At 40.7% G+C, this 576,716-nt stretch overlaps 2 protein-coding genes across 2 annotated transcripts; both read left to right on the plus strand.

The window, feature by feature from the left end:
* The first annotated feature begins 90,893 nt into the window (after positions 1–90,893).
* Positions 90,894–361,258, plus strand: LOC149141186 (uncharacterized). The gene is made up of 7 exons (XM_089446867.1): positions 90,894–91,470; positions 91,568–91,772; positions 147,879–148,080; positions 252,009–252,202; positions 328,486–328,639; positions 328,767–328,931; positions 360,473–361,258. Exons 1-7 carry the CDS (start codon positions 91,320–91,322, stop codon positions 360,917–360,919), a joined length of 1,518 nt encoding a protein of 505 aa, XP_089302993.1. The 5' UTR covers positions 90,894–91,319; the 3' UTR covers positions 360,920–361,258.
* A 25,825-nt stretch (positions 361,259–387,083) lies between these two features.
* Positions 387,084–387,661, plus strand: LOC149141187 (uncharacterized). The gene is made up of 2 exons (XM_089451174.1): positions 387,084–387,207; positions 387,384–387,661. Exons 1-2 carry the CDS (start codon positions 387,084–387,086, stop codon positions 387,659–387,661), a joined length of 402 nt encoding a protein of 133 aa, XP_089307300.1.
* Positions 387,662–576,716: the final 189,055 nt, after the last annotated feature.

Consider the following 576,716-nt stretch of genomic DNA (forward strand, 5'->3'; position numbering starts at 1 on the left):
TGATCATATAAGTTGGAAATTGTTGTCCTTCCACCATGTAAATATTATGAGGATTTTTATTGTTGGGGTTTGGTAATGGTTGGGCAGGTAGTTGATTTGGTCTCTGCTGAAATGGCAGTAAGAGTTGAGGATTTTGGTTTTGTTGTGGAATTTGTTGTGGGGTTTGTTGTGGAAATGGTAATTAAAGTTGAGGGTTCTGATTTTGAAGTTGTGGTTGCTTATTTTGTTTTGGAATGTGTGGGGTAGGATAATTTTGATATGATGGAGGATATTGATAATATTGGGAAAATCTTCCATAAGGATTTGGTACTCCTTGAGCCCAAGGTTGAGATTGAGATTGAGGTTGAGGTTGAGGTTGAGGCCAAGGTTGCTGCCAAGAATTCCAATTTGGTGGGGGCTGAAGATACATTTGATTGTTAAATCATGAGAATTGAAGGACAACCCTCGGTCTCATGGTTTTCTGAACAAATCATACAAGTCTCTATGATTTTTGCATCCAAAGGACATTCTCTTAAAGCGTGTTTTTTCTGCATTTGGGACAGAAAATAGCTAAAGCATCAGCCTCAGTTTTCTACTTGTTTTGCAACTTAAGGGTGTCTATTTTCTCACTAAGGCTCCCTAGAATATCTGTTTTGAATTCATCAAGCATATTCCCAATTTCTACCCTACTCACTGATCCAGTTGCAGACTTATTCACTCTAACAAGAGAAGGATCTCTTGGACCTTTCCCAGTTTTGGATTTCCCTCTTGAGAGATGAACACATAATTCTCCTATGTCACTTAATGGGAGTTGAGAGATATCTCCCTTCCCCATCATGTTAAGGATATCTATCCACTCATCTCTAATGGCTTTTAATAGAAGAGCTTTTAAGGTATCTTCATCTAAATTTTCCATCTTTTCTCTTTTCAAGTTATAGTTGAATCTCTCAATTAAATCCTCCATCCTTTTGAACACTTCATCCTTGTGATTGGTAGGCATGCAATAATCCAAATACCTATCCAAAAACACTTTCTTCATGTCATTCCATGTTCTAATGGACTAAGTGACCAACCCCATGAACCACTTCAAAGCAGCTCCTTTCAATGTTGAAGGAAACAACTTAATTTTTTGAGAGTCTTCTAAGTAATCATAGGTTCTGCACAAGACTTCAAAATCAAATAAAAATGTTTCAGGATCCTCACTTTTTAACCCATGGAATTTTGGGAGGATAGAAGGTGAGATATTTTTCATTGTGGAATTTGTTTCTTCATCCACTATAGGGAATCCAAAAGAATTATCTATTTCCCTATTTCCTCTGCCTCCTCCATTATTTCCTCTACCTCTTCCATTATTTCCTCTACCCCCTCCTCCAAACAATGTGAATTCTCCATCCTCTCCTTCTGCAATTATAGTTTCTTCAGAGTCAGTATAAGGTTCAGCCTGCAAGGTTACTTTCTCCTCCTCTGGTTCCTCTATTAATGGTATGTGTGAGAGAGGTTCTATTTATTTTTTCTCACTAGGTATTCCTAATTCTTCAACTAAAATGTGCTCCCCTGTGGAGGTGAAAAAGGCTACTCCTTCTGTTGGAGACCCAAGATTTTTCTCCTCTAGGACTGCCTCAGTAGATGAAATAGGAGATCCTTTTGATTGGATTTCTGACCTTAGAACTTCAGGAGTTCTATGGCAAGGAGTATGAGCCTGAGATGGAGGTGTATCTCTTCTTGTTCTTGGTGGAGTAGGTGGTGTTGTAGCAATTGAACTCCTACCTCTAGCTATAAATCTACCCCTAGAGTCTTTTTCTCTATGCATATCAATTTTTTTTTGAATGTAAGAGATAAGGTTACCTAATTACACTTCCCCAACAACGGCACCAAAATGTTTAGTTAATTTAGTGTCCTAAATTGCTTGCAAGAATTATCAACCGAGGTTTGTAAGCTGATGAAGTATAGTGCATTATATGTGCTTAGTGAACCAAGAGCTTAAAAACTAAAGGTGAACCAAGAGCTTAAAACTAGTCAAAATCTAAGTTAAAAGAAGGAAAAACAGAGCATCTATCCTATCTTGTCATTAATCCTAAGTCATGAATCTAATTCTTAAAATTAAGAGGTGAAGTTGTAAGGCATGCTGAAATAAATATAGAGAATCAAATTAACTGAAGTACTTCTAGTTACTCTAACCTTCAATTTTGAAAGATAACCTTCTTGAAATGGAATACAAGCAACTTTCTATACTTTATGATCTAGAGAACTAAATAAAAACATGCAGAAAGTAACTGATTGGTTTCAACCATTGTGTAAAGTGAATGTTTAACCATTTAGTTTAGGATGGGTATCAGCTAGAAATGGTGATAAAAAACATTCGTTAACACAGTGCGTTGACAATCTGAACCAGAAAATAAATAACAAAAACAGTGAGTAAACTAGTCAACAATGCATTCTCACTAGTTTCAACCTTACTCTGTTTAGAAAAAAAAGTCGTTTCCTTTATGAAATGGATTGGAGAAACAAGACTGCACAATTGAATTCTAACATTATGCTACTGATCAAAACTAAAAGAAATCAAACTACAAGAAATCAACCTAAGTTAGAAAAACTGCTAAAAGCAAATGGTGAAATTAAAACTAAACAGAAAACAAATGAAAAGAAAACCTCCTTCAGTGTAGGGGCCCTCTGCAACTGACTGGGTTGAGCTGCTAACTAGTTGAAAATGCTCTTTCAAATGGTCATTGGTCAACACACGGCTTTATATTATACACAACAACAAAAGTTCAAAATTACAGAATTGAAAGCCTGAGCTTAATACATCAAAAACTTCGAACCCCTCTCGGTTCTATACAACCAGTATTTAAAAGAAAATATTCATAATTGTCTTTGAGGAAAATTAGCTATAGGTGGTCTACACGTATCACAACAGGACTACGTAAATGTTTGATCAGCTATAGGTCACTTGAATTTGAGCAAGATGGTTGCACAGAACCGTTAACACAGGTGGCTGATCCGAGTTAATGCTGCAACAAAACTGTTGGATTTATTAATTAACCACGAAAGAGTAGACAAAGAGTCCTATTGCTTCTGGGTTTCATATGTTTGACTCCACCTTTGACTGTGGTCTTGAGCTGGATTTCTTATCGATCTGGGCTGAGTGACTAGGATAGGATTCATCTGGAGCTGATTCCAGAGATTCCCATGTGGCCGGTTTCTTCGCCCTACACTTGGAACCTACCAGACCATGGAAATAGCTACGGAATACACAGTTAGCTGTAGAATAGGCTGCATTCTGTAGCTAATTTGCAAAAACTTATTCAAATAGAAAAAACATAAAAATATAACATGTCAATCATTTAATGCCCTCCTTAAGACAAAATCTATCATTTATCATTGATGGGGATCTGTATTCTTATGGAAAAAACAAGGGAAAGATGTGAGAAAAGTTGTCAAGGAGAGGGTAATTATGAGGTTCAATAGGGACATGACTCGACACAACAAATATGAGATCGAAAACAAACAATATTGAAATAAAATGTACAGGAGATGCAAGTTAGAGCTACTACTGGAAATAATGCTTCAAATATTGGCCATTAACGGGAAGAGGGTAAGTCCTCCCATATAAAGGTTTCATCTTGAAAGCATTACGATCGAGTTTCTCTTCGATGGTGTAGGGGTCTACCCACAGAGATTGGAACTTTATGTGTTTGCCTTTCTATTCATGGGATTTATCCCATTTCAATACTAAGTCACCCACATTCAAACTCTTAGTACCTACATATTTATTATCGAACCAACGCTTAAAACGGTTTTGGTGTACAACAAATTTTTCTTTAGCTTTAAGTCTTTCTTCCTCAAGTTTAAGCAAATTATTTATCCTACTTTGAACCAGAAGGCACGGTCTACCTTGGGACTCTTAGGGGAGTTGCAAGGCTAGTAGGTACAAGTTAGGAGGCAATATAGCTTCTTTACCATATACCAAGAAGTATGGTGAGGTCTTGAGGGAAGGCTTATGAGTTACACTGCTAGCCCATAATGCATATACCAAAGCATTGTGTCATTTCCTTTGCTCAAAGAAAATGGTTTTCTTGATTATGCGAATGATATTTTTGTTTGTTTATTCTTCTAAACCATTTCCCCGTGGATAATAGTTAGATGCATGCTTTAATATGATACCATTTTCTAATGTTAACTAAAAAAGTTTCAATGAAGAGAAATAAGTCACATTATCAAAGACAAGAGATGTTGGAATGCCAAACCAGGTTATAATGTTTTATTTTAGGAATTGGATGAATTCCTGATCGTTAACTTGTCTTAAAGGAACTGCTTCTGTCCACTGAGTAAAATAATATGTTGTTATTAGGATGTATCGGTGTTTCTTTGATGAGTGCCGGAAGATTTCTGCAATAACATCTAGTCCCCACTATTGGAAAGGTTCCTCAACTGCTACTGGTAGCAATGAGGCGGCTGACTTCTAGTCTCGACCAGCACATCTTTGACAACATGGGCACTTACAGGCATAAGCATGAGCATCCTTGAATAAGGTGGGCCAATAATAACCAACCCTCATTACTTTATGTGAATTTGTATCTCTCACATAATGTCCACATGTCGATCCATCGTATAAATCTCTTAATACCTTTTCTATATCTTGAGGCTCTAGGCATCTTAATAAGACACCATTATGGTTTTTTGTAAAAATAACTCCATGAATGAGCTGATACGATAGAGCTTTAAGGTGGATTTCCCTCTTTTGTTTATTTGATAAATGTGTGGGCAAGGTGTCGTGCTCTAAGAATTTCCATATGTATGAATACCATGGCGATGTCGAAGCTATCTGGGGAACTTGTTCAATGTTATACATTTCTATTCCCTGCTCCCATCTTGAAATATCTTCCTCCATGAAATCTATCACTTCAACTGCAAGTTGATAGAGGCCATGACCCTTAATAGTATGAATTGGCTTAAACTCTAGATCATATTCTTGCAAACAGGTCATCCAATTTTCCCTCTTCTCACCCAGCTCTTGTTGCACAAAGAGCGTTCTGACAGTTGGATGAGGCACATATATGATCGTGTGAGCTTTTAGGAGGTAGGGCTTGAAATGATTGATTGCCTTATATACAACATATGATTGTTTATCAACGACATGATAGTTTAGCTTTGACCCCTCTAAACTAGCACTCATGAAGGAAATGGATCATTCATTTCTTTCAACATCCTTCTACGTCAGTACGGACGCAATAAATGAATCTGAGGCAAAAGTGTAAAGGATCAAATACTTGCGATAATCAAGACTAAACAATGCAAGCGCATCAGCAATAACTTGTTTAATATGAGAAAAAACAGCATTTTCCCTTTTTCCCCACTTATAGACTGCATCTTTCTTAATCATCTCTTGCAATGGTTTAACTATCTGAGCATATTCAGAGATGAACTTGCACAAGAAACTAATATTCCCTAAGAATTATTGCATAACATTCTTGTTTACAGGGAACGAGATCAGAGTTATAGCTTTGACCCTTTCTGGATCAACTTTGATTCCACTCTTGGCAATGATGTGTCCTAGGAGAGTACCCTCTGACACACCGAAGATGTTTTTCTTAGGATTGAGAGAAATCCCATACTTATGAAATCACTTAAATATTTGTTTTAGATGATGCACATGGTCTAATCTCATTTCAAGAATATAATTACATCATCCAGATAGACTACTACATTTTGGCCAATCAGGCCATGGAAAGTGATGTCCATTGCTCTTTGAAATGTTGCGCCAACATTGATAAGCCTGAATGGCATGCGCTTAAAGGTGAATGTGTAACAGCCCTAGTGAAAATTTGATGTAATAAAAGTTAATAAAGGAAAAAAAAAAGACCATGGTTAAGGGACGCTTATTCCAAGCTAAATGTTGGCCAAAGATATCCTAGTGGGCATCACTGGATGTGTTTATGGCTAAGGAAATTGGCAAAGGCTAAGGCAAAGGTATTAAAAGGCAAAGAGGCATTTTTGGCACATTTATTTATGAAAATAAAGGAAATTACGAGAAAATTAAGGTGAAAGGTCACAGGTTGCATGTGAGGAGGAAATTGAACAAAAACCATGGAAAATGAAGAAAATAGAGGCCTCATTAATACAAAGGCTTCTGAGGATCAGTGGGTAGCCTTTTGTCGGTTCAAGCTTTGGAGCTCTCTCATTATTCTCTCTCTCTCTCACTCTTGGTCACTTAGAGTTTTCTTGGAGCACTCTAGCTTTAAATCAGGGACGGAAAAGAAAGAAAAGGGAAAGGAAGGAAAGCAAGGATCAAGGAAGGAAGAGCAAGATCAAGTAGCTTCAACAAGAATACTTGCAGGTAACATATTGCATTTGTGATTTCCTAGCTGGTTTTGACATGCATGGATTTTCATGTTGGTGTATGGTTCTCTTATTATCAGTGGCATGGTTTCTCTGAGTTATGACAGTGGTTTTTAGCCTAGCCTTGCCTTTTTCGAATGCCTGGTGTGTTGGAAATTTTATCTCAGACTTGATCTTTGGATTTGTCAGATGGATTTCAGAATCCGAGGTGGAGGTGGTCTCAAGGTTCATTCCCAAAGGCCTGGGAATCCCTTGACCAGTTTGGCGGGTACACAGTAAAGCCTAAGGGAGGAGTCTCGGTTTAGGGCCCAGTGATCCGGGTTTGGATTGCGATAAAACCTGAGAGACTGGTCTCTGTTTAGGGCCTAGTGATATGGTATTCGATTGCGGTAAATCCTAAGAGACAAGGAGACAGAAAATTCCTCAAGGATAATGGTGTATTTCGGATGGCATTCCAAGTTCAGTTCGTTTTTGTGATCGGAGCACCTATTTTGATGCGATCACAATTTGGTGAGGGTGGAGGTGGTTTAACCTCTGGATTCTCTTGTTTTTTTTTGGATTGGTTTATCCATGAGATCCCACATTCATGCTTGTAATATGGCATGGGGGTGATTGGCTAAAAGAAAGATTTGGTTCAGCCATGTCTACGGTTGGGTGGCACGTGGAAGTCCCGAACCTGGTTGGATTTTCTTATCATTAATGAAAGCAAAGTTCTCTTTCTTTTGTACTTGTTTATATGTGGATTTAATGGTCGTTATTTCTATGATATTTCCATGGTTTTATGCTAGTTATAACCATGGTTAATTGACTGGTTCATGTCATGGTTAGTTCATGTATTTGCTTGTAATTGTTAAAATTATGGATGAGGGACCTAATTGATGTCATAAAAGTTGAAGGGAGAAGGTGGCGATACTTCTTGTCATTTTTCAAAAGAGTTTTCAGTCATTCATGCTATGTCTTGTATCTTAGACCTGTAGGTTGCACTAGTGCCAATTGTTTGACAGAATGTCAATCCTAGTTGGGGATGGTCAGGCCTAATCCTAAAGTTGATTTTTGATTTATTAGCCTTTTCATCATGTGTTTGATGGATTCTGAAAGTTACAACAAGTTCTAGGCAGTGGCCGGAATTCTAGGATAAACAAATGCCTTAAATTCTGCGTACACTGGCACAGGTCTGTTGGGAAAAGTCCCTGGATGCAAGCATGTAGGCCTGTGAGAGCGTCCATAGGTCTTGTTGTAGCTGCTGCAGCACCCTCCAAAATTTTGGCCCGCATCCAATTTCAGAGCCTCCTTTGAGAGTTTTACTTGATGACTGCACACACTCGGGTTCACTCCGTGAGCTTGTGTGAGTCTTCGCACCCACCTTGCTTGATCATTCCACCGACAAATTTTGTATGTTGATGTCAATTTCATGCTTGCAACCATGTTCTGGTCATACAAAAGGTCTTTTCTTCATGTGTAGATGTTGTGTTTGCTATGTAAACATTCGTCGCGCTCACACACGGAGTCATATTCATGATCAATCACAAGCGTCGCGCTTGTCGCTCACACTGTCGGTCAGTCATGTTGACCATATGTGTCTGGATGGTTTGAGTCATCTCATCGTCAAGTCATGTAAGTGTGTGTTTGCAAGATCACGTACACACCTTTTCACTCATTCACACACTTAGTCATTTGCTAAAGTTCTGACGACCGGATTCCCCTCTGACAACCGGACCTTCACCCCGCCATCGACTTGATCGAATGTCACCTAGAATAGCACAGAAGCACCAAGCAAGCCATTTCAAGCTGCACTTCCCACAAGCAAGATCAATCAACCTCCATGCTGGTCAACCTGAGAATTTGACCCAGCAATCACCCTGGGACTGATTCCCCTCAAAAATTGCACAGAGGTTGTAGACCTTACGCACTCCACTGACTAAGAAAATTACGCAGATAGGCTGGAAAGACACCTAGTGCCCATCCCTGTCTCCCTCAGAAAATTGCACAGTTTTTCCAGCCAACCCACTAGTCATTCGACCGGCTACTCACTAGGAAAATTGCTTAGTTTTCATGAGCACGCCCTCTACTGCCCAGCAGTCTGCTCAGTTAAAAAATTGTACAGAGGTGATTAGTAGGCCAGCCTCCCAGCATCAGTGTAGTTTTTCCCTCCAGCAGCTGACTTCCCATTCCCTCCAAGAATTGCACAGTTTTTGCTATGAAGATCTAACAGCTAACTCTTGGTCCCCTCCAGGAATTGTGCAGTTTTTGCTGCCAAGGTCCTAGCAGCTGACTGCCAGTTCCCTTAAGGAATTGTGTATTTTTTGCTGCCAAGGTCCCAACAGCCAGCTCCCTCTAGGAATTGCCCAGTTTTGGCTATCAGGCTTCGACTGCCCTCTCCTTCCAAAAATTGCACAGATTTTGTTTGCCTAGCCTTTCCGTAGCCCAAACGGCTCCTCTAAAAAATTGCACAGTTTTGTCCACCAGCTGAGCCATACCTTGCATACAGTCACTGTCGATCTGGATTTCTCATCTCCATCACCTAGTGACTTCTGCGCATTTTTCACCAGCAGTGCTTGGAGCCTCCATAACAGCTCGCAAATTCGCAACCTTATCTCCTCTCCTGGTCACTTGCATCTGAAACGAACATGCATCATGGTAGGCTAGGAGGTTTATGTATTTGATGTCGTCTCATCATGAGTGACTGCAGATACAGGTACACAAACAAACATGGCACGACGATAGATGGGATGAATAAAGGGAGTACATGCAAAAGGACATGTTCACCAACAAACGAACAAATAATGCATGCAAAGAGATGTGCTCGCGAACAGACAAACATGCAAGGATGTGTTCATACACGGATGAACGGATGAGCGAACATGCAAGATGTGTTCACGAATGGACGGACGGATGAACATGCACTTTTCGTGAATGGGTGAACCTGTCAAGCATGCCAACATGCAAGCAAGGAGCAACGTGCAAATGCAACATCAAGCGAACCCAACAACCATTGAAGACTCCGCGCACTTTGCCATGCGGAGGTGAAGCTGTGACACACCATGAGGAAATCCATCACCCATCAACACTGCAGCTCGACATGCACACCATCAGCAACATTGTACCAACAATGTCATGTCGAGTCTTGTCATGGGTCATGTCGTCCACATCTCTACTGTGGGTCATACTATCAATCAATTTAATGTAACGTGGAATTCCAAGAGACACACTTGTCATATGAAGAGTCATGTAAAGTCGAAAGGTCATGGAAGTCAAACGGTCATGAGGGAAGATGAACAACCACAAGGGTCAGTTTCACCCTTTGCTATAAATACCCCCTCATTTGTACATGCAAAGGAATTTTCACCTTGGCTCCTCCCACATAGCCTTGAGAGTCTGTAATCTTTTCTTTGAGGAGTAAGTAGTGGCTCCAACGCCCCGCCCACGGGGTTAGTGATTTATGGTGTAACGATGTGTCTTGGAACTTTCGCTTAATTCAGAAGCCTGCTAACAGGCCAGCACATTTTCACACGTGTTGTAACAGTTGTAAGACTGATCTTGAACACTTGTAATGCATGTTTCTTTAACATGTGTTTAACACTTGAACTCATTCAATTGTTGTAATACATATATATTAATGAAAATTTGTTGTATGAGTTGTTAACGTTGTCCTGCCCGTGTTGGTTACCTCCCCGGACATCAGAAATACCTTTCACGTAAACTTGCTATAACAATCGTCACACTTGCGCGGACTCCTCCACTGTGTGTTGTACGTGTTATCTTTCCTTGTGTGTTGTGACTGTCACATCCGTGTGGACTGCTCTTCTGGAAGCTGTGCACGTCCTGTTGTGTTGTGTGTTCCTAACAGAGTTGGGGCTTCCTCCCATCCGACTTGGGACTCACTCCCACCCTCTCCCTCTACAATGAAATAACCATTGACACAAGTAACACTAGAAATCACCAGGCATGCGAACCTCACTACTCGAAGACAAAGCATACCACTCTCTTGTGCTAACAAGCAAGAGCTGAGGAAAATCTTTAAGATAATGGCAACCAGGCCATCATACCGGATGGGACTCCCACACCAAACAGTGTGAGGTCTAGTTGGGACTTCATACCGGGGTGATCCCCTGAATGTTGGCGGGTCCAACACCGTCAATAGGTCCCTGGACGCTGGCATGCCCATAGCATGAGAGAATCTAGAGGTTAAGAGGTCTAAAAGGTCAGGGGGAACCAGAGGCAAGATGTCTAAGTGGCTGGGATGTCTCCTAGGGGTGTTGTTACTGATGTGGCAAGTATGGTTGATGTGTTTCCATAAATTCCATTTCCTTAAGGTCACCAAGCTAGCTAAATCATATCATAGTAGCCTCTCATTGCATGTTTACCTCGGTTGGCCGGTTACTTGGGTAGATGTGGGAGGAGGGTGGTTACAGATTGGTATCAAAGCGTGGTTGTGCTCTACTTGGGTGAATGTGTTCATCATGCATTCATGTCGGTTGCACGTGTGTCAGTCATCCTTGAATGCTTGTTGCATATCCATGGTGTTGGTCATGGTCGTAGTGATGTGGCCATGGGAATAAGGATGTCATTGTGTGAAGTGTGTTGGCATGGGTGTATGATTGGGTACATGTTGTTTATGTTTACATACGATCAATATACAATGATATGGTTTTGTTGTCATGCATGAGGTCATGGTATGTGTAGTTGATATGGTCATGCATTAATGACCGGACTCTAGCTAGACTGATGGTTACATGGTTATATTCTTATGTATCATATGTCTATATATTGTTATGATTATGTTATACATGTATCACATTGATTTGATGATCTTGCAGATGAGATATCCTCCCCGAACTATGCTAAGGTACGTTGGTTTATTATGATTTGGTTTAGATGACATAGTATGTCTTGCAGGAGAAAGATCAAAATGGCTAGCAAGATGGTAGACTACAAAGACTATCCCTATGAATCAAATGAGCAGCGTGATGTTAGGTACTCTTCTGATTTGTTAGACACATTGAAAATCTTGAAGGAAGAAATAAGGAGTTGTAAGGCAAACAATGACAAAATCATGCAGTCACAAGAGAAACAAGCAGAGGTTAATGCAATACTACTTCAGAGTTTATCAAAATTGCAGTGATAGGGACCACTTCAGATCAACCATGAGCAGGAGGATAGAACTAATGGGGCATATGGCAGCAGGAATTATGGTGGTCACAGGTTGGAGTTGTTGAGATATGTCCCTTACCTCAAGGAGGAGAAGGCCAAGGTTCATAGATTCATTAGTGGACTACCAATAGCATACAGAGACTGGATTAAGTTTGATGAGCCTAGATCATTGGAGGAGGCCATCCAAAAGTTGAAACACTATTATGAGTAGTTGAAGCGCAAAGTTGAGCCTAAGCGTGACTTGAAAGGAAATGAGAAATCTAAAGGGAAATTGCCACCAAAGCTAGGAAGACCTCAAGATGCAAGTGAGAAAGAAAATTTAGTCCCTTACAAGATGTTCAATACAACTGAGAGGGGACATGGAGAGCAGCAGACTAGAGGTGGTGGTAGAGAACCATTGCAGTGTTGTATATGTCATAAGGATCATCGTAAGAGGGATTTTCCGCAGTATCATAGTGGTGGTAGACCCCAAATCTATAGTGCTCAGGAGGTGCATACAATTGGTGATGTTGGTCATATCATTCCTCGGATATATGCAGCTGTGGACAGCAGGCAGGCAGATCATCAGGCATCTATCATTGAGATGGATGGTAAGCTTTGTAATAAAGTTGTTTCTATTTTGATTGATCTTGGATATAACTATAGTTATATTAATCCTGACCTGGTGGATAAGTGTGGTTTGAGAAAAGAAGTGCATGCAAAATCTTGGTTGATACAGTTGGATATAGGTATAAAGAAGAGAGTTCGCCATTGGGTAAGAGCTTGTGCATTTGATTTAAATGGTATGCCTACAACAACGCATTTGAATGTACTACCATTGGGATCATATAGTATGCTTTTGGGTATGGATTGGTTGTACCTTCACAGGACCAAAGTGGATTTCTTCGACAAGGCCATTAAGTGTGTGGATGATAGTGGGGAAATGAGAAATTTGCAGGGGAAGAAGAAGCCTACATCAATGAGGATGGTTACCGCTATGCAGGATAAGCGTAGTTTCAGAAAAGGTTGAGTGATGTTTGCAGTGTATATATCTAGTAACAAGGGAAAAGATGTTGAAGATGCAGAAATATTCAAGAGGTGCCCTGTATTGCAGTAGTATCAAGATATGTTTCCAACAAAGATTCCAGAGTTAACTCTTCATAGGCAAGTGGATTTCTCTTTGAGTTGGTGCCAGTGGCAGCACCAGCATCGAGGGCACCTTACAAGATGAGCACTTTGTAGCTAGTACAGTTGAAATTGCAGTTAAAGGAGATGCTTGACAAGCGATACATTAGGCCAAGTGTATTGCCTTGGGGTGCGGCAGTGTTGTTCATAAAGAATAAATATGGTACTCTCAGATTGTGCATTGATTACTGGCAGTTGAACAAGGTAACAATCAAGAATAGGTACCCATTGTCGAGGATTGATTATTTGTTTGATCAATTGAAGGGAGCAGTAGTGTTCTCTAAGATTGACTTGAGATCTAGATACCATCAAGTACACGTCAAGGAAGAGGATATCTTCAATACTGTGTTCAGGACCAGGTATGGGCATTATGAGTTTGTTGTAGTTCCATTTGGTTTGACTAATGATCTAGCTACATTTATGTGTTTTATGAATAATGTGTTGCATCCTTTTCTGGACAAGTTTGTTATTGTATTCATTGATGACATATTGGTATATTCTAAAAATGAGGAAGAACGTGTCCAGCGTTTAGCAACAGTGTTGAGATTTCTAAAAGAGCATCAGTTGTATGTTAAGCTTAGCAAGTCCAACTTTTGTTAGACAGTCATGCATTACTTGGGACATGTCATTTCCAAGGAAGGGATAGCAGTAGATCCAGAAAAGATAAGGGCCATCATGGAGTGGGCAGCTCCTAAGAACGTGGATGAGGTGAGATCATTCATCGGATTGGAAAGTTACTACAAGAGGTTCATCAGGAACTTCTCACACATCGCATATCCTATCACATCATTGTAGAAGAAAGGTAAGAAGTTTGAATGGACGGAAGAATGTGCAGCTAGTTTTGAGTTGCTCAAGCAGTTGTTGACACATGCAGCAGTACTAAATATTGCAGATCAAAACAAGGATTTTGTAGTGTGTACATATTCTTGCTAGAGAGGACTTCGTGGATAGGTAGTGTGCTATGATTCACAAAAATTGAATGAGCATGAGTAGAACTATCTAACGCATGATCTTGAGCTAGCAACGAGCATACATGCATTGAAGATGTGGAGGCATTATCTTCTTGGCAGGAGGTTCTTATTGATGAGCGATCAAATTGGGTTGAGGTATTTGTTTGACCAGCCAAATCTAAACGATAGGAAATCTAGATGGTTGGCCACCCTTAGTGAGTTCGACTTCGAGATTAGATACATCAAAGGAAAGGATAACCAGGTTGCAAATTCTCTTAGCAGAAAGGTACAGGTAAATCATATAGAAACTATAAGCTCTTATGTGATAGAGTTACAGGATAGGATCTTGCAAGTAGGACAGCAGGATGACAAGTACATGGAGATCATGCACAGGTTATAGCAAAGTATAGCTACAGGTATAGGCACAAGTATAGGTGCAGGTATAGATACAGGTATAGGTACAAGTACAGGTACAGGTGATCAGGATGCAAACTATTGTCTCACGACAGATGGTTTGGTGAGATTTAGGGATAGGATCTATGTGTCGAATTGCAGTGAGCTCAAGAAGCTTATCTTGAGGGAGTTTCACATGAATCCATACTCGGGTCACCCAAGATATTAGAAGACATTGATGGTGGTGAAGAAGTTCTACTATTGGCTGAATCTGAAGAAGGAAGTGGCAGATTTCGTGGCTAGATGTTTAGATTGTCAGCAGCTAAAGGTAGAATATAAACATCTAGGTGGTCTACTACAATCTATTGCGATTTTGGAATCAAAATGGGAGGTCATTTCCATGGATTTCATTATAGGTCTTCCGAGGATAGTGAGACAACGTGATTCTATTATGGTCGTGGTTGACAAGTTGAGCAAGGTAGCTCATTTCATTCCAGTGAAGACTACATATTCAACCAGTGAGGTGGCACGGGTTTTCATCAAAGAGATAGTGAGATTAAGTGGTGTTCCGAAGAAGATTGTTTCGGACAGGGATGCAAAGTTCACTTCCAAGTTCTAGAAGGAGCTATTTGCAAGTTTGGGTACAGAATTGGCCTTCAGTACAACTTAACATCCATAGACAGATGGAAAAACAGAGAGGGTCAACAAGATCTTGGAGGATATGCTAAGGATGTACGTGATGCACCAGAAGAGGATATGGGAGGAGTATCTTCCATTGGTTGAGTTCACATACAACAATGGTTATCAGGAGTCATTGAGGATGAGTCCTTTCAAGGCATTTTATGGGCAGAGTTGTAATACTCCCATTAGCTAGAGTGATCCAATGAACAGGGTACTTATTCGATTAGATATGTTAGCAAACATGAAACAGGAAATGTGGGTTATAAAGAAGAATCTAAAGGTAGCACACGATAGACAGAAGAGTTATGCAAACCAACATAGGGTATTCAAGGAGTTTCGGGTTAGGGATCATGTGTATTTGAGCATCAAGCCCAAGAAGATTTCTTTGAGGATTTGATCATGTGCCAAGTTGGCACCACGGTATTGCGGACCTTTTGAGATCCTAGAGAGGATTGGACCAGTGGCCTATCAACTTGTACTACCTCCAACAATGAAATTCTGTGATGTTTTCTATATTTCATTACTTAAGAGGTATATGAAGGATGTTGATCATGTTATTGATTGGTCTGTATTGCAAGTGGAGCAAGAAGGAGAGTTCCAGTTGGAGCCTTAGTGCATATTGCAGCAGAAGCATCTCATGCTCAGGAACAAAGCCATGGAGGAAGTTAAAGTGCAGTGGAATCACTTTAGTCATGAAGAAGCTACATGGGAGATGGAATATCAGATGTGGGCTATGTATCCTTCATTATTTACCGTTTGAGGCAAAGCAGTTTTAGTTTCATGTTTAGTATATGTTTGGCATATGTTTTTCTGATGTTTTGATATATGTATATATATGGATGTAAATACCACCATGAGCTAAGTTACAAAGCTCCAATAAGTGGTATGGTTGTTATCTTTTCATGTTGTCATAGTGTTTTACTTTTGAGCAGCTCTTTCATTGTAAATACTGCAACGAGCTAAGTTATAAAGCTCCATGGGCAGTATGTTTTCTTTTCAGCAGTTTTTCTCACGTCTTGGTGTGGTTTAACACCGAGGATGGTGTTCCCCAAAGAGCGCAGTGGAAGCAATTTGGTCTTGAAGAAGCTACATGGGAGATGGAATATCATATGTGGGCTATGTATCCTTCATTATTTACCATTTGAGGCAAAGCAGTTTTAGTTTCATGTTTAGTATATGTTTGGCATATGTTTTTTTGATGTTTTGGTATATGTATATATATGGATGTAAATACCGCCATGAGCTAAGTTATAAAGCTCCAATAAGTGGTATGGTTGTTATCTTGTCATGTTGTCATGGTGTTTTACTTTTGAGCAGCTCTTTCATTGTAAATACTGCAACGAGCTAAGTAATAAAGATCCATGGGCAGTGTATTTTCTTTTCAGCAGTTTTGCTCACATCTTGGTGTGGTTTAACACCGAGGATGGTGTTCCCCAAGGGGGAGGGTTCTGTAATAGCCCTGGTGAAAAGTTCATGTAATAAAAGTTAATAAAGAAAAAAATAAGACAACGGTTAAGGGACATGTATTCCAAGTTGAATGTTGGGAAAATATATCCTAATGGGCATCACTGGATGTGCTTATGGCTAAGGAAATTGGCAAAGGCATTAAAAGGAAAAAAGGTATTTTTGGCACATTTATTTATGAAAATAAAGGAAATTAGGAGAAAAGTAAGGTGAAGGTCACAGGTTTCATGTGAGGAGGAAATTGAATGAAAATAATGTAAAATGAAGAAAACAGACGCCTCATTAATAAAAAGGCTTCTGAGGATCAGTGGGTAACCTTTTCTCAGTTCACGTTTTGGAGCTCTCTCATTATTCTCTCTCTCTCTCTCACTCTTGGTCACTTAGAGTTTTCTTGGAGAAGTCTAGCTTTAGATCAAGGAAGGAAAAGAAAGAAAAGGGAAAGGAAGGAAAGCAGGGATCAAGGAAGGAAGAGCAAGATCAGGCATCTTCAGCAGGAATATTTGCAGGTAACATACTGCATGTGTGATTTCGTAGCTGGTTTTTACATGTATGGATTTGCATGTTGGTGCATGGTTCTCTTGTTTTTGGTGGCATGGTTTTACTAGGTTATAACAATGGTTTTCAGCCTAGCCTTGCCTTTTCCATATGCCATGGTGTGTTGGGATGTTTATCTCGGTTTTGTGCTTTGGATTTGATGGATAGATTTCGAAATCCATGGCGGAGGTGGTCTCAAGGTTCATTCCCAAAGGCCTAGGAATACCATGACTAGTTTGGTGGGATACACAGTAAGCCTAAGGGAGGAGTCTCAGTTCAGGGCCTAGTGATCCAGGTTTTGATTGCTGTAAATCCTAAGAGACTGGTCTCGGTTTAGGACCTAGTGGTCTGGGATTGGATTTTGGTAAAGCCTGAGAGACAAGGAGACGAAAATTTCCTCAAGGATAATGATGGATCGGTTTTGTGATCAGAGCACCATTTTTGGTGTGATCATGGTTTGTTGAGGGTGGAGGTGGTATAACCTCTGGATTCCCTTGGTTATTTTTGGATTGGTTTATCCATGAGATACCACACTCATGCTTGGAATATGGCACGGGGGTGATTGGCTAAAAGAAAGATTTGGTTCAGCCATGTCTACTGTCAGGTGGTACGTGGAAGTCCCAAACCTGGTTGGATTTTCCTATTATTAATGAAAGCTAAGTTCTCTTTCTTTTGTACTTGTTTATATGTGGATTTAATGGTCATTATGTATATGATATTTCCATCGTTTTATGTTGGTTATAACCATGGTTAATTGACTGGTTCATGTCATGGTTAGTTCATGTATTTACTTGTAATTGTTAAAATGATGGATGAAGGACCTAATTGATGTCATAACAGTTCAAGGGAGAAGGTGGTGATCCTTCTTGTCATGTTTCAAAAGAGTTTTCAGTCATTCATGCTCTGTCTTGTATCCTAGACCTGTAGGTTGCATTGATGCCAAGTGTTTGACAGAATGTTAGTCCTGGTTGGGGATGGTCAAGCCTAGTCCTGAAGTTGATTTTTGGTTTATTAGCCTTTTCATCATGTGTTTGATGGATTCTGAAAGTTACAACAAGTTCTGGGCAGTGGCCAGAATTCTGGGATAGAAAAGTGCCTTAAATTTCGCAAACGGTGGCACAAGTCTGCTAGGAAAAGTCCCTGGACGTAGGCATGTAGGCCTGTGAGAGAATCCAGAGGTCCCTGGACACTTACATGCCCATAGAATGAGAGATTCTAGAGTTCAAGAGGTATATAAGGTCATTGGAACCCAGGGAGAGGATATCTGAGTAGTTTGGGATGTCTCCTAAGGGTGTTGTTGCTGATGTGGAAGGTATGGTTAATGTGTTTCCGTTGATTCCATTTCCTTAAGGTCACCAGGGAAGTTGAATCATATCATAGTAGCCTCTCATCGCATGTTTACCCTTTTTGGTCAGTTGCTTGGGTAGATGTGGGAGGAGGGTGGTTACAGAATGTTCCCCACTTGGTCCTAAAAGTGGTTTTTAGGCGGTCTGGTTTAGCCACTAGCACTTGAGTGTAGCAGAAAAACCATCTAGCGGTGAGAACATCCCAGACCCAAATATTGTTTGGAGGATCTATTCCATAGATGGCACCAGATAATTATCTTTGTTTGATGCCTAGTTGAGGTTGCGAAAGTCGACGCATAACCTTATCTCATCGGACTTCTTCCTGACAGGGACCAAATTCAAAACCAAGTAGAGTGTCTGACCTTAAAAATGATCCAAGCATCCAATAGTTTCCTTAATTCTTTTTGGATTAGGTGTTCGAGCATTGGATGAAATTTCCTTAGCTTTTGCTAAAAAGTTTTGACCCCTTCTTTAATGGGAATGACATGCTGGATAATATGAGTGTCACATGTCTTCAAATCATCGTAAGTCCATGCAAACACATCTCGATATTGTTTGAAAAGGTGGATGAATGCTTGTCATTATTGTGTAGAACAACATGTACCGAGGTTTACATATTTTCGGATCATCTTTAGTTCCTAGGTTGACTTGTTCAAATGATAGCTTTGAGCTCTGAGTCTTAGTATTGATTAGTCCTCTAAATCAATTTTGTAGGTTGTATAATTTTTCTAGTGACGCTACACTTTTAGGCATAATATTTCCTTTCATTGCATCAACTACTTCCTGCAAATCCTTTTTATGCTCATCTTATTCGACGGTCGCATCTTTGAAAACATTTGTATTAGCCATAAAATGCAATATCTGTTGGTCATCATTGAAAGCATGAAGATTAGTTACGTTATCGAGCACATATGGTTTATAAATCATTTCTATAGAAAAACCATTTTTCAAAGGCGACATTCTAGTGGTTGCATTAGCTAATGTATCAGCTGCAACATTTTTTATTCTAGGAACATAAATAATATTAAAAGCTTTAAAATATGTAATAAGTCATCATACCGCATGTTGGTATTTTTTTTTAACGTGGTGAAACACACTGGATAGTGTTCTGTACCTGGAGAGTAACCACTTTTGAGTCACCAATTACCTTGAGGAGTTCTACCTTCAAGTCGATGGCTTTCTTTAACCCAAGAATGAGTGCTTCATATTCGGAAGTATTATTTATGCACTTGAACTCCAAACGACATGATAGGATGTACTTCTTGTTATGTGGGTCTATGAGAATGCAACCAGCTCTAAAGCCATCCTACATTTTTGAACCATCAAAGTACAAAGTAAAAATATTATCAATTACTAAACTAGTTCCTATACTATTATTACTATGTACATCTATGTTATGAGATTCATTACTACCAGTTGAAGTAAAAGGAAGGAGCTCTAACTCTGTATCTAATGGGATGGGTGATGGTTGTGCTTAATAACACTCGTGATTAATAATTTCTAAGAAACAATTTCCAAATATTATGTCTACAAATCCACTAGGCTCATTATGACCCTCAAGTGGTGTCACAATATATTTTATGTAGGCTTCACTCTCCACTCAAATATGGTTGTTTTTGCCCTTATACGGAAGCCATAAGTGTGAACAATCTAGAGAAGAATACCCTTGTAATTTACTAGACTAGTCACTACTCGAGAGTACACGATAGGATTCAGGGATGCCCACAAGTACAATGTTTATGCATTTGTGTACCCAGTGGTTAGATTACAAGTGGATAATAACATTCTTGAATTCACCAATGGTCTAGACAAGTGATCTATCCAGTTGAATGATTTGTGCATCGATTCTATCCCATTTAGCATTAATTTTCTTAGCAACATATAATGGCATTTCACTCACATATGCACCTGAATCATCTAAACAATTATTGGACATTGTAATTAAAAATTTCAAAAGTTATCAAAAATGGGGGGAAAAGATTGTTAGCATATAAAGTTACAATATTAACCACATATTCAAGAGTTCCAAGACACTTACCAGACACCTTTTGAGAAGTAGAAGCTTTGTCACCTAATCAAGGCTATGAGAAGGCTTGGACAAGCAACTCTCATTGGCCTGCTATCTTTGCGAGCTCAAACATTGAAATGTTGGCACAAGCTATTTTAAAATCTTCAATAATATTATAATTAATAGCTTCATTTTTAGCAGGCAGTGGCATAGTGTCTGGAGGTGTAGCTTTGTTTGAACCTTCAAGAGTGATAGACTTATTTTTGTTGCTAGTAGAAGTGTTCTTAGAAGCAGTAGCATTTCCAGACTTTTTTTTGTATTCTAAGCAGGATTGGTTGGTGGTGAGATCCTTATTAACAATTTCTCCTTTAGTTTTTGTTTCGTCGCTTCTTGTTCAGAAATGGGCCCTTTACTCCTCAAATTATAACGACCAGTTTCTTTCTGTGGGGGGGATCACTTTGAGGTGTTTATTCAACACATTTCTTATTAGTGTTGAGAAAGAGATTAAAGGTATTAACTGAATGTCCAATACTTGCACTTTCCTCATCCCCTGCAGGATCGTTCATTTCTTCTGTTTTCTCGGACTACTCATCTGCTAGTAAAGTATACACAATATGGGTTATCATAGCATTCATGTTGTGGTTCCATTGTGGGCAAGTTTATTTGAATGCCATTCATGATGGAAGGAGAAATAGTTATCTGTGCCTATAGTTTCAACATTCAACACAAGATTTGACCTCTGGGCATATTTTGTCAGTTGATTATTGTTATTCCTTCTGAATACGAAAGACTCAGGGGGATTGATATTTGTGGAAGTCTCACTTGAATTTCTCTTTAATTCTAAAATGTCATGAGTAAGTTCATTTAAATATTTAATCAAGCTTTCAATATACGCAAAATCCTTTTATTTAGCCTTACTTGAAGAAGTTTGAGACTTCTTGCTAGTCTCCTTAGAGTCTTTAGATTCTTCATCATCAGTAATAGCTTCAATGGCACGCAAGTCTTTCTCCACGAATATTGCTTCTGCAAAATTTAACGCCAATGTCTCCTTTGTAGATCTCTTAACAAAATCAGAAATGTTTGTTGGCAAGGCACCTGTATAATAATCTATAGCAATAGAATCATGAGCCTGTGTGTTTGGGTGGAGCTTGTTCAATATACGATTAAACTTTTGATTGAAATCTTTGACTTTCTCCTTTTCCCCCATATTAATATTTCCGAGCTTTTTTAATAACATGGTGGGAGTCTTATCATTGGAAAATTTCTCCAAAAATAGTTTCTTAAACTCCCTCCAACCATGGATTGAATTAACAGGAAAAATATGATACCATGTTGTTGCTCTACCTTCTAAAGTGAAAGGGAAAATCATACAAGCAACATCATCATATCATACCTCAAGCATTCGTATATGCATGTAGAAATCATCAATATGATCCTCTTCCTTAGTCTTCTTGTTAGGATCAAAATTAGATAACAAATTCTACGGATGTCTAGGCATTCTATGAAGGTTATATGGAATAGAGAGTGGCCCTTGGGCCATCCAATCTAAGTCTTTATCAACCATGTCTTCGTGTCCTTGTCCCTCCTACTTTTTTGAGTCTGATGAGCCTTCTCTCTCACCATTCAGGCCTTCGTTAAGTTCAAAATCAATTGTTGGTTGTTCTCCATCAGAAAGAATAAGGTATTCCTCGTACTCTTCGTGGATGGGTGGAAGTGGGTCTTGTTAGACTGTCTCTTCTGAAGGCTCTGCTAATTCCTCAAGAGTGTCGAAGACCAAATCTTCCACCAATGTAACCAGTATATCAATACGAGTTGTGTCTTTATTCTTGGGATGATGAGGAAGATGATGAGCAATGGGGAGTAAACTGATAGCTTTCGCAAACCGGCAGGTAATAGGCTGAATTGTGCGAAGTTTCTTGTAGGTAACTTCAGATCAAGATGAGAAGACCCTCCTACCTCAGGAATATGAGTTGGGGTGGTACTCGGGATATTACTTCCTTTTCCATAAGATGAATGATTGGGATGTGATGAGTTATCAGCCATAAAAAACTGGCTACCCTCCTTCTAGCGCCAGAATGTTGATGATACTAGAACCCGCCAACATACAGGGGATCTCCCCTAAATGAGGTCCCAGTTAGACCTCACATTGTTTTGTGTAGGATTCCCATCCGAAAATATGGCTCAACTGCCATTAAATTAGAGATTTTCCTTGGCTTACGCAATTAGCATGCATGTACTTTTGAATGAGCAAGAGAGTGTTCATTGCGAAATGTTCGATTGTAAATGTATTAAGGTTCTTTCACTGTAAGGGAGAAAAGTGATCATCTAAAAGAAAACTAATAGAACTAATCTAGTAGAGACGTACGCATGTAAACAAGGTATAATCGTTAGACATCAAGAAAAATAGTTCACATAGATGCTACGACCATTAAAATCATCACAACACATTTCCAACAATTTTAGCACCAAAGTCACTGAAATAGTTCAATTAATTTAGTACATATGAGAGCCAACATAAACTGCAAACATTAGAATAATAGTGTCAAAACATCCACAATCCATGCATGAAAAAGTTTTGGCTGAATGGCTTCAAGTATTAAGCAAAAGTTCCAAGATACATGAGTACAATGAACGTCACTAGCTCCAATAATGGAGCATTAGCACTTGCTCCCCAAAAGTATTATCTAATGCCTTATGCGAGAAGGCAAGGTGAAAATTCTTTTGCTTGAGAAATGAGGCTCCTTTTATAACTTGAGGCATGGCCTTTCATATCCCCATGACTCTTCAGTTTCTCATATGACTTCACAACTTCTATGACCTTTGGAATTCTATATAACTCTTGGACTTCTAAACGACTTTTGAATTACATGACACTTGAATTACATGTCCTTTGGACTTATTCACATGGCTATTTTGTCCATACATGACTCTTGGACTTCTACTTCTTGTTCTTTATAATAATTATTTGATTACATCATGATTTCCACATCATCATTTGGTGAGAACATGACAAGTCACTAACATTGATGACTTGGACTCATAGTGACTAGTGACATGGACTTTCTTAATAGGCGACAATGTTTCCACTTGCATCTTCGATATTGCATGCAACTTCTATGTTGTCGATGTCTTCATCTTCTAAAGGGTCTCTGATCATGTGGATTCTTTTGGGCTACTTTGATCATCAGGATTTCAATGTTCTTCATTTCGTCTCATCACGTGTTCTTTGTTCTTGGATGCTTCCTTTGGCTACCCTCTTTGCCCGATCTCTTCATGAATATTTGTCATGTTGTTCTCGAATACCTGCAACTGGGATCATTCATGGAAAGAAAACATCAGTTTGAAAAATATCCTATTCTAACATGTTTCATGCATATTTTTTGTTCATGACTTAACAATGTGATTCAAGAAGAGCAAGGAAGCTTCTAGGCATAGGGTGCACTACCACCCCTTCCAGGTGACCAACCCCTGAGACAACTTGACATTTTACTGATTTGGACCCTCAACCACTCCCATGACAAGCCATGCACGTGACTAAGGCCTTCCAGTCACTCCCACAATAAGGCATGCTAGTGACTATGGACTTTTTCAAGCAGTTTTGTGCCAACGACCCTAGATTTTGAGCCACTTTTTCAAAGCAAGGTCTCAGGCCACTGCCTAGAACTTCATGAAACCTTCAGAAATGATAAATAACAATGGAATAAGGTTAGTAATGAAATCATTGGTACAAGTACTTGATCTAACCCCTACTAGCCATGTCAGGCATTTCGTTAAACATGTCACAAATATGAAATCTACGGGTCATAACAACATATCTGAGCATAGGGGTCTCATACTTATCTGAGATTCGTAAAGAAGAATTGATGCCTTATCACAATAGCTGCATTATAATCTATTAGGTCAAATATTCATTGTTCATTCATTTGCTAATCAAAATATGATAAGAGCCATACATCAAGTCTTTCATAAAACATACTCATAACCAGCATATAACCAATAGAAATAACAAGGATACAACAACCATAAAAATCACATATGAACCAGTACATTTACTCATGAAGTACCAAGGACAAGGATCTCTTATTAATTAATGCATAAGCCAACCAAGTATGGGACTTCCACAAACCACGCGACCATAGATTTAGTTGAACTAAATATTTCTTTCAGTCAATCACCCTCGTTCCATATTCCAAGCATGAATGTGGGACTCACAAAAAAACCAATCTAGGTTTCCTCAGGATTTACCACAATCCCCACCGGATCACTAGGCCCTAAACAAGCATGGATGCCTCCGGATATCTCCACCTACACCATGAGGAATTTTCCTATCTCCTAGTCTCTAGGCTTTACTGTATATCCTGCCATTCACTGGTCGAGGATTCCTAGCCCTAATTGAGACGCCACCCTCTAGGATTTACTGTATATACCACCATTCACCAATCGAGGATTCATAGGCTAGATCGAGGGCACATGCCTCTAGTATTTACCGTATATCCTGTTATTCACCAGTGGAGGATTCCTAGGCCCATCGAGGTACACAAAATGTGACTTTACTGCAGTCCCACCTTCTTCGTTGCATGGATTCCTAGGCCTTGTGTTCTTATTCAGAGACCACCTCACTCAGTTTTGAAACCATCCAGCAATCCATCTTCACCAAATAAAAGAGAACCCATCACACCATGGCTATCCAGAAATGGCAAAGCAAGGTTGCAAACCATTGTCACACCTTGAAAAACCCATGCCAATGACAACAAGAGAACCAAATACACACATGTATGCACCATGCATGCCAAATCTAGCAAGGAATTCACACATGCAAATGAATACCTACAAATAACCTTGTTCTAGCCGCTTGATCCCAATGTTCCTTGCTTGATCTTTGCTTCCCTTTGCCTTCTTTATCCTTCCTTTGCTTTCCTTGATCTAATGTTAGAGTGTTAAAATTGGCAACCAGGGCAAAACTTCATGTGGGTCATCTTATTAATGGCTAATAATATTTTTATTAGATTCCTCTCGTCAAGAGGTGTAGGATTGATATAAAGATCATCCGATTCCGATAAGTATTCATGGAGATATGAATTTATTTTGATTATGAAATTATTATCAAGCCGACCTACAACTCATGTAGGCTCAGAAGCCCAACAGTCGCATCTATTCACCCACCAACGTTGTGTATAAATATAAGAGGAATTTTCCTCATTTGGACTCACTCATCTCATCACATCTCTCTCTCTCTACTGCGCAGATATGAGTCTCTTCTCTACTGCGCTGAAATGGGTCTCTCTCTCTCACACATGTGAAGCCGGAAGCTGTTGAATTTGAAGCTGCAACTGCAGAAGTAAAGATTGACTTGCGTGGCCTAGAAGATCTCCTCTTTGGAACTACACTGTAGGTTCATCTGAACCTCCTCTGAAAGCCGCAACTTTTGGTGGTGGAATGAAGTCAATCCGACGAACGGTTTGCAAGATATCTACTGCCCTGGTTTGAAGCCGGAAACTGCTGAAACTGAAGCTGCAACTGCAGAAGCAAAGATTGACTTGCGTGGCCTAGAAGATCTCCTCATCTGAACTACATTGTAGGTTCATCTGAACCTCCTTTGGAAGCCGAAACTTTTGGTGGTGGAATGAAGTCAATCCGACTGTCGGTTTGTGAGATATGGTCTGCCCTAGTTTGATAATGAAGCCGCTAATGCTGATGCTACTGATCTAGGGTTTGCTACTGCTGATATGAATCAGTTTTATTGTACTATTTCTCTCTATTGAATTATTGAAGATAAAAGAAGATTTGATCAAAGGGTTTCCCCACACATTGTGGGGTTTGTCCCTGGCTAGCCGCCACATCTTGTGTCTCTTGTCTTGGCTTGTTTTCTGTCGATCGTTTAATGTTCTATCTGCACTTTACTTTATGTACATGTGATTGCTCATCGGTGGAATATAATAAGAAAAAGAAGTAAACTGTTATAAGCATAGAACATACCAGGACTAACATGGTATCAGAGCTGAGGTGAAGACAAAGCCCAAGCAAGAGCAAGAGCAATCATTAAAGAGAAGATTGGCAAGGCTATCCTAAAAGAACTATGGGGTCCTCAACACTCTTTCCTACCGAAGACAAGCTCCGTGAGAAAGCTGACTATCACGGATGGAAGATATCTATCGATCTAACCCTTGAAGATCAAGGAGTGTTGGACCATGTAAGAGGCAATATTGTTGAGCCTTCATCAAATGCATCTGCTGCTGCCTGGAACAAATGGAAAAATGGAGAAGTCAAAACAAAGAAGATCATCCGGGACTCTATCGACAAGCGCTTGGTGGCCTACATCTCTGATCTAGACACCTCCAAGGAAATCTACGACAGACTGGTGAGTTTATTTAAAGTTAATGATGCAAATCAAGTTTTGTTTCTTAGAAATAAGTTGAGGGAAATCAAGAAGGGTAAAGATGAAAGTATGCAAGCATACTTCTTAAGAATCACCGATATCAAGAACGATCTCCTATCTATTAGGGAAACCATTACTGATAGAGAAATGGCACTCACAACTCTCGGAGGATTACCATCTGAATGGTATGTGTTCAGGACTACTCTTCTGAACAATAATGTAATTCCTAGTTTCGAGGAATTAATGGCTAGATGCGTTCAAGAACAAACAAGGGTAGAAGAGCAAGAAATGCCCTTGCCTAAAGGTCCTCCTGCTGCTTTTTCTTCTCATGCTAAGAAAAGAAATAATTCTAGGTCTAAATCGAAAAGAAAGGCTGGATTTAAGGGTGGAAGAAAAGGACGATGTTTCATTTGCAATAAAGCAGGCCACTATGCAAGGGAATGCCCTGATAGAAAGGACTCTCACCGTGACGATGATCAAAATCCCTCTCATGGTAATCGAAGGAATGGAAAATTCAACAACAAAGGAAAAAGGAATGCGGGAAATCAAGGAAGAGGGAAACCATTCAAGAAGGCTAGAAATTCCAGGTATGAATCTAACACTGTTGACGATAAGCAGGCTGAATATTATCTACCAGCTGCTCTATCTACCTCAGCTCCTTCGGACTCAATGGGAATTTGGCTCATTGATAGTGGTGCCTCAAGACACTTCACTGGTTACAAAGAAGTACTCTATAATCTGGTAGAGAAAGAAACTAACCTGGAAATTGTCCTTGGAGATGACATGAAATACCCAGTGAAAGGTGTAGGCAATGTTTCTCTTAAATTGAATCAAGGTAATACGATTCTCTTACAAGATGTATTATATGTACCTGATCTCAAAAAGAACCTGGTATCCATCTCGGAAATGGAAGACAAAGGCTATAAGGTAACCTTCAGCGATGGTAAGGTACGCATATGGAAAAATAATGTTAAAGATGCTTTCACTCTTGGGTTTCGAGTTGATTCTTTATATCAAGTCGGTGGAAGTCCGCTAGGTGTCATGTCTTGTGACACAACGCTTCAGTCCGAACTTTGGCATCGAAGGTTTGCCCACCTTCATTACAAAGCTCTACTCGATGTAAGACAGATGGTAACAGGGATGCCTGAATTCCAAATAGAGAAAGAAGGTGTATGTCCGGGATGTGCCGAAGGAAAGCTCAAAAGGGGACCATTCCCTTCAAGTCAAAGCAAGACCTTCGATATATTACAACTAGTTCACTCAGACATATCAAGTATGATGCCTATGAACTCCTTGGGAGGATACTCATATTATCTCACTTTTACAGATGACCATTCTCGAAAGACCTGGATATACTTCTTGAAAAAGAAGGATGAAGTGTTCCCTTGGTTCCGACACTTCAAAGCCCTAATCGAGAATCAAAACGAAAAGAAGATCAAGATCTTAAGAACTGATAATGGGATTGAATATGAATCTAATGAGTTCCATGATTTTTGTAAAGAGGCTGGCATCAAGAGGGAGACTACTACACCATATACTCCTGAACAAAATGGTGTGGCAGAAAGGAAGAACCGCACAATTATGGAAGCTGTCCGGGCCATGCTACATGATCAAAGTCTTCCTAAGTTTCTATGGGCTGAAGCTGCAAACACTGCCGTATATGTACAAAATCGATGCCCTCATCAAGCATTGGGTTCCAAGACTCCTGAAGAAAAATTCACCAGTAAGAAACCTGATGTTTCTCATTTTAAAATTTTTGGAAGCCCTGTATACTTTCATGTGCCGAAAGAGAAAAGAAATAAATTGGGAGCATCTGGAAAGAAGGGAATTTTCGTGGGCTATGGTGAAAATACTAAAGGCTATAGAATCTATGTAGCCGGTCAAAGGGAAGTCATAATGTCACCTTTGACGAAGATATGGCTCTCAGCAAGGTGATCAATCTTCTGACTTTGAGGAGCTCTCAAGAAGCCAACACTAGGGAACCGAAAGAAAAGGATGATGTAGAAGAACCCATGGATCCAATTGATCCTCCTCCATATGAGCCTTCCTCTTCTAGGAAGAGGCCTTCATGGCTTAAGGGGTTACTTGATGATGCTGAAGGACATGCTGCACCCCGAGGAACCTTTCGTGAAAGTAAGAAACCTAATAGGTATCAAGGATACCTGACCATCATGAGCACGATCATACAAAATGAGCCTTCGTCATTCTCAGATGCCGTCAAGCATCAAGTATGGAAGGAAGCTATGACCGAAGAATATCAGTCTATCATAAAGAATGATGTTTGGGAAGTAGTTCCCAGACCCCAGGACAAGACTGTTGTTACTTCCAAATGGCTTTATAAGATAAAGCATGCAGCATATGGAAGCACGGAAAAGTATAAGGCTCGTTTTGTTGCTCGAGGTTTCTCCCAAAAGGAAGGTATAGACTATGATGAGATATTTGCACCTGTTGCCAGATATACGACCATCCGCTCGATCATAGCCCTTGCCGCTTCACAAGGATGGAACCTACATCAGATGGATGTCAAGACTACGTTCTTGCATGGCTCGATCAAAGAAGAGGTCTACGTGGAGCAACCCGAAGGATTTTAGATTTATGATCGAAAATATCATGTATGCAGGTTGAAGAAAGCTCTCTATGGGTTGAAGCAAGCACCCCGAGCATGGTATGAGAGGATCGATAGCTACTTGATGAAGCTGGGATTCACTAGGAGTGAAGCCGATCCTAACCTTTACTTTAAGGTTGAAGATGACAAGCCTCTCATACTGGTGTTGTATGTGGATGACCTCTTTCTAATAGGTGCAGACCCTCTCATTCACAAATGTAAGAGGAAGCTGGCCTCTGAATTTGAAATGAAAGACCTAGGACTGATGCACTACTTCCTAGGACTTGAAGTGTGGCAAAAGCCAGGAGAAATTTTCCTATCTCAAGGAAAATATGTGGTGAAGATATTGGAAAGATTCAGAATGGTGGACTGCAAGCCTGTAACTACTTCGATGGAGCTTGACTTCAAGAAGTTAAGCGGTAGTGCTGCTGGACCTGTTTTACGAAATGCTACCGAGTATCGGCAACTCGTCGGAGCATTAATATTCTTAGTGAACTCCCGTCCAGATATATGCTTTGCAGTCAACACGTTGAGCCAGCATATGGTTGAACCCCACCACATACACTGGATTGGTGCAAAGAATCTGCTGAGATATCTTCGTGGCACTATCACTTATGGGTTAAGATACATTGCCAGAGATGTGAGACTATTTGGATACACAGATGCTGACTGGGCAGGCAATGTGGAGGACCGTAAGAGCACTTCCAGGTGTTGTTTCTCCTTGGGATCTTCTTCGATATCCTGGATGAGCAGGAAACAAAAGTCGGTGGCTTTGAGCACCGCCGAAGCAGAGTATATTGCTGCTAGCATGGCTTCTTGTGAGGCAGTTTGGTTGCGAAAGCTCTTCAGTGAGTTGTTTGGATTCACATTGGATACCACTGTGATCCTTTGTGACAACCAGAGGTGGGATTCGATTATTGAGGAATCCCGTATTCGTCAATTGCTCCAGCAGATAGACATCATCTAGGATATGGTAAGTCGATGAGCAAGGAAGCTCCATCACATTAAGATGATGTACAGGTTGATACACCTTGTCAAAGCCCCGAGGAAAGATCTAATCTGTGATTTTCCCAAACGACTTGGAGTCGGCAAGAAACCCTTGTACAAGGGTCCTGCATGTTGCATACATTGAGCTCTGGGAGCTATGAGGGCTTGCGGTTCCTACTCGAGCAACATATGACCACAGGGTGACTCGCCCTCCCCTGGTGGTGCACACTGGAACAAGATGATTTGCTCTCTTGTGGGACAAGATGATTCGCTCTCTTGTGGAACAGGACGATTCGCTCTCCTGTGTAGCAGGATGATTAGTTCTCCTGTGAGGCCTGGATTGATGTGTTCTCCATGGCAGCCTGGATTGATGTGTTCTCCATGGCGATTGTAGCAGGATTGATGTGTTCTCCTGTGAGGCCTGGATTGATGTGTTCTCCATGGCAATTGTAGCAGGATTGATGTGTTCTCCTGTGAGGACAGGATTGATTAGTTCTCCTGTCGAGGCATCCTACCCATGCAGTCTGGGACTCATGGGAAGTACCTCTCATCTGATCAATGAGCAGGGAAATGAAGTTAGGGACCATAGTAGTACCGATGGACGCATCGTTGTAACTACCGTACTCCCTACGCTAGGATGACCTCCATTGATCTGGGATCAATGATACTGGTCTGGGACCAGTGGTAGGAGTTGTACCATACTATGATGCTGCTTCGGGTCGGTTGAGATTGGTCTGGGATCAATGGTACATACTCTGAGACTGACTTTGAGTCAGTGGAGGATGATATTGGTCTGGGACCATTGGAGTTGTACTCACTATGACGCTGACTTTGGGTTGGTTGAGACTGGTCTGGGACCAGTGGTACATACTCTGAGACTGACTTTGAGTCAGTATGATACATCCTCGATCATTTCTTCTTCTTCATAATTCGGACAAAAGCAGAGTAGAACAGAACAATGCAAGAGCAGAGAAGAACAGAACAAAACAGTACAGATCAGTGCAGGGCAGAACAAGACAAAGCAGAACAGGCAAAATAGAGCAAAACAGGGTAAGGGTCAGGCTGTACAAGGCAGTTCATTTGATGGATGAATAGTAACGACCGATAGACAGATTGTAGATGAAGTTCTCCATGGTTGAGAGGAGTGTTAAAATTGGAAACCAGGGAAAAACTTCATGTGGGTCATCTTATTCATGGCTAATAATATTTTTATTATATTCCTCTCGTCGAGAGGTGTAGGATTGATATAAAGATCATCCGATTCCGATAAGTATTCATGGAGATATGAATTTATTTTGATTATGAAATTATTATCAAGCCGACCTACAACTCATGTAGGCTCAGAAGCCCAACAGTCGCATCTATTCACCCACCAACGTTGTGTATAAATATAAGAGGACTTTTCCTCATTTGGACTCACTCATCTCATCACATCTCTCTCTCTCTACTGCGCAGATATGAGTCTCTTCTCTACTGCGCTGAAATGGGTCTCTCTCTCTCACACATGTGAAGCCGGAAGCTGTTGAATTTGAAGCTGCAATTGCAGAAGTAAAGATTGACTTGCGTGGCCTAGAAGATCTCCTCTTTGGAACTGCGTTGTAGGTTCATCTGAACCTCCTCTGAAAGCCGCAACTTTTGGTGGTGGAATGAAGTCAATCCGACGAACGGTTTGCAAGATATCGACTGCCCTAGTTTGAAGCCGGAAACTGCTGAAACTGAAGCTGCAACTGCAGAAGCAAAGATTGACTTGCGTGGCCTAGAATATCTCCTCATCTGAACTGCGTTGTAGGTTCATCTGAACCTCCTCTGGAAGCCGAAACTTTTGGTGGTGGAATGAAGTCAATCCGACTATTGGTTTGTGAGATATGGTCTGCCCTAGTTTGATAATGAAGCCGCTAATGCTGATGCTACTGATCTAGGGTTTGCTACTGCTGATATGAATCAGTTTTATTGTACTATTTCTCTCTACTGAATTATTGAAGATAAAAGAAGATTTGATCAAAGGGTTTCCCCACACATTGTGGGGTTTGTCCCTGGCTAGCCGCCACATCTTGTGTCTCTTGTCTTGGCTTGTTTTCTGTCGATCGTTTAATGTTCTATCTGCACTTTACTTTATGTACATGTGATTGCTGATCGGTGGAATATAATAAGAAAAAGAATTAAACTGTTATAAGCATAGAACATACCATAACTTAACATAGAGTGCTCAAGGAATGCTCTAAGTTTCCAAGAGTCAGAGAGAGAGAAAAATAGAGAGAAATCTAAAACTAAACTGGTAAAAGGTCTATGAACTGGTCCTCATAAGCCTTTTTATCAATGAGGCCTCTATTTTTTTTATTTTCCATTATTTTGCTTCATTTTCCTCCTCGCATACAACCTGTGACCTTTGACCTTCCTTTTCTCCTAATTTCCATTATTTTCATAAATAAAATGCCAATTAATGCCACTTTACCTTTCCAAAGCCTTTTCCATTGCCTTTGTCAATTTCCTTAGCCATAATAAACCAAATGAACACCCACACTAGTATGTTTTTCCCAACATTCATCTTGGAATACGTGTCCCATGACCATGGTCTTATTTTTATTACATGAGTTTTTAACTGGGGTTGTTAAAGAACCCTCCCCCTTGGGGAACACCGTCCTCGATGTTCAATGACACCTACAACAAATAAAACCAATGAAAAGCAAAACATATTGCCCATGGATCTTTATAACACAACTCATTGTAGTATTTATAATGACCACTACTGAGAACATGACGAACATACCGTTTACTAGAGCTTTATAACACAACTCATTACGGTATTTACAATAACAACCACTTATACTCATATGCACATTTGCTACAACTAGAAACGAACCCTACTATCTATGGATCTTTATAAATCCAACTCGATACAATATTCACAATAATATACACATATGCTCATTTTATCTGACCAGCAAATAAAAGGATACGATGCATGTATCAGCAATAAGGGAATCCAGAGGCTCACACCTCCACCCTCAAAGTAATAATAGGATTCACTTCCTTCCCTGGAAGTCCAAAATTCACTGCCAAAGTCAAACCTGCATCTAATGTCTAGCGCTATAATCTTGTGCCACTTGTCCTCTCAGTGGAAAATTACCAGCTCATTTTTCTAGGGCACACTCCCAATGTGCATTTGGTTCCATCTCGAAACACTAGTGACTAAAATAAATCCATCCCCAAGCTTTCCTTCTTTTCTACATAGTTCCTTGGGAAATCCAGTCACCCCTTTTCGTGCAGTCACTCACCTTCTAAGTTCCCCGACATCCCCTACCTTGGGCGATCCATCCCTTGGCAAGGATTTCTTGCATCGAAAGGTCAAACAACAAAGGCAAATACCTACCTCAAAGCCATCATACCGGTCATAACATGCTTATGGAAATCAATGGACATTATTGGATGCCAGTGTCCCATAATGGCCCTGCTCCTGAATGCTCTACCAACATATTGTTGCATGTTCCAGTTCCTTTCATTATTGTTGCTAACATTCTTTGATAGAAAATTCCAATCACCCAAACCGGGCATTCCCATGCTCTCTTGTGTCAAGCACATAACTTCCATTAGATTCAAAATAAATTGAAATAAATTCACATCATACCTCATTAGTAGCTCGACAATGAGGTATACTTGCAATTCTATTCACTTCCTGTCACAACAAGTCAAACTAACATCTTTGACCAAATCATCATGTATAAACATATCACATGCAATTAGCTCAAAATGCAACCATCATAATCAAAATCATAGATCACATGTAACCATCATAAACCAGAATCATAGATCACATACATAATAAAACTAAAATAAAATACTAATACTTATCCTTTAATCAATCCTTAGCTTCTACCTTTATCCTTTTTGTATGCACACCAGATTGGTTTCCACACCCGACAAACGCCCAATTCCTTCTTTCCAACCACATACACATACACATAGTATGCATCACACACATACAACCACACACGACATACAAGTCCACACAACACATGCACCTACACCCAACATACAACACATACTCCTACACCAGGTGTACAACACAACACATACACCTAGACCCGGTGTACAACACCACACAATACATACACCTACACCTGGTGTACAACACAACACAATAAAGACACCTACACCCGGTGTACAATACAATACAGATACATACACATAATACGACACAACGAATACACATGTCACGGTACCACGACTATGCAATGCACAGACATAGTACCACATGTACACAAAACAACATGTACAACATGCACCCAATACCACATGTGCACAACACAACATGTACGACATGCACACAATACCACATGTACAACATGTACACAACACCACCTGCACAACATGTTCACAACACTGCATGCACAACGTGTACACATCACCCCATGTACACAACACTACCTGCACAACATGTACACAGCATGACATGTACACAACACCACATGCATGACATTACACAACACCACATGCACGACATGTGCACAACACCACATGCATGACATGTGCACAACACCCCATGTACATGACACCACATGCACACAACACCACATGTAAAATCACACACACAACACCACATGTACATAGCACCATATGTATGTACATCACCGCATATCCAACATGCGCACAACACCATATGTACACAACACCGCATATCAACATGCACACAACACCATATGTACCCAGCACTACATATGCAATATACACACAACACCATATATACAATAGGCACACAACATCATACATACACAATACAACATATGCTACATGTACACAACACCAGTATTACACATCCTAAGGCCACACTGTCTTTACCAAATGGCCTTGCTTCTAGTGTCTTATCCATGCTTGTCCCAACATGTTGCAAAGCACATTGCTTTCATTCCATTGATGTATCCCTCAACATTACCTGTCCATAACATAAACATAGGAATAATACAAGCATATAATACCAATTCATATCTATATGATACTGACCTCATAGATCTGTTAGGACTACTCTTCCCATTCAATTCTCCATAATACCAAGAATCTCTTTCATTCCATTCACCTTCATAAGCAATCAGTCACCCACGAGAATGATTCCTGACAACTCTATCAAACAATTACATACAAACATACATGCATACATGCATATAAACATTGGCATAAAACAATCATGATTTCTAACGACCTTGTCAGACAACGACATACACACATACATGTATACATATGTAGACATCAACATAATCACGATCACAACATAATTACTAGATATCATAAGTTCAAGGTTAAGAGAACTCTGATGAGCCTCATCATTGAGTGATTATATGGGCCTTAATTCACCTCCTATCTTAGTCAAACCAACTTTTCTCATAACTTATTACATATTTTTTATTATATTTTGTTTATGAGGTGAGTTAGAATTGGATATTATGCTTAGTGGACTAATATGCATTGAATGCATGATTAAAGGAGAAAATCAAGGAATTTTGGCAAAGACTAAGGTCAAAACTCGAATGAGACAAGGGAGAGGGATTATAGGAGGTAAATCCTCCTCATTTACTACTCCTCCATTCAAATATTCCTCCATTCATCACATCAACTCGGAGTGCAAACAACGAAATCATGAGGATTAGAAGGCAACTGAGCAAGTGAGAGACAAAGCACCAGTTTATCTCGAGTTTGGGGAGACGAGCCTCCCTAACTTTAAGGAAGTCGTTGGGGAATTCAATTGTATAAGTAGAGAGGCCTAGGACCTCAGTAGGATTCGGATTTTTATTGTAAAACTCTAAGCTATTTTCGAGCTGCAATACTTGTGAAAGTTCTATTGATGTAATTTGTTGTTTTGGTAATAAGAATGAGTTTTGTTTTGAGCCAGCACTGAGTTAACTCAGAGGGCTGAAGCTCTTGGGTTAGGGCCCAACCCTAGTAGCCAAGGCTCCTCTTTTCTTGTACATGTATGCTTAGTGTAGTTTCATAGTTTCATTGTTAATTTGCTTTTTAGATGCATTTCCATTACAAGTAGTGTAGATTAGATTGATTCATTATTAGTTTGCTTCCATTTGTGCCTTACTTCAAGTAGCAGGTTAGCAGGGATAAAAAGGATCACCACAAGGTTGTTAGCAGGTGTCTCGGCCTCACTTCCTCCCTCTGGGATCATGACTTGAGGAAGGGACCCTTAAGCAACCCCAAAAACACAGATTTCTAGTTCTTTTATGAGCTTTGGAGTTTGTTGTCTTTAAATTAGTATTTGGTTAGTTTTGCAAGATAGATTCCCATTGTCATCTTTTTCATCTCCATTTCTACAGTAGATCTCATCCATGCTTTCATTCCTTTCAACAACTTTCTTCATGCATAGTATAGGCAATTAATTCATTAATTCTGCTTTTCTAGTTTATGAAAATGTATCTTGTTTGCATAGATTTTTGGAAGACACACATGTTTTATGCAGAGCAGGTGCTTTAGGAGGAGACTAAGACTTCATAGCCAGTAGCCACCTTCCACTTCATCCACCTTAGCCATCCCTTGTTTCCACCATCACCTTCACTAATTTTTCATCATTTTTCATAGAAATCCTTCCAAGCACATTGAGCAAATCCAGCCATCTACTATCTTTGATGTTGACTCCTGAGTGATCCTAGACCTTCTCCCACTCCATTCCACCCATCACACACCTTTCCTAGGCCTCCCATCACCTCCAACACCTCACATTTTGCTCTCAGTTGTATCTTGTAGGTTCACTATAATTCCTACAGGATCATCCTGTAGGTTTCTAGTACATCCTGTAGGTTTTCCTGAAATTGCCTATTTTGAGGCCGAATTGAAGGAAAACCTCTATGAAGTCACCAAAAGCCTCCCAGGGGTCCTCCACACCATCCACCCATCTCATAACCCTTCCAGCCATCCTCTAACATCCTTAACTCACCTGTCACATCCACAAAAGCAACTAGTTTGTGTACTTGATTTTGCATAAAAAGACAAGAAAGCAAAAAATAGATTTAGTTCAATCTATTTACTTGCACATTATTGGTGTTTGATGCTTCTTACTTCTACAACTTATATAGTAGCATTTATTTCATGTTGATTTATCATTTCTTCCAAGCATAGTTCCTTAGTGGTTAATTAGGAAATGGTGTGATTTAGCATTACATGTCGACCTTCTCCATTATTGCAGTAGAGTAACTCTCTCTTAGAGTAGATTTACCTTTCCTTCATCAAAGAATCAAGCTTCTTCTGACTCCATAGAAGTCTGGCTTGGAACCTCAGTGGTCTCTTGCCAGCTAAACAGTGACAATAGGCAGAACCATCACTTTTACTTGTGTATACAGCACTGTCACCTCCAAGTTCGTGTGAACTCCAGGTTGAGAAAGTAAATATGGTAGCCCAGGAGTTGTAGCATCCTTGCTGCAATACTAGTGCTCATCATTTTTTGGCGTTGTTGCCGGGGAGGTGTCTGAGTAAATGTGATTACTGCTTTCTTTTCTTTTATTTCTTGTCTTCAATATTCTGCCATTAGTTTATTTCTGCAAAAGTAATATAGTTGTTTCCTTTCTTCCATTTTGCATTTTCTGCTTTCCTTTCCATTTCACAAGCAAGATTTCAATTCAGCGAGTAGCTTTTTCATTCTGTCAGTAATTTTCATTCAATCAGCAATTTCAATTTTGCAAGTACTTTCCAAGTTTAAAAAAAAAATACAAAACCAAACCAAAAATATTTCCTTTCATGCCTCGTAGGAATAGGGACAACTTAGGGAAATTTTTGCCAAATACCCCCATTGCATCAAACAGCCAACCTTCCCTCTTCTTCGGTGGCTGTGAACTAGAGGAACCCTTAGGTGAGCAACCTAACATATTTGAAGAACTTACAGGGGAAGATGGAGAAGAAGAACCCATTCCTACTGAACCAATGGATGAAAACAGAAATGACAGAGGGAATAGAGAGAGAGTTGACAGTGCCTTCCCCATCAACGAAACCAATGGGGACACTAAGATGAAAAAGATAAGCCCCTCTGCCCTACCTCATTTCCATGGCCTGACCACAAAGGACCCCTACATTTTCTTATTTGAGTTTGTTGTTATATGCCGAACCTATGACTATATAGATGATGAGCAAAAGTTAAAACTATTTCCATCTACCCTCAAGGATGCAGCATTGTGCTAGTTCATGAGTTTACGTGGAGATAGCATTACAACTTGGGCTCAGATGTAGTAGGCCTTTAACAACAAATATCGGGAATAATGTCGGTCAAAGGATACTAAAGAACAAATTTTCAGGATGACCATAGGCAATGATGAATCCCTAGAGGATTATGAAGAAAGATTCCAGCTTAGTTACAAAAGGGTCAGCTGCACACTTGACCCTGAATCACTAAAGTTGGTCCTGCTTAGGGGAGTAAGGGAAGATATTTTGGATACCCTACATTTGTTAGCAGGAGGAGATATCTACCAATTACCCTATGATGATATTAAGACTGTCTTTAGAAACCATTCTAGGGCAGCTAGGAAAAAGGGTAGGGGTAGTCAACTTATGGTCAGTACATCGTCTTCCAACTCGTCCATCAAGGGTGAAATTGGAAACATGCTAGAAGATTTCAAAAGTGAGATGCTGCAAACCCTTGCCCTACAAATGGACACCATGCACATGAAGAGGAAGCAAGAGGAAGCAAAGAGAGCCTTGGCCATTTTTTGTCCTAGATGCACCAAGAGGCATCCTAGGAATGAATGTCCATTGAACTCTATTGAAATTTGCTTGGTCTGTGAAGAAAACCACTCCACAGACAAGTGCCCTTCTTTGCCTGGACTCAAAGTTGTATATCAAGGAGCTGAAGGGGTCACTGAGCAGCTCTGCTACATTAACCAAAGGAGACCTCATGGGCCTAGACCATACCAGCAGGGCATGCAAGGGTTGTCCCATGCATATTACAACCCCAACCAAACCACAGCCATACCTTCTTGGGGACCACTTGCTCATCCTTCCTGGTCTACACCCCCTCCTTGGTCCTTTGCATCTCAATATCACTCCCAGCCAGCCAGCCAGTCATTTCAAACTTATGCTCCGCCACAACCTCAGTGGAATGCATCGCCCTAGGGGTGGAGGCCCCAATACAAAAATGCTCCAGCTCTATTGCCTCCACCACCTGCCCAACCACAACTCCTACACTCTGCTCCACCCAAGAAACCCTAGATGCCTGCCCAGCCAAATCCGAACCCGAACAACAGGCAGGCTCAACAAGTATACAGTGGAGAGACATCATATCCAGCTTATGTTGTGGAAATCTAGGAGATTAACCTAAGATCTGGGAGAGTTCTCCCAGATAACCAACCTCCACCTCCACCTAGGGAGGTTGAGGAAGAGAGAGAGGAAAGAAATCTTAAAGTGAATCCATCCTTTTATGAGAGATTAGCCCAACCACTCCAACCTACCCCAGAAGAGACTGAACTTCTGGGAGAATTGAAAAAACTATGTGTAAAGATTCCACTTCTTCAAGCAATAAAAGATGTTCCTATTTACAATAAGTTGATTAAGAAGAAGTGCTTCAAGCATCCAGGGAGGTGAAGAAGGGATGCCCCTACCATTAATGTCATTGGACAGTTGTTCGAATTAATGTTGGGGTAGGTAATCTGTCCAAAATATTTGGACCCTAGAAGCCCTGTAGTAGATGTGCACATCAATGACGCCATTGTCCCACACACTCTGATCGATCTTGGGGCTGCCATTAATGTGATGACCAAGGACACAATGCTCAAGCTCAACCTACAAGGTTCATTGAGGAAAACCACAACAGTTATGCAACTTTTTGATATCATTTTTGGGATTCAACTGCGTTAAGTAAGTCATTCACGTTTGACCATTTCCATGAGAGGTAGTCGTAAGTGACTAATTTCTCATGATTTGAATAGTTCACTTAGCACTCATTGCATCGGGTGATGCTCACAAGGGTGAAGAAGTGGGATTGAAGCTGGTGAAATAAATCACATAGCGTCAATCATCACTTCCTAGGCTTGCACCCCGTAACCAGGACTTCCCGGGAGGTTACCCATCCCAGATCGCCTCTGGCTCAAGCACGCTTAACTGTGGAGTTTTCCCCACAATCAAGCCCACTTAGCTTACTACCCCATTTGCAAAACCTCAACAAGTATTGTGCCTCATGAACCATTCAAGTAGAGATCCCTTCACTCTTTTTGAATTTAAGTATAGGGGGTTTACGCAGTGAATTATATTAGATATCATTTTTTGGATTCAACTGCGTTAAGTAAGTCATTCACGTATGACCATTTCCATGAGAGGTAGTCGTAAGTGACTAATTTCTCATGATTTGAATAGTTCACTTAGCACTCATTGCATCAGGTGATGCTCATAGGGGTGAAGAAGTGGGATTGAAACTGGTGAAATAAATCACATAGCATCAATCATCACTTCCGGGGCTTGCACCCGGTAACCAAGACTTCCTGGGAGGTCACCCATCCCAGATCGCCTCTGGCTCAAGCGCGCTTAACTGTGGAGTTTTCCCCACAATCAAGCCCACTTAGCTTGCTACCCCATTTGCAAAACCTTAGCAAGTATTGTGCCTCATGAACCATTCAAGTAGAGATCCCTTCACTCTTTTTGAATTTAAGTATAGGGGGTTTACACAGTGCATTATATTATATATCATTCTTGAGATTCAACTGCGTTAAGTAAGTCTTGCAGACCGTTCCACATTAACCCCTGAGGGGATTGTGGAGGATGTGATAGTCTCCATTGACTCTTGGGAGTACCGTGCAGATTTCCTAGTTCTCCAGCCTAAGGCTAAGCTTACTGGTTACCCTCTCATCCTTGGGAGACCATGGTTGGCCACTACCGATGCTTACATTAGCTGCAGAGCTGGGAATATGACCATCAAGAATGGGCATATGTCCAAGCAGTTAGTCCTATACCCTCCTGCTCAACCTTCTCTATAGCATGACTTACCTTTATGGTTGGAGGAGGAGGAAGAAGATGAAGTTTATTCCACCCAACTTTATACTTTAGAAACAACCATGGGAGGAGGACAGCAGGATGAGGATGACTTGATTGAACACCTACTCCAAAGTCCAACTCCCAGTTCATTGCCCTTAGAAGAAGCAGTAAAGGAAACCTAGAACAATCATCCAATTGACTTATGCTTGGCCGATTCCAACCCACTCCGTGTCAAAACCATAGAATTCGGCCCAGAGAGAACCTTGAAAATCAATCCATCTCTTTCTGCTCTCCAAGAAGAGAAGTTATGCAACATGCTAAAGGAGAATCTAGAAGCCTTCATTTGAAAATACAAAGAAATGAAGGGAGTACACCCCTCAGTGTGTACTCACCACATATACATCAAAGAAGGTTGCAAGTCGGTCCGACAACCCCAAAGGAGGATGAATCCAGCTCTTAAAGATATAGTCAAAGAAGAACTGCAAAAACTGCTAGATGCGGGATTCATTTACCCTATCTCCGACAGTGAGTGGGTCTCTCCTTTGGTGTTAGTTCCAAAGAAGAATGGTAAGTGGAGAATTTGTGTCAATTACAGGGAGTTGAACAAAGCCACAAAGAAGGACCATTTCCCCCTACCCTTCATTGACGAAGTGCTAGATGGCCTAGTAGGGAAAAGGTTTTTCTCCTTCCTAGACGGATTCAGTGGGTACAACCAAATCTAGATCTGCCCGGAAGGCCAGGAAAAGACCACGTTCACTTGTCCTAGGGGTACTTTGTCCTATAGGGTCCTTCCTTTTGGCCTATGCAATGCTCCTGCCACTTTCCAAAGAGTAGTCATAAGTATTTTCGCTGAATTAGTCCATGATGCGGTGGAGATTTATATGGATGATTTTATACCTTATGGCTGTGGTTTTCAAGAAGCTCTGTCTAACCTAGGCAAAGTACTGCACAAATGCATTGAAATGAACCTATCTCTCAGTCCCAAAAAATGTTAATTCTTGATGACTGAAGAGACCGTGCTAGCTTGTTCAATATCTCAGCAAGGACTGTTGGTGGACCCAAACAAAATAGCTATCATCTAAAGGGCCCCACCTCCTCAAAAGCTGAGCTATGTCAGAAGTTTCCTAGGGTTAGCTGGATACTATTGAAGGTTCATAAAGGACTTCAACAAGTTGGTCTCTCCTTTATTTGGTTTGTTGGCCAATGACTCTGAGTTTATATGGTCAAAAAGTTGTCAAGAGGCCTTAGACATCATAAAGGACAAGTTAACCACTGCATTGATTCTCCAAGGCCCAAATTGGGCCCTCCCCTCTCATATCCATGTTGATGCCTCACACAAAGCCATAGGAGCAACCCTAGGCTAGATAGATGAAAAATTGCCTTATGCTATATATTTTATCAATAAGAATTTGTCAAAGGCTTAACTAAATTACACAGTGACCGAAAAGGAACTCCTGGCTGTTGTGCATTCATTGAACAAATTTAGGCATTATATTACAGGCTATCAAACATTTGTGGATATTGGCCATGCTGCAATCAAATATTTAATGAACAAACCAGATTTGAATGCTCTAATTATAAGATGGTTACTTTTATTACAACAATTTGATCTAACCATTGTTGATAAGCCTGGTAAGGAAAATGTTGTTGCAGACTTTTTGTCTAGAGTAAATTTGCCTGCAGGTGAAGAAGGAATGGTTGATGACCAGTTACCGGACGAGCACTTATTTGCTATTTCAGTTCTCTCTCCATGGTTTGCTGATATAGCAAACTATTTGGTATCAACACAGTTCCCACCAAACTTGTCCTCCAAAGAAAAGAGCAAGATAGTAAGGAAGAGCACCCCCTTCACTTGGATTGGGGGCAATCTCTTCAAACTTGGCCCAGATCAAATCTTGAGAAGGTGTGTCAGGGAGGAGGAAATCTTTGACATCCTTCTGACTTGTCATGATGGACCTTGTGGAGATCACTTTGCAACAAAGAGGACAACATTCAAAGTGTTACAAGCAGGCTATTATTGGCCCACTCTTCATCAAGATGTAAAAACATATACTAGTCAGTGTGATTGGTGCCAAAGGATGGGAAGGCCTACTCCAAGAGATGAAATGCCTCTGCAGCCTCAAGTGACTTTTGAGCCATTTGACAAGTGGGGCATGGACTTCATTAGGCCTATTGACCCTCCTTCCAAGAAAAAATAGTACATTATTGTGTGCACTGATTATTTGACTAAGTGGGCTGAAACCAAGGCAATTAAGGCAGCAACAAAGGAGAAGGTGGTTAAGTTCCTAAGAGAGAATGTATTCTACAAATTTGGGTACCCTAGAGAGCTGGTCAAAAAACCAAGGCAGCGAGTTTACTTCCAACATGATTGAAGACTTGCTCAGCCATCACAAGATCAAGCATAGAACCTCCACTCCCTATCATCCACAAGCTAATGGGCAAGTGGAGGTGACCAACAGAGCACTGGAGGGCATCTTGACCAAAGTGGTAAGCAGCAGCAGGAAGGATTGGGCAGATAGACTAGTTGAGGCCACTTGGGCCTATAATACCACATGGAAGACCACCACTGGATTCACACCCTATGAGTTGGTCTATGGAAAAAGGGCCTTACTGTCCATTGAATTTGAGTATAACACATTAAGGATGGTAGCCCAACTAGATCTAGATCTCAGCAGTGCACAGAAAGAGAGATTGTTCCAGTTCAATGGTTCAGATGAATTTAGAATGCATGCCCTCTTACATACAGAGGTAGTTCAACTTTAGAGGAAGATATGGCATGATAAAAACATCAAGGAGAAGCAATTTTAGGAAGGCGATTGGGCATTTCTATATGATTCTAGGTATAAAGAATTCAAGGGCAAGTTAAGGACAAGATGGCTAGGACCTTATGTTGTGGAAAGATGCCATGATAATGGTTTTGTGAAAATCAGAACCATAGATGAAAAGGCCATTCCTTTGCTCGTTAATGGACACCGATTGAAAATTTACAAGAGACCTTTATCAAAACAAGAGTTCATTGATGATATCAATAAAACAATGATGATAGTGGAGCAAGTTCCAGCTCCTCCCTCATCAAATCATTGAGGAAAAATAAAAAAGAATAAGGACTCAGGTGAAAACCTCCATGAGGCGCCTGAGTCCCATCATTGGGTTGAAAACCTCTTGAGGCGGCTCAATGGTGTCAAAACAAACAACAACAAAAAAAAGAGAAAAAAGAGAATAAGAAAGATCCCTGGGTGAAAACCTCTCTTGAGGCGCCTAGGGCAAATAGCTAGGGTGAAAACCTCTCAGAGGTAGCCTAGTTGTTTTTCAAAAAAAAAAAATCATGAAATTTCCATTTGCAAGTCAACAAGAAGGATGGTCAAGGAGCAAAGGAGGATCACAAAGAGACCCTTGTCACTCACATATTTATTTTTCCACTCATTACCATTCATTCCTCCACCATTTCTATCATTTTTTCCACTCCATTGCTTCAGTTTACAAAGGGACTGTGTTTTCTACAGGATCCCTTGTAAACCTACAAGATCCCCTGAAAACCTACAGGATGATCCTGTAGGAATTACAGTGACCCAGAAATCCTACAGGAAGCAGTCCTAAGGAAAATGAATGACTTGCTAGGCCAATAAAATTCACCCTCTTCATCATTCAATCACCATACCTTTTCCACCATCATCACCCCTGCACTCACCATTAAAAAAAAATCAGTTTCAAGAGTATTTTTTTTTCCAGTCTTCGAAAAGAAGGGAAACAGGGAGGAATAAAGACAATCACCTGAATATTCCTTGTTCTCCACGCCCCCATTCTTTCTCTCCATCCATGTCACCATCCTCACAACCCCAACAAAAAGAGTGATTAAGAATTATGAGGGAGAAGCAGCTACAGGACATCCTGTAGGAAATCCTGTAGCAACCTATCCCACAGAATACCAATCATACCAGCAACAAACCTCCAGCATGATGATCCAGGAGCTCTAAAGCAGTAGCACCACCATCTTCAACCACAGGTACCTGCACAAACAAAGGAGTCATTAGCAAACAAAAGAGGGGAAAAAAGAATAGCATGCGGCCAATACACACAACAACACCTCTCCTCTTCGACAACTACAGCAAAGCACTGGCACCACAGGTAAGTATCCCGCTCGCTCTCTCATATGCATCATGTAGTCAAAAAAAATGTAAGGGTTACGAGTAAGTTGGTTTATAAGCGAAAAGGTGGCTAGTTAACTTGGCCACCTTCGTTCAGTCAACACATACACAATAGGGTGTCCTCTCACACGTGGTTGCAGTTAACTCAAAGACAGAGAAGGAGTAGGACAAAAGCGGTTAAAACTACGGATGCATAAGGTGGGAGCTAATTACGAGGAGTGGGGAATGATGAGGTGGTAGTGGGGACCAACGGTCCAAAAATGGAAACGTACCTTTGCTTCCAGCACACCACCTCACCCTAAATAACCATAAGAGGAAATAATCATCATTCACATGCATTCACTTCCTCGAATCTCACTCTCTCAGGTCGCTCTCATAAACAGGTAACCCACCGGAAGAAAAACTCCATCATTTTACTGCACAGGAATCCCTACAGGATACACAGACACTGTCTATGGGATTGGCCGAGAAGAGGTTCAGAAGGGATAACACGGGAGTTGGCCACTACAAACAATATAAAAAGGTAGGCTCTGTAATGACATACCTCTTTACAAAGTAATTGAACCAGAAATCCTCTAAGTTTGAGTGAATTTAGCAACTGTGTAAGGGAATTACATACACAGTCATTTATTTTTTGGTTCTGCATTTGAAATATTCTCAACCCTCTCATCTCCTAAAACTTCACCAACCAAGATGACAGGAGGGTTTAATAGGAGGGAACCCATCAACACTGTGAGAATCCAACAACACCCTCAAGTGCTTGAAATCTTCACAAGACATAATTGGATGGGGTTTTTCAAAAAATTCAGAGGATATGATGATGAGGTGGCTCGAGAATTTGCTCTCTCCCTCATTCCACTCACCAGAATCCATGCCACTGTTGTGATAAGGGGCCTCTTTATAGAACTCACCCCTGAGCTCATCAGCAAATTCACCACACTTCCCCTAGGAATACCATGGAGGAAAGAAGACAAAGGAGATAGTCAGGTTGCCAAAAGGAAATTCTTTTTAGAAGGTGAGGAACCCACTGAGGACAAAAATGGAGTAAGGAGGGAAAGTATGCCATATCCATGGAATGAGGTAAGCTACCAACTAATAAAATACATTTCATGTGAGGGTAGATATAGTGTAGTCTATGGATATAATTTTAGGATTCTTGAAGAATTGAGATTTGGAGCAGAAACACCCCCTCACCAAAGGCTCAGCATACCATACTTCCTGTTGCAATCACTAATAGACTCAAGCATCAAAGTGCAGGAGGGAAATTCCCAACAGTTAGCTCACCATGGATTAATTAGGATCCTTATAGAAGATGGCCTCCAAAAACTCAGAACTCCTATAACATGGTCAGTTTCCATAGACATGCCAGTAGAGGATGACATCAAAGCTCTCACATATGATGTTAGTCCTACTGTCAGTGAAGAGGAAGAGATAAAGACTGAAGCAGAGGAAGAAGAAGTAAAGCAGGAAGAGGAAGAAACAGAAGGAGATGAGGATGAGATGGATGAAGAAGGAGATGAAACAAAAGAAAATGATGAAGATGAAGAAGAAGAGGGGAAATAGAAGGAGGATGATGAAGAAACAGAGGAGGATGTTAAGGAGGAAACTGATAAAGATGTTGAAGATCTACAAGAAGAAGAAGACAGGAAGGACATAGGTGAAGAAGGCAATGGAAAAGAGGGGACAGAAAACAAGGAGGAGTCACCTAGGGTGTCTCCAAAAGCCACTGAGAGAGAGGCAGCAACTACCCTCACTGCTCTTAGCACCCCCATCAAGCAAAAAGGAAAAAGACAGAGGCAGACCCCATTATATTTCAGGACAAGAAAAAGCACAAGAATAAGACAGGGGAAACCCTAAACATCAACCAAAATTCCTATTGTGATTGAAGACTCCCCTACTCAAAAGGAGAAAATGCCTTCCCCTAAGTCTCCTATCACCTATGTGAGAAGACCTAGTATTATATCAACCTCCTCCAAGGGAAAGGCAATCCTACAGGATAGACAACAAAATCTACAGGAAGTAGAAGCAATCCTAAAGGATACTTTGCTAAACCTACAGGAGGCACATAAATTGGAAAGGGAGGTAGGGGAGAAGCAAGAAACTAAAGAAGAGGACCCAGAGACAAAAGAACCCAGTCCCCAACCTAACCTGGACTCCTACTACAGGTTTATTGAAGGAGGCAAGGTCATACCTCAAAAATTTGTTATCCCACTGTTCTTTGAGCTTGAGAAGGAGAGGGCCAGAACTCACCAATGGATGCAGATCACCAAATCAAAGGGGGTGGAAGACATTGGGCACATGGAAGAGAAACTCAAGGAGATGGGTAGAGAGCTAAGTGGCTTGAGAGACAGAGAGGCCATAATGAGAAATCAACTAGAGACAGAAAATGCATGGTTGAGGGGACAACTGCAGGAAAGAGAGAATCAATTGGCATGTATGGCCAGTCTCTCTTTAGAAGCAATCCAGTGTAGGATGCCAGCTAAATCCTATGCCCTATACCTCAAAGAACAGTGGCTTCAGTTCCAGATTAAGACCCTAGCACAAAGGGGCACCATGCCATTTCAGGACTACAGGTAGTTCATTGATATTTATGATCAAAGTACACTAGAAGATAGGGCCAAAATGACTGAGTTTTATTTGCACAACATGGCCCTAACAGACATGAATGTATGGGACCTTAATGCCAAGCTAGGAGATTTACAATTAATGGCTTTGGCATCATGGATGAACCATGAGGAGTCAAGGGCTACAGAGATGAAAAGGATATTGGCAAGAGAGAAAACTGAACCTCTTGTGATCAGAGTTGAACAATCAAATCCCATGGCCCTCATCAGTACCCATAATTTGATTGCAAATGATCCTCAGCTGGAACCTAGATATCTTGCTGCCCAAGAGCAAGCAATTTCACATTTTGAGGACATGTTTAGGTTGTTAGGAGATGATATCATACATTCCTGAGGAGATGGAACACACTGCCATACAGCTTAAAGATAAGAGAGTATCACTCTCCTCAAAGGTTGAGAGAGGCACTAAATAGGACACCCATGTATAAGCAATCTATGCAAAGGTTGAAAGTCAATTGGATTGGCCTAAAACTCAGTCCACCACTACTCTTAGGGATGCTAGAAGGGAGAAAGGAAGAAGAAGAAAAGAGGCAGTGGGAGGAGGTAGAAAAGAAAGTAGGCTTCTATGAACAAGAGGAGGAGACCACAACAGAGGCATGGGATGTCAGAGAGGCCACTAGAGCCATGAAGGATATGGATATTGATTAAGTTGCTCAGAGGATGAGCAACACTTTCAGTAGGGGGTGATGATGAGCCTCATCATTGGGTAATTATATGGGCCTTAATTCACCTCCTAGCTTAGTCAAACCAACTTTTCTCATAACTTATTACATGTTTTTTATTATATTTTGTTTATGAGGTGAGTTAGAGTTGGATATTATGCTTAGTGGACTAATATGCATTGAATGCAGGATTAAAGGAGAAAATCAAGGAATTTTGGCAAAGACTAAGGTCAAAACTCGAATGGGACAAGGGAGAGGGATTGTAGGAGGTAAATTCTCCTCATTTACTACTCATCCATTCGAATATTCCCCCATTCATCACATTAGCTTGGAGTGAAAACAGCCAAATCATGAGGATTAGAAGGCAGTCGAGCAAGTGAGAGACAAAGCACCAGTTTATCTCGAGTTTGGGAGACAAGCCTCCCTAATTTTAAGGAAGTCGTTGGGGACTTCAGTTGTATAAGTAGAGAGGCCTAGGACCTCATTAGGATTCAAATTTTTATTCTAAAACTCTAAGCTATTTTCGAGCTGCAATACTTGTGAAAGTTCTATTGATGTAATTTGTTGTTTTGGTAATAAGAATGAGTTTTGTTTTGAGCAAGCATTGAGTTAACTCAGAGGGATGAATCTCTTGGGTTAGGAACCAACCCTAGCAGCCAAGGCTCCTCTTTTCTTGTACATGTATGCTTAGTGTAGTTTCATAGTTTCATTGTTAATTTGCCTTTTAGATGCATTTCCATTACAAGTAGTGTAGATTAGATTGGTTCTTTATTAGTTTGCTTCCATTTGTGCCTTACTTCAAGTAGCAAGTTAGCAGGGATAAAAAGGATCACCACAAGGTTGTCAGCAGGTGTCTCGGCCTCACTTCCTCCCTCTGGGATCATGACTTGAGGAAGGGACCCTTAAGCAGCCCCAAAAACATAGATTTCTAGTTCTTTTATGAGCTTTGGAGTTTGTTGTCTTTAAATTAGTATTTGGTTAGTTTTGCAAGATAGATTTCCATTGTCATATTTTTCATCTCCATTTCTGCAGTAGATCTCATCCATGCTTTCATTCCTTTCAACAACTTTCTTCATGCATAGTATAGGCAGTTAATTCATTAATTCTGCTTTTCTAGTTTATGAAAATGTATCTTGTTTGCATAGCTTTTTGGAAGACACACATGTTTTATGCAGAGCAGGTGCTTCAGGAGGAGACTAAGACTTCATAGCCAATAGCCACCTTCCACTCCATCCACCTTAGCCATCCCTTGCTTCCACCATCACCTTCACTAATTTTTCATCATTTTTCATAGAAATTCTTCCAAGCACATTGAGCGAATCCATCCATCTACTATCTTTGATGTTGACTCCTGAGTGATCCTAGACCTTCTCCCACTCTATTCCACCCACCCCACACCTTTCCTAGGCCTCCCATCACCTCCAACACCTCATATTTTTCTCTCGGTTGTATCCTGTAGGTTCACTATAATTCCTACAGGATCATCCTGTAGGTTTCTAGTACATCCTGTAGGTTTTCCTGAAATGGCCTGTTTTAAGGCCGAATTGATGGAAAACCTCTAGGAAGTCACCAAAAGCCTCCCAGGGGTACTCCACACCATCCACCCATCTCATAACCCTTCCAGCCATCCTCAAACATCCTTAACTCACCTGCCACATCCACAAAAGCAATTAGTTTGCGTACTTGATTTTGCATAAAAAGACAAAAATGAAAAAACAGATTTAGTTCAATCTCTTTACTTGCACATTAGTGATGTTTGATGCTTCTTACTTATACAACTTAGATAGTAGCATTTGTTTCATGTTGATTTAGCATTTCTGCCAAGCATAGTTCCTTAGTGGTTAATTAGGAAATGGTGTGATTTAGCATTACATGTCGACCTTCTCCATTATTGCAGTAGAGTAACTCTCTCTTAGAGTAGATTTACATTTCCTTCATGAAAAAATCAAGCTTCTTCTGAATCCATAGAAGTTCGGCTTGGAACCCCAATGGTCTCTCGCCAGCTGAACAGTGACAATAAGCAGAACCATCACTTTTACTTATGTATACAGCACTGTCACCTCCAAGTTTGTACGAACTCTAAGTTGATAAAGTAAAACTAGTAGCCTAGGAGTTGCAACATCCTTGCTGCAATACTGGCGCTCATCAAACTCCCTTTATCCATGCACAACATTGAGAATGGAAGTTCCCAACAGATCCAAGGCATATTACACCTCAAATCCATTCACTTTACCTTTCTTGGTTACCTGCCTCATTAATGTCCTACCACTGTCCGTTCATCCCTATGGACCCAACCAACCCAACTAGTTGTCATACTCTTGCCTTCAGCTGCCCTTATACATGCATTGAGCTTCATCTGGGCCTTACATCACCTGTTCAATATCATTCATATCTTCCCGAGCTCCATTAACTTCCTCCTTCGCAACAAATTTCCAAGACCCTCGAAACATAATGGCAAGAACAAGAAACAAACAAGAAGAAAACCATGAAACACCAATAGCAACATGACACCACAAACAAAGTGGCAAGGCCTTGCACCAAACACAATCAAAACCCATAAATCAAGCTCAAACAAATCACAAAATACCGAAGGCACAAAACTCCCAACAAACACCATGACTCAACCCCATGGGTTCCCAATGCCTCCAAGGGAAATTCAACCTGAGCCTTCTTCAAGATTTCATGGCAGTCTCTTTTTCCATGCAATCCCTGCATCATACTGCCATAAACACATAATTGTCAGTGTATAAATAAATATAACAATACACCTTTTACCTTACCCTGTTGTACTCAACGCACTGACTTGTAATTGAACTTGTACACATGTCATCTCTTAAGGGAATCCAATTCTCTTGAAAAATCTAGTTATAACTAGAAACTAGTTGTTATACCTGTCAAATACATTTTCATGAATCTAGCACATATCCACATAATGTCAAACAAAATCAAGGTTAAGAAGACTCTTTGAATTCATGCAAAGCACTCATTCATTTGGAATTATGGTTTCCAAACATAGCCAAAGGAATTATCACCCAATTCATTTATTTTAACTTTTACCTTGTTGCAATTGAGTCTTATTATGTACTATCATATCATCCAACTGTTAGTTATATAAACACGTCAATTATTACCTTTTCACGCTAATACCAAGCATGTTTCCCTCCAATTATTCACATATGTCAATCACACATTCCAAAGATCAAGACACCATATCTATTAATTTGAAATCAACCTTTACCAAGACTATCAACCATGTCATAATCAAGATTCAACTCACAATCATTAATCATAATACTACAACTAGCACCTACTTGCACTCAAGTACATATCAACTATCTCATACATAATGTGTTGGTATCATCTTAAAACAAGATCATTTCTTCATGCAAATCTTATAGGCACATACTCATATAATGTAATTAGTTAAACATTCAATCAACAAATAAATGACATAATAGACACCAAACACTCAAACACCAAATAGACCACATAATAAAACCCTCAAACACCAAATAGACGACATAATCAAACACTCAGACACCAAATAGACGACATAATCAAACACTCAGACACCAAATAAATGACATAATCAAACTCATACCTTAATGTATCTTAGGGGAGGCTATCTTGTCTGCACAATCAATATAAACTAACACGATATAACTTCACATCACATCAAATCAAACATAAATAAGGTCATGATATCCATAATAGTAACTAGCTAACATGTTCACATCATAAGCTCATAAACAATTGTCATTCATGCATAACAATCACATATGCAAAGCCAGTCTAGATTAGCACAACACAATATAACAAATATGTCATCTCATACCTAAATATCGTAACCATAACCATCTACACAAGCCAATCTAGATTAACGCGGTACATATAACATCAAGAACTTAACATAATAACCATACTCATCATGCATATGACCACAATGCATATAACAACAAGTTATTATCATTCATGACTATCCAACGCATATGCATATAACTGTAGGTTTTAACCCTATACAGAAATTACCTACAAACAAATTCTTAAAAACAAAAAATATACAATGGCGAGAAACACAAAACAAATACACAGATATTTTCCCCTGGATCCCAAAACCGGGACTACCAGATTGATTTTTCATTATGTTCCTTTCAATGTTACAATACATATATATACATGTCGAAGCATTCATAAACCCCAATCCATTAACCTTGGATTAGAACATAATTGTAGTTCCCTTGACCAAATCTACAAAATATAATGGGAAGAAAACCATCATGCCCAAAACCATGTGCAAAACCCATGCACAAAACCATAGGTAGGTCTGCCCCCCTATTGCGCCTGGTGCAATGAAGGGGGGGCTACCGCCCCCCCATCTAACCCCCCTGCTTCGCATGTGGGGCTAGTTGTGGAAAGAATATAACGCACACCCAACAATAGCCCCCCCATCTAACCCCCCTGCTTCGCATGTGGGGCTAGTTGTGGAAAGAATATAACGCACACCCAACAATAACTGCACTGATTAACTAACATCTGTCATACATGCAACTACAACAACCATAGACTGACAGACATGTACATGACCCTAATGCTTATAACAACCATTAACAAACATACCTCCATACCCACTATACAAACCTATATGACGATCTTCTCTTACCCCAAGGTCCAGTGCTACAACCTTACTTTGATTATCTGCATCTCCTACTCTATTTCAGCCAACACATTAGAATCATAACAACCATCAACATCATGATGACACAAACTACATACAATGACCTCACAACGCATGTTTTACCTACTATACATGCATAAATATAACCATGACATTGCATGCATAACAACATATAGACATTGTCATGCATAAAAAATGCATATACAACCGACATGCATTCATGACAAACACATCCCAACAACAACATCATCAACTCCTACATGGTGACACAACTGCAAGAATGACCACCACCATCCATACACAATAAGCACATATGGCACAAGCATGATGAACAAATATGAAAATTACGCGCATGAATGACAAACATATTCCTCCCGTCCAATCCAAGGGGTGAAACATGCTTTGATACCACTTTGTGGTATCAGATATCACACAAAGGGAATGAACACTAGACACCACCCAAAGAGAACTAAACCTGCTCTGATACCACTCTATAACGCCCTCCTCCCACATTTACCCAAGCTATCCAGTCCACTGGGGTTAACATGTGACAAGACGTTACTATGATGTGAGTCAACTCCCCATGTACAATTAAGGAAGTGGATTCGACAAAACAAAACCATTCTGACCTTGCACACATGCTACAGAACCTTTAGGAGCCATCCAACCCTTCCAGGTGACCAACCCCTTAGACAACTTGACATTTTATTGATCTAGACCCTCAGCTACTCCCATGAAACCCATGCATGCGACTGAGGCCTTCCAGTTGCTCCCACAACAAGGCATGCTAGCGACTAAGGACTTTTTCAGGCAGTTTTGTGCCAACGACCCCAGATTCTGAGCCACTTTTTCAGGGCCAGGTCTCAGGCCACTGCCCAAAACTTCATGAAACCTTTAGAAATTATAAATAATAATGGAATAAGGTTACTAATACAATCACTGGTACAATTTCTTGATCTAAACCCTAATATCCATGACAAGAATTTCATCAAACATGTCACAAATATAAAATCTACAGGTCATAACAATAGATCTGAGCATAGGGGTCTCATAATTATATCAGATTCATAAATAAGCATTGATGCCTTATCACAATAGTTGCATTATCATCTATTAGGTCATATATTCATTGTTCATTCATTTTCTAATCAAAATATGATAAGAGCCATACATCAAGTCTGTCATAAAACACACTCAAATACAACCAACAGAAATAACAAGGATACAACAACCATAAATATCACATATGAGCCAATACATTTACACATGAAATACCAAGGATAAGGAGCTCTTATTAATGAATTCATAAGCTAACCAAGTTTGGTACTTCCACGAACCACCTGACCATAGATTGGACTGAACCAAATCTTTCTTTTAGCTAATCACTCTCGTGTCATATTCCAAGCATGAATGTGGCACTCACAAGAAAACCAATCTAGGTTTCCTCAAGCTTTACCGCAATCCCCACTAAATCACTAGGACCTAAACAAGCATGGATGCCTCTAAATCTCTCCACTTACATCGTGAGGAATCTTCCTGTCTCCTAGTCTCTGGGATTTATCGTATATCCTGCCATTCACCAGTCGAGGATTCCTAGGCCTGATCGAGGGCACACACCTCTAGGCTTTACCGTATATCTCGTCATTCACTAGTTGAGGATTCCTAGGCCCACCAAGGTACACAAAATCTAGCTTTACCGCAATCCCACCTTCTCCGGTCCAGGGATTCCTAGGCCTTGTGTTCTTCTTCAGAGACCACCTCACTCAGTTTTGAAACCATCTGACAATCCAACTTAACCAAATAAAAGAGAACCCATCACACCATGGCTATCTGAAAATGGCAAGGCAAGGCTGAAAACCACTGTCACACCTGGAAAAACCCATGCTAATGACAACAAGAGAACCAAATACACACATGCATGTACCATGCATGCAAAATCTAGCAAGGAAATCACACATGCAAATCGATACCTACAAATAATATTGTTGTAGCCGCTTGATCCTGCTCTTCCTTGCTTGATATTTTCTTCCCTTTGCCTTCTTTGCCCTTCCTTTGCTTTCCTTGATCCAATTCTAAAGTGCTCCAAGAACGTTTCAAGTGTCCAAGAGTGAGAGAGAGAGCTCCAAAAAAAAAAAAATGGTCCTCAGAAGCCTTTTTATCAATGAGGCCTCTATTTTCTTCATTTTCCTCCTCACATGCAACATGTGACATTTGACCTTCCTTGTTGGGTCCCTATAATACTAGTGATTACCCCATTACTATTGTAGTTATTCCCCTTATTTATATTGTTGTGCCCCTATTACCCCCATATTGTTATTTCTGTGCCCCATAGAATCCCTCTATTGTTATTTTTGTGGCTTTATATTATTATTGTTAGGTCGGCTGGATTATATTGTGACTCCTTAGACTCCTATATATAGAAAGGAGGTTTTGTCATTTGTATCATCCAAGAATTGTTCATTTATGTAATGTAAAGGAGGTTGCCCCCTCGAAGAGGCTGAATTCTAAGGCGTTGATCTTTCTTTTCTATCTTTTCTTGAGCTGGTTTCATAACATTTGGTATCAGAGCTTTGGATTCTAGGGTTTCGCTGCTCCAAACAGGTCATCGTGGCATTTTTGCTATAACTTTTTTCTGTGACGTTTCAGAAGTCGCAAAAAAAACCCATTTGAGAAGAAATCGCGCTGAACCTTGGGTCCGAATTTCAGAGCTTTTCGCGTGATATTTGCAGAGATATGATCTGAGGAAGTTGGTCTTTTTGCAGACTCCTGAATTACATTCAAAACAGGTGACCTGGGGAAAATCGTCATAACTTTCTCTCTGGGGATCGGATTGAAATTTCGTAAGAAGGTACAGAAAGAGGACGGACTGTAGTTTCTTGTGGGTGTTTTTCAGATCCAAAGGTCGAAACAGTGACTCGTGGCACGTCGTACAAGTTAGCTCTACTGAACTAGTCTATAATCAAGTCACTGTGGGAGATTTCACATAACTCTTCCTTGGAGAATCCAATTTGGGTCAGACTTGTGGCATTGGAAAGAGGACACAGAGAGCTACTACAGGTCACAATTTCAGAACTAGATGATTGGAAAGTACAGAGATACATCAGAGGCAATATTGAGCTCCTACAAAGTGAAAAAAGGTGTGTAGATTTTTTTTAAATTTTTGCTTAAGCTTGGTTTGAAAATTTATTTTGAAGGAATTCAAAGGGCATAGTAGAGCATTATTATCGGTAACTGATGCCCCGAGGAAAGAAAATGCAAACACCTAGTAAGGAACCTGAAAGCTCTAGCATGACTCATGAAGAAGAGGAAGAAATGCTACATGATATATCAAAATTACAAGAACAAGTGCAACAAATGTCACGCTCACAAAAGCTAACAGATGCTAAGATAAATGGCGTGGAAGCTAAGATAAATGGCGTGGAAGCTAAGATGAATGGCATGGAAGCTAAGATGGACAATTTTAAGATAGATTTGAACACAAATTTGAAGACAGGCATGGCAGATTTGAAGACAGATTTGACTAATTTTCTACAAGAAATACTTACTAATGGTGAAAAGGTAGTAAAGGAAACTCATGATGAGAACAAAAGAAATGTTAATCATGATTCCATAGACTCTAATGTTGGATCGAAGAATCACCATATTCCAAAAATCGATATGAGGAAGTTTGATGGCAAGGATCCCGCCACATGGATATTACAGATGGAGCAATTCTTCGATCTCAATAATGTGCAAAACACACAAAAGGTACGTATGGCAACTTTATATTTGGAACCAAATCAGTTTGTATGGTATCAATGGCTTTGTTCTCGTAAACAATTTATCACTTGGGCAATTTTTACGGAAGAATTGATAGCACATTATGAGGATACAAAAAGCAACACTTTTTTTAGCCAATTGATAAGTCTCAAACAAAAGGGTTCAATAATGGAGCACATTGAGGAGTTCCAAAAATTGAACATAAGGGTAAAAGATATTCCAGAGGAGCATAGGATTGATGTGTTCATAGGGTCTTTAAAGGATAATATCCAACATGATGTGCGCCTTTGGGAACCTGATTCATTAGAGAAGGCATTCAGGTTAGCAAGAAAAATGGAAAGCAAAATTATGGCAACTAGGAAGCATACCATTCACAACTATAAAGACGGAAGTGTTGTTGCCCATAGTCTTCCACAACCTACAAGGTTGACACCACAACAATTGGAAGAAAAAAGAGCAAAAGGGCTTTGTTACAATTGTGATAGCAAATACACAAAAGGTCATAAGTGTGCTGAGAAGAAATTATTCTACATAGATTGTGAAGAGGAAGAAGAAAAGGAGCAAGAAAGGTCAAAAGAAGAGGATATATTCCAGGAACAAAGCCTAGATGAAGAACAAATAAATCCGACCATATCTTGTAATGCATTGGCGGGAATTACCACTCCTCAAACCATCAAGATAGAAGGACAAATCAAGAAGAAAAAGGTAATAGTGTTGATTGATTCAGGAAGCACCCACAATTTTATTCATTGTAGGGTAGCAAAAGAATTGAATTGCTTCCTATATCCAGCACCAGAGTGTCAAGTGATGATTGCAAATGGAGGAACAATAAATTGTTCTGGAAAGTGCCATAATATCAAGCTATCCATGGGAGAATATGTATTGACTAGCCCAATGCTTTCCATTCCAATGGGAGGTGCTGATGTTGTACTAGGAGTCCAATGGCTACAATCCTTGGGTACAATAGCTTTTAATTTTCAAGAACTTTTCATGAAATTTTCTGTGGAAGGAAAGGAAGTTGAATTAAGGGGTATTGCAGGGAAACCAGGAAAGATAATCAGCTCTAATGGCATGACAAAGCTTCTAAAAAAGGAGCAAAGAGGTGTAATTGCACAATTATGTTCGCTAGATGTTTCCACATTGGAATCATCTATTTCTCCAGATCTCCAAAAAGTCCTGGACAATCATTCCAAGGTATTTGAGACTCCCAAAGGTCTCCCACCTATGCGTGATCATGATCATGCTATTCATCTGATTCCAGGAAGTGTTCCTCCAAACATCAGGCCGTACAGATATCCCTATGTCCAAAAAAGTGAAATTGAACGTATGGTTGCAGAAATGCTAGAGGCTGGTATAATTCAACCGAGTCAAAGTTCTTTCTCAGCTCCAGTAGTATTGGTGCACAAGAAGGATGGATCATGGCGCATGTGTCCAGATTATAGGGAGCTCAACAAGCTCACTATTAAAGATAAGTTCCCCATTCCTGTCATTGATGAATTACTGGATGAATTGCATGGATCAATTTACTTCACCAAGTTGGATCTTCGTTCGGGATATCATCAAATCAGAATGAAGATTGAAGACATTCCGAAAACGGCATTTAGAACTCATGAGGGTCATTATGAATTTTTGGTCATGCCTTTTGGCCTTACCAATGCACCTTCAACATTTCAAGGTTTGATGAATTCAATTTTCAAACCATTCCTTAGAAAATTTGTGTTAGTATTTTTTGATGATATACTAATCTACAGCAAGTCTTGGAAGGATCATGTTGAACATGTTGACAAGGTGCTACAACTATTGGAGGAGAAACAATTATATGCAAAAAGATCCAAATGTTTCTTTGGAGTCCAGGAGGTGGAATATTTGGGTCATATTGTATCTCATGAAGGAGTTAAGGTAGACCCTAGCAAAATTAAAGCCATTAAGGAATGGAAAATCCCCACATCCATAAAGCATCTGCGAGGATTTCTTGGGTTGACAGGGTATTATCGCAAGTTTGTTAAGAATTATGGGAGAATAGCAGCACCTCTAACAACATTATTGAAGAAAGATTCATTTTCATGGACTCCGGAAGCAACAAAGGCCTTTGAACATCTTAAAGAGGCAATGTGCCAAGCACCGGTCTTAGCTACACCGGACTTCACAAAAACCTTTATTGTGGAATGTGATGCTTCAGGAAATGGAATTGGTGTTGTTCTAATGCAAGATGAAAGACCCATTGCTTTTGAAAGTCGTCCAATCAAGGGAAAGTTTTTAAGCAAAGCTATTTATGAGAAGGAAATGTTGGCAATACTCCATGCACTTAAGAAATGGCGACCCTACCTAATGGGAAGACACTTCAAGGTAAAAACGGATCATGATAGCCTTAAATACTTTTTAGAACAAAGATTATCCTCTGAAGAGCAACAAAAGTGGGTCACAAAGATGTTGGGTTATGACTTTGAAATCATCTACAAAAAAGGGAAGCAAAATGTGGTGGCAGATGCACTCTCAAGAAAGGATGAGGATGTGGAAGCATTGTTGTGTGCCATTTCTATTATCCAACCAGATTGGATAAACGAAGCAAAGGAGGAATGGAAGAATGACGAAGAAGTGTGGGCACTTATTCGAAAGCTACAACAAGATTCCAGTACTTCTGATACATTTAGCTGGCAAAATGATTCGTTATGGTACAAAGATCGCTTATACCTCTGTAAGAATTCCCAGCTAAAACAAAAGATTCTTATGGAATTGCACACTTCTCCCTTAGGAGGGCACTCAGGATTTTTAAAAACTTACCACAGGGTTAAGAAGGAATTTTTTTGGGATGGCCTTAAATCAGATATTCAAAAGTTTGTGGCGGAATGTTTGGTTTGCCAACAAAATAAAGTTGAAACAATTAAGACACCGGGTCTATTACAACCTTTATCCATTCCAAGCCAACGTTGGGAGGAGGTTTCAATGGATTTTATCACAGGTTTACCCAAGTCTGAGGGAAAGAGTGTCATCATGGTGGTAGTTGACAGACTTACCAAGTATGCACACTTTTGTGCATTATCACATCCATTTAAAGCCAGTACAGTTTCTACTGCATTTATGGAAACAGTTCAAAAGCTACATGGAAACCCAAAGATTATTGTAAGTGACAGAGATCCCATTTTCACTGGAAATTTTTGGACAGAATTATTTTCTTGTCTTGGTACTCAGTTAGCTCATAGCTCATCTTATCATCCTCAATCTGATGGGCAAACTGAGATAGTAAACAAATGTTTGGAAGGATATCTTCGTTGCTTTGTATCTGATAAACAGACACAATGGGTCAAATGGTTGCCTCTGGCTGAATGGTGGTATAACACTTCCTTCCATACAGCAACAAAAATGACCCCATTTATGGCACTTTATGGGTATCAACCACCATCCATCACATCATATTTAAGAGAAAATTCTAAGGTTCAGGCAGTGGAACATCACATCGAACATCAACAACAAGTCCTCCAACTCTTAAAGGATAACCTCGTGTTGGCACAAAATAGAATGAAACAACAGGCAGATCAACATCGCAGTGAAAGAAGTTTTGATGTAGGTGATTGGGTATTCCTACGGCTACAACCATATAAGCAAATGTCCCTAAAGCAAGCTAAGAAGGATAATAAATTATCACCAAAGTATTATGGTCCGTACAAGGTGTTGCAAAAGATTGGTACTATGGCATACAAATTGGAGCTTCCTGCAGCTTCTCGATTGCACCCAGTTTTCCATGTTTCATGTTTAAAGAAGGTTATAGGCGACAAGCTCCCAGTTCAAACAATATTGCCAGAACTTGACGAGGAAGGAAAAATTATATTGGAACCGGAAGCAGTCACAGAAACAAGAACTCGACAGCTACGAAATCGATCAATTTCAGAGTATCTTATCAAGTGGAAGAACTTATCCGCTGAAGATTCCACATGGGAGGATGAGAATTTTATGCAGAAGTATCCAGAACTACTCAAGCGTTGAGGACAACACTTTTTTGAAGGAGAGGGGCATGTTGGGTCCCTATAATACTAGTGATTACCCCATTACTATTGTAGTTATACCCCTTATTTATATTGTTGTGCCCCTATTACCCCCATATTGTTATTTCTGTGCCCCATAGAATCCCTCTATTGTTATTTTTGTGGCTTTATATTATTATTGTTAGGTCGGCTGGATTATATTGTGACTCCTTAGACTCCTATATATAGAAAGGAGGTTTTGTCATTTGTATCATCCAAGAATTGTTCATTTATGTAATGTAAAGGAGGTTGCCCCCTCGAAGAGGCTGAATTCTAAGGCGTTGATCTTTCTTTTCTATCTTTTCTTGAGCTGGTTTCATAACATTCCTTTTCTCCTAATTTCCATTATTTTCATAAATAAGATGCTAATTAATGTCACTTTGCCTTTCCAAATCCTTTGCCATTGCCTTTTCCAATTTCCTTAGCCATAATAAACCAAATGAACACCCACACTAGGATGTTTTTCCCAACATTCAGCTTGCAATACATTTCCCATGACCATGGTCTTATTTTTTTTACATGAATTTTTAACCAGGGTTGTTACATTGTGCAACCAAAATTTGTCTAATTCTGAAAGATAAAATGAGGGGAAAGCATAATGATTTTAGACATAAAATCAAGTGTGACACATACCAAATCATCAATAAAACTTAGCCAAGAGCGAAAAATGAGAAATACAGATCAAAACGCTAGTTTACAAACACTCGCCAAGTACAATAAACAAAGTGTGTGCGACTGTGGCCAAAAGTGTCGTTTTATGACAAAAAAAGGTATTGTAACCATGAAGTGCACTATAGATATTAGAATCAATGCAATGACACTTAGGAATGATCAAGAACCCTTGAAACATGTGGGATGACTTGAAACGACACTTGACAACCAAAGAAACACTTGATACGACAATTTAGCAGGCTCCAAAATTTGAATGTAGTGATGTTTTGGAGGGTGTTGTAGCAGTGAAATCGGGCCTTAAGAACTTCTTCTCTAGCTCCAACATCTACTTCATCTTGCCATTTTTTTCTTCTTATGATCTTTTCTTCCACTCTCTCTCTCTCTCTTCATCCTTCCCTCCTCTTGTTCTTTAAGCTCAGTTTCCTAGGATATTCATGTTGTTTCTTGGTCCCGCTTCAAATTCTTCTCTTGCTCGATCATAGCTACCTCTTGCTGAGCAACTTGTTTATGGGCCAAGGCTTCCTTTTCATCTTGATCTTTTCCTTTTTAGTTTGAGCATGCTTGTAACTTGTCCTTGAAATAACCTTTGAGAAGTTTAAGGCATGCTTCTTTTTCTCCTCTTTTGCCCAAATCTCTGAGTGGTAATCCCACCTATACTTGCATGACTTGCAATGACATTTCATAGCAGATCTTGGATCACACTTGTGTAATGTCAAGTCCCCAAAACAAAAAAAAGCATTAATGCACCAAAATCTTCTTTTGATTTCTTGATATCCTTTAACTAATATACCCCTAGGTGTAAAGGCATGTGTGGTCAAAGATCCCTTTTGACCTGTGAAAGTGCTCCACCTACCACTATATAAACCTGATATGCTACTTCTTGAAGTACCACTCTGTTAGTTATGAACTTAGATAGTAGATGGATATATTTTGTTGCTCCAAAGATTCTTAGATAAGTGTCATCTTGGTCCACAAAACAGTCACCAAGGAAACTACTTGTCTGGCCCTCTCAGACATACGTGGAGCAAGTTTATTAAATAACACCTCATAAAATGGCACTAAAAGGTCCTCACGAACATTTGAAATTTACATAGTGGACTTCCCACGTTTACAATTTCGGTTAATTTAATAATGCCTTAAATTTCGTTACATTAAATTATCAATATGAGTAGGTAAATTTATGAAGTATACGACAACGTATATTCTAGGAATTTAGCTTTCAATTTTACTGGAAATAAATTGAGATGAAAGAAAGTATTACTCTAAGAAAGCAATGAAGAAATTAATCTAAGGAAGCGAATGAATACTTATTCTATGAAAGCATTGAAATTTAGTCTAGGAAAGTGGATAAATTTATTCTATGAAAACATGTAAAACTAATTTATGAAAGCATATAAATATATTCTCGGAAAGCATGAAATTTAATCTATGAAAAAATGGAAGTTTTATTCTAAGAAAGCATAAGAAATATATCTTATGAAAGCAGGAAATTTACTCTAAAAAAGAATGGAAATCTATCTTATGGAAGTTGACAAATCTATTCTAAGAAATTGTTCCAACATTATTCCGTGAAAGCAAGCACTCTTATTCTATGAAAGAATGAAGCACTCATTTTTGAAAGCATACAAATGGACTTCAAGAAAGTAGGTAAATTTAGTCTACGAAAGCATTGAAATTTATTTACTATGAAAGCATATAATTATTAACCTATGAAAGCTTTGTGAATCCTATTATGGAAATCATGAAAAATAACTAAAAATCTACTTTAATGGAAATCCTTCAATGCATAAATAAAAATGTTTTAAATGTAAATATTTTCAGTGTTTTTCAAGTGCTTGTTATAATCTAGAAAAGAACATAACAACAATTAGAACTGAAACAGAGTATCTAAATAGTGTTGCAATGAAACAAATTGAAAACCAAAGCATCAAGATTAAATGAAAACAAATGAACTGCAAGACACTGAAAGATTTATAGTATAGACAACTCATACGTCCATAAGGGGGACCTCCAGGTGATTGCACTAAGTTTAAAGAAACACATGAACTTTACTCTAAATGATATCAACTACTCGTGAATGTGCAATGGAAGTAAAAGGATTAACGTATAATATTATATCAAAAGAAACAATACATTAATTCAAACTCAAGTCTCTATCTATTGTCCTTCGCTCTACCCAATGCGGTCAATTTATATTATTTTTTAGATAACAAACTCAAAATAAAAATTCTATAGATTAGAATGAGGACTATAATTAAATGTCCAACTGCTAACATTCAGAAATTAATCCCTATGCTTTAGTCTTTCATTGTGCTATTCTTCAACATATTTGTTCTATGAAGATATCACATTCGCTTGATGCCAGTTACCTTGCCATCTAACAACCCTCATAAAATATGTATTTGTGCCTGTGTCATGCAATGAGTTGACCGAAGCTTTGGTTTCACCATAGTTATGACTCAGTTGCTTCTTCAATGCGCAAGATGATGGATCACCATATTGGAGTCTTTTTATGCCTATCCTTATCCTTCTTTTGACTTCACCACTTCAGGAGTTGTGTTAACCTTGGATTCTACTACAATTTGTCAGAGGAGCTACAAAAATTGTCAGTTTTTGTAATACTTACATATTAGTTTGATTTTACAAAGAAAAACACATAAATCGATATAGTAATGGACTTATTACCTCTGTGTAACATTTTGCAGCTCAGATGGAAAGTGTACATATGGAATGTGATAAAATGATGTAAAATGGATGATTATGAAGGTTTCTATAAGGTAAAATTGGTCAAACGAAAGAAGCAAATTGAAAAAAAATATGCTAATTTATGGGCCTATCAACCCCCCACACTTAAGATATTGCATGTCCTCGTGCACTTGACGAAATTGATAAAAAAAATCAACTTCCTAATTCAAAGTATGGTCTTGGATGCTTGTATAAGGATGTATAGGTTGTTTTGTGTGCCCTTCCTTTTCATGGAAAAATACCATCTTGACTTCCTCATCAACATCTTTGCCTTCAGACTTTTAATCTTTAAGTGTAGTGCCCTGTTAACTTTCCTTAGCTTAGAATTATAATGGTACTAATGGTACATCCTTTTAAGCATCTCACGGTTTTTCTCTTTGAGGATTTCATTCTCTCTTTTGACATGCCTCTCTAAAATGTCAAGTTATACTCCCTCTTCTTTTAATGCTTCAATGATATCCTCTTCCATATGAATGTTGAAAGGAAAATCACACGATTTTGAACCATGAATTAGATAGGTGTTGGTATGTCATTATGAAAGGAACATTCATGAATATGAGAATAATCTTTTACTTTATCATTATGCGCTTCTTGTTCTAGGGAATTGATGTAGTCATAGACTTGTTGTTGAATCCTGTCAACCTATAGACTCTTTCCTCCTAGCTTTTCTAGTGATGATTTATGCTTGGACGCTTATGATATTTCCATTATTTTTGGTGAAACAAGGCTATTCTCATTACCTTGTCTTGTCATGCTTCTAGTGATCCAGGTGGATCTTCAGATACAATGGCATGGAAAAACTCAGAAAAATCAAAGTGATCGGAAGGAAGTCAACTCAGGATCAGAAAGGAGATCTCGTCTTTCTGATTCCAACAACACAAATGGTACTTCAATTCGAGTCCGGATGATGAAGTTATTGCAAAAAGAAGGGTTCTTCAATCCTTAAGGAAATGAGGAATTTCCTTTAAAATGGGTCTTAAAGCCTTAAAGACAAATCACAATTAGAGGTCGCAGGAGGGCAGATTTAAGGTTTGGGCCGTGGAACCCCCGATCACCGATCTCCGATCAGATCGGATCAGTGGATCGGAGGCAATCACAATCGGTGGTCATATATATATATATATATATATATATATATATATATATATATATATATATATATATATATATATATATATATATATATATTGGTGAGCGGATAGTGCGATTAGCGATTAGCCGGATCGGCAGAACCATTATCAGTCCCCAGGGCAACATATGTGGGGGATGCTGACGCGATTGGCCGATGCCGATATCGGCGATCGGTCATTCCCAAGGACCAGGAAAAAGACCCCCCGATATGTTGATTCGTGACCTCAGCGCGGACCCGATACAGATTATATGCCTGATTTAATAATATTTGAAATCCGGGTGAATGGTTTTTGCCAGATTTCTTAGTGTTTTCGGGATTTTTGAAGTGTTATCGTTTTAAACGATAGAATGCCATTTTCAGGAATGGTTGCACCCGCCGATTCTTCCACTCTACCACCCTCTGTTAAGAGCCAGACAAGCCCCGATTTAAATGGGATCATGTCCGAGAATCCATTATAAAAGAGGATCTTTGGAAAGAGCGAGGAGGCATTTTTTCTTTTATGGTTGCAGCACGCTGTTTCGCAGAGGCCGAGAGCATCTTTTGATCTATTTTGAACAGTTATACGGCTCCATCCCTCTTCCATTGTTGCGGGAAGCTTTGGTGTTGCATACCACTCCATCTCAGGCATTCATTTCATAGCCATCTTGAAAATTGGAGGTATAAGCCTCTTTGTGGACAGATTGATAAGTTTAATTATGTTTATTCATGCCATTTAATAAGAAAGGCCTCCCCATTATTGAGTTGGGCCCGGAGATGTAGTCCAAATTGGAAGAACTCCGTTATCAAGCCTTGGTGTTCTTTTTGTGCCTTTTATGTCTTTACTTATTCTTTTCTTATGTGCACATTTATGTGTTAAGCTGCAATTTTACATGTGATTCTTTTCTATACATCTATAAGCGAAAACATCCTAGATCAAGTGGTATCAAAGCAGGGATTTTTAGATGTGAATTACATGTTTGTATGCTAACAAGAGGCAGGCTTCAAAGAGGTGAAGGGAATCTAGAACCTTTCGATCCAGAGGCAGGGCATGCACCTCGAAGAAGAAACATGGATGAAGAGGAAGCTCGTATTGAAGAGGAGCGCAATTTCAGAAAAACTTTCTATTCAATGGCAGAGAATATCAGTCAGCTGGTTATAAGACTGGAAAAAGTTGAAGAGAGGAATCCAGAAGGACAAGGTTCAGCACATGGGAATGATGGAGAAGAACCCCTCCTTCTCCTTCTAGTGGTGAAGGTTCTTCTTCCCCTCACCACCATAATCAGAGAAATCCAAAGGATGCATCTAAGAAACCTTTTTTTAAATTAGATGTTAAATTTGATCTTCTTGTGTTTAATGGTGAAAGTAACACAGAAAAGCTTAACAATTGGATCAGGCAGATTGAGGTTTATTATAGGATTCAGCAAATCATAGAGGATGAGGCGAAAATCCAGCTGGCCTCTCTACGGCTGGGCAACACAGCTCTTGTTTGGTGGGAGAGTAAATTACAGAGCAGTAAAAATGTGGGTAAGCTCTTTTCCTCATGGTTTGATTTTACTTCTACAGTAAAGGAACAATTTTATCCCTTAGGATACAAACAGAAAGCTTTGATGAATTGGCAATATTTAAGGCAAGGCAAAGGGTAGGATGTTCTGAGTTTTACAGAATGATTTAGGAAGCAAGCATTGAATTTGGGTATTGCACTAGATACACCTGAAGTTGTAACTAAGTATATTGGCTCACTGCATAGTTATATTCGGCATTCATTATTGTTGTTTGAACCAACCACTATTGACGCAACTAGTGTGAAAGAAATTCATATTGAGAACAGGGGCAAGAATGAAAGAGAGGACCAATCCAGAAAGCCACCGTTCAAGCCTCCCAATGGCAAATACAAAGCGAAATGGAAAGGGAAGGAGAAGAAAATAGCAGCAGCCAAAGAGGGAGAGCGGCCTTATTGCAATCATTGCAAGAAAGAAGGCCACGATGATGATCACTATTGGAAGCAGCACCTAGAAAAGCGCCCAAAGAAGTATGGAGGAAAAGGGAAGCAGAAAACAGTGGCAGCAACACAGCAAGACCTTGGATCAGATTCAGGAGATGAAGTGTTGGTCGCAGCAGCAGGAACAAAAGGTACCCTTACACCTCCTGTTGATTCTAAATCACATGAAAGCACCAGTTCTGTAGATGAGTCCCTTTCGAATGATGGAAAAAGAATTAAATTATTTCATATCAGAGTTGTAGCAAATCACACCAAAGTAGAAACTCTGTTTAACAATGGGTCCCAAACAAACTTAATTACAGAAGCCCTGGTAAAGAAGCTTGGCTTAGAGACAAAACCACACCCAAAACCTTACCCGTTGGGTTGGATACATGATAAAGCAAAATTGAATGTAACCCAATAGTGCAAGGTCAAATTTGTGACTGCGTCTAAGCTGGTAGACACAGTAGAGATGGATGTAATACCACTGGATATCTATGGCATGGTATTGGGGAGCCCATAACTGAATGACAGGATAGCAGTCTTTTTCCACCATGAGAATAAATATCACATCACCAAGGATAGGGTAGAATACATAGTGCGGGCTCATAAAAATAAGATTAACACCAACCTCATAAGCGCTGGGCAGATGAAACGGCTGGTGAATTCCAGCAAGACATGCATGCTTATGGTCGTAAGGGAGAAAGGGGCCAAATTTGCTGACGCATTCTAGGGCTGCGATGGGAAGCATAAACAGGAATTGATGGATTTAATTGCTGATTATAATGCATTGTTTTAGGAGCCATGGGGACTACCTCCAAAGAGGGAGATCCAACACGAGATCCACCTGTTGCATGACGCTCCTTTGCCAAATATCAGCATGTACAGAATGTCAACAGTCAAAATGGAGGAGATCAAGCGTCAAGTGCAGGAATTGTTGGACCAAGGCGTGATCAGGCCGAGTTCCTATCCATGTGGGTCGCCGATTGTTCTAGTGCCAAAGAAAGACGGCAGCTGGAGGATGTGTGTGGACTACCGCGTGCTTAGCAAAATATCGGTGAAAAATCGCTATCCTCTCCCACGCACAGATGATGTATTGGATCAATTAAAAAATGTTGTACATTTCACAAAGTTGGATTTGCACAGTGGTTATCACCAGGTCCGAATTGCGGAGCAGGACATGTGGAAAACCACTTTCAAAACCAAGCAAGGGCTGTTCGAATGGATGGTAATTCCATTCGGGCTTTGCAACGCTCCATCAACCTTTATGCGAGTTATGAATCATATATTTCAGCCTTTCATTGATGAGTTTGTTCTTGTATATTTAGATGATATACTAGTTTTCAGCAAGAGTTGGTTTGAACATATGAGTCATGTAAAGAAAGTGCTTGATGTGCTGAAGAAAGAAAAAATCTTTGTAAAATTGTCAAAGTGTGAGTTCGGAAAACCTCTTTGGGTTACCTAGGTCATATTGTTGGTCATGGTCAGTTAAAAATTGATCCCGCTAAAGTTGAAGCAATTGTAAATTGGCCTAAGCCTACTAGTGTAACTGAGGTCCATAGCTTTCTAGGTGTAGTCCAATATTGGAGGAGATTTATTGCTAATTTCTCTGTTATTGCAGCACCTTTGCACACATTGACAAGTGTGAAACAGGTCTTCCAATGGAGAGGAAGACAACAGAAGTCCTTTGAAACATTGAAGGAAAAACTTAGCACCGCGCCAGTCTTAGCCTTACCTGATCTCCAACAACCATTTGAGATCGAAACCGATGCCAGTGGTTATGCCATGGGAATTGTACTGATGCAACAAAAAAGCCAATTTGTTACCATTCTAAGAATTTTTCTCAAGTTGTGATAAACTATCCCACCTATGACAAGGAGCTTTATGCCTTGTGCAGAGTGTGAAAAAGTGGAAACACTACCTGATCGGCAAGGAGACCATCATCCATACAGATCATCAGCCCTTACAGTACCTTTAGTCACAAACCAAGTTGTAGCAAACTTGTCATTTCAAGTCGATGGGCTTTCTTCAACAGTTTCATCTAGTAATAAAGTATAAGAAGGGCACTAGCAATAAAGTGGCCGATATGCTATCTCGCCCTCTTATTTCTACTTCTGTTATTTTGCATAATTCTTCGTTGTCTTTTGAAAGTTATGCTGAACAATATGCTAACAATGATGACTTTAAGGAGGTTTATGCAAAACTAACCCATGGTTCACAGGTGGACAACTATCACTTGCAGGGGAAATTGTTGTATCATCTTGGTAAATTGTGTATTCCCACAAAAGAAAGAGTGCATGTAATTCGAGAGGCCCACACCTCTCTTGTGTCTAGACACTTTGGTGTCGAAAAGACTTTATGTCATGTACAAAGATTTTGTTTTTGGCCTCATATGAAAAACATTGTGACTCGCTATGTAAAGGGTTGTGTGATGTGTTCTGTTTCAAAGCCCTCTAATAGAAAACTTGGGCTCTACACACCACTCCCTATTCCGAGTCGTCCATGGGAAAGTGTATCAATGGACTTTGTAGGAGGTTTACCTTTGTCTAGGAAGGGTCATGACTATTTGTATGTTGTCATTGACCATTTTAGCAAAATGTGTATTCTTATGCCTTGTAAAAAGCAGATTACTGCAGAGCAAACTGCTTCTCTTTTCTTTCAGTATGTTTGGGTCCACTTTGGATTACCCACATCAATTGTGTTAGATCGAGACTCTCGCTTCCTTGGGGAGTTCTGGACAAGCTTGTGGAGGATGATGGACACCAAACTGAAAAGAAGCATGGCATTTTACCCGAAATCGACGGGCAGACAGAGGTTGTTAACCGTACCATGGTACACTTATTACGAGGCTATTGTGGGAAACATCCCAAGCTGTGGGATGAAAATCTCCCCTATATATAGCATTCCTACAACCGAGCAGTGCATTCATCGACACAACGTTCACCATTCGAGACTTGTTTTGGTTACCTGCCAAAGGACCCTTTTGATATGGTCTTTGGAAGGGAGGATGGCTCCAGTGGATGCAATGATAGAGACAAAGCTCAGCAGTTCATTCAGCGAATCCAATTGATTCACCAAGCAATGCAAGAGCAGTTGGAAAAGAGTCAAGCCCGTTACAAGGCTCGACATGATAAACACCGAGTTGACCATCAATTCCAAGTGGGCGACAAGGTGTGGTTCCACATCAGCAAAGACAGGATGAAGGGAGAAGGAAAGAAGTTGTGGCCAATCTGGTATGGACCATTCACCATATTGGAGAAGATTGGGAACAATGCCTTTCATCTTGACTTGCCGGTATATATGCAGATGTACTCAGTAGTGAATGTGGAGAACCTGAAGCTGTATGAACCACCTTTGATCATGGACACTGATGAGGTGGGCACAGTTCCTACCGTCAATGATTTTGCACTTGAATATCTCGATGAGTTGCCCAAAGACATCATCCTCGACAGAAGAACCAGGACTTCACGGCGAGGAGATGTAGAATACCTTTGAGTTGGATTCAAGGGAATGCATCCCAGCAAGGCCAGATGGCTGGAGAAAGAGAAAGTGAGGGCACAGTTCCCTCACTTGCCAATTGACTAATGAAAAGCTTTTGGCGGTCCAAAATCTCCTCAATGGGGAGGATTGATCCAGGTGGATATTCAGATACAATGGCATGGAAAAACTCAGAAAATCAAAGTGATCAGAAGGAATTCAACTCAGGATTAGAGCGAAGGTCTCGTCTTTCTGATTCCAATGGCGCAAACGGTACTTCAATTCGAGTTCGGATGATGAAGTTATTGCAAAAAGAAGGTTTCTTCAATCCTTAAGGAAATAAGTAATTTCCTTTAAAAATGGGTCTTAAAGCCTTAAAGACAAATCGCAATTAGAGGTCGCATGAGGGTAGACTTAAGGTTTGGGCCATGGAACCCCTGATCGTCGATCTCCGATCAGATTGGATCAGTGGATCAGAGGCAATCGCAATCGGCGGTCATATATATATATATATATATATATATATATATATATATATATATATATATATATATATATATATATATATATATATATATATATATATATATATATATATATATATAGATATATATGGATGGATATCGGTGAGCGGATAGTGCGATCAGCGATTAGCCGGATCGGCGAAACCCTTATCAGTCCCTGGGGCAACATATGTGGGGAATGCCGACGCGATCGGCCGATATCGGCGATCGGTCATTCCCGAGGACCAGGACAGAGACCCCCTGATATGCCGATTTGCGACCTCAGTGCGGACCTGATATAGATTATATGCCTGATTTAATAATATTTGAAATCTGGGTGAATGGTTTTTGGCGGATTTCTTAGTGTTTTCGGGATTTTTGAAGTGTTATCATTTTAAATGATAGAAGGCCATTTTCAAGAACGGTTGCACCTGCTGATTCTTCCACTCTACCAGCCTCTGTTAAGAGCCAGACAAGCCCCGATTTAAATGGGATCATGTCCGATAATCCATTATAAAAGAGGATCGTTGGAAAGAGCGAGGAGGCATTTTTTTTTATGGTTGCAACACATTGTTTCGCAGAGGCTGAGAGCATCTAATGATCTGTTTTGAACAGTTATACGACTCCAGCCCTCTTCTATTGCTGCGGGAAGCTTTGGTGCTGCATACCACTCCATCTCAGGCATTCATTTCATAGCCATCTTGCAGATTGGAGGTATAAGCCTCTTTATGGACAGATTGATAAATGTAATTCTGTTTATTCATGCCATTTAATAAGAAAGGCCTCCCCATTATTGAGCTGGGCCCGGAGACATAGTCCAAATTGGACAAACTCCGTTATCAAGCCTTGGTGTTCTTTTTGTGCCTTTTATGTGTTTACTTCTTCTTTTCTTATGTGCACATTTATGTGTTAAGCTGCAATTTTACATGTGATTCTTTTCTATACATCTATAAGCGAAAACATCCTGGATCATCTAGTTACCCCCCTATATATGGTGCTTAATTTACTCCACTATCTTCATGGTAGATTGCTTTCAATCCTGGCAATGATGGAAAATCCTTTGTAGCATGTGTTTCTACACAAATGACACAATTTTCAATCTTATCAAGTGGACATTCTCTCAAAGGATGCTTCTTTCTATACCTAGAACATAATATATATAAAGCATCATTCTCAACTTTTTACTTATTTTACATTCTTAACATATCTCTTTGTTCACTTAAATTGCCAAGAATGTTTATTTTAAAACTATCTAGCAAATTGCCAAGTTCAGCTCGACTTATCGATCTTGATGTTGATTTACTTAGTCTTGCTATGGCTAGGTCCCAAGGACTTTTGCCATACTTTGCCCTTCCTATTGATATATGCTTACATATTTCACAGTTTTCTTTAAGTGGTAGTTGAGATACATCCCCTTTAGCCATTAAGGAGATCAATCCACTTGGTCCCTAATTTTTCTAAGTAAAAGAGTTTTTAATGTATCAAATCCTAGTTTATGTATTTTTTCCCTTTTAACATTATACACAAATCTTTCCACAAAGTCCTCAGGATTCTCATCCTATTTTTGGCTCATTTTAAAAACTTTCTCTTTAAGAAATAATAATCCTTATATTTTTTCTAAAAACAATTGTCTCATATTGTCCCATGATCTTACAGAGTTAGTACCCAATCCCATAAACCATTTAAGAGCTCCATACTTTAATGTATCGAAAAACAATTTAAATTTTTGAGCATCTTGTAAGTAATCATAACTTCTACAAAGTACCTCAAATTCAAAGATAATTTTTTTGAATCTTTTGATCTCATACTACGGAAGTTTAGAAGCACCAAATGGAGATATATTATTCATGTTAACATTTTTATCAGTTTCATGTATGGGAAATCCAAAAGGATCTTCTTCGTTGTCATCATCTCCATCTTCACCTCTTCCTCTACTTCCCTCTACCACCTCTTGCATCTCTGGGAGGCAATCTTCTTCCTCTTATGCCACCTCCAAGTGATGGTCTTTCACCTCCTCCTCATAATATTTTTTCATATCCATTGGGAGGAAGTAATACTTCTCCTTCACCTTTTGCCATTGGTTCCTTAAAACTAAGGTAATAAGGTTCTTTAATTGGATTCCCTTCTTATGGCTCTTCAATTACTAGCATTCTAAAGAAGAATCCTTCTCCTTATTCTTTCTCTCCTTCTCATTTGTAGGTATCTCAAATTCTTGTGCAACATGTTGCTCTCCTATTGAACGAGAAAGAAAGATGATTGCCTCGGTTAAAGATGATGGTTCATCCACTACTGATTATGTTGAAGAACTTGGCTCCTCTCTAGTTCCAATCTCAGATATTTCTACCTCAAGATATGTTCTTCTACTTGCAAAAGTAGGAATTTGTGATGTGGTTCTTAATGCACCACGTGATCTAGTGGGGGTGGAAGGTGATTGTGGAATTGAATTTCTTGAAGTTCGTCCTATAATGAATCTACCTCTAGAATTTCTTTCTCTATACATGCATTCTAAAATGAATGAAATTAAAGGATGCAACTAAAAATGAATTGAATTTCAGCAACTAACGTTGGGAGGAACCTCACTGTGTGATGTGCGGGTTCTTATCTCTCGTCTTACCATTCCTCCTTTCCATAGTCATGTAATTTAAAAAGGCATTCTAAATTAAAAGCTAAATCCTATGTGTACTTCCCCGACAATAGCGCCAAAAGTGTCAGTGAATTTAATAATGCCTTAACTTTCGTTACATTGAATTATCAATCCGAGTAGGTAAACTTATGAAGTATATGGCAAAGAATATGCTAGGAATTTAGCTTTAGATTCTACTAGAAACAAATTAACATCAAATAAAGTATTACTCTAAGAAAGCAATGGAAACATTCATCTAGGGAAGCAAATGAATACTTATTCTATGAAAGAATTGAAAATTAATCTAGGAAGTAGAATAAATTTATTCTACGAAAGCATGCAAAACTAATTTATGAAAGCATATAAATACATTCTAGGAAAACATGAAATTTAATCTAAGAAAGAATGGAAGTTTTATTCTAAGAAAGCATATGAAATCTATCCTATGAAAGCATGAAATTTGCTCTAAGAAAGCATGGAAATCTATCATATGGAAAAATTGTGTCACAATATGTTTGGGGACTTGGTATTGCAACCAATAACCAAGCTGAGTACCTTGCTCTATGGAAGGGTTTGGAAATAACTCTTGCAAAGAAAATATTCAAACTAATGGTTTTCAGTGACTCAATGCTTGTTATTCGACAAATGATCAAGGCCAAGAAGGTGCCAAGTTCAGACCACCCTCCCATTCTCCAAAGGACTATCCTAATTGCCTCTTAGTTCGAGCAGTTGGAGTTTTTTCATGTGTATAGGCATTTAAATTCGATGGCTGATGCTTTGGCAAAAAAAAGGATCAGCATTGGGACAAGGCAAAATAGAGTTGGATCAAAGTTTTATTAATTTTGCCCCATCCCTTAGTTATGATTGGAATCCCAAGATGAACTAGTTTAATTATTAAATATGTCACATACTAACTTTCTTGGAAGCTAAGTTAGACAGGAAACATAGAGTGGAGGTTAATTCTCTTAGGGTTGGGATCTTTGCTTTGGAGGACTTCAGGCTTGGCGACGCTCAACTCAACTTAGGTGGCACTAGATCTAGTGTCGATCCGACAAGGACAAATACTCGATGCCTGTGGGGATACTGTACTTTTGGCCGTGGTGATGGGTTCAATGTTTATATATGTTGGATTTTGTAGGTTTTTTAAAACAATCCTGAAGATTTATGTTGCTTTGTAAATATCTTTTAATACTCAAGTTTTTTTCTCTAAATTATCACTAGAAATGTATTCAGTCTAGGCAGGAAATGCAACTTTAGAGATGGAAATCATATTTTGTGGACCGTTGAACACTTATTTTGTAAAAAAATAGAAATTTTTTGTAAGTGTTTTGGCCCATTACCCAATCTTTATTAATATCAAAACCATTATATGTTCCTTAAAAAAAATTTAGGAAATTTACTGTAAGAAAGCATGGAAATCTAACTTATGAAAGTTGGAAAATATATTCTAAGAAAATATTCAAAATTATTCTATGAAGGCAAGTACTCTTATTCTAGGAATGCGTGAATCACTCATCTATGAAAGCATATAAATGTACTCTAAGAAAGCAGGTAAATTTAGTCTATAAAATTATTGAAATTTATCTACTATGAAAACATATAATTATTAATCTATGAAAACTTTGTAAATCATGTTATGGAAAGCATGAACAATAATTGAAAATATAGTTTAAGGAAAATCCTTCGATGCACAAATAAATATGCTTTAAATGTATTTTTTTTTTGTTTTTTTCAAGCGCTTGTTATAATATGTAAAAGAACATAGCAACAATTACCACTGAAATAGAGTATCTGAATATTGTTGTAACAAAACAAAGTGAAATCTAGAGCATCAAGATTTAAATGAGAACTAATGAACTGTAAGACAATGAAAGATTTATACTATAGACAACTCATACATCCACAAGGGGGCCCTCCAGGTAATCACACAAAGCTTAAAGAAATGAAGGAACTTTACTATAAATGATATCAATTACTAATGAATGCATAATGGAAGTGAAAGGATCAACTAACTAATATTTAATGAAAGAAAATAGTACATTAATTCAAACTCAAGTATTTGTCTAATGTCCTTCACTCTTCCTAATGGGTCAATTTATATTGTTTTAGAAATAACAAACTCAAAATAAAAATTTTGCATATCAGAATGAGGACTATGACTAAATGTCCAATTTCCAACTTTTAGATTTTAATGCCAATGCTTCGCTTGTAACTTAGCAAATGCATGTGAAAATGTAGTCTATCATTGTGTCATTCTTAAGCATGTTTTATCTATGAAGATATTGAGCTCGCTTCATGTCAGTTACCTTACAATGTAACAATCCTGGTAAAATTTGTCTGCATATCTCTGCCATGCGATGAGTTAACAGAAGCTTTGAATTTTCCACAGTGATGACTCAGTTGCTTCTTCAATGCCCCAGATGGGTGGATCATCATATTGGAGTCTTTTGCCACCTATCCACGTGCTTCATTTGACTTCACCGCTTCAGGAGTTGTGCTAACCCTAGATTCTTCTACAATTTGTTAAAGGAGCTACATAAATTGTCAATTTCTGCAATACTTACATATTAGTCTGGTTTTACAAAGAAAAACATATAAAGCCATAGAATAATGGACGTATTACCTTTGTGTAGCCTTTTGCAGCTCATATGGCAAGTGTACATATGGAATGTGAAAAAATAATGTAAAATGGATGATTATGAAGGTTTCTATAAGGTAGAAGTGACCAAAATAAAGTAGAAGATTAACAAAAAGATGCTAATTTGTGGGCCCATCAACAATATATATGGATCGGTTTGTCTTGTATTGCCTCTTCTAGCAAATTGTTGGGAATGGTCATTTCACACAAACAATGTCAAGGAGATAGGCGACCATGAAAAACTGAGGATATTGGCCTTGTTTAGAATTATGAGCTTGTTCATTTTTGTCCCTTAGAGAGCATAATAGGATATCTACACAGTTAAATAAACTTCCCTCAACTGTTGCAGTGTACATGGGCAGTATCAATACTTCTGAGAAGGTATCAACATTGGACCGATCATATAACTTGCACAACATGGAAGCTACTAGCTAGAATGGAGCTTTTATCATGCTTACTAGATATTCTTTGTCTTCCCAATTCCTAAAAGTTCCTTTGTTATCCCACCATGTCTATAGCAATTCTCCAGGAAAAATTTTAAAACTTGTCAACTAGTCCTCATCTAGATTTACTTCCTCTTTGCGAAGCTTGTTTTACATTTCAATGTCTAAGGCATTGAATGAAGTGAAGGGTTTCTTGTAGCTATTCTTGATCATGGCTTCCTTAGGATCAACATGTTTCACCACCCACTCAACTGTCTATGCACACGGAAGAACAGGTGGATGAGCAATCATTTTAGGCAACCAAGATCTTTTAGTAGCCTTGTAAACCTATGAGTTTGGGTTATTTGGAGGCATATTTTCTCTTTGAAACAACTGATGCACTTATGACCAAGCATATGTTATATATTTGTTAAAGAAGTATGAAGTACCCTATAACTCAGGACCATATGAGTTGTTAGTGTCTCTTCATCTAATGTATCAACCACAAGGGATTTTGTAGGCCCTCTTCTTAGACACGTACATGATTCTCTTGCGTATGCAATAAGAAAAAAGGCACCCATTATATAGATTAACACACAATATTATACATTTTGTGGTTTAACAAAGCTAGAGGTAACTGGTTCCTGAGGTAAAGAAGAAAAAAACAAGGCTAGTAGAGAGTGACCAAAGCATTGTAAACCTTCAAATCACAATCTTAACTAAGATGGCTCCACATTCAACTACAAAAGTGAGTTAGTGTAACCGCCTCCTCTCACATTTACCCACTTTCACCGATTTTCCTAGGGTAAACATGAGATAAGGGTCACTGTGATAAGACTCAACCTCCTATATGACCTTAAGGAAATGGAGTCGACAACTTAAGACCTTACTTACTTACCTCAGGTGTTACAAGACCTCCAGGAGCTACCCAACCCCTCCAGGTGTCCAACCCTTGAGCTAACTCTCTTTTTCACTGACATGGGCTCTCATTTGCTCCCTTGAAAAGGCCTACAAGAACCTATAAGCCTCCAGACGCTCCCATAGGTCTGCTTCCCAGCAAATATGGACTTTTCTAGTAAGTTTTGTGCTAGCGACCTTGAATTTTGAGCCACTTTAAGGGCTAAGACTCAGGCCCATGCCTAGAACTCAATGAAACTTCCAGAAATGATAAATAACATAGAAAAAAAGATTCTAAACCAAAAAATTAAACAAGGACTTGACCTGACCCCTCCCAACTAGGACAGGCATTTCGTCAAACACATGATGAACATGCAACCTACATGTCATGAATGCATATCTAAACATAGGGATTTGAAACTTATCTGAGGTTTAACAAGAAGGACCAATGCCTTCTCACAATAGTTGTCATAACACCAATTAGGTCATGCATTCATTAACCAGACATTCATTAATTAAAATGTGATAAGAGCCATACTTAGATCTGTCATATAACCATTCTTATAACCAACATATAACCAAGTAGATAACAATGATAGAACAACCATTAAAGCCACATAATAACAAGTATAATTACTCATATATTACAAGGGAAACTTAGCTCTTATTAACGATATGCAAAATCCAACCATGTCAAGGCCTTCCACGTACTCCCCGACCACAGATTGGGCTAAACCAAATCTTCCTTTCAGTCAATCACCCCTGTTCCAAATTCCAAGCATGAATGTGGGATCTCATGGAATAAACCAATCCATAAACAACCAAGGGAATCTAGAGGTTAAACCACTTCCACCCTCACCATATCACGATCTCACCTAAACCGGTCCCGAGATCACAAAACCAAACCGAGCTTGGATACGTCAAGATTCCTTCACCATCCATTGAGGAATTTTCCTATCTCCACCCACCTATTGAGGGCTTCCCGGAGAAAACCATCTCCACCCGCAACCCTTGGGATTTCCCTAAGACCACCTCACCCAAATCTAGAAGCTTCTAATAATCCAAAGCTCAACCAAGAAAGAATCCCATCACACCATGACTATTTGAAAAGTGCAAGGCAAGGGTAAAACCATTGTCGAAACCTGAAAAAAACGCATGCCAATGACAACAAATGAACCAAATACACACATGCACATACCATGCATGCCAAAACCAACTAGGAAATCATACATGAAACCTGTTACCTGCAAGTATTCCTGCTGAAGCTGCTTGATCCAACCTTTCCTTTCTTGATCCTTGCTTTCCTTTTCTTTCCTTGTCCTTCCTTTGCTTTCCTTGTCCTTCCTTTGCTTGCTTGCTTTCCTTCTCCTCTTAGTTCTCTTCTCCTCTCTGAAACTAATTCCAAAACTCAACTAAAAAAAGGCCCCAAACTGATGCTCTGATGTCTTTTTATTATTGATGCCTCTAATTTCTTCATTTTCCTTAATTTTCCTTCAATTTCCTCCTCACATGCAACTTGTGACCTTTCACCTCCCTTTTCTCCTATTTTCCTTTATTTTCATAAATAAAATGCCAAAAATACCTTTTTTCCTTTTCAAAGCCTTTGCCATTGCCTTTGCCAATTTCCCCTTAGCCATAATACACAACAAGTGATGCCCACTAGGATATCTTTTCCCAACATTCATCTTGGAATACATGTCCCATGACCTTGGTCTTATTTTTCCTTTATTAACTTTATTACATGAAATTTTAACCTTAGGTTGTTACAGAACCCTCCCCCTTAAGGGAACACCATCCTTGGTGTTGAATGACACCTACAACCAGTAAACCACTGAAAACCAAGAGCATATTGCCTATGGAGATTTATAACTTAGCTTGTTGCAGTATTTACAATGAACAACCTGCTCAAAAGCAAAACCATCATGACAAACATGAAAACCTGACAACCATACCACTTATTGGAGCTTTATAACACAACACATTGTGGTATTTACAATAGAAACCATGCATAAATATGTACAAATACCAAAAACTCATTTGCCTCCATCGACAAATAATAAAGGAGACATAGCCTGCATATGATCAACAATCTCCCATGTAGCTTAACCAGGCCCAAAGTGCTTCCATTGCACTTTAACTTGCTCAATTGCTCTGTTCTGGAGCATGAGTTGTTTCTGCTGCAATATGCACCAAGGTTCTGGCTGGAATTATCCTTCTAGTTCCACCTGCAATACAAACCAATCAATAACATGATCAACATCTTTCACATATCTTTTAAGCAATGAAACATGGAAAACATCATGGACTTTCACTATCAGAGGCAGTGCAAGTCTGTAGGCCACTGGTCCAATCCTCTCAAGGATCTCGAAAGGCCCGCAATATCGTGGTGCCAACTTGGCACATGATCCAATCCTCAAGGATATTTTCTTGGGCTTGATGCGCAAATACACATGCTCCCCAACCTGAAACTCCTTAAATGCCATGTGTTGGTATACATAACTCTTTTTTCAATCATATGATGCCTTTAGATTCTTCTTTATAACCTACATTTCCTATTCCATTTCTTCCAACATATCTGGTCCAATAAGTACCCTGATCACTAAATCACTCTAGCTGATGGTAGTATTACAACTTTTCCATACAGTGCCTCAAACAGACTCATCCTTAGTGACTCCTGATAACCATTGTTGTAAGCAAACTCGACCAATGGAAGGTACTCCTCCCATCTCCTCTACTGGTGCATGACATACATCCTCAACATATCCTCTAGAATCTTGTTGACCTTCTTTGTCTGTCCATTTGTCTACGGATGATAAGTTGTACTGAAGGCCAACATTGTCCCCAAACCTGCAAACAACTCCTTCCAAAACTTGGAAGTGAACTTAGCATCCCTGTCCAACACAATCTTCTTCAGACTACCATGCAATCTCACGATCTCCCCGATGAAGACCTATGCCACCTCACTAGCTGAATAAGTAGTCTTCACTGGAATGAAATGAGATACCTTGCTCAACCTATCGATCAAAACCATGATAGAATCATGTTGCCTCGATGTCCTCAGAAGACCTGTAATGAAATCCATGGAAATGACCTCCCCTTTCAATTATGGAATTGGAATAAGCTTAAGCAACCCACTTGGATACTTACACTCTACTTTCACCTACTGATAATACAAACATCTAGCCACAAACTATACCACTTCCTTCTTCAGATTCAACGAATAGTAGAACTTCTTCACTGCTATCAACGTCTTCTGATATCCTGGGTGACCTGAATATGGCTTGACATGAAACTCCTTCAAGATAATCTTCTTGAGCCCACTGTCATCCGACACATAGATCTCGTCTCTCAATCTCACCAAACCATCTGTTGTGAGATGATATTCCACATCTTGATCACTTGAACCCTGCTCTAACCTGTGTCTAAGATCCCTGTACGTGTCATCCTATTGTCCTGCCTGTAAGATCTGATCCTGTAAATCTGTCCCATACGAGCCCACAGCTACAACGAGGTTCATCTACACTCTCTTACTAAAAGAATCTGCAACCCTATTCTCCTTACTCTTAATGTACCTAATCTTGAAGTCAAACTCACTAATCATGGCCAACCACCTAGCTTGCCTGACATTCAGTTTCGGTTGGTCAAACAGATATCTCAACCCACTGTGATCGCTCATCAATACAAACCTCCTGCCAAGAAGATAATGCCTCCACATCTTCAAGGAATGAATAATAGCTACCAACTCAAGATCACAAGTCACATAGTTTTGCTCGTGCTCATTCAGTTTCCTGGACTCATAACACACCACCTGCCCCTCCTGCATCAAGACTCCACCAAGTCTGCTTTTGCAAGCATCTGTACACACCACAAACTCTTTATTCGAAATTTCAATCTTAAGAACTGGAGCATTTGTCAACAACTGCTCAAAACTAGCTTCACGTATCTATCCATTCAAATTTCTTACCTTTTCTTTGCAATGATATAATAAGATATGCAACGCGTGAGAAGTTCCTAATGAACCTCCTATAGTAACTTGCTAACCCCATGAATGATTTGACCTCATCCACATTCTTAGGAGCTGCCTACTCCATGATAACCCTTATCTTTTATGGGTTCGTTGCTATGCCCTCCTTGGAAACAACATGTCCCAAGTAATGTACCTTTGTCTGAAAGAAACTGAACTTGCTAAGCTTGGCATACAACGGACACTCTCTTAGAAATCTCAATACTGCTAGTAAATGTTCATCATTCTCTTCCTGATTCTTAGAATATATCAATTTATCATCAATGAATACAATCACAAACTTGTCTATATAAGGACACAATACATTATTCATCAAGCACAAAAAAGTAGTTGGGGTATTAGTCAAACCAAAAGGAACCACAACAAACTCATAATGCCCATACTTGGTCCTGAAAGAAATCTTATAGATGTCCTATTCTTTGATGCATACCTGATGATACCTTGATCTCAAATCAATCTTTGAGAACATTGTTGCTCCCTTCAACTGATCAAACAAGTCATCAATCCTCGATAATGGGTACTTGATCATGATCGTCATCTTGTTCAACTGCCTGTAATCAATGCACAACTTGAGAGTACCATCCTTCTTCTTCATGAACAATAATAGTGCACCCCAAAGCAATACACTTGGCCTAAGATATCCCTTATCAATCATTTCCTTCAGCTGCAACTTCAACTCTACTAACTCTGGTGTGATCGTCATGTAAGGTGTCTTTGATGTTGGTGCTTCTCCTTGTACCAACTCAACAAAAAGTCCACTTCCCTGTGGGGAGGCAACTCTAGAATCTCTGCTAGAAACACATCCTAAAACTATTGTAATACAGAGTACCTCTTGAAGATTTTTGCATCCTCAACATACTTATCCTTGTCACTGGAAATATGAACTACAAACATTACACGCCCTTTCCTGCAACTGTGCTTAGCTTGCATAGATGTGACCATCCTAACTGATGTAGGCTTCCTCTTTCCCTGCAAGATTCTCTTTTCCCCATTATCATCTAGGCACTCAATGGCCTTGTCATAACAATCTACTTTGGTCCTATGAAGATACAACCAATCCATACCCAAAATCATACTATATGATCCCAGTGGCAGTACATTTAGATGTGCTGTTGTAGGCATACCATTCAACTTGAATCCACAAGATCTTACCCAATGATGAACTCTCTTCTTAGTACCTATATCCAACTGCACCAACCAAGACTTTGCATGCACTTCTTTTCTCAAGCCACACTTATCCACCAGGTCAGGATTAACATAACTATAATTAGATCCAAGATCAATCAAAATAGAAACAAATTGACCACAAATCTTACCTTCCATCTCAATAATGGATGCCTGGTGATCTGCCTGCTTGTTGTCCACAACTGCATAAATCCGAGGAATTTTATAACTTATAACCAACATCCCCAACTGACCACACCTCCTTAGCGCTATAGATCTGAGGCCTACCACCCTAGTATAATGGACAATCCTTCTTGCGATGATATTTTCCATATACCCAACACTGCAATGGTTCCCTACCATCACCTATGTTATGTTGCTCTCCAAGTTGTGACCCATGTCCCTTCTCAACTACATTGGATTTCTTGTAAGGAGTAACATTTTCTTTCTCACTTGCGTATCGAGGTCTACCCTGCTTCGGTGGCCGCTTCGCTTTAACTTTCTCATTCCCCTTCAAATCATGCTTAGGCTCAACTTTGCGCTTTGACTGCTCGTAACAATGCTTCAACTTCTGGATGGCCTTCTCCAACGATCTAGGCTCATCAAACCCAATATGGTCTCTATATGTTGCTGGAAACACATTGATGAATCTCTGAATCTTACCCTTCTCATCCTTAAGGTAAGCTACATACCTCAATAGCTCCAGGAACCTACTAGTATACTCATCATCTATCATAGAACCCATTTGCAGCTCATAAAACTCCTTAGCTCTGTCATCATAGTACCTCTCTGACAGGTACTTCTTCTTGAAGAGTCTCTCAAACTCATCCCAAATCAACTCTTCTTCTCAAATACCCTTGACATTCTTCACATCTTCCCACCAGATATTTGCTTTCCCTTTAAGACTGAAGGTAGCTATTTTGGCTTTCATGTTCTCTAAGTAGTTATGCAATCTAAAGAATTTCTTCATCCCAAGCAACCATGCCTTTGCATCTTCTGACTTCTTCATCTCTCCATCGAATGTAGGAGGCTTGACTTTCTTGAACTCCTCAGGCAAGTACTCACTCCTCCTATAAGGATGATGATGGTGATAATGTCTCTTGGATGAGGAACTAGAATGATGCCCATACATACCAGTCCTCCTGTCAGGTGTATCTAGTGATTTTCCGCCTCTGACTGTATCCCCTTTATCCAACCTGTATCCAAACTGAGACCTACTACCATAGGCTCCATTAGTTTTCTCTTCATGTTCTTGACTGATCCTCAACTGTCCCTGTCTCTACAGATATGAAAAGCTCTGAAGAATCACTGCATTGAATTTTGCCTACTTTTCCTGAGCCCTTACAAGTCTTTCCTGAGCCTCAACCAACCTATCATTGTCTGCTTTGCAACTTCTAATCTCTACCCTCAAAATCCTCAATGTATCTACTATACCAAGAGAATACTCATCTCCTTGCTGCCCAACTGATCTGTAGGGAGAGTCATAGGAACTGTAGTCTACCATTTTGTTCGTCATCTCTAATTCTCTTCTTCCTGTAAGTAGGCCATGTCAGATAAACCAAATAGATACCAAAATCAAAACCATACCTCATTGACATTTAGGGGAGGCTTATCTCATTTGCAAAATAAGTCCACATTAGCATGATACATATATAATCATAATCATATCAATATAACAAAATCATGCATGGCCATAACAACTGTATACCATGATCCCATGCATGAAAACCATAACCTTGACAACATCAGATTTTACCCAAAGAGAGTGCAACCCACTCTGATACCACCCTGTAATTGCCTCCTCCCACATTTACCCACTTTCATCGATTTGCCGAGGGTAAACATGAGACGAGGGTCATTATGATAAGACTCAAACTCCTATATGACCTTAAGGAAATGGAGTCTAGACTCTACAACTTAAGACCTTACTGACCTCCCTTGGGTGTTACAGGACCTCCAGGAGCTATCCAACCCCTCTAGGTGTCCAACCTTTGAGATAACTCTCTTTTTCACTAACCTAGGCTCTCAGTCACTCCCTTGACAAGGCCTCCAAGTGACTGTAAGCCTCTAGTCGCTCCCATAGGCCTGCTTCCTGGTGAGTATGGAATTTTCCAGTCAGTTTTGTGCCAGCAACCCCGAATTCTGAGCCACTTTTTAAGAGCTAAGACTCAGGCCCCTACCGAGAACTCGATGAAACTTCCAGAAATGATAAATAACATAGAAACAAATCTTCTAAACCAAGAACTTGAACAAGGACTTGACCTAACCCCTCCCAATGAGGACGGGAATTCCGTCAAACACATGATGAACATGCAACCTACATGTCATGAATGCATATTTGAACATAGGGATCTGAAACTTATCTAAGGTTTAACAAGAAGGACCAATGCCTTCTTATAGTTGCCATAACACCAATTAGTTCATGTATTCATTAACTAGACATTCATTAATTAAAATGTGATAAGATCCATACTTAGATCTGTCATATAACCATGCTTATAACCAACATATAACCAGATAGATAACAATGATAGAACAACCATTAAAGCCACATAATAACAAGTATAATTACTCATAAATTACAAGAGAAACTTAGCTCTTATTAACCATATGCAAAATACAACCAAGTCAAGGACTTCCATGTACCACCCAACCATAGATTGGGCTGAACCAAATTTCCTTTCAACCAATCACCCCCATGCCATATTCCAAGCATGGATATGGGATCTCATGGGATAAACCAAACCATAAAAAACCAAGGGAATCCAGAGGTTAAACCACCTCCACCCTCACCATACTGCGATCTCACCTAAACCGGTACTGAGATCACAAAACCAAACCAAGCTTGGATGCCTCAGAATTCCTTCACCATCCCTTGAGGAATTTTCTTGTCTCCACCCACTTGTTGAGGGTTTCTCGGAGAAAACCATCCCCACCCCCAATCCTTGGGATTTTCCCGAGACCACCTCACCCAGATCCAAAACCTTATGGAAATCCAAAGCTAAACCAAGAAAGAATCCCATCACACCATGGCTATCCAGAAATGGCAAGGCAAGGCTAAAACCATTGTCAAAACCTGACAAAACCCATGCCAATGATAACAAATGAACCAAATATACACATGCATATACCATGCATGCCAAAACTAGCTAGGAAATCATACATGCAACTTGTTACCTGCAAGTATTCCTGCTAAAGTTGCTTGATCCAACCTTTCCTTGCTTGATCCTTGCTTTCCTTTGCTTTCCTTGTCCTTCCTTTGCTTGCTTGATGCTCTTCTCCTCTTTGAAACCAATTTCAAAACTCAACTGACAAAAGGCCCCAAACTGATGCTCTGATGTATTTTTATTATTGTGCCTCTAATTTCTTCATTTCCCTCCTCACATGCAACCTGTGACCTTTCACCTCCCTTTTCTTTTGTTTTACTTTATTTTCATAAATAGAATGCCAAAATACCTTTTTGCCTTTTCAAAGCCTTTGTCATTGCCTTTGTCAAATTCCCTAAGCCATAATACACAACAAGTGATGCCCACTAGGATATTTTTCCCGACATTTAGCTTAGAATACGTGTCCCATGACCTTGGTCTTATTTTTCCTTTATTAACTTTATTACATGAACTTTTAACTTGAGGATGTTACAGTCAGTGTGCTATAGAGCCTAACCCTAGGGTTGTTAGGTGAGGAACACCTATACTCATGCATTAAACATTGGGGATTGCAACGATGGTTAAAATTTAGCTGAAAAAGCTGATCTAGGGTGTAGGGATGCTGCCTTGGGCATGGAACTTAGGTACCTTAATGAGGTTAACCTTAGGAGGTGAGGAGAGAGAGAATTAGTGTTGGTAGCCATGGAGAAAGAAAATACCAAGGGTTTTTCTGCCACAATCATTCAATCCAAAGGCCAAAACAATAACTCATGGTTGTGAGGGTGCTTTTTTGTGGTTGAATTGTTGGAAAAACTTAGCGATATTGGTTGGGTGGGGTTGTGAGGGCCTTTTTCTCATTCTAAGGAGGCTCTTTATGGTTGATTCAAGGTATTGTAATACCTTTTGAGCGTGTTAGGAGCTTGAGAAGACCAATATCAATGGAGAGAGAGCTAACACAACCATAATCTTGGAAGGGAATGCTAAAAATGTTCATTATATGGAAGAAAAGGGGGTGAAGGATTGTTGTAAAGCAATAAAATACAATATTAAGCAAAAAATCATTCATAAATTAAGCTAAAAAGACAAATCTAAAGCTGAGTGGGTTTAATTTAGAACATCCATGAGCTGAGTTGGCTTCCGCCTGGCACTAACATAGAGAGAGAAAGAACTTTACCTTGTAGATGCTCTTAATTATCACAAGAATACAAGAGTTGAGCGATGTGATTGATAAAGGGCATTATGGCACCTTTTCAAAGAGTTCTATTGGGCCTAAGTGCATTAATTTCTTTTAATAATTTCCTTTTTCACTTCAATTCCACTAATAGATGAGTCATTGATACACTATAAAAGCTACAATTTAAGTTACATGAGTGGGAAAGAGACAAAAGGTTGCAATATCACTAGCTTTATCATTAAGGAAGCACTATAGCACTAGCTATGTGCTCAATAATTCACCATATAACGAGAATAAGGCTCAATGGAGCGATACAATGTGCCAGAAGATATGTAGGGTGAGCTTAAAGATGAATTTTGAGAGTGTGTGAGGAACAATGGGCTGATATAGTGCTAGGCTAAGGTTCAATGGGGAAATACATGAGGTAGACCTGACACAAAATGAGTTTCAAGCCCAAAAATGGAGATGCGCTTTTGGACCAAGGTTCAATAGAGTGTTGCATTGGTGGACTAAGGTTCAGTGGAGTCTTGAAAATGAAAAAATTCAAGAAAAAACTCAGGTTAAGTAACATCCTAGAGTTGTGTCACTGGCTTTAGGCATAGTGGAGCATTGCATCACTAGGCTAAGTCTCAGTGGAGCGTTGTGTTGCTGTCCTAAGACTCAATAGAGCACTACATTGACTTGAAAAAGCAAATTTGTAAGATAACCCCAAGTTAAAGTTTTTCCCCTAAGCGTTAATTCACTAGATTGAGGAGCTGCTAGAGTGACCATATCGTTGGAATAACCATTAGCGCTCCTTTGTATCGTTGGACTAGCCATTAATGTCCCTCTGTATCGTTGGGTTGAACAACAATGCTCCCCTATATTGTTGGACTAAGCAACAATGCTTAGTTAGGTTTAAAATCCTTCCTAAGGGGTCTCAGGGTTCATAGAATGTTGATACAAATATGGAAAGGTGAATCAAGATTTGCAAGCTAAATTAGGAGGCCTTTGATTAGGTGGAGACACTCAAAATCCTCTAGGCAACAAGATGCTAGGATGAATTGAGGGGGTTGTTGTAGTTGCTACAACAAATCCCAAATCATATTATCTTACATGTCATTACTCTATCAACGTAAAATCAAAATGGTGATCTAACTTCCTTGTTGTCACCTTTCATGCTCTTTGAGTACTTATATTTGTTGTTTTCTTCAAACATCTAATAGTTGGAGGCTTCCTCAACAAAGGTTCCTCTTTATTGGCTGTTCTCCTTATTGGATTCATTGGTTTCTTTAGGATGTCTTTGATTTCATCTCATCTCGACACCTTGGTCTTCCATCACCATTTCATAATAACTTCTAGTGCAAATTGTGAGTGAGGAAGGTTTTATATCTTGTATGTGGTTGATTATTTGTGCATGCCATTTATTTAATTTACATATTGTGTACATAATATGTCCATGTCTATTTTGTATGAGGATTATGACATAACCAAGTATGTTAAGCATGTTCTTTTCCCTCTTTTGCTTGTTTGTTACACACTCTTTTCCCTTGTCTAGGTGGATTTCCACTCTTTTGTTTACTCTATAACCTAGTTAATAAATATAGTTCAATTAGGGAAATCACTAAACTGCAGGATCCTTCTCTTGTTTGCTTGCTCATCACAAGTAAAGGCCCCATTGATTTAATGCTTCGCATTGAATTGGAATGTGAGATTAGCTAGGTTGCTCTCTCTCTCTCTCTCACACACACACACACACATAATTTACTTACTTTACTTTTTTGCAAGTAGTTTGCACACCAAGAGTTTAAAGGAGAATAAACCCTAGTTTAGCTTTCTTTGTGTTTGTTAACTTGTTGCTATATTTGCTTTGTCATTGTTAAGACCCAAGATAACTCTAGACTAACCATAAACACCTATTAACACTAAATCAACTTGATACTATGCATAATCACCTACAACCCCAAACCTCACATAATCAACTTCGAAACTAATTAACCCGATGACATATTCCCCTCTTTCTTTCACCTTCCATCCTTTCCCTTGTTTACCATTTCTCCCAGAAATTGGATGGCAACTACACTTCTCTTCCAAGCCTTGAAGTTTGGGCCATCTTCCTTGTGGTAGTACAATGCCTCATTCTTACCATCATACCACAAGTAAGACGAAAGAAGATTTTACAGTTGTAAAAGCTATTTCAATATTCTCTCTCTCACACACCACACCTTAGAGGGAGGGGAATGATGAGCAAGTAAGCATAATTACCTAACACCAAATCAACCATTATGTTCATAGGGGAGGTATTATCTTTATGCACATCGTCATTGGCTAAAGAATCATGGTATATTAGAGCTTCCATGATTTGCAAACCTATTCTAACATTTGATATTGGATAGGAGGGAAAGAGATGTTGTAGTCGCTTCTATTTTAGGACGAAGTGAGTTAGTAGTTGTACAAACTCAACCTTTCCAATGAGTTCATTTTTTCGGGCAAGGTAAAGTTTTTGTCATAATCAATACATTTTTTCTAATTTCAATAATCTAGATTGTTTTAAATGGAAATAAACTTCCAAATAAAAAGTTTTATGATCATAGTTCCCATCAATTAAGTGGAACTATGACTTTTAACATATTTTCTACCAATTTATATATTTTTTTCCTTAAAAATAAATAAATTAATCCACATATTAACTAACTCATTTTCAAGGACTATTATACAAGAATATTAAATTGTTTTATTTACGCATAAACACAAATACACGTGTACTAAGAAGGAAAAGAAAAATTAAATAATCAAACATAATAAATTTATAAAAATAAAAATAATAATATTCTAATAACCTTTATATTTGTTATATACATTATCTTAATAAAATTGTGGTTTGACGGTAAGTCTATTTGGGCAAAGCCTGGGAGACCGAAGTTGAAATCTCATTGGGAGACCGAAGTTCAAATTTCGTTGAGTACACTGGCCTGCTGTGGTGATAGCTCAAGGGGCAGATTCCCGAATCTCGTCTTGGCGGCGTGAATCTTGCTCTTGCTAAAATCATAGGATCTTAGTATGCAGGTAGTTGGATGTACCCCTGATGTTATAGAGGCAGCTACCAGGATTGATCTTGGGTCTCCCATAGATTAAGACTGGCAGTTACCGATTCACCATGTAATTAAAAAATACAATAAAATAAACAAATTAATAAAATTAATTAATTAGCTAGCAAATAGATTTATAAAAATTTGACCATTAGTTACTTAAAACAAAATTATATATATATATATATATATATATATTTTTTGAAAACTCACCCTCAAATAAAATTAAGTTTATCCATAAATTAACTCAGTCTAATCTTAAAACATGTTTTAATTATTTGTTAATTAAATTATACTATTCAACAAACCATCAAGTCATTGTCGTTTCCAATTATCACAGATCTCTTATGGTTCATCTTCATGTGCAGAGTGTCTGTAGAGATTTTTGAACATTTTCAAGGAAAAACTTCCACAAAAAGAAAAAGCTTAACGTCAAGGGATTGCTGAAATTAATATTTATTCAGTGGAGGTTTAAGTTATAAAACCAAAGCAGTAAATCACGGCATCAGAACTAGACTTCAAAGCAGACAGATTGCAGTCAACATTGAATTCAAAACTCGATAATAAATCCTCTCAATTTTACCCGGGGAATATTTTGAGAACAATAAGTTTTAAACACCCTCAGAGTCCACGGGAACCTATCTGTTCTTGACGTGTGGGGAAGAAAATGCCTTGCGTACTTAACCACCCCTTAGATTTGGATGGACAATTCCCAAATGAATGGGGTATATTCCAAAATCAAATTAAATTAATTCCTCCCTGCTGGTCTGACTTGGATATAAAGATCTGATGGGACCGCCCTGTGATCAAAGAACCAAACTAGACATTCAAAGCCTATTTTTCTACAGGACTTGAAGCCTATTTTTATACAGGCCTGTATGATGACGAAGACACTGCTGTTTCTCCTGTTTTCTTTGCTATATTCCAAGACTGCATTGGGAGACGATGGGGAATGTAGGTCATGGCTTGTTCAGTCCATTCCCACTGATATGCCAGAGCTTTCTCGGGTACCTGGAGTCCTGTCCTCTGGTTAGTGTTATTGCCACGTAAGGTTTCAGATTTTGGAAAATTTGAAGCATTATGCTGTAAGTTTTCGTTTGTTGATAATCGAATGATCTGCCTGCAGGCGATGTCTTGCAATGGCTTGCTGGGAACTCTAGTAGCAAATTGGACATAATAGCACAGTATTGGCAGTTACTGGCCCAACCTCAGAATCCCAAGTCTGGTGACTATGGCTACTCTGCAGCCGACATGGAAAGATTCGGGGCACCAGTTGGAGAAGCGGTGTTCAAATCGCTAGAGAATGCAGCAGACAGGAATGTTTCAATAAGGTATATTCTGACTGACAAGTTTTATCTTTTTGTTTGATACTTCCATCATAGGTGAAGATGAAAATTGAAGACTTGCATGCCCTTCATCCTTAGCTATCACAGAAGGGCTCAACTTGCAGAAGTTGCACTGCATACTTATGTTTAGATTGTGCAAATGTCGGGTACCTTATCAGACGGATTTCTGCAGGTTGAAGGTCTAGATATAAATAATTTATTATTAGTCTTTGTGTGTATTGTGGATAATCCATATGCATAACAATTTTATATCTATCATTAGTCTCTGTGTATTGTGGATAATCCATATGCATAACAATTGTGAAACAGAGATGGTTTGAAAGGCATTACTTGCACTAAAAGCCCTCCCAATACGGAAGCTGCCTTTGAAATCACGTCCAGGGTGATGTGATGGTATCTTCCCTCTCGTACTTAATTCTGCTGCGCTGTCTTTGGCTTTAGGTTATTAAATACAGTAATATATCCCTATTTTGGGATTTCACTACACATTAATACTCCCCTTCTAGTTACCATCTGTGCGCTTAACGGGATCTGTATTTACTTTTTATTGGAATGTATTCTCTACATTTTTTATGATGGGCTAACAAATTTTTGCCGTTCTAGAAATCTAGTCATTACACTGAAAAATCTCATGTATGAGAAAATTCATAATAGATTGCTAGACCACACTCCAATGTTACAGTAGCTTCACTTAATGTTGCAAACATTGGCAGTGGCAAAAATTCGCCAAGGGTCTTGACATGAGAAGTTGGAAACATCAAGGAAAAAATCGGCAAAAATCAGCAAAATTGTGATAAGTTAAAAAATATAAAATGAATTCATTTTTTAAAAATTTAAAAAATGTAATTGACAGCAACAATGAATTGTATTGTCAGATATTTACGAAAAATTACTGATGTATAAGATGCCACCTGATATATCAAACATCAAACATTAATTGTGTATATTGATACCTGTCTGCTCAAGATCTAAAACTGAATACACAATACAGCATTTAATAAATGTATCTCATCATCATGAGTCATCTACAATGATCCACCTGCTAGCCCTTTTATGACGAGAGATAAGGGCTCGTCGTCTAGAAGAAGAAGATCTTGTGGCTTGTTTTTGTAAGACTACTGGTGGATGTCTCAATTTGTATGGAAGGTGGTGCTGATGCCTGCACATCAGCCACATAAACCTCCTCACTCTTAGCCTACTCCGCCTCTCCCCCTAATTGCACCAGCTCATCCTCCCTTGCCTCCTGCCCCTCATCTAACTAGTCAGTTGCCTCCCACCCTGGAATTCTAGCAATTTATATTTCAAGTGGCTAATCCATCCTGTTATATCCTTTCCATCCATGGAGCTTACAATTAAATTTTTGCTGATTTGTCCCACCTTGAGGTTTGCTATGTTGCCAAAATGAGTCAAAAGCCTTCGGCATGTTGGCGAGGCGATGTTCAAAACTATGGAAAATAAATAAAATTAAATGAACGCAAGAGAATGCTGGAAAAAATTTAAGCCTAGAAAAATACCATTCAACTTCGCATGAAAAATCAACTATAAGAGATAAACACCATGCATTTTGCAAAACCTGGCATAGATCTCTGAAAATAGTTAATTACGTTGTGGAATTTTAAAAGATACCCTTGAATAAGAAAACCACATAGAAGAAAGAAAAAAGAAGAAGAAAGAAATTATTTTAACGTCCACAAGGCTAAAGATAGCCTATGGGACAGATTGCTTCTTCATCTGCTTGATGTATTCGGCCATTTTTCTGTGAAGCTTCAAAATAAATGTTCCAGCTTCTCAACAAACCCTCGCTAAATAGATTATCCCAAGAGCTAGCTGCCAACATATCTGCATAACTTTCCCTGTTGTCTTTGAAGGCCTTACATTCTAAAATGAAATGTTTTTCTATTTCCACTTTTCCGGAAGAACAAAAAATGCATACTCTTTCCTCCCACACTTCCTTTGGCCTTTTCTAGCGCCGTGTTTCACAATGGAGTTGATGAGAATTAGTCCTTAACTGAGCAATAAGAATTTTGGCTCTCCAAAAGATATTGGCCTCTATGTATGCTTTTGGGTGATGACTATGAGTGAGATTAAACACTTCAATATAGTAATTATTTTTTCTTCCTAGCTCCTTGTCCCAAGTGCGCTTGTGGAACTTTTCCATAACAAAAGATTTTATCTCTTCGTTGTTTATGGGATACGCATTCAAGCAAATACCCCATTTACTAAACCATTTGTTATTTTGCTGCATCCAAGTTTTTTTGCTCTTGCACAAGCTATCATTAAAGACAACCTTAGGCCATCTACCCTCTTCCATTTGCTCAATTTTTTTAAAATACCTTATGACTCGCACCATAGCAATTGCTTCAATAGGAGCAATCCATGTTTCATTTAACAATATATCATAAGGAATTGTACTTTTAATCTTAAATTTGTTTATAATCAAACGCTTCTGAATTTTCTCAATTTGTCTCCACCGCATGTCGGATGAACTGCTGGCCCATAGTTCACAGCCATAGAGAATCCCCAGAATCACTAGAAGCCCAAAAAGAGTTTGAGTGGTTTTTCAGTCCCATAACTCTGCCTCTCTACAACTATTTTGAAAAGCATAAAATGCTTTCCAACCCCCCAAAGTTCTTTTCTTTCTACAACCATTCCAGCTTAGATTTTTGTTGAAGTCAATTCCGAGGTATTTGTAATCCGCAACTTCTTCCAGAATGTTGCTTTCAAAGTAGAACTTACGCTGGTTATGTTTTCTTTTCTTAGAGAAGACCACTACTTTCATTTTGCTGATATTGACTTGCATCCCCACACTTCTACAAAAATGCTCAAGGGATAGTAAGTGCTCTTGCAAACCAAGAAAATATTGATTGTGATGAAAATGCTTGTTTGCCTCTTCTAAAATCAAGCTCCTTTGTTCTCAGTCCCCAATATCTGCGAATGCAAATGAGCAAAAAAATCCAATTTATGTATTTTTAGGCAATTTATTGTAGGCTTGCTGATATTTTCAGGTAGAAAAATTGCAATATTTGTAAACATCATGGCGATTTTTCAAAAATTTGCAATTTTGTGTGGGAAAATTATTACCAACAGTTTAACATCGTGACATCAGTGATATTTGCGACTCTCTGTTTATTAAACCAGTGTAGATCCATCTTAAACTTGGATCTATAAACCGTCAAAATGGATCAAATTTATTAATGTGTAATTTTTTTAATCATTTAATTCCATGTCATCTATATTAATTCTTTTATATTAAATGATGAAAAAATTACAGCTTAAGAAATTTGATCCATCTTGATATTTGATAGATCTGGGTTTAAACTTTAAAATGGATTTATGCTGGCTTATTTTTTAGATGTTGTCATGTACATATGTGCATATATAGTTATTTATTTTTCTTATTACAAGCTCACAATCAGAATTAAATCTTGGTTATTATTATTATTATTTATTAGTAAAAAAGGAAAATTTTCTATTTTTAGCTCTAACTCAAAAACATAAATCTAAATTTACTATAAATCCTATTTGTATTTTTTTGATTTTAAAGTTGACTTTCACAAGTGTTTTTTTTCTAACTATTCTTTTTGATATAAAATTATCAAAATGACAACATCTCCCCCATACTGAGCTATAAAGCACCCAAAGTAAAATCTTTGAATTGCATTCCTTATACCAATCTAAGCACTATAAGAAAATCACTATAAGAAGAGCGACAAGGACCAGATATCAAGGTAAGTAGCTTGTGTTCTCATGCTATCAGTACAAGCTTAGAGGTAAGGCTCCTTACTTCTCCTCATAAAGTGAAGGAAACCTAAAACATGTCTACAAAACTAAGAAAGTCGTGCAAAGCCATTTTGGGAAGTCTTTGACAAAGCCCTTCAGAATCAGAAGTATCATTCACGCAGTGCGAAGGCCTAAACTTCTTTCTACCATTCATGAGTTGCAAATGCTCACTTAATCACTCCTTAATGTAGGCATTGGGTGGCAGGTTGACTTCCTTCTTGTGTGGAAGCCTTGAACTTTGATTATCTAAGAGGGCCTGTGGTGTAAAACCCATTGATTGATAGGCTTTTTAATGATGCCTTCAACTAGAACTGGTGTTTGGTCTTGATATCTATGCAATTTGTGATTTATTATACTACATGTCGTGGGTAAGCTTTGACATGCCTTGAAAGCGGGCATTGTAGGAAGATGCGTAAGAACAAGTTATCGTGTTCATCATGTGATTGCATTTTGTAATACCATTGGTTCGTATTGATGCCTTAGAATTCAGGCTGTCTTAACCTGTAACGGGATAACAGTCATTTCGTTAGCTGTGTAGAGGCTTCTCAAACAAGCCAAGTAAGAATTTGTTTCAATAATATTGTTTTTGCATGTCCATATTATCATTATTGTAACTGAATTAAGTAGGTTTGACCCAAAATTATGACTTGGCTTGGAACTGACCGTTGAACCATTAAGCCACCTATTCGATTAAAATACGTGAAATATTCAAATTTTAAATAAAAAATATATATTCATGTACACCAATTTAAATCCAAACCATCAAACTCCACATATGAAAAGTTTGATGATTTAAATGGCATATAAGAGTGCAAATATGGAAAACTCCATCGAGATATAAATTTTGAGATACATAGAAAAAGTTTCTAGAGAAAAAACATAAACATTGAGGCCATAAATGGCCTCTAAAGTCCAAAAATAACCATGATATAATTAAATTTCTACATAGCATACTATGCCATTTCTGGGTAAAATTCACGACATAATTCTTTAAAGTAATTTTTGGAATATTTTAATGAAAATATCCAAATTGGTTATTGTAATGGTATCAGAGCATGATTTTGGCTAGTTGTGGGTTAAAATCAAAGTTTGTTGTATTGCCATATTGTTTCTGAAGAATAAGGGAGCCAAGTTCGTGGGTTAAAATTCTTAATCTATTTGTTGGAGAATAATTGTTGCAGGTGATTTTTCAAAGTGTTGAAGAAAAACAAATTGTTGAACCGGATTTATTGCAGGTGAATTTCTAGTGATCCTCAAGTGCCAAAGTGACACATTTTGCTTGAGCCAGATTTATATATTTGTTGGGCCGAGTTTATTTGTTGGAGCTAGATTTGTCTATTTTGCTGGGCCAAATTTATTTTTCTGAGCTGAATTCATTTTGCTAGGTCGAATTTATCTTGTTGTGTTGAATTTTTCTTGTAGGGCCAAAATTATTTTGCTGGGCTGAATTTATCTTGTTGTGCCAAATTTCTCTTGCAGGGCCGAAATTATTGTGCTAGGTGTTGAAATTTCTAACTCAACTTAGTTTAGAAACCCTTCATGCACTTTTTTTGATTTATTCCTACCTACTTGTTATTTTTCTTTAACAAGTTATTTACAAAGTAAATACTGAAAATAAATCCCAGTGCATGCTCAACATATTACAGATCAACAACTAAAAGAAACAAAAACAAACACACCACATGACACCATTATTTTTGGACCAATGTCCCCGAAAAACCCAATGTGGGAAAACCGGTGCAACTATCTGAGAGTTTTCTTATTAAGCAATATCAAAGTACAATCTGGGTGCCGAAACTGGCCTACCTGACAGAGAATTTCCTTAGCAGCTATACCTCACAGTTTGAGAGAAATCTCCTGACTGAAACCTCGGAAAATCCTTCCGGCAGCTCTTCAGCACAAAACTGCTCCTGCAACCCTTCCGGCAGCTCTTCAGCACAAAACTGCTCCTGCAACCCCAGCGTTTGACCAATTTGGACTGCGTTAGCCCCTCTCTGTCTCACGTTGGCCCTGCATCAGCCCCAGGAGGCCCTGTGTCAGCTTTCTGGGCCTCTACGTCAGACACGCTGGCCTCTCTGGTGCTCTGCGTGGCCCTGCATGTACCCTTGCTGGCTCTGCATCACTCTCCTTGGCTGCTGCGCTGCTCTCCCGACACAATCTCTGCCTTCTCTGTACTCAATGCCCCTTCGCTGCTCTCTCGATCACTGATTCTATCTTTCTTAGCAAAACCCCGCTCTAGAGAATAGAATGACTGGTCACTCTGGTGTCTTCTCCAAGTGACCCTCAAGTCTCCTCTTATACTTTTCTTGTTGACATATCAATGGCCGAGATTAAGTCCCTACAACTGCTAAGATTTGATCTGACTTGATCCATGTCTTTTGGACCATTCTAACATAGATTCATATTAATACACATTAATATTTTATTTTCCCTAAGTTTAGACTTAGGGACTCCATTAAAAATATTAATTATTTTAATATTTCCTGATATGTTTAGAATCTGCCCAAACCCTTTTTGGGTATTGGAGATCTCATGTGCCCAACCTCTCCACCAAATGTCGTGGCTAGAGCACATCCGATGCTACCCCAAATCAACACTAGGCCAAAATTATTTTGTCGGGTTGAATTATCTTGTTGTGTCGAATTTCTCTTGTAGGGCCGGAATTAATTTGTTATGCCGAATTTATCTTATTGTGTCGAATTTATGTTGTTGGGCCAAAATTATTTCACTGTGCTGAATTTCTTTTGATGGGCTGAAATTATTCTGTTGGGCCAAATTTACCTTGTCATGCCAAATTTCTCTTGTTGGGCCAAATTTCTCTTGTTGGGTCTGTTGCCACACAATCTAGCAAGGGTCCTAGGAGGGGTGCATAAGGGACAACTAATAGACCAAATGACAACAATGGGACAAAGACCCACAATCACCTCAGTTAGTGTCCCCTTTTCTTGACGAACTTTCATTTATGGGAGGAGTTCTAGTATGAGGGAAATCACTTGAATGATAGAATCAATGGCAAGGTGTGATGTGATTTCCAAGGCCCATTCAAAGGAGAGACTCAAATAATGGCTCAATGCTTCAAAAAGAAGTTTAATGGCTCTCTAAGAAAGACCTAAAGAGAGGAAATCAAGACTTGGGGATTTGTAATGATATGAGAATTTAGATGCATCTAGAGTCAAGATCTCCAAGATAAATAAGACCTCTCAACAAGCTCTTTGAAATAAACAATTGCTTCTATGACAAGTGTTGCTTAACTTGAGAGACCTAAGATGGGTCCACACGAGACCTAGGTTTTTAGGATTGATCATGAAAGGAAGACCTCCTAGGAGGACACTAGGTCAAGGAAGGGTTAAGAAATGGTTGGAAATTATCAAGCTTTAATGAAAGATAACCCTCAAGGAAGCCTCTCACTATGACATCAAAGATAGGTCTTCAAAGTTCGAGCTAGGGTTTGATTTTTCTCATAAATGAACCATTGAAATGTACTGAAACTTTGGCGATCTCTAGAAGGAACACCATCGCAGAGAGTGGTCCAAGCGGAATTGAAAGGTCACCCTTCTAATAGATTTTGCATGATGCCCTAACAAGGCCGTATAAGTGAGAGATCGAAAATTAAATGGAGGAAGGAGAATGGTTTAGGGTTGATCACCAAGGATCTAGGACCAATGCCTAGCTATTGGAAAGATTGGAGTCAAAACGATCAAGATTCGGGAACTTCGCTCTTCAATAAGGCCTAAAGAAGCAATGTCACCAACCCTATGGATGTAGCTACACAACAACTTTAAACTTTTATACTTCGATGGCAATAGCTATGGAGCTTGAGGATGCACATGCAAATAATCCTCTAGGAACATTAATTCATTCTTTTTGTCCAATGAGTAACACATGCAAAGAATCTCCAATGTTTCAAGGATTCCACTAATTCGCATTAATTAGGGCACAATATTTCACTATAAGAAAGTAATTCCATGCATTAGACATCCATGAAAACAGAAATACAGCATTATATTGCACTTACAAGCCAAAGAAGAATATGTCCATCCAAAGTCTTGCCAACAAGAAGTTCCAAGAGAGGGAGCTAAATCTTTCCACACATCAAAATGCATTTATTCATCCAAAATCATTCCACAATGGCAGGTCTGAATTCTTTAAAGAGAGATATCCCAAATCCAAGTGATGATGAGTTACAAATGAGGGTCTCCTTCAATTTATATAACCCTCTCATAAGTTCGAATGACCTAATTAGCCTAATGAAGCCCCTAAAAATGTTTTAATGCGCAAAGTAACAACAACTTTGATGACAAGCCCACCAAATAGCTCAATAAGTGTGAAACAAGCCTTCCTAATGAGGCCAAAATGACAAAGTAATGGTGCAAATGGTTGTTGGAAGGCCAAAATGAGTCCTCAATGTGCCATGATGAAGAGGAGCTCTCCCTAAATGTTGATCAAGGGGGTGGCCCCGTGATTTCCAAACAAAACATCTTGTGGTGCTCCCAAGTGGTTGTGGGGCACTGTCAATGGTCTCATGGGTCTCCAGTGGATCAAACATGTTGATGCTCCATCAATAAGGGCTAAAATGATGACATGTGCCCTCTCGTGTCTCTCCGGATGAGACAAAACCCCATTTGGGCCCTGGATCAACTACCAAATGTTAGGTGCAAATATGTGGCCTATTAGGCAACGTGGTCCAAGTGCATAATCATCTTTGCATGATTGGGGCACGAACAAGCAATGTGTAGTGCTGAAGAAGCCCATGGCACGACAATCAATGTTCTACTGTGGTGGAGGCCCATGGCTCTCAACGCTCGCCCTACAAGTGCCATTATGACCCTCTGGAGGGCTTGGATCTCGTATTGGGAGGCCAAGCCCAAGATGAAGACCAACTTGCAATCCTATATAAGATCCAACGCGTCTCCTCACCTTCTAGTACAACAGTCCATTAGTGCAATTGAGTAAATATGCTTGCTAACTAGGGGCAAAAGTGGGCACTTCATAGTGGCATGCCCTTCCAAATGTGCTTTAGAGTGTACATGTGTCACCAAGCTCAATAAGAGAGGTTAATAAAGGACCCTATTAGGTGGTTTCAACCAATGTTTTAAAAACCGACCAAACCGATTCGGAATTGGCCGAGTTGACCAAGCCAAACCAATGTTGCATGAAGCGGGGACGCGGAAGCGTCATTTTCCAAAAATTTAGGAAGCGAAGCGTCTGCTATATATATATATATATATTTATATTTTTTTGCATTTATACTCAAAACAAACATCCCAAATACCAAATTAGTTGTAGAAGACATGAAAACATGCATATTTTTGCGTAAATCAAGATAGATATAACATCCATTGTACATTAATGATTAATTATTTGAGCATCAACCATTTAGATGCATCAACCATCTAGAATCTAGATTCTTCTCCTCTTGTTTAGCCTTTGCCTCTACCTCGATTGTCTAGGGATATTAGTCAACATTGCCCAATTTTGATCAAACTACTTAATTCAAGACTTAAAATATGGTAGAAAAAGCTTAACATGCTTGATCGATGATTTTGACTTGATTGAAAGGTAATTTTTTTCTAAGGGCGTGCTGCGCGACAAAGGAGTTCAACAATTAACACCACCAACACTAGGGTACATATAGGGCTTGGTGCTCTTGATTAAATGCTAATCGCATACCTTCATACTTGATATAATCTAATGAAATGCCACAATCCCATTGATCCTGAATTCTTGAAAACTGTTAAGTCTGCTGAATTTTGAATAGGATATGAAATTTTGTTTTCTCCATATGAAGTCCAATGAGGCTGGAACCACTCTCAAAAATCCCGAGTCATTTCATGGTAATGTTAAAAATTTAAGTAAAATGATAAAAATGAAAAATAAAGGAGAATGTCACTTTTACTTTAAGAATTTAACATTACCATGAGGGAGCATCTGCTATATTTATATTTTTTTTGCCTACATTCCTCACCCTAACCCAAGGTGGACCCAGCCCCAACAAGCAAACTCACCTAAAATTAAAAAAAAAATTGAAAAAAAAAAACGATTTTATAAACAGCGCGAAGCTTTTTTGGAATCGTACGGAAGCGCCACGCTTCTGACGCCCGAAGCACCGTACGAAGTGCGCTTAGGAGGCCTCGAAGCGGCGCTTCCGATCCACGCTTCCAAAATTCCAGGAAGCGGCAAAAAATTTCGGAAGCGCGCTTCCGCATGGGACGCACTTTCGGGCTCCGGGGGGGGGCGCTTCGTGCAACATTGAGCCAGACCCCTGCCTGGGTGGGCTCGTACAAAAACCGGTTCAAAGCCCGGTTTATTACCGAACCGGCTGAGCCGACCACCAGCTCGGCTGGTTCGGTAACAAATCAGCTGGCTCGACCGAGTCCAACGCCAGTCAAACCCAGTCAACAACGAAATTTGGAGGGAAAGCAGATTCCAAACTTGGTTATTTTTTGGTTTTAGGTTTTTTGCTTGTCCATCTAACCTCTCGAAAGCCTATAAAAGCTACCCAACCCCTTCATTGCGCCTGCTAGTGCTACTACTTCTACTGTTACAGTTGGAGATCGTGATGAGGAGGAGGAGCTAGGGGTTTCCTTGTCTGACGCTAATTCAGAGTCTGAGCCAGATGATGTTGGCTTCTTTAATAGTAGCCAGTAGTGACTTGTGACTAGTGATGTTTTACTTTTGTTGTAGAGGCCATTTAGAGCCTCCTTGGTTATGTGTTTTTGTTCTGATCTCTATATCATGTATGTATTGGACAATGCACTGGGTGCCATTTTGATATAATGGATATATTCATGAGCCTACTTTGATCATATGTTGTCTTCTCTCTATATTCTAATGCTTTGTGTTTGGAAACATGAATGAAAATCTTTAAAATTATGTTTTTCATAAAAATATAAATATTTAATGTATTTTTTACAATGACTTAGTCATTGAAATCAAACCGGCCGAGTCGACCCTCGGCCGGTTCCGAACCCAAGTCAGAGTTTTAAAACATTGGTTTCAACCTCTAAGGGAGTGACAAGTCCATGGCACATCCGTCAAATGGCAGGTGTACTCAACAGCTTAGCGATGCAACCATGTTTGGCAGAGGAGATTGATGAGCAACAACTTGTACTCATTCAGCAAGAGCAGCACATAGTGGAGCTCAATGCGCATGATGGGCCATATTTGGGGAGTCGGCTAGTGGCTCATGTTGAGCCCATGATGGAGGAGAATGAGTAGAGATTCTTGGGGCTAGCCATTGATGAGGAGTGGACAGATGTACAAACAACTGACAGGATGGTAGTATGTGCAGACACTTGTCATCTAGAGGTGTTGGAGCTTGGCGCAACAGTTTTGCAGGAGGCTAGTAGACGGGAGGAGTGGGGAGTTTCCGTTCAGATGAGGGAGGCTCTTTTGGAGATAGTGGTGCATCCATCCTTGGGTCTACCCAGTGATGAGGTGCAGGTAGATGTAGTGGCAACTAGCAAAGCTGCAGTATTTCTAGGCCACAACCCTCTCCAGGAGTACATAGACAGAGCGTGCAACAGGGGTTGCCCACTTATAGGGAGAGAGGCAGGCATTCCTAGACATATTCGGTTGATTGGTTGGGTAGAGCTGCATGAGTTGAGCATGGTGCAGCTCAGTGGACTCGTACCTTGTGTAGGCGCACGTGCATCCGATCCCTCCCACGGGATGGATTGGTGGGAGATCATGAACTGGTATCCTGTTGGTGACACGATATTTTCAGTCTGGGGCTTAGGGTAGCAGGAGCTAGGGAGTATTGATGCCTGTTCTTGGTGGCATTGGGATCCAGGAGGATTTGCTGATGACAGTCAGAGGATGGTCTAGGATGCGGGCATTGAGGGGTCCGTTCATGATGGGTTGACACAAAGGCATAACATCACCTAGTGGTTCGTATGGGATCTAGGCATTGGGTCTCAATTGCATTGGGCCACCAGATTAGTCCATAGGTTTAGATTGCTTGAGGGCTAGCAATCTTGGGACGGGAGGATTTGTGATGTTCCTCATGGCATGGTTAGGATGGACTTTCAGGGTTGGAGGCAAACAAGTCATAAGTGCAGGTTTACTTCATCAGTGGGCCCAGGGGCTTTTGGAGATATTTCATGGGGTTTTGAGGAGTTTCTATGGGATCCGATGACATTCGCTTGGCGTATTCCATCATCTGCACAACTTGTCTTTCGTTCTGTCGCATTTTGACAACTTTCGAAAAACAGGGTTATTATTGGGCCTAACTCAGTTAATTATGCTTAAGGTGGCATTCCGAGAGGAATACTTGACAGAACACCTTAGTGTAATAGCTCGTTGGAACCGAAACGAGAAGATCTACAAGATGGGATGGTTAGAAGTGATTTTCAGTGACCTGAGGAGGCGTGGTGGCCAATTTACCCTTTTCCCACATTAAAAAGAATATTTTAATTGAAATAAAAAGAGGGAAAAGTGTTCAATGATTAAAATAATGATAAAATGGGAGGTTCTAGAGGGGTCCATCGGATCTATAAAAATAGGAGGAGGAGGCCATTAGAGGACATCTTGGAGTTGATATTTCTTCTTATATGAGAGGTTGAAAAACCAGTTTTCTACTTCATTGTGTTAGTTTTTGGTAGCATCAGATGTGCTCTAGCCATGAAAATTCGTGGAGAGGCTAAGACACATGAGTTCTAAAGAACCCATAAATTGTTTGGTGAAATTCCACCCAGATTATATTTTATTAAAATAATTAATATTTTTAATGGGGTTCCAAGTCTAAACTTAGGAAAATTAAAGTATTAATGGGTATTAATCAAAATATGGGTGAGAATGATCTAGAAGGCGGATCAAGTCAAGTTTTAATCTTAGCCGTTGATTAGAGACTTAATCTTGTTGATTTGGGGTAACATCGAATGTGCGCTAGCCACGAAATTTGGTGGAGAGGTTGGGGCACATGAGATCTCCAATACCCAGAAAGGGTTTGGGCAGATTCTAAACAGTTCAGGAGATATTAAAATAGTTAATATTTTTAATGGAGGCCCTAAGTCTAAACTTAGGGAAAACAAAATATTAATGTATATTAATATGAAACTGTGTTAGAATGGTCCAAAATACATGGATCAAGCCAGATCTAATCTTAGCCGTTGATTAGGGACTTAATCTCAGCCGTTGATATGTCAACAAGAAAAGTATAAGAGGAGGCTTGAGGGTCACTTGGAGAATACACTAGAGTGATCAGTCATTCTATTCTCTAGAGCGGGGTTTGCTAAGAGAGATAGAATTAGTGATCGGGAGATGCAGCTGAGGGGCATTTGAGTATAGAGAGACAGAGAGGCAGAGATAGTGTCGGGAGAGCAACGCAATAGCCAAGGAGAGTGACGCAGAGCCAGCCAGGGCTCACACAGGGCCACGCAGAGGCAGCCGGGAGCTGCGCAGAGCCTCAGAGAGGCCAGCGTAGCTGACGCAGAGGGCCAGAGGGCTGACGCAGGGCATCCCAGGGCTGATGCAGACCCATCTAGGGTGACACAGGGCTAGCGTGAGACAGAGAGGGGCTGACATAGTCCAGAGAGAGGCTGACGCTGGGGTTTCTAGAGCAGATTTGTGCTGAGTAGCTGCTGGAAGGATTATCCGGGGTTTCAGCCAGAAAATTTGTCAGAAACTGAGAGGTATTATTGCCAAGGAAATTCTCTGTTGGGTAGGCCAGTTTCGACACCTAGATTGTACTCTGATATTGCTTAATAAGAAAACCCTCAGATAGCTGCACCGGTTTTCCCACATTGGGTTTTTCCGGGGACATTAGTCCAAAAACAATGGTGTCATATGGTGTGTTTGTTTCTGTTTCTTTTAGTTGCTGATCTGTAATATGTTGAGCATGCACTAGTGTTTATTTTCAGTATTTACATTGTAAATAACTTGTTAAGGAAAATAATAAGTAGGTAGGAATAAATCAGATAAAGTGCATGGAGGGTTTCTAACTAAGTAAACTTAGAAACTCCAACATGGTATCAGAGCATGATTGCAGATCACAGGAGGACTAAAGGACATCAGTTGAGCGGAGCAATAGCAACAGAAAACAGCTGTCCCGAGGTGACAAACGTTGTTTCTAGTAGTGCAACAACAAGGAAGGGTGACGCAGTGCTTGCGTCATCAAGGGTGAGCCGGGAAGAGGCAGCACAGAGGTGAAGGAAAGCAAGAGAAGCCTCACGCAGAGCCACGCAGTGGTTGGGAGGGCTGATGCAGTTGGCTGAGGAGGCCGGGTTGCTGGTGTCGGGATTGCGCAGAGCCTAGGAACTCTCACCTTCAGGTTGCTGGGGTTTAGAAGGCTGTGGGAATATTGTAGAGTGGAGTTGGTGAGGTACTGTAGTCAGAACAGTACCTGACAGAGCAAGGCCAGAGGAGTTGCTACTGAGGGTTTCTAGCCGAGGAACCCAGATCAGTGGTGCGGTTGCACAAGACAATTAGAGTAGGGGGCATCTCGATAGTGGCAGAAGGATTTCCAGGAGGGAAATCAGGACTCAGAGGGAGTCCAAAAGAGAACTTCCAAACGGGAAGTAGAAACTCAGAGGAGTCGAACAGAGAACTTCCAAGAGGGAAGTAGAGGAGCATCATGGCACTACACAGAGTAAGAGACTAGGATAGACTGGATGGAGCATCGAACTTCGTAGTCTGGAAGGCCAGAATCTTATCCGTACTTGACAGGAATTGTGTCAAGAACTTTGCCTTGAAGGTAATAGCTATCCCAATCGACCCCAATGATAATGACAAGTACGAGGAGGCAATGGCGAGGGCTTAGAGCATCATCCTTGACGGGGTCAAGGATCATGTAGTACCACACATAGCCGAGAAGGAAATGTCATTTGAGATATGGGAGGCTCTCAAGAAGTTGTAATAGCATAGTTCTGTGCAGAGAAAAATGCTGCTTGAGAATCAGTTGAGGTCGTATCAGATGAAGAAGGGAGAATCAATTGACACCTTCCTCAGAGGACTGAATGAGATCCGAGATCAGTTGAATGCTATAGAGGCGACACTGAATTGGGAGCTGATGGTGAGGACATCCCTGAATGCTGTTTCAGAAGACTAGGAGGTATTTGTCCAGAGTATACTGGGCAGAGGGAATCTCCCACCTTGGGACGAGATGTGGGCAGCTCTTCACCAGGAAGAGATCAGACGGCAGTCGAAGACGGGTAGCAGCAGCAAGGGGATCAAAGTCAAGCAGGAGGAGGAAGATGTGGCCCTAGCATTTGAGGGAAAGCAGGAGAAGCGGAAGAAGAAAGATCTCTCCAAGATCAAGTGCTTCCACTGTGGGGAGATGGGTCATTATGTGAACCAGTGTCCAAGGAAGAAGAGTAAGGGAGAGTCTTCCGAGACTAAGGCAGCGCTAGCACAGGTAGAGAAGGAAGTTTTGACAGACGATGACTGTGCCATGAGTGCACACGCACCACTTGAGTGGAAGTGGGGAGACATCGAGCTGTAGTCAGGCGGACTATAGGCGATGAGGGGCAGGATCCTCAAGGTACCCAGCCTCTTGGATTAGACCTTGCTACGGGAGCCCTGAAGAGGAGTAGCAGGACTGGCTGAGTCGAGTAGAGACGGATGCAGAGGAGGCGGCAGAGAGAGCTACAGTGCAGGAGTTCTAGGACAGTGCGAGGCTAGCAGGTTGCAACAGTGCGAGAGGCACGGAAGTGTTGCACCAGTGCAGGATGGCACAGAGAGGTGTGCAACGGTACGAGATGCAGGGAGTTGTTGCAGCAGCGCAGAGGTCAGAGAGGTAGCACTTGTCAGCGGCAGAGGGAGCTTCAACATTAGTGGGTGTCTCTAGCCCAATGGAGAGGTCAGATTGGGAGATCAGTTACTTACTTCTCAGTAACTGAGTTGCAGTGAAACAGTGGGCAGCACGATGCAACATGATGAGAGGAGGTGCAGTGCGGATGCAGTGTTGGGAGAAAGGACTAACAACAGCATGGATGCAGAGGGAGCTGTTGTACAGATGCAACAGTGGCAGAACCATGGGCGGTAGTACATGATACAACAGTGCAGAGGATGGTGGGTAGCAGGCCTAGCATCAGCACAGGGATCGATGCCGGATGATCAGAGTAATACTCAGTGAGGAGTATTGCTAGAACATAGTCCTCGCTAAGAGGGAGTGTTGATTTGGGGTAGCATCGGATGTACTCTAACCACAAAATTTGGTGGAGAGGTTGGGGCACATGAGATCTCCAATACCCAGAAAGGGTTTGGGCAGATTCTAAACAGTTCAAGAGATATTAAAATAATTAATATTTGTAATGGAGTCCCTAAGTCTAAACTTAGGGAAAACAAAATATTAATGTGTATTAATATGAAACTGTGTTAGAATGGTCCAAAAGACATGGATCAAGCCAGATCTAATCTTAGCTACTGATTAGGGACTTAATCTCGGCCGTTGATATGTCAACAGGAAAAGTATAAGAGGAGGCTTGAGGGTCACTTGGAGAATACACTAGAGTGATCAGTCATTCTATTCTCTATAGCGGGGTTTGCTAAGAGAGATCGAATTATTGATCGGGAGATGCAACTGAGGGGCATTTGAGTGCAGAGAGACAGAGAGGTAGAGATAGTGCCGGGAGAGCAGCTCAGTAGCCAAGGAGAGTGACGCAGATCCAGCCAGGGCTCATGCAGGGCCACGTAGAGGCAGCGAGAGCTGCGCAGAGCCTCAGAGAGGCTAGCGTAGTTGACGCAGAGGGCTAGAGGGCTGACGCAGACCCATCCGGCGTGACACAGGGCCAACGTGAGACAGAGAGGGGCTAACGCAATCCAGAGAGAGGCTGATGCTAGGATTTCTGGAGCAGATTTGTGCTAAGTAGATGCCGGAAGGATTATCTGGGGTTTCAGCCAGAAAATTTGTCAGAAACTGAGAGGTATTACTGCCAAAAAAATTCTGTTGGGTAGGCCAGTTTCGGCACCTAGATTGTATTATGATATTGCTTAATAAGAAAACCCTCAGATAGCTGCACCAGTTTTCCCACATTGGGTTTTTCCGGGGACATTAGTCCAAAAAGAATGGTGTCATATGGTGTGTTTGTTTTTGTTTCTTCTAGTTGTTGATCTGTAATATGTTGAGCATGCACTAGTGTTTATTTTCAGTATTTACATTGTAAATAACTTGTTAAGGAAAATAACAAGTGGGTAGGAATAAATCAGATAAAGTGCATGGAGGGTTTCTAACTAAGTAAACTTGGAAACTTCAACAAATCTCGGCCGTTGAAGTCTCAACGAGAAAAGTATAAGAAAGAGGCTTGGGGTTCATTTAGATACACACATAGAGAGAACGAATTGATCTGGAATTCGATTTCTAGGATTAGGAAGCTGAGAATTCAAACTGAGTGATCATTCTGCAGTAGAGGGGCAGGGATAGTTCTAGAGTACTGGACAGAGAGGTAGAGGAGACACTGGTGGAGGCAGCGCAACAGTTAGAAGGACTAACACTGGGCCAATCTGGGCCCACGCATGCCTGATGCTGAGCTAGAAGGGCCAATGCAAAAGCAGAAGTTGCACTCACGCAGAGTGCCAGAATTGTTGGAACAACCGGGAGGGTTGACACAGAAGGCAGAAGAGCTTGTAAGGCTGACGCAGGGCCTACGCAGGGCCAGCGCAGAGATATCCGGGGTTAGCTAGTTCTGCTATCGAATAAGCCAGAATCTGCCAGGTGAAGTGAGGTAAAACTTATTCAATTTTCCGCCATTATATTTTCTCTGTCACTGGATTGTCGGGAGGGCATCCATCATTGTATTGAAAATTACTACTTAATAATAGAAAACCCTCAGAGTTGTTGCACCGGTTTTCCTGCATTGGCTTTTTCCAGGGACTATTTTGTCCAAAAATAATTGTCCTATGTATCTTGTTCTTTGCTTAGTTTTCTGTTTCATGTAATCAAATATTAAAGTAGTGTAGGCTGCAGAAGTAATTTACTTCAATATTCAGAAAATAACTTGATATTGTATATTAAAATCAAGTAGGTGAAGTAAATTTAGTTTTCGCTGCAGTAGGGGTTCCTTGGATTAGGAATTTTCACATGGTATCAGAGCATTGATTTTGAAACAGGAAGAGCAGATCCAACGCCGAGCAAAGAGGCCAATAGCTGCGTTTGGCAGCAATTCGAATCCCCTTGAAGGGATTGCAGAGTCCTTGCTGGGAAGCAGAGATTCCGAGGAAATCTCTCTCTGAGAGAGTTGACAAATGTACGATTTCTAGTTCGTGAGCTTGCAGAGGCAGAGGGAGTGACGCAGAGCTTCACCGCAGTGCTTGAAGGACGCAGTTTCTGTCGGCGCAGAAATCCGCCAGAAAAGAGCAGACACATAGAAGGAGAATTTTCTCCTTAGAGGACTTTTCTCGCCAAAAGTTCGAATTTTTAACTTGCTGGGTAGTAGACCAGTGCTGAGCAGTGACTAGAGGAGTCGATTCGACATTTTGGGTGAGATGACATCACATGGGCTTAGAGATAAAGACAGGTTGGAAGGAGCTTCCAACTATGTCATATGGAAGACCAAAATCTTAGCTGTTCTGGAGGAGTATGATCTCGAAGCCTATGTCAAGAGTGTTGTGGTTGTTCTCGCTGACAATGATCAGAAGAAGAAGTACAAGGTCGAGCAGGGGAAGGCGAAGAGGTTCATACTCGATGGAGTTCGAGATCATGTGGTCTCACACTTGCAGGGCAAAGATACAGCCCGAGAGATGTGGGAAGCTTTGTCTTCATTGTATGAAGGTTCTTCCGAACAACAAAAGATGTACCTAGAACAAAAGTTGCAGCGGACATTGATGCAGAAGGAAGAAGGGGCTAACTCCTATCTTCAACATCTTCAGGACACCAGAGACCAGCTTGCTGTAGTGGGGTCTACTCCTCAGTCTACCGCGATGGTAAGGACAACTCTGAATGGAGTCTCAGATGAATGGCAAGTCTTCGTCCAAAGTATATTGGGCAGGGAAAGACTACCTTCATGGGAGGAGATGTGGGCAACCCTTCAACAGGAAGAATTAAGGAGGGATCTGGTTAAGGTCAACCTCAATGGCAGCAGTGGGAGTGGCACGAAGACCAAGGAGGAGGAGGAGAACGCAACTCTAGCATCAAAGGGACAACAGAAGCAGAAGCGAAAGGAGGACATTTCGAAGGTGAAATGTTTCAGATGTGGCGAGATGGGCCACTTTGCATCCCAGTGTCCTTTGAAGCAAAAGGATAAGGATGAAAAACATGATCCTAAGGCTGCTCCAGCAAAAATTGACGAAGATGAGTTTGCCATGAGTTCCCACACATCTCCAGGAGGGAAATGGGGCGATATTGAGTTGTAATTGGGAGGACTACATGTGGGCAAGATCCTTGAGGAGTCCACCTCTTGGATCAATTCCTTGCTACGAGAGCCCAAGATTCAGCAGTAGCGAGATGGACTTAGTGTCAGATGATGCAATGGATTGTTTGGAGAGACAAATGCAGTAGCCTGAGACCAGAGACTGATCAGCGCAGAGCAAGGTTGGTAGCAGTGCAGGTGGCACAGTGCAGAAGTCAACAACAATGCAGAAGATTCAGAGGGTTAGAGACTAGTAGCAGTCAGATTCCAACATTCACATGGTATTATGCTAAACACAATTAGTTCAGAAATTTTGGATGCTTTTCCGTTGTTGAGCAGCAGTAATTGGAAAATGACACAGTGCAGAGCTAGCAGTGGCAGTGTTAGCAGCAGATGCAGAGGGAGCTGTAGTAGAGATGCAGCAGTGGCAATGTCATGGGCAACAGTACAGTGGCAGCGACAACACAATGTTGGTGGCAACAACAGTGCGGAAAGGAGATGCTTCAGAGATAGAGCAGTGTGCAGTTGGACATTGTTGCTAGAGCACTTTCCTCACTAAGAGGGAGTGTTAGTTTTTGGTAGCATCGCATGTGCTCTAGCCATGAAAATTGGTGGAGAGGCTAAGGTACATGAGTTCTAAAGAACTCAGAAATTGTTTGGTGAAATTCCACCCAGATTGTATTTTATTAAAATAATTAATTTTTTTAATGGGGTTCCTAAGTCTAAACTTAGGAAAATTAAAGTATTAATGGGTATTAATCAAAATATGGGTGAGAATGATCTAGAAGGCGGATCAAGTCAAGTTCTAATCTTAACTGTTGATTAGAGACTTAATCTTAGCCGTTGAAGTCTCAAAGAGAAAAGTATAAGAAGGATTTAGATACACACACGGAGAGAACGAATTGATCTGGAGTTCGATTTCTGGGGCTAGGAAGCTGAGAATTCGAACTGAGTGATCATTCTGCAGTAGAGGGGCAGGGATAGTTCGGGAGTACTGGATAGAGAGGCAGAGAGACACTAGTGGAGGCAGCGCAGCAACTAGAAGGACTGACGTTGGGCCAATCTGGGCCCACGCAGGCTTGACGTTGAGCTAGAAGGGCCAACGCAGAAGCGGAAGTTGCCCTCACGCAGAGAACCAGAACTGCTGGAATAGCCAGGAGGGTTGATGCAGAAGGCAAAAGAGACAGCGTAGGGCTGACGCAAAGCCTGTAAGGTTGACGCGAAGCCTACACAGGGCCAGCGCAGAGATAACTGGGGTTAGCCAGTTCTACTGCCGGATCAGCCGGAATCTGCCGGGTGAAGTGAGGTAAAACTCACTCAGTTTTCTGCCATTATATTTTCTCTGTCACTGGATTGCTAGGAGGGCATCCAACATTGTATTCAGAATTACTGCGTAATAATAGAAAACCCTTAGAGATGCTGCACTGGTTTTCCCGCATTGGGTTTTTTCCGGGGACTATTTTGTCCAAAAATAACTATGTCCTATGTATCTTGTTCTTTGCTCAGTTTTCTGTTTCATGTAATCAAATATTAAAGTAGTGTAGGTTGCAGAAGTAATTTACTTCAGTATTTAGAAAATAACTTGATAATGTATATTAAAATCAAGTCGGTGAAGTAAATTCAGTTTTTGCTGCACTAGGGGTTCCTTGGACTAGGAATTTTCACACATTGGTAGCCTCAGGACGGAAACCCTCTGGGGATTCAGTGAGATTGGGGAAGTACCCATCTCCCCTTGGTGAATTCATCCAAAATTCATAGGAGAGCTCAACAGTGACATTTCAATTTAGTTTTGGAGGGCCAACGCAATGTTGGAGTAGATTCTTGAGGCCAATTTTCCATCTCAACTATTTTGTTCAGCATGTAAACCCCAGTTTATATATATATAAACTGGGGTTTACATGCTGATACAACATATATATATATATATATATATATATATATATATATATATATATATATAAAGCTGAGATTATTTCTGCTCATAGTATTATTGAATTGCATGCATTCTATTTGTTATATTTTACACGATAATATTCTGTTAAGTGAATGGTAATTTTTATGGAGAAATTATGGTTGGATTAAATTTATGCAAAATTAGTCAAATATCCCGTTTGGGATATTACATACTGATTTTGTATAGCTACTATTGTCATATGATATTATCATCATAGATTAATTGCATTTAGATTAAAATTGCATTTAGAACAATTTTATTTTCTTGATTTTATGCTCTAATACTAAGCATGGGTGATCATAAAACACCACAAAAGCATGCTGCCCCGTGTTCTTGGTCTTTGATATGTATAGGTAACAGGTCTGCAGTATGAAGAGATTGCTAGTGTTCTCATGACCTCCCATTCGAGTTGCTTCGTGCACTTTCCTGAGAGCTCATGTCTCAGTTGGAGCCAGATATAGGAGAAATTTTTCTCATAGATGGTCTTCAATCGGTAGCTAGCAACCCCTTGCAACCACCAGATAGCTTGATGTGCCATCTTCTCCACCACCTGAGCAAACCATGTGGTCCCTCACTCATCTGTTATGATTGTATGTTTGAAGGTGGGACTCCCAACCCCAAAGGTATGATTCTTCATTGGTTTAATTGAGTGATTTTGTTTACTTTTCATGGACACTTTGGGGCATGGATTGGTGGGAGGATTAGGCGGAAAGAGTGGGCTAGGTCTGTGCTCTTGTCTCCTCTGCTCGATTTGGTGTTTAGCCTTGTATCCTAGTCCCGTGGGATCTCCTTTACTGGCCACTAGCTTTAGGGTTGGCACTACATGGGAAATCCCGATTTTGGTTGTGTGGTCCCGCTTTCCGACACCATATAGATCTCCCCCTTCTGCTCATTATGACCCCATTCATCATCCTTCCCATCCAGGTCCACATGTGTCCACTGGGTCCACATAGGGTTAGTTGCCCCTTCCCTTGCCCACGCATTGGGTCGGGCCTGGAACAATGCCTCGAAGGTTGATGCATCTAAAAACAAAAGAAAAAGCATAATTTGGCCACTCTCAACAGGAAATGCACCACAAAATGCAAAAGATGGTCGGGACATACAAATTTAGCACGTGGGCAAAAGCCAAAACATGAGCTTTACCCCTTATCCATGGCCATCACCCTGATTCCTATGGGCCCTAGATGAACTCCCTTCATCATTAAGGAACCGATGATTTTCCCAACCCCTAGTGAGCAATGAACTGCCTCACCTTAAGAGGGTATCCACTGCGATATATTACACATCATGCTCTAATTCCCTGGAGCCCCAAGCAGTTATGAAAAAAATCAATAAAAGGCAAAAGGCATATATAGAAGGATGGAAAAACAATGGCCGGGGTAACTCATGTACCATGATTTGCTCCCTCCTACACTCACATACCTAGGTGTGGACTTCCTTCATTATAGCTGCCCTTTGTCCCATCACATGTGGCCTAGATCATTCTCTTGACCCCCACTCTGTTCCATCATTATATCACTTGCCACCTTCCACTTGATGGATCTACCATGGACATGCCACCCCCTTTAAAGGCTGAAACCACCTAATAGGGTCCTTGGTTAAACCCCTTATTGAGCTTGGAGACACTTGTACATGCTAAAGCCCACTATGGAAGGGCATGCCACCATGAAGTGCCCCATTGATTCCATGATTTGTAAACTCTTTTATTTGATAATTCTAATGATTTGTTGTATTGGAGGGCAAGGGGATGCATTGGATCTTATGCAGGATTGCAGGTGGGTCTCCATTTGGGACTTGGTCTCCCTATACGAGGTCCTAGCCCTCTAGAGGGCCACATTGACACTTTAGGGTGAATGTTGAGAGCCATGGGCCTCCAACATAGCAAAGAATACTTCATGGATCCCCAACAATGCTCATGGATTCCTCGTGTTCCACCTTTTTGGATGAGGATGATGCACCCGATTCACCATGCCCAACTGACTCCACACTTGCACCATACACTTAGCAGATGTTCCAGGGTCCAGAGGATCTCTCCCGCTGCAAAGGGAGAGCTTATGTCATCATTCTGGCCCATGTAGATGGTTCACAAACATTTTTGATCCATTTGGAGAGCCATGAGGATGTCCTTGTGCTTTCACACCCACTTGGGAGCACTACAGGTTTTTGCTTGGGAAACAAGGTGCCAACACCTTGTGCTCTATGTTTGGAGTCCATTTCTACATCATGGCACCCCTTGGACTTCATTAGGCCTTCTCAAGGCCCAACGACTCACTTTATTGATCATTCGACCCTCTTGAGAGTCTTATTCTTGTATTATTGAGCTATTTGGTGGGATTGTCACCAAAAGTATTGTTATTATGCCAATTTAGCTAAATCGAATTCATTAGAGAGTGTCTAAATAGAAGTGAGATGATTCATTTTCACCATCATCACTTGGATTGGGTTATTTGCTCTTGTAAAATTTTCGCTATCCCTTTTGGAGGGCGAGTTTGGATGTTATGGATGAATTTTGATGTTTGGATATCTCTCTCTTGTCTTGGACCTTCATTATTGGCATAATTTGATAATTGTGATATACTCATATATACATGTAAGTGCTCTTTTAATGCTTATTCTTGTCATTTACTTTTGTCACATGAATGTTGCTGGGATTTTCACTATACAAGTATGAAATTTACTATTGCTTTATATGAAATTGTGGGAATTTTTGTTCTTTATAGCGTTGCATCATGTCATGGGCCATGTATGAATGAGTGAATGTTCCTAGAGATAGTTAATGTTAAATACATCATGAAAGTCTTGCAACAACTGTTCTTATGCTCTAAATGCCATGCGAAGTTGTTGAAGGCCTCCTTGATTGGGTGAATTCTTCCCAAACCATAAATTCTCCTTGACTCCATCTCTCCCAAAGGACAAGGCACTAATCCTCCATTGGTGATCATTTTCAACGCTTATTCTTTTCACCTCCCTCTTTTTCTAGGCCTAGCCTACATAGGTCACCTAGGGCATCAATTATCTCACAATCTAGCCATCCAAACACTTCGATTTTGGTCTACAATTGCGTTGAATTTTCTCTAGAGGCCCTCCAAATTTGAAGCAAATCCGATGGTGGGATCTCGAGATATAACAAGCCCTAGCTCAAGGACCATTTCTTGCCCTAGTTTTCCCTTGGCTAGTGTCCTCATTAGGATCATTGAATTCAAACCTCAAAGAAAATTTGTCCTTTGATCCTCTTCTCCTCCCTAATTAGGTCAAGCCCCTCATTGGGTGATCAACTTCATACCCTTGACCTAGTTTTGGGTCTGCTTGGTCCCGTGTGGTCCCACAATCTTGTGAAAATTTGTTGCAATAATTGATTTATTTCTCCTACTTATTTATGATAAGTTATTTACCAATACTTCAGTAAATACCAAAATAAATTCAGTTGCAGACTTCACAAACTAGAACTGAAAATTAAATGGCAAGAGAAACATCAACATATGAACAATCACATTGACACACTTGTTTTTGGACAATCGTCCCTGGAAAAACCCAATGTGGGAAAACCGGTGCAACAGATCTGAGGATTCTTATTATTGGCAGTAAATATCTGAATACAATCTAGGATGCTCATCTAGCAATCCTTTACAGAGAAAATACTGGCGGAAAATCTGAGTGAGTTTTACCTCACTTCACTCGGCAGAATTCCGGCTGATCCGGCACAAGACTGGCTAACCCCAGCTATTTCTGCGCTGGCTCTGCGTCACCTTCTCTGCCCTCTGCGTCAACTCTCTCGGAAGTTTCGGCAGTTCCCGGTAGTTTCGACTGTTCCGACAGTTCTAAATTCGGCGTGACGGGCAACTTTTCTGCTTTGCATTGGCCCTTCTGCCTTTGCGTTAGGACTGCATGGGCCCAGACTGGCCCAACGTCAGCTCTCCCTGCTACTGCACTGCCTCTCTACAAGCTCTCTCTGCCTCTCCGTTCTATATTTTCCAGAAAGTCCTTCTCCCAGATTCTCTTTGCGCAGCTGCAAGATCTCCCCAATCAATTTTCCTCCTAAGAACTTCTCACCGTAGAAAATCGATTTCCTCAATCTCTTTGTGTATTTCGAAATGAACCCCAAGCCTCTATTTTATACTTTTCCTGTTGAGTCTTCAACGACTAAGATTAAAACATGACTTGATTCGCCTCCTAGATCATTCTCACCCATATTTTGATTAATACCCATTAATATTTTAATTTCCCTAAGTTTAGACTTAGGAACTTCATTAAAAATATTAATTATTTTAATAAAATACAATCCGGTGGAATTTCACCAAACGGTTTATAGGTTCTTTAGAACTCCTGTGCCTTAGCCTTTCCACCAATTTTCAAGGCTAGAGCACTTCCGATGCTACCAAAAACTAACACTCCCTCTTAACGAGGAAAGTGCTCTAGCAACAATGTCTACCTTCATGCTGCTTTATTTCTGAAGCATCTCCTTTTTGTACTGCTGTTGCCACCAACAATGTGCTACTGCTTCTACTGTACCGTTGCCCATGACATTGCCACTGCCACTGCTGCATCTGTACTACAACTCCCTCTCAAACACTGCATCATTCTATTGAAAGGGATTTTCCAACATACCCATCTGTTCCCGAAATTGAACAAACTTGGCTCTTCCTAGAGCTTTGGTGAGTGTGTCTGCCACTTGATTTCCTGTGGGAGTGTACTCCAACTGTACCGCTCCACGCTGAACACAGTCTCTGATAAAGTGACACCGAATATCGATGTGTTTGGAGCGATCATGAAATATTGGATTTTCAGAGAGCTTGATACAACTTCGATTATCATAGAAGATCCTTGTCGCTTCCATCCTTCTCTTGAATAGATTTACAAGCAGTTTCCTGAGCCATATAGCTTCACATGTTGCTTTGCTAGCTGCCATATACTCAGCTTTAGCAGAGCTCAGAGCTACAGACTTCTGCTTCTTACTGCACTAGGAGGTCATCCTAGATCCAATATCGAAGCAATACCCAGTGGTGCTTTTCCTGTCTATAGCTGCCATATACTCGGCTTCAGTAGAGCTCAGAGCTACAGACTTCTGCTTCTTACTGCACTAGGAGGTCATCCCAGATCCAATACCGAAGCAATACCCAGTGGTACTTTTCCTGTCTACTGAACTTCCTGCCCAATTTGCATCAGTGAATCCACTCAATTCGATATCATTGCCCTTGGTGTACCTTAATCCAAAATTTACTGTTCCATGCACATACTTGAGAATGTGCTTTGCTGCTGCCTAGTGCGCCCTTTTTGGTTCCACCATGAACTGACTAAGGGTGTTGACAACATAACACAAGTCTGGCTTGGTGTTGACCAGATACATAAGTGACCCAATGAGTTGTTTGTATAAGGTGGGGTCCACTTCCTTGTCTCCCGAAGCATCTATTTTCTTCCAATTGGTAATCATAGGCGTAGCCATAGGTCGACAATCCTGCATTCTGAATCTTTTCAGAATTTCTGATGCATATCTTCCTTGGCCAAGGAAGATCTCACCATCCTGCTGCCAAACTTCCAATCCCAAAAAATAGTGCATTAGCCCCAAATCCTTCATATCAAACTCAGTTTCCAGGTTCTTCTTACAATCCTCTATGAGTCTGGATGATCCTGTCAAAAATAGATCATCCACATACAATACCAGAATCAACGACTCCCCTTCTACCAGCAGATAATAAATATTGGGATCGACATTGCTCTTGATGAATCCCAACTGCTGTAAGTAGTTGTCAATTTGACCATACCAAGCTTTGGGTGCTTGTTTTAGCCCGTACAAGGCTTTCTTCAACTTGCACACATGAGTTCTCTTTTCATGTGTTTCGAAACCTTCTGGTTGTTTGATATATACCTCTTTTTCTATCACCCCATTCAAGAACGCTGTCTTGACATCCATTTGGTGAATCTCCCATCCGATTTGCGTTGCAAGGGATATAATGGATCTGATAGAGGTATATCGAGCTACTGAGGCAAAGGTTTCCTCATAGTCTATTCCTTCCTTTTGCGACAAACCTAGCCTTGTACTTATCTACGCTGCCATTTGCAACATACTTGATCTTGTAGATCCATCTCAAACCTACAATTGATCTGTTCTATGGTCTTCGTACAATTTCCCATACATCATTTGTCATGATAGAACTGTACTCTTCTACCATGGCATCTACCCATACTTGGTGTTGTACGTCTTCTTGAAAAATAGAGGGTTCTTCGATCTGAGCTACCAATGCTTGGTACCTGTCATGTTGTCTACACTACCTTTTCTTGGCTCTAGGAGCTCCAACGAATTCCTCTGCGTCCCTCAGAATCTGTCGTACTTCTCGGCTAGTTCTTCCACTGGTGGTGGGAGGTTGCATCTGTTCCTCTTCTTGTACCTGTTGTGACACTCTTGGCTCCTTTTCTCTTGAGGAGATGCTAGTACTGGTTATTGTGCTTGAACCAGATGCTTGTCTTCTTGCCAGATTTGATCCTTGTTGCTGGACTAGAGGAGCATCCTCATCTTGTTCTTCAAATGGCATCTCACGAGATTTCTTGAAGGCTCTATCTTCCATGAACTTCGCATCCCGCCTTACTACAGAAATACGCCTTTGAAGTCTTGCTGTAACCTACTAGATACCCAACTTTGGCAATTTGCTCTAACTTGCTCCGCTTCTCGTCTGGAATATGGCAAGAAGCTACACTTTCGAATATCTTGAGGTGACTTACTTCTGGCTTCTTTTCCGTGAAAACTCCCTCTGGTGTCTTCTTTCCTAAAGCCTAGTGAGGAGTCCTGTTCTGAATGTGTACAACCGCGCTGCATGCTTCTACCCATAAAAACATGGGTAGATTCTGATCATATAACATCGCCTTTGCTGTTCCAACAATAGTTCTGTTCTTCCTTTTTGCGACTCCATTCTGTTCTAGATTATAGGGTGTTGTCCATTCTCTTCGGATCCCTTCTCTTGCACAAAAATCAGTGAAGTTCTTATCCGTGTATTCTCCACCATTATCTGAGCACAATATATTGATCTTCCTTCCTGTAAGGTTTTCCACTAGAGTCTTAAACTCTTTAAATCTATCAAAGACCTCATCCTTGGTTCTCAAAAAATAGATCCAAGTTTTCCTGGAATGGTCATCTATGAAGGTAACAAAATACTCAGCGCCACTGACAGCCCTTGTAGACATTGGACTGCAAATGTTTGAGTGTATTAACCCCAATACACTCTTAGCTCCATTGTTGCTTCTGGATGTTGGACACAGATTGTCATTGATGTCAATATGGCAATATTCAAGAGGAGGAGACAGAGCCAAGAGGAGCAGACCAAGCCAGAGGAGCCACATATATATATGCCATATATATACCAAAGAAGAGGAGCTATCGGAGCATATCGGAGCAAGAGGAGCCATCGGAGGAGCAAATGCAGCAAACAGAGCCATATATGCCACAGATAACAGATATCGGGAGCATACACAGCTATCGGGAGCCATCGGGAGCAGAACTCATATAGATATGTTATCGGGCTTGTAAAACCCATGTATGCATGCTTTAACATTATCGGCTGATAAAAACCAAATATATATGCATTCACAACTATCGGGAGCAAAACTATGCATATATGTGTTTAACACTATCGGAGGCAAACGGAGGCTAAGACTTGGTTATATATGCATTCACAACTATCGGAGGAGAAAACCCATATACATATGCCTTAACACTATCGGCGGAGAAGTTTATATATAAAGGCATATATATGTATATCGGCGACATCGCTAATTGGCGGTTCAGCTATGTGTCACCACTGAAACCTCCGATTGCGATAATGTACGCGGGATTGTGTTATGGTTGAATCTATTATCGCATCCGCCCATCGCAATGCTACAAGAAGGTTGCCCGACCAGAAGCGCCGATTGCGATAGAGGTCGGTTGTTGTCCGTCAACCGTTGATCTGCCCTCAAGAAATCGAACGATTGAGGTGAATATCGGAAGGCCTTTATTTGCTGAACGTTATGTCCTGATGGAAAGGCTGTTTTTGAAAACGTACAGAGGATGCGTGGCATAGTTTTATTGCATCGGACTTGTTTGTACGAAAACCACTTGCTGAGCAAAAGCGGTCTGATAAGGTCAGGCGGTTTTCCAGAATGGTTTGCTGCTACACGATGGCGGATTCGGCAAATGTCTGCGCTGCCTTCGCTGTCCCTGCACTGCAGTTGGAATTAATATTCCAACACAGTGTTTTAATCAGTAAGATGTGTTCTCTGTGGATTATTTGGTGCACTCCATTGAATCAACGTGTCCTGAGAACACAAATAGACAGATGAAACCGAAAGATGGGAAGTTGAAGAAGCAAGCGAGCACGGGGGAAGCCGAAGCTCAAGCGAGCGAGGAGGAAGCCAAAGAGCCATCGAGAAAGAGGAAACGAATGTACAGAGGCATGGAATGTATAAAAGCAGCAAAAACAGAGAACTGATGTTGTCGTTGGTGTATGATATAACATGAATATGAGATAGTGGAAGCAGTAGAGGCAAAGGGGGCAGCAGAAGCAGTGGAAGCTGAAAAGAGTGCAACAGCAGACCAGTGTATACCAAAGAGGTTGGAGCCTCAGAATTGAACAGGATTGAAGTCCTTGGGAGTTGGTGGTCCTAAGTCCAAGATTGGTGTCTTGGCAAAACAGAGTTGGTGCTCTGGAGGTTGGAGCCTCATTGAAGTCCAAGTTGGAGCTTGGCAACTGTTCACAATTAGATATATATTAATATTGTATTTATTTCATTGCACTGTTTTGCGTTTCTTTACTAAAAGCATTAATTCCAACTGTTGATTTCTGTGGTTTGTGTATACATATACAAATATATATATGCTTTTGGGAATCACTAGAACAATTAAAAAGAATTGTAGGAAACACTGATTCACCCCCCCCTCTCAATATTTCCAACAATTGGTATCAGAGCCAGCTTCTTCATACTAGCCTAACAGCTTGAAGAAGGATCCGCAACCATGATGAGAAATCATGAAGCATCAGGAAAACCTCCTCTGTTCGATGGCACTAACTTTGGTTTCTGGAAGAAAAGAATGACGTACTACTTAATGTCCCTTGGACCTGAAGTCTGACATTTTTGTCAAACTGAATACCAAGCAACTTCCACTCTTCCAACAGATCAAGACGAGAGGAAAGCCTACATTGCAAATGCAAAGGCCATGAACTCTATCACTAGTGGAATCACTGATTCTGAGTTTACAAAAATCATGCACTGTACCTCTGCCAAAGAAATGTGGGAGAAGCTAGTTGGCTTGTACGATGGAGACTCAAAAGTCAAAAAGGCAAAGCTTCAAACTCACAGAAGACAATTTGAAAGTTTGAAGATGGAAGATGAAGAAGATATTGCAGCATACCTCCTTCGAGTAGCTGAAGTAGTAAATTCCTTGAAAGGATTGGATGAAAAAGTGGAAGAAAGTACCATTGTTCAAAAGGTATTAAGGTCTCTTACAGATAGATTTGACTCCAAAATAAGTGCTATAGAAGAAGCAAAGGATCTAGATGCCCTCAAAATGGATGAACTCCATGGAATTCTTACGCCTATGAAATGAGGAAAGGTGGCCCAAGCTCCAAAGATGCAACATTCAAGGCCTCAAAGTCAAAGAAAGGGAAAGAAGGAATGACTATAGTGATGAGTCAGATGTGGAATCCGAATTGGCCCAATATGTACGAAAGCTGAAGAGAGGATCTAAGCTTAAGGCAAGTATCCTCTTATCTGTTTCAAATGTGGTAAAATAGGTCATTATGCAGTAAAATGTCCTCATAAACATGACAGTGATGATGAAGGAAATTCTAAAAGAATGGCACATAAAAAGAAAGGGTTCAATAAGAAAAACTTCTTCTCCAAGCAAGATGAGTCTGATGAGGATGAGTTTATGGTCATCAAAAAGAAATCAGATGAGGAAAGTGATCATGATGAAAGCCAAGAAGCATTATTCATGGCACTCACAGATGATGATGATGACTCAGGGCTAGAAGGAAATGTAGATGAACTGTTAATAAGCGCCATTGAAGAAAACGAGAAACTACGGAACAAAATCATTTCTCTCAAAGTGGAAAACGAGGAAATAAGAAGGAGAGAAGATCTCTTGGAAGCAAAGCTTAAAGAAAAAGAAGAGACTTGTGAAGAACGCGAGGCCGAAATAGTATCTTTGAGAAAGGAGTTGGAGCAAATTAAAAAGGGTTGTAAAAGCTCTCAAATACTTGAGACTATTCTGAAAAATCAAAAACCTCAACATGATAAGTCTGGAATAGGTTTCAAAGGAGAATCCTCAAGCACTAAGAAAAGTGCGAAAAGCTATGCCGATGCACTTTCCTGCAATCCAAAATATGAAAAAGTATGTTATCAAAAGTGCATCCTAGATTCCAAGAATGAAGAAAGAATTACTCCAAAGAAGAATGTGGAGTCGAATCATGGACACTACAGCAAATACAAACCTGTACTCCACCAAGGGCCCATCAAAAATCCAAAGGACGAGGGAGGAGTAATTCCCAGGAAGGAAATCGACTTAAACCATGGTTGCTTCAAAACCATCTTTCTTGGACACTGTTTTCACTGTAAAAACTTTGGTCACCAAGCTAGACACTGTATGGCTCGCAGAAGTGAAAAGACAACGCAAAAGGACTGAGTAATCAACTCATATGCCCCCAAAAGGCAGGGACAAATCAAAACCTTCAATTCATTTGATCCATTGACCAAATTTGATATGACTTTCTCTTTTTGCTACAATAATGGACACTATGAACAAGACTGCCCACTCAAAGGAAGAAAGATGAGTAGCAAGAACTCTGGCATGGACAAATGCGGCCTGGCTCTATTTTCCCAAAATAATGGAAACCAGTGGTTTGTGGATAGTGGGTGCTCCAGACACATGACAGGAGACAGAAGGAAGTTTATCTCACTGAGCAAAAAGGAAGGGAATGTGTCCTTTGGAAGCGGAACTGGCAAAATTGCAGGAAGAGGAACAGTTACTCTGATCAATGGAAAAGGAAAAGCTCAAGATGCTCTGCTGGTTGACGGACTCAAACACAACCTTCTGAGTGTCAGCCAAATCTGTGATCAAGGACATAAGGTTGTTTTCAGCACCAAAGACTGTGAAATAAGGAACTCTACCTCAGGGAAACTTGTGGCAAAAGGGGTGAGAACACCAGACAACATTTACATTCTGAACAAGATTCAAGAAAATAAATGCTACTTGAGTCAGACAGATGAGAGTTGGCTGTGGCACAAGCGACTTGGACATACAAGCTTCGAAAATCTGATCAATATCAGCAAGATCAAAGCTGTACAAGACATCCTAAGGCTGTTCAAACCAAATCAAGCAATGTGTGGTCCATGTCAACATGGAAAGCAGACTAGAACCAACCACAAGACAAAGGAACATTGCACATCGAAGCCCTTGGAGATCATCCATGCTGATGTGTGTGGGCCAACTAGAAATCAAGCACTCCAAGGAGAAAGGTACTTTGTGTTATTTGTTGATGATTATACTAGAATGATGTGGATATATTTCATAAAGTATAAATTTGAAACTTTTGAGTGCTTTAAGAATCTAAAAGCCCTTGTAGAAAATGAAAAAGATTAAAAAATTAAGTGCCTCAGAACAGACAGAGGAGGAGAATTCACATCAAACGAGTTCAGTAAGTTCTGTAATATTCATGGAATTAAAAGGGAATTCTCGGTTGCTAGAACACCTCAGCAAAATGGGTTAGTTGAAAGACGAAACCGAACAGTCCAAGAGATGGCAAGAACCATGCGATTAACAGCAGACTTACAGCCTAGATTCTGGAGAGAAGCAGTAGGGACAGCTGTCTACACACTGAATCGAACTCAATTAAGACCAAACTGTGATAAAACTCCTTATGAGCTATGGAAAGGAAGACCTGCTTCGGTGAAGTACTTCAAGATCTTTGGAAGCAAGTGCTTCATAAAAATAAATGATGGCTCACCCGGAAAGTTTGATTCTCGGGTTGATGAAGGGATATTTCTTGGTTACTCTACATGGAGCAAGGCCTACAAGTGCTACAATTATCGACTGAAGAAAATAGTGGAAAGCATTGATGTAAAGATTGATGAAGATCTTCTAGAAAAGGAAATTGAAGAACATGAAGATGACTTTCTCATTGAAGAAGAAGAACCTAAAGAAGAAGAAATAGATGAGAAAGAAGGAGAAGAAGAAGAGGAAAGAGAACCACCTAATACCCCTTCAAAGATGAAGTATGTCCAAAAACATCATCCAGAAGAGCAGATCATTGGCGATAAAGATGAAGGTGTGCAGACCCAAAGAAGGATAACAATCACACCCCAGAGAAAAGTCATTGCCCTCCTATCTATGATAGAACCAGAAACATTTGCAGAAGCAAGTAAGGATCCTCATTGGGTAAAAGCCATGGAAGAAGAAATGACCCAAATTGAGAAGAACAAGACATGGGAGCTGGTACCTCGTCCAAAGGACAAAAACATAATAGGAACCAAATGGGTGTTCAAAAATAAAATGAATGAGGAAGGACGGGTTATCGGAAACAAGGCAAGACTTGTCTGCAAAGGCTATTCACAAATAGAAGGAGTTGACTTTGAAGAGACATTTGCACCAGTGGCTCTTATGGAAGCGATCAGGGTGTTCTTAGCATTTGCTTGCTCAAAAGGATTCAAAATCTATCAAATGGACGTGAAATCAGCATTTCTAAATGGGGAACTCAAGGAGGAAGTCTACATGGAGCAGCCAGAAGGTTTTGATCTGATAGCAAGAAAGGACCTAGTCTGTAAGTTGAAAAAGGCTTTGTATGGATTGAATCAAGCTCCTAGAGCTTGGTATGCAAGATTGGATCACTATCTACAACAACAAGGCTTCAAAAAGGGAGTGGCTGGAAGTAATCTATACATAAAGACAGATCAAGGTAAGTTACTAGCTACTCTTGTTTATGTCGATGATCTGATTTTTGCTAGTAATAATGATGAAATGAGCCATGAATTTTCTCAAAGCATGGCAAAAGAGTTTGAGATGTCAATGATAGGAGAGCTGTCCCACTTCCTTGGACTTCAAGTATCTCAAACCAGAGCAGGATTGTGTATATCTCAAGCCAAATATCTAAAAGACATGCTCAAAAAATATGGAATGGAGGATTGTGCACCCGTGAGTACACCTATGACTACAAACTGCAAATTGAGCAAAGATGATGACTCCCCTCTAGTAGATGCAACTCATTACAGGTCAATAATTGGAGCCCTTCTATACTTAACAGCTACACGACCAGACATAATGCAAGCAGTAGGAATGGTGGGAAGATTTCAATCTGCTCCCAAACAATCTCATTTATTAGCTGTAAAAAGAATTCTCAGATATTTGAAGGGAACTTCTGATTTTGGTCTTTGGTACCCAAAGGACTCAACACTGACGGTAACTGCATACACCGATGCTGATTGGGCTGGAAGTATAGATGATTGGAAAAGTACTAGTGGAAATGCATTCTTCCTAGGAGACTGTTTAGTATCCTGGCTCAGCAAAAAACAGTCATCCATATCATTATCCACAGCTGAAGCTGAGTACATTGCTGCAACAGACTGTTGTTCTCAGATACTATGGATGAAGGAAGCTCTAAAAGATCTCGACATATGTACAGATCAACCGATTACCGTCTATTGTGACAACACAAGCGCTATCAGTCTCAACAAAAATCCAGTGATGCACTCAAGAACTAAACACATAGCAATCAAGTATCACTTCCTTCGTGAGCAAGTAGCTGAACAAAACATTGTCCTGGAATATATCAGTACTAAGGAGCAGATAGCTGATATTTTCACAAAACCTCTTCCTCGAGAAGCATTTGAACATCTGCGTCAAAAGATGGGGGTTATTTCTTTATCATCACTCAAGTTCATTCATAAAGATGCAGCAGGACAGGGGGAGTTCGTATGCATTCCTTTGCCATTGATGTCAAAGGGGGAGAGAGCAGAAGAATATTGCCATCAATAACAAAGGGGAAGATTGTTGGACACAGATTGCCATTGATGTCAATATGGCAATATTCAAGAGGAGGAGACAGAGCCAAGAGGAGCAGACCAAGCGAGAGGAGCCACATATATATATGCCATATATATACCAAAGAAGAGGAGCTATCGGAGCAATAGGAGCCATCAGAGGAGCAAATGCAGCAAACAGAGCCATATATGCCACAGATAACAGATATTGGGAGCATACACAGCTATCGGGAGCAGAACTCATATAGATATGTTATCGGGCTTGTAAAACCCATGCATGCGTGCTTTAACATTATCGACGGTTAAAAACCATATATATATGCATTCACAACTATCGGGAGCAAAACTATGCATATATGTGTTTAACACTATCAAGGGAAAACAGAGGCTAAGACTTGGTTATATATCCATTCACAACTATCGAAGGAGAAAACCCATATACATATGACTTAACACTATCGGCGGGCACATATTACAAACACACTATCGACGGAGAAGTTTATATATAAAGCCATATATATGTATATCAGCGACATCGCTAATCGGCGGTTCAGCTATGTGCCACCACTGAAACCTCCGATTGTGATAATGTACGCGGACCCAACGCGGGATTGTGTTATGGTTGAATCTATTATCGCATCCGCCCATCGCAATGCTACATAGAAGGTTGCCCGACCAGAAGCGCCGATTGCGATAGAGGTTGGTTGTTGTCCGTCAACCGTTGATCTGCCCTCAAGAAATCGAACGGTTGAGGTGAATATCGGAAGGCCTTTATTTGCTGAACGTTATGTCCCGATGGAAAGGTTGTTTTGAAAACGTACAGAGGATGCGTGGCAGAGTTTTATTGCATCGGACTCGTTTGTACGAAAACCACTTGCTGAGCAAAAGCGGTCCGATAAGGTCAGGCGGTTTTCCAGAATGGTTTGCTGCTACACGATGGCGGATTCGGCAAATGTCTGCGCTGCCGTCGCTGTCCCTGCACTGCAGTTGGAATTAATATTCCAACACAGTCTTTTAATCAGTAAGATGTGTTCTCCGTGGATTATTTGGCGCACTCCATTGAATCAACGTGTCCTGAGAACACGAATAGACAGATGAAACCGAAAGATGGGAAGTTGAAGAAGCAAGCGAGGAGGAAGCCAAAGAGCCATCGAGAAAGAGGAAACGAATGGACAGAGGCATGGAATATATAAAAGCAGCAAAAACAAAGAACTGATGTTGTCGTTGGTGTATGGTATAACCTGAGTATGAGATAGTGGAAGCAGTAGAGGCAAAGGGGGCAGCAGAAGCAGTGGAAGCTGAAAAGAGTGCAGCAGCACACCAGTGTATACCAAAGAGGTTGGAGCCTCAGAATTGAACAGGATTGAAGTCCTTGGGAGTTGGTGGTCCTAAGTCCAAGATTGGTGTCTTGGCAAAACAGAGTTGGTGCTCTGGAGGTTGGAGCCTCACTGAAGTCCAAGTTGGAGCTTGGCAACTGTTCACAATTAGATATATATTAATATTGTATTTATTTCATTGCACTGTTTTGCGTTTCTTTAATAAAAGCATTAATTCCAACTGTTGATTTCTGTGGTTTGTGTAATCATATACAAATATATATGATTTTGGGAATCACTAGAACAATTTTTTTTTTTTTAAGAAACACTGATTCACCCCCCCCCAAGTATTTCCAACACTGGAATACACTGCTTTGGCATACTTACCTAGCACGCAACCTCTACATGTATCATCATGCTTGGTAGTAAGCATTGGAACCCCCATAACAGTTTCCTTGAGCATCTGTAACGCCCCATGATGTAAGTGTACCATCCTTCTATGCCACAACTCATTTAATTCTTTTTCTCCATCGACATTACTGCTTATCAGTGCCATTGGAGACTCGAGTTGCAACTTGTATAATCTGTTGCTTTGAGTTCCAATCTGGCCCTATTTTTCCACCTTGGATGCTTGACATGTACTCTATTACCAATGAAGCATACATCATATCCCTTATCTTGTAATTGAGAGACAGAAATCAAATTCATTCCTGGCACATGTAGTACATTCGTGGCCCGAAGACTATCTCCTGCTTCTGTCTGGAATATAATGGTTCATTTTCCTATTGGGGTGCACTTCGTCCTGTTACCCATTGTGATTTGAAAGTTCATCTGTTCCTCTTGATAGCTCGAGAAATATTCTCGTTCTCCAATCATATGAGTTGAAGCCCCTCTATCAATGTACCAGTCCTCAGCTGATGCAAAACTTGATATGCAAGCAAACTCCTCTTTCGTCCTGGAAGCTAATTCGGAAATATTCTGATCCCTACTGTTCTCCATGCCCTTTTTCTTTGCTTCCATCTTGCTTGAACCTTGCTCTGATACCATGTGAAATTTTGCTGCAATAATTGATTTATTTCTCCTACTTATTTATGATAAGTTATTTACCAATACTTCAGTAAATACCAAAATAAATTTAGGTGCAGAGTTCACAAACTAGAACTGAAAATTAAACGGCAAGAGAAACATCAACATATGAACAATCACATTGACACACTTGTTTTTGGACAATCGTCCTCGGGAAAACCCAATGTGGGAAAACCGGTGCAGCAGATCCGAGGACACTTATTATTGGCAGTAAATATCTGAATACAATCTAGGATGCTCATCTAGCAATCCTTTATAGAGAAAATAATTTCAGAAAATATGAGTGAGTTTTACCTCACTTCACCCGGTAGAAGTCCGACTCATCCGACATAAGATTGGTTAACCTCAGCTATTTCTGCGCTGGCTCGGCATCAGCCCTGTGTCACCTTCTTTGCCCTCTGTGTCAGCTCTTCCGCAGTTCCGGCTGTACCGACAGTTCTGGATTCTGCATGATAGGCAACTTTTCTGCTCTGCGTTGGCCCTTTTGCCTCTGCGTCAGGACTGCGTGGGCCCAGACTGGCCCAATGTCAGCTCTCTCGGCTACTGTGCTGCCTCTCTGCAAGCTCTCTCCGCCTCTCTGTTCTGTATTTTCTGGAAAGTCCTCCCGGATTCTCTCTGCTCCTCAGCTGCAAGATCTCCCCAATCGATTTTCCTCCTGAGAACTTCTCACCTTAGAAAATCGATTTCCTCAATCTCTCTGTGTATTTCCAAATGAACCCCAAGCCTCCATTTTATACTTTTCCTGTTGAGTGTTCAACGACTGAGATTAAGTCTCTAATCAACGACTAAGATTAAAACATGACTTGATCCGCCTTCTAGATCATTCTCACCCATATTTTGATTAATACCCATTAATATTTTAATTTCCCTAAGTTTACACTTAGGAACTTCATTAAAAATATTAATTATTTTAATAAAATACAATTCGAGTGGAATTTCACCAATGTTTATGGGTTTTGATGAATTCTTTCGGATTAATCACATCGAACCATCTAATGTGGTTCATCACCAGGACAACAGTTTATGGGTTTTTTAGAATTCATGTGCCTTAGCCTCTCCACCAGTTTTCAAGGCTAGAGCACTTCCGATGCTACTAAAAACTAACAAACCTATTGACGCCAATTCCACAAAGATCACACAAAGACTAATTCTCCATAAGGATTTCCAAGCCTAGGAATCATCTTTGCTAGATATATTCCCAAACCTTAGCCTCGTGAATCCTCTTAGCCCTTCCTAGTGAGCATATCACCTTGCTTTCCAAGCAAGAAAGCCGTATAATTGAGTCTCTCTTGTGAATAGGCCTTAAGAATCACTCCTTGCCCTCTCATTGTTCCATTCATCTAGTGATTCTGCTTTATATTGGGTCTCCTCCATCGGTGAAAGTTCGTAAAGGAGTAGGGAGCTTTAGCTGAGGTGACAATGGGCTATTGCTCCATTGTTGCCCTTGACTTAGTAGTTGCTCTCTAAGATCCCCTCCTAGGACCCCTACTAGTTTGAGCGATAATAGTCCAAATGCCGGAATTGCCTCCTCTCTCAAAAATCTTCTCTAATTCGGAAAATCGAAGTTGGGGATATTATAGTCCTCCCCGCTAAATATTGTTTGTCCTGAAGCAATGGTTGAACGCGCCCCCTCTGACTGTTGATCACCACTATCACCACTAGTAATACCAGGGTCCCAAATGTGCCACTGAGTGATCCCCGATCTCTGCACTGTTTGGTCATGAAGGAATCCGTCGATACCCATATCCCAAGCCTCCTGATCACTGTGAAGCATCCCCTGCTCCGCTCACTGTCCAACTAGGTATAGGTACCAGAAACCCTCTGCATATTATGGATAAGTAGAGCATCATGTAGGAGTCTGTCCAACTCCCCATGAAGCTACCCTACCGAGTAGTCCACCTTCTGCACTCCAAGAGTAAACTCCTGAAGATACAACCCAATCCTCGTGGGGATGAAGTCTCTCCCACATGGGCTTCCCTTGATATCCTCCTGTTGACCAACCTGCCATGCTGATGAAGTTCTCCATGCCATTAGCGGGTCACAAAAGCCCAAAGGAAGATTTGAACGATCTCCCCTTGTGGTAGCCAGCTCATCCATAAAGTTTGTTGAGCTGTCCAATACTACGATGCTCGAGTCCCATGCTAGTCTCAGAAGGGTGCCACCATGTTGTCGTTGCGCCACTTTGGCTCTAACAGGCTGTCCATAGTGGGCACATTGTATCCTCCTCCCCTAAAACCTGGTGGCGAAATATCGATGAAGACCAAGCTCATCCTGCCCAGGTATCTCTATGATGTCAATATCTACCCATCCATTGCTAATCCCAATCCTGAGCTGCAACTAGACACCCCTGCCTTGCCAAACAATGGAGTCCTTGGCGATCCCCCATGTGTCAAACCCAAAGTGAGCTAGGTCACCCTCGGCTATGGTCCTGCTCCTTAATGAGTCCCTAGATCCCATAACCAGATCTGTTGCGGCGTAGTCTTGATGACTATTGAAATCCACATGCCCCACATATCTGCTCCCTGCATGTAATCGATATATAGACTCCACACAACATGAATCAATCTAGTGCATGAAAAACTGCTTTGCGCCTGCCATGCCACATCGTGGGATTTGCTATCTTGTCTCCTGAAAACGCACCTCGATACTGCCTGGAGACTAAACATCCGCCCGTAAGAAAGGTCAATCACCTGCTGTATATGTTCCCATGACACCTCGGAGTGCCTCGCCCAAAATGTGTCATGTATCCCCTTAAGTGTGAACTCAAGGGTGGAACATATGCTACCTTTGCAACAAACCATGCACTCCCCAAACTTGTACCTGTCAGCTCGTGCCCTGACCTAATGCCACTGTTAAGGAGTCTCTCCCCTGGTGCGCTAAGTCCCATCCAAATATCTCAGGTGAGCTCCTTGCCCCCTGTTGCTCATGCCCAGAGTGTCAAAGGACAACAACCAAATCATTTGTGCCTGCAAGCGATGTAGAAGAGGAACAGGCGTGTGAGTCCCCATGGATACCATTAGGTGTTGCTCACTTGCGTCCTCATTGATCTTGGGTGAACTACACCCAAAGGTATGCCTAATGTCCCTGTCCATCAGTCTTTTGGCAGGCAACGCTCCAAGAGCCCGTTGTGTCGCACCATATGCCACTGCATACCAAGTATCCATGTACTCCTCGACATGCCACTGTACACTGCGGCCTATCCCTGGGCACCACTGGATACCCTCTACTACTGCTATACCATCCTGTACTGTCTCGTATCCTGTCTGTGTCACTGTACGTGACATTTCCACATGTACTCAACGCGATGTGAGTTGCTTCTCCTACTCCACAGCACAATCCAACAAACTACGACACACCATCATGCATCCCCATGCCCACTTGGAAACCACTGCTCAATGCTATACGCTCTTACACACCACTGGATGCGATGGCCTAAAGCTGAGACAATATTTGCTGGTCCGCACCCTGCCGGCATCACCACCTCCCCCGTCGCATCACCATACCCTTTGAATGCATGGATCCTCCCTGACAATGTAGCACGACCCTTATAAGACCTGCGAGTACTTGCGGGTATTGACGGGTCCTATAGTGAGACGGGTCACTCGCATAGAACCTGCAACTTCTACCCGTACTCGCCAAAATCTGCATAAAACTCGGCTACCCGCATTGAACCCATGAAGAACCGCATATGACCAACATAGGACCCACATAAGACTCGTGGAGACCCTCAAAATTTGATTTTTTTTTTAAACTTTTTTTTTTCTATTTTTTTTTTTTCATATATATATATATATATTTATCTGTATTTTGCTGAGTCTTATACGGGTCGCCGAGTCAATACCCAGACGAGTCTTATACGAGTACGAGTCGTGCAACATTTCTCCCTGAGGGTCCCGAGAGGTGAATCTCCCTATGTACCAGTGGTGATGCCACCATTGCTCTGCTACTCCGTGTCCCTTGTGCACCACATAACTGTGGATAATCCCTAGCCCCATACAAGGCACTATCTAGTGGCCTGCCAATGCCACCTCCTCCGACAATCTCCTGCCAAAGTGTGCGGATCATCCCGCAACTCAATCACAATCAACATCCCCAGATAACCCATGGAGCCCCCTCACAATTTGAATCGCCACTGGTGCTGACTAAAATTTCTCTAACGAATGCATGTACTCGACCATTGGGTCAACTATGCCACCTATGACATAGTCAATTTGTGTATCTATTAAATGGTAGGTAGTCCCACTTAGATCGCAATGCCAACCTGGGCCTCTAGTATGCCCGATGCCTGAACGTGCCTGGTAACCCTCACTCTGGTCTATGATCAACTCCATATGTCTAGCCCACTCCATCGGGTACCAAGTCAGAATCTCTCGCCGTCCAACCCCAAGGGAAGGATCGAAAGCACAAACTCCTGTACACGAAGCTAGCCCCATTCTGTGAACGTTGCCCCCTGCACAACTCTTGTTGTCTCATCTCATTGATTTGGTCGTCACAGAAAATTTGTGTAGTTGACGTGGCCTCTCTCTCACCAGCGTGCAGAGGCAACCTACTAGTGCTACAAGCCCCATCTATGTATGTTTGAAGAGGGCTGCTTCGATGCTCGAGTGTGCACTTTAGTTGTACCATTAGGGAATCCAACCGTTCCCCAACCTGAGTCAGTTTGGCTGTTGACTCGACACAAACCGCTCTCATGCCCTTCAACTCCCCGTTTTCCCGCAAAATGGCCTCTCGCACTACTGTGGCCTTTCTTTTCAATGCTAGAAGGCCGGTCTGGAACTGATGAAACAACTGTGGGTGACATCATTTAATATCATTGTATCTCCTGGCACCTCATCAGTGGTGGATACCTCGGTGTCTCCTGGCATCTCACCAATCTGTTGTGTGCTGCTATAACCTAAAAACTCAGAGACGACTCCATACACCTCATCAATGGATACCTCAACAACGGATGGCACCTCGTCAACAGTGGACACCTCTATGTCTTCTGGCACCTCATCAATGGGTGGCCTTGTTACCAACCACTTTGTGGGTGATATCCATAGGAGAAAATTTTCTCCTAGATGGTCCTCAGCCAGTAGCCCTTGTAGCAACTAGAGAGGTCGATGTACCATTTCTTCACCACCTGAGCCAATCATGTGGTCGCTCACTCATTTGTTATGATCGTATGTTTGAAGGTGGGCCTTCCAACCCTCAAGGTATGGCTTTTTATTGTGTAGGTGGGTATTTTTGTTTACTTATCATGGACACTTGTGGGCATGGATTAGTGGGGGGATTCGACAGAAAGAGTGGACTAGGTCTGTACTCTTGTCTCCTCTACCCAATTTGATGGTTAACCTTGTATCCTAGTCTCGTGGGATCTCCTTTATTGGCTACTAAGCTTTAGGGATGGCACTACATGGGAAACCCTGATTTTGGTTGCGTGCTCCTGCTTCCTAATACCATATACATTACTCCCCTTCCGCTCATTACAATCCCATTCATCAATTTTCCAATCCGGGTCCACATTTGTCCAGTGGGTCTATAGGGGTTAGCTTCCCCCTCTCCTTGTCCACACCTTGGGTCGAGCCTAGAATGATGCCCTAAAGGTTGATGCAACTGAAAAGAAAAGAAAAAGCATAATTTGACCACTCTCAACAGGGAATGTACCACAAAATACAAAAGATGGCAGGGACATACAAATTTAGCGCGTGGGCAAAAGCCAAACATGAGCTCTACCCCTTATCTCTGGCCATCACCCTGGTACCTATGGGCCCTAGATGAGCCCCCCTCCACCATTAAGGAACCCATTGTCCCAATCCCTGGTGGGCAATGAACCACCCCACCTTATTGGGGTATCTATTACTATATTGTAATATCCCCAATTTTGATTTTTCAGCATTAGAGACGATTTTTGGAAGAGGAGGCAATTCCGACATTGGGACTTAGGAGGAAAAAGGGAAATCACAGCTTTAGTGGATAGTAGGAACCACAAGGAAAGAAATTTGACCCAAGTGACAATTCGCACTAGTGAGAAGAGAGAGAGAAAGGAAGGGGTGCGAATTAGTGGAAGGTGGGGACCACCAAGGGAGAGAGGGCCAACAATTATAAATAGAGCTTGGGGGCCTCCATTTGGCATCTTTGATCATTTTTACAAATCAACTCTAGTTCTCTTGAGCTGTTTAGCCAAGACAACCTGTGCTGTTTAGCACAAGGAATTCCCAAGCGAGAATTCCAACCTCTCTTTTGGTGGACTTCGAGTGCCACCCTAAGGAGGAATTTATGAACTCAATGGGAGGTAAATCTTTTGGAGATTGTGGTACCTTTCTGATCTGAAAATGGGGCACTTAGGCTTCTTGTCTAACTTACAAGAACCTCTCCCACTTCCAAAGCTTTAAATTTTCCCAAGTCTTAATGATTAACCAATGCGGAATTAAATATGTGCTTGAAAATATGGGTGTATGCTTGTATTTGTTTTTAACTGATTATATGCTTTAAAATCTATTGTCTGTGTTGTAAGTTGATGTGCTTAAACTGATATATAAATGCATATAACAGTAAACAATGTAGCAATAAACAATCACATAGAAACAACAATTTAATTAGGAGTTCACCCACAACTCTTGGGCTACGTCTCTGTGAGCTCTAGTCAACTCAACTAGACTCTTTGGGATTATGGTATAAGTCCTTTTTACAAGCTTTGGGCTCAACTCCTACTGTTTTGCACAGAAACAGTGGGTTCAGACACCATGTCATTCCCTGGCTCTTGAAGCTCTGGCTCTTGGCTCTTAGCTCTGACTCTGGCTCTTCGGCTCTAGCTCTTTGGCTCTAGCTTCTTTGGCCCTCTATCAGTTTACAGCCCTCTGGCTTTCCACTTGAACTCCAAGTGACTCCCTTGGCTGCGTGCGCTTCAACTTTTGCTTTTTGCGCTGCTTGTTTTGCTGCTGCCTTTTTGTGCTGCTCTCTTACGCCTTAGCTTCCTGCTTTGGCTTCGCTTTCTGCTTATGCTCGGTTTCAGCAACAACTCCAACAACAACCCCTGTCTCTGACATTCATGGCTTTTAAGCCAATCGGTGATTGTCTGTTCATTTTCCCCTTCGGGCTCTTCGGCTCCCAGCTCTCTGTCAGTTCAAATCCCCTTCTAAGTGTTTAGTAATCATTTGTTAACGCTTTCAGGGAAGGTGGCCACCTGTGCTGTAACGGAAGGGACCATCGGGCCTTTGGAATCCCCAAGAATAGCGTTCTTTGTTTACACAGAGAAATACGCTAAAACACAGGAAAAATCTGCCAAAACACTGTTCATCGGACCCCAAATATCCATAGATCCGCCCTATACTTCTATCGAGTCCGCCTTTTAATCGCTGTCGCAAGTCGCAACTGCCCTGCTTCATGGTTTCCCTTTGTATTTATAAAATATATTAAAACATTGAAAATCCCGCAGAACGGCTCATATCGGACTTGAAATAATATGCAGTGGCATTTATAAACCCGTCGGGTCCGGATATATATCGCAAGTCGCGTAGGTATCGGTCCCTGCTCCGTGGTGTTGCTCCGATGCGATTTTGCAATATCGCAATCGCGTATCGCATGAGCCCCGGGGTCTATCCATATGGAATGGCCTATGCCGACGCGATCCGTCGACGCTGATATCGGCGATCGCGATATCGCTCGGCTCGGGGTCTCGCCTTTGCCTCGTGGCATCGCCGATTGCGATCTGCCGATATCGACGATCGACTTATCACTCGGCCTGGTCCTTATGCAACATCACCTGTCTGCCTCCGACCCGATATGTCGGGGATCGACGATCGAGGTTTCCCTTTTTCTACTTAAATCCGCCTTTGACCTCCTCCGATGCGATTTTCTTCATAAAGCCTTTTAGGCCATTTTTTAAGGATTTTGCCTCTTTTTCTAAGGAACAAAGGCATCTTCCTTTTGTGATAACTTCTTCATCTGAAGTCCGTTTTCGCCCATTCAAGTTGTGTTGGATTCAGAATGAAGAGATCTCTGCAATGAGACTATTTCCGAGAGCAGCCTGCGACTTTCATTTTCCTCTGATTTACAAAGGATTTGTGCCATTTGGCACCTTTTACCTCTTATATGAAGTCTTTTAGACTTAGAGGTTTATCCAGGATCCGTTTTTGGATCACTTTCAGCCCATTTCTCAACTAATTCGATTTCCAGGGAGGACGCAGGGATCAAAATCATACCATTGATTTGGGACGGAGAGAAGGGGTATTTTGGCTTGAGAATTTAGCAAAAATTTCCCTTAGGTTGGACTAGTATTTTTGGAGATTTTCAGGGCTGGAAGTTGCAGCTTTTGTGAGAGCCAAATATGCCACTCTTGGGCCTACGCAGCAGTGACACTAGTAAAATTCGTGGGGCAAAATACTTCATGCTTATGTAGGTTTTTGGGAAGGAAATCTACTCACCTCTCCGGAGGTAATTTTCAGGGCAGTTTTACAACAAATTTAGGAGAACTAAGTGCCAAATCTAGCAGCTGAAGTATGTGGGACACAGTTTCTGCCAGGAAGGACTTAGCACCAAAATTGGGTAATTCCAGGAGTTAGGAATTAGCCCAATTCCTTTCTAAGTTTTGTCGGTTAGGGGTCAGGGAGTTTGCTCCTAATTTTGCAGAATTTTAGGAGCTTTGGTGCCCCAAAACAATAGGAATATTTGGTAGCCAGTTAGGAGAAGTGAGCTTAAATTTTGGGTCCCAGGTGGTCGGTAAAATTTACTCAAACCCTTTCTAGGTTTTTGGTGGAGAGCTCAAGATTAATTTGGCGGATTTTTATGAGCACTTTTGGAGGCTCAAACAGGGGTTTCTTCCAGCCAACAGTTGCAGAATTTCTAGGGCCAATGCAAAACATTGAGGAGAAGCCTTTCCTTTGCATCCGAGTAACATATTTCTCACCTAGGATAGTTTAACTTGCTTTGGCAAGCCTAGGTGCACACATTTCATGCATTGTACTCTTCTCCAGATATAATAAAATGGATAAATTTTGGCGCAATTCCGGTGTAAATTGTGGGTGTTTGATTGTTGTCTAAATATTTCGGTGTTGTATGGTATTTTTCTTGGTTTATCATTGTTATTTCCTTTTTGGAACATTACAGTGGTATTAGAGCCATAATCTTGGCTCAGCATGTGGGAAACCCTTCATTCAATGACAAGACCAAAAAAAAAAAAATCAAAAATCAAAATCATGGGATCTCAAGAAAGGTTAAAATCAAACAACACGACAGTAACCTTGAATGAGGTGATTAGGATGCAACAAATGATGGTTGATGTGGGGAAGCAGTTGATTCATACAACAATTGGGAATCAAGACCATTTTCAATTATACAACAAATCCACTATGCCCAAAATTGTCAATAATGCATCAAGATGGCAAGACATGATTGCGACTGATGTGGAGTTATTGGGAGCAAATTGGAGGGCATATCAATCATTGGGACATGGCATTAGAGCTTCCCTCTCTTTTTGGGAGTTCTGTGAACTAAGAGACATGCACAAATCAGTGGGAATTCAATGGAATTATGCAGGGATGATGAGGAGGATTAAGGCAGAAGATGAAAGAGTAGTTGAAGGGGCCATGGTTAGCAAGGAGACAACTGAGCATACACCTGTTGGTGAGATGCCATCCATTGTTGAGGTATCCATTGATGAGGTATTTGGGGTTGTGACTGAGTTCTCAGGTGATAGCATCACACCACAGGTTGATGAGGTGCTAGGAGACATCTCCACTGTTGTAGGTACAGAGGCATCCAAATCTATGACAGAGTTATCGGACGACAATCACCTGCAACTGACTAGTGAGCATGTCTTGCGTGTTGGGTTGTCTATGGAGGAGTAGTTGGAGGCTCATGTTGAGTCCATGATGGAGGAGGATGTGCAACCATCCTTTGGGCTAGCCATTGATGAGGGGCAACATAGAGGCCACGCGTTGGGATTTCAGCACAGTTTGCTTTAGAGGCACACTGACAGGATCTACAACGTTATTAGCCCACCCTTATGCATTGGATTAAGGGAGGCAGAGTTGTCTAGACATACCCGAGGGGATGGCCAGGTTAGCAGGACTGAGCGACATGAGCTGAGCATGACACTGCATTAGCTTGGAGGGCTTGTTCCTTCCACAGGGGATTGTACATTCGATCCCTCCTTTGGGATTGGATGGCGAGAGGCACTGAGCTGGTACTCGATGGAGCAGGCTAGGCGATTGGATACATCCATGGCCACATTTCAGTAGAGGCCATGGATTACCAGAGGGACACGAGGGCCAAATTGTTGTTGGGATCCAAGTGGAATTTCCCATCACATCATAAAGCTGGTAGGTGATGGTTGCAGCTGCATGATGGATCTGATGTTTAGGCGCACACATTTTTAGATCTCCATCAGTGACTCGGACAACACTAGTGACAGGATGGGTCGACAGGGGAGCAGACAAATTTCATGATTTGTCTTGGCATATTGACTGTGCGTGGAGTCACAGGGTGATTAGCCTACTCTGGCAGGAGCTGGTAGGAGGAGGTGGCATCGGCAGGCCACCAGACAAGGCATTACATGGAGACAGTGCTCTCTCATTGGTATATTGGACACCGAAGCTATTGAGGATAGGCACAATAGTGTCATCCCTGTTGGCATGTGAGGAGTCGGGCTGCTCAGGTCTTTCAGGGCAGATGGGGAGATGTAACCCACATAATGGAGGGTGTACTAACAAAGTGGTGGATACTTTGGCACATGCATGGTATCGTATGTTATAGGGTGGTACGACAATGGGCAGTGGTACACGAGACTGCATAGAGTTATGTCGTAGGGATCAGTGTTATGTAGAGGGATGTAGACTGATGCGTACAAACCCCATTTTAGGCCATAACATCTAGTGGTGTGCAGGGCTATGCAACGAGGAGCAGTGGCCTACAAAGGAGCATGGGGATGCATGGTGGTGTGTCGTAGCATGTCGGTTTACGTTGTGGAGTAGGAGCAGTGACTTGCATCGCATTGAGTATCCGCGGGGAGTGTCAGGTACAATGACACAGGAAGGACACGAGGTGATAGATGATGGGTTAGCAGTAGCAGGGGGTGTCCAACGGTGTATTGGGGTAGGCCGCGATGTATAGTGGCATGTCAGGGAGTACAAGGATGCTCAGTGGTATGTAGAGGCATATGGGCATTGATCCTCACATTCCATTGGTGGTCAAAATAACCCTTCTTTTCTTCTCTTCCAATTCTAGGCCTAACCCTAGACGGTCTCCTAGGGCATCATAGGAAATCATTTGTAGCCATCAAAAATCCTTGAAATTCGGTCTAGAACTGCGATGGGGTCTTCTGAAGGGGTCCTCCAATTTTGAGTTCAATCCGACGGTGGAATCCCGAGATATTGCAAGCCCTAGCTCGAACACCGTTCTTGCCCCTAGGTTCTCTTGGGTTAGTGTCTTCTTTTGGATCATTGCGTTCAAACTCCAAAAAAAAATATTCCTTTGATCCTATTCTCTCCCAAACCTGGTCAAGCCCATCTATTGATGATCAACCCCACACCCTTGACCTAGTTTGGGTCCACTTGGGTTCTTTGTGGTCCCACAACTTTGTAACTCAAATTTTACAAGGATTACATAGAAGCCACTTCTCCTTAAGGATTCTTAGGTCTAGGATACTTCTCAAGGAATATTCCCCAAACCTAGGCCTAGGTATCCCCTTAGCCCTTCCTAGAGAGCCAATCACCTTGCTTCTAAAGCAAGTAAGCCATTTATTTGAGCCTCTCTTGAGAATAGGCTTTAGGAATCACTCTTCATCCCATCATTGATCTATTCATCCTTGTGATTCCTCTTATATCGGGTCTCCTCCCATCGGTGAAAGTCCGTAAAGAGCAGGGAGCTTTAGCTGAGGTGACAATGGGCTATTGCTCCATTGTTTCCATTTGACCTAGTAGTTGCTCTATGGGATCCCCTCTTAGGACCTGTGACCGCTCAAACTAGCAGGGGACCTAAAGGGGATCCCTAAAGGGAAAATGCTAGACCAAGGGCAACAAATGGAGACTTAGCCCACTGTCACCTCAGCTAAGGCTCCCTACTATTTACGGACTTTCACCGATGGGAGGAGACCCGGTATATTATGGAGTCACCAATGAAGGATAAATCAATAAGTGGATGTGGAGTGACCCAAATGATCCCTTTCTAGAAGAGTTTGAAGGATAGAGCTTGCTTGCTTTCTAAGCAAGGTACAATGTCTTCTAGGAGAAGGATAGGAGGATTTGAGGGTTAGGTTTAGGGAATATGACTTGTGAAAGAGTTTCCCAATCCCTAAAATCCTTATTGAAATTGGTATCTTGGATGGTTCTTGAAGAATTGTCTTTTCAAAGGAATGGGACCACACGGGACCAAGTGGACCCAACCTAGGTTAGGAGGTAAGAGTTTAGCAACCAATGATGCTCTTAACCCAGACAAGGAGGGGGAAAGGATCAAAGAAAGAATATTCACTTAAAGGTGTTGAATTGATCCTATGAGGCACTAGCCTTGGGGATACTAGGGAAAAGTTTGATCTCAGAGCTAGGGCTTGGCTTTTCTCACAACTCCACCGTCAGAATGGCTTCAAAATTGGAGGAGGCCTTGAGGAAACACCAACACAGGAGAGGCTAGGAGATCGAACTTTTTGGAGGGATATCTTGTCGGGAAAATGATGCCCTAGGTGACCCAACTTGGCTAGACCTAGGAAAAGGTGAAAAGGAATTGATTTTAGGTGACCACCTCTTGGTAGATCAGTGCCTTAGTCTTGGGAGAATGGAGTCTATGATAAATATGAATGAGGACCTTTGGTTCTTAGTCAAGGAGGCCTCAAGACTACTTCACTAGCCTTCTAGGTCAAAGAGAAGCAATCTTGCAACTTTTATACTTCGATGTGCAAAAGGTGATGGCTTATCAAGATGAATTCGTTGATAGAATTACCCCTAGGAGATTTCATTCAAATTACATGGCCCATACATTGAGAGATGCTATATAGAGATAAAATTCCACAATTTAAGCAATAAATGCATGCAACAATTAGCCCTAAAAATAGTGAAAATCCCAATCCAATGTATATGACAAAGTAAAACAAGAATAACATTAAAAGCATGTACTTACATGTAATAGAACATATCCAACCATCCACAATTTGACAATAGAGAAGCTCCAAGATAAGATAAACCAAATCCACACATCAAAATTCATCCATAAAGCTCCAATTCATCCTCCAAGAAAAAGTGCAAAATTCTCAAGAGAGAAAATAGATCCAATCCAAAGTGATGATGAGCAAATAAACTCATCTCACTTGTATTTATACACTAATGAGGAGTTCGAATTAGTCTCCTTGGCCTACATAAACCCCAAAAGTAAAATAATGTGCTAATAATCTAACTTTTGGTGGCAAGCCCACCAAACTAGCTCACAAATGAAATAATAAGCCTCTTAAGAGGTTATATGGTGAATAATACATGTCGTAGGGCTCTCTAAGAGGCCTGATGAGGTCCATAAGTGCCATAATGAAGAATAGGACCCTCAAAAGTGATGGACAAGGGGTTATCCCCTTGTTCTCCAAACACTAAACTTGTGGTGCTCCCAGTGGGTGTGGGGCCACAATAATAACCTCATGGATCTGCAAATGAGTCGAAGATGCCTATAGATCATCTGCAAGGGCTTTGATGATGGTGTAGGTGATGCCACATCATCCTACAAGTCTTAGTTCAACTGCTAAGTGTATGGTACATCTGTTGGGCCGACTGGGCAAAGGTGAACTAGGTGCATCTTTCTTGTCCAATAGGTGAGTCTCGAGCATCTCTGAACATCCTCGGGGATCCATGGAGTACTGTCTACTGCTGTGGAAGCCCATGGCTCTCAACACACACCCTACATGTGCTAATGTATCCCTTTGGAGGATTAAGACCCTGTATAGGGAGACCAAACCCAAGATGGAGACCATCTGCAATCCTGCATAAGATCCAATGTGTCCCTTAGCCTTCCAGTACAAGAAGTCATTAGAGAAATCGAGTAAATGAGCTTACCAACCATGGACCATAGGTGGGGACTTCATAATGGCCTGCCCTTCCATAATGGGCTTCGGGATGTGCCAATGTCTCCTAAACTCCAAATGGGGTTAACCAAGTATCCTATTAGGTGGTTTCTACTTCTAAAGGGGATAATATGTTCAAGGTACATCCTTCAAAAGGTGGTGGCATGTGACAAATAGGTGAATGAAGTAGGGGATGAGAAGGGGCATCCTTGGGCCACATACTGGGGTACAAGGGTAGCTAATAAAAGGGAAGCCCACACTTGGGTTTATAATGTATAGGAGGGAGCTAGCTAGTGGCTGCTGGTTGAGACCATCTTGGAGAAAAAAAATTCTCCTAGGGATATCACCCACAAAATGGTGGGTAACAGGACCCCTACTAGTTTGAGTGGTAACAAGCCCTATGGTTGTATGCTCTACTCTCTCCCCCAAGGTGTCCGCTGAAGCTGTCAAAGGAATCTCCAACAAGGGTGACTCCTGCGTCATGCTGGGTATATCTACGTGCTCCTCACAATCATGCATGCCCTTAGCCACATCCTCAACCTCCTCCTTAAGATCCTGATATCTAAAGCCAGGTTTCCACCAACAAAAGCACCGCCTGGTGTCACCCTCTAACTGTCCTGTCCTGCTTGCTCCTTTTGAGGAGATCTGGTGCCTTGATTCTATCAACTTTCCCCACGTGTAGATGGCTGTACCCCCACAACCTGTGCACCTCTAGTGTCTTTGCTGTAAGGATGAGGATGGATCTGGTCTGACACCTTCCTCAACTGGGCCATCCTCTCATTGTTCTAGTAGATTCCACCCCAGAATTTTTGCGTGCTGAATCTTCCTTGAGCCATGGGTTTGTCTATGGTTTCACTCGTCACTATGCATACATGCCCAAATCTTCCATGATCTTCCTAGCTACCCCACAACTGGCCAAGATCATGCTCTGCCTCTAATACCCCTGTAATATTCCGAATGAAAAAATACGTAGATAACAGAAGCAATGAACTAGCTACAACTACAAAATTTAGAAATGCACGACCATACACATTTGAACATGAAAATATGAACAAAAACTCGGAGTCATTGTATTAATTTCTATAAATATGAACCCAGGTGTGATTACAATGCTCAAACGCTGGAAAGATCCCCCAGGAAGAACTGTGCATACCCACGAAGAACGACTAGCTGCTACTGGAAGGAACCGCTCTGAAGAGTGCCCAGAATGAGCTGAAACTCTGATGGTGGCCTCCTCTATAGATACCCGACAAGACCTAGAAATATCTTATAGACCCAAGTGGTGGAAATGGTCCCAGGGTGAACTGTGCCCTCCTCCAACAATGTTTGTTGCTAGCTGCCGGATGGAACTAGGGATTTTTCTCTCAGAAGTGCTCAAAAAATTCTACAAAATTAATCCTAGCCTTGTCTCACCAAACCCACAAAATCCCAGAAAGGGACTGGGCTAGATCCACAAGTCACCAGTGCCCCCCAAAATGGTGCGAGCTCCTCTCTCTATTAGACAACTTGCACTGCTAGAAATAGCTCAACCAATACATGCCACAATCCTCACCGGAATGCCTCCCAAATTCCTGCAAATCTCCCCGGAAAAACACCTTCTATTCCCTGCCCCTATCTCTCCACAAATTCTTCTCCCTTCTTCCCTTGCGCAGGCTAAGCCAAAAACACCTGCGCAATGCTCAGAGTGAGAGAAATGGCTCCTCAAAATCCCTGCCTCACAACCCAACAAATTCACTACAAAATCTCCGGCTATGTTGGGAAAAACTCTTGCAAATCCTCCGAAACTCTAGCAATCTATAACTGATCTCAATCGGAGGGGCTTCAAACAACTTCTACGCCCGAGGAAAATACTTGCCAGCTGGAAATGATCTGCAATGTAGCTCCTTTAGAAGTCCTGAGATAGACTTCTCTCTACTCTCCTAGGGTGACACTTGGAGTTCACCAAAGGTAGAGGTGGAATTCCCGCTTGGGAATCCCTCATGCTAAACAACATTGGTTGACTTGGCTAAACAACTCAAGAAAACTTGTGTTCAGAAGTTAAATTGTCAAAAGATGCAAATGAAGGCCTCTTCTCCTTATTTATAATTGCTGGCCTCCTTCTCTCCTTGGTGGCCCCCACTCTTTCTCTCTCCTAATTCGCACCCCCTCCTCTTTTCTTTCTCCTCCAAGAGTGTGAGTTCCATTCTTGGGCCGAATTTCTCTCTCTTGTGGACCCCACGTTCCACTAGAGCTGCAATTCCCTTTTCTCCTCCTAAGTGCCAATGCCAGAATTGCTTCCTCTTCCAAAAATCGTCTCTAATGCTGAAAACCAAAATTGGGGACATTACAATAAGGCAGAGATTTGAGTGAATGTGCACAAGATTTTCTGCCTTTGCTGATTGAAGTTTATTTTTCTTGATCCAAATGGATGAACCCATAAGTGCTCTAGTTTGCAAAGAATTGCAAACTTGTGAAAGAACTCTAGAGTCTAGATGCAAAGGTTTGTGACTTTGGAGTTTGGGAACCATAATATTCCCATCCTGTAAGAGGTTGTAGAATCCCTTATAAACGAGTGCATTTACATCAAATGAACCACTCCTTGTGATGAATGAAGTAAATTGGTTCTTTAGCTCTGCAAGCTCCATGGGATCAGAGCAAACCTTTGAAATTGCTGTTCTAAACCGTTGATCACCTCATTGTCTTTGTTTGAGGCCTTCCTCCTGCCTCGAGATGTAGCCAAGTATCCCTCATCATGATACTTTGGGTTTAAGGCATAGGATAAATCATGTAGTGGGGTATTGTATTTGTTCAATCTACTAATTATTATGTCTTTTATGGTGCCTCTATCTTTAGAAAGTTGTTGTAACTAACTCCTTTATTCATTGTTGATCAAGTTCTTGGAGTTAGTTAGATGAGAGCTTCGTTGAGAGTTGTTTCTTAGAATATTTTATTGTATTCTACTAGAGGAGATTGTGGATCTCAACAATCTTTTTCTACTTTTAATAAAAGGTTTGATAGAGAAGATTAATTTATGATTATTCCTATGAAGGATTAGTGGATCTTCGAAAACAATCTTATTTTATTGTATATGAGAGAGTTGAGCTTAAACCTATATAAAGGTTCGCTCTCTCCATTTGCAACTTGGGAGTTGATTAATGGAAAAAATTGTGAGCAAGCTAGATCCAAGCATTGGAATAAGGTAATTTATTTGTCTAAGTTATGTTTCATTGTATGGACAACTTTATTATGTGTGGTATTGTGTTCTAGGTTCACCATTGTAGATTTTTATTGCAGATTGTGATTGTAGAAGTTAATCTTGGAGCCACAGGCAAGCTTCCTAGCTTTGTTGGAGAAGGTAAAATCCATTGTCTTCTTGTTACATTGTCTAAAGAAATTGGAAATATATATCCTAGGCATCTTTAGTGAGTAAAATCATAGTTCCTTTCTTTAAACAAGGCCATTCCTAGATGAATTTGGTCGTGGAGCTCCCTATAGTGAGTCCCTTCCCTATATAAATCTGTAATATTTGGCATCCAAATTAGGGCTGTTGTAGAGCGAGCTACCTTGGCTGCCTATAACCCCTTATCCTTCTTTTGAACTGCCCTCTAAAGTTGCATGCATGACCTCCATTGTCCAAACAAATAAGGCATTGGTTTCCATCCATCACACCCAGAACCATAAAGAATCATATTCCATTTTCTTATTTGTTTTCTTTTATTAAGCTTTCCTTTACCCAATTCGATATTTCATGAAGTAAGCCTAGTAACTTGTAGGGAAGCCCCCCTTGGCTAGGATTCTGTTTTCTTTGGTCTAAAGTGCAGAAAAGAGCTGGTGTAGTGGTAGTACTAGTGGCCAACCTCTTAGTTATACAAGTCTTCACCTAGGTGTTTGGACTTTACACTTTTGGTGACAGATTTTGTGAGAACAGGTAGTTAGGCCAATGACTTGCCATTAACTGTTCATCCTCTAGAAACTCGAAGTGTAAGTTTGTTTGTGAGCATGTGGTTAGCTTTCTTCATGTTTTTTCTACCCTGTGGCATTGTGGTGTTATGAGGTATGCCATCAGCCCTTGGATAAGGGAGCCCCGTAGATTAAAGATGCCCAACCTTTAGAGCCTTTGGCATTTTCAGATTTTATCTTAGTAGCAATGCAGAGGAGGATACGATTTCGGTTATATATCCATCCACTTTTTGCTTCGCTGTTTGTAAATATTTTCCTGTAAATATAAGTTGTATTTCTTTTAAAAAGGAAGAAGATATGATGCTGACATAAATGTGGATACTTTTTTCCATCAGAAATATCTTTATATTCTATATGAGGAATATCCATGTTCCTTTCCTCGAGGGACAACTCAGACTCATCAACAAGGCTTGAAGCCATTGCAACAAAATTGACCATGTCACTTGTAGGAATTGAATGTGGGTGGGAAGGATAATTTCTTTCAACCACCCAATTTAAACCCAATTGACTATAAATGTGGATACTTATCTACAACTTCAGATTAAAACTGCAATGCTTTTCTCTATGTGATTTCAGTTCAGAAACGGATGTGGATATGTGAAAGCTATGTATTACTGTAGGGCATCAAGAATCAGGCTTTGAGTTCATGAAAAGTTGAAAACAGTAAATAAGTCATGTTATGCACATGTTTTTACCATTTTGTTTTTGGGCTTTTCACAGGATAGTTCAACACTCGGGGGTTTCTCCAGATTATGATCAGGAGTCAGCACAGCTTGCTGCTGGAAGACCTAATGTCAAAAATGTGACACTACTTATGAGTGATTGGTGGGGATCTGGCATTGTCCATGCCAAAGTATGGATCTCAGACAAAAAGGATATCTATATTGGTTCGGCAAACAATGATTGGAAATCTCTTACACAGGTACTATGCTATGCTGCTACCCTTGGTTGTGTCTATAAAATAGCTAGATGTCGATTGTTTCTCATTTGTCATGTCCTCTTGTAAAATTTCCTCATTTGATCAGAAATTCACAGGTGCTTTGGCATAGAATGTCACTTCCCAGTTTATGATATTAGGAGTGTGTTGAATTTAATTGACTTAATGGGTAAACAGCTGAGATTTTCTCAAGTGGAGTAACTTTCTCAAATTGAAAATTTTAAAATTGAAGAATGATAAATCTAGGGTGTTTATGTCGATTACACACACACACAGACACACATTTCCATGTTCTATATTGGTATTTGTTCAGTTTTCCTAGGAAATATGAAAATTGATTTCAGGTTTAGTGTTTTTCCTGTTTAGGGATTCTGTTTTCCATAGTGAATCATACTGCTTCTTGTTAGAAGAAACATCAGGGGGGTTAGAAAGAAAAGCCTACTAACCCCAACAACCCAATGTATTCGGAGGACACTTTTGCTTTTCTATTATGGGATTTCAATGCTTCTATTCACCTTGGAAGCATTTTCAATATCTTACCGAGGAGTTATCATTTCAAATACATTTCATGGTCAAGAAACCTCCTTTTCACAATCATTTTGATTGTGTAGGTGAATTGAGGTGTTCGATTTTCAGCTGTCAATTAATACCATATTTGAATTATCTTAATAAAAGTATTTTAATAAGTAATATGCCTTTGACAATATTCTTTTTCTGGTATTTTATCCACTAGCTCTGGCAGTTACAATAGACTTGCAAATAAGTTTGAGTTAGACATAGCGACTAGTATTGGAAAGTAGACATGAAAGTAGACGGGCAATGCTAGAAATACAGCTAGGAAATAAATTAAGGAATTTACTGATGATGGTTTTGCTTTGCTTGTACACTTCTCGCACTTGAAAAACAAATAAAATTCAAATTGAAATTTGTATTAATGTCCATTAAAGATCAAAATATGTCAAAGGGACTAGTGACAACAACGAAGAATAGTAGCCAAGTAAAAGAGATGGGTGCAAAAAGCACCCCTGCAAGACATGACATGAAATGAAAATAGAGTACCAGAATGTCATTAGCAGATTTATAGACACAATAAAGTAGACAGAAAATACACATAGATGAGCGAAGGAGTAATTGCTTGATTACTTCATTATTTAGTGATGTTATGTGTAATATTCCTGCTTAAGAAATACAGTGGTAAACAAGGCAAAAATACACATGCAACACATAAAATCCAACATGCAGTAAGTGACCCACGAATTTAGCCAAGAAATGCACAGAACTGAGCCATTTTATTATATATATGCAAGTGGAAAGTACAAATCTGAATGGAGTGAGTGCACCTGGGCTTGCTAAAGCAAACTTGACAATCCCAAGTGAGAAAGTATGCTGCCCAACTGCTAGGAAGTACTTCCCTTTCTAATTCTGCACTGGCCCTGGAAATCTGCAACTACTGGCTGGAAGGAAGATGTTGTTTGGCCCCTCTAGAGTGCTCCAAAAATTATGAGAAATTAGCCACAGGCTCTCCTCCACCCGCTCAACAAAACCCAAAAATATCCCGCGAACCCTAGTGGAGATGATCCCGGAATAAACTGTGCCCTCCTCCAACAATTTCTGCTGCTGCTTGCTAAATGAAAATAGGAATTCTGCCCTCAGGAGTGCTCGAAAAATTCCGTAAAACTAATCTTGGCCTCTCCTCAATAAACCCAGAAAAACCCAGAAAGGGTTGGGTCTAGTTATAACATTCCAAATTTACCTCCAATTAGAGTGAGCTCCTCCCCATTGGGAAAATCATACCACCCATAAACCTGCTGCAATTTCCCTCCAAAAATAGTTGATCAACCCCTCCAAGAATTATCCTTATGCCTCTTGGTAAATTTCGGCTCTAAACCCCTAGCCAATCCTCCCACAACTAAGTCTCTCCCCAAGGAACTGCATAGTCCCAATGAGATTGCCTCTGCGTGTGCATTGGAAAAAGAATTTCGGCTTGAGGAGTAGCCACTGATTCAACCCACCAAACTCCCACAAAATGGCTGCAAAATACCAAAGTAATGTGTCCCTAAAAGCTCGGTGCCAACACGGTTTTGTAGCTCCCTCTCCCAAGGAGTGTGTATTTCCCTTCTGCATCCAGAATGCCCCAAGAACAATTCGATATCACATGTAGAATTTTCCCAGGTCAGCTCACAAGTGTAGCTATGGGTCCCCTAGGGTGGCACTCGGAGTCCATCGAAGGAGGAGTTGAGATTTCCCCTCAGAAACCTCGTGTGCTGAACAACACAATGTTGACTTGGCTCAACAGCGCAAGCAAATAGTAGTATAATTTTCAGATTGATAAAAGCTACCAAATGATGGCCCCTCCTCTTCTATTTATGCTTGTTGTCCTCTTCCTTTCCTCGCTGGGCACATTCTCCACTAGTACGCCTTCCTTCTCTCTCCACAAGTGTGTATTCCTTTTGTGTGTGGCCCCTACAACCCACTAAGAATTCAATTTTCTCCCTCTCCTAAGTCAAAATACCCAAAATTGTTGCTAATTCCAAATTTGTCAAAAAGTATAATATTTCCTAAGTGGCTTAGGAAAATTGGGGATATTACACTATATCTCAATACAAAGTAGGGTAAGGAGTGTGTTACACAACTCCCAAATATTCAATCATTTAATAGGTCAATATTTGTTAAAACTTGATTACATCACTTCATTAAAATCTAAGTCATTTATTATGACTTTATCACATGTTTAAAGTACGCCTATGTAATGTCCCCTATGAATTAATTGCCTATGATGTAGAAAATCCACGAAATTCTGATTTGCTAATATGAGCAATCTGAAATAAAATTTCTTCTCACATAAACACATAATTTCTCTACTAGATGCAGTGGAATAGGAACTGAAATAAAAGCACAATCACATAATTCAAGAACACACAGTTGTCTAGGGAACCCAACTGGGAAAACCATCTACTTGTTTGAGAATCTTATTGAAGAAGAATGAGTGATAGTTCTCTTACAAATAACCCTTGCTTCAATAGAGAATACAAACTGATCTCTCAATCTTGAACTAAGCGGAAACACTCCTTCCAAGACCTCTGATCTTCTCCTCGATTTCCTCCTAATTCCTTGCGCATAGGTTTCTCCTAAATTCTTGTGCAATTCCCAAGGAAATTCCTCTCTCCAATAATGTGGACAAGTTACTCTTGACACACCTTTCTCTCACAAGCTCCACACATAAACCTTTGCAACCTTCTCACAAACCCGTGAGCTCTATTGTCTTGTCTCACCAACTCGTGCTCACAAGACAATGATCAAATCTGTGCTTTCGTTCCTCCTTTTAACGCAATTCGAATGGCTAAGATTAGCAAGTTCTATATTAGGTAAGTTGAATTGGTGGTTCACAAGTTAACAAAGACTCACTGCTAATGTTAACTCATCCTTCCTAAAAATTAGGAGGCCAACTCAAACTCTTCATCCTGTTCCCAATATAAATTACACTAGAGGACAAACAACTCGACCTTCTATCTTAACACATTGTTTAATTGCTTCATAACTCCTCCTAACATTTAGGAACTATCCTAGATCTTAGGAATTTGTCCTAACTTATAGGAAACTCGAGCATGCCAAGGAGAAACTCGTTGTGGTTCCTTTTATTAAGTCACAAATCATGGAACCCTTTCTTGCTATTATTTTCAACATATGGAAGGATGAAATGGCCTATCCAACCCTTTAGGCTATAATCTTGATAAAGGGGGAAAACCCAATTTTCCCAATGTTGGGGCAACATTGTGAAAACGTTGGGTCGGTTGGGGCAAAAAACCCAAAACTAGGGGTGACTTTCACAACCCCTCACATTTGGTAGCTCATGAAGGGAATCTATAAATACAAGAGAGTTAGACTCTTTTGGGCATCATTGGATTGGATAATTTGTCTCTGTTTTTCTTTGAGCCCGAGGCTCTGAGGATTTTAAGAGCCCCTTCTCTTCTTGACTAGTTTCGGTGGAGTTGATCCCACCCTACCTAGTCATCCTTCTTCTTGTTTTGGCACAAGTTATGGAAGCAATTTTAGTTTGAGGAAATTGAAGATTTTATCTGGTCTTGGCACAGGTTATTCTTGAGCAACTCAGGTTTGGTTTGAAGTAGTTTTAGGTGGTCAAACAAAGTTTTTCCTGTGGCCTCTCTTAGAACGAAGGTCAACCGAAAGTATCTTTTAGTCACATAACCCCCCTTGATTGGAAATCATGAAGTTCTTGTGAATTTTCGGGCTACCCAAAAGGTGCTATTAACCCAATTAATTATTTCCTAATACTTCACGACAAATTAATTCTTCTGCTGGACGTAATGAATAATAACATAAACAACACCATTCACAGAATAAAAATTTTGGATCAAAATATATGAGAAACCAATCACACAATTGACACAAGTATTTTTGGACAAACGCCCCCAGAAAAATCCCAATGTGGGGAAACCAATTTTCAGATTTAAGGGTTTATATTAATATCTTCAGCAAAAACTGCTATTGAGAAATTATGACTGCTTGCTTGACACTGGCTAAGCTCCAACAAAATTTTTATCTTCACTTCTGACTAAATTGAACTGAGAAATTTGACTCTCCCTCTATAGATCAATTCGACCCTTTATGGCAATTCACACTGGTAAACTGGAAAACTCGAACACGAAAATTTGGCCTCCTTCTGCAGAAATAATTCGGCCTCTTTCTGTCACTCAAAAACTAGAAACCTCTGTGAAGAATAAACTTTGGCAACTTTTCCTCAATCACTGCTACTGAAACCCTTCTGGTGTTTCTCTGAAAATTCACCCACTCATTGTGTCTCCAAAGCTGCCCATCGATTCCCTTTATAATCTCTCATTCACAAATGAATGGCCGCGATTTGAAGTTCACTTGATCCAATCGATGGCTAAGATGGTCTTAGAAACTTTCTACAAGCTTCTAGAGGTAAATCGATCTTATCCCAACTAATCTCTATTATTTATCTACTTTCCCTATGTTTAGACTTAGGAAATATTTAAAAAATCTCTAATTGACTTAATTAAGATATTTTCCCTAGGTGAAACTTAGGAAAAACTACATGGGCTTAGAGATAATTAACTCCTCTATGTTCTTAGCCTCAATGACACCTCTCAAGACTAGAACACCTGTCTGAGCTACAATATTTAATCCTTCTTAGTGAGGAAGGTGTTCTCCACAACACCCAACTTATCCCTGAAGAAAACAAACTTTCCTTTACCCAAGGCCTTCGTCAGAATCTCTGCAATCTACTGATATATGGGAACATACTGTAGTCAAATTGATCCACGTTGTACACAATCCTTGAATGTTAAATTTGGACAACTAGGTCCAAACTCCATGTTCTGATGCTCAGATTAAGAGGCTAATATTTTTGTTGGATTCCTCTTTCTGAGAGGTGTAAAATCCATATAAAAATAGTCTTAATCCGATGAGCAGAACTTATATTTTGAATTTATTATTCTTAATAAATTATATGTGCAAAGGTCAGCCAGTTTTGTAATGTAGGCTCACATGCCCAACAGATGTGTCACACACCCTCATTGATGGATATATATATACAGGAAAAGTTGGAGAGAATTTGATCACAACACAACTCACATCTTCCTCTCTCATCCTAAAAAGTACGAGCTACCTGGAGGACGAATTTCAGCCACACGTGGGAAGGACGAAGAGGATTTTTCTGCTGCTAGGGTTTCTGCTGCTAGGGTTTCGCAGAAGTTTGACCAGCGTTGACTTTGGTCAACGCTTGGTCCAAACAAGCTGAAACTTGTGGGAGGTTCGATTTTTGAAGGCCATACTACCTGGCACAAAAATCGAGGTCAAAGGGTTGACCATTTTGCTGCTGCGTTGACTTTTAGCTTGCTGCCCCTGCGTTGACTTTTCAGGACAGCGTTGACTTTTGTAGGACTGACTTGGGTTGACTCATCTACTGGTTGGAGGGTTGTTGTGACACATGCTGGGCTGGCTGACCAAAGGAGACTTTGCTGGTTGAAGCATCCTGTTGACCGCCGAAACAAACACATACATTTTTCTTGTTTCTGATTTGTCTTCTGTAAGATCTGCTTATATGTTCTATCTGCATTTTGCTTATCTACTTGTATGATTGCTGTGAGAAAAGTGAAATTGCTCTTAGCATAGAACATCTACAAAACTTTACATGGTATCAGAGCTGAGGTGAAGACAAACTCTATCTATAGCAATCATCATCGAAGGAAATGGATTCCTCTAAGCTTGAATTCAGGGAGAATGACAAGCTGACTGGAAGTGATGACTTCCATGCCTGGAAGATGTTATTAGATCTCAAATTAGAAGATCATGATCTCCTAGATCATGTGACAGGGAAGATTCAAGAACCTCCATCAAATGCCTCTGCTGCTGTTAAACACAAGTATAAGAAGGGAGAAATCAGAGCAAAACTGCTGATCAGGGAATCCATAAATAAGAGTCTGGTTGCCTACATATCTGAACTAGGCACATCCAAGGAGATGTATGACAAACTGATACTTATGTTCCGAGTAAACAATGTGAACCAAGTGCTATTCCTCAAGAACAAGTTGAAGAATATGAAGAAGGGCCGAGACGAGTCTATTCAAACTTTCTTTATGAAGTTGACCGAAACCAGGAACAATCTGCTAGCTATTGGGGAGACAATAGCTGATCGTGAGATGGTTCTCACCGCACTTGGAGGACTTCCATATGAATGGCAAGTATTCACAACTACCATTCTCAACAATAATACCATCCCTAACTTTGATGAGCTTCTGTCTAGATGTATGCAAGAAGAAACAAGGATGAAGGAATTTGATAATGAAAGAAATGCTGCCTATGTTGCTCATTCCCGAAAGAAGAACTCTGGTGGTTCCAAGGACAAAGGAAGGACTAAGACTCAAAAGAAGAAGGGTAAATGTTTCACCTGCCATAGGACTGGACACTATGCTAGAGAATGCCCCTTCCAGAAGAATTCTCCCGATAGTGACGACAACAACAACAACCGAAGGAATGGGAATCAAAGAAATGACAAATCCAAAGGAAAGAGGAAGGCTCACTTTGAAGGAAACCATCCACCTTCTAAAAGGACCAGAAATACCAGGTATGAGGAGTCTAATGTTGTTGATAAAAGAAATGAGTATATTCTAATATCTGCTCTCTCAGCTGCATCTCCGCCCGACACTATGGATGTCTGGCTAATCGATAGTGGTGCCTCAAGACACATCATCGGATTCAAGGAAGCACTTTCTGACATGGTTGAAAGGGATACTAATCTAGAAATTATCCTTGGGGATAATGCCACTTATCCTGTGAAAGGGACCAGGACTGTGACCCTCCACTTGTCTCAAGGACAAGTCCTCCATCTACAAGATGTACTCTATGTACCCAAATTGAAGAAGAACCTTGTGTCTGTATCTGCCATGGAAGACAAAGGATTCAATGTAACTTTCTCTGATGGAAAGGTACTCATGTGGAAGAAGAGCTTCAAGGAAGCTATCTCAATTGGTTTTAGAGTTAGTACACTCTACCAGGTTGGAGGGAGTCCGTTGGGAGCTATGACTTGTGATACTATCCGTCAAACCGAACTATGGCACCGAAGATTTGGACACCTTCATTACAAGGCTCTTCCCGAAGCAAGGAAGGTGGTGACAGGGATGCCTGATTTTGGAAATAATCATAAAGGTGTATGTAAGGGCTGTGCTGAAGGAAAACATACAAGGGGACCTTTCCCCTCAAGTGTCACAAAGACATCTGAGATATTGCAACTGGTCCATTCTGATCTTTCCGGTATGTTGCCTGTAACATCCCTGGGGGGGATGTTCTTACTATATGACATTTACTGATGACTTCTCTCGCAAAACCTGGATATACTTCTTGAAGAAGAAGGATGAGGCTTTCATGTGGTTCCGTACCTTCAAAGCCTTGGTGGAAAATATGACCGGAAAGAAGATCAAGATTTTGAGGACTGACAATGGCACTGAATATGAGTCAAATGAGTTCAAAGACTTTTGCAGAGAAGCTGGCATTAAGAGGGAGACTACCACTGCATATACTCCTGAGCAGAATGGTGTTGCTGAACGCAAGAATAGGACTATTGTGGAAGCTGCCCGTGCCATGCTATGTGACCAGGGTCTTCCAAAGTTTCTGTGGGGAGAAGCTGCAAATACTGCTGTGTACATTCAAAACCGATGCCCTCATTCCGCTTTGGACTCCAAAACTCCCGAAGAGGTTTTCTCTGGTAAGAAACCTGATGTCTCACATTTTAGAATTTTTGGATGTTCTGTCTATTTTCATGTGCCGAAAGAAAAGAGAAGTAAGCTGGATGCTACTGGGAAGAAAGGAATGTTTGTGGGCTACAGTGAGACTTCTAAGGCATATAGAGTCTATGTACCTGGTCAAAGGGAAGTAGAGATAAGCCATGATGTCACTTTTGACGAAGATGCTTCCCTGAAGAAAGTAGTAGATCTTCCTAGATCTGAAGAAAACCATGAAGAAAGACCTGGAAATCTGGAAGAACCCCAGGATGAGACTATGCCTGATGTTGAAGGGCCAATGGACCCTATTGATCCTTCCCCTTCTCTAGGAAAGAGGCCATCATGGCTCAGGGACACCCTCGAAGATGCTGAGGGTCATGCTGCCCCAAGGGGAACATTCTGAGAAAGCAAGAAGCCGTGTAGATACCAAGGGTATCTAGCTGCCATGAGTACTATTATACAATCTGAACCTGGATCTTTTGAAGAAGCCATCAAGCATCAAGTCTGGAAGGATGCTATGCATGAAGAATATGAGGCTATTATGAAGAATGATGTCTGGGATGTGGTCCCGAGACCGAAGGACAAATCTGTTGTCACCGCTAAATGGCTCTACAAGATTAAACATGGATCTGATGGGAGTGTTGAAAAGTTTAAGGCAAGATTTGTTGCCCGTGGCTTCTCTCAAAAGGAAGGAATTGACTATGACGATATATTTGCACCTGTGGCTCGATATACCACCATCCGATCCATCATAGCCCTTGCTGCTACGCAAGGATGGAGTCTTCATCAGATGGATGTCAAGACCGCTTTTCTGCATGGTGCAATAAAGGAAGAGGTGTATGTAGAACAACCTCTGGGATTTGAAGTTCAAGATCGAGACACTTATGTCTGCAGGTTGAAGAAAGCCCTCTATGGGTTAAAGCAAGCACCCAGAGCTTGGTATGAGAGGATGGATAGTTACTTGATGAAGCTGGGCTTCACTCGAAGCAATGCTGATCCAAACCTTTACTTTAAGGTTGAGGAAGGAAAGCCTCTCATTCTAGTGCTGTATGTGGACGACCTCTTCCTGACAGGTGATGACCCTCTCATTCATCAATGTAAGAGGGAGCTTGCTGCTGAGTTCGAGATGAAAGACCTAGGACTGATGCACTATTTCCTAGGCCTGGAGGTCTGGCAGAGACCTGGAGAGATTTTCCTTTCTCAAGGAAAGTATATTGTGAAGCTTCTGGAAAGATTTGGGATGGTGGACTGTAAGTCCGTGTCGACACCAATGGAACTCAACTTTAAGAAGTTGAGTGGCAGCGCTGCAGGGCCTATCTTGGCCAATCCTACTGAGTATCGTCAACTCATAGGAGCTTTGATGTTCTTAGTGAACACCCGTCCGGACATATGTTTTGCAGTGAATACTTTGAGTCAACAGATGGTTGAGCCTCATCATTTTCACTGGGTTGGTGCCAAGAATCTTTTGAGATATCTTCGGGGCACGATAAACCATGGGCTGAGATACATTGCCGGGAGTGTGATACTCCGGGGATATACTGATGCCGATTGGGCTGGCAGTGTGGTGGATCGTAAGAGCACATCTGGATGTTGTTTCAATCTTGGTTCTGCTTCGATCTCATGGATGAGCAGGAAGCAGAAGTCGGTGGCTTTGAGCACCGCGGAGGCCGAATACATTGCTGCTAGTATGGCCTGTTGTGAAGCAGTTTGGTTGAGGAAGCTCTTTAGTGAGCTGTTCCAACATGTGCTAGATACCACTGTAATACTCTGTGATTCGTATGACTGAGAATCCTGTGTTCCACGACCGATCCAAGCATATTGATATCAGGTACCACTTTATCCGGGATATGGTACAGCGAGGCGCCGTAAGGCTTGATCATATAGGAACTGATGAGCAGGTCCCGGATATTCTCACTAAGCCCCTGGGGAAGGTCAAGTTCCTAACCTTCCGTGAGAGTCTTGGTGTCGTGGAAAGACCCTATGATGTGGGTCCTGTTGGACGATGAGCTCTGGGAGCTCTGGGGGGCTTTCGGGATAGCTTCTCGGAGCTATAAGCACTCATAATGCTTCTGCCCCACTCTTGTGATTATTGAGCTGGTTCGCCACTCATTTAATCTGTGCCCCGTGTGCATCCTACCCATTGAGTTCAGGGCTCATGGGAAGTACCTCTCATTTGGCCAATGAGGTGTGGAAAAGCTAGAGACTATTAGCAAAGACTGATGGACGCATCAGAGATTGCCGTACTCTCTATCTAGGATGGCATGGTCCAACCACTTGATCTGGGATCAAGATTTGTGAGGTCCGGGACCTCTGGACTGATTATGTCAGTCGGGGAATGATGTCTTTGTGACTGACCCACTTCTGTTCTGAAATAAAGAAGCCAACAAAGCAAGTTTCGGCGGGATGACTCACGATGTTAATTGCACTAATAGATGGAGTTCTCCCTAGTTGAGAGGGAGTGTTAAATTTGGACAACTAGGTCCAAACTCCATGTTCTGATGCTCAGATTAAGAGGCTAATATTTTTGTTGGATTCCTCTTTCTGAGAGGTGTAAAATCCATATAAAAATAGTCTTAATCCGATGAGCAGAACTTATATTTTGAATTTATTATTCTTAATAAATTATATGTGCAAAGGTCAGCCAGTTTTGTAATGTAGGCTCACATGCCCAACAGATGTGTCACACACCCTCATTGATGGATATATATATACAGGAAAAGTTGGAGAGAATTTGATCACAACACAACTCACATCTTCCTCTCTCATCCTAAAAAGTACGAGCTACCTGGAGGACGAATTTCAGCCACACGTGGGAAGGACGAAGAGGATTTTTCTGCTGCTAGGGTTTCTGCTGCTAGGGTTTCGCAGAAGTTTGACCAGCGTTGACTTTGGTCAACGCTTGGTCCAAACAAGCTGAAAACTTGTGGGAGGTTCGATTTTTGAAGGCCATACTACCTGGCACAAAAATCGAGGTCAAAGGGTTGACCGTTTTGCTGCTGCGTTGACTTTTAGCTTGCTGCCCCTGCGTTGACTTTTCAGGACAGCGTTGACTTTTGTAGGACTGACTTGGGTTGACTCATCTACTGGTTGGAGGGTTGTTGTGACACATGCTGGGCTGGCTGACCAAAGGAGACTTTGCTGGTTGAAGCATCCTGTTGACCGCCGAAACAAACACATACATTTTTCTTGTTTCTGATTTGTCTTCTGTAAGATTTGCTTATATGTTCTATCTGCATTTTGCTTATCTACTTGTATGATTGCTGTGAGAAAAGTGAAATTGCTCTTAGCATAGAACATCTACAAAACTTTACATTGAAGAAATGGTATTTGATGTCGATGTGTTGTGTTTCGACCTATAATGAATTACTTGATTCTCAAATAGCTTGATGTAACTCTGATTATCATAGTGGATAATGGTCAACTCCATCCTCTGACTAAACAGTGCCACTAGCAGCTTTTGAAGCCACATGGCCTCACATGTAGCCATGCTTGTTGCCATGTACTCTGCTTCTACAGAGCTTAATGCATTCAACTTCTGCTTCCTACTATGCCAAGAGACTACCCTTGATCTAATGTTGAAGCAACACCCTGAAATGCTTTTCCTGTCCACTGCATTACCTGCCCAGTCTGCATTAGTATATCCCATCAACCTGACACCATCACCCTGAGTATATCTCAACCCATACTCAACTATACCTCGTAGATATTGCAACACATGCTTCATTGTTGTCCAATGCACTCTCTTTGGTTCCACCATGAACTAACTAAGAGTGTTGATCACAAAGCAAATGTCCGGCCTTGTGTTGACCAGATACATGAGAGAGCCCACAAGTTGTCTATATAAGGTGGGTTCCACTGTTGGAAACACTGAGAGGGGGGTGAATCAATATTTCTTAGTTATTAGCACTTTCTAATCCTTTTCAGAGCATTAGTTATTCTTCCGTTATTATTAATGTTCTTCTTCAACAATTATAAATAGTAATCAACAGTAGATAACACCATACAACAATGCAAGAAGATAAAACAATAGAGACAAAATTTTTTAGGTGGAAAACCCCCTCCGGGTCAAAAACCACCGAACGCTTCTCTAGTAATTGTCTTCTTCTCTCTTTAAAAGAAATATTAATTACATCAAGGTTTCAGCTACAACTAGGGATTCGTCAACCCCCTACTTCACAGGCCACAACCTATAGGACGCTACTAAACCCTAATATCCTGTTGCAACCAGAAGGATGCCCCGACGCCCTGTAGATCAGACCACAACCTGATGAGTGCCCCAACACTCTGTTTACCAGTTGCTATCGGAAAGGATGCTTCGCTGCCCTGTTAGTTTATCAGCCACAACTGAATGAACGCCACAATGCCTTGTGCAAGCCACAACTTGCCCTAACACCACCCTACCACCTTGAAGTGTTCTCAGGCCACAACCTGAAGGTGACTCCAATCACTTGTCTTGCACCACCCTGCCACCCTGATGAGCCAAAAGACCACGTTTCACAATTTTCAGACTAGATCCCTTGTACTTTGAATCAATGTAGAATAGCTGTAAGGAAAATGTAGAATAGATATCGAATCCTGGTAGTCGCTCAGTGTTCCCACAAACCAATCACTGCATAATGCTACGCATCAAGCTATCATTGTTCAACTGCACATCATTGTCACTGCACACTGTATATCACTATCATTACAAATCACTACAAAACTGCTGGCTATCAGTGCATGTCTCATGAATGAATAGTCATCAATGCACAACCACTGTCATCATTGTATCAGGTTGCACTCGATGCTACAACCATCTGGAACTGCTATCAAATAATGTCACAAACCAAGGTGCCTCAGGTCACCCTGATGACCTGCAATCAATGCTCTCAAACTCTGTCCCCAGAGAGGTACCAACATATATGTAAACACCGTTGTTTGACTGATCAAGCTCCGCTATCCATTCTTCTTCAATATGCTACGCAACTGGATGTGATTGCCTTCAACATTTGTTGCCCTACAAAGTCACAATTGTGTCATTGCACATAAATCGCTAGGTAATACAAATCCCTAGGTTCACTGTCTTATGTCTATGTTCCTTAATCTATGGGTCAAGTCAATAAGTCATGTCAAAGTTAAAGTGTCAATTCAATGTCAATGTCTTATCTAAGTGTCAAAATCAATAGTAATGCAACATTGTTATATAGTGTCTTAGTCAAGTATAGTCAAAGTCAAGACACTTGTTAACTAAATGCAAACTCACAGTTCCAATCAATGTGTCATTTGCTGTAGATCACCTTTTCACTGTATAGGGAATTACGATCTCATTTTTGTCATCAAAAGAAATAGAGAATACAAACTCTAAGGCAATGGCACGAACTTGTTCACAACTACCTTGTTGTCCATTACATATACTCATATTACTTGTCAATGCTGTTACAATCAAAGTTAAGTCAAGACCATAGCAATGTATCACTGTCATATTAGTGTCAAGGTCAAACGAGTTGAGTCAAAGCAAACAACTCATCATAGTACTTGTCACAGTAAGGCATTAATATTAGGTCTATCAAAATATCCTATATTACAACATACACTATGGTTGTAATATTAGCACAAGATAATGCCAATGTACTACTATCCAAGACGTTGTTATCTATGCTCAGAAATTACTTTTACAACTCATAAGGTCACTATGTTAAGTTAGCATTTGTCTTCAAATCACAGTTTCTTATGTCATATTCAAGATGTATGTTGCTCACGTTAATTGTCAAACCTGTAGCAGTCAAAGTCAAACACATGCTCATCAAGGTGTTGTTCATTGACAAGTCACTGTATGATACATATAAGTGCTGTAGCGAACATTGAGGTTACGGTATGCATATCCACTCTCAAGAAACAAGGTTACTATGTCAAATATATGTAGTCATTGTTTAAGTTTAACTGTGTGTAACAGTGAATCTCTACAAATGTGTGAATCTGAATTTCTTAGCTTACACAATTTGGTGACATCATATTGACATGTTTCTTAGCTTTACATTTTCTCACTTGTGTAAGTAGTTTCTGATTATGCTCCAAACATGAATTTTCCTTATTTTTGTTGGATATGATTTTTCAAGCCCTTTTCGCTTCTTTGATACTATTTCTAGATTCTCTTGAAACATTAGTTTCGCAATATCCTTAAAATATTTTGATGAAGGCATTATCACTTCTGATTTTGTTGTCATGTCCTGGAACGTGACCATCTTTTTCTTGTAAAGAAACATCAAGAATTTTTTTCTGTGTTTAAAATGAACATACCTAATTCCTTGAACCAAGGTTGACCGAGAATCATGTCAGCCTCTTTGTCAAGCATAGTTACGACACAAAATTGAGATATGTATTCATAATGATGAATTGTCACTTAAAAATTATTAATTTCATATTCTTTTTCGCAAAAAATGCCTTTTTGTTCGCCTATATTGGCTCTAGAACTAATAGTTGATTTGCCAAATTAATACCAGTGTTCCACGGGGATGCGTCCCCCAGGGTCGGGTGCGCGCACCCCTCGCACCCCACACACTCGGGATGGGGAGACTCTCGGGGGTGCGTTTCCCCACGCACCCCTTTTGGGGAGACTCGGGGAGACGCAAGGGGGTTCGTTTCCCCAGTGTGGGAGACTCGACTCCCCGAAAGGGGTACTTCTGGGCGTCCCCCCGAAAATGGGGTTCTTCTGGGCGTCCCCCTTTGTGGGGGGACGCGTTCCCCTTCAATTTTGTCTAATTACCCTTTATATAAAAAAAATTGAAAATTAATTTATTAAAAAAAAATAAACTAACAAATAAAAAATAAACATGAAAAGTTAGGTTTACTTTCATTTTTTCATTTACAACCAAATTTCACTGTTTAGGCTCATTCTTTCTGCCGCCATTTCACTCTGCTCCCACTTCGAGCTCTGTTGCCACAGCTGAGCTCATTCTTTCTTCCGCCATTTCACTCTGCTCCCACTGCGCCCACGCTCTCCACAGGTAACCGAGAGCTCACGCCTGCGCCCACCCTCTGCTGCTCGACCTGTCCATGCAGCGTTGCTGCTCCACGAGCCGTCCACGCAGCGCTACTGCTCCACGGTTACCTGTAAACGTAGCGTTGCTGCTCCATGACCCATCCACGTAGCGTTGCTGCTCCACGATCCGTCCACGCAACGTTGCTGCTACACGTAGTTACTCCACGAGCCATCCACACAACGCTACTCGAGTCGTCCACGACCCGTCCACGCAGCTGCTCCATGTCCATGCAGTTGCTGGTGTCTACACAGCTGTTCAACCCGCTGCAAAGCCGTCGACCTTTTCCACCGCTACCGCCACTTACGCCGTCGACCTTGGCCACACAGCCACCGTCGACCTTGCCTTCTACACTGTACAGTAAGTTTCTAACTTGCTGCAATTTTTTTTTTCATGTTTCAATTTTAAAGTTTTAAAGTTTTATGTGGCATTAAAAATTAAGAATTTTAATTTCTGTAAACTTAGAACTATAGAATTTGGAAACCAGTTGGCATTGGGCAGTAACCACTTAGAGTTAGAATAGTTTCTGTTTTATAAATTTAAAATTATAATTTATTAAATTATCAGTTTTATAAATTGGTTACTCAGTTTTATAAATTATCAGTAGTTTTAAATTTTAGATTTTGAAACCCTTCTTGCAGGGCATTAAATAATACAAAATCTGCAAAATAAATTATTTGCAAAATGAGTGACAACAACCACAGTGGCAGTGACAGTGAAACTGAAAGTGAATATGATCCTCAAACTGAAACAAGAAGTCCTCTTCAAACTGAAACTCCATCAACAATGAATGAAACCCATGGCAGTAGTGCAACTAGTGCTAATGTCATTCCAACGACTCCAACCCCATCAAAGTCATTGGCAGAATATGCAAAGGGGACATTTAATCCAAGCAAACCTCTTTTGTTATATGCTACCAAAATGTCTGGCTCTTCAACCCAACCAAAACCGAGAAGCAAAAGAGGTGGGACACGCCATTGGAAATGCAATGTTTGTGGCCATTCTTGGGCTGGGAGTTATAGTCGTCTCAGGATGCATCTTTTGGGTGTAGGTGGCAAAGGGGTTAGTATATGTACAAATTTAACCATGCTGCAAAAATCAGAGCTCTTGAGAATGCAAATGGCAGCAGATGCAAAGGGCATGTTCTCAAGCAAAAATGTCATGGCCCAAGCTCAACAAAATTTTAATGAAGCCACAAGCTCAAAAAGAAAATTAAAACTAAAAGAGATGAAAGATATGCCTCCACCATCTCCTATTGGGACTAAGGGTTCCCGCTCTTGTGCAGTGGGACCAACTCTTGTAGGGATGTATAGTAAGCTGAACCGTGATGATACAGATGATGCCATTAGCAAATTTCTTTTTGCCAATGGAATTCCTTTCCATGTTAGTCGTTCTCCTTACTACAATGAGATGGTCAAGGCAATTGCAGCAGCAGGACCCTCATATGTGCCCCCAGGTGAACATAAGTTGAGGACAACGATATTAGAAAGGCAAGTGGCCAATATTAATGTGCAAAATGAAACTTTGAGGCAAACGTGGGTGAGGGAAGGTTGTTCTATTGTTATGGATGGATGGACAGACATTGCCAAACATCCACTTATCAACATCATAGTTACTTGCCAAGAGGGGCCTTTCTTTCTTAGAGCTATTGATTGTTCTGGAAATCACAAAGATGCAACTTTCCAATTTGAGCTTCTTCGTGATGCTATAGAGGAGGTTGGCTCTACAAATGTTGTACAGGTTGTGACAGATGCAACAACAGTGTGTAGATCAGTAGGATTAATGATTCAGAGTAAATACAAACATATTTTCTGGACCCCTTGTTGTGTGCATGCGCTCAATAATGCATTGAAAGACATTGGCAAAATTGAGTGGGTATCTAACTTGGTGACAACTGCAAGAAATGTGCAAATGTTTATTTGCAATCACCACACCTCCTTAGCCATGTACAGGTCTCATGCGAGGAAGGAATTCCTCAAGCCTACTGATACCAGATATGTTAGTTATTTTCTTTTATTAGAGAGGATGTTGGAGGCACAGTCAGCATTGTAGGCCATGGTTGTGACTCCAGATTGGAACAAATGGGCAGAATCTAAGACAGAGGAAGGGAAGAAAATCAGGATTCAGATATTGGATAATGATTGGTGGACAGATTGTGGTTATTTGGTGTCACTCTTACGTCCTGTAGTTGAGGTCATTCGCTACACTGACACAAATTCTCCTACTCTTGGAGAAATCTATGAGACTTTTGATAGTATGTTGTATCAAGTAAGGGTGGCCATTCGTGAGAAAGATCCTTCCTTATAGTTCTATACGACTCAGATTGGACCCATTATTCAGTGTAGGTGGGATCGAATGAATACACCTTTGCACATGGCGGCATATGCACTCAACCCAAAATGGTATGTGGCAAGAACTGGTAGAATTCTTCCCATTGAAGATTCAGAGGTCAAAAAGGGATTTCGAGCAGCCATTACAAAGATGTATAGTTCAGAAGAAGGGAGAACCATTAGGAGACAGTGGATGCAATTTGCAAGTCTCAATGGTCCCTTCAACAAGTCTGCTGCAAGGGAAGATCATAATGATTTAGGCCAGACTGACCCCATTGGTTGGTGTACCATGCATGGGGATGAGGCTCCAGAGATCCAACAACTTGCTATTCGATTATTGTCTCAGATTGCTAGTTCCTCTGCAGCAGAGAGGAATTGGTCCAGATATAGCTTTATCCACTCTATCAAGAGGAATAGACTTTCCTCTAAGAGAGCAAAGAAGCTAGTTGCAGTGCACAGTTCTCTACATCTTGCACATAGGAAGACACCAGAGTATTGGAGGGGACCAGCAACACGATGGGATGTGGATCCAGAGGATAGTGCACATATAGATAATGAGGATGGACTAGATGAGTTGCAGCGTGGTTTGGTTGGAGTTCCATTGGTTACTTAAGAGAGTGACTTTGACTTAGATAACGACATTCCCATTGATGGTCCTCATGACTTCATGCAGCAGATGGATGTAGAGGACCAATCATTGAGATTGAGTCCTTGATGTTGATTTTATTTTTAGTGTTCATTTTCCATTTTTACTTTTCAGTTTTCGCTTTTAACATTTAGTTGTGACACTAGATATTGATGACCGACTCCACTCGTAACTATTTTTGAGTTTGAAACTTTGAGTTATATAAATTTTTAATTTAGTGTTCAAACTTTAGTATCTAGTATATTAATATAGTATATACTTATAGTAATATACTTGGCTTTCAATTTAGATTCTAGAATGATGAATGATGAATTTTCAATTTAATTTTTAAATCAATGATTCAATGTAGATTATAGAATGATGATTGATGAATGATATGGATCAATGTACATTGTATTTGAATATTTCATTATTGAATTTTATGGTATTGATGAATTAGAATTTAGAACATTATAATGAGTATGTCATATGAATGATGTATGTATCAAAATGAATGATGAGGACGGATCAAGATTCAATTACAATATATGTCATTATTTGATTCAATTATGAATTTAAATTTTATGTATGGATCAAATTTGAAATTTCAATGTATTGGTATTACTATTACGAATTAGTCTATTTAATATGCTTTCATTATTGAACAATGAATATGAACATGAAAATAATATATATATATATATATATATATATACCCTGACATCCCCCCGTCCCCCCCTAAATTTCCCTAAAATTTTAGGGTACTCCCACACATCCCCGTTGTGCGTTTCCCCACACCCGTGTCTCCCCATCCCGGAGACTTGGTGGAACATTGATTAATACTGATGTAATTATCCTCTATGTTTGGATTAATAGCGATACTAGTCTCTTTCCTTTGGATACACCCTTTTAATATAAATAATGTAAGATCTACAATTGGGATATCTTCATAGGAGAAACTTCCTTCCTTTATTTTCGAATTAGGCTCCATTTTTTTCTTTTTTCTTTTTTTTTTTCAGAGATTGACGCTGTTTGTATTATCAATAATTTGTTTTTTTTCCTCCCTTTACTCTGGAAAAATGCTTAATTTTGATTTATTTTAATTACTCCTTTTATAATTGAATTGAAATTTTCCCCTTCTTACTTCAACCCTTTCTCTTCTTTTTTTTATAATTTTTTAACTGGTTTTTTCTTTTATATATATATATATTTTTAATGGTGATCCAGGTGGATGTTGGTGGCCACCCACCTATCCCATTTGGACCCCCACAACTGTCTCTTTCAGCTTTTTCAGTTTCCTAAATTGTAGCACAGTTTACTATTTTTAGCAGTTTTTCAGGTCCTGAACTTCTGGAGCCGTTTTGAGGCCCTAAACGACGTTTTTTTGGGAATCTGGGGCAACATGGGTCGACCCATGGACCCATGTTGCCTCCTAAAGTGGTAGTACTTGGATAGATCTTTCTAACGAGCTATCGTGCGCGTCAAACGGAGATCGTATGCCAAAGTTACGACCCTGGGAAATTGATGTACCAATTTACCTAAACGGGGCCCACAATTTGGCGTTTCATCTTCTAGGGTTAGGTTTTGGGATGTGAAGGGTTTTCCATTGTTTCTCAACAATAAATAGGCCTTCGAGCCTCATTGTAACACAGTTCGGAACAGTTCAGAGGCATGTAGCCGCCACATCTCTTCTCAGAGATAAGCTACCATCGCCCTAGCTGGTTTCTTTCCATTTCTGTTTGTAAGCATATTTCAGTATTTTACAGTAATGAAATGAAGTATTATTTCCGCTGCATCTCTGTATTTATGGTTATCGCATCTCTGTATTTATGGTTGTCTCTGTAATCTATTGCGTTCCTGTTTAAATCCGGATTAGTGGTATCCGAGCGGTCTGCTTTTTCTCTGTTTTTCTTTGCATGTCCCCAACGAGGTCGGGATATAAGGAGTTAGGGCTTAAACTGGTCGAACCTTTGCAAGACCAGCCTCGCAAATCCCGACGGTCTCCCATGGCAGATGAGAAGAAAGACGAGGGGGCAGGAGATCCTATCAAAATCTTGCTCGAAGAAGCGCTCGAGCGGCAAAGGAACGCGATGATGGATAGCTTTGCGCAGATCCTTCAGCGGCTACCCAGAGGCAACGCATCGGCTTCCAACAGCGACTCTGAAACGCCACACCGTTTAAGGTACAAGTTAATTTTGAAATCCCCATCTTCGAGGGTCAAATAGACGCAGATGCCGTAGATAAATGGTTAAATCTGCTAGATGGGTATTTTTCTGTTCATGAATTTTCAAGTCGGGAAAAGATTATTTTCGCTCTTCTCAAAGCAGCCCCCCACGTCAAGGACTGGTGGGAAACCTACTGCGAGCAGAAGGATGAAAGTACAGGCTCACTATTTTTAGCCGCACCCACTTGGAATGACTTCTGGGATGCCATCAAGGAGCAGTACTACCCTGTCGGAAGCTATGAGGACAAATACATCAAATGGACCACACTGCGGCAGGGACGAGACCAAGATGTGCCAGAGTTCACAAACATTTGTCATACCCTTCGAACACAGTTGGGTATCAAAGATTCTGAGCTGCATCTGTTACTCAAATACCGTGGCTGCCTACATAGATACATCCAGGAAGAGATGGGGTTCTTGAACATCTCCTCACTCGGCACAGCATACGGATACGCTGTCAAAATCGAGCAAAAGTTCAAACAGAAGAAGCGAGACTTTGGATCTGCAAATCCGAAGCCCAAAGGACAAAGCCAAGGCGGGGTGACCCAAGACAACCCGTCAAAGCCGCAGGAAAAGAACAATACCACGAAACCGAAGAAAGACAAAGGAAAGTGGTTTGAGTTCCACAAGAGTCCCACTCATAACACAAGTGAGTGTCGGACCAAGCAGTCGCTTGTGGCCGAGTTGAAGGCTTCCGAATCAGATGCATGTTCTGACCCTGAGCCAGAACCCGACAAGGGGAATGGTAAAGGGAAGCAGATCATTGATGCAGATCCCAGTGCCACTGTTGCCACCGCCAAGATCAAGAAAAATGAGCCCGAAGATCCAGAGGAGGGGGAGTGTCTTTTCCACTCATAGATGTGGGTGAAGGGTTCACCGCTGCAATTCATTGTCGACAGTGGTAGCCAAAAGAACCTCATTTCAGCAGAGGTCGTGAAGCGGTTGGGCCTACCGACTACACCACACCCACAGCCGTACAGTATCGGGTGGCTTCATGAAGGGCGAGATCTCAAAGTTCGCCAGCAGTGCCGCCTTCCCTACAGCATCAAGCCCTTCACAGACGAGGTATTGTGTGATGTTACACCTCTGGATGTTTGTGATGTATTATTAGGCCAACCATATTTGTGGAGGCGACATGCTGTGTACGAGTCAAGGCCTCGTGCTGTCATTATTTCTTTGAATAATTCATTATACAGGATACCGGAGGTAGCCCCACCTACCGCCACATCTTTGATCACTACCAAGAAAGGAAACAAGCTCATATCACAGACCAGGAAATTCATCTGTCTGGTTCACTCCCAAAAAAAGGGGAAGATCGTTGCTACATCCATGACCCCTGCAAAGGGTTCCTCCACGCAGCAGCAGCAGCAAAGGGATACGGTCATGACAGAACACAGGAACAACTTCTCCTCACCCACAGGGGTACCACATAAGTTTCAGGTGGGCAACAAAGTTTGGTTACATCTACAGAAAGAACGCCTTACAAGAGCCCATCAGAAGCTCCGACCACTCCGACATGGTCCTTACACCAGTACCAAGGCTACGGAAAACAATGCTTTGGAGCACAACATTCCTCCATTCCTTCGCTTGCACCGAGTGTTCAATGTGTACCATTGCCGACCATGCTTCCCACCATTTCTGGTCACAGCAGAGATTGCAGAACAGCTCACCAGAGACCCAGCTCAGCAGAAGCTTCCTCCTCTCAGGGAGGAACTCAACGCAATGGGGACCATTGCTTCCTAGGGGGGAGGAATGATCCAGGTGGATGTTGGTGGCCACCCACCTATCCCATTTGGACCCCCACAACTGTCTCTTTCAGCTTTTTCAGTTTCCTAAATTGTAGCACAGTTTACTATTTTTAGCAGTTTTTCAAGTCCTGAACTTCCGGAGCCGTTTTGAGGCCCTAAACGACGTTTTTTTGGGAATCTGGGGCAACATGGGTCCATGTACTCGGATAGATCTTTCTAACGAGCTATCGTGCACGTCAAACGAAGATCGTATGCCAAAGTTACGACCCCGGGAAATTGATGTACCAATTTACCCAAACGGGGCCCACAATTTGGCGTTTCATCTTCTAGCGTTAGGTTTTGGGATGTGAAGGGTTTTCCATTGTTTCTCAACAATAAATAGGCCTTTGAGCCTCATTGTAACACAGTTCGGAACAGTTCAGAGGCATGTAGCCGCCACATCTCTTCTCAGAGATAAGCTACCATCGCCCTAGCTGGTTTCTTTCCATTTCTGTTTGTAAGCATATTTCAGTATTTTACAATAATGAAATGAAGTATTATTTCCGCTGCATCTCTGTATTTATGGTTATCGCATCTCTGTATTTATGGTTGTCTCTGTAATCTATTGTGTTCCTGTTTAAATCCGGATCAAATGGCCAAGGGCCAATGGCAAAAATGGAGAAACTCCAACTTGTGTAGTGAATACCTCAGTTTCTACGACAAGAAGGTTGACGAAGGATTGATGGCCAAAGGCCAAGATCAGAGAGCGCAGCTCTGTGCAGCGGTGGAGCGGCCAGAGGATCGAACAACTTTGATACCAATGTAACAACTAAAAGTCGTATACTCAATGGAAATCTTTAAAATACTTCAAAGACATAAATGTCCATTGTAAGACATGTAACTGTATATTGATTATTGTATATTGAATTGATATGAGATGTGAGATGATTACAAATGAGAATGAGGGCCTGCTTATATACCCTAGGCAGGTGCCCTTTCATGAATGGTTATGTCTTTAAGACATGACATGCCTCTTCATTACTAACTTAACCATTAGTTAATTAATTATTTTATTATTATTATATTTATATTTATTATTTCTATTGAGTTATATTCATAACACTGCACTAGTATATACTATAGATACTGGGTAATATTGGAAAATGTTGGAATTTCGAGTAATGAATTGATTATTGAAGTAAATCCCTAACTCACCAAGAATATAATGAATATTTCAAGCGGGGTACTTGATATGTATACCACTAGTATATATATATATATATATATATATATATTGATTATCGAAGTAAATCCCTAACTCACCAAGAATATAATGAATATATCAAGCGGGGTACTTGATATGTATACCACCAATATATATATATATATAACGCATTTATAAAAAAAATAAATAATGAATTATGAATGAAATTTGTTTAATTTATAATTTAAATTAATACAAATAAATGAAGTAATTTATTAAATATACAAATAAGGTACTTTATTTAATTTATAATTAAAGTGATTTACTTAACTCTTAAATGAAGTAATTTAGTTAAAGTACAAATTAAATAAATTGAAATATATCAGCGCATAAACTAACATTGCAATTACATCTAATGCCCCATCACATTAATATAACCGTCTCTACTAAAAAATAAAGGAGGGTTCTAGAAAGTACGGGATAGACAGCAAAGCAAAAGAGAAGACGGTGATGGGTTTTTGAGACGATGGAGCATATAAAGGAGTCAGGAGACCATGAGAGGGGGGGAGGCACACAAGGAGAGTTTTATTTATGAACTATGGGAGAAACAGTTACTATGGAGAGAAACATAGAGTCTTGAGCAATTGTTCTTGGGGTTTTGGGCACGGGGGCCAGAAGACCTAATTTCAAAGTCTTCTGGGTCTGGGAATTGGACAAGTTGATCTCAAATAGGCTGGGAGGAAACAGTCGGTTTGGTAGCATGAGTGAGAGCAACAACAGACAAGAAACGTCTCCAAACTGATTTCCACGCATTTAATTGTTAAATTCCAGTTCAAATTTACTGTCTAGTTATATTTCAAAATTTGGGTTCTACACCCTTAATAATTAGGAATTAAATTAGTCAAGGGTCGACTTGTCCACTCAATAGAATAAATAACCCTTAATAACCTTATTTAAATATTTGTTTTAAGGATTATGCCTAGAAATATTTTTAATTCTACTAGAATTTGAAATCAATGGTTGACTTAGTGCATTTGGCCCTACCAAGGTTGTGAAGTCAATGATTGGTTTCTTGTCTTTGATTCTTGAAATTATTCAACTTATACAAAAATGAGATTGCGGCGAGAATCACTGTCATATATTGACAACCGTAGGTGAATAAGGTGTCATGTCACCACCTGGGGTTTTAGCCCACAAAACTGGGTCTTCAACTTCAAACTCAATTTTCTCTCAAACCAGGAGGACTTATGTGGCGTACCACATACCAGCGGAAAGATCTCGACAAGGAGAATCCAATGACATGGATCTCCAAGTTGAACTCAAAGATTTGACTTACCAAAAGCCCTCAAGAAAGTCGGGGTACACCCTCAGTCCAGGGAACCCAAACCCTAGGACTTGGGTTTTCAACCATCCAACAGTATAGTTGCCATCTTGATGTAATCCGACAATTACTAAGAAGCATTCATTAACCATTTGACATCAATGGCTGGTGTTTTTGGTCTAAGTCAAACCCAATCAACTCCATGGGTTGACATCAATGACTGATGTTTTTGGTCAAAGTCAAATCCAGTCAACTCCATGGGTTGACATCAATGACAACACCATCCAACATCCACTGCCTCCTGCTTCGACGCATCAATCTTCTTCCAATTAGTTATCATAGGTGTAGACATGGGTCTAGAGTCTAACATCCTGGATTTCTTCAAGATATCCATAGCACATCTCACTTGACCAAGGAAAATATCCCCATTTGTTTGCCACAACTCTAGACCTACAAAATAGTGCATCAACCCCAAGTCCTTCATCTCGAACTTTGTTGCTAAGTCCCTGTAGGTCGTCACAATTCTCTATGAGCCTTGGCAACCCAGTGAAAAATATATCATTCGCATATAACACGGGAATGAGTGACTTACCTCCAACCATAAGATAGTAGAGGTTCAGAGACATTTGCTGAAAGGACAATGCATAAAAAATGCATTTAAACAGGACAATGGGATAAGAAATTTCAGGACCTGTGGAAACAAATGGTCTAGGACAAGTGAAAATTGTCTCATCAACCAATGCAGGGAAGTGGGTTTAGGCCAATGCCAAATAGTATCGGGGCATTTTAAAGCGAAAACTAGCCTGTCTAAAATGGGAGCAGACAAGGAAAAAACAGTCTCAAAGGGAAAGTACTCGGGCCCTCTACAATAAGCAGTATTCAAACAAGTCACCTTTGCAAGCATGTGGCAACAAGAAGCCGAAAGGAAAAGTCATTGATGATTATGCCTTCTATAGTCCCACATCCACACCTCTCACCTGGTCATCTGACCTTTATGTGAAAGAATTGTTAAGTGCAAAAAAGAGGTTGGAGGTTTTAGAAGCTAAAGAGCATGAAAGAGATCTTAAAATTCATATAATAATGGTTGAAAATTAGGCTTTAGCGGAAAGCAATAAAATTTTGAAGGAGCAAGTGGCATTGCTACAGGAAGCTCTCTTGATAGGGAAGACAGAACGACAACACATGGAGATGGATGTGCAAAACATGAAGAAATCTGTAGTGGAAAGTACAAGGCTGGTGAATGTGAAACCATCCCAGGATAAAGGAAAACGGTTGCCCAAATGGACAACCATGAAGAGAAAGCAAGAGAAGAAAGGAAAGGAGGTTCCACAAAAGTTTCCAAAACTTGGGTTCAAGTTATTATCAATTTTGCTAATAGGGAAGGAGAAGCAAACATCTGGGTTGACAACATGCAAGATAGATAAAGTAAGGAAAGGCAAGATATGTTGATTTGGGGTAGCATCAGATGTGCTCTAGCCACGAAAATTGGTGGAGAGTCTAAGGAACATGAGATTTCCAATACCCAAAAAGGGTTTGGACAGATTCTAAACAGTTTGGGAGATATTAAAATAATTAATATTTTTAATGGAGTCCCTAAGTCTAAACTTAGGGAAAAGAAAATATTGATGTGAATTAATATAAAACTGTGTTAGAATGGTCCAAAAGTCATGGATCAAGCTAGATCTAATCTTAGCCATTGATTAGGGACTTAATCTTGGCCATTGATTTGTCAACGAGAAAAGTATAAGAGGAGGCTTGAGGGTCACTTGGAGAACATACCAAGAGATCAAGATTTCGACTTTCTGGGGCTGGGTTTGCTGAGAAAGTTGAGAGAGTGATCAGAGTTGTAGTTGAGGGGCAGTGAATACAGAAGCAGAGAGGCAGAGATAGCACCGGGAGGATCAACGCAGTAGTCGGAGAGAGGGACGCAGAACCAGCCAAGGGTTCACGTAGAGCTAGCCAGGGCTCACGCAGAGGTAACCAGGAGTTGCGCAGTGCCTCAGAGGGCTAGCATGAGTGACGCAGAGGGCCAGAGGACTGACGCAAGCCAAGCCAGAGTGATGATGGGCTAACACTGGGCCAGAGAGAGTTGACGCAGTCCCTAGAGGCTGATGCTGGGGTTTTGTGGGGCAGATTGGAGCTGTGGAGCTGCCGGAGTGTTTATTAGGGTTTCAATCGGAATATCTGCTTCCAAGTAGAGAGGTACTACTGTCAAGTTTTTTCTCTGTTGGGTGAGTCGGATTTGGCACCCAGATTGTATTTTGAAACTGCTTAATAAATCAAACCCTCAGATAGCTGCACCGGTTTTCCCGCATTGGGTTTTTTCGAGGACGTTGGTCCAAAAACAATGGTGTCACTTGTGTGCTTGTTTTGTTTCCTTCAGTTGATGATTTGCAATGTGTTGAGCATGTACTTGTATTTATTTCCAGTGTTTACATGGTAAATAACTTGTTAATTAATAGAACAAATAGGTAGGAATAAATCAGTAAAGTACATGAAGGGTTTCTAATAGTTAGACTTAGAAACTTCAACATGGTATCAGAGGGTGGTTGCAGATCACAGGAGAACTGAGGACATCAGCCAAGCAAAGCAGCAACAACAGAAAACAACTGTCTCGAGTGAAAAAAGTTGTTCCTAGCAAAGAAGCAGCAAGGAAGGGGTGACACAATGCCTGCGTCATCAAGTTCGAGCCAAGAAGAGGCAATGCAGAGGCTGAGGGAGGCAAAGACAGGCTCACGCAGAGCCACGCAGAGGCCAGGAGGGCTGACGCAGTTGGCTAAGGAAGCTAATTTGCTGGTGCCGGGATTGCGCAGAGCCTAGGAGCTCTAACCTTCAGTTTGCTGGGGTTTAGGAGGCTGTGGGTAAGTTGCAGAGTGGAGCTGGTGGGGTACTGTAGTCAGAACAGTACCTAACAAGGCAAGGCCAAGGAGGAGGGAGTTGCTACCGAGGATTTCTAGCCGAGAAATCCGGATCAGTGGTGCAACTGCACTAATGATCGGAGTGGGGGCATCTCGACATTGGCAGAAGGGTTTCCAGGAGGGAAATCGAGGCTCAGAGGGAGTCACACCAAGAACTTCTAGGAGGGAAGTAGAGGAGCAGCGAGATGGCAGTGAATGGGGTAAGAGACCAGGATAGACTGGACGGAGCCTCAAACTTCGTAGTTTGGAAGGCCAAAATCCTATTCGTTCTAGACAGGAATTGTGTTAAGCACTTCGCCTTGAGGATGATAGCTATCCTAGTTGACCCAACTGACAATGACAAGCATAAGGAGGCAATGGCTAGGGCCAAGAACATCATTCTTGATGGGGTCAAGGACCATGTAGTACCACATATTGCCGAAAAGGACATGACAAATGAGATGTGGGAGGCCTTAAAGAAATTGTACTAGCATATTTCTGTGCAGAAAAGGATGTTATTAGAAAATCAACTGCGATCATACCAGATGCAGAAGGGAGAATAGATCAACCCCTTCCTCGGTTGATTGAAGGAGATCCAAGATCAACTAACTTGCATAGGGGCAAAGCCGGATCAAGAATTGATGGTGAGAACAGGCCTGAATGCAGTCTCAAAAGACTGGGAGGTGTTTTTCCAGAGCATACTGGGCAGGGCAACCCTTTCAGATTGGGAGGAAATGTGGGTTGCTCTTCGCCAAGAAGAGATCAGAACGTTGAGCAAGGCGAGAAGCAGCGGCAAGGGGATCAAAATCAAGAAGGAGGAGGAGGTGGATGCTGCCCTAGCATCTGAGGGAAAGCAGGAGAAACGGAAGAAGAAGGACCTCTCCAAGGTTAAATGCTTCCACTGTGGGGAGCCGAGTCATTATGCGACCTAGTGTCCAAGGAAAAAGAGCAAGGGAGAGGCCTTTGAGACTAAGGCTGCGCTAGCAAGGGTAGAGAAGGAAGTGGAGACAGACGATGACTGTGCCATGAGTGCACACACACCACTTGATCGGAAGTGGGGAGACATTGAGTTGTAGTCAGATGGACTACGGGCGATGAGGGGTAGGATCCTCGAGGTACCCAGCCTCTTAGATTGGACCTTGCTACGGGAACCTCGAAGAGGAGTAGCAGTATTGGCGGATGTTAGTAGAGACGAATGTAGATGGTGCGACAGAGGGAGCTACAGTGCAGGATTCCCAGGACAACGTGAGGCAACAGTGCGAGAAGCACGGGAGTGTTGCACTAAGTGCAAGATGGCACAGAGAGGTGTGCAACGGTTCGAGATGCATGGAATAGTTGCAGCAGTGCAGAGGTCAAGGAGTGAGCACTTGTCGGCGACAGAGGGAGCTTCGGCATCATGGTTATCTCTAGCCTAACGGAGATGTCAGAGTTGGGAGATCAGTTAATTACTTCTCAGTAACTGGGTTGCAGTGCAAAAGTTAGCAGTGACAGTGCTATGAGCAGCACGATGCAACAAGATGAGAGGGAGTTGCAGTACGGATGCAACAGTGGCAGTGGTAGGGCCATGGGTAGCAATATAGGATGCAGCAGTGCAGATGATGGGCAACAGGCCTAGCATCAGCACAGGGACCGATGCCGGATGATCAGGGTGATACTCAGTGAGGAGTATTACTAGAGCACAGTCCTCGCTAAGAGGGAGTGTTGATTTGGGGTAGCATCGGATGTGCTATAGCCATGAAAATTGGTGGAGAGGCTAAGGCACATGAGATCTCCAATACCCAAAAAGGGTTTGGGCAGATTCTAAACAGTTTGGGAGATATTAAAATAATTAATATTTTTAATGGAGTCCCTAAGTCTAAACTTAGGGAAAATAAAATATTAATGTGGATTAATATAAAACTGTGTTAGAATGGTCCAAAAGTCATGGATCAAGCCAGATTCTAATCTTATTCGTTGATTAGCGACTTAATCTCGGCCATTGATTTGTCAGCAAGAAAAGTATAAGAGGAGGCTTGAGGGTCACTTGGAGAACACACCAAGAGATCAAGATTTCGACTTTCTGGGGCTGGGTTTGTTGAGAAAGTGAGAGAGTGATCAAAGTTGTAGCTGAGGGGCAGTGAATACAGAAGCAAAGAGGCAGAGATAGCACCGGGAGGATCAACGTAGTAGCCGGAGAGAGGGACGCTGAACGACCCTAGGGTTCACGCAGAGGCAGCCAGGAGCTGCGCAGTGCCTCAGAGGTCCCCAGCGTGAGTGGCGCGGAGGGCCAGAGGATTGACGCAGTGCCTTCAGAGGCTGACGCAGGCCAAGCTAGAGTGACGCTGGGCTAACACTGGGCCAGAGAGAGTTGACGCAGTCCCTAGACGCTGACACTGGGGTTTCGTGGGGCAGATTGGAGCTATGGAGCTGCCGGAGTGTTTATCTGGGGTTTTAGCCGGAATATCTGCTTCCAAGTAGAGAGGTACTACTGCCGAGATTTTTCTCCGTTGGGTGAGCTGGATTTGGCACCCAGATTGTATTATGAAATTGCTTAATAAATCAAACCCTTAGATAGATGCATCGGTTTTCCCGCATTGGGTTTTTCCGGGGACATTGGTCCAAAAACAACGGTGTCACTTGCGTGCTTGTTTTGTTTCCTTTAGTAGATGATCTGCAATGTGTTGAGCATATACTTGTATTTATTTCCAGTATTTACATGGTAAATAACTTGTTAATTAACAGAACAAGTAGGTAGGAATAAATCAGTAAAGTACATGAAGGGTTTCTAATAGTTAGACTTAGAAACTTCAACAAGATAGAGCAACAAAGATAATTATTAAAGGGGCGAAAGACTGGAAAAAATGAATGTACTCTTGACCTTCTTAAAAGAAAAGCTGCTTTGGCAAGGAGAATTATGCTAAGCATGGAGGGTGGGTAAGATTAACGCTGAGAGATCCAGGCCCATAAAAGTCATCATGCCTAGCTTATGTGATAAATATATCATTCTAAGCAAGAAGCAACTCTTGAGGGGTTCTTGCTTTTTTCTAGAAGAAGATTTAACTGTAAGACAATAAGAAGAAAGGAGGGAGGAAATGTTAAAGGTTAGGCGGCAAGGGACGAGGGCAAGAGAGCATGGATTTATAAAAGTAAAGCTGTGATAGTGTGCTTTGGACCTCCTTCCAAAACAGAGCAGCAAGATGGTAACAAAGAAGAGGCAACAAATTCTTTAGCAGGAAATCAAGAAGCAAGGTTAGTATGGGCGAGCGGGGACAAAGAGTCAACTGCGAGTCTTGCATGTCAAAACATATAGCAATCAAGTCATACCCAGGTTTCCTTAAGATTAGTTTGTTGGAACTGCAACATTATCCATGTAGACGAGGACTTGGTTTAGGTCCTATTGCGGAAGATAGAGACATAATTTACCTCATAGAAACACATAAGCATGAAGGGTGCAAGACACCTTTGTTTGAAGGGTACTAGAAGAAGGCAGTGTGGAACAAGGCGACAGGGAATGGAAAAGGACACAGGGGGTATCATGGTATTAGTGAGGGAAAAAGAAGGTCGTTTTATTCAGTTAGAAAAATAAGTGTAATATTCATAGGGAATTTTACAGTAAATAACAAAGAAACATAGACGTAAAAACCATGAAAATCAAACACATGAATCAGTCCATGAAATTGCACCAAAAACTACGTTGCTGAGCCATTTTATTATAATATGAAGAGGGTACAATGAGGAGCTGGAAAGAGTGCACCTGGGCTTGCTCAGGGCAAGCTAGCTAAGCCCAAATGAACGATAAGAAATCCCTCTCCAAATTTGTTGCTGCTCTTTCCTGGTTATGCGCTGAAACTGCTTAAAAATATGCTACTGGCTGTAAAGAACTGTTGCTAAGGCCTCCTCTGGTGCTCAGAAAATTCCGAGAAACTAAACCCAGGCTCTCCATGAATAACCCACAAAAACCCACGAAGGAATTGGCCAAATATTGACTTTGGAATTTCGGCCCAAATTTCGCCTAGCTCCTCTAGTTGTTGGTTGAGTTGGGACCACTGTTTGACTCCTCAAATCTACCCAGAAAATTCTGCGAAATTATCTCTGATGTCCCTGTCAAAAACCCAGAAAAACCTAGAAAGGGTTTGTCTTGAATCCACTGACCCAAAATTACCAAAAACTGGTGCGTTCTCCTCCAACTGTTGGCCCAACACCCAGTTCAGAAATCTCTTCTAAATCCCTGCTCCAAAACTCCTCCACTGAGTTGGAAATTCCTGCAATATTTCTCTTGGAAGAGAAGTGAGAGTTCCAACCTTCAAATCCCACTAACTCTGAGTGATTTTATTGCTGCAAGCTGAGCCTAGAAAATGACTGCGTAGGCCCTAGGAAGGCAAATTCGTCCCACACTGAAGCAAGTACCTCTAGCCCTGAAAATCACTCCATAACTTCGTACTCCCTCAATGAAATTTCCTGTAAATTCCCGAAGGGAAATTCTCCAGGAATCTCCTCCCATAAGCACCACTAGTTAGCTTCTGCGTCCCTATCAAGAGATAGGAAAATCGACCCAAGTGATAGCCTCCAATCTAGCCCGAAAATCCCTGTCCAAACTCTAGTCTAACAATAAGAGAATTTCCTACAAAAATCCGGAGCCTCCAATCCACACTTGCTCCCACAATGTGCTTCACGGAAATACCTCTGCGCCCAAGAAATGTGTACTACTAAGTAAACTCCTGCAATGATGCCCAAAGGAAACTCTGAATTGAGCTCCCCAAATTACCTCACTAGGGAGACACTCGAAGTTCTCCGAAATGAGGGTGGAATTCCCACTCGGGAATTCCTTGTGCTAAACAACACGATTGTCTTGGCTAAGCAACTCAAGAGAACAATTGTTAGATTGTCAAATGATCAAAGATGCCCAAAAGTGAGACCCCCAAGCTCTATTTATAATTTGTTGGCCCCTTCTCTCCTTGTGGTCCCCACTCTCTCTCTTTCCTAATTCGCACTTCCTTCTCTTTCCTATCTCCTCCAAAAGTGTGAGTTCCCTCCTTGGGTCGAATTTCTCTTTCTTGTGGCCACCGCATTCCACTAGAGCTGCAATTTTCCCATTTCTTCTTAAGTCCCAATGCCGGAATTGCGTCTTCTCCCCAAACTCATCTCTAATGCTGAAAATCAAAATTGGGGATATTACAAGAAGACTCAAATAAACAATTCATTTGGTCTAAAATATTAGAAAATGGAAATCACATCAGAATTGCAGCATGCTACTTTACGCCGCAAGTTTCAAAAACTAACAAAAGTAGAGGGCTTGACCACAAAGATCCCTTTGCAGCTTTAAAAGCGGATATTGCAACATATTCTCAGCTGGGTGAAGTCCTTATAGTGGGTGATTTCAATGCTAGGATTGTAAGCGAGCAAGCTAGCATTCTTTGTTGTAAAGAAGACTGCGACCTTATCTGGCTTATAGAAGAGATTAATCATCATTGGGAAAGAATTTCAGAGGACAAGGGCTGCAATCTCTTTGGTGAACAATTTCTTACTCTATGTGGGGCTTTCGATTTAATCATTTGTAATGGTTTGACTAAATGGGAAAACTCTGGTAATTGCACTTGCAATACTTACAATGGAGTAAGTGTAGTAGATTATGTAATTTGCTCGCAGGGTTTGACTAAATGGGAAAACTCTGGTAATTGCACTTGCAATACTTACAATGGAGTAAGTGTAGTAGATTATGTAATTTGCTCGCATTGTTTGTGTGAGAAAATGGAGGAAGTTTTGATTGGAGATCAGCTTGTTAGTTTCTGTAGCATCGGATATGTTCTAGCCACGAAATTTGGTGGAGAGGCTAGAATACAGGAGATCTCCAAAACCCAGAAACCGTTTCTGGAAATTCGGCTTAGAAGTGTTTCAATTAAATTATTAACCATTTTTAAAATATTTCATAAGTCTAAACTTAGCGAATATGGTTAATTAATCAATATTAGTTGGGATAAGGTGAGAATCATCTAGATCGATCCAAAAATGAACCTAGCTATTGATTAAGTCTTAATCTTGGCCGTTGGTGCTCCAATAGTGGATTATAAGAGGAGGTCGATGTGGTGATGGAGGACACACCATTGTTGATACTCAGTTGCCCAGGGAGTTCAATTTTCTCAGTAGCAGTAGCTCAACAAAGAAGATAGAGCCAGAGGGTGAGTAGCAGGTGGAAGAGGAGGGCAGTAGCATTCCAGGAGGAAGGTTTCTAGTCCCCGGAAGAGGCAAAGGAAGGAAGGTCGAAATTCTCATAGGGTCAGTGTAAGCTTTGCGTAGAGAGTGATGCAGGAGGCTTAGCGCAGAGGCTAGGGAGTAATTTCGATGGAAGAAATTAGCTATAGGATGAGAGAAAATTCTCACAATAATTTTTCCAGTATTATCCTCATATTAGATTGCTAGTTGGGCATCTAAATTATTGTACTCATAATTGTTGCCGAAGAATAATAATAAAACCCTCATCTGCTGCACTGGTTTTCCTGCATTGGGTTTTTTCCAGGGACAATTGTCCAAAAATAACTTTGTCAAAATTCTTGTGTGTGCTAGAATTTCTCAGTTTTCAGTGTTTTATTTTCTGTAGTATTTTTATGGTGAAAATTGCAGTTGTGATTTTATTCATTGTTTTCCGTAGCAAATAAACTGTATAATTAAAATTTCAGTTAGAACAATAATTTTAGTTGCTGCAATAGATACAAATTTCACATGGTATAAGAGCACAATTGATCAGCTGGAGAGCTCAAAAAAACGAAGGAAAGGAATTTCGCTGCTCAGCAAGGGCAACAGGCCGAAATTCCCAAGGGCAACGCAGTATTTTGCCAGGAGGCCAAGTTGCTTGAGGAAAGTTCGATTTTTTGAGAGAAGGGGCAGAAAAATTCTATCCTTCCAAATCGAGTGATTCTAGAGGCAGAGGGAGCCACTCAGTACCTTCGTTGGGTAGATCTCTAGCTGGATGCAGAGGTTTTGGCAAGCAGTTCGTTAAAAGCAGAGCCAACGACGGGTGGAAAAGAGGCATAAGACACTATAAATTCTTCAGCATAACCATGGAGAAAAGTAACATTCAGGAGACTTCAGATTTGTCTTCTAGATTGGAGGACGAATTTGCTTGCTTATCAGGGTCAACTTCACAGGGCATTTGGTATATAGACAATGCAACATTAGCTCACGTGACAAGGGTTAGAGAATATTTCTCTAGCTATAACGAGGAGCAGATGGACTTCTAGATTACTATGGGGAACAAAAAAAATGTACTCCATTAGGGAGAGGTATCATAGATTTTCAGAGGGAGTCAGAAGCAAGCACCAATGCTACAAATGTATTGCATGTGCTAGGATTGGGTACAAACCTGATTTAAGTATCCCAGTTACAGGATAAGGGATATGATATTCACTTCGTAGGGAAGAAAGTGTATGTCAAACACCCAAGCTGGAAAAAGGTAAGAAAGATTGGAGTTTGAAGTAAGAGACTGTATCGGTTACAGATTGATTCTCCAATGGCACTAATAGGTAGTAATAGTAGCAGCGGGAAGGCGCTGAATGAGTTATGGCATAGGAGAATGGGATATCTACACCATGGAGCACTCAGGATAATCAGAGAGACAGTAACAAGGGTTCCAGAACTTGGCACGGAACACGATGATGTCTGCAGAGGATGCGTACTTGGGAAGTATGCTAAGGCAACATTTCCAAGAAGTGACAACAAAGTTGATGGTGTGTTAGGACTCGTACATTCATATATTTGCGGCCCGATCTCCACTGGAGCTCTCAGCGGTGCCGAATATTTTGTCACCTTTATTGATGACCATTCCAGGAAAATGTGGATCTACTTCTTGAAGACCAAAGATGAGGTCTTTAATCGTTTTAGAGAGTTTAAAGCTCTCGTGGAGAATGCGACAGGGAAGAAGATCAAGGTGCTTCGCTCAGATAATGGTGGATAATATATTGATAAAGACTTCACAAATTTCTGTGTGAAGGAAGGCATCAAGAGAGAATGGACAACTCCATATAATCCACAACAGAATGGTGTAGTGGAGTGGAAAAACAGAACCATTGTTGGAGCTGCAAAGGCTATGTTATATGACCAGGATCTACCCAGATTTCTATGGGCAGAGGCATGTAACACGACAATATATATTCAGAACAAGACTCCTCATAGAGCATTGGGGAAGAAAACACCAGAAGGAGTCTTCACAGGGAAGAAGCTAGAAGTTAGCCACTTCAGAATTTTTGGTAGCGTTGCTTATTGCCATGTGCCAAATGATAAATGTACCAAACTGGATTAGATTGCAAAGAAGGGGTTCTTCGTTGGGCGCAACGAAACCTCAAAGCCATATAGGATCTGCATTCCTAGCAATAGGAAGATTGTAGTAAGGCGAGATGTAAATTTCATGGGGGATCGAGCTTTCAGGAGATCTCGTGAGATGCCTGCCAGTGATCGGAATTAGTCAACATAAGCTTTTTTGGTCCAGCAGGAGGGGCAACCAACGAGACGGGAAGGAGGACAGTCACAAGGATCGAGTATTATGACCAGTACCAGTATTTCCTCAGGTGTAGGAAATCTGGGGAGTTCTCAGCAGATGGAGCAGTAGAGGCAGGATGAGGAGCTGGCTGAACCTCCCACAACTAGTGGTGAGCCAACAGAGAGGTTCATCAAACATTGAGAGATGCAGAGGAGTTTATTGGAACTCCTAGGACAAACAAAAGACAATGTAGACAACCTGAAAGGTACCAAGCGTCGGTGGCTCAGGTTGTAGAACCTTCTAGCTTTTAGGAGGCCGCATAACATCAAGTGTGGGTCAATGCCATGGTAGAAGAGTATAGCTCTATCATGACGAATGATGCTTGAGAGGTAGTGCCAAGGCCGAAAGACATATCATGTTGTAGGATCTACAAGATCAAATATGTTGCAGAGGATAGTGTGGAAAAGTACAAGGCTAAGTTCGTGGCAAAGGGGTATGCACAAAAAGAAGGGATAGATTATGAGGAGGCCTTCGCCCCAGTTGCCAGATACACTTCTATCCGGTCAGTTATATCCCTAGCAGCTCAGATGGGATGGAAGATTCACCAGATGGATGTCAAGACAACCTTCTTGAATGGGGTGATAGAGGAAGAAGTGTACATAGAACATCCAGAAGGCTTCAAGACTCATGAGGGGCACACTCATGTGTGTAGACTGAAGAAAGCTCTATACGGACTCAAGTAAGCTCCCAGGGCATGGTATGGTAGGATTAACAGCTACTTGAAGTAGATGGGATTCGTCAAGAGTGATGCAGATCCCAACCTTTACTATTTGATGGTAGAGGGTGAACCACTCATTTTAGTTTTGTATGTGGATGATCTTTTTTTGACAGATCATCAGAGCTCATAAAGGACTGCAAGAGGAACCTGGCAGCAGAGTTTGACATGAAGGATTTGGGGTTAACGCACTATTTTCTAGGATTGGAAGTGTGGTAGAAAGATTGGGAGATCTTCCTTGGGTAAGGAAGATACACTACAGATATTTGAAGAGGTTCAAATCACAGGATTGCAGACCCATGTCTATGCCCATGATCACCAACTGGAAGAAGATAGATGCATCGGATGGCAAGGATGTCGACCCCACTTTATATAGACAACTTATTGGGTCTCTCATGTATTTGGTCAACACTAGGCCAGATATCTGCTTCATAGTCAATACCCTAAGTCAGTTCATGGTAGAGCTGAAGAGGGTACATTGGGCAACAACGAGGCATATTTTGAGGTATGTTCGCGACACAATCGAGTATGGGTTGAGATATACTCGAGGGGATGACGTTAGACTTTGTGGGTACACAAATGTAGATTGGGTAGGCAATTTAGTGGATAGGAAAAGTACCTTTGGGTACTGCTTCAGTGTTGGATCAGGGATGGTTTCTTGGTGTAGCAGGAAGCAGAAGTCAGTAGCACTGAGCTCTGCAGAAGCAGAGTATATGGCAGCCAACACAACTACGTGCGAAGCTATATGGATTCGGAAGCTGCTAGTAAGCTTGTTCAGGCAGAGGATGGAGGCGACCAGTGTCTACTGTGATAATCAGAGTTGCATAAAGATCTCTGAGAAGTCAGTGTTTCTTGACAGGTCAAAGCACATCGATATTCGATGTCATTTCATCAGAGATTGTGTAAAATGTGGAGCCGTCCAGCTATGGTATGTTCCCAGAAGAGCAGGTTGCAAATATACTTATGAAAGCTCTAGGGAGAGCTAAGTTCGTCTATTTCAGGGAACAAATGGGTATGGTGGAGAACCCGTTTCAGTAGCAGAGACAGGTTACTTTGGATGATTCTCAGTTGTAGATGTTGCAATTGCAACAACAACAAATGAGAGGGAGTTGCAGTGTTGACAGAAGTACAACAGGGTCAACAACAACACAAATGAAACATATATCAGAGTTGCACAGTGGTTGGTGGGTAGCAGCAGCCAAACATTGTTAGTTTTTGGTAGCATTGGAAGTGCTCTAGCCTTGAAAATTGGAGGAGAGGCTAAGGCACACGAGTTTTAAAGAAACCGGAAACCGTTTGGTGAAATGCCACCTGGATTGTATTTTATTACAATAATTAATATTCTTAATGGAGTTCCTAAATCTAAACTTAGGGAAATTAAAATGTTAATGGGTATTAATCGAAATATGGGTGAGAATGATCTAGAAGGCGGATCAAATCATGTTTTAATCTTAGCCGTTGATTAGAGACTTAATCTTGGCCGTTGAAGACTCAACAGGGAAAGTATAAAATGGAGGCTTGGGGTTCATTTGGAAACACACACAAAGAGATTGGGGAAATCGATTTTCTGAATTGAGAAGTTATCAGGAGGAAAATCGATTGGAGAGATCTTGCAGCTGAGGGGCAGAGAGTATCTGGGAGAAGGACTTTCCGGAAAATACAGAACAGAGAGGTGGAGAGAGCTTGCAGAGAGGCAACACAGTAGTTGGGAGAGATGACGCAGAAAAATTGCCTGTCACGCAGAATCCAGAACAGTAGAAACTGCCGGGAACTGTCGGGACAACCGGAAGAGATGACGTAGAGGCAGCGCAGTAACCAGGAGAGCTTACGCAGAAAAGCTGCCTGTCATGCAGAATCCAGAATTGTCGGAACAACCGAAACTGCCAGAACTGCTGGGAACTATCGGAACAACTGGGAGAGTTGACGCAGAGGGCAGAGAAGGTGATGCAGGGCTGATGCAGAGACAACGTAGAAATAGTCGGGGTTAGCCAATCTTGTGCCGGATTAGCTGGAATTCTGCCGGGTGAAGTGAGGTAAAACTCACTCAGATTTTCCGCTAGTATTTTCTCTGTAAAGGATTGCTAGATGAGCATCCTAGATTTGTATTCAGATATTTCTCCTGCATAATAATAAACCCTCAGAACTGCTGCACCGGTTTTCTTGCATTGGGTTTTTTCAGGGACTATTGTGTCCAAAAATAAGTGTGTCCTATGTATCTTGTTCTTTGCTCTGTTTTCTGTTTCATGAGATCAAATATTTAATTAGTGTAGGTTGCAGAAGTAATTTGCTTCAGTATTTAGAAGAATAACTTGATGAATGTAATTTAAAAATCAAGTAGGTGAAGTAAATTCAGATTTGCTGCAATAGGGGTTCCTTCGGAGTGTAGGAATTTTCACATGGTATCAGAGCATTGATTTTGAAACAGGAAGAGCAGATCCAGTGCTGAGTAGTGAGGCCGAAAGCTGCACTTGGCAGCAATTCAAATCCCCTTGAAGGGATTGCGCAGTCCTTGCCGGGAAGCAGATCCTAGGAAATCTCTTTATGAGTGAGACGATAGAGAGGTGCGATTTCCAGTTCGTGAGTTTGTAGAGGGAGAGGGAGTGACGCAAAGCCTTAGCGCAGTGCTTGAAGGGCGCAGTTTCTGTCGGGGCAGAAATCCGCTGGAAAAGAACGAAGACACGTAGAAGGGGAATTTTCTCCTCAGAGAACTTTCCACCTGAAAGTTCGAATTTCTCACTTGTTGAGTAGTTCTAACCAGTGACTAGAGGAGTCAGTTCGACAGTTGGGTGAGATGGCATCGCATGGGCTCAGAGATCAGGACAGGTTGGAAGGTGCTTCCAACTATGTCATATGGAAGACCAAAATCTTAGTTGTTCTGGAGGAATATGATCTCAAGATCTACATCAAAAGTGTTGTAGCTGTTCTTGCAGACAACGATCAAAAGAAGAAGTACAAGGCCGAGCAAGGGAAGGCAAAGAGGCTCATTCTCGATGGAGTTCGAGATCATGTGGTCTTACACTTGTTGGAAATACTGAGGGGGGGGTGAATCAATATTTCTTTTCAATTGTTATTTTTACCAGTTAAAACATTTATATTCAGAACACAAGATGAACAACAAGAATAAATGCTTTTATTAATATAATCTTTGCAATAAAATAGATACAATATATATATGATTCCAATCTGTTGCCAAGCACCAACTTGGACTTTTGTGAGGCTCCAACCTCCAGAGCACCAACTCTGTTTTGTCAAGGCACCAACCTTGGACTTAGGAGCACCAACTCCTAGGACACCAATCCTTCCAGTTCTGAGGCACCAACCTCAAGGGCTCCAACCCTCTGCTGCAAACTGTCTGGATCTGTTTTGTCAAGGCACCAACCTTGGATATAGGAGCACCAACTCCAAGGACACCAATCCTTCAAACTTCTGAGGCACCAACCCCAAGGGCTCCAACCCTCTTGTCAAGGCATGTTTGATAGTAATGTTATGCTCTCAGAACTCTTCTTTACTGAGTTCTGTCTGTTTACAACTTCACTGTAGTCTCCATGCTACAACATCAATGGCAATCAGTCTTCATATGAAGAAGTCTATACAACTCTTCATACTGTCCACACAGAGTCTGCAATAGCCATCATGATCTCTGATAATGTCTCCACACAGCTTTAGTGAGTCTACTATTAGCTGCACTAAGCTCTGATTAATTCATCGCTGGTCTGAGCCTTTCACAGGTTAGCCCGATCAACAGAGTTGCTCGTCTGTCGGCTTCCTCCTGTCCTGTTGGACCTTCGGCTTCCTCTTGTCCTGCTGGACCTTCAGCTTCCTCCTGTCCTGCTGGACCTACCGCTGCCTCTGTTTCTTCCAGTTTTTCCAACCTCTAAACTTTCCTTGTTCTCTGTTTTATATGCCTGATACGCCTGACCTTTGGCTTCCTCCTTGCTCGCTTGAGCTTCGGCTTCCTCAACGCTCGCTCGACCTTTTGGCTTCCCTCCTCTGGTCGCTTTAGCTTCCTCTGCGCTCGCTCGTCCATCTACGCTCGCTTGATTCTTCGGCTTCCTGGTCCATGGCTTCCTCTGTCTATTTGAGTGCTCTAATACTCACAAGACATGTAAATTCAGAAGAGAGGCCGAATTACAAAGAAATGTTGCATATTAAAAAATATCAGAGAGGCCCCTTTTTTTCTTTAATATTTATACAATAGACTCAATCATTATTTACGGAGGATTTCATTGGAGAGGCTGTACCAACAGAGAGGTCCCACATGCCACGTCACTATCCAATCGCAATCGCAACTTTCTGGAGGTCTTTTATAAGTCGTGCCTATATGACGCAGGACATCCTTTTCTTAATTCCTCGCCTATGCATGTTTCTCGAGGCATACCTTATCGCATATCGCTATCGCAATGGTTCAGGCCCACTAAACTATCGGAAGCGTTAATTTATGCTTTTGGCCTTAAAAACCTGGGCAACATTACTTATCGGAATACACAGGAATACACGGAAAAACACCCTCCGAACACATAAGGTCGGACTTCAAATGCATTACACCCGCATCTATAACTTCATCGGGTCCGCTCCTTCACAACTTTATCACAATCGGCAGATTTGCACATAACATAGCCAATTCCCTGATATCCGGATGCGATATTATTCTAAACTGTTTTAATAACTCCGTCAAGTCCATATATATATATCGCAATCGGCGCTTTCAATGTGGAAAGGCTTTACAAGAGGCTTGCGATATGCGACAGATGCGATAATATATTAAATCATATTGCAATGGTCTAGTTGGGTCCGTATATTATCGCAATCGGAACTTTCAATGTGGCAAGGCTTTATAAGAGTCTTGCGATATGGCGGATGCGATGTAACTTTAAAGTGTATTACAATGGAATCCTCGAGCCGAGGATTGTATCGCATCTATATATATATATATATATATATATATCGCAATCACATATTTAATGTGCCATCCCTTTATAACTTATGATATGATATTAAGCGGTATTCCTTAGCGATCCTCCATCGTTGATCTGCTCACGATCCGACGGTCAACACTTAACCCAATCAACCCAAAACCGTCCGTTGATCCTTTGCCGTCGATCAACCCGCGCTGGATCCAATGGCTTGCATGAATTTCAGGTGAGCAATTTTCAAGGGAAATAACCACCCGAAAAAGTGGTTTTCTCTCTCCACTCGAGTGCTACGTGTCGCCCATTGAATGGAATCGGGCGCTCTCCTCTAAATACCACTTACCGCCTAGCGTCCACCCGAAAACCACTGCCACTATTACAAACCCGCTTATAGCTGTTGAATGCGGAGTAACGACTCTCCGCTCCAATAGCTCTTTCTGCTCTTCTCTGGTCTGATATGGCTCCACGCGGATACACAGAGTAACGACTCTCTGCTCCAATAGCTCTTTCCACTCTTCTCTGGTCTGATATGGCTCCATGATGGCTTCCGATACACTGCTCCAATAGCTCTTCTCTGATATTCCTCCTCTATCTCATAATATGGCTCCTTTGTTAACTGCTCTTCCGCTGGCTTCTCCTCCTGATGCGTGTTCCTCTTTGTTCCTTCTAATGAACAATATGGCTCCTCTGTTAACTGCTCTTCCGCTTATGCACCTCCGATATGTGTTTCTCTTTGTTTCTCGTGGCTTCCAATGACCTCTTCCTCTTTGTGGGACTTCTTGGGCATATAATACATGCGATACTCCCGATATGGCTGTTTATGCTCCACTACGTGTTCCTCTTTGTTTCTTAGTTCTTACCTTTTTCCGTTGTGTGTTCCTCTTTGCTTCTTCGTTGAACTTCTTCCTCTGGCTTTTCTTTGACTGCTCCTATTCTGAGCTTCCAATGAGCTCTTTCGATGGTTTCCCTGATGGCTTTGCTCCTTGGCTTCTTACTCCTGTTTCTTCATGGATCTGCTCTGCTTTTCCTAGAATATTGCCATATTGACATCAATGACAATCTAGGTCAACAACACTTGCAGGGAAAGGATACAGCCTGGGAGATGTGGGAAGCCTTGTCGTGTCTGTATGAAGGCTCTTCCAAACAACGGAAGATGTATTTGAAGCAGAAGTTGCAACGGACTTTGATACAAAAAGGAGAAGGGGTGAACCTCTATCTTCAGCGTCTTCAGGACAATAGAGACCAACTTGCTGCAGTGGGGTCCACTCCTCAGTCAACCACGATGGTGAGGACAACCCTGAATGGAGTCTCGGATGAATGGCAAGTTTTTGTCCAAAGTATATTGGGCAGAGAAAAACTACCTTCATGGGAGGAGATGTGGGCAGCTCTTTGACGGGAGGAGTGAAGGAGGGACCTAGTGAAGGTCAACCTCAGAGGCAGCAGTGGGAGTGGCACAAAGACGAAGGAGGAGGAGAACACAACTCTAGCATCGAAGGGACAATAGAATTTGAAGCGAAAGGAGGGCATTTCAAAGGTGAAATGTTTCAGTTGTGGTGAGATGGGCCACTATGCATCCCAATGTCCTTTAAAGAAAAAGGAATAGGATGAGAAACATGATCCTAACGTTGCTTCAACAAAGATTGACGAGGATGATTTTGCCATGAGTGCCCACGCATCTCTAGGGGGAGATGGGGCGATAATGAGCTGTAGTCAGGAGGACTACGTGTGGGCAGAATCCTTGAGGAGTCCACCTGTTTGATCAATTCCTTGCTACAGAAGCCCAAGATTCAGCAGTAGCGAGATGGACTTAGTGTCAGATGATGCATTGGAGTGTTTGGAGGACAGATGCAGTAGCTGGGGACCAGAGATTGATCAACGCAGAGCAAGGTTGGTAGCAGTGCAGTTGGCACAATGCAGGAGTCAATAGTAGCGTAGAAGATTCAGAGGGTCAGAATCAACAGCAGTCAGAATCCAAGATTCATTGTATTATGTTGAACACAATTAAGTTAAACTAATTTTGGATGTTTTTCAATTGCTTCTCTCAGCAATTGAGTTGTAGTATAGATGCAGTGTTAGCAGTGGCAGTGTTAGTAGCATAACAGATGCAACGCTTGAGAGGGAGTTGTAGTACAAATGTAGCAGTGGCAGTGGCAGTGTCATGGATAGTAGTATAGTAGCAGCAGTAGCATAGTGTTGGTGGCAACATCAATGCAGAAAGGAGGTGCTTCAGAAATAGAGCAGCATGCAGGTGGACATTGTTGTTAGAGCACTTTCCTCGCTAAGAGGGAGTGTTAGTTTTTGGTAGCAATCGGAAGTTCTTTAGCCTTGAAAATTGTAGGAGAGACTAAGGCACATGAGTTCTAAAGAACCCAGAAATTGTTTGGTGAAATTCCACTTGGATTGTATTTTATTAAAATAATTAATATTTTAATGGAGTTTCTAAATCTAAACTTAGGGCAATTAAAATATTAATGGGTATTAATCAAAATATGGGTGAGAATGATCTAGAAGGCAGATCAAGTCATGTTTTAATCTTAGTTGTTGATTATAGACTTAATCTCGGCTGTTGAAGACTCAATAGGAAAAGTATAAAATGGAGGCTTGGGGTTCATTTGGAAACACACACACAAAGATGGAGGAAATCGATTTTCTGAGGTGAGAAGTTCTTAGGAGGAAAATCGATTGGGGAGATCTTGCAGCTAAGGGGCAGAGAGAATCTGGGAGAAGGACTTTCCGAAAAATACAGAATAGAAAGGGGGAGAGAGCTTGCAGAGAGGCAGTGCAGTAGCTGGGAGCGCTGACGCAGAGAAGCTGCTTGTCATGCAAAATCTAGAACTGCCGGAACAACCGAAACTGCCGGAACTGCCGAAACATCCGAAACTGTCAGGAACTGCTGGAATTGCCCGAACAGCTGGGAGAGCTGACATAGAGGTAGCGCAGTAGCTGGGAGAGTTGAGGCAGAAACGCTGCTTGTCACGCAGAATCTAGAACTGCTGGAACAACAGAAACTGTCGGGAACTATTGGAACTATAGGGAATTGCCGGAACAGCTGGGAGAGCTAACGCTGTGGGCAGAAAAGGTGACGCAGAGCCAGCGCAGAAATAGTCGGGGTTAGCCAGTCTTGTGTCGGATTAGTTGAAATTCTGCTGGGTGAAGTGAGGTAAAGCTCACTCAGATTTTCCGCTTGTATTTTCTTTGTAAAGGATTGCTAGATGAGCATCCTAGATTTGTATTAAGATATTTTTCTTGCATAATAATAAACCCTCAGAATTGCTGCACCGATTTTCCCGCATTGGGTTTTTCTTGGGGCTATTGTGTCCAAAAATAAGTGTATCCTATGTATCTTGTTCTTTGCTCTATTTTCTGTTTCATGAGATCAAATATTTAATTAGTGTAGGCTGCAAAAGTAATTTGCTTCAGTATTCAGAAGAATAACTTGATGAATGTAATTTAAAAATCAAGTAGGTGAAGTAGATTTAGATTTGCTGCAGTAGGGGTTCCTTCAGAGTGTAGGAATTTTCACAAACATCAGCAGCGTGAGAGGAGATGATGTAAAGACAGGATGTGCAGCACTAGAACACATTCCTCGCTAACAGGGAGTGTTAGTTTTTGTAGCATCGAATGTGTTCTAGCCATGAAATTTGGTGGAGAGGATAGAATACATGAGATCTCCAAAACCCAGAAATCGTTTCTGGAAATTCTGCTTAGAAGTGTCTCAATTAGATTATTAACCATTTTTTAAATATTTTCTAAGTCTAAACTTAGGGAATATGGTTAATTAATCAGTATTAATTGAGATAAGGTGAGAATCATCTAGAAACTCACACGGATCGATCCAAAAATGATCCTAGCCATTGATTAAGTTTTAATCTTGGTCGTTGGTGCTCCAACAATGGATTATAAGAGGAGGTCGATGTGGTGATGGAGGACACACCAGTGCAGATACTCAGTTGCCTAGGCAGTTCGATTTTCTCAGTAGCAGTAGCTCAATAGAGAAGATAGAGCTAGAGGGTGAGTAGCAGGTGGAAGAGGAGGGCAACAACATTCTGGGAGGAAGGTTTCTAGTCCCGGAAGAGGCAAAGGAAGGAAGGCCAAAATTCTCATAGGGCCAGCGTAAGCTCTGCGCAAAGGGTGACGCAGGAGGCTCAATGCAGAGGCTAGGGAGGTAATTTTGGTGGAAGAAATTAGTTGTGGGGAGAGAGAAAGTTCTGACAATAATTTTTCTAGTATTTTCCTCATATTAGATTGCCAGTTGGGAATCTAAATTATTGTACTCAGAATTGCTGTTGAAGAATAATAATAAAACCCTCATCTGCTGCACCGATTTTCTCGCATTGGGTTTTTCTGGGGACAATTGTCCAAAAATAACTGTGTCAAAATTCTTGTGTGTGCTAAAATTTCTCAGTTTTCAGTATTTTATTTTTCGCAGTATTTTTATGGTGAAAATTGCAGTTGTGATTTTATTCGTTGTTTGTCGTAGCAAATAAATTGCATAATTAAAATTTCAGTTAAAGAATAATTTTCAGTCGCTGCAATACATAAAAATTTCACATAGCTTTGGGACATAAAATTGGATCACAAGCCAATTTATTTAAGTTTCTCTTGGATTGGTAAGAAATAGTTAGGGTGAAAAAGTCAATGTGTTCAACAAAATGTCCCAAAGGGCATAATTCTTTTGACTTCAGAAAATTGTAATACCTTCAAAATAACGCCAGAGAGCCTCTTCGAGACGAAGAAAATTCCAATTCACAACCTTCATAGTCACCATGAATTAACACATTTAATTCAAGGCGCACTTGCAGAGTGCAAAAGAGCAAAAATTAAGAAGCTTGAAACAAATTGCTTTCCGATTAATGCTTAGTTTGATGAGGAATGCAAAAAGGCAAGGAGAATGTGGAAAGAGTCAAACAAAGATAACATAAAGCTCAAAGCTTACAAGCAAATATTAAGAAAGAAAAAGGCTGATTCATGGTTTCAAGGAGGGAAGAACTAATCTTCTTTGGGAAAAATAACCCCAAATTATTTTGGAAGGAGCTCCAACTGAGAAAGATGCAAACTGAAAATAGTATTACAACTTCTAAATGGTTCGACTATGCAAGACAACTTTATGAGCAGGATCCCAAGGTTGACCCTCCTCCCTTGGTCAACACTGATACTGAACTCTTCACGGTGCAAGAGGTAGAGATGGGTATCAAGAAGTTGGGTGTTGGAAAAGAAAAAGACTTAGCTGAACTCCAAGCAGAGTATCTAAAGTGGGGCTTAAAAATTCTTGCACCTCACATTACAAAAAATTTCAACAACATCATACAACAGGGGTTCCCCACAGATTGGACAACTAGTCTAGCAATACCTCTTTTCAAGAGTGGTGACGTCAATAATCCCTCCAATTATAGGACCATAATGATAAACCCCTTGTTTGCAAAGCTATTTGGAAGCATGCTAGAAAATAAAATTAGCAAGTGGGTGGAAGAAAGAGATAAATGTGCTAAAGTTCAAGCGGGTTTTGGACCTAAACATTCCACAGTTGATCATGGTATAACTCTAAGACACATCATTGAAAAAGTTTGAGAGAAAAAGGAGGAAGCCTTTTGTTGCCTTGTTGATTTCAGAAAAGCCTTTGACACGGTTCCTAGGGAAAATCTATGGCATAGAATGGAGGACCTTGGGGTTCCTAGGCATTTGAGAGCCATTGTGCATAGGTTGTATGAAGAGGTGAAAGTCAAAATTAGAACTTCAATAGGCATCTCTAAAAGTTTTAGAAGTGATATCAGGGTCAAGCAAGGTTGCCAATTGTCTCTCACCCTTTTTGGTTTATATATTGACAAGTTCGAAGAGTGGCTAAATTTGCAAGCGGGTGATGGTATCCATTTGGGCAAGTTTGTTATAAGGCTTCTTTTGTATGTAGATGGCTTTATTTTGATTGCTAAATCTACCCTTGGTTTGCAAGAACACTTACTTTCCCTTGAGCATTTTTGTAGAAGGGTAGGGATGCAAGTCAATATTAGCAAAATGAAAGCAGTGGTTTTCACCAACAAAAGAAAACATAACCAACATAAGTTCTACTTTGAAGGCAACACTCTGGAAGAAGTTGCAGATTACAAATACCTCGGAATTGACTTGAACAGAAATCTAAGCTGGGGCGACTACAGAAAGAAAAGAACTTTGGGGGGTTGGAAACCATTTTAAGCTTCTCAAAATAGGTGTAGAGAAGCAAAGTTACGGGACTGGAAAACCACTCAAACTCTTTTTGGGCTTTTAGTGATTCGACTGATTCTCTACGGTTGTGAATTGTGGGCTAGTAGTACATCCGACATGCAGTGGAAACAAATTGAGAAAATTCAGAAGAGCTTGATTACAAACAAATTCAAAATTAAAAGTGCAGTTCCTTATGCTATCTTGTTAAGTCAAACAAGGGTTTCTCTTATTGAAGCAATTGCTATGGTGCGAGTCATAGGTTATTTAAAAGAGATTGAGCAAATGGAAGAGGGAAGATGGCCTAACGTTGTCTTTAATGACATATTGTGCAAAAGAAAGAAGACTTGGATGCGACAAATATCAAATGGTTTAGTAAATGGGGTATTTGCTTGAACATGTGTCCTGTGGTCGCACAGAGTGTCTAAGCAGCGCGATAACGCTCAGAGTAAGGGCTGTCACTTTTAATCCTTACTCCGTTTAGACTCTCTCCTAGGCAAGTCAAGGGGGGTAGTCCCTAAGGTAAATGGATGAGAAAGCCTGTGGATCACGAGCTTGAGGAGATTTTAATGATGGACAACTTGATGTATCTAAACAATTAAATTAGATTGATATATTAAACGCCAGCGTAAACAAGACACGACCACAAGATAAAAACAATTATAGACCAGTGCCTTCGATATTTGAATTAACCATCAATAAAACAAGCTATCCAGAACGATTTTCAATATGTGACGAAAAGTGACAATCATAAATAATCCACAAAAAACGCCCAACACTGTATCACGAAAGATATTCCAGATTTAAGACGATTATCGCTGACTGCCTAGATCTAGATTTAATAAATTAACAGCCAAATAAGATTAAAAATGTTTATTGCACCTTGACCATAGGAAAATCATAAAAAATTGCATTTAATGACCAAATGACATCAAGGAACTTTAGGTTAAAATTTTTTAATTATTCCTTAGGAATTTAATTTAATTGAAGGGTTAAAAAATCAAAATTTTTAATGAGCCATAGGCCACATTAAAAATTCCAGAGTTTAAGTGAAAAATCCCCCGAATTTTATTTTAAATCCTTAGTCACCAAAATTAGATTTATGATTTAAAGTTTTTTTTTTTTTTTTTTTTTTTTATTTTATATTTTTTAAATGTTTTTGGATTTTAGATATTTTAGATGTTTTTAGACCTTTGAAATTTTATATTTTTTAGATTTAAAATTTTTTAATGTTTAGGATTTTTTTTAGAAATTTTTTTGATGTTTAGGATTTTAAATGTTTTTAAGATATTTTTTTTTTTAGATATTTAATGTTTTAAATTTTTATTGATTTTCAAAATCAGAAATGAAATTAAAAAAAAAAAAAGTGAAATGAGGTGAAATAAAAAAATAAACATAAAAGACCAGAGCAAAATCTAATCTCAAAATAAAAATAAATTAAATCTAAACTATACAAGAGAGAAATAAAACAAAGTGAAATCGAAACCTATCTAAAACCTCAACCTAACCCTAACTTAATATACAAAGGAATAACATAACACATTCATAAAAAATTCGAAGTGTTTTTATGTTTGTGGTTTTGTAGCTACAGGTGGACGGCGCAGAAGGGAAATAAGGTAGCATGGAGATGGAGCAACGCCTTTGAAGGAATGACGCAACAGAAGAAGACTGCGTATGGAGTAGAGGGAGAATGAGGAAGCTCGATGAAGGTAGAGAGGGAAAACGCGAGGCAAGGAGCTGACAGAGAATGCGGGGTTAGAAGGCTGGAGGTAATACGCAAGGGAGGAAGGGTTCCGGATGAGGAAATCGCAGGCCAGATGGGGAAGATCGTGGCTGCGGGTGCAGGTTCGAAGAGCGGAAGGAGGGTTCGGATATGGCTACAAATTCGGCAGAGGGTTATAGCAGCGTGAGGATTAAGGGATGATGAAATTGCAGGGATGAGAGACTGCGTGAGGATGGGAGCTTCAACGTGGACAAGGAGGATCGATTGCAGGTGCCGCGTGAGGAGGGTGGATACAACTGCGTGGATCTGAGGGAAGAAGGATACGTGGAGGAGAGCCACGGTTGAATGGAAATGGGTAACACGTTGGTGGGAGAAGACTGTAATGAGGAGTAGAGAGCTGGATGAATTAGCTCAGCAGAACAACGACAGCGAGGGTAAGGAACAACAGAATGAGGGCTTGATTGAGCAGCATATATGAGAGCTGTAGGATGGTCTTAGGGAATGAAGGATGCTGGCAGATTAACGAATATGGACAGTAGCGAGGAGAAGAAAAATGCGTTGGCAACATTGAGAAGAGTCTGGAGGATTGTGGATCTGATGGGTAGCGAAAACAGCGAGGGTTTTACACAGCTTGCCCAAAATTTTTGAAATTTTCCTGCAACAAAAAATGAAAACCCTAGGCAGCTGCAAACAGGTGGCCTAGAAACCCCTTTGAAGTCTTTCTGGAAATTTTAATTAAAATTTTGAATTCACTTGTTGCAAAATTCCCAGATCTTACAAAATTTTTCAGATCTGAAGCTCTTAAAACCCTTAGACTGTAAAATTAATTGAATAATCTCCCTGCAGAATTATGTTGATGAGCCTCAGGGATCCAGATCTTACCCTCCAGGGCCTAGATTTGGACTCTGGATAGCTTTCAGCTTCAGATCTGTAGCTGCAATACAACAGAAAACACCCAAACGATATACACAATGACCAAAAAAACACTAAAACCCCGAAAACCCAAGTCAAAAAACTAAAATTGATTACAAATCTATGTACATAAATGGCAGATCTATCAGATATAGGGAGTGTGAGTTCGACTCCTCTCCCAGATCTGATGATTTGCAACTCCCAACAGCCAGATCTGACGATTTAGCACATAAAAATTAAAATTTGCTGAATTTTAGAGGAGGTACTAAGCTTGAAACCCTTCATGCATCACCCATGACAATATCATATGATAAGCCCGGGCTCAAACTCAAACTGGGCTCTTCAGAAAACATGGATTGGGAGTTGGCTGATTCAGCTGAGAACTCCCCCAAACGCCTGATGATCTAATAATCAAGGATTTTCCTGCAAAACTCAATTCAGCCGTCAACATAGAGCGAGAGAACAATAATAAAATTAAGATTTAATAGAGATACCTGCTATTATATTCAAAACTTAAATTATCATTTAAACCCCAGCAACTGAGCAAGATACCTGTACTCAAATTGCTCTTCAGAAGCTATTATTAATGGAAAAAAAGAAATTACGCACGAAAATAATACATCTTACAGTATTTCCATGAAGAGTAACACCAGCAGAAATTTAACCTCAAAGTCTTTCTTTATTGCTCATAAAAAAAGATTACAAGAGAGAGCTTTTCGCTCAGTACACGATCAAAAGATTGGATGACACTGACTGACAAATGACCTCCTATTTAAAGATAAATCCTCCAATGGCTAGTTCGAGTGATCCTTGTCAAAGTGATCTCGACCGTTGATGAGGATCAAAATTTCTTTTAATCTCAGCCGTCGAAATTTTAAATATTGAGGAAATTTCGAATTTTTCAATTAAATGCAATTTTATAAATTCAAAAATTAAAATTTTGCATTTATTTCCTCAAAATTTTGACTTTGACTTAACTTCAGGGACCCCAGGCATAAAATCTAGCAAAATAATCAATTAACCTTAGTCCCTGGACCTGTTAAGATTTAATTTTTTAAAGGATCTACGAATTTCACCTCTGGAAAACTTAAATTTACCTAGGACTTAGGGCCTATGAGGGGATAAATTATTTTTCTAACCCTCAAAACACTTTACATCATGATTTTTTACATTTTTACATCTCAAGGGGGAAAACCCATTTGCAAAAGACCCTCATAGACTACCCAGTTCTGCGACACAAATATAATCTAGCAGATCAAGCAATTTGTAATAAAATAACCTAACCAAATAGTTAGGAATATTCCCAAATCACTTTTATATAGACTCGATCCAGAACACTAGGACTCCCCTAAGATTTCAGTGACAAAATCCATTCTGGCTTTGGGGTAGGCTGAAGGAAAACTCTGCCGACCATCCAAGAATGGATCTGTGAGACAAAAAACCTCCCGCAATGTAGATCGTTATCCGAAAACTAGGTTTACCTAGGTGATTACATACATGACACGGATCTGTTGAGATTATTTACATTATACACATGCAGACTGGGTTTACATTATAAGATGATCCTCAGGCTGACGATGATAGCTGGATGGCAAGAACACATCGATCAGGCGCTATCCCTTTTGCAAAAAAGGCGGTGTGCTGCTATGGGTCGTTGACACATAGTGGTCAATATGTCCCACAATTAGTAAAGAGATAAAAGCTTTTGTTATGGATAAGTTTCACAAGCGTACTTGGGATAAGGAGCTAGGGAGAAAGAAAAAGTACTATATTGAAGAGTTTAATCCCACTCGTAATCGTCAACAAAAAGCATACATAGGGGCCAATATTTCTTGGAGAGCCAAAATTCTTATTGCTTAGTTAAGGACTAATTCTCATCAACACCATTGTGAAACAGGGCGCTGGAAAAGGCCAAAAGAAGTGTGGGAAGAAAGAGTGTATTTTTTTCTCTTTCGGGAAAGTGGAAACATAAAAGCATTTCAATTTAGAATGTGAGGTCTTCAAAGATAGCAAGGAAAGTTATGCAAATATTCTAGTAGCTAGCTCTTGGGATAAACTATTCAACAAGGTGTTTGTTGAGAAGTTGGGAGCGTCTATTGTGAGGCTTCATAGTAAAAAGGGCTGAATACAAGAATCATATGGAGAAGCAATTTGCCCCATAGGCTATTTTTAGCTTCATGGAAGTTAAGATAATTTATTTCTTTCTTTCTTTCTGCCTCACTCTTCACGAAGTCCATCTTTTGCAAGTAGCTGTCAATTCGACCATACCATGCTCTAGGAGCTTGCTTGAGTCCCTATCAGTGTTGCGAAAATCGGGATTTTATCGCGATAACATCAAAAATCGCGATTTTTTCATTTTCCCGATAATATCGCGCAATTAATTTCGTGATTTTTTCATTTTGAAAAAATCGGGATTAAATTGTGATTTTTTCGGAAAAAATCTTGAATTTTTTTGTTTGTTTGTTTGTTTAATTTTTGCCGATTTTTTGATGAGGAGGAGGAGGAGGAGCAACAGGAGGAGGAGGTGACACAACCTACCTAGGCTACCCCTGTCACTAGTAGAGGACGTGGTCTACCTCCTGTAGCTCCTAGTTCTTCAGCTTTTAGAGCACAACAGAGTCCACTGCCAACTCCACTGGCATCTACATCTAGAGGGAAAGCTATTGCATTTTCTCGCAAGAGGGGCAGAGGAAATCAGTAGTATTAGTTATTTGGTTCATTTCATTGTATATGACATTATGACTCATGATATGAGATACATTATTATATTTTTTGTTGATATTTTGAGGTTGAGTTGGGACTCCGGAGTTAGGACTGATTATTCAGGACATGATTCACTGTTATGTGTGATGTAGCACTAGAAATGATATTACACATCTTATATATTAGTTCTTTTATCATATTTATGTGTCAATGTATTTATTTTATGTTGTAGATGCTTTAGATATTAAAAAAATTGAAAAAAATGAATATTTTTGTATTTTACGATTTTCCGATTATTTCTCGATTTTTACGATTTTTTCCGATATATATATATATATATATATATATATATATATATATATTTTTACCGATTTTTTCCCCTTGCGATATTATCCCGATAACGATTTTCGCAACATTGGTCCCTATAACACTCTCTTCAACCTGCATACATGGGTTTCCCTCCCATGCTTCTCAAAACCCTCTGGCTGTTTAATGTAGACCTCCTCTTCTATAACCAGGGACACCGTCTTGACATCCATCTAGTGGATCTGCCATCCCATCTGTGCTGCAAGTGAGATCACAACCCTAATGGAAGTATACCTGGCCGTTGGAGCAAACGTCTCCTCATAATCTATCCTCTCTTTCTAAGAGAAACCCTTGGCCATGAACCTTGCCTTGAAATTTTCTATGCTACCATCTACAATGTGCTTGATCTTGTAGATCCAACAAAACCAACCACTGCCCTATCGTCTAGGCACGACCTCCCAAACATCGTTCAACATGATGGATTTGTACTCCACCATATCATCTTGTCACACCTGATGCTGTGAAACCTCCTGATAACTGGAAGGATCACTATCAATGAGCTCGCTCATCAATGCTTTATACTCGAAATATCTCTCTGGTGGTCCCCTAACCCTGGTGCTCGATCTAGGAGCTCCGTCAAACTTATGCGCATCTCTTAGTGTCTTAAGCACCTCACGATTCCTTCTCGCACTTGTGGTGGGTGGAGCTTCAAGGTCCTCATCCTGTTGCAGCTCCTCATGCTGCGAACTCTCCTCGACACATGTACTTGTGCCTGTACTAGTCACTCTACTCGTGCTCGTGCCCTGCACCTAAAGTACCTGTTCAACCCTTTAAGCTTATGCTTGTTGAATCTAATCAACTGCTGGCAACTCACGAGATCTGTTGAAGGCTTCCTCATCCTAGAACTTTACGTCCCGTCTCATGATGATCTTCTTGCTACTTGGAATGTAGATCCTGTATGCCTTGAATGTTTCGATGTACCCAACAAAATATCCCTTCTTTGTAGTTGCATCTAGCTTGGTGTGCTTCTTGTCTGGAATGCGACAATATTGCAATACTGCCAAAAATCGTAAAATGACTGACTTTTGGCTTCTTTCTTGTAAATGCCTCCTCGGGTGTCATCTTTCCCAACACCTTGTGTGGGACCCTATTTTGAATGTAAACTGTTGTGCTACATGCCTCTGCCCAAAGATATCTAGGCATGTCCTGATCATATAGCATGGCCCTCGCTGCTCCAATTATTGTTTTGTTCTTTCTTTCTGCAACCCCATTCTGCTGTGGGTTGTATGGAGCTGTCCATTCTCTCTTGATTCCCTCCTTCGTGCAGAAATCCATGACGACTTTCTTTATGTACTTGCCCCCATTATTTGTCCAAAGAACCTTAATCTTCTTTCTTGTCGAGTTCTCCACAAGAGTCTTAAATTGTTGGAAGTGATTGAAGACTTCATTCGTTGGTCTTGAAGAAGTAAATCTAGGTCTTCCTGGAGAAGTCATGAATAAAGGTCACAAAATACTCATAACCCCTGAGAGACTTAGTGGATATTGGACCACAAATCTTAGAATGTTATTAAATCTAACACACCCTTGGCTCTACTATCACTCCTTGGAAATGCTGCCTTTGTGAATTTCCCGAGTACGCACCCTCTGCACACGTCATCATGTTCCGTACTCACCTCTGGTATACCTGTCACGGTCTCTTTGAGCAACTTAAGTGCTCCATGATGGATATGACCCCATCTCCTTTGCTTTATAAATGGAGAAACACTCTCTAACTCCTGTCATATGACATGACGCCACATTGCCAATATACCAGACTCCTATGGTGGTCGAGCTAGAAAGGCAAGCTATGAGAGCGAGCTCATCAAGTCTTGAAGACAATTCATTAATATCTGCTGAAGCTGCTATTTGCTGGTGCTTCTTCTTATCATCCTTCTTCCCGTTCAAACATTGGCTGACGTAGTGTCCCTGTTGACCACATCCAAAACACTTGATTTTACTCAAGTTTTTCTTTTTCTTCTCTCCCTTGGAGTTAGGCCCTTTGCTTGAGCCTTTCTTGGCTTTGCCCTTTCTTGCAAGAGCAACATTTTCGTCATCCTCATGCTTTTGGCTTTTACTGCTGCTGCCATTGACAAGGCTCAACCTAAGCTCTTCTTGAGTGAAATCGCTCCACAGATGATCCCAGTCAGGCAGGTCTTGTCGTCCATTAATCACTTGGACAAACACATCCCACTACTTTGAGAACCCATTTAGAGCAGTTCTCACAAGCTCATCATCATCTATCTTTTCTCTGACAGCTGCTTGTTGAAGAATGTAACTAGTGTTGGTCTTCATAATTATATTTGAAATGAATTTGTCAAAAAAAAGAAAAAGAAATTTTATTATTAAATAAATTGGCTTATCAAAGCATGGGTTTCATGCTTGGGTCAATTGTTTTTAGGTCAAAGTCTCCATTGAAGACTTCTAGGGTTTATGTTAAATGTCCTTGTCTATGTCACAATGCAAAGAACCCTTCTTTTGTCACTCAGAAATTGGAAACCTCTGTGAAGAATAAACTTTGGCAACTTATTCTCAATCACTGTTGCTGAATGTGATTTTTTCCTTGAAATGCAACAACTAGAATTAATTCTTCTAACTGATTAAATTATGCAGTTTATTTTGTTACGACAAAATAACGAATTAATCACATTGTAATTTCTTCACAATAAAAACGTTGCGGAAAATAAAATGTTGGAAACTATGAAATATAGAGCACATACAAAAAAATATGACACCGTTAGTTTTGGACAAATATTCCTGGAAAAACCTAATGTGGGAAAACCAATGCAACAAATGAGGGTTTTATTATTAATTCTTCAACAGCAAATCCGAGTACAATAAAATGGATGCGAAACTGGCGATCTGCTTTGAGAGAAGTACTAGCAAAATCAATTGAGAGAATTTTTCTCTCTCCACAAACAATCCAATCATAATCTGCTTAGAAACTGACTCCCAAAAAGATCTATGTCCACCCTTGCATAGGCCTTGCACAGTGTCTTATATGCTCTGCCTGAAACTCCCTCTGAATCAGACGTCCTGCTTGTCTTTGCCCGAAACTCCTTCTGAATCGGACGTCTTGCCTGTCTCTGCCACTAGAAGTGATTTGCTTGGCCTATTGAGAATTTTCCCAGCCACTAGGCAATTGAATCGACTTCTTCCTTAGTTGAATCGATCTGCCCTCTTGAGGCTCTGTGCAAGTCCCTGCGCAACCTATGCGTGGAACAATTAATCTCTCTCTACTGCGTCTTCCAGCAATGGAAACCTCTGCCGGATTACTCTGCTGCTGCTCCTCTATCTTTGCTTCCATTCTCTGGCTCAAACTCTTCTTCCTGCACTGAACATGACAACTGGATAGCTTGATCTGTCCAAGGGACTCGCTCACCAAGTGTGTCTTGCTCTAGTCCCATCGACCTCCTCTTATAATCTCTTGTTGGCTCACCAACAACCATGATGAAATCCTCATCAACGACTAAGATCATCTGTAAGTCGATCCATGTGAGTTTCTAGAGAAATCTCACTTTTATCAATTAATTCTGTTAATTAATCACTTTTCCTAAGTTAGACTTCAGAAATATTTAATCATTGATCAATTAACTTAATTGAGCCATTTCTAAGTGTTTTCTCTTGAAACTTTTTCTGGGTTCTAGAGTTATTGTGTTTCTAAGTCTCTCTGACCAATGTTGAGACTAGAACACATGTCCGATGCTATAAAACTAACACTGAAACTCTCATGGTGTCTCTCTGAAAATTCACGCGCTCGATGTGTTTCCAAAGCTGCCCATCGATTCCCTTTATAAACTCTCATTCACAAATGAATGGCCATGATTAGAACTTCACTTGATCTAGTCAATGGCTAAGATTATCTTAGAACTTTATACAAGCTTCTAGAGGTAAATCGACCTTATCCCAACTAATGTGAATTCATTATCCAATTTCCCTAAGTTTATACTCAGGAAACATTTAAAAAATCACTAATTGACTTAATTAAGATATTTTCCCTAGGTGAAACTTAGGATAAATTACATGGACTTGGAGATAAGTAACTCCTCTATGTTCCAAGCCTCAATGACACCTCTCAAGACTAGAACACCTGTCCGAGCTACAATATTTAACAGTTCTGACTCAGTTTGGAGGTTTGTCTGACCATTAGGGCACCTTTGAAGTAAACTTGACATGTTTGTAGCGAAATTCTAAGGCAACTTCGTGGCACTCTTGAGCCGCTATGAGGCAAACTCGGCACCTCTGATGCAACTTTAGGCCCCTCTAAGGAAAACTTGACACCTTGAGGCAATTGCGGGGCACTCTTGAGGAAACTTTGGGCATCTTTGAGGCTCAGATACTAGTGTTTTGTGGCATCTTTGCGACCAAGATTTGTGGGTTGAGGAAAACTCTGCACCTCTGATGCAACTTCAGGCCCCTCTAAGGAAAACTTGACACCTTGAGGCAACTGCAAGGCACTCTTGAGGCAACTTTGGGCATCTATGAGGCTCAGATACTAGTGTTTTGTGGCATCTTTGCGACCAAGATTTGTGGGTTGAGGCAAACTTGGTGATTTTGTGGCATATTTGTGACAAAGATTTGTAGCTTGAGGTAAACTCGTTCTGTGGTTTTCTCTGTCATTCTGCTTCGGAAATTCGGCCAGTTTAGGGCTACAACTTGCAACAAGAAACAAGATTCCAAGACAACAAGGTAGCGGGTAGGAGATCAACTCATTCATGATTGGCATTTGGCTCTCTTAGGCTACGAACTATTACACGATTTCCTCAGTGAGTTAATCAAGTTCTATAGAATAAGATAAAACGTTAGTTTGGGAAACATCCAAATTTGTTGGATTGATTTATTATTCTTGCTATAGTATTGAATTGTAAACTCTTTGTATCGTTGGTTAATTGGACAACTAGTTTCGTTCAAGATCTCTATCATCACTGTTGAATGAGAAAACAATATCTGCTATTTGCATCCACTAACTTTTATTTGTTTATATGTTGGGAAACCTAGCTAGAAATAAAAACCCTAATTCGCCCTAGGGCATTACAGTGGAATCGGAGTTGTGCATGTTGCTAGCTTGTGAGTGCATGAGCCTTGTATGCTTCCAGAGGATACTTGGAACATTACAGTAAAGAGAAAAAGGAACACCAATCATTCAACTATGGGAGACAAAGTAGGGTAAGGAGGACAAGAGCCTAGTGATCTCTTGCAGGCAATAATCCATGAGCAACAACGAATGACCAATATATAACACAAGGGTAGCAACAGTTAGCCCAAGGATAGCCACAAGTGACGCAACTTATTGTCTAGGGTATAAACAATTTGGGTAATAATGGTCTAAATGCTGGCAACAAGACTGGTATTGGAGGGAGAAACAACCATAATCCTGGTTCGTCCAATGTTGTTGGTCAAGCAAACAATGGGGTGACTAGTGGAAGAAGTCAGAAAGGCTTAGTTCCACAATTTTTAGACAATCAACCACCTGCAACCCAAGGGGCAGCTGACCAAGATGGACTCTTTGATGAGTACTTTCGGGAGTATGGAACACTAGAAGAAATTACACGAGCAACTCTATCTTTTTGAGAATAGCGCAACATCCAATACCAAAATAGGCCCAGGGAATAACGAAATCAGGATTTGATGTGCAAGGTAGGAAAACTGTCCATCCCCTCTTTTGATGGGTCATCAAAATGCTTAGTAAGGGCCTGGGTACAAAAGTTGGACACCTATTTTCGACTTAATCATGCAGGAAGCATACGCTATCCAATTTGCCACTTTACATTTGGAAGGAGAAGCGCATGAATGGTGTACCATGGATTGGTCACCTTGGGACACTCAAACATTACATCTTATATGGATTGCACCCAACAATTGATAGAGCGTTTTGATGGAAGGGACCCTGACATACATTTTAGAGAATTGGCACAAATCAAATATACAGGGACACTAGATGAGTACATTGCAGAATTCGAACGGACAACAGTCATGGTAACAGACCTCTTGGAACAGAGGTGGGTCATGCTCTTTGTAGAAGGTCTAGCTGAACCACTACACGGATGGGTTAAGGCCTTCAATCCTACCACATTGCAGGAAGCCATCACGAAGACTTGAGATATGGGAGTTGTAGCACCAAAAGTGAAGACTCCACCCATACCACAAGTCCCTCTAAAAGATAAGGGCAAGAGGATATCTTTGGACAACGAAACTAAGAAGGATCGGTTGGATGAAGAAACTCGAAACGAGCTTAGAAGAAAGAAGCTTTACTTCACTTGCAAAGAGCCACGAGAACCTGGTCACCGATGTTTGGGAAAGGGAAAGATTCATCACAGTGAAGTATTGCTCAATAATGACAAATAGGGTGATACAACACAACCACCAAGCAAGGAGTCTAGCATTTCTGAAGAAGCACCATCCCTAAAAGTAACTAAGAAGCCACTTTCGAGAATTGAGGGAGTTACTATCACCACTCTCTCAGGAGTCCCTAAATATCACACATTCAAAACCCAGGGTGCTATACAAGGGCAACGAATCATACCATTGATAGATGGTGGAACAACATACAACTTTATTGATGCAGCCATGGTGGTAAGGAGAGGCATCCCTCTCCAAGAATTTGAGGGCTTCGAAGTGAAGGTAGTTGATGGGTATCATATGACATGCATAGGTAGTTCCAGATTTGAGCATCACACTTGGTAAGTATACTCTTACTAATGATTTTTATGTGATAGAATTGGCAGATAATATTATGGTGCTGGGAGTGCAATGGTTGTACTCGCTAGGAAGGTTCGTGATGAACTACTAATTGATGGAAATGGAATTCCGAGACCCAAAGAGTAGCAAGGTAGTACTAAGAAGAATGAGCATTGGTGGTCCCCGAGTTGTAACAACACAACAAATGGAGGTCATACCCAAGCAAGGCGAAGTCACTTGCATGACAACTTGTAGAAGTACAAGTAATGACTTACAATCTAATGAGGCCCGATGTGAAGAGAGTGTGCCTACCAGTTATCTGGAGGCTACATAACGCCAGGCGTGGTAGGATTCAATGGTGGAGGAGTACAACTCCATCATGTAGAATGATGTTTGGGAGGTGGTGCCTAGACTGTTGGATAGGGCAGTGGTTGGTTACCGTTGGATCTATAAGATCAAGCTTTCCTCAGATGGCAGTGTAGAAAAATGCAAGGCAAGGTTTGTGGCCAAGGGATTTGCTCAGAAGGAGGGAATAGATTTTGAGGAGACTTTTGCTCCAATGGCTAGTATACTTTCATTAGGATCGTGATCTCACTTGCAGCACAAATGGTATGATAGATCCATAAGATGGATGTCAAGAGGCTTTTCTGAATAGAGTAATAGAAGAGGAGGTGTACATCGAACAACCAAAATGATTTGAGACGCATGGGAGGGATACCCATGTATGCAGATTGAAGAGAGTGCTATACGGACTCAAGCAAGCTCCCAAAGCATGGTATGGTTGTATTGACAGTTACTTGCAGCAGATGGGCTTCGTGAAGAGCGAGGTAGACTCGAACCTCTATTATTTGATGGTAGGAGGTGTGCCTCTCATTCTCGTGTTATTGTGTATGGTTTATTTTTGACTGGGTCACCAGGGCTCATGGAGGATTGCAAGAGGGACTCGTCAACATAGTTCGAGATGAAGGATTTGGGGTTGATGTATTATTTTCTAGGTCTAGAGGTATGGTAGATAGATGGGGAGACTCTCCTTCATGAAGGGAGATATGCTATGGAGATCTTGAAGAAATTAAGGATGTTAGACTGTAAACCTATGTCTACACCTATGATTACCAATTGGAAGAAGATTGATGCGTCTAAGTAGGAAGCAGTGGACCCCACCTTTTATAAACAACTTATTAGCTCTCTCATGTATTTGGTCAACACAAAGGCAGACATTTGCTTTACGTGTAACACTCTTAGTTGGTTCATGGTGGAACCAAAGAGGGTGCATTGGATAACAACAAAACATGTGCTGTGGTATCTATGAGGTACAGTTGAGTATGGGTTGATATATACTCAAGGTGATGATGTCATGCTGATGGGAAACACAGATGGAGACTAGGCAGGTAGTGCAGTGGACCGGAAAACCACTTTAGGGTGTTGCTTCAATATTGGATCAGTGGTTGTCTCTTGGTACAACATGAAACAAATATTAGTTGTGTTAAGTTTTGTAGAAGCAAAATACATGGCAACAAGCATGGCTACAACCTACATCGGAAGCTATATGGCTTCAAAAGCTGCTAGTGGCATTGTTTGGTCATAGCATGGAGACAACCGATATCTATTGTGATAATCAAAGTTGTATCAAGCTATCTGAGAATCTAGTGTTCCATGATAAGTCGAAGCACATCGACATCAGATATCATTTCATCAGAGACAATGTACAATGTGGATCAGTTCGACTACAAAGAGTGCCCGCAAATCAACAAGTTGTAGATATTCTGACGAAGGCCTTGGTTAAAGAAAAGTTTGTTTTCTTCAGCGATAAGTTGGGTATAATGGAGAACACCTTGCTCGCTAAGAGGGAGTGTTAGTTTTTGTAGCTCAGAGAGGTGTTCTAGTCTCGAGAGGTGTCATTGAGGCTAGGTTCCCGAAGGAGTTAATTATTTCCAAGCCCATGTAATTTTTCCTAAGGGAAATATCTTAATTAAGTCAATTAGTGATTTTTAAAATATTTCCTAAGTCTAACTTAGGAAAAGTGAATAATTAATTGATATTAGCTGGAATAAAGTCGATTTTCCTCTAGAAGCTTGTAGAAAGTTACTAAGACGATCTTAGCCATTGATTAGAACAAGTGAACTTTTAATCGTGGCCATTCATTTGTGACTGAGAGATTATAAAGGAGACCGATGGGCGACATTGGGGACACAACATCGAGTGGGTGATTTTCAAAGAGACACTAGAAGGGTTTCAACAACAATGATTGAAGAAAGATTTTCGGAGTTTCTTGCTATTCGTATTTTGGAAGCAAGAAACTGTTGGAGGACCTTGGATAGATTGCCCTGGTCAGGAATCTGGTCCATGGCATTGCGGTGCCTAAACTCTTCATAGTTCATATGTTTTGAGATCTTCCTTGTACTTGTATATGTTGTTATGAATACCTCCCTAGTTAAGAGGGAGTGTTGAAGAATGTAACTAGGTTCGGTCTTCATAAATGTATTTGAGTTATTATGTAATGTACTTGTCAAAAGAATGAAAAATAATTTCTTTTATTATTATTACAATGACTTATTATAGCATGGGTTTCATGCTTTGGTCATCTTTTATTAGTCAAAGTCCCCATTGTGGACTCCTAGGATTTATATTGTCATTAGAGTCAATTGTACATTTTATGAGACCCTTCTTGGGCTTTTGAATCATGTAAAAGGATTTATTATTGAGTCAAATTAGGTATTTGACACATCCACACCAAGTCGGCCTCAAATAGGGCAATTCGACCTCACTAGAAGCCTATATATACAAGCAGTTTGAATTCATTTGGAGTATTCACTCTCTCTCACACAAGTTCGATATCCAGAAGAAAGAGCTAGAAAAGTGCGAAGTAGGAAAGAAGGCTAAAAGGAGTGCGAAGTTGGAGAAGAAGGGAGAAAAAGGCAAGATCGAAATTTTGGGCTATCTATCTCTCTCTTGTGTGGATTCCTCTAGGAGATCGAAGTCTTTCTTGTCAAGTCGAAGATGTTGCTGCTACTGCTGCTGCCATTTGCTGGGTCGAAGTGCTGCTGCTTCAAAGTCGAAGTTTTGGGTCGAAGTTGCTAGAAGAGGAGGCTGACTTGGTGGTTGGAGGAGGTTTGTGTCTAGGTTATAAGGTCTCAAGAAAACTATTGAAGGAAGAGATTTTCACTGGGTTTTCTCCTAGATAGGGGTTTTGCCTTGGCAGAGTGTCTACATCTTGTGTCTTGTGTTTTTGTGATCTTCATACACACATAATTTGGTGATTGCTTGATGAAAGATAATATAACAAAGAAGTAAAAGAAGCCCACATAATTCACAAGTAATTATCAAGAAAGAGAAATCTAACCTAACTCTGCTAGCATTGATTTCTCAATATGATATCAGAGCTAAGGTCAAGGAAGATTGAAGATCACTCTGTTGGTTTAAAAAAAATGGTCACTCCCTCTATGATAAGTTATATGAGAATGGGATTCAATTCTGCAGCAAGTTGGACCAAGAAGATCTTCTACTACTTAGTCAACAAGGTCAAAAGTCAAGGTTTCTTAGTTGCACTTATAGGTTCACTTAATGATGGTAATGCATGGATTATTGACAGTGGAGCATCAAGGCATATGACAGGGGAAAGTAAACAACTTCATACTCTATCAAAGGAACCATCTTCTCATGCAGTGGAATTGGGAGACAACAAAAACTATGCTGTTAAAGGCCTGGGATCAATATCTTTGAAGCTAGAGAATGGAGCTAAACTACATCTCAACAATATGCTATATATTCCAGGTTTGTAAAAGAATTTGCTTTCAATTTCTTGCTTAGAAGATAAAGGGGATAGAGTTGCTTTTGTTGATGGAAAGGTTTTGGTTTGGGGAAAAGATTCAAGTATTGATAAAGCTAGGGTTACTGGAATTCGTGAACGAAGCTTATATAGAGTCATTACACCACCTCCTCAAGCTCTAGTTCATATGGAAATCAATCCTATTGAGCTATGGCATAGAATATATGGTCATCTACACTACAAGGTTATTCCCACTCTTAATCAACTGGTTCATGGCATCCCCAATATCAAAGAAGATCGTGAAGGAGTTTGCAAGGGATGTTCTTTGGGTAAACATACAAGAAAACCATTTTCAAATAGTGAAACAAGGTCTAAAGAAATATTAGACCTCATTCATTCTGATGTGTGTGGGCCTATGTCTGACAAATCACTTGGAGGTCATCTTTACTATGTAACATTCATTGATGATCACTCTAGAAAGATATGATTCTACCTTCTTAAGAAAAAGGATGAAGTATTTGAAAAATTCAAGGAGTTTAGATCTGAAGTGGAAACCCTAACCGAAAGAAAAATAAATACTTTGAGATCCGACAATGGTGGGGAATACACTTCTAAAGAATTGATTGCATATTGTAAAGAAGCAGGAATTAAGAGGGAGCTTATTGTTCCCTACTATCTCGAACAAAATACAATTTCCGAAAGAAAAAATAGAAGATGGTATACGAACAATGCTCCTTGATCAAGACTTACCAAAAATTCTATGGGGAGAAGCAGCAATGAAAACAACATATATTCAAAATAGATGTCCTCATAGAATTCTTGAGAATTTGACAACTGAGGAAGCATTTACAGGGAAGAAGGCAAGTGTGGACCATCTCCGATTTTTTGGGAGTCCTGCCTATATCCACATTCCAAAGGACAAACAAAAGAAGTTAGTTTCTACAAGCATCGAAGGGATCTTCGTTGCCTATAGTCTCTCCTCAAAGGTATATAGAATCTACGTCAAGGAAGGAAGACATATTGAAGTAAGCAGGGACATTATATTTGATGAAAAACATGGCTACAAAAGATCCAAGGACATACCTATTGATTCTGATGACGAAGATATACCAATATTTGAAGAAGAAGAAGTACGACACAACAATCCATCTACAATTCAAGAAGAAGGAGGAACAAGTGAGCCTATTCATCCTGTGATCATACCAAACACAAGGAAGAGGCCATATTGGTTAAAAGCTACTCTTGAAGATGTTGAAGGGCATGGAGTTACGAAAGGAACCTTTAGAGAAAGTAAAAGGCCGAATAGATATTCTGGATGTGCTGCATATATGACAAATTTGATTGAAGCTGAACCATTTACATTTGAAGAAGCTGCTCATTAAGAAGTATGGAAGAAGGCAATGTAGGAAGAATATCAATCCATCATGAAGAATGGGGTTTGGGAAATCATTCCTAGACCTAGTGACAAATCAGTTGTCACCTCCAAATGGATCTACAAGATCAAGCACGCTGTTGATGGAAGTATAGACAAATACAAAGCTAGATTTGTTGCAAGGGGTTTCTCTCAAAAGGAAGACATAGATTATGAAGAAACCTTTTCACCCACTGCAAGGTATACTACCATTAGATCTTTGGTTTCATTGGCTGCTACAATGGGATGGAAAATCCATCAAAAAGATGTGAAGACAACATTTCTGAATGAGACCATTGATGAGGAAGTATACATTGAACAACCCGACGACTTTGAAGTAAATAGCAAAGACACTCATCGTTGTAGACTCAAGAAGGCCCTATATGGTTTGAAGCAAGCTCCAAGGGCATGGTATGCAAGAATGGATGCATACCTTCTAAGAATTGGGTTCGTGAAGAGTACTGTTGATCCAAATCTCTACATCAAGGTTGTGGATAATGAGCCAATCATTATTCTACTATATGTGGATGATCTATTCATTACAGGTGTGGAGCGAAGGATACAAGAATGTAAGAAGATGCTGACAGTTGAATTTGAGATGAAGGATCTGGGACTGATGCACTATTACCTAGGTCTGGAAGTATGGCAAAAGCCTGGGAGATATATTTGGGGCAAGGAAAGTATATCATCAAGTTGTTGCAGAAATTTGGGATGATGGATTCCAAGCCCATGACTACTCCTATGATCACCAATCTCAAGAAGTTGTGGAGCTCTGACTCAAGTCTCGTAGATACTACCTCCTATCGTAAGTTGGTGGGTTCTCTGATGTATCTGGTAAATACTAGGACAAATATATGTTTTGCTGTGAATATTCTTAGCCAATTTCAGTTGGAGCCTTCTCAGATCACTTGATCGCTGTCAAGCATATATTGAGATATCTTCGTAGCACTATACATCACTACCTAAAGTACGATAGCAAGGAAGTCAAGCTGACTAGCTTCACAAATTCTGATTGGGGTGGCAGTGAGACCGATGGAAGAAGCACTACAGGTGGATGCTTTAGTTTGGGATCTGCCATGATCTCATGGATTAGTAGAAAGCAAGATCCCGTTGCTTTGAGTAGTGCTGAAGCAGAGTATGTGGCTGCATGTGAAGTAGGAAAGGAGGTTGTATGGTTGAGGAAGCTTTTGACAGATTTGTTCGAGAAGCCTCTGGGTCCTACTGTGATCAATTGTGACAATCAAAGTTGCATCAAGATGTCTGAAGATCCCGTGTTTCATGCTAGGATGAAGCATATCAACAATAAGTTCCACTACATTAGGAACTTGGTGCAGGATGGGATCGTGAAGCTATAGTATGTCCCGACAGACGATCAGGTAGCTGATATACTAACAAAGTCTCTTCCTAATAAGAAGTTTGAATATCTTAGAAGCATGCTTGGTTTAGTTGATATTGCTGATTTTGTTGATGATGATAAAAGTTTGGAAGAGATTTGTTGAGGCTTTGTGTGTGAGACACATTGCCTGGGAGGACATATGGTCGGCACTATGTGTTGATGTTTGGATCCCGAAGTAGGGAGGGTGGTGTTGGTCATGGAGCTCTGACCTCGGATACGCACCTAGATCCTTGGGTTGATGGTTAGCAAGTAAGCCTGATGGTACCTAGAGAGGCTGAAAGCTTTAGTCCATCTTAGTCCCACCCGAATAGATTGCTCTGGTCAGGAATCTAGTCCATGGCATTGCGGCGCCTAAACTCTTCATAGTTCATATGTTTTGAGATCTTCCTTGTACTTGTATATGTTGTTATGAATACCTCCCTAGTTAAGAGGGAGTGTTGAAGAATGTAACTAGGTTCGGTTTTCATAAATGTATTTGAGTCATTACGTAATGTACTTGTCAAAAGAATGAAAAATATTTTTTTTATTAATATTACAATGACTTATTAAAGCATGGGTTTCATGCTTGGGTCATCTTTTATTAGTCAAAGTTCCCATTGTGGACTCCTAGGATTTATATTGAGTCATTGTACATTTTATGAGACCCTTCTTGGGCTTTTGAATCATGTAAATTTTTTTATTATTGAGTCAAATTAGGTATTTGACACCTCCACACCAAGTCGGCCTCAAACAGGGCAATTCAACCTCACTAGAAGCCTATATATACAAGCAGTTCAAATTCATTTGGAGTGTTCATTCTCTCTCACACAAGTTCGATATCCAAAAGAAAGAGCTAGAAAAGTGCGTGTTGATTTGGGGTAGCATCGGATGTGCTCTAACCATGAAAGTTGGTAGAGAGGCTAAAGCACATGAGATCTCCAAGACCCAGATATGGTTTGGGCAGATTCTAACCGGTTTGGGAGATATTAAAATAATTAATATTTTTAATGGAGTTTCTAAGTTTAAACTTAGGAAAAATAAAATATTAATGGGTGTTAATATAAAGCAGGGTTAGAAGGTTCCAAAAGTCATGGATCAAGCCAAATCTAATCTTAGCCGCTGATTAGAGATTTAATCTCGACCGTTGAAGGACCAACTGGAAAAGTATAAGAAGAGGCTTGAGGGTTAGTTGGAAGACACATTGAGGGAGACCAGTCAGTTAAATTTTTGGAGTGGGGTTAGCTAAGAAATTCGAACTAGTGGTCTGGAGAGCAACAAGTACAGAATGGAGAGTCAGGAACAACACCAGAAGACCAGCGCAGAGGGTGGAGAGGCAGACGCAAAGGCAACATACTGTGTAGTCACTGGAAGGCCTACGTGGGTGACGCAGAGAGGCCCAATGCTAACGCAGAGAGGTATGAGCTGGTGCAGAGGGTTTGGGAGCTGCGTAGGGGCTAGTAAGGCTGACGCTGAGGTCAAGAGAAGTGCTGGAGAATTTGTTCTTAGTTGGGTAAGCCAGTTTGGCACCTAGCTGTACTGAATTGCTGAATAATAAAATTCTCCTCTACTGCACCGATTTTCCCGCATTGGATTTTTTCGGGGACATTTGTCCAAAATATTTGTGTTGATGTGTTGATTCTTGTGCATGTGTTTGTTTCTGCATTATGGTGTGATATCCGCAACAAAATTCATTTTAATGATTACTGAAGGGTTTCTTGTAAATAACTTATTGGGAAATAAGTAGGTAAAATAAATCAGTTGTTGCAGTGATAGAATTTTCACATGGTATCAGAGGAAGTAATCAGAGACAGGAAGGGAAAATCAATTATGGGTCGAGACCATGATGCAGAGGCATCTATGTCAGGAGACTCGCACAGATTTTCAGAAAATTGCACAAGAGACAGTAATTTTGATTTCTCTATGTTGGCTTCCAGGCTGGAAGAAGAAGTAGCTTGTGTGACTAGTTCTGCATCATCAGAAGTATGGTATATAGATAGTGGAGCCTCTTGGCATATGACGGGAATCCGGGAATGTTTCTCAGATTATCAGGAGAGGATGAACTTTCAGATCACCATGGGGAACAAGGCAAAGTGTACTCCAGTAGGGAGGGGTACCATAGTTTTTCAAACAGAAATGGGAGAGCGGTTCCGTGCTACCAATGTGCTGCATGTACCAGGATTGGGGATGAACTTACTTTCCGTGTCGCAACTTCAAGGCAAAGGCTATGATGTTTTCTTCATCAAGGAGAAAGTATACATCAAACACCCGAGCTGGAAAAAGAAAGTGCAGATCGGGATCAAAAGTAACAAGTTGTACAGACTACAACTAGAATCACCAATGGCACTAATAGGCAGTCATGGAGACAAGGACTTGAACGAACTATGGCACAGAATAATGGGACATTTGCACCATGGGGCTCTGAGAATTCTCAGGAACACTGTAACAGGAGTTCTGGACCTTAGTACGGAACGAAATGATGTATGTAGAGGATGTGCTCTGGGAAAGTATGCCAAAGCAGCATTTCCTAGAAGTAAAAACAAGGCCAAGAGTGTACTTGGATTGACACACTAAGATATCTGCGGACCTATGTCCACAAAATCTCTTAGTGGTGCCGAGTACTTCGTCACCTTCATTGATGACCACTCAAGGAAAACTTGGATTTATTTTTTGAAAACCAAGGACAAGGTTTTCTGTCGATTCAAAGAGTTCAAGGCTTTGGTGGAGAATCTGACTGGAAAGAAAATAAAAGTTTTGCGCTCAGATAATGGTGGAGAGTATGTCGATAAGGACTTCACTGATTTTTGCGCTAAGGAGGGCATCAAAAGAGAGTGGACAACTCCTTACAATTCGGAGCAGAATGGAGTAGCAGAAAGGAAGAATAGGACTATCGTAGAAGTAGCTAGGGCCATGATGTATGATCAGGATATGCCAAAATTCCTGTGGGCAGAAGCATGCAACACGACAGTCTATGTTCAGAATAGAACTCCTCATCGGGCATTGGGCAAGATTACTCCAGAGAAAGTCTTCATAGGGAAGACACCTGAAGTCAGTGATTTCAGGATATTTGGGAGCTTAGCATATTGCCGCATACCCGAGGAAAAGAGGAAGAAGCTGGATCAAACTGCAGAGAAAGGATATCTAGTGGGATATAGTGAGAACGCTAAGGCATACAGAATCTATCTTCAAGGGAGCAGGAAGGTTGTTCATGGAGGACAAAGCTTTCAGAAAATCTCGAGAAATGCCTTCCGAGGCGCAGTCAAAAGAGGAGCAGTTGGTCAAACCTCTTCAACCAACAAAAGTAAAAAATTCTTCCTCGGATCAGGAAGAATCATAGGATGAGGAGGAGCTAACGGAAGCACCTATTGGCAGAGGAAGAACGAGCAGGGAACTTTGTCAGATTTAGCGAGATGCAGAGGACTTCATCGGTGCAACAAGGGACAATAAGAGGGAGCGAAAAAAACTAGATAGATACCAGGCATTAGTAGCTCAGGATGGGGAGCCTGCCAGTTTTCAGGATGCTACTCAACATTAGCTTTGGCTGGATGCGATGGTAGAGGAGTACAACTCCATAATGGTGAACGATGTCTGGGAGGTAGTGCCAAGGCAAGACAGATTGGTGGTAGGTTCGAGATGGATCTACAAGATTAAATATGCTGTAGATGACAGTGTTGAAAAATACAAAGCCAGGTTTGTGGCTAAAGGGTATGCTTAGAAGGAAGGAATTGACTACGAAGAGATCTTCGCCCTTTTAGCCAGGTATACATCTATTAGAACTGTGATATCCTTTGCAGCACAGATGGGGTGGGAGATTCATCAGATGGATGTCAAAACGACATTTCTGAATGGGGTGATAGAAGAAGAGGTATACATTGAACAACCAGAGGGCTTTGAGACACATGAGAAGAAGTCTCATGTATGCAGATTGAAGAAAGCCTTGTATGGGCTGAAACAGACACCTAGAACATGTTACGGTCGAATTGATGGCTACTTGCAGAAGATGGGATTTGTCAAGAGTGACGCAGATCCAAATCTCTACTATCTGGTTGTAGAGAATGAGCCTCTAATCCTGGTATTATATGTGGATGATCTCTTCCTAACAAGATCATCCAGGCTCATCAGGGACTGCAAGAAGAATCTAGCCACGGAATTCGACATGAAGGATTTGGGATGAATGCATTACTTTCTGGGGTTGGAAGTTTGGTAGCAAAAGGGGGAGATCTTCCTTGGGCAAGGGAGATATACTACATAAATCCTAAAGAGATTCAGGATGGAGGACTGTAGACCCATGGCTACTCCAATGATCACCAACTGGAAGAAAATTGATGCATCAGAAGACAAGGATGTTGATCCCACCTTATACAGGCAACTCATAGGGTCCTTGATGTATCTGGTCAATACCAGGCCATACATTTGTTATGTTGTCAACACCCTCAGTCAGTTCATGGTGGAACCAAAGAGGGTGCACTGGGCAACAACTAAACATGTTCTCAGATATATACAGGGAATAGTCGATTATGGACTCTTGTACACCAGGAATAAGGATATCAGAGTGAGTGGATTTACTGATGCAGATTGGGCTGGAAGTTCAATGGATCGGAAAAGTACCTCTGGGTACTGTTTCAACATTGGATCAGGAATGACCTCCTGGTGCAGTAGGAAACAGAAATCCGTGGCTCTGAGCTCAGCGGAAGCAGAATATATGGCAGCAAGCACAACCTCGTGCGAGGCCATATGGCGTAGAAAATTGCTTGTGAACCTATCTAGAAGAAAGATGGAGGCGACTAGGATCATGTGTGATAATCAGAGTTGCATCAAGCTCTCTGAGAATCCAATATTTCACGATTGGTCAAAGCATATTGATATCCGGTGTCATTTTGTCAGAGACTGTGTCCAACGAGGAGCTGTACAATTGAGCTACACTCCTACAGGAGAATAGGTGGCAGGTATCCTCACCAAGGCCCTTGGAAGAACCAAGTTTGATTATTTCAAGGAGAAGATGCTGATGATAAAGAATCCATTTCAGTAGCAGAAATGGGTATGATGTTGCAGTGCAGTAGCACGATGCAACATGATGAGAAGGAGTTTGCAGTGCAGATGCAGTGTTGGGAAGAAGGACCAGCAGCAACACGGATGTAGAGGGAGTTGCAGTGCAGATGCAGTGTTGGGAAGATGGACCAACAACAACACGGATGCAGAGGGAGTTGCAGTACAGATGTAGCAGTGACAGTGATAGAGCCATGGGCAGCAGTACAGGATGCAACAGTGCAGAGGATGTTGAGCAGGGAGGCTTAGCATCAACACAGGTACCGATGCCGTATGATTAGAGTAATGCTCAGTATGGAATATTACTAGAGCACAGTTCTCGCTAAGAGGGAGTGTTGATTTGGGATAGCATCGGATGTGCTCTAGCCATGAAAATTTGTAGAGGCTAAAGCACATGAGATCTCCAAGGCCCAGAAATGGTTTGGGTAGATTCTAACCGGTCTGGGAGATCTTAAAATAATTAGTATTTTTAATGGAGTTACTTAGGAAAAATTAAAATATTAATGGGTATTAATATAAAATTGGGTTAGAAGGTTCCAAAAGTCATGGATCAAGCCAAATTTAATCTTAGCCGTTGATTAGAGATTTAATCTCGGTCGTTGAAGGACCAAGTGGAAAAGTATAACAAGAGGCTTGAAGGTCAGTTGGAAGACACACTGAGGGAGACCAGTGAGTTCGATTTCTGGAGCGATGTTAGCTGAAAAATTCGAACAAGTGGTTTGGATAGGAGCAGGAGGCAGCAAGTACGGAAAGGAGAGTCGGGAACAGGACCAAAAGACCAACGCATAGGTTGGAGAGGCAGACGTAGAGGTAACAGACTGCGCAGTCATTGTAAGGCTTGTGTGGGTGACATAGAGAGGCCCAGTACTGACGCAGAGAGGCAGGAGCTGACGTAGAGGGTCTGGGAGCTGCATAGGGGCCAGTAAGGCTAACGCCGAGGTCAGGAGAAGTGCTGGAGAATTTGTTCTCTCTAGGGTAAGCCAGTTTGGCACCCAGTTGTACTGAAGAAGTGCTGAATAATAAAATTCTCCTCTGCTACACCAGTTTTCCCGCATTGGGTTTTTCCGGGGACATTTGTCCAAAATCTCTGTGTTGATGTGTTGATTCTTGTGCATGTGTTTGTTTCTGCATTATGGTGTGATATCTATAGCAGAATTTATTTTAATGTTTACTGAAGGGTTTTCGTAAATAAGTTATTGGGAAATAAGTAGGTAAAATAAATAAGTTGTTGTAGTGATAGAATTTTCACAGTGCGAAGTAGGGAAGAAGGCTAAAAGGAGTGCAAAGTTGGAGAAGAAGGGAGAAAAGGCAAGATCGAAATTTTGGGCTCTCTTTCTCTCTCGTGTAGATTCTTCTAGGAGATCGAAGTCTTTCTTTTCAAGTCGAAGCTACCGCTGCTGCCATTTGCTAGGTCGAAGTGCTGCTGCTTTGTTAGGATATGGTATGTTCTATGCTTATAACAATTTACTTCTTTTCTTATTATATTCCACAGATTAGCAATCACATGTACATAAAGTAAAGTGTAGATAGAACATTAAATGATCGACAGAAAACAAGCCAAGACAAGAGACACAAGATGTGGCGGCTAGCCAGGGACAAACCCCACAATGTGTGGGGAAACCCTTTGATCAAATCTTTTTTTATCTTCAATAATTTAGTAGAGAGAAATAGTACAATGAATCTGATTTATATCAGTAGTGGCAAACCCTAGATCAGCAGCATCAACATTAGTGGCTTCATCATCAAACTAGGGCAAACGATATCTCACAAACCGACCGTCGGATCGGCTTGATTCCACCACCAAAAGTTGCGGCTTCCAGAGCAAGTTCAGATGAACCTACAACGCAGTTCATATGAGGAGATCTTCTAGTCCACGCAGGTCAATCTTTACTTTTGCAGTTGCAGCTTCAGTTTCGGTAGCTTCCGGCTTCAAACTAGGGCAGTCGATATTTTGCAAACTGTCCGTCGGATTGACTTGATTCCACCACCAAAAGTTGCGGCTTTTAGAGGAGGTTCAGATGAACCTACAACGTAGTTCAGATGAGGAGATCTTCTAGTCCACGCAGGTCAATCTTTACTTCTGCAGTTGCAGCTTCAGTTTCAGCAGCTTCCAGCTTCACATGTGTGAGGGAGAGACCCTTTTCTGTGCAGTAGAGAAGAGACTCTTTTCTGTGCAGTAGAGAGAAAGAGATGTGATGAGATGAGTGAGTGCAAATGAGGAAAAGTCCTCTTGTATTTATACACAACTGTTGATGTTTGAATAGATGCGACTGTTGGGCTTCTGAGCCTACATGAGTTGTAGGTCGGCTTGATAATAATTCCATAATCAAAATAAATTCATATCTCCATGAATACTTATCGGAATCGGATGATCTTTATATCAATCCTACACCTCTCGACGAGGGGAATCTAATAAAAATATTATCAGCCATGAATAAGATGACCCACATGAAGTTTGGCCGTAGTTGCCAATTTTAACACTCCCTCTCAACTAGGGAGAACTTCATCTGCAATCTATCTATCGGTCGTTACTATTCATCCATCAAATGCATTACCCTATACAGCCTGACCCTTGCCCTGCTCTGCTCTATTTTGCCTGTTTTGCTTTGTCTTGTTCTGCTCTGCACTGATGTGTACGACTCTGCTCTGTTATGCGCTGCTCTGCTTTGTTCTGTTCTGCTCTACTTTTTTCCGAATTATGAAGAAGAAGAAATGATTGAGGATGTATTGTACTGACTCAAAGTCAGTCTCAGAGTATGTACCACTGGTCCCAGACCAGTCTCAACCAACCCGAAGTCAGCGTCATAGTGAGTACAACTCCACTGGTCCCAGACCAGTGTCATCATCCACTGACTCAAAGTTAGTCTCAGAGTGCGTACCACTGGTCCCAGACTAGTCTCAGCCGACCCAAAGTCAGCTTCATAATAAGTACCACTCCTACCACTGGTCCCAGACTATTATTGTAGTCTCAGAGAGTGTACCACTGGTCCCAGACCAGTCTCAACCGACCCGAAGTCAGCGTCATAGTATGTACCACTCTCACTGGTCCCAGACCAGTACTGCACTGACACGAAGTCAGTCTCAGAGTATGTACCACTGGTCCCAAACCAGTCTTAACTGACCCGAAGTCAGTGTCATAGTATGGTACAACTCCTACCACTGGTCCCAGACCAGTATCATTGATCCCAGATCAATGGAGGTCATCCTAGAGTAGGGAGTATGGTAGATACAACGATGTGTCCATCGGTACTACTATGGTCCCTAACATCATTTCCCTGCTCATTGATCAGATGGGAGGTACTTCCCATGAGTCCCAGAGTGCATGGGTAGGATGCCTCGACAGGAGAACTAATCAATCCTGTCCTCACAGGAGAACACATAAATCCTGCTACAATCGCCATGGAGAACACATCAATCCAGGCTGCCATGGAGAACACATCAATCCAGGCCTCACAGGAGAACACATCAATCCTGCTACAATCGCCATGGAGAACACATCAATCCAGGCCTCACAGGAGAATACATCAATCCTGCTACAATCGCCATGGAGAACACATCAATCTAGGCCTCACAAGAGAACACATCAATCCTGCTACAATCGCCATGGAGAACACATCAATCCAGGCCTCACAGGAGAACTAATCATCCTGCTACACAGGAGAGCGAATCATCTTGTTCCACAAGAGAGCGGATCATCTTGTCCCGCAAGAGAGCGAATCATCTTGTTCCAGTACACACCACCAGGGGAGTGTGAGTCACCCTGTGGTCGTATGTTGCTCCAGTAAGAACCGCAAGCGCTTAGAGCTCCTAGAGCTCAATGTATGCAACATGCAGGACCCTTGTACAAGGGTTTCTTGGCGACTCCAAGTCGTTTGGGAAGATCACAGATTAGATCTTTCCTCGGGGCTTTGACAAGGTGTATCGATCTGTACATCATCTTAATGCGATGAAGCCTCCTTGCTCATCGACTTACCATATCCTAGATGATGTCTATCTGCTGGAGCAATCGATGAATACAGGATTCCTCAATAATCGAATCCCACCTCTGGTTGTCACATAGGATCATGATGGTATCCAATGTAAATCCAAACAGCTCACTAAAGAGCTTTCGCAACCAGACTACCTCACAGGAGGCCATGCTAGCAGCAATATACTCTGCTTCGGTGGTGCTCAAAGCCACCGACTTCTGCTTCCTGCTCATCCAGGATATCGAAGCAGATCCCAAGGTGAAACAGCACCCGGAAGTGCTCTTACAGTCCACCACACTACTTGCCCAATCAACATCAGTATATCCAAGTAGTCTCACATCTCCGGCAGTGTATCTTAACCCATAAGTAATTGTGCCACGAAGATATCTCAGAAGATTCTTGGCATCAATCCAGTGAGGTTCAACCAAATATGAGCTCACAATGCTAACTGCAAAACATATGTTCGGACAGAGGTTCACCAAGAACATCAATGCAAATGAGTTTATGAAACTCAGAGGCATTTCCCAAATCTGGTCCGACATCACTACCATATAACTTCTAAAAGTTAAGATCCTCGAGGTAGTCACAGGATTGCAGTCCATCATACCGAATCTTTCCAATATCTTTACCACATATTTTCCTTGAGATAGGAAAATTTCCCCTGGCTTCTGCCACATTTCAAGTCCTTGGTTCTTCATTTCAAATTCAGAAGCCAACTCCCTCTTACATTTGTGAATGAGAGGGTATGCACCTGTTAGAAAGAGGTCATCCACATACACCACCAGTATGAGAGGCTTGTCATCTTCAACCTTAAGGTAAAGGTTAGGGTCAGCTTCACTCCTAGTGAATCCCAACTTCATCAAGTAGCTATCGATCTTCTCATACCATGCTCGGGGTGCTTGCTTCAGCCCATAGAGAGCCTTCTTCAACCTGCATACATGAGATTTTCAATCATAAATCTCAAATCGTTCGGGTTGCTCCACATAGACCTCTTCTTTGATCGAACCGTGCAAGAATGTGGTCTTGACATCCATCTGATGTAGGTTCCATCCTTGTGAAGCCGCAAGGGCTATGATCGAGCAGATGGTCGTATATCCGGCAACAGGTGCAAATATCTCATCATTGTTTATGCCTTCCTTCTGGGAGAAGCCACGAGTAACAAAACGAGCCTTATAATTTTCCGTACTTCCATCTGCTGCATGCTTTATCTTGTAAAGCCATTTAGAAGTGACAACTTTCTCGTCCGGGGGTCTGGGGTCTAGGAACTACTTCCCAGACATAATTCTTCATAATAAACTCATGTTCTTCGGTCATAGCATCCTTCCATATTTGATGCTTGACGACATCTAAGAATGATGAAGGCTCATTTTGTATGATCGTTCTCATGATGGTCAGGTATCCCTGATACCTGTTAGGTTTCTTACTTTCATGGAAGTTTCCTTGGGGTGCAGCATGTCTTTCAGCATCATCAAGTATCCCCCTATGCCATGAAGGCCTCTTCCTAGAAGAGGAAGGCTCAGGTGGATATGGGTTCCTCCACATCAGGCATTGTTACATCATCTACCCATAGAGACAGCTTCCACAATCGTATTGTTCTTCCTTTCCGCCACACCATTCTGCTCAGGAGTATGTGGTGTAGTAGTCTCCATCTTAATGCCAACCTTAGATATCCCTGAGTGAACCAACTGTAATATATCGGAGGTCTTGCTTTGGCTTGAGGGGAATGGTCCCCTTTTGAGCTTTCCTTTGGCACATCCACCTTCTTTCTCTACTCAGAATTTGGGCATCCTTGTCACCATTTGTCTTACATCGGGTAGGAGAAAGGAGATTAAGATCTGCTGTTGGCCTTTTTGGATCTTTTTCTATCACTGCAACAAACTACTTAAGCAACTTGAAGCAAAGACAACTATTCTAACCATCTAAAGCAACCTAATTTAACAAAGCAAGATTAACCTAAACAACAGAAATTATCTCATGAATGAAAGCAAAAGCATATAAATACACAAAGGAGGTGTTGGGTAGCTTGGGTTGGGCCCTAACCCAAGAGCTTCAACCCTCTAGAAAAGATCAGTGCTGGTTCAAAACTTGGTTCATCTTCATTTATCAGAGAATAACAGTTACATCACAAAACTGTCTTCAAAAAGAGCTCGAAAATGAGCTAAGTACAATGCTGCACAAAAGTGCGAAAATATATCAAGAACTGGCTAACCTACTGAGGCTTGAAGCCTTCTTATTTATACAAGTGGGGACTCCCAATAGTCCTCCTAAACTTAAGGAACTCGGCTGCCTAGAATTGAAGATAATAGCAGCCCTACTTGACTTGCTCGGCTGCCCCTTGGAATCATCAATGTGGGCCTTTGTACTCCGAGTTGCTGGTGGAGAATTTGAGGAAGGGGTCATTAATGAAGGAGACACCCCTCCTACAAGTCCTCATCCCTGTTTCCTCGAGTTTGGTTGCCATTTTGCTCATAAATTCCTGGTCCTTGTCCAAAATTGTCCAAAAAATCTGCAATAAATACTCATTAGACTACATGGCAAAGTGACTATCCCCATTCACTCTATTGACATAAATATATTCAAAAACATGCACAAAACTATTGAGAATGGTGGATTAAATGAAAATAATAGGTAGAATGAACCCATATAGTTACCCATTTATGGGGCTCATCATCACCCCCTTGCTGAATGGGTTGCTCATCCTCTGAGCAACTAATCTAGTTCTTCATCTTTAATAGCTCTAACAGATTCCCTGACATCCCAAGCCTCTGATGTGATGTCTTCCTCTCTGTCATGGAAACCTGCTTTCCTATCCACTTCCTCCCATTGTTTCTGTTCTTCCTCCTCTTTAACTCCTTCCAACAGTCCTAGCAACGGTGGAGGACTGAATTTAAGACCAATCCAGTTGGCTTTCAGGTTTTGCATTGATTGCTTATATAGGGGCACTCTCCTCATGGCTTCCCTCATTCTGATTGGGGAGTGATACTCCCTGATCTTTAGGCTATGTGATAATGTATTCCACCTTCTCATGTAGGCATGAAGGCAGTCATCACCAAACAATCTCTCCATATCTTCAAAGTGAGCAATAGCCTGTGCTTGCCTGTCAACATAGTCAGGGGCAACTTGAGGATTGGCTGCAAGGTGCTGGTGGGCATAGATGAGATCCAATGGTTCTGCTGGTTCTGCCCTTATCATTAGGGGCTCACTTAGCTCCTTTGCCATGATTTTCTGAATTTCCATTGCCCTCTTTTCTTCATGGTTCAACCAAGAAGCCATAGCCATGAGCTGTAGGTCTCCCAATGCAGCATTTGGATCCCATAAATTCATGTCAGGAAGTGCCATGTTGTGAAGGTAAAATTCTGCTAGCTTGGCTTTATCCTTGGCTGAGCTGTGATCACATAAATGCATAAATTGGCCATAATTTTGAAATGGTATTGTGCCCCTCTGGGCCAGTGTGTTAATCTGGAATTAGAGCCACAGATCTTTGAGATACAGTGCATATGATCTAGCTGGTTGTCTGCATTGCAAGGCCTCCATTGCCCAGCTGGCCATGCAGGCCATCTGGGCTTCCTTTTCCTGCAGCGGCCTTTTCAAAATCAACACTTCAGTTGCTGCCTGAGATTCTTTTTCTTGCTGTTGTGTCATCAGTGTCTCACTATTTGTCTTTAGTTCTTCTTCTTGCCACTGTTTCTCTACTGCTTCACTATCTGCCTGGGGTCCCTCTTTTTGTTGCTGTCCTTCCAAAATTGGCAGCTTATCTCCTCCTTGAGGTCCCCTTTCCTGTAGCTGCTTTCTCAACAGTTCATTTTCTTCCTGTAGTTGAGATCTTCTGATGCTTTTTGTGTACCTTACCATGCTCAATTCTTTGCTCACTTCTCTCAACTTATTTTCCATGTGCCCTATATCTTCGACCCCTTTAGATTTTGCAATTTGCATCCAGGTGTGGGTCTTGACTCTTTCCTTTTCTAGTTCGAAGAAAAGAGGCACTGCAAATTTTTGTGGGATGATCTTCCCACCTTCTAGAAGATTGTAATAGGAGCCTAAATTAGGCTGAGGGCTTGGCTCAGGTATTTCTTTTGCCTTACCTTCCTCTTGGGACTGTTCCTCTGCCTTCTTTTCCAGTTTTTCAGTTTCTTTGAGCTTGGCCAGTGTCTCCTGTAGAGAGGTTTGTGCCTCCTGTAGGACTACTTTAGAGTCCATCAATTTGATCCTTTCCTTCCAGGTGGAGGTCTTAGGACTCCCTCTCTTGTAGGTGATAGAGATTTTGGAGGGAGATTCCTCTCTTGTCACAGTAGGTGCATCCTCAATGATAATGGGTTCTTTTGATGGTGGCTGTGGCTTGCCTACCTTAATTCTGGTGCTCCTCCGGGCTTTGAAATACATAGATGTTTGTCTTTTTCTTTTCCCCTTTTGCTTAGCTGGAGTGCTCAATGCAGCAAGGACAGTTGCTGCTTCCCTTGCTAGTGTCTCAGGGGACACTTCTTCTTGCTGTTCTTCTTCTTCATCCCCTGCAGTTCTGCCTCTATTTTTGTTTCTGTTGTCTCTGGTGGTGTCTTCTCCTTTTCTCGCTGAGTCTCTGCCTTTCCTGTGGCAATCTTTTTCTAAGCTTTCTTGGGCTTTTTCTTCTCAGCTTTTGTCCTCTTCCTCTTCTTTGCTTTTGATGCTGTTTTTTTTTTCTGCCTTAGGTTCAACTGTGATTTTGTCCGGTTTCTCTTCTTCTTTCTGTTTTCCCTCTTTTTCTTCTACTTGAATGTTTTGTGCTTCCTCATGGATCTCTTTCTCAAGTTCCTCTTTTTGCTCCTCCTCTTCACTGCCAGATGGACTAATGTCATCAGTGAGAGTTTTGATGTCATCTTCTCTAGACATGTTCCTAAAAATTTCCCAAGCTATAGGGATGGTGTATGTGTGGAGGGCATCCTCTACCAGCGATTTGATGAGCCCATGGTGGGCCAGTTGGTCTGGAACCCCTGCATTCAACTTGGTGCCACACTCTATCAAAGACTGGAGGAGAAAATATGGCAGGCTGAGTTTTCTAGCTGCAGGTAAGTCCATTCCATATCTTAATTCATGCAATAATCTGAAGTGATAACCATAAACTATACTGAACCTTCCTTCACAAGAGATATATTTCATGATCTGGTAGCTGACCTCACCCCATGGATGAGGTAAACTTGTCCTTATGACCCCATTCTTATCCTCTACAGGATGTTCATCAAGCTGAAAAAATGTCTTTTTAGCAGCCTGTCCTAATGTTTTTCTTCTTTGCTACAGGGGCCCAAGTGGAAGATCGGTGACTCTGTTGATGAATTCTGGTGTAAGCTCTATGGTCAAACCCCTGAAACTGACTGTAGCATGGGTTTTTGAATGTGGTCTTAAGGACATTAAAAATTCCTCTGTCACCTCCTCATCATATCCATGAATTTTCTCAAAGAAAGGCATCCAAGTTGCCCTGGTGAAGAGGGCTACCACTTCTGGGTGTTCATGCAATTTGCTGGAGTTCAAAGGCTCCTTTCTCATAAAACCTCCTGGCATGGTGTTTAGTGACTGCTGGAAATGTTCAGGTGAGGAGGAAGGCAACAAACTTCAAGACCGAAATCAGAGGAATAGCTGAGGTTTATCTTTCTGAAACCAGAGAGGGAATTTCTCGTGTTCTTCTTTTTTCACAACATCAATTTGTAATTTTTCCCTCCCTTCAACCCGGTTTTCAACCTGAATTTACTTCTCGGCTTTTGGAAGAAATCAATATTTTGACAAAACAGAGAATATATAAAACAATGTTTTTTCACAGAGTAGACAGACTTGCAACTTCTTTTTTTTCACAGGCTTGGTTTCTATGGTTGCATCCCTTTTTTTTAACAGGAGAATACGGGAAAGGGAAAAAATAGATTTTTGAGTGCAGAGAAGAAAATTGAGAGACTGTATGGAATTCAGGAAAACACAGGCAGACTTTTGAGCTCTCTTTCCTTTCTTTCTTTCAACCCAATACTTTGCTTCTAATCCACCACCTTGTATAGATATATCACATGCAGAGTGGGTTTCTGAGCCTACCTCTTTTCAAGCTCGAATTTGACAAAAATTCCGAATTTTTCCTCTGCAGAGCTGCTCTCTGGCCTTCCTGTAGACTGTGTTCCTGCTCCTATAGAATGCAATAATGCTCCTGTAGAGCCCGATAAGCAGGAGGGTTTTGAAAACTGGCAGAGAACGACTGGTTCGTTGTTTTGAAGGTGGTAGGTGAGTGCTGCAGTCGAGAACTCGTCGATGCAAATGAAAGCAAAAGGTGGTGGAGGCTTAGACTGCACTGTACTTAAGCTGATGGCGTGATTTGCAGTGACGAGGTGAGGTGGCAGGATGGGTACGTTATCCCCATCCGGACCATTGGTCCTACTCCAGTGCCATTATGGTATTTCATGTCGCCTGACCGCCATCACTTCCATTATTCCGTTATACGCCGCCACCACTACCAGTTCTGAGATTTTTTCTTCCCAAGTTGACGGGCCACACGTGCTGACTGCGTATTTGAACTGCTGTTTGAATGGGACAAAGCTTGTTTGAACTCAACAAGGGTGATTTGAACTGAACGAGGGTGATTTGAACTGAATGAGGGTGGCCAGTTAGCTGGCCACCGATTTCATTTAATCGTGACCATCCCAATAGTTCATGCAGTTCCTAAATAATATTCATTCAACAGAGGAACAGGTTTAGCCACTTACCTGTTAGTCATTGCTGTGCTCTGCATGCTCGGACTTTGGCACTTCATTTTCTCATTGTTGCTGCTGCTGGTGCTTTGCATGCTCGGACTTTGGCACTTCATTTTCTCATTGCTGCTGCTACTGGTGCTCATGGCCTCTGAACTGGTGGCTTATGCTGGTGATTTTTCGATCAGGCTCTGCTCCTTGCATGTTGCATACATCTTGGCTGTGCTAACCCTATCTCTGGAGCTTGTTTTTTTAAAGGGATCAATTGCTATAGGAATCCTACAGGATTTCCTATGCCGTTTCTCCCTCTAAAGTTTCAGGCTGATGCTTGAGCAGGGGCTGAAGAGACAGCTGAAGAAGGTTCTGAATGAAAGGAATAACAGCTGGAAGGCATCAGGTAAGAACAAGTGAAGAATGCTGCTGTTTTATTCATTATTATTATTATTATTATTATTATTTTTTTAAAACAAAAGAAACAGAATTCTGTGTTTTTTTTTTGTTGTTTGCAGGGAAGAAAAAGCGAGTGGAAATGTGGGTGTGCAGGGATGGAATGGAGAATCAGGAGGGTGAATGGTGGCAGGGAGGTCCACAGGCCTTCTGAACAAATTTCTAGCCCTCGGATTCTTTTCTAAACTTGATTTTGAGCTCTCTGTGATTTCTACAGGAGCCTCCTGTAGAATGCACAAAGTTTCCTGTAGGATGCGAAATCTTCAGGACAAGTGAGACCAAGGCTTGGGAAAAGATAATGGTGATGGAGGAATGGACTATGAAGGGTGTATGCAACCTGGCCATGTCCTTTTTTCCCTCTGTGACCCTCCTGCAATTTGTAATGAATTCAAAAGAAGTTAGCTTTTTATTTTTATTTTTTATGAGATAGCTGGGGCGTCTCGAGGAGATTTTCACCCTCACTGCCTGCCCTGGGCGCCTCCAAGAGGTTTTCACCTAGGGATCTTTGATTCCTTTTTTTGTTTTTTGTTTTTGTCTTTTTTCTTCTTTCTTTTTTTTTAAACTTAGGGTGTGGGTGGAGTGGAGGCAGAGACCTGCTCCACTACCAACACTGTTTTCCTCAGATTCTCAATGAATTCTTGCTTGGAAAGGGGCTTCCTGTAGATCTTCAACCTATGCCCATTGACGAGCATGGGGATGGCTTCTTCGTCAATGGTTCGAATCAGGACTGAGCCATTGTCATTGCATTTTTCTACTGTGTATGGTCCCAACGATTTTTTCCCTCAGTTTACCCTTGAAATCTTTATATTTTGAATCATACAGCAACGCCCAATCTCCTTGCTGGAATTGTTTTTCTTTGAGGTGTCTGTCATGCCATATTTTTTTTTGAAGTTGGACTACCTCTGAGTGGATAAGGGCTTGCAATCTTTGCTCATCCAATCCATTTAGCTGAAGTAACCTTTCCTTTTGTGCATGGCTGAGATCTAGGTTCGGCTGAGCTGCCATCCTTAAGGTGTTATATTCAAATTCTATTGACAGCAGATCCTTCTTCCCATAGACCAGCTCATAGGGTGTGAACCCTGTGGTGGTTTTCCAGGTGGTGTTATAGGCCCAGGTGGCCTCAACCAATCGATCTGCCCAATCCTTTTTGCTGCTGCTCACTACCTTAGTCAAAATCCCTTCCAAAGCTCTGTTAGTGACTTCCACCTGTCCATTTGCTTGCGGATGATAAGGGGTGGAAGTTCTGTGCTTAATCTTGTGATGTGTGAGCAGGTCTTCAACCAGATTGGAGGTAAACTGACTCCCTTGATCTGTGACTAACTCTCTTAGATAGCCAAACTTGTAGAAGATATTTTCCCTCAAAAACTCAGCTACTTTTTCTTTTGTTGCTGCCTTGATCGCCTTTGTTTCTACCCATTTTGTCAGATAATCACTACACACAATGATGTAAGATTTCTATTTTGAAGGAGGGTTGATAGGACCCACAAAGACCATGCCCCACTTCTCAAATGGCTCGAAAGTCACTTGATGCTGCAGGGGCATCTCATCCCTTGGAGTAGGTTTCTCCATCCTTTGACATCGGTCACATTGGCTGATATATCTCTTGACATCTTGATGAAGAGTGGGCCAATAGTAACTTGCTTGCAGAATTTTGAAGGCAGTCATTGTTGCTGCAAAGTGGCCCCCACAGGGCCCATCATAACAGGTTAGGAGGATGTCAAAAACTTCCTCCTCCCTGACACATTGCCTCAAAATCTGATCTGGGCCAAGTTTAAAAAGATTGCCTCCAATCCAGGTGAATGGGGTGCTTTTCCTCACGATCTTGCTCTTCTCTTTTGAGGACAGGTGTGGCGGAAACTGTGCTGAAACCAAATAATTTGCTATATCAGCAAACCATGGAGAGAGTACTGAAATAGCAAATAGGTGTTTATCTGGCATTTGATCATCCACCATTCCATCTTCACCTACAGGCAGATTTAGTCTAGACAGAAAATCAGCAACAACATTTTCCTTGCTCGGCTTATCAACAATGGTCAAATCAAATTGCTGCAATAAAAGTAACCATCTAATGGTACAAGCATTTATTTCCAGTTTATTCATCAAATACCTAATTGCAGCATGATTAGTGTGTACGAATGTTTGATAGTCGGTGATGTAGTGTCTGAACTTATTAAGGAATGGACTATAGCTAGGAGCTCCTTTTCGGTTACAGTGTAGTTTAGTTCTGCCTTGGACAAATTTTTACTTACAAAGTATATAGCATAAGGCAGCTTCTCATCAACTTGCCCTAAGGCTGCTCCTATCGCTTTGTTCGAGGCATCTGTGTGAATGTGGAAAGGTAGGGCCCAGTTTGGACCTCTCAAAATTGGGGCAGTTACCAGTTTACCTTTCAAGGCATCCAGAGCCTCTTGACAGTTGTCAGTCCATATGAACTCAACATCTTTTCCCAAAAGACCAAACAATGGGGAGGCTAGCTTACTAAAATCCTTGATAAATCTTCTATAATACCCTACTAAGCCTAGGAAACTCCGAACATCTCTTACCTTTTGAGGAGGTGGGACCCTTTGGATGATAACAATCTTGTTGGGATCCACCTGTAATCCTTGCTGAAAAATTGTATGACCTAGCACAGTCTCTTCAGTTATCAGGAACTCGCATTTTTCAGGACTGAGGGACAGGTTCATTTCAATACACTTGGCGAAAACTTTTCCCAGGTTAGTCAAAGTTTCTTGGAAGTTAGAACCATAAGGGGTAAAGTCATCCATATAGATCTCCACTGAATCATGAACCAGTTCAGCAAATATGCTCAGTACTGCTCTCTAGAAAGTGGCGAGAGCATTGCACAACCCAAAAGGAAGGACCCGGTATGCAAAAGTACCCCAAGGACAAGTGAAAGTGGTCTTATCTTGGTCTTCCGGGCTGATTTGGATTTGGTTGTACCTGCTAAACCCATCTAGGAAGGAGAAGAACTTCTTCCTTGCCAGGCCATCTAACACTTGATCTATGAAAGGCAAAGGGAAATGGTCCTTCTTGGTGGCCTTGTTTAGTTCCCGATAATCTACACAGATTCTCCACTTCCCGTTTTTCTTTGGCACTAGCACCAAAGGAGAGACCCATTCGCTATCAGAGATGGGGTAGATGAATCCTGCATCCAACAACTTTTGCAGTTCTTCTTTGACAATGTCCTTAAGGGCTGGATTCATCCTCCTTTGAGGCTGCCTGACTGGTTTACAATCTTCTTTAATGTAAATGTGATGAGTACAAATTGAAGGGCGGGTGCCCTTCATTTCCTTATAGCTCGAAGCAAAAGCATCTAAGTGGTTTTTCAATAAGCTACATAGTTCTTTCTCCTGAGAGGTGGATAGGGATGAGTTGATCTTCAAGGTTCTTTCTGGGCTGAATTCCACATTCTTAACTCGGAGAGGGGTTGGATTAGCCACACAGAGATCAACTAAAGCATTGGCTTGGGTTTCTTCCACCAACTCTTCTAATGGCAACACATTGGGGGGTGGATTCTGAATCAAGTTTTCAATAAGGTCATCCTCGGTTTGTGGACCCCCCATGGTAGCTTCCATTGTGCACAATGGTGTGAAATAGACTTCATCCTCATCTTCCTCCTCCAACCAGAGAGGTAAATCATGTTCTAGCAGAGGTTGGGCAGGAGGATATAGGACTAGCTGTTTGGACATATGCCCATTCTTGATTGTCATGTTCCCAACTTGACAACTGATGTAGGCATTTGCAGTAGCCAACCAAGGTCTTCCTAGGATGAGAGGATACCCAGTGAGCTTTGCCTTTGGCTGGAGAACCAAGAAATCAACAGGGTACTCCCAGGAATCAATAGAGACCATTACATCTTCCACAATCCCCTTAGGGGTCACGGTGGAGCGGTCTGCTAACTGTAATACTGTTGAGGTCTTTCTCAGGGAACCCTGAAGGTTGAGTTTGAGCATAGTGTCCCTGGTCATCACATTAATGGCAGCCCCTAGATCAATCAAGGTGTGGGGATTATGGTGCCATTGATGTGGACATCGACTACAGGACTCTCAGGGTCTAGATATTTCAGACAGATCACTTGCCCCAACATCAGGTCGGACAGTTGTCCTATGACATTGATAGTTGGAGCATTTCTCTTGCGCCTGCGTGGGTGCCTGAAGCACTTCTTCTTGATCAACTTGTTGTAGATAGGTACATCTTTTATGGCTTGGAGAAGTGGTATTTTTACACATAACTGTTTTAATTCTCCCAAAAGTTCAGTTTCTTCTGGGGTCGGTTGTGTGGTTCCAGTTAGTCTCTCAGGAAAGGGTGGAATGGCTTTTGGTTCACTTTCCTGTTTTTCTTCCTCATCCTCCTTAGGAGGAGGTTGGCTATCTGGGAGAACCTTCCTAGATCGTAGGTTAATCTCCTGAATCTCCACAGCATAGGTCAGGCATGATGTTTCTCCAGTATATACCTACTGGGCCTGTCTGTTATTGGGGTTCGGGTTCGGTTGAGCAGGTATTTGGGGTTGTCTTGGAGGAGCAGGAGGTAATGGTTGTGGTTGAGCAGGTGGTGGAGGCAAAAGAGTGGGAGGAGAGTTGTACTGGGGCCTCCACCCCTGATGAGGTGCATTCCACTAAGGCTGTCGCTGAACATAAGAGTGAAACGAATAAGCAACTGGCAGAGCCTGGTGTTGAGGAGGATACAACCAAGGAGGGGGTGTGGACCAGGAAGGATGAGCAGGGGGACCCCAAGAAGGGCATGGAAGTGGCTTGATTGGGGTTGTAATAGGTCTGGGATGTCCCTTGCATTTCCTGCTAGTAAGCTCTGGGTCCATGAGGCCTCCTTTGGTTCATGAAATAGAGTTGTTCAGTGGCTCCTTCAGCGCCCTGATATGCAGCTTTAATTCCGGGCAAGGAAGGGCACTGATTCATAGGATGGTCTTCTTCACAGACTAAACACACTTCTATAGAGTGCAATGGACATTCATTCCTAGGATGCTTTCTAGTGCACCTGGGACAAAAAATGGCCAAAGCCCTCTCGGCGTCCTCTTGTTTCCTTTTGATATGCAAGGTATCCATTTGCATGGCAAGAGTCTGCCTCACCTCGCTCTTGAAATCTTCCAACCGATTCTCAAGTTCGTTTCTAAGGGATGAACCGGATGAGGATGTACTGTTAAGTTATGGTATATTCTATGCTTATAACAGTTTACTTCTTTTTCTTATTATATTCCACCGATTAGCAATCACATGTACATAAAGTAAAGTGCAGATAGAACATTAAACGATCGACAGAAAACAAGCCAAGACAAGAGACACAAGATGTGGCGGCTAGCCAGGGACAAACCCCACAATGTGTGGGGAAACCCTTTGATCAAATCTTCTTTTATCTTCAATAATTCAACAGAGAGAAATAGTACAACAAATCTGATTCATATCAGCAGTAGCAAACCCTAGATCAGTGGCATCAGCGTTAGCGGCTTCATTATCAAACTAGGGCAGACCATATCCCACAAACCGATAGTCGGATTGACTTCATTCCACCACCAAAAGTTTCGGGTTCCAGAGGAGGTTCAGATGAACCTACAGCGCAGTTCAGATGAGGAGATCTTTTAGGCCACGCAAGTCAATCTTTGCTTCTGTAGTTGCAGCTTCAGTTTCAGCAGTTTCCGGCTTCAAACTAGGGTAGTCGATATCTTGCAAACCGTTCGTCGGATTGACTTCATTCCACCACCAAAAGTTGCGGCTTTCAGAGGAGGTTCAGATGAACCTACAGCACAGTTCCAAAGAGGAGATCTTCTAGGCCACGCAAGTCAATCTTTGCTTCTGCAGTTGTAGCTTCAGTTTCAGCAGTTTCCGGCTTCAAACTAGGGCAGTCGATATCTTGCAAACCGTTCGTCGGATTGACTTCATTCCACCACCAAAAGTTGCGGCTTTCAGAGGAGGTTCAGATGAACCTACAGGGCAGTTCCAAACAGGAGATCTTCTAGGCCACGCAAGTCAATCTTTGCTTCTGCAGTTGCAGCTTCAAATTCAACAGCTTCCGACTTCACATGTGTGAGAGAGAGAGACCCATTTCAGCGCAGTAGAGAAGAGACTCATATCTGCGCAGTAGAGAGAGAGAGATGTGATGAGATGAGTGAGTCCAAATGAGGAAAAGTCCTCTTATATTTATACACAACGTTGGTGGGTGAATAGATGCGACTGTTGGGCTTCTGAGCCTACATGAGTTGTAGGTCGGCTTGATAATAATTCCATAATCAAAATAAATTCATATCTCCATGAATACTTATCGGAATTGGATGATCTTTATATCAATCCTACACCTCTCGACGAGAGGAATCTAATAAAAATATTATTAGCCATGAATAAGATGACCCACATGAAGTTTTGCCCTAGTTGCCAATTTTAACACTCCCTCTCAACCATGAAGAACTTCATCTGCAATCTGTCTATCGGTCGTTACTATTCATCCATCAAATGCACTGCCTTGTACAGCCTGACCCTTGCCCTGCGCTGCTCTATTCTGCCTGTTCTGCTTTGTCTTGTTCTGCCCTGCACTGATCTGTACTGTTTTGCTCTGTTCTGCTCTGCTCTTGCATTGTTCTGTTCTACTCTGCTTTTGTCCGAATTATGAAGAAGAAGAAATGATCGAGGATGTATCATACTGACTCAAAGTCAGTCTCAGAGTATGTACCATTGGTCCCAGACCAGTCTCAACCAACCCAAAGTCAGCGTCATAGTGAGTACAACTCCAATGGTCCCAGACCAATATCATCCTCCACTGACTCAAAGTCAGTCTCAGAGTATGTACCACTGATCCCAGACCAGTCTCAACCGACCCGAAGTCAGCGTCATAGTATGGTACAACTCCTACCACTGGTCCCAGACCAGTATCATTGATCCCAAATCAATGGAGGTCATCCTAGCGTAGGGAGTACGGTAGTTACAACGATGCGTCCATCGTACTACTATGGTCCCTAACTTCATTTCCCTGCTCATTGATCAGATGAGAGGTACTTCCCATGAGTCCCAGACTGCATGGGTAGGATGCCTCGACAGGAGAACTAATCAATCCTGTCCTCACAGGAGAACACATCAATCCTGCTACAATCGCCATGGAGAACACATCAATCCAGGCCTCACAGGAGAACACATCAATCCTGCTACATTCGCTGTGGAGAACACATCAATCCAGGCCTCACAGGAGAACACATCAATCCTGCTACAATCGCCGTGGAGAACACATCAATCCAGGCTGCCATGGAGAACACATCAATCCAGGCCTCACAGGAGAACTAATCATCCTGCTACACAGGAGAGCGAATCATCCTGTTCCACAAGAGAGCGAATCATCTTGTCCCACAAGAGAGCGAATCATCTTGTTCCAGTGCGCACCACCAAGGGAGGGTGAGTCACTCTGTGGTCGTATGTTGCTCTAGTAGGAACCGCAAGCCCTCGAGCTCCCAGAGCTCATTGTATGCGACATGCAGGACCCTTGTACAAGGGTTTCTTGCCGACTCCAAGTCGTTTGGGAAAATCATAGATTAGATCTTTCCCCAGGGCTTTGACAAGGTGTATCAACCTGTACATCATCTTAATGCGATGGAGCATCCTTGCTCATCAAATTACCATATCCCAGATGATGTCTATCTGCTGGAGCAATCGACGAATACGGGATTCCTCAATAATCGAATCCCACCTCTGGTTGTTATAGAGAATCACAGTGGTATCCAATGTAAATCCAAACAGCTCACTGAAGAGCTTTCGCAACCAGACTGCCTCACACGAGGTCATGCTAGCAACAATATATCCTGCTTTGGCGGTGCTCAAAGCCACCGACTTCTGCTTCCTGCTCATTCGGGATATCGAAGCCGATCCCAAGGTGAAACGGCACTCAGAAGTGCTCTTACGGTCCACCACATTGCCTGCCCAATCAACATCAGTATATCCAAGTAGTCTCACATCTCCGGCAGTGTATCTTAATCCATGAGAGATTGTGTCCTGAAGACATCTCAGAAGATTCCTGGCATCAATTCAGTGAGGCTCAACCAAATATGAGCTCACAATGCTAACTGCAAAACATATGTTCGGACGGAGGTTCACCAAGAACATCAATGCGAATGAGTTTTTGAAACTCAGAGGCATTTCCCAAGTCTGGTCCGACATCACTACCATATAACTTCTAAAAGTTAAGATCCTCGAGGTAGTCACAGGCTTGCAGTCCATCATACCGAATCTTTCCAATATCTTTACCACATATTTTCCTTGAGATAGGAAAATTTCCCTTGGCTTCTGCCATACTTCAAGTCCTTGGTCCTTTATTTCAAATTCAGAAGCCAGCTCCCTCTTACATTTGTGAATGAGAGGGTCTACACCTGTTAGAAAGAGGTCATCCACATACAACACCAGTATGAGAGGCTTGTCATCTTCAACCTTAAAGTAAAGGTTAGGAACGGCTTCACTCCTAGTGAATCCCAACTTCATCAAGTAGCTATCGATCCTCTCATACCATGCTCGGGTGCTTGCTTCAGCCCATAGAGAGCCTTCTTCAACCTGCATACATGAGATTTTCAATCATAAATCTCAAATCCTTCGGGTTGCTCCACGTAGACCTCTTCTTTGATCAAACCGTGCAAGAATGCAGTCTTGACATCTATCTGATGTAGGTTCCATCCTTGTGAAGTGGCAAGGGCTATGATCGAGCGGATGGTCGAATATCCGGAAACAGGTGCAAATATAACATCATAGTCTATACCTTCCTTCTGGGAGAAACCATGAGCAACAAAACGAGCCTTATACTTTTCCATACTTCCATTTGCTGCATGCTTTATCTTGTAAAGCCATTTTGAAGTAACAATTGTCTTGTCTAGGGTCTGGAAACTACTTCCCAGACATCATTCTCCATAATAGACTCATATTCTATGGTCATAGCATCCTTCCATAGTTAATGCTTGATGACATCTGAGAATGAAGAAGGTTCATTTTGTATGATCGTGCTCATGATGGTCAGGTATCCCTGATACCTGTTAAGTTCCTTACTTTGATGGAAGGTTCCTCAGGGTGCAACATGTCCTTCAGCATCATCAAGTATCCCCCTAAGCCATGAAGGCCTCTTCCTAGAAGAGGAAGGCTCATGTGGAAGAGGATCAATCGGATCCATGGGTTCTTCTACATCAGGCATTGATTCATCATCCTTTTCTTTCGATTCCCTGGTGTCGGCTTCTTGAGAGCTCCTCAAAGTCAGAAGATTGATCACCTTGCTGAGAGCCATATCTTCGTCAAAGGTGACATCATGACTAATTATGACTTCCCTTTGACCGGCTACATAGATTCTATAGCCTTTAGTATTTTCACCATAGCCCACGAAAATTCCCTTCTTTCTAGATGCTCCCAATTTATTTCTTTTCTCTTTCGGCACATGAAAGTATACAGGGCTTCCAAAAATTTTAAAATGAGAAACATCAGGTTTCTTACCGGTGAATTTTTCTTCAGGAGTCTTGGAACCCAATGCTTGATGAGGCATCGATTTTGTACATATACAGCAGTGTTTGCAGCTTCAGCCCATGGAAACTTTGGAAGTCTTTGATCATGTAGCATGGCCCGGACAGCTTCCATCATCGTGTGGTTCTTCCTTCCCACCACACCATTTTGCTCAGGAGTATGTGGTGTAGAAGTCTCCCTCTTAATGCCAACCTCAGGTATGCCTGAGTAAACCAATTGTAATATATCGGAGGTCTTGCTTTGGCTTGAGGGGAATGGTCCCCTTTTGAGCTTTCCTTCGGTACATCTCGGACATACACCTTCTTTCTCTACTTGGAATTCAGGCATCCCTGTTACCATCTGTCTTACATCGGGTAGAGCTTTGTAATGAAGGTGGGCAAACCTCTGATGCCAAAGTTCGGACTGAAGCGTTGTGTCACAAGACATGACACCTAGCGGACTTCCACCGACTTGATATAAAGAATCAACACGAAACCCAAGAGTGAAAGCATCTTTAACATTATTTTTCCAAAAGCAGCAGGAGGACCTTTAGGCAAGGGCATTTCCTGCTCTTCTACCCTTGTTTGTTCTTGAATGCATCTAGCCATTAATTCCTTGAAACTAGGAATTACATTATTGTTCAGAAGAGTAGTCCTGAACACATACCATTCAGATGGTAATCCTCTGAGAGTTGTGAGTGCCATTTCTCTGTCAGTAATGGTTTCCCCAATAGATAGGAGATCGTTCTTGATTTCGGTGATTCTTAAGAAGTATGCTTGCATACTTTCATCTTTACCCTTCTTGATTTCCCTCAACTTATTTCTAAGAAACAAAACTTGATTTGCATCATTAACTTTAAATAAACTCACCAGTCTGTCGTAGATTTCCTTGGAGGTGTCTAGATCAGAGATGTAGGCCACCAAGCGCTTGTCGATAGAGTCCCGGATGATCTTCTTTGTTTTGACTTCTCCATTTTTCCATTTGTTCCAGGCAACAGCAGATGCATTTGATGAAGGCCCAACAATATTGCCTCTTACATGGTCCAGCACTCCTTGATCTTCAAGGGTTAGATCGATAGACATCTTCCATCCGTGATAGTCAGCTTTCTCACGGAGCTTGTCTTCGGCAGGAAAGAGTGTTGAGGACCCCATAGTTCTTTTAGGATGGCCTTGCCAATCTTCTCTTCAATGATTGCTCTTGCTCTTGCTTGGGCTTTGTCTTCACCTTAGCTCTGATACCATGTTAAGTTATGGTATGTTCTATGCTTATAACAGTTTACTTCTTTTTCTTATTATATTCCACCGATTAGCAATCACATGTACATAAAGTAAAGTGCAGATAGAACATTAAACGATCGACAGAAAACAAGCCAAGACAAGAGACACAAGATGTGGCGGCTAGCCAGGGACAAACCCCACAATGTGTGGGGAAACCCTTTGATCAAATCTTCTTTTATCTTCAATAATTCAGCAGAGAGAAATAGTACAATAAATCTGATTCATATCAGCAGTAGCAAACCCTAGATCAATAGCATCAACATTAGCGTCTTCATTATCAAACTAGGGCAGACCATATCTCACAAACCGACAGTCGGATTGACTTCATTCCACCACCAAAAGTTTCGGGTTCCAGAGGAGGTTCAGATGAACCTACAGCGCAGTTCAGATGAGGAGATCTTCTAGGCCAGGCAAGTCAATCTTTGCTTCTGTAGTTGCAGCTTCAGTTTCAGCAGTTTCCGGCTTCAAATTAGGGCAGTCGATATCTTGTAAACCGTTCGTCGGATTGACTTCATTCCACCACCAAAAGTTGCGGCTTTTAGAGGAGGTTCAGATGAACCTACAACGCAGTTCTAAAGAGAAGATCTTCTAGGCCACGCAAGTCAATCTTTGCTTCTGCAGTTGCAGCTTCAGTTTCAGCAGTTTCCGGCTTCAAACTAGGGCAGTCGATATCTTGCAAACCGTTCGTCGGATTGAATTCATTCCACCACCAAAAGTTGCGGCTTTCAGAGGAGGTTCAGATGAACCTACAACGCAGTTCCAAAGAGGAGATCTTCTAGGCCACGCAAGTCAATCTTTGCTTCTGCAGTTGCAGCTTCAAATTCAACAGCTTCCGGCTTCACATGTGTGAGAGAGAGAGACCCATTTCAACGCAGTAGAGAAGAGACTCATATCTGCGCAGTAGAGAGAGAGAGATGTGATGAGATGAGTGAGTCCAAATGAGGAAAAGTCCTCTTATATTTATACACAACGTTGGTGGGTGAATAGATGCGACTGTTGGGCTTTTGAGCCTACATGAGTTGTAGGTCGGCTTGATAATAATTCCATAATCAAAATAAATTCATATCTCCATGAATACTTATCGGAATTGGATGATCTTTATATCAATCCTACACCTCTCGACGAGAGGAATCTAATAAAAATATTATTAGCCATGAATAAGATGACCCACATGAAGTTTTGCCCTGGTTGCCAATTTTAACATGTACTGGCTAAAGGTTGACTTCCCCTACCTCTCTTTCTAGCTGACCTAGAATGGTTTCTAAACACAGTCTTTATGTCATCATATGGCAGTTGGTAGATGTCTCCCCTAGCCAACAGATGGAGGGTATCTAGAAGGTCTTCAGGGACTCCTCTGAGCAGGACCAACTTCAGAGATTCGAGGTCAAGTGTGCACCTGGCCCTTTTATAACTGAGTTGAAACCTCTCTTCATAGTCTTTTAAAGATTCATCACTTCCCATGGTCATTTGGAAGATTTCTTCCTTGGTATCCTTTGACCTACAGTAGTCCCGGTATTTGTTGTTAAAGGCTTGCTGCATCTGAGCCCAAGTTGTGATACTGTTTCCAGGTAACCCCATGAACCAGCGCAAGGCTGCATCCTTGAGGGTAGAAGGAAACAGTTTCAACTTCTGCTCGTCTTCTGCATAGTCATAGGTTCGACAGAGAACAACAAATTCAAACAAGAAGGTATCAGGATCTTCGGTAGTCAATCCATGGAAGTGAGGTAAGGCTGAAGGACTTATGTTTTTCATTTTTGTGTCCCATTGGTCTCTCGGATAGGAAAGGCAGCTTTTATTCTTTCCCCATTTCCTCTAACGTTTCTGTTTTCAGCCATGGTCTCAGGAGGAATGGTTTCTTGCTCTTCTTCTGTTATAGGATCTTCGTATATCTCTGGAGGTTCACCTATAGGTTCTTCTGGATCATTGCCACCAAAAAAGAGAGAAGGGTGACTTAGTGATGTGGTGGGGGTGTTGGGTAGGAATTTTCCTGAATTGTCTCTGTTCCCACGAGGCATGAAAGGAAATCTCTTTTGAGTGAATTTTTTTTTTTGCTTGTACCTGCAAAACTGAAATGGATTGAACAACAATTTGCAACTCACTGAAATGAATCTTGCTGAAATGGAAATTGCAGAATTGAAATGAAAGTAGGAAATGACTAATCTATTTTGCTGAAATGGAAATTGTAGAGTTGAAATGAAAACAGGAAATGACTAATCTATTTTGCTGAAATGGAAATTGCAGAATTGAAATGAAAGCAGGAAATGACTAATCTACTTTGCTGAAATGCAAATTGCAGAATTGAAATGAAAGCAGGAAATGACTAATCTACTTTGCTAAAATAAACTACTTAGCAGAATGTTGCAGTAGAAAATAGAAGAAAGGCAGTAATCACAAAATACTCTGACGCTCCCCGGTAACGGCACCAAAAAGAGTGGTGAGCTCCAGTGTTGCAGCAATAATGCTGCAACTTCTGGGGTTTCCTTTTTTACTTTTATCAACCCGGTAGTTCGTAACAAACTTGGAAGCGACAGTGTTGTATGCACAAGTACTAGCTCTTACTGCAGGCTGTCACTTGATCAGATGGCGCAAGTTCGCTAGGAGCTCAAGCCAACTTGTATGAGTTCTCAAAAGAAGCTTTTACTGTGATGGAAGAAAGCTAACTCTATAGGGGCTATTCCACTTGCAGAAAGAGAAGGAAAACTGAAATGAAACGCAAACCCTAGTTTACCCACTAACCCTACTTTTGCAAGAAAAGAGATGCAAACTACTGAAATGGGCGCCATTGACTATTGAAAAGGTAAATTGCATTTATTCAAGCTACTTCTGAAGAGAAATGAGAAGAAATCATCTTTTTGTACTTTTAAGCATTTTTATGTGGAATTATTATGCTTGTGTTTTCACTGGTTGTGGCTGTGCAGAGGTTTGGTGGCAAAGGAAGATGGAGTTGGCTTTTGCAGAAAGTGAGGAAGGTGTGGAGTCCTAAGAAGCCCCTAGTAGCCTTCTGAAGACTTCCATTGCGATCAGACTTTGAAAAATCACTCACAGGAAATTCTACAAGACGTTGCAGGGGATCTATAGGAGGTTCTACAGGAAGATCTACAGGAGGAGGCCGAAAGTGGTTTTTGGAATTTTGAAGGTGGAAAAATGATGGGAGAGGGGAAATGAAGGCTGGATGAAGGTGCTGGGGGGTCGATAACTTGTCAAGGAAGATCAAGGACGAAGGAGATGGTTGGATTTGTTCAAAGGGCAAGAAAGCAACTTTATGGAAAAACGCAGAAATTAGGGTAGATTGGCGAAATGTGGCGAATGAGTTGGGAAATCTTGGAGAAGAGAGTTGGTGCTGGTTGTTTGATGGAGGGATGGTGAGCTGAGATGTCCTACAAGAGATTTGCACATGCACTTAGCAAAACTGACCATAGAAAGAACTAAAAAAACAGAGTTTTGTCTAACTTAACCTAATTTCTGACCTAAAAACTAGAAAATGTTGAACAGTACCTTATGAACAGAAAAGCATGCGAGAGAACTATGGCAAAAGGACATGAACTAATCTAAGCAAGTGAATCTGAACAAATATCAACTTTTCCAAATCAAAGTATCACACTAGCAGTTGCATGAAAGAGCAAAAACTGTGTTTTTGGTGGCAGCAATAGTGCCTTGACCTCAAATCATGGTCCCAAGAAGGGAGAAAGGAGATCAAGACCTGCTGTTAGCCTTTTTAGATATTTTTCTGTCACTGTAGCAAACTACTTAAGCAACTTGAAGCAAAAACAACTATTCTAACCATCAAAAGCAACCTAATTTAACAAAGCAAGATTAACCTAAACAACAGAAATTATCTCATGAATGAAAGCAAAAGCATATAAATACACAAAGGAGGTGCTGGGCAGCTTGGGTTGGGCCCTAACCCAAGAGCTTCAGCCCTCTAGAAAAGATCAGTGCTGGTTCAAAACTTGGTTCATCTTCATTTATCAAAAAATAACAGTTACATCACAAAACTGTCTTCAAAAAGAGCTCGAAAATGAGCTGAGTACAATGCTGCACAAAAGTGCGAAAATACATCAAGAACTGGCTAACCAACTGAGGCTTGAAGCCTTCTTATTTATACAAGTGGGGACTCCCAATAGTCCTCCTAAACTTAAGGAACTCAGCTGCCTATAACTGAAGATAATAGCAGCCCTACTTGACTTGCTCGGCTGCCCCTTGGAATCATCAATGTGGGCCTTTGTACTCCGAGTTGCTGGTGGAGAATTTGAGGAAGGGGTCATTAATGAAGGAGACACCCCTCCTACAAGTCCTCATCCCTGTTTCCTCGAGTTTGGCTGCCATTTTTCTCATAAATTCCTGGTCCTTGTCCAAAATTGTCCAAAAAATCTGCAATAAATACTCATTAGACTACATGGCAAAGTGACTATTCCCATTCACTCTATTGACATAAATATATTCAAAAACATGCACAAAACTATTGAGAATGGTGGATTAGTTGAAAATAATAGGTAGAATGAGCCTATATAGTTACCCATTTCTGGGGCTCATCACTAGTCTCGTGGGAAATCCCGATTTTGGTTGTGTGGTCCCACTTCCTGACACGACATACACCACTCCCCTTCGCTCATTATGACCCTTTTCACATATCTCCCATATGGGACCACATTTGTCCATTGGGTCCACAACGCATTAGCCTCCCCCTCCCCTTGTCCACACTTTGGCTCGGGCTTGGAACGATGCCTCGAATGTTGATGCAGCTAAAAATAAAGTGAAAGCATAATTTGGCCACTCTCAACAGGAAATGTACCATAAAATGCAAAAGATGGGTAGGACATACAAATTTAGCACGTGGGCAAAAGCCAAACATGAGCTCTACCGCCATCATTATGGCCATCATCCTGTTCCTATATTGCCCCCTTGCATCATTAAGAAACCCATGATTGTCCCAACCCCTAGTGGGCGATGAACCGCCCAAACTTAAGGGAGTATTCACTGCTATATCATTCACATCATGCTCTCATCCCCTGGAGCTCTTAGCAGTTTTAAAAGAAAAATCAATAAATGACAAAACGAATATGAAGAGGGGTTGAAAAACAAAGGCTGGGGTAACTCATGTACAATGATTGCTCCCTCCTACATTCATACACCCAAGTGTGGGCTTCCCTTATCTTAGCTACCTTTGTACTATGGCATGTGGCTTGGAGCCTTCCCCTGATGCCCCACGCCATTCCATCATCATATCACATGACACCTGCCACTTGATGGATGTACCATGGACCTATCACTCCCTTGGAGGTTGAAACCACCTAATAAGGTCCTTGGTTAACCTCCTCCTTGAACTTGGAGACACCTGTACACTCTAAAGTCCATTATGGAAGGGCATGGCACTATGTAGTGTCCACTTGGCCACGCCATGGGATCCTTCAGTACCATCCGTTGCTTGCTCATGTTCCACCTATTTGATGATGATGATGCACCTGGACCACCTTGCCCAACTGGCTACACACTTGCACCACACACTTGGTAGTTGATCCAGGGCCCAGATGGGGCTGTGTCTCACCATGGGAGACAAAGGGAGGGCTTGCATCATTGTTCCAGCCCTTACAGATGGATATAGGCTTATTCAATTAAGTTGCAGATCCATGAGGATGTTTTTGTGCCCCCACAACCACTTAGGAGCACCACAGGTCATTTTCTTGGAGATAAAGGGGCCACCCCCTTTATCACTATATGCGGAGCCCTTCCACTCTTTTTAGCACACATTGGACTCCACTAGGCCTTCCAATGGCCGTCCTAGCTACTTATCTATAATTTTGACCCTCTTGAGAGGCTTATTTTTCATGTTATGGAGCTATCTTGGTGGGATTGTCACCAAGGAATAATGTTTGCACATTATTTTATTATTGGGGGCATCATTAGGCCTAATTAGGCAAATCAAACCCTCAGAGGATAATATATATTGGTGAGAGGATTGATTCATTCCTCATCATCAGTTGGATTTGTATCTCTCTCTTCATGAGAATTTCGCTATAGCTATTGATGTACGAATTGGAGAACTATCGATGAATTTCGATGTTTTGATGTCTTTTCTTGGTCTTGGAGCTTCGATTTTTGTTTGTCTTTGATGATTGGATATATTTGCTATACTTTAAGTGCTCTTTCATGGTTTATCTCTATCTTTTGCGTACATGACTAATGTATGTAATTTTCGTTCATGAAATCTAAAATTGTGCCCTAATTGAATTTGAATTTGTCAAAATTTTGATGTTGTGAGGATATTGGATATGTTACATGTTTGGGTATAGTGAATGAATGTTTCTAGGGGTAACTATCTGCATAATTGCATTGATAAGTCATCAAATTGTTGCAATAAGTACAAATTCCTTTGGTAACCTAGTAGCTGTCTATAGGGCTATGTGAAGTTGCCATTGGACAGCTTGATTGGGTAAAAGCACTCCAAATTTTGAAGACACATTGACTCCATTCTCCCAATAGGCTAGGCATTGATCTTATCCTTGGTGATCACCTCAAAGAAAATCTTTTATTACCTCCTATCCTCTTCTCTAAGCCCTAATCCTAGAGGTCTCCTAGGGCATCAAGTGAAATTCAATTGAGCCATCAATTCTGGGAGTGAGTTGGGCTACAACTGTGCTAGGATGTTCCCTAGGCCCTCACAAATTTTGAAGATTTTTCCACAGCTAGATTTGGAATTATCCCAAGCCTGAGCTCCAACTTCGTTCTTGTCCCTCAGTTTCCTTGGTTAGTGGCTTCCTTAAGGGTCATTGCACTAAAAACTCAAGTTAATTTCAATTTCATTGACCCTCTTCTTCTCCCTTGCCTGGTCTAGATCTTTTGTTTGAAGTTTCACCCGAAACCCTAGACTTTGCTTGGGTCCACTTGGGCTTCTTTGTGGTCCCATACCTTCATCGTTCATTATTTCACAAAGGCCACTTAGAAACCCTCTTCTGTTAGGAATCTTATGTCTGTGACATTCCTTATCAAGCAATTTGTCTAATCCCTAAGTCTAGGCCTCCTTTGAGCCTTTCTTGGAGGGCCCCACACCTTGCTTCCAAAGCAAGCAAGCCCCTAATTTGAGTCTCTCCTGTGAATGGGCTCTTGAAATTGCTATCTATACCATCATTGGCTTACCATTCATAGTGATTTCCCTCATATCGAGACTCCTCCCATCGGTGAAATTCGGTAAAGAGCAAGGGACATCGATTGAGGTGACAGTGGGTCCTTGTCCCATTGTTGCCACTTGGTCTAGCAGTTGCCCCTTTGGAACCCCTCCTAGGACCCCTACTAGATTGAGCTGTAACATTTTTGGTGCCGTTGTTGAGGATACGAGACGTGTGTCTTGTTCCGTTTACGACAATATTGACTATCTATTGGCGACTCCGTTGGAGGAACAAAGCCCTTGTTCCTAATTGAACTTCAAGGTCAATGGTTGTACGGTGAAGCAAGCATTTGTAAAGGCATTTCAATCACCCTGGTGACTCCACATATGATCAAGTAAGGAGGTCGAGAAAGATACCTGTAAAATTGCAGTAAGGAGGCCAAGAAAGATACCTATAAAATTGCAGTAAGAAGGCCGAGAAAGTTGAAGTTGAAGGCCTATAGATTACAACAAGGAGGCAGAGAAAGTAACAGCAAGCAAAGGGTTTGACTATTGTTGACTCAAGGAAGAGGAAAAAGGCTTGGTGTCTTGGTCTTAGAGTGGCAACTAGGTCAAGGGTCTTTGTCTTGGTATTCGTCAATTGGAATCTCTATAAGAAGAAGAATTTGTTCAGGTTTTCCTCTCCAAGAGTGAGAGGTTTTGGCCCTGGTTGATAGACTGAATTCTGTGTCTCTTGTCTCTTTATGGTTTATGTATTGGTACTTGTTTGATGAAGAAGAACACTAATAACCTAAATAAAAGAAGATCCTAATCTAAAGAAGTAAAAAGCACTCACAAGCAATTACTAATAGAAGAGAAATCGCCTAATATACCTAAGATTCCTAACAGAAGAAGGCTTCTAAGTGGCCTTTGTGAAGTAATGAATGATGAAGGTATGGGACCAACATACCTTCATCATTCATTACCCCAACCTTCATCATTCATCACCCCTAGGTCTAGGCCTCCTTTGAGCCTTTCTTGGAGAGCCCCACACCTTGCTTCTAAATTAAGCAAGCCCCTAATTTGAGTCTCTCCAGTAAATGGGCTCTTGAAATCACTATCTATCCCATCATTGGCTTACCATTCATAGTGATTTCCCTCATACCGGAACTCCTCCCATCGGTGAAAGTCCGTAAAGAGCAGGGGACATCGATTGAGGTGACAGTGGGTCCTTGTCCGATTGTTGCCACCTAGTCTAGTAGTTGCGCCTTTGGAACCCCTCCTAGGATCCCTGCTAGATTGGGCGGTAACAGAGATCACCCAGATCTCCAAATTGTGCTTCATTTCCAGTTATGTCTATTGGTTCCAGTTACAGTTTTGGGAGTTCAGGTTCAGTAGTGCTGCAGTTATTTTGGAGGCCATCATATCAGCTACTTTCATGTAATCCTATATTCTGTAAATAAAAATAAGGCTGAGTTTGCTGCCATTTCTCGTGTGTATTTTTTGAGTTGCAGTGTTTCTGGGTTTATATTGCAAATTTAATTGAGATTGTGCTGGAACATTTGATGAAAATTCTGTGCAACTGTGGAATTTTATTGATATTTCCGGCAAAATTTCTTTAAAAATATTTTCCGGGTATGTTTAGCTAAACATTCCAAAAGGAATATTACACCTACCCTACATGTGCGCTTCCGCTTTCCGTGTCAGGTGTATACAAAATATTCTTTATGCTTAATAAAAATTCATTGTGCCATGAATATGCTTTTTCCCAAACTGTGTCAACTTGTTGGGAAGAACTGTCACGTGTCTTGATGCAAGCTTCTGTTGCTGAGTGTGTTACGGGCCATTGGGTTCTTCTGTACAGGCCATGTTCACACTTGGAGCTGTCTTTTCTCTTTATCAAACAAATTCAGACTCTCCTCTGCCATTGCACCCAATTTTCCTTGCTGTCTCATATTTTTCTCTCAAATGTGCATCAGTTCTCTTCTGTACATTGTGCATGCTTGTCTGTGCATGTTTGAGAGGAATCAGGCACATGTTGCACATTGATCTCCCTAGTGTTACCTCAGGACGCAGTCTTCTCCTGTTTGCTGCCTATCACCTCAAACGTCAAGCAAGAATTTTACCCTGTTGTCTTGGCGACTTTCTCCTTCTCGTCAAGTTCAATTTTTTTTGTAAAAACAAAGTAATCAACTTCAGTTTTCTTTCCAAGTTAAACACACACACACACACACACATATTTGTAAAATTCTGCTTTCTTATGTGGTTGCTTTTCCTTTGCTTTATTCATATTCCTAAATGTCTCTATCACTGTGTTTGCTTGTAATACCATGTAGGATTTTAAAACTGTGTTTACACATGAGCATAAGCACAAAGTATGGTGGAGAGAATAATAAATGCGATATTTATCAATAATGCTGCAGCAATACATCATAGAGTTACCCTAAGGAAGGCTACCCAAATAAATCAATTTCATGTGCCACTCTCACTGATTTCACCATACATATGACAGTTAAGGTGATCTAACCATCCAACTAACTTTATACTAATTATTATCATTCACTTTGATGTTATGATATATTACTAACATGTTACATTGCCCCTTTAATACATAATTTATTATTATCACGGACGTTGGAGTTTTCTGTTTTCTTCTCCACCAACTTAACTTATCTAACTGGATCAGTTATTTAGTCGAAGTGTGTCATCATTGTTCTTTAGGTTTCAGCCATGCTGTTGCTCTCTTGTGGTTAGCTTTTGAGCTTTTCATATAATAGCTTTGTGGTCATCGACCTGATCTTGTTTCAGTTTTCTTTCTTCTTTTCTTTATAGTTCCTTCTACCTTGGAGATGCATTAGCCATTCCCTTTGATCTATTTTCTACATAGATATTTCTAAAGTCCCATTGATCACCATTGGTCACTGATAGACAATAACAGTAATTCCATTTCATTTTTTTACATAGAGAACATGACCGATTGCGGTTTAGGAGTGCTTATTTATAAGTTGAAAGATCTAAAATTGTTTCATGATGAGTAAGGAGATTTATATAACCTGCCAAGTAATTGCATTGTTGATACTAAGTTTTATGGGATGTTTCTCAGGTAAAAGAGTTGGGAATATATATTGTGAATTGCCCCACCATAGCAGAGAAGGTGGAGATTTATTTCGAAAACTTATGGACTCTTATATCTCTTAATTCATCTCTCTATACCAAAGTGATCTGGGACAGAGAATGGCAAGCTCGTAGAAAGGTGCCCTGTTGGTCGCATTTCATCAATCACAAGCAACGCTGCAAGTATGTTCATATTCTTAAACAGAGTAATACTTTTACTTTGTCTCTTCGAAAATTCAGGTGACATGCAAGGATGTGTTTGTCCACCAGTTTGAGTACAATATACTGCAGTCCTTGTTTTAAGAACAACTTTATTAGATGAGAAATTTGGAAGCAGTGTTGAATTTGATATGTAGTTATTTATATTAAAATTGCATTATCTAAAGTTTAGAAAGATGAGTGACTGATATATTATTGATATTTCAAGAGAAGAGACATTAGATGGGGGAGAGGGGCAGGGAAGAGGGGGATTTCTGTGCCAATTATAATGAAAAAGTATACTCTACTGTATGATTTCATATTGTTTTTAAACCCAAAAATTGTCAAGTAGAAAGGGACCTGCTACACAATGCAAAGACACAAAAAATACTAGGAAGACTAAATCATATTCGTTGTATTTCTTGTGATTTATAGTAACTTACCTTTATTGTGGAAATGGTATTCCATTTATTGGAAAATAGATCACATAATTTCTTGCTAGAATTGCTGTCATAAATGGAGTTTTGAGCCTGCTAGCAATTGACAGTTTGGCCTATTGCTAATTTGAAATCTCAGCCTAACACAGTCAAGCTCCTTCAAGAATTGGTAAGAGATTTATTTCGATTGGCTTTTATTATTCTAACACAAACTCATGGTGTTGGTAAAAAGTCAATTCATGGAGCCTTTGATCCCTGTTTCCACAAAATCTAGCAGGCCTTGGAGAGGGAAACCTTGCAAGGTATAAACTCGACCAAGAAGCAACAATGGGGTAGTGGCCTACTGTCACCACAACCAAAACCCCCTGCTCTTTATGGACTTTCATTGATGGGAGGAGTCCCGGTAGGAGAGAGATCACTTATAAGAAATATTCTAGGGTTAATGTGTGAAATGATCTCACTCGGAAGTCTTTAAGAAAGACACAATTTAGGTTCAAGGCTTCACAAAGAAGCAATTCTCTTTCTATGAAGAGACCTAGAAACAAGGAGACAAGACCTAGGGTTTGATAGATTTGACGAGTGTTGGAGCTGTTAAACACACATGGACAGCAAAAGAGTGTGAAAGATAAATCAGTGAGTTCATATTTTTATTAACATCAGATATACATTTATAATACAATGTTGTGACTCTTGGGTTTCAGATCCCAAGGTCTCTTGGACTGCTTAGTCTTTTCGGCTTCCACACTAACCCTTTAGGATTAGGTGTCCAACATTCCCCCCCTTAATCCGAAGGGTTATGTATGACTCCAAGAAGAGAGCTGTAATACAAAATGTGCAAAAATGCATGGCAGCACTAGGTTGAATGTGCTCTATGAAATGTTGGTAAAAAAGGGCGGTGGTTTAAGGATGACCACCAACACTGGAACGCTTAGTGCAGTTCCCGGAACTCTTCCAAAACTGGCAAGAAACTGAAGTTTTCTGCTAGAGGAAGTGCTCCTAATGTTTTGAAGAGGGAAACCTTCAACCATGAAAGGGAGGCCTCACCTCACATAAAAGGTAAAACTTCAACCTGAAAAGGGAAGTCTCAACCTGTGATGGTTTAAGGATAACCAACAACTCTGGAATGCTTAATTCAATTCCTGGAACTCTTCCAAAGCTGGCAAGAAGCTGGTGTCTTCTGCTAGAGGAAGTGTTCTTAATCTGTGATGGTTTAAGGATGACCAACAACTCTGTAATACCTGGAACTCTTCCAAAACTGGCAAGAAGCTGAAGTCTTCTGCTAGAGGAAGTGTCCCAGATTGCCAACTGAAGGCATGTTCAGGCATCTTTGTCTCTGGCTACAACTCTGAAACTGGTGTGGCAGGTTGTGGCTCAGGCTCGCTTGATGTGGCTTTGAAGCTTGTAGATGACCATCATTTCCCCCCCTGTCAAGTACAAGGTGAGAAGATGGAGAAAACTCAACTGCAAGACTGTTCAATACTCTGGAACAAGTTCTAACATGCGTTTGGAATATCTTCTTGGCTGTTGATGCCCATTGCCAAGAAGCGATCCATCCAAGATGAATCTTTGTTCTTGCAGGACGTTTGTTTTGAAGCATCTGTATGAAGAATGGCTGGTTTTATGACAGTGCTCACATGGATGAAGATCAAAACAGTGATCTTTCAGATGGCCAACTCGGTCACAGTGTTGGCATTTCACAATCTGTTGTTGTTGTTGCTGCGGTGGAAGAGGAGTAGAATCTGGAACAGCTGAAACTGAACTGTCATAAGGAGCAGGTGACCTGTCATAAATGAATCCAACACTCTGAAACTAAATGGGCTTGGCATAGTCTGGAATATGAAAGGACAAGTCCTTGTCATATCCAAGACCAGTTTTGTGCTTGTTGTGGACAAGCTGTTCCCAAGGTCTGATGATGGGCTTGGGAAGTGCAGACTGAGTTTCTGCATCTGCATATACAACTGCTGCTTTATTTGAATGAACTGTACCATTATTAACATGCTGCTGATGGGTGGTTGTCTCAATGTTCTGAACAAAAACAGGTTCAGAATGGTGTCTATTTTGATGTAGCTCTTCTTGCTGTAGCTGTGATTCAAGCTGCAAAAAATCGATCTTTTCCTGTGCATTTTGTAAACATGTCTGAATTTCTGAGAGATATCCTTTGCTGATTTGTAATGTGTCATCAACAGTGGATTGTATAAGAGTTTTCATGAACTCTAATACTTCAGTAATTGTAGCCATTTTTCTCAATAGAAATGCACCACTAGAAACTTGTTTTGGAGTGAAAATGTACCCTAAATAATCACAATGCTTGCAACAAATAGCAGACAATCACCCCAACAATTAAAGCAATCTTCTCATTAGAATCTGTTGAGAAAAACAAATTTGTTTGTTGCACATAAATTTATGCCCAAACTGCACAATAGGAACAAGTAAATTGAACAAGCAGCAACTTTAAATTGAATTGGATTTTTCAAATACTCCTTCACTTTCTCGGCCAGTGGAAAAGAATAGTCAACTTCAATAGCGACTGCTAATACATTCTTGTAACTATTGATGATAGCATGTGGAGCAGCTGCAATTGTGGGAGTTGTACATAATCTCATAAACTACAAATGGCTTGCTGTGGTGTGAAAATGATGATCTTCCAGAACAGAGAACAAATTCCTCCTGTGGCAAAGCTCTCGGTCGCTTTGTCTTCAATATAATGCCACCAAAAATCTTTAAAAAGACTTTGATATCCAATGCCCCACATAAAATTCAATGCGTTATGGTAAATTCAAACTTTATTGTTTAATATAGATGGACTCTGCAAGTTGTTACTTCTGTTGCCGTATAAATAACTGTCATGTTCAATGCTCCTCAAACAAATAATAGCTTGCAGCAACAAAATACAAAAATGAAGCTCTAATTTCGTATTTTCAGGGATTATATAATCTTGCTGTGAGCAACAAGCCTTCAAGAATAGTTTTCCCTTCTCTGATGCCAGCTCCTGCAGCCTCCTCTGAGGTAAGGGCCTTCTTGCTGATTATCCTGGTTCTGCTGCCGTCTTGTGTATCAAACACAATCCCAAAAGCTATCAGGGCGCTGGAACAGACAAGGCCTGAGATTCCAGCTATGGAATACCCAACTCAGAAAATGGCAAAACAAGGAGAAAGAGACAGATACCAACTTGCTTTACACAATGGGAATTTTTTTTTTTTTTTTACAAGTATCACGATTCACAATGGAGCAATCGCGCAACAGCCTGATAACTCGCTAACCATTGCTGCTGAACAGAGTCAATTTAAGATTTTGTACTATTACCAAATACAGTCCACAAAGGTTCGTGGGTTAGAGCGTCCAGGGTTTTACTTGCAAGTTTATGTTTCAACTGCCATTGCCATTTTATGAGCTCGTTCTAACCCGGTAAAAGGAGCAGGAAGCACAAGTATAAGCAGTCCGTGAATATTGCTGTGAAGATTTTATCCCATTTCTACTATCTTTGAAGGGTTTCGGCATTTTATAGCAGACATGCCACCCCGAGCAGTGAAAAAGCCGGCGGGAACACCAGCTCCCAAAAAGGCCGGCGTGAAAACACCAAACAAAACCCCTAAGAGTGCTAACAAGACCCCGCCACCAAAGCCCGAGCCTGAAATTGTTGAAAATGTGGAGAAGCCAGAAGAAGTGGCTCCTGTAGAGGACGTGAAGATTCTCGAGGTATTGATAAACGAGGAGAAAAGTATAGAAGCTGGAAATTTGAAAGAGCAGTCCACCAATGATGCGGCTGCTGCAGAGAAGCCAGCCCCTGTCAATGAACCTGCGTCTACAAAAGATGCCGAGGAGGAAGCAAAGCCTCCCTTCGATGAGGATGACAAAGGTGAGAGACTAGAGTTGGATGACAACGTCTCCGAATCTGAGCCAGAAGAGGATGACGAAGGTCCAAAGAACGATGCAGCAGCAATGGCAGATATACGGAGGAGTTTGTCCCAAGGTATACGATCCCGTGGAGATAGCCTCCGCTGTCTTTCTCTACGATCGGAACACGTTGGAGACGTGGGTTGAGAAGAATCCAGGGAAAGCAACCATCCCTCAGACCCGGGAACCTTTCAGTGCCACTGATATAACTCCGAACGCAGATCTCAGGGCAGAAATGAGACAATACTTCCAACGTGTGATGGGCAACGAATACACAGGATGGGAAGTCGTTCCCGACTATCCACAAGAACTGTCGTCGGATGAAATCCGAAATCTGCTAAGCGACATTCTTCAACTCTTCCCCAGTCCGGACGCTGGTCTTGTAAAAGAAGTTAGGAGGCTGGAGGATAAACTGCTGCTTGTTGATATTGAATGACGAGTACGGTTCGCCTTCGGAAACCTTTGTCCGTCCACCTACGCCTTACGTTTCATATACAGAGAGAGTTTTACGTTACGCTCGTGACCGTCAGAATATCCCCACAGCGTCCAACGGAATGCAGTAATTCATTGTAATGAGTACGCAATACAAATTTGAGCTCTAAATGGGCCAGCCATTCGGCCTGTCAGCCAGCGCATGCAACTTTAACACCTGAAGAAATTGCGAAAGCCTTTAGGCATAACAGGAAATACCTTCATGCAAAGTCGACCCGGAATATGAAAGAAGTTTTGGAGTTGTTAAAAGGCTGCGGTTTGAATAAACTGTAAATGGGACAGCATTGACAGCGCTGGACAGGACAGCGCTTCTTCAGGAACGTTCATGGGCAGTCCAGAGCGCAGGTACAGAGAGGGCAGGTATTGACAGAGAATGAGATGTCAGTCAGCAGCGGATTTCAGGCAGAAAATCCTCAGGGCAAAGCACACGCAGTGTCAGGAGCAGCTAATTATTTGGAGGAGCAGACACCAGCAGTAGATTAGCAGTAGTATAATCAGGTTGCAGCTAAAATTGAGCTGAATAAATATTCATGAAATTTATGGCAGAAACAAACTGCATAGAGAGGCCATAGAACAAATGGCTCAAATTGGGGCAGGACCAGCAATCGCCTGCTCTGATACCATGTTAAACACACATGGACAGCAAAAGAGTGTGAAAGATAAATCAGTGAGTTCATATTTTTATTAACATCAGATATACATTTATAATACAATGTTGTGACTCTTGGGTTTCAGATCCCAAGGTCTCTTGGACTGCTTAGTCTTTTCGGCTTCCACACTAACCCTTTAGAATTAGGTGTCCAACAGGAGCAACTCAAGGTCAAGGCAGGGAGAAAAGGTTCCTTGTAATGTATGTTAGCTAAGCCAAGGCTCATGAAACCTTCAATAAAGTCTTTAAGTTGAGGGGAGTAAAACTAGGGTTTCTCTCTTAGGGCAAACACCTAGGACAAGAGAATTTATGTATGAAATTGAAGTGGATGTCCACCAAATTAATAGGTTTTGTGGTAAACCCTACCTACTTGATGTTTAGGCTCTCCAACCACCAAAATCCTTTCTCCCTAGAAATTTGCACCAAGCCCTAGATTTGTTCTCTAGCCTTGAAAGGACCGAAATTTAGGAGAGAGAAAATATGGAGAAAATGTGAGAATGATCACCAATGTTTTGGACTAGTGCCTTGTCCTTTGGGCATATGGAGTCAAGGATGTGATAGATTAGCTAATCTTGTTCCTAACAAGGCCAAAATTTGATGCCCTAGCAACAAATTTCAAGCATTTAGCCACGCAATGAACTAATGGAGTTTAATGGGAGAGATACTAGGAGTTCACCACTAGGACAATTCTTAACATGTCATGTATAGGTAGTGCATGTGATATTCATCTAGCTAGCATTCAATTAATGTTCAATAAAATTAGGGAATAATTTGCATGAACTAGAATCAATCATTCCATACATTAGACATAGAAAATAGATCTTCAACAATTAAGAGTACTTACAAGACAATGTGCAAGAAATCCATCCATTAATCCAAAGAATAGCTCCAAAGAATATCCAAAAATCAGCTCCAAACATCAAAATGCATCCAAGATCCAATATAATCCACAAAAGAGCAAGTGTGAGTTTCCTCTATGAGGCCGAAATTCCAAGTGTGATGATGATGAGAGATCAAATGAGATCTCTCTAATATATATGTGCTCTAACATGTCCTATTTTAGCCTACAAGCCCCTCTAATAATAAAATAATGTGCAAGTAATGGCCTAGGTCACAAGCCGACCTAGTAGCTTTTGCAAATTTAATTTTATCTCCACAAATGCTAGCTGAAATGTTGATGTCATGCTTGCATGGGATTTTAGAAAGTTGACATTGAGGCCTTTTGGTGCCATGACAAGTGTAGAAGGCCTCTAAAATCAATATCTATGGGTTGGCCCTTGTATCTTGGTGCAAATCATCCTGTGGACCCCAAATGTGGGTTTGGGGCACAAAACTAGGTCTCATGGGTCTCCAAGTGATAAAATATCTGTCTTTGCTCCAATGTTGAGGGCACTGAAGATGGTGCTAGCCCTCCCATGTCTCAAGGCATGAGAAAAACTTCATCTGGGCCCTGGATCAACTGCCACACCTTGTTTATACTGCTAAGCCGGTTGGGGGTAAATTGGTCTAGGTGCATCATACCATGAACAATAAGGCAAATGCAGGAACGTTGTGGGGGATAAAGGTGCCCATGGCTATGAATGATGCTCTACAATGCTTTGGAGTCCCATGGCTCTCAACGCATCACCTGTGGGTGTCAATATGTCTCTTTGGAGGATCTGGACCCCAGTTAAGTTGCCCAAACCTATAGATGGAACCACCTGCCATTCACACACAATATCCAGTGCTGCAACTTTCATTATCTGGTACATTAATCATTATTGCATCTAAGTGTACCAAGCTTGAAAGAAATGCGTATAATAACACTTCATATGTGGCTTCTCTTCCAAAATTGGGGCCTTAGTCACAAAATGGTGTTACATCCCTAGATAGGACTAGTTAATAGACGACCCTATTAGGTGTTCCAAACCCCCAAAGGGAAGTGAGATGTTCTCAGTCCACCCTTCAATCGATAGGTGCCATGTGAATAATGATAGAACGAAAGGGGAAAGAAATCCATGGCCAAGTGCCATGGTCAAAGGGACCAACTATGATGGGATACCTCATCCTGGGTGTATAGATGTGAGGAGGGAGCAATCGTGGATGCATGAGTTACTTCGACCTTTGCCTTTCCACCCTTCTTTATTGCCTTTTACTTTTTCTTGAATTTTCTTTGTATTATTGCTCATAGCTCGAGGAATGAGAGCTTGCTTTGTATGATGTATAACAATTATGGTTCCCTAAGGCTTTGATCTTTGGACTAGGGAAAAGTGTCCAAAAGAATTTAATTTTTCTCCTAAAGTGACTTTATAATTTTTATAAAGTCAAATCTACTTTAAAATGGCCTTTAAGACTTAAGTGATAAAGTTACTAAAGTCTAATTTTAAAGTGACTTTAATAAAGTCAATATAAAATTAGAAAGGAAAAGTGACTTTGGAAATAAATGACTAAGTGGGTCTTTATTAAAGTGGGGTGAATTAAAAAATAGAAAGTGAGATTTAAATGAGCATTTAATCTCAGCCCTAGATCGCAATTTATTTCAGCCATTGGATTTAGGGATTCCCCAAAAGTCACTTAGGGTTAGATTAAAGGAGGGAAAGGAGGAAAAGGTCATTAATTCTTTCATGAGCAGATTGAGAGCAAGAGAGCAAGAGAGCAAGGGAGATTTTTGGACAGGGAGGAGAAGGAGGCAGCAGCTTGGCACACATTCCAAGGCAGCATTTTAGCAAATCCGTATAGCTGAGTTAGCACACAGTGAAAGGCAGATATTGGGCACGTTTTTTTAGAAATCCGTACAGCAAGTGCACAGAAATCAAGGAGCAGAAATCCGTACAGCAAGTGCTGTTCCTTGGCACGCAAATCAAGGCAAATCCATACAGTTGTACTGCTAGTTTTTTTTGCACGCAAATCGAGGAAATTTGTACAACGTATTTAATGGTAGCTTGCACGCTTTTCTAGGAGGCTGTACAACATTTATTGCTGTTCTGTTTTGCTGTTTGCAAGTTTTTCAGTTGGCTGTGAGGCATGGAAAACGAGATAAGTTGTATAAGTTTGCTTGCTTATTTTTTGCTGAATATTTCTCACTGTAAAAAGCATTTTCCAGAAATAAGAAAGAGCTCTCGAACTGGTTTCCCCAAGAGTTGTAGGGGGTTTTTCCAGGGTCACCTTGACAAAAAATCACTGTGTTTAAATGTGTTGAATGGCTGTTTGTATGTGTTGATTTTTATATTTCTGCATTTTCCAGCATTCTGTAAAATTTCTAGAATTTGTGTTTTCAGCAAAATTTATTTTCAGTTGTTGAATGTATGGATATGGGAAAGGGCATTTAACTATTTTGGAGAAATAAGTTGAAACTGAAAATCGGGGTGGGAAATGAGAAATTTTTACATGGTATCAGAGCTTGAGTGCTGAAGTGCAGTTTGGGACAGCAAGGAGGAAAATTACAGCCTGCTGATTTTTTCACTCAGAAAATTTCAGCAAGCTGATTTTTCACAAACAACAGTTTTATCTTTACTATAGTAGTGCTATTTTTCAGTTTTAGGACAACAAGATGTCATTGGGATTGAGGGTGGAGGATAGGTTGGATGGGCATTCCAATTACAGCGTTTGGAAGGAGAGAATGCAAAGCATCTTTGAGGAGGCAGAAGTCTGGGACATCATGGTGCATACCACACAGAACCCCGTTTTTGTGCCTACTGATGCTACTCAGTTGGCTAATTATAATAAAAAGAATAACAAGGGTAAGAGACTGATTCTAGACGGAGTCAAAGACCATTGCATTCCTCATGTGAGAGGAAAGAGAAATGCCCATGAAATGTGGACAGCATTGTCCAATCTCTACCAGAGTACCAATGAGAACCGGAAAATGGTCCTGAAGGAGAAGCTGAAGACCATTAAGATGGGTAATGATAGTGCAGCTGGATATCTCACAAAGATTACTAATGTGAGAGATGAGTTGGCAGCAGTTGGAGAGGTCATTCCATCCACTGAGTTGGTGCGGATTGCAGTGAATGGCCTCCCCCGTTCATGGATGAACTTTGCTGATGGGGTTTGTGCACGTGAGACCCTTCCCACGCGGGAGAGGTTTTGGGATGATTGCATTCAGACAGAGATCAGGAAAGGTCAGCGTGGGGTAGCCAAGCCAGTTGAGCAGGATGAGGATGTAGCACTATTGGCAGGAGGAAAGAAAGGCAAAGGGAAGAAGCAGGCTTCCACAAGCAATGGTGGGGGCAAAGAAAAAGGTAAAGGTAAATAGGGTAACACACAGAAGGATTATTCCAAGGTGAAGTGTTGGAATTGTCAAAAGATGGGACACTATGCAGTTGTGCGTCCGGAGAAGAAGAAGAAGAAGGGGAAGAACCAGAGCATGGCAGCTGCAGCAGAGGTTGAGGACTTTGCAGATCGTTTTGACCGGGAGTTTGCGTTCACTGCGTGTAAGTCCTCTAGTGCAGGATCACCTGCCACACAAGGTTAGAGGGAGCATGCTTTTCCCTTGATTAGCAGAGCATCTTCGAGTATCTGGTATGTGGACAGTGGGGCTTCACGTCACATGACTGGAGTCCGTGAGTACTTCTCAGAGCTTTCAGAGAGTGGCACTGATATAGAGGTAGTACTCGGTGATGACAGAGTTGTTAGAGCAGTCGGTGTAGGGACACTGACATATTAGAGGGAGTCCAAACCTCCCTTGAAGGTGTAAGATGTTCTTTATGTGACAGGGATGAGGAAGAACCTCATATCCGTCTCAGCTTTGGAGGACAGAGGATATGAGGTACTGTTCAGGGGAGGATAGGTGTTGATGTATCCCAGGGGCTCCAGCTGATTCAGCTAGAGTGATAGGTGTACGCCATACAAAGGTGTACAAGTTTGCATTCCATCCCCTTTTGGCATTGAGCAGTAGTACCGACAGCAGAGCTAGCAGTTCTGAGCTGTGTGAGATTTGGCACCGCAGGATGGGGCATATGTATCATGGATCCTTGAGGACCTTGCGGGAGATCACTACAGGTGTGCCAGATTTTAGTACTGATCACTTTGATACTTGCAGAGGATGTGCGATGGGCAACTTTGCCAAATCCCCTTTTCCCAGCAGTGACAGCAGAGCGACTGGGATTCTTGATTTGATTCATTCCGATGTGAGCGGTCGGATGTCTCATGTTTCCTTGAGTGGATATGAGTACTATGTTTTATTCATTGATGATCACTCCAGGAGGACCTGGATTTATTCCTTGGAGATCAAGAGTGAGGTCTTCAAGCGGTTTCAGGAGTTCAGAGCTCTTGTGGAGACACAGACAGGTCGGAAGATCAAGTCCCTGAGGTCGGACAATGGGGGAGAGCACACCCTTGGAGAGTTTGTTGACTATTGTGTGGATTGTTGACTATTGTGTGGAGGCAGGCATTAGGAGGGAGTTCACTATTCCTTACAACCCCCAGGAGAACGGGGTTGTGGAGAGGAAGAACAGATCCATCGGAGGGGCTGCCAAAGCCATGTTACATGATCAGGGGTTGCCATCATTCTTGTGGGCAGAGGCCTGCAACACAGCTGTTTATTTGCAAAACAGGAGTCTGCATCGTGCCTTGGGGCACATGACTCCGGAGGAGGCTTTTTCTGGGAAGAACACTGATATTGGTCATCTTCGTATCTTTGGGTGCATTACATACACCTACATACCCAAGGAGAAGAGGACCAAACTAGAGCCCACTTTAATAAAGTCAATGTAAAATTAGAAAGGAAAAGTGACTTTGGAAACAAATGACTAAGTGGGTCTTTATGAAAGTGGGGTGAATTAAAAAATAGAAAGTGAGATTTAAATGAGCATTTAATCTCAGCCCTAGATCTCAATCTATTTCAGCCATTGGATTTAGGGATTCCCCAAAAGTCACTTAGGGTTAGATTAAAGGAGGGAAAGGAGGAAAATGTCATTAATTCTTTCATGAGCAGATTGAGAGAAAGAGAGCAAGAGAGCAAGAGAGCAAGGGAGATTTCTGGACAGGGAGGAGAAGGAGGCAGCAACGTGGCACACATTCCAAGGCAACATTTTAGCAAATCTGTACAGCTGAGTTAGCACACAGTGAAAGGTAGATATTGGGCACGTTTTTCTAGAAATCCGTACAACAAGTGCACAGAAATCGAGGAGAAAAAATCCGTACAGCAAGTGGCTGTACCTTGGCACGCGAATCGAGGCAAATCCGTATAGCTGGGTTTTTTTTTTCCTGCACGCAAATCGAGGAAATCCGTACAACGTATTTAATGGCAGCTTGCACGCTTTTCTAGGAGGCCGTACAACATTTATTGCTGTTCTGTTTTGCTGTTTGCAAGTTTTTCAGTTGGCTGTGGAACGGAAAACAAGATAAGTTGTATAAGTTTGCTTGCTAATTTTTTGCTGAATATTTCTCACTATAAAAAGCATTTTCTAGAAATAAGAAAGAGCTCTCGAACTAGTTTTTCCCAAGAGTTGTAGGGGGTTTTTCCAGGGTCACCTTGACCAAAAATCACTGTGTTTAAATGTGTTGAATGGCTGTTTGTATGTGCTGATTTTTATATTTCTGCATTTTCCAGCATTCTGTAAAATTTTTAGAATTTGTGTTTTCAGCAAAATTTATTTTCAGTTGTTGAATGTATGGATATGGGAAAAGGCATTTAACTATTTTGGAAAAATAAGTTGAAACTGAAAACCGGGGTGGGAAATGAAAAATTTTTACAGATGAGATAGGGAAACATTGGCCCAGGAACCAAGTGATGGCCATATGAAAGAGGTAGACCTCATGCTTGGCCTTTTCCCACATGCTAATTTATAAATCCCGATTATTGTTTGCATTTTGATTTTCCTTTTATTTTTCTTGTGGCCATCATATGCTCTTTTCTTTTTTTTTTAGCTACACAAAACTCCCAGGGTGCATTTCCAAGCCCTACCCAAGGTATGAGGAAGTGTGAGTGCCAAATCCCAATGAACCAATGGTCAGTTGACCCAAAGAAGGGAGGTGGAATAGGGGCTCATAATGGAAGATGGAAAGTGGTAAGTATGGAATATGGATAGATGGGGCTACATTATCTCAATCATGGCTTCCAAAACAATGCCCCTTTCTAAAGCCATGGGCCATTGGGGGAGGTCCCACTGGACTAGGATTGAAAATTAACCCCCCATTTAAGGTAAAGGAACAAGAGTATGGCCAAGACCCTTCCTCTTCCAAGTTACCCCATAATCCATGTCAAATGCCCAAATGCAAAGAGGCATAAGCACTCGATTGCAAAATGAATAAAGTACCTTTTGATCAGAAGCCCACCTTCCAACATTTGCTCTTGACAAATGGGCGAAGAAACATATGACTGATGCAGATGGTGAGCTATAAATGGCACATCACATCAGCTACAAAGTGGCTCTCATCCCTATTCCATACTTACCACTTTCCATCATACATTACAAGCCCTTATCTCATGTCCATTCTGTTGAGAAATGTAGGGGTAGCTAGATTAGGTGATTTCTCTTACTTTGATAACTGCTTGTGATGTATTTTTACTTAACTTGCTTAACTTCTTCTTTCACTTGTTTATTATTAGTATTCTCTTCATCAAACAATTGCCAAACCATAAAGAATAATAAGACAAGAGGACACAAGATATAGGCGATCAGCCAAAGCCAAAGCCTCTCCAATTGAGAGGAAAACCCACAAAAATTCTTCTCTTCCTATAGAACTTCAATTGACGAATTCCAAGACCTATGACCCTTGACCAAGATCTCTCCAAGACCAAGTCAAACCTTTCTTTCTTGATGAGTGTTCCTTCTAGCAACTTCGACCCCAACAACTTCTGCAATCTCTATCCCAGCGGACTCTTCTGCAACCTTAACCTCCTAGTAGATTCTTCTGCAACTTTGACCTCCTAGCAGATTCTTTTGCATCTTCGACCTCCCAGCAAATTCTTCTGCAACTTCGACCTAGTAGTTTTTCTGGAACTTCGACACAACAGTTTCTTCTGGAACTTCGACTCAACAGTTTTCCAACACTTTGACTTGTCCAGTAACTGTAGAAACCCTAACATAAAGAGAGAGAGAGAGGGGCCCAAAACTTCAATCTTGTTCTTCTTCTTCATTTTTGTCCTTTTTCCGGGTTCTACCTTAAGGAGATCGTACTTGCTTGAGTGTGTGTCCAAATGAGGTCGAATTCCTTATTATATATAGGCTTTTGAGGGGTACAAATTGCTATCTTTGGGCCGACTTGTCCCTTCATGTAGGTCGATTTGTTGCTACTTGTTTGACAAGGTCTCAGAGGTTCTTTGACTCTATTTTTGACTCAAATATTTTTTCTTTTCAATATGTAACATGCTCAAAAGGGTCTTTCATACATGACAATGACTCAATTGACTTGTAGACTCAATGACAAGCCCTAAAAGGACTCAATGGGTGCTTGACCTAAAAATAAATTTCCCGTGAGCATGAAACTCATGCCTTAGGAATAACAATAATAAATTTATTTTTCTCATTACATCAAATAGATAAAATCATGATTACATATGTCATTATCAAGACCAAACCTAGTTACATATTTCAATACATTCTTCGAGTTCAACTGACCATTGATCCTTTGGGATTTGGCACCCATACATCCTCATGTGAAAATTCCGAAATCCAGAATCCTATTGCAACAACTGATTAAGTTTCTTCTATTTGTTAAATGAACTGAACAAATTATTTACTGCGTCCTATGGTAAATATTGAAACTAATACACTACAAGCTTCACAAATACAATACCGTGGAAGAAAAATAATGTTGGAAGAATATATGCACACACACTCAAATACACAATTATTTTTGGACCGATGTCCCCGGAAAAACCCAACTTGGGAGAACCAGTGCAACAGCTGAGGGTTTTATTATTATGCAGTAGTAAATCTGAGTACAAAACTATGGATGCTCAAATCTAGCAATCCATTCAGAGAAATGACTGACAGAAAGTCTGGTGAGAAAAATCTCACTTCCGCTGGCGATCCGACACTGACTTTCGCTGAAGATGAGCTGCTCTATGTTGCCTCTGCGCAGTCCCTGCATCATCCTACATAGTGTTACGTCCCACAACTCAGACGAACGTCTCTCTCGCTAACTGATCAGCTGTTGTCTGGAAGATCGATTCTCTTGGCCTCCGGGCTCCCACTCTAGCTTCTGGCACTGAATCATTGCTTCTCCCTAGAAAAATATAGATTCCCTTCTGAAGCACTATGCTGCTTCTGTGCTCTGCGTTGCCTCTCTGTGGCACTCATTGCCTCTCTGTTATGCACTCACCGGACTAGAAAATCTCCCTTCGGCCTTACTATCCCTGCCCCTCTCTCACTGCTTCGATCTTACTAAATCACCTCCGACAACTGAATGTTGCTACTCTAGAGATCGATTTCCCAGCAAAATCAAATTTCTGGTGTCTCAAGTGTGTTCTCCAACCCCCATCGAATTTCTTCTTATAATCTCTCATTGAGACATCAACGATCAAGATTAAAACATAATCGATGGCTAAGATTAACTAGAACTCGATCTGTGTCTTCTTCTAGAAGATTCTCACCATGACTTAATTAATGCCCTTTAATTAATCAGATTTCCTAAGTTTAGACTTAGGAAACATTAAAAAACAATTAATTATTTTAATTAAGTCCTCTCTAGGTGGAATTTCTAGAAACGATTTTTGGGTTTTGGAGAATACATGTATTCTAGCTTCTCCACCAATTTTCGTGGCTAGAACACAACCGATGCTACAAAAACTAACCCTCATACCTAGGTAGGGTTTGGAACTTTGCCTTGGGAGGTTGATGCAACTAAAAGAAAAGAAAAAGCATATCACCGCCACAAAACAAAATCAAGGAAAATAATATCAAAATGCAAAGGATGGTTGGGACGTACACATTAGCACGTGGGAAAAAGTTTGGCATGAGCTCTACCTCCTTTCTTATGGCCATCACCTGGTTCCTAAACACATGTTGCTCCATTACATCAAAAAATGAACCCTTGCATGTCCGAACTGTTGATTTGGGGTAGCATCGTATGTGCCCTATTGAGGAAAATTGGTGGAGAGGCTAAAGCACATGAGATCTGCAATACCCAGAAATGGTTTGGGCAGAATCTAACCAGTTTGGGAGATATTAAAATAATTAATATTTTAATGGAGTCCCTAAGTCTAGACTTAGGGAAAATAAAATATTAATGTGAATTAATATAAAACTGAGTTAGAATAGTCCAAAAGTCATGGATCAAGCCAGATTTAATCTTGTTCGTTGATTAGGGACTTAATCTCGGCTGTCGAATTGTCAACAAGAAAAGTATAAGAGGAGGCTTGAGGGTCACTTGGAGAACACACCGAGTTGATCAAGATTTCGATTTTTTGGGGCAGGGTTTTCTGAGGAAGTCGAAAGAGTGATCAGAGCTGCAGTTGAGGGGCAATGAATACAGAAGCAGAGAGGCATAGATAGTACCGGGAGGATCAGCGCAAAAGCTGGCAAAGAGGGACGCAGAGCCAGCCAGAGGTTAACGCAGAGCTAGCCAGGGCTCACACAGAGGCAGCCAGGAGCTGCGCAGTGGCTCAGAGAGCCAGCATGGGTGATGCAGAGGCTCTAAGGGCTGACGCAGTGCCTCCAAAGGCTGACGCAGGGCGAGCTAGGGTGACGCTGGGCCAGAAAGGGCTGACGCAGTCCCTAGAGGTTGACACTGGGGTTTTCGTGGGGAAGATTAGAGCTGGGAGCTGTTAGAGTGTTTATCCGGGGTTTTAGCGGGAACATCTATCTCCGACTGAGAGGTACTACTGCTGAGATTATTCTCTGTTGGGTGAGCCGGTTTTGGCACCTAGATTGTATTATGAAACTGCTTAATAATTAAAACCCTTAGATAGTTGCACCGATTTTCCCGCGTTGTGTTTTTCTGGGGACATTGGTTCAAAAACAACGGTGTCACTTGTGTGCTTGTTTTGTTTCCTTCAGTTGATGATCTGTAATGTGTTGAGCATGTACTTGTATTTATTTTCAGTATTTACATGGTAAATAACTTGTTAATTAATCAGAAGTAGGCAGAAATAAATCAGAAAAGTACATGAAGGGTTTCTAACAGATAGACTTAGAAATTCCAACACCAACACTAATGAGTAATGAAATGATTCATCCTTAAGGGGTAATACAACTACTCTATGTCATTCAAAGCAAGCTCTAACCATTTGAGCTATGAGCAGTAATACAAAGAAAAATCAAGCAAAAGTAAAAGGCGCACAAGAAAGGTGGAAAAACAAAGGCCGAGTTGGTAACTCATGCATCCACGAATGTTCCCTCCTCACATCTATACACTCTGGATGCGGATCCCCATCATGTTGGTTCCTTTGACCATGGCACTTGGCCATGAAGTCTTCTCCCCTCGATACCATCATTATTATTCACTAACACCTATTGATTAAAGGGTGGATTGAGGAAATGTTACTTCCCCTTAGGTGTTGGAAACACCTAATAGGGTTGTCCTTTAGCCACTCCTACCTAGGGAGGAAACGCGATTGCGAGCTCAAGGCCTCAAATTTGGAAGGGAATCTTTATTTGAAGTATTAAATGGCCCATCACATCAAGCTTGGTACACTTAGATGCAATAATGATTATTGTCCCTAATGACTGGTGTCTTTCACTAGACTTTGTGTTGTTATTGTCAGGTGGTTCAACAACCCATGACCTATGCACCTTACCCACAAGTACCCAAGCCCCAGAGAAGAACCTATAGGTGAAGTGTTTAGAGCCCTGGGTCTTTGAGCAGCAGTGGCACATCAAATATGTAATGAATTGTGTAGCTTGGGAGGTACTCCCACAACCCCTGCAGTACTGGGTTTGTGAGCAGTTGACCCACAATATGTGGTTTTGTTGGCAATGTACCCAAGCAGTGGGTTTTGTACCCAAGGTTGTGGGCACAAGACTAAGGTGAAAATTAATTGTTTAATCACGGTTTTCATGTGGGGAACCCTTGAAAGGATAAGGGGCACCTAAGGCTTCAATGATGTGGCGAAAGATAAATGAAATGGATTTTTTTCTATGGAAATTGGTGCTTGAGCAAGCTTTGCTTAGGTCTGCTTGTGTATGAGTCATGACCTTTGGTGGAAAGGGACACCGCCTAGATCACTATAAATAGAGATGAGTTCAAGTTCATTTAGGCATCATCACAAGTGCATTCATCAAAGAGAAGACTAATCTGAGGTAGTCGTAGACCTAAAGGTGCCTAACTAGAGTTGAAGAGGACGAGTTTTCTTTTCTCTTGTGATTTGGATTGGCCAAGTTAGGGAGAGTATTGGATGAATTGTTTGCATGATTCTAGGCATATTTTTGAGGGTAGATCTTTGTGAACAGGGCCAAGGAACTTCTAAGCTGCAAAGGAGGGACGAAACCCTAATTTCTAGTGTATAGGAGGGCTATGAGGGCTATGAACAAGATGGAGTAAGGGATGGACTTGGTTATATATCAACACAGGAGTTTAAGGTTCTATAAGGGAGGTTTGCGCAGGAAATAAGAGAGTTGTTCAGGCCAAGATTAGGGCAGTCTTGTGGTTGTCACAGGTGCCCTAAAGCAATGTTTCAAAACTCCGACTCCGACTTGGTATCGACTCGGTTGGCTCGATTTCAATGACTCAGTGGTTGTAAAAAATACATTAAATATTTTTTTATTATAAAAAACATAATTTTAAAGACTTTCATTCATGTTTCCAAACACACAGCATTAGAATATGGATAGAAGACAACATATGATCAAAGTAGGCTGATGAATATATCCTTTATATCAAAATGGCACCCAGTGCATTGTCCAATACATACATGATGATGATATAGATATCAAAACAAAAACACATAACCAAGGAGGCTAGAAATGGCGTTATCCTCCAAAATAGATTGTAAGTCATCAAGGAACTAATACAAGGGTCCAAGAGTGTTCCTCACTCCAAGAAAGTCCCAAAGTGCATGTGTTAAAATTGGCAACCAGGGCAAAACTTCATGTGGGTCATCTTATTCATGGCTAATACTATTTTTGTTAGATTCCTCTCGTCGAGAGGTGTAGGATTGATATAAAGATCATCCAATTCCGATAAGTATTCATGGAGATATGAATTTATTTTGATTATGGAATTATTATCAAGCCGACCTACAACTCATGTAGGCTCAGAAGCCCAACAGTCGCATCTATTCACCCACCAACGTTGTGTATAAATATAAGAGGACTTTTCCTCATTTGGACTCACTCATCTCATCACATCTCTCTCTCTCTACTGCGCAGATATGAGTCTCTTCTCTACTGCGCTGAAATGGGTCTCTCTCTCTCACACATGTGAAGCCGGAAGCTGTTGAATTTGAAGCTGCAACTGCAGAAGTAAAGGTTGACTTGCGTGGCCTAGAAGATCTCCTCTTTGGAACTGCGCTGTAGGTTCATCTAAACCTCCTTTGAAAGTCGCAACTTTTGGTGGTGGAATGAAGTCAATCCGACAAACGGTTTGCAAGATATCGACTGCCCTAGTTTGAAGCCGGAAACTGCTGAAACTGAAGCTACAACTGCAGAAGTAAAGATTGACTTGCGTGGCCTAGAAGATCTCCTCATCTGAACTGCGCTGTAGGTTCATCTGAACCTCCTTTGAAAGCCGCAACTTTTGGTGGTGGAATGAAGTCAATCCGACGAACGGTTTGCGAGATATGGTCTGCCCTAGTTTGATAATGAAGCCGCTAATGCTGATGTTACTGATCTAGGGTTTGCTACTGCTGATATGAATCAGATTTATTGTACTATTTCTCTCTGCTGAATTATTGAAGATAAAAGAAGATTTGATCAAAGGGTTTCCCCACACATTGTGGGGTTTGTCCCTGGCTAGCCGCCACATCTTGTGTCTCTTGTCTTGGCTTGTTTCCTGTCGATCGTTTAATGTTCTATCTGCACTTTACTTTATGTACATGTGATTGCTAATCGGTGGAATATAATAAGAAAAAGAAGTAAACTGTTATAAGCATAGAACATACCATAACTTAACAGCATGTGTACATCTTGAAAAGGTGCATCCTCCACCATGATGTCATCTAGGAGAGACCCTATGTCACCCTTTTCAAGCATGTGAGTGACATGCACCCCTAAGGGTAAGCATTAGCATCAAAGAGGGATGTGCTAGCCCTCCTAAGTCATCTCAATGATAACAATTCTCATCTGTGCTTTGGAAGAAGGCACCATCCACCAAAATAGGGTCAAGGCCAGCCAGGGGGCATCTTTAGTCCATTTGGGCATATCATCAAATAGTCCAATGTCCAAGCTTTTAAGTTTAGTGTTTTAGCATTTGGAGGCTCATCAAGGGGTGTAGCATCACGTGGAATCAACTCAAGGCTCGATGCTCATCTTTGGAGGGCCAAGGTTGGGGCCACAAAGTTAGGTTTGCTTTAATAAAGGGGCAAAGAACCTATTGGAAGGTTTTTGAAGAAGAATGAAGCTATCCCTTAAGGAATCTCTACTACATACGTGATACCACCTAAACAAACCTCTCAATATCAAGCGAGATAAACTTATTTAGGAACAAAAAACCATTAAAGTATCATCGTGAAAATCTTGGAGTCCCCCAAAAGCAAAAAAATTTAAAAAAAATCGTTGTTTTTTTAATTCACGGGTCGTTGTCATCCAACCCGGCCAAGTAGGCTCGGACTCGGTCGAGCCGGCCAAGTTGTTACTCGGGCTCGGTAGTAACCCGACCAACCGAACCTGTTCACTGGTTGAGTCGACCCGGTGAGGCCTTGACTCGGACCAACTCGACCGAGTCGGTTCCGAGTCGGCCGAATCTTAAAACACTGTCCTAAAGACCACAGGACTACCCTAATGAGGGTTGAAAACCATAGTCCCTTATGCATAGGACCGAGACTTTCAAGGCTACTAGTGGAGAAGTCCTTGAAAGGCATGTGACTAGTTCTTCTATGTGGTGATTACTAGGTTGATGAAGTGTTTGAGGTCTAGTGTTGGACTATGAGTATAGTAGCCCTAAGTTTAGTGAATGCAAGTGTTTTTCATTGGTGTGAGGGTTGCTTAGAGAAGCCCTAAGTACAATGATAAACAAGTAGTCTTATCATTGTTGGAGGACAAATTTGGTGTGCCCTAAAGGACTGATATTTTGGAGCAATAGAAGTTAGTTAAGAGCGCTGTTTGGTGATGCCCTAGTTTAGGTTTTTGGTGTGGCAAATCAATGATAAGAGGGCAAATTTTGAACACCCTATGTATAGTGATTTAGGAAGCAACTAAGTGATTGTTTGAGGGAAGATTGGTGAAGACCTAAGTTCAGTCATCTTGGAGCAGCAGGTGTGATTTGATAGAGGCACATTGGTCAGCTGAAGATGCAAGCATTTATGGAGCAACAAAACTACTTGCGAGTAGGAAAAGAGGTGGCAAAGGGCCTGCTAGGTGTTCAAGGTACGTGGATCAAAAGGGTTGAGTTGAGCACTCCTTTAGCAAGTAAGTCAAGTGTGTCTTGTTCAAGGGCAGTTTGATAGTCATAAGTTGTTGAAATCAAGCCCTAGTTGTTCTTGTACTTGGGCTAATTACAGGGGCATGATCCCTGGTACAAGAGACCTATGCTTGTTGTATTAAAGTTGTAATATAACAAGTTTTGGGTGGAAAAATTCTCTTGTGTACTATGTTGATTCACTGTTGTGCAAAGTGCTTGTGTTGTGGCATTTTAGTGTGATTGTGATCGTGATTTTAGACATAATCCTGATTCTGAAATTTGAAGTGCCAAGGAAAAATCAACAATATGACCTTGGACACCTCCCGCACCCAGGACGTTTTGCCACTTTGCACTATATTTGATGATTCTTCAAGATGACACATCTGAACCGATCATGCCTCAAGGCCGGCCTTAGCACCATATTAGGGATGGCAGTTGAACCAAGGCCCAGATGAGGATGGCCTCACCTTCATTGTTCAGAGACTTGGGAGGGCTAGTAGCACTTGGAAATCCATCAATGTTGGAGTAGAAACAAAGATTATGAGTAGTTGGATACCTAGGATACCACTTTATGGTATTCCAATTGGATTGTGGGGACCACGAAGGGATATTGATGGAAATTTGAGGGCCAAATATCAAATTGTGATTTTTAGAGGCTTCTACATCACACTTGGCACTTACTAGCCTCAATGATTAGGATTTGGAGCTCTTCTCATGCATGATGTCATCTGTAGAGGGCTAACGACTCACATGTCTGGGCTTGTCTTTCACTTTTGGTCTAAAGCTAGTGGGTTGGCTTGTAATCCAAGGTATTATTGTGATTTAACTTGTATCTAGGGGCTTTTAGGCTAAAATTATAACTCATCCTCCTCATATAAATAGAGGAGAGGATCATTAGTAATTCATCATCATCTCTTGGACTATTTCAACCCTCCTTAGAGAGATTTCGACCTCTTGTTTCTTAGTGAAGATGTGATCTATGAATTGTTCTTGTTCATTGAAGCTATTCGCTTGACTTTGGAGAAGTTGTCTTGGATCAATAAAGGATTGTTCAGGCATATTGTCTTGTAAGTGAGGCTGTTTGTTTTAAATTTTCTGATTTTATGTCTAATGTATGGATTAAATTGATGATCTAGGGTATTTCAAATGTGTTCTAATTATTTGAAACTCAATCGCATAGAACCTAGGATTCATTATTGTATGCATTACTCATGTATGATATGTGAAGGGAAATCCCCTTGGTGTCTTTTGATTAGAGCTCTCCCAAGTGACCTTGATCCCTCACAAAGGCAATAGTTAGGATTTTTGCTAGGGCACCAAACGTCATTACTCCTTTGTAAGTTATAGCTTATCTTAAAAATCCATAGACACCATCAACCCAAGGACTAGGCACTGACCATGTCTTCTTGTTGGTCAAGCCATCTATTATTCACAAATTAGGGCTTAGTTAGAATTGGCTAGGAAGAGGATTTTTTGGTATTGGAAGGTCTCAACAGGGTCATAGTGGTTGCCTCAAAATCATTCCCCTTGGTGGTCATTCTTTCCACTTTCATCCATAATTTCTCTTGCCCAAGCTGTTTGCCCTAGGATAAAACCCTTATTTGGTTATAGCTTCAACTTGCAGGTTTGTTGAAGGTTTCATGTGCCTTTACCTTGCAGGCCTGCCCATACTCATTATTAGAAACCTTTTCTTGGCATCTTGACCTTAGGTCATCCCAACTCACAACATATCAATCAAACCCTAGGTCTTGTGTTGCCTCAATTTGTTCTCTCCTTGGGATGCAAATTTCCTTTTCTCATAGTTTGAACCTCGTTCTTAAGTTGAGCCATCCCTAAGTGGTGTATTCTGTCACCTTGAACCTCTAAACCTAGAATATCTCTTGTAGGTGACCTCATATTGGGAGTCCTCCCATTGGTGAAAATCCATAAAGAGTAGGGGGTAGTAGCTGTGGTGATAGTGGGCTACCACCTTATTGTTGTCACGTTAGTTGGTGTAGCTCAGATAGGTAGTCTCAGATTGTGTCCATGAGGCTAAGGAACATGTTTTCTCCAATACCTAGAAAAGGTTTAATGAGAAAAAGCCTTTATTAGATTTAATTAAGTAGTTAATTAATTTTCCTAATTCTAACTTAGGGAAATAAGCTTAATTAATCTGTATTAATTGAGATAAATCGATTTCCCTCTAGAGACTTTCGGAAAATTCATGAGAAGGGGTCAAGATGATTTTAGCCATCGATTGTGATTAGATCATGGTCATTGATTCATCAACGAGAGATTATAAGAGGATATCAATGGGTCATTTGGAGAAATACATCAAGACACAGAGTTGCAATGATAGCAAGGGTGCAAAGGCAGCGCAGGGACATCAATAGCAGGGGTTCAATAGAGATTAGCTGGAGAGATTCTTCATAGCGATTTCCAGGGAGAGTTCGAGATATATTTTTTGTAGAAAGAGGTTGATTTTCCAGTCGTGCAAGTTGCTCCAGCAGGGGGTGCGAATTACCCTCGTAGGCAGTGATAATTACTCAAAGAGGGAGAAATTACGAAGCAAGGAAAATTCACAGGTTAGATCGATTTGCACAGGAAGATCGATTTGCCAGTTGAGATTGAGATTTTCCAGTAGAGGCTGAGTTAATTTTCCCAGCCAGTGCGAGTTTCCAGGAAGGCTGAGTTTATTTGCCAGGACACACATGTGAGCCAGAATCAGCTTTAGAGGGAGGTCGAATTTGTTCTGGTAGGTTGAATAACTTCCAGGAGGTTAGGGAGACTTGTAGAAGTGATCAGAATAATTTTCCCGAGGTTTAATTATGTTGAAATTTCTAAGTCTGACACGTTAGAAAACCCTACTGCATTATCTGGTTTAATTTCTCCTACTTGTCTATTCGATTAACAAGTTATTTATAAATATAAATACTGAAATAAACACAAATGCAACCTCAACTTATATACAGATCAACAGCTGAAATAACTGAGACAAACACACAAGGGACACCGTTATTCTTGGACAATCGTCCCCAGAAAAACCCAATGCGGGAAAACCGGTGCAGCAGATATGAGGGTTTTATTATTATGCAGTTTCTGAATACAACTTGGATGCCAGAAATGGCTCACCCAATAGAGAATGCCCTTGGTAGTAGTACCTCTCCCTCTCCTCAGAGACAGATATTCCGGTTGATCAATCCCCTGATGGACGATCCCACAACAATAATTGCAACTTCCATTGCTCTGCATCACTTTGCAGGGATTGCGTCACCCTTCCCGGATCACCATCACCCAGTCTGCCCCACGAAAATCCTCCCAGCGCTGCCTCTTGGCCCTACGTTAGCTCTGCAAGCCTCTGCGTAGCTACTGAAGCCTCTGTGTTAGCCCTCAGACCCTTTGCGTCACCCACACTGGCCTAATCAGGCTCTGCGCATCTCCCAGCTGCCTCTGCGTCAGCCTCTTCAGGCTCTGTGCTGTCTCTGTGGTACTATGCCTCTCTGCTATGTATTCTCGGCCTCGTGCTGAACTGCCCCTCGTTGTGACAAATCACTGGCTCGATTTTCTCAGCAAACCCTGCTCTAGAAAATCAAACTGACTAATCAACTTGGTGTGTCTCTAACTGACCCTCAAGCCTCCTATTATACTTTTCTTGTTGAGTCTTCAACGGCCGAGATTAAGTCCCTAATCAATGGCTAAGATTAGATTTGGCTTGATCCATGTCATTTAGAACATTCTCACTCAATTTTATATTAATACCCATTAATATTTTAATTTTCCTAAGTTTAGACTTAGGAACCCCATTAAAAATATTAATTATTTTAATATCTCTCCAATCGGGTGGAATTTCCCCAAACCATTTCTGGGTCTTGGAGATCTTATGTGCCTTAGCCTCTCCACCAATTTTCATGGCTAGAGCACATCCGATGCTACCACAAATCAACACTCCCTCTTAGCGAGGAATGTGCTCTAGTAATGCTCCACCATTGAAACATCACACTGATCCTTCCGCACCGGTACCTGTGTTGATGCTTGGCCTGCTGCCTCACATCATCTGCACTGCTGCTTCCTGTACTGCTGCCCATGACACTGCCACTGCCACTACTACATCTGTACTACAAATCCCTCTCAATATGCTGCGCATGCTGCCCCTAGCATTGCCACTACTAACTGCTGCACTGCAACTCAGTTAGCGAGAAGTAACTGATCTACTGAAATGCTAACATCCCAGTCAGTCTGGAAGCCTCATGAAACTGAAGGTGCCTCTTCTGCTATACTATGCTCCCTCTGCTGCCACTGCGCTGCTGCATCCTCCACTGCGTTGCCTCAGATTTCTGCACCCAGCACTGCCTTGCTGCTCCACTACACTCTGCTCCTTCCGGCCTCTGTCATTCTGCTATTGTCGTTAAGGGCTCCCGTAGTCGGATATGATCCAAGAGTTTGGGCACCTCAAGGATCTAGTATGTAGTGCTCCTGACTACAACTCGATGTCTCCCCACCTCTGAGCACTCATGGCACAGTCGTCATCAGTCTTGACCTCTTTCTCCACCTTAGCTAGAGCTGCCTTGGAGTCGGAAGCCTCTCCCTTGTTTTTCTTCCAGGGACACTGGGATGCATAATGACCCAACTCCCCACAATGGAAGCACTTCACCTTGGAGATGTCCTTCTTCTTCCTCTTCCCTTGCTGTCCCGTAGATGCTAGAGCCGCATTCTCCTCCTCCTCTTTCTTGATTCGACTTTCCTTCCCACTACTCCCCGCCTTGGTCAATTGTCTGATCTCTTCTTGGCAAAGAGCTGCCCACATCTCCTCCCATCCTGGAAGAGTAGTTCTGCCCAAAATGCCTTGGACAAATGTCTCCCACTCCTTGGAGACTGAATTCAGGGTGGTCCTCACCATGAACTCCGGATTCGATGTAGACCCTATGGAAGTAAGTTGGTCACGAATCTCCTGCAATCTGAGGAGGAACGGATCTATCTACTCTCCCTTCTGCATCTGATACGACCGCAGCTGATTCTCCAATAGCATCTTCAGCTGGACGGAAGTGCCTTGATACAAGGTCATCAAATTATCCCACATTTCCTTTGCTGTGTTCTTTTTAGCAATATGTGGTACGACATGATCTTTGACCCCGTCAAGGATCATGCACTTCGCCCTTGCCATTGCATCCTCATACTTCTCATTTTCAGCTTGGTCGACTGGGATAGCCACGGTTCTCAAGGAAAAATCCTTAATGCTATGTCGATCTAGGACTGCCAGGACCTTGGCCTTCTAGATGAAAAAGTTGGAAGCCACGCCCAACCTATCTTGATCCCTCAGTCCGTTCACTGCGATTTCAACTCCTCTTCTGGACTCCCTTTGAGTTTCGACTCCCCTCCTGGAAATCTCCCTCTAAGTCCTGATTTCCCTACTGGAAATCCTCTCGCCAAATGTTGAACCACTCCTCTTCAATCCTCCTTGCAACTGCAACTCGAATTTGGATTTCTTGGCTAGAAGTCCGTCAAGGCAGCGAGTCCCTCTACCTTGGTTTTGTCCCCTTAGGTATTGTTTTGCATGGACAAACAACACCCCACCAACTTCTCAATCACAATCTGCCCATAGCTCCCCAAGCCCCGACAGCTGAAGAAATTGAGCCTTTCAGGCTCTGCGCAATCCTGGCAATAGCAAAATCTGCTCCTCCTGGCCATAGTGTCGATCCTTCTTGGCTAAGAAAGATGACTGGGCAATGCGTAGGTCTGATCTGCCCCCCTTTGCCTCTGCGCTGACCCTCCTCCTGACTCGAAATGATGACGCAGGTCCTCTGCATCACTTCTTCTCAGCTGCTTCTGCGCTGGAACAATGCTGTCTCTCGGGACAACTGCTACTGCTACAAATTCTTCAGATTACTTTTGGTGCCTTCAATCCTCCTGTGATCTATAATGCTCTGGTACCATGTTGAAATTTCTAAGTCTGACACGTTAGAAATCCCTATTGCATTATCTGGTTTAATTTCTCCTACTTGTTTATTCCATTAACAAGTTATTTATAAATATAAATACTGAAATAAACACAAATGCAACCTTAACTCATATACAGATCAACAACTGAAATAACTGAGACAAACACACAAGGGACACCGTTATTTTTGGACAATCGTCCCCGGAAAAACCCAATGCGGGAAAACCGGTGCAACAGATATGAGGGTTTTATTATTATGCAGTTTTTGAATACAACTAGGGTGCTAGAAATGGCTCACCCAACAGAGAATGCCGTCGGCAGTAGTACCTCTCCTCGGAGACAGATATTCTAGCTGATGAATCACTGGATGTACGATCCCACAGCAATAATTGCAACTTCCATTGCTCTGCCTCACTCTACAGGGACTGTGTCACCCTTCTCGGATCACCAGCACCCAGTCCGCCCCACAAAAATCCTCCTAGCGCTGCCTCTTGGCCCTGCGTCAGCTCTGCTAGCCTTTGTGCAGCTACTGAAGCCTCTATGTCACCCACGCTGGAGTCTTCAGGCTCTGCGCAGCTCCCAACTGCCTCTGCGTAGCACCCAGCTTCCTCTGTGTCAACCTCTTCAGGCTCTGCGCTGTCTCTCTGGTACTAACTCTGCCTCTCTGCTCTGTATTCCCGGCCTCGTGCCGAACTGCCCTTTGCTGCGATAGATCACTGATTCGATTCTCTCAGCAAACCCCGCTCTAGAAAATCGAATTGACTGATCAACTTGGTGTGTCTCCAACTGACTTGAAGCCTCCTCTTATACTTTTTTTGTTGAGTCTTCAATGACTGAGATTAAGTCCCTAATCAACGGCTAAGATTGGATTTGGCTTGATCCATGTCATTTAGAACATTCTCACTTAATTTTATATTAATACCCATTAATATTTTAATTTTCCTAAGTTTATACTTAGGAACCCCATTAAAAATATTATTTATTTTAATCTCTCCAACCGGGTGGAATTTCCCCAAACCATTTCTGGGTCTTGGAGATCTTATGTGCCTTGGCTTCTCCACCAATTTTCATGGCTAGAGCACATCCGATGCTACCACAAATCAATAGTTTACGACAACCAATTATAATGTTTTTTGCTGAAGATTAATAATAATAAAACCCTCATCTACTGAACTGGCTTTCCCTTCGGGGTTTTTCTAGGGACATTTGTTTGAAAATATTGTTGTCCATTATTTGTGTGTGTGCATAATTTTGTCAGTTCTTGTGGTTATTTATTTTTTAGTGAAGTTGCAGTTGTGTTTTATTTAGTATTTACAGCAATTATTTTTCAGTTGACAAATAATCTAAACATAGGAGAGTAATAACTACTAACTGCAATAGAATTTAAAATTTTACATGTTATCAGAGGTGATCTGAGGGCAAAAATATCTGCGCAAAACACAAGAAGAGAAAGCGAGGGTTTTAACCTAATTCAAATTCTTCAGTTATTCTCTAGTTTGTTTGAGTTCACTTTATTTCCATACTTTTCAGAGATGACCGTAGCAAGTTTGAGAGATCATGACAGGTTGGATGGAGCCTCAAACTTTGGCATTTGGAAGACTAGGATGTTGTTCTTATTAGATGAGTATGGTTTGAAGGAGTTTGCGGAGAATGTTGTTGCCGTACCGACAGCTCCACGACAGCTGGCCACCTACAAGAATCAAAATGCCAAAGCGAAGAGAATGATTCTTGATGGAGTCAAGGATCATACTGTTCGACATATCACAGAGAAAGGGACAACGAAGGAAATGTGAGGTGCCATCATAAAACTATACCAGGATCCTATAGAAAATAGGAAGCTGATTCTCAGAGAGAGGCTGAGGACTGTCAATATGTAAAAGGTGACAATGTAACTTCATAACTCACCAGAGTTCGACTTGCTAGAGATGAGCTTGCTGCAGTGGATGATAAGCGCAATGATGAGGAGGTGGTGCAAATAACACTTAATGGATTTAACAAGGAGGGGTGTTTTTATCTAGGTGATCAATGAGCAAGACAAACTTCCAGATTGAGAATGCCTTTGGAGCGAGTTCACTTAGGAAGATGTTAGGCTTAGCTTGGTTGTGGGAGTAGTAGCAGTGGCAAGACACCGAAGGTTGAGAGGGAGTAGGAAAATGTTGCCCTAGCAAGAAAAAGGAAAGTGAAGAAGGGTTCCAGCAAGGGACCGAGCTCAAAAGGAGAGAAGAAGAAGGACCTATCAAAGGTCAAGTGCTATGGCTGTTACGAATTTGGCCATTATATCAGTGATTGTCCTCTTAGGAAGAAGAAGGGCAAGAAGCAAGTTGTAGCTTTAGCAGATGCATATGAGCTCTCCAGTAGGATAGCTTAGGAGTTCACATTGATTGCTTTCTTGACTAGATTGACTTCACAGGGTGTTTGGTACATAGACAATGGAGCATCGTTTCATATGGCAAGAGTTAGAGAATACTTATCAAGTTACAAGGAGGAGGATTTCAGGGTCCAAATTTAGATGGGGAACAAGTCCAAGTGCAACCCAGTTGTAAGAGGGATTATTCTATTTCAGAGGGAGAACGACAAGTAAATACGTATCCATGATGTGTTTCATGTGCTAGGCTTGGGGATGAATTTGATCTCTGTATCAGTCCTGTTACCCACCATTTTGTGGGTGATATCCCTAGGAGAAATTTTTTCCTCAAGATGTACCTCATCCAACAACCAACAACCCCTTGTAGTGACCAACTAGCTCTTTGTGCCATTTTTCCGCCACTTGAGCCAACCATGTGGTCCCTCACCCATCTGCCATGATCGTATGTTTGAAGGTGGGCCTCCCAAACCTAAAGGTATGCCTTGTCATTTGGTAATTGAGCATTGTAGTATGCTTACCATGGACAGTTTTGGGCATGGATTAATGGGGGGATTCAACGGAAAGAATGGGCTAGGTTTGTGTTCTTGTCCCCTAGAGCTCTTTTTAGATGTTAACCTTGAACCCTAGTCGCGTGGGATTTCTTTTATTGACCTTCGGGCTTTAGGGATGGTACTACATGGAAAACCCTGATTTTGGTTGCATGGTCCCGCTCCCTCATCCACATATATCACTCCCCTTCCACTCATTATAACCCCATTCATCATTTCTCCCACCTGGGTCCACATTCCTCCACTGGGTCCACATGGGGTTAGCTTTCCCCTTTCCCTTGCCCACACCTTCGGTTAGTCCTGGAATGATGCCCCAATGGTTGATGCAGCTGAAAAGAAAAGCAAAAGCATAATTGACCACATTTAACAGGAAAATGTACCACAAAATGCAAAAGATGGCCGGGACAAACACATTTAGCATGTGGGCAAAAGCCAATACATGATCTCTACCCCATCATCATGAGCTCCACCACGATTTCTCCCTCTTATACACTATATACCTAAGTGTCGACTTCCCTTTTATTAGCTATCCTTGTGCCCCAACATGTGACCCAGGGTTGCCCCTTTCATCCCCTACTCCGTTCATCTCTTTGCCACATGCCACCACTCTTTAAAGGATGTACCTTGGACATATTATCCCCTTTAAAAGTAGAAACCACTTATAGGATGCTTGGTTAGCCCCATTTGGAGCTTGGAGACATTAGCACATGCCAAAGCCCATTATGGAAGGACATGCCATTGTGAAGTCCCCACTTGTTGCCCATGGTTTGTAAGCTCTTTTACTCGATTTCCTTGATGACTTGTTGTAATGGAAGCTTAGGGGACACATTAGATCTTATGCAGGATTGCAGGTGGTCTCCATCTTAGGTTTGGTCTCCCTATACGGGTTCCTAACCCTCAAGAGGGCTACATTGGCACATGTTGTGTGTGCATTGAGAGCCATGGGCCTCCACAGTAGTAGACTGCTGATTTCTGGTAGCATCGGATGTGCTCTAAGTCTCAAATTTTGCAGGGAGGCTTTGGCACATGTATTCCAAAGAACCCAGAAAGCGTTTTGGGAAATTCCACCCAGAAACAATTTTATTAAAATAACTAATTATTTTTAATGGGACCCTAAGTCTAAACATAGGAAAATAAAATAATTAGTGGGTATTAATCTAACTGTGGGTGTAACTTTTAAAAGAAGATGAGGATCAAGCAAAAATGGTCTTAGCCATTAATTAGCTTGTAATCTTGGCCGTTGAATGTCAATGAGGAGATTATTTAAGGAGGCTTGAGGGTCATTTGGAAAGACACATAGAGAGTGAGTTCAAAAGTTCGATTTTCTGAAGCAGAGCAGCTACCGGGAGAATATTTATTGTGAGCTTGTGCAGTGAGGGGCATGGATAGTTGGGTTGGAGTATCTTCTCCAGTGCCCAGGATATGTAGCAGAGGGACACCAGAAGGAGGCAGCGCAGAACTCAGGTGGGGTTGACGCTAAGCCAGAAGGGCTCATGTAGAGGTTGAAGCTGAGCCAAAAGGGCTCACGCAGAAGCAGCGCAATTCTCCAAGCAGAAATTCGAATTTGCTGAGGGAGCTGACATTTTTGAGTTGGGAGGGCTGGAAACTGCTCCAGAAGGCAAATCGATTCCCAGTTGAGCTGATGCAGAGCCTTAGAGGCTGACGCTGGGCCCACGCAGAGGCAACACAGAAATCGTCGGGGACACGTTGGTTTAGCTGTCGGATCAGTTGGAGCTTGCTGGGTAGAGTGAGGTAATCTCACAAATTTCTTCTTCCAATTTATTTCTTTGTAACCGGATTACCGGGAGGGCATCTAGAGTTGTATTCAGAAAACTACTGCATAATAATAAAAACCCTCAGATCTGCTGCACCGGTTTTCCCGCATTAGGTTTTTCTGAGGACATTTGTCCAAAAACAACTGTCACTTGTGTTGTATCTTTCTCTATTGTTCTGTTCTTGTTTTGGGCATATTATTTAATTGGTGTAGGCTGCAGTGTATTAGCTTCAATATTTGCTGTAGGAAGCAATAAATAATTTGTTTCAGTAATTAACAAATAGGAGAATTTTTATAAGTTGATGTAGTAGGGATTCCGGTTTGCAGAATTTTCACATGGTATCAGAGCAAGTGCGGGTGAAGCAAGAAGAACAGTGCTAGAGAACCCAACGCTGACCAGGAAAGGAGGTCGAAAAAGCTGCAGTAGCAATAGTTCGAAACCCTAGAGGGTTTGCGCAGTCCAAATTAGGAGGGAAAAATTTCGAGGCTGTTTCTCTCGGAGTGAGTCGACAGAGAGAAGGGCTTCTAGATCGAAATCTTGCCGTGGCAGAGGGAGCAGTGATGAAGCCTCAATGTGAGGAAGAGCTGGTGGGACGCAATTTTTCTGCAACCGTTTTGTTGGGCAGAAAGACGTTAGAAGAGAAGAGAAGCACAGTGAGGGAACTTTTCCTTCGAAGACTTCCCTCCAAGAAGTCCATTGTCTTATTGGCTGAACAACAGCAGTAAGAAGCAGAAAGGAGTAGTTCGACAGTTTTTTGTGGCAGTGATGGCAACCAGTGGCTTGAGAGATTAGGACAGGTTGGATGGGGCATCCAATTATGTCATCTGGAAGGCGAGAATGTCATTCCTTCTTGATGAGCATGCTCTCAAGACATATGTCGACAACGTGGTGGCTGTGCTTGCAGATGCAGATCCGCTGAAAAAGTACAAGGCAGAAATGGCGAAGTCAAAGCAAATGATTCTCGATAGAGTGAAGGATCATGTTGTCTGTCACATCGCTAGCAGAGGGACTGCTAAGGAGATGTGGGATGTGTTGTCTATGTTGTATCAGGGATCTTCCGAGCAAGAGAAGATGTACATAAAGCAGAAATTGAGATCTGCTCAAATGCAGAAGGGGGAGCGTGTGGATCCGTTCCTCACGAAACTTCAGGAGACCCGAGATGAGTTATTGGCTGTGGGGTCCCAGCCTACACCTCAAGATTCTGAGTTGGTTAGACTGACCCTCAATTCTATCTCAGATGAGTGGCAAGTCTCTATCCAGAGTATCTTGGGCAGGACGACTTTGCCGAATTGGGATGAGATGTAAGCAACTCTCAAGCAAGAGGAGCTGAGGAGAGATCTAGTCAAGTGTAAGCTTGACGGAAGCAGCAACAGTGGGTCGAAGCCCAAGGAGGAGGAGGAGAATGCAGCCCTTGCATTGAAGGGTCAGCAGGAGCAACGGAGACGTAAGAAGGACATCTCTAAGATAAAGTGCTTCAGGTGTGGTAAGATGAGTCACTACGCGACACAGTGTCCTCTCAGGAAGAAGGACAAAGATGAGAAGCACGATCCGAAGGCTGCACCCATGAAGATCAAGGAGGAGGAGTTTGCCATGACAGCTGAGATACCTCTAGGAGGGAGGTGGGCTAATTTGGAGCTATAGTTCGAAAGAGCTACAGATGGGCAGGATCCTTGAGGAGCCCACCTCTTGGATCAATACCTTGCTATGGGAGCCCAGTTTTGCAGTAGCAGGATGGACTAGTGTCGGATGGTGCCGAGGAGTGTTGGAGAGAGTTGTAGTAGCTAGGAGCGCCAGAGATTGAACAACGCATAGCAGAGTTGGCAGCAGTGAAGATGGCACAGAGCAGAGGTCAACAACAACGCAGTAGATTCAGAGGGTCATCGCGGAGACTAGCAACAATTAGGTTCCGACATTTACATGGTATCATACTGAGCACAGTTAGTTCAATAATTTGGGATGTTTTTCCATTGTTGATCCAGTAGTAGCAGCAGTTTGCAATGTAGGGGAACTTGGCAGTGGCAGTGCCTGCAGTAGCACGGACGCAAAAATTCAGAGGGAGTTGCAGTACGGATACAATGTTGACAGTGGCAGGGTCAGCCGCAGTACAATTGCGGCAGCAACGTAGTAGTTGGTGGACAACATGTCAGACATCAACAAAGTAGAGGATGATGTTATGAAGTCAGGGTGATGCTTCAGTGGGAGTAATTGCCAGAGCACATTCCTCGCTAAAGGGGAGTGTTGATTTCTGGTAGCATCGAATGTGCTCTAAGTCTCAAATTTCGCAGGGAGGCTTGGGCACATGAATTTCAAAGAACCTAGAAAATGTTTTGGGAAATTCCACCCAGAAACAATTTTATTAAAATAATTAATTATTTGTAATGGGACCCTAAGTCTAAACTTAGGAAAATAAAATAATTAATGGGTATTAATCTAATCGTGGGTGTAACTTCTAGAAGAAGACGAGGATCAAGAAGAAATGATCTTAGCGATTGATTAGCTTATAATCTGGGCCGTTGAATGTCAATGTGGAGATTATTTAAGGAGGCTTGTGGGTCATTTGGAAAGACACATATAGAGTGAGTTCAAAAGTTCGATTTTCTGAAGCAGAGCAACTACCGGGAGAGTATTGATAGTGAGCTTGTGCAGTGAGGGGCAGGGATAGTTGGGTTGGAGTATCTTCTCTAGAGCCCAGGATACGTAGCAGACACCAGAAGGAGGCAACACAGGACCCAGGAGGGGTTGATGCTGAGCCAGAAGGGCTCACATAGAGGTTGACGCTGAGCTAGAAGGGCTCACACAAAAGCAACACAGTTCTCCAAGCAAAAGTCCGAATTTGCTGAGGGAGATGACATTTCTGAGCCGAGAGGGTTGGAAACTGCTCCAGAAGGCAAATCAATTCCCAGTTGAGCTAATGCAGAGCCTTAGAGGCTGACGCTAGGCCCACGTAGAGGCAGTGCAAAAATAGCCGGGGACATGTTGGTTTAGCTGCCAGATCAGCCGAAACTTGCCGGGTAGAGTGAGGTAATCTCACAAATTTCTTCTGCCAGTTTATTTCTCTGTAACTGGATTGCCGGGAGGGCATCCAGAGTTGTATTCAAAAAACTATTGCATAATAATAAAAACCCTCAGATCTGCTGCACCAGTTTTCCCACATTGGGTTTTTCCAGGGACATTTGTCCAAAAACAACTGTCACTTGTGTTGTATCTTTCTCTGTTGCTCTGTTCTTGTTTTGGGCATATTATTTAATTGGTGTAGGCTGTAGTGTATTAGCCTTCAATATTTGTTGTAAGAAGCAGTAAATAATTTGATTCAGTGATTAACAAATAGGAGAAGTTTAATCAGTTGCTGCAGTAGGGATTCTGGTTTGCGGAATTTTCACATAGACAACACTCCATGGATCCCAAGAGATGTTCAGAGATTGCTTGAGATTCACCTATTGGACGAGGAAGATGCACTTGGTTCACCTTTGCCCAACCTACCCCACAGTTGTACCATGCACTTGGCAGATGACCCAGGACGTGTATGCTGATGTGACATCACTTACACCATCGTATGAGCCCTCACAGATGGACTACAGGGATCTTCGACTCACTTGGAGACCCATGAGGTCACTTGTGTGCCCTCATAGCCATTGGGAGTACCCCATGTTTATTATGTGGAAAACAAGGGGCTGACCCCTTGTCCATTACTTTTGGAAGTCCAATTCATCATTTTGGCACTTATGGACTTCACCAGGCCTCTTAGAGAGCCCAACGACATGCATTATTGATTATTCGACCTCTTGGGAGGCTTATTATTTTGTTTATGAGCTAATTTGGTGGGATTGTCACCAAAAGATAGTTATTTGCACATTATTTTAGTTGATGGGCTAATGTAGGCTCAAATTAGGTAGTTAAAACTCCTAATGAATGTATAAATAGGAGAGACATGGGTTCATTTTGAATGATGACTTGGATTGGATCACTCTCTCTCTTGAGAATTTTGCATTTCTTTTTTGGAGGATGAATTGGAGCATGGATGAATTTCGATGTTTGGATTGGACTTTCTTATCTTTGAGCTTCTTTATTGGCAAATGTGTTGATGGTTGGATATGCTCTCTTACATGTAACTACACATTTTTAATGCTATTCTTGTTTTACTTTGTCATATGCATTAGAATGGGATTTTCGCTATACTAGGGCTAATTGCTACATTGCATAATTGCGAAATTGTGGAATTATTTTTCTATCTAACATCTCTCAATGTATGGGCCATGCATGTTGAATGAAATATCCAAGGGATAATTCTACCATTGAATTTATCTTGATAAGACATCTCTTTTTGCAAAGCGAAGTATAAAGCTTTAAGGTCACTTCTTGCCTTAAAGGCCAAGCAAAGTAGTCCTTGAGGCCTCCTTGACCGAGAAACGAAGTCCTTTCTCATCATTCTCCTAGACTCCATTCTCCCCAAGGGATTATGCACTGGTCTACCAATAGGTGATCACTTAAAGAACCATTTTTCTTCACCTTTCCTTGTTCATTCTAGGTCTAGCCACGTTGGAACACCTAGGGCATCACTTTCTCGACAAAGTAGCCATAGAAAAAATTGATCTCCTAGCCTCTACTATGTTGGTGTGCCCTCAAGGTCTCCTCCAAATTTGAAGAAATTCGTACTGTGGGATTGTGAGATATCCCAAGCCCTAGCTCTGAGATCAAACTTTGCCCTGGTGTTCTCTAGGCTAGTACCTCATAGAATCAATTTGACACCTCTAAGTGAAAACTCTTGTTTTGATCCTTTCCCTTTCCTTGTCTGGGTTAAGATCATCATTGGTTTCTAAACCCCCTCCCCTTAACCTAGTCTAGGTCCACTTGGTCTTGTGGGGTCCCATACCTTTGAAAAGTTAATTCTCAAGAACCACTTGGGAAACCAAGTTCAGTAAGGATTTTAAGGATTGGGAAAATCCTTTGCAAGACACACTCCTTAAACCTAGCCCTTAAATCTCCACCTCCTTCTCCTAGAAAGCTTTGTACCTTGCTTGAAGAGCAAGCAAGCCCCATTCTTAAGCCCCCCTTCTAGGAAAAGGATCATTAAGGTCACTTCACATCCATTTGTTGATTCATCCTTCACAAGTGACTTTCCATATACCAGGTTTCCTCCCATCGGTGAAAGTCTGTAAAGAGTAGGGATCCTTAGTTGAGGTGACAATGGACTAAGTCTCCATTGTTGCCCTTGATCTAACAGTTGTCCTTTTAGGAGTCCCTTTTAGGCCCCCTACTAGTTTGAGCTGTAACAAGTCCTTCAGGACAAAGGTTACAATGACATCTTTAGAGGGGCTAGAGTGTTGTTACAACACAAGGATTGGAGGTCACATAGAGCAATTGGTGTGAGGAGCGGTCGATTATATAGGTTGCAGATGGACATGGCCAAGGCACTAGTTAGTAGCAATAGTTCGAGAGACCAGGGGGAGCTATGGCATAGGAGGATGGGCCATATTCATCATGGAGCACTTTGACTACTTCGTGAATGTGAAAATTTCCTTGAAATGCAAAAAAGAGAATTAATTCTTCTAACTGGATTAATTATGCAGTTTATTTTGTTATGGGAAAATAACGAATTAATCACATTGGAATTTCTTCACCATAAAAATACTGCGGAAAATAAAACTGGAACTGAGAAATATAGAGCACACACAATAAAATTTGAAACCGTTGTTTTTGGACATATGTCCCCGGAAAACCCAATGTGGGAAAACCAGTGCAACAAATGAAGGTTTTATTATTATATGCAGCAGTGAAATTCTGAGTAAAATCTGGATGCCTAAGACTGGCAATTCTCTATAGGATAATTTGGCCAAAAATTAGTGAAACAAATTGTGTCTCACCCGATACTGATCCAGCTCCAAATCTGGCACAAACTGCTATTCGAACTACCCCTGCGTCAGCCTATGCGCAGGTCAAACTTGCACTGCATGAATGCTGCTTTGATCAAGATGTCCAACCCAAATCAGCCTTTGAGAATGACTCGCTAGGATTTCTGGAATTTCTCCTGGCCTCTAACAATTGAATCAACCGTCTCTTCAGCTAAATCAAACTCCTCCTCTGAAGCTACCCATGCAGTCCTTGCGCAGCCTCATCGAGGAAAACTTGGCCCTCCTGCAACTGACTCTCCGAAACTGTAAACTTCCTCTGGAATCAACTCTGCTGCTCCCTCTCAGCCTCTGTGTCTCTTCTGGCTCAAACTTCTTGATCTGCCAAGGAAACTCGCTCTTTGGTGTTTTCTATCTCTGTTAAAATTGGCAAATAGGGCCAAACTCCATGTCGGTCATCTTATTTATGGCAACTGATATTTTTCTTGGATCTCTCTCATTGAGAGGTGTAGGATTGATCTAAAGATCATCCGATTCCGATAAGTATTCATGAAGTTATGAATTTATTTATGATATAAGACAATTCGTCAAGGTCGGCCAGCAACCAAATAACCCCCACATGTGCTCAACGTTTTAGTATAAAAGGAGATGACTTGAGAGTCATTTCACGCACACTTCTCTCTTGATTTCTCTACACTCGCTTTGGGTTTTAGTGGAAGAGAAATCTAGGAGAGGAAGCCCTAGACGTTGGAGGAAAGGAGGTTGCCGTAGCCGCAACGAGGAAGATAGGCCAGTGAGGGTTTGAAGGACATTGGAGGTCAGCTCCAAGTGATCGAGTGCTGGAAGGAGGGTTTATCTATGCTACTAGGAGAAGCCTTCTATATGCTGTCTAAGGAAAACCTATATGCTGTCTAGAGAAGGTCTCCACAAGCCTTAGCCACACTCCAACAAGTGCCACAAGCTATGCCCTAGAAGCAGTTAAGGAGGAGGCCAAATAAAAGCCCTCACTGCAAACAGAAAGGGTTAAGGAACAGTGTGGAAGAGGGCTGCTATAGGAGGACGAGTTTGGTGAGTCTTAAGGCTGAAACTAGGGCTGAAAGGATACGCTGCTAGGCCGAGTAGAAGAGGAGTAAAACATTGGCTATTTGGGCACATTTGGAGGAGGCCATATGCTACAACAACGCTGTGTGGTAGGCTGCAGGCCATACCACCACAACAAAGAAATAGCGTGGGTTGTTTTGCTGTCATATGCCCTAAGGCATCGACCTAGTAAGGGAGGAGTTCAACTTCAGCAAGCGGCTGTCTTCCAAGGTTTGTTTGGGGTAGCTTGGAGAAGATTAAGGCCACAGGTATGTGCCCTAACCAGTCTGTCACTAACAGTCAACAAGAAACAAGGTTGGACAAGCATGGATGCTGCTGCCTATGTATGAGGGATGTTAGATCTGTCTTAATGGCCTATGATGAAGGCTGTCCCATCTTCCATCCTACATAGCAAATAGAGATCCTAAACTATGAACCAATACAGTCCATGATAAGATGTGACAACAAGGTGACCCATGAAGTTTGAATGCATACTAATAGACATAGTGATAGTGCAACAAGATGCATGGGCAGCATGATAGCAGCAATGGTACTTGGTGTAGCAAGTACATGGTGCTGCAAACACATTGGGACAACAACATGGTACAACAATGACTAGCAGTGGGACAACAGTGCTAGTAGTATGACAACATGGTGCAACAATGTCACAAGGCATAGCAATGCCACATGACAACAACAATGGCATGGTACAATGAGACAACATGACAAGCATGATGCTGCAAGCACATTGGGACAACATGGCAAGCATGGTGCAACAAGCACATTGGGACAACAATGGTACATGATGCAGTACAATGATGGGTACAGTCATGATTGGTAAAGCATGATGAGATGCAGCATAGTAATGATGGGTGCAGCATGGTGCAACACAGTGAGGTGCAACATGATGATGAGGAGTAGCACAATGATAGGTGCCGCATGGTGATGGAGTCACCTGGGAGAATCAGTTGAAGCAGCATGTCTTCAACTGAGTTCAACTACCTCATGTATCATCTACTTAGAGATGATGTATGCTCTTATTTAGATAAGTCAAAGTGTTGACCTCTGTTGGAAATGTACTATCTCTTTCTCTCTCTCTCTCTGTGCTGAAAGAGCATATAAGAAGAATTGATCAAGGGTTCCCCACATTGGGGCTTGTCCCTGGCTAGCGCCACATCTTGTGTCCTCTTATCTTGGTTTGTCTTCTGCGATCTATGTTTATGTTCTATTGCAATTTACTTTAATGCTAATGTGATTGCTAATATGGAAAAGGTATTGAGCTAACTGTGAAAATTGAAATAAATTGCTCTAAGCATAGAACATACCTAAAATTAACATGGTATCGAAGCTGAGGTGAAGACAAAGCCCAAACAAGAGTGAAAGAGCAATTACCAAAGACAGTTGGGAAATGACAATAGGATCAGTGGATTTCTTATCTCTCTTCAAATTCACCAAGGGTGAAGTCGAAGTAGAGAACATTATCAGAATGGTGCAACGGAAGCTTCTGATGGCCTACCTAAAGATCACTTCAATGGGAAGTATGGATCTAAGGGTGGAAGGAAAGGCAGATGCCTTGTTTGTAATGAGTTCAACCATTATGCAAAGGAGTGTTCGAATTGCAGGGACATATCACTTGATGAAGAAAACAATCATTCCACGAACATCTTCAATGATCGAAGGAATGATAGGTAATGCAAGTCATCAAGGAAATAGCCGACTCTTCGAAGAAAGCAAGGAACCCTAGGCATGAAGAATCAAATGTTGTTTCTGATAAGATGAAGCATTATCTTATATTGTCCCTCTCCTCCAGACTCTTTGGGAATCTGGCTTATTGATTGTAGTGCTTCAAGGCACTTCATCGTTAGAAGGGTTCTCTCTCTAACTTGGTAGAGATGGAAACACTCATGGGATTATACATAGAGTCAATGCCACCTATCCCGAAAAGGGTGTAGGGAATGTTACTTCTCAATTGAATGAGGGTAACTCGATTCATTTAAAAGAAGCTCTTTATGTACATGATCGCAAGAAGAACCTGGTGTCCATTTCGGCAATGGAAGTCAAAGGTTTCAGGGTGGCATTCATCGATGGAAAGGTACGTGTTTGAAAATAGAATATTCAAAGATGCTTTTACTCATGGGTTCAGGGTTGGCAATTTGTATCGAGTTGCAAGATGGTCCATTGGGGACCATGTCAGTTGTCACATCTCATCTATAGCACCAGAGATCTACTTATTATGGAGCCCTATTTGATGTGAGTCAGATGGTGACAGGGATGCCTGAATTCAAAAAGAGCATGAAGGTACATGTCTGAGATGTACCAGAGGAAAATCTTACAAGGGGACCATTCCCCTCATGTAGCAAGTCCACTGGTTTGGAACAACTCGAGGGGTTTGAGATTCATGATCAGGAATCTCATGTATGCAGGTGGAAGAAAGTCCTCTATGGCTTGAGGCAAAACACCCCGGGTTTAGTATGAGAGGATTGATAGCTGTCTGATGAAGCTGAGATTCACTAGGAGTGAAGCTGATCCAAACCATTGCTTGAAGGTTGTGGATGATAGACCTCTCATACTAGCACCTTATGAGGACGACCTCTTTCTGACAGGTGCAGACCCTCTCATTTGCAAAAGTAAGAAGGAGTTGGATTCCGGATTTGGAATGGTAAACTGTAAGCCCGTGACTACCTCGATGGAGCTTAACTTTCAGAAGTTATGCGATAGTGATGCCGGACCAGATTTGGGAAATGCCTCTGAGTTTCATAAACTCATTCGCATTGATGTTCTTGGTGAACTTTCGTCCAGATATATGTTTTGCAATTAGCATGTTGGGCTCATATTTGGTTGAGCCTCATTGGATTGGTGGCAAGAATCCTTTGAGATATCTTCGGGGCACAATCTCTCATGGATTGAGATACATTGCCGGAAATGTGAAGGTGCATGATTATTTAAATGCTGACTGGGCAGGCAGTTTGGAGGATCGCAAGAGCACTTCTGAGTGCTGATTCTCTTTGGGTTTTGCTTCAATATCTTGGATGAGTAGGAAGCAGAAGTCGGTTGCTATAAGCACCACTGAGACCGAATACATAACTATGAGTATGACCTCATGTAAAGCTGCCTGGTTGTAGAAGCTCTTCAGTGAGCTGTTTGACACATGATGGACACCACCGTGATCTTCTGTGTCAACAAGGGGGGATTTGATTATTGAGGAATCCTGTATTCTATGATTGCTCCAACATATAGACATGATGAGCAAGAAGGCTACATTGCATTGGTACTGATGTGCAAGTCGCAGACATTCTGTCAAAGCCCCGAGGAAAGGTCAAATTTGTGACTTTCCGAGAACGACTTGGTGTCGTTGAGAGACCCTCTTATGAGGGTCCTGCATGATGCATGCATTGAGCTCTGGGAGCTCTGGGGGGGCTTGGGGTACTTTTTGGAGCAACAAGCGACCATAGGGCGACTCACCCTCCCCTAATGGTGCGCTGTGTACAAGGTGAATGGTTCAGCCTTCCCCTGTGATACCCCGTGGTGACTTATGGACAGGATGAGTGGTTCTCCTGTCGAGGCATCCTACCCATGTAGTCTGGGACTCATGGGAAATACCTCTCATCTGGCCAGTGAGTAGGGAAATGGGGTTAGGGACCATAGTAGTACTATTAATGGGTGCATCGTTGTATCTACCATACTCCCTATGCTAGGATGACCTTCATTGATTTGGGATCAATGAAACTGATTTGGGATCAGTACAAGTGGTTTGAGACACTCTCTTTTGATATTGATCTGGGAGCAATGAAACTGACTTCGGGTCAGTAAGAGTGACATAACTCACTCTTTTGGAACTAATCTGGGATCAGTAAGAGTGGTATGACACACTCTCTTCATATGGAATTGACTTCGAATCAGTAGAGAATGGTATGAGACGTTCTCGATCAATTCTTCTTCTTCATGGTTCAGCAGAGTAGAGCAAAGCAATGCAGGGCATTGTTGGCGGAGATAGTACAGTCTGGTAGATGGATCAGCAAATGGAGTTCTCCCTAGTTGAGACGGAGTGTTAAAATTGGCAACTAGGGCCAAACTCCATGTGGGTCATCTTATTTATGGCAGCTGATATTTTTCTTGGATCCCTATCATCGAGAGGTGTAGGATTGATCTAAAGATCATCTGATTCTGATAAGTATTCATGAAGTTATGAATTTATTTGTGTTATGGGACAATTCGTCAAGGTCGGCCAGCAACCAAATAACCCCCACATGTGCTCAACGTTTTAGTATAAAAGGAGATGACTTGAGAGTCATTTCACACACACTTCTCCCTTGATTTCTCTCCACTCGTTTTGGATTTTAGTGGAAGAGAAATCTACGAGAGGAAGCCTTAGACGTTGGAGGAAAGGAGGCTTCCCTAGCCGCATCAAGGAAGACAGGCCAGCGAGGGTTTGAAGGACGTTGGAGGTCAGCTCCAAGTGACCGAGTGCTAGAGGGAGGGTCTATCTATGCTACTAGGGGAAGCCTTCTATAGGCTGTCTAAGGAAAACCTATATGTTGCCTAGAGAAGGTCTCCACAAGCCCTAGCCGCAGTCCAACAAGTGCCACAAACTATGCCCTAGACGCAGTCAAGGAGGAGACCAAATACAAGCCCTCATCGCAAATAGAAAGGGTTAAGGAACAGTGTGGAAGAGGGCTGCTATAGGAGGACGAGTTTGGTGAGTCTTAAGGTTGAAACTAGGGCCGAAAGGATGCGCTGCTAGGCCGAGTAGAAGAGGAGTAAAATGCTAGCCGTTTGGGCACATTTGGAGGAGGCCGTATGCTACAACAAGGCTGTGTGGTAGGCCACAGACCATACCACCAGAACAAAGAAATAGCATGGGCTGTTTTGCTTTCATATGCCCTAAGGCAGCAACCTAGTAAGGGAGGAGTTCAACTTCAGCAAGCCGCAGTCTTCCAAGGTTTGTTTGGGGCAGCTTGGAGAAGATTAAGGCCATAGGTATGTGCCCTAACCAGTCTGTCACTAACAGTCAATAACAAACAGGGTTGGACAAGCATGGATGCTGCTGCCTATGTATGAGGGATGTTAGATCTGTCTTGATGGCCTATGATGAACGCTGTCCCATCTTCCATCCTACATAGCAAACATAGATCCTAAACTATGAACCAATACAGTCCATGATAAGATGTGACAACAAGGTGACCCATGAAGTTTGAATGCATACTAATAGACGTAGTGATAGTGCAGCAAGATGCATGGGCAACATGATAACAACAATGGTACTTGGTGTAGCAAGTACATGGTACTGCAAATACATTGGGACAACAACATGGTGCAACAATGTCACAAGGCATAGCAATGCCACATGACAGCAGCAATGGCATGGTACAGTGGGATAGCATGACAAGCATGATGCTGTAAGCACATTGGGACAACATGGCAAGCATGGTGCAACAAGTACATTGGGACAACAATGGTACATGATGCAGTACAGTGATGGGTACATTCATGATTGGTAAAGGATGATGAGATGCAACATAGTAATGATGGGTGCAACATGGTGCAACACAGTGAGGTGCAACATGATGATGAGGGGCAGCACAATGATGGGTGTCGCATGGTGATGGAGTCACTTGGGAGAATTAGTTGAAGCATCATGTCTTCAACTGAGTTCAGCAACCTCATGTATCATCTACTTAGAGATGATCTATGCTCTTATTTAGATAAGTCAAAGTGTTGACTTCTGTTGTAAATGTACCATCTCTCTCTCTCTTTGCTGAACTATTGAAGAACATATAAGAAGAATTGATCAAGGGTTTCCCCACATTGGGGTTTGTCCCTGGCTAGCGCCACATCTTATGTAATCTTGTCTTGGCTTGTCTTCTACGATCTATGTTTATGTTCTATTTGCAATTTACTTTAATGCTGATGTGATTGCTAATCTGGAAAAGATATTGAGCTAACTGTGAAAATTGAAATAAATTTCTCTAAGCATAGAACATACCTAAAATTAACAATCTCCAACCCCATCGACCTCCTCTTATAATCTCTCGTTGGCTCACCAATAACCATGATTAGATCCTCATCAACGAATAAGATCATCTTTGAGTCAATACATGTGAGTTTCTAGAGAAATCTGACCTTTTTCAATTAATTCCTGTTAATTAATCACTTTTCCTATGTTAGACTTAGAAAATCTTTAATTATTGATTAATTATCTTAATTGAGCTGTCTCTGGGTGTTTTCTAGGTTCTGGAGATCTTGTGTTTCTTAGCCTTTCTGGTGAAGGTCGAGACTAGAACACCTGTTTGATGCTACAAAAACTAATAGTGATGTGTTCTGGAGGTGAGCACAGAGCACAATGATGTGTGCAGAGAATGTGCGTAGCAGAAGTTTGCGAAGGCTTCTTTTCCAAGGAGTGAGAGTAGATCGCAAGGGATTTTAGACCTTGTGCATTCAAACGTATGTGGCCGATGTCTACGAAGTCTCTCAGAGGGTATCAATACTTTTGTACTTTTATCGACGATTTCTCCAGAAAGACCTGGATCTATTTCTTGGAGACCAAGGATGAGGTCTTCAGTGGCTTTCAGGAATTTAAGGCTCTAGTGGAGAATGCGGCAAGCAGAAAGATCAGAACTCTTTGGTCTAACAATGGAGGTGAGTACAACAACAAGGAGTTCCAGGAGTTCTGTACCAGGGTAGGAATCAGGGGAGAGTGGGCGGTTCCCTACAACCCATAGTAGATTGGGGTTGTTGAGAGGAAGAACCAATCTAATTTGGAGGCAGCTAGAGCAATGCTGTATGACTAGGATCTCCCACATTATTTATGGGCAAAGGCAAGTAGTACAAGAATTTACATTTAGAACAGGGTCCCACATAGAATGCTTGGCAAGATGACATTGGAGGAGGCATTCACTGGGAAGAGACCAGATGTCAGTTAGTTTAGGATATTTGGTTGCCTGGCGTATTGTCACATTCCGGGGGAGACACATTCGAAATTGGATGAGACGGCAGAGCGAGTTACTTCGTTGGTTACAACAAAACCTTAAAGGCATACAGGATCTTCATCCTAGGGGCCAAGGGGATTATAGTGAGTTAGGATGTCAAGCTCATGGAGGACAAGGTGTACAAAAGGTCTAGAGAATTAACAACTTTTGAAGATTAGAGTGAGCAACCAACAAAAGCTCTTAGAGTAGAGCAGCAAAATCAGGGGCAGCGAGAGAGCATGAGTACAGTGACTAGTACGAGCACGAGTTTAGGTGCGAGTGCTCCCGAGGCTTCACAGAGCATGGAGTAGCAGATGTAGCAGATCAGAGAGATGCACTAGGAGGATATGGAGGTAGATATTCGTAACTCCACTTTTGGTAAGAGGAACGATGAGGTTCAACAGACATTCAAGGATACTCAGGTGTTTGTGGGGACTACTAGGACGGGCAAGAGAGCGGAGACAACCAAAGAAGCACACTGGCTATGTGGCGTTGGTCAATTAGTTGGTAGATAGCGAGCCTTCTAGCTATCAGGAGGCCGCACAACAGAAGGTGTGTCAGGATGTTATGATTGAGGAGTATTCCTCGATCATGTAGAACGATGTGTGGTAGGTTGTACTGAGACTGACAGATAGGGTGGTAGTTGGATCATGTTAGATCTATAAGATCAAGCACAGTGCAGATGGTAGCACTGAGAAATACAAACCTAGGTTCGTGGCTAAGGGGTTCTCTCTCAGAAGGAGGGAATAGATAATGAGGAGACATTTGCTCCTGTGGTCAGGTACACTTCTATATGAGCCACGATCTCATTAGCAGCACATATAGTATGGCAGGTCCATCAGATGGATGTCAAGATGACATTTCTGAATGTGAACTAGAAAAGGAGATGTACATTGAACAACCAGAGGGTTTTTTGGCACACAGTAGAGAGACCCATGTTTGCAGGTTGAAGAGAGCTTTGTAATGGCTCAAGTAGGCTCCCAAGGCGTGGTATGAGCGCATCGATATATACTTGCAGGCCATGGGCTTTGTGAAGAGTGAGGCGGATTCAAACCTATACTACTTGGTGGTTGGGGGAGATGTCCTCATTCTTGTCCTATATGTGGATGACTTGTTCTTGATAGGTTTGTTAGCTTTTGTAGCATCGGATGTGTTCTAGCCACAAAATTTGGTTGAGAGGCTAGAATACATGAGATCTCCAAAAGCCATAAATCGTTTCTGGAAATTCCGCCTAGAAGTGTCTCAATTAGACTATTAACCGTTCTTTAAATATTTCCTAAGTCGAAACTTAGGGAATGGTTAATTAATCAGTATTATTTGAGATAAGGTGAGAATCAACTAGAAACTCACGCGGATTGATCCAAAAATGATCTGAGCCATTGATTAAGATTTAGTCTTGGTCATTGGAGTCCCAACAAGAAGATATAAGAAGGGATCGATGTGGTGATGGATGATAAACCAGTGCAGACACTCAGTTGCCCACACAGTTAGATTTTCTCAGTAGTAGTGATTCAACAGAGAAGATAGAGCCAGAGGGTGAGTAGCAGGTGGTTGAGGAGGGTAGCAGCATTCTAAGAGGAAGTTTTCCAGTTCTAGAAAGAGGCAGTGAGAGGAAGGCCGAATTACATAGAGGCTCTGCGCAGAAAGTGACGCAGAAGCTCCAGCCTGAGGCTAAGAAGTCAATCTTGGGGGCAGAAATTAGCGGTGGAGTGAGAGAAAAATATCACAATAACTTTACAATTATTTGCCTCAGATTAGATTGCCAGTAGAGCATCTAAATTATTGTACTCAGATTTGTTGCTGAAGAATAATAATAAAACCCTCATTTGCTGCACTGATTTCCCCGCATTGGGTTATTCCGGCGACATTTGTCCAAAAACAACTATGTTAAAATTCTTGTTAGAATTTCTCAGTTTCCAGTATTTTTTATTTTTTGCAGTATTTTTATGGTGAAAATAGCAGTTTTGATTTTATTTGTTGTTTGCCATAGTAAATAAACTGCATAATTAAATGTACGGTTAGAAGAATAATTTCCAGTTGTTGCAATAGATGAAATTTTCACATGTTATTATAGCACAAATGATTAGCCAGGAAGCTTAGAAGCGGAAGAGAGAATTTCACTGTTCAGTAAGAGCAACAAGCCAAAATTTTTGAGGCAGCATAGATCCTTGATAGACAAACCGAAATTGCTAAGGGCAGCAATTCGATTGCTGGTTAGCAGAAAAGTTGAAGTTGCTTGGATTAGTGATTCCAACAGTGAGAGGGAGTAGCTGCAGCTCAATTTTTCGCTAAGTAGACTCCTTGTTTGGATGCAAAGGGTTTTGCAGCAGTTTGAAATTGCAGAATCAGTGTCGGGAGGAAAGAGGAGTAGCACACAGTAAATTCTTCAGCATGACCATGGACAAAATTAACATTTAGGAAGCTTCAGATTTGTCTTCCAGGTTGGAGGACGAATTTGCTTGCTTATCAGGATCAACTTCACACGGTGTTTGGTACATAGACAGTGGAGAATCAGCTCATATGACAGGGGTTAGAGAATATTTCTGTATCTACAAGGAGTAGCAGATGGACTTCTAGATTACTATGGGAAACAAAACGAAATGTACTCTAGTAGGGAGAGGTACCATAGATTTTCAGAGGGAGTCGGGAGCAAGCACCAACGCTACAAATGTATTGCATGTGCCAGGATTGGGTATGAACCTGATTTCAGTATCCTAGTTACAAGATAAGGGGTATGATATCTACTTCGTAGGGAAGAAAGTATATGTCAAACACTCAAGCTGGAAGAAGGTAAGACAGATTGGAGTTCGAAGCAACATATTGTACAGGTTGCAGCTCGACTCTCCAATGACACTAATAGATAGTGACAACAGCAGTGGGAAGGAGCTGAATGAGTTATGGCATAGGAGAATGGGACATCTACACCATGGAGCACTTAAGATACTCAGAGAAACAGTAATAGGGGTTCTAGAACTTGGTACGAAACACAATGATGTGTACTTGGGGAATATGTTAAGGCACCATTCCCAAGAAGTGACAACAGAGCAGATGGCGTGTTAGTACTTATCTATTCAGATATTTGTGGCCTGATGTCCACTAGAGCTCACTGTGGTGCCTAATACTTAATTATCTTTATTGATGACCATTCTAGGAAAACTTGGATCTACTTCTTAAAGACTAAATTTGAAGTCTGCGATCGTTTCAGAGATTTTAAGGCTCTCATGGAGAATGCGACAGGGAAGAAGATCAAGGTGCTTCGCTCAGATAATCGTGGAGAATATATTGATAAAGACTTGACAAATTTTTGCGCAAAGGAAGGCATCAGAAGAAAATGGACAACTCCATATAATCCACAGCAAAATGGTGTAGCGGAGCGGGAAAACTGAACCATAGTTGGGATTGCAAAAGCTATGTTATATGGCCAGGATTTGCCTAGATTTTTATGGGTAGAGGTGAGGCATGTAACATGACAGTGTATATCTAGAACACGACTCCTCATAGAGCTTTGGGGAAGAAAACACCAGAAGGGGTCTTCCCAAGGAAGAAGCCAAAAGTTAGTCACTTCAGGATCTTTAGCAGCGTTGCTTATTGCCACATGCTAGATAAAAGTGTACCAAATAGGATCAGACTGCAGAGAAGGGATTTCTCGTTAGGTATAGCGAAACCTCAAAGGCATACAAGATCTACATTCCTAGTAGTAGGAAGGTTGTGTTGAGATGAGACATGAAGTTCATGGAGGATCGAGCTTTTAGAAGATCTCATGAGATGTCAGCAGGTGATCAAAAGCAGTTAGCAAAAGCTCCTTTGGTCCAATAGCAGGGGCATCCAGTGGGACCGACAGGAGGACTGTCACAGGGATCGAGTACAGTGACTAGTACTAATATTTCCTCAGGTGCAGGGGATCTAGGGAGTTCTCAGCAGATAGAGCAACAGATGCAGGATGAGGAGGAGCTGGTTTAACCTCCCACCACTAGTGGTCGAGCCAGCAGAGAGGTTCGTCAAACATTAAGAGATGCAAAGGAGTTTATTGGAACTACTAGGACGAACAAAAGACAACACAGACAATCTGACAGGTACCAAACGTTGGTGGCTCGGGTTGTAGAACCTTCCAGCTTTCAAGAGGCCGCCCAACATCAGGTGTGGATAGACGCCATGGTAGAAGAGTATAGCTCTATCATGACGAATAATTTTTGGGAGGTGGTACCAAGGCATGAAGACAGGTCAGTTGTAGGTTCTAGATGGATCTACAAGATTAAGTATGCTGCAGACGATAGTGTGGAAAAGTACAAGGCTAGGTTCGTGGCAAAGGTGTATGCATAGAAAGAAGGGATAGATTATGAAGAAACCTTCGCCCCAGTTGCGAGATACACCTCTATCTGGTCAGTTATATCCCTAGCAGCTCAGATGGGATGGCAAATTCACTAGATGGACGTCAAGACAACTTTCTTGAACGGGGTGATAGAGGAAGAGGTGTACATAGAACAACCAAAGGGCTTCAAGACTCATGAGAGGTGCACTCATGTGTGCAGACTGAAGAAAGCTCTATACGGACTCAAGCAGGCTCCCAGGGCATGGTATGGTTGGATTGACAATTACTTGCAGCAGATGGGATTTGTCAAGAGTGACGTAGATCCCAACCTTTACTATTTGATGGTAGAGAGTGAGCCACTTATCCTAGTTTTGTATGTGGATGATCTTTTTCTGACAGGATCATCAGGGCTCATAGAGGATTGCAAGAGGAACCTGGGAACAGAGTTTAATATGAAGGACTTGGTGTTGATGCACTATTTCCTAGGAATGGAAGTGTGGCAGAAAGATGGGGAGATCTTCCTTGGGCAAGGAAGATATGCAATGGATATTCTGAAGAGGTTCAAAATGCAGGATTGTAGACCCATGTCTACACCCATGATCACCAACTGGAAGAAGATAATGCATCAGATGACAAGGATGTCGATCCCACCTTGTATAGACAACTTATTGGGTCTCTCATGTGTCTGGCCAACCGTAGGCCAAATATTTGCTTCACAGTTAATAATCTCAGTTAGTTCATGGTAGAGCTGAAGAGGGTACATTGGGCAGCAGCGGGGCATATTTTGTGGTATGTGCACGGCACAGTAGAGTATGGGTTGAGATATACCCGAGGGGATGATGTCAGACTGTGTGGGTTCATAGATGCAGATTGGGTAGGTAGTTCAGTAGATAGGAAAAGTAACTCCGGGTACTGCTTCAACGTTGGATTAGGGATGGTTTCGTGGTGCAGCATGAAGCAAAAGTCGGTAGCTCTGAGCTCTGCCGAAGCAGAGTACATAGAAACAAGCACAACTACATGCGAAGCTATATGGATTCGGAAGCTGCTAGTAAGCTTGTTTAGGCAGAGAATGGAGGTGACTAGAGTCTACTGTGATAATCAGAGTTGCATCAAGATCTCTGAGAATCCAGTGTTTCATGATAGGTCAAAACACATAGATATACAGTTTCATTTCATCAGAGATTGTGTACACCGTGGGGTAGTCCAGCTACAATATGTTCCCAATATAGAGCAGGTTGCAGACATACTCACAAAAACTCTAGGGAGAGCTAAGTTCGTCTATTTTAGAGAACAAATGGGTATGGTGGAGAAACCATTCCAGTAGAAAGGACAAATTTTCAGTTGCAAATGCTGCAGTTGCAGCAGCAACAAATAAGAGGGAGTTGTAGTGCAAATGCAGTGTTGGCAACAATATAGTAAGGTCAGCAACAACATAAGTGCAACGTATATCAGAGTTGCGTAGTGGTTGGTGGGCAGTATGGCCAAACATCAGCAGCGTAACAGGAAATGATTCAGAGACAGGGTGTTGTGGCAGGGTGTGCAACACTAGAACACATTCCTCGCTAAGAGGGAATGTTAGTTTTTGTAGCATCGGATGTGTTCTAGTCACGAAATTTGGTGGAGAGGCTAGAATATATGAGATCTCCAAAACCCAAAAATCGTTTATGGAAATTCTACCTAGAAGTGTCTCAATTAGATTATTAACCGTTTTTAAAATATTTCCCATGTCTAAAATTAGGGAATATGGTTAAGTAATCAATATTAATTGAGATAAGGTGAGAATCATCTAGAAACTGACACGGATCGATCCAGAAATGATCTGAGCCATTGATTAAGATTTAATCTTGGCCATTGGAGTCCTAACAGGGATATATAAGAAGGGATCGATGCGGTGATGGAGGATACACTAGTGTAGATACTCATTTGCCCAGGCAGTTCGATTTTCTCAGTAGCAGTGATTCAACAAAGGAGATAGAGCTAGAGGGTGAGTGGTAGGTGGTTGAGGACGGTAGCAACATTCTAGGAGGAAATTTTCCAGTTCCAGAAAGGGGTATTGAGAGGAAGGTCGAATTCCATTGAGGCTTTGCGCATGAACTCCGCATAAGCTCCAACGTGAGGCTAGGAGGTCAATCTCGGGGGTAGAAATTAGCAGTGGAGTGAGAGAAAAATCTCACAATAATTTTGGCAGTATTTTCCTCAGATTAGATCGCCATTAGAGCATCTAAATTATTGTACTCAGATTTGTTACTAAAGAATAATAATAAAACCCTCATCTGTTGCACCGGTTTTCCTGCATTGGGTTTTTTCGGGGACAATTGTCCAAAAATAACTGTGTTAAAATTCTTGTGTGTGTGCTAGAATTTCTCAGTTTCCAGTATTTTTATTTTCCGTAGTATTTTTATGGTGAAAATTGCAGTTGTGATTTTATTTGTTGTTTGCCGTAGCAAATAAACTGCATAATTAAATTTACAATTAGAAGAATAATTTCTAGTTCCTGCAATAGATGAAATTTTCACAAGGCTCACTAGCGCTCATCAAGGAGTGCAATAGGGATCTTGTAGCAGAGCTCAAGATGGACGATTTTGGGCTCATGCACTATTTTTTAGGCATAGAGGTGTGGTAGATAGATGGTGAGATTTTCGTTGGTCGAGGGAAATACTACATAGAGATCCTGAGGAGATTTGGGATGGAGGATTGCAGGGCCATGTCCACTCCCATGATCGTGAATTGGAGGAAGATAGATGCATCCAGGGAAAGGAGGTTGACCCCACCTTGTACAGGCAGTTGATAGGCTCTCTCATGTATTATGGTAACACCAGGCTAGAGATATCCTATGCAGTAAACTCTCTCAGTTAGTTCATGGTGGAGCCAAAGAGAGTGCATCAGATAGCAGCAAAACATGTGCTGAGATATTTGTGTGGCACAATTGAGTATGGGATCATATATGCTTGAGGTGATGGTGTCATGTTGGTGGGGTAGACTGATGCAGATTGAGCAGGGAACATAGTAGATCGGAAAAGCACTTTAGGGTGCTGCTTCAGCATGGGATCAAGAGTTGTTTCTTGGTACAACATGAAGCAGAATTCCGTGTGATTGAGTTCAACCAAGGTAGAGTACATCACAACGAGCATGGCCACATGAGAGGCTGCTAGTAGACTTGTTTGGTCAGAGGATAGAGATGACGGTGATACACTACGACAATCAGAGTTGTATCAGGTTGTCAAAGAATCTGGTGTTTCACGACAGGTCCAAGGATATAGACATCACGTGCCACTTCATCAGGGATTGCGTGCAACACAAGATTGTCCAACTACAATATATACCTACAAATGAGCAAGTAGCAAATATTCTAACAAAGGCTATGGGGAAGGCGATGTTCATTTTCATCAGAGACAATTTGGGTGTTATGCAGAACACCTTCCTTGCTAAGAGGGAGTGTTAGTTGGTGTAGCTTAGACATGTGTTCTAGTCTTAGATTGCGTCTATGAGGCTAAGGAACACATTTTCTCCAATACCAATAAAAAGTTTCATAAGAAAAGTTCTTGATTAGATTTAATTAAGCAATTAATTAATTTTTCCTAAGTCTAACTTAGAGAAATAAGCTTAATTAATCAATATTAATTGGGGTAAATTGATTTTCCTCTAGAAACTTCCGAAAAAGTCATGAGAAGGGTTCAAGATGATCTTAGCCATCGATTGTGATTAGATCATGGCCATTGATTCGTCAACAAGAGATTATAAGAGGAGATCGATATGTCATTTGGAGAACACATCAAGATAGAGAGTTGCAGTGATAGCAAGGGCACAAAGGCAATAGAGGGACATCAACAGTAGGGGTTTCAGTAGAGATTATCAGAGAGATTCTTGACAGTGATTTCTAGGGAGAGTTGGAGATCGATCTTTCTGTAGAAAGAGGTCGATTTTCCAGTTGTGCGAGTTGCTCCAAAAGGGGGGTGCGAATTACCTTAGCAAGCATTGTAAATTGCTTAGAGGGAGAAATTTCGAAGCAAGGAAAATTCGTAGGAGAGATTTAGTTGCACAGGAAGATCGATTTGCTAGTTGAGGTTGAGATTTTCCCGTAGAGGGCGAGTTAATTTTCCTAGCTAGTGCGAGTTTCTAGGAGGGCGAAGTTTATCTGCTAGGCTGCATGTGTGGGCTAGAATCAGCTTCAGAGGGAGGCCAAATTTCTTCTGGTAGGTCGAATAACTTCTAGGAGGTCAGGGAGACTTACAAAAGTGATTAGAATAATTTTGTGGAGGTTTGCCATCTTATGGCAACCAGTTGTAATATTTTTTGCTGAAGTTTAATAATAATAAAGTCCTCATCTGCTGAACTAAGTTTCCCTTCAAGGTTTTTCCAAGGACATTTGTTTGAAAATATTGGTGTCCGTTATTTGTGTGTGCATAATTTTCTCAATTCCTGTGGCTATTTATTTTAGTGAAGTTGCAGTTGTGTTTTATTCAGTATTTGCCTCAAGTATTTTGTAGTTGACAAATAATCTAAACATATAGGAGAATAATAACTAGTAACTGCAACAAAATTTAAAATTTCACAACGTGGTCTAGTGATCGCCTTGTAGGGTACCCCTCCACAAGGCCTCCTAGATTTTGCTGCAACATTTTTGGTGTCGTTGCCAGGGAGGAATAGAGTCTACCTCGTAATTTGAAGCTTTAGCTTCATTCCTTTGAGGAGGAAAATCTCAAACGACAAGAAAGATTCTTTTCTGGAGACTCCTACTTCAGTGCATACCTCATCCCCTAGTAGTTCTTTTGACAAGACCATAGCTCCAAGAAAGAGAAAAACCACCAAGAAGACTACTGAAGCAAGCACTTCCCCTATTAATATAACTACTCTTGTGGTTAGGCAACCTTTTCCCAATAGTTCTCCTACCATATCAATGGATAAACCTTGGATTCTGATTTTTTTCAAGCCTTTGGATTTTAGTAGCCACCTTGATGACCCTCATCCTTTGCTTGTCAAGTATCATGGGTGGGTGCCTAGTTTCAATGGCACTGATGTTACCATTGCTGAGAAACACGTTCACAATTTCTATTAGGCAGTGCGCCCTAGACGTGTTGAGCATGAAGATGTTGTCATGATGTTGTTTGCCTCGTCACTTGATGGAGATGCCAGAGACTGGTATTTTAGGTTGCGCCAAGGAAGCATCGCTAATTGGGATACATTCCATGATGCATTCAAGAAGAGGTGGGCAATTGAATTGGATGGAGTTCTATGCCTTGACAGATTCCTGGTTGCAACAACAACAGATAAGGAAACCATAAAGGAATTCAATCAAAGATTTGATAAACTCCTTAGGGAAGTCCCTGATGCTGTCATCCTCAATAGATATTTCAAAGCTTGTTATGGACATTTAACTTATGCTCTCAAAGATAAGAACCCTACAAACTTAGTTGATGCAAAGAAGATTGCTGCTGAGGCTGAACAAAATCTAAAAGTTGCTCGAATTGACTTGTTCAATTACCCTAGGGTCAAGGTTGAATCCAAGCCTAAGCCTAGTTCTCAAGCTGACCCCGTTATGCAAGCCTTTGCCCAAAAGTTTGATAAGTTCACCACTAAAATCATGCAGGGTCAAAAGGTTTTCTTGAATAGAATGGCAGTGATAGAAAGGGAGTGAGGGTCTAGGTCCAGTTTCCTCCTAAGTGTGAAAATTTCTAAATAGAAATCCAACTGTAGTGATTAATATTATTTCTTCTACTTATTAACTCAGAACTAAGTTATTCACAATGTTCTTACAACAAATATCGAAATAAATTCTACTGCAGCCTTCACAATTAAATTACTGCGGAAAGTAAACGCAAAGAAAAATATTGGCACAAATACAATCATAATGACATGGTTGTTTTTGGACAATCGTCCCTGGAAAAAACCAATGTGGGAAAACCGGTGCAACATGTGAGGGTTTATTTATTATTCTTCTGCAAAACTCTCATGTATAAGTTATAACCAGCAGAATAGAATAGGATTCTCTGTGAGAAAATTTACAGATGTTTCCTGACAAGTTTCTAATCTAGGAGAAGTGCTCCTCTTCCCTCTTAATCTCACTGTGTCCCAGCGTCTACTTTGCCATGCAGTCCCAGCATCAAAACTACCCCACACACTCCCAGCGTCAAGTTGCCCCTACGCTGTCTCTCCTTGCGTCACAACTTTTGTGCTGTCCTCCCTTCTGCTCTGCGTCTCCTTCCCTCGCGCTCCCGACTGATGATGATTACCCTCACTCTCTTTTCCACCTGCAACTCCCCCTCTGATTTGATTTTCTCTTGCCAAACTTCGACTAGTGAGAAAATCGATCTTACTTGGGCAACTGAGTATTTGCCTCTAGTGTGTTCTCCAAGTGCCCATCAAGCCTCCTCTTATAATTCTTTCATTGATCACTCAACGACCCAGATTAGATCCTAATCAATGGCTAGGATCATATTGACTTGATCTCCGCCTTCTTCTAGAAGTTTCACCCACAATTTAGATTAATACCCATTAATTATTTTAATTTCCTATGTTTAGACTTAGGGTCCCATTAAAAATAATTAATTATTTTTATAAAACTGTCTCCTGGTGGAATTTCCCAAAACAACTTCTGGGTATTGGAGAATGCACACGTCTAAGCCTCCCTGCAAATTTGAGACTTAGAGCACATCCGATGCTAACAAAAATCAACACTCCCTCTTAGCGAGGAATGTGCTCTAGTAATTCAACGTGCTGAAGCATCACCCTATTCTATAACATCTCCCTCTGCGGTTGCTGATGTCTGACATCCTACCCACCAACTACTGCGCAAATGTTGCATCTATACTGTTGCTGACCCTGCCACTTGTCAACACTGCATTCGTATTGCAACTCCCTCTACTACTGTAACTGAAAAATCACCTGTTTTTGCTATTGAAACAGATTCTCTACCATACCCATCTGCGCTCTGAATTGAATGAACTTAGCTCTTCCTAGAGCCTTTGTGAGTATGTCTGCTACCTAATCTCCTGTGGGGACATACTGTAGCTGTACTGCCCCACGCTGAACACAGTCTTTGATAAAATGACATCTGATATCAATATATTTCGACCGATCAGGAAATACTCGATTCTCAGGGATTTTGATACAACTTTGATTATCATCGTAAACCCTGGTCGATTCCATCCTTTTTCTGAACAAGCTCACAAGCAGTTTTCTAAGCCATATAGCTTCGCACGTAGCTGTGTTGGATGCCATATATTTTGCTTCTACTGAGCTTAGAGCTACCGACTTCTGCTTCCTTTCGCACCAAGATATCATCCCTGATCCAAACGCTGAAGCAGTACCTCGAGGTACTTTTTCGGTCTACTGAACTACTTGCCCAATCTACATCTGTGAATCCATTCAATTTGACATCCTCCCCTCCGGAGTATTTCAACCCATATCCGACTGTTCCACGCACATACCTCATAATGTGTCTAGCTCTCGCCTAATTCACCCTTTTTGGTTCCACCATGAACTAACTAACAGTGTTGACAACAAAGCAAATGTCTGGCCTAGTGTTGACCAGATACATGAGCGACCCAATGAGTTATCTGTACAAGGTGGGGTCCACTTCCTTGTCTTCTGATGCATCTATTTTCTTCCAGTTGGTGATCATGGGAGTAGCCATGGGTCGACAATCCTGCATTTTGAATCTCTTCAGGATCTCTGTAGCATATCTTCCTTGCCCAAGGAAGATCTCCCCATTCTTCTGTGAAACTTCCAACCTTAGAAAATAATGCATCAACCCCATGTCCTTCATGTCGAATTCAGCTTCAAGATTCTTCTTGCAATCTTGTATGAGCCTGGATGACCATGTTAAAAAAAGTCATCCACATATAATACCAGAATAAGTGGCTCATTCTCTACCATCAAATAATAGAGATTGGTATCAACATCACTTTTGACAAATCCCAACTACTACAAGTAACTACCAATTCGACCATACCATGCTTTGGGTGCCTGCTTGAGCCCATTTAGGGCTTTCTTTAATCTGCAAACATGAGTTCTCTTCTCATGAGTTTCGAAGCCTTCAGGTTGTTCTATATACACCTCCTCTTCTATCACCCCGTTCAAGAACACTGTTTTGACATCCATCTGGTAAATCTCCCATCCCATTTGAGCTGCTAGGGATATAACGGATCTGATAGATGTGTAACTGGCAACTGGGATGAAGGTCCCTTCATAGTCTATTCCTTCTTTCTAAGCGTACCCCTTTGCCATGAACCTAGCCTTGTACTTCTCTATGCTGCCATCTGCAGCATACTTGATCTTGTAGATCCATCTTGATCCGACAATTGATCTATCCTCTGGTCTAGGTACTACTTCCCAGACATCGTTCGTCATGATAGAGTTGTACTCTTCTACCATCGTCATGATATAGTTGTACTCTTCTACCATGGCATCCACCTAAACTTGGTGTTGAACGACTCCCTGAAAGCTAGAGGGTTCTTCAACTTGAGCTACCAATGACTGGTATTTGTTAGGTTGTCTATGCTGCCTTTTCTCGGTTCTAGGAGCTCAAACAAACTCCTCTGCGTCCCTCAGTGTTTGCCTTACTTCTCTATTGGTTCTACTGCTAGTGGTGGGAGGTTCAATCAACTCCTCCTCCTGATCTTGTTGTTCCATCTGCTAAGAACTATCTGGATTTCCTTCTTCTGAGGAAATATTGGTACTGGTCACTGTACTTGATCCAGGTCTCTGTCCTCTTGCCTATCCTCATTGCTGCCCCTATTGCTCCTGGACTAGTGGAACATCTACAGACTGACCTTCTGCCGACATCTCTTGAGATTTCCTGAAAGCTCTATCTTCCATGAACTTTACATCCTGTCTCACCACAATCTTCCTGCTGCTAGGAATGTAGATTCTGTATGCCTTTGAGGTCTCGCTATATCCTACAAGATACCCCTTTTCTGTAGTTTGATCCAGTTTACTGCGCTTCTCGTCTGGAATGTGACAATATGCCACGCTTCCGAATATTCTGAGATGACTGACTTCCAGCTTCTTCCCTATGAAGACTCCTTCGGGCGTTTTCTTCCCCAATGCTCTATGAGGAGTTCTATTCTGGATATACACTGCTCTATTACAAGCTTTTGCCCATAAGAACTTAGGTAGATCCTAATCATACAACATTGCTTTCACTACCCCAACAATAGTTCTATTTTTCCTCTCTACTACTTCATTCTGCTCTGGATTATATGGAGCTGCCCACTCTCTTTTGATGCCCTCCTTTGTGCAGAAATCTGTGAAGTCTTTGTCCGTATATTCTCCATCATTATTTAAAAGCAATACCTTTATCTTTTTCCCTGTCATATTTTCAACGAGAGCCTTAAACTCTTTGAATCGATCAAAGACCTCATCCTTGGTCTTTAAGAAATAAATCCAGGTTTTAGTGATCATTAGTAAAAGTGACGAAGTATTTGCCACCACATTTTGCTCTATTGTTACTTCTGGAAAAAGATGCTTTAGCGTACTTCCCTAGCACGCATCCTTGGCATAAGTCATCATGCTCACTACTAAGGGCTAGTACTCCTGTAACAGTGTCTCTGAGCATCCTCAGTTCTCCATGGTGTAAGTGTCCCATTCGCCTGTGCCATAATTCATTTCGTTCGTTTTCACCATTATAGTTGCTGCCTGTCAATGTCATTGGAGACTAAAACTGCAACCTATTTAATTTGTTGCTTCGAGTCCCAATTTGTCTCTTCTTCTTCCAGCTTGGATGCTTGACATATACTTTCTTTACATCGTATCCTTTGTCTTGTAACTAGGACACTGAAATCAAGTTCATTCCTAATCGCAGTTCATTCGGATGCTGGTCCCTTCTTCCCTTTGAAATGCTATGGTGCCTCTCCCTACTGGAGTACATTTCGTTCTACTTCCCATAGTAATCTGGAAGTTCATTTGTTCTTCTTGATAGCTCAAGAAATGTTCTCATACAACAGTCATATGAGTTGAAGCCTTGCTATCAATGTATCAAACATTTGCTGACGCTGAATTTGCTAGGCATGCCAATTCTTCTTCTAATCTGGTAGATAATTTTGAGACACTTTGAGTATCCATTTTGTGCTATTTTCAACCGATTTCTAACACTACCCTGCCCCAGCAACTGCTATAGGAAAAAAAGTGTGTCCCACTTGAGAAACCCCCCTCGCTGAATCTTCTGCTGCGCTGTTCCCTATGCCGCTGGCAGATTTCGATCAGGAAATCTTATCTCTTTGTTGACTTACTCAGAGAGAGCTTTACCATGAAAATATATTCCCCCTAGCTTGAATTGCTCAAAGCCCCTACGGATTCGAATTACTGCCCCTGCAGGAATTTTGAATACCTTTCTTCCTTCAATGCTGAGTCTTCCAACTCTTTTCTTCTTGCTTTACCTCAACTCTGATACCATGTTAAAATTTCTAAATAGAAATCCAACTGCAGTGATTAATATTATTTCTTCTAATTATTAACTTAGAAATAAGTTACTCATAGTGTTCTTATGGCAAATATCGAAATAAATTTTATTGCAGCCTTCACAATTAAATTACTGTGGAAAGTAAATGCAAAGAAAAATACTGACACAAATACAATCACAATGACACGGTTGTTTTTGGACAATCGTCCCCAAAAAAACCCAATGTGGGAAAATCAATGCAACAGATGAGGGTTTCTTTATTATTCTTCAGCGAAAATCTCATGTACAAGTTACAACCAGCAGAATAGAATAGGATTCTTTGTGAGAAAATTTACAGGCGTTTCCTAAAAAGTTTCTGATCTAGGAGAAGTGCTCCTCTTCCCTCTGCATCTCACTATGTCCCAATGTCAACTTTCCCACGCTGTCCCAACGTCAAAACTACCCAGCGCAGTCCCAGCGTTACGCTGCCCCTGTGTCGTCTCTCCCTGCGTCACAGCTTTTGCGTTGTCTTCCCTTCTGCTCTATGTCTCCTTCCCTTGCACTCCTGACTGATTCTGATTACCCTCACTCTCTTTTCCACCTGCAACTTTCCCTCTGATTCGATTTTCTCTTGCCGAACTTCAACTAGTGAGAAAATCGATCTTACTTGGGCAACTGAGTATTTGCCGTTGGTGTGTTCTCCAAGTGCCCATCAAGCCTCCTTTTATAATCCTCTTGTTGATCACTCAACGACCCAGGTTAGATCCTAATCAATGGCTAGGATCATATTGACTTGATCTCCGCCTTCTTCTAAAAGTTTCACCCACAGTTTAGATTAATACCCATTAATTATTTTAATTCCCTAAGTTTAGACTTAGGGTCCCATTAAAAATAATTATTTATTTTAATAAAACTATCTCTTGGTTGAATTTCCCAAAACGATTTCTAGGTATTGGAGAATGCATGTGTCTAAGCCTCCCTGCAAAATTTGAGACTTAGAGCACATCAGATGCTACCAGAAATCGACACTAAGGACCAATTTAACAAGGATAAATCCTTCCCTAGAAAGACCACCGAGGGAGTCTGTGCCACGCAACAGAACGTTCCGAACATAATTGGCCCAACTAACTTGGTTGGACAATGAGGGTCACCTTGATATTGATCTTTTGAGGACTTTCAAGAAGATAGTCCTTATGAGCAAGAAGAGGAGGAGGAAAATCCTGAGCATTTGAATGTAGTAAATGAGACTCATCCTTTCAATATCTTGCTTGCAGACACTTACTTCCACCCAGTGTAATGTCCCAAATGGGATATTTTGCCAAATTTGTAGAAATTGAACTCAACCCAAATTTCACCATTAAATTATCATTTATTTAACAGAAGATTGCCATGTAAAATAAAACAAACAAAGCACTGCAATCCAATGACACAATGAACAGGAAAATTCTCAGCTTTTATTATAATGGATAAACTGGGGTTACATGCATATACAACCAAAATAGCTAAGATGAAAGGTTGGCCTCCAAGATAATTTGCTGCATTGCTATGCTGGCTCTCCAAACTGAACTGAACTGCACTGCTAAGCTCTCTTGTGAATTCTGGATGAATTCACAAAGGAAAGGTTGGTACTCGCCTAACCTCACTGAATTGCTTGAGGGTTTCCGTCCTGGGGCTACTGTTGAAGTAGAGAACTGAGTTCTTAACCTCTCATACAAGAAGAAATATCAAATCCAAGAGGTCCTCCAATGTCCTCCTCCTCCTCTTTTATAGATTTGATGGACTCCTCTAGAACCTCCTATTTAATTATTATTTTAATCATGGGGCACTTTTCCCTCTTTTATTTCAATTAAAATATTCTTTTTAATGTGGAAAAAAAGTAAATTGGCCACCATGTCTCCTCAAGTCACTAAAACTCACATCTAACCATCCCATCTTGTAGATCTTCTCGTTTCGGTTCCAATGAGCTATTACACTAAGGTGTTCTGTCAAGTATTCCTCCCGAAATGCCAATTTCAACGTAATTAATTGAGTCAGGCCCAATAATAACTTTGTTTTTTGAAAGTTGTCAGAATGCACCAAAACGAAAGGCAAACTGTGCGGACGATGGAATCCACGAAGTGAATTCATCAGACCTCATAGAAGCTCCTCAAAACTCCTCCAAAATCCCCTAGGTCCGCTGATGACACCAACCTGCACCTGTGCCCTGTCTTCCCCCAACTCTGAAAGTCCATCCTAACGATGTCATAAGGAACAACAGAAAAAGGAACATTACAAATCCTCCTGTGCCAAGATTGCTTGCCCTCAAGAAATCCAAACCTGTGGACCAATTTGGTGGCCCAATGCAATTGCGACCCAATGCCCTGATCCCATACGAACCACTGGGTGATGCTACGCCTCTGTGTCAACCCATCATGAATGGACCCCTCAATGCTTGGATCCTAGACCATCCTCTGACTGTCATCAACAAATCCTCCTGGATCCAATGCCACGAAGAACAGGCATCAATACTCCCTAGCTCCTGTTGCCCTAAGCCCCGGACCTAAAATATCGTGTCGCCAATAGGATACCAGCTCATGATCTCCTACCAATCCATCCCATGGGAAGGATCGGATGCACGTGCGGCTATACAAGGTACGAGTACACTGAGCTGCACCATGCTCAACTCATGCAACTATGCCTAACCAATCAACTGGATATGTCTAGGAATGCCTGCCTCCCTCCCTATAAGTGGGAAACCCCTGCTGCATGCCCTGTCTATGTACTCCTGGAGAGGGTTGCGGCCTAGAAATACTGCAACTTTCCTAACTGCCACTGCAATTTGTTTAACCAAGCTCTAAGAGCGGGGCTAACCAAGCTACCAGGATTTCTTTTAGTGTAAGCTCTTGTAAATGGATGAATAAGTGGAGTCGCCACACAACCAGGAAACTAACCGAAACGTCTAGCGGCTACTAGTGCAGATAGAAACTAGAAAATGACGTGGCGTTTCCGGATCAGAGGATAAAATAAGAGATGATGTCGAAGCACCAAAAAATGTGTCACTTAATGGGTGAAGAAGATTATAATGAGAAGATGAAGATGATAATGATGAAAAATTGTCATTGAAGCATCGAGGACAAGATAAACCTATCCCCGACAATTGCGCCAGAAAATGTTGTCGCCCAAATTGTATAGGTAAATGCGACAACAACTCAGGGCAAGGGTTGTCACTTTGATCCCTTCCCTTTCCGTTCTAGCTATCTCCCTATAACAAGCTATAGGGGGTAGTCCTTATGAAATATGAGGATGAAAGACTTGTCGGGAGCCAACAAGTTGAGGAGACACAACTGAATGACGTAGCAACTTGGTTGATGATGATAAACAAGCTAATTATTAGCACGATTTAATTATATTATTTGAGAGACCAGTGCCTTATGGAGTTAAATCACATGCACAATATAAATTAGTTACCAAGTTACCGGATGAATAATTGTTGCTTAGGATGCACACTATCCTATATGAGATGCGACACCTAGAACTAAGTGAAATGCAAACTCTTGGTTAATTTTAGATTAGATGCCTATCTAAGTGAGTCCTTTCTCTCAACTGTTTTGAAGTTAGTCTCAAGTGTAGGTTGTGGAGAGAAACCCAGGGGAAGATAGCAATGGCTATATTAACAATACCTCCCTTGGAGTTCTAACCACCCAAATGCCTCCGACATTGCAAAGACTGTGGCTTTGACGACTGCAAGGTTGTCGTGTTAACCACAAGTGTTGATTTGTGTAGCTTGGGAGGTACTCCAAGCCCTAGTGTTCGAGGGTTGGAGGTCAAAGTGCCACAAGTAGGTTTGTGGGCTTAGAACCCAAGCCTGGGGTTTTGCACCCAATCGTGTTTGGGGCAATTCCGGAGGCACATTTCTACATGTGGTGGCATGAGACGATAGAGGGTGGAAAGGAGAATCTAACGCTTTGGGAATCGTCGAATTCCGAGTTGTAGAAGTGGAGAAATGAATTTTTGAAGTCGACAATTAGTTATTTGTTTTCAAGTCATGTAGGCTTGATGTAAAAATTAGCCAATATATGTGTCTCTTCATCTATTCGTTGGAGCCCCTCATGTAGCTATAAATAGAGGGTGAATTGGAGTTGTTTTAGTATCCATTGGTGCAACACAAGGACAACAAGAAGCTCATAGAGGAAGAGAGAAATACCCCTGTGGTAGCTGCAGCGAGAAGGACAAGAACAATGAGGGAACAAAGGATTGTTTCAGGGTCATTTTAGGGTGATAAAGTTGCTATTAGGAGGGCCGAAGAGCTGGGCTAGAAGGCTGCAATACAAAGCTACTTCATGTTGAATTTTCTAATTCTATCTATTAGAAAATTAATCTGCATTCTGCTGGTTTATTTCTTCTACTTGTAACTTCTGAACAAGGTATTTAAAACATTTAAATACCGAAATAAACACAATAAATTCACAACATCTATAGATCATCATTTAAAATAAAACAAGCACACAAGTGACACCGTTAGTTTTGGATAAATGTCCCCGGAAAAACCCAATGCGGGAAAATCAGTGCAACTATTCAAAGGGTTATATTATTATGCAGTCTTTCTAAGTACAATTGGGTGCCTAACCGACTCACCTGACAGAGAAAAATACACGGCATCGATACCTCTATATCTAGAAACAGGTATTCGGAAAACCTGTCCCACAAAACCCTCTCCGGCACAACTGAAGCTCAGCATTGGCCCTTCTGGCCTCTATGTCCGCCTCTTGCTGCCCTGTGTCAACCCTCTGAGGCACTGCGCAACCTCTGGGACCCTCTGTGTCACTCCAGCAACCTCTGCGTGGATGACGCAGTCCCTCTGGCCTTTGCGCTGTCTCTACTGGGCTCTGCGTGGCCTGAACTGGCTGCTGCTCTTGCTCTCTCTGCTTCTGCACTGGTCTCTCAGTACTGTCTCTGCCTCTCTGTCCAGTACTCACTGCCCGTTATTGCTGATCACTGATTCACTTTTGCTTAGCAACCCTGCTCTAGCAAAATGAATCACTGATCACTCTAGTGTGTTCTCCAACTGACCCTCAAGCCTCCTCTTATACTTTTCTCGTTGGTCCTTCAACGACCGAGATTAAATCTCTAATCAACGGCTAAGATTAGATTTGGCTTGATCCATGACTTTTGGAACCTTCTAACCCAGTTTTATATTAATACCCATTAATATTTTATTTTTCCTAAGTTTGGACTTAGGAACTCCTTAAAAATATTAATTATTGTAATATCTCCCAAACCGGGTGCAATCTGTCCAAACCATTTTTGGGTCTTGGAGATCTCATGTGCTTTAGCCTCTCCACCAATTTTCATGGCTAGATCACATCCGATGCTACCCCAAATCAACACTCCCTCTTAGCGAGGACTGTGCTCTAGTAATACTCCTCACTGAGCATCACTCTGATTATCTAGCACCGGTACCTGTGCTGATGCTAGGCCTCCCCGCCCAACATCCTCTGCACTGCTGCCCATGGCTCTGCCATTGCCACTGCTGCATCCGTACGACAACTCCCTCTGCATCTGTGCTGCTGTTGGTCCATCCTCCCAACACTGCATTTGCACTGCATCCCCTCTCATCATGCTGCATCGTGCTACTGCATACTGCTACTGCACTGCAACTCAGTTACTGAGAAGTAAGTAACTAATCCACCCAACTTCTGACATCCCTGTCAGGCTAGAAACACTCTCGATGCTGAAGCTCCCTCTGCCGCTAACAAGTGCTCCCTCTACTGACCTCTGCGCTGCTGCAACAACTCCCTGCATCTCACACTATTGCACACCTCTCTGTGCCATCCTGCACTGGTGCAACACTCCCGTGCCTCTCGCACTGTTGCAGCCTGCTAGCCTTGCGCTGCCCGGGGACTCCTGCACTGTAGCACTCTCTGCTGCTTCATCCACATCCGTCTCTACCTACATCCACCAGTCCTGTTACTCCTCTTTGGGGCTCCCGTAGCAAGGTGTAATCCAAGAGGTTGGGTACCTCAAGGAATCTGCCCCTCATCGCCTATAGTCCTCCTTGCTACAGCTCGATGTCTCCCTACTTCTCAAGAGGCACATGAGCACTCATGGCACAATCATCATCCTCCTCGACTTCTTTCTCCGCCCTTGTTGTTACTGCCTTCGAGTCAGAGACCTCTCCCTTACTCTTCTTCCTCGGACACTGGTTCGCATAGTGACCTAGTTCCTCACAATGGAAGCACTTGACCTTGGAGAGGTCCTTCTTCTTCCTCTTTTCTTGCTTTCCTGTAGATGCTAGAGCCGCATCCTCTTCCTCTTCCTTCTTGATCCCGACCCCTTTACTGCTACTTCCCACCTTGGTCAGCAGTCTGATCTCTTCTTGACGAAGAGCCGCCCACAGTTCTTCCCAATCCAGAAGACTCGTCCTGCCCAGTATGCTCTGGACAAATGTCTCCCAATCCTCGGAGACTGCGTTGAGTGCGGTCCTTACCATCAACTCTTGATTCGGCGTGGCCCCTATGGAAGTCAGTTGGTCACAGATCTCCTTCAACCGACCGAGGAAGACATCTATCTGCTCTCCCTTCTGCATCTGGTATGACCTTAGCTGATTCTCTAGGAGCATCTTCCTCTGCATAGAAGTATGCTGGTACAATGTCTTCAAAGTGTCCCACATCTCCTTTGTTGTTTCCTTCTTGGCAATATGTGGGACCACATGATCCTTGACCCCATCAAGGATGATACACTTTGCCTTAGCCATTGCCTCCTCGTACCTTTCATTAGCTACCGGGTCAACTGGGATAGCCATCACTCTCAAGGCGAAGCCCTTGATACGATGTCTGTCTAGAATGGACAAGATCCTGGCCTTCCAGACCACAAAGTTGGACGCTCTGTCCAGTCTATCTTGATCTCTCAGCCCATTCACGACCATCTTGCTGCTCTTCTGTCGACTCCTCCGAGTCTCTATACTTCCTGTTGGGAGGTTCTCGGTTCGACTCCTGTTGAGTCTCTCTACTTCCCATCTGGAAGTTCTCTTCTGGACTCCCTTTGAATCATGTTTCCCTCCTGGAAATCCTTCTGCTAACTGTCAAGTTGCTCCTCTCCAATCGTCTGTGCAACTGCAACACTGATCCGGATTCCTTGGCTAGAAATCCGCCTCGGCAGCAACTTCCTCTACCTTGGTCTTGCCCTGTTAGGTACTGTTCTGACCACGGTACCACACTAGCTTCACTCTTACAAACTGGCCACAACTTCCTTTGCCCCAACAATTGAAGGATTGAGCCTCTTGGCTCTACGCAATCCGGGCACCGGCAAAACAACTCCCTCAGCCAACTGCGTCAGCCCTCCTGGCCTCTGCGTGAGCTTCTCTCTGCCCTCCTTAGCCTCTGCACTGGCCTCTCTTTGTCCCAGATTGATGACACAGTCCCTCTGCGTCAACCCTTCCTCTGTCGCTTCTGCAAGGATCAACTACTGTCACTCGGGACAGCTGATTCTGCTACAAATGCTCTACTCAGCTGATGCCTTTAGCTCTCCTGTGATCTGCAACCATGCTCTGATACCATGTTAAATTTTCTAATTTTATCCGTTATGTAATATTCCTAATTAGCCATGGCTAAGTGGAATATTCGATTTTGCTTATTTTTGCCTTCTATAGTTATTTATGAATAAAAAGGTGAGGGAAAGGGGACATGACTCACCTTTAGAATAAAAGTCACTTCCTAGTAGCACAACGTTGTGACTTAAAGGGGAGCCAAGGGGGCCAAAAGGGGACGCAGAGATGGAGCCCACGCAGACACTTGGAGGGACTGCGCAGAAGGGAAGAAACACGTGGCAAGAGAGGAATTATGCTGGAGAAGGTGGGCCTTGGGATTGAGAGAGGCAAAGGCTATAAAGGAAAGAGGAGCTTCCTCATTTTGGCATTCAGTTATGAGCATTTGAGATAGTCACTTCGACTTAGAGCACGCTGGCTGTTTAGCTAGTCTGCAACACTGTTTAGTGCATTGAGTGTCTCCGTTCGGAGATCTCACCCTTAGCCCCAGGGGACTTTGAGTGCCTGCTCAGGCAAGGTATTTCCATTAGCATTTCAGCAGTAGTTTCATCAACATTTTGGCAGGAGGATTGAGCACCTTGGAGGACTGCGCAACACTGAGAGGGATGACACAGTTCTTTCTGGCAGTAGTTCTGGATTGAGGGTTTGCAGTAGGATTTGTGCTGGGAGATTGAGCAGGGGATCAACCCTTGCATATTGGAGAGTTTTGGTAGAGGTTTTAGGCATATTTCTGGAGGGTTTCATTCAGTGGCAGCGCAAAGCATTGAGGGACTGCACAGAACCCCAAGGGGGCGATTTTCGGGGGTCGGCTATTCCAGGAAAGCTTTCTGGGTTTTCAGGGTTTCTTGAGTAGTGTTTGATTCCACAGTTTCAACATTTTCCGAGGAGGGGAACAACCCCAAATCCTCATTTGATTTCTAGCAGCAGCAGCAGCACGGCAGTTCTCCAGCAGCTTCCATGCAGTTCTGAGAGAGGCCATTCCTTTGCTATTTTGAGTGTATTTCTTCACTTGCCTTGTGCAAGTCGAGGTGCCATCTTTCTGATCACCTCCTGTACTCATTCTATTACTCAGTATAATAAAATGGCTTAGCATTTCTCGCTGCATTTCTTGAGTATCTGCTTATATTTCATGTTTACATTATTATATGCTGCACCACTGTTATTTTTATCATTTTGAGCTTCCCGGTTATTATATCGTTTGTACGTATTTGGTTGGAGTTTTGCTGGGGTTTGAGGAATATTCCTAAAGGGATATTACAGTGGTATCAGAGCATAGATCTGGCTCAGCCTGTGGAGCTAGCAATCTATGACACTGGGGGAAAAACCCTACATCTATTACAGAGGTAGGAGATACAAAGACACTGGGCGTAGGTTGGAGAATACCTACAGAGAGGGACACTGTGTTCCGGTGGTGGACGCAGAACAGGAGGAGCCTGTGATGGAAGTAGAGCAGGGGGATTCGATGGCAGATGAGGATGGGAAGAGATTTGCAGATATGCTCCTCAAATCAGTACAGGATCTATCGAGGCAGATTGAGGTGATGGGGCAAAGATTCATGGCAGTAGAGGCTAGACAGTGTGAGAGCCCACGGGTTTTTCAGGTTGGTGAGGGATCGGGCGCATCCCACCATTTGCCAGAGCAGCGTGATACTGCGCAGTAGGTGGCCTCACATGCCCCTACACGCTCTACCATGCCCACTTTCCTAGGAGTAGACAGGGGGGCTGTAGCCCAGCAGGAGGCAGAGCCCGGACATATGGGCGATTATTTTGCAAAGTACTAGGCCTATGGGCAGGAGTTCAGGGAAGCCCTCTCATTCAGGGACTTTTTCAGCTCCAGCGGGATAGTAGACCTCGCGACCATCACAGAGGATACCGGCATTACCATGATGGTGACACCCACCGTGCAGCGAGTAGATTCCACTTGCCCACGTTTGATGGTTCATCAAACAATTCGGCAAAGTCTTGGGTGGAGAAGCTGGACATTTATTTCCAGCTTAACCAGATGTCGGAGACAGAGGCCATCAAGGTGGCAACATTGCATTTGGATGGTGAGGCTTAGGATTGGTGGTTTCATGGGATGGTTACACTCGGACACTCCACAGTGACGACATATGCCGAGTTCACCAGGAGATTGATGGAGCGATTTGATCGGAGGGATCCAGAGCAGCATTTTGTTGAGTTGACGAGGCTCAAACAGACAGGGAGCCCAGAGACCTACATTGCAGATTTCTTGAGGGTCTCAGTGATGGTGCTAGATCTATCCACGGCATGGAGGATCTATATGTATGTTGAGGGGTTAGCAGAGCCACTTCGGGGTTTAGTCCGATCCACTAGACCAGCCACACTCCAGGACGCTATTAGCAGGACCCGAGACTTACAGGATGTCTTACCCAGGACCTGGACACCTTACCCCCAGAGATAGAATTTCTAGTCTTAAGGGGAAGGATGTGAGGATTCCCCCTCCAAAGGGGAATCCAGGACGAGTATAGATTGACGATGATGCCAGGAGGGAGTTGAAGAAGAAGCGGTTGTGCTTCACTTGTCAGGAGCTGTGGGGACCAGGACATAGATGTGTTGCGGGCAAAGCATATTTTATTGAGGTCTTCTCCGAGAGTAGTGGGGAAGAAGATGATGAGGATGATGTGGAGGCAGGAGATAGTCAGGCCATGCAGGGACCTTTGCCACCTCCACCGCCAGCAGCAGGTGGTGCATCTTTTGCACCTATCGGAGGGGCCCTTGCAGCATTGCGAGGAGTTCCCAAGTATCTAACGCTACGCGTACGGGGGAAAGTACGTGGCCAGCGAGTATCAGTTTCGGTTTACAGTGGGGCAACCCACAACTTGAAGCCCTTGATATGATGTCTATCCAAAACAGACAGGATTCTGGCCTTCCAGATGACAAAGTTGGAGGCCCCGTCCAACGTGTCCTGATCCCTCAGTCTGTTCATTGCCATCTTCGCTCCTTTTCTAGACTCCCTTTGAGTCTCGACTTCCCTCCTGGGAGTTCTTTCCTAGGCTCCCTCTGAGTCTTGACTTCCCTCATGGAAGTTCTCTTCTAGACTTTCTCTGAGTCTCGATTTTCCTGCTGGAAATCTTCCCGCCAACTGTTGATCCGCTCCTCTCCGATCCTCTTTGCAACTGCAACTCGGATCTGGATTTCTTGGCTAGAAATCCGCTAAGGCAAGGATTGCCTCTACCTTGGTTCTGTCCCGTTAGGTACTGTTCTGCTTCGACAGCAACAACACTCCACCGGCTTCCCAATCCACAATCTGCCCATAGCTCCCTATGCCCCAGCAACTGAAGAAACTGAGCCTCTCAGCTCTGCGCAATTTCGGTAAGGCTAAATTGCTCCTCTAGCCAACTGCGTCAAGCCTACTTGATGACGCAGGCCCTTGGTGTCACTCCTTCTCTGCTGCCTTCTGCTTAGGAACAACTCTGTCTCTCAGGACCACTGTTTCCGCTGCAAATTTTCTGATCATGCTGGTGCCTCAGTCCTCCTGTGATCTGCAATGCTCCGATACCATGTTGAAATTTCTAAGTCTGAGACATCAGAAATTCCTACTGCATTATCTGGTTTATTTCACCTACTTGTTTGTTCCTTAGCAAGTTATTTAACCATATAAATACTGAAAATAAACACAAATGCAATCTCAACTCATGTGCAAATCATCAACTGAAATAACAGACAAACACACAAGGGACACCGTTATTTTTGGACAATCGTCCCCAGAAGAACCCAATGCGGGAAAACCGGTGCAACAGTTTTGAGGGTTTTATTATTAAGCAACTTTCTTGAGTACAACTAGGGTGCCAAACTGGCTCACCCAACAAAGATTTCTGAACGACAGTAATACCTCTTTTCGGAAGCAGATATTCAACTTTCCAGCACTGGTCTGCCACACAAAAAACCTTCCATCTCTTCTCCAAGGCTCTGCGTAAGCCCTGCTAGCCCCTGCGTAGCTTTGGAACCCTCTGCGTCACCCCTCTGCCTCTTCCGCGTCAGCTCTTTGGGCTTCTGCGTCACCCACGCAGGCCCCTTAGCCTCTGCGCAGTCTCTAGCTGGCTTTTCGTAGCTCCTGCTAGCTCTGCGTAGCCTCCTCAATCACTGCGCTGGCCCTCTGGCACTATCTCTGCCTCTCTGCTATGTACTCACTACAACTCAGATCACTTTTTCGAATTTTTTCAGCAAACCCCGCTCCAGAAAATCGAACTGACTGATCAATCTTGGTGTATCTCCAACTGACCCTCAAGCCTCCTCTTATACTTTTCCTATTGGGTCTTCAACGATTGAGATTAAGTTCCTAATCAACGGCTAAGATTAGATTTGGCTTGATCCATGTCATATAGAACATTCTCACCTAGTTTTATATTAATACCCAATATTTTAATTTTCCTATGTTTAGACTAAGGAACTCCATTAAAAATATTAATTATTTTAATATCTCTCTAACCGGGTGGAATTTCCGCAAACCATTTCTAGGTCTTGGAGATCTGATGTGCTTTAGCCTCTCCACCAATTTTCATGGCTAGAGCACATCCGATGCTAGCACAAATCAACATTCAGAATGTCCCAGATGAGCTTGCTATAGTTGGAGAGACACCGCTTGAGAGTGAGCTAGTGCGTACAACTCTCAACGGTTTCACCAAGGAGTGGGCAACTTTCGTCCAAGGTATTACTAGACGAGATCAACTATCTAGATGGGATCAATTGTTAGCTGATTTCACTCATGAAGAGATGAGGCTTGCTCCTGTCGAGAGTAATAGTAGTAAAGGACCGAAGGTGTGAAAGACGAGGAGAATGTAGCCCTTGCATCGAAGGGGAAGGCAAAGAAAGGTCCTAGTCAGGGATAAAGCTCAAAGGGAGAAGAAGACATATTTGTCGAAGATCAAGTGCTTCAGATGTGGTGAGTTTGGTCACTACAATACTCAGTGTCCCAAGAAGAAGGACAAGAAGGAGAAGCAGGAGTAAGAAACAGCTTCGGCAGAGATCGATAATTTGTCCAACAGGTTGGAGGACGAATTCGCTTTGTATGAAACTATACCTCTAGGAAAGAGGTGGGGAGACCTTGAACTCTTGTTCCCAGAGTTGCAGAGTTTATGGGCAGGGTCCAAGGAGGATAGCGTCAAATAGATGTTTCCTCACGGATCATTACCGTAGCTATAGGGGCCCACAGTTTTCAGTTGCAGGTGGATCAGTGTCAGCATGGCGTAGTCAGATCTTGAGGGATAGTTGCAGTACTAGTTGTAGTCAGTTATTGAGGGGCGCAAAACCAGTCAAGGCGCAGACAAACTCAGTAGACAGTGCAAAGGCTAGTTGCAGTCAGAGACTCAGGGGACGGTTGTAAAGCCAGTACAGGGACACAGTTGGTTTAGAGTTTTGTTCTTAGTTGTAGTAGTTGTAGCAGCATGAGATCAGTGGCAATGTAGAGTAGTGTTGGCAGCAGTGAGGGGTGGCACAATGCAGTGTCAGCAACAACTCAGATGTAGTATGGTTCAACTACAGAGTTGGCAAATGAATCAGAGTATGCGTAGTGGCTTGGTGGACAGTGGTAGGATGTTGCATTTGTCAGACATTAGCAACGTGAGGGAAGATGTTATAGGAGAGAACACTCTCCTCGCTAAGAGGGAGTGTTAGTTTTTGTAGCATCGGACAAATGTTCTAGTCTTGATTTGTGTCAGAGAGGCTAAGAACACAAGATCTTAAAATTCCAGAAAAGGTTTCACGTGATAAGCTTGCGAAACGCCTTAATTAAATTAATTAACCATCATTTGAATTTTTCGCAAGTCTAACTTAGGAAAACTGGTTAATTAATAGCAATTAGTTAAGGAATGGTGAGAATGCTCTAGAAACTCACACAGATTGAGTTTGAGATGATCTTAGCCATTGATGGAGATATAATCAGGGTCGTTGTTTCACCAAGGAGAGATTATAAGAGCGACTCGATGGGTAGAGGGGAAGACACACTTGAGCACATCAAGAAAGCAAATTCCTTGGCAGATTGAGCTATCTAGTTGTAGAGGTTGTGCAGGGATGAAGAGTTTGAGCCAGAAGGGATGCAGAGATAGAGAGGGAGCAGATATAGTGATTCTGGTGGACTTTTCCAGTGCCGGAAAGTCAACAAGAAAGGGGCTGAGTTTTCCTTAGTTAGGTTGCGCAAGCAGCTTCAGAGAAGGGTTCGATTTACCTGGAGAGAGGGTGATTCAGTTGTTGGTGGCTGGGAAAAATACTAGAAGGTCAAGCGAGTCAATTTTCAGAGGCCAAGTTGGGAAGAATGACAACATCAAAGCATTTCCAGACGCAATATGAATTGGCCTGCGCAGAACTTGACGCATGGGTGTTCGAGCAACATGTTTGAGCTAGTTTTGGAGCTGACATCAGTGTTAGGTGAGACAAAAATTGTCTCACTAATTTTTAGCTAGATTATTTTGCCGATGATTGCCAGTTTGGCATCCAAATTTTTGTACTCACATTTCACTGTTGCATATAATAATAAGACCCTCATCTGCTACCCCAGTTTTCCCACATTGGGTTTTTCCGAAGACATTTGTCCAAAAATAACTGTGTCAATTTTATTGTGTGTGTACATTATTTTCTTAGTTCCAGTTTTACTTTCGCAGTGGTTTAATTTTTGGTAAAAATTGCAATAGTGATTTTATTCATTGTTTTCCATAATAGCAAATAAAATGCACATAATAATATTCGGTTAGAAGAATAATTTCTAGTTACTGTAATAGAGTGAAAATTTCACACCTTGCACTTTGTTCCTCAAAAGTCCTCGCTTTTGCTCACCCCTTCGGTCGGACATGAGGTTGGTTCTCAGATGTTTCTCGATTTCTCTCCACACTAACCATCTCCCTTGAGCATCTTCCCCCCTTCAAATTCTCCCTTGCTACATCGAGCCATCTCGTGCTGCCTAAATAGGTGCTGAATCAGTCCATCAGAGAGGATATCTACATATTGTACATTCAGGTCAGTTGGACTTCCCCCTCGATGGGCCTAGGCCTAAAGATGTCCTTCGACCTTGAGCATTTCCTAGATTTACAAGATGGCATCATCGCCCGCCTCCCCATAGACGCATAGACATTGAATGCACTCACTCAGTCCTTTTGGGCCAGCTTCAGGTTGGTTCCCATCGACTCCGAGCAGAGATTGACCACCATATACAAAGATTTGATAGGATCTGCCAAGTGTGTCACCTTCAAGAGCCAAAGACAGAGCAACACCTCATTTTTAGGTGCTCCTATACTACGAGATCAGAGGGCGCTCCCACTGCCTCCACAAAGTTTTATGAGGATTCCTCTCTACCTTCTTTTGGTATCATGACTAGAGATGCCTAGCCCTCTTCATCAGGGAGATATTCAGACACAGATCTTAGATCTTAGATACCCTGCCTCACTCAAGGACGATTCAGACGATCATATCATACTTTGAGGTTGATTTGGTTGATTAGAGCAACAAGTGAGGAGTTGAGTTCTAGAGTATTTCAAATAGTAGAACAGTGACCTTGGGTGTCCTTCAGCCTCCCCCTTTGGGAGGCCAACTGGTATCCTTGAGACCATTGCGGAGGTGTTTAATAACACATCAATTCACTCACACCTAAAGTGTCAGAGGGATTAGTTCTAGATGGTTCTCGAGTAGAGTGCCCCCCCACAGCGGTCGAACTCCTCCCTAGCTCCCGCAAAACAACCATAGACTTATCCAGAGCTTCTTTCCTTCAGTCTCAGATGTGAGTACGTCTCGCTCTTGCATCCCCCTAGGATCATGCAGGCAAACACCTCGTTGGATCCAGGGGAGTTTGATAGTGAGCCAACACCATTGTCGCCCCCCTCGTCGTCAGCTATCAGAATTGAGCATTCTTGACTCCATCGACCTCCAACCCTGGACTTATTCACTTAGTCTTCGACATCACCAGGGCCTTTGATCCAGTTATATACATGTTTATGAGCCTTTCCTATTCTTGTATCCTTCTTTACTTCATTTATCCTAGAATTAACTTTGGCATATTCGAGGAGTTGCATTTACACTCCCATATTGTACTTGTACTAGATGTATCCTTTAGTCCCACTGACCTACTTTCATGGTCATTCGTTGGACATTAATAAATTTATATTATCTTATCTTATTTGGGCCTCTACAGTAGATCTATATGATGGGAAATTTTCTAGAGCATATTCAAAAGATTGGTTATCTTTAACATATGGTAACTGAAATGGGGGTATTAGGTTATTTATGAAATTTTGACTTGGTTCTTTGCCTCTCCAACATGATTCTCCCATCATCCTTTTTGAGAGTGAGGAGTTAACAAGGACTCCTAACAATTTTGCTTTTGTGGTATTTGATTGTCAGCTAATGCAGTGTACTCTCTTTCTTATCTTTGATTCTTTATGTGGGGAAATTTAAATTCGAGTTAAAATTCTCAGGAATGAAATCATCTGTGGGAGGGCTAATGATTGTTCCTTTTGAAGGACATCAATATATCCCTACCTATGTTTAATGAACCTTGAATTCTAGGATGATAGGGAAAATAATGCAATATTGCATCGCACCTGATTTATCCTTTCTATGAATGCTTTCTAACACACACACACACACTAATTTTGTCACTAATTGTGCTGCATTTTTATTTATCTGCCTGGATGTTCTAGACATATGATACGCTACTAAACACGCAGGTCACCTCTCCCTAGCCGTGTTGAAACTCCAAGAGTATTGGGCTATCCCACTTTGGAAAGACCCTACATGTTTCATGCACATTTGGATACTCCTGGCTGGAAGAAGAATGAAACTAGAGATCACTTCAGTTATCTTTCCTTTGCCCCTCCTGAGGTTTGCTACTATAACCATCACTTTCAGGGATAAAGATACCTTGATTTCTTCTTGTCATCTTTCTGATATTTTAGCATTATTTGTTCAATCTTATCACTTACCTTCACATTGTCTATCCTTGGCATAGCTTTCAGTCTTTAGTTATCAAACGGATGAACAAGGATGGGTAGATACAATAAAATCTGCTAAATTCAAAGGTACTTTGAGAATAAGTACTATGGACTGGCTTGGTCAATCTCAGTACATGAATCCAACTGTCTATTGGTCTTCTCTGTCATCAGCAATATCAGAGGTAATATAGAATCTTGAAGCTATTTAATATTTTTCTTTAGAACAGATTTATTTCAGATGATAGACTAATGGATAGGTACAACAACTACATTCGCAATGAGCACCATCCCCATGACTAGAGATGCTTTTTTACTCTGCTGGCAAAGTTTTTGGCAGTGCAGAAAATTCAATTGCTACTCAAATTACAATTGCCAGATTGTTCTCAAAAGAATTGAATTTTCTACTTTCCCTTCCCAAAGTTTTAGTTGCTTTTGATGTTGCACTGTTTGCTTGTTTTGCTCGCCAGTAGTTCAAACATCATGGTTTTCCTAATGGTTTAAGAATTTTAGTTATTGCTTTTTATATAATATTTAATTTGAAACCTGTGTTCTTTTATGGGGCTTTGCTACTACCAAGCTCTAATATTCATATCTTTCTGCTTTCTATATCTTTCAGCTGCTGCATTCATATTTCAGTTTATGAATCTATATGCTTAAGTTCTTCCATTCATTCAAGTTAGGAAGAGGCAAATATTTTTATGTATATTAGGAAGATTAATGGTCTCCTGCATGGTTTATTTATTTTAAAGAAACTGACACCTTAAATTGAGAAAAGAAGAAAACTGAAAAAATAAAGCGTTTCCATGATTTCCATAGAAAAGGGTGTCAAAAAATGCTCATCGGAATGGTATTGTCTTTGTTACCTCTAAGACCTGCATTTATAGATATTCAAGTCCTCAAACAAAGTGCAATCCTAGAGGCACTTAGGTAGGTTGCCCACAAGTACTGTTAGTTTTTGTTTGGGGTAGCAGCGGATAGGTGTTCTAGTCTCTTTGATGTCAAAGAGTCTAAGGAACACGAGATCTCCAAAACCCGTAAAAGGTTTTGCAAAAAAAGACTTGGAGACACCTTAATTAAATTAATTAGCCAATAATTAAAAAGTTCCTAAGTCTTAGGAAATTTTGTTAATTAAAGTGAATTAATTAAGTTCGTTCGATTTTGCTCTAGAGACTTCTATTGATGAAGTCAAATTGATATTAGCCATTGGTTGAGATGTGATCATGGCCGTTGAGACTCCAATGAGAGATTATAAAAGTAGCTTGAAGGGCTTGGAGAAAGCATCGAGTCTTTTGTGAGCAGTTCGACTACCCAGTTGTAGTTATTCAGCAAGGGCACAATTGAAGCTAGGGAAGCGTTGGAGGCAAGGGTTTCAACGAAGTTTTGGGAGCAGGAGCCTAGAGGAGATTTTTCCTTAGTATTTTCCAGTGTCCGGGAGATAGGAAGAGGAGGCCAAATTGTCTGCAGAAGGAGGCCAAAATAGTAGTGCGAGTTAGCCAGTTTATCCAGTGCAAGTCGCTAGAGAGACCACGTTTCAGTTGCCAGTGGCTGGATCAAATATCCCAGAGGTAGAGTGAGTTGGTCTGGTAGTTGTAGAAGGCAGATTTACTTGCTTGGACGAATTCCAAGAGGCTATGCGAAAATCTAGAGGTAGGCAGTGCACATTCTGGGTTGCAATGTGAGTGGCCAGGGAGAGTGTGAGCAGGCTAGGAGAGGCTAGACCGAGCAGTGGAGGGAGACAAATTGTCTTCAGATTATTTTGCTAGTAGAGATCAGTATTTGTCGGAGGATTGCTAGTGAAAGTCATCCAATTGTAATTTCCTAAATCGCTGAAGATAATTTAATAAAACCCTCATCTGCTACACTAGTTTTCCCTTTGGGTTTTTCCAGGGACTTTTGTCTAAAAAAACCATGTCATATTTTTACATGTGTGTATATTTTCTCAATTCTATTTTTTATATTCTGCAACGTTTTTATTGTGAAGATTGCAATAGTGAATTTATCATTATTTGTCGAATTAATAATTCAGAAGACAAATAAACTGTAGCAGTTAGAAGATAAATATCCAATTTATTACACGTGGACATTTCACATGGTATCAAAGCAGTTAAAGATCATATTAGAAGCTCTTAAGGCAAAGATTGTGCAGTTTAGAGGGAGATCTAAAGCACAAAGAACCAAATTTGCGTAGGCCTAGCTGGCAATGCGAATTGTAGAGAGACAACAGTTTGATTTCCAGTCCAATTTGGAGGTAAAGTGCGAATTGTCTCAGTGCAACATCAATAGGCAGTGAAGGTTGCTAGTGTTGAGAAATCTAGGGCATTAACATTAGGTGATTTATCTTTAATTAATAACTGCTTGTGAGTGTTCTTCACAACTTTAGATTACGATCTTCTTTACTTAGATTATTATTGTTCTTCTTCATCAAACAACTACCAATGCATAAACATAAATAGATAAGAGACACAGAATGTAGGCTATGAGCTAGGGCCAAAACCTCTCACTCTTTGAGAGGAAAAACCCGCACAAATTCTTCTTATAGAGATTCCAATTGACGAATAGCAAGACCAAGACCCTTGACCTATTAGCCACTCCAAGACCAAGACACAAGTTCTTTTAATAGTCAACCTTCTTCTAGACTCCTCCTCTTCCACTTCGACCTTCTTCGCTTATGAACTGAGATCATCTCTTATCGAACTGTAGCCACCATACTGTGAACATTACTATCATATCACCATACTGTGAACATTACTGTCATATCACCATACTGTGAACACCGAATCTCTGTGGCTTACTGATATGTGGCTTCCAAAAATCCAAACTTCAGGACTGTAGTGCTATCGAACTCCTTGACTGTGATTATATCCAAGCTTCTTGACTCCTTGCTAACCGAACTAGTCACTGTAGTTATTTACCCAAATTTCAGAGATACATTTGAGCCTGTGACTTCGGTAGTACTTCCTTGTAGTCCCTTGAAAAGTCCTTGCATTCCTTTTATCATAAAAGACCTTCGCTGCCCCTTCAATACCTTCTCCGAACTTGACTTCTGTGATCTAAATCTCAGAGAATCCGAGCTATTGAACAGTGGAAATGCAGATTGTCTACACGCCTATATATACTCATTTGCCCATCAATATAAGCCGACCTGTCATTTTGAATAGATGTGTCACCTTGTAATGTGAGCCAACATGAGTTTCTTATCCTTTCTTGAAGCCGACATGAAGAGAGGATTGTGTGCTTGTCATTGGAGGGCTATATAGACTTATATACAATTGACACATGCTCAAGAAGAGCTCTTCATACATGACATTGACTCTTTGACTCAATGATAAATCCTAAGGCTCTCAATGGGAGCCACTAACAAATAAAATCTCTTGCTCATGAAACCCATGAAGCAAGCCTAACAATAACTTTATTTTGTTATTTTTCATCATTTACAAAGATCATAATTACATGTCATTATGAAGACCGAACCTAGTTACATTTTACAACACTCCCTCTTAACTAGGGAGGTATTCATAATGGTACTTGGTCATTCTCAATCTGAAGAATTTCTCATAAGAAGAATCATATTGGTAACCCATTTGTTTAGCATCATATCAACCAACATTGTTACATAGCAAGGCCTTGACTAACAACTCTATCTCTCCACAAGATATGAGTTCAATGCTAGCGAGACTAATGATTTATAGACACTCTCATCATTGTCTCTCTCGGAACATACCCTACTCGGGTACTCAGGGTGTGTTCCATGAGGACTATTCTTATCTTGGACTCCCCAACCCTCAAAGAATATCGGTCCTCCATGACTACTCTTCTCTCGGATGCCCTATCTCATCCTCAAAGAGTATCAGATGCCAAATGATTACCCAATCCTCTCATTCTGTCTTCCTAGGTGAAGACCAGAATGATGTGTCTATCTCTCCCTCTCAATTAGGGAGGACTTATCTATTCCATTAATGGAATTTACTCATTCTTACACAAGGAATGTACTTAAGCTCCCTCTTGGCTTAGGAATTTCCAAGTTTCTTCCAAGTAAGAAACTTTCCAGGCTCCCTCTCAAAATAGGGACCTTCAGTAGCTCCTCAGGTGGAGATGATGGGACAACCAGTTGCTTGAAGAACTCCTTTCTTCGATGTCATGAATTTCTTCTTTGTTGTGGAGTCTTCATCTTTTGGGACTTCTTCATAGGGCACAGACCATCCATCACTTTCATCCATCAGTCATGTCATTATTCCTTTCATCAGAAAGTGATCCATCAGTCTTCATCTGGCATTTCTTCATGTTATGCTACCTTCATCAGGCTTTCTTTTCTAGAAGGTTCTTGCATCCTTCTACATGGTTCTTCATGGAAGACATTCATAGTTCTTCCCTTCAGTAGCCCTACATAAGCCCATCTAGATATTTGTTCAAAAATAAGAAATGAACACTTAAATCAAAATTACCTTTGTGATGGTCTTTCATCATGACATCTTCCAATTTGCATCAACATCCTGCATACATGTTGACATATCTCCCAAAGATATCCATTATCAAGGGTCTCCATCTTTTCCAGACTTCTATTAGAGTCTTCATATCTTTCTGGGAGATTTCCTAGTCAAATCTTCTTGGTCTTTCGGATGTTGATTTCCTTTACCATGGATGCATATCTCACGATCTCTTCCTTCCTTTCTTCACACATTTCATTCCCCAGGAGCTTTCATTCAGAGTTCCTCAATTGTAGTCAACCACCTCATACTTCATATGAGGACATATTATGTTGATTTCATCTAGTGTGACCCATGCCTTCCGACAACCTTTCATAGGAGGAGATTCCTTTCCTTTTGATCATGCTTCTCAAAATAGAGTAGCGATCCATGTTATCTGCAACCATACAACATGACTTTATAATATTTATTACAAGCATACATACCTTATTTACCTTTAGGTCATCTCGACTTCTTTCACCAACTTCGTTGATTGAAAAGATCTTCAACCCGTTCTTATGTCATCATACCATCATCCCATGAATTCCACAAGTTGGAGTTCTTGATGAAAACACTAGCTTCCTCTCTAGATCGGTGAATCCTCCGATGAGGATTCCATCAGAGAATCTTGAGGATCTCGCATATCCCTATCCAACAGATGTTTCCCTTTGACTTGATGTATGATGAGACTTGTCCTGGATGACTTCTTCCTTTCCTTAAGTTTCCAATGAGGTTCCCAAGAGCTATATCCTTCATAGTTGATTATCAGACATCCTTCATGTTTCCTATGGTGATGTCACGAGCTCTTACTTCTAATGCTTTTCCTCTTCCTTGGACTTCCTTCTTTCAACTTCCTCCACTTCTTCGGTGAAATGGACTTCTTCTCTATTCTTCTTGTTATTGCCCTTGAACTTAGGACAATCTTTCCTGTAGTGCTCATAGCATTGAATCTTAGCTATGTTCTTCTTTCCTTTTGACAAATGTCTGAATACTTTTGCCCTCAACCTATCTTCTTCTATCTTGCATAGAAACCACTAGTTGTTGAATGGGATAGCCTTCTTATCCTCATAGACATTGTTACCTTGTTCATTAGTTAGTGCATTTAGAACAATGAGTATTATTTCTCCCAGATCTTACAATTGAGATCTTATGAAGATAACCCTTTATCCTTCGATAGCTTCAATATGTGTAGATCAAATCTTAAGTGATGTGACCTTCTTTATCGCATCTTCAGAGAATAGTTCTACCAGCTTATCTTATATATCTCTTTGATGTCTCCAACACTGCTATATGAGGGGGCCTTTCATAACAATCCCTTTCCATGTATTCAGAGGAGACCTTTTCATTGATATGTTCAACGACTTCACTTTCTTCGAGGACTATATCTATCCTCCTTTTCCATGCAAGAAATTTCGATGACCCAACCAGCGTATAGATCTCCTTGCAAAACGAAGTTTACCAAATTTGATTATAGAATGAAAGATACTTTCTTGACAAGTGAAGATGAAATCTTCAACTTGATCACTTTGATGGTGGTTGAAGAAGATGTGTTAGTGCTCTTGTTGGATGATCCTCTTCCAAATGAAAAACGCTTCTTCAATAAAGGAGATTGCTCCTTTTATGATATCTACGCCTTTAGATCTAGCTTCCTTTGTTGAGGGTGATTGATGAGGATGTTTTTGATGCTTCCTTGGATGATCTTTTTCACGGATAAGGATGAGATCCTTGCTGCTTTGATAGGCAGCTTGCCTTATAGATTTTGAAGATGATAATGGCTTCTTGCCTTCAAGCTACTTCGACTTCTTTGGTAGTGAATGAATGCAGATCATAAATGCTTCTAGGATCTCCAAGATGATGTGATCTTAGTCCTAGAAATGCTTCTCTATACTTTGGGCTGCCTTGCCTTGTAGATCTCTTCATCTTGATGAGGGTCTTTTTGGTCTTTTGCTAAAGATTATAGGATCCAATACTCTTGCTGGTGTAGACTTCTAGTTGCCTTTATTTGTAGATCTATTTGCCTTGAGTAGAAATAAGGCTTTGGCCTTGATTATTTGATGATCCCAAGACTTCTCTTGAAGTAGACCTTCTTCTTTGATCTAGGGTTTGATTCTTCAATGTAGATCCTTCACTTTGCTTTGATGCCTTCCTTGAAACTCGATCCTTGAGTGTCTCTTAGATTAGATGCCCTTCCTTAACTGTCGCCTTAGCTCTGATACCATGTTGAGAAATCTAGGGCATTAACATTAGGTGATTTCTCTTTAATTAGTAACTGCTTGTGAGTGTTCTTCACAACTTTAGATTACGATCTTCTTTACTTAGATTATTATTGTTCTTCTTCATCAAACAACTACCAATTGTTAATTGTAGGTATGTTCTATGCTTAGAGCAATTTATTTCAATTTTCAAAGTTAGCTCAATATCTTTTCCAAATTAGCAATCACATCAGCGTAATAGTAAATTACAGATAGAACATAAACATAAATCGCAGAAGACAAGCCAAGACAAGAGGACACAAGATGTGGCGCTAGCCAGGGACAAACCCCAATGTGGGGAAACCCTTGATCAATTCTTCTTATATGTTTTTCAATAGTTTAGCAGAGAGAGAGAGATAGTACATATATAACAAAAGTCAACACTTTGACTTATCTAAATAAGAGCATAGATCATCTTAAGAAGATGATACATGAGGTAGGTGAACTCAGTTGAAGACATGCTGCTTCAACTGATTCTCCAAGGTGACTCCATCGCCTTGCTGCACCTATCATTGTGCTGCTCCTCATCATCATGCTGCACCTCATTGTGCTGCACCACGCTGCACTCATCATCACTATGCTGCATCTCGTCATGCTTCACTAACCATGACTGTACCCATCACTGTACTACATCATGTACCATGGTTGTCCAATGTGCCATTGCTGCACCATGTTGCCACACTGCTGTCCCATGTGGCATGTTGTACCATGTTGCCATACTTCTGTCCCATGTGCTTGCTGCCATAGTTTTAAAAACCGGCCCAGAAAACCGGTAACCGGTCTAACCGGCCGGTTGGAGGCCTGGCCGGTCCGAACCGGCCCTTCTAACCCGGTTTAGACCCCTTCGTGCCCAAAAAAAGGCCCTAACCGGTAAAAACCGGCCGGTTTAGGGCGGAACCGGCCGGTTTATAGCAAACCGGCCGGTTCCGTCCTAAACCGGCCGGTTTATGGACAGGCCGCCGGTCAAAGCAAAAAGCGCAGCGGTTTTTGGAAATGAGGGTGGTTTAGGGGTTTTGGGGGTGAGGGAAAGGTATTTTCCCTCCAAAAACACCCTCACACTTGCTATAAGACACCCCTCTCACTCTCATTTGTCTCACACAACTGATTTGGAGTGTTTGTGAGTTTGTTTGTGAGCTTGGAGAGTGTGGAGTTTTTGCTGAAGTAGTCATCTTGGAGTTGGAGTTGGAGCTATTTTGGAGATAGTGTGTAGCTGTCAGTGGAGTTGCCATCATCAAGAGGAGGCTAAGGGAGCTACTTTGCATTTCCAGGTAAGGATTTGCACTTGATAATTCCTCATTTGAGTCTGCTGTCCATGAATTATTTTTTTTGTGCTATAAACTTCTCACTTCAATGATCTATCATCTATGCTAAGCCTATGAACTCTCTAGCTCTATGCTATCAAATTTTGTAGCTTGCATGTGCATTTTTTTTCCTACATTTATCATTGGCTTTCCATGTTCCTTAGCTGCAATTTTTTTTTTAAATGGCAGATTTATTTGCAAATTGTTATTATTTCAAGCAAACATGGCTCCAAAAGGAAAGGACAGTGCATGGGTTCATTGTGATGTAATTGAGGGAAAAATGATATGCAAATTATGCCATAAATCTATTGGAGGTGGGGGTATTCTTAGGTTGAAACAACACTTCGCTGGGGTAAGAGGCCAAGTAAAGCCATGTGATGCACCAAAAGAACTGTTAGGTCCTATTAGGGCAGAATACATTGCCAAGCTTGAAAAATTTTATGAGGATAAGGCTAGGGAGAAGGCCATCCAAGATGAAATTGCAAGGAAGAGGGAATTAATGGAAACCATGAATGTTTTGAAACAGAGTGGGTATGATGATTATGAGATTCAAGACTCCACTTCTATCCCTTCCACCAATGACCCCTTTCACTATGTTCATCCTTCTGTTGGAGTTGGCCAACCATCAAAAGGAACAAAGAGACCAAACATCCAAAGTTATTTCTCATCTTCTGCCACCATTGCCTCTTCTAAATCTAATCCCACTTCCTCCCAGCCAAGTTCTCAACCCACTTTGGATCAGCATTGGAAAAAACAATGCAAAGAAACTTCTCACCAATACATTGCTAGATGGTGGTATGATTCAGATATCCCATTTAATGCTGCTCGCTCACCTTATTACCAAGCTATGTGGGACTCTGTTATAGCTGTAGGAAAGGGCTTCAAAGGCCCTAGTATGCATGACTTGAGGGGAGCTCTTTTGCAAAAAGAGATATCTTCCATTGATGAGTATTTGGTTGAGTTTAAAGAGTCATGGCTCAAAACAGGTTGTTCCATTATGTCAGATGGATGGACCGATGGAAAGAACCGCACTATCATTAATTTCCTTGTTTCTTGCCCTCAAGGAACCATGTTTTTGAAATCAGTTGATGCATCTGATAGGGTAAAGGATGCAAGCCTTCTATTTGAGCTTTTGGATAACATTATTCAGGAAGTTGGGGAGCAGCATGTTGTGCAGGTCATCACTGATAATGCCTCAAACTATGTTCTTGCTGGAAAGATGCTTGAGGCCAAATATAAGACCATATTTTGGACTCCATGTGCTGCACATTGCATAGACCTCATGCTTGAGGATATAGGCAAGGTGGAGTGGGTAAAAAACACTGTAGAGCATGCCAAGTGCATTACAAAATACATTTACAACCACTCATGGGTATTGAGCCTAATGAGGAAACACACTGGAGGCAAAGAGCTTGTTAGGCCTGCAATTACGAGATTTGCAACTCACTTCCTCACGTTGCAATGTCTCAATGGTCAACATAGAAACTTGCAGAAAATGTTTTCCTCTGAAGAATGGTCTGAATCTCGGTGGGCTCGTAGACCAGATGGAAAAGACACCAAAAAGAAAGTGTTAGACACTTATTTTTGGAAAAGGTCTGTAGAGCTTGTGAAAATTACCGAGCCCCTTGTTAAGGTGCTAAGGTTGGTGGATGGGGAAAGATTGGCCATGGGCTACATTTATGAAGCTATGGATCAGGCAAAGGAGCAGATACGGGCAGTTTACAATGACAGGTTAGCTAAATATGGCCGTATATGGGAGATCATTGATAACAGATGGAACAATCAACTCCATCGTCCTATACATGCAGCCGGGTATTTTTTGAACCCAAGGTATCACTATAAAAATCGGCTAGGAGATCAGCATGATGGGGAGGTCAGAGCTGGATTGATTGATTGCTTGGAGCGCATGGTCCCTAACCATGTAGACCAGTTGGAAATACATAGACAGCTTACTATTTTCAATCAAGCAAGTGGTACTTTTGGCAAAAACTTGGCAAAGATGGCAAGAGATGTGGACCAACCAGGTAAGCAATTCCAATTTCCATTTTGTTTCTCATTTCAAGTTAAAATTGTTTACGTTCTTTACAATTCAAATTATAAACTAAGTTACTAATTATTGTCTTTTTCTTTGCAGCACATTGGTGGGAGTCATTTGGTGGCCAGTGTCCTCAATTGCAAAGGTTTGCAATTAGAGTCCTCAGTCAAACTTGCAGTGCTTCAGGTTGTGAGCGCAATTGGTCTGTTTTTGAGCGCATACACACGAAGAAGAGAAACCGTTTGGAACAAAAACGGTTAAATGATCTTGTTTTTGTGCAATACAACCTTCGACTGAGGAGGAACCAAATGATGAGCAAATCACCTGATCTAGATCCCATTGTGTTGGACGATATTGATCCAACATCAGAATGGGTGGAGGAGACTGAAGATCCTGTGTTTGAGGCTGATTTTGATATCGACATGGCTTTAGCGGAGGATGAGGCAGATTATGTGGCGGCATCAGAACCAGGATCAGTAGCGGCATCAAGGAAAGGCAAGGAACCAATGGAAGGCACTAGTCGTGCAGGTCGAAAAACTCGTGCTTCCATTAGGTCCACTTCTATTGTCATTGGTGGCATTGATACTGATGTTGCAGATGAGGCAGAGGCATCCTCAGACTCTGAACTAGATGATGTCTATGTAGCTCCTGATGATGATCCTGTGTCTAGTAGTGGTGATGGACTTGATGATTGATCATGTGTACACTGTAGACTTGTAGTAGGCCAATGGCCTCATAGCTTGCAGCATTGTTTTTGGACTTTATAGGCCATTTAGAGCCTCATTTCTTATGTATTTTGCTATTTTGTCGATGATATGTATTGCACTCGGTGCCATTTTGATATATTCACCTTTGCATGGTATATAAATGAGCAAACTTTGCATATTTTGTCTCTATTGGCTTGGAATCATGGTTTTACATCTTAAAAATAGTTTTGTTTCATTAAAAATTAATTATTTAATGTATTTTTTAAAAACCGGTTCGTTTAGACCAAACCAGTGCTGGTTAGACCGGTTCCGGTTGGTAAACCGGTTCATTAGGTGGACCGATCCGGTCACCGGTTCCGGTTTTAAAAACACTGCTTGCTGCACCATGCTTGCCATACTGCTGTCCTAATGTGCTTGCAACACCATGCTTGCCACTACCGTCCCATGTGCTTGCTGCACCATGCTTGCCACTGTTGTCCCATGTGCTTGTTGCACCATGCTTGCCATATTGTTGTCCCATGTGCTTGCTGCACCATGCTTGCCACTGCTGTCCCATGTGCTTGTTGCACCATGCTTGCCATACTGTTGTCCCAGGTGCTTGCTGCACCATGCTTGCCATAGCTGTCCCAGGTGCTTGCTGCACTATGCTTTCACATTACTAGCACTATTGTCCCACTATCAGATAGCAAGACTAGCCCTCTAGTGCTGCGGCCAACCTAGGAGAGGCTATTCCATACCACGTTGTCCTCTTGAGGGTCTGTCCACCTCAACACAACCCTAGAATAACTCCAACAGCTTGCTATGGCCTGTGGCCTAGCTTGCTGTAGCTTTCAGTCTCCTCAACGTGCCCAAACAGTCACTTAATTTCCAGCATTTAGCTCCTCCTCTACTCGGCCTAGCAGCCTGCCCTCTCGGCCCTAGATCCTTGGCCCTCCATCCAACAATTCAGTCACTTGAAGTGGCTTGCGGCTAGCGCATCATGGACTTGCAGCTAGGACATCATGGACTTGCGGCTAGGGCATCATAGGCCTGCGTATGGGGTAGCGTGAATAGGCTTTAGATCAGCTAGGTTAGGGCAGCGTATGTGGGTCTTCTTTACTGCGATGAGGGCATCTCCTTGTTAGCATCTAAGGGCTATCTTCCTTGATAGTGTTAGGGCTTCTCTTCTTCCTAACATGACTGTGTCCTCTAGATCATGCGTAGAGTTGTCATAGGCTAGGGCTGTGCTAGGACTGCGTTATGGCCTTCATGCTTAGGCTTCTTTCCTCCTGCGTTTAGGGCTTCCTCTCCTAGATTTCTCTTCCACTAAAACCCAAAGCGAGTGGAGAGAAATCAAGAGTGAAGTGAGTGTGAAATGACTCTCAAGTCATCTCCTTTTATACTAAAATGTTGAGCACATGTGGGGGTTATTTGGTTGCTGGTCGACCTTGACGAATTGTCCCATAACACAAATAAATTCATATCTCCATGAATACTTATTGGATTCGGATGATCTTTAGATCAATCCTACACCTCGATGAGAGGGATCCAAGAAAAATATCAGCTGCCATAAATAAGATGACCCACATGGAGTTTGGCCCTAGTTGCCAATTTTAACACTCCCTCTCAACTAGGGAGAACTCCATTTGCTGATCCATCTGCCAGACTGTACTATCTCTGCCATCAGTGCCCTGCACTGCTCTACTTTGCTGAACCATGAAGAAGAAGAATTGATCGAGAATGTCTCATACCATTCTCTACTGACCTGAAGTCAATCCCATATGAAGAGAGTGTGTCATACCACTCTTACTGATCCCAGATCAGTACCAAGAGAGAGTGAGTTATATCACTCTTACTGACCTCGAAGTCAATTTCATTGATCCCATATCAATATCAAGAGGGAGTGTCTCAAACCACTCATACTGATCCCAGATCAGTTCCAAGAGAGAGTGAGCTATATCACTCTTATTGACCCGAAGTCAGTTCCAATTGATCCCAGATCGATGTAGGTCATCCTAGCATAGGGAGTACGGTAGATACACCGATGTGTCCATCGATAGTACTACTATGGTCCCTAACCCCATTTCCCTACTCATTGGCCAAATGAGAGGTACTTCCCATGAGTCCCAGAGTACATGGGTAGGATTCCTTGACAGGAGAACCACTCATCCTGTCCATAAGTCGCCACGGGGTATCACAGGGGAAGGTTGAACCATTCACCGTGTACACAGCGCACCACTAGGGGAGGGTGAGTCGCCGTATGGTCGCTTGTCGCTCCAAGAAGTACCCCAAGCTCCCTGAAGCTCCCAGTGCTCAATGCATGCATCATACAGGATCCTCATAAGTGGGTCTCTCAACGACTCCAAGTCATTCTGGAAAGTCACAAATTTGACCTTTCCTTGAGGCTTCGACAGAATGTCCGCAACTTGCACATCAGTCCCAATGCGATGGAGCCTTCTTGCTCATCGATGTACCATATCCCAGATAAGGTAGTATCTGATGTCTATATGTTGGAGCAATCATAGAATACGAGATTCCACAACAATCGAATCCCCCTCTGGTTGACACAAAAGATCATGGTGGTATCCATCATGTGTACAAATAGCTCACTGAAGAGCTTCCATAACCAGGCAGCTTCACACGAGGTCATACTCGTAGCTATGTATTCGGTCTCATCGGTGCTCAAAGCAACCGTATTCTGCTTCTTGCTCATCCAGGATATCGGGTAGAACCTAAAGAGAACTAGCACCCAGAAGTGCTCTTGCAATCCTCCACACTGCCTGCTCGTCAGCATTCAAATAGTCATGCAGCTTCACATTTCCGACAGTGTATCTCAATCCATGAGAATTGTGCCTCAAAGATATCTCAGAAGATTCTTGGCACCAATCTAGTGAGGCTCAACCATATATGAGCTCAACATGCTAACTGCAAAACATATATCTGGACGGGAGTTCACCAAGAACATCAATGCTAGAATGAGTTTATGAAACTCAGAGGCATTTCCCAAATCAGGTCTGGCATCCCTACCACATAACTTTTGAAAGTTAAGATCCAACGAGGTAGTCACGGGCTTGTAGTTAACCATTCCAAATCCAGAATCCAACTCCCTCTTACTTTTGCAAATGAGAGGGTCTGCACCTGTCAGAAAGAGGTCGTCCTCAAAAAGTGCCGGTATGAGAGGTCTATCATCCACAACCTTCAAGCAATGGTTTGGATCGGCTTCACTCCTAGTGAGTTTTAGCTTCATCAGACAACTATCAATCCTCTCATATTAAGCCCAGGGTGTTTTTGCTTCAAGCCATGGAGGGCTTTCTTCCACCTGTATACATGAGATTCCCGATCATGAATCTCAAACCCCTCGGGTTGTTCCAAACCTATGGACCTGCTATATGAGGGGAATGGCCCCCTTGTAAGATTTTCCTTCGGTACATCTCGAACATGTACCTTCATGCTCTTCTTGAATTCAGGCATCCCTGTCACCATCTGACTCTCATCAGGTAGGAACCCCATAATAAGTAGACCTCCGGTGCTATAGATGAGATGTGTCAACTAACATGGTCCCCAATGGACCATCCTGCAACTTGATACAAATTGCCAATCTTGAACCCATGAGAAAAAGCACTTTGAAAATTCTATTTTCAAACACATACCTTTCCATCGATGAATGCCACCTTGAAACCTTTGATTTCCATTGCCGAAATGGACATCAGGTTCTTCTTGCGATTAGGTACATAAAGAGATTCTCGTAAATGAATCGAGTTACCTTCATTCAATTGAGGGGTAACATTCCCTACACCCTTTCCGGGATAGGTGGCATTGAATCAAAGTATAATCCCACGATTGTTTCCATCTCTACCAAATTAGAGAGTGCACCCTTCTATTTGATGAAGTGCCTTGAAGCACTACAATCAATAAACTAGATTCCCAAAGAGTCTAGAGGAGAAGTAGTGGAGAGGGCCAATATAAGATAATACTCTATCTTATCAGAAACAACATTTGATTCTTCATACCTGGAGTTCCTTGCTTTCTTTGAAGAGTCGGCCATTTCCTTGATGACCTGCATTCCTTTTTTCCTTTGCCGTGGTACCTGTGATTCCTTCGATCATTGAAGATGCCCCTGGAATGATTGTTATCATCATCAAGTGATGTGTCCCTACCTCGGACACTCCTTCGCATAATGGCCGAACTTATTACAAACAAGGCATCTGCCTTTCCTTCTACCCTTAGATCCGGACTTCCCATTGAAGTGATCTTTAGGTAGGCCATTAGAAGCTTCCGCTGCGCCATTCTGATAATATTCTTTGCTTCGACTTCACACTTGGTGAATTTGAAGAGGGATGAGGAATCCATTGAGCCTTTTGTCCTTTCCCAACTATCTTCGATGATTGCTCTTTCACTCTTGCTTGGGCTTTGTCTTCACCTCAGCTCTAATACCATGTTAATTTTAGGTATGTTCTATGCTTAGAGCAATTTATTTCAATTTTCATAGTTAGCTCAATATCTTTTCCAGATTAGCAATCACATCAGCATAATAGTAAATTGCAGATAGGACATAAACATAAATCGCAAAAGACAAGCCAAGACAAGAGGACACAGGATGTGGCGCTAGCAAGGAACAAACCCCAATGTGGGGAAACCCTTGATCAATTCTTCTTATATGTTCTTCAATAGTTCAGTAGAGAGAGAGAGATAGTACATATACAACATAAGTCAACACTTTGACTTATCTAAATAAGAGCATAGATCATCTTAAGAAAATGATACATGAGGTAGCTGAACTCAGTTGAAGACATGCTGTTGGAATTTCTAAGTCTAACTGTTAGAAATCCTTCATGTACTTTTTTGATTTATTTCTGCCTACTTTTTCAGATTAATTAACAAGTTATTTACCATGTAAATACTGAAAATAAATACAAGTACATGCTCAACACATTACAGATCATCAACTGAAGGAAACAAAACAAGCACACAAGTGACACCGTTGTTTTTGGACCAATGTCCCCGGAAAAACCCAATGCGGGAAAACCGGTGCAACTATCTGAGGGTTTTATTATTATGCAGTTTTTGAATACAATCTGGGTGCCAAAACCGGCTCACCCAACAGAGAATAATCTCGGCAGTAGTACCTCTCTACTTGGAAGCAGATATTCTGGCTAAAACCCCGGATAAACACTCCGACAGCTCCCAACTCCAATTTGCCCCACGAAAACCCCAACGTCAGCCCTTCCTGGCCCAATGTCAGCCCAATAACCCCTACGTCAACCTCTGGAGGCACTGCGTCAGCCTCTAGAGCCTCTGCGTCACCCACGCTGGCTCTCTGAGGCACTGCGCAGCTCCTGGCTGCCTCTGCGTGGGCCCTAGCTGGCTCTGCGTGGCCTCTGGCTGGCTTTGCGTCCCTCTCTCCTGGCTTCTGCACTGATTCTCCCGGTACCCTCTTTGCCTCTCTGCTTCTGTATTCACTGCCCCTCAGTTGCAACTCTGATCACTCTTTCGACTTCCTCAGCAAACCCTGCCCCAGAAAATCGAAATCTTGATCAACTCGGTGTGTTCTCCAAGTGACCCTCAAGCTTCCTCTTATACTTTTCTCGTTGACAATTCAACAACCGAGATTAAGTCCTTAATCAACGACTAAGATTAACTCTGGCTTGATCCATGACTTTTGGACCCTTCTAACACAATTTTATATTAATTCACATTAATATTTCATTTTCCCTAAGTTTAGACTTAGGAACTCCATTAAAAATATTAATTATTTTAATATCTCCCAAACTGTTTAGAATCTGCTCAAATCATTTCTAGGTATTGGAGATCTCATGTGCTCTAGTCTTTCCATTGATTTTCGTGGCTAGAGCACATCCGATGCTTCCCCAAATCAACACATGTTGCTTCAATTGATTCTCCAAGGTGACTCCATCGCCTTGCTGCACCTATCATTGTGCTGCTCCTCATCATCATGCTGCACCTCACTGTGTTGCACCATGCTGCACTCATCATCACTATGCTGCATCTTGTCATGCTTCACTAATCATGACTGTACCCATCACTGTACTGCATCATGTAACATTATTGTCCCATTTGCGATTGCTACACCATGTTGCCACACCGCTGTCCCATGTGGCATGTTGTACCATGTTGCCATAATGCTGTCCCATGTGCTTGCAGCACCATGCTTGCCACTGCTGTCCCATGTGCTTGCTGCACCATGCTTGCCATACTGCTGTTCCAATGTGCTTGCAACACCATGCTTGCCATTCCTGTCCCATGTGCTTGCTGCACCATGCTTGCCATATTGATGTCCCATGTGCTTGCTGCACCATGCTTGCCACTGTTGTCCCATGTGCTTGCTGCACCATGCTTGCCCTATTGCTGTCCCAAGTGCTTACTGCACCATGCTTGCCATAGCTGTCGCATGTGCTTGCTGCACCATGCTTGCCATAGCTGTCGCATGTGCTTGCTGCACCATGCTTTCACATTACTAGCATTGCTGTCCCACTGTTAGTCAGCAAGACTAGCCCTCTAGTGCTGCGGCCAACCTAGGAGAGGCTCCTCCATACCACGTTGTCCTCTTGAGGGTCTGTCCACCTCAACGCAGCCCTAGAATAACTCCAACAGCTTGCTATGGCCTGCGGCCTAGCTTGTTGTAGCTTTCGGTCTCCTCAACGTGCCCAAACAGTCACTTAATTTCTAGCGTTTAGCTCCTCCTCTACTCGGCCTAGCAGCTTGCCCTCTCGGTCCTAGATCCTTGGCCCTCCATCCAACAATTCAGTCACTTGAAGTGGCCTGCGGCTAGGACATCATGGACATGCGGCTAGGACATCATGGACTTGCGTATGGGGCAGCGTGAATAGGCTTTAGATTAGCCAGGTTAGGGCAGCGTATGAGGGTCTTCTTTACTGTGGTGAGGGCATCTCCTTGTTAGCATCTAAGGGCTGTCTCAAACAACGTATAGATTAGGGCTGTCTTCCTTGATAGTGTTAGGGATTCTCTTCTTCCTAACATGACTGCGTCCTCTAGATCATGCGTAGAGCTGTCATAGGCTAGGGTTGTGCTAGGACTACATTATGGCCTTCATGCTTAGGCTTCTTTGCTCCTGCGTTTAGGGCTTCCTCTCCAAGATTTCTCTTCCACTAAAACCCAAAGTGAGTGGAGAGAAATCAAGAGTGAAGTGAGTGTGAAATCTCAGATCATCTCCTTTTATACTAAAATGTTGAGCACATGTGGGGGTTATTTGGTTGCTGTTCGACCTTGACGAATTGTCCCATAACACAAATAAATTCATATCTCCATGAATACTTATCGGAATTGGATGATCTTTAGATCAATCCTACGCCTCTCGATGAGAGGTATCCAAGAAAAATATCAGCTACCATAAATACGATGACTCACATGGAGTTTGGGCCTAGTTGCCACTTTTAACACCTTCTTCTTTGATCTAGGGTTTGATTCTTCAATGTAGATCCTTCACTTGGCTTTGATGCCTTCCTTGAAATTCGATCCTTGAGTGTCTCTTAGATTAGATGCCCTTCCTTAACTGTCGCCTTAACCTTGATACCATGTTGAGAAATCTAGGGCATTAACATTAAGTGATTTCTCTTTAATTAGTAACTGCTTGTGAGTGTTCTTCACAACTTTAGATTATGATCTTCTTTACTTGGATTATTATTGTTCATATTCATCAAACAACTACCAATGCATAAACATAAATAGACAAGAGACATAGAATGTAGGCTATGAGCCAGGGCCAAAACCTCTCACTCTTTGAGAGGAAAAACCCGCACAAATTCTTCTTATAGAGATTCCAATTGACGAATACCAAGACCAAGACCCTTGACCTATTAGCCACTCCAAGACCAAGACACAATTCTTTTGATAGTCAACCTTCTTCTAGACTCCTCTTCCACTTCGGCCTTCTTCGCTTATGAACTAAGATCATCTATTATTGAACTGTAGCCACCATACTGTGAACACCAAATCACTGATATGTGGCTTCCAGAAATCCGAACTTCAGGACTGTAGTGGTATCGAACTCCTTGACTGTGATTATATTCGAGCTTCTTGACTCCTTGCTATCCAAACTAGTTATTGTAGTTATTTACCCGAATTTCAGAGATGCATTTGAGCCTGTGACTACGGTAGTACTTCCTTGCAGTCCCTTGAAAATTCCTTGCATTCCTTTTATCATAAAAGACCTTCGTTGCCCCTTCAATACCTTCTCCAAACTTGACTTTTGTGATCCGAATCTCAGAGAATCCGAGCTACTGAAGTGTGGAAATGTGGATTGTCTACACGCCTATATATAGTTGTTTGCCCATCAATATAAGCTGACCTGTCATTTCGAATAGATGTGTCACCTTGTAATGTGAGCTGATATGAGTTTCTTATCCTTTGTTGACGCTGACATGAAGAGAGGACTGTGTGTCTATTGTTCGAGGGCTATATAGAGTTATATACAATTGACACATGCTCAAGAAGAGCTCTTCATACATGACATTGACTCTTTGACTTAATGATAAATCCTAAGGCTCTCAATGGGAACCACTAACAAATAAAATCTCTTGCTCATGAAACCCATGAAGCAAGCCTAACAATAATAATTTTACTCTTCTTTTTCATCATTTACAAAGATCATAATTACATGTCATTATGAAGACCGAACCTAGTTACATTTTACAACAGCCAGAAAGGGTTTCTGATTAGCAAATCAAAGATTCACAGAGCAAATCTAGCGCAGATATTTGCAAAATAAGGGTTTTGCAGTAGCAGATTTGCGCAGGGCAAGGAAGAGAAAGCACACAGAGATTTATACCCATGATTTCTCTGGTGTATTTGAGTACTCATATTTTCCAGATATGGCCGCAAAAAGATTCATTGAGCAGGATGCTATGGATTTGTATTCTAGATTGGAAGATGAATTCACTTAGATTGCTTGCCTCTCTAGCTCGACTACACAGGGTGTCTGATATATAGACAGTGGAGCATTAGTACATATGATAGGAGTTAGGGACGACTTCTCCAAGTATAGGGAGGAGATGGACTTCCAAATCCAAACGGGAAAGAAAACTAAGTGTACTCTAGTTGGGAGAGGTACCATTGAGATTTAGAGGGAGTCAGGAGCAAGCACCAGTGTTACAAATGTGTTGCATGTGTCAGGATTGTTATGTACTACTTGTAGGTAGTATGCATAAGAGAATTTTTTTCTCTTAGATGGTCCTCAACCGACAACCAACAACCCCTTGCAGCCACCAGATAGCTCGATGTGCCATTGTCTCCGCCACCTGAGCCAGCCATGTGGTCCCCCACCCATCTGTTACGATTGTATGTTTGAAGGTGGGCCTCCCGATCCCAAAGGTGTGGCTTTTCATTGGTATAGTTGAACAATTTTCCTTACTTTTCATGGACACTTTTGGGTATGAATTGGTGGGGGGATTCGACAGAAAGAGTGGGCTAGGTCTGTACTCTTGTCTCCTCCGCTAAATTTGGTGGTTACCTTTGTATCCTAGTCCCGTGGGATCTCCTTTACTGACCATTAGCTTTAGGTTTGGCACTACTTGGGAAACCCCAACTTTGGTTGCGTGGTCTCGCTTCTCGACACCATATACATCACTCCCTTCCGCTTGTTCTAACCCCATTCATCATTTTTCCCATTCGGGTCCACATAGGGTTAGCCTCCCCCTCCCTTTGTCCACACCTTGGGTTGGGCTTGGAATGATGCTACAAAGGTTGATGCAGCTAAAAAGAAAAGAAAAAACATAATTGGGCCCCTTTCAACAGGAAATGTACCACAAAATGCAAAATATAGTCGGGACATACAAATTTAGCACGTGGACAAAAGCCACACATGAGATCTTCCCCATATTTGAGGGCCTCTAGAGGAAACCCCAGCATAGTAATGGGCAAGAGATCGAAGTCTTTTGATTTCTAAAACATGAGATAATTGATGCCCTAGAGGACCTATGACCTATGGAGGCTAGGCCTAGAAAAAGGAGAGGTGAGAGAAATAAGATTTGAAAGTGACCACCTATGGAAGGATTAGTGCCTTGCCCTTTGGGAGAGATGATGTTAAGGAGAATTTATTGTTTGGAAAGAATTCACCCAATCAAGGAGGCCTTCAAGCAACTTTGCATGGAATTAGGGCATGATAACAACTACTTCAAGGACTTTATACTTCAATTTGCAATAATTGATGACTTATTGAGATGTATCTAGCACAAATTATCTCTGGGAACATTCACCCATTCATACATGGCCCATGACATGATGCAACACTATAAAAGATCAAAATTTCCACCAATACGTATAGGAAAGCAACACATTTCAGACTTGTATAACGAAAATGCCAGCAACATTCATGTGACAAAATAAATAACAATAAGCATGAAAACTACACATACATGTACAAAAGAGTATATCCAATCACCGAATTATGCCAATAATGAAGCTCCAAGTAAAGATTGATAGATCCAAACATCAAAATTCAACCATATCATCCAAACACGTCCTCCAAAGGGATAGCGAAAATCTCACAAGGGCTAATAACCCAATCCAAGTGATGATGAGAGAATGAATCACCTCTCATCTATTTATACAATCTCTAATGAATTCAAATGGCCTAATTTAGACTAATAATGCCCTTAAAATAAAATAATGTGCATAATAACAATACTTTTGGTGACAAGCCCACCGAATAGCTCAATAACATAAAGATAAGCCTCTAAATAGGGCAAAATGATCAACATAATGAGTCATTGGGCCTTTGAAGAGTCCTAATGAAGTCCAAGGGGTGCCATGATGTGAAAATGGATTGCCAACATAGTAGACAAGTGGTTGGCCCCTGGTTTTCCAAGGAAGAACCTGTGGTGCTCCCAAGTGGGTGTGGGGGCACAGGCACATCCTCATGGGTCTCCATTGTCCAAGTGGATCGAAAATGCCTGTAGACCATATGGAAGGGCAAGGATGGTGATGTAAGCCTCCCTCTGCAGCGGAAGACATCCTCTACACCTTGGAACATCTGCCAAGTGTATGGTGCAAGCGTAGAGTCGACTGGGCATGGTGAACCAGGTGAATCATCCTCATCCAAATAGGTGGAACACAAGCAATCAATGACTGGTGTTGGGGATCCATGAAGTATTCTCGGCTATGGTGGAGGCCCATGGCTCTCAACTGTTGAAGTTTCTGAATCTAACACATTAGAAATCCCTACTGCATTATTTGGTTTATTATCTTCTACTTGTTCTTTTCATTAACAAGTTATTTATAAATATAAATATCAAAATAAACACAAATGCAGCCTTAACACATATACAAATCAATAACTGAAATAACTAAGACAAACACACAAGGGACACTGTTATTTTTGGACAATCGTCCTCGGAAAAACCCAATGCAGAAAAATCAATGCAGCAGATATGAGGGTTTTATTCTTATGCAGTTTCTGAATACAACTAGGGTGCTAGAAATGGCTCACCCTTCAGAGATTTTCCTTGGAAGTACCTCTCCTTGGAGACAGATATTCCAGCTGATCAGCTACTAGATGATTGATCCCACTGAAACTTCGATAGTTCCTTACCTGGACAGCAAAAGCTGCTCCAAGCTTCCTTTTGGAATTGCGTCACCCTCCAGGGACCCACTTCTGCTGCCTCTCATTGAAGCGCTTCTGCTCCAAAAAGTGGCAAAGATTGTTATGATCAGTCTTCACTCTGAATCTGCTACCCACCAAGTACTGTCGGAATTTGGCCAAGGCATGCATGATGGCCAACATCTCCTTGTCGTAGATAGAGTATAACCTCTCATGACTAAGGAGCTTGTGACTCTCAAAAGCTATCTGGTGGCCCCCCTGTGACAATACCGTCCCAATGCCCTCACCTGAGGCGTCGCACTCCAAAGTGAATGGCTGTGTGAAATCGGGTAAGGCCAACACCAGACAACTTCTCATCACCTCCTTGAGGTGCTCAATCGCTGCTTGTGCCCTGTCTGTCCGCATAAATGCCCCCTTCTTGGTCAAGTCTGTAAGGGGTGCTGTTAGTTGTGAGAAGCCCTTTATGAACTTCTTGTAATATGTGCAAATACCCACAAATCCCCTTAGCTCAATCACATTCCAGGGAACTGGCCAATATCGGATGGCCCTAATCTTCTTCTCATGCACTTGCACTCCATCCTCTCCAATAATATGCCCCAAGTAAAGCATCTTAGTAAGCCCAAACTCACACTTGGACAACTTCGCATAGAACTGTTGCCCCTCCAAAATATGAAGCACCTCCTCTATGTGTTGTAGGTGCTCCTCCCATGGCCTGTTGTAAAACAATATGTCGTCAAAGAATACCAGCACAAACCTACGCAGCTGCTTGCGGAACACGTGGTTCATGCAAGATGGAAGGTAGCAAGGGCTTTGGTCAACCCAAAAGGCATAACCAAAAACTCAAAGTGGCCATAGTGACACCTGAAAGCTGTCTTGAGGATATCCTAATCCCTCACCTAAATCTGATGGTACCTCGATCGCAGATCTATCTTAGAGAAGTACTTAGCTCCTCTAAGCTCATCTATGCAGGGATTAAGGGCCCGATAGTCAATGCACATCTGCAATGTACCATCCTTCTTCTTCACCAGAACAACTGATGAAGTGAAGGGGCTAGAGCTGGGCCTAATGTGCCCCAATGCCAACAACTCCTTAATGGCCCTCTCAATCTCATCCCGGTAAGCCTTGGGATGTCTATATGGGGTCGTGATGATTGACTGTACTCCTGGCTCTAGCTTGATAGTGTGCTCAAATCCCCTGTCAGGTGGCCATCCTAGTGGGATGTCCCCAAACACTGTCGGATATCTGTCTAGGATGGCCTAGACGTTTGGATGAGGTGGTTGGGGCTAACCCCCTGCGTCTGAAATCCTCAGCTCCACCGCCCACTCAATGTCCCCATGCACCACCATTCTGTGTGTCAAAATTGTTTGTGGTAGATACGAGTACATGCCTCTCAGCAAAACTAACTTCCCATCTGGTCCCTTTAACTCCATCTCCAATCTCTGCCAATCTATGGTAACCCATCTGAGAGAATAGAGCCACTGGACACCCATCACCACTTTGGTGTCTAGAACATCCACCACAAAGAAGTGGTCAGTAACTGAGTAGTTCTCCATTATCAATGTCAAAGAGGGGACATACCGCATGCATTGCATGGTCATGTCTCCTGGCACAAGGACTGAGAAGCCCTCAAAATCCTTTGTGGGAATGCCCCTCCTTTGTACCGTTTGTGCATCAACAAAGTTGTGGGTCGCCCCGCTGTCCACCAATACGGAGACACACTGCCCCTGCACAGTGCCTTTGATCCGTAGGGTCAAATATCTAGGAACCCCACCCAACAGAAGGTCTGAAAGGTGATCCCCCTGGTGGTGGTGGTGGAGGTGGTCCTCGTGTCATGTGTCTCATTGTCGCCTCCATTTGCCCCTAGATCTATATCATCGTCATGGTCGCTTTCCGAGAAGACCTCAATGTTATGGGCCTTGCCCTTAGTGCATCTATGGCCTGGTGCCCAAGGCTCCTGACAGGTGAAGCATAGCTTCCTCCGTCGGAGGTCCCTCCTAGTCTCCTCATCCAAACCCCCACGAGTGGGTGCCTCACGCTGTGGTGGCATAGTGTCTCGGCCCCTCTGCTGGAAAACACGTCTGGTGGGTGCCTGCGCTCTGGTCCTAGGAGGTGCAACCTGTAGATCTCGAACTCTGCCTACTGCATCCTGCACAGTGGTGGGCTTGTTGGCTCTCACGAAGCCTCTCAGTGGCTCTGCTAACCCCTCCATGAACAAGAATAGTTTCCTGGCCTCCGATAGATCTGGCATCATCACTGATATCCTCAGAAACTCTGAGATATATGTCTCGGCACTACTAGTCCGCTTGAGCCGTGTTAGCTCTCCAAAGTGCTCCCCAAGGCCTCTCCTCTCAAAATGCTCCAACACTTTCCGTGTGAACTCCTTGTAGGTAGTAATGCTTGCATACCCCAAGGTAGCCAGCCCATGGAACCACCAATTATGAGCCTCTCCCTCCAAATGCAACGTGGCAATCTTGATGGCCTCCATCTCTGTCATCTGGTTAAGCTGGAAATAGACATCTAAATTCTTAATGCACATCCTTGCTGAGCTCTTAAAAGAGCCATAAAATGTCGGAAGGAATAACCTTCCCACCATGCACTGTAGATCAGTGTCATGCGTGTAAGCTCCTCCACTCGGTCCCTTGCTTTTGTTGTTATTCTTGAGTTGGAAGAAATCTTTGAAGGTGATGGCCTCTCTAAAATCAGCCCCATATGATCGATACTCCAAAAAATAATCTCCCATGGGCATCTCCTCCTACCCCTATTGCCCTCCAGTGCCAGATGCTAGAAACGTAGGGATGGTCAACCTGGGTGGTGCATTGCAAATGAGAGGCATATTGTGTGAATATGTGACCTGGTGGTTCGATTGTCCCTGGTGTTGAGAGGTGCATGAACCCTCTCCCAGATGGATGTCTCCTTGGCTGCCCTTACCCTTGCTATTTTTGTTGTTCTGCTGCCTCAACTCATCGATACCCTTAGCCAAATCTTTGATAGCCTTCAAGAGGCTTTGGGCAAACTCCTCATCTCTCTTATCTTTGTCATTAAAATTATCCCCCATGTCTAGTTCCTCGACCTCTTTCTCAAGGGTTTCTAGGTCCAGAGTGATCTGTAGCTCTCTTTCCCTACTCCTATATCTTTGTCTCCTGTAATGATATTCTGCTTGTCCCTTAGTGTCTTAGAATGAAGGATTCCCCATAGGCTGAGCCAAGATTATTGCTCTAATACCACTATAATAATCCTAAGGGAAAATTAACAGTGTTAAACAAAACAATAACAACACATGCACACAAAATTTCACACATATAAGTAAACACCCAGAATTTCTCCAAAAACTACGCCAAGCTGAGCCATTTTATTATAAATCAATGGGGATACAATATAAGCATGGAGTGAATGCACCTGAGCTTCCAAAAGCAAGCTAGACAAGTCTCAGGTGAAGAAAACAAGTGCCTGGATGTTGGAAGAGTCTCCCCCTCAATGCTCTGCGCTGGCCCTGGAAAACTGCACTGTTGGCTGGTAAGAATCTGTTGTTTGGCCCTGCTCCAATGCTCAGAAAATTCCAAGAAATTAACCTCGACCTCTCCTCAAATAACCCACCAAAACCCAGAAAAGGTTTGGCCTAGTTCCGACCCCCGTAATTACCCCCAATTTCCACATGCTCCTCCACTAGTTGGGTAATTTGACCCACCTGGAAATGACACTGCGCAAATCCTCCAAAATGATAGCAAAGGCTAGCAAAACTCCCCTTCGGATGCCTCAACAATTCCCAGCTCAGTTCAGCCCCCAAGTACCTATCCTCCTAGCTCCCACGTTTGGCACAAAAAATACCTCTGCGCAGGCCTATGTAATCCCTATGAAAATTCCTACACTCTGAAGGAACCCCTACTGCAGCAAATCTGAATCTACTTCACCTGCTTGAATTTTATTATCAAGTTATTCTTTTGAACACTGAAGCAAATTGCTTTTGCAGCCTACACGAATTAAATATTTGATCTCATGAAACAAAAACTAGAGCAAAGAACAAGATACATAGGACACACTTATTTTTGGACACAATAGTCCCCGGAAAAACCCAATGCGGGAAAATCGATGCAACAGTTCTGAGGGTTTATTATTATGCAGGAGAAATATTTGAATACAACTCTAGGATGCTCATCTAGCAATCCTTTACAAAGAAAATACTGGCGGAAAATCTGAGTGAGTTTTACCTCACTTCACCCGGTAGAATTCCGGCTGATCCGACACAAGACTAGCTAACCCCAGCTATTTCTGCGCTTGCTCTGCGTCAACCTTGTGTAACCTTCTCTGTCCTCTGCGTCAGCTCTCCCGACTATTTTGGTAGCTTTTGGTAGTTCCGATAGTTATGAATTCTGCATGACAGGTAGCTTTTCTGCGTCAGCTCTCCCGGCTACTGCGCTACCTCTGCACCAGCTCTCTTGGCTGTTTCGGCAGTTCTCGGCAGTTTCCACTGTCCCGACAGTTCTGGATTCTGCGTGACAGGAAATTTTTTTGCGTCAGCTTTCCCGTCTTCTGCATTGCCTCTCTGCAAGCTCTCTCCGCCTCTCTGTCAGTATTCTTCGGAAAGTCCTTCTCCTGGATTCTCACTACCCCTCTGCTGCAAGATCTCCCCAATCGATTTTCCTCCTTAGAACTTTTCACCTCAAAAAATTGATTTCCTCAATCTCTTTGTATGTTTTTCAAATGAACCCCAAGCCTCCATTTTATACTTTTCCTGTTAAGTCTTTAACGGCCTAGATTAAGTCTCTAATCAAAGACTAAGATTGAAACATGGCTTGATCTGCCTTCTAGATCATTCCCACCCATATTTTGATTAATACTCATTAATATTTTAATTTCCCTAAGTTTAGACTTAGGAAATCCATTAAAAATATTAATTAATTTAATAAAATACAATCCGGGTGGAATTCCACCAAACGGTTTCTGGGTTCTTTAGAACTCCTGTGCCTTAGCCTCTCCACCAAATTTCAAGGCTAGAGCACTTCCGATGCTACCAGAAACTAACACTCCCCCTTAGCGAGGAAAGTGCTCTAGCAACAATGTCCATTTGTATGTTGCTCTGGTTTTGAAGCACCTCCTTTCTGCACTATTACTGCCACCAATATTGTGCTGCTACTGCTACTGTACCGCTGCCAATAACACTGCAACTGCCACTACTGCATTTGTACTACAGCTCCCTCTCAAACGTTGCATCTGCTATGCTGCTAGCACTGCCACTGCAAACACTACATCCGTAGTGCATCTCAATTACTGAGAGAAGCAACTAAAAAACATCCAAAATTAGTTGAACTTAACTGTGTTCAGCATAATACAATGAATGTTGGAATCTGACTGCTATTGATTCTGACCCTCTAAATCTCCTGCGCTGCTGCTGACTCTTGCACTGCTGCCAATATTGCTCTGGGCCGATCAGTCTCTCGTCCCTAGCTACTGCATTTGTCCTCCAAAGACTCCATTGTATCATCTGACACTAAATCCATCTCGCTACTGCTGAATCTTGGGCTCCTGTAGCAAGGAATTGAATCAAGAGGTAGACTCCTCAAGGATCCTGCCCACATGTAGTTCTCCCGACTACAACTCAATATCACCCCATCTCCCTCCTGGAGATGCGTGGGCACTCATGGAAAACTCATCCTCGTCAATCTTTGCTGAAGAAGCCTTAGGATCATGTTTCTCATCCTTGTCCTTTTTCTTCAAAGGACACTGGGATGCATAGTGGCCCAACTCGCCACAACTAAAACATTTCACCTTTGAAATGCCCTTTCGTTTCGGCTTTTGTTGTCCCTTCGATGCCAGAGCTACGTTTTCCTCCTCCTCCTTCGTCTTTGAGCCACTCCCACTGCTGCCACTGAGGTTGACCTTCACTAGGTCCCTCCTTAACTCCTCCTATTGAAGAGCTGCGCGCATCTCCTCCCATGAAGGTAGTTTTTCTTTGCCCAATATGCTTTGGACGAAAACTTGCCATTCATCTGTGACTCCATTCAGGGCTATCCTCACCATCGCAGTTGGCTGAGGAGTGGACCCCACTGCAGCAAGCTAGTCTCTATTGTCCTGAAGACGTTGAAGATAGAGGTTCACCCCTTCTCCTTTCTACATCAAGATCCGCTGCAACTTCTGCTCCATATACATCTTCCATTGATCAGAAGAGCCTTCATACAGAGAAGACAAGGCTTCCCACATCTCTCGGGTTGTATCCTTGCCCTGCAAGTGTGAGATGACATGTTCTTGAACTCTATCGAGAATGAGCCTCTTTGCCTTCCCCTGCCCGGCCTTGTACTTCTTTTGATCGTTGTTAGCAGGAACAACTACAACACTTTTGACGTAGGCCTTGAGATCATATTCCTCCAGAACAACTAAGATTTTGGTCTTCCATATGACATAGTTGGAAGCACCTTCCAACCTGTCCTGATCTCTGAGCCCATGCGATGCCATCTCACCCAACTGTCGAATTGACTCCTCTAGTCACTGCTTAGCACTGCTCAGTTGCTCAGCAAGTGAGAAATTCAAACTTTCTAGCGGAAAGTTCTCTGAGGAGAAAATTCCCCTTCTCTGTGTCTTCGTTCTTTTCCAGTGGATTTCTACCCCAGCAGGAACTGCACCCTTCAAGAACTGCGCTGAGGCTCTGTGTCACTCCCTCTGCCTCTGCAAACTCACAAACTAGAAATCGTACCTCTCTGTCGTCTCACTCAGAGCAATATTTCCTCTGCCTCTGCAAACTCGTGAACTAGAAATCGTACCTCTCGGTCGTCTCACTCAGAGAAATATTTCCTCAGATTTTCTTTCGGCAAGGACTGCGCAATCCCTTCAAGGGGATTCGAATTGCTGCCAAGTGCATCTTTCGACCTCATTGCTCAGCACTTGATTTGCTCTTCCTGTTTCAAAATCAATGCTCTGATACCATGTGAAAATTCCTACACTCTGATGGAACCCCTACTGTAGCAAATCTGAATCTACTTCACCTACTTGAATTTTATTATCAAGTTATTCTTCTGAACATTGAAGAAAATTACTTCTGCAACCTACACTCATTAAATATTTGATCTCATGAAATAGAAACTAGAGCAAAGAACAAGATACATAGGACACTTATTTTTGGACACAATAGTCCTCGAAAAAACCCAATGCGGGAAAACCGGTGCAACAGTTCTAAGGGTTTATTATTATGCAGGAGAAATATCTGAATACAACTCTAGGATGCTCATCTAGCAATCCTTTACAGAGAAAATACTGGCGGAAAATCTGAGTGAGTTTTACCTCACTTCACCCGGCAGAATTCTGACTGATCCGGCACAAGACTGGCTAACCCTGGCTATTTCTGCGCTGGCTCTGTGTCAGCCCTGCGTCACCTTCTCTGCCCTCTACGTCAGCTCTGCTGACTGTTCCGACAGTTCTGGATTCTGCGTGACAGGCAACTTTTCTACGTCAGCTCTCTCGGCTTCTGCGCTGCCTCTCTGCAAGCTCTCTCTGCCTCTCTGTCAGTATTCTCCGAAATGTCGTTCTCCCAGATTCTCACTACCCCTCTGCTTCAAGGTCCCCCCAATAGATTTTCCTCCTGAGAATTTCTCACCTTAGAAAATCGAATTCCTCAATCTCTCTGTATGTTTTTCAAATGAACCCCAAGCCTCCATTTTATACTTTTCCTATTTAGTCTTCAACGGCTGAGATTAAGTCTCTAATCAATGGCTAAGATTAAAACATGACTTGATCTGCCTTCTAGATCATTCTCACCCATATTTTGATTAATACTCATTAATATTTTAATTTCCCTAAGTTTAGACTTAGGAATTCCATTAAAAATATTAATTATTTTAATAAAATACAATCCAAGTGGAATTTCACCAAATGGTTTTTGGGTTCGTTAGAACTCATGTGCCTTAGCCTCTCCACCAATTTTCAAGACTAGCGCACTTCCGATGCTACCAAAAACTAATAGTCCCCGAAAATGTATCAATGCCACAACAAAACTCCCACAGAAATGTGCCCGACTATCACTCCAAATCCTCAACAAAAGATGGTCTCTCCTGAAAACCCAACAAAATTACTGCTCCACAACTAGCTCCCCCAAGTAGTGTGTATTTCCCTACTATACCCTGATTGCTGCAATAATCCCTTGTAATGCCTAAGCAAACACCCGTAACAACTCCCAAATGGTGTAGATCTTCCTCCTTGGGCTGGCACTCGAAGTCCACCAAAGGTAGGGTGAGATTCTCGCCTGAAAATCTCGTGTGCTGAACAACACTTGCAGACTTGGCTCAACAGCTCAAGCGTGCTAGGTAAGTTTGATTGTCAAAGGTTCAAAAGCCCCAAAATGATGCACGCTCCTATTTATCCTTGAGCTCCCCTTTCTCCATGTGGGCCCCATGCATCGATCTCCTCTTGACTTCTCCCTCCAAAAGTGTGAGTTGTTCCAAGGGTGCCTATTCCCCCTTTGGGGTGGCCCCCACCATCCACTATGACTTCGATTTTGTTGGGGCCTTCCTTAGCCAAATTAATCAAGTGGGGTCCTCCTAACACACTTCTCCTAAGTTAAGCACCCAAAATATCAAAATTAACATAACTTTGACAAAATTGCAAAATTGGTGTAGCTGCTAGGTGAAATTAATTAGAGGGGATATCACATATAGTGACCAAAAGGCAGGTGCTCCATATCCTTCTATGTGGCATGCTAAGGAGGTGTCCATAAACAGCTGTAAAACTGCCTCAGGAGGTGTGGCCAATGCCTTGATATGCATGAAATTCCTCAAACAATGTGAACTGCCTTGGGAAATGTGAAACTACCCAAAAATTCAGAATGCAACCAGATCATGAAGGAAGGTTATGCCATGCCACAGACTGCTCTGCTCACCAAAATTTTACTAGGAGTACCCCTGCTGAAAGAAGTAAGTTGTAACAGGCATGATTGCCCTTTCATTTGTAAAATTCTTTTATATGGCATCCTGTGCAAGACTGTGGCATCTATTACTGATTCTCAGCATGCTTTAAGAGCTTGTATTTATATGCCATGTTAACTTTGAGCGTGGTTTTTGTAACCTTTCCTTCACTTTCTATTTGAATTCTTGATAATTGAAATTGCATGTGTTATCCTCAACATGTAGTAGATTTACTTCCGAAGTTGTAAATACGATGAAATTAATATGGAGCTGGTTATCACTTACTCCTAATTTGGTTCTATTATGCATTTTGATATTATGTGATGGAGAGCCAGTCCCCGTGTCGCTCTTTCCAACTGCCGAGTTGATCTGAATTTGATCATTTATAATTTGTTCATACCCTGTATTTACTATTTATGAATTTTAGGCTAACTTATTGGCCTACCACTTCCTATTGGATTGTGTTATTTGCTTTTAAAGATTTAACGGAATTATGGTGCCATTGTTGATATGGCATGTTTCTCAGGTGGTTTTTTCAAAGCATGTGACCGTCAAAATTCTAGTTGCATATTGGGCGCACTTCATCGAAAATACAGAGCAATACCTCCAATCTCTTCTCTACACAAATTCCCTCTGTAACTCATCTAGGTACAACAGATGTTCTGGGAAAGTTGAGATCAAGTATTATGAAGTTCCAGGTTTTAACAAAACTGGTCCAGCACTTGAGAATGGAAATTCTACAGGGAATCTTTACCCTGGATATTCCAGAGTCAACCATGGAAAATATGCAATCAGCGATGTACGAGCTCACATTGGAACAAGCAATCTTGTATGGGATTACTTTTATTCTACTGCAGGAGTCAGCTTTGGGTCCTATGATTCATCCATTGTGTCACAGCTGAAAAATATTTTTGATGCAGACTGGGATTCACCCTATGCAATTGCAGTTGAACCTCTATTAAATGCAATGTAAAACTGTAATGTGCTGACCTGATCTTAGACTTCCATCACTCTAAAAAATTTAAATGTAGAGTAAGTAAATTTATTTCAGTAAATTTGTGATTTTCAGGATTAGATGCAATATTTGATAGAACTATTGTTGGGACCTCAGATTTGGGAGCAGATCATTAATAATACTAAAAAATATAATTGCGGCTTATTTGGTCTGAAAGCTAGAAAACGTTGAAAATCAGCTGTTGCTGGGTTGGGTTGATTTTCTGGTGTCTGAATACAGTAAACAATATCTGTAAGCATGGATACGTGATATCTGTTCATCAAATTCTCAATTCATCGTGGAATAATTGATCTTTTACTTTGGTCTTCTAATAGAGTAGTAATTTAGTCTTTGATTTAATGTGAATCGATTTACTTAAAAGCTGTTTGTTTTCCTCTTTGCATTCTTATTAAAAATGCTACTGGGGTTATACATTTTGCTATCCAAGGCACCAGGGAATTGCATTAATATCCTATTTTCTGCAAAGTTATGTATCTCGTCTAACAGTGTGTATGTAGTGTAAGAAAAAACATTAGTTTGGAACTTATTGGACAAGGGAAAATTTACAGGTGGTCGTTCTTGCTTTATTGGTCTGGTAATGTCCCCAAATTAATTAATTAATTTTGTTAAGAAGAATTTTCATTTTTGTAATTTTGGTAATTGGGGGATATTTTGGCCCACAACTGAGGAGAATGGAGAAATCAAAGGAATATTTGTATTTTGGGTAAAGAGAAGGCTCCACTTTAGAAAAAGGAGAAAAATTGTGGAGTTGGTGGAATGTGGGGACCACCCCTCAAGGAATACACACACCTTGGAGGAAAAATCGATTTTGTGGAGGGAGGTTGAAATATTTGGAGGAGGGACCCACAAGGAAAGGTAAGGCAGCAATTATAAATAGAAGGTTGAGGGCAGCAACTAAGATCTTTTTGCTCATTTCATATCTGAACCATTGTTTGCTCAAGTTGTTTAGTTGGGTTAACAAAGTGTTGTTTAACACACGAGATTTATGAGGGGAGATCTCAACTCCTACTTCAATGGACTTCGAGTGCCACCCTAGGGGAGCTTTGCTACATTCTTGGAGCTGTTCTGGAGGGATTTCACAGGAAAATTTGAGCTATTGAGGAACAGGTTGGGCACAGTAAGGGACCACGCACTCTTGTGGGGAGTGAGCTTCATGACAGCGTGGGTTCCGGGAATTTAGAGGCATATTCTCTTGGCACCTAGCTGTGATTTTGCAGTGGTTTGAAGGGTTGGCTGAGTGGTTTACATACAAGTTGAAATTCTTCTTCCTGGGCCTGTGCAATCATTAGAGGAGCATGCTGGTTTTCAAGGGCTTGAACCGGAGTTGGGGCTGAAGATTTACAAGGGGACATAAGGATAATTCTTGGAGGTATTCTTAGCTAATTTTGGAGGGCTTTAGCCGCTAGTTTCCAAGCAGTATGAATTACCTAGCCGTAGTGGGTGCTCCACACAAATTGGGGGTGATTTTGGAAGGTTGGAATTAGGCCCAACCCTTTCTGGGTTTGTTGTGGAGATGCCAAGATTAATTTGGATGAATTTTTTGAGCACTCTAGCAGGCTCAAACAAATGTCTCTTTTCAACCAGCAACTGTTGGTAATTTGCTCCATTTTGTGGGTTTTCTGGTGTGAAGGATTGGGACCAATTCCTTTTTGAGTCCTATGGGAAAAACTAAGAAGCTACAGTAGCAATTACAGGGCAATCCGAGCATTCTAGCAAGGGATTCACACCATTTTTAGATAGTAGTTCTGGCACAAATTCTGGGCAGTGCAAAGGCAGTTTAAGGGTCGAAGTTTCTACTCATTAGAGCATCTTTCTCACCTTGGGTTTGCTTCAACTTGCTTATACAAGCCCAGGTGCACTTGTTCCTTGTTATTGTACTCCCATTTATTCCAGATTTTTAATAAAATGGCTCAACTGTTGTTCTAAAACTTGTATTGGGTGTTTTGGTGCCTTGTGTGTAAAAATTTTTGGTCATTTTCTAGTTCATGCTTCAGTTATTCATTGCATAATTCCATTAGGAACATTACAGGGTAATTTATATTGTTTATGTTGGTCAAGAACGAGCAGGTTCAGTTCCTTGGTGACATTCCCAAAATGGATAGTTTTTGTATTAGGGCCATGTTTAGATGGTTTCAACTTTCCATATTAGAAAGTTGAAACCATCTAAACATGGCCCTAACATCTTAGCTCAGATGGGTGGCCTAGTTGGTTGAAGCACCCCCTACCAAGTCTTTGGCCATCTGTCATGAGGCACGGGTTCAATTCTCCTTGAGTCTATCAGGGTTAGATTTTGTTTGTTGAGTCGGCTGGGCGTGAGGCCCCTTCAGGTGGGCCCGCCTAGGGGTGTTACTACAAAAGAAAAACAATATTAGAAAAAAAATGTTGAAGTTGAATGAATTAAAAGGCAATGAAAATGACTCTAAAGAGGTTAGTAGTCGAAGAATCCAAATGATTTAACTTACACTTATACCATTAAAGCTATTTAGCTTGCACTTACCTTTAAAAGTCAATTGATATTCGCAGACACCTAAGTTAGAATTAAAGTGCATTAAGTAATTATATAAGCTTTACTTCAAATGACCATCCTTACAAGAGAAGCACCTATAATGATATAAAGCACTGCGAGATTGCTTGAAGAAATTTCCAGAAAATGCCATTCATTTATAATATAAGCTTTACTTCAAATGACCATCCTTACAAGAGAAGCACCTATAATGATATAAAGCACTGCGAGATTGCTTAAAGAAATTTCCAGAAAATGCCATTCATTTATACTTGTTTGTATTTCCAATTTATGAAATGCAAATATTTGAATGTTCATCTTATTGTCATAGATAGTCCTAGGTCATGAAACTTTCTCCATTTTTATCAAATTCAAATGACTTATTACATTAAGCATTGGATTAGTGTGTTCTTCGACTACTTGCTTATTTTGAGTCAATTGAATTCTATTAAAATGTGTTGAATTATTGTTACAACATCCTTAAGATTATGCAGTTCTTCTTCTAAGAAGAAACAAAAAAAAAGTTGATATCAACCATCACATGGACAACAAAACAACGTTTGAGAAGAGAGGGAAACTGTTTGACCTAAAAGATCACTATGTTATATTACATGTAACCATAAACGCACAAGAACTTATTAAGGTGAACCCTTTGGTTGTTCGAACGAGTTCATTAGCCTTATTTTTATCTCAATGGTGATGCTGGAAGATGATCAAAACTCCAAGATACATGTTTTGTACATTCAGTGAACTTCCTTGTGAATGCACTACCTTCTTTTAGGTTAGTCATTTATAACTGGTCATAAGGAGTGCCTCATCATACCTATGATTGTTTGGGCTTTACTAGCCCCCGAATCATGACTGCACTCACTATCATGCTTTATATAGAGAACATGTTTCAAAGAACAAAATTAACGTTATATATCTTTAATGCAGCAAAGAACAACCCACATTCACAACAAAAAAATGTTTTCATAAAGAAATGTAAGGCAATTCAAATGCAAAATTATAACTTGGAAGAATATTGAACGATGCCAACCTTAGTAAGTTTTCATGTAAATTATTCATAACAAGCTATAACATTGAATGACTACCACCTTTTTACATAAAGTCAAAAGTATGACGTAGAACCCATGGTTTTGTGGGTTTTCAAAATGTTAGGTATCTTATTAAAATTCATATAACTAAAGAAAGAGGAGGCACCTAACTACTTAAAGTAGTGAATCAAGTTACTTTTCCATCTATATATCTTCACTAATATAAGTATAGAAAAGAATTGTATTATTTCATCCTTGTTTGTAAGAAGAACTATTGCTTGCATAGATTGATCACCATAACCTTATATATATATATATATATATATATATTCCATGTAATACATTTCCATGAAAAACTCATTGAACATTTCCCTTCATTTTGAGGATGTTAATTGTTGCTACAAAATCTACTAGCCCAGTGTAAAACCTCTAGGCACTCTAGGTCTAGGGCAACAATGAGATCGGCCACCACTGTCACCTCGGTGGCTTCTTCCTTGTTGTTTTTTCATTGGATGTTATCCCCATAAGGGAGGCTTCCCCAACAAGACTTAGAGGTAAGATGACTAAGAGACTATAAGTCAAATGTTTTCTAAGGAGTTTGTTAATTTATACACCCAAAAAAAAGTTTTCAATAAACAAAGGTTCGGGGGTGAAAAATATGATGGGTTGAGGGAAACAATTGGCTCATCCTAGGGGCTCAAGATAAGTCCTATTTTCAAGTTATTTTCCTTATATATTATTCTTATGAATTAGGGTTTTAGGTAAAGGCACTTTTTACAACATGCAAAACTTACAACAATAATTGAAAATAGCCTATTAGGGGTGTTATCAACAAAAGTTCCAAAGGTTATTAGTTTTTGTAGCTCAAACAAGTGTTCTAGTCTCTATTGGTGTCTATGAGGCTAAGGAACACATGAGGGTAATTATCTCTGTTGAGAAACCAAGGGCAACTATATTAGGGTGATTCTCTCAAATCGATCACTGCTTGTGATGTTCTTTTACTTAACTTGAATGTACTTGTAGTTAGATTCTCCTTTTACTTTATTATTATTGTAGTGACCCACCTACAATTACAAACAAAATGTGAATATTAATATGCGTACGGAGCATCCATATGATAGCTACATATGCATGAACCACATGTATTGCATGAATATACATATTGACTAATATTGGAAAATAATCTAAGTTAAGTTAATAAATCAATTATTGAAGTAAATTCCTTACTCACCATAATATAATAAATATATCTAGTGGAGCCTTTGATATATACCACCCGTATATATCTATATATGATTAATCCTTTAATCAAAGATATATATATATATATATATATATATATAACAAAAACAATAAAATATAAATTAAATTTATTTGATTTATAATTTAATTAAGTAAATAAAATAATTTATTTAGATGTTAAAATAAAGTGAATTATTAAAATCTATAAATAAAACAATTAACATATTCACAAATATTATATTAACTAAACAAAAACTATAATATAGAACTTATATAATCAAAAGAAAAGTAATAAAGGCGGCAACCTCAAATCCATGAGTCACATAAGATATATATATATATATATATATATATATACACACACTTTAACGCAGGGAAGACAGACAAACTAAAATCATAAAAGACATTGCAGGTGGCAAGTAATGGAGAGGAGTCGAGAAAATAGTATGCATGGACGGTGGAGAGATTGACACAATAGAATTGAGCATATAAGGGAGTCGAGGAGGCCATAACAAGGGAAATGTTTTTGGGAGTTTTACAGAAACATGAGGAATTTCTAATAGAATCACTACAAAGGGAAATTGAGCTTAATTGTTCTTGAAGTTTTGGGCACTGGGGTTAGAGTACCTCGAAATTGAAGTACTTTGGAGCTGGGTATTGAGATTGTGCTCAGTTTGGCAAGGAGATTTTGGTCATTTTGGTAATGAGAGCAAATTTGGAGCTACAACATCTCATGATCGACTTCAAATTTGGAAACCAGGTAAATGTCTGTGTATTAAATTGATGAATTTATGCTTAAATTTGTAGCTATTAAAAATTAGGGGCTTTGATTTGGTAAGGTTATTACAATTATTATGTTCTTATCATCAAACAACTACCAAACTATGAAGATCAATGAGACAAAAGGACACAAAATATAGGCTACTAGTCGGGGCCAAAACCTCTCCTCTTGAGGGGCAAACCCACAAGAATTCTTCTCTTCTTATAAAATCTTCAAATGATGCATTCCAAGGCATAAGATCCAAGACCAAGACTCCTCCAAGACGAAGTCAACTTTCTCCTTTTGATGAGCTTTTCCTTCACAAAGTCAACCCAAGTAAACTTGCTCCAAACTTAAGATTTCAACCTCTGCTTCAAATTTTTGGTTGTTGCTTCAGGACTGCAATTTTTTACCTCCACTACATAAAACCTAGCTCACATGCGTGGGTGGAAATAGAATTCTTTCCTCCTTCGCTTGGGGAGCTACTTCTTCCTTAATTATTCGGCTTGTAAGATGGTCCTTTTTACACCTATTTTCGGCCTCCCAATATGACTGCAATTTTTTTGTCTAGTTGCAACAACTGATGCCCTAACTCTTTCGTACATGTGAGAGATTGTAGCCCAAAAACTCATATATTCATTTTCACTTTTGTCTCCTTGTTTCTCCTCCTCCTTCGCTCTTTTTAGATCTCTTTTTCTTCCTTCATCGAGCTTGATTGATGGCACTTCAAATGAGGTCGAGCTCCTATATATATAGGCTTCTTATGAGGTTGAGTTTCCCTTCACGAGGCCAACTTGTCATCTATAGGCCGACTTCTCTTCTTTTTGGCCGCCTTGGTCTTGGAGGAGGACATTTGAGTCTTTTGAATCTAAATAAATTTCTTTTACATGATACAAAGTGCCCAATGGGGTCTTTCATATATGCCAATGACTCAATTGACTTCTTGACTCTATGACAAATCCTAGAAGCACTCAATGGGTGCTTGACCTACAAATAAATTGACCTTGAGCATGAAACCCATGCTACAAAAATAATAATAATATTTTTTCTTTCTTTTTACAATATACAAGAATCAAGAGTACATTTCATATTTATGAAGACCGAACCTAGTTACATACTTCAACACTCCCTCTTAACTAGGGAGGTATTCATAATACATACAAGGTACTTGGACATTCTCATATTGAAGAATTCTCATAAGAAGAGTCAGATTGGTAAGCCATCTCATAAGCTATTTATTCAACTTATATCGGTGCATCTCATCATATCACATTGTCACATACCAAGGCCTTGACTAACAACTCTATCTCTCCACAAGATTAGAGCACAATGTTGGGGAGACAAATGATTTATATACACCTTCATCGTTGTCTCTCAAGGCACATACCCCATCCAGATGTTCACAAGGTATGTCCTTCTAAGACCATTCCCATCTTGGATTTACACATCCTCATGGAATTTCCTCTTTGACTACTCTTACCTATAGGATGCCCTACCTCATCCTCAAAGAATGATCAGAATTTAGATGCTTACCCAATCCTCCATTCTTTGTTCATAAAGTAGACAAGAATGATGTGTCTATTTCTCCCTCTCAACTAGGGAGGATCTACTCATTCCTATAAAATGAATATACAAAATCTCCCTCTTAACTAAGGACTTGTTAGAAATAGCAACCATCTACTCTTTGGTGGAGATCATGATACTATCAACTACTTGTAGAGCTCCTCCTTTCAGCATCATGTCTTGGATGAACTTCAACTTCTTCATCATGGAGCCTTCTTAAAGAACTTCTTCGTAGGGCATCGACTATCTTCTCCATCACTTCCCTTCAATGAAACATAGTGTTTAACCAATAGTGATGTCATCCTTTTCTTCATCGAGAAGTGACCTTCTAGTCCACATCTGGTTATCCTTCACACAACTACCTCTTCCAAATCATGTTTCCTTCATGATCTTCCATCCAATCTCAAGAGTAATAGTTGTAAGTGACATTCTACAACCCTCTTTTGGTAGCCCTATTTCAACCCAACGAGATGCTTTCTCAAAAATCAAAATGAACATTAAATCAAAGTTACCTCTTTATGATGGCCTTTCATCATGACATCAACTTCTTGCAACATCAACATCTTGCACATGTATGAATCCATCTCCAAGACATTCATTATCAAGGTTCTTCTTCTACCTTTTTCAGGATCTTCATGCCTTCTCCATGGAAATGTCATAGCTAATCCTTCTTGTTATCAGATGTTGATCACTTATTGTGACTATAGATACATCTTTCACGAACTCTTCTTTCACCTTCTTCACATATTGCTTTCTCAGGATCTTCTATACATGGTTCCTTCATCATAGGAACCATAGTTGCCAACCACCTCATATTCTTCATGAGGTCATATTCTATTGATTTCATCTTGTCAATATGTAGAAAAGTTCAAGGTACATTGTATTCATACCTTCATGTATCTTCCATAATGAAGAGTCCCTTCTTCTTCATTCATGCTCATGAGATAGAGCATTCAACCATTCTATCTACAACCATATGATGACATGACTTTATCCATCTATTACCAAATATATACATACCTCTTCCTTCATGTGGTCATCTAGACTTTCTTCTAGTAGCTTCCTTTCCTTGCTTGAAGATGGAAATTATTCAACTAATTTGACATGTTGCACATCTCTGTCACCATACCTTCATCCTTCTAACTAGTGGATCCCACACAAGGTGGAATGTAGACTATGAGACACTTGCTTCTTCTAAGTAACGGAGAATCTTTTCACAAAGATTATAATGGAGGATCTTGATGATCCTCATTTTGCAAATGTTTCCTTCTAATGATGATGAGGTGTGACAAACTTTTATCTTCTTATCTTGCTAGATGACTTGCTTCAATCATTCAAATTGTTACTTTGGTTATCTTTATATGCTTTCAATGAAGATGCCATGAGCTACTTCCTTTCTATCATGTACTATGATTGCTTCAACCTTATAAACTTCTACTTCTACTATCTTTCATGCTTCTATGATGATGTCATCTCAATCTCTATTTTAAAGCATCCTATCATACTTGTGATGTTTTCCATCATGACTGCTATAATAATGTCATTATCAATCATAGTAGAGATCTTTTACTTCCTCCTTCTTCGACTTATCTTTTCAGGTTCTTCTACTTCTTCAGTGACATGGGCTTTATTTTTTTCCTTTCTCTTCTTGTTGTCCTTCTTAATTTTGGGACAATTCCTTTTGAAATGCCCATATTCATTACATTCATAACATTGAATATTAGACATGTCAATTTTCTTTTGAAACTTCTTTCGAGACTCAAACTTCCCAAATTTTCCTTTCCTCCTTGCCATAGCTGCATATGTTTGTGTTTGTTCATGTGACCCAACATTGTTCTTTGCCTTCGATTTGGTTTCTTCAATTTTGCATAATGGCCATAGATCGTTGAATGGGGTAGTTTCCTTCTTTCCATAGATACTTGACACAAAGTTGCCCCATTCATCAGGTAATGCATTGAGCACAATGGTGGTCATCTCTCGATCAAACATTATTTCTCCTAGCTCTTGTAGTTGATCTCTTATTTGAGATACCCTCATAAGGTATGAGGCTACCCCTTCTTCCTTTGATACCTTCATCTTGTATAGTTCGGTTCTTAATGATATAATTTCTCCTACAGTACTTACAAAGAACAATTCTACCAGTTTTTCATAGATCTCTTTTGTTGTCTTCAACTTTGCTACATAAGGGATGAGGGAATCCTTGATTGACTCAATAAGGATTCTTTGAGCCCTTATTTCTCCTTTCATGTACTTCGATGGTGCTTGAGAATACTCTTGAGAAGGTTTGGGAATCGATTCCGTGACATATTCACAAACTTCATTTTTTATGAGGATCAAATACATTTTCTTCTTCCATGCAAAGTAATTCAATGACCTAACAAGTTTGTTGTTCTCCTTGCATAAAGAAGTCATTGTATATTGAGACAAAAAAATATAGAATACTTACTTGTCAAGTGAAGATGCTCCTTTTGATGATGATATCTTCAACTTGATGCCTTCTTGATGATGTTGACTTCTACTCCTCCTTTGTTGTTGACAATTGAAGATGCCTCCTTGATGATGATCTTCTTTCTTCAAAAGATAATGCTTCTTCTTTAAGATGGGGAGAGGTGATCTTCTTCAAGGATGTGATACTTTCTTCAATGTGAGGGAGATCACTTTTATGATGAATTGTGCTTTCTTTCTTCCTGTTGTCGCACATAATGTCTAAGCATCGCGACAACGGCTCAAATCGGGGGTTGTCACACTAATCCCCAATCACTTCGTTTGAGTTGTCTCCCTTTAGCAGACTAAGGGGGGTAGACCTTATAGAAATGGGATGAATAAAAACTAGTTGGGAACCAACCAGTTTTGGGAGGCACAACTAAGCAACCAATACTTGTTTAGATTGTAGATATTTCTACAAATCTAACTCTGATACCATGTAGAAAATCCGTGATAGGTTAACCCGATAATGCAATATAAATAAAAGCAGAATACTATAACCTACTTCTACTATCAATTTGCGAAAGCTTAAAGATCGAGCTGAACAATATAACCAGAAGAAGAAGAATCAATGGAACAATACACATGAAAATACTTTGGGGAAAGCCTCAGCTAAAAACCACACACTATTGTATTATCATACATGGTGGAAATACATAGGAATTATACAAAGCCTTAGCTCTCACAGCTAGCTAGCTCTCAGTATAATCCTCACAGATGCTCACAGGGAATCTTGGCTTCTCTCCAGCGTTCCTCTCTGCCCTCCAAGCTCCTATTTCCTTGTGTTGTTCCTTGTGGATGATTTCCTATTACCAAGTGGATGATCTCTTCTCAAAACTACACAATCCTCAATGATTTATCCTTGACTGCATGCATGAGTTTTCTCCATGAGAAAACACATGCAACTGATAGTACAATGTCCTTGAACATTAATCTCAACTGGGTCTTTCTCATAATAGACATGCATGAGTTTTTGATGAGGGAATCTTCAGTTAACTGGAGTAGCACTAGTTGAGTGCATTAATGCATCAACTGACTGTTAACTTACTGTTAGTTCCTCAAACGGTTTGGAACTAATTTAACTGGACTTAACTCAGTAAACTGAGTTAACTAATTACAACTCAAATATAACTCAATCTTATCTTCTTAATTTAAGGGATAACTCTTGCATGACTTCAGAAAGACTTCTAACTTGAATTTCTCCAACTAATTAATTTAAAATAAATTAATTAATTATTTCCAAGTAGTTGTTAAGACTAAATTCGATTTTAATTCACAATTTAATTCAATGAAAAATTAAATTGGAATATTCTTGTTGCCATATTTCAACACTCCCTCTCAACAAGAAAGGGATTATCTGCCACCCCGATCCTGTCTCTATGGAACTTGAATTTACACTTTGACAATGCCTTTGTCAAAATGTTAACATCTTGCTCCTTTGTCGAAATATACTGTAGCAACATGATCCTCCTCGACCTGTGAAAAGCCACGGGCAACAAATCTTGCCTTATGCTTCTCCACACTACCATCAGCAGCTTGCTTTACCTTGTAAAGCCAACGGGAACTCACAACTGACTTGTTCTCTAGTCTCGGAACCACGTCCCAAACACTGTTACGAACTATGGAGTCATACTCCACCATAGCATCAACCCAAATCGGCTGCTGCACTGCTTCCTCAAAGGAAGATGGCTCGGTCTCAACACATTCCCCAGCAAGGGCCATGTATCCAGTGTACCTCTCAGGTGACCTCCTTTATCTGCACTGAGAAGATGGTGCTCCCACATTCTCTCTCGCATCCTCCAACAATCTGTCAGCTTCTCTTGTGCGCTTCCATCCATCTTTGGAAGACTCTTCTTGAGTGGATGTCTCCACTCCTAGAACCTCTGCATGCGGCTGCTCCGCATCAGTCTGAGGCTCCTCCTCCTTAGGAACCAATAGTTCCTCCACAGCCTGTAGTTGGAGCTCCCTCTCAAGGGAAACTCGCATGGCCTTCTGCTCATCAAACTTGAGATCTCTGCAAACCACTGTCCTCCAATTGGTAGGCAAGTACACCTGATAGTTGTGAGGTGTATCAGTGTACCCCACAAATATCCCCAACTCTGTTGTCGGCTCAAGCTTCTTCTATGCATCCTTTGTCACATGGCAATATACCGATGAGCCAAAGATCCTGAAGTGACCCACATCTGGTCTCTTACCGGAGAAAGCTTCCTCTGGTGTCTTCATCCCAAGTATGTGATGCGGGCTTCTATTCTGCAAATAGACCGATGTGTTGCATGCCTCAGCCCACAAGTGAAGTGGTAAGCCTTGGTCATGCAGCATTGCTCATGCTGCCCCTACAATAGTTCTGTTCTTCCTCTCGGCCACCCCATTCTGCATAGAAGTCCTTAAACTCTTGAGAGACATATTCTCCACCGTTTTCGCTTCTCAAGGCCTTGATCTTCTTCCCTGACTCTTTCTCGACCAAAGCTTTGAACTCACAAAACTTTGTGAAAGTTTGGTCCTTCTTCTGCATGAAATAAATCCAGCATTTACGAGAATAGTCATCAATGAAAATCACATAATACCTTTGCTTCGCTGTGGATGTCGTCGAGAATGGTCCACACAAATCAGTATGAACTCGCTCTAAGATAGCCTTTGCTCGACTGTCTCGATCATGAAAGGAAGACTTGGTGTACTTTCCCAAGGTACAACCTTTGCATGTGTCAACTTGCTCAAGTTTACCTTTGGGAAGTCTTGTAGATATCTGTTGCATTATCTTCAAAGCCCCATGATGCAAATGGCCCAACCGCCTATGCCACAACTCGCCAATGTCTTGGCTTTGCACCAATTTTTCTTTCGTACTCAATGCTGCACAATCATCTACCTCTAGTTTATAGAGATTCTTCACTCGAATCCCTATCCTCTTGGTCTAACCCGTGGCTATGTGTCTTAGGAATGCCTTTCCTTTACTGAAGACAACATCGTAGCCTTTGTCCTCCAACATTGCGACTGATACCAAGTTCTTCTTCAGTCCAAGCACATACATCACATCTGTTAAGGTGAGAGGAGCTCCATGCTCCCTCTGAAAAGAAACCGTGCCCACTCCTGAAACACTATACCTTTCGTCGTCACCCATCTCTATGCGCATCTTGAGGTCTTTCTCCTCCAAGGCACTGAATAAATTTTTATCACCGGTCATGTGGAATGAGGCTCCACTGTCAAGATACCAGACACAACCCATCATCGATGACACCATGCATGCGATGAGGGTAAAGTCCATTTCGAACTAAGAGGCTAATGCCTCACCTTCCGATCCTTCCGAGGATCCCTTCTTGGACTTCTTCGATGGGCAATTAGTCACATAATGTCCCATCTTGTGAGAAATAAAGCATCTTACTTTAGACATGTCACCCTTCTTCCCTCCATGAGAAGAAATCGATTTGAAATGGGAAGCCTTCCCCTTCCCTTTCCTTGCCTTGCTAAGGCCAGATTTTCTTCATCATCATTCTTGGATGAAGAACCATCTTGTGTGCTCCTCCCTATCTCCTCTTGCATAAGATTCGACCACAGTCGTTCCCAATCCAACAGTTTCTCCCTTCCATTCACAGAGTCTTGCTAGCTATTCCAACTCTTTGGAAGGCCAAGGAGTTCGAGGTTCATCATATCATCATCGGCAGTAATTATTCCCACACTGCTAAGCTCATCTCTGTAGGTGGTGAGGTTGTTCAAATATGTGGAAATAGTATCGCCTTTCTCCATCTTGATTCTTCAAAGTTTATCCTTGAGCGCCAATTTCCTCTGGTCGCTACTGTTCTGGTAGAGGTCCTTCAATGTCTTCCATATTGAAAATGGAGTATCCTTCCCATGGAGACTCAAGACAATATGGTCTCGAACTCCCTCAAGGATGATCCGTCTCGCCTTCGCCACACACTTCTTCCACTCAACCAACTCTTGTGCATTAGTTGAAGCTAGCTTTGGGATTTATTGATCAATGAATTCCTTCAAGCCATTGTTTTCTAATACAGCCTCCATTCTATCTTTCCATGCTATATAATTCGAGCTACCTTCCAAGGCATACTAGAGTCTCCAAGCTCCTATTTCCTTGCGCTGTTCCTTGTGGATGATTTCCTATTACCAAGTGGATGATCTCTTCTAAAAACTGCACAATCCTCAAGGATTTATCCTTGACTGCATGCATGAGATTTCTCCATGAGAAAACACATGCAACTGATAGTACACTATCCTTGAACATTAATCTCAACTGGGTCTTTCTCAGAATAGATATGCATGAGTGTTTGATGAGGGAACCTTCAGTTAATTGGAGTAGCACTAGTTGAGTGCATTAATGCATCAACTAACTATTAACTCACTATTAATTCCTCAAACAGTTTGGAACTAATTTAACTGGACTTAACTCAGTAAATTGAGTTAACTAATTACAACTCAAATATAACTCAATCTTATCTCCTTAATTTAAGAGATAACTCTTGCATGACTTTAGAAAGACTTCTAACTTGAATTTCTCCAACTAATTAATTTAAAATAAATTAATTAATTATTTCCAAGTAGCTGTTAAGATTAAATTTGATTTTAATTCACAATTTAATTCAAGGACAAATTAAATTGGAATATTCTTGTTGCCATATTTCAACATAGATTGCACAAGATTTTGAAGGATTCAATTTTATTTGAGGAAAATGATACCAGTGCCTTGTAGAGTCAACTATATTGCGAAGCAAATAAAGTCCAAGTAAAGGATGGGAAACTGTTGCTGAATGATTCGATTGTCTTATATGCAAATGCAAAACTTAAAGCTATGTGAAATGCAGGGACTTGGTTAATTTTAGTTAAATGAGGGCCTAAAATATGAATTATTCTAAGTTATGTTGTGAATGCTATTTAACTTAAGGCTAAAAAAATGCGATCTTAATGTGAAAGCAAGTACTTATACTAGCAATGTGAAATGTAAAATCTGCACAAGTAATTACTGAAATGTACAACATGACTGAAATGTAAAATGTTGGAAATAAAACACTTAATATTCAGAAATCCATTTGCATGAAATACTCAATCCAAGATCATTTGATGCATAAGTGAAACTAACTTAATCCTTCTTTAATGAGTATGTAAAAAAAAATGTGCTTCAGAAATAAAACTAAGTGTTTAAACTCATATTACATTTAATGAAATATCAGTGTAGTAATCTGCTCTTAAAATAAATGTCAATGCCAACAATATATTTTAAACCAGTAATCCTATTACCATGCAATATTCATTTTTTTCTATGTATAACAACAAAAGCTTTTAAATAACAAATTGATATCTACAATTTCTGAAAATTTCCGAGTTTAACTATTCCTAATCTAGTGATGCATTCGATCTTAAAACTCGGAAAGTCACTAAAAAAATCAGTGAAATAATATTCAGAAAACATAATACAAAAGTTTCTGAAAATAATTATATTTCTGAAATGTATTGCAGTGAAAGATGCAAACTAATTTGCTGCTAAATTTTAGTTAACTAAAATCTATGCCAGTTTTAGCCTTGCTTTCAATCAAATAAATCAAATGAGGAAAGGTTAGAGGGCGTGCACTAGTCAGCACTCAAGGGCTTGAAGACGCTTGGAGATATGCTACCCGAATCACTGAAAATCTTCTAATTCCAAATGCCAAACTCTGAAAAATATTTTTGAGAAAATTTTGTTTAAAAACTTGTTAAATTTTTTTTTAGGAATTTTATGGAAAAAATTTGTGAAAAAAATATGATGAAAGAGGCTACAAGGATGAGAAGAGGGAGGCTGAAAAGGGAGGCTGAGAAGGGGACTGGAGATGGCTAGTATAGGGCCTCAAGGCCCTAAAAAATTTGCCCACGATCTCTCTAAAATTTCTCTTCAACCTGCAAATAAAATGGAGATGCCCTTCAGGGCCTAGATTTGTCTCCAGAATCCACAAAAATAATCTACAATCTTCAGATCTTTTCTTGCACAAACAAAGGATAGAAAGCCCCAAAGCATGCATATATAAAATATGAAATACCCAAAACCCTAATGAAATAAAAATTTGATATTTACAATTCTACAATAATATTCTATAGATCTAGCAGATCTGCAGATCAAAACCCTCTATTAGCCAGATTTAAACAATTTTGCACAAATTTAAAAATAAATTGGAAATTTTAAAGAGGCACAAGCCCAAGAAAAACCCTTCAAGTAAGACAACTTCAGAAATTAAAAACATTGGGCTCTTTAGATTTTGTGATCTAAGAATCAGTTGATCCAGCTGAGGATTTCCCCAAATGCCCAAATCCTGAATGATAACCTCTGCGCACTTAGATTTGATGTTAGATTAATAGAGATTAAAAAATAATCATAAGATTATCAAGCAATAGAGATACCTGTTATTTCTCTCAAATCAAAATGATATTTTAAAAACCCTGAAATCTGTGCAAGATACCTGTGCACAGATCAATTCTCAAAGACTATTAACCAACAAATATAAATAAAAGCAACAGAGTATTAACAGAAATATTACCACATAAATCTAAAAGAGTAAAACCATGGTCTGAAACCCCGAATTCTTTGCATTTTATTAGCTAGAAAGAAGTTACAAGAGTTTTTTAGAGCAAGTACACGATTCAAAAATCGGATCCAAATAAAGGAGAAAGACCTATAATTTATAGAAAAATTATCTAACAGCTAGTTGGCTTGATCCCCGCAAAAACAGTCTCAACCATTGATGAAGATCAAATGATCTTTTAATTATCACCATTGAAATAAAGTTGCTTTTGAGGAAATTCGAATTTAACTTTTAATTTCCTTTTAATTAACTAAAAAATGATGATTTTGAGTTAATTGCCACAAAATGTTGACTTTGACTTAACTACTATGGCCCAAGGGTTTAAAATATCTTGAAATTTTCAATATTCCCTTGGCCCATGACCTCCAAAAATTAAAAAATTTAAAACCCATGAATTTTAAATGTTGGAAAATTTATTTTTTTCCTAGGACCTAAATTAATTAAATTTCGAGGTTTAACATTTTAATTTATTTTAGCCAGAAATTTTAATTAATTGACTCATGAGGGGATTATTAATTTTTCCAACCCTCTAATATTTAGCCATGGTGTCTAACTATGAGGGACCATGCATTAATTTTTTTTTACATGAAATGTTACATTTCTAACCCATGAAGGGGGAAGGCCCGTTCATTCTAGACTCTCAACGTTACCCATTTACGCGACACAAAATATGATCTAATAGACTAAGTGACTTGTAATAAAATAATCTAACCAAATAGTTAGAATTATTCCCAAATCACTTTTATAGAGACCCAATAAATAACACTAGAACTCATTTAAAATTCCGACGACAAAATCCACCCTAGCTTTGGGGTGAGGCTGGAGGGAAAAACTCTACCAATCATCCATGTTTAGAAACACACATAAATCAGTGAGACAAAAAACCTCCTAGAATAGAAGTCATCATCAGAAAAATAAATTTGTCTAGGGTGTTGCATACATTTGTCTTACTGGGATCATTTACATTACAAAATACATAATGGGTTTACAAAACTCCAGTGTACATATAGATAATAATGATGAATCTGTGGATTATCAGAGTGCTCGAACATGATGAAAATCCATGCACGAAAAAATGTACAACTATGGGGTAGTTGACATGGAGTGGTCAACATATGGCTCTACTTGGGAACATGTTACTTCATCAAAAGAATGTGAATCCAGAATTTGCAACCAAAGAAGACACAGAATGTCATAAGTAGCATCCATCCAAATATAATCCAAAATTCATCATATAACATTATATAAAGTAGAAGCTCTGTAACAAGTCTACAAACATGAAATGTAAATTTAATCTAAGAATAGAAATAAAATGCTAAAATGACAAGGTGTAGGGTTAGAAATACAATACAAAGGATGCCCCATGGCATCAGATGTGTTCAATATAGTGCATACTGAGCATTTGCCTACTTTCTGGAAAATCTGTGGGTTGTTTTTCGGATGTGCCATGCCCGATCCTACATATCGTAGGACTATGTCTTATCCAAAAATCGAGCTTCTCTCAGCCATCAGATGCATCAAATCGCTTCCTTCTACTTTTCTGCTTTTTCTCTTCTTCTAGGTGGTTGTGATGTCAACAATGAGACCACTATAGATTTCCTGTCCTGATCTTGAAGATGTTTGGACGAAAGATTTGAAGAATCTGAAGTATGCCCAATCTTATTATGAATATACTCTGTTAATGGTGATACATAAGCTCGGTCTTCCTTAACCAAAGTCGACTTGTCCTTAATGGGAAAAGTAACCTCCTTGCGATGAGATGGGAAATGCTTCGGTGGACCGGGAGATCTGTGAGTCGTGACAAACCCTTTGTGCTTTGGTCTAACCTGAAATCTTGGAACTTGTGCGTTTTTCATCATTTGCAACTTATCTTGAAGAGTGGTCTTTTCGATTCTGATGGCATCAATCTGGTTAGAGTGTTCAACCTTCATAGCATTGATTTCCTTGGCATGGCTTTCCTCCATGGTCAATAATTTATTCTGAAAACATATCTGACTAGCTTCCATATCTTTTATTAATTGCACTTGCTTTTCCTCCATGGCTAACAATCTGTTCTAAAGAGAAATCTGACCAGCTTCCATGTCCTTCATCATTGTGTTATGATTTACTTGAATAGTACTCATTTCTTTCTCATGATGATTCTGCATGTCGGTCCTCATAGCCTCCATCTTCTGAGCACACTTTTCTACTACAGTGGCTATGTGATCGGAGTGATTAATTTTCATGATTTCTATCTCCTCATCACGTTTTTCTATTTGGGTGTACAAAGTTCTCATATCCTTGGCGTAATCAGCTATAAATTTTTCTTGATTAAGCTCCATGTTTTTTACCAGCTGCTTTAGTTCTTTAATAAGATGCTTATCATTTTCCCTTTCATTGTCGATACTGATTTGACAACTTGTTTATGCTTTTCCATTATCATGGATTTGTCTTGCAACGGTACAATTGGATTCATCATGAGAACATTCACAATGCCTGCAATATGGCATATTTTGATATGGAGAATTGTCTTGAAATATTTCGTTGATAGTTGGGTTCTTTACAAGATCACTTTCATCCTTTTGCATAGTACTATGGGCACAAGGCGAGCCACCTTGATCTTCATATCTATCTTTAAAAGCATTGATGATGTATTTTAAAGAAGCGAAAGAATCCTCAGGACAATTACGAAACCAATCCAAAGCATCACCTTCTAAAGAAAAGACAAATAGACGCATCTTGACATCTTCATGATTATATTGTGAAGGAAGACAATATCTAGTTATTATATGAGTAACCTTGGAGAGATGCTTTCTAGCAGTGGCTGAATCACCACCCAAGAACAAAGGCAATTTATGAATGGCCTCTTTCGGCATATCATGAAGAAAGTTAGTAAAATGACATAGGGAAAACAAGTCATCCATGATGACTTGCTTAAAGGGATAAGGAGGGACCAAATGGATGCTAGAGAGAGACCCCTACTCAAGAAAATCAAGAGATCCCCAAGAAGCGAGCTTCTAGCAGAAATTCTTGTAAGAAATGAAAGAAGTGGAGTCGCCACTTGAACATGAATCTAGCTCTAAGATCCAAAAGGCAAAAACCGAAAGGTTAGTTAGGGAGAAGCAAATGGATATCAGGGAAGGTTTCTTGTATGAGAAATAATGGATGAATAAGTGGAGTCGCCACCCAAACAGGAAACCAACCGAAATGTCCAAGTGCTAAAAGTGCAGATAAAAGGATTAATGAGATGACGAAAGATAAGGTGATGAAAATATGAAGATGAATGTCATAAAGCTAAGATCCAATAAATTGTTCCCCGACAACGGCACCAAAACATGTTGTCGCGCAGAATGTCTACGCACCGCAACAACAACTCAGATCGGGGGTTGTCACACTGATCCTCAATCACTCTATTTGAGTTGTCTCCCTATAACAAACTAAGGGGGGTACACCCTGTTAGACTCTGTCTTCTATCAGAGATTGATTCTTCTTCAAAACAGGGTTTTGAAGAAGAAATCATTAATGTGTGGATTTAAATTATGTAATTTATCTTCAGCTTTCAAAAGACGGCAGTGATTTCAAGCTCCTATCCCTGCAAAAACACAAACATTTCATATTGACTTTGTGGTTTTCACACCAAAGATACAGCGGGTATAAGTTCAATGCTATATGTGAGAAGGCGTAATCTCTTGTCATGGGGTGACGATGATCATTTTATTAGCAATGACAACATGACTTCTGATTATGAGGATTGGATGGCGGGAAGCAATTGTCCAGGCATCAGTTCTTTCTGTCGATCTACATGGTCTAGCTTCCCAACTTGCGAAATTGGATCTCTGCAAAAGGCTTTTCATTGAAGATGACAAATTACCGGCAGAGCTGCGTTCAAGTGGTTCTCAGTCTACAACACACCAGCCTGTGGAAGGAAAAGAGCAGGTGGATTCGAATGAAAATGATAGGGGAGTGCTGAAAGTACAATCTGATAGAGAACTTGAGCTTCCACCAATCAAGTTTCCGGTTATTGATAAATCCACTGAAGAAGTAAACCTTAAAGATGATTATGAAATTCAGAAACGTGCTTCTACTCGAGAGTGTATGCTAGGAATGGAAAAGGAAGTAACTATCCCTGAATCTGTTGGTCGTGGTATAGTTTGTAGCAGTGGAGAAGCAGTAAGCATTAATTTCCCAGCATATTTGGAAAGCCAATCAAGAGTTGGTGCAGTATCATACAAAGCAGAATCAATTACTCCTTTTGATAAGATGAGCAGCATTGATTCTAAGAAGTCCTGCATGATCCACCTGGAAAATAACCAGAAACCAAGTGAAGTCAGAATACATGATGTCATAACAGAGGAGGTTCGCTTAAGGTACCGTTACCTTGATCTACGGTGTCAACAAATCAATCTAAGGCTCCGACACAAAGTTTCTAAGGTTATAAGGCGATACTTAGAAGATGTCCATGGTTTTGTGGAGATTGAAACACCAATTTTGTCAAAGTCTACACCTGAAGTTGCCCGTGATTATCTTGTTCCATCTCGGATTTAGCCAGGGGAATTTTATGCTTTGCCACAAAGTCCTCAGCTGTTCAGGCAGATGTTGATGGTGTCAGGATTTGATAGATATTATCAAATAGCAAGGCGTTTTCGAGATGAAGACTTGAGAGCAGATAGGTAACCTAAATTTACACAACTAGATATGGAGCTGGCTTTCACACCATTGGATGACATGCTAAAACTCAACGAGGATATGATAAGACATGTTTTCCACGAGATTCAAGGAATTGAACTTCCTGTTCATTTTCCAAGGTTAACATATGCTGATGCCGTGGATCGCTATGGATCTGACAGACCAGATCTCCGCTTTGAGATGGAGTTGGTAAATGTTTCTGAAGTCTTTAGTGGAACAGATTTTCAAATTTTTATGAATACATTACAATCTGCTGGAGTCATCAAGGCTTTGGTTGTGCCTCTGGGATCAAGCAAATATTCAAATACAAGTTTGAAGAAAGGAGATATCTATAAGGAAGCAATCAAATCTGGTGCAAAGGGTCTGCCTTTTCTCAAGGTTCTAGAGAATGGTGGGCTTGAAGGCATTCCAGCTTTGACATCAACTTTGGAGAATGGAAAAAGCGAGGTTGCGTGAAGGAATAACCATTCTAGTTGCTACTCCTGGCCATGAGCTCTGAGTGAGGTGATAAGGCATTGGTTTTCAGCCAAAGCTTGAGTACATTAGATCCTATTGAGTCATTCTTGACTAAATTACCTCGGTGTGGAAAGAAAGATGAATACTGGAGGCAAGGTAAAGAATGGTACATGCTTGATGGACGCACTAGTGGCGCCCAAAGACAAAAACTAGTGGAGAAGTTTAATAATCCTTTAAATAAAAAGGTCCAGTGTGTATTGTACAGATGATGGGAAGGGATATTGTCTATGATCGTTGGTCATGTGATTTGATTTGTGCTGTTTCTTCACCAGATTTATATCGCATCAACTTGGAACAGGGTCGTTTTTTTTTTGCGTCTTTAAACACTCACTCTCCAACAGTCAATGTAATTTGCCAAAGCCCAGTTCATGGATTGTTGGCTTGTGGTGGAGAAGATGGTGCCTTAGAATGTTTTGATTTGAGAGAAAAAGCTTCGGTAGGAAGAATTGATGTAGCTACACATGCAGGAGATACTGATCAGGAGGTCACTGCGATATGATTCAAGGAAACTGAAAGCTTTCAGATGGCAGTTGGAAATAGTTCTGGACAGGTGCTAATATATGATCTGCATTCTGCAAGGCCTTTTCGAGTTAAAGATCACATGTATGGTAGTCCTATTTTGGATATCAAGTGGCATTCAACTCTAAATGCTTCAAGGCAGAGAATGATCACTGCTGATAATCGAGTAGTCAGAATTTTGGATCCAGAGACGGGAGAAGGTATGACTAGTATTGAACCAGCAGCGTTGGAGTATGGATGAAGCAACACGCCTTGATGTACTTCGTTTGGCTATAGAATTGGATGCCGACTATGTTGATGTGGAGCTCCAGGTGGCATACGATGCTGTTTACACACCAAAGTTACTAGACTCTTACAAGAAACAGAAGAGTGCCAAGGGTAAACGTGTAATGCCACCGCTATTCAAACGGTGCCAGAACAACAAGATAGGATTCGATTCCTATTTCCCAGATTTTAATTAATATTGCAAACTAGATATGCGCTCCAGTTTTGGTCAATCATCAACAGAATTCAGTGGAAAGAGCGCCATTCTCCCTTCAGGAAAGCGCTGATTATTTTTAGTTTATTTTGTTAATAAGGATAATAAAACAAATCCCTCATCTTGGGGTCGACTTGTTTTCCCCCAGCTGTAGTTTGTTTGATATTTTTGAGGTTAGTTAAAACAGCGCCCCTGTTTTGGGCAGCATTTTTATTATTTGTATATTTGTATTTAAAAATAATCATTAGAGAGTAAGAAAAGAGAGAGTGAAGAGAGGGAGTTTTTCTGAGCGCTGGGAGCTGCTGGAGAAGCAGAGAGCTTTGTATTGTACAGTTTTCTGCAGAGAATTTAATGGAATTTCAAAGCTCTGTTTGCTGAGATTCATGTGGTATGTTGATTTAGCATAAGTTTTTCCCTTTGTCTCATATGTAATCAGTTATGTTCCATTTCATTTCATGACCCTTTCAAGCTGAACAAATGAAGTGATTAGGTAGGAATTCATAGTATTATATGCTCCTCCTATAAGTTTGTTCGCATTCGATGTTTTCTACTGTTTAAGGAGGATTCAGAGTTATTGTCTGCCCTCCTTAGCTCCTCACCAGTCTTGCCATCCCATTTGAAACCAGATTTGGTGTTAAATTGCATGCCTACCTTGCCTCAGTTGATAACCTGTGTAGTCATTATATTTTTCTGTTTGAAGCTGTGATTTTGCCCATGTAGCCCAAAAAAGCCCCTTCATTCCATTAAAAAACCCCAAAAATCATTAAATCCAAACCCTTTATCAATTTACTAGCCTAAAATCCTTATTCTTAATTGGTCAGCCTAATCATATTGAAAGATCTATCAAATCTGACCCGAGAGAGCCTTCTCATACCTCGTAGGGCTAGCTACGAGGTGAAATGGTTTGATGTAGCCTTGAGAGTTTGTCTATCTCAGCCTAGGTGAATTCCAAGCGCTAACATATTGGCGACCATACTGGGGAGAACATATTAATCGTTTGCTCATTGTCGTGTTATTTCATAAGTCTTAGACGGAGCCTGAAGTTACGCCAGGAGCCTTCGAAAACGCTCTTGTTTTACATCAGCGCAAGTAGATAAACGCTGCTTCAGTCAATCTCCGTGAGCTTGTGAATACGACCACTTCGATTGCATTTTACCCCAGTACATGTATCAATTTCAGATCTGATGCTGATGGTGGACAGCAGTCAGATACTTATGCAGGCTGAATCATTCACCTGGCGACTCCAACTCGATCCAGACATTCCAGTGCCTGTTGATATGTTCATGCAATGGTAGGGTATGTGGCAAACCCTGCACTGTGTGAAGCTCGAAACGAATTTAGAGAAAGCTTAGTGGATATTGAAATTAATGAAGAAGTTTTAAGTTTTTTCCTTCAATGTTTGAAATCTCCGAATTATCATCCTAGCGTCTGTGAGTTACTTGTTGAAAGAATCGAGAAGGAGATTCAAGCTTTAGATGAACAGATCCACTCTTATGCTTTCCAAGACCCTAAAAAGTTCTTGGAAATCCTTCTTCCTTCGAAACAAGCAACAACAGATTTGCCTATAGAGGTATACATTGACAATGTGCAGCTGGAAGTATGTATTGCAGAGTTGGGGCAGCCAACAGAGGCCGGTTTCCGTGATCCTATTGCGGCATATATGGACATGTTTTTCACTTTGATTGACAGATCGGGCTGTCTTCTCGGTGACCAGGATCAGTATGTGCATGAAGGGCTGCCAGCAATTGCATCTGTGACTTCGTGGCAGCATTCTCAAGCGGCTTCAATTTCAGGTTTACTTGCATGGTTAATTTGGCATTTTAGCATTACCTGATCTATTGTTTGTACAGCAGATTAGAATAGGTTATGTACATAAATAAGCAGCCATAAGGGCAACATCTTGTTTCAGTTGGCTTTTAGTTTGTTTGAGTTCAGTTTCAGTGTGAAAATAAGTCTTCAGCTGTGTTGATTTGTTGATGATGACTCCATTGCCCAATGGTGGAGGCACGGTCTGCTCTCCCAAAGTTCTGCGGTTCTTGGCACCTCCAGGAAGCTGCAGCTGCCATCCCAAATGGAGCCGATGTTAGACTTTGTCTTATATCAGAGATTGATTCTTCTTCAAAATAGGGTTTTGAAGAAGAAATCATTAATGTGTGGATTTAAATTATGTAATTTATCTTCAGCTTTCAAAAGACGGCAGTGATTTCAAGCTCCTATCCCTGCAAAAACACAAACATTTCATATTGACTTTGTGGTTTTCACACCAAAGATACAGCGGGTATAAGTTCAATGCTATATGTGAGAAGGCGTAATCTCTTGTCATGGGGTGACGATGATCATTTTATTAGCAATGACAACATGACTTCTGATTATGAGGATTGGATGGCGGGAAGCAATTGTCCAGGCATCAGTTCTTTCTGTCGATCTACATGGTCTAGCTTCCCAACTTGCGAAATTGGCTCTCTGCAAAAGGATTTTCATTGAAGATGACAAATTACCGGCAGAGCTGCGTTCAAGTGGTTCTCAGTCTACAACACACCAGCCTGTGGAAGGAAAAGAGCAGGTGGATTCGAATGAAAATGATAGGGGAGTGCTGAAAGTACAATCTGATAGAGAACTTGAGCTTCCACCAATCAAGTTTCCGGTTATTGATAAATCCACTGAAGAAGTAAACCTTAAAGATGATTATGAAATTCAGAAACGTGCTTCTACTCGAGAGTGTATGCTAGGAATGGAAAAGGAAGTAACTATCCCTGAATCTGTTGGTCGTGGTATAGTTCGTAGCAGTGGAGAAGCAGTAAGCATTAATTTCCCAGCATATTTGGAAAGCCAATCAAGAGTTGGTGCAGTATCATACAAAGCAGAATCAATTACTCCTTTTGATAAGACGAGCAGCATTGATTCTAAGAAGTCCTGCATGATCCACCTGGAAAATAACCAGAAACCAAGTGAAGTCAGAATACATGATGTCATAACAGAGGAGGTTCGCTTAAGGTACCGTTACCTTGATCTACGGTGTCAAAAAATCAATCTAAGGCTCCGACACAAAGTTTCTAAGGTTATAAGGCGATACTTAGAAGATGTCCATGGTTTTGTGGAGATTGAAACACCAATTTTGTCAAAGTCTACACCTGAAGGTGCCCGTGATTATCTTGTTCCATCTCGGATTCAGCCAGGGGAATTTTATGCTTTGCCACAAAGTCCTCAGCTGTTCAAGTAGATGTTGATGGTGTCAGGATTTGATAGATATTATCAAATAGCAAGGCGTTTTCGAGATGAAGACTTGAGAGCAGATAGGTAACCTGAATTTACACAACTAGATATGGAGCTGGCTTTCACACCATTGGATGACATGCTAAAACTCAACGAGGATATGATAAGACATGTTTTCCACGAGATTCAAGGAATTGAACTTCCTGTTCATTTTCCAAGGTTAACATATGCTGATGCCGTGGATCGCTATGGATTTGACAGACCAGATCTCCGCTTCGAGATGGAGTTGGTAAATGTTTCTGAAGTCTTTAGTGGAACAGATTTTCAAATTTTTATGAATACATTACAATCTGCTGGAGTCATCAAGGCTTTGGTTGTGCCTCTGGGATCAAGCAAATATTCAAATACAAGTCTGAAGAAAGGAGATATCTATAAGGAAGCAATCAAATCTGGTGCAAAGGGTCTGCCTTTTCTCAAGGTTCTAGAGAATGGTGGGCTTGAAGGCATTCCAGCTTTGACATCAACTTTGGAGAATGGAAAAAGCGAGGTTGCGTGAAGGAATAACCATTCTAGTTGCTACTCCTGGCCATGAGCTCTGAGCGAGGTGATAAGGCATTGGTTTTCAGCCAAAGCTTGAGTACATTAGATCCTATTGAGTCATTCTTGACTAAATTACCTCGGCGTGGAAAGAAAGATGAATACTGGAGGCAAGGTAAAGAATGGTACATGCTTGATGGACGCACTAGTGGCGCCCAAAGACAAAAACTAGTGGAGAAGTTTAATAATCCTTTAAATAAAAAGGTCCAGTGTGTATTTTACAGATGATGGGAAGGGATATTGTCTATGATCGTTGGTCATGTGATTTGATTTGTGCTGTTTCTTCACCAGATTTATATCGCATCAACTTGGAACAGGGTCGTTTTTTTTTTGCGTCTTTAAACACTCACTCTCCAGCAGTCAATGTAATTTGCCGAAGCCCAGTTCATGGATTGTTGGCTTGTGGTGGAGAAGATGGTGCCTTAGAATGTTTTGATTTGAGAGAAAAAGCTTCGGTAGGAAGAATTGATGTAGCTACACATGCAGGAGATACTGATCAGGAGGTCACTGCGATACGATTCGAGGAAACTGAAAGCTTTCAGATGGCAGTTGGAAATAGTTCTGGATAGGTGCTAATATATGATCTGCATTCTTCAAGGCCTTTTCGAGTTAAAGATCACATGTATGGTAGTCCTATTTTGGATATCAAGTGGCATTCAACTCTAAATGCTTCAAGGCCGAGAATGATCACTGCTGATAATCGAGTAGTCAGAATTTGGGATCCAGAGACGGGAGAAGGTATGACTAGCATTGAACCAGCAGCGTTGGAGTATGGATGAAGCAACACGCCTTGATGTACTTCGTTTGGCTATAGAATTGGATGCCGACTATGTTGATGTGGAGCTCCAGGTGGCATACGATGCTGTTTACACACCAAAGTTACTAGACTCTTACAAGAAACAGAAGAGTGCCAAGGGTAAACGTGTAATGCCACCGCTATTCAAACGGTGCCAGAACAACAAGATAGGATTCGATTCCTATTTCCCAGATTTTAATTAATATTGCAAACTAGATATGCGCTCCAGTTTTGGTCAATCATCAACAGAATTCAGTGGAAAGAGCGCCATTCTCCCTTCAGGAAAGCGCTGATTATTTTTAGTTTATTTTGTAAGGATAATAAAACAAATCCCTCATCTTGGGGTCGACTTGTTTTCCCCCAGCTGTAGTTTGTTTGATATTTTTGAGGCTAGTTAAAACAGCGCCCCTGTTTTGGGCAGCATTTTTATTATTTGTATATTTGTATTTAAAAATAATCATTAGAGAGTAAGAAAAGAGAGAGTGAAGAGAGGGAGTTTTTCTGAGCGCTGGGAGCTGCTGGAGAAGCAGAGAGCTTTGTATTGTACAGTTTTCTGCAGAGAATTTAATGGAATTTCAAAGCTCTGTTTGCTGAGATTCATGTGGTATGTTGATTTAGCATAAGTTTTTCCCTTTGTCTCATATGTAATCAGTTATGTTCCATTTCATTTCATGACCCTTTCAAGCTGAACAAATGAAGTGATTAGGTAGGAATTCATAGTATTATATGCTCCTCCTATAAGTTTGTTCGCATTCGATGTTTTCTACTGTTTAAGGAGGATTCAGAGTTATTGTCTGCCCTCCTTAGCTCCTCACCAGTCTTGCCATCCCATTTGAAACCAGATTTGGTGTTAAATTGCATGCCTACCTTGCCTCAGTTGATAACCTGTGTAGTCATTATATTTTTCTGTTTGAAGCTGTGATTTTGCCCATGTAGCCCAGAAAAGCCCCTTCATTCCATTAAAAAACCCCAAAAATCATTAAATCCAAACCCTTTATCAATTTACTAGCCTAAAATCCTTATTCTTAATTGGTCAGCCTAATCATATTGAAAGATCTATCAAATCTGACCCGAGAGAGCCTTCTCATACCTCGTAGGGCTAGCTACGAGGTGAAATGGTTTGATGTAGCCTTGAGAGTTTGTCTATCTCAGCCTAGGTGAATTCCAAGCGCTAACACACCCTGTAGAAATGGGATGAATGAAAACTAGTTGGGAACCAACCAGTTTCGGGAGACACAACTAAGAAACCAATACTTGTTAGATTGCATAAGATTCTGAAAGTTTCAATTTTATTTTAGGAAAATGATACCAGTGCCTTTTGGAGTCAACCATCTTGCGAAGGAAATAAAGTCCAAGTAAATGATGAGAAACTGTTGCTGAATGATTCGATTGTATTATATGCAGATGCAAAACTTAAAGCTATGTGAAATGCAGGGACTTGGTTAATTTTAGTTAAATAAGGGCCTAAAACATGAATTATTATGAGTTATGATGTGAATGTTATTTAACTTCAGGCTCAGAAAAAAGAAGGTGATCTTAATGTGAACGCAAGTGCTTATACCAACAATGTGAAATGTAAAATATGCACAAGTAATTACTGAAATGTACAATAGGACTGAAATTTAAAATGTTGGAAATAAAACACTTAATATTCAGAAATCCATTTGCATGAAATACTCAATCCAAGATCATTTGATGCATAAGTGAAACTAACTTAACTCTTCTTGAATGAGTATGTAAAAACAAATGTGCTTCAGAAATAAAACTAAGTGTTTAAACTCAAATTACATTCAATGAAATATCAGTCTAGTAATTTGCTCTTAAAACAAGTGTCAATGCCAACAATATATTTTAAACCAGTGGTCATGTTACCATGCAATGTTCATATTTTTTCTATGTATAATAGTAGAAACTTTTAAATTGCAAACTGATAACTGCAAATTCAGAAAATTTATGAGTTCAACTATTCTTAATCTAGTGATACATTTGATCTTAAAATTCAGGAAATTACTAAAAACAAACAATGAAATTATATTCAGAAAAATAGCATGCAAAAGTTTCTGAAAATAATTATATTTCTGAAATGTATTGCAATGAAAGATGCAAACAAATTTGTTGTTAAATTTTAGTTAACTAAAATCTATGCTAGTACTAGCCTTGCTTTCAATCAAATAAATCAAATGAGGAAAGGTTAGAGGGTGTGCATCAGTCAGCCCTTAGGGGCTTGAAGACACTTGGAGATATGCTGCCCAAATCAATGAAAATCCTCCAATTCCAAATGTCAAACTCAGAATTTTTTTTAAGAAAATTTTGTTTAATTTTGTTTAGAGTTTAAGGGAGAAAATTTGTGAAATAATTATGATGAAAGAGGCCGCAAGGATGAGAAGAGGAAGGTTGAAAAGGGAGGCTGAGAAGGGGGTTGGAGATGGCCAACACAGGGCCTCAAGGCCCTAAAAAAATTTCACACGATCTCTCGGAAATTTTTCTTCAACCTGCAAATAAAATGGAGATGCCCTTCGGGGCCTAGATTTGTCTCAAGAATCCACAAAAATTGCATGCAATCTTCAGATATTTTTCTACACAAACAAAAGATAGAAAACCCCAAAGCATGTATATACAAAATATGAAATACCCAAAACCCCAATGAATTAAAAATTTGATACTTACACATCTAAAATAATATTCTACAAATCTAGCAAATCTGCAAATCAAAGCCCTCTATTAGCCATATTTAAATAATTTTGCACAAGCTTAGAAATAAATTGGAAATTTTAAAGAGGCACAAGCCCAAGAAAAACTCTACAAGTAAAATGTTTTGTAAGACGACTTTAGAATTTAAAAACAATGAGCTCTTTAGATTTTGTGATCTGAGAGTTAGTTGATTCAGCTGAGGATTTACCCAAACGCCCAAATCTTGAATGATAAATTCTACTCACTTAGATCTGATGTTACATTAATAAAGATTCAAAAATAATCATAAGATTATCGAGCAATAGAGATACCTGCTATTTCTATCAAATCAAAATGATATCTTAAAAACCCAAAAATCTATGCAAGATACATGTGCACAAATCAATCATCAACGACTACTAACCAACAAATACAAATAAAAGCACCAAAGTATTAAGAGCAATATTACCACAAATCTGAAAGAGGAACACCAGGGTCTGAAACCCCAAAATATTTGTGTTTTATTAGCCAAAAAAAAGTTACAAGAGCTTTCTTAGAGCAAGTATACGATTCAGAATTCAGATCCAAATAATGGAGAGAGAGAGACCTCTAATTTATAGAAAAATTCTCCAACGGCTAGTTGGCTTGATCCTCGTCAAATCAATCTCAATCATTGATGAAGATCAAATGATCTTTTAATCATCACCATTGAAATAAAGTTACTTTTTGAGGAAAGTCGAATTTGACTTTTAATTTCCTTTTAATTGACTAAAAAACTAAGTCACATGACACGAGGACGCGAGACACGGAGGACACGTAAATACGAGTATTCGACACGAGACACGACGACCCTAGAAACAGGACACGAGGGACACATTATATATATATGTATATATTAAAAAAATACTATAAGATGGTGCATGATCCATATAGATATGAATCATGATTATATCTATTTAGTATTTAATATACACTATTTACTATTTAGTAATTTACTAGTTAGTTTATTAATTTACTACATCAATGATGTTCACAGTTCAATGTTCATTGTTCATGTTATAAATTCTGTTAATAACTTCAAACAGATTAGACCATGTTAAAACTTCACATAAGGTAGTTTATAATTATAAATTTATATTTGTTCAAACTTCACTATTGACTAGAGCATTAATCGAGCTTTCCCTCCCTTTAGACCTTGAAGGTGTAGTAAGGAGTGAGAACGTGACGGGGAGCTGGGATTTTTATTTCAACACACGATCTATACATGGTCACTAGTCATAAAATGTGGTCACTAGTGTATAATAAAGTTAAGTTCCATAAGCAATAACACAATTTATAGGAAATTTAAGTGCTCCAAACTCTCAGCAAAGCACGCGAATGCTGGTCTCTTTCATCTCCAGGGCTAGGTCGATGTGAAGTTGTGAACTGTGATCTCAATGTAAAAGTTGTGAGCATTGCACTCGAATCTCGTGGAATTCCTCACATTGCACAACAAATTTGATTTCTGCAATGAGAAACCTCAAGTTCGGCAACGAACAATGACAAAAAAAACCCAAAAATAAACCATGTTGCGGGTTTTAAATGTCACTTTTCATGGGACATGTGTCCTAAGAGCCAAAAACGTTAGAGCATGTTTTTGCCACGTCCAAATCACGTTTCTCAATTGGAGGACACGAAGAAAAATGTTTTTGACACATTTTAGGCCACATTTTGTGTCTAACACGTGAAATATGGGACATGAGACCCTGAGGGACGTGTCTTGTGACTTAGCTAAAAAATTATTATTTTGAGTTAATTGCCACAAAAGTTGACTTTAACTTAACTATTATGGCCCAAGGGTTCGAAATATCTTGAAATTTTCAATATTCCCTTGGCCAAGGACCTCAAAAAATTAAAAACTTTAAACCCACGAATTTTAAATGTTGGAGAATTTAATTTTTCCTAGGACCTAAATTAATTAAATTTCGGGCTTTAGCATTTTAATTTATTTTAGCCAGAAATTTTAATTCATTGACTCATGAGTGGATTATTAATTTTTCCAACCCTCTAATATTTAGCCATGGTGTCTAACTATGAGGGACCACACACTAAATATTTTTTTACATGAAATATTACATTTCTAACCCACTAAGGGGGAACACCCATTCGTTATAGACCCTCAACATTACCCATTTCTATGACACAAAATATGATCTAGTAGACTAAATGACTTGTAATAAAATAATCTAACCAAATAGTTAGAATTGTTCCCAAATCGCTTTTACAGAGACTCGATAAATAACACTAGGACTCATTTAAAATCCCAACGACAAAATCCACCCTAGCTTTGGGGTGAGGCTGGAAGGAAAAACTCTACCAATCATCCGTGTTTAGAAACACATATGAAACGACGAGACAAAAAACCTCTTAGGATAGAAAATCATCAGAAAAATAAATTTACCTAGGTTGTTACATACATTTGTCTTACTAGGATCATTTACATTACAAAATGCAGAATGGGTTTACAAAACTCTAGTGTACATATATCTAATAATGATGAATCTGTGGATTATCTGAGTGCTCAGACATGATGGAAATCCATGCGTGAAAAAATGTAAAGCTATGGGGTAGTTGACATGGAGTGGTCAACACTTCTTTTGGTTGATGATTGTAGAATGAGTAAGCTTCCCAAGAATGCTTCAAGTGTAGAATCCTTCTTTGGATGGAGGTAGGGTCTTTGAGGTCTTCTTCTTCTTCCAAGAGATGTGATGATGTGATCCTTGAAATGTGACGGATAGTCCTTTTTGATTCCTTTTCTTTCCTTGATGCTTGGCCCTTATGTATCCTTCTTCAATTGGATGATCTTCAAGTTGTCTCTTCTTGTTGTTATCACCTTAACTCGGATACCATGTTGAGAAATCCAGGGTAGCTAGATTAGGGTGATTTCTCTCACTTTGATAACTACATGTGATGTTATTTTACTTAAATTGATGTACTTGTAGTTAGAATCTCCTTTACTTGACTATTATTATGTTCTTATCATCAAACATCTACCAAATATGAAGATCAATGAGACAAGAGGACACAAAATGTAGGCTACTAGCTAGGGCCAAAACCTCTCCTTTTGAGAGGAAAAACCACAAGAATTCTTCTCTTGTTATAAAATCGTCAAATGACGAATTCCAAGACCTAAGACCCAATACCAGGACTCCTCCAAGACCAAGTCAACTTTCTCCTTTTGATGAGCTTGTTCTTCACAAATTCAACCCAAGTCAACCTACTCCAAATTTTAGATTTCAGCCTCTGCTTCAGATTTTCAGCCGCTGCTTCAAGACTACAATTTTTGGTCTCCATTGCAAAAGTCCTAGCTCACACGTGGGTGGAATATGGTGAAATAGGCTTCTTTCCTCCTTCGCTTGGGAGTTGCTTCTTCCTTAATGATTCGGCTTGCAAGATGGTCCTTTTTACACCTATTTTTTGCCTCCCAATATGACTGGAAATTTTTGGTCTAGCTGCAACAGTTGAAGCCCTAACTCCTTCGCACGTGTGAGAGATTGTAGCCCAAAAAATCATAGTTTTCGTTTCACTTTTGTCTCCTTCTTTCTCCTTCTTCTTAACTCTTTTTAGGTCTATTTTTCTTCCTTGATCGAGCTTATTTGATGGCACTTCAAATGAGGTTGAGCTCCTATATGCCTATATATATATATATATATATATATATATATATATATATATATATATATATATATATATATGCTTCTTGTGAGGTCAAATTTCCCTTCATGAGGCTGACTTGTCATCCGTAGGCCGAATTCTCTTCTTGCTGACCGACTTGGTCTTGGAGGATGAAATTTGACTCTTTTGACTCTAAATAAATTTATTTTACATGATACAAAGTGCCCAATGGGGTATTTCATAAATGAAAATGACTCAATTGATTTATTGACTCTATGACAAATCCTAGAAGTAGTCAATGGGTGCTTGACCTACAAATAAATTGACCTTGAGCATGAAACCTGTGCTACAAAAATAATAATAATATTTTTTCTTTCTTTTTACAATGTATAAGAATGAAAAGTACATTTCATATTTATGAAGGTTGAACCTAGTTACATACTTCAACAATCTCTAAGACCTAGAAAAATTTCTAGGGTAAATTTCTTAATTAGATTAATTAGCCATGTTTTAATTATTTTTCTAAGTCTAACCTAGGAAAAGTGGTTAATTAAATTAGATTAATTGAGAAAAATCGATTTTTCTCTAGTAACTTCTAGAAAAGTCATGAGAAGGGGTCAAGATGATCTTAACCGTCGATTGGAGTTAGATCATTCTTGTTGATTTGTCAATGAGAGATAATAAGAGCAAATCAATGGGGAACTTGGAGAACACATTCAAGACACATAATTGCAGTGTTAGAAAGGGTGCAGTGATAGCGTGGAGGACACCAATGGCAGGGTTTCAGCGGGAGAGATTGGGGAGATAATTTTTATAGAAATTCTTCATAGAGATTCTAGTGTTCTGAGAAGAGGAAGGAGGTCGAATTATTATGCAAGAGGGAGGCCAATTAAGCTAGTGTGAGTTTCTAGTTTACCTAGTGAAAATTGTTTAAGCTACAATTTGATTTCCATTTGCTAGAGACAGTTGTCGGAGGAAGTTCGAGTGGCTTTAGTGTGTTGTTGGAGGTAGTATATTTGTCATAACAATTTTCTGGAGGCTGAGCAAGTTCGAGAAGAGGTCATGCACATTTCCAGTCTGTTAGTCCATGTTGTTGGAGGGGGTGAAAGTTGCATAGAGAGGGTTGAGTTGTTTTGCAGAAGGAAATCATGAATTTGCAGTTCGATTTTGCCAGTAGGAGTGAAGAAAAATATTTGTTGGAGCTTTGCCAATGAAAGGAAAGCATTTGTTCTAATTCTCAATTTGCTGAAGATTTATTACTAATATAAACCCTCATATGGATAACTACTTTTCCCTTTGGGGTTTTTCTAGGGACTATTGCCCAAAATATTAGTGTCTAAATTGTATGTGTGTGCATTATTTTCTCAATTCCTGTTATAATTTTTGAAAATTGCAGTAGTGATTTTATTTGTTACTTGTCGTGATTAATTTATGGAGACAAAAAATCTGCATAAAATAGAAGAATAATTTCCAGTTGTTGCAATTAAGGAAATTTCACATGGTATCAGAGCAAATATAAAGCGCAAGGATTTGCAGGAGTAAATCAGAGCAGGGTATAGGAAGAGAAAATGAGGGTTTGTAAAACTAGTTCGAACCTCTCCAGATTTAGTTGGTTTTTGTCAAGTTTTTGAAGAGTTTTAATAGGTGGCCTTAATAGGTTTGAAAGACCAGGACATATTATATGGAGCATCTAATTTTGGTGTCTGGAAAGCCAAAACTCTCTTGTTGGAGGAGAATGGTCTCAAGGAGCATGCGACCAATGTGATTGTTATATTGACCTATTCATCTTAACTCACAGTATACAAGGAGGATGCCAAATCCGAGAGGATTATCCTTGATAGTGTCAAGGACCACATAGTTTCACATATTGTTGAGCTTGATGCAACAAAGAAGATGTGAGACACAGTTATGAATTTGTACCAAAATGCTACCACAAACAGGAAGTTGATTCTTAGAGAAAAGTTGAGAAACACAAAGATGAAAAAAGGGGAAAGTGTTGTAAGTTATCTCACTAGAGTCAGAGTAATGAGGGACGAGTTAGCAACTGTCGGTGATAAACCAAATGATGATGAGCTCATGAGGATCACATTAAATGGATTCTCAAAGCAATGGGACATGTTCATTCAAGTTATTAATGGATGAGATATATTACAAAGTTGGGATCTCTTATGGAGTCATTTCACTCAGGAGGAACTTATATTGAGCCTCGTCAGTGGCAACAATAGTGGTAAACTCAAAAGCGTGAAGATGACGAGAACGTGGCCCTAGCAAGAAAGGGCAAGGCCAAGAAGGGCTCAAATAAAGGGTCCAAGGGAGAGAAGAAGAAAAAGGACTTGAGTAAAATCAAGTGCTTTGGTTGTAGTCAACAAGGTCACTATGTCAACTAATGTCCAAACGAGAAGAAGGGAGAAAAGAAGAAGGGGAAGTAACAGACAGTAGCTTCAATGGAAATTAAGGATTTGTCTTTGAGACTAGAGGATGAGTTTGCTCTCATAGCTTGCCTCTCTAGCTCTACATCCACAAGTGTTTGGTATATTGATAGTGGAGCATCATGCCATATGATGGGAGTTAGAGAATTATTTTCTAGTTATCAGGAAGAGGAGATGGGCTTCTAAATTCAGATGGGGAACAAGTCCAAGTGTACTCCAGTTGGGAGAGGGATTGTCAACATTCAGAGGGAGTTAGGTAAGAATACTAGTGTTACAGATGTGCTGCATGTGCTAGGTTTAGGAATGAACTTGATTTCAGTTTCTACACTTCAGGACAAGGGATATGATGTCTACTTTCGAGGGCAGAAGGTGTACATTAAACACCAGAGTTGGAAGAAGGTGAAACAGATTGGGGTGAGGAGCAACAAGCTATATAAGTTGCAGTTCGACACTCCAAAGGCACTGATTAGCAACAATAGTAGCAAGGACGTGGGAGAATTATGGCATAGGAGGATGGGACACATACACCATGGAGCACTTAGGTTGCTTAGGGAGACTGTAATAGGAGTTCCAGAAATTAGCACGGAACATGATGATGTGTGCAAAGGGTGCGTGCTTGGGAAATTTGCGAAAGAAACATTCCCAAGGAGTGATAGTAGAGCCAAGGGTGTGCTTGAGTTAATACATTCTAATATATGTGGCCCGTTGTCTACAAAATCTCTCAGGGGTTATGCGTATTTCGTAATCTTCATAGATGACTTCTCTAGGAAAACTTGGATCTATTTCTTGAAGACAAAGGACGAAGTCTTCAGTCGCTTCCAAGAGTTTAAGGCTCTTGTGGAGAACATGACAGGAAGAAAGATAAAGGTTCTTTGTACGGATAATGGAGGTGAGTACACAGATAAGGCCTTCACGAGGTTCTATAAGAAGGAGGGAATAAGGATAGAATGGACAACTCCATATAACCCAGAACAAAACGGGGTCACAAAAAGGAAGAACAGGTTGATTGTTGGAGCAGCAAGGGCGATCCTATATGACCAGGAGATGCCTAAATTTCTCTAGGTAGAGGCATGTAGTATTGCATTATATATTCAGAACAGAGTTCCTCACAAAGTGCTGGGGAAGATGACACCTAAGGAGGATTTTATAGGAAAGAAGCCAAAGGTTGGACACTTCAGAATATTTGACAGTATTTCTTTGTCACATCAGATGAAAAACGCACCAAATTGGATCAAACTGCAAAGAAGGGCTATTTTGTTGGGTACAACGAAATGTACAAGGAATAAAGAATATATATTCCTACCAGCGGGGAGATCATCGTGATATGGGATGTGAAACTTTAGGAGGATAAATCCTTCAAAAGATCTCGCGAGTTTCTAGTAGGTTCATAGTGGGCCAACATAAACTCCAAGAGTTGAACAAGGATCCTAGTCTCAGGGAACTAGTACAAGTACAGTGACGAGTAAAGGTGCGAAGGAGAGTTCACAGCAGACGAAGCAATAGGGGCAAGATGAGGAGCATGAATCTCCACTCACCACCAGTGGAAGAATAAATATGGAGGTTCTTCAGAAATTGAGAGATGTGTAGGAATTTGTTGGAGCTCCTAGGGCGAGCACCAGAGAGCGCAATCAACCAAACATGTATAAGACGTTGGTGACATAGGTCATTTATAGAGTGCCTTCTCGTTATCAAGAGACCGCACAACATCAAGTGTTGCAAGATGCAATGGTGTAGTACAACTCCATCATGTTGAATGATGCATGGGAGGTCATACCTAGACCGATGGACATGGTAGTTGTTGGCTCTCGTTGGATATATAAGATCAAGTACGCTAGAGATGGCACTGTGGAAAAATATAAGGCTAGGTTCGTGGCCAAAGGTTTTGCTCAGAAAGAGGGCATAGACTATGAGAAGAAATTTGCTCTAGTGGTCAGATACACTTTTTTCAGGGTCATGATCTCTCTAGCAGTGCAGATGGGATGGAAGATTCACTAAAGGGATGTCAAGATGACTTTTCGTAATGGGGTTATAGAAGAGGAGGTGTATATCGAACAACCAAAAGGTTTTGAGACACATGGGAGGGCTACCCATGTTTGTAAGTTGAAGAGGGCACTATACGGACTTAAGCAAGCTCCCAGAGCATGGTATGGTCAAATCGACAACTACTTGCAGCATATGGGCTTCATGAAGCGAGGCAGATCCTCAACTCTAGTATTTAATGGTAGGAGATGAGACATTCATTCTCGTACTATATGCGGATGGTATTTTTTTGACAGGGTCATCAACACTCATAGAGGACTACAAGAGGGACTTAGCAGCAGAGTTTGAGATGATGGATTTGGGACTGATGCGTTATTTCCTAGGACTGGAGGTATGATGGTTAGATGGGGAGATCTTCCTTGGGCAAAGGCAATATACTATAGATATTTCGAAGATATTCAATATGTAGGACTATAGAACCATGTCTACACCTATGATTACCAATTGGAGGAAGATAGATGCATCAGAGGATGCAATAGTCAACCCAACCTTGTGTATATAATTTATAGGCTCTCTGATGTATCCGGTCAACACAAGGCTAGACATTTCTTTCACAGTTAGCACTCTCAATCAGTTCATGGTGGAATCAAAGAGAGTACATTGAACAACAGTGAGACATGTACTTTGATATCTACGAGGTAAAATCAAGTATGGTTTGAGATACACTCAAGGTGATATTGTCAGATTGATGGGATACACAAATGAAAATTGAGTAGGTAGTGTTGTGGATCGGAAAAGCACCTCAGGGTGTTACTGTTGAAATTTCTAAGTCTAACCCATAAGAAATTCTTCCTGCATTATCTGGTTTATTTCACCTACTTGTTTTATTCTTCAACAAGTTATTTAACCATATAAATACTGAAAATAAACACAAATGCAGTCTCAATCATCTACAAATCATCAACTGAAAATAATAGACAAACACACAAGGAACACCATTAATTTTGGATAATCGTCCCTGGAAAAACCCAACTTGGGAAAACCAGTGCAACAGTTCTGAAGGTTTTATTATTAAGCAGCTTTTCTTGAGTACAACTAGGGTGCCAAACTGGCTCACCCAACAGAGATATCTATCTGGAAGTAATATTTCTCTTTGGAAGTAGATATTCGGCAAGTCTACTCCACAAAAATATCTCCAACATTTCTATGAGGCTCTACGTTAACCCTCCTAGCCTCTACGTCACTCTGAAGCCTTCTGCGTCAACCTTCTGTTGCTCTGCGCTGGCTCTCTAGCCCTCTACGTCACCCACGCAGGCCCTGCTAGCCTCTGCATGGTCACTCTAGCCCTCTACGTGGCTCATGTTGGCTCTGTGTAGCCTCCTCTGCCTTAGCGTTGATCCTTCGGCACCATCTCTGCCTCTCTACTATGCACTCTTTGCCCCTCATTGCAACTTAGATCACTTGTTCAAATTTTCTCAACAAGCCTCCTCTTATACTTTTTATGTTGAGTCTTCAACGGCCAAGATTAAATCTCTAATCAACAGCTAAGATTAGATTTGGCTTGATCCATGTCTTTTAGAACATTCACACCCAGTTTTATATTAATACCCATTAATATTTTTATTTTCCTAAGTTTAGACTTAGGAACCCATTAAAAATATTAATTATTTCAATATCTCTCCAACTGGGTGGAATTTCCCCAAACCGTTACTAGGTCTTGGAGATCTCATGTGATTTAACCTCTCCACCAATTTTCATGGCTAGAGCACATCTGATGCTACCCCAAATCAACACTCTCTCTTAGTGAGGAATGTGCTCTAATAATGCTCCACCACTGAACATCACCCTGATCATCTGGCACTGATACCTGTGTTGATGCTTGGCCTTTTGCCCAACATTCTCTGCACTGTTGCCTCTTTTACTGCTGCACATGGCTCTGCCACTGCTACATCTGTACTGCAGCTCCCTCTGCATCTGCGCTGCTACTGGTCCTTCCTCCCAAAACTACATCTGCACTGCAGCTCTCTCTCATCATGTTGCATCATGCTGCCCATAGCACTACCACTGCTACTGCTGCACTGCAACTCAATTACTGAGAATTAAGTAACTGATCTACCCAACTAATGACATCCTTGTCAGGCTAGAAGCCCTCCTAATGTTGAAGCTCCCTTTGTTGTTATCTTGTGCTCCCTCTGCTGCCTCTGCGCTGCTGCAACAACTTTGTGCCTCTCGCACTGCTGCAAACACCTATGTGCCTTTCTGCATTGCTGCAACCACCTTTGTGCCTCTCACACTGTTGCAACCCTCACTACGCTGCTACAGATCCCTGCACTCTAGCACTGTTTTGTTGCTCCATCCACATCTTGCTTCTATCGACATCCCTCATCCTGCTATTGTCACTCAGGGCTCCCATAGACGAATATGATCCAAGAGTTTGGGTACCTCAAGGATCTTGCCCCTCATCTTCTGTAGTCCTCATGACTATAGCTCGATGTCACCCCACCTCTTCTCTAGAGGTCCATGAGCACTCATGGCACAGTCGTCATCCATCTCGACTTCTTTCTCTGCCTTAGCCGGAACTGCCTTGGAGTCAAAATCCTCTCCCTTATTCTTCTTCCTGGGACACTAGGTTGCATAATGACCCAGTTCCCCACAATGGAAGCACTTTATCTTGGAGATGTCCTTCTTCTTCCTCTTCCCCTATTGTCGCGCAGATGCCAGTGCCGCATCCTCCTCCTCCTCTTTCTTGATTCGACCTCATTTGTTGCTACTTCCCACCTTAGTTAGCCATTGGATCTCTTCTTGGTGAAGAGCTGCCCACATCTCTTCCCATCCTGGAAGAGACGCTTTGCGCAAAATGCTTTGGATGAAAGTCTCCCACTCCTCAGAGACTGCGTTCAGGGTGGTCCTCACCATGAAATCTTGATCCGGCATGGCCCCTATGTAAGTAAGTTGGTCCTGAATCTCCCGCAACCTCCTGAGGTATAGGTCTATCTGCTTCCCATTCTCCATATGACAGGATCGTAGCTGATTCTCTAGTAGCATCTTCCTCTGCACGGAAGTGCCCTGATACAATTTTGTCAAGGTATCCCACATCTCCTTTGTCATATTCTTCTCGGAAATATGTTGAACTACATGATCCTTGACCCCATCAAGGATTATGCACTTTGCCTTGGCAATTGCATCCTCATACCTTTTGTTATCTGCTGGGTCAAATGGGATAGCCATGGTTCTCAAGGTGAAGTCCTTGATGCAATGCCTATCCAGAACAGACAGGATCTTGGCCTTCCAAATGACAAAGTTGGAAGTCGCGTCCAACCTGTCCTGATCCCTCAATTCATTCATTGCCATCTCCGCTCCTCTCCTCGACTCCTTCTGAGTCTCAACTTCCTTCTTGGAAGATTTCTCCTAGACTCCCTCTGAATCTTGATTTCCCTCCTATAAATCCTCTCCTAGACTCCCTCTGAGTCTCGATTTCCCTCCTAGAAATCCTTCTGCCAACAGTCGACCCGCTCCTCTCTAATCCTCTTTGCATCTGCAACACGGATCTGGATTTCTTGGCTAGAAATCCTCCTAGGTAGCGACTCCCTCTACCTTGGTTCTGTCTCGTTAGGTATTGTTCTGCTTCGACAACAACAACACCCCACCATCTTCCCAATCCACAATCTTCCCAAAGCTCCCTATGCCCAGCAGCTGAAGAAATTGAGCCCCTTAGCTATGCGTAATCCTGGCAAGGCAGAATCACTCCTCTGGCCAACTGTGTCACTCCTACATGGCTGAGTAAGATGACGTGGCTCTTCGTGAGCCTCTTCTGCCTCTCACTGCCTCTACATTGACCCTCTCTTTGGCTCGAAATGATGACACATGCCCTCTGCGTCACTCCTTCTCTGCTACCTTCTCCTTAGGAACAACTCTGTCTCTTAGGACAACTGTTTCTGCTGCAAATTTTCTGATTTTTCTGGTGCCTTCAGTTCTCCTATGATCTGCAACCCTCTGATACCATGTTGAAATTTCTAAGTCTAACCGGTTAGAAATTCTTCCTGCATTATCTGGTTTATTTCACCTACTTGTTTTATTCTTTAACAAGCTATTTAACCATATAAATACTGAAAATATACACAAATGCAGTCTCAACCATCTACAGATCATTAACTGGAAATAATAGACAAACACACAAGGGACACCGTTATTTTTGGACAATTGTCCCTGGAAAAACCCAACTTGGGAAAACCGATCCAACAATTCTGAGGGTTTTATTATTAAGTAGCTTTTCTTGAGTACAACTATGGTGCCAAACTGACTCACCCAACAGAGATATCTATCTGGCAGTAATACCTCTCTTCAGAAGCAAATATTTGGCAAGTCTACTCCACGAAAATATCTCCAATGCTTCTCTGAGGCTCTGCGTCAACCCTCCTAGCCTCTATGTCACTCTCAAGCCTCCTACGTCAACCTTTTGTTGCTCTGCGCTGGCTCTCTGGCCGTCTGCGTCACCCACGCAGGCCCTGCTAGCCTCTGCACAGTCACTCTGGCCCTCTGTGTGGCTCTTGTTGGCTCTATGTAGCCTCCTTTGCCTCAGCGCTGATCCTTTGGCACTATCTCTACCTCTCTGCTACGCACTCACTGCCCCTCGCTGCAACTCAAATCACTTGTTCGAATTTTCTCAACAAACCCAGCTTCAAAAAATCGAACTGACTAATCAATCTTGGTGTATCTCCAACTGACCCTCAAGCCTTCTCTTATACTTTTTCTGTTGAGTCTTCAACGGCCGAGATTAAATCTCTAATCAACGGCTAAGATTAGATTTGGCTTGATCCATGGATTTAGAACATTCTCACCTAGTTTTATATCAATACCCATTAATATTTTTATTTTCCTAAGTTTAGACTTGGGATCCCATTAAAAATATTAATTATTTCAATATCTCTCTAACCGGGTGGAATTTCCCCAAACCATTTCTAGGTCTTGAAGATCTCATGTGCTTTAGCCTCTCCACCATTTTTCATGGCCGGAGCACATCTGATGCTACCCCAAATCAACACTCCCTCTTAGCGAGGAATGTGCTCTAGTAATGTTCCACCACTGAACATCACCTTGATCATCCGGCACCGGTACCTGTGCTAATGCTTGGCCTGCTGCCCAAAATCATCTACACTGCTGCCCATGGCTCTGCCACTACCACTGCCGCTACTACATCTGTACTGCAAATCCCTCTTCATTTGTGATGTTGCTTGTCCTTCCTCCCAACACTGCATCTGCACTGCAGCTCTCTCTCATAATGTTGCATTGTGCTGCCCATAGCACTACCACTGCTACTGTTGCACTACACCTCAGTTACTGAGAATTAAGTCACTGATCTACCCAACTAATGACATCCTTGTCAGGCTAGAAACCCTCCTGATGCTGAAGATCCCTCTGTTGCCTCTGCACTGCTGCAACAACTATGTGCCTCTTGCACTGCTGCAAACACCTCTATGCCTTTCTACATTCCTGCAACCACCTTTGTGCCTCTCGCACTACTGCAACCCTCACTACGTTGCTATAGATCCCTGCACTCTAGCATTGTTCTACCGCTCCATCCGCATCTTGCTTCTACCGACATCCATCATCCTGCTACTGTCACTCGGGGCTCCCGTAGCCAAATATGATCCAAGAGTTTGGGTACCTCAAGGATCTTTCCCCTCATTTTCTGTAGTTCTCTTTACTACAGCTCGATGTCACCCCACCTCTTATCTAGAGGTGCATGAGCACTCATGGCACAGTCATCATTCGTCTCGACTTCTTTCTCCGCCTTAGTTGGAGCTGCCTTGGAGTCAGAAGCCTCTTCCTTATTCTTGTTCTCCGAACACTGGGTTGCATAATGACCCAGTTCCCCACAATGGAAGCACTTTATCTTGGAGATGTCCTTCTTCTTCCTCTTCCCCAGCTGTCTCGTAGATGCCAGTGCCACATCCTCCTCCTCCTCTTTCTTGATTCCACCTCCTTTGCTACTACTTCCCACCTTGGTTAGCCATTTTATCTCTTCTTGGCGAAGAGCTGCCCACATCTCTTCCCATCGTGGAAGAGTCACTCTGCCCAAAATGCTTTGGACGAATGTATCCTGTTAGTGTTAGTCTTTGCAGCCTTCCTCCAGTGATCAAACATGCTCTTACAAAGTGATTCTAAGGTGTCAAGGTCAAATTTTGTCATTTCAGTGAGTCTTCAAGCAAAATTTGGTCACTAGGTATTAGGTCTAGGGTTTGCTTTTACTCCTTTCAAAGTTGTCCAAATGTTAGTCCATGTCACCATTCAGCTGAGTGCACCATCATTCAAAGGGTTTTCATCATCATGTCAGGGTCCAATGGGTCATTTTACATCTTGTTCATGCTTCAGTTGTGCCTAGGTAAAGTTCATTTCCCTCTCCTAGGGTTTTGAAAATAATTTCTCTTGGATGATCAAATCATTAGCAAAACTTGTATCCGGATGTTCATGCACCTTCCCCTATCCTTAATGTAGCTTATTAAACACTTCCCATCACTAAGATCCCCCAAATTCTTCATTTTTGCACAAACCCTAGTTTCTTGCTACAACTTGACAATTTTCTAGACTAGGCCTGTGTTTTGCCCTTTTTGTTGGACACCTAATCCTAAAGGGTTAGTGTGGAATTCGAATGGACAAAAGCAGTCCAAGAGACCTTGGGATCTGAATCCCAAGAGTCACCTATTGTACTATAAATGTGTATCTTATGTTAATAAAAAAATGCACTCACTGATTTATCTTTCCTATTGTTTTGCTGTCCATGTGTGTTTAACATGGTATCGGAGCCACTTGTTTTTCTGTGGCCTGTTATGTGCATGTCAGTCCTGCACCTCTGCCCATAATTCTATGTCTGAGCTGCTCATACCTGAGCGCTGCCTCTGTCATGCATTTCATTCTCTGCCCTGACACTGCGCCCTCTGCCCTGCTGAATGAGCGATTCCCTGAGCGATTCTCTGAGCATATAGCGCTGCCACTGCTGTAGACTGCGCCCTCTGTCCTGAGCGCCTCTGAAGACTGCGCCCTCAGATCATAAGTAATTAATGTGCGTTTCTCCATATTCCATAATGTTCTCTGCGTGATTCCCTGTACCTCATTGAATCCCTGCGCATCAGTTTTTTATTTGCTGCCTCTCTGCCCATGAATACACCTCTCTGCACATGAATACCCATGCCTCATTCTGTCGCCCTTTCATCTCTTGCACTGGACTTATGCCGCTGAAAATCGTTTTAATATCCTGGTGCGTTTGAAATTTGCGTTTCCAGTTGCGTGAGAATCAACATACGATCCCGGTTCCTGGAGCAACTGTAATTCCTCCCTCAGCGCTCTCACTTTGGAATTAAGATCGTTTCGCTGGGCTTCAAGACGGTTAAGATTGTGCGTCTTCTGACGGACCTGGAGCTGGAGATCGTGAATATGTTGAAGCGGCCTCCAAGTCTGAGGCAGGTTTCAGAATTCCTCCGAGTTCCTCTACACGCATCGCTACAAACCCTCAGACGAAATGACGGAAAAATGAAAAGTATATATTGACATCCTTCCACCTTCCGGTTCCAAATTCTTCAACAGCAGCAATCAGGCATTCTACTTCAGATTCATGAAAACGATGTGAAGGCCGTCTTAGCCATGCAGCTTCAGATATAGCCGCCTTATTAGCAGGATGATGTTTGCCATTAGTTGGCATTTGTTTTGGATCTGGTGGTGATTTCCTTTTCTTCATACTGGTCTTTGGTTCCGCTTCTCCCAGCAACACCGCAGGAACAAATGCCCTAAGATCTGGTAGGCTCTCATAGAAAGCTTTTGTATCATCATCATCCCAGACAGGTTCAGGAGTGGAAGCATCCTTCGAAGTGGTAGCTGAGGATCCATCTTCACCAGTTGTAACTCTTGTGGTGTGGCCATCATCTGGCATGACAGGAGGCTGCATATCTAGTGCTTCAGCCAAAGAAGAGACACTCCGGAACAAGTGTTCATAAGATTTTCTCAGTTTTTCATATGTAATTGCATTTTCTTCACTGAGTTCTCCCTTTGCATTCAGCATTTTTGCATTCTCTTGCTCCATTTGTCGAAGTGAAGAATGCTCTGATTGAAGAAGATCTGCCGATGCATCATAAAATGACTGAAATGCCTTCCTCAGAAGCTTCTTCTGTTCCACGGTAATGCTGAGATCCTTATAGAGCTCATCTTGTATATCTTGCCCTGAAAGTGGGAGCCCTATGAAGATCCTCCCTTGACGAGCAAAACTCACAAGCAGTGATAGATTCATTTGAGTAGTATCCCTATCCTTAAAATGCTCTATGTTTGTAAGGTCCTTTATGATATTTATGAAAATACCAGCATCCTCTATAACACCAACATAATAGAGCTCCATAAGAAGCTTAAGTGTGCTTCGTTTCTTCATTGCTCTTGAGCTCCGATCTATGTCCAGATCATCACTAGTCTTACTCGGAAAGAAGACTTTCAACAGCCCTTGTATCAAACTGGGTGAAAAGTCCTTGTATCTTTGATGAAGTAAGGAGCAGACCTGAACCGCTGCATTGATGTCGGAACTTCTAAGTTTTGCATCACAGATGGCTGTTACAGCTTCACTGACAAATTTGCTCAAGTTAACAGATTTCAGTTCCTCCAGCAATCCTTCATATAGAAGTTTATTCAACGCAAACAGATAAAAATGCTTCGTTCCAACTTACAGTCAAAGGAAAAAGAAGGATCCTCATGGTAAATTTGCAAGACGTATGTATAATTTTACATATATATTCCTTTCTTTTAAATATTACCAGAAAAAGGGTTGAGATAAAATGATCGTTATGCGGATTTTTTATAACAGCCTGTATTGGGTCCAGGAGGTTATTCTCAATCCATTTTGGCAGTGTTTCATTTGAGTTATTCTGATTCTTGAGAATTTCATTCTTCATGGTGAGAATGATTGGGCCGCAAGGGATTCTGGGCTTTTGTACAAGCTGGGTTCTGTGTATACTCTGGGTCAGTCTCATTGTTATAAAATTGTATGCATTAGGGGTATATTGATAGACTTTCTTCCTGGCCAGATATAGAATTCATAGACTTTCTTTCCTTCTTATATCCTACTAGGCAGTGTGGACTGCAGAGAAATGATTCACTGGGTATGCTAAGAATTCATATGCCGTTGTTCTATGGTGTCAGAGCAACCCAGCCTTCAGTTATTATTGATAAAGAAGCCTCTTTGATTTGAGGTTGAATTTAATGGATGGATGTAAGTGGGCGCCATAAAACTAGACAAGCTACCTGATATCGAATTTGAACTGTTTTAAAGTGATATATATACGGTGATATATATTGGTAGCATACAGTGATATATATATTGAATGCGTTGTTTTAATTTTGAATGAGCGCTGTTTTTAAATGATGGTCACTGTAGGGCACTATTAGACTAAATCTCCTGTACCGTAACCTAGCATTGTTTTCAAAGTATTCTACTGCAAAATGGAATTTCAGCGGCTGCCTCAAACAGGATTACTCTAGCAATGCATTTTCAGCGATAAGGAAAAGATTCTTGACATAGTATTGTGAGTGGGTACTGCTTATTCATTTGTTCATAGTTATGATCAGTTTTTAAAAGGTGTAAATCAGACATTAAAGGAAAAATGGTCAGAACCAGTGAAGTATTACAGTTCCTTAAAACTCTGATATTATCTACTGTTGATGACACATTACAAATCAGCAAAGGATCTCTCTCAGAAATTCAGACATGTTTACAAAATGCACAGGAAAAGATCGATTTTTTGCAGCTTGAATCACAGCTACAGCAAGAAGAGCTACATCAAAATAGACACCATTCTGAACCTGTTTTTGTTCAGAACATTGAGACAACCACCCATCAGCAGCATGTTAATAATGGTACAGTTCATTCAAATAAAGCAGCAATTGTACATGCAGATCCAGAAATTCAGTCTGCACTTCCCAAGCCCATCATCAGACCTTGGGAACAGCTTGTCCACAACAAGCACAGAACTGGTCTTGGATATGACAAGGACTTGTCCTTTCATATTCCAGACTATGCCAAGCCCATTCAGTTTCAGAGTGCTGGATTCATTTATGACAGTTCACCTGCTCCCCATGACAGCTCACCTCCAGCTGTTCCAGATTTTGCCCCTCTTCCACAGCAACAACAACAACAAAAACAACAGATCATGAAATGCCAACGCTGTGACCGAGTTGGCCATTTGAAAGATCACTGTTTTGATCTTCATCCATGTAAGCACTGTCATAAAACCACTCATTCTTCAAACAGATGCTTCAGAAACAAACGTCCTGCAAGAACAAAGATTCATCTTGGATGGATCGCTTCTTGGCAATGGGCATCAACAGCCAAGAAGATATTCCAAACACATGTCAGAACTTGTTCCAGAGTATTAAACAGTCTTGCAGTTGAGTTTTCTCCATCTTCTCACCTTGTATCTGACAGGGGGGGAAATGATGGTCATCTACAAGCTTCAAAGTCACATCAAGCGAGCCTGAGCCACAACCTGCCACACCAGTTTCAGAGTTGTAGCCAGAGACAAGATGCCTGAACATGCCTTCAGTTGGCAATCTGGGACTTCCTCTAGCAGAAGACTTCAGCTTCTTGCCAGTTTCGGAAGCATTCCAGGAACAGATTGAGAACACTTCCTCTAGCAGAAGACTCCCGCTTCTTGCTAGTTTTGGAAGAGTTCCAGGAATTGCATTAAGCATTCCAGAGTTGTTGGTCATCCTTAAACCATCACAGATTGAGAACACTTCCTCTAGCAGAAAACTTCAGTTTCTTGCCAGTTTTGGAAGAGTTCCGGGAACTGCACTAAGCGTTCCAGTGTTGGTGGTCATCCTTAAACCACCGCCCTTTTTACCAACATTTCATAGAGCACATTCATCCTAGTGCTGCCATGCATTTTTGCACATTTTGTATTACAGCTCTCTTCTTGGACTCATACATAACCCTTCAGATTAAGGGGGGGAATGTTGGACACCTAATCCTAAAGGGTTAGTGTGGAATTCGAATGGACAAAAGCAGTCCAAGAGACCTTGGGATCTGAATCCCAAGAGTCACCTATTGTACTATAAATGTGTATCTTATGTTAATAAAAAAATGCACTCACTGATTTATCTTTCCTATTGTTTTGCTGTCCATGTGTGTTTAACACTTTTGGACCTCTTCCCCTCACTCAATCTTTGAAATTCCACTTTCCCCTACTTCCTAACATCCCTCCCTACTTCCAAAAATTTTCTCAAGAATTTAGAAGCCACTTATCCCCTTCATTTCGCTTCATTTCGACAAATCCCCTGTTTCACACATCGGGATAGGTTTTACTCCAACGATGTTTCTGAGCAAGAAAAGATGAATTTGGGAAACTTGAGAGAGGTTTTTGTCCACAATAGGCCAAGGAAGAAAAACCTCCTTCACTTTTTACACAGGTGTCATGGTTTTAGAGAAATGTCAAAAATATAGTTGCCTTAGGAGAATTGATACACCTCTGAAGTGACCTTGGGAAAATCAAGTTTTCTCCTAGCTTGGTTGGCCAAATGACTTTCTTGATGAGTTAAATGATAACTAGACACAAATATATTTCCAATTAGCTATCATGAGCTCAATTTGGAGTTGAGGAAGACCTTCAAAAGTTGACTGCAATAGCACTCTGCCTTTAAGTAGCTTCATTTTGCACATTTTGACCAGTTTTGGGCAATTTGATTTTTGATAGGGAAAATGAACTCCAAATTGAAAAATTCAAGTTGGGTTGGAAAGTAGACTCAATAAGCTTTCCAACGAGCTATCTTGCGCCCAATTTGGACACTGCGAAGGCCTCCAAAAGTCTCCTTCAAAAAGGCGCGGCGCACCTGGGTAGTCGCGCGGCGCACTCATTGGTCCGCACCTTTAACAAAGAAAAAGTGCAGTCAGATACGTTGGATGCATGACCAATGGGTGCGGGACCGCAGGTAATACTAAGAGAAAGTGCGGACCTAGAAATTTTTGAGCAAAAACAGGCTTTTCTGCCCAATGCACGCCACTCGGCGCTCGCTTTCGCTAGGGGCCTCCAAATCACAAAAATTCAGCATTTTTGGATTTGGCATGAAAAATTATGCTTGCCTACCTATGGCCAAGCAATTTGGGCAGGTTTTGAGCCCTAAAAAGGTAAAAAAAAACACAAAAAATGACCTTACTGCCCCTATTTTGACACACAAGAAGCAGTGTTGGGAGAACTCAATTTTGGAGGGGCAAATGGAAGCCAAATGAAAAAATTCCACTTGGGTTGGAAAGTAGACAAGCAGACCTTTCCAACAAGTACACTTGGAGCAAATTTGGACATCGGGAAAGCCTCCAAAAGTGGGTCCAAACAGGCGCTATGCATAGAGAATCAGGCGTGGCGCATAGAGGAAAAATTGCCAGTTTGACCAAGTTTTGCTCTGTTTTTCACCCAGCTTTGCCTAGTTTGACTTTTTTACTTTCCTAATGGCAAATTTGTGATGTAATTTGATGAACATTGATTGATCATGATGTAAATATGTTAAATTTTCACTTATAGAGATAGATTAATCAGTTTAAAGGTTGTTTGAAACTGAATGAATTAGTTCCCTTGTTTCTAGAGGCATGCTGTTATGTTGCCTATTTTCTAGTTCTCAGTTTAGAATTAGTTGAAACAGCTCCTAAACTTGTGAGCTCGACCCCTAGAGGCAAGGATGAGCTATGTTTGTCTATATTATGTTGTTTTTCAGTCATTAGCATGGTTGGACTCTTGAGAAAGCCTTGAGCTTCATTGTACATTCATTTTCAGTATTTTGGCTAAGGAATTGAGACCAGGATTTGCAGCACTCTTTGGGATTCATGTGGCAATTTGTATTGGTACAGTGCTTCTCTTTTTAATTTTGAATTTTGTTTATGTATGCCATCATCTATCTTATTTCTTCTGAACTAAACAAACAAGAGTGTAAGTAGAATTCATTGAAAGTGCAATGCTCTACTTGAAGTTTGCTTTAGTTGTTTGATGTTTTCAGCTGTTTGAGGAGGATCCATGATTTCCCTTGCCCTCTTCAACCCCTCACATGTCTTTTCCTTCCATCTCACTGAAATTTAAGTGCTAAAACAATTGCCTACCTTTCCCCATCAAGATCTCTGCAGAACTGAGCCTCAATCCCCGCACCCCAAAATTTGCCTTTCCCTTGATTCCAACAAAACCCCCAAAAAATCAAATCAAATCCTTGCACTTCATACCTAGCCTAAAATTAGTTTTATTTCAGTCATCTCAAGCCCCATCGATTATCTTTTGCTGAGATTGACCCGGAGAGAGCCCTCTCCTGTCCTCGTAGGGCTAGCTACGAGGCTGAGCGTGGTTTGATGTTGGCCCTGGATCCTACCTTTTCAGCCTGAGGTAAATCTAGGCACTAACATAGTGGCGACCATACTGGGGAATAAATTTTATTATCATTGTTTTGTTTTATAGACTACAGACGGAGTCTGAAGATTAGCCAGGTAGCCTTCAAAACGCTTTTGCTTTGCATTAGCGAAAGTAGATAAACGCTGCTTCAGTCAATCTCTGGTCTAGTCTTATAAACGGAAACATCTGACTTGCAAATTTCCTCAGTAACACGTATTAAGTTCAGATCTGATTGTTGACGGTGAACAACGATCAGACACAGCAAGGCTGAAATCATTCACCTGGCGATTCCAAATCAGTTTCGAGATCAGATCCAAGGACTCCATTGGAGGATGCACCCGGCCAGTAGAAACATGAAAGGACAATATAGAAAGATCAGGTATTCAAGTTGGAATTTCGTCCAAGACATTTTGTTCTTTGTTGTAAATTATTTCTTCTCTTTTCCCGAGAATGTCAAGAAGGCTTTGCAAAGTATACTATGTTTGAGAAGAAATCCTCGGCCTACAGTTGATTCCTTCCCTTTGAAGATTGTAAATACCAAAGATTTGCATGCCTTTAAGCTTGATCAGGACCCTTTTTCTGAATCTTGTGATGACCGTCTTCAAACTGATGAGCCCCAAGAGACCAAGACTGATTCTACAACTTTTGTACATACCCCATTACCTTGTAAAATTCTAGATCGATACAAGCCTCTGATTTTACCTCCTATATCCCATGCTTTCCCTAAAAATCATGACCTATATCTACCAAGATTTAATGGTGAACGCGACAATATCACTGCTGAGAGACATGTACCGAATTTTGAGTCTTTTTTTGACCTTTTTGAAGTTGATGAAGAAGATGTCAATATTAGGCTTTTTGCTCTTTCGTTGCAAGCCAAAGTCAAGAGTTGGTTCAAAACCCTGCCTGATGTGAGCATCTCAGATTTCCAGCAGTTTGTCAAAGTTTTCCTCGACAGGTGGGTGGTAAGACAAAACCCTTTCTTGATTATAGAAGAGTATAACCAGCTGAAAAGATTGCCAAGGGAGACAGTACAACAGTTTTCTGCCAGGTTTAACAAAGTCTATTTTTCGATGCCGGTTAATATAAGACCTCCTCTTGGATCCGCTCTCTTGCACTACCCGGGTGCCTTTGATCCGGAAATGGAGTTTCAGCTGAGAGAAAGGAATCTTGCAACACTTGAAGAGATGCAGAACAGTGCAGTAGATGTAGAGGCTCATTTGCTGATCCAAAGGGCAAAGTTGAAGGAAGAAGAGATGAAAAACATAGATCCGGAGGAATCGACATCTCTAGAGGTAAAGCTTGACATTTTGGTAAGTGTAGTGGAAGAAATGATGCAAAGGATCACCACAAGGAATGAGTATGATGTTCAAGCCCATGGCTCACTGATTGAAGAAGAACAAATGGCTGCTCCAAAACATTTTCTTTCTTATCCCAGTTGTCATAGATCTGATAATGATTGTCTTATAGATCATCTTGGAGAAGAGAGATCTGTTGATATGACATGTATGCTTGATGATGTGTTTTATACTGATGATTTGCCTAAGTTTGATCAGTATGATGATGATGATTATGTTCTCCAAACAGAAGCTACTCTTGCAGATGAATCAACAGCTAGTTTGTGGGAGGAAGAAGTTCACTTCCAATAGCTCGAATACAGTGATAAGATATTGCATATCAGCTATGGAAATGACGAGGAAAGTGCAGCAAATTTTGAAGTAAGTGAAGGATCTTTGCCTTTTCGTTTTGCTTCGTTTCAGTTCATCAGAAACAACTTCCATGTAATCATAAATCAATTGTCGACAAGTTTTGATCTGGATCATATTGAGGACAATGAAAACCTTGTTCAAGACTTCTCATATCCAGATTTGCAGCCTCCGAATGCCATTGAATGTCAAGTTGCAGATGAAGACTTGGAAGCTGGCACATATGATCAGATGATGCAAGATGATTCTGTACCTTTCTGTTTTGAATCAATTCAGTTTTTGAAGGAAAATTTGCATAGTACATCTTCAGTAAAGGATGAGCAGCTTGTAGAAAATCATGCAATCTCATTAGAACCAATAGAAAATGGGTTGCAGTAGTCTTTTCAAGTTTTTCACGATCCAATAGCTGATGTATTGGATGATGTCTGCAGCCAAAGTCCTTCTCCATTGACTACATGTGATCTTGAAACGTGTGTTAATATAAATTTGATCCGGCAACTGGTTTCTTTGTCATTTTTAGCAGGAGTCTCGTCACAAAGCTTAGATCAAAGTTTGCATTTATGGTATGAAAAGAAGAGAAGTAATCCATTGGATGAGCTGAGTCCCATTGTGCATGAATTTGAAGATCCTTATGCAGTGTTTTTGGAGGCGGATAGAGAATCCATATCATTCAACGGATCTGTTTCCAAGTTGTCATGGGGGTTGCCTTTTAGTAGTTCTCTCTTGTTGTTCATAAGAAAGCACTTGCGGAGAATTCAAACAGCAGCCGGAATGCTTACTTGGTTGCATTGGTTGTTTCATTTCACTTGATCAGGTGATGAATGAAACTGTTAGAGTAGGTTTTGATGAATAAGCTTCATATTGAGCATATTTTCTAGTTTGTCAATTGTGTTTAAGTATCGAGTCAGTTTTTAGTTGAGTGAGAGTCAATTTGTGTCGTCGAGTCATCAGTTTTCAGTCATGCATTTCAGCTTGAGTTTTTGACTCCATTGCCCAATGGATGAAGGCACTTGTCTGCTCTTCCAAAGATCTGTAGTTCTTGGCACCTCCAAGGAGCTACCATCCCCATTGGAGCCAATGTTAGTGTCAGTATTTGCAGCCTTCCTCCAGTGATCAAACATGCTCTTACAAAGTGATTTTAAGGTGTCAATGTCAAATTTTGTCATTTCAGTGAGTCTTCAAGCAAAATTTGGTCACTAGGTATTAGGTCTAGGGTTTGCTTTTACTCCTTTCAAAGTTGTCCAAATGTCGGTCCATGTCACCATTCAGCTGAGTGCACCATCATTCAAAGGGTTGTCATCATCATGTCAGAGTCCAATGGATCATTTTACACCTTGTTCATGCTTCAGTTGCGCCTAGGTAAAGTTCATTTCCCTCTCCTAGAGTTTTGAAGGTAATTTCTCTTGGATGATCAAATCATTAGAAAAACTTGTATCCGGATATTCATACACCTTCCCCTATCCATAATGTACCTTATTAAACACTTCCCATCATTGAGATCCCTCGAATTCTTCATTTTTGCACAAACCCTAGTTTCTTGCTACAACTTGACAATTTTTTAGACTAGGCCAGTGTTTTGCCCTTTTGGATCCCTTCCCCTCACTCAATATTTGAAATTCCACTTTCCCCTACTTTCTAACATCCCTCCCTACTTTCAAAAATTTTCTCAAGAATTTAGAAGCCACTTATCCCCTTCATTTCGCTTCATTTCGACAAATCCCCTGTTCCACACATCGGGATAGGTTTTACTCCAACGATGTTTCTGAGCAAGAAAAGATGAATTTGGGAAAACTGAGAGAGGTTTTTGTCCACAATAGGCCAAGGAAGAAAAACCTCTTTCACTTTTTACACAGGTGTCATGGTTTTAGAGAAATGTCAAAAATATAGTTGCCTCAGGAGAATTGATACACCTTTGAAGTGACCTTGGGAAAATCAAGTTTTCTCCTAGCTTGGTTGGCCAAATGACTTGCTTGATGAGTTAAATGATAACTAGACACAAATATATTTCCAATGAGCTATCATGAGCTCAATTTGGAGTTGAGGAAGACCTTCAAAAGTTGACTGCAACAGCACTCTGCCTTTAAGCAACCTCATTTTGCACATTTTGACCAGTCTTGGGAGATTTGATTTTTGACAGGGCAACTCCAAATTGAAAAATTCAAGCTGGGTTGGAAATTAGACTCAATAAGCTTTCCAACGGGCTATCGCGTGCCCAATTTGGACACCGGAAAGGCCTCCAAACGTCTCTTGCAAAAAGGCACAGCGCACTTGGGTAGTGGCGTGACGCACTCAATGGTCCGCACCTTTAACAAAGAAAAAGTGCGGTCAGATACACTGGATGCATGACCAATGGGTGCGGGACCACAGGTAATACTAAGAGAAAGTGCGGACCTAGAAATTTTTGAGCAAAAACAGGCTTTTCTGCCCAATGCGCCGCGCCACGTGGCGCTCGCTTTCGCTAGGGGCCTCCAAATCACAAAAACTCAGCATTTTTGGATTTGGCATGAAAAATTATGCTTGCCTACCTATGGCCAAGAAATTTGGGCAGGTTTTGAGCCCTCAAAAAGGTCAAAAACACTCAAAAAATGACCTTACTGCCCCTATTTTGACACACAGGAAGCAATGTTGGGAGAACTCAATTTTGGAGGGGCAAATGGAGGCCAAATGAAAAAATTCCACTTGGGTTGGAAAGTAGACAGGCAAACCTTTCCAACAAGCACACTTGGAGCAAATTTGGACATCGGGAAGGCCTCCAAAATTGGGTCCAAACAGGCGCTACGCATAGAGAATCAGGCGTGGCGCATAGAGGAAAAATTGCCAGTTTGACCAAGTTTTGCTCTGTTTTTCACCCAGCTTTGCCTAGTTTGACTTTTTTACTTTCCTAATGGCAAATTTGTGATGTAATTTGATGAACATTGATGGATCATGATGTAAATATGTTAAATTTTCACTTGTAGAGGTAGATTCATCAGTTTAAAGGTTGTTTGAAACTAAATGAATCAGTTCCCTTGTTTCTAGAGGCATGTTGTTATGTTGCCTATTTTCTAGTTCTCAGTTTAGAATTAGTTGAAACAGCTCCTAAACTTGTGAGCTCGACCCCTAGAGGCAAGGATGAGCTATGTTTGTAACTTCGTCTATATTATGTTGTTTTTCAGTCATTAGCATGGTTGGACTCTTGAGAAAGCCTTGAGCTTCATTGTACATTCATTTTCAGTAACTTGGGCTAAGGAATTGAGACCAGGATTTGCAGCACTCTTTGGGATTCATGTGGCAATTTGTATTGGTATAGTGCTTATCTTTGTAATTGTGAATTTTGTTTATGTATGCCAACATCTGTTTTATTTCTTCTGAACTAAACAAACAAGAGTGTAAGTAGAATTCATTGAAAGTGCAATGCTCTACTTGAATTTTGCTTTAGTTGTTTGATGTTTTCAGCTGTTTGAGGAGGATCCATGATTTCCCTTGCCCTCTTCAACCCCACACCTGTCTTTTCCTTCCATCTCACTGAAATTAATTGCCAAAACGATTGCCTACCTTCCCCCATCGAAATCTCTGCAGAACTGATCCTCAATCCCCGCACCCCAAAATTTGCCTTTCCCTTGATTTCAACAAAACCCTAAAAAAATCAAATCAAATCCTTGCACTTCATACCTAGCCTAAAATTAGTTTTTATTTCAGTCATCGCAAGCCCCATCGATTATCTTTGGCTGAGATTGACCCGGAGAGAGCCCTCTCCTGTCCTTGTAGGGCTAGCTACGAGGCTGAGCGTGGTTTGATGTTGGCCCTGGATCCTACCTTTTCGGCCTGAGGTAAATCTAGGCATTAACATATCCCACTCCTCGGAGACTCCGTTCTGGGCGGTCCTCACCATGAACTCTTGATCCAGTGTGGCCCCTATGTAAGTAAGTTGGTCTTGAATCACCTGCAACCTACTGAGGTATAGGTCTATCTGCTCCACATTCTGCATTTGATATGACCGCAACTGATTCTCCAATAGCATATTCCTCTACACAAAAGTGCCCTGATACAATGTTGTTCATGTATCCCACACCTCTTTTGTCGTATTCTTCTCAGAAATATGCGTAACTACATGATCCTTGACCCCATCAAGGATTATGCACTTTTCCTTGGCCGTTGCATCCTCATACCTTTCGTTATCAGCTGGGTCGACTAGGATAGCCATGGTTCTCAAGGAAAAGCCCTTGATGCGATGTATATCCAAAATAGACAGGATCTTGGCCTTCGAGATGACAAAGTTGGAGGCCCCGTCCAACCTATCCTGATCCCTCAGTGCGTTCATTGCCATCATTGCTCTTCTCCTCGAATCCCTCTGAGCCTCGACTTCCTTCCTAGAAGTTTTCTCCTAGACTCCTTCTGAGTCTTGATTTCCCTCCTGTAAATCCTCTCCTAGAATCCCTCTGAGTCTTGATTTCCCTCGTGGAAATCCTTCTACCAACAGTCGACCCTCTCCTCTCTAATCCTCTTTGCACCTGCAACACGGATCTGGATTTCTTGGCTAGAAATAATCCTAGGTAGCGACTCCCTCTTCCTTGGTTCTGTCCCGTTAGGTACTGTTCTACTTCAATAGCAACAACACCCCACTAGCTTCCCAATCCACAATCTGCCAACAACTCCCTATGCACCAACAGTTGAAGAAAATGAGCCCCTTAACTTTGTGTAATCCTAGAAAGGTTGAATCTCTCATCTGGCTAATTGCGTCATTCCTAATTGGATGAGTATTATGATGTGGCTCTTCGTGAGCCTCTTCTGCCTCTACACTGGCCCTCTCTCTGGTTTGAAATGATGATGCAGGCCCTCTGCGTCACTCCTTCTCTGCTGCCTTCTGCTTAGGAACAACTCTATCCCTTACGACAATTGTTTCTGTTGCAAATTTTCTGATTTAGCTGGTGCCTTCAATTCTCCTGTGATCTGCAACCCTCTGATACCATGTTGAAATTTCTAAGTCTAACCCGTTAGTAATTCTTCCTCCATTATTTGGTTTATTTCACCTACTTGTTTCATTCTTTAACAAGTTATTTAACCATATAAATACTGGAAATATACACAAATGCAGTCTCAACTGATCTGAATTGGATCCTAGAAGACTCTCTAAGTTTTCATGAACTCTGTAAAATTCATGCCAAAGTTTCAAAGTCTTATAAAGATCGAGCTTATCAGAGATATCCTCGTAACAGTTGCAATTTGTGATCAGCACGGAGCAACGAGGACCCTCAGTCAAGCGCGCAGACCATCGGCCCATGGTAACGCACGCTGTCACGAATTAGCAAAACGGGAGGTCACTTCAAGAAATGGGGGCAATTTCTGATATGCGACAAGTCACTAATTGCATATCGCAGGGCTAACCCCTCAAAGAAGGAAAATCCCCGGGCGCCCGGACTCAAAAAATCATGAAATGCAACGGATATCTTGTCGATTCTGTCAGAAGCGGGGTCCACAAAAACTATCAGAATATTGGAAGGGTTTCGAGTGGTAAGCGATTTCAACCTGTTAAATACACATGGGCAGCAAGAGAAATATGAAAGATAAAACATGAGAATTCTTTTTTATTAACAAATGATTTACATTTATAGTACATGTTGTGACCATTGGATTCCACATCCCAAGGTCTCTTGGACTCCTTTTGTCTATTCGGCTTCCACACTAACCCATTGAGGATTAGGTGTCCAACATTCCCCCCCTTAATCCAAAGGGTTATGTATGAGTCCAAGAAGAGAGCTGTAATACAAAATGTGCAAAAAACGCATGGCAGCACTAGGCTGAATGTGCTCTCTAAAATGTTGGTACAAAGGGCGGTGGTTTAAGGATGACCACCAACACTAGAACGCTTAGTGCAGTTCCCGGAACTCTTCCAAAACTAGCAAGAAGCTGAAGGCTTATGCTAGAGGAAGTGCTCCTATTGATTTGAAGAGGGAAACCTTCAACCAATAAAGGGAGGTCTCACCCCGCATAAAAGGGAGAACTTCAACCTGAAAAGGGAAGTCTCAACCTGTGATGGTTTAAGGATTACCACCAACTCTGGAATGCTTAATGCAATTCCTGGAACTCTTCCAAAACTAGCAAGAAGCTGGAGTCTTCTGCTAGAGGAAGTGTTCTCAATTTTGTCCCTGGAATCCTTCCGAAACTGGCAAGAGGCTGAAGTCTTCTGCTAGAGGAAGTGTCCTAGATTACCAACTGAAGGCATGCTCAAGGGCATCTTTGTTTCTGGATACAACTCTAAAACTGGTGTGGTAGGTTGTGGCTCAGGCTCGCTTGATGTGGCTTTGAAGCTTGTAGATGACCATCATTTCCCCCCTATCAGATACAAGGTGAGATGATGGAGAAAACTCAACTGCAAGACTGTTCAATACTCTGGAAGAAGTTCTGACATGTGATTGGAATATCTTCTTGGTTGTTGATGCCCATTGCCAAGAAGAGATCCATCCAAGATGAATCTTTGTTCTTGCAGGACGTTTATTTCTGAAGCATCTGTGTGAAGAATGACTAGTTTTATGATAGTGCTTACATGGATGAAGATCAAAACAGTGATCTTTCAAATGGCCAACTCGGTCACAGTGTTGGCATTTCACAATCTGTTGTTGTTGTTGTTGTGGAAGAGGGACAGAGTCTAGAACAGCTGGAGGTGAACTGACATGAGGAGCAGGTGAATTGTCATGAATGAATCCAACACTCTGAAACTGAATGGGCTTTGAGTAGTCTAGAATATGAAAGGACAAGTCTTTCTCATATCCAAGACCAGTTCTGTGCTTGTTGTGGACAAGCTGTTCCCAAGGTCTGATGATGGGCTTGGGAAGTGCAAGCTGAACTTCTGCATCTGCATGTAACCTTGCTGCTTTATGGGATACTAAATCTGAATGAACTGTAACATTATTGACTTGCTGTTGATGGGTGGTTGTCTTAATGTTCTGAATAAAAACAGGTTCAGAATGATGTCTATTTTGATGTAGCTCTTCTTGGTGTAGCTATGATTCAAGCTACAAAAAATCGATCTTTTCCTGTGCATTATGCAGGCAGGTCTAAATGTCACAGAGAGTGTCTTTGTTGATGTTTACCATCCCATCGTCATTGGACTGTATCAAAGTATTTAATAAATCTAATACATCATAAATTAAAGCCATTTTGACTTACGAAAAAAAGAATACTGAAGCAGCTCTGCTTTTTTTTTTGTAAGCTAGAGAAAAAATGGAAATTAATAAAGTGGCTTGGATATAAGTAAAAATCTGCAGCGATGAGGCGATGTCTCTATAAAGAGACCAAACCGTTATACAACTTGTCTGCAATTTTCTTCAACACTTCTTCACGATTCGCATATCTTTTACCACCATCTTCAAAGATTGCACAAACTAATTATATCCAAAAATGAAAAAATTAGCAATGGAATCAAAACCTCCACGCTAAATTTCAGCTCCTCAAATCAAATCCTTTGTCTCGAATCTTTGATGAATATATGCAAACTTCCAAAAACCTTACAGCCGTGTGTTTCAAGACCTCCTGACTCAAAATTTTGAACAAACAAACACTAAACTGTACAGACTACTGATGCACAACGAATATGTGATCTCTGAAATATATGTATGTAGCTTAAACTGGAATTTAAGCTTCAAAGAGGGAGACTGAATCAATACTTCCACATAAACATTCAATGCACCACGGCAGATTCGAACTTCACTATTAATATAGATTCTCTGGGACTTCACTGTTAATAAATGATGGTCTCTTGGACTTGAGGCGTGTAATGTTCTGAATTCTAGTTTCTAATCATTATGGCACCAGCGCGAGTGGAGAGCCTTGTATTGAGCGGCTTGGCTGCAATTTCTCCCGAGTACGTGAGAAACGAAGAATCGTATTCATGATTCATCTCCGATGACCTTAAGTGGTAGTGTGCGTGCTCAAGATGTTGACTTCCTTCCACAAATTGCTGGTGATGGTTGGAATGGAGATACTGTAATCTACGCTCATAGAGCAGGAGAGCTTGTTTTACCTCCAAAAGGTGCTGCAATACCTATTACGTTGAAAGTGCTCAAGTTTAAGCTTTACACGGTGACTCCTGCCATTGTAGTCTTTGCTATGCTAGCTTCTAGCTCGTCCAATTCATCATCACCTTCAGCTAGAATTTGCTTCTCTTCTTCAGTTGTAACCCCAGAAGTTGAGGTTTCTGCCTTTGAATGACTTGGGTTCTTCTTCACCTCCTTGGCCCAATCTTCTTTATCTTCCCTATTGTACTTTTCGTAAGCCTTGGCATCATCAACAGACAAGCTTGAATCTGAAAGGAACAATTCACGCCCACTCATGCGATCATTTTTCGCTCTCTCAACAATTGCTCAACCACGGCATATCTGAGACTCTCTCTCAGACAAACTTACATTGTCCCTCTGCTCAGCGATATTACACTGTCAACAGCAGCGTGAATGTTTCCCTCGGATAATTGGCAAGTTTGTTGAGTTATTTATTCCCAAAGAGGACCAATCCAATCTTAGCTTATTCAATGTTAGAATCTGCCAATGCTACAACCCCAGCAAGTGTTTCTAAGGCAAGCCCAGCAACATGGGAACTCAATTCACCCTCACTTGATGTATTCGCCATGTTCCATCATTTTGACTTAAACTCTTGATCGATTGAAAAATACCGCTGGCATCCTCCAGAATAATGCCACTTTTCAGATGCCAAATCTTGATTCTTGATAGAGACCAAACAACTGAGAGGGTAATAGTAGTCGAGCAAAGATTTAGCACCCTTTATGTGTGATAACAGCTTTGATGCAATGCCCTTGATTACATCGGCATCACTAAATGGACACTTCAATATCTCACTGATTTTGAGTGCATAATAAATGTCTTTAATTTGTGCAGAAGAATATTTCAGTGCTTCAAATGCCAGTTGGCATGTCTGGTTAGAATTCTTCGCTTCGATGCCAAGAATCTGAAAACACCGCAATGCCTGATAGGTTTCTTCCAGGCTTCCGTAAGATCCATCCTCTTTTTCGCTTGCCTCGTTGAGAAAAGCGAGGAAAATAAAAGGCATAATTGAACACAGGTTGCTCCTTAGTAGTTATTCTTCTCAAATTCTAGAGACACCACTTGGTTGGGCAAATTTTGAAACGGTCTCGTGCAGGTCTGTATGCAATTTCGCTACTGGAGGACCGATTGTATGGGAGCGAAATTCAAGATGTAGAGCAGAGCGGAATTCAAGATGTGGAGCAGGAGCAGCGTATATGGAGTTAACGCAGAGCGTATTTATTGGAGCAGAGATGGTTAACGCAGAGCGACCAACTGACTCTGGTATGGCAGTTTAGTGAATCAGAGACCAAAAATGGTGACCTGTGGATTTCGAAGGATATAGAAATGACAACCAAAAATAGAGACCTGCGGATTTCAGAGGTCAGGAATGTCAGAGATGGCAAGATAATGGCTAAAATTGGTCTTTCTTCAACGCAGAATACATGGAGATCACCAGGCATAGGGACATTCAAAACGTTTAGAATTCCTTTAACCGGCGTATAGAGACACAAGGCAAGGAAAATCGATTTTCCATTCCAACACGTGGATATATATGCCTTCAGACGTTTTGTATTCCTGTGAATTTCACTTAGACTTCAAGCTCAACGCCAACGCATGAATCAACGAGCAATATGATTGCACCCAGACTTCACAACGCACATAACATTAATGGTCAGAGTAGGTAGCTTGAACAGAAATGAGCCAACGCGCCAGGACTTTTAACTCTCAACGTTTTTGCACGGCCTTCAACACATAGCAGAGGTCATATTTATAACCACATTCCACAGTCCAAGGCATACGCTGCATATTTAAATATGGACCAACGCATCTGGCTCAATAAGACCAACGCATCTGCCTCACACTATTTCAATGCTTTCCATACACCACATTGTGGTATTCATTCAACGCACCAAAAATTATACATATGCCAGCACAAATATATACAATGAATTCAATCATATATAAATATTTAGACCAACACGTATATAGAGTTTTGATTAGGAGCAGGCATATAAACTTCAAAATGTGTACCACTATTTCAATGCTCTATTCTAAGTAAGGCTTCAACACCAGCACATGAATTAATCAACCAGCAATATCACTACACCAAGAGTTCACGACCCTCATAACATTAATGGTCAATGCATAGGTTTGGTGAAAGAAAAACAACAAAAGGCCACAAGAAAACAGTGACTCAAATATGAGCAGGGCCAGAATTCGCCTGCTCTGATACCATGTTAAATACACATGGGCAGCAAGAGAAATATGAAAGATAAAACATGAGAATGCATTTTTATTAACAAATGGTTTATATTTATAGTACATGTTGTGACCGTTGGGTTCCACATCCCAAGGTCTCTTGGACTCCTTTTGTCTATTCGGCTTCCACACTAACCCATTGAGGATTAGGTGTCCAACACAACTGAGTCCCGCCCGATGCCACACAATGGGTGCCACGCGTCTGGTGGAAGAGAGAGAAAACCGATCACATCGGACGGGTAAACATCATATTACTTACCCGCCCGATATTGACGGAGACCGTAGGATCTGGAGGCTCCAAATCGACGGTGGAAATGCAATCCGATGGATGACCGGACCTGACGAGGTAAACAGACAGAGTTGTATAGGATTTGAATTCTGACGTGTACGATGCATTGGCAAAAGGACGTGTTTCGCGAGCATTCTTGGAGTTAACGGAATAAACGGTCATTCTGAAAACGTTCAAGAGAACTGACACTCAGTTCATTATAAGTGGCCACCTCCCTATGAGGCGTTATACAGTGATGATGACGCAGAACAGAGGAATTCAAACGGACAGAGGCAGGGGAACCAGAAAGCCAGGAAGCGGAAATGAACAGTCAGAAAGTAGATTGGCTTTAAAGCCATGAACTGACAGAGAAAGAGACAAGTAAGTTAGAAGCGGAAAGCTGAGAGCAGAGAACAGAGAGAAGAAGCCGAGCTGACCTGCAGGAGCAAAGGCAACATCGAGTCAAAGACAGAGACAGAGAGAGTCAGAGAGTCTGTGTACTCCAGAGAAGGCTTGAGAGGTTCAAGCGAACTCCTCTGTAAATGCCTGTCATGTATTGAGTCTCAGATTGGACTCATACCATTGTGACCCATAGGAGGTCGAGAATCAGTAAAGAGAGTTTGTGTACTCCAGAGACTTGGGGAATCCAAGTACAGTCTTGTTGATTTCTATCTGTTGAGTGAGACTCAAATTGAGCTCACTATTGTAAAAACTCTACTTTGAAAACATAATAGAGAGGCCACCACTGAAGGCTGGACCGGGAGACGTAGCCCAGGAGTATTGGGTGAACTCCTTATTAAACTTGTTGTGTTTATATGTTTTTTCTGTTGTGTTTTCTCTAACTGCTTCAGTGTCTGTGTATTTCGCAATCTTATCGATCTGTTGCATAAAGTAACATAGGCACATCCATGCACATGAGTCTGTAATACCTTATTGTTTTTCTTCGATCAATTTCGGATCAAGTGGTATCAGAGCTCTAGGTTGTTAAGGTTAGACAAGCTTGTGCTAGATTTTGTTGTTGAATGCTAACTAGGACAAAGCTCAAATTAGGAGAAGGAGAATTGGTTGAAGCTAACCCAGAAATTGGAAGAGTCTACCCTAAGAGGAAAATGGCAGAAGAAAGTCCCTTGGAATCAGACTCCCAGTTCATGGATAGTTTCATGACCATGAGAGCCATGGTGGAGGAAATGTATAGAGAATTTAAGAAAGGTAGAGATGAAGATTCATCAAACTCCAAACAAGATAAAGGAGTAGAAGAATCTCTCCTCCATGACCATTCTAAAGGAAAAGGGAAAGAAGAAAAGTTGCCCACATCTCCTAATAGCCCTGAAAATTAAAAAAAAAAACATCTTTGATTAAATTAGATGTTAAATTTCATTTGTCGATATATGACGGAGAGTTGAATGCAGAGAGGCTAGATAATTGGATTAGACAGATTGATGTGTATTGTAGGGTGTAGAGCATTGATTCAGACAAAAGTAAGATTCAACTGGTCAGCCTATGCCTGGGAGGCACTACCTTGGTATGGTGGGAAGGCAGGACACAAGCTGACATGAAGAAGCATGGTAAAATTCTTTCTGTCTGGAGTGAATTTGTTTCTGCAATTAAAAAGCAATTCTATCCACTAGCTTATATGCAGCAAGCCATGATGAGCTGGAAAACTCTTCGCCAACTAAAAGGGCAAAGTGTACGAGGTTATACTCAAGAATTTAGAAAAAGAGCTTTGATTCTAGGAATTTATTTAGACTCATCTGAAACTCTGCTGAAGTATATAGGTGGTATACACAGCTATTTAAAACACACCATTCTCATGTTTAATCCCACTAGCATAGATGAGGTTTCTGTTCAAGCTACACATCTAGAGGCTAGAGGCAAGAATGTGAACCTAGAAGTTGGGGGATCATCAAAACCCACTGCAAGCAAAAACAAGGAAAAGAAAAAACAGAAATGGAAAGAGAGGAAGACAAATGTTGTACAAAATACCAAGCCTTCGTGCACTCACTGCAAGAAGGATGGACATGATGATGAACACTGCTGGATTCTGCATCCAGAGCTGAGACCTAAGAAGTTCGATGGCAAAAAGAAGAAGACTGTTGCAGCTATTCAAAAGGATTTGGGGTTAGACTCAGGAGATGAAACAACAATCGCAACCACAGGTATAAAAGGTAAAAATTCTGAAGCATCTACTAGTAATTTTGCACAATCTACTGATAATGAAGAAAATGAGAGGAAAAGACATGAGCTTTTTCATATTCGAGTTATTTCCAAGCATCAAAAGATTGATACTTTGTTTGATAGTGGCTCACAAGTAAATTTAATTTCTGAAGCAATTGTAAAGAAGTTGGGATTACTAACCACACCTCACAAAAAGTCATTCCATTAGGTTGGTTATGTGATAAAGCAAAGCTACAAGTGACTAGACAATGTAAACTTAAGTTTTCTTTTGAGTCAACATTTGTAGATGAGGTTGAGTTAGATATAGTTCCTTTGGATATATGTGGAATTGTTTTAGGAAGTCTTTACTTGTATGATAGGAAAGCTATTTTGTATAGAGCTGAAAACAAGTATCAACTCTTTAAAGATGGAATCGAATATATTGTAAGATCTCATAAACTCAAGAATAATTATACTCTCATAAACTCAGGGCAAATGAAAAGAATTGTAAATTCATGCAAACAATTTTTACTAATGGTTGTAAAGGAAAATAAACCTGATAAAACCAGTATATTTGAGGGCTGTAATGCTAAACAACAAGCTGATTTAGAAAAAGTTGTTTCAGAATATGATATACTATTTCAAGAACCTAAAAGTTTGCCACCCCAAAAGGAAATAGTACATGATATTAATTTGCAGCAAGATGCTCCATTTCCTAACATTGGAATGTACAGGTTGTTCGCTTTAGAGAATGCAGAAATCAAGAAGCAGGTACAAGAGCTACTCGAGAAAGGATTCATAAGACCTAGCACATCACCATGTGGGTCTCCAATTGTCTTGGTGAGAAAGAAAGATGGCTCATGGAGAATGTGCATTGATTACCAAGCATTGAATAAGATAACGATCAAAAATCGTTATCCCCTTCCTCGCATAGATGATCTATTAGATTAGTTGAAAGAAGTTGTTTACTTTTCCAAGTTGGACTTGCATAGTGGCTACCATCAGGTCAGAGTTGCAAAGCAAGATGCATGGAAGACTGCTTTCAAAACAAAGCAAGGATTGTATGAGTGGTTAGTTATGCCTTTTGGATTAACTAATGCTCCTGCTACTTTCATGAGAGTAATGAATGATGTACTCAGGCATTTTATTGATGATTTTGTCATTGTATATTTAGATGACATTCTTATATTTAGTAAAACATGGGAAGAACATTTGAAGCATGTCAAGCAGACTCTAGATGTTTTGAAAAGAGAAAATCTTTACGTTAAGCTCTCAAAATGTGAATTTGGAAAAACATCTTTGAATTATTTGGGTCATATTGTAGGGGGTAGTGAATTGAAGATAGATCCCTCTAAGGTTGCAGTTATTGTAAACTGGCCTAAACCCAAATCTGCTACAGAAGTTAGAAGCTTCTTAGGAGCAGCACAATATTGGAGAAAATTTATTGCTAACTTTTCTTTGATTGCAGCTCCCTTACATGCTTTAACTGGATTGAACAAGGTGTTTCAGTGGGGAGGCAAACAGCAGAAAGCCTTCAACACCTTAAAAGAAAAGATTAGTACAACACCAGTACTAGCACTACCCAATCTTCAAAGACCATTTGAGATTGAAACAGATGCCAGTGACTATGCCATGGGAGCAGTGTTGATGCAACACGGTAAACCCATATGTTATCATTCTGAGACATTTAATTCTGCAGTAGTTAATTATCCCACATATGATAAGGAATTGTATGCATTAGTACAGAGTGTGAAAAAGTGGAAACATTATTTAATGGGCAAAGAGACAGTTATACATACTGATCATCAACCACTTCAATATTTACACTCCCAAACTAAGTTGTAGCAATCAAGACACTATAGGTGGATGGGTTTTCTACAACAGTTTCATCTTGTCATCAAATATAAAAAGGGCATACACAATAAAGTTGTAGATATGTTGTCCAGACCAATCATAAATGCATCTATTATACTTAACCATAATTCAGTATTACATGAAAGTTGCATTGAACAGTATGCTCAAGATATAGATTTTAAAGATGTATATGCAACTTTAAGTCGCAACAAACAAGTAGAAGAATTGGATTATCATGTTAAGGACCAACTCTTGTATCATTTTGGAAAGTTATGCATTCCACAAACTGAAAGAGTAAAGATAATTCGAGAAGCACACACCTCTCTAATATCAGGTCACTTTGGTGTAAGTAAAACAGTTGCATAGCTGCAAAGATTTTGTTATTGGCCAAAAATGAATGAGACAGTTTCCAGATATGTAAGAGGATGTACTATGTGTGATAAAAGCAAGCCCAGCAATAGAAAACTAGGCTTGTACACTCCACCACTAGTTCCTTCTCATCCTTGGGAAAGTGTTTCCATGAACTTTGTTGGGGGACTACCTAAATCTAGAAAAGGTCATGACTATTTATATGTTATTGTGGATAGGTTCAGCAAAATGTGTATTTTAATACCTTGTAACAAATAGATTACAGCTAAACAAACAGCAAAGTTGTTCTTTCAGCATGTATGGGTTCATTTTGGATTACCCACTTCCATTGTATCTTATCGAGATTCCCGATTTGTTGGGAAGTTTTGGTCAATTCTATGGGAATTGATGGACACCAGACTAAAGAAGAGCACAACCTTTCATCCACAAACAGATGGCCAAACAGAAGTGGTCAACAGGACAGTGATCCAGTTGCTCAGAGGCTATTGCAGCAAGCATCCCAAGCTTTGGGATGAACATTTATGTTATGTACAGCATGCTTACAACCGTGCTAAACATTCTTCTACACAGAGATCTCCTTTTGAGGCCTGTTTTGGTTTCACACCAAGGTCTCCCTTGGATTTTGTCTTTGGTAAAGACATAGCGATTGATGGACACAGTGATGTGGACAAGGCAACCAAGTTCATTGAATAAATCCAAGAGATTCACCAGGCAATACAGGAACAGCTGGAAAAGAGCCAAGCCAAGTACAAGGCAAGGCATGACAAGCATTGGATTGAGCATAGCTTCCAAGTTGGTGATCAAGTCTGGCTGTATATCAGCAAAGACAGAATGCAAGGTGAAGGTAAGAAGTTGAAGCCAATAAGGTATGGACCTTTCAAGATACTTGAGAAAATTGGTGAGAATGCTTTTCGCCTTGATTTGCCAACTTACATGCACATCTATTCGGTAGTTAATGCAGAAAGCTTGAGACTATTTGAACCTTCATTGATTGAAGATCCCGAAGAGCAGAGTCAGTTGCCTTCTATTGATGATCTGTTACCTGAATATCTCAATGAATTGCAGGAAGATACAGTTCTGGACAGGAAGGTGAGAATTATGCACAGAGGGGATGTTGAGTACCTCAGGATTGGACTCAAAGGTTCAAAACCAAGCAGTACAAAATGGATAGAAATTGGCAAAGTGAGGAATTTGTACCCTCGATTGATGCTTAAAAACCAACTTTTGGTGGTCCAAAAGCTTTTTCAGTGGGAAGGCCGTGATCCGAATTGGATCCTAGAACTCTCTCTAAGTTTTCATGAACTCTGTAAAATTCATGCCAAAGTTTCAAAGTCTTATAAAAATTGAGCTTATCAAAGATATCCTCGTAACAGTTGCAATTTGTGATCAGTGCGGAGCAACGAGGACCCTCGGTCAACCGCGCAGACCGTCAGCCCATGGTAACGTGCGCTGTCACGAATTAGCAGAACAAGAGGTCACTTCAAGAAATGGGGACAATTTTTGATATGCGATTAGCGACTATCGCAGGGCAAACCCCTCAAAGAAGGAAAATCCCTGAGTGCCAGGATCCGAAAAATCATGAAATGCAACGGATATCACGTCGATTCCGTCAGAGGCAGAGCCCACAAAAACCGGCAGAATATCGAAAGCGTTTCGAGCAGTAAGCGGTTTCAACCGAGTCCCGCCCAATGCCACACAATGGGTGCCACGTGTCTGGCGGAAGAGAGAGAAAACCGCTCACATCGGACGGGTAAACATCATGTTACTTACCCACCCGATATGGACAGAGACTGTAGGATCTGGAGGCTCCAAATCGATGACGGAAATGTGTTCCGATGGATGACTGGACCTGACGAGGTAAACAGACAGAGTTGTATAGGATTTGAAGTCTGACGTGGACGATGCGTTGGCAGAAGGACATGTTTCGCGGGCATTCTTGGAGTTAACGGAATAAACGGTCGTTTTGAAAACGTCCAAGAGAACTAACACTCAGTTCATTATAAGTGGCCACCTCCCTGTGAGGCGTTATACAGTGATGATGACACAGAACAGAGGAATTCAAACGGACAGAGGCAGGGGAACCAGAAAGTCGGGACGCAGAAATGAACAGTCAAAAAGCAGATTGGCTTTAAATCCATGAACTGACAGAGGAAGAGATAAGTAAGTTAGAAGCGAAAAGCTGAGAGAAGAGAACAGAGAGAAGAAGCCGAGCTGACCTACAAGAGCAAAGGCAGCATCGAGTCAGAGACAGAGACAGAGAGAGTCAGAGAGTCTATGTACTCTAGAGAAGGCTTGAGAGGTTCAAGCGAACTCTTCTGTAAATGCCTGTCATGTATTGAGTCTCAGATTGGACTCATACCATTGTGACCCATAGGAGGTCGAGAATCAATAAAGAGAGTCTGTGTACTCCAGAGACTTAGGGAATCCAAGTACAGTCTTGTTGATTTCTATCTGTTGAGTGAGACTCAAATTGAGCTCACTGTTGTAAAAACTCTACTTTGGAAACATAATAGAGAGGCCACCACTAAAGGTTGGAAACATAATAGAGAGCCCATGAGTATTGGGTGAACTCCTTATTAAACTTGTTGTGTTTATATGTTTTGCATGTTGTGTTTTCTCTAACTGCTTCAGTGTTTGTGTATTTCGCAATCTTATCGATCCGTTGCATAAAGTAACATAGGCACATCCATGCACATGAGTCTGTAATACCTTATTGTTTGTCTTCGATCAATTTCGGATCATCAACCATCTACAAATCATAAGATGGAAATAACATACAAACACACAAGGGACACTGTTGTTTTTGGACAATCATCCCCGGAAAAGCCCAACTTGGTAAAAGCCTATGCTGATCCTCGGAGACTGCGTTCAAGGCCGTCCTCACCGTGAAATCTTGATCTGGCATGGCCCCTATGGAAGTAAGTTGGTCCTGAATCTCCCGCAACATGCTGAGGTATGAGTCTATCTTCTCCCCCTTCTGCATCTGATACGACCGCAACTGATTCTCCAGTAGCATATTCCTCTGCACAGAAGTGCCCTGATACAATATTGTCAAGGTATCCCACATCTCCTTTGTCGTATTCTACTCAGAAATATGCATAACTACATGCTCCTTGACCCCATCAAGGATTATGCACTTTTCCTTGGCCATTGCATCCTCATACCTTTCGTTATCAGCTGGGTCAACTGGGATATCCACAGTTCTCAAGGCAAAGCCCTTGATGCGATGTCTATCCAGAAAATACAGGATCCTAGCCTTCCAAATGACAAAGTTGGAGGCCCCGTCCAACCTATCCTCATCCCTCAATCCGTTCATTGCCATCTCCGCTCTTCTCCTCGACTCCCTCTGGGTCTCGACTTCCTTCCTGGAAGTTTTCTCCTAGACTCCCTCTGAGCCTTGATTTCCCTCCTGTAAATCCTCTCCTAGACTCCCTCTGAGTCTTGATTTCCCTCCTGGAAATCCTTCTGCCAACAGTCGACCCACTCCTCTGTGATCCTCTTTGCACCTGCAACACGAATCTGAATTTCTTGGCTAGAAATCCTCCTAGGTAGCGATTCCCTCTGCCTTGGTTCTGTCCCATTAGGTACTGTTCTGCTTCGACAGCAACAAAACCCCACCAACTTCCCAATCCACAATCTGCCCACAACTCCCTATGCCCCAGTAGTTGAAGAAACTGAGCCCTTTAGCTCTGTGTAATCCTGGCAAGGCTGAATCGCTCCTCTAGCCAATTGCGTCACTCCTACTTGACTGAGTAGGATGGCATGGATCTTCGTGAGCCTCTTTTGCCTCTCACTGCCTCTACGCTAGCCCTCTCTCTAGCTTGAAATGATGACGCAGACCCTCTACGTCACTCCTTCTTTGCTGCCTTCTGCTTAGGAACAACTCTGTCTCTTAGGACAGTTGTTTCTGTTGCAAATTTTCTGATTTAGTTGGTGCCTTCAATTCTCTTGTGATCTGCAACCCTCTGATACCATGTTGAAATTTCTAAGTCTAACCCGTTAGAAAGTCTTCCTGCATTATTTGGTTTATTTCACCTACTTATTTTATTCTTTAACAAGTTATTTAACCATATAAATACTGAAAATATACACAAATGCCGTCTCAGCCATCTACAGATCATCAACTGAAAATAACAGACAAACACACAAGGGACACCGTTATTTTTGGACAATCGTCCCCGGAAAAACCCAACTTGGGAAAACCGGTGCAGAAATTCCGAGTGTTTTATTATTAAGCATCTTTTCTTGAGTACAACTAGGGTGCCAAACTGGCTCACCCAACAGAGATATCTATCTAGTAGTAATACCTCTCTTCGAAAGAAGATATTCAGCAAGTCTACTCCACAAAAATATCTCCAACGCTTCTCTAAGGCTCTGCGTCAAGCCTCCTAGCCTCTACGTCACTCTGAAGCCTCCTTCGTCAACCTTCTGTTGCTATGCACTGGCTCTCTGGCCCTCTATGTCACCCACGCAGGCCCTCCTAGCCTCTGCACAATCACTCTAGCCCTCTGCGTAGCCTCCTCTACCTCAGTGTTGATCCTTCGACACTATCTCTGCCTCTCTGCTACACACTCATTGCCCCTCGCTGCAACTCAAATCACTTGTTTGAATTTTCGCAGCAAACCCCGCTCTAGAAAATCGATCTTGGTGTATCTCCAACTGACCCGCAAGCGTCCTCTTATACTTTTTCTGTTGAGTCTTCAACGGCTAAGATTAAATCTCTAATCAGCAACTAAGATCAGATTTGGCTTGATCCATGTCTTTTAGAACATTCTCACGCAGTTTTATATTAATACCTATTAATATTTTTATTTTCCTAAGTTTAGACTTAGGAACCCATTAAAAATATTAATTATTTCAATATCACACTAACCGGGTGGAATTTCCCCAAAACATATATAGGTCTTCGAGATCTCTTGTGCTTTAGCCTCTCCACCAATTTTCATGGCTAGAGCACATCCGATGCCACCCCAAATCAACACTCCCTTTTAGCAAGGAATGTGCTCTAGTAATTCTCCACCACTAAACATCACCATGATCATTCGGCACCGGTACCTATCCCGATGCTTGGCCTACTGCCCAACATCCTCTGCACTACTGCCCCCTGTATTGTTGCCCATGGCTCTGCCACTGCCACTGCCACTACTACATCGGTACTGCAGCTCCCTCTGCATTCGTGTTGTTCCTGGTCCTTCCTCCCAAAACTGCATCTGCACTACATATCTCTCTCATCATGTTGCATCGTGCTACCCATATCACTACCATTGCTACTGCTACACTGCACCTTAGTTATTGAGAATTAAGTAATTGATCTACCCAACAAATGACATCCTTGTCAAGCTAGAAGCCCTCCTAATGTTGAAGCTCCCTCTATTGCTATCTTGTGCTCCCTCTGTTGCCTCTGCGCTGCTGCAACAACTCTGTGCCTCTCACACTACTGCAAACACCTCTATTCCTTTCTGCATTGCTGCAACCACCTTTGTGCCTCTCACATTGTTGCAACCCTCACTACGCTGCTACAAATCCCTGCACTCTAGCACTGTTTTGTCGCTCCATCCGCATCTTGCTTCTACTGACATCCATCATCCTGCTATTGTCACTCGGCGCTCCCGTAGCCGAATACGATCCAAGAGTTTGGGTACCTCAAGGATATTTCCCCTCATCTTTTGTAGTCCTCCTGACTACAGCTCGATGTCACCCCACCTCTTCTTTAGAGGTGCATGAGCACTCATAGCATAGTCGTCATCCGTCTCGACTTCTTTCTCTGCCTTAGCCGGAATTGCCTTGGAGTTAGAAGCCTCTCCCTTATTCTTCTTCCTGGGACACTAGGTTGCATAATGACCCAGTTCCCCATAATGGAAGCACTTTATCTTGGAGATGTACTTCTTCTTCCTCTTCCCCTGTTGTCTCGCAGATGCCAATGTTGCATCCTCCTCCTCCTCTTTCTTGATTCGACCTCCTTTGCTGCTACTTCCCACCTTATTTAGCCGTTAGATCTCTTCTTGGTGAAGAGTTGCCCACATCTCTTCCCATCCTAGAAGAGTCGCTCTGCACAAAATGCTTTGGATGAAAGTCTCCCACTCCTCGGAAACTGCGTTTAGGGTGGTCCTCACCATGAACTCTTGATCCGGCGTGGCCCCTATGTAAGTAAGTTGGTCCTGAATCTCCTGCAACCTGTTGAGGTATAGGTCTATCTGCTCCCCCTTCTCCATATGATACAACTGCAGCTGATTCTCTAGTAGCATCTTCCTCTGCATGGAAGTGCCCTGATACAATGTTGTCAAGGTATCCCACATCTCTTTTGTCGTATTTTTCTCGGGAATATGCTGAACTACATGATCCTTGACTCCATCAAGGATTATGCACTTTGCCTTGGCAATTGCATCCTCATACCCTTCGTTATTTGCAAGGTTGAATGGAATAGCCATGGTTCTCAAGGTGAAGCCCTTGATGTGATGTCTATCAAGAACAGATAGGATCTTGGCCTTCCAGATGACAAAGTTTGAGGCCCCGTCCAACCTGTCCTGATCCCTCAATTCATTCATTGCCATCTCTGCTCTTCTCCTCGACTCCCTCTGAGTCTCGACTTCCTTCCTGGAATATTTCTCCAAGACTCCCTCTGAGTCTTGATTTCCCTCCTGTAAATCCTCTCCTAGACTCCCTATGAGTCTCGATTTCCCTCCTGGAAATCCTTCTGCCAATAGTCGACCTGCTTCTCTCTGATCCTCTTCGCACCTGCAACATGGATCAGGATTTCTTGGCTAGAAATTCTCCTAGGTAGCGACTCCCTCTACCTTGGTTCTGTCTTGTTAGGTATTGTTCTGCTTCGACAACAACAACACCCCACCAACTTCCCAATCCACAATCTTCCCACAGCTCCCTATGCCCCAGTAGCGGAAGAAACTGAGCCCCTTAGCTTTGTGTAATCCTGGCAAGTTTGAATCGCTCCTTTGGCCAACTGCGTCACTCCTACCTGGCTGAGTAGGATTACGTGGCTCTTCGTGAGCCTCTTCTGCCTCTCACTACCTCTACGTTGGCCCTCTCTCTGGCTTGAAATGATGACGTAGGCCCTCTGCGTCACTCCTTCTCTGCTGCCTTCTGCTTAGGAAACCCTCTGTCTCTTAGGACAACTGTTTCTGCTGCAAATTTTTTGATTTAGCTGGTGCCTTCAGTTGTCCTGTGATCTACAACCCTCTGATACCATGTTGAAATTTCTATGTCTAACCCGTTAGAAATTCTTCCTGCATTATCTAGTTTATTTCACCTACTTGTTTTATACTTTAATAAGTTATTTAACCATATAAATATTGAAAATATACACAAATGCAGTCTCAACCATCTACAAATCATCAACTGGAAATAACAGAAAAACAAAGAAGGGACACCATTATTTTTGGACAATCGTCCCCAGAAAAACCCAACTTGGGAAAACCGGTGCAGCAATTTTGAGGGTTTTATTATTAAGCAACTTTTCTTGAGTACAACTAGGGTGTCAAACTGGCTCATTCAATGGAGATATCTATCTGGCAGTAATATCTCTCTTCGAAAGCAAATATTCGGCAAGTCTACTCCATGAAAATATCTCCAGCACTTCTCTAAGGCTCTGCGTCAACCCTCCTAGCCTCTATGTCACTCTGAAGCCTCCTGTGTCAACCTTCAGTTGCTCTGCGTTGGCTCTCTTACCCTCTACATCACCCACGCAGGCCCTGCTAACCTTTGCACAGTCACTCTAGCCCTTTGCATGGCTCCTGCTGGCTCTACGTAGCCTCCTCTGCCTCAGCATTGATCCTTCAGCACTATCTCTGCCTCTCTACTACGCGCTCACTGCCCCTCGCTACAACCCAGATCACTTGTTCAAATTTTCTCAGCAATCCCCGCTCCAGAAAATTGAATTAACTAATCAATCTTGGTGTATCTCCAACTGACCCTCAAGCCTCCTCTTATACTTTTTCTATTGAGTCTTCAACGACCAAGATTAAATCTCTAATCAACAACTAAGATTAGATTTGGTTTGATCCATGTCTTTTAGAACATTCTCACCTGGTTTTATATTAATACCTGTTAATATTTTTATTTTCCTAAGTTTAGACTTAGGAACCCATTAAAAATATTAATTATTTCAATATCTCTCTAACCGGGTGGAATTTCCCAAACCATTTCTAGGTCTTTAGATCTCATATGCTTTAGCCTCTCCACCAATTTTCATGGCTAGAGCACATCCGATGCTACCCCAAATAAACACTCCCTCTTAGCGAGGAATGTGCTCTAGTAATGCTCCACCACTGAACATCACCCTGATCATCCGGCACCAGTACCTGTGTTGATGCTTGGCCTACTGCCCAACATCCTCTGCACTGATGCCTCCTGTACTGTTGCCCATGGCTCTGCCACTACCACTGCCACTGCTACATATATACTGCAGCTCCCTTTGCATCTATGTTGTTGCTGGTCCTTCCTTTCAACATTACATCTACACTACAACTCTCTCTCATCATGTTGCATCGTGCTGCCCATAGCACTACCACTGTTGTTACTGCGCTGCACCTCGGTTACTGAGAATTAAGTAACTGATCTACCCAACTAATGACATCCTTGTCAGGCTAGAAGACCTCCTGATGCTGAAGATCCCTCTGTTTCTATCTTGTGCTCCCTCTTCTGCCTCTGCGCTGCTGCAACAACTTTGTGCCTCTCGCACTGCTGCAAACACCTCTGTGCCTTTCTACATTGTTGTAACCACCTTTGTGCCTCTTGCACTGTTGCAAACACCTCTATGCCTTTCTGCATTGCTGTAACCACCCTTGTGCCTCTCGCACTGCTGCAACCCTCACTATGCTGCTATAGATCCCTACACTCTAGCATTGTTCTGCCGCTCCATCTGCATCTTGCTTCTACCGACATCCGTCATCCTGCTACTATCACTCGGGGCTCCCGTAGCCGAATATGATCCAAGAGTTTGGGTACCTCAAGGATCTTTCCCCTCATCTTCTTTAGTCCTCTTGACTACAGCTCGATGTCACCCCACCTTTTCTCTAGAAGTGCATGAGCACTCATGGCACAATCGCCATCCGTCTCAACTTCTTTCTCTGCCTTAGTTGGAGATGCCTTGGAGTCAAAAGCCTCTCCCTTATTCTTCTTCCTCGGACACTAGGTTGCATAATGACCCAATTCCCCACAATGGAAGCAATTTATCTTGGAGATGTCCTTCTTCTTCCTCTTCCCCTGCTGTCCCGCAAATGCCAGTGCCGCATCCTCCTCCTCTTTCTTGATTCGACCTCCTTTGCTGCTACTTCCCACCTTGGTTAGACGTCTTATCTCTTCTTGGCAAAGAGTCGCCCACATCTCTTCCCATCCTGGAAGAGTCTCTCTACCCAAAATGATTTAGACGAATGTCTCCCACTCCTTGGAGACTCCGTTCAGGGCGGTCCTCACCATGAACTCTTGATCCGGCGTGGCCCCTATGGAAGTAAGTTGGTCTTGAATCTCCCACAACCTACTGTGTCATAGGTCTATCTGCTCCCCCTTCCACATCTGATACGACCGTAATTGATTCTTCAGTAGCATCTTCCTCTACACGGAAGTGCCCTGATACAATGTTGTCAAGGTATCCCACATCTCCTTTGTCGTATTCTTCTCATAAATATCCGTAACTACATGATTCTTAACCCCATCAAGGGTTATGCACTTTTCCTTGACCATTGCACCCTACCTTTTGTTATTAGCTGGGTTGACTGGGATAGCCATAGTTCTCAAGGTGAAGCCTTTGATACGATGTATATCCAGAACAAACAGGATCATGGCCTTCCAAATGACAAAGTTTGAGGCCCCGTCCAACCTGTCTTGATCCCTCAGTACATTCATTGCCATCTCCGCTCTTCTCCTCAACTCCCTTTGATACTCGACTTCCTTCCTGGAGGTTTTCTCCTAGACTCCCTCTGAGTCTTGATTTCCCTCCTTTAAATCCTCTCCTAGACTCCCTCTGAGGCTCAATTTCCCTCTTATAAATCCTTCTTCCAACAGTCGACCCGCTTCTCTTCAGTCCTCTTTGCACTTGCAACACGGATCTGGATTTCTTGGCTAGAAATCCTCCTAGGTAGTGACTCCCTCTACCTTGGTTCTGTCCCGTTAGGTATTGTTCTTCTTTGATAGCAACAACACCCCACCAGCTTCTCAATCCACAATCTTCCCACAGCTCCCTATGCCCCAGCGGTTGAAGAAATTGAGCCCCTTAGCTCTGTGTAATTGTGGCAAGGCTGAATCGCTCCTCTAGCCAACTACGTCACTCCTACCTGGCTGAGTAGGATGACGTGGCTCTTCGTGAGCCTCTTCTACCTCTATGCTGGACCTCTCTCTGGCTTGAAATGATGACGCAGGCCCTCTACGTCACTCCTTCTCCGCTATCTTCTGCTTAGGAATAACATCGTCTCTTAGGACAGTTGTTTCTGCTGCAAATTTTCTGATTTAGCTCGTGCCTTCAGCGTTCCTGTGATCTGTAGCCCTCTGATACCATGTTGAAATTTCTAAGTCTAACCCGTTACAAATTCTTCCTGCATTATCTGGTTTATTTCACCTACTTTTTTTATTCTTTAACAAATTATTTAACCATATAAATACTGAAAATATACACAACTGTAGTGTCAACCATATACAGATCATCAACTGAAAATAACAGACAAACACATAAGGGACACTGTTATTTTTGGACAATCGTCCCTGGAAAAAGCCAACTTGGGAAAACCGGTGCAACAATTCTGAGGGTTTTATTATTAAGCAACTTTTCTTGAGTACAACTAGGGTGCCAAACTGGCTCACCCAACAAAGATATCTATCTGGGTAATACCTCTCTTCGGAAGTAAATAATCAGCAAGTCTACTCCACGAGAATATCTCCAACGCTTCTCCGAGGTTCTGCGTCAACCCTCCTGGCCTCTATGTCACTCTCAAGCCTCCTGCGTCAACCTTCTGTTGCTTTGCGTTGGCTCTCTGGCCCTCTAAATCACCCACGCAGGCCCTGCTAGCCTCTACACATTCACTTTGTCCCTCTGTGTGGCTCCTACTATATTTGCGTAGCCTCCTCTACCTCAGCGTTGATCCTTCGGCACTATCTCTTCCTCTCTGCTACACACTCACTTCCCCTCACTACAACTCAGATCACTTGTTCGAATTTTCTCAGCAAACCCCGCTCCAGAAAATCGAACTGGGTGATCAATCTTAGTGTATCTCCATCTCAACCTTAAGCCTCCTCTTATACTTTTTCTGTTGAGTCTTCAACGGCCGAGATTAAATCTCTAATCAACAGCTAAGATTAGATTTAGCTTGATCCATGTCTTTTACAAAATTCTCACCCAGTTGTATATCAATACCCAATAATATTTTTATTTTCTTAAGTTTAGAGTTAGGAACCCATTAAAAATATTAATTATTTCAATATCTCTCTAACCGGGTGGAATTTCCCCAAACCATTTCTAAGTCTTCGAGATCTCATGTGATTTAGCCTCTACACCAATTTTCATGGCTAGATCACATCCGGTGCTACCCCAAATCAACACTCCCTCTTAGCGAGGAATGTGCTCTAGTAATGCTCCACCACTGAACATCACCCTAATCATCCGGCAGTGGTACCAGTGCTGATGCTTGACCTGCTGCCCAACATCCTTTGCACTTTTGCCTCCTCTATTGCTACCCATGGATCTGCCACTGCCACTACCACTACTACATCTGTACTGCAGCTCCCTCTTCATCCATGTTGCTGCTGGTCCTTCCTCCCAACACTGTATCTGCACTGAAACTCTCTCGCATCATCCTGCATCATCCTGCCCATAGCACTACCACTGCCACTATTGCACTACACCTCAGTTATTGAGAATTAAGTAACTGATCTACCCAACTAATGACATCCTTGTCACGTTAGAAGCCCTCCTGATGTTGAAGCTCCCTCTGTTGCTATCTTGTGCTCCCTCCGCTGCCTTTGTGCTGTTGCAACAACTTTGTTCCTCTCGCATTGCTACAAACACCTCTATGCCTTTCTGCATTGTTGCAAACACCTTTGTGCCTCTTGCATTGCTACAACCCTCACTATGTTGCTATAGATCCCTGCACTCTAGCACTGTTCTGTCGCTCCATCCGCATCTTTCTTCTATAGATATCTGTCATCCTACTATTGTCACTCGAGGCTCCCGTAGCTAAATATGATCCAATAGTTTGGGTACCTCAAGGATCTTTCCCCTCCTCTTCTATAGTCCTCATGACTACAACTCGATATCACCCCACCTCTTCTCTAGAGGTGCATGAGCACTCATGGCACAGTCGTCATCCGTCTCGACTTCTTTCTCCGCCTTAGCCGGAGCTGCCTTGGAGTCAGAAGCCTCTCCCTTATTCTTCTTCATGGGACACTCGGTTGCATAGTGACCCAGTTCCCCACAATAAAAGCACTTTATCTTGGAGATGTCCTTCTTCTTCCTCTTCCCCTGTCGTACTACAGATGCCAGTGCTGCATCCTCCTCCTCCTCTTTCTTGATTCGACCTCCTTTGTTGCTACTTCCCACCTTGGTTAGCCATTTGATCTCTTCTTGGCGAAGAGCTGCCCACATATCTTCCCATCGTGGAAGAGTCGCTCTGCCCAAAATTCTTTGGACAAATGTCTCCCACTCCTCAGAGACTGCGTTCAGGGCGGTCCTCACCATGAAATCTTGATCCGGCGTGGCCCCTATGGAAGTAAGTTGGTCTTGAATCTCCCACAACCCTCTGTGGTATAGGTCTATCTGCTCTGCCTTCTGCATCTGATACGACAACAACTAATTCTCCAGTAGCATCTTGCTCTGCACGAAAGTGCCCTGATACAATGTTGTCAAGGTAACCCACATCTCCTTTGTCGTATTCTTCTCATAAATATGCGTAACTACATGATCCTTGACCCCATCAAGGATTATGCACTTTGACTTGGCCATTGCATCCTCATGCCTTTCGTTATCAGCTTGGTCGACTGGGATAACCACGGTTCTCAAGATGAATCCCTTGATGCGATGTCTATCTAGAATAGACAAGATCCTAGCCTTCCAGATGACAAAGTTGGAGGCCCTGTCCAACCTATCTTAATCCCTCAATCCGTTCATTTCCATCTCCGCTCTTCTCCTTGACTCCCTCTGAGTCTCGACTTCCTTCCTGGAAGTTTTCTCCTAGACTCCCTCTGAGTCTTGATTTCCCTCCTCTAAATCCTCTCCTAGACTCCCTTTGAGTCTTGATTTCCCTCCTGGAAATTCTTTTGCCAACAGTCGAACCCCTCCTCTCCGATCCTCTTTGCACCTACAACACGGATCTGGATTTCTTGGCTAGAAATCCTCCTAGGTAGCGACTCCCTCTACCTTGGTTTTTTCCCGTTAGGTACTGTTCTACTTCAACAGCAACAACACCCCGCCAGCTTCCCAATCCACAATCTGCCCACAGCTCCCTATGCCCTAGCAATTGAAGAAACTAAGCCCCTTAGCTATATGTAATTTTGGCAAGGTTGAATTGCTCCTTTGGCCAAATGTCACTCCTACCTGGCTGAGTAGGATGATGTGGCTCTTCATGAGCCTCTTCTGCCTCTTAATGCCTTTATGTTGGCCCTCTCTCTAGCTCAAAATGATGATGCAGGACCTTTGCATCACTCCTTCTCTGCTGCCTTCTACTTAGGAACAACTCTGTCCCTTATGACAGCTGTTTCTGCTGCAAATTTTCTGATTTCGTTGGTGCCTTCAGTTCTCCTGTGATCTGCAACCCTCTGATACCATGTTGAAATTTCTAAGTCTAACCCATTAGAAAATCTTTCTGCATTATCTGGTTTATTTCACCTACTTGTTTTATTCTTTAACAAGTTATTTAACCATATAAATACTGAAAATATACACAAAGGCAATCGTAGCCATCTACAAATCATCAACTGAAAATAACAGACAAACACACAAAGGACACCGTTATTTTTGGACAATCATCCCCAGAAAAACCCAACTTGGGAAAACCGGTGCAGCAATTCTGAGGGTTTTATTATTAAGCAGCTTTTCTTGAGTACAACTAGGGTTCCAAACTGGCTCACCCAACAAAGATATCTATCTAGCAGTAATACCTCTCTTCGGAAGCAGATATTCGACAAGTCTACTCCACGAAAATATCTCCAACACTTCTCTGAGGCTCTGCATCAACCCTCCTATCCTCTATGTCACTCCGAAGCCTCCTGCGTCAACCTTCTGTTGCTCTGCGCTGGTTTTCTGGCCCTTTGCATCACACACGCAGGCCCTGCTAGCCTCTACACAATCACTCTAGCCCTCTACGCGGCTCCTGCTGGCTCTACGTAGCCTCGTCTGCCTCAACGTTGATCCTTCGGTACTATATCTACCTCTCTGCTACGCACTCACTACCCCTCGCTGCAACTCAGATCACTTGTTCGAATTTTCTCAACAAACCCCGCTCCAAAAAATCGAACTGACTAATCAATCTTGGTGTATCTCCAACCGACCCTCAAGCCTCCTCTTATACTTTTTCTGTTGAGTCTTCAACGACCAAGATTAAATCTCTAATCAATGGCTAAGATTAAATTTGGCTTGATCCATGTCTTTTAGAACATTCTCACCCAGTTTTATATTAATACCCATTAATATTTTTATTTTCCTAAGTTTAGACTTAGGAACCCATTAAAAATATTAATTATTTCAATATCTCTCTAACCAGGTGGAATCTCCCCAAACCATTTCTAGGTCTTGGAGATCTCATGTTCTTTAGCCTCTCCACCAATTCTCATGGCTAGAGCACATCCGATGCTACCCCAAATCAACACTCCCTCTTAGCAAGGAATGTGCTCTAGTAATGCTCCACCACTGAACATCACCCTAATCATCCGACACCAATAATTGTGCTCATCCATGGCCTGTTGCCCAACATCCTCTACATTGTTGCCTCCTGTACTGTTGCCCATGGCTTTGCCACTGCTAAATCTGTACTGCAGCTCCCTCTGCATTTGTGCTGCTACTGTTCTTTCCTCCCAACACTGCATCTGCACTGCAACTCTCTCGCATCATCCTGCATTGTCCTGCCCATAGCACTACCACTGTTACTATTTCATTGCACCTCAGTTATTGAGAATTAAGTAACTGATCTACCCAACTAATGACATCCTTGTCAGGCTAGAATCCCTCCTGATGCTGAAGCTCCCTCTGTTGCTATCTTGTGCTCCCTCGGCTGCCTCTGCACTGCTGCAACAACTCTGTGCCTCTCGCACTGCTGCAAACACCTCTGTGTCTTTCTGCATTGCTGAAACCACCTTTGTGCCTCTCACACTGCTACAACCCTCACTATGATGCTACAAATCCCTGCACTCTAGCACTATTCTGCCGCTCCATCCATATCTTGCTTCTACCAACATCCGTCATCCTGCTACTGTCGCTCGGAGCTCCTGTAGTCGAATATGATCCAAAAGTTTGGGTACCTCAAGGATCTTTCCCCTCATCTTTTGTAGTCCTCCTAACTACAACTCGATGTCACCCCACCTCTTCTCTAGAGATGCATGAGCACTCATGGCACAGTCGTCATCTGCCTCGACTTCTTTCTCTGCCTTAACCGGAGCTGCCTTGGAGTCAGAAGCCTCTCCCTTATTCTTCTTCCTAGGACACTGGGTTGCATAATGACCCAGTTCCCCACAATGGAAGCACTTTATCTTGGAGATGTCCTCCTTCTTCCTCTTCCCCTGTTGCCCCGCAGATGCCAGTGCCACATCCTCCTCCTCCTCTTATTTGATTCAACCTCCTTTGCTGCTACTTACCACCTTGGTTAGTCGTATGATCTCTTCTTGGCGAAGAGATGCCCACATCTTTTCCCATCATGGAAGAGTCGCTCTGCCCAAAATGCTTTGGACGTTCACTGCACGAAAGTGCCCTGATACAATGTTGTCAAGGTATCCCACATCTCCTTTGTCGTATTCTTCTCAGAGATATGCGTAACTACATGATCCTTGACCCCATCAAGGATTATGCACTTTTCCTTAGCCATTGCATCCTCATACCTTTTGTTATTAGCTTCGTCGATTGGGATAGCCACGGTTCTCAAGGCGAAGCCCTTGATGCATGTCTATTCATAACAGACAGGATCGTGGCCTTCCAAATGACAAAGTTGGAGGCCCCTTCCAACCTGTCCTGATCCCTCAGTCCGTTCATTGCCATCTCCGCTCATCTCCTCGACTCCCTTTGAGTCTCAACTTCCTTCTTGGAAGTTCTCTCCTAGACTCCCTCTGAGTCTTGATTTCCCTCCTGTAAATCCTCTCCTAGACTCCCTCTGAATCTCAATTTCCCTCCTAGAAATCCTTCTGCCAATAGTCGACTCGATCCTCTTTGCACCTGCAACACAGATCTAGATTTCTTGGCTAGAAACCATCCTAGGTAGTGACTCCCTCTACTTTGGTTCTGTCCCATTAGGTACTGTTCTGCTTCGACAGCAACAACACCCCACCATCTTCCCAATCCACAATCTGCCCACAGCTCCCTATGCCCCAATAGCTGAAGAAACTGAGCCCCTTAGCTCTGCGTAATCCTGGCAAGGCTGAATCGCTCCTGTAGCCAACTGCGTCACTCCTACCTAAACGAGTATGATGACGTGGCTTTTTGTGAGTCTCTTCTGCCTCTACGTTGGCCCTCTCTCTGGCTCGAAATGATTATGCAGGCCCTCTGCATCACTCCTTCTTTGTTGCCTTCTACTTAGGAACAACTCTGTCTCTTAGGACAACTGTTTCCACTGCAAATTTTCTGATTTAGTTGGTGCCTTCAGTTCTCCTATGATCTGCAACCCTCTGATACCATGTTGAAATTTCTAAGTCTAACCCGTTAGAAATTCTCCTTCATTATCTGGTTTATTTCACCTACTTGTTTAATTCTTTAACAAGTTATTTAACCATATAAATATTGAAAATATACACAAATGCAGTCTCAACCATCTACAGATCATCAACTAAAAATAACAGACAAACACACAAGGGACACTGTTATTTTTGGACAATCGTCCCCGGAAAAACCCAACTTGGGAAAATCAGTGCAGCAATTATGAGGGTTTTATTATTAAGCAACTTTTCTTGAGTTCAACTAGGGTGCCACACTGGCTCACCCAACAGAGAGATCTATCGGGCAGTAATATCTCTCTTCAGAAGAAAATATTCGACAAGTCTACTCCACGGAAATATCTCCAATGCTTCTCTGAGGCTCTGCGTCAACCCTCCCGGCCTCTATGTCACTCTCAAGCCTCCTTCGTCAACCTTCTATTGCTTTGTGATGGCTCTCTGGGCGTCTGCGTCACCCATGCAGGCCCTGCTAGCCTCTACACAGTCACTTTGGCCCTCTGCGTGGCTCCTGCTAGCTCTACATAGCCTCCTCTACCTCAGCACTGATCCTTCGGCACTATCTCTGCCTCTTTTCTACACACTCATTGCCCCTCGCTGCAACTCAGATCACTTGTTCGAATTTTCTCAACAAACCCCACTCCAGAAAATCGAACTCACTGATCAATCTTGGTGTATCTCCAACTGACCCTCAAGCCTCCTCTTATACTTTTTCTGTTGAGTCTTCAATGACCGAGATTAAATCTCTAATCAACAGCTAAGATTAGATTTGGCTTGATCCATGTCATTTAGAACATTTTCACCCAATTTTATATCAATACCCATTAATATTTTTATTTTCCTAAGTTTAGACTTATGATCCCATTAAAAATATTAATTATTTCAATATCTCTGTAACCGGGTGGAATTTCCTCAAACCATTTCTAGGTCTTGGAGATCTCATGTGCTTTAGCCTCTCCACCAATTTTCATGGCTAGAGCACATCCGATGCTACCCCAAATCAATAGTTACTTTAGTATTGGATCAGGGGTTGTCTCTTAGTGCAGGAAGAAGCAAAAGTTTGTGGCACTGAGTTTTGCGGAGGCAGAATACATAGAAACAAGCATGGCTACTTGTGGATCGTTGTGGCTTCGGAAGCTACTAGTGACACTATTTCGCCAAAGGATGGACTCGACTAGTATCTACTGTGATAATCAGAGTTGCATCAAGCTCTCTAAGAATCCATTGTTCTATAATAGGTTGAAACATATCGACATTAGATACCACTTCATCAGAGATTGTGTACAATGTGGACCAGTTCAGATACATATGTTTCCATAGATCAACTAGTTGTAGATATTATGATGAAGGCCTTGGGTAAGGAAAATTTTTTCTTCTTTAGGGATAATTTTGGAGTAGTGGAGAACACCTCCCTCACTAAGAGAGAGTTTTAGTTGTTGTAGCTTGAACATGTGTTCTATTCCCTATTGGTGTGTATGAGGCTAAGGAACACATGAGAATAATTATCTCCAGGATCTAGAAAAAGTTTCTAAGGGAAATGTATTAATTAGATTAATTATCCAAGTTTTAATCATTTTCCTAAGTCTAACCTAGGAAAAGTGGTTAATTAAATCAAATTAATTGAGACAAATTGATTTTGCTTTAGTGACTTCTAGAAAATTCATGAGAAGGGTTCATGATGATCTTAGCCACAGATTGGAGTTAGATAATGGTTGTTGATTCGTCAACAAAAGATTATAAGAGCAAATTTATGGGGCACTTGGAGAACACATTCGAGACACAAAATTGTAGGGTTAGCAAGGGCACAGTGTTAGAGTGGAGGACACCAGCAATGGGGTTTTAGTAGGAGAGATTGAGTAATTTCCGAAGAAATTCTTCATAGATATTCCAGTATTTAGAGAAGAGGAAGGAGGCCGAATTATTCTGCAAGAGGGAGGCTGATTCAACTATTGCGAGTTTCCAATTTACCTAGTGTGAATAATTGCTAGAGTTCAATTTTCAGTTGCCAAAGGAAGTGTGGGTGGATTTAATGTGTTGATAGAGGAAGTATATTTTCTATAATGAGCGTGTTCCAAAAGAGGTTGTGCACATTTCTAGTCTTCTAGTCGGAGTTGTTGCAGGTGTGAGCTTCACAAAGAGGGCCGAGTTGCTTTGTTGAAGGAAATCGTGGATTTCCTATTCGATTTTGCGAGTAGGAGTGAAGAAAGATATTTGTTGGAGCTTTTCCAGTGAAGGGAAAGAAGTTGTTACAATTCTCAATTTGTTGAAAATTTATTAATAATATAAACCCTTATCTGCAGAACTAGTTTTCCCTTCGAGTTTTTTCCAGGGACTATTATCCAAAAATATCGGTGTCTAAATTCTATGTGTATGCATTATTTTCTCAATTCATGTAATTATTGGTGAAAATTGCAGTAGTTTTTTTATTTGTTATTTACTGTGATTAATTTTTGGAGACAAATAATCTCCATAAGATAGAAGAGTAATTTTGAGTTGTCGCAATTAATGAAATTTCACAAAGGTTATAAAAGGGCAAACAAGAGAAAGGTCAACACAGTTTCTAATGGCTAAAATTCATAAAACAACTAAGAAATGTTTGACGTCAACCAAAAAATTATGTCTGAAAAATGCATGAAATGATTAATTGTTCCTTTTAGAATTAATAAATACAAGGCCTAATTTAGGAAAATGGCATACAAGGGAAATTAAGCTTTAAAATGTATATTTTTCCAAACCCTAACCTTAGTTTACCATAAAATAAGAAAAAGATGGAAAATTTAGTTTGATTGACACTGGAAGAGTAGCACCTTCAATCAATTCCAAATATGGAGTCAAGAGGACAAGGTCAAAATAAGAGGACCTTGGATAAAGAGGGGGAGAGAGAAACTAGCTCTCTACCAAACCCTAGCGACTTTCAATTTAAGGAGATTTAAGGTCAAGGAATGCAATCTAGTTTCCTTGATGGATACTTGATGACAAATTTTACATATGATGAAACAAGAGTTCATAAAAAAAAACATTTATTGATATGGCTCAGAAAACTCCAATTTTGACAATTATAGCTAAATGGAGGAAAAAGAGCATTAAACTTATACCATTCATCCAAACATCACTTCATCAATCCAAAAAAATCTCTCCATACAATAAATATCCTCCCTAATATAATTCACTACCCTAATGAGCCATTACATCCAAGAGAAATAATAGAAGTTGTTGCACACTCTTTGTAAGAGTAAGATTTGACTGTGTGTAACAATGATTCGCTCAATTCGACTCTCCTCTATTTATAGGAGGGTAACTGTTACACTAAAAAATGTCACCTTGACTACTTACAGTTAGTATGGCTCAAATCAACAGTCATGCTACCCTCTTAGGCAAGTCTCATGCCTCTGTTATCCATCTCAAACTCAAAGAAGAGAGAAAGTCTTGTAAAAACTATGTTTATCTCTGGGGTCGCAGGTTCTCTCTAGCCTTACCTGCTGGGACGCTGACCATGTTCACAAAATCTGCGTCCATGGACGCTCTGTATGTTAAGGTACAGGTGCGTCCCTCTGTAAAAGGCAAAATGCGCGAGTTTTATCTTGAAAAAGTTACTTGTGGTTACTTCTAGAACATTCTAGAGGTCGGTTTGATGAAATGGATGCGCCTCCAGTTGGTTCATGTATCTCTATTAAGGGGGAACTTATCCCATCAATAAGGGAGCTATCCCACCCATAGAGGGGGATGATCCCATTGATAGTGGACCTGAATAACCTCTTTACAGCACTATAAATAAAGGCATTGAGCCAAAAGGAGAAGAGGTTGGAGCTATACATTTTCTTTGGGTAAATGCTGCAGGATTTAGGTCTTCCATTAGAGCCTTTGTGAGGAGAGATTGTCTTCACTTGATTCTACTTGGGAGAGGGTGAGCTTTGTCAAAGTAGAGGAAAACCCTTGATGGACCCTGGGAGGAACTTGCACAACACCAAGGCCAGGTTGTAAGAGTTTCTTTGTTTCGTTATTAATACAAACTGGTTTATTTTTCTCAATAGCTTGTGTTAATGAGTTATTTCATGTGTTCCTTGGTCTGCATGTTGAATATATGTTTTATTATATGAAATGCAAGTGCTTGGTAATTGTTTGATTGTTTGTGGTTGCAGGAATTGACTTGAAGGAGGAGCTCATCCGGATCGTCAAGAACGGACTTCAACAACAGCGTTTTGGAATAAGGTAAGCCTAAACACTTGTAGTTTTCATGTTGTAAAAGGTGTATTTAGAGAAAGATCACTCCATTTTGTCTTGTTTGTCATTAGAACGTCTTAGACTTCTAGGAAGGTCAGTCGTGTCCGCACCCTTGACAGATTCCGTGTGACAAATTGGCGACTCCACTGGGGAATCCATTAATGAAAGAGTCTTTTCCTTTATATGAACTTTGCTTTGAGAAAATCATTTTTATTTTCTGGTTTTTGACTGTGAGAATTAGTATTTGGGTGGCTTAGCTTTAGATTTAGTTGGCTTTAGTTTTTCTTCCTTTTTCCAGAAGGACGCAGTCGCTGTGTGCTGCACAGTGCGTCCTTGGACGCGCTGTTGTCGACTGCACAGTGCGGGGCCGCACCTGTGACAACGGGTGGCCTGCGTCTTCCTGTAAAAGTTAAGAAAATTCCATTTTTGCTTTAAATTACTTTTAGATTTTGTTTTTCCTTAGTATTTTCTGCCCAGATCCTTTAGTACCCTGTCGAGAATTCTCACCTGAACTAGTTTTGTGAGCTTTGAGTGTTTTAGTGGTTTTCAACGAAGTTTAGACCTAGGGTTTGATTTTTGAATAGGTTCTGTAGTAACTTTGAGCTTAGAAAGTTGTCCAGCCTTAGATATCTCTGGTTAGTCAACCTTCTTAGAAGTTGAGCCTGTCGTAAAGTCTCCTTGTTTGAGCAACTTGCCATTTGAGTTGTTTTGGGTCAAATTTCGAATTACTTGTTTATAAAGTATTGATTTCCATTTTACAAAAAGAACAAAAAGATTAGAGTTTTGTTTTGGCTAGTTTTTGATTCTGCAATAAGCTAGTCCTTGATTTGATTGTGATCAAGTAAAACACCTTAGAAATAATCATTGTTAGTTTTGGCCTCGTTAAGATTGCTTAGAGTAAATTTGCTTTTAGTTTGCTTATGAGTGCATTTTCATAGATTTTAAGAGTTGTTAAGATTGATTTTTTGGTTACATTAGATTTACTTGCTTTATTAAAAGAAAAATACAAAAACATCTTCTTAAAAAGTCTTGTTTCAAGTAGTTTTTTGTTTTCAAAAGAAGAAAAGAGTTTTTTCGTGCATGTAAAGAGAAGTTATGTTTTTATGCTTGGAAAAGAAAAACGAATTGTTTCTTTGATTGTCTTCAATTAAGAAGTTGCTTTTATAAAGATTGCATTCTCTCAACTTTTTAGTTAAGCAATTCATCGAAAAAGTAAAGTAGTGGATAAATCATTTTAGGTGCATTTTGTAGTGGTTTCGAGTCGAGTCAACACACCACTAGTTTCACTTCCATCACCTTTTGACTTAAGAAACAACCTTAAAAGTAACGCTTAAATTAAAATCAATCTAGTAAATATTTATTTTTCTAGGGCTCTGAAGCACCAACATAGCTTAGGCTAGGGTCTTGGAGTAGGTGAGTACTTAACTCTCCAAGACTACAAAACCAAACAGATAGTCTATCTTGAGTAGAACAAATCCAATTGTTTCAGTTACATTCTGGGAAAGCTCCTCTTAAAGGAGAAACACGAGCTCGTGTCCGAACCAGTGAGGGGATCATTCCTCCCTCGTTGGGAACGACGCCAGGCAGTACGTATTACAAACGGTAAACCTCGGATTAACCATCGTCGAGGAGCCAGGGGTCACTTATCGGTAAACCTTGGATTGTTGTCAAGGAGCCGGTAAGGGGATTGGAGCTTGCTACTCTGCCCTTGCGTGCTGTCGGAGTTTAGACTGTTCCCCCAGGTGTAATTGTTGTGATTGGTAACCTTAGTGGCCATAATATCTAGGATTCTACCCAAGGTGACGGTGGAGGGAAGGTCCCACTGTACCTGGAGCAGACGTCGGTTATACTCACTTGGATTTTCTGGGGGGTTCGCTTCACTTCGAGACGGTTAAAGTGGAGGAACTTGGTCCAGTCTATTCATTAAGCAGGTTGCCGGGGTAACTGTTCCACCCACTATTTCTGTACTGAATCCTGCGAGGTTGGGCCTAATCACCAACTAGCGTTTTTGGTCCGGAAGACTACTGTTTGTGTGTGGTTTGACGCTCTAGATTATTTAGGCGTGTGCTTCAAATTTGATTGGTTCTTTAGAAGACTTTAGGTGGTTTGATTTGAAATTTTTTACTTTGTTTTCGTGTGTTGTAGTTAAAATCTTTAATTGTGGCGGAATTACCGAGAAGGTCCCGTCGCATTGCGGGCCAGTCTCCTGAAGTTGTTTCTGTGGCCGAATTGTTGAGAAGATCCCGTGAACTTAGGGGTTCACCTCCTCGAGACGACCCCAGTTATTTAGAGGGTTTAAAGGTCCTTGTAACTCCTAGTGGCAGTAAAGTAGGTTCACCTGAAGAAGGAGAATCTTCTTTGGTAGTCCATCCAGATTACCAAAGATTAGAAACAGGTTACAATCCCGAAGCTGTTACAGTTTCCGAGCTTGCTGGTAGTTTTTCATCTGCCAGTGAAACAGGCGAAGAACCTGAAATTTCTGAACCTGTTACTCCAACTCCTAGTGTTCCTGATTCACCAAGAATAGAAAGAATTATCACCGAAAATCTTCCTGTTGGATTAATTGCTATAGAAGAACTTGTTCCAGAGGAAGAAATAGGCGTGTCTGATTCTGAAGATCTAATTACCCTTGATCTAAGGGAGCGTGAATCCATCTTTTACAGTCCTCCTAGAAGTGAATCTTGGTACCTTGCATTAACCAATTTTTTAGACAACTCAGTAGGTTTTTCTACACCTCGTACTCCAGTTCCACCTAGAGGAATTCATTCTCCTGTAAATATGTCTGGTCAGTCATCTGTGTTTTCACAAAGTCCTGAATCATTTTTACATGGCGGTCCTTCTGTTCCTACTGGGTATCAATCACTTTCTGGTACCTTTGCGGGAGCATCTCCTCAACCCATTGATCATGGGTTATTAGTTGTAAACACTGGTAATGTACCATTGAGTATAGGTGACGTTTATATGATGTCAGGTTCAACTCCCATTAACCAACCTCAAGGTGGCCAATTAACGCCTGGGGGGCAACCTCCGTTAACACCTGGGGGGCAACCTCAAGGTACTTCATTTGTGACTGGGGGGCAACCTCAAGGGTATCAACCCCAAGGGTATCAACCCCAGCCTCAATATGTACCCCAAAGTCAACCTCAGTATCAATATCAACCTCAAGGATGGCAACCTCAAGGATGGCAACCCCAAGGGTATCAACCCCAAGGGTATCAACCTCAAGGATACCAACCTCAAGGTCAAGGTCAACTCCAGTATTCGTATTTACCTCAAGGTTATCAACCTATAGGTCAATACCCTGGTCAAGGTTATCAACCACCTCAAGGGCAATCATATGGGACTACACCTTACAGTTATCAACCCTATCCTCAATACGGCTATGGATCTCAGTATCCTCAACCTGTTACGAGTCAATACCCTGGAATGTTAACATGGGATCCGTCACAAGGTCAACAGATGTCGCAACCAAGTATACAGTCGGTACCACAAGCAGGACAACCTGCAGTTCCTGGTCCACCCCAGCAACCGCAACCTGTCCAGTCAGGTGTTCAGACCCCTGTAACTTCCGTAGTTACTCAGCCGCCAATTGCACCTAGTACTCCTCCTCACACGGCTGCAGCAACTACCGCTTCATCTACCATGCTTACTTCTGGAGTATCGGCAGCTCCGGTTTCTACTGTCCCTGTAACCACTCCTCAGACATCTGTACCGTTGTCTGGACCCACGGTTCAAACCACAGTCCAGATGCCTGCAGGCCAACCTGGTACAAGTACGGTTGTTACTACTCAACCTCAATTTGTTCAACCTCCGTACCAGGGACAGTATCAACCTGGGCAAGCTGCCCAACAACCGGTTTACCAGTATCAACCGTATCCTGGGTACACTTATCAATCACCTCAGCAACCCCAGTACGGTCCGGTTAATCCTGGTTTTCCAGGAGGATATAATATCCCGAATGCGACTCCTGTTCCTAGTTATCCTGGATATCCTCCTCCTGGGGCTGGTATTGTGACTCAGAGTTTTAGAGATCCTAACCGGCAGTTACCGTTTATTGCAACTTTAGATTTACCCGACTTGACGCGCCTAACGAACGATCCAATTCAATATCTTTCGTTCTGGCCGCCAATGCCAAATAAGTTGCCCAGCGATATACCCAAGTTCGAAGGTAAGTCTGGAGAGGATCCGTCTAATCACGTGATGACTTACCACCTCTGGTGTGCATCAAATTCCATCTCAGATGATTCCATCCGCTTACGTCTTTTCCAGCGTACACTCATTGGTCTCGCAGCCAAGTGGTACATTGAGTTACCACGGGCTTCTTTTTACAACTTTAGCCAGTTAGCTACTTCATTCTTAACTCATTTTCAGTTACCAGTCAGATACGATAATGGTACAGAATTATTAACTTCACTAAAACAATCGACATCCACGTACATTTCTGATCACATCCATGAGTGGAGACGTCGAAGAAGATTAGTGAAAGTTTTTATCCCGGACCAAATTTTAGCTGAATGGTTTGTAAAATCATTATTACCAAGAATTACTGAAGATGTAGCTAAGGCCGGAGTAGTTACTGAGGAGCAAGTCATTGCAAGGGAAAGCGAACTTTTTACGCCGATTCATCCCTAACTACGCCGAGGTCACTAAAGGTTTTACACGGTTGTTGAAACAGAACATACAATTCTTTTGGGACGAGATTGCTCAACAATCTTTTGATGCACTGAAACACGCGTTGACCCATGCACCGTTATTGCATCCTCCCAACTACAACCAGGACTACTTCTTATACCTCGCAGCTTCGCATTCCACCATTGGAATGGTGTTAGTTCAAGAAGATGAATTCAAAGCAGAGCATGTGATATATTACCTTAGCAGAACCTTAAATCCAACTGAGTTAAAATATTCACATGTGGAGAAATTGGCCCTGGCAGCCGTTCAAGCTGTCCAGCGTTTTCGTCACTACATTCTTCTCCGCAAAACTACTGTTATTTCGGATTGCAACCCTATGATTTATATCTTGACAAAACAACTGCTAGGGGGCAAGTACTCTAAATGGATCGTCATCCTGCAAGAGTTCGACTTGGAGTTTGAGAAGTCCAAGTCTAAGAAATCTTTAGTCTTCGCGGAATTGATGTGTGATTTCCCGAGTGCTGACACAGAAACTGTGGCAGAGGAGTCCATTGCGGACGAATCTTTGTTTCTTATTAGCACTATAGATCCGTGGTATGGGGATATAATCATCTATCTCCAAACCCAAACCTTTCGGCCTGAAGCTTCCAAGGATAACTGTCGAAAAATTCGGTTTCAATCCCAGCAATACAGAATTATTGGAGATACACTTTATCGCCTGGGGGCAGACTTAGTTTTTCGACGTTGTTTAACTCACGATGAGGCTGAGAGAGTTTTGAATGATTGTCACTCTGGAGCATGTGGCGGTCATATGTCTGGGTATGCCACAGCTCAGAAGGTGTTGCGCGCTGGCTATTTCTGGCCGTCTATGTTTAAAGATTGTATCCTTGCCGTCAGAAAATGCCACAACTGTCAAGTGTTTGATCGCAAGATGCGCGCTCCACCTGCTCCTCTCCACCCTATAATTGCCGCTGGTCCATTCGCCAAATGGGGCATTGAATTTATTACTTGTAACCCTCACTCGGCCGGGGGGCATGCGTATATCATCCTTGCGGTTGATTATTTTACTAAGTGGGCCGAGGCGATGCCTACATTCGACGCAAGCGGCAAGACAGCTGCACTTTTCGTATTCAATCATATCATAACTAGGTTTGGTGTCCCACAAGCAATCATTACTGACCATGGGAGCCATTTTCGAAATGTCATGATGACTGAGCTTACAAGCCAGCTTGGTTTGCGCCACGATAGCTCTACACCTTATTATCCGCAAGCCAACGGTTTGGTTGAGTCAATCAACAAAGTTCTAGTCATCATGATTCGACGGATCATTGGTATCCATCGAACGAATTGGCATAACATGTTATTTTCGGCGCTATGGGCATATCGAACTTCAGTGAAAAATTCAACAGGTTTCACCCCTTTTCAGCTAGTTTATGGCTTAGAAGCTGTGTTACCTATTGAGTGCGAAATCCCATCACTTCAAATGGCTGTCGAATTACTTCCATCTACTTCCGAAGAGGAGAAACGGTTGTTATACTTGGCTAAATTAGATGAGACTCGACGTGACGCTACTTTAGCCATCGAGACTCACGCAAAACGAATGAAAGCCCAGTACGATAAAAATGTAACTCCTCGAAGTTTTTCAGAAGGAGACCTAGTACTATTATATGATCAAGCGAACGATAAGCTAGGTGCTGGAAAATTCGTTCCCATGTGGCATGGGCCCTACATTGTAAAGCGAAAGCTAGCAAAAGGGGCTTACGAGTTAGTTGATTTTGATGGGGACTCTTTGGGCAAACCCAGAAATGGACTTTACCTAAAGAGGTATTATGCTTAAAATGATGGATGGAGAAATTTTTAGATAGGTTAGATTTCCTTTCTAGCTAGCAAGTGTGTTAGTTTAGTCAGTGTGCTTAGCTTAGCAAGTGTGGTTTTTCATCATTATTTTGGCTCATCTTGGTTTTACTCTTGATATTGTAGATGTCGACGCCTCTCCAAACATACATTGGATTTGCTGATGGTGCTTGTCGTAGTACACGGAATATCTCTTCCGCAGCTTGGGTTATCTATTCACCCTCTGACGAGTTAGTTTCTATGCATGGGGTAAGCCTCGGTCAAACAACGAATAACATTGCAGAATACAGTGCAGTGGTTGAATTATTATCCGAATCTATTTCATTTGGAATTCGACGTTTGATTGTGAGGTTAGATTCTGAACTTGTTGTATTACAGCTTAATAGAGTTTATGCCATTAGAAATCCTGTGTTATTAAGGTTGTTTTTGAGAGTGCGTCTCTTGGAACGTGAATTTGATTACATTGAATATCAACATATTCCAAGGTCTTTGAATACATTAGCAGATGCAATTGCTTCTCGAGTGTTGGACAGACATTTATAATAATCATGCAAGTAAATTTAAAAGACATTTCATCATACATGTTAAACAAGATAAGCCGGTAATAGTGATATATAGATATAGATAGAAGTGTGTCCAAAAATATATACATCGTCTTCGATCATAGGTTTAACACACCTTATGATCGGCAAAATGATAGTACAAAAAGTCAAAAATGTCACATGTGACTACAAAAGTGACTAGTCAATCACTGGTGGTGCTCTCTGTACGACACCACTGCGCGCGCTACCTTACGCAAAAATCTCCTAAACGGTCCAGGGACCGCAACTACGAAGCGCTGAAGCCTCATAGGAATATCGTCCATAGTAGTCTCAGGTATATCTGCCGTGAGACGCTCTAGATCATGCTCCAAATCAGCTAGTACTTCCGCAGCCGCGTCCTGTGGGGCCGGTGCCGGTGCAGCTGGATGTCGTCTGTCGTAAGGCCGGAGATTGGCTGGACGCTGTGGTCCAACATCTGCATTTTTAAAATTTTACTGTTACTTTGAGACGATATATATGAAAAATAAAAAAATACATAATTAGAAAACTTGTGAAAAAGAAAGTACCTCTGTCATCCCATTGTTCTCCCTGTGGAAGAACCATGTCCGGATCACCTCTGAAATCCATTCCGGCATATGGAAAGTCTTGTATCACAAAAAGCTGGCCCTCTAGCCAGTCGAAGTAACTGTCCGAGAATCGAACCACTGCAGCACCCTCGTCAGGATGCCGGGCCATCACCGCAACCCATCGAACAAGCTTTGGCTCCCGAGGACCCAAGTCATCAACAGTGAGTTGCTGAGGGATCAGCATAGGAACTCTCTCCAAGGCAAAGCTCACGACTATAGGCCCATATCCAAAAGTTTTTAGTCGTCCGTTCTTTGCCTTGGTTAGTTGGCTCTTCATATGAGCCGACACAGCTTCGCACCAGTTGAAGATGGTGCCTTGGTAACAGTCAACTGCCATCCGCATTTGGGATCCGGAGGCAATGTGCAAGGCGGCCGCGCCACAAATCCTGGTGACCGTAAATGCAATAACTCTAAGTTCCGCCAGAGCGATGTGCTTTATCTCCACGCCTTTTTTATGGCGAGTCCCTGGTCTGCACCACTCCTCGCGGAGATCATCAAGGGATTGGCCACCCGGCCTGGTCCCCGCAAGGTTGAGTTGCTCACCTCTGTTTGGCAAGCCAGTGAGAAAGTATACATCCGAGGGCTCTATCTCGAGCTGGTGCCCTCCAATGTAAAAACATTGATCTTGAACGTTCCATCGCTCCACCAGCCATTCCAAAAATCTTACCTGGCCCCTCATGCCCGGTATGGTCCAATATTTGTACAATCCACATGTTCTTAAGGCATCCAGAGAGGGTTGGTGGTTAATCGCAGCTTCATCGTCCTCTACGTGCTCTCTCTCTCTCCAGTCTAACATGTTTAGGTCCTGCACATCAAAAGAGTCAATTAGAAATTAATTTGAGCAAATTTGGTGGTTTTTTGAGAGAGTTGGGGTTTTGAAATGCGCCCTTTGCGGAAGACGCACCCCGGCTTTGTAGCACAGGGCGTCCGGACGCAGCTCGCCTGAAGGCGGACTGCGTCCCCCGACCTTTTTCCCGTGTGAGAAAAAGTCGGGGGACGCAGGTCACCCGAAGGGCACCTGCGTCCGCCGAGGGGCGCATTTTGAACCCAAAACCCCCCCAAAAAATGAAACAGAGACCAAAAACAAAAAACTAAACGGATAAAAATGAAGAGTGGGATGTGTAAAATACCTCGGTGAAGCGGCGTTCGATTCCGACGGTCAGATTTTCCGCAGCAACCACGGGAAGTTTCTTGTCAAAAGCTCCTTTTTCAACCTCAACAGTGAAACGGTAAAAATGACATGGTAAAAGGTCTTTTTATAGGTTTTTTGGATGAATTAGTTCATTTTTTACCATGAAAAGATGTTTTCAAATGTATTTTTGCCTATTTTAAACAGGTATGAGTAATGTGTCGCTTTTGTGCAGGACGAAGGGATTTCGAGGGAAATTGTAATTTTTCACAAACAAAATTTCAGAGTCATCTTTTAAGCCCTTTTCTGACTCCTAAAACATGAAAAGATCGCCGAATGTTTCTTTTTCACTCGTTAAAACGGAATTAAAAGACGGTCCCCTTTTAGCTCTTTTCTGACCGCAAAATCAGGAAAAGATTGCCGGGTTTTTGTCGTTTCAAACTCGATAAGGAAATAAAACGACGTGTCTTTGATCGCTTTTTACTTTTCAGGTCAACGACACTATTATGAAAGTACTCCTTGGTCGCAAGATCAAGCGGTTCCCCCAGGTATTATTTTATACTTTTTCGGGCTTGAGGGACACCAATATACGAAAAAGTTCAACGTGGAGTTTCCTTAAGTTTTTCAGACTCTCTAAAAATGAAAAACGCCGAGTTTCTCCTATACTGGGCTCGTTAAACTTTTACAGTAAAGGACCTGTTCAATTACAAACAGGAACGAACCACTCCTTCCTAGGGTTCGAATTTAAACTAGGTTGGACTCATCCGAAGGATGAGCTTATAACCAAGCATATGTTATCCTCCTCAAGCTTGTTAAAAATAAAGAGGTACTTGCCAGAAATGGTGGGGGAAAAGAGAGAAGAATGAACCTATTTGTCACCTTTTGTCTCAAACGAAACTTTATTACCACTCTTGAGCACGACACTTTTTCATTTCACCTGGGTTGGGAAATCTTTTACCTCACAGTTGACCAAATCACTTTGAAAATCTTTAACCGGGTTCAGGGATCAACTTTGAGTTATTCGTCACCAAACCATCTGTTGTGTCGTTATGTGTTCAAGAGGTCTGCAAGCAAAACTTTCATCTGCAAAATACTTGTCATCCATTTGACCATCCCTGAGTCAGTCCTTACAGCAACATTTCTTCAACTTGAACAATGATTTCGTGTTGCGGGCTTGCCTGCAACGGGTCGCTTTCTATCGACATCGACACATTATCTAGAAAGATGACTTAGGAATCGACAGTACCTTGAAGTCTGCATGCATCAATGGCAGGTTTCTCGCCTTTGACGTCAGTTTACATCATTGACTTTCGATCAGAGGATTCCGTGAAGTGTTCGACATCAAAACATCTATTCACATTTCACGGGTTGTGCTTGGTACTTTGAGGACCATTGACATTACTGGTGGTTTCTCTCACGCTTGTTAACAGTTTACATCATTGACTGGTAATCAAGTGGTTTCTACCATGTTCGACATCGAATCATTTAATCACATGGCTAGAATCGTACCAATTCGGGAAGTAGAAGTGAAGACCCTGGATCTAGTTTCTACCATCCAGGCTGCGAGGAGTTTTGTATTCATTGTCTATGTAGACTTATCATAAACAGATGGCTGCGTCCATACTGTATCTACAAAAGTCTATAAAAATGATGTACTGCAAGATCATTCCTGTATCAGAATAGTTAGTCCATTAGTTAAAGTTTTAAATCTGAGTATGGGAATGCCTACCTCAGTGATGATATAATCTTATCCATGTATTTTGTGTTGAAAATTGCAGGTTCCAACCAGGCCATCCACAAGGCAATCCTTGAAATGATAAAGCGCTTCACCCTTCCTAGAATTACAAAACCCTATTCTATTCCAGGCTTCGCACTTTAGGGGGCAATCTGTTACACTAAAAAATGTCACCTTGACTACTTACAGTTAGTATGGCTCAAATCAACAGTCATGCTACCCTCTTAGGCAAGTCTCATGCCTCTGTTATCCATCTCAAACTCAAAGAAGAGAGAAAGTCTTGTAAAAACTATGTTTATCTCTGGGGTCGCAGGTTCTCTCTAGCCTTACCTGCGGGGACGCTGACCATGTTCACAAAATCTGCGTCCATGGACGCTCTGTATGTTAAGGTACAGGTGCGTCCCTCTGTAAAAGGCAAAATGCGCGAGTTTTATCTTGAAAAAGTTACTTGTGGTTACTTCTAGAACATTCTAGAGGTCGGTTTGATGAAATGGATGCGCCTCCAGTTGGTTCATGTATCTCTATTAAGGGGGAACTTATCCCATCAATAAGGGAGCTATCCCACCCATAGAGGGGGATGATCCCATTGATAGTGGACCTGAATAACCTCTTTACAGCACTATAAATAAAGGCATTGAGCCAAAAGGAGAAGAGGTTGGAGCTATACATTTTCTTTGGGTAAATGCTGCAGGATTTAGGTCTTCCATTAGAGCCTTTGTGAGGAGAGATTGTCTTCACTTGATTCTACTTGGGAGAGGGTGAGCTTTGTCAAAGTAGAGGAAAACCCTTGATGGACCCTGGGAGGAACTTGCACAACACCAAGGCCAGGTTGTAAGAGTTTCTTTGTTTCGTTATTAATACAAACTGGTTTATTTTTCTCAATAGCTTGTGTTAATGAGTTATTTCATGTGTTCCTTGGTCTGCATGTTGAATATATGTTTTATTATATGAAATGCAAGTGCTTGGTAATTGTTTGATTGTTTGTGGTTGCAGGAATTGACTTGAAGGAGGAGCTCATCCGGATCGTCAAGAACGGACTTCAACAACAGCGTTTTGGAATAAGGTAAGCCTAAACACTTGTAGTTTTCATGTTGTAAAAGGTGTATTTAGAGAAAGATCACTCCATTTTGTCTTGTTTGTCATTAGAACGTCTTAGACTTCTAGGAAGGTCAGTCGTGTCCGCACCCTTGACAGATTCCGTGTGACAGTAACCAAGTTGAATTGGCCTAATTTACAATTAAAATCCCTAGAAAAAGGGTGTTTGTAAGTGTTCACAAGTTCAATAGGTCACAACATGACCTATAAGATTAGATATCATAATTATAAAACATGACAAAATGCCTCCTTTTCCTCCACAAGTGTAGGAAAGGAAGCTCTCCAACATGACATCAACCTCATAAAGTGAACATCTTCATCAAGCAATGTTCTAAGAAGGGTCCAAGAGTGCTCCTCCCTCCAAGTCATCTCAACATGAAAAGGTGCATCACCAAGTTACAACTGCTCAACTATATGTCATTATCAAGAAACCCCACATTGTTACTCTAGGGCATGCAAGCGTGACGTTGCAAGTCGAAGGCATTACATCATCATTGAAAAGGAGTGTGCTAACCCTCCAAAAGGGTCACAAATCATCATCATCCTCAACAGGGTCCTAGAACAAGGAAAAACCCATCAAGAAGTGCAAAGCCAACCTAGGGGTGTCTTGAGTCCTTTGGGGTACATCCCCAATCCTGGAAACGTCTTGGTTTCTTTGCTCAATGTTTCAACTCCTAGAGATGTAGAAGGTGTCATACATCAGTGTGAGGTTGCTTCAATGAGGAACACTCATCTCAATGGGACCAACATTGTGCTCTCATGTTAGGCTAGATGTCCTCATCAAGGTGCTAGAGAAGTGTCAAACCATCCGACAAGGGATATCCAATGTGTCTAGGAGGAAACATATGAGATATACCCTCAAGATCAAGTGAGGTTAACAACATTAGGTAAAGAAACATAAACGTATCATAGTGTGTGATGTTCATTCTTTTGGTGTTCCTTATGGATGGACTTTCAGGGTTGGAGGCAGACAGGTCACAAATGCACATTTACTTCATCAGCAAGCCCAGGGGCTTTTGCATACATTCCATGGGGTTCTGAGGAGTTTTGATGGGATCCAATAACATTCAATTGACATATTCCATCATCTGCACAACTTGCCTTTTGTTCCATTACATTCTGACAACTTTCAAGAAACATGGTTATTATTGGGCTTAATTCAATTAATTATGCTTAAGGTGGCATTCTAAGAGGAATACTTGACAACACCCCTTAGTGTAATAGATCGATGGAACTGGAACAAGAAGATCTACCGGATGAGATAGTTAGTAGTGATTTTTAGTGATCTAAGGAGGTATGGTGGTCAATTTACCATTTTTCCACATTAAAAAGAATATTTTAATTGAAATAAAAAGAGAGAAACGTGTTCAATGATTAAAATAATAATAAAATAGGAGGTTCAAGAGGGGTCTAGGAGATTTATAAAAGAGGAGGAGGCCATTGGAAGACATTTTGGATTTGATATTTCTTATTGTATGAGAGGTTTGGGAACCCAGTTCTCTACTCCATTTGTAACTCTAGGACAGAGACCCTTCAATAAGATTGGGTGAGTACCAATCTCCCTTTGGTGAATTCATCCAGAATTCACAAGAGAAATTAACAGTGACATTTCAATTCAGTGTTGGAGGGTGAGCACAACCTTGGAGTAGATTCTTGAGGCCAGTTTTCAATCTCAACTATTTTGTTGTATCAATATGTAAACCCTAGTTTTCTATTATAATAAAAGTTGAGATTATTTCTGCTCATTGTATTATTGAATTGCATGCATTCTATTTGTTATATTTTACATGGAAATCTTATGTTAAGTAAATGGTAATTTTTATGGAGAAATTCTGGTTGGATTAAATTTATGCAAAATTAGTCAAATATCTCGTTTGGGATATTACAATTGTCTCAGCGCAGTCTTCCTACCAGCCTGAAAGTCTTACTGCAGTTCACATACATTTGCGGGTTATTTATGAAAATCCAATCGAGTGTTTTATTGTGAAGGTTCCAAATCCTATGTCGGAGTTTATTATTCTGCAAGTTATCTCTGAAGAAGCCATTGTTACGACCATTGTTGCAGAAGGAAATTTTTTTAAATATTTTCGGGCAATTAATATTTTTGGCCCGAAAGAAATTTATTCAAAGCCATACATTTCATTTTGGCCAAGATTTATTAAAAAGGGCCAAAGTTGAGATTATTTTATAAAGGGTCCAAATATCATTTTTAATAAACCGACACCTTATTTTAAAGTGCTCCAAACTTTTGAATTTGGTGCAACGGATTATCATTTTGCATAAATTATTATTTTATAAGGTGTCAAAGTTAATATCTAAGTTGAAAGGTGTTGATGGAAATTAACATTACCATGGGCGGAATAATAATTTTTGTGAAGACACGTGGGCATTCAGCGTGATTATCTTACAGTGCATATTGTGAAGCCGTGAAGCAAGATCGAAATTGCATATGGCCGCTTTTGAGAGCAGTCGATTCACCGTGAAGCTGCTATTGTTCTTCTGAAGAAGCCAAATCCATTGACGCCGACCAACATTTCTTTGTTGGGCCAACTAATTAAAAAGGGAGCCAAAATTGTATTCTCAGCAGGGCGAATTATCTTTTGAAGGGCTGAGACCTATGATACCCTTACAAAATTGAATTTTTGAGCAAATTCGACTTGCAAGAAAGGAAAGGTCGGTTTGTTAGGTGGGTGTATTGTACCAAAGTCCCTGTGCATGCTCAACAATCCATGAAGGCCAAAGTCCATGTGCGTTGGCAGTAATTACGAGGCAGAAATTATGCTATAACGTCCTGCAAATTCCTGCTGTATTTCTCATTTCTTTTGCTTCATCTTCCTGAGCGGGATCATCAGTTCTTTGGGAGCTAAAGTTTGTTTCCCATAGGGCCGAGTTTCAATAGCATATGTGGGCAAAATTTCTGATATGCAGTTGATGAGTCATATTTTGTGATAAAGAAGTATCCTCCCGATTTGAGTGTACACCAAAGCCCACGGTTCCAAGGCCGCAATTCTTATTCTGAGTAATCAAGTTTTCCAAGTGCAATTCCTCCATTGAATATTGCCACATTTTTTCAACAAGAGATCGGACTCATTCAAGGAATACGGTTCAACTATTTTGCCCCACTATTTGAGACACTAAAGAATGAATGAAGTAGAACCATCATCTTGATTGACTAATTATTTAATCCATGTCCTAAATTTATTTGGTCGAATTCTCATTCACTGTTTTCCATAAATTTGCAGTGCCAAGAAAATTCTCTACAAGGAGGTTTGAATCAGTCAAGAAGTAGTCGTATGGTGATGGTTTAATTCTTCAGAGAATGAACAATTTGTTATGGTACCTGTTACCATTCAAATCAGCAGGGGATCTAAAAGGTTCCTAAGAGGGTAGCAGCTAGGTTAAGGGTAACGGTGGAGGCTTAGCCCACTGTCACCACAGTTAAGTCTCCTTTCTTTTTATAGACTTTCATCGATGGGAGGAGTCCCATACGTGAATGAAACTTGTTTGCTCTTTAAGCAAGGGACTTGGTCCACCAGGGGTAAGGGGTTGAGGGAGAAATGATAGGCTTATAAAACAAGGTTCTCAATCCCTATAATCCTTGGGAAAGTTGGATTCCCAAATGGTCATTGACAAATAATCTTTATTGAGAAGTTAGACCACACAGGGCCAAGTGGACCCAACCTAGGTTCGGGGATGGAATGCAACAACCAATGATGTTCCTATCCTGGGAAAGGTGAGGGGAAAGGACCAAACAAGAATATTTACTTCAAAAGGTTGAATTGATCCTATTAAGATCTAGCCTTGGGAATTCCAAGGAAAAAATTGATCCTAGAGCTAGGGCTTGGGCTTTCGGGAGATTCCACTGTTAGAATTGCCTCAAATTTGGAGAAGAGGGAGACGACCCACCAGCGCAGTAGCCTATAGGAGATCGAAGTTTTTTGTTGGGTCAATTCCCGAAAAATTGATGCCTTAGGTGACCTAATGGAACTAGACTTGGGGAAAATGGGCAAAATGGTAAAAAGAGGGTTGAAATGATCACCCCTTCAAGGGAACAATGCCTAATTCACTTGGGGATATGGATTCAAGGATAGTGATGAGTAAGAACTTGGTTTGTTGATCAAGGTGGCCTAGAAAGTCAACTTCATCCGATGTTGAGGTAAAGAAAATAAAAGTGACCTTCAAGCATTTACACTTCAAATCAAACGATGCAAGATTATCGAGACAAATAATCTCTAGGATATTTCATTCATATAAGATTTGCCCATACATTAAATTAGCTAAAACATGTTCAATTCCACATTTCGATTATGCAACAACTAGCCCTAATTTTAACAGTGTGCAACAATAAAAATAATAACATCAAAATTCACTGACAATGTTATAGAGTATATCCAACCAACATTTCGTCCACAAGACAAAACACCAAGACAAGATAAATAGCCCAAATCCATATGTCAAAATTCACCATGTCTAGAAAATATTTTCCAAGGAAAAAGTGTGAAGTTCTCTATGATTAGAGAGATCCCAAATCAAGTGATGATCTAAATGAATGTATCAAACATCAATATATAGCCTCCTAAGGAGTTCGAATTAGCCTATGGGCCTACATTAGCCCCTAATGATAAAATATTGTGCAAATAAAACCCCTATGGGTGGCAAGCCCACCAAACTAGCTCACAAGTGGAAAAATAAGCCTCACAAAGGACCAAATAATAATATGTGCATGTCGTAGGTCCTTCCAAAGGCATAATAATATCTAGAAGTACCATATTGAGGAATAAATTCCTCGGAAAACTATGGACAAGGGGGTGGCCCCTTTTTTTCCAGGTAGTAGACTTGTGGTGCTCCCATTGGGTCTGAGGGCACACAAATGACCCCATGGGTCTCCATATGAATTAGAGATGCCTATAGATCCTCTGCAAGGGTCTAAGTGGTGGAATGAATGCTGCCATGACATCGTACAAGTCCTAGGACACCTGTTAAGAGTGTGGGGCTCCTATGGGGGCCTGCTGGGCATAATGTACCAAGAATATCATCATCATCTCAAAAGTGGATCGCTAGTAATCTCTGACCATCCATGAAGATTTGTGGAGTGTTTTCTGTTGCTGTGGAGGCCAATGGCTCTCTATGCACAACTTACATGTGCCAATGTAGACCTTTGGGGTTAAGATCTCATATAGGGAGACCAAACCCAAATGGAAACCACCTATAATCCTACATAAGATCCATTGCGTCCCATAGGATTCCAGTACAACCAGTCATTAAAATAATCGGGTAAAATAGCTTACAAATCATGGATAACAACGATGACACTTCATAATGGCAAGCCCTTCCGTAGTGGACTTTGGCATGTGCTAGTGTCTCGAGGTTCCAAAGGGGGTTAGCCGAGTACCTTATTAGTTGTTTTCAACCCTTAAAGGGGATAATATGTCTAAGGTACATCCATCTAATGGGGTGGAAATCTAATCTAATCATGAGAAACATCATATGTGGTTAGTTCTAATACAAAAATCATTATGCAATGCATCCTACGCTAACTTGCATATAGTACAACGTCAAGTATCAAGGAAAGGAGTGATGCGACTTATTTTCACTGGTTGAGGCCAAAGTTTGTCGTTGAGTTTGGAAATGTAGTAATAGTCATCCCCAAATTTCCCATGAATCCTAACAGGAACTAAGCCTTTGTCCACCAAGACCAAGTCCCCTATTTTGTATTCTTTCTTTGGTTTCGACTTCTTGCCTGGCTTGTGATTTGGTCTTTTAAGGATACAGACCTCTTGTGAAGGGAGAATGGGGGAAGGCTTCTCGGTGTTATGTGCTTCATAATAGGGACCAGGCTCAATTACATGAGATAGGTAGGTAGGTTCTTTGTGAAGGATGAAGGGGGTCCCATCGGATTGAGGGATGGTAGCATATGATAGATCCATTTGAACGTGACCCCCAACAATAGCTCCCCATTTCTTAGATAGCAACATCCCCCACACATCAGGAATATTGATGACAACAATGTCCATGAGGAGAGATATGTCGGGGTTCCTAGCCAAAGAAACCTTAAGATCCTTAATGAGGCCCTCCACTTCCACAGGTTTGGAGTTAAATCCACACACCTTTTTGTATGGTCGGGTGATGTTGAGACTCAATTGCTTCATAACAGTTAAAGGCATGATGTTTGTGGAAGTCCTTGAGTCAAGCATACAATTGTGGAGGTAAAGGTCATTGATAGCCAAAGTGAGCATAAAAGGTTTGTGTCCAGGGTTACGATTGGGAATGTGAGTGTTTTGCAAATCTTCAAGTAATTCTTCCTCCTCAAAACCCAATGACTTCTTACTTTGTTGTCCTTTCTCAGGAAGTTTAGCAATAGCCTTTCGAGGGACATATACGGTCATCTTTCCAATAGCAGCATCCATGTCAATGTTAAGCCCAACATGTTTTACCTTTTATTTCTTTTTGGTGTTTTCTCCCTTTTGAGGGCCCTTTTTTGGTTCAGCTTTAGTTTGGGAATCCTTTTCCGAAAGATTCCTTGAAAGGGTTTTCTCTTTGGGAGGTTCCTTAGAGGGGACATTTTTGGGAGAATCTTGGTTGGGAAAAGTGTCCTCTTTGTTAAGCTCTTTGGAGTTTGCGGGGTCTTTATTATTGTCTCTTCAGGAATATTGGAACCCTTTGAATCTTCCACTATGCTCATCAGTGTTTAGAATAGGCTTCTCTTTCTCATCTTTGGTTATGACCTCATTGATGGGAGGATGAGTGTATGAACCTCCAAGTAGAATGTTGAATACATCGGATTCTACCAGGTTAATTTGCTCATTTGTTTCATCATCATCACTCCCACTAGGCTCATCTTCAGAGGATGAATCTTGTTCCACTATATTGGTTGGGGCTAAGGTATTTGGGACTTGAGATGAACTAGGTTTATCTTCCTCACCTTGCTTTCTTGGAAAAGGCTTTCGTCTCATAACAAAATTTGACTTTTGGGCTTTCTCTAAAGCGATGATATTGTTCATAACGATTCGATCTTGTGAATGAACTTCCTCATTAATTTTGTCCATTTTCTTGAGGATAGCCCAAAGGTTTTCTTCATGTTGATCTTTTGACTTCTCCTTCTTAGTCTCAGTTTTGTCTTTAGGGAGATCATCAACATTCATTTTTGAGATACAAAGGTTTTCCTCAACCCGAATTTCCATTTCTTTATATTCAGCGAATGTGGAAGGTTTCTTGTCTCTTAAGGCATAGGTTAGGTGGCCCCCAACAACTTTGACAAACTTATCAAGGATGTTGGCATCAGAAGGCTTTAGGTGATCAGGGATATCTCGTACAACCCTATCAAACTTTTGAATGAATTCCCGAAGGTCTTCCCTTCCCTTGGATATCTGATAAAACTTCTTGATGTTGAAGGTTCCTTGGGAATTACAAGACCACCTTTTCATGAATAGGTCTTCAAACTCATCGGAATCAGTGATGCAACTAGGAGGAAGACTAAGGTACCATTCTCTAGCTTGTCCCTCAAGTGATAAGGAAAACAACATCATGATTCTATCTTCATCAAAGATCAACCTAGGGGACAATTGCCAATAAAATTCTTCAACAAAGTCATGGGCACTCATAGTGGAATCTCTCTTGAATCTGGGTAACCATCAGTTGTATTTTTCAGGTAATGGCTTGGGATCATTACCAAGCTTCAAAGGAGAAAATACACTAACCAAATGTCTTTGACTTTTGGTCATCTTGTTGTTGCTAGTGCCAGAAGTATCTGTCATTTTCGGAGTGGCGTCACTAATTTTCTCAAATTCAGGAAGGAGAGCGGTGCCAACAAGTGTTGGTTTGCGGTTCCTTCTTGCAACAACCATAGTTAAAGGAGGAACATTGTCTCCTTCAAGCAGACTAGGGGTTTTGACAATGAGTGGAATCGCCAGAGGAATAACGAGAATGTCGTCAATGAATCAATTCCTCAATGATTCACTAGGGAGGTAGACCTGCTTCCTCCCCAACAATGGTGCCAGAAATGTTACCATTCAAACCAACAGGGGACCTAAAGAGGTTCCTAATAGGGAAACTACTATTTTAAGGGAAACAGTGGAGGCTTAGCCCACTCTCACCACAACTAAGTCTCCCTGCTCTTAATGGACTTTCACCAATGGGAGGAGTCCCAGTAGTGTATGGATCACTTGTAAAATATATGTCAATGGATAGGTGAGAAGTGACCCTGAAACCATTTCCCAAGGATGGAGTGAAGAATGGAACTTGCTTTCTCTTTAAGCAAGGGACTTGGTCCATCAGGGGTAAGGGGTGAGGATTGGAGGGTTGAGGGAGAAATGATAGGCTTATAAATAGGGTTCTCAATCCCTATAATCCTTGGGAAACTTGGATTCCCAAATGGTCCTTGACAAATAATCTTTATTGAGAAGTGGGACCACACGAGGCCAAGTGGACCTAGCCCAGGTTCGGGGATTGAATGCAACAACCAATGATGTTCATATCCTCGACAAGACGAGGGGAAAGGACCAAACAAAAATATTTACTTCAAAAGGTTGAATTGTTCCTATTGAGGTATAGCCTTGGGAATGCCTAGGTAAAATTCGATCCTAGAGCTAGGGCTTGGGATTCCCAGAGATTCCACCATTAGAATTGCGTCAAATTTGGACAAGAGGGAGAGGACCCACTAGCGTAGTAGCCTATAGGAGATCGAAGTTTTTTGTTGGGTCAATTCCCGAAAAATTGATGCCTTAGGTGACCTAATGGAACTAGACTTGGGGAAAATGGGCAAAATGGTAAAAAGAGGGTTGAAATGATCACCCCTTCAAGGGAACAATGCCTAATTCACTTGGGGATATGGATTCAAGGATAGTGATGAGTAAGAACTTGGTTTGTTGATCAAGGTGGCCTAGAAAGTCAACTTCATCCGATGTTGAGGTAAAGAAAATAAAAGTGACCTTCAAGCATTTACACTTCAAATCAAACGATGCAAGATTATCGAGACAAATAATCTCTAGGATATTTCATTCATATAAGATTTGCCCATACATTAAATTAGCTAAAACATGTTCAATTCCACATTTCGATTATGCAACAACTAGCCCTAATTTTAACAGTGTGCAACAATAAAAATAATAACATCAAAATTCACTTACAATGTTATAGAGTATATCCAACCAACATTTCGTCCACAAGACAAAACACCAAGACAAGATAAATAGCCCAAATCCATATGTCAAAATTCACCATGTCTAGAAAATATTTTCCAAGGAAAAAGTGTGAAGTTCTCTATGATTAGAGAGATCCCAAATCAAGTGATGATCCAAATGAATGTATATAACATCAATATATAGCCTCCTAAGGAGTTCGAATTAACCTATGGGCCTAGCTCCTAATGATAAAATAATGTGCAAATAAAACCCCTATTGGTGACAAGACCACCAAACTAGCTCACAAGTGCAAAAATAAGCCTCACAAGGGGCCAAATAATAATATGTGCATGTCATAGGGCCCTCCAAAGGCATAATAATATTCAAAAGTGCCATATTGAGGAATAAATTCCTCGAAATATGATGGAAAAGGGGGTGGCCCCTTGTTCTCCAAGTAGTAGACCAGTGGTGCTCCCAGTGGGTCTAGGAGCACACAAATGACCCCATGGGTCTCCATATGAATCAGAGATGCCTGTAGATCCTCTGCAAAGGTCCAAGTGGTGGAATGGATGCTACCATGACATCGTACAAGTCTTGGGACACTTGTAAAAGCGTGGGGATCTTGTGGGGGCCTGCTGGGCATAATGTACCAAGCATATCACTAGCGTCCCAAAAGTGGATCACTAGTAATCTCTGAGCACCCATGAAGATCCGTGGAGTGTTGTTTGTTGTTGTGGAGGCCAATGGCTCTCTATATACACCCTACATTTGCCAATGTAGTCATTTGGGGTTAAGATCCCATATAGGGAAACCAAACCCAAATGGAAACCACCTGTAATCCCGCATAAGATCCAATGCGTCCCCTAGGCTTCCAACACAACCAATCATTGAAATAATCGGGTAAAAGAGCTTACAAATCATGGATAACAATGAGGACACTTCATAATGGCATGCCCTTCCATAGTGGACTTTGGCATGTGCTAGTGTCTCCAGGTTCCAAAGGGGGTTAGCCAAGTACCTTATTGGGTGGTTTCAGCCCTTAAAGGGGATAGTATGTCCAAGGTACATCCCTCTAATGAGGGTGGCAAGTGACAAAAAAGTGAGATGGAATAGGGAATGAGAGGGGTGATCCTGGGCCACATGGTGGGGCATATGGGTAGCTAGATAAGGGGAAGCTCACACTTAGGTATGCAATGTATAGGAGAGAGCAGTTGTGGTAGATGAGGTGCCCTAGCCTTGATTTTTCCACCCTTCTTTATATACCTTTTGCCTTTTATGAATTTTCTTGTTATGGCTTTTGCCCATGGGCTAATTATTTTTGTCCTGACCATATTTTGCATTTTGTGGCACAATTTCCTGTTAAATGTGGCCAATTATGCTTGTCACTTTTTCTTTTAATTGCTTCAACCTTTGGTGCATCATTCTAGGCCTGACCCAAGGTGGGGACAAGGGGGTAGGGATGTGATTCCTATGTGGACCCAAAATGGGAATGTGGAACCAGGGGGGAGAAAAGATGAATGGGGGTATAGTGAGTGGAAAGGGAGTAATATGTGCGGGGAAAGGAGCAGGACCACACACCCAAAGTCGAGATTTCCCAAGTAGTACCACTCTAGAACCAAATGGTCATTAAAGGAGATCCCACGGGACTAAGATCCAAGGGTAACAACCAAAAGAGATCAAGGGGACAAGAGCACAAACTAAGCCTACTCTTTCTGCCAAATCCCCCCATCAATCCATACCCAGAAGTATCCATGATAAGTAAACAAAATACTCAATTACCAAATGACAAGACATACCTTTAGATTCGGGAGGCCCGCCTTCAAACATATGATCAATATAGGTGGGTGAAGGACCACATGGCTTGCTCAGGTGGCAGAGAAATGGAACAATGAGCTAGTAGGAGGCATCAAGGGGCTGTCGACTAAGGCTCATCATGGAGAAAAATTTCTCCTAGGGATATCACCCACAAAGTGGTGGGTAACAGGACCAAGCGCTGGTATAAGAAAACGAGATTTAGTACTTCAGATTTGAATGCCTTTGGCGGCCTATTTTGAGAAGTGGATCTGGTTTCAAGGCATATCCAAACAAACATGCACCTACAACAATCATAGATTGGGTTGCAAGTAGCTGGTACGATTGGTCAAGTTCTGGATGTAGAGGCTGAATTTGTACCCATTTAGGACTGGACAATTTATGGGCTATATTTATCAGGTAGGTATTTCAGTGTATTTTCTTAGTTCTGTGGCACTATGTGTATGATATCATGTAGGTTCGAGTCAATGACATGCATATTCTCTTGATTCTATGTATGATGTTATGAGAAGAATATATGAAATGAATCTACAGTAGTGCGTTTATGCACTATTTGATGAAACATTACCACTAAGCTCTTAATTAGAACGAGAGAAATTTCTGAAATGAAGTCCTGTAGTTGCTTGTTTGGAGGACCAAGGCATCAAATTAGGACAAAGTTTCTTAGGAGTTGAGCTTATATCCTCTGAACCAAGCGATAATTTGCAGCCATGTTTCTCTATTGTATTGGTTGTATGATTTAGAGTGTACGTTATCCTACTATCAAAGTCTATGTTGGTCCAAATTAAACCTATTTCTAGTGCTTCCTTTGTATAGGCAGAAACAAGAATTGTGGGTTCCATTTGATGGTTTGTATGATGAACGCTGCTTGCATGACAATGATATATAATGCCTGTTTAGTGTATGGTTAGATTATTATATGTCATGAGCAAGTGAGACTTTTGTCTATAGTTAGTTGGACAATTATTATGTACTTTTGTTATGTTGTCATTCATAGTCATATAAAAACATCTTGATATACTTTCCATCATTGAAAAAAAACATGGATGAAACCTTCATCAACTCCCTTAATAGACTAGCAATAACCATCAACAAATCCTTTTCCAAGGGGATACTCACTTTGCTACAGCAAGAGTAGCGACAAAAAGAGCATGAGCTGGGACACAAAATCTTTAAACTTGGGATAGATTTAAAATGCATGATGGTCACATGGAAATTCCTTTTCAAACTAGATGAACTAGAGGAACTCCTTTCCAAGGTAGACTAGTTAGAGGGGAAGAAGTTGATGTGGGCTTTGAAACCTGCCATGATAGCTTTAATACAACCCAAGTTTTTGGTGTACCCTTGTTAAGGGGTCACACTTCCAATTACCTCTTGTCTTATTAGCATCATGATGTTGACCACCCCTATAGCCCCTTACAATGATGATGTTATGAGGAGAGTCTTCGAGTTGATGGTAGGAACCTTGCGAGACTTGGATAACTTTGTAGGTCTTACATTTAGGAAGAAGATTCATGTTTTGGAAATTATGGCCATGACTAGGACATATGAAACCTTGTTTGATCTAGAGTGTGATGACGATCTTGCAAATGTTCCAATTCTTTTTCAGTATTAGAAAACATCATCTTGACTCAGTCAAAACACACATGTAGTCCATCTTGTCATCATGTATGAGAGTTCGTGTTACCATTTGCAAGGACTTGCAGTCTATATTGTTGTCCATTTGGAGGAGAGAACAGTTGGTCTCACCTATTGCTTATGAGCTAGTCGAAAGGTTGGTTGAGAAAAACATAAATCTGCTCATGAGATAGTTGACTAGGGAGGAGCAGCTGAGAGTTTATGGGACATGCAGTAGGAATGAGCTAAGGAGAAAGGGTATTTCCTTCATCTGCAAGGAAACCTAGGGACTTGACCACTCATTCTTAAGTGACACAAAGGGGATGACAGAGGTAGATCAGGGGGAGATTCATTCTAACCATCCAGATGAGGATTCTTTTAAAGAGCATCAACAGGCATGTGGGGATGATGGCAGTAGCTGTGGTATGCACAACTATCTGGTGGATAGGTTTGATGAGTATCAAATCATTTCCATGTAGGGAGGAGACTAGGGAGGTTGACTATCAATGACGATCCAACATGGTGAGCACATAGAGGAGCTTGAGTAGACCTATAGAGATGTTGAAGGCAGTCCAGCTATAAATCCATGTTCGATGAGTCAACATGTGTAGCACATAGTGGAGCACTTACGTGTGATGGGCCATTTTTGGAGTGTCAACTAGTGGCTCATATTGAGTCCATGGTGGAGGAGGATGAGCAGTAGTCTGTGGGGCCATCCATTGATGAGGGGCATACAGAGGTGCAAGAAACTAGCATGGAGGTAGTATTTGCAAACATTGGTCATCAAGAGGTGTTGGGACCTAACAAGACAGTTTTGCAGGTGACGAGTGGACCGGTGGAGCATGGTGTTTCTGATCAGATGAGGGAGGATGTTTTGGAGATAGTGGTGCATCCATATTTGGGTCTACCTATTGACCAGGGGCAGGTAGATGCAGTGGAAGCTAGCAAAGTTGCAGTATTTCCAAGTAATAACCCTCTCCAGGAGTACATAGACAGGGCGTGCAACACAGGTTGCCCAGTTATAGGGAGAGAAGCAGAGATTCCTAGACATATCTAGTTGATTGGGAGGGCAGAGCTGCATGAGATGAGCATGGTGCAGCATAGTGGACTCGTACCATATATAGGTGCACATGCATCCGATCCTTCCCAACGAGAGATCATGAGTTAGTATCCTGTTGGTGGCACGATATCTTCAGTCGGGAGCATAGTGCGGTAGGGGCCCTTAGGCATGAGGATTACTACATGCTACAATTGACAATGGGAGGTAGACCAACAACTTTCTAGCATTTCGGGCCTACATCTACATAGTGGGGTTAATCTTGGCCTATTCCAAGGGTTGGACTTGAGAGAGGTAATGAATTGGTATGTGGTTGATGGAGCAACATTCATAGCCGGAGTTATAGAAAAACAAGAGCCATGGAGCATTGATGCTTGTTCTTGGTGGCATTGGGATCCAGGAGGATTTTTTGATGACAAGTTCAGTCAGAGATTGGTCTGAGAGCAGGCTCTTGAGGCCAGTTTTCCATCTCATCTATTTTGTTGTATTGATATGTAAACCCCAGTTTTCTATTATAATAAAAGATGTGATTATTTATACTCATTGTATTATTGAATTTCATGCACTCTATTTGTTATATTTTACATCGCAATCTTATATTAAGTGACTGGTAATTTTTATGAAGAAATTCTGATTGAGTTAAATTTCTACAAAATTCATCAAATATCATGTTTGAGATATTACAGTGGTATTAGAGCTAGTCTTTTTGCCAGCCTGAAGTTTGGATATTTTTGAAAAGCCAATCAAAAGTTTTATTGTGAAGATGCCAAATCCTATTTGCGTGAGTTTGTTATTCTACTAGTTATCGCTAAAAAAACCATTGTTATGGCCATTGTTGCATAAGCAATTTTTTATATATTTTGGGGCGATTAATACGTTTGGCCCAATTCTTTTATATTCAAAGCCATACATTTCATTTTGGCCAAGATTTATTAAAAATGGTCAAAGTTGAGATTATTTTATAAAGGGGCCGAATACCATTTTTAATAAACCGGGGCACAATATTTTAAAGTGGGCCAAACTTTTACATTTGGTTGCAGCGAATTAATATTTTGCATAAATTATTATTTTATGAGGTGCCAAAGTTAATATCCGATTTGAAAAGTGTTGATGGCGGTTTATATTGATGATGATGATGATGATGATGGTTAACGTCCACTGAGACCAAACTTTTGTCTATCGGACCTAAAGAAACAAATTATTTAGTTTGATTTAAGATTTTATTCCTATGCTCAAAAAGCTTGGAGAGAAGCCTCTCGAACTCACTATAATTCTGACATCATAAAAGGCTAAGAAGGTCACTATTGCGACAAAAATTATAAAACTGAGATCTAATGTGGTTGTACGTGAGGCACTCTAAGAGGAAGTGGTTTTCATCTTCGATGTTCCTATTCTCACAGAGATGGCAGATCCTTTCTATCCATGGTGTTTTAGGAACTGCCCAACGACCTGTTTCACTATGGAGCTCATGAGAGTTCGTTTTAATCTTCGCTATATTAATTTTCTTCTTTGAGCTAGTTAAAACAAAGAGATACTTTTGATCTTCTAGGGTGGGGTTGATAACCTTCTTATAATAACTTAATTTTCTTTTAGTTGCTAAAGTTTCTCACACCATATTTTTTCTTTGAACTTAGAAGTACCAATATTTTTAATGTTATTAATGTTTCGCAATGCATCATTCTCGTTGATCTCTCAAAGGTTTAACCAGACCCTCGTGTCTTTATACCACCCTCACTTGAACCTTAGGTGGTTTTGGCTGGAATTTAAAGCTAGCTTAGGAAGTCTATGATCTCCTATGTTATTGAGTTTGTGCTTGTAAGAAGCCTAGTCATAGCTAGGCTCTCGATAGGGGAAATACCTACTTCTATAAGGAGAATAGGATAGGGTGTATTGCTTTTAATTTTCAGATTATACGTTATAAAATGCTTTTGGATTTGCTCAATCTTTCTCCCGGGTTCTTATTGCTTTTAATTTTCAAGTTATACGTTATAAAATGCTTTTGGATTTGCTCAATCTTTCTCCCGCGTTCTTTGGACCTAATATTAATTTTTGTAAAGACCCATGGGCCATTTAGAGTGATTCTCTCCAGGGCGTATTGTGAAGCCGTGAAGCAAAATTGAAATCGCATACAACTGCCTTGGAGAGTGGTCGATTCACTGTGAAGCTGCCATTATTCTTTTGAAGAAGCAAAATCCATTGATGCCGAGCAAAATTTCTTTGTTGGGTCGACTAATTAAAAGGGGAGCCAAAATTGTATTCTTAGTTGGCCGAATTATCATCCGAGGGGCTGAGACCTACGATACCATTACAAAATTGAAGAGTGAAATTTGACTCTGAGCAAATTCGCCTGGCAAGAAAGGAGAGGCCGGTTTGTTAGGTGGGTGTATTGTACCAAAGTCCATGTGCATGCTCAATGATCCATGAAGGTCGAAGTCCCTGTGCGCTCGCAGCAATTGTGAGGCAAAAATTATGCTATAACGTCCTGCAAATATCTGGGAATATTTCTCATTTTGGTGACTCATCTTTCTGAGCGTGATCTTTAGTTCTTTGGGAGCTTAAGCTTGTTTCTCACGGGGCCGAGTTTCAATAGCATATGTGGGCAGAATTTCTGATATGCAGGTGACGAGTCATATTTTGTGAGAAAGAAGTTTGCTCCTGATTGAATGTACACCGAAACCCATGGTTCCAAGATCGTAATTCTTATTCTGATTAAGAGGTTTTCCAAGTGCTATTCCTCTATTGAATATTCCCGCATTTTGTCAACAAGAGATTGAACTCATTCAAGGAAAATGGTCCGACTATATTGCCCCAGTGTTTGAGACACTAAACACTGAATGAAGAAGGAGATCGATCATCTTGATTGAGTAATTATTTATGCTAGGTCCTGAATTTATTTGGTCGAATTCTTATTCACTGTTTTCCATAAATTTGCAGTGCCAAGGACTTTCTCTACAAGGAGGTTTGAATCAGTCAAGAAGTAGTCGTATGGTGATGGTTTAATTCTTCAGAGATTGAACGATCTGTTATGGTACCAAGCGCTAGTAAAAGAGGACATGAGTTGGTACTTCAAATCTAAATGCATGTGGCGGCCTATTTGGTTTCAAGGCATATCCAAACAGACATGCACGTACAATAGTCATGGATCAAGTTGCAAGTAGCTTGGTACGAATGGTCAAGTTATGCCAAACAGACATGCACGTACAACAGTCATGGATCAAGTTGCAAGTAGCTTGGTACGAATGGTCAAGTTATGGATGTGGAGACTATTTTGAGAAGCCTATTTGGTTTCAAGGCATATCCAAACAAACATGCACGTACAACAGTCATGGATCAAGTTGCAAGTCGCTGGTACAAATGGTCAAGTTATGGATGTGGAGATTGAAGTTGTACCCATTCAAGATTGGACAATTCATAGGCTATATTTATCTGGTAGTCATTTCACTGTATTTGTTGAGGTCTATGGTGCCGTGTGTATGATATCATGTAGGTTTCATTGGAAACATTGAGAGGGGGTGAATAAGTGTTTCTTTTCAATTGTTACTTTTATAGTTAAATCAATTATATTTAGAACACAAAATGAACAATATGAATAAATACTTTTATTAATATAATATTTACAATAAATCAAGTACAAAATATATAGGGCTCCAACCCGTTTCCAAGCACCAACTTGGTCTTTTGTGAGGCTCCTACCTCTAGGGAACCAACACTATCTTGTCAAGCCACCAACCTTGGATTTAGGATTACCAACTCCAAGGACACCAATCCTTCCAATTCTAAGGCACCAACCCCAAGAACTCCCGACCCTATCTTTCAAAGCACTTACCTTGTTTATTCGAGGCTCCAACCTTTTGGGCTCCAACCCACTGCTATATTTTGTCTAGATATGTTTGATAGTAATTCTCTGCTCCCAAAATCTTCTTCACTGAATTCTGTCAATCTATAGTTTCACTGTAGTCTCCATGCTATATAATCAATGACAACCTTGTCTCATAGAAGGTGTCACCATTGCTCTTCATTACACCCAAGAAAAATCTTCAAGTCACATCATGATGACTAACACACCATGGTCTTCAATAGTCTTTACACAACTTCAATGTATCTTCAATGAATTGTACTAAGCTCTACACACACACAACTTTTTGTTTCAACCCTCTGTTCTAACTGTCGTGGTAACTGCTTTAGGAGTACACTTCTCACTGTTCTTGTTGTCGCGATCTCTTACTTCCCAGAAACAAACTCACAAACGCTTCAATGTTGGTGTTGTCTACTGCTCCCTTCAAACGATGACAAATGAAACTTTATTTTCCCTTCATAGAACTGTTATGTACTTGATTAATTCATCACAGGTTCGAGCCTTTCAAAGATTAACCCAATCAACAAAATTGCTCGTCCTTCAACTTCTTTCCTATTGGACCTTCGCCTTTCTTCCTTTCGGCTTCTTGACTTTCGGCTTCTCGACCTTCGGCTTGCTTTGCATTTTCAAGTTCACGAGTTGTGAACTTTTTAATTCTATGTGCCCGATCCCTGATCGATCCCTTTAGTGAAACATTTTTAACTTGTAATTATACAAGTTTCACCAATGACTTGAGAGACACGTCTACTAGAGGGAGGTTGACTTGTTTATTTACGGAGAGACTAGAGAGGCTATAACCATATTATAATAGAAGTCTAGTTGTCCCCACATGCCACGTCACTGCTAATCGCAATCACAACTTTCAGAAGTTTCTAGCTACACAATATATTGGAAAGGCCCTTTGTAATAGTTATCCAAGGCCCACATGGAGGTCCCACATGCTATTTTACTATTCGCAACTGCAATTCGTGAAAGTCCCGCAATCGGAAATTTTGGAAGTCTCTTACATGCTCATAACATAGTCGATTGCCCTATTTCCGACAGAGCGGATGCGATATGATATTTAAACAATCTTTAACAAATTTGTCAAGTCCACAACCTTTATCGCAATCAACAGTTTGGCCGTGTCAACTCTTAAGATTTGTGATATGACTTCTGACAAGGCGGACATGATATAACATAACGGTGTATTGTAATGGTCCGGTGGGTCTGCAATACACATATCACAATCGACGGATTTGGGGTGGTGATACATAATAAGATTTTATGGTTTGCGATTTGCGATGAATGCGATATTGTATTAAGGCGTATTGCAATGGAACCATCGGGTCCGCAATACATATCGCAATCGGAGGATTTGAAGGCTTCAAGACTTCTGACGCGGTGGATGCGATATTGTATAGGTTTGTTACCATAACCTGTTTCAGGTCTGCAGTAATATCGCAATTGGGGTTTTACACGGTGACAACCCTTTAAAGACTTGCGATATGAAACTTCTAATGCGACGAATGTGATATTTCTTTAAAGCTTGTACTATTTGAACAGTCAGGTCTACAGCTCCAATCGCAATCGCATATTTTCAATGTGACACTTAATAAAGTGATAAATCGTCAATATGTTAACTCTGATGCGTTGTGGACTTTTGTTAAATGGATTCCACGATTTGTTTCTTAGATTGGGTTTTTAGCTCCTCCGATAACAGTGTTTATACTCCTTCGTCGATGTGTTCCTCTTTTCTTCTCGATGGCTTCTTGCTCATGTTGCTTTACGAATCTACTCTGCTTGGCTTCACATCATTATTTAGCATCCATAATATTTCCATATTGACATCAATGAAAATCTAGATCAACAATCTCCCCCTTTGTCATTGGTGGCAATATTCTTCTTCTCTCCTCCTTTGACATTAGTGGCAAAGGAGTGCACAAGGACTCCCCATGTCGAATTGCTCCCCCTGTTAAACTGCTTTTGTTCTTTATGAATAGTAGATCTTTATGGGTATGTTACTCCCCCTGTCGTGGTGCTCTTCTTTTTACTCAAGATAGAAGGATCGCTGTCTCATCATTAGCTAGCACGTTATCCCCTCTTCATGTCTTAGAACTTCTTCATCATGGCTTCAACAATTCTTAAAGATGCTCCACTTCAATGCTTCAAAATAGACTCCAAATAGTCATACACCAAATGTCCAACTCCAAGTTTTTGTGCTTCTGCACCGTATTTTGTTGTCTCCACGGTCAAAATTAAGAGGCGTTCACTGTCCAAATCAAGAGAAAATGTCACTAAAATTGTCAATCTCACTATCTTTCTTTAAATCAGGATTACTTTGTATCTTTGTGCTTCTCCTTAAGTTGCTGAGCTATATTTGACAACACAATATTCTTCTTTCTATAGTACTTTTGATGAGCCATTTTTCCTTATGTTCTAGTAAAAGTTTCTGCAAGTTATTTCTACTAGCATATTTAACATTTAATCTGTGGCTGTCTTTTGAATTCTTTTTATTGATTGGCAACTTTTTGCATTGCTTCAGTTTTGTTAGATGCTGCCAACTTCTCTTGCTTCAAGATTCATTCCCAGATGTATCTGTTTGTTTGAAGGTTGCCTCTATTTATGTCCATAATTTACCTGTTCTCACATCAAATCCCTGAGTCAAAATATTCAAGTTCTGTAATAACAACAACATAGTTATTCACTTATTAGCATTAGATGGCCTTCTGCTGCTCCAATTTCTTTTTATAAATCAAGTGGAAAATATTTTTAACAACAGTCCATTGGATAGATAAGAGATCATGTTCTTTCAAACGAGTGTTCCCAAGAAATGATCTATCAAAGAATGATTGTTAATATAGCTCATCAAGGATTTCATAAGGACCCTTTCACGGATAGCTTCTGCAATAATGATCAAGAATCACAAGCTCCCCCTAAATTGTATGCATGGTCTCTTTTTGGCAGAATCCCATCATCAAACACTCGAAATATCAAGGATATCTTCATCAAGTCAACAACATGTGTTGTTTGTTGGAGAGTTCAGGAGATTTTCGGATTGTATTTGCTTTCTTCTCCATACTTGTGTAACTTCTTTTCTGGCATGTTTCTAGCTTGTGTAGGAGCCCAAGTTAAGTTACAATCACGTGCCATATGACCAATGTTATGACACTTGAAGCATTCTATGTTGTTCATGAATAATAATTCATGATTTCTTCTTGCAGAATTGCTTCTTGGAGATTGTCGGGGACCATAATGTCTATCTTTGTGATAAGCCCTACAATATTTTTCCATGTGTCCAAAGTTTGTACAAGAATAACAATAGCCAATAAATATACTTTGGTACCCGGGAGAAGAAGGTTCCCTTGATGTGCTTCTGAAGTCTTTCTGCCTTGAGATCCTTTGATTATAACCATTGCTTCTTGCATCCTTGACATCATCTACATTTATTCTTGGAATGAGACTTCCTTCATTGTTGCCTTGACTCTTATCCTTGCCTTTGTTGGAACTGGGAGCATTAATATTTCTTTCTGGCTTCCTCACATCCTTTTTGTTTGAAGCATTATCATTCTTGCTTAAGGATTCTCCTTCATAGCCAAGACCTGATTTATCAAATGGGGATCTTTGATGGTTGAGCATGTCATCCAAGGCTTGGTAGCTCTTAGAAAATTTGTCCATCCCTTCAACCTTTTTTCTGAGGGAGACAATCTCTTCTTCCAATCTTTTGCAATCATTATTCTTCTTAGCAAGTTGTTTCTCAATCTCTTCCTTGATACAAGTTGCTTCATTTGCTTCTATTTTAAGGGAGATGATATCTAACTTTATTTTGAAGATTTCTTCATTTTCCTTTGCTAGACTACTGTCCATTTCTTTCCTGATCCTTGTAGCATTACATGTTTCGGCCTTGAGAAGGTTGATGTTTGATTTTAGTTTGAGGATCTCTTCATCCTTCTCTTTTAGTTGGAATATCATGTTGTTTCTCTCCTTTTCTTCTTCATTGACCTGTCCTTCTATGAATGCCAAAGCTTCCATTGTCTTCTCAGCTCCTTGTGCTAGCTTTATTGCTTCCTCTAGTTGAGATTTAAGAGAGGAAACCTCTACCTTGTATTGATCAATCTTTGCTTCAAGTTTGTTCAAGCTCTTGTGCCTTTGTTCAAGGTGGCTTGACAAAGTATCTTCCCGTTTCTTTGCCTTTCCAATTGATTTGTCATGGATATGACTTCTTCATGGCGCTTTCTTTTGTTTTAATGAAATTCCTTCTTGAGCTTGGCAAACTCTTCATCCCTTTCTTGTACTTGAAGCTTGACAAGGTCAACTTTCTTCCTTGTTTGGTCTTGGTCACCAACTAGTGCTTTCTTCTTAAGTTCCTTGTTTCCCTTTCTCAAATTGATAATCTCTTCCATGGCAGCCATAAGTTTAGTGAGGAGATCTTCTTCAAAATATTTTTCATTCTCTTCATCTTCTAGGTCTTCTTTAGCCTTGATGTCATCATTCTCATTTTCAGTTTCTATGATGGGTTCTGGATTTCCTTCTTGGTTTCCATCATCTTCTTGACTAATGGTCATGGTCAATGCTCCTTTTGAGTGAAGGTTGTGAAGTTTGTCCCATATACCCTTTGTTGACGAACATTTTCCTAAATTGTTCTTTATAGAATTTGGCAGCCCATTCAAGATTACCTTCATTTCTTTTGCATTGTACTCCTTGGATTCTCCATTCATCATGCTATCAACAATCACTGATTTCCATATTTCAATGCCTTGAGTTTTTAAGAAATTCCTCATTCTTGCTTCCCATATATCAAAGTTTCCATTGAACCATGAAGCCTTTACAAATTGATTGATTTCAACTTTGATGGGTGAGGGAGACACATATTTAGGATGATTGGAAAATTTCTTCCCTGGCTTTTCCATTTGTGTTCTAATTGATCAACCTTCACGTTGTTAGGCTTTGTGTGAAGGAATTGGCTCTGAAACCAATTGTTGGAAATACTGGGGGGGGGGGGGGGTTGGTGTTGAATCCGTATTTCTTTTCAATTGTTACTTTTACTAGTGAAATCAATTATATTTAGAACACAAAATCAACAATAGAAATAAATACTTTTATTAATATAATATTTACAATAAATCATGTACAATATATATAGGGCTCCAACCCATTGCCAAGCACCAACTTGGTCTTTTGTGAGGCTCCAACCTCTAGGGCACCAACCCTGTCTTGTCAAGGCACCAACCTTGGATTTAGGAGCACCAACTCCAAGCATTAGGGGAGTTTTGAGGTCTAAAATGGGCCTCCTAAGGAAATTATAAAATAATAGTGGAAATAATAAAATAATATTAGATTACATCATCAAATTTTAGAGGGAAAAAAGAAAAAAATAATTTTTCAACTCATATTTTCAAGTTATCTCCCTATGGGTTTACTCAAATTTCAAGAGGAAACACTTGTTGGATGCATAATTTGATTCCTCGTCCAAGGAGTACCCATGTTGCATACTTTCGATGGACCCTGCTACACGAAAAATGAGAAATACATGAAAAACGTGATTGCAATCACGTTTTTTCATGTATTTCTTTTTTTTGTGTACCAAGGTCCATCGAAAGTATGCAACATGGGTACTCCTTAGATGAGGAATTAAATTTTGCATTCAACAAGTACTCCCGCTCAAAATTTGAGTAAAACCTTAGGGAGATAAATTTAAAATACGAGTTGAAAAAGTAGTTTTACTATTTTATTATTTTTTAATCTTTTTACTTTTTTACTCCAAAAATGGTGAATCATCCCCCATGGTTGACATCATCATTTTGAATCATATTGGTTCTTATAAAGTTTATTTTGGTTGTATATTTTTCTTAGGAGGCCCATTTTAGACCTCAAAATTCCGCTAATGGACACCAATCCTTCCAATTCTGAGGCACTAACCCCAAGGGCAATGACCGTATCTTTCAAAGCACCTACCTTGTTTGTTTGAGGCTCCAACCTTCAGGGCACCAACCCTCCAGGCTCCAACCCACTGCTATATTTTGTCTAGATATGTTTGATAGTAATTCTCTGCTTCCAAAATCTTCTTCACTAAATTCTGTCAATCTACAGTTTCACTGTAGTCTCCATGCTATATAATCAATGACAACCTTGTCTCATAGAAGGTGTCATCATTGCTCTTCATTATACCCAAGAAAAATATTCAATTCAAATCATGATGACTAACACACCATGGTCTTCAATAGTTTTTACACAACTTCAATGTATCTTCAATGAACTGTACTAAGCTCTACACACACACAACTTTTTGTTTCAACCCTCTGTTTGTGACTTTCATGGTAACTGCTTCAAGAGTACGCTTATGACTGTTCTTGTTGTCGCGATCTCTTACTTCCCAGAAACAAACTCACAAATGCTTCAATGATGGTGCTGTCTACTGTTCCCTTCAAACGATGACATATGAAACTTTATTTTCCCTTCACAGAACTGTTCTGTACTTGATTAATTTATCACAGGTCTGAGCCTTTCAAAGATTAACCCAATCAACAGAATTACTCGTCGTTCATCTTCTTTCCTACTGGACCTTCGGCTTTCTTCCTTTTGGCTTCTCAACTTTTAGCTTCCTCTATCTTTTCAAGTTCACGAGTTGTGAACTTTTCAATTCTTCTATGTCCCTGATGTTTGATCGATCCCTTGAGAGACACGTCTATTGGAGGGAGGACGACTTGTTTATTTATGGAGAGACTAGAGAAGCTATAACTATATTATAATAGAAATCTGGCGGTCCCCACATGCCACGTCACCGCTAATCGCAATCGCAACTTTCGAAAGTCTCTGGCTACACAATATATTGGAGAGGCCCTTTTAATATTTATCCAAGGCCCACATGGAGGTCCCACATGCTATGTTATTAATCACAATCACAATCTTCCGAAATCCCACAATCGCAATTCATGAAAGTCTCACATTCACAAATTTTGGAGGTCTCTTACATGCTCATAACATAGCCGATTGCCCTATTGTGAAGGAGCGGATGTGATATAATATTTAAACAATATTTAACAAATCCATTGGGTCCACATCCTTTATCGCAATCGACAGTTTGGTCGTGTCAACTCTTAAGATTTTTTATATGACTCTCGACGAGGTGGTCGCGATATAACATAATGATGTATTGTAATGGTCCAGCGGGTCCGCAATACACATATCGCAATCGACGGATTTGGGGTGGTGATACATAATAAACTTTTATGGTTTGTGATTTGCAACAGACGCAATATTGTATTAAGGCGTATTGCAATGGAACCATCGGGTCCGCAATACACATCGCAATTGGAGGATTTGAAGGATTCAAGACTTGCGACATGGTGGATGCGATATTGTATAGGGTTGTTACCATAACATGTTTCGGGTCCACAATAATATCACAATCGAGGTTTTACGCGGTGATAACCCTTTAAATGGTTGCGAATGAAACTTCTGGTGTGACGGATGCAATATTTCTTTAAAGCTTGTTCTATTTGAACAGTCGGGTATGCAGCTCAAATCACAATCACAGATTTTCAATGTGACACATAATAAAGTGATAAACTACTAATATGTTAACTCTGATGTGATGTGGAATTTTGTTAAAGGGATTCCACGATTTTTTTTCTTAGATTGGGTTCTTAGCTCCTTCGATAACACTGTTTATGCTTCTCCGCCAATGTGTTCCTCTTTGCTTCTTGATGGATTCTCCTCTTTGGCTTCTTGCTCCTATTGCTTCACGGATCTGCTCTGCTTGGCTTGATATCATTATTTAGTATCTAGAATATTGCCATATTGACATCAATAAAAATATAGATCAACAAGTTCGGGTCAATGACATGCATATTATCTTGATTCCATATATTATGTTATGAGAAGAATATATTAAATGAATCTACAGTAGTGCGTTTACAAATTGTTTGACAAAATTCTGCCACTAAACACTTAACCAGAACTTAAAGAAATTTCTGAAATGAAGTCTTGTAGCAGCTTGTTTGGAGGACAAGGTTCATTGAGGCATCAAATTAGGCCAACATTTCTTATGAGATGAGCTTATATCCTCTAAACCAAGTGACAAATTGTAGCTAGGATTCTCTATTGCATTGGTTGTATGATTGACTGCATACTTTATCCTGATATCAAAGTCTATGTTGGGCCAAATTAAGCTTGTTTCTAGTGATTCCATTGTATAGGCAGAAACAAGAACTGTTGGTGCCATTTGATGGTTTGTATGAATCATGAATGTTGCTTGCATGACAATGATATGTAATGCATGTTTAGTGTATAGTTAGATTATTATATTTCATGAGTATGTGAGACTTCTTTCTATATTCAGTTGTCAATTATTATGTACTTAAGTTATGATGTCAGTCATAGTCATATAAAAAAATCTTGATATACTTTCCATCATTGAACTAAAACATGGATGAAACCTCCATCAACTCCCTTAATAAACTAGTAACAACCATCAACAAATCCTTTTCCAAGGGGATACTCACTTTGCTACAGCAAGAGAAGCCACAAAAAGAGCATGAGTTGGGACATAAAATCTTTAAACTTGGGACATATTTAAACGCATGAGGGTCACATGGAAAGTCCTTTTGAAACTAGATGAACTGGATGAACTCCTTTCCAATATAGACAAGTTAGAGGGGAAGAAGTTGATGTGGGATTTGAAACCCGCCATGCTAGCTTTAATACAACCTAACTTTTTGGAGTACCCCTATGAAGGGGTCACACCTCCAATTGCCTTTTGTCTTAGTAGCATCATGATGCTGACTGCCCCTATAGATCTTTACAATGATGATGGTATGAGGAGAGTCTTCGAGCTGATGGTAGGAACCTTGCAAGACTTGGATAACTCCATGGGTCTTACATTTGGGAAGAAGCTTCAAGTTATGGAAATTATGGCCATGACTAGGACTTATGAAATCATGTTTGATCTAGAGTGTGATGACTTGATCCTACAAATGTTCCAATTCTTTTTTAGCATTAGGAAGTTACATCATCCTGACTTAGTCAAAACACACATGTAGTCCATATTTTCATCATGTATGAGAGGTCGTGATGCTATTTGTAAGGAGAGACACCTGGTGCACAAGAATATTTGTGTGTAAACTATATATGTAAGTGTAATAAGTATACTTGTATTAATATCCATTGAATGAGTGATTACAATCCTTCGTGGTGGTGTGCCTATAATAGGAATTGATTGGCCACGAAGGTGAGCAGTCACACCTTTTGACCTTTGCCCTTTCATAATTAATGGGCCATTAATTAATTAAATTATTTAATTTATTATTAATATTATTATTTAATTAATGTTATTTATGAATATTTTATTCATAACATTTCCACCCCCTTTAAATATGTTTTTTCCTCAAAGCATAACAAGAAGGGTTTTCTCTAGTTGAACACATTGTTATGGAATGGCATCTTTACTTCGACTTTGTTTGTGCTTGGTGAATTCCTCATGCGTACTTGTACCTTCCTTGAAATTGGAAGCGTAAACACCATATAATTTATAATGTCGTCATTGCCAGTTAAACTCCATGAATTGTTCTTCAAGGTTTGTAGTATAGCTTCCTAGTTGTATTAACCATTTTGTACCTAGAACTACATCCATTTCTTTGAGTGGTAGGGCAAATAGATCTATTTGTAGCTTTAGTTCTTGTATCTGGATTGAAACCTTATGAAATTCTCCTATCTCTTCAAATTTTTGCCCAGTAGAAACAAACATGGTTAGGTCTTTGATTGAGCATATACAAATTTCAAGTTGTTTAGTAGGATCAACGTTTATAAAATTGTGAGTACTGCCAGAATCTACAAGTATATTGACATTTCTGCCTCTTATGAGCCCTTTAAGGATTTAGGGTTTTAGGGCGTAATCTCCTTGTCCTATTTGTTGGTAGAGTAGTAAACTTAATGTTCTTTCATCTTGGAGACTGGTTTCTCTTCCTTCGAAGGTGAGTGGAACGTATTTTGCAGTGACTTCTAGTTTTTTACTTTTTGAAGAATTACTTTCTTCACCCTGATTTTGTTGGACACATGAGATTGCGGCTAATGATGGTTCCTCAGAATATGAACCTTCACTATGCGTAACAACGACTTCTTCATCATGTTCTTGTACTTCAACTTGCTTCCCATGTACTATTTTATAGTAGCGTAAGGATGTGTCCTCACATTTATGTCCTGGTGCCCAGTTTTCTCCACACTTGCGACAATTATTTTTCTTTTTTATCTTTTTCACTCACTCATTACTTGAAGTGTCTGACTCTCTCTCGACTTCATAAGTATACAATTTATTGTTAAGGAATTTGTGTTTGGAAGTCCATTTGTCTCCACAATACCTACATTTATTTGATTCCTTTTTATGAGTATTGTTGTTGGTCTTCGTCTTCCTTAAATGATGACATTTTGAACTTATGTTTTTGTTTAATAATTTTTGCGGCATGTCATACTTATTCAATATTTTTGGGCTTGTACAAATTCAATTCTGCATGGATATACACCTTAAGACCACAACTTCACATTTTAAGTAGTTGTTCGTCAGTAAATCCTCTCTGTCTTATGGCTAATACTTCCCATTCGGGGGTGTATTCTCTTACAAACCCTTTTTGCTTGAGATGAACAATTTTTTTGTAGATATCGTCTTCTTCTTCATCATAAAACCTTTTTAGCAAGGCATCTACAAAAAAATTCTAAAGAAAAGAACGAGTTTCACATTTGTTGGACCACCATAGGAACCAATCATATACTTCGACTTCCAAATTGTTGGATGTGGTCATGATTTTCCCTCGTTCACCTATTGGTGGCTTCGATTCAAAAATGGATTCCATTTTATTAACCCACACAATAGCACCTCTATGGTATTTTGCATCGTATTTTGGGAGCTCTTTCTTAATTCGTTGATAGTCTTTTTTTGGGAATTTTGTATATTACTGATTACCTGATAAATGTATCTGCGACATTTGTGTAATTTCATTATTTCGGAAATCTTTGCTTTCTGGAGTCTTGGGACTTTGTGTTGGTTTTGGAGCAATTAAAATATTAAAAAAAAATTAATTACCCCTTCCTATTAACTGGATCTGCATTCCTTGTAAGATTTTCTCAATGTTATTTATTTTTTTAATATCGTTTGCTAATTCCTCTTGAGTTACGATTATCCTATTTTGACCTTCACCTAACTATGTCTGCTTCTTTTCAACATTGTCGAGGTGACGTCGTACTTTATCGAGTTCTTCTTGATATTTTATGGTGTCATCATTATTATTCCCTATTTTCAACTTGTTTTCCTTCTTAAAAAACCAATTTTATTTTGTTTTATTTTAATTTTTTTTTTACAAATTAAAAGTGATTTTTTAATTAATAAGTGAAACTATTTAATAACACTTAACTATATAAATAAATTAAAAATTATGTTTATAACTTATAAATTATATTTATAACTATATTGTATATAGTTATCGTGTGAATTTAATTCCACCCTACGAATTGTCAACGACAAAGCGAGAAGGAGGCAGAATGAATCAACGATGGTTCAAGGTTTTTGAACGTGGCTAGATGATTTAACCTTTCGAACGTGGAGGACCATGGGGACACTGTGTCACACAGCGCACAACTGAACAAGGCGAAGTAATGGGATAGGTAGAAATAGGTGTTAGGGAGTACACTTGGCCAATGAATGAACAGGGTGAACATATGGAAGTGTTGGGCCTGTAGCAATGGGAGCAGGTGACAACTGATGAATGAGAAGAAGAATGGAGTGTGGAAGATGAGGGTTATATCTAATGGAAATTAGCGACAATGAAAAGGATGCAGATGTGGTGACTGTTACAATGAATTTGTGGGTGTGATGATAGACTATGCAACAATGGATGGCCAAAGGTTCATACTGCTCAGATACCACTATAAGGAGAGAAACCCAGTGAACAAGAATATTTATGTGTAAACCGTATATGTAAGTGTAATAAGTAAGTAATTGTATTAATATCAATTGAATGGGTGATTACAATCCTTCGAGGCGGTGTGTCTATATAAGCATTGACTGGCCATGAAGGTGAGTGGTCACACCTTTTGACCTTTTCCCTTTCATAATTAATGGGCCATTAATTAATTAAATTATTTAATTTATTATAAATATTATTATTTAATTAATGTTATTTATGAATAATTTGTTCATAATATCATTTGTCAGGAGTTGCAGTCTCGATTGTTATCCATTTGGAGGAGAGAACATTTGGTCTCACTTGCTGCTTATGAGCTATCTGAAAGGTTGGTTGAGAAAAACATAAATCTACTCAAGAGACAGTTGACCAAGGAGGAGGAGCTGAGAGTTGATGGGGCATGCTATAGGAACGAGCTAATGAGAAAGGGTATTTGCTTCATCTACAAGGAACCCTAGGGACTTGACCACTCATGCTTGAGTGACATAGAGGGGATAACAGAGGTAGATCAGGGGGAGACTCATTTTGACCATCCATATGAGGATTCTTCTAAAGAGCATCAACAATCATGTGGGGATGATGGCAACAGTCATGGTATGCATAAGTATTTGGTGGATAGGTTTGATGAGCAACAAATCATTCGCATGCAGGGAGGAGACCAGGGAGGTGAGCTATTAGTGGTGATCCATCATGGTGAGCACACAGAGGAGTTTGAGTAGACCTGTAGAGATGCTGACGACAACCCAGATTTACATCCATGTTTGATGAGTCAGCATGTGCAACACCGTATGTGTGATGGGCCATTTTTGGAGAGTCAACTAGTGGCTCATATTGAGCCCATGGTGGAGGAGGATGAGCAGTAGTCCCTGGGGCCAACCATTGATGAGGGGCATACAGATGTGCAGGCAGCCAACAAGGAGGTAATATTTGCAGAAATTGGTCATTAAGAGGCGTTGGGACCTAATAGGACAATTTTGCAGGTGATGAGTGGACCAAGGGAGAATGGAGTTTCTAGTCAGATGAGGGAGGGTCTTTTGGAGATAGTGGTGCATCCATATTTGGGTCTACCTATTAACAAGGGGTTGGGAGATGCGGTGGAAACTAGCAGCGCTGTAGTATTTCTAGGCAGTAACCCTCTCCAAGAGTACATAGATAACGCATGCAACACAGATTGCCCACTTATTGGGAGAGAGGCATGGTTTCCTAGACATATCTGGTTGATTGGGAGGGTAGAGATGCATGAGATGAGCATGGTGCAACATAGTGGACTCATACCATATATAGGTGCACATGCATTTGATCCTTCCTGTTAGTGTCCTATGTTATAGTAATCAAAGTCAAGTTTAGTCATTTTATTATTCTGGTCAATTTGAAAAGTGTTGCTATGATCTCATAGATATCAAGTCTTTGTGTCAATTTAGGATAGGATATACTAAAGTTTTGAGTGGTGAAAGAAATCAAGTTATTAATTTCTTAAATGGTATAGGTTTAGTAACTCTAGGGTTAATGTGTCTTCTATCTTATGGATAGAGGTAATAATGGATCTGTTTTCTCATCATTAGGATAAGTTAGTGGTGTCTTTTCAGTCAGTCACATGGTCAAATCAGATAATACGTCATATCATTGCACATCAAAGATGTCAGGTTGATGTTGCGCTTCTCCCTTGCGCTGCACTTGAACATTAGTCATCATTGCAATTAAAGGAAGTCTTGGACCGCATGGAGGGTTATAAATATATGTTTTAACTTTCAAAAATAAATCGAGCATGTTACTCATCCTCCTCAGATTCCCTGAATATCAACGAGATCTTGTTGCATTTTGGCTGCAGGGGATCCGTTGCACTTCTGCAAACCGAGGGTTTTCTCACCACCACGACCACATCCAAGTTTCAACTTTCTATTTTCTAAAATGATTTATGTTGTATGAAGTCTAATTCATCTTTAACAACCGAGGAGATCACCCATATGAGCGCTCAACCCACATTACCTTTTACTTGTCGCAGTTTCATCGTTGTGCCTATGTTTTGATAAATTTGTTGCATTACTGTCAAAGGCATTGAGATTTGATAGAAGATCAGGGTTTTGGGGCACTATTTCCTATGTGTAGAGGTTCAAGGAGGTATTTGAGATTATCAACATCATCCATCAACCATATTTCCTGGTCCGAGACTTTGACACCTGGTCAAATTCATGCAAATGAAATTCGTTGCACTTAGTTGTTGCGCTTTTGCTGTAGGTGATGATTTTCAAGAAGGGAGGTTTGCAGTTTGGACATATGTTTTCTAATAGGTATCTGATGTTTTAGGGGTTGTATTCCACCTGTTTGACACATTTATAAGTCCAAGAGATGATCAGAAGTACGAGAATGATGAATTTGTTGCGTTTCTGCTACATTTTTTCTGAAGAAGTGTGTTGTTGTGTTTTTTATTGTTTTATAAAGATTAGTTTATGAACAAATGGATAATAATAAAATCAAAACAGGTTTTTTTCAAACATGAGCTAGATAAAAAAACCTCCTTCAGTTTCTTCACAGGTGTCATAGATTGGAATATTCGAATGCAACTTTATAGCCTAATTTTTAAGATTCATCATTTCCTGTTTTAGTCATGAGTTTTGGGTGTGTATTCTTAGTATCTGGAGAAGAATTTTCGAAAATTGAGAGAGGTTTTTCTCAAGAACAAGCTCATATACAAAAGCCTCCTTTCGTTTTGTATCAAATGTCATGATTCAAGAGATATGATCTAATATTTGACCCATATTTTCCAGAAATTTGATCCCTATTTCCTAGCAGGCAGTTCCAAATCTTAATGTAACTGATTCTATCTTTGGGGAAATGGTTGAAATCGACCCCTTTAGCTTGGGAACAAGTTTTTCCTTTAGATTTTTGTAAATTTCTATGAGAGAGAGTTGGTCAATGTGTGATAGAGAAAAATACATTGTGCATTGTACAATTTCATTTGAAAATTTCAGTGAATGATTAAGGCCAAAGTATACTTGTTCAGGGATTCATGTGTCAATAATTTATGGTGATGTTTATATTCTGTCGATGTTATTTCATATCTTCTGTTATGGTCATGCTTAAATGTTATGTCTTCAGTATTTAGTTAAACAATTTTTTCTCAGAATTCACTTTTGGGTGCTATATTATAAGTAACTAAACATTTCAGTGTTTTTTCTTCCACCATAATATCTAAACTTCATCCACAGCTAGATGCTTTAGATATTATCAATTTCATTGTTCCCCTGCTCACCTCTCTACAACGAAATTTGACAAAGACACCATAAAATATTGCATACCTTGCCCTTGTCTAAGGATTCTTCATTTTCCATCATAACACTAAAACTCATTAGCTTGATTTGACTCCATGCCCAATGGATTTTCCGTCTCCCCTGCCATCAAACTGTTAAAGTTATTCTACCTTGATCTATAGATCTAGCCTTAAAATCCAGAATATTTCATAAGAGAGAGCCCTCTCTGGAATTGGAAGGGCTAACTTCCATCCCTAAAGAATGGGTTGTGGTTACCTTTGGGTTCCTCTCCTCAGCCTGGAGGAATTACGAAGTGCTAACACTTACCAAATGATGGATTAGTGGGAGATCATGAGTTGGTATCATGTTGGTGGCACAATATCTTCAACCGGGACCATAATGCAGTAAGGGCTTTTAGGCATGAGGAGTACTACATGCTCCACTTAATGGTGGGAGATAGGCCAACAACTTTCCAACATTTTAGGCCTACATCTACATAGTGGGCATTGTACATTAACAAACCAATTTCCTGGCTGTGTAGAAATTGTGCTTAAGACATTAATGTTTATAATTATTGTCACTTGTTTGTCACTTAATTGTATGTTGTATTCTCAAATGAAGGACCTGAAAGACTTGGTTTTAAACCCTCAATACTTAGGTGACATGAAAATCTCATAATGCCATTTGATTGTTGAACATAAATGATGAATGAAGAAATCTTGAAGAAGTCATAGACAATATGTTGTTTTACACAGAATCTACTATCTGTGACACTTGGAGAAGTTAAAGATAATATGATGTCTTACACAGAAACTACTATCTGTAACTTAGAAGAATTGCAAAGGTAGGAACTTCAAGTATAGGAGCGCTCTTTTAAGGGATTTTAACTTCATTTACATAAGCAAATAAAGACCTGCAGCTTCATTACCATACTTAAAGGAAGAAAACATTTGATGACACATAATAGAGAAGTCACAAAATCATACCCAACAATGTGTGGAAAACTTCTGATTCTTTCATTAATCAACAATTGTATCAGGAATACAGTGGCCTAGTCTCTAGGTTCTCCAATGTTCGAACCCCTTCTCTATAAATTTTCCTCTTTTTATACATGATGAGACAGTTGGTAATCACCAAAACTGTCAAACTACTTAACTATTCTCTTAACTGTCTAAAGTAAAAATTATTACAGAATATTACATAGAGGGTAAAAGACAACTCATTCTCAAGAAAATAAAATAACAGAATTTAGAAAACTGATGATAGTTGTTCGCTGTTCATATTTGTGGCTTGGTTGTTGATGAAGTTTCTCTGTTGATGTTTTAATATTGGTTAAATTGTTTTAACACAACAAACTGTATTTGACAAAACCTCGTGCGTGGACTTGGGCCCACATATGTATCGGGAGTGTTTTGATTGGCGGAAACACTAAGAAACCCGACCAATCACCTTTCCTTTGGAGTTTTAGTCATCCGCCTCTAACTTTGGTTATTCTGTTAAAACAATGAAATTGACTAATTTACATGGAATATGACAAACCATCAGTTACCATGGAACTCAAAAGAATTAAAACTCTGGTTCATAAACATGTCACGTCCGCCTGAGCTGTACATGATCACCATCCAATCACCCCTTTAATGGACGATAAGATCCCTTGGAACTCACGAAACTTTAAACCTGTTGAACAAAACCTTGTCGCGTCTGCTTTTTCAACGCCCCTTTGACTCCCATACGGATCCGATCAGAAATAAAAATTGCCAGTTAATGACTTATCAGGTCCAACTTTAAAGATAAAACCTTATTACTTTTCGACCTGATATCCGTCGGATCCCGTCTCTTTCGATGGACAGCTGCGATTGGCCCAGACTTCAGCGAATTAAACTATATTTCATACATCATCGCGTCCGATTTCCGAAATAAACCCTGTTCTAGTTAACCGCGCGATTACCGTCGGATCTGTGGCCTGTTGATCGGACGGCCCAGATCTTCTCGCTAGTTTCTCACATTCGCGGGGGTAAAGAATGTACGAGAGCTTTAATGAGGTTGAACCCTTGCAGTAATTTCAAGCCACACATTGCGGTCAACCATGCTAATGTCACGGTCAACTGCGGGGGTTGAACTTTAATTAATCTTCGTGCTCATTACTTCCCCGCTGCACACCTCAACATACTTATCAAGCTATCTCTTGATCGCGCCTCTTGAACCTACATGACCTTTAGACCATGGTTTGATTTTTTTCATTTTTTGTAATAAAACTTAAAATAGAATTAAAAGGACAATGGATGCTACAACAGTGGGGATGACCTTGGCCTATGCCAAGGGTTGGACTGGAGAGAAGTAATGAGTTGGTATGCGGTTGATGGAGTAACATTCATAGCCAAATCTATAGCACAACAGGAGCCATGGAGCATTAATGTTTGTTCTTGGTGGAATTGGGATCCAGGAGGATGTTTTGATGATAGGTTTAGCCAAAGATTGGTCTGGGAGTCAGGCATTGAGGGGTCCATTCATGGTGGGTTGACATAGAGGCATAACATTACCCAGTGGTTTGTATGGGATCCGGGCATTGGGTCTTAGTTGCATTGGGCCACTAGAATGGTCCACATGTTTGGATTGCTTGAGGGTAAGCAATCTTTGGGAAGGAGGATTTGTGATATTCCTTCTTTTGGTGTTTTGTATGGATGGAATTTCAGGGTTGGAGGTAGAAAAGTCACAAGTGCATGTTTACTTAATCTACGGGCCCAGGGGATTTTGGAGATGTTTCATGGGGTTTTGAGGAGTTTCTATGGGATCTAATGGAATTCACTTGGCATATTCCGTCATCTACACAACTTTCCTTTCATTCTATTGCATTCCAACAACTTTCAAAAAACATGGTTATTATTGGGCTTAACTCAATTAATTACGCTTAAGGTGGAATTCCGAGAGGAATACTTGACAGAACCCCTTAGCGTAATAGTTCATTGGAACTAGAACTAGAAGATAAACATGATGGGATGGTTAGAAATGATTCTTAGTGACCTGAGGAGGTATTATTTCCAATTTACCATTTTCCCACATTAAAAATAATATTTTAATTGAAATAAAAAGAGGGAAATGTGCTCAATGATTAAAATAGTAATAAAATAGGAGGTTCTAGAGGGGCCCGTCAGATTTATAAAAGAGGAGGAGGCCATTGGAGTACATCTTGGATTTGATCTTTCTTCTTGTATGAAAGGTTTGAGAACCCGGTTATCTACTCCATTTTTAGCCCCAGGATAGAAACCCTCAGGTGATTCTGTCAAATTGGGCGAAGTACCCATCTCCCCTTGGTGAATTCATCCAGAATTCACACAAGAGCTTAGCAGTGGAATTTCAGTTTAGTTTTGGAGGGCCAACACAACATTGGAGCAGATTCTTGAGGCCATTTTTCCATCTCAACTATTTTGTTGTATCAACATGTAAACCCCAATTTTCCATTATAATAAAATCTGAGATTATTTTATGTATTATTGAATTGCATGCACTCTATTGTTATATTTTACATGGAAATTTTATGTTAAGTGAATGGTAATTTTTGTGGAGTAATTCTGGTTGGGTTAAATTTCTGCTAAATTAGTCAAACATCTTATTTGGGATATTACATAGTGGACCATATCTAGTGCTAAAGGAAAAAAAGTACATCACACAAGCCTTATCTTCAAATTTCCTTCTAGTTGATGATTTGTAATTAAGTTACCACACTTAGGTTTGGGAGGGCTATCAAAAGGCGCTATTAGTTACTTCAAACCCTAAGGTGAAGGACAGTTCCTAGGTCAACACATCAATCCATAGGTGACTATGAGAAAGTTGGACATGGAAGAGGATTGACTTCAAGGAGGATGTCATTGTCTTGGTATCAGTTGAAGGAGGTCCAAAATCTTGAGTGTAAACATGTGAAGAGGGAGCACTCGTGGGGCTTGAGTTACCCCTTTCCTTGATCTATTTTACCATCCCTTTTGTTTTCCTTTAATGATTTTATTTTTCTTTCTTGCATAGTTTTTGTTACCGACTTTCTTGATGCATTCCAATACCCCTTAAATATGTAGTGGTGTATTTATCATCAGGGTAGGGACATTCATAAGTGCTTATTGTTTAGAGAGAGCATGACATTCTAGGAACTAGGTGAGGGATGATGATGATCCAAATTGGATCATTATATTGTTTGTCATCCATCTCGATGCACTTGGAGTGGAAAAGTGGAGGAATCAGCGCACGGGACCGTTTTTACTAGCGAGATCCAGTTTGGCAAAACGAGGTCCGAAACTTTTCAGGAGCATTTTGAGGCATCAAATGACATTTTTTTGGTGTAAAACTTTTTTGCATAAGCGCCACACTTTTAATGCTATTCTACACAAACAGAATTTTCCAATGACGCAAGAATCGCGTCAATCAGAGTCTATATGAAAAATTTATGCCACTCAAAAGTTGACCTTCATGTTTTCACACCTATAGTTTGAGAGGATGTCGTGTTTGCCCCCATTATTCATGGAAAAGGGGCTAGCCACATGTTTGTGATGTAAAAGAATCTAGAAGAGTATATTTTGTAACTCTATTTAAGGGTTGATGTAGTCAAACTTAACCACTAGTACGCTATTGGTCTGTGTTATAATCGGGCCACTGGGAGGAAGAGACATTCCATTCTTTCGAGAGAATTTTGTTCCATATTTGAGCAAAGATATACATAAGAGATAGGAGGTAGAGCACACATAGAGGATATGTGCACTGTAGCATCCCACGGGCCATAAACATTACTTCTTTGCATCTGTAGCCATATTCCAAGATAGAGAAAGAGAGCGAAGCAGGGTTTTCTCCCGAAAGGGTTTCCAAGAGAGCATACCTTATGTATTATGTGTGTGTGAGCTTATTTTGTCCTTCTTTTATTTTCTGCTTGATTTACTTTTACATGCATGCACTAATTACAGTTAATTTTACAGATCTAGAAATTAAATAAAACTGTAATAGTGTAGAATCTCAGATTTTTAATATAATATTATTAGATCTGTTGTGACAAACTGTCTAGTGGAATATCCACGAAAGTTTACGGATCATATGAGGAGGGTTAAGTTCATGCTAGGCTTTTTTCCACACATTATTAGTTGTCCCGACCATATTTTTCATTTTGCATTTTCTTTTGTTTGTGGCTATATGCTTTTAACTTACTTTCAACTACATCAACCTATTAAGGGCAAAGTTTTCAGGTCCTTACTCAAAGATGAGGATAAAAGGGTGTCAACACTAGTGACAAATTACGATTATCCCGAAGAATGGAGGTGTATAGAAAGGATATATGGAAGGTGATAAGTATGGATTACCTTAGGCATGCTATATCAATTGGTTCTTGCTATTTGTTATTGGAAATATGTTGTAATTAATGGCCAAGGCACTTGTTGATGTTGTCATTGATGGAAGATCAAGCAGAGAATGGTGAACAATAATGGTGGAGCTAATTTGTTAAGGTGCAGAGACTTTGGAGCCATTTCTTGTACAACAAATCATCTTAGATGTGGCTGAGACCAACTTAGATGGAAAGAGATCTGAAATATACTTCCAGTGGTATGTGGAAGATCAAAAATGACCTCCTGGATTGAAAGCTACAGCTAGTCAAAATTAGGGACCACAAAAGTAAAATATTACAGAGCTAAAGTTGGTGAAGACCTTTTTGCGTAATTTATGAATGGAAACACTGCCAAACACAGTGGAATTTTAGTGGAACAACTTAGGAGGACAGACCCCGGAAGAAAAAAAAGCAACACGCAGAGGTTTAAGCTGGGCATCTAAGGTCCAGGGACCCGGGGACATGAGATTGTAAGATCTGGGGAGCTGATGGTGTTGTTGACATATAACATCAGCGAAAAGTTCCCCATAAGAAGTAGGAAGTGTGTACGGGAATTAGAACTAGGAGTTCGGGGATCCGAGAGTCTGAGGAGTCGGGAAGTCGGGTAGCAGAAGTATAAAAGGCTTTAACCCAATGTTTTTATTAACAAAGGAAATTGTTTCTTGTCAGCTCGCTGCAGTCAAAGTCACCACGGTTCATTTCTCGTCACTGGCAGTCATTAAATGCCATTTTGATCAGAAGAGTCATTTTATGTCTTGAGTCCAGGGTGTTATTTGCAGACTAGAGGAAGGTTCAGTAAGTTTTTTATTTTTATGTCATTGTCAATAATGAGAAATTGATTCTTCTTCAAAACAAGGTTTTGAAGAAGAAATCATCAGATGTATCTTTTCATCATGTAGTTCCTCAGTTGCAGAGGCTGGTTCTCCTCGCCAAAGTTCGATGCTAATTATCCCTGCAAACAGACAAAGGAGCCATCATTTAAATCAGAAAATATCAAAGAAGCCAAAGTAAAATGGGGTCACATGGCTGAGAATCTGATGGATGGGAGACTTGATAGAGGTTTACTACTTGCTCTTGCAGTGGGAATTGCTGCAGGCACAGCTGCTACTATTACTTCAATAGGTTTTCCATATGCTTTTGGTGTTTTCTATACTACACTTCAAGTTAGAAGGGAAAAGAACAGAGAGAACAAAGGCATCGTCTCAAATCAGAAAAGACGAAAAAGACACCACACAAGCCAAAAGAATGTCAGATCTATAGAGAGATACTTCAGCGGGCACTGACAAAATGGAAGGATGTTGATGTTTCATTTGACAATTTTCCCTATTTTTTATCGGATGATACAAAGACTGCACTATTGGATGCCATACATTCTACTGGAGGCAAGGGAGTTACAGCCCAGTAATCTACAGAAAGTGGATCATTATACAAATGTACCAGTATTACCAAGCAGTGCAAATAGAGAAACATAAATCGAAGGATGCTGTTCCATCGTCAAGAAATAAACATCGAAAGAAAAACATCCAGACGAGGTCTTTATGAACCTTTCATCTTCATTGGATTCGATTGCTCAGTTGGAACTCTTACAGGCTCCAGGTTTACCATATCTCCTACCTGAACAATATCAGCGGAATCTAAGGTTGAATGGAAGAGCCACGGTGATGTTTAAAATGGAGAAAGGAGATAATTCAATGTTTTCTGTGTCAAGTGGAGGTGGGCTCCAAAAACAGCTACCATCCAGGTTGTTCTTGATGGATATTCGGCTCCTCTTACAGCAGGGAACTTTGCAAAACTTGTGATAAATGGAGCATATAACGGACTTATGCTGAAAACTACTGAGCAAGCAGTCATTTCTGACAATGAGCATGCTGAAGAGGTTTCAAGGGTAGTTTCCTGAGCGAAAAAGAAGTCCAAAGTTCTGCTTCCCATATCCAAACAAGAAGGTATCTTGACTGCCTATACCTGTAACTGGAGATAAGAAAATGGCATTCGGAGAACGAAAATTTGTTTACAGAACCATGGAGTGGAGTGCGCGCTACCCACTTGAGGTGCGCGCTACCCACTTGGGGCGCGCTACCCACTTGGGGCACGCTACCCACTTGGGCAGGGGCGCTACCCACACAACGACAGAGCCCAGAACAAATTTGTCTTGCGTTCCATCGACTTGCAATTTGCATACATGCCAGTGAAGGCAATATAGATGATTCACATGGTCCAGCGAACTTGACAAACATTGCAATGCACAAATCTACTCTATGATTGAAACCTCGCCTTCTCTAATCTCTGCGTTTACATTTTGATTGTTGAAAATCTCGGGCTTGGACCTGTACAGAGAATATTTGTTGAAACTGTGAAAGGCTATACTTAGGATATCTCCTTTTGCACGTGGCTAGATGGCACTATATTCAAAAGAAGTGCGATTGATCTTCAAAACAAGGTTTTCGATCGAAGGAGTTTTCATTTAAAAATGGTTTTGTTTCAAATGGTAACGTGGCTTGATTTGCAATGCGCTTGTCAAAAGGCGACCTCCACATTCCAAATGCTATTTTGGTCTAACAGCAAAAGGAAAATGGAAAGTATAACGTGGCAGTCCAGGTCAAAGACAAAATTAGAACAAAGACATCGATCATAAGTAGAATAATAGGACTTGAGGCCTATTTTTATTTTCAGTTGCGATTTAAAGGAGTTCCACCTACAGATTTCACTATTTTTTGGTCATCAACAGATTCAAGGGGAGCGTTGTGAACAGCTGTTTGACTTTGCAGGTTTGGGTTTTGTTAATGATGATCCCTTAGTTTTAGTGGATCTGTTATCCCACAGATAGTTTATGTGTTGAAAAATCATTTGTAAAGGAGAGAATTCCGAAAGCAGGTGGAAGTCTATGACAAATGGCAGCTTTGAAGATTCCTATTTCAAAAGAGTTTTGACCAGCAACCTTCACAACTCGAGACATTTTGCAATCTGACCCATATTTGGTTTATTTTTTGGAATTTTAATTAGTTTTAATTCCTAGAAGTTAGTTTTCTGTTCTTAGAAGCTAGTAACAGCTTGAGCATGTAATTTGTATTTAAGCAATACTTTGTACTTTAGAGAAAAGGAGAAAATTCTGAGGTGTGCGTGGAGGAGAACAGAGCATTTCATTTCATTGTACAGTTGAATGACAGAGATTAATTAAATGGCTCAGCTCTGATTTGTAAGATTCTTGTGGTGTGGAAATTTAGCATATGTTTTTTTCTTCTGTTTCATATGTCTTTGTAATGTTTCCATTTCATTTCATAATCGTTTCTAAATGAATACTTTTAAGTGAGAAAGACAGAATTCAATTTATTTGCTCTATCTTAAGGAAGTGTTCATATTTAATGTTTTCTTCTGTTCGATAAGGATTCATCACACATGCCCTTGTTGACTTCTCAGCAGTCTTGCCATTCCGTTTAATCTCAATTTAATTGTTAAATTTCGCTCCTACCTCGCCTTATGGAATAATCTGTGCCTTTGATTAAATCTCTGCTCAAGCTGTTCTTTGCCCATGCAGCCCAGAAAACCCCATCATTAAAACCCCTTTTCCTATCAATTTACTAGCCTAAAATCGATATTCCTTATTGGTCATCTCAGCCCATTTGAAGATTTGTCTGTCGAGATAGACCTGGAGAGAGCCCTCTCCTGTCCTCGTAGGGCTAGCTACGAGGCTGAGCGTGGTATGATGTTGCCTTGAGTTTTGCCTTCCTCAGCCTGAGGCAGATTCGAGCGCTAACAAAGTGCGTGCAGGAATTTAAGCCGCGACGCCAGGAGCTGAGAGTCAGTGATCTGGGGAGTCGGGGAGTTTAAGAGTTGGGAGCTGGGGCATTCGCATAGGTTAAAGACACAAATGGAGACTTCCCTGGAAGAAAAAATCTTGAACGACCTGGAAGTAAATCCCGGTAGTATCTCGAAAAGAAAAAATCCTGGAAGGATCAACCCCAGAAGAAAAACCAAAGTACAAAAAGAGAAATAGTCAGGAAGACGGGCCCGGGAGACGGAAACATTGTCGACAAGTGACGTTCCGTCAAGTGATAGAGAGCGCACCTAGGTCGTGGTTTTGTGACGATTTTCTATGAGTATTGCGACCAAATGCATGGATAATTTGCAATGTCAATATGCCCTAAGGGCTTAAGGTGTAAAGGAGCCAGCATAAGTTATTTTGTGGTGAAAGATTAGACAACTTATAATTCTGGCATTATTCACCATATATGGATGAAAGAGTCAAAAAACTGTATTTGGCAGGTATGCCAAACATAACAGCATAGCACAAATGCTGCAAAGGATCAGGCATGAATGAGTTGGCAGTGGTCTAGCAGAACATATAGTTAAGTGGCAAATTTGGCAGTTAATCCAAACTTGGTGATTCACCAAAAATAGAACAACCTTAGCTAAAACCTGTAAAAATTCCAGAATAGTAAATTTGAGTAGTTAAGCTTAGTTTTTCTGGTAGAAACATGTAAAGGAGAGTTTGATAACTTGAAGAGAATATTCAGAAGACTTAGGTGAACAGGAAAAAAGAAAAAATAAAGAGATTCATGCAAAGATCAAAGTGCAAGATGACTAAGCTAAATTTCCAAAAATATTAGTACAAATTTATATATAAGTAGAGTCAAATTTGCAAAGCAAGAGGGGAGAAAAGTAAGAAGAGAGGCGTGGAATTGAGGAGGAAGGTGAATTGTTCAATAATGATAGATTGATTATGGTGTTTGTAATGGTGGTTTTAGTGATTGTTTGGGAGACAAATTGATTTATGTTTTAAAAATGGTTGGCTTCATGATTTGAGTATGTAAATTATATGAAAGATGAATCATTGAGATCATGCAATTTGTATCTTGCAAGCCATGGGTTGTAGTTCCTTCCTATAGTTGTTGGTAAATACTTACAAGTTGAAGCTCCTCATAGTAGTAGCTGATAAACTTAGAGGTTGTAGCTCCTTTTAGTTGTAGCTGATAAATCAGGGAGTAGTTGCTTCCTATTGGTTATAGCCAAAGAACTTTGTTGCAACAAGTTGTAGTTTGTTTTGTGAATAAATTGAAAGAAAATTTTGAAGATTTGTGTGTTCCCATTGTGATAAATATGTTATTTCTTTCCATGATGATATAATTTAATTGTTGGAAATTTTGTTGGTTTCTTGGTATCGTTGCAATGAAAGGAAGTTTTAAAATTCCTACAATGTTGATTCACCCCTCCTCCCCAGTATTGTCATGGTTTCTAACAATTGGTATCAGAGCAGACGAGGTTTCTTTAGATCAATTTAATAGCTGGAATAAAGATCAAGAACCATGTAAAACCAAGAAGGAGGATTTACCAATAGGGAACCCATGTTCAATGAAATGAACTATGTGTTATGGAAAGTAAGGATGAAGACCTACATTCAATCACTTGGAGCTGATGTTTGGGTTGTTGTGTAAGAAGAATATCAAAAGCCTCCAATACTAATTACTAATGACCAAAAGATGAAGTTCACATGTAATGCTAAAGCCATGAATGCAATTCTTCTTGGCCTACCTAAATCGTAACTTGTTAAGGTTATGGACTACTCAACAACAAAATTTATTTAGGACAAGATGAGTAGCTTCTATGAAGGTGGAAAAAAGGTAAAACAAGCTAAACTCTAAGGTTTTAGAATGAAATTTGAGTCCTTAAAGATGCATGATGATGAAGATATTGCAAAGTATTTATTGAGAGTTGATGATGTTGTGAACACTATACGAGGCCTTAATGAGAAGTTAGAAGAAACTGTAGTAGATAAAAAGGTGTTGAGACCCCTCCTTGAGATATTTAATCCCAAGGTATCAACCAATGAGGAGATGACAAATTTGAAGACTCGTACTTTGGACCAATTACTTGGTACACTCACTAATAAGTTTAATCTTATATGCACAAAATGAAGGCAGTGATTGGTACATGGGAGACATAAGTAATTTTTTGACATGAAAACTAGTTGAGAAAGACAATGTGACCTTTGGTAATAATGCAGCTAGTAAGATTGTCAGAAAAGAAATTGTCAGTCTGTAATGGAAAAGGTAAAGCCAATAATGTCCTATTTGTTGATGGGCTCAAGCATAATCTACTCAATGTGTCTCCTATGTGTGACTAAGGCTATGATGTGGTTTTCAAGGCTAAGAATTGTCAAATCATTCTGCAGACACTAGTGAAGTAGTAGCTAAAGTTGTGAGAACAAATAACAATGTATATGTTCTGAAAGAGAAAACAAAGAGGTGTTGCTTGTCAAAGATTAATGAGAGTTGGTTGTGGCACAATAAACTTGGACATCTGAATTTTGATCATATAGTCAGATTGGGCAAAAGGAATGTAGTCAAGGATCTGCCAAAGCTATCAAATCCTGAAAATGCTATTTGCAAGTCTTGTCAATTGGGTAAGAAAGATCGAGTACCATTCAATTCCAAGGAGAGGTCATCGACTAAACCATTGTTATTAGTTCACATGGACTTATTTGGACTGTTAAGAACGCAAACAACCACAGGTAAATTGTATTTCATGCTTATCATTGATGATTTCATCATAATGATGTGGGTTGCTTTTCTTAGAGAGAAATCTAAAGCTTTTAATCAGTTTAAAGACTTTAAAGCCATGGCTGAGAACAAGATTGATTGTAAAATCCAGAATATAAGGTCTAACAACTGAGGTGAGTTTACTTCAAATGAATTTGATGACTTTTGAAAGAAGCATGACATCAAAAGGAAGTTCACAATAGCCAAGACTACAAAGTAAAATGGTGTAGTTGAGAAAGCGAACATATTAGTTCAACAATTAGCTGAAGCCACAATGGGAGAAATAAATGTTCAGTAGATATTTTGGGTTGAAGTTATTCATACAACAGTAGTGATTCTAAACAAATCCCACTTTAGACCAAATAATGATAACACTCCTTATGAGCTTTCGTATGGGATACTTGCAATAGTCAAGTGCTCTAGGTGGCTCTAGAGACGCTTGAAAGTCAAAGATGGCTAAAAAATCAAATTTCTCGCATTTCACCTAAACCAAGATCAGATCATAGTTCTCATCGTCCTGATTCCAACAGTGTGAATGACACTCAAATCCGAGTTCGTATGCTCAAGATATAGCCGGTCAAATTTCTAGTCAAATTAGGCCCATTGGCAGTCACTAACGAGGCAACAATTTGGCGAGGGGGCGGCGCAAGGAATCTGACAGTTGGAAAGGGTGGATATGTCACCTCTTTAATTTTCCAGTAACCCTTAAAAACCACTAAGGAAATTTTAACTATTATTGTATTAAAAAAAATGGGGCAGCGCATTGCCACCCCCGCCACCCCCCCAATGACATACGTTTTAAATATTGTAATATGTGGTGGGTGAGCCACCCCCGGCAGACCCGCCCAACCCACCATTCAAATGACACACCATATATATTGATACAACCGATGGAGCTGACAGGATTTGAACCCGCACCGGCCATGTGGCTGGCCCACCCCAAGCGGTGACCCCACTTAAACTAATAACCCCAAAAACTTAAATGAAATAAAAACAAACCGCGCCAAAATGCAAATGCAAAACAAAATTTTTTATTAGTAAAAATCAGGCAGTGGGAGGGTTTTGAACACAGACCACATGCGCCCCAATGCACTCCACCAACGGCCCAATAGGCCTTCCATTGATTTATCAGTCCGTAAAACATTATATAAACAAAACCACACCATTCGATGAGGAACGAGCGGAGCGGAACCAAGTGAAGAGGGAACCTAGCCCAAGAGTGGGCATGAATTTTGAGGCAGATAATATTCTAGTGGAATATTCCCTAGAACATTCCACTGAATATTATCATGCAGAATCTTGGAGGAATTTGAAAGATTCCCGAAAGGGTGATTTTTCACAGTGACAGAATCATGTCAACCTTATACTCAAAAGAAACAGAATTTCACAGGGAATGTGATGGTGTGGTCTGTTTCCTCATATGATTGGCATAATTTCAGGCAACCTGCAATGAGGAATCTTTGTAGGATCTTGAGGAATCTTTAGATTCTCTTGGAGGTTGATTTTTGACAAAGGTTGAATGATGCCGACTTTATAGTTATTTTTCACAAAATTTCGCCAGGAACGAAGTGGTGTTCTCAAAATTTTCATCCAAGCCGCAAATTTTTCATCCATCTCCAGGAAGGAATATTTGGGGGAATCTTTGAGATTCCCGAGGGTCTAGATTTTGATGGTGTAAGAAAGGGATCAAGTTTATAGTCTTTTGACACGATTTCACACCATGAATTCAGCGGTGTAGTCTATTTCGTCAGCAAAGCTTTGAATTTTCTGACCATCCCCGAAAGTGGAGGTAAATGATGCCATGTCTTTCTTCTGATTTGCTGAGATGATGTTTTTTTTGTTGAGATCCTTGCTACCATCATGTCGAGGAATACTCGTAGGCCATGTCATGTGAGAGTTTATTAGCTTGTCATGTTGAAGGGGGGGCCATTAGAGTGAGAGTTCATATAGGAGAATGTCTCGTGGAGAGACATGCCACTCTGGTTGAGGGAATTTATACTTGTAATGACAAAGAATGTACCATGTACTCATCATCATCTTGCAACATTTAATGAAGCGACCTCCCCACTCTTGACACCAGGCTCGAAGATGTAACCCACACTGGGTGAACTCCATTATCAATGTGTGTGTGCAGTTTGTTTTGATGGTTTTCATTATGTTTTCTCTTCTTTAAAGTATGCACATGTGGATTTTCATACTCTTTCATATGCAATTCTGCTAACATCACATAAGTAAAAGATATTGGTTAATTCCGGTAGCTAAGAGATCCAGATCAAGTTTAGTATCAGAGCAGTCTTCTTGTTGATGTGAATGGTGAGTGGAATGTGCAACAAGAAGGAAAATGAAGAACAACAAAGAGATCTATGAGGACCTCCTCAGGATGAAACACATGGTAGATTTAATGTATGCAAATTATGAAAAGAAAACGGCAAGAGAGGAACAGGAGAAATAAAGAGTAGAGGTCAATGCTCCATCTCCATATTCCAGTGATTATTCATCTTCTTCATCATCTTCTCATCATTCAGATGAGGAGATCAATCAGAGCCTTGAAGCAGAGAATGTTGAATTGGGGAGACTTCTATGAGAAGAAAAGGAGGAGAAGTAGAAATTGCAGCTTCAGTTACGAGCCACGGAAGAGGCCTTGGAAAAATTGAAGCGCAACGAAGGCTTAGCAAAGCCGACATCACCTGCTTCAGAATTGATAGATGAGGTAAACAATATTGATAGTTCTTTAGTTTCATTTTCACATGATTTTATTTCTGTTGGACACATGGAGGTACGCATTTCAGGAACTAGCATGAGACTCCTTACCAAGATGGGGTTTAAAGGAGGAGGACTTGGTGTTAATGGCCAAGGAATGACTCTACCATTGGAGATTGTACAAAGACCTCGATTTGCAGGCTTGGGATACACTGAAGGAGAGTACTCAAAGGTATCATAAGCTTCCAAGTAATTGTCGAAGTCATTGAAGAAAGAGGATGATTGAAACACATCACAATCCTCCCATGACAGTGCACATTGCAAAGGAAGAGCTAAGGCAAGCTCTCATCACTAGGATTGCACCAGAGAAAGCCAAGAGAATTATAAGAACTCTTAGTATTCTAAAGTTCAGTTTGATTACAAGCATATTGTTAATAATCAGCAAAAGTAATGGCGTAGAAAACCATGTAGTTTTTGTGGTTTGCATAACCATGTGGTTGTTGAGTGCTGGAACAGAATGGAAACAAGAAAGAGGATGAGGCGTAAAAGGTCTTCTCCACATCATGGAAGGAAGAAGGTCAAGTAGGTCTGGAGGAAGAAGACTTTTTGCAATCATTGCAACAAAGGTGGACATCAAAGAGTCACATGTTGGAGGCTCCATCTAGAGCAACGTCTCAAGGACAAAGTGTTCGTGTAGGAACCAGTTGTTGAAGATGTTCAACAAATGAATCTACCATAGGGAGATGACCCATTCACCTTGATGAGTGAGAGATCGTTTTAGTAGGTGTAGTAGCTTGTCATGGCCGTGTTTTGTAACTCATGTTGCAACATAATTGTAAAAGTGTTTTTCATCACTTATTAAAGCAACGATGATGTTTTGTCATTTTATTGATAACTGGGGTATTGGTTTCTATTATGATGTAAACTTGTCCAAAGAGTGTGTGTTATAAACGATTGGCAAGTATGGGGATGCTTGAGTCATGATTGGTCATGTAATTGAGCATGTGGTTGGCAAAGATTATATTACAAATTTGCAGAGGATGCAAGTGTTAGTTCATCACTTATGGCTCTAAAGAACAAAGGTGAAGGAGAAGGAAGTGTGACCTGTCAAGACACTTGTTTTGTAGACAATGTAACACAATAGTTGCAAATTATGTTCATGATTTTGGAGGACCAAAATCTCCTAAGTGGGGAGGAATGATCTAGGTGGCTCCAGAGACGCTTAGAACTAAAAAATGGCTCAAAAATAAAAGTTCTTAGATTTCACCCAAACTATGAACAAATCATAGTGCTTGTCGTCTTGATTCCAACGACACGAACAACACTCAAATCTAAGTTCGTATGCTCAAGATATAGCTTGTCAAATTTCTAGTCAAACTAAACCCAGTGGTAGTCACTAATAAGGAAACAATTTGGCGAAGGGGCGGCACATGGAATTTGACAGTCAAAAAAGACAAATTTGTGGCCTCTTTAATTTGTCTGATAACCCTTCAAAACCTTCAGGGAAATTTTAACTATTATTGTATTAAAAAAAATGGGGTAGAAGACCACCACCCCCCAACGACATGCGTTTTAAATATTGTAATATGTAGTGGGTGGAACACCCCCGATGGACCTTCCCAACCCACCATTCAAACAAAACACCATATATATTGATACGATAGAACAAGGTCGTCAGAATTCAAACCCGCATTGACCATGTGGTCGATCTGCCCCAACCGACAACCCCACTTAAACCAACGACCCCCAAAACTTAAATCAAATAAAAACAAGCTGTGCAAAAATGAAAACACCAAACAAGATTGTTTATTACTCAAATCAAGCAGCGGGCAGGTTTTGAACCCGGACCACCCGAGCCCAAGGTTAGCTCTCTGCCAACGACCCAAGGAGTCTTCCATTGATTTATATGCCTATAAAACATTATATAAACGAAATTGCGTCATTCGATGGGGAACGAGAAGAGTGGAACTAGGTGCAGAATAAACGCAACCCAGGAGCAGGCACCAATATCAAGGTGAAGACTATTCCAGTGGAATATTCCATAGAATATTCTTATGTAGAACCTTGGAGGAATATGAAAGATTCCCTGGAGGGTGATTTTTCATAGTGACAGAATCATGTCAACCTTATACTCAAAAGAACCATAATTTCACAGGGAACGTGATGGTGTGGTATGTTTCCTCACATGAGCATCATAATTTTAGGCAACCAGTAGTGAGGAATCTTTATATTCCATTGGAGGTTGAGTTTTTACAAAGGCTGAATGATGTTGAATTTATAGTCATTTTTCATGGAATTTCATAAGGAGTGCAATGGTGTGCTCATAATTTTCATCCGAGCAACGAATTTCTCATCCATCTCTAGGAAGGAATCTTTGGGGGAATCTTCGAGATTCCCAAGGGTCCATATTTTGATAGTGTCAGAAAGGGGTCAAGTGTATAGTCGTTTGACATGATTTCACGCCACGAATTCAACGGTGCAGTCCATTTCATCAGCAGAACTTTGCATTTTTTGGCCATCCCTGAAAGTGGAGGTAAATGATGCCATGTCTTTCTTCTAATTTGCTGAGACGATGTTTTTGTTGTTGAGATATTTGTTACCATTATGTGGAGGGATACGTGTAGGCCAAGTCATGTGATAATTTATTAGCTTGTAATGCTGAAGGATGACCCATTTGAGTGAGACTTTCTATAGGAGAACGTCTCTTGGAGAGACATGCCACTCTGGTTGAGGGAATTTATCCTTGTAATGACAAAGAATGTACCATGTACTCATCATCATCATCTTGCAACATTTAATGAAGCGACCTCCCCACTCTTGACACCAGGCCTAGAGACGTAACCCACACTGGGTGAACCTCATTATCAATGTGTGTGTGATTTTTTTTATGGTAATCATTATGTTTCCTCTTCTTTAAAGTATGTAGATGTGGCTTTTCATACTCTTTCATATGCAAGTCTACTAACATCACAGAATTAAAAGATCTTGGTTAATTTCGGTAGTTGAGAGATCCAGATCATCAAGCATTTTAGATTTTTTGGTAGCAAGTTTTATATCAAGAGGAACGATGAAAAGCTTGGTAAATCTGATGCAAGGGTTGATGAAGGTATTTTTCTTGAATATTCTCATAATAACAATGGCTATAAATGCTACAATAAGAATACCAATAGGATTATTGATTGTATTGATGTCAAAGTGAATGAGTATGTTTCACCTGAAGTCAATCAACTAGTAAATGCCAAATTTCCTGATCTAGTCAACAATGATGATAAGAATGATGAGCCACTTTCAAATGAAGACAATGAAGAGCCCATCAGTCCTCAAGTCAAATATCCCTCATGGTATGTGCAAAAACACCACCCAACTGATCAAATTGTTGGTGATTTGAACAAAAGAGTATGGACAAGAAGGAAACTGCTAAATCCCCCTACTCAAGTGCTTGTAGCTCTATTGTCCATGGAGAAAACCAAGGACGTTGCATAGACAATCCAAGATAACAATTGGTTAAAATCCATACATGAAGAAATACACCAAATATAGAAAAATCAGACTTGGGAGCTTGTTCTTAGACCAACAAACATGAATGTCATTGGCATGAAGTGGGTCTTCAGGAATAAGTTGAATGAGCATGGAGAAGTGATCAAAAACAAGAAAATTAGTGTGAAAAGGCTATGCTCAAACCAAAGGTTTGGATTTTGATGAAAATTTCTCTCCTGTTGCTCAATTAGAAGCTATTAGAATGTTTTTGGAATTTTCTTGTTTAAAGAAGTTCAAGATATATTAGATGGATGTCAAATCTGCTTTTCTAAATGGAGAGTTATAGGAGGAAGTTTACATAGAACATCCAAATTGTTTTCAATTATCAGATCAACCAAATTATGTTTACAAGTTAAAGAATCATTTTATGGTCTCAAGCAAGCCCCACGGGCTTGGTATTCCAAGTTGGACAGTTACTTGCTCAAGTGTGGTTTCAAAAGAGGCACAAGTGATAGTAATTTGAATGTTAAAGCTAATGATGAAAAATTAATAGTGGTGGTTGTCTACGTTAATGACATTATATTTTCCAATGATTCAGATCATCTAACATGCTAGTTTGCAATCGATATGAAAGTAGAAATTGAGATGTCTATGCTTGGCTAACTCTTGTATTTCCTTGGATTTCAAATTGTACAAACTTCCAAAGGAATTTTTATTTCACAGAGAAAGTGTATCAAGGAAGTATTGAAGAATTTTGGCATGGAGGAGTGTTCTTTAGTGAGCACACCAATGGTTATAGGTTGCAAGCTTTGCAAGATTAATGAATCACCAAAAGTGGACCAGACTCTATACAAGTCTATTATTGGAAACCTCCTATATATGACAACATCAATACCAGACATTATGTAGGCAGCTAGTAGTGTTGGAAGATTTCAGCCGCAACCCCAAGAAAAAACCATATTATAGAAGCCAAAAGGATTCTCATATATCTCAAAAGCCACAATGGACTATGGACTTTGGTACCCTAGAGGTAAATATTTTTCACTAACTGTTTATACTGATGTTGATTGGGCTGGTGATGTAGATGATCAAAAGAGCATTAGTGGTGGTGCAATATTTCTTGGAGAATGTCTAATTTCATCATTGAGCAAGAAGCAAGACTTCCATCTCACTATCTACCACTAAAGCAAAATATATAAAAACAACTTCTTGTTGCACTCAACTCTTATGGATGAAGAAAACTTTACAAGATGTACAAGTGTTTTATGATCAACTTTTTTCTATTATTTGTGACAATACAAGTGCCATCAATATGTTGAAGAATCTTATCTTTCACTCAAAGACAAATCATATTCTAATCAAGTATCACTTTTTGGGAGAGCAAGTTGAAAATCATATAGTCAAGTTGGAGTATGTATCTACAAAAGAACAGGTAGTTGATATCTTCACCAAACCTCTCCCAAGAGATCAGTTTGAGAATTTAAGGCAGAGATTAGGAGTAGTTCCTCTTTCCTCCCTCCACTAGATCTTCCTTATAGAGGAAGAACAATAACCATCGAGAATTTAGCATATCAAGATGGAGCTTTCAGGACCACAAGGGAGATTGATGCTAGGGGGAGTAGTATTGGTGATCAAACACGTGGTGGAGAAGAAATTCAAACTAAGGGGAGATGTCTTGGTGAACACAAAGGAAAGGTGAAGTAATCCATAGTAGGTTAGAAGTGCATTTTAAGGGGAGTTGCATCCAAAGGAGGAGAAGATGATGATGCACACTTTGTTTCTTTATGGTGTTGATTTTGTTTGACACAGCTATTTAATAAAAGTGTTGCCATCAATGCCAAAGGGAGAGATTGTTGGAAATATGTTTTCATTGAAGGCATAGGTGCTTGATGATGCTGTCATTGATGGAAGACCAAGCCGAGAATGGTGAACAAAGTGGTGGAGCTAATTTGTTAAGGTGCATATACTTTGGAGCCATTTCTTGTACAACATATCATCTCAGATGTAGTTTAGACCCACTTAGATGGAAAGAGATATGAAAGAGATTTCCAGTGGTATGTGGTAGATCAGAAATGATCTCCTTGATTTAAAGTTGGAGCCAGTCGAAGTTAGGGAACCCCAAAGTCAAAGATTGCATAGCTAAATTTGGTGAAGAACCTTTGGAGTAAGTTATGAAAGGTGACATTGCCAAACACGACAAAATTTTAGCAGAATGGCCTAGGAGGATAAACCCCAAAAGAAATAAAAGTAGCGCATAAAGGTTTAAGTCGAGTACCCAGGGTCCAACGAGCAAGGAAGCTAGGAGCCAAGGAGTCGATGGAGTTGATGACATACAACCCCGTCGAAAAATTCCTGGAAAGAAATATAAAGTGTGCACAAGCAATAGAACCAAGATTTCAGGGATCCAAGAGTCCAAGGAGTCGAGGAGCTAGGTAGCTGAGGTATAAAAGGCTTTAGGCCGATGGTTTTATTAATAAACGAAGTTGTTTCCAAACCAAGGATCGTGACCCCTTTTCTCTCTCTTCACTAGAAGATAAATGGTGCAAGGTGATTGAATCATAGATGCACAAGTGGATGATGATGTCAACATAATGTGGCAATACAAAATGGAGGACACATGGTAAGCAGATTCATTATTTTTGGGTACCCTCGTGGGCCAAAATTGAGTGTCACGTTTCACCACTTAGATGGTGCCACATAGCGTTGGTGATGTTATCATGACAAATGTTGGAAGATACTTCACTGGAAGAAACTGAGAAGTGCGCACGGGTGTTTACGCTAGGGAGCTGGGAGATGGGGAGCTAAGGATCTGGGAATTGGGGAGTTGGGAGCCAGGGCAATAACATAGGTTTAAGTTGTAGACAAAGACTTGCCCAGAAGAAAAAATCCCAGACGGCCCACAAGAATCAACCCTGAAGTAAATCCTAGTAGTATCCCAGCAAGTCAAATTCCTGGAAGGCTCCACCCCAGAAAGAAACTAAGGCAGAAAAAGAGAAATAACTGGGAAGACGGACCCAAGAGATGGAAATATCATCGACAAGCAATTCTCCATCAAGTGATATAGAGTGCTCCCAGGTCATGGTTTTGTGATAGTTTTATATGAGTATTATGACCAAAGGCGCGGAGAATTTGCAATGTAAATTAGCCCTTGGGGCTTAAGGTGTGAAGGAGGTAGTGAAAGCTATTTTCTGGTGAATGAGTCGACAACTTGTATTTGGCAGTTAATAGTTATTCCAAACATAACAGTAGAGTGAAAAAGATCTAAAGATACAAGCATGAACGAGTTGGCAATGGTCTAAAAGAAAAGACAGTTACGTGGCAGATTTGGCAGTTAATCCAAACTTGGTGATTCACCAAAAATAAAAGAACCTTAGTTAAAACCGATTAAAATTCAAGAATAGTAAATTTGAGTAGTCAAACTCAGTTTTTCTAGCAGAAACGGGTAAGGGAGATATTGATAACTTGAAGGGAAGATTCAAAAGACTTAGTTGAATAGGACAAAAGAAAAAATAAAGAAATTCATGCAAATATCAAAGGGAAAGATAACTAAGCTAAAGTTCCAAAAATATCAGTCCAAATTTCTATATAAGCAGAGTCGATTTTGCAAAGCAAGAGAGTGAGAAAAGTAAGAACAGAGGTGTGGAATTGAGGATGAAGGTGAATTGTTCAGTAATGAGAAATCTCTAAAGGTGTTTGTAATGGTGGCTTTGGTGAGTGATTGAGAGACAAATTGATTTATGTTATAAAAAGGATTGGCTTCATGATTTGAGTATGAAAATTATATGAAATATGAATCATTGAGGTCATGCAAGTTGTAGCTCCTTCCAGTGGTTGTTGGTAAATAATAAGGGGTTGAAGCTCCTTTTAGTAGTAGTTGATAAACTTAGGGGTTGTAGCTCCTTTCAGTTGTAGCTGATAAATTAGGGAGTAGTTGCTTCTTGTTGGTTGTAGCTAGAGAACTTTGTAGCAGCAAGTTGTAGCTTGCCTTGTGAAGAAATTGAAAGAAATATTTAAAGATTTGTTTGTTCCCATTGTGATACATATGTTATTTCTTTCCATTCTCATATAAATTAATTGTTGGAAATATTATTGGTGTCCTAGTATCATTGCAAGTGAAAGGAAGTTTTAAAATTCCTACAATACTAATTCACCCCCACCCTTGCCCCCCACCCCCCCTCTTTGTATTGTTATGGTTTCTAACATTTGTACCCCTCCTAGATAGAGGAAATAAAGGTCTTGATGAAGGTCACACTAGACTAGAGGCAATGGATAATTCCAAGGTAAAGTGTGGAAAAAAGGATACAATCAAAAGTGGTCAATCATCCAACTCAACTCGTGATTCATACTAGAATGCTCTTAACATTAAATGAAAGCACATGATTACATAAATAGTTAATGTATCCAAATAAATGACCCACCTTCCTTCAAGAAGTATGCTAGAAGGCATAAAGCATTGACCGAAGCATATGTGGATAACTTTGAGGCATAGCTATCTATAGATTATCATAGGGTTGTTGGTTGGCATGTTGATCAAGTAGGAGAAAAAATCTCTCCCAAGGGTTACCCACTTGGATTTGTAACATCTTACTCCAACTCAAGGACGTGTTCATTGTAGAGAACATGATACATGTGATCGAAGGAAGAGTGAATGAGAATTGCATTAATCCATGGTGCTCGCAAACCTATTTCCTATATCTCTTAAAGAAACTATTTGATAGCAACTGAACATTGTGTTGATTGTCATCCTTGCAATATAGGAGAATAATAGAAGCTAACAAAAATTGTTTAGAAACCAATTGTTGGATAGTTTAATGCTTGATTCCTCTTTCTTAATAATTATTTGTGAATGTTAGTTATTTTATAATTACTTTTACATTCTCTTCATCAAGCAATTATATAATTTTTCAAAGGATTAAGATCACAAAGAGACAAAGAACACCAAAAATTAGGCTCCAAGACAAAGTAAAACCCCACAAGAGGGAAAACCCAACAATCTTTCTCTTATAGAATTAGATTAAAATGATATATCCAAGACCCAAGACCAAGACCAAATAAGCCACAAAGAATCCAAGTCAATCCCTCCTCCAAGTCTCCTCCAATAGTCAAAATCACCGTTGGTCATCCTTCTCCAAATTTGGTCACACTTCATATATCAACTCTGCAATAGAGGCCAAATTTTGACCTTGCAATACCATAGAATCTTCATAAGAAAATTTGCACATTTGAGCTGAACTAGGGCATAAAACTTCAATCTTATCTCTCCTTTGACTTTCTTCTCTTTGTTTTGAATTCATCTCCTTTTCTTCTTGACCAATCACATAAATAAATAGAAGATGATATGATGAGTGAATGGTTCTCCAAGAGGTCGAATTGACTCTTATATATAGTTGTCCATGAGGGTCGAATAGGTGCCACATGTGCCTAGTTGTCCAAGGAGGGCTGGCTTGATCTTTGTGTTGACTTTTGACTTAAAATAAAATTCAAATTCTTTTCTTACAAAAGTCCAAATGGGGCTTGACTCAAATACATTTTATTTTTGACTCATAATAAATTATTTTTTACTCTTTTGACTCTATAAAAATGAAGAACATCCTTTGACCAAAAATAAAATAATAATAATAATGAAGATGATTAATATATTAATGGTGAAATTACATTACATTATGAAGACCGACACTAGTTACAATTTCAACAAAAAAACCTCTAGTTAAAGTAAATAAAAAATATATCTAATTATGCAATAAAATAAGCATGAAAATATTAAAGGATGCAAAAATGAGAATGCATGGTACACAATCCTACTCTAACCTATAAATATAAAATACTATAAGAAAGGTCTTAGTCATATAACCAATGAATCCAACATATTATCATATCAAAATCAAGAATTCTACCATTATGCATAATCATGAGATAAAACAAGGAAATGTCACAATCAACAAGCATTATCTCATAATTCTCTAGTACATAATCAAGGCCATGAAGGTGGGTGGCAAGAAGTTTATAGTAAAACAATAATGGTTCACCCTTGTCACAATCAAGCTTCACATGACTCAACCCATGCATGTCAAATAGGTGATCAATATCACCCCTTTGACTTTCATCACTATCATCCTCAAGAGACTAAGAAGGGATCATCAGTAATTGGAAAAGTGGTGTGAAATTTCTTAAAAAAAGAAAGGATGGAAAGGGAAGGATAGATGTTAGGGAATTTTTTTTCTTAAACTTCAAGGCCTATTTCGTCTTTCCTTTCAACTTGAAATTAGTGCAACAAATTACTAATTGAAAACATCATTTTCTGATAGTCATTTCAACACCAAACATACAATTATTAGTTGTGTCCTATTGTCGCTGCTATGACCCCCTCCAAATTTTCCCTACATTCAAATTTTGGACCCCCTTATGAACGTGCCATCCTTCATTTCAAGCCATTAAGGTTGTGCTCGGTCATGTCATTCAAGTGTTCAATTCTTCCTTTAAGAATTCTAAGTGTCGAAATGACCTGCTTTTACATGTTTATCTTGTGATGCCTGCATAGTGAACTTCTTCTAAGAAAGCCTAGTAGTCAATGTATACCCATGGAAGTCAAGCATTACCCAGTGCCTAATGATAGTGACTACGTAGTTTCTAGAGACAGTGCTTGCGCAATCCTTGATGATAATGCTTGTGTAGTTCCTAGAGATAGAGGCTATGCAATCCTTATGGGCAGTGATAATGTAAAGGCATCCTCTGTAGATAGTGATTTTTCACTCTTTGTTGATAGTGAGAGTGTACTTATTCAAGTCAGTCAATTCACTCTTGGCTCCTAGTTTCCCGACATGCACTAAGTGCACTCACCAATATTAACCCTAATTGTATGTCTACTCTCCCTGTATAAAGAGTCCAATCTAGAGCTCATCCTTATATTCATATTTCATTTTTTGAGCTTTGTGCACTGTTGGAGTATAAGGAGCATTCTGTCACTCATGGTTGCAAATGTCTCATCTTCTAGGTGAGTTTCTCAACTATCGCTTTTGCTTTTGCAAGTGTCACTTTTTGCTCCTTTCATTCTTGCATGTGTCACTTGTGTTTTCTTTGTGTTTGAGTGTGTCACTTTTTCTCTTGCATGTCACTGCTATCACTTGTTTTCACACATCTTAAGAGCACCATGGCACACCTTCTAGAGGTATCTCCAACACACTCTCTTAAACTAGATGATGTTATTTATCATTAGAACATGTGTTGGACACATTCTTATGGCAACACACCTTTTGGTTGCCATCGACACTTGTGTCATAAAGGTATATCTTAAGTGTCACACTTGGAGACAAGTGTCACTTTACATTCTCTTTGTTGTATGCATGCTGGCTTTGGGTACTTTGTATCTTCTCACTATGTTCATGATTGTATATATGTGTGTGCTCATGTTCAAGACTTGTTGCATGCTTTTATTCTCTTGTCTCATGAATCTCAAACTTAGTCAATTTTGAACTTCTTCCCTGTCCTCACATCTTGCGCAACTCATGAGCACATTAAACTTCTAGCTAAGTGATGAGTGCACTACGCATTCCTAATCCACAATTATGAAGACCTTACCTCCTAGAATTTTGCACTGCACAATCCTAGAGGACAACCTCATTCAACCGCGCGTTGAGCAACCTTAGAGAACATACCTTCCACCTTGCTACTTACACTTTTCCACTGCGCAATATTTGATCCATCCTGCCTTTTATTGTGCACTGTGCATTCTTAGTGGACAGTAAGGCCATCTATGGACCATTGTAGTGCTCAATTGTGAATCCCAAGAGTCACTGCGCATTGCACAATCATAGTGCTCAAGCATATCACTCTTGTCTCCTATACTCGCTCTCTACGCAATGCCTTGGCCAACCTTTCCCTTAATGCTTATTTCACACTCTCAGTGAACAATACGATCATCCTTCAGCCCTTGTAGTTCTCAACTGCGCAATACATGGATCCTTAAGCAAAGCACATTGCACAGTCACAATGCCTAAGCTTGCTATCCTTGCTTCCTGGACTTACCTAATGCACAATTCATGTCTTTCCTCTCCCTTTCCACTATGCATTGTGTAATCACAATGTCCATACCCTCACTCCTTGTCTCTTGACTCTATGCTTTGCACTCAACAATACCTCTTCCCTGAACCCCCTGCGCATTGTTCCATCATAATTAACATTTGTATAAGATAGAATAGGTGATTTTGGGACTAATTTTGTCTTTTCATGAGTGAACTTCATTTGCATGTGTCATCATCCTATCATGGCAAGATGATGATCAAGGAGGTCAACAAGAAGAGGTTACAAGAAGGATGCTTGTGGAGATGAGACATAAAAATGCTATCATGCAGGAGTAAAGGAATCTTGGACCAAGACAGAGAGATGACAACTTATGTTGAGTTAGAAGGTTCTAACACTTATCCAAGACCTTTGGAGGCTAAATATGAAGTAAAAGATAGATCTATCATGAAGGATTTAAGACATAACAACAAAAGAGGAGAACTTGGCATTGATACATTACAATGAAGTCTCGTGTCACAGTTTCCAAGTCATGGCTTCTCAAAGTGTCACCACAATAGTCTTATGATGTCCATGTATTTTGCCACAATTTTTGGAATGTAACTTTGTATTTCCAAAAATGAGAAAATGTAAAATGTGTGGAAGCCCAAGGGTCATACATGGAATGTGAAAAGTCACTAGAAATTCCTAGAGTCATGTAGAAGATTAAAGGTCCCATAGAAGTTCAAAATTCACATGGGAGCTCAAGAGTCATGAGGGAGGTCAAAAATCACAAGAGAGGTGGTTGAATCACCTCATTTGTTATAAATACACCCTCATTGCTCAAGCAAAGGACTTTTCACCTTGGCTTCTCAAGCTTGGTATAAGAGAGAAGATCGTTCTTTGGAGGAGAAAGTAGTGGCTTAATTTTCCACTATTGGAGCTAATGTTGCATCATTATCATGTATCTTGGAACTTTCACTTGATATTTGAACCTCTCGAAGCTGACGCACTTTCATGCATGTATCATGGATGTTGTAAGACTATCCTTTTAAAGTTGCGGTATATGTTTGTGTTCATATATACTAAAGAAAATGAATTATTTCATTGGCTTTGATATATATCTTGTTGAATGTGCATTGTTACTTGCTTTTATGATCATTGTTGTCTTGGGAACTCTTTTGCAAGTTAACTAACTATTATTTCTATGCTCTCATGTATCTTTACTAGAATAGTACTATTACTTTTCTCTTAAAGGCTCACTCTTTTTACTCCATTCATGGAAGAACCTCATATACATTGCAATTGTATGCTTCGCGATGTCAACTTTCTCATCTTAGAGTTTGTGTATAATATCTCATGTTAATAATTGCAACCAAGGTAAATCTCTAAGAATAATGGTGACCGGTTTGAATTCTCAGATGGGGCTCCTATCCCTAATGGTGTGAAGTCTAGTTGGGACTTCATACCGAGGAGACCCCCTACTATTGGCGAAATCCAAAACCATCAACAGATTTGGCACTAGAAGGAGGGCCAGATGACAAGTTGAGTCCATGAAGTCTGGTTTCAATCTTTCATCTTAAATGGATTCCTCCAAAATCATAATCCTAGGATGCTTTTCTAAAGAACTTGATCTTACAATCCTCCCAGAAATTATTCATGACTTATCTTAGTTTAAATTCGATGTTGAGGGAAAACTAACTATGCTTGAACATATGATTCCATTTTTTCATTTATGTATTTTTAATGGAACACATTGTAAGGATGTCATGACCATATTGTTCACCCTCACACTTGAAGGTCGTGTCAAGTGTTGGTATCATACATTACCAACTACTTCTATTCATTCATTTGAGCAACTTGTTAAGGAGATTCATGAAGCTTTTGATAGGTACGATTATCAAGATGTATATAAAAGGATCAATTAGCTTAGAATGAAACTTGGTGAATCATTAGAGGATTTTCTTGATCAGTTTCTTCACCTTTTCTATGAATTTTCTGAAGAAGATGTCGATTGGGATTTCATGAGTGAGAAGTTTTAACATTTGGTTATAATATCTGTGAAACAATTTGACTTAGATTATCCTGATGATTTTTCTCTTCCAACTTTTCTTGATCATGAGACACCTCCATTCTCAGAGGAGGAATATATTACTCCTTTTATTCCTTCCCTCCTCCTTTCTCATTACCAAACAAAGGGGTTCCTCATGTCGAGGTTAGAGTTGTGAAATATGAAAACCAAATTGTTGATCCATTTCTCCCACATTCATCTTCTTCCCATGAACCAATTTTCATTCAAAAAAGATTTCATGGTTCTCATGATTCCATCAAATATAATCCCTTGATTCTTCAAGATAACACTAACATGCATAATCTTAATCTTGAATCTGATTCAATTGAAAGTAGTGTTTCTTCAAGGGATACCTGTCATCCTCTATCATTTACACCTCATGACCCTTTGTACCTTGATTCACTTAATCAATTTGTTCCACTAGTAATTTCTCCAGATACTTTTGATTCTCAATTTGTTGGTTCACATGGTGATCAGGTACAAGGTGGCTATATCTCATAGGTAGAGGAGAAAAAGAGTGAAGACACTTTCCATATTTATTCCCTCTTTCAGATTCCTCCATGTCAAAATGATGATCAATCATCTTGCAATCTTGATAACTAGTCAAATGATCTAAAAAAATTCTTTAAGTTGAAACCTTAGACAATCATCACCTTGACATTCATGTTTATGCCGACATAAGAAGTGATGGGTGCCAAAGTACATTGGATGATCTATTATCTCCATAAGAAGACCTAGATTTACAAGGCTTCAATTTAATTGTTGAGCATCCTTCTCATAGTTTGAAAACTCCAGTTGTGGATTGGGATAATATTTTAGTTCAAGATGCTCCTAAAATTACTTTGATCCATACATTGTTAGCTACCAAATCAGAAGAATTATATTGTTGGGTTTTTGAAGCTTTAATATACCATGTTGAAGAAGAGCAATGCCAATCCCAAAATCACATTGGTATGCCATTCTTTGACCATTATGCTAATGAAAGTTATGTTGATTTAATTAATCTTCAACCTCCTCATGATATGCTCTTGCATTCACCTCCTTGTCATCACCAAGGCACTATCCTAAGAGACAATGGATGTTCAAATGATCCTATAGAGCTTAACATACATATTGATGTGTTGTTTTTGCAAGCCAATATGAGTACCTAGGTAGTGGATTTTGAATCAGATTCAGTTGCAACTGGTGTCTCTCCTCCTAACTCTTTTCATCTTTCCTCACCTTTAACACACTATTCATTGTACCCATATGTGTTTGATGAGCTTGTTACACCAAAAATTTCTTTCATTCCTTTAGATCTTTACCCCACTGACTTTGACTACAATCAGGTACAGGATAGTGTGGTTTCACAATTAGAAGATGAAAAAATTGAATCCATTGTTCATTATTTTTCATTAGAGGAAATTTCATCCTAAAAGTGCCCACGAAATTTTTGTGTACATAATATGTAAACAAACCAAAATCATTTAAATTTGAAAAGATGTACATGTAAATATTTTGGAGGGGAAAGAAGAAAAACTATTTTTTTAATTGTATTTTTGGTTTATCTCCTTAGAGATTTACTTAAATTTCTAGTGTAGACACTCGTTGGATGCAAAATTGAATTCCACATAATGAGTACCCATTATGCATACTTTTGAGAAGACTCACATTGATAAAAATTAAAGATACATTAAAAAAACATGTTCAACACACTTTTTTAATGTATCTTCCATTTTTATCAGTGTGGGTCTTCTCAAAAGTATGGATAATGGGTACTCGTTGGATGTGGAATTTAATTCCACAACCAACGAGTGTCTACACTTGAAATTTGAGTGAACATATAAGGAGATAAACCAAAATTACAATTAAAAAAATAGTTTTCTTTTTTTCCCCTCCAAAATTCATAACTCTAATTTTATTATTTTAACTATTATTTTATTATTTTTACTTAAAAGGCCATTTTTAGGCTGAAATTTCCTCTAATGTTAATTGTCAATCTTTCATAGGTCAGGAGGATGATGTTATAGATGTTCAAGGAATCCCTTTGACCGATTCATCTAGATTCTTTACCCATTAAGAGTTCCATATACTAATCTTAAATCTAATCAAGTTAATGGCATTAACAATGTTTTCAGTGACACATATGATGATAGTGGTGTGTAACAATGCAAAGTAAATATAAAATTAATTTCCTAATTAAAATCAGAATCAACGAATAAGTACATACCTATATTATCTGTGATCAATGTCTGCCAGATGACAACAAGGTTTTGGGGACGACTCTCCACCCAACCGTAGGCTCAATTGTGCAAGGATTTGCTACAACTATCCACCCCCGAGCCCTCAATCAACGTACTACTGCCAGTGACTCCTAAGCTTAGAACTCCATTCTCCCAAGAGAATGCAAGATAGAATCTCGGAATGATGGAATGCAGGAATGCCTCTCATCTTCCTCACCATCTATTAAATAGAACAACATTGGAAGGGGAACCACATGCACACACTCCATGTGTCTACATGCAACTTTCTTTTGATTTTTAGCTTTCTTGTTTTATTTCTTTACTTTTCTTTTGATTTTTAGCTTTTCTTGTTTTATTTCCTTCTTTTTGATAGTTTTCTTGTTTTATTTCTATTTATTCTTATTTAGAGTTTTAGTATGGTTATTACTATTTTTATTTTTATTTATTTTCTTTGTATATATTTTAAATATCATTTATTATTTAACATTTATGATTTATTATTTTTATTATTTATTATTAAGTGATTTATTTATTATTATTTATTATTTCTATTATTAATTATTAATTATTATTTATTAATTATTAATTATTATTTATTAATTATTATTACATTATTATTTATTATTCTTATTATTTATTATTTATTATTAAGGGGAGGGATATTACAAGTGGTGCATATCTACCAGTCGATCTTTATAATCCACCCAAATTTGATGATCAATCATCTGAAAATTCAGGGACTTTCCAAGAAGTCGAGGCACTTTAGCTCTTGCTAATGGTTATGTCAGGTTCTCGTGATCCTAATGAGATACCAAAACTAGATTGGATCCATGTTTTATTGCTTAATTATTTCCTTATTGTTGTTTCGTTAGATGCAAGCTCACTCTTGAAGGATTTTAAACATTTTTAAGTTAACCCTTTTATTCCTCAAGATAGAGTTTCTGGTCGGATAAAATATTCTTGTTTGGTTAATTCTGCTTCATGTGAACTCCCTGTATCAGACCTAGGGTTGGAGAGCATATCTTTCACAGATGCACACAACTTTAAATCATTTTATTCTGATTACCAAAATAAATATCATTACCAGCTGAAATATTTCTCTCTGTCAAATCCTTCTGTCGGTGATCAACTTCTTATATTTCTAGTGTATATTATGAAATTTATCATCTTCCTAGCACAATCTATCCTATTTAGTGGGAGTGAGTGTTTTAATAATTTGGTGGATGTAATTCCTCAAGTTGATTTCGATGTTGGATCTTATTTGACACACACTTATGATATTTTGTCAACCTAGTTTCACTATTCTTTGTATCCTAACTAGTTTTCAGAGTTTGTTGTACCAACAATCAGTGATAATCATGTTGACCCTTATGTTGTTCATCCAGTCTATAATCAAATGCAAATTAATGATCTCCTGCACTGGAAAGGAGGAACCAATCATTTCTGAGCATTATCATGTACGAAGGAATATTCTCTAATTCAAGGTGCTTGTAGAATTAACACATCCTTGTCAATGAATAATGAAACATCTTATGCATTAACCGTTATATTTGATTAACATGCAAGCCTTAACGATTGCCATCCCTTTAATTATTTTCCCACTAGTGTATCAAGTGAAGTTGTTGGTTTATATTTGGTTCATATCCTAATTTCTCAGAGACTAGTCAATAAGTTGAGGCATTTCAACATTTGTTGATGGTTATGTCAAGTCCCAACAGTCTTGGTAAAATGTCTGAGTGAGATTGGTTTATGTTTTCTTTTCTTGATCTTTCTCATAATATGGATCCAATAATTTAAGATTTATCTTTACACGAATTTCAGTCTTTTGGAGCTGGGTGTTCTTTTGATCTAATCATTCTCCTGTTAGAGGAATCTTATCTGACGAGTTTGGTTGTTAATAATAAGTTCCAACACTATCTTGAGCTTAACACATATGGATGTATGTTTGAGAAATGTCTTCAAAGTATTCATGTTTAAAATCCTATATATTATGGTAAGTTTGCAAGTTGGATAGAGAAAGCTTTCAAAGCACACCTTTATGCTTGTAGCCTTGACCTTCATCCTTGTGTACAAGTAATCCAGGTAAACATCTTTATTTTTGTACATTGTTTTATTTGGCTATTAATCATTCATATATTTCAGATTACTGAAGGGGAACAACTTCTATGGTTGCATTGGAAATTTCAGTTCACTTAACCCTGACCATCTCCCTGGTTAGGTTAGGTTTAATCTTGGGTACATTTTAGTTTTCATTTTGCATCGCACCATCCTTGCATTATGGTTTTCATTTTAGTATTTACATTTGTGTTGTTTTCTTGCTTTCTATTGATCAGGTGCTTAGTATTTAGCTCAAAAATCAAAGTTCCCAGAATGGCTCGAAACCTAAACGACCGCATTCGTCTCGGAAAAAATATCCTAACGCAACTCGTTTCGTCAAAAACCAAGTTCGTATGAGAAAGTTATTGTGCTCTGATTGCTTTGTTAAATAGGCAAAATTTAAAAAAAAAATGCCCAGTCACTACACAGCCAACAGTCTGTACTACTGATGTGGCAAGTGACTAGGCATGGTCAAAGATGGTTAACAATGTATCACATATGGATAAGTGGCATCATTTCATTGGGTTTCAGGTGGTGTGTTGGCATGTTTCTATTGGTTCGTTTTGGGCCAATGAAAGAATGCCACATGGCAAGCCTGGAGGCCACCATGTGGCACCTCCCAAAGGCCTTGACAGTCTTGATAGTGGAACAAAATTTTATGGTGGAGGTCGGGGTCGAACCTACGACCTCTGGCATACCATCCACAAGTCCTAACCACCTCCGCTACATTGTGTTTCTTACCATGTATGTTCTTTGCATTAATTTAAGGACTAACAGTTAGGAGTTGGGCAGTTAGGGGAGGGCCAGTCACAAGCCAGGCCTCCCCCATGTGAACACAAATGTGTTAACCGCATACAGTTTATGTTAACTCCGACGGATAAGTCCCATAACCATTAATGTATATGTATCCACATGTGAACACCAACCCACAACAATGCAGTTACGGTTATGTCACTGGCGGTTCAGGCATACCATTACTCCAAAACAGTTAGCATGTGTCTAGTTCTAGCGGCAGTTAAGGTTATAGTTAACCTAATCCGAGTGATTAGCGCCAAACCATAACTTAAACTCAACTTAAAACTAATTAATTGCGCAGTTAGACAGGCAGGAATTTTGGTGGAGCCCCTAATTTCGGGCATGCCTCCACATTTAGCACGCTAACTGGAGTCATTCCAGATTTAGCAAAACTTTTCTAGGAAAAGACTGACTAAGTCATGGAGAAGGCAATTTTCAACCAAATTGAGCTTAGGAAGAGGTGTTCTTCGCTAATTTGGACATTCTGAACACATTGGTACAGGTATTAAGTGCCATAGTGCTTTATAAAACATCATTTTTCCATATTGAGTTAATACAGAGCCCCAAGCCATGGACGCTGGACCAAGGAGATGTAGCCCAGGAGGGGTGAAATCCTTCATCAAAACTGTTATGAAACCAACTCAAGAAAAGATAGAAAAGATAGATCAACGCCTTAGAATTTAGCCTCTTTGAGGGGGCAACCTCCACATAAATGAACAATTCTTCGATGATATAAATGAAAATACCTCCTTTCTATATATAGGAGTCTAAGGGGTCATAACATAATCAGAGCCAACATAACAATAATAATGTAAAGGCATAATAATAACAATAGTGGGCTTCTATGGGGCACAATAGTAACAATATGGGCACTACATGGGTACATCAATATAATAAGTGGGTTGTACTAATAACAATAAGGGGTTACACTAGTAGTATAGGGGCCTAACATGCCCCTCTCCTTCAAAAAGCGTTGTCCTCAATGCTTGAGTAGTTCTTGATGCTTCTGTATAAAATTCTTGTCCTCCCATGTGGAATATTCAGTGGGTAAGTTCTTCCACTTGATGAGATACTCTGAAATTGATCGATATCGTAGCTGTCGAGTTCTTGTTTCTGTGACTGCTCCAGGTTCCAATATGTTTTTTCCTTCCTCTTCAATTTCTGGCAATATTGTTTGAATTGGGATCTTTTGCAACTTTTGAATAAGTGGCCATACTTCTTCGTCCTTCTTCCATTCATCCCTTGCTTCGTTTATCCAATCTGGTTGGATAATAGAAATAGCACAAAAAAATGCTTCCACATCCTCATCCTTGAGGAGTCTTCCCATTTGGTAAGGTCTCCATTTCTTAAGAGCATGGAGTATTGCCAACATTTCCTTCTCATAAATAGCTTTGTGTAAAAACTTTCCCTTGATTGGACGACTTTCAAAAGCAATGTGTCTTTCATCTTGCATTAAAACAGCACAATTCCATTTCCTGAAGCATCACATTCCACAATAAAGGTTTTTGTGAAGTCTGGTGTAGCTAAGACCGGTGCTTGGCACATTGTCTATTTAAGATGTTCGAATGCCTTTGTTGTTTCTCGAGTCCATGAAAATGCATCTTTCTTCAATAATGTTGTTAGAGGTGTTGCTATTCTCCCATAATTCTTAACAAACTTGCGATAATACCCTGTCAACCCGAGAAATCCTCGCAGATGCTTTATGGATGTGGGAATTTTCCATTCCTTAATGGCTTTAATTTTGCTAGGGTCTACCTTAACTCCTTCATGAGATACAATATGACCCAGATATTCCACCTCTTGTACTCCAAAGAAACATTTGGATCTTTTTGCATATAATTGTTTCTCCTCCAATAGTTGTAGCACCCAGTCAACATGTTCAACATGATCCTTCCAAGACTTGCTGTAGATTAGTATATCATCAAAAAATACTAACACAAGTTTTCTAAGGAATGGTTTGAAAATTGAATTCATCAAACCTTGAAATGTTGAAGGTGCATTGGTAAGGCCAAAAGGCATGACCAAAAATTCATAATGACCCTCATGAGTTCTAAATGTTGTTTTCGAAATGTTTTCAATCTTCATTCTGATTTGATGATATCCTGAACGAAGATCCAACTTGGTGAAGTAAATTGATCCATGCAATTCATCCAGTAATTCATCAATGACAGGAATGGGAAACTTATCTTTAATAGTGAGCTTGTTGAGCTCCCTATAATCTGGACACATGCACCATGATCCATCCTTCTTGTGCACCAATACGACTGGAGCAGAGAAAGAACTTTGACTTGGTTGAATTATACCAGCCTCTAGCCTTTCTGCAACCATACGTTCAATTTCACTCTTTTGGGCATAGGGATATCTGTACGGCCTGATGTTTGGAGGAAAACTTCCTGGAATCAAATGAATAGCATGATCATGATCACGAATAGGTGGGAGACCTTTGAGAGTCTCAAATACCTTGGAATGATTGTCCAAGACTTTTTGGAGATCTGGAGAAATAGATGATTCCATTGTGGACACATCTAGCGAACATAATTGTGCAATTACACCTCTTTGTTTCTTTTTTAGAAGCTTTGTCATACCGTTAGAGTTGATTATCTTTCCCGGTTTCCCTGCAATACCCCTTAATTCAACTAACTTTCCTTCCACAGAAAATTTCATGAAAAGTTCTTGAAAATTAAAAGCTATTGTACCCAAGGATTGTAGCCATTGGACTCCTAGTACAACATCAGCACCTCCCATTGGAATGGAAAGCATTGGGCTAGTCAATACATATTCTCCCATGGATAGCTTGATATTATGGCACTTTCCCGAGCAATTTATTGTTCCTCCATTTGCAACCATCACTTGACACTTTGGTGCTGGATATAAAAAGCAATTCAATTCTCTTGCTACTTTACAATGAATAAAATTGTGGGTACTTCCTGAATCAATCAACACTATTACCTTTTTCTTCTTGATTTGTCCTTCTATCTTAATGGTTTGAGGAGTGGTAATTCCCGCCAATGCATTACAAGATATGGTCGGATTCATTTCTTCTTTATCTAGGCTTTGTTCCTGGAATATATCCTCTTCTTTTGACCTTTCTTGCTCATTTTCTTCTTCCTCTTCACAATCTATGTAGAATAATTTCTTCTCAGCACACTTATGACCTTTAGTATATTTGCTATCACAACTATAACAAAGCCCTTTTGCTCTTTTTTCTTCCAATTGTTGTGGTGTCAACCTTATAGGTTGTGGAAGACTAGCGGCAACAACACTTCCGTCTTTATAGTTGTGAGTGGTATGCTTCCTGGTTGCCATAATTTTGCTTTCCATTTTTCTTGTTAACCTGAATGCCTTCATTAATGAATCAGGTTCCCAAAGGCGAACATCATGTTGGATATTATCCTTTAAAGACCCTATGAATACATCAATCCTATGCTCCTCTGGAACATCTTTTACCCTTATGTTCAATTTTTGGAACTCCTCAATGTGCTCCATTATTGAACCCTTTTGTTTGAGACTTATCAATTGGCTAAAAAAAGTGTTGCATTTTGTATCCTCATAATGTGCTATCAATTCTTCTGTAAAAATTGCCCAAGTGATAAATTGTTTATGAGAGCAAAGCTATTGATACCATACAAACTGATTTGGTTCCAAATATGAAGTTGCAATACGTACCTTTTGTGTGTTTTGCACATTATTGAGATCGAAAAATTGCTCCATCTGTAATATCCATGTTGTGGGATCCTTGCCATCAAACTTCCTCATATCGATTTTTGGAATATGGTGGGTCTTTGATCCAACATTAGAGTCTATGGAATCATGATTAACATTTCTTTTGTTCTCATCATGAGTTTCCTTTACTACCCTTTCACCATTAGTGACCCTTTCTTGTAGCAACTTATTCATATTTATCTTCAATTCTTCCATGTCTGTCTTCAAATCTATCTTCAAATCATCCATCTTAGCTTCCACGTCATTCATCTTAGCTTCTACAACTTTCTTTAAACAATCCATATTAGTTTCTACACCTTTCTTTAAACCATCCATCTTAGATTCTGTTCCTTTTTGTGCAAGGGACAGTTGTTAAACTTGGTCTTGTAATTTTGATATATCATGTTGCATTTCTTCCTCTTCTTCATGAGTCATGCTAGAACTTTCAGGTTCCTTACTAGGTGTTTGCATTTTCTTTCCTCGGGGCATCAGTTATCGATAATAATGCTCTACTATTCCCTTTGAATTCCTTCAAAATAAATTTTCAAACCAAGCTTAAGCAAAAATTTAAGAAAATCTACACACCTTTTTTTACTTTGTAAGAGCTCGATATTGCCTCTGATGTATCTCTATACTTTCCAATCATCTAGATCGGAATTTGTGACCTGCATTAGCCCTCTGTGTCCTCTTTCCAATGCCACAAGTTTGACCCAAATTGGATTCTCCAAGGAAGAGTTATGCGAAACCTCCCACAATGACTTGATTATAGACTAGTTCAGTAGAGCGAACTTGTATGACGTGCCACGAGTCACTGTTTCGACCTTTGGATCTGAAAAATGCATACAAGAAACTACAGTCCGTCCTCTTTTTGTACCTTCTTACGAAGTTTCAATCCGATGCTCAGAGAGAAAGTTATGACGATTTTCCCCAGGTCACCTGTTTGGAATGTAATTCAGGAGTCTGCAAAAAGACCAACTTCCTCAGATCATATCTCTGCAAATATAGCGCGAAAATATCTGAAATTTGGACCCAAGGTTCAGCGCAATTTCTTCTCAAATGGGTTTTTTTTGAAACTTTTGAAACGTTGCAGAAAAAATGTTATAGCAAAAATGCCACGATGACCTGTTTGGAGCAACGAAACCCTAGAATCCAAAGCTCTGATACCAAATGTTATGAAGCCAACTCAAGAAAAGATAGAAAAGATAGATCAACGCCTTAGAATTCAGCCTCTTTGAGGGGGCAACCTCCTTTATATTACATAAATGAACAATTCTTCAATGATACAAATGAAAAGACCTCCTTTCTATATATAGGAATTTAAGGGGTCATAACATAATCAGAGTCGACATAATAATAATAATGTAAGGGCACAATAATAACAATAGTGGGCTTCTATGGGGCACAATAGTAACAATATGGGCACTACATGAGTACATCAATATAATAAGTGGGTTGTAGTAATAACAATAAGGGGTTACACTAGTAGTATAGGCGCCTAACAAAAACATTGTGTCGAAGTGTCTCTTTGATGGTTTGTTGTACTTTGAATGTCTGTTGTTCAATGTTTGTTTTTGAAGCTATTTTTCTCATGAATGTCATTTTAAACTTAAGGAAATTTCCCTGTTTACATGCACAAACAACTAAGGAAACCCCCGTACAAGAAGCAATAAGAAAGCACATGTTTAGAAATATGTAATTGTTATTAGCATTGAAAAAACTAATCATACAAAAAAAAATCATCTATCTTGCTTGTTATGCCCTGACTCTTTTCTTTTCTCTTTGTTTAATAAGATCATGCATGAAAACTGATTTGTTTGGCTAGAAGAGAAACACGTGGCAAAGCTTGGAAAGGGAAATTGTGACGACAAACAATGCTTGGCTAGCCTGTGATCCCCTTCTTTTCTTGGGTTTACATATCTTTAAAGTTCAATGATGTCTGGATGGAAAATATGATTCATTTCATGTTTAAAGCCTCTGGATAACTATGAATCCCCTATCTATTTTAGGATCTTCATTCTTGACTTAGCCTTGTAATTGAATGATGTTTCGCCCTGTCAACTCAATCGAGTAGAGAATGGAAAGGAGAAAACTTTAAGTGAGGATATCAATTTCAGAGGTGTATAAGAGTCTTTGTAAAATAAAAACCTCTCTTGATTATAAATAAGTCGGGATCTCTCTTCCACCCTAGAGATATAAACATCGATAAAATTCCAATGTAAAATAAGGGTTGAAAGAAGAGAAAGGATTCCTACATAGATAGGTGAAGCAAGCAACTTCGCTAAGATACGAAATAGGCTTGTTGGTAGTGAAGCAATTCTTTTGTTTCCTAAAAGTGACTTCGTCAGGGTATTGAACAATCTTGCTAGCAGTGGAGCAACACCAAAGATGGAAATAAATTTCTAATCGTCTTAAACTCACAAATATATATGGTCATTCTCCCCAATCGAAACCATTGAAATATGGCAAGTCCTGTAAGTGTGTTTAAAGTTGATAAAGGGATAGGAGATACTACACCTATAACCCAGATAAGTGGGGAAGCTGAGGTGATCCACATGGTGAATCAATACTTCCAGAAGGGCTAGAACTTGTGCATGAAGCTAGACCCAGAGAGAGAACTTAGATTTATTCTAGTGAATCTCCAAGTGTTGTCGTTGCTACAACACCCTCCAAATTTTTTCCTACATTCAAATTTTGGAGCCTCCTTATGATCATGCCATCCTTTGTTTCAAGCCATGAAGGTCATGCTCATTCATGTTGTTCAAGTGTTCAAGTCTTCCTTTAAGAATTCTAAGTGTCAAAGTGACCTTCTCTTACATGCTTATTTTTGTGATTCTTGCATAGCGAACTTCTTCCTTGCAAGCCTAGCAGTCAATGTGTACCCTTAGAAGTCAAGCATTATGCAATGCCTCATGACAGTGATTGTGCAGTTTCTAGAGATAGTGCTTGTGCAGTCCTTGATGACAGTGCTTGTGTAGTTCATAGATATAGAGATTGCCCAATCCTTATGGACAATGACAGTGTAATGAAATCCTCTATAGATAGTGATTACACACTCTTTGTTGACAGTGAGAGTGTACTTCTTCAAGTCATTCAATTCACTCTTGGCTCCTAGTTTCTTGACATGCACTAAGCGCACTCACCAATCTTAACCCTAATTGCATGTCTACTCTCCCTATATAAAGAGTCTAGTCCAGAGCTCATCCTTATATTCATCTTTCATTTTTTGAGCTCTATGCACTATTGGAGTATAAGGAGCATTCTCTCACTCATGGTTGCAAATGCCCCATCTTCTAGGTGAGTTTCTCAACTGTCACTTTTGTTGTTTCAAGTGTCACTTTTTCTTTCTTTTTCTCTTACATTTGTCATTTTTCTTGCTCTATCTTTTGTAAGTGTCACTTTTTCCTGCTTTCATTCTTGCATGTGTTTGTTTTGCTTGTTTTCATACATCTTAAGAGCACTATGGAACACCTTCTAGAGGTAGATCCAACACACTCTATGGCACTATTTGATGTTATTAATCATTATAACATGTGTTGGACACATTCTTATGGAATAACACACATTTTGGTTGCAATCAACACTTGTGTCGTAAAGGTACATCTTAAGTGTCACACTTGGAGACAAGTGTCGCTTTACTATTGTTTTGTTGTATACATGTTGGTTTTGGGTATTGTGTATCTTCTCGCTATGTGCATGAGTGTATAGATGTGTGTGATCTTGTTCAAGAACTATTGCATGCTTTTATTCTCTTGTCTCATTTATCTCACGCTTAGTCAATTTTGGAGTTCTTCACTGTCCTCACATGTTGCACAACTCATGAGAAAATTCAACTTCTAGCTAAGTGATGAGTGCATTGTGCATTCCTAATCCACAATGATGAAGCCCTTACCTCCTAGAACCATGCACTATAGAATCTTAGAGGACATCCCCCTTCAACTGCACATTGGACAACCTTAGAGCATATACCTTCCACCTTTCTACTTACACTTGTCCACTGCACAGTCCTTGATCCATCCTTCCTTGTATTGTACATTACACATTCTCAATGAATAGTAAGGCCATCTTTGGATACTTTCAATGCTCAATTGTATAATCCCAAGAGCCACCTTCTCAGCTACTTCGCATTACGCAATCAAAGTACTCAAGCTTGTCACTCTTGTCTCTTATACTCACTCTCTGTGTAATGCCTTGGCTAGCCTTGCCCTTACTCCACATTGCACAATCTTAGTGAATATTAGGGCCATCCTTCAGCCCTTGCAGTGCTCAAATGCGCAATACATGGATCCTCTCCCTCAAGAACTGCACATTGCACAGTCACAATGCCTAAGCTTGCTATTTTTCTTCCTAGACTTGCCTAATGTGTAATTCATGTCTTGCTTCTCCTTTGCCACTATGCATTATGTAATCATAGTGCCCATACCCTCACTCCTTATCTCTTTAATATGCACATTGCGCTCAACAAGGCCTCTTCCCTCAACCCCCTACACACTGTCCCATCATAGTCAACATTTGCACAAGATAGAATAGGTGATTTTGGGACTATTTTTGTCTTGTCATGAGTGAACTTCATTTGCAGGTGCTATCATCCTATCATGGAAATATGATGATCAAGGAGGTCAAAAGAAGAGGTTACAAGAATGACACTTGTGGAGATGAGGCACAAAGATGATATCATGCAGGAGTAAAGGAATCTTGGACCAAGACAGAGAGATGGAAACTCATGTTGACTTAGAAGGTTCCTACACTTATCCAAATCCTTTGGATGGTGAAGATGAAGTACAATCTACATCTATCATGAAGGATTAAAGCACTAGTACAAATGGAGCCAAAATATGACAGCTATTAGTTGGATATGCAACTTATTGGCCTCAACTATCTGACACATTGATGTTCATCAAATTGTTGCTGGAATGTTGTCAAATACTCAGTGGTTTAATAAAATTCAAATATTCAACGGTATGGATGTTGATTATCTGACACATAAAAGGGCCGAAATGATCGCTAAAAAACCAACGTTTAGAAGTCAATTTTGCGACACTATAAATCGTCGAATATCTGATGGACCAAACATCGAATATCCAACAGGTCTTGCACTAGTCTGTAGTCAGATATTCGACACATAGGTTGTTTTTTCCAACGTGAAAAACTGATGTTTCAACATCAGGTAATCGACGATGTAGGTAAATTGTGCAACATAAGTGTTTTCGCTTCGACCCTTACAGGTTGGCGGTGAAGCATCATATATGTGACGGAAGATAGTTCACTCTGACGAGAGTGTTAAACTATCGATGCTTCAGTCTATTGATTCTAGCGTCGAGTATCCGATAAGTACTCTGACTAACATGCGTCAAATATTCGATGGCGTGCCTCTTCCATCAAATATTTGACAAATGCATGCATTTAAAAAAAAAAATTAATAAGTAACTATAAGAAGTGAAATCATTGAAATATATCCTACTTTTATCAATGATATCAACAACTACATGAGCAAACCCCCACCGCAGGTGCAAATAAAGGGCAATCATAATGAAAACACTACTTCATGTGGAACAAGGCACCAGCTGGATTGAAATGTGTCATCCCTGTCCCTGGCGTACATTGGTGTTAATTCGTTCATGCAAAAGGATCTCCTCACTCCGGTCGACAAGCACATTAATATCTGGTTCATCATGGGAATCTAACATTATCTTATCAACCTAACTTGGATCAATTCATGGTGGTTTAATGTTGTCGTGTGTGGGAATTCCTTACAAGGTACCATCCGCATGGAGCTCAGCGAGGAAATCCTATCTGTTAAGGAAATGGTGGGCATCTACAACCATGCTGGTAATGTCAGTCGTTCCCTAGAAATCCGACTCGGCGCCAATGTTTGAGATACTACTTTTCTCTCCCATCAAGAGAATTGGATTCGATCTCCACTAGTCATGGGGTCCTTGAAGTCCAATGGACTTCCTTTGGTCTCCATAGGAGACATACCTTGCACAAAGATTATATTTCCATGTCCAACGTCTCTGGTCGATGGTGGGTGTACTCACATTTGGACAAATTCATTAAGTCACAATTATAATTCTCTGGACATCCTCTGGGAACTCGAGCCCGACACCATGGTGGCTCTCGGGCGCTCCGATCCCATTAAACTTGGTTTGGCACTAAGGAGATGTCCTCTGGTTCATCACCTTCCTTTCCTTTCCATGTTGGTTTCTCCGGGGCAAATTCTCGTAACCATGTCATAGAGTTTCGAATTAGCCAAATTAGGAAGGGTCACAACTTGAACCCCAAGTTCATATTGCAGCTCATGTTCGATATCTGCAAATGGGATCGTGGCTGCAACATGGCGATCAGTAACCGCACTGTTGGGGTCAAAGCATGGCCTGGGGAATTTCTGGGGTCATTGCAGTGTCAAAGCATGGATAGGGTCATGGGATCATGGCAATATCAAAGCATGGCTGGGGTCGTGGGGTCGTGGCTATGTCAAAGTAGGGCTTGTGACCGTGTTATGGAGTCTTCGCAATGCCTGTAGCGACAACCCTCTCCTGACTGAAAACCCTCACTCAACCAAACGTGGCCTATGGTCTATGAACAACTTTCCATCCTCTGGCAAGCTGATCGGATTTATCGATTGTCTCTCTATCAACCAGTATTGAAATGCCCTTCTTAGTTTTTGCTATTACTATGTTTGAAAGCCAATATCATGGAAATTTTGTAATTGTGCAAAAGCCAGGCTTAGTCATGTCTCTAGACTTGAATATAATATAATAATAAATATGTTATTAGCTCATCGACTTTCTCAATTATCTCTCTGCCAACCAGTATTGAAATGCCTTTCTCAATTTTTGCTATTACTGTGTTCGAAGGCCAATGTCATGGCAATTTCGTAATTTTGCAAAAACCAGGCTCAGTCTTGTCTCCGGTCTTAAATATAATATAATAATTAATATGATATTATCTCATCAACTTTATCAATTATCTCTCTGTCAACTAGTATTGAAATGTCTTTCTCAGTTTTTGCTATTATTGTGTTCGAAAGATAGTGTCATGGAAATTTTGTAATTTTGCAAAAACCAGGCTCAGTGTTGTCTTTGGTCTTGAATATAATATAATAATAAATATTCTATTTTGACTTACATTGTAATCATGGTACACGTCCACCAACACCAATTAGTGAAGTGCAACTTTTATGAGGAAGACAGTTAACATATGAAAAACCCCATGTGAATGAATTCTCGAAATCATTATTTTCCCATAACAAAATATCTATCAGAATTCCTCTCCTTCCTATAGAATTTTGATATTACAAGATAATGGACACTACAAAATTGGGTACTACAGGTCATTTCCAGCACTAACACCAATACACCTCATATCGTGAAACCACATTATAAGTCAGTTTGGTCATCTATCAATAAGTTGTTGAACTACTCACAACTCATGTTCCTTGACTAGATTTCATTTTTGTGGTTGCACTACATTTCTGCATATTTATCTATAGGAGGGTGTATAAATGTTTACATATAGAGAAAGGAGAATTCACCACAAATTTTTTAGGAAACATACAATGCAATAGGGAAGTTATGTACTCATTTCTTGTTAACCATTCCAATAGAACACTCCTCTCAACTGAATAGAATATTCTAATGAATCTCTTCGATCCAATTATTCTAAAAGAGAAGGGAATTCACTTATATCTGTAATTGGGATTTTCCTCTTGAAATAATTTTTTGACCTCAATCATCTATAAGATCCCTCAACATTGCAACCTTATTGTAGAATTATATAACACATGATTCTGAAATGGGGGAGACCTTTAATCATAGGGAACACAGTGATTCCTCTAGGATCTGCCAACACCCCGACGTGGTGGAAAAGTTTGAGAGATACCACTAGAAATATTATTTTAACAAATTAAGAGGATATAATGATGATTTAGCTAGGGAATTTTCCATGAATTTTCAAAAAAATGAAAAAAATAGATATGTGACTATTGTTAAGGGGCTTGAAATTTTTGTGACTAAAGGCATTATTATTAAGGTATCTAGGATGAGGTAGCATATCATATTTTTAAAATACATCTCCTATGAAGGAAGGCTAAGTATAGTTTATGTTTATCAATTCAAAATCCTATAACAACTAGACACCAACCCCACTTATAACTTGTAGAGACCATAAATGTGTTGTACTTCCTCCTACAATCCATAAATGGAATGATTTCCAAGGAAAAAAGGGGGTAAACATGTGCTGTTATCCCATAATGGGCTCATTCAACTACTAGTTTTCCATACTTTCGATAAGTTGGAGAACATTTTCTTTTGGATTGATTTTAGAGATATAAAGGATAAGGATAAGGATATTACAAAAAAGGGAGAGAATAAATTTGCAAGTCCAAGGCGCTATAAACATAAGGCAATGAAAAATATCAAAGTAGAAAACTCATATAAGGATGTTGCAACCACCCTAATCAAGTTAAGGAAAACTACAAAACTGACAAGGAGCACACCAATCATAGATTTAGATACCTAGGTCTAGAGAAGGAAGAGAACAAGATAAAAAATGATCTTTGGATAAATGGAACCATCTTTCACAATAGTGGTGCAAATTAAATACTCACCCTACCCGACAAAACACCTTCAATAAACCAAGAAACACCTAAACTAGCACAAGCATCCCCAACGGGCTAAGAAACCTTACCAGTAGAAAAAATTGAAGGTCCAAGAAGGGATACTCCTATAATATTGCTACTTCATGCATAGGTTAAGATGAAGTTGTGTCACATCTAGAGGAAAAACATTGATTAATGGGGGATGATGCTACTTTGTCTTGTCAAAGAAAGTGGCAATCCCCACCTTACATCCTTCAAATATAGGAACCCCATTCCCCATTTAAATTAAAATTTGTTAAAGCAAGGGCTATAATGTGCAAGAAATTGGGGCAAACAATGAGCACATTATGGTTTTGGATGAATATTCAACCCACTTCTCTTACTTAGACCAAAACTAGATTTTGACCAAACAAAAGAGGATAAACATTGGAAAAGAAAAGAAGAGGCAACATGATTTTACCATCAAGGGGAAGTCACTAGATATACATCCCAAGATATCAAAAAAGATTGTAAGAAGAATTACATGAACAAGAGGAATAACATAAAGAATAACAACATTAAAAGGTACATCTTCCAAAGTATTGAGGGGCCTCTTAGGCTCTTAACATTTCATCATACATAAGACATTAGGCATTAGGTAAATATGGATGCATATATTAACTAATGTAATAAATGGTTAGTTGGAGTAGGTGCAATCATTTCAACCATCCTTTAAATGTACAAACACATATGAAGAATGAATAAAAAAGAGGTTAGTTAGCCTTCCCAATTTGATACCTTTTTTATGTAATTAATTTCAACTATTGAAGATAATTGAATTTTTAGGAACTAACTTCTCTAAAAAATGCATTACTAGAAACATCTAGAATATCATACTAAATTCAATATTTAATGTTGACAATAGGTGAATGTTGTGGATAAGAAACCCTGTATCTTACATCATCTCCATTCCAAGAAAGGTATAATGGTTCAAAGCCTTCTTTGTTAAGAAAGAGGAAAATAGGAATTTCTTAATCCATGTATTTATGGACAATTGAATGGGCAACAAAAGTTATTCCATCCCATTGGAAGATAACTATAGTAGAAAAAAATGTATGGTAAGAACTTATGTTATTACACTCTAGGTTACATAGATAGTAAAAGGAAATCAAAAGATCCACATGGATATAGTGAACTCAAGAGCCTCATTAAGATAGTGAATTCAAGAAAACATTATAAAATAAACCCTAATTATGTTTTCCCTAGTTTTTCTCGACATCTATGGTCTTGGAAGATTTGCAATGTAGAAATAAAAAATTACTTGAAATCAAATGCAATGCAAAACTAAATTATGCACCTAGTAGCCAAGCGCTTGGTGGGATAAAGTTGAGCAGTACTTCGATGAGTTTTTTTCACGTATATGACTCCAACTGTAGTTAATTTTTCAAATCCAGATATGCGAATGAAAGTACCGACAAAACAAACGAATGAGGAGAATTTATATACGATAAATGATTATTAAAATAGAAGAAAATCATACCAATGCCTTACGCTCAATTAATAGAGTAAGAGTTTCTCCTATTGCCCTGCATGAAAAACGACAATTTATGGTCTTTCACTCAAATACAAACACAATTGTCAAAGAAAGACAAATACTATATGATTTTTTTTCATGGAAAAGTTTGTTATTTCTTATAAAACTTTATGTAAATCCCACTCGGCCAAGACACACAACACAAATATCAAACAATTTTTTTGTCTCACCTAAACCCTTACCATTTTGACCTTTTTTCTTTATATAGTTGTTCCATTTCAACATCCAAATTGAAACTAGTTGTCCTACACATATTCATGAGACTAATGAGGCAAACTTAGATTAAATTTGACCAAATAATAAATTTAATTGCATGAATAAATAGTAATTAAAAAGACTTGTGTGTATGAATACTTAAATGAGCTCCTCTTGGTTTCGAGAATAAATTGTTGGAGTAGTTTAATCTTATATCAAACCTCCCTCCACTCGACAGATCAACAATGAAGTCAACATTCACTTTGTTTTTGCTCTATTGGATCGATGGCGTTTTGCTCAAATATTATCCAAATCCTAATATATTCTCTACTAAATAGGGCCAACCACGTGAAGGTGGAAGCTCTTATGGCCCCTCCCCCCCCTCACATCACTCTCAATTCCCCAATACCCAATCTATCTACTATATAGAAAATATTTAAAAGCAAGACATTAAGATACATCAAAAAAAACAAATAGCAAACATTCATTCATTCGTAAATCCACAAAATATTTTATCTCAATAAATTTTATCATAAAAAATATGTTTACATAATATGTAACAAGGCCATGTACATAAAGAAACATATAGAAATTACTCATTAACATATAACATTCATTCATTAATCATAGACACAAAATACTTCATCTAAAAAAAAAATATCATCAAAAATATGTTTTCATAATTTGGTAAGTGATGTTTTCATAATTGGAATGGGCATCATTTGGATGAGAACCATCGTGAGGTGAATATGGAAACAAGAAGTATGTTATGAATAGTGCGATATGTACTATATTAGCATAATGAATTGGTCCATGTGTTATGGATACATGTGAAATCATAGGTCATTACCGTTGTAACATGGGTCTCTATGATCAATACTTTTATTGCACTCTTTGTAATGCTCATTTCTCTATTCCATGATAGTTATGGGATTACTAGTACCACTATAGCCTTTATTTCTCTTATTGTGTTATGTATTTCACTAATGAGATTGAGATCCAAGCTGATTATGATCGAATAAGGGGAAATAGACATTACTCATATAAGGAATAGGCTAGCATACTAATCAATCATAACTGATGCAATTACTTCACCTTATATAAGAGGTATGTGCTTACAAATCAAACACCAATGTGATTACACATATCATACATAAGTACTCACAACTTTATTGGTCATAATATACCAATAGTGCTATCTCCAAGTAATGATAAGGAGAAATGATAGATATGGTCGTAATACTAGGTATAGTGATAAGGACAACCAATGCCCAAATGTATTGAATTGTATCCATATTAGCTTTGATTACCATAAATGTACAACTAGTCACTACTTATTCCAAACATGTTACGTAATAGAGACAAATCTAGTACTAGTATGATATCAAGCTCTAATAGGTAAGCTATAAGATACCACATATAAAGGGTAATACAAGCTTATCTATAAACATCATTGGTTCAAGCTTCAACCTCATGAGTAATGGTAACCACTCTAGTTAACATTATAGATTAGATCAACTTATGCTTGAATATTAATAATACTTGTGTAAAATTAATCGCAGTGTTCATACTTTACCTAATCTAATACGATATATGGGCTTACTATTGATACCAACCGTTTACCATATATGAACTATAAGGAGATCCCTAATAAACTACTATGAATAGATAAGGGTTATGATTCCGCTGATAAAATAGGTGTAATGATTACTATACCTTAGCTCTTTCACAATTACAGTACTAATATGACCTATGTTCCTATTTATGAACTATGCAGATTAATTAGATTGAACAAGTGGTTTCATACTATGAACTGAACCTCATACAAGTTGTAACAAGGTAAGTATTCCTTATAATAAGTATAACATGATATGAGCTATTACCTTTATATTACACATAAGTATGATTGAGCTTCATAATGGATACAAAAATAATGTGACTAATCATGGAAATCTTATGTCTTAATCAAAACCCATAGACCTTTCCCAATTATGAGCTAATAGTTATGGTTACATCATGTGTTAAGAGATCATAGTAATATTTGTATTCAATTAGTGTGATATATATTATACCTTATCATTATACTTACCTGTTATAGAGGCTACAACCACCCTCCAAAATTTTTCCTTAACTTCATTTTGGAGCCTCCCTTCCAAACTTCACAGCAACTTGCCTTGCTTCGTCAAGTTCACAAGCTTTAGTGTTTTGCTTGCACAAAGGCAGCCTGTCGATCACAACTTGATCCATTCCCCTCATAGGTTGTTCACCCGGACTTGGTCCAGCTGAAGACTAAGAAACTTCCCCAAGAAAATTGCGCATTTTTGGAGGGCAACCATCCTTCCCTCCAGAAATTGTGCAATCCTGTCTAGCAGCCTGCTGGGATCCAAGATTGAGCAATTCTGCCAGTCAACACTCCCAGCAGGAATTGCGCAATTTTCCCCAGCAGGGCTGCTCAGCCCAGAATTTGCACAAATCTGGGTAGTAGTAAGCTGCTCTACACAGAAATTGCACAAATCTCCTCGGTAGTCAACCCAGCTCCCAGCCATAAATGCGCATTTCATTCAAGAAGTCGAACAGTCTCTTGCATGTGTGGCTGAGTTGATCGGTTCCCTGCGGGACCAAGAAAAATAGACTTGCATGCATGGGCTGCTTCTCCCAAGGAAGCATGCAAAGGCATCCCTTGTTTCAAGGATCTATGTTTAACAGTTAGAGGTTACATGCAAGGATCATTTCATAAACCTCCCACCAAGTGTCGCTTTCCCTAGATTTGTGGCATGCACGTCACAACCTTGATGTTATCAAAAATCATCAACCGGACACTGAAAAGCTCATTCCTCACATCAACCTAGTAGCTCTGACATCCCACATCACATCTAGGAGTATTTGGCACATTCAGCTCAGTTGTTTTGGGGTGAGCCCGTTTTCCATGCCTTGTGTTGCATTTCTATCGCTTTTTATGTTTTCAGTTGTGTGAGTATTGTTTGCTTGATTTATTTGAATGCTTGTTGTCGTTTACATGTATAATAGCTTGTCTTAGCATGATTTCAGTTTTTGTTGCTATCTCACTGTTGTCGCATGCATGAAACTGTTTTTCACGAACGGTCGTCGATTTGGCGACTTGCCTCACCCACATGCATGTTGTTCCATTTTCTTAATCTGTCATTCGTTGTGTGCATGCATGATCATTCACTCATGCTTACACTCAGTATCACCATGCATTCGCACTCACATTCACTTTCAGTTGTCCGTCGACGAGTCTGGGCAGCCTTGGCTCAGACTTTGCCTCACCAAGACAACACTACGCAATCCTGAGAGGGAAGGCTCTGCCTTCCTCTCCAGAAATGCGCATTTCTTCCCAAAAATTGTTCTCCAAGCCTGCTTTGCACAATCGTGAGGGAGAATGACTTTTGGCCCATAAAATTGCATAATGCAGTCATTGCCAGTTGAAATTGCGCATTACACAATTCCAGCAGTCAGCAGTCAGGATGGATTGTGCATTGCACAGTTCCATTAGCCAGTCAGCCTCCTGACAACCTGGACTGTGCCTTGCGCAGTGTTGGCAATTAGTCTCCCAACTTCCCAGCAGAAATTGCGCAACCTTCATGATCAGTCACATAGGTATGTTGCAAGTCAATGCTCAAGTTCATTTTGGTTTTCGACTTACAGGTTGCTTGCCATGAGTGTTTCCATGTCTCCAGTATCATAGGTTTTCATCTGCCTCTCAGCAACATAGGTACAATGTTTCTAGGAGAGCATAGTCAATGACACCATTCTGAGCACACTTTGGGATGTAGTCGATCAAGTGTCTATGAGCTTGCCTACTCACGAAGAAATCAAGTTGTTCATAGGCAAGGACATCAAGATATGACAGCAGCAACATCACAGTGAGCAGCATCATGAACAGCAGCTGAAGGCAGCATACTGAATGCAACAAATGCAAGAGGAAGGTTGTTGACAACACAGAGGTGGAACAAAGTTGCGAGCTCAAGTAGATCCATTGATGATGAAAGAAACTTTTGAGACTCAGGATATGAGGTGACGGTGCGACATGAAGATCACGCAAAGATAGAGAATGGAACAAAGAAGGAGTTGCATGTGCTAGAGCATCAACTCAAGGAAGAACATGAAGCTGCACAGAAAGATGAATGAGTTGCAGCCAAAAAAAGAATAACAGTGGGCACAACATGCACTCATGGATGAAACTGTGCCTGTACAAGTTAAAGACTCATCCCAATAGTTGGCATAGAGTAGACATGGTGAGCAGTGTTGTTGATCGCATGCAAGGGATTTAGCATCATGCATGTCATTTTGTGCACGCATGCGATCTAACTCATTCAGCACACTCACTGAGGCGAAGACAAGAAACAAGTCCAATTGGAGCTGAAAATGTACTTCAGCAAGTTGATGCCCATGACCACCAGCACACACTTGAATATCACCACGGACACTATGCATCATTGCATTGCCAGTTCAGCCGCACCTAAGGAGACCATGCACATGTTAGCAAATGAGTCGGATGAAGGGGCCGAACCAATAAACTGGTTGCAACGGAGGCAAAAGTTCGCTTTAGTAAGATGTCACCATGAGGTGCATGCACACCATCACGGATGACGAAGCTTGGAATCAACTCACCACCTTCACTATCACAAGCATGTCAAAGATTTGGTCTCATCACAGTGAACCGAGTGTCAGTGATGTTTTGCATGTCTTGCTCAAGCCATGTTGTCTCATGTGAGTACATGTGCATTGTAATATTGAGTCATGTCAAGTGTAAGTCAAGTGTCAATAGCTGGATGTAACAGTCATAGAGTAGGTGAAGATTCATGAGGGTAGTTGAACTGCCATAAAGGGGAATGTCAAGGGTCACCCCACCCTTCGCTATAAATAGTCCCTCATAACTCATTGTAAGGGATTTTGGTCAGCCAAGCTTCTGATAAGACTATCTTGGAAAGAGCTTGGACAATATTGTAACGTGCCTTGGATTCTCCACTACATGGAGCTAGTTCATCTCTTTGGAGAAGCGGGCAGATGTGGCTGTAACGTTCCATTGTTGGGGCTAGTATGTTTACATGGATGTATTGTATGATTGGAACTTACACTTCTTTATATAATAAGATCCAACACATTTTCATGCATATGTTGTTATTGTAGTTGGACTGTTCCGGTTGATTTAGTGAGGTATGTTGTTTAAATTACGTATTTGTGTATGAACTGCTTCGTATGCGATTATATGAATCTTGTTGCAGATGTGTTGTTGGTTTAACCATCACTTTGGATTGTCAAGTAATCTGCTTTCTAGCTTGTGATGCATCTTCACTCTTGTGTACCCTTCCCAGCTGACTACTAATATAGGTTGTCAAGGGGCACACTCATCTCAACCCACTTGTGTTAGAACCTCTCATGCATCTTCCCTGACTCATTGCAGAGGTCACACCCTTTCTACTAACAGAGTTATCTTACTTGCTGATGTGCAACGTCACGATCAAGGCATTGCTTTACAACCCACTTCTGGGACTCCTACACCAAACGGTCTGAGCTCTAATTGTGACTTCTTACCGAGGAGATCCCCTTCCATGTTGGTGGGTCTAGCACCGTCAACATTTTGGCACTAGAAGGAGGGCCAAATGACAAGTTGAGTCCTCACATCTATTTTGAATCTCTACACATCTATCATGACTACCTACCGAGTTGCTCTTCCGGAGTGCATGTCCTATGGAAATGACTTCATTATCTCAGAAAAGCTCTCGGATAACTTGTCTCATAAAACATATGATGGTGGAGGCTACACAGCCTTGGTTAGGCTTGCAGTCGGCGTTATAGGCTCATGCGAAAGACATGGACTCTTTGAGGAATACATGAGCTGTGTGTTGTTCATCTACACACTTCAAGGGCACCTAATGCACTGGTGTGCCACACTGCCCGAAAAATATATTCATTCTCTTGTTCATCTGGTCAGAGAGATAGACCGTGCTTTCAATCACTTTGACCATGAAGCACTTGATCAAGAAATTCTGAAATTACGAAAAGCACCTGATGAATCCATTGATCAGTTTTACACATGCTTTTGTAATCTTGCATACCGATTTCCTGAAGATGAAATTGATTGGGAATTTCTTTATGGAAGATTTGAGTATCTTCTTCACATATCCAAACCCCGCTCAACACACTTCGGTGATGGAGCTGCGCAATCACAGGCAGGCATAGTCGCTGTCACAAGTGACTGTCCGCCTTCACCTCATCAAATAGCTCCACCACTGCGGAGTGATGTGGGAGATCATGCACATGCCTCTGTTGAACTGTCACACTCTCCCACCCCACTTGCTCTTGAGATTTGTGCAGATTTGGCTTGCAAGCTTGTTGGTTGTCACGTGGACTCTTTCCCTCGACCTCTGTCCTCGCATTCTGTTGATCCTCCGAATTGTATTGTCTTGTGTTCTCCCATTCCGGACTCCTCACCTGCTGTGTACAAGGATCAAGTTGTTGACGGATTTGTTGTTCTGCAGCCAACCTGTGCCATCGTTTATGATGAGTGTGTGCAGGAATCTAAAGAAGAGCCTGCGGTGAAGGATGACTCCCTTCCAGCCATGCCTCATCCGCTTCATCCTAACATCCCTTGTGATTTTGCCACTGCTGATTTCTCCTGTGAAAACTCATTTCCGGATGCTTCTACTTCCGATCATTCACAGGACACCTCAGATGTCAGCCTATCATTACAGTGTGGAGAGGACACATCTTCCTCAGAAAATTCGTTCAATCTGTCATTTATCTTTCTTGAAAACATAGAGGGTGAACATATTTGCTTCTCATCTACCCCTCTACCCAATTCATCAAATCATGAGGATGTTGACAAACATCCTGAATTTTCTGATCTTGGTTGTCGTGATCTATTCACTTCCTCATCCGATCACGATGTTGATTCAACCATTGTTAATCTATCCAAGACACTGGTCTATGATGATCTATCTGTCCATGAGGTCAAAACCCCCCAGACTGTTGAGGCACTTCAGCCCGAGCTGATGGTTATGTCAGGCCCTCACTGTCCTGAGGTTGGTTTCACTTCCGGTCAAGAAATTTTTGAAACACTCAAGGCTCCTCATCACTCTTTGCTTTGCATTGAAGATCAACCAAACACCCAAATTTCACTTCCTCCACTCGAACTACACAATCCCATCGCTCATGCATTGGAGGAATCTTACACAGCAAGCACACATGCACAACACAAGTGGTCTACCTTTCTCACGTTTTCTTGCATGTCACAGTCAAGAGAATGCATACATTCAACATCTACATGTAGTGTAGCACAACAGCATGGCAGCTCCACAGAATACATGGCATTCACTTTCACTCATCTTTGTTAAGTGGTAACTTGTAAGCTCGTAGTGTGTTTGTCTTCACTGTTACATCTTTCTTGCTTGCTAGTTCGCATGGTTGTCTTGTTCGCGAACCATGCCTTCACCAACATGGGTCAACCAATGCGTCGATGGCTGCATTGGAAGTATCACTTCACGTGAGATGACCCATGCACTGTTAGCGTAGGAGTAGGAGTAGTGTTTTCCTTTGAGTGGTTTTCTTGCATGCTTGTTTGTTTGTTTGTCTGCTTCCTTGTTTTATTACTTGCTTTGCTTTCACTTTTGCTTCTGCTCTTGCTTTGCTTTGTTGTTTGTTAGTTCACTTGTTTCGTTTCATAGGATAGTTTCGCATGAAACAATGTATGACTCTTGAAACGAGCTGGGTAAAGTACAAGAGGCCTTGTGCTACTATCACTACTTGTTTATCTGTCATCCTCCCTCTGTATGAAGAACTTGTTACTTTCAGTCCATGATACGTTGATGGAAAATACGTACTATTCGAAGTGAACCTTGGTGAAAACACAACGCTTGCGCACAACTGGTGTCACCTGCTTTAGTCAATTTTTTTTTGGGTTAACCCTTGTCAGCTCAGTCAAGTAGAGTAAGCTAAGGGGGAAAACCTAAACAATCACGTTAGAGATATAATAAAATACTTCTCTGTTGGAACAACCTCTTCTTCTCTCAATAAGTCGGGATCCCTCTTCCGCCTCTGAAATGAATAAGTGTTATGCATAGCTAAAAAAAATGAAAAAAGTGAAAAAAGTTTGAAAAAATAAAAAATGAATAAGGCAAAAGAAGAGAAAGGCTTCCTGCGCAGGGAGGTGATTCAAGTAACTCCGTCGGGGTACTGACTAGGCTCGCTGGCAGCAGAGCCATGCTTGTGTTCCTATGTGACTATGTCAGGGTACTGTCGAGGCCTGCTGGCAGCGGAGTAGCACCAGAGATGAAACTAATACTCTAACGACTATACTGCTTGTGCACCAATATACCCCTCAACCCCAATCGAAGCAACTGTGCTGCCTTGGTTTGGAATGTGTGTCAATCGACCAAGAGCTTGGCAGATGCTACATCTTACAATCAAGCTAGTGTGAAACCAAGATGAGCTAAGAGATAAACAATACTTTTGAATATGTTAGACTTGCTTTTCACGAACAAGGTCCATTCAGAGAGCTGGAGTTCTACTAGTGTGTCGCCAAATGTTGTAGCGGCTACAACCACCCTCCAAAATTTTGCCTTAGCTTCATTTTGGAGCCTCCCTTCCAACCATCATAGCAGCTTGCCTTGCTTCTTCAAGTTCACAAGTTTCAGCGTTTTTCTTGCACAAAGGCAGCTTGTCGATTGCTGCTTGATCCATTCCCCTCACAAGTTGTTCACCCGAACTTGTGCAATCCTATCTGGCAGCCCACTAGGCTCCAAGATTGCGCAATTATTCCAGTCAACACTCCCTGCAGGAATTGCACAATTTTCCCCATCAGGGCTTCTCAGCCCAGAACATGTGAAAATATGGGAAGTAGTCAGCTGCTCTACCCAAAAATTGCGCAAATCTCTTAGGAAGTCAGCCCAGCTCCCAGCCAGAAATGAGCATTTCCTTCAAGCAGTTGAGCAGTCTCTTGCATGTGCAGCTGAGTTGACCAGTTCCCTCCGAGACCGAGCAAAATAGATTTGCATGCATGGGCTGCTTCTCCCAAGGAAGCATGCAAAGGAATCCCTTGTTTCATGGATCTATGTTTATCAGTTGGAGGGTACATGCAAGGATCATTTCAAAAACCCCCCACCAAGTGTCGCTTTCCCTATATTTGTGGCATGCGCGTCACAACCTTGATGTTATCAAAACTCATCAACTACATGCTGCAGAGCTCATTTCTCACATCAACCTAGTAGCTCTGACATCCCACATCACATCTAGGAGTAATCGGCACATTCAACTCAATTGTTTTAGGGTGAGCGCGCTTTCCATGCCTTGTGTTGCATTTCTGTCGCTTTTTGTTTTTTCGCTTGTGTGAGTATTGTTTGCTTGATTTATTTGAATTCTTACTGTCGTTTACATATATACTAGTTTGTCCTAGTATTGTTTCAATTTTCATTGCTATCTCATTGTTGTCGCATGCTTGACACTGTTTTTCACGAATGGTCGTTGATTCGGCGACTCGCCTCACCCACATGCATGTTGTTCCGTTTTCTGAATCTGTCATTCGCCATGTGCATGCATGATCATTCACTCATGATTACACTCAGTATCACCATGAATTCGCACTCACATTCACTTTCAGTTGCCCGTCGGCGAGTCTGGGCAGCCTTGGCCCAGACTCTGCCTCACCAAGACAGCATTGCACAATCCTGAGAGGGAAGGCTCTACCTTCCTCTCTAGAAATGCGCATTTCTTCCCAGCAACTGTTCCCTAGGCCTGCTTTGCACAATCTTGAGGGACAATGACTATTGGCCCAGAAAATTGCGCAATGGAGTCATTGAGCATGTAATCATTGCCAGCTGAAATTGCGCATTGCACAATTCTAGCAGTCAACAATTAGGGTGGACCATGCATAATGCAGTTCCAGTAGCCAGTTAGCCTCCTGACAACCCATATTGTGCCTGCATAGTCTTGGCAATCAGTCTCCTGACCTCCCAGCGGAAATTGCGCAACCTTCATGATCAGTCACACATGTATTTTGCAAGTTAGTGCTCAAGTTCATTTTCGTTTTTGACTGACAGGTTGCTTGCCATGAGTGTTGCCATGTATCCAGGTATCACAGGTGTTCATCTACCTCTTAGTAGCATAGGTACAATGCTTCCAGGAGAGCAGAGTCAAGGACACCATTCAGAGCACACTTGGGGATGTAGTCGATCAAGTGTCTATGAGCTTGCCTACTCACGAAGACATCAAGTTTTTCATATGCAAGGACATCAAGATATGACAGCAACAACATCATAGTGAGCATCATCATGAACAACAGCTGAAGGTAGAATACCAAATGCAATGAATTCAAAAGGAAGGTTGTTGACAACATAGAGGCGGAACAAAGTTGCGAGCTCAAGCAGATCCACTAATGATGAAAGCAACTTTGGAGACTCAGGATATGAGGTGATGGCACGACATGAAGATCACGCGGAGAAAGAGAATGGAACAAAGAAGGATTTACATGTGCTGGAGTAGCAACTCAAGGAAGAACATGAAGTTGCATAGACAAACGAATGAGTTGCAGCAAGAATAGGAACAGTGGTGGGCGCAACATGCACTCACAGATGAAACTGCGCTCGTACAAGTTAAAGAGTCATCCCAACAACTAGCACGGAGCAGACATGGTGAGCATTGTTGTTGATCTCATGCAAGGGATTCAGCAGCATGCATGTCATTGTGCGCACGCATGCGATCCAACCCATTCAACACACTCACCAAGGTGAAGACAAGAAGCAAGTCCAACTAGAGCTGAACATGTACTTCGGCAAGTTAATGCGCATGACCACCAGCATACACTTGAAGATCACCATGGACACTATGCATCAGTGTGTTTTTGGTTCATTTTCACCGAAGGAGACCATGCGCATGTTAGCAGACGAGTCAGATGAAGGGTCCGAACCAATGCACCGGTTGCAATGGAGGCAAGAGTTCGCTTTAGCAAGATGTCACCATGAGGTGCATGCACACCATCATAGATGACCAAGCTTGGCATCATCTCACCACCTTCACCATCACAATCATGTCAAAGAGTTGGTCTCATCACAGCGAACCGAGTGTCAGTGATGTCTTGCATGGCTTGCTCAAGCTATGTTGTCTCACATGAGTACATGTGCATTGTAATGTTGAGTCATGTTAAGTGTAATTCAAGTGTCAATAGCTGGATGTAACAGTCATAGAGTAGGTGAAGAGTCATGAGGGTAGTTGAACTGTCATAAAGGGGAATGTCAAGTGTCACCCCACCCTTTGTTATAAATAGTCCCTCATAACTAATTTTAAGGGCTTTTGGTCAGCGAAGCTTCTGATAAGACTATCTTGGAAAGAGCTTGGACAGTATTGTAACGTGCCTTGGCTTCTCCACTACATGGAGCTAGTTCATATCTTTGGAGGAGAAGGTGGATGTGGCTGTAATGTTCCATTGTTGGGGCTAGCAGGTTTACATGGATGTATTGTATGATTGGAATTTACACTTCTTTATATAATAAGAGCCAACACATTTTCATGCATATGTTGTTATTGTAGTTGGATTGTTCTGGTTGCTTTAGTGATGTATGTTGTTTAACTTACGTATTTGTGTATGAACTACTTCGTATGAGATTATATGAATCTTGTTGCATATGTGTTGTTGGTTTAACCATCACTTTGGATTGTCGACTGATCTGCTTTCTAGCTTGTGATGCATCTTTGCTCGTGTGTTCCCTTCCCAGCTGAGTATTGATACAAGTTGTCAAGGGGCACACTCATCTTAACCCACCTATGTTAGAATCTCTCATGCATCTTCCCTGACTCACTGCAGCGGTCACACCCTTGCTACCAACATAGTTATATTACTTGCCTCTGTGCGACGTCGCGGTCAAGGCATTGCTTTACGACCTACTGCTGGGGCTCCTACACCAAATGGCCTGAGGTCTAATTCGGACTTATTACCGGGGAGATTCCCTTACATGTTGGTGGGTCTAGCACTGTCAACATTACCTTAAATACAAGACAATTTTGTAAATAGATGAGATGAGTAATCAGTATTGTTCAAACATAATTGTTTCAACTCTTTATCTTAAGCAAGTTTGTTCTAGTATTCATCATATCTAATCATGTTATACTATTGACTCTCCTATACTAGTTAATTCAATGTGATTAATTAGGATAAATAAGTGATGTTACATATGGGAAAACAAGAACGATGATTACATATAGGATTGGTTTTTAATACAAAGAGATCACCTATTCATATATGGTTCTAAAAGCTAACAACATGAGAAATTAGGTGGAATAAGACTATGATGACAACATATATATGGGGTACTATAGCTATAAGGTAACACACTAAACATTGGTGATCATACTAAGTATGATGATGTGACTAAACAGGTAAAGTTGTTGTAATTTAACTCATTACTTCAAGCCATTCTGCAGCTCTACTTGTTTATAAGGAAACATCTGAGAGAATAATATTTTTCCATCCTCATATATTCCAATGAAGGAGACTATAGATTTACCAATATTAATGTTCATGCCAATCGAAGAACAATAAAGATCTATTATTTTATTTAGTTTTTTTTGCATCCCTTCTGGACCCATCACAGAAAATTAATATGTCATATACAAAAAGAAAATGAGCTGTAAACATACTCCTACCATTTAGAATGCCCTTGAATAAATTTGTTTGTTTAGCCTCTACTAAATCCCTAGTGAAAGCGACTATCAAAAGAAGAGCTTGTTGTCAAAATGCAAGGTCAACATCTTGGTTTGATTGATAGTAGCAAGGCTCAAAAAATAGACTGGTCATCTCCATAAGGAAAGATACAATAATAATCAACTAATTCCCATTATTCAAATAAGAAGTGTCTACTTTAAAACCTCCATTGAGGCAAGCCTAGGTGAGTAGAATAAATAGAAACGAATTCCCATACTCCATAAAAGACATCGATTTATCATATCTACAGGAGCACTTATAATTCAATAGGAATTATTCTTTAGGTGTCTTTATCTACAAACATTATCACCATGGCATCAAGATCTCCAGATAAAAAGAAGGTTTCAGTCCACTCAATAAAGAAAACAACAATAGCACAATACTTGATTAGTTCTAAGATTTGACTGGCATCCATTGACTATTGCATAGTCTCGGTCAACTTATTGGTTGGACACACAGTCAATTCAACTGCTATTCAACTATTCTTGACACCTCTCAATCGACCATCAACTCATTTCACTCTTGAGTTGGTATGACTCACACATCCTTTGATAAGGATCATAGGTTATCCTACATGTACAATGAAAATGATGACTCTTAACATGTCAGACAACATCATGCACAATCCACATACACCAGGAAAGAACCATTGACATGTTAATGTATCTTCATCTTATCCTTCTTCTGGGAAATAGCTAGCAATAAGTGGTTTGGTCTTCCTTATCAATTATGTTATTATCTTGTAACTGAAACATAGTGGGTTGGACACCCAAGTGTTCCCCAACAATTCATATATGCATGCAATCTCAAGTACAATGTGGTTCACATAATTTCTCTCACTCCAACCTTTCTCTTTCTCATTATGATTTTGTTGACTCAACACACCTCCATTTGGGGTATTTCTTACAAACTAAGAAGACCGGACTTATAAAGTTATGGTTACCAATGATAGTTTGACAAGCACACTTAGCTAGTTGAATAGGGAACTAAGGACATGAGTTATTTGATAGATTCTATTTTCATTCAAGAGAATTCACTAACACAGACATTTGGAAATAGGACCATGAGTGAGAATCTTGGCTTCTTTATTGAAAGTTGAAGACAAGACATTTGTTTGTTTTTGTAAGAAGGAATTTCTACATTATATTAACAGAGTAAAATTTACACAATGTATAGACATAATATCCATCTTTTCTTCATAATGAGGAAACTAGAGTGTGTGACAAAAAATTATTTACCCTTGGGAGGGGAAACTAGAGTCTATGTTTTCCAGAGAGTTTAACATGTGGAATATATCGCCATTCAATTCACAGTGGAGGGTTAAGCCTCATGATGCCATGAATGATGATTGTAAAGCAAGGATAGCTACAAACCGTAATGGTGTTGGGAGATTCTTGGGGCCAAACATGCACACTTAGGCCTAACAAAAGAGGTGAGGTCACTATGATTTCCATTAAGCCAAAATAGGGTCGCTCTAATACTCATCAATCAAAATGAAAATTCAATTACCAACCTTCTTCTTGCCAAGTCATTGGTGGCTAGCGCGTGTCACGTTAGAGCTTCGTTGTATCCATGTTGGTGCCTCCTTCTACTTGAGTGCTGCCTTGAGAATCCATAGTGTTGGAATCCTTAGGGACCTTTTCCAGGATGTAGCACCCATAAGGTTTGGGACAAGGGGGGAGGGAGGAGGATCTCTATGGGGAGGCAGAGGGGACAAGCTGGTGGGAGGGGAATGTGAGGGAGACATAGCAGAGAACAAGGGGTTGGGGGTAGTTAATTTTGAGGTCTCTATAAATTTGTTTGAATGAGGAGGTGGAATGGTTTACTTGTGCAGAAATCTCTGTTATCCAGTTAGTGGCTTTAGACTTATCCTAATCCCAATATTTCAGCTAATGGGCCAGGAGATTGCAAAGAGCCCAAAGGGACATGTGCCCCCTATGGGTTTCCTCCTCTTCCATGGAAACCACACTTCTTCTAATGTGATTAGGGATGTTGTTATCAAACTGGGTTACAATGGAGGCATCGTCCAAAGTGGTGGGGGGACGACCACATCCTCTTCCCCTACCTGGGTGGCGTCCCCTTCCTTTGTTGCTTCTCATAATGGAGTTGCAGGGGTTGGGATTCACGAGACTGTGGTTGAGCTAGGCCCTATTCATTCATTCTCGATTTTATTAATGTTATATATCCCACTCTAGATATTCTTTGATTGCAATAAGTAAACAATTTCAATTTTCTACTGCGGTAGAATGTAAAAAAAATATACGAAATAATGACAAAACATAATAATATCGTGGGGTTGGAGTAGCTGAAACTTATATAAACATTTCAGCATTAGATGCAGAGTCCCTATCCTCTTTCTCTACCCTTCCTCGGGCCCTCGAAATGGCTTTCCCCGATGGCATAGGCTTTTCCTATTGCAACTTAGAGGTGGGTGGAGGCTCTTCCTCTTGCAGCTTTGAGATGGCCTGAGGCAGGTGAGGGGTGATGGCGGAGGCTCGGCTTCCTCTTGCATCTCGAAGGTGGGCAGAGGTGGGCTCGGGCTAGGGCAAGGTATCGCACGATAGGTTAATAGGCTGGCTTTGGCTTTGTTTTAATTTTTATGTTATAATATGGTTGTGTTTCATTGTTTATTATTACTATTATTATTATTATTATTATTTTTATAATTTGTTTTTTTCTTTTCTTTTTATTTTGTTTGTTTTTAATTTTTAATCTCTTTTTATAGTTTTTTTAATTGAGGGGTTCCAAGAAAATTTTGTATTTTTGACATCATTGAAAGATTATGGAAAGGCCTTCTAGATGTTGGGACTCTTTCTGAGAATGAGCAGTGAGGTAATTAAGATAGGCCAAGATTAGATGAACAAGATCATGAAAGATAAATGTCATGGCTTTTTTGAAGGTGTCTCCAAAATTTCTGAGATAAAGAGCATAAAAAAATAGGTGAAAATGCACCATGATTTGGTGGAAGTAATTTTATATTGATTTCATATGGTGAATCTAGATTTGGTTATACCTAGAGAATCCATCCATAAAAGAAAATACCTCATGTTCAATGCATTTTTCAATAAATTAATCAATGAATGGTGTTAGGGAATTGTATTTGGGACAAGCTTGGTTCAAATCCTAAAAATCAATACAAATGTACATAGTGCCTTGATTTCTGTTCACAATAATGATGTTGTAGATTGGCGATTTTCATGTGATGGGATAGATAAAATTATATTTATGAAACTTGTAAAACTCATCCTTGATGGCCATTGTTCTGGAGGGTTGAAGAAGACTATGTTTTTTCCAAAGAATGGATGGGTTTATGTGTTGTTCGACAATGGATGGACCGAATCTAGGAATTTTACTGTACAACTAGAAACTCTTAAAATAGGGATTTTAGATTCAAGCACTTCCTCTATGGAACAAGAAGAATTGTTTTCTTGATGTCTAGGGTTAATTCCCACTTTAATAGTGGGAGAAATACTAGTCATATTTCCCTCTTCAAAATTATATTATGTAGGGATCAAGTTCTTAAGACAATCAACATATCCATGGAGAATGAAGTCTTTTGTTTCAATTATACAAATTTCTTAGGATGAAGAAAGTTGAAACACATCCTATGGGAGGAAGAAGGATTGATGATGCATTAAATCCCATGGGTAGTAAGGTGTCATTGTTACCTATAGAATGCCCTCACCGAAGTGAAGGATGTGGGAAGAAGGGGTGATAGACTTCTCAGAGACATGAGTTGGCTTGATTAGATTTCGGGTCCCATAAATATCACATGTGTGTGACACATTACTAGTTACTAATGTGCCTATAGATTTTGAGGGAATGACAACAAAGGAGACTTTATCTAAGTAGCACTTGGAGGCTTATCCAAGTTCGATGGAGGGTAGACGTTGATACCTGAGGGGAAGGAGTGGCTAATATGGGAAATAAGCCTAATAGATGTAGAAATGTAACAAATTTGTGCACAATCATGTGTATCATGGGATTCGAGAGGATCCTAGGGAATTTATTATTGAATATTATCTAGAGAGCTGGACAAGGTAGGACATGGAATATCTTTCCAAGGATGCATCGAGTCAACCAAGGTAGGAGTTAGGTCCTCTCCTTAGCAAAATTTTGTTTGTTACACACAAAGGATGATCTTGACATAAATAAGGTGGTAGATGGTATCACCTCAAATGATATTAACATACACACTTGAGTTGAACCTCTATGCTAAAACAAAGATGTTTCACCTTGATATGTTCCAAGTAACGTAGAATATTCAAAGGTCGTAGACCCAATTTGAATGTATGAAAAAAATATTGACTTACCCCTATGAGGCGAAGTATGTTGTCTAGGTTAGACATTGGTTAGAGTTCATAGTGCATTATGGTTGATGGTAATGACCTTTCTATGGCGAGGAATCATCATCATATCAAATATTGATGAAGAGATGACTTCCATATCATACATATAGCTAAACCCAATGAGTATATTGTAGTCTAAGGGTGCATATATGACCTCAGTATTTATTAAGACCACTCTTCTTGCTAGCTCTATGGGGATGTTTTGATAAATACTTGGGTTGAGATGGGTGGACATGATAATCTCAAAGGGTTAATGGTGGATGGGATAACCTCAAGGGAGACCAACTTCTTCCACACATATTTGGACATGCAAGTGAGGTATTTGGAAAGCTACCAATAAGGGAAGTTCAGGTTCTATATTATCCAAATTAAATGTAATGATTTGGGAAATTTAACGGTTGACTTCCCCAAACTCTTATAGCAATCATTCCTTTATGAAGGATGGGTCTATAAAAACACTAGCATTGACATAGCTATAGAGGATGAGGCTACAACATCAAGGATTCTAGAGTTATGAGCTACCCTTGTTCATTTTATCCACTTGGTGAAAACTCGTTTTAGAAACTAATAATAATTCAAAACATATTATTAATTTATACACTTTTCCAAACCCTCCCATATTCATATATGAGTATTCAAACCCTCCCATACTATAACCATGTCAAATTTCAATGCATACAAGAACAAACTGAAAAAATTTCAACATTGGCCCCTTTCACAAGTCACTCTGTGTGTGGTCAATTAATTAAACCATAATTTCAACTAATTGGTAAATGTTAAGTGGTGGATTGGTACTTAGGGGTAGGCCCGTAACAAGTAACAATAAGCTTGACACTAAGAGCATAGGAGAGACATATAATAAATTATGTGTGATTCATTGAGGCATCATTCATTTTCATATAAATGAAGTTGATGATGATGATGACGACGACGATGATGTTGACAATGATGACGATGATGCTGATGAAAATGATGATGATGAGGATGATGAGGATGATGATGATGAATATGATGATAATGTTAAAGATGATGTGGATGAAAAAAATGGCGATGATGATGATGATGATGATGTTGATGAAGATGACAAAGATGATGGTGATGATGACAATGCAATTCATGGTGGTGATGATGACAAAGATGGTGATGAAGGGTAAGAAATTTTCTCAGATAGAAGGGTAAGGAGTTTTATCAACCTTTGGATTATTAAGTACATTATAATCCCACAACTTGTAAATAGTAATAAATAATTTCATCTCCTTGACATTTATATATGTTATAATTTTTCCGTTTGATTGTCGAATTCTTTTTGTGAGTCATATTTGATTCACCAAACTCTCCTAAATCATCAATGCATGCATCTACCATAACCATGTCAAATTTTAGTGCATACAAGAACAAACTGAAAAAATTTCAATGTTGGCCCCATTCTCAAGTCATGGGCAGTCATGGGCCCATCAATCAATTATAAACCAACTTTTAACACCCAAACATTAATTTAGTCAATTTTATAAAAATAATTATGAAACCCCCTTGTGGGAACTATGTTCATGGGTAGTCATGGACCAAAATTACTTCTTTTTTGTGGACGCCCCTTGCCAAGTCAGGTCGACCCGCCAACTCGTCGCACGGACGGCCCTGCTGAGTAGGCACCATGGTCTACCCAACACACAACGTCCCCATGGGTGTCAGGCACCCTGACATGCCCAACATGTGACGCCCCCATGGACATCATATGCCCTGGCATGCCCAACACACGACATCCCTAAGGGCGCCCAGGCACTCCACCTTGCAGGCGCACCCAGGGCACAGGCATTTTCTCTATTGTACAAATCAGTGAACACAAATCATTAGCTCATCAATGATAACAAAAATATCATCATTTTTTATTTTCATGCTACATGATCAGTCAATTATAAACCGAATTTTAACACCCAAACATTAGTTTAGTCAATTTTCTAGTGGGAACAATATTCATTGGCAGTCATGAGCCGAAATTACTTCTTTTGTGCGGGCACCCCTTGCCAAGTTGGGCTAACCCACCGACTTGCCGCATGGGACCCCCTACTAAGCTGATGCCCTGTGTGCCCAACACGCAACACCCCCATGGACACCCATGCACCCTGCCCTCATGCAAGTGCACCCAAGGCACGGGTGTTCGCCCTGTTGTGCAAATTAGTAAACACAAATCATTATCTCATCAATGACAACAAAATATTACAACTTTTTATTTCCATGCTGCATGATCAATCAATTATAAATTGACTTTTAACACCTAAACATTAATTTAATTAATTTTCTAAAAATCATTATGAGACCCCCTTGTGGGAACTCTGCTCATGGGAATTCATGGGCCGAAATTACTTATTTTGTGTGAGCACAACATTCCAAGTCATACTGACCCACCAACTTGTTGTAGAAATTCTACAAATTCTCTACAAATCTTGCTTTAAGACCATGTAGAAAATTTGACTGTAGATTAACCCGATAATGCAATATAGCCAAAGCAGAATATTATAACCTACTTCTACTATCAATTTGCGGAAGCTTAAAGATCGAGTTGAACACATATAACTAGAAGAATAATCAATCACACAATACACATGAAAATACTTTGGGTAAAGCCTCAACTAAAAACCCCACTATCTGTATTATCATACAAGGTGGAAATACATAGTAATTATACAAAGCCTTAGCTCTCACAGCTAGCCAGCTCTCAGTACAATCCTCACAAATGCTCACAGGCAATCCTGGCTTCTCTCAAGCCTTCCTCTCTACCCTCCAAGCTCCTATTTCCTTGCGTTGTTCCTAGTGGATGATTCTCACCTCACCAAGTGGAACACTACTCTCACACACTATCAGAACTGCGCAATCCTCAAGGAATTTATTCCTTCTGCATGCATGAGTTTTATTTATAGGAAAATACATGCAACTAATAGTACATTTTCCTTGTCTTTAATCTCAACTGGGTCTTTCTTAGAATAGACATGCATGAGTTTCTGATGAGGGAATATGCAGTTAACTGGAGTACACTAGTTGAGTGCATGCATGCATCAACTGACTGATAACTCACCATTAGTTCCTCAAACAGTTTGGAACTAATTTAACTGGACTTAACTCAGTAAACTGAGTTAACTAATTACAACTCAAATATAACTCACTCTTATCTCCTAAATTTTGGGGATAAATCTTGCATGACTTCAGAAATACTTCTAACTTGAATTTCTCCAACTAATTAACTCAAAATGAAATAATCAATTATTTCCAAGTAGCTCTTAAGACTAAATTCGAGTTTAATTCTCAATTTAATTCAAGGACAAATTAAATTGGAATATTCTTGTTGCCACATTTCAACACTCCCTCTCAACAAGAAAGGGATTATCTACCACCCTGATCCTGTCTCTATGGAACTCGAATTTACACTTTGACAATGCCTTTGTCAAAATGTCAGCATCTTTCTCCTCTGTCGAAATATACACTGCAGCAACATGACCCTCCACTATCAGTGAAAAGCCACGGGCAACAAATCTTGCCTTATGCTTCTCCACACTTCCATCAGTAGCTTGCTTTACCTTGTAAAGCCAATAAGAACTCACAAATGACTTGTTCTCCGGTCTTGGAACCTCGTCCCAAACACTGTTACAAACTATGGAGTCATACTCCTCCACCATAGCATCAACCGAAATCGACTGTTGCACTGCTTCCTCAAAGGAAGATGGCTCGGTCTTAACACATTCCCCAGCAAGGGCCATGTATCCAGTGTAACTCTTAGGTGACCTCCTCTGTCTGCGCTGAGAAGATGGTGCTCCCACATTCTCTCTCGCATCCTTCAACAATCTATCAGCTTCTCTTGTGTGCTTCCGTCCATCTCTGGAAGACTCTGCTTGAGTGGATGTCTCCACTCCTAGAACCTCTGCATGTGGATGCTCTACATTAGTTTGAGGCTCCTCCTCCCTAGGAACCAACAGTTCCTCCACAACCTATAGTTGGAGCTCCCTCTCAAGGGAAACTCGCATGGCCTTCTGCTCATCAAACTTGAGATCTCTGCGAACCATTGTCCTCTGACTGGTAGGAAAGTACTCCCAATAGTTGTGAGGTGTATCAGTGTACCCCAAAAGTATCCCCAACTTTGCTGTTGGCTCAAGCTTCTTCCGTGCATCCTTTGTCACATGGCAATATGCCGATGAGCCAAAGATCTTGAAGTGACCCACATTTGGTCTCTTACCAGAGAAAGCTTCCTCTAGTGTCTTCATCCCAAGTATACGATGCGGGCTTCGATTCTGCAAATAGACCACTGTGTTGCATGCCTCAGCCCACAAGTGAATTGGTAGGCCTTAGTCATGCAGCATTGCCTATGCTACCCCTACAATAGTTTTGTTCTTCCTCTCAGCCACCCCATTCTCCTGTGGGTTATGAGGTGCCGTAAACTCTCATTTAATTCCTTCCGCTGCACAAAAGTCTTTAAACTCTTGAAAGACATATTCTCCACTTTTGTCGCTTCTCAAGGCCTTGATCTTCTTCCCTGACTCCTTCTCGACCAAAGCTTTGAACTCACAAAACTTTGTGAAGGTTTGGTCCTTCTTCTACATGAAATAAATCTAGCATTTACGAGAATAATCATCAATGAAAATCACATAATACCTTTGTTTTGTTGTGGATGCCGTCGAGAATGGTCCACACACATCAGCATGAACTCGCTCTAAGATAGCCTCTGCTCAGCTATCTCGATCATGAAAGGAAGACTTGGTGTACTTTCCCAAGGTACAACCTTTGCATGTGTCAACTTGCTCACGTTTACCTTTGGGAAGTCCTATAGATATATATTGCATTATCTTCAAATCCCCATGATGCAAATGGCCCAACCGCCTATGCCACAACTCGCTAATGTCTTGGCTTTGCACCAATTCTGCTTTCGTACTCAATGCTGCACAATCATCTACCTCTAGTTTATAAAGATTCTTCACCTAAATCCCTATCCTCTTCATCTGACCCGTGGCTATATGTCTTAGGAACACCTTTCCTTTACTGAAGACAACATCATAGCCTTTATCCTCCAACATCGCGACCAATACCAAGTTCTTCTTCAGTCCAGGCACATATTTCACATCTGTCAAGGTGATAGGAGCTCCATGCTCCCTCTAAAAAGCAATCGTGTCCACTCCTGAAACACTATACCTTCCGTCGTCACCCATCTCTCTGCGCATCTTAAGGTCTTTCTCCTCCAAGGTACTAAATAAACTTTTATCGCCGGTCAGTGGAATGAGGCTCCACTATCAAGATACCAAACACAACCCATCATCGATGACACCATGCTTGCGATCAGGGTAAATTCCATTTCGAACTGTGAGGCTAATGCCTCACCTTCTGATCCTTTCGAGGATCCCTTCTTGGACTTCTTCGATGGGCAATTAGTCACATAATGTCCCATCTCGTGACAATTAAAGCATCTTACTTTAGACTTGTCACCCTTCTTCCCTCCATGAGAAGAATTCGATTTGGAATGAGAAGCCTTCCCCTTCCATTTCCTTTCCTTACTTGCTAAGGCCAGATTTTCTTCATCATCATTCTTGGATGAAGAACCATCTTGTGTGCTCCTCCTGCATAAGATCCTACCACAGTCGTTCCCAATCCGGCAGTTTCTCCCTTCCATTCACAGAGTCCTGGTAGCTATTCCAGCTCTTTGGAAGGCCAAGGAGAGCAAGGCTCACCATATCATCATCAGCAGTAATTATTCCCACACTACCAAGCTCATCTTTGCATGTGGTGAGCTTTTTCAGATAGGTGGAAATAATATCGCCCTTCTCAATCTTGATTCTTTGAAGCTTATCCTTGAGCACCAATTTCCTCTGGTCGCTACTATTCTGGTAGAGGTCCTTCAGTGTCTTCCACATTGAAAATGGAGTATCCTTCCCATGGAGACTCAAGACAATATGGTCTCGAACTCCCTCAAGGATGATCCGTCTTGCCTTTGCCACACACTTCTTCCACTCAGCCAACTCTTGTGCATTAGCTGAAGTTGGCTTTGGGATTTCTTGATCAATGAAATCCTTCAAGTCGTTGTCTTCTAATACAGCCTCCATTCTATCTTTCCATGGTATGTAATTCGAGCTACCTTCCAAGGCATACTTGAGTCTCAAGCCATAGAACGTCATTGGCCAACCTTGAAGTATGATATGAATTCGATTTTCACCTGCAACCCCAAACTTCAAACTTCAAGTTCTCTTCTCAGTACACTGTTCATAGCTCTGATAAACTTTCCTCTGATACCATGTAGAAATTCTACAAATTCTCTACAAATCTCGCTCCAAGACCATGCAGAAAATCTGTAGACTAACCCTATAATGTAATATAACCAAAGCAGAATACTATAACCTACTTCTACTATCAATTTGTGGAAGCTTAAAGATCAAGCTAAACACATATAACCAGAAGAAGAATAATCAATCGCGCAATACACATGAAAATACTTTGGGGAAAGCCTCAGCTAAAAACCCCACTATCTGTATTATCATACAAGGTGGAAATACATAGGAATTATACAAAGCCTTAGCTCTCACAACTAGCCAGCTCTCAGTACAATCCTCACAAATGCTCATAGGAAATCCTGGCTTCTCTCAAGCCTTCCTCTCTGCCCTCCAAGATCCTATTTCCTTGCGCTATTCCTAGTGGATGATTCTCACCTCACCAAGTGGAACACTGCTCTCACACACTGTCAGAACTGTACAATCCTCAAGGAATTTATTCCTTTTGCATGCATGAGTTTTCTTTATAGGAAAACACATGCAATTGATAGTACATTGTCCTTGTCTTTAATCTCAACTAGGTCTTTCTCATAATAGAAATGCATGAGTTTCTGATGAGGGCATCTGCAATTAACTAGATTACACTAGTTGAGTGCATGCATGCATCAACTGACTGATAACTCACCATTAGGTCCTCAAACAGTTTGGAACTAATTTAACTGGACTTAACTCAGTAAACTGAGTTAACTAATTACAAATCAAATATAACTCACTCTTATATCCTAAATTTTAGGGATAACTCTTGCATGACTTCAGAAAGACTTCTAACTTGAATTTCTCCAACTAATTAATTCAAAATGAATTAATCCATTATTTCCAAGTAGTTGTTAAGACTAAATTCGATTTTAATTATCAATTTAATTCAAGGACAAATTAAATTGGAATATTCTTGTTGCCACATTTCAACACTTGTCGCATGGGCACCCCTCCCAAGTGAGTGCCCTGGCGTGTCGACCAGCACACAGCAATGCCCCCATGGGCACCTAAATGCCCTGCCTTTGTGTAGGCGCACCTAGGGCATAGGTGTTTTCCTTGCTGTCCAAATTAGTGAACACAAATCAGTATCTCATCAATGACAACAAAATACTATAATTTATTAGTACCATCCATGTTGCATAATCAATCAATTATAAAATGACTTTTAACACCCAAACATTACTTTAGTCAATTTTCTAAAACTTATTATGAGAACCCTTAGTGGGGACTCTGATCATGGGTAGTCATGGGCCGACCTTACTTATTTTATGTGGGTTCCCCTTACCAAGTTAGGTCGACCCACCAACTCATCACACGAGTGTTGCTATCATGCATATGTCATGGCTTGCCCAGCTTGCGATGCCCCCAAGGGCACCTGGGTTCTCTGCCTTCGTGCGGGTGCATCCAGGGCATGAGAATTCATCTTGTTGTGCAAATCAGTCAACACAAATCATTAGCTCATCAATGACAAAAAAATATTATCATTTTTTAGTACGTATGTTGCATAATCAATCAATTATAAACTGACTTTTAACACCTAAACATTAATTTTGTCAATTTTCTAAAAATCATTATGAGACACTCTGGTGGGAACTCAATTCATGGACATTCATGGCTCAACCTTACTTCGCATGTTTTCCCAATAGTTGTGTCGACTAGTTCACCCCCCACCCAACTCGCCCGGTACGTCTGCTTAACAAACTATTAAAGTCATAATTGGAAATTATGGTATAAACGTAATTGACCTTCTCTTTGTTTCTTTATCTACTATAATATATTTGAAAGAAAAACAATAACATTCAAACATAAAAACTAGGAAAATAAAAATTTAAGGTGTGCGAAAGAGAAAAAACCAAATGAAAACATATAAATACATACCTCATACTTTTCAACATTTTGATATCATTAATCTTCTTCCTCATCCATCTCATCATTTGTATCATCCAGTTCAGAATTCATGTACAAAGGATTCACCATATCTTCTTCCATAGGATCATTAGCTTGATCCTCAATATTAATCGCTCCATGTTCTTGAATAAGCATTTGTACTACAACCACCTCTTCCTCATCGAGAAATGCCCTAGGGGGCGAATACTATACAATTACAATCGATAAAGTAATATTAGTATATATAACAAATATTCAAACGTTGATATAACAACAGTTTACAAATATAATATATAAGGAAAACAAAGGCAACAAAGACATAGAAATAAAACTAATTAGGCGAGACTAAGAAACAAAGACAACAAATCAATGATGATGCTTGTGTAATTTATCAACATATTTAAGAATATGTTGAAAAAATCTAAGAAATATGTTACTTTTCTTGACATGTAGGAAGCTAGACACTTTTTGAGATATATAGTCATGACCATAATAAAAAACATATTGATCTTATTTTGCATTCATCATTATATTGTCATATTCTTTCTTAATGTCATATTTTGCATAATATACTTTAAAAACTTATTAATAATTCTCCATAAAAACCCATGATTAACCTCTAAATCCTTTAGGTCCAAATTAACTCCCTAAACATACATTAACCCCCTAACACCTTAACCCCATTCTCCTAAGCCCTTAAACCCCTAACCCCTAAGCCATTAACCCCTAACTCCTAAACCCTTAAACTTTGATAGCCCCTTATCCCTAAGCCCATAAAGTAATTAACCCCTAATTTGACCTAACCCCTTAATTGACCTTAACGAAAATAATCAAATAATATTTCTACTCCACATCAAGATGACAACATAGTTCAAACACATCCCAAAATAATATTTTAAGATACATTTACAATATAAAGATAATACACTCTACGATACAAAGACATACAATCTAAAATACAATACACATACAAATATTTACAAAAACAATCTACAATAAAAAGACATAATAAATATAAACTTTCAAATGGATAATATTCTTGTCCACCTTCAACGTGTCCATAGTCTCTACAATGCTTTTTAGCTTATTTTATTAGAATTCTCCTTGGCCTCAAGCCTTTGCAATTTCTACAAGGGCAATGACATTTTCAATCCTCACTAGGAGCCCTCAATGTCGATTCCTGTGTGATACCTTGGTCTCCTTGAGGAATGTTACATGACATTTTGTCACCAAAATTTTAGTGATGATTTTGTTCAAAAATTAACCTCAAAATAAGCCTACAACCTTTCAAAACAATCACAATTAATATATATAACAACTATGTCAAAGTTATATGATGTTAGGGCCTCTCTCTCTCTCTCTCTCTATATATATATATATATATATATATATATAATTTATATTATATTAATTATAATCATATAATATTATATTAATATTAATATTAATATATTGTAGATATTAATATTAATTATATGTTAATAATGTTATATTTAATTATAATATTAATGTTATATTTGTTTTAATTAGTTAAACTAATCAACATAGAGCATTCTCATATTAGACATTGTCAACGAAAAAACCATTAATGGTGGAATCAAACGTTACGCAATAGCTATTTTCCATTTGTTGGAAATTGGACAACACATTTTCATATTGGATATACCGTCAGATATCCAACAACAAAATGAATTATAGGAAACCGTCAGATAATCAATGGGATAGGATAATCCATCGAATATTCGATTGTTAAAGAACTCTCGTCGAATATTCGACGAGCGTCAGGATTAAAAAATAAAAATAAAAATACATTTAACTTCAGACACTTTTTTCGATTTCATCCATTTCATCAGATTTTGTTGTTGAAATTTCCACCCAAATGTAGTAGTGAAGACATAGCAAGAAAATAGGAGAACTTGGCACTGATACACTACAGTGAAGTCTCATGTCAGAGTCGCCAAGTCATGGCTTCTCCAATTGTCACCACAAAATTCTTATGATATCCATGTATTTTTCCAAAATTTGTGGAATGTAATTTTGTATTTCCAAAAATGAGAAAATCTAAAATGTGTGAAAGCCCAAGGGTCACACATGGAATGTGGAAAGTCACTAGAAATTCCTAGAGTCATGTAGAATCTCAAAGGTCACATAGAAGTTCAAAAGTCACATGGGAGGTCAAGAGTCATGAGGGAGGTGGAGAGTCACCTCATTTGTTATAAATACACTCTCATAGCTCAAGCAAAAGACTTTTCACCTTGGCTTCTCAAGCTTGACTTAGGAGAGAAAATCATTCTTTAGGGTGGCTTAATGTTCCTCTATTTGAGCTATTGTCGCATCATTGTAATTGTGTATCTTGGAACTTTCACTTAATATTTGAAGTTCTCAAAGCTGACACATTTTCATGCATGTATTGTGGGTATTGTAAAAATATTATTTTTAATGTTTTTGGTATATGTTTGTGTTCATACGTACTAAAGAAAATGAACTATTTCATTTTCTTTGGTATATATCATGTTGAATGTGAATTGTTACTTGCCTTTATAATCGTTGTTACCTTGTGAACTATTTTTCAAGTTAACTAATGATTCTTTATATGCTCTAGCGTGTCTTTACTAGAATAGTACTATTACTTTTATCTTAAAGGTTCACTCTTTCTGCTTAGTTCATGGAAGAACCTTATATACATTGAAATTGTATGCTTCACAATGTCAACTTGCTCAACCTAGAGTTTTTGTATAATCTCTTATGTTAATAATTTCAGCAAAAGAAAATATCTAATAATAATGGTTGTCAGGTTGAATTCCCAGATTGGGCTCCTATCCAAAATAGTGTGAGGTTTAGTTGGGACTTCATACTGGGGATACCCCCTCCTGTTGGCAACATCCATCACCATCAACATGTTCTTAAGTTGAAAATGGTATGAAGGAAGAGGTGGATGAACGACTAGTTTTCAGAATGCTTTTTGGATTTCATAAATATTAGAAAAAAGGCTTACCATAATTAAATTATTATGCAGACAGTCACTTGAATATGAATATGGGGAAAACTAAAAATCAACATTAGGGGGTAAATAAGGCTTAAACAAATCTATGATCATATCCTCCTCATGTTTCCTAAAATCCCGATCACCATTAGATATGCATGGTTGGAAAGGGTCACACGAGTCTTGCCAATAAGCACACATGAAAGATGATTTCTAGCCTAGACCGGTAGTCTGATTGGTTGAAGCCCCCCCTTCTAGTCTGTTAGCCCTCTATCACAAGGCATGGGTTTGATCCTTCAGGTCCGTTCATGTCAGGTTCTAATAACAGAGCCGAATGGGCATGCGGCCCCTTCAGGTTGGCCCACCCATGGTTCATTACGATGAAAAAAAGAAAATAAAAATGAAAGATGGCTTCCCTAATGGAAAGGATTCTATAGGACCACTATAAGTATCATAAATTGGAACTTCATCAAAACGATAACAATTCATATCCCATTTTCCTTTTTCCACATGTAGAAAGTCACCAATGGTATTTTCAATATCTAAAGGTCTATTAGGATCTTCCTCTTCTAGTTTTTCGAAATATATATCATCAAAAGTATTGGAAGGGATAGAGCTTGCCTCATCTTTATGGGATACAACATAATTTTTAATAGGATCATCTTCATCAATATTATAATCTTTACGGGGATCATGATATTCTTCAAATATTTAATAATAAGGCCCTTATCAAGATCATGATCTTCCTTAGGTTCTTCTTCAACATAATCGAGATGATCAAGAAGGATTCTTCTTCTTTCTCTTGGTAATTTTCTTCTTCCGTCATCAAACATATCATTTAATTTTTAAATTTTGGAACAACATAGCTCTTTGTGTTCATGGTAAGTGGAACCATTTTCAAAATGATTCCTTCCCTGATTCATGACTCTCACTCTAAGATGCTACAACAATATTAACCTATATGGCTTAATTTATGACCTCTTTATGATTCTCTATCAACAGTGCTTCCTCTTGACCTTTGACTAGATCAATTTTTTTTTGAAAAAATAGATGATCTTAATTAATTAGTATATACATATATGTTAAGACCTATTAAAAAAATAACTAAATAAAACAACAACCATGATGTGAGTTGACCATATCACTACCCTTATTATTTATGACTTTAATGTTGTCATAAACATCAATATACCACAATTACATAATGCCACAATAGTTCTCATGCATATCAAGAAATCTTTTTGCATATTGAAACTTTGGCATATACATGCTCATTATGTACTTGGGTTTCTAAACTTAATAAAGAAGACCTTTTACATATTTAAACTTTCAGGAGTGATACTATTACATCTCGGGTTAGAAATGGATGTTTATATATGGTTTCTTTTCAGTAAGTAAACATCAAAATCATCTTTTGAAGAATATTTTCCCTTTTTTTTGGACATAAATAAAACCGAATTTCTATTAATTATGTGCCTAGTTACAACAAAGTACTTAGGAGATTTACATATTGTTCTACTATACAACCTAGAAAAGTATAAGAAAAAAAGTTCAAAATTCTCTTTCAAATTATCATTACATGCCTTCCAAAAACCAAAACTAAGATAGCTACTACTATATATTCTACAATATTGATTGTTCAAAAAATGCTACAATATTGGTTGTTCAACAAAATGAATTTGCAAGGGACTATCATTTCTTACTAAGGAAGGTCGTGGGGCTTCTTGGAACACTACTGGTTGTACTTTTGTAGTCCTCATTAACTCTCTGAACCTGGAGATCTGTCATTTTCTGACACACCCATTCCATTTCATCCTCCAATTGGTAGATTCTATCTTGTTGCCTTTGCACTTTCTCTGACAAGGAAATGATTTGTTGTTCCAAGGTCTATGATTTCTGCATACTGAGATAGTGGAGGGTATGGGCACTGTTGATAATGATCAACCATTTTTTATAAATGGCGACCTGGGCATTAATGGATGACCCAAATGATTAGTAGATGAAAATATGTCACGCTCAGAGTGTTTGTTTTCTAAGCTTCATTGTGAGGTGCCAACTAGAATGAAGGCCAATTTGCTAGCCTCAAGTGAGAAAGCCCGAGAACAAGGAATGTTGAATTGTCTAAACAACCTTTCTTTCCATTTGTATTTTCATTTTGAGGACTTTCCTTAATTCCGTTGATCCACGGTGAGTTGGATTTGGAAGTTGTAAAGAGTGTGACTATCGCTTTCTGCGTTAGAGGATGCTCTATCTTCTCAATCCGCATGATTCTACATATTTTACAATTGGATGAGGACCTTGAGTTGGATAATCTCTAGAGAGTTTCAATTCTGGATTTTTGGAGATGTGTCCCATGAGGAAACCAATTGATGGACGAAAGAATTCAAATAGCTACTCCATATTGAAAGAGCGTCACTATGATGCCCTGACCACCAAAGAGATCGTGTCAATAGTTAGAGATCTAAAGTTGTATATGCCTCTGTTGTAGCGGCTACAACCACCCTCCAAAATTTTTCCTTAGCTTCGTTTTGGAGCCTCCCTGCTAGCTTTTCGTAACACGTTGTCTTGTTCATCAAGCACACAAGCTTCAGTGTTTTTCTTGTGCAAAGGAAGCTTGTCGATCACAGCTTGATGCATTCCCCTCATAGGCTATTCATCTTGACTTAGTCCAGCTGCAGTCTAAGTAGCTCCCCCAAGAAATTACGCAATTCTGGAGGGAAACCAACCTTCCCTCTAAAAATTGTGCAATCCTGTCTGGCAACCTGCTAGGCTCCAAAATTGCGCAATTCTACCAACCAACCCTCACAGTGAAAATTGCGCAATTTTTCCCAACAGGGCTTCTCAGCCTAGAATTTGAGCAAATCTAGGCACAAGTCAGTTGCTCTGCCCATAAATGTGCATTTCCTTCAAGTAGTTGAGTAGCTTCATGCACGAGCAATTGGATTGACCAATTCCACTCGAAACCAAGGAAACTTGACTTGCATGCATGGCTTGCTTTTTCTCGGAATAGCAAAAGGAAACATGCAAAAGGCATCCCATGATTCAAGGAGCTATTTTTAGTAGCTGGAGGTTATATGAAAAGTTTGTTTAGTAACTTTCCTCCAAGTTTTGCTTTTTCCTAGATTTGTGGCATGCACGTCATGAGCTCAACACTTATTTATTTGACACATCAGAGCTCATTCTTTCACATTGATATTGGAGCTCTGACATCCCATAGCACATCCAGGACTCTTCGACACATCCAACTCAGCTATTCACTGGTAAGTGGCCTCAACTTGTCTTTTTCAGCATTTCTGTTGCTTTTTATGTTTTCACTTGTGTGAGTGTTGTTTTCCTAATTTCTTTGAACGCTTGTTGTCGTTTACATGTATACTAGCTTTTCCTAGCATTGTTTAAGTTCTCGTTGCTATCTCACTGTTGTTGCATGCATGAAACTATTTTGCACGAGCAGTTGCTTATTCGGCGACTCACTTCACCCACATGCATGTTGATCTGTTTACTAAATCTTTCATTCATGTTTGCATGCACTGTCAATCAATTCTGCTTTCACTTAGTCTCACCATGTATTCACTTTCATATTTGCTTTAAGTTTCCCGTCGGCGAGCCTGGCCAACCTTGGCCCGAACTTTGCCTTCACTGAGATAGCATTACACAATCTGGGGAAGGAAGGCTCTGTCTTCCTCTCCAGAAATGTGCATTTCTGCCCATGTACTATCCTCAAGGAATGTTTTGTGCATTTCTAAGGGATAGTGACTGATGGTCGAGAAAATAGCGCAATGAAATCCCTGAGCCTACAGTCACTCCCAGCTAGAATTATGCATTGCGCAATCCCAGCAGCCAGTCTGTATTGCGCATTGCGCAAATCCAGCAACCATTCTTTCCTCCCAGACAACCCAGAATTCCTTTTGCGTAGTTTTGGCATCCAGTCAGCAAGCCTCCTAGAAGAAATTGCACAATCCTGCCTATCAGTTCCATAGGTATGTGCTATGTCATTCCCAGAATTTTCTTTAGTTTTTGATGACATATTTATTTCCATGCATGTTGCTTGTCTCTAGATCTTTCGGGTCTTAATCCACCTCTTAGCAGTATAAAATCAATGGCTTCCAAGAGAGCGGGATCACAAGACACTGACGAAAAGGCAACTGGAGTAGTAGTTGAGCGAGTGTCGTCTTGTCTACTAATCTATGATGATACAAAGTTGTTTCTAGACAGGGACATCAAACTCAAGTGGAAAGAGGTCAATGAAGCATTTGCAGGCACATTTTAGGAAGACCTCAAAGAGCGTCAAGTGTATGTGAACATTCATAAGTCCAACTTGTACCGGATTGCATGCAGATACCCCGCGTTCCCATGCGTGGACATGATACACTAGATCGTCTCTCACACTGATCCCAAGACAATGACCTTGAGCAGTGTCAGTGGGATGAAGCTTGCAACCTTCTCGGCACGAGACTATGATGAGATGTATAATATTTCAAAGCCCATGGCTACCATGAAGACTCCCTTCAGCTTACCCAATAGCAGTGCTAACTCCAGAGACATTTTGAAGAACTGGGTAAAGGAATCGGCTTGATTTAGGTTGACACCCAACCAGATCTATAAGACAAAGATACTGTGGAAGGTGTATCAATACTTGGTCATGTTTACATGTCGATTGTATGGCCAAGAAAGCATGAAAATATTCCCGCATAGTTGGGTGATCACACTAGACCAAATGGCTAGAGAAGGAAAACCATGTAACTGGTCCAACATGTTGGCTCATCAGCTGAAGGAACAGGTAACGAGGGCTCACCAGTCACCTAGAGGTATGCATGCAGATATTTACATGTCCGCCTACATCTTAGATGCAGTCTGTGCTTGACAAGAGTTCCCGAGCTTGGAGTGGGCATGGTCACTATTGAAATATGGCAATAAGAATATTCCAATTTAATTTTTCCTTGAATTAAATTGTTGAATTAAAATCGAATTTAGTCTTAACAGCTACCTCGAAATAATTAATTTATTTATTTTAAATTAATTAGTTGGAGAAATTCACATTAGAAGTCTTTTTGAAGTCATGCAAGAGTTATCCCTTAAATTAAGGAGATAAGATTGAGTTATATTTGAGTTGTAATTAGTTAACTTAGTTTACTGAGTTAATTCCAATTAAATTAGTTCCAAACTGTTTGAGAAACTAATAGTGAGTTAACAGTCAGTTGATGCATTAATGCACTCAACTAGTGCTACTCCAGTTAACTGAAGATTCCCTCATTAGAAACTCATGCATGTCTATTCTGAGAAAGACCCAGTTGAGATTAAAGTTCAAGAACAGTTTACTATTAGTTGCATGTGTTTTCTCATGGAGAAAACTCATGCATGCAGTCAAGGATTCATCCTTGAGGATTGTGCAATTTTGAAGGACTGGTTTTCCACTTGGTAATAGGAAAATCATCCAGAAGGAACAACACAAGGAAATAGGAGCTTGGAGGGCAGAGAGGAAGGCTGGAGAGAAGCCAAGATTGCCTGTGAGCATCTGTGAGGATTGTACTGAGAGTTGGCTAGCTGTGAGAGCTAAGGCTTTGTATAATTCCTATGTATTTCCACCATGTATGATAATACAATAGTGTGGGATTTTTTGCTGAGGCTTTCCCCAAAGTATTTTCATGTGTATTGTGCCATTGATTCTTCTTCTTCTGGTTATATTTTTCAGCTCGATCTTTAAGATTCCGCAAATTGATAGTAGAAGTAGGTTATAGTATTCTGCTTTGATTTATATTGCATTATCGGGTTAACCTACCATCAGATTTTCTACATGGTATCGGAGCTGTGAACAGTATACTGAGAAGAGAATTCGAAGTTTGAAGTTCGGGGTTGCAGGTGAAAATCGAATTCATATCATACTTCAAGGTTGGCCAATGGTGTTCTATGGTTGGAGACTCAAATATGTCTGGGAAGGTAGCTCGAATTACATAGCATGGAAAGATAGAATGGGGGCTATATTAGAAGAAAATGGCTTGAAGGAATTCATTGATCAAGAAATCCCAAAGCCAGCTTCAACTAATGCACAAGAGTTGGCTGAGTAGAAGAAGTGTGTGGTGAAGGCAACACGGATCATCCTTGAGGGAGTTCGAGACCATATTTTCTATAGTCTCCATGGGAAGGATACTCCATTTTCAATGTGGAAGACATTGAAGGACCTCTACCAGAACATTAGCGACAAGAGGAAATTGGTGCTCAAGGATAAAATTCGAAGAATCAATATGGAGAAGGGAGATACTACTTCCACATATCTGAACAAGCTCACCACCTGTAGAGATGAGCTTAACAGTGTGGGAATAACTACTACTGATGATGATATGGTGAGCCTCGCTCTCCTTGGCCTTCCAAAGAGTTGGAATAACTACCAGGACTTTGTGGTCAGATCTTATGCAGGAGGAGATCAGGAGGAGCACACGAGATGGTTCTTCATCCAAGAATGACGATGAAGAAAATCTAGCCTTAGAAAGTAATGGAAGGAAAGGGAAGGGGAAGGCTTCCCATTTCAAATCGAATTCTTCTCATGGAGGGAAGAAGGGTGACATGTCTAAAGTAAGATGCTTTAATTGTCACACGATGGGACATTATGCAACTAATTGCCCATCGAAGAAGTCCAAGAAGGGATCCTCGAAAGAATCGGAAGGTGAGGCATTAGCCTCTCAGTTTGAAATGGACTTTACCCTCATTGCATGCATGGTGTCATCAATGATGGGTTGTGTTTGGTATCTTGACAGTGGAGCCTCATTCCATATGACCAGTGATAAAAATTTATTTAGTGCCTTGGAGGAGAAAGACTTCAAGATGCGCATAGAGATGGGTGACGATGGAAGGTATAGTGTTTCAGGAGTGGGCACAATTGCTTTTTAGAGGGAGCATGGAGCTCCTCTCACCTTAACAAATGTGATGTATATGCCTGGAATGAAGAAGAACTTGGTATCGGTCGTGATGTTGGAGGAAAAAGGCTACGATGTTGTCTTCAGTAAAGGAAAGGTGTTCCTAAGACACATAGCCATGGGTTAGACCAAGAGGATAGGGATTCGGGTGAAGAATCTCTATAAACTAAAGGTAGATGATTGTGCAGCATTGAGTACGAAAGCAAAATTGGTGCAAAGCCAAGACATTGGCGAGTTTTGGCACAGGTGGTTGGGCCATTTGCATCATGGGGCTTTGAAGATAATGCAACAGATATCTACAGGACTTCCCAAAGGTAAAATTGAGC

The sequence above is a fragment of the Pinus tabuliformis genome, chromosome X (genome assembly GCF_031772625.1).
Source record: "Pinus tabuliformis cultivar Carrire ecotype Pingquan chromosome X, CPIR1, whole genome shotgun sequence".
NCBI lineage: Eukaryota > Viridiplantae > Streptophyta > Pinopsida > Pinales > Pinaceae > Pinus > Pinus tabuliformis.

Excerpts from the sequence above, each read along its gene's own strand:
- LOC149141187 (XM_089451174.1), top strand. The coding sequence starts at position 387,084 with ATGAGCTCTGAGCGAGGTGATAAGGCATTGGTTTTCAGCCAAAGCTTG. Across the intron at positions 387,208-387,383 it reads AGATGAATACTGGAGGCAAG|ATTTATATCGCATCAACTTG; the intron begins GTAAAGAATGGT and ends TTTCTTCACCAG.
- LOC149141186 (XM_089446867.1), top strand. The coding sequence starts at position 91,320 with ATGATGACGAAGACACTGCTGTTTCTCCTGTTTTCTTTGCTATATTCC. Across the intron at positions 91,471-91,567 it reads ACCTGGAGTCCTGTCCTCTG|GCGATGTCTTGCAATGGCTT; the intron begins GTTAGTGTTATT and ends ATCTGCCTGCAG. Across the intron at positions 91,773-147,878 it reads GACAGGAATGTTTCAATAAG|GATAGTTCAACACTCGGGGG; the intron begins GTATATTCTGAC and ends GGCTTTTCACAG.